Source organism: Taudactylus pleione, unplaced genomic scaffold (assembly GCF_031769625.1).
Source record: "Taudactylus pleione unplaced genomic scaffold, aTauple2 ptg000114l, whole genome shotgun sequence".
Classification (NCBI taxonomy): domain Eukaryota; kingdom Metazoa; phylum Chordata; class Amphibia; order Anura; family Myobatrachidae; genus Taudactylus; species Taudactylus pleione.
Window position 1 is genome coordinate 27295081 of NW_028284516.1, and position 573532 is coordinate 27868612.

At 44.7% G+C, this 573532-nt stretch overlaps 1 protein-coding gene across 2 annotated transcripts; it reads right to left on the reverse strand.

The window, feature by feature from the left end:
* Positions 1-131254: 131254 nt before the first annotated feature.
* Positions 131255-483164, reverse strand: CUNH8orf34 (chromosome unknown C8orf34 homolog). Of its 2 annotated transcripts, none has more exons than XM_088471481.1 (14): positions 482956-483164; positions 403372-403519; positions 397464-397595; positions 362070-362198; positions 360850-360878; positions 349854-350026; positions 328998-329164; positions 293690-293816; positions 276769-276854; positions 257556-257629; positions 207936-208056; positions 184444-184949; positions 161976-162069; positions 131255-135768 (listed from the first exon to the last, which is right to left on the reverse strand). In XM_088471481.1, exons 1-14 carry the CDS (start codon positions 483025-483027, stop codon positions 135761-135763), a joined length of 1866 nt encoding a protein of 621 aa, XP_088327607.1. In that variant the 5' UTR covers positions 483028-483164; the 3' UTR covers positions 131255-135760. The 2 variants fall into 2 exon arrangements, with proteins under 2 accessions (XP_088327607.1, XP_088327606.1); XM_088471480.1 differs by having other exon boundaries at positions 293681-293816.
* Between the last annotated feature and the right edge of the window lie 90368 nt (positions 483165-573532).

The following is a 573532-nucleotide window of genomic DNA, read 5'->3' on the forward strand; positions in this document are numbered from 1 at the left end:
GTGGTTCTACATCTATTGTTTTAGCAAAAACTGTTTGCATGCTCCGTGCCTGCGCCAATCAGCATTAGTGACATCAAACCGATGATGATCAGGAGTGGAATAGAGTGGATTCGATGGGGGAGCAAAGTAGAGGGAGCCAGGACAGCAGAGAACGTCTCTTCCCAGCATTTCTCCATTGTAGGGATGGCCATCGACCATCAATGGTTACCAAATATCGATGGTTAACCACCGATGGTTGATGGTTTTGCCATCGATGGCAGAGATTCAATGATTTTGCACCATCAATGGCTCAGAACCCCACAATGTTTTTTTTTTCATTTCTGTCACTGGGACATGGAGCATAGCTCCACCCCCAGCGTGACCCATGAAGCCCCGTCCCCTAATCTGATTGGCCCATATCCCAGGAATTACTAGAACAGAACTGATCATCAGCGTGTGTAATCATTGATGGTTTCCCTGTCGATGGTTACATACCATCGATATTAACCACCAATGGTACCATGGATAACCCACCGATGGCCATCCCTACTCCATTTCTGCAGGTAAAAAGGCACATAAAACCATCTAGCAATTTTTCTCATCTATATAAATACAGTTGCTGAACAACCCAATGGGGCCTGCAGGATGAATAAGGGGAATAAAAAGGTGGAGAAATCAGTGATTTCTCTGCACTTTTTCCTTTACTAAATTTGTAGAACTGATAGTTTATCCTTTCTCCAGCTAAAATGCTGGAAAAAAGCCTTTTTTTAAGTTAAATAGACCTTTGTAAGTCCCTTAGCTGTCATTTTGCCCAAATGTACAACTATTAACATTGAAACTTAAATGTCATTTAAAATCTGTCATGTTAATCAGGCACATATGCCTTAAGCGGTTTTCAGTAAGGACCCCAGTGTCTGAAACGCTATAACACAGGGGGATTAGGCTGGACAGAGAGAGTCAAAGATGACATTGTATTCTTTCTAGCAAAATCAGTACAGACACCCAGACAGGTATTACTGTACAGATTATTTAATGCTTGAGTAATATGCACAGAAAAGCAGGTTGGTGTGTAAGAGTGGTTAGGATCCTACTTACCCCATCATACTGATTCTCACAAAGCCAAGCTAATTTCTACTTTTAGTACGGTTATATGGTCACCTTCTGAAAAGCTTGTAATTCAGGACCAATTACAAATACAGCGGAAGCTCCTTAATCCAACTACATTCATTTAATTTAGGAACCACACCTGATGAATAAAGCAATATGCATTTGTTCTCTACTAATGCAAGTTAATAGCTCACCAGATCACTTTATAATACACTGTACCTAACTAGAATCTGCCTCAGCAAACTGCAATATATAGAAAGGTGTACAAAAATCTTCACATCAAACTCCAGGCTCCCACCCTTTAGTCTTTCAAGAAAATTGCTGCACTCTGTACACTTGGATGATTCAAAGTAAATGGCAGGTCCGAAGTAGCATTTGCATTGTGGAGTGGGCATTTTGTGTTTTGAAAATTCCATTCTATAAGTGAATTTACACAACTGCAGACTGGCATCAATTTTACTTTACACAAAAGTGCCCATTTGTCCTTTTACTTGTACATGCCCACATTTCACTTTTGGGAACAGCCCCTGATGAAAGCAGGCTAATTTTGCATTAATAGCACCGTATGGTATAAAAAAATGCAGGAAATATGATAATTACCACTTAATAACTATGTATAACTAATATTGTTAATAAACTACTTGTAATGGTAAATTCCAGGTTATAATAAGAAACACAATTTCTTTTCTGCTAGAAATTCACAAGAACAATAATACTCATATTATTAGCCAATACTTATATTAAGAAAGATCACACACAATATGTAGCTTCATATAAGCTATTTTTATCTTATTAATACTAATGTTCAATAGCAATTTTTATATATAAAATAAAACAGTAGCACAAATGGTATGATACATATGGTAACACAATACATTATTTCCTTAGTCTATTTTACATACATTCATAAATACTTTAATACTATGTGTATGGGTGTAACCCAGCATGGGTGTGAGGGAGGAAGGAGTCCTATAAATCAATACATACCATTTTTATTTGTACAAAATTACTGGAAGGGGAATAAGAAAAATGCAATCTCATTAAAATATTAGTATAGGTGGTGGTTCAAAGTCCATCCAATATTATTGATTAAATATTTAAATTTTATTCCTAAAATACCAATTGGTTTAGCCTCATAAATATCTTAAATAAACTATGTCAGTTTGTGGACATTAGGAGTTTTTTTTTAATTAAATGCGTCATTAGAAAGGGCACCTATTACCCGTAGTCCATTCTACAGTGTATTACCTTGTATGGCCTAATTAAAAAGGGAATGTTCCTCCTTCCTCCTTTGGTTTAGTTTCTGTCTTCACCTATGAGTGAAAGGGACTATTATTATTTTAGCAAATAATATTATTAAGTTATAATTTTATTTAAAAATGTTAAAAGTATTTTATAGTGAACATATTTTAAATGTTGACTGTAAAATAAAACAAAATTATAATAGAAAAAAAATCTTCATACAGTACAGTATGTTTAAATACTTATGATTGAATTAATGATGCCAACATATGTATGTTATGCTAACATGCACATACAGAGGGTTTCTCAGTGTGAAAGATCAGGCATGGCACTTAGTCACAAAATCCTGAGGATATTCTTCAATTAATAATTGAAAAATAAAAATATATTCGTGAAGAAACAGGTTCAAACTGTGAAACTGCTTTGTTAATTTGGCAGTTAAAAATGTTCACGCTGCTGTTGCAGTATGTGGTTGATGTTTTTTTACTATGAAATTCATAAATGCTACATTTTAAAACAATTAACTCTTGAACCTCTGTTATTATTTAGAATGAATGTTTTAGTTCAAGAAAATATGAAACAGGATAGGTGTTGCTTTGCAGAGCTGGAGCTTTCACCTCGGTTAACAGCTGACTGACAAGTTGACAGTGAATCACGTATTCTCCATGATTCCCACATTGTAGTGTGGAAAGGGGTCATCAAACTTTTGCATGGCAGCTAAAAACTGGTTAATATCAGTGTGCCACTTCTACATTTATATATACATATATACATAAATAATATATATATTTTTAATTATAGAACATAATGAAAGTGGTAGGATTAAAGAGTTGCTGGTAGCTGGCAAGACCAATAAACCCGACCAAACTTATAAGTAAATCAGTTGGTTAATACTTATGCTGGGCATACACTACCAGATAAAATGTCTGTCAGACCGACAGACATTTTATCTGGCAGCCTGCCAGCCGCAGAAGTCGCCGGCATACACTGTGAGAGAAATCTCACAAGGTAGCCCGACATCTGCGCTCCGCCCCCGGGGGCGGAGACATTTCCCTGTTCCTTCCGTAGGAAGGAACACAGGAAATGTCTGTCTGTCGGTTGCGCTGGGCATACACTGCCCGATGCGGCCGACAGTTTACCCGCTAAATATTGCATCGGACGGGCATGCTGGACAATCCAGCATGCCCGACCGAGCAATATTTAACCCTCGGTCGCCCCCCCACACGCTACAATTATCGCGGCGATCCGCCGATATCGGGCGGATCGTCCCAATAATTGTAACGTGTATGGCCAGCATTATTGGTATTGTTTGTCATCTATAACTGAATAAATAAACAAAAAAACTGTTGTAAATATAAAATATAGAGGATTAAACGTTCTACATGCATGCTGGGAGTTGCTGACCCTTGTTATAAAATAATAGTATACAATTGTTATGTATACACTTCTGAGAATATTGACTGTTTAACTGCACTTTTCAGTATTCACCTAATTGGGCTCTATGTACAAATAATGACCCAGTGTCATTTTGGTGTTCTAAATAACTTTGCACCATTTAAATTACACCAAAGAGTGATATGATTATAGTCGTCATCATCGCACATATATTTTTCTTTTTTATCAATGCTAATGAATAGCCTGAAAAAAGAATGCTGAGTAAATGTAAACAGTAATAAATATAGGTAACATAGTTTAGATAAAAAGAGAATTTATTTTGTATAATGCATTGGTGAATAAATAAAAATGTTCAATTCCATTTAAGAACCCTATTTTCATATGCGGATTAGTAACTATGGAGTCTATTTTTACTAAGCCTCGGATGAAGATACAATGGATGGAGATAAAGTACCAACCAAACAACTCCTAACTGTAATTTTTTAAACACAGCCTGTGAGATGGCAGGTAGGAGCTGATTTGCTGGTGCTGTAGTTTATCTCCGTTCACTTTATCTCCATCCAAGGCTTAGTAAATAGACCCCTATATGTGATAGACATACAGCAACGAAACAGATGGGACAATTAAATAATGGCAACCAAGGAAAAAAGCTAAGAGGCATGAACTATTTCATTTTATGGATGAACTCCAATCATATCACCCTGTACAGGGGCATCTTAAGATAGGAAGAGGCCCGTGTGCATTATCCATGCAGGACCCCCTCCTCTCTCCCCGGCGGCCAGCGGCTGACTGACATGGCTGGCCGGCCACCGCAGAAGCAGTAGACTCTGGGCACTAGAGTGTGCCCAGAGTCTACTGCGCATGCGCAGAACGCCATTAAAAAATGGCAGCGGCAGCCATTTTCCGATGTTCTGTGCAGAGCTGACACCCAACGCGGGACCACGGACAGGTGAGTTTTAAATTATATGGGTGCAGGATGTGTGGTGCGGGGCCCCCCTGGACCCGGGGGCCCGTGTGCACCGCACATCCTGCAGTGCAGGGCCTGCACCCATTATAGATACGCCCTGACCCTGTATTAATATAACAGCTCTACAAGAGATGTGTATAGTGTAATGTGTCAACCATTTGATGCAAGTATATCTAACACCTTTTTTCAGTAACCGTGTTTATTTTGTTATATAAATTATATTTAAAATGTTTTCTACATATTATACTTGTACATATTATATGATTCTCATTCCATTCTTCACATTTCAGAATCTCTCAAGTATGAATTTTCCTTTTTTAGAATAGGAATTTTAATTTGTGTATAAAACATTCATCGTCACAGAACCCACACCGCGAAAGTGTAAAATAGTAGTAAACTACAGAGTAACAAAAGCTAAAAATAAACTTAAATATTCTATTCAGCACCTTGGTCTTTTTCTCCAGTTTAAGCGACTCTCTGATTAATGTCCTCCTGAGAGACAGGGTTAGCTTTTTGGCAGAGGACAACAGGTTTTATCCAGGATTGTCTGCAATGTTCACCAGCCATCCTCCCATCAATCCTGACAAGATTACCAGCTCTTGTCTTTGAAATATATATTATACTATAATACACCTTGAAGCCATCACCACAATACCTCGTAGTGTACCTGGTTTTACATTGCTGGCATGCAGTGTTTGAATTGCACCATATATCATAGTACTTTTTTTTTCAATTCGTGTTTATTCTTCATGGCCTTTCCATAAAAGTTTTTGTAGAATGCCTTGGAGATTGGTGACTAATGTACATTATCTCCCATTACAGATGCTGAGTTCAAATCATTTAGTGTCACAATAGGCCTTGCAGTTATTTCTGTGCTAAACATATAGAAATGGTCTGATTCTGTGACAGGTGTATAGAGGTGGTCTGATTTGGGCAGGGCAACGTTTAATGCTGTTTTATCTTCTATTTGAGTATTTGTGTGCTCAAAAATAAATATTGAACATTATGACAATGTTATTTTAGACGGTATTCTATTGCCCATAAATCCAGTAACAAGTGGGACATGTGCTCAGACACATAAAGACATTTATTAGAATAAAAAGAAATGGCGATGACATCACAATTATATAAAACATACATACAATATAAAGAAAATTAGGGTAAGACCCTTTCTCTGCCTCTCATCCTTGAATTGGGTTGCGGTGGGCTTATGCTGGGTAAGGATAATAGTCCAGGGCTGATAGCTCGGCACCACCGGCAGTGGCTTTTAAAGGTTCTTCCTCAGCATCTAATTCAGGTTCCCCTTAGTGGTTTTCAGCATGGCTTCCATGCAGCACGTTTCGGATAAAGAATATCCTTCAGGTACGGACAATGTGCTGCATACAAGTCAGGGAATTTATACCTCACTAATTATGCCCCAAGTATTTGATTATCCCGCCACTTCTAGGTTTGCTAATACCGGAAGTGACATTTGCGTTCCAAACATACTTTCCGGGAGTGCCCAAAACTCCTTCCTTTCCTTATTGGCCACTTGTCAGGAATGTCCACATGATGCGTGGTCCCCTACCACCTGATTAGAGATACATGCTCAACAGATCATTGCCGGAATTACGTATATCGGAAGTGATGTAAGCACACTCCTCGTGACTTCTGGTTCTGGCTTCGCATAACATCCGGTTCAAGCTTGCTTCAATTCCATTCACTTTACAACAGCAGCCATTTCGGATATGGGCACAACAATAAAAGATTGATAATATATTCCTTCTTAAGGATTATAATTCACTGGTCTTTTGCCTTGATGTAAATCTATGGTATATTTTAGTATTTACCCTCCTTCCATTTAATATTCTAATGCCGTACTTAGTATTCCAGCAATAGTCCAACCCTACCCTAGAAGGAGGGGTTCCCATATTTTATTTCAATCATTCATCCATAGAAACATGTGAAATAATAAAAATAAATAATTAAATAAAATACAATTAAATTCCAAAATGGGTCTAAAAACCACTTCAACTCGAAATCTACATTATTACTACCAGGAACCAGTGTCTCCAAAGTATAGATCCACCTCATCTTATATTTAGACAATTTTGTTTCTAAATTCCTTTCTCTCCAATTGGTTTAATTTGTTGAATACCCTCAAATCTTTTAATTTGATTCTCACACTTGTTATGTTTCACTACAAAGTGTTCAGAGAGTAGATGAGTTTGAATACCCTTTCTAATATTATAGATATGTTCTGCAAGCCTTGTTTTTAGGTTTCTAGATGTTTTACCTATATAAACAAGACTGCATATACATTCTAATAATTAGATGACATTACAAGAATGACAAGTGATGAATTCATTAATTTTATATTTCTTTCTTTTGACTTCAAACTCAATTATTTTTTTATTTACATTTTTTGAAGTAGTGGTTCTGCACATCAAACAAGTTCCACATCGGTGAAAACCTCTTGTTCTTGCTCTAATACCACTCCTATCTGCTGATGCACTCCTTACTAGTTTGTCCTTTAGAAAGGGGCCATACATAAAAATATTTTTTTTATGGCAGGATGCACCCTATAACAGGATCTTCTCTTAAAATCCAACAGTCTTTTGCTAGAATATTTTATATCTTCCTATAATGTGCACTACACTGTGTAATGAAAGCCTATTCATAATTGGTATTGGTTTTCCTCTCTTTGGGTATTTCCTCTAAGAGAACATCCCTACTAATTTCTTACATTTTTTTTAATTGCTTCTTGTAGTAGGTTATCAGAATAGCATTTTGTCTAAAGTTGGTGCACATATTCTTCATCTCCTCCTCTAAAGTGCTAGTGCTCATGCAATTTCATTTCAATCTATTAAATTGTCCTAAACAAGCTGCACTTTAGGGCAGGGAAATGCGTTAGGGCCACCAAGGATCATCACCCCAACTTTTCTATACTACATATTGGAGGAACCTTAAAGGACTATTGCACAATCCTAATAATATGGAGCCTTAAAGGATCAGAACACTGGGAGTAAGCCTGCATAATACAATTTGGGACATTACCACATATGAACACCATATCTTTTGAAGGCCCAGACTATTACCAGATGATCAACATCTAAAAGGGACATCCTGCTATTGGTGATTATTACCATCTATATACAGCGGACTGTCCTATGCTGTTTATTTTGGCATCTTAAGTGTTTTTCCTTCAGTAGCTGTGCATACTCAAGCAAAGTATGGAGTAAAAGTTGTGGGTGAGATCAGTGTGCTTTCTACTGAACAGAAATTAATTTTCTGTATTTTTTATTCTTTGGCACAATCATTTATGTATATGATTAAATATTTTTGATATCCAGATGATTGCTATACCTTGTTTTTAGAATTTTTATGTTCTAACATTTCTAGCGCTACTTTTTGGTTATTGTGTAGAAACATACACAAATCACAATGATTTGTGTATGTTTCTGCCAAACTCGCAGCTCAGGAGATTGAGAGTTTGAAAAGTGAGTTTGGCAGAGAGTTTGCTGTCATCTGAACCAAGCTTGTCATCCCGATTCTTGGTAAATTTGAGAGATGTATCTTTTAAGTGAAAAGTACTTCAGAGTTATCCCTATGGTGAGTTTATTTGAGTTAGCTATCTCACCCGAGGTTTACGAGTGAGAAGAGAGAAATCTCTCTCTAGCTCACCCAACTTTGCCATTAGTAAATCTGCGAGTTGAAAATCATTCCTAACCTCACCAGAGATTGTCATCTCGACCAATCTCAGATCTTAGTAATTTTACCCCTAAGACTTTGGGTGTATTACTTGGTCTATTAACCTTTTTTTTTTGGTTTTAGCTTTTTCCCCCCTCTTGTGCCCCTAATGTCTTTCTTTTTACTTATCCAATGTATATTTAATCCCTTGTTGGTGACCACCTGTCCCACGTTAAAATATAATTCCTATTATTTTCTTCTTTTCTTAGTGGGTCAAATCTATTTCTGAGTGGTAATATGTATTCATTATTCCTTCTAATATTTCTATTTTCTAGGGTCCCATTTTCTTATAATATGTGTAGTAAAAGAGGGTTGGTATCCTCTTCGATCCAATTGGTGAGATGTTTTAATATTCTCTCCACTCCTTTTGTGATTTAAATCCCCTCTATACTCAAAAATCCCTTGGTTTAGGGAAGTTATCTTTGAGTTTAGGTGTTTGTTTTGTCTTAATTGGCTGTCTTTCTGTTTTTACTTGATTGGTAACCCTTTGATATTTCTTTTGTTTATTTATTCTTCATTCTCTAGTGTTTTTATCTAATTTATTTAGGGTGCTTGCCTCCCTGGTTTTTACATCCTCCAGCTCGGCAAATGGTTCTATTAAGATATGTAAATTATCAATCTCTTGATTTATTTCAGCCAAATCTTTCCATCTTTCCTTTAAATTAAGTTCTATTAATGCAAAGGAACAATTCCTCAGAATAAGGTTCCATTAGTTTTTAAAACTTTCCTCTGCCATGTTAAAAGACGGGATCTTGATAATTTGCAGACCTTTTGGGATGAGTTGTTTGGCCTGATATTGTTCTAAGGTTACTACTTCTCACCTCTTTTAACATATTTTTTTTAATTTGTTCAAAATAGTTGACAAATCCTCATCAGGCAAATTTGAATGTATAGTATCATGAGAGGAAAAAACATCCTCTATCGATTCATTTCTAATTTCTCTATACTTGAATATCTTTGCAGCAAAAGCACTAATTTCCCTTAGTGTTTTACAGGCAGAAACAAATTGTAATTGGTGAGGGATAGTTAATTGCTCAAATTAACTGGGTACCAGTGTCTCCAAAGTATAAATCCACCTCATCTCACAGTTAGCCAATTTTGTTTCTAAATTCCTTTCTCTCTAATTGGTTTTAATTTGTTGAATACCCACAAATCTTTCAATTTGATTCTCACACTATTTCACTCTAAAGCATTCAAAGAGTGGATGAGTTTGAAGACCCTTTCTAATATTAAGACTCTGTTCTCCAAGCCTTGTTTTTAGGTTTCTAGATGTTTTACCTATATAAACAAGACTGCATGTACATTCTAATGATGTGATGTCAACACCATTTATTAGTTTTTTGTTTTTATTCTAATAAATATCTTTATATGTCTGATCACATGTCCCACTTGTTACTGGATTTATGGGCTATAGAATCCAATCTGAAATAACATTGGGCCTGATTCAGACCCACTCGCGAGCGGCTGTCCGCTCGCAAGTGGGTCGATGGTCTGCACTGAGCATGCGCACGACGGAGGGAGCTCCGTCGTGCGCATGCGCCAGACACAACGAGCGAAGGACTTTCCTTCGCTCGTTGTGTCCGATCAAAGGGGGCGTGTTGTCAATGTTGATTGACAGCACGCCCCCTTTGGTGGGCGTGCCGGGGGCGTGCCTCCCTGACGGGGGCGTTCCCACGGGAACGCCTCCCGTCAGAAGCCGGCCCACTGACATCACTAGTGATGTCAGTGGGAGTGATTTTGGCTTTGATAGAGCCAAAATCACTCCGGAGCTTGCGGTTGAAAACCTCAACCGCAGGCTCCGGCTTGCAATTTCGATGGTCGCGATGGTCACGACCATCGCGGCCATCAAAATGCACGCTCGTATAGCCTGTGGGTGGTGACCCACAGCTATACGAGCGCCCAGGAGGACGCTCCATGAAAATGGAGCCCGGCCCTCATGCAGAGCGTGCGCTCTGCTCAGAGCGTACGGCTCTGAATGAGGGCCATTGTTAGAATGTTCAGTTAACTATAAGTGGAGGATTGGATATTATTGCCTTAGTAATTTGAACATATTCTGGAGGATATAGCATCAACCTTTTTCCTTAATCTATCAAATAAGTTGTTATTTGGAATTTATGTTTTTTCCATATCTAGAATTTAGGGGCTGCTTAATCCCTGGTTAATTTGTGCAATTAACTATCCCTCACCAATTACAAAAATAAATATTGATATGAGTGGAAATAAATGGGATCTACACCTGTATTCAGAGATGGACGCATGTATGTGGCCACATCTGCCATGTCCACCCCAATGTGAAAGTAGCTATCATCACTATCAGCGTACATTTGCACCAGCCCTGGTGCAATAGTGTGAGGTCAGACAGATCTCTGCATAAGCTTACCTCAGAATAACTTGCACTTCTGTCTACACGCCCACAACACTCCCTCATAGCACTTATCATAAGCACAAACCCAGTTGCCACCAAGTTGCATTCACTTTCCTGCAAGTGGAGATGCGGCTGATATAAATATAACTCATAGTTGCTCAAGGTCTAAATGTATAGTCATAGTCAGAACACACAAATAGTCCCCATTTACTGGTGCAAACGTATCCTCTGCAAATGGTGCCATCGTCTGCCGCAATTCCTTGCAATATGGTGGGATATAGGCTATAGGCATGAATTGCCTTGCACTGCACCACCATGGAGGGTTTTGGAATGTACTTGGCCATCTTTGTGCTTTTTAAATGGTGCCCATTCAGTAATTGGTCACTTAACATGTGGAAGACAAGACAAAGACACAGTGGCCTGCTTATCTATAATGTATCCAAAACAGAATGTGGCTCTTTTGTTCAGCTAAAGGGCCAAGGAACAGGTTCAGCTCTACTGTGACTAAATCAACATGTACAATGAGGGAGATTTATTAAAGCTTTTAGAGCAATAAAGTGGAGAGAGATAAAGTATAAGAGTATTCGGGATGTTGTCAGCATCCCTTCATATGGCATGTCGACAGACTATATCCCGGTGACGGGATCCCAACAGCAGTCGAGATCCTGACTCCAGAATACTGACTGCCGGCATACTGAAGGTAAGTATCGGGGAGTTAGGGGGGATTAGGTTTAGGGGTTAAGGTTATTCACTAGGGGGAGGGTAAGGGTTAGGCACTATCGAGAGTGGGTAGGGAGAGGGTGAGGGTTAGCATACAGATCAACAAGTATCGGTATGTTAACCCTGTCTGGATCCCGGCATCGGGATTCTGACCGCTGGGATCCAGACTGTCAGCATTACATACCCATCTTGAGTATTCTATGCTCTATATAGCAGATAACTGTAGTAAGCTTAGTAAGTCATATTAACTTGTCATGCAATAAAAAATAGTTATAAATAAACAATAGGGTAAACCGTTCCTGGTACTAGTACAGAAAAGAGCTCACCAAGTCTTTTTCACAGAGTCCTATCTTTTTTCAGATTATATATACTGTACTACAGTATATGACATAATGACACAAAAGACAAGAGGGAAGATCAATAATGTTATATTGTTTCAGACAACCAATAATATAAAGATAAAGTAGACCAGATATTGATTCAGAATCCATTACCGTGTGAAGAAGATAAGAATGGTGAAAATCCCAATGTTCCTGCTTACAGGAATTCCTCATGAATGGAGCCCATCAAGGTATTTTTATTGATCATCTCTTATCTTGTTGGTGACTGGATAGGTAATGGGGCACTGTTCTCTCAACTGTTCCAAATATATGAGTAGACCCTCCAAAGAAAATGTGAGTGCTGTATAGTGTAAATTATCCTCTAAAACCATTTTACTTCAGATTTCTGACAAAAGCACTTACAAACATCAAAAGATGAAGTACACATACATATAAATAAAGCCAAGATGGACGCTTACTAATTGGGTGGTAATCAAGTGCTTGTCAATATTCTCTCATGGTGGATATTCCTCCCGGTACGTGATGAATGTCACAACTGGAGATGTTTTAGAATAAAACAATATGTTTGTTTATAATATAATGAGCAACCTCCTTCAAATATTGTCTCTACCTACCATAGGGTGCAGAGTCTAAGCCAGTAAAGGTATTCACCAGAGCCCGCCATGAGGCAGGATGGACTTGGCTGCTTTACTGATCAGGTCGAAGCCCCTATAGTAGGTTATTGGTGAGGATATACAAGATGGCAAAATGAGACAGAGACACACATGTAAACTGTGTACACGCTTCAGTGTTGCACTGACCCAGTGATGAGGCAATGGGATGTTTCAATATATATTTCATCCAGTGATGTGCAGTGAGATCAATGGCTGGGGAGGCACATATGGAGATGGGTATGAGTGCTGTGAGCCTGTCTCATCCCCTACTCACTGTAACTCTCCCCTTACTACACTAAGCTTCATTGTCTATTGATTCTCCTACCTGCATCACTGTGTCTTCTCTTGCTGCTGCTGACTGAGCTTCGATCTCTAAACACTGCAGTGCAATTCCTGGTCACATGACACATCCAAGGTGTCCACCAGTGCTCAAGGAACACCCCCAATACTCGGAGGCATGCCTCTATTAGCTCTCTTTCTGTGCATCTTACTGCCTATGGTGTGGCCCCGCCCCAGCTCTGCAAGTAGTGTCTGACATACAGAAGCGCTGCCTCATCTCTCATTTCCCCGCAGTCCCAGGGAGCTCCACAAAGCTGATGAGTGTTAACTATGAAAATGATTACAATAAACAAAGATTATGTAAATAAGTTATTAATATCTTCTTTGTATTACTCTAATAATTTTTTATTACAAATCTCAAAAGTATGACAGGAGAGGCTCCTGCTCCCCTGCCTACCCTGACTGCACGTCCCTGATCGCATCACCGCATACACTACACGATCCGCTCTGCGATGACGTACTATATTGTTACATGCTTAATGTAATTACACCTCGTCGTCCACCGTATTACCCCATCTGATGTGCAGCACATCAGATGGGAAGATGCGACCACACAATTTATCAAACAATGAATTGGGTGTACACACTATATGCTGGTTATTGCGATTCATTGTGGATCACAAGAAATACCAACATATTGTATAGTGTGTACCCATTTTAACAAACAACCTTATCTAAACTGCCTAACAGAACCTAAACTGTTCTAATAGGTGTCTACCTGAGCTAAACTGCCTAACCAAAGCTAAACTAATCTAAGTAAAAGTCAAAAACCTTAACAAGGTATGAGGTAATGCAGGTGTGAGGCATCTAGAGAGAAGTCACAAATAATAATAATTAGGTATGTGCACAGACCACCGTGTTTTAGTTTTGTACTGTGGGCCTGATTCAGAGCCACTCGTAAGTGGCAGCTCGTTCGCTCCGAGCGATGTTTGCCCAACTGCGCATGCGTACGGATAGTTATACGCATGCGCGAACCAGTCAGTGCGGCCGAAATTCATGTGCTCGCAAAATAGCGAATGCCAGCTAATATGAGTGACAGGATGAGGCATTTGTGGGTGGTAACAGGGGAAGGTGCTTGAAAACGGAGAGTGGCGATCCGATCGCAGGCGTGCTTAAAGGTCAAAACGGGCGTTTTATGGGTGTGCATATTTAAAACAGCAGCGTCACTGACCATGTCACTGGGTTATTTTATAGCCAGAACTGCTCGCAAAATTGTGGTAGCAAAAACCAACCACAAGAATAGCGAGCAGTTCATACGCTGTTCGATGTACTCGATTAATCTAATAAATAGCGGACATGACGTAGGATGCGAGCGGACAGGGGGCATAGTTTCCCAAAAAACGACCGCAAGTTTTGTTTGCTCGTTCAGACCTAGAGGCGTGAACAGACCTCAAACAGCGAACAGTTCATTTGAATAGCCACCCCTATTTTCTGGACGAGCGAGCGCAAATAGCGACCGGCTCTGAATCAGGCCCTGTATCTGTATCTCCTTCGTGATTTGGATCTTGATTGGTTTTGCCAAAAACGCCCTTGCGTGTTTTGGTTTTGGATCTGTATTTTTTCTAAAAAATCATAAAACAAACAGCTAAAATCACATAATTTTGGCTTGTTTTTGTTCCTACAGTATTATTAACCTCACTAACATTTATTTTCAGTCATTTCCAGTCAATTTTCACCACCTCACAGCTTGCAATACTGATTTCATCCAGTTTAGGCCAAAAGGTTGCATCGAGCTAGCTGGCTGACTAAGCTAAGCGACAGCAGTGGGTGGCACTAACATGTGGCAGTTCAACTTTCATCATGGCACATCAGGAAACAAATGTTTTTTATTAAGGCAGTTGGAGTATGTATGTAGTTGAAGGCAGGAAAAGGAAGGGTTGATACGTAGTAAATTTAATTTAAGTTTTGGACTCCAAAGTAAATTTATGAAGGAGGGGAGAGCATGGGTGAACAATATGACCCATGTATTGCCAACAAAATCAGAATATTTTTTAAAATTAAAGGGGCATGCTGTCATAAAAATGTCTGGACATTTCGGCATTCAGCAACTGCATGTCGAAGACTTCAGTGGCTGTGGCAGTTCAATTACCAACATGGCTCATCTAGGAAAGAGAATGGCACTGCAGTGGCAGACAGGATGGCAGTTTAATAAACTACAAAATTAAAAATGTCCAGCAACAATGATCCAAACAGCACATAATACAAATAAAAGAGGTGCAAGATGGAATTGTTCATCGGCCCTCCCAACCAACAGGACATGCACAGTTTAACAAACCAATCACTTCAGCGACAGGGACTGCCAATTGTGGCTGAAGCGATTGGTTTGTTTGGGCCCCTACAAAACAAGCTACCAACAGGCAGCTGACATGCTGGCAATGATCTCTACATACACAAACTGGCTTTACAACATAGGTAAGATCAGATGTCGTAATCATCATCATCATCACCATCAGTGTGTACATACTCTTCTTCACACAATTTTAATTAGTCCCCGCTGGAATTCACCATTACAGGAGCCTCTGTATTTTATGGACTTAATTGCTGGTAAAGGTCTTCCTCGTGGAATTTGTAATTAATTTTGATGAACATCATCTTTTCCACATTTTGGGGAAGTAACCTTCTATGCCGATCACTGACAAGGTTCCCGGCTATGCTGAAAACTCTTTCAGAGTACACACTGGAGGGTGGGCTACTTAAGTAAAGTAAAGCCAGTTTGTGTAAGGGACTCCAAATTTCCTCTTTTTCCTGCCAGTAGTGAAACAGACTGTCTGACATACCTATTTGGATGCTATCCCTAAAATAATGAATTACTATTCTCTGAATGGTGACCGTATCAGATGAAGTCACGGTAGATATATCACTAAATGTAGGCAGTTCTTTCTAGTGATTTGATTTCAAGAGATTGACGACCCTTGGATCCTGTTGAAGCGAATGAAGGGCTTGATCTACAAGTCCGACATACTTAGCAGAATTGCTTCCTTTTAGCTCCTCCTACAGTTTCTCCAGCTGCTTTTGCCAAATTCTGATTAGGGGAATGACCTGACTCAAGCTGGCAGTGCCTGAACTAACTTCACATGTGGCAAGTTCAAAGGGTTTGAGAACCTTGCACCACACGGAAATTATCCTCAACTGCACTTGACTAAGGTGCATTCCCGCTCATTTCCCTATGTCGTTGTGTAGCCTTGGATGGCCTTTTGCTGCTCCTTCATCCGCTGAAGCATATAGAGGGTAGAATTCCACCTAGTTACTACCTCTTGCTTCAGCTAATGGCAGGACAAATTTAACAGTACTTGCTGGTGCTGCAATCTTCGACATGCAGTTGCTGAATGTCGAAAATGTCCTGTAACTTTTTTGGGCCACCATATCCTGCACGCCCCTGTGATTTTTAAAATAATGTTGCACCACCAAATGAATTGTGTGAGCAATACATGGGACGTGTTCAAAATTGTCCAGATGTAATGCTCTCACAATATTGGTGGCATTGTCGGAAATCACAAATACCAAGGAGAGTCCAAGCAGAGTAAGCCATTTTGCAATGATTTCCCTGAGTTTTTCTAAGAGCTTCTCAGCGGTACGCTTCTTAGTGAAACCGGTGATACACAGAGTAGCCTGCCTCTGAATGAGCTGGCATTTGTTAGATGGTGCTGTTGTTGCTGTTTGCACTGTTGGAGGCAATACACATACACAGTGGGCTTTCACACAGTGGCCTAACTAGGGCAGGGCGAGCGGGGTTCGTGCCCTGGGCGCCGTTGGACCGGCGGCGCGGGGGGGGGGCGCCGCCAGCCACGGTACCGGCCCGCCCGCCCTAGATAGCCAGTGTAGCGCTGACCGCAATGAGTGCGGTCAGCGCTACACATTTGCACAGGACCGGCGCTAGGCTTCAAGCGCCGGTCCTGTGCTGCACGCCTCAGCCCGTTCCCTCCCCCTGAGCGCTTGCCCAATAGCACCAGGAGGTGGGCTCAGGCTGTGCATAACACACGCATCGCCGCCAGCGCTGGCGGCGATGCGTGTGTTAAACAGCAGCCAATGAGAGTCAGATAGACTCTCATTGACTGCTGCAGCACCCACTGCAAGAGCCGGACTTCCGTCCGGCTCCTGCAGTGGGTAATGGGACTGACGTCATGACATCATGACGTCAGTCCCATAATGCTGAGCGCGCCAGCCCGGGCAGACTGGAGGGCGGGAGCGGCATCGGCATCGCGGACAGGAGCAGCGTGGAATCAGGTAAGTATATTTTTATATATATTTATTTATTTTTAAACCTATCTGCACAACGGGGGAGGGGTTGGCTACTACTGGGGGGGGCATCTACTGGGGGGGACATCTACTGGGGGTGCCATTGGGAGGACCTCTACTGGGGGAGGGGGGGGCTACTCTACTGGGGACTACTACTTGGGGGGGGACTACCACTGGGGGCATTCTAAAAGGGGCCTAGTATTACTAGAGGCACTGCACTCAGGGGACCACTAATGGGGGCAATAATAGGAAGGGCCACTACAGGGACCACTGGATGGGGGGGTCACTACTGGGAGCCTGCATCAGGGGGACCACTACTGGGGGCACTGCATGGGAGGGGGTGACACTACTGCTGGGGATACTATATAAGGGGCTTACTGCTAGGGGCACTGCGGGGACCACTACAGGGGGCACTAGATAGGGGGGATCACTACAGGGTGCCTGCATAAGGGGACCACTACTGGGAAAACTGCATGGGGGGGACTACAGTTGGGGGCACTATATAAAAGGGCACTTCATAAGGGGATACCGCTACTGGGCGCATTGCATTGTGGGGACTGCTACTGGGGGCACTGCATAAGGGGGAACACTACGTGGGGCACTGCATTTGGGGGGGCCACTACTGGGGGTACTGAGTAAGGGGAACTAATTGGGGGCTATATAAGAGGGACCACTACTGGGGATACTGTATAAGGGGCACTACTATGGGCCTGCATGAGAGGGACCACAACAGCATACTGGGGGTACTACTGGGGTTAAGGTGCATATGGATAGGAATGTTCAGTTTGAAAATAAAGGGGTGTGTCATGTTGACACGCCCCATTTTTAAGTGACCACGCCCACTTTTTGCCGCACGTGCCTTCGGCGCGCGCACATGGGGGGGGCTCCCTTTTCAAATTTGCCCTGGGCTCCAAATACCCTAGTTACGCCACTGCTTTCACAGTCATGTAATCTTTAGTTTGCCCTGTCCCGCTTGTGTGGAAAGTAGGTACAATGGCATTTCGGAAGACACTAATAAGGTTTTTTTAATATCCTTGTACAGACTGGGAATTGATGTTCTAGTGAAGTGGAATCTAGGAGGGACATGGTAGCAGGGACACAGGACCTCAATTAACTGTCTAAAACCAACTGCATTAATGGCGCATACTGGACGCACATAATACCAGCATAGCTGTTATGGCATCAGTAATCCACTGTGCAACTTGGTGACTGCTATCATACTTGTTCCCCCTTGGAAAGGATTGTTTGACAGTCAATAGTTTTGTTAAACTACTAAAAGTTGTCTTCTTCCTGGTCCCCTTCTGAGATGAAGATCCACTCACTGCAGCAGCAACAACAGGCGTAGCACTCAAGGATTCTTCTGAGGAATCACGAATAGGAGAGGGGTCAGTTATTCTTATGAAATTGGATGCAGGACTACTTCCACTCATGATTGAGGATGTTGATGATGATGCAGGTGTTGGTGGTTGAGATTGCAAGCACTTGGATCTAACAGGGAGAAGGGAGCAGCTAGGTGTCGCTGGACTGATTATGACGTTTTGTGCCAAAGTTTACGAATTTGAAAAATACTTTTCAATTTGATGAATGCACTTCAAGTGAAATAACAGGGAGGAGGTTGAGGTCCTTACCTCTACTCACTCTTGCTTTGCAAACATTACAGATGGCTAAACAATTGTCCGGATTTGGGTGAAAATAATTCCACACAAAAGAGGTGGATTTTTTTGTCTTTTGCCCTGGCATGACAATGGGCTTTTTCATACCATGAGCAACAACTGTTGCCTGATTTACACAAACAACATCCTCGGCATCAGCATCCTCATCATCCTTGTTAGCGCCAACTACAGAAATATCCCGATTTCTATGTCAGCATGTTGACTTATGCTGCTCATCCCCACATTTGCAGAGGGCACACAAATGGTGGAAGGAGGATCCTCTTCAAGTACAGTATTGGAAAGGTCGGGCTCACACATGGCAACCGCGGACACACTTGGACTCTCCTCGGGGATCTGTGACATTTCTGAGCACACAGTTGGTTCATGTGCCTTAGCGATTTTCATTATTTTGGCAGTTCTACAGGGAGAAGGGCTTACATCATCATAAGAGGCATAACCACCAGTCATAAATAAAGGCCGAGGCCTTATCCTTTCCTTTCCACTTTGTGTAGTAAATGGCATATTGCCAAATTTTTGTTTCTCTGCAGCTAACTTAGTTTTTTCTTTTTTTTTCTTTAACACTTTAAAACATTGCTTGATTGATTTTAAAAGCCCTGACTTAAGCCCTGGGCATCGGCCTTCGTAGATGACTTTGACGGCCTTGTGTCGTCATCATGACTGCTGACAGCACTAGTATGTGGTTCTTGCTCTCTTCTCATTTGATCATCCTCCATATCAACAAACTTACACTGCGGTCTTCCCGGCAGTGTCACCGAACAATAATAGCGTAGCTAATAAGTAGCATACACACACACAAAAAAAAGATCTTATATTTTTTTATTTTTTGTGGAATGCTAATTAATTTAACTTTTATTTTTTTTCCTCTTGGGAAGAGCACCCCTGGATGAGACAGCAGCCCCTTGATGAACAACACAGCACCCCTTTATGGACAACAAAGCACCCTTGCAGATCAGCAGAGTGCGGACGGACCATCTCCAGAGTGACAAGTACGTGGATGATAAACTGTGGTCTGGCCGGCAGTGTCACCAAACAATAATAGTGTAACTAGTTACTAACTAGTAACTACCTAGCACACACACAAAAAAGCAAAAAAAATAAGATTTTAATTTTAACTTTTATTGTTTTTACACTAGGGAAGAGCACCTCTGGATTGACAGAGCACCCCTGGACGACACAGCACCCCTTTATGAACTGCAGCCCTAGCCCCTTGATGGACAGGACAACACAGCAGCACCCCTTGATTGACAGGACAACAGTGAGTGGCACAGCAGCACCCCCCACTTTATGTTCTGCAGCCCCAGCCTGACAACACTGCACCCTTGAACAAATAGTGACAAGTCACTGACAACAACACACAATACTGACTGCACCCTAGTAGAACAGAGCACGTCTGTTCTGTACACTCTCCACAGTTGGAGTGAAAATGGTGCCAATCACCGAGACCTTTATAGAATCCAGAACCAGTGAGAATCTGACAGCGGGAGGATGACATTTTGCCTCGTTTTCAAATCCGAGTCACGCGGGAAAACTCGAGCTAGACTCGGATCTTGCCTCGGATCACCAAGTTCGTGTGGGTCCGGTTCTCAGAGAACCGGACCCGCTCATCTCTAATAATAATCAGAACAGCAACTTTGACTAACAATTGGTGATAAACTGTTTATTTTTGCTGAAAACCAGACACATCCAAACTTTGGGGACTTGGATCATTTTGGGGTTCTGAGTAGAACAGAGTCGGAACTCGGATCTAAAAAATGGATCTTGCGTGTTCTAGATTGTATTTAAGTCCTTTCCTTGTGATTTCAGTTTCTGTGAGGTGGTCAAAATGGACTGGAAATAAATGTTATTGATGACAGTACTATTACAGGAACAAACACAGGTCCAAGTTACATGATTTTAGTTACTTATAGGTCAGGTGCGCTCTTCTTGTGGGTAGTGGATATGCTGAGGGTTAAGGTGTGATGAAATGGCTGTAGTATTGTGTGAGATGTGGGTGGCGAAGAGTGTGGTGTGTAGTGCCGTAAAGGTTGACAGACAAACAAGAGGTGGGGCCAAATCGTTTATTGAGAGACACAATGCTACTCCGATGTGGTCCTCGGGAGGAGGTTCGGGGGCAGGGGTGCCGCGACCATTTGCCCTACCCAGCACCATGCTGATACTCACCATCAAGGGAGGTTGCCAACCAAGGGACGATCACCTGTCAGGGTTACCGGCAGCACCTTCAGCCATCGGTACAACCACCCTGGGCAGGCATCAGAGCACACCCCAGACAACCACCCTCTACTCTGGTGATTCGACATCCGCTACACGCTACAAAGACAGCACACCCCCCCAGACGAGGGTCGCCCCACACAAACATTTCATGCAATAAAGAGTGCTTAGCACTAGCAGAACGTAGAGTGACACCCAGCCAGCTGGTTGCACACTATTGAATATATACCATTTTTTTTGTCTCCCACTATAATAAATACATTTGTTTTCTAAGTGTAAGCATGCTTGTTGAATTCAACGCCATTGCTTTATTAATTGACTGTTATCTTTCTCTCAAAAATCTCACCCACCCTCAATATAGTAATAAAGATAACATAACATTTATGATAATTTTGGTTGCATAAACTGTATGTTGATGTCCATCCAGTTTAGATTAAATCTATCAACCAGTTGACAGACTTGGAATAAGGATGGGCAACTTAAGGCTCTCTATCCCCAAAACAAGCCTGGACCAATATACTCTGGAGAAAAAGTTTGACTACCGGAGTGAGAAAAATATATTATGTTCAACTATCATTACTACATACAGTACATAAGGAAACAAGGAAAGAACAGTGTATCTCTTCACATGGGCTAAACATAATAATAAATTATAATAAATAATAATAATAATAATAATAAAGAGTCAAAAAATAACAGTTCGATAGATTTACTAAAGCTTATAATAAGGAAAAATTAAGATGTTTGCCATAGCAACCAATCAGATACTTGCTATGATTTTCACTAGATAAAAGATAGTTAGAATCTAATCTGTTGCTTTTTAGGAGTTTTAGTAAATCTTAGTATTTAAAGATAAATTAAATGGATTAATGTTATAACATCACCCTCATTGCCTTCTTAAGGGATTTACAAATACTTTTATGAGTAATAATGCTCAACGTTACAAGGTGGACCCCAATGGCAGAGACACACAAATAACTGGCAACAGTCACTATCACTAAGAAAGCACAGTAAATGATTATATAAAAGTATCTTGCTCACCTATACAGAGGCTGTTGTCATGCAACTTGTGGTCAGACAGTTCATTGTATGGTAAACTGGCATTCAAGATAAGCAGACAAGGCAAAAGGCAAATCCAAATTACTATTCAAAAGGTCTGGTACACCAGAGGTAAAGCGAGATAAATAGATTAGACAATCGGCAAGTCCAGAAATACAAAGCCGGTTCATTATACATAGATACACAATATAGGAGTAAGCAAAATAATAGAGTACATCCCAGAAATTGGTAACAGGTTATCCACAAGTACAGTACAAGATTTGCACTCTCTAAAGCACATTAGACAATCACCTAGCACTGATTGCTAGGTGAATTCTCCATTTATTGCATTAGGAATGGGGGTGCTGAGCTGAGCTGGGCTATTGATTGCTGCACATGTGACATGAAATACTATCCTCTCTACTGTATGCTGCGGGCAAAGGTGCTGACTACCCAGGATCTATATTGCTGGGCCAGCCTCCGGGCAGTGAGTGACCCAGATTTTAAAACATCATTGTGACAGCTCAGAAACTCACTAAAACTAACATGCTGTGCTAAAAATGTCACTATATAAAGAAATTATGTGAATCAGGGCCGTCCCTGCTCCTTTTTGGAGCGGCCTCCTGGCCGCTCGCATAGCTGTGGGTGACCACCCACAGCTATAGCGAGCGGCCAAAATGATGGTCGCGATGGTCAAGACCATCGCGACTATTGTGCTTGCGAATAGACCCTGCGGTAGGGTCTCGCTGCCGCAAGCCCTGGATTGCTTTTGGCTCTATCATGGGAACGCCTCTGTCTGGGCAGCCACGCCCCCGGCACGCCCACCAAAGGGGGCGTGCTGTCAATCACCATCGACAGCACGCCACCTTTGGTGCGAGACCCATAACGACGGCTTGGCCGTCGTTATTCGGGTCTCGTGCATGCGCACGACGGAGCCAGCTCCCTCGTGTGCATGCGCACTTGGGCAACATCGACCCGCTTGCGAGCGCTCAGCGCTCGCGAGCGGGTCTGAATCAGGCCCAATATCTGCACTTAAATACCTGGGACATTATTTGTTTAAATTCTACACAAAGTACACAATACAAAAGGGAATATGCATTAAAACATAATGAAATGACAGCAGAAGGTAACATGCCTAGTTCCAAAAAGGAGGTAATGACGTAAAAATAAATAAATTAAATTCATCCCTGTGTGTCTGCACTGAGGTACAGACAGAATAACTATGGAAGGCAACTGCGAATGTAATAGCGAATAAGCACGCAGTTCAACTGCGATAATATGGTAATCCAGTGATTTGCAACCTTTTCAACTCGAGGCACACTACACAAGATTTTAAAATTGCCAAGGCACACTATTCTGCCATGCAGTGTGCGTGACCAATGACAAAACATACACATTGGCTCCCACATAAAAATATACTGTACACACATATTGGCCTCCATAGGAATAAAACTCACTACAATGGCCTCTATAGGAATAAAACTCACTACAATGGCCTCCTCAGGAATAAAACACACTGTATTGGCTTCCTCAGGAATAAAACACACTACAGTACAAGTGCGCTGAGCTTACCGCCGCGGCACACTTGACAACTGCTCGCGGACCACTAGTGTGCCAGGGCACAGTGTTTGAAAACACTGTGGTAATCTGTTGCGATCACAATGCCGCCACTGCACTACATAAGGATGCCCACTTTACCTTACACACATCCGTAATGTTTAGCAAGACTGCAAAACCATCGGTACTATCGAGTGCCATTGCAACCTCATGCACACTAGGACAAGCCCTGACCTTACTCAGAAATTGTTAATTTCCACACACGCAAACAGGTCTCAGGCTGCGTTGGGCATCGCAGTGGATAATTTATGCATGCCCCTGCGACAGAGGGCCTGATTCAGAGCCGCTCGTAAGTGGCCGCTCGTTCGCTCCGAGCGATATTCGCACAACTGCGCATGCGTATGGGTCGTAATGCACATGCGCCAACCAGTCAGTGCGGTCGGAAATCAAGCGCTCACAAAATAGCGAGTGCCTGCTAATTTGAGTGACAGGATGAGGCATTTGTGGGTGGTAACAGGGGAAGGTGCTTGAAAACGGGGAGTGGTGATCCGAACGCAGGTGTGCCAAATGGTCAAAACGGGCGTTTTAAGGGAGTACATAGTTAACAAAGCAGCGTCATCGGCCACGTCACTTGGTTGTCTCTTAGCCTGAACTGTTCGCATGATTGCGGTAGGAAAATCCTACCACAAGCACTGCGAGCAGTTCAGACGCCTTTCGATGTACTCGCTTAATCTAATAAATAGCGGAGATGACGTAGGATGCGAGCGGCCAGGGGGCGTCTTTACAAAATAGCGAGCGCATGTTTCGTTCGCTCACTCAGACATAGAGGCGTCAACAGACCGCAAAGAGCGAGCGCTCAATTTAAATATCCGGACCCTTTTTCTGAACGAGCGAGCGCAAATAGCGTCCGGCTCTGAATCAGGCCCAGAGTTCAAAAGCACTGGCACAACACCCCCACCCCACTTCCCCCCATTACCACCCAAAAACGTCTCTTCCTGTCAATCATTCTGCGATGGGTATTAGTAGTCACTGCGATCACTGGGGTTCATTCAGTGATTCCCCCACTGCGCATGCGCACGACGGAGGGAGCTCCGTCGTGCACATGCGTGAGACCTGGCGAGCGACGGGCTCTCCATCGCTCCGGGTCTCGCACCAAAGGGGGCGTGCTGTCGATGTTGATTGACAGCACGCCCCCTTTGGTGGGCGTGCCGGGGGCGTGCCTGCCAGACGGAGGCGTTCCCATGGGAACGCCTACCGTCTGAAGCCGGCCCAACTGACATCACTAGTGATGTCAGTGGGAGTGATTTTGGCTCTGATAGAGCCAAAATCACTCCAGGGGTTGCGGCAGCGAGACCCTACCGCAGGGTCTCTGTCGCAAGCCCAATGGTCGCGATGGTCAAGACCATCGCGACCATCATCATGGACGCTCGCATATGATGTGGGTGGTCACCCACAGCTATGCAAGCGGCCAGGAGGCCGCTCCATTTTCATGGAGGAGGGCCCTGATTCAGAGCGAGCGCTCTGGTCAGAGCGTTCGGCTCTGAATCAGGCCCACAGTCCCTATCGCAGTGGCTGGTTTGCGCATCTGCACTGTTTCTGCATACGCATGCGCAGTACGCAACATTTGCATGCATATTAGCAATTGCGTTCCTTGCTGAATCAGGCCCTAAGACTCCTAAACAGATAAACAGAGAAGAAGCAGTAAGGAATCTTTTGACATACAGTAGGGCCTGATTCAGAGATGTACACTAATGCCATCACAGCTGCTGTGCGGAAATAGGCAAATGTCGCAGACGCAGAGGAATGTTACAAGACGCCCACCTGTGCCTGTTCAAATCCGAGCATTTGCTACAAAGAGGCAGCATTGGTCGCAGAACATTTGATTGTTGCAGTTCTGCGTAACCCTATGGCTACAGATATGCCCAGTTACATCCTTGCTGCTCGCGTGGCAAATCGCACCACGCATGTCCACGAACGGTTACACGCACCTGTGACCCCATAGGATTGCATGGTGCGATCGCAGTACTCTCCATAGCAAACCGTAGTGTATGCAGCCGCATGGCACGATGCGCACGCACGTTTGTAGAACGATCAGCAACGATGTAAGCGGACGCCTGTGTACTTAGAAAGGCTGCAGGAACTCAGATGCCAGAGTCACTTTCACTGCGTACAGGATCGCAGGCGCAGGCTGTGACATGACCGCATTCTTTGTCACCACTCCCCGTTACCTCCCGAAAATGATCGACTGTCAATCACACTGTGAGTAAAAAGATGCAGCAAGCGATTAGGGTAATGTACCTTGACGCATGCGCAGTGCGACTTACAGTAGATTACTAATAATCGCTCAACTGCATAAATATCGGCATTGCAAATATCTCTGAATCAGGCCCATAATCCCTAACAAACAATATTTTATTATCTGATCACTGAAGGACAGTAAGGGAGGTATAAAATACACCATTTTATTATTTGACATTTCTTAGTATATTTCAGAAATGCAGAAATTGTGTTCATATTCTATTGCTAAAACATTCTTGTGCATCTGTCCCTATAGGATGCATTGTGCCCATATGACTTGTGCTTATAGAGGTAAAAGGGGCATGAAAGTGAGGCCATAGCACAGTATGAGCGTATTTCCACAAAATACATCATATGCTGACCGCGAGAAAGATGCATGTGCACCTGTTTAGAGGCAGATCATTTGCGGATACATGATCCATAGCCAGAACTATTGCCGTACAGCCCATGCATCATGCCGGGTCCCCTGGAGTTAAACGCCCTACCAGGCTCACTGCCTCTGATTGGATCATCATCACAGACTGACAGCTGTCAGTCTGGACTGTCAGCAATCCAAGACGGGGTGGGCTGCTGTGCATCCTTGGGACTCACGGAGGTGATCTTGCAAATGTCACAGGCTAGAGGAAAAGACCTCTTCGTGCTCTGATTAGTGATCTGCGAGACTGCCTCTCCCCATCATCCTCTAGCCGTTACCCTTCGCCTCTGCCCATCACCCACTGCCTCTGCCAATCACACTCTGCCACTCCCCATCACTCTCTGCCTCCTCCTGTCACCCTCTGCCTCAGCTTGAGGTCTTCCGCCGCAGCCTGTCGCCTTCTAATTGTCACCCTCTAGCTCTCACCATCACCCTCCGCCTCTGCCCACCACCCTCTGCCTCTCCCAATCACCCTCTGTTTCTCCTTGCCACCCTCAGCCTCAGTCTGTCACCTACGCCCTTTCTCCTTCTAGCTCTCCCATCACCCTCTTTCTCTGCCTGTCACCCTCTGCCTCTCCCTCTCACTCTCTGCCTGTCAAACTCTCCCTGTAACCTTCTGCCTCTCCCTGTCACTCTCTTTCTCTCCCTGGTACCCTTTGCCCATCACCCACTGCTTCTCCTTGTCACCATCTGTCCACCACCCTCTGCCAATCACATACCACCTCTCCCCATCTTCCTCTGTCTTTGCCCATCACCATCTGCATATTACCATCTGGCCCTCTGCCCATCACCCTCTTCCTCTCCCCATTAACCTCTGCCCATCACTCTCTGCCTTTGCCACTCACTCGCTTCCCATTACCCTCTGACTCTCTCCATCACCCTCTGCCTCTGCCTGTCACCCTCTGCCTCTGCCTGTCACCCTCTGCCTGTCAAACTCTCCCTGTAACTTTCTGCATCTCCTTGCCGCCACTCTTTGCCTCTCCTCATCACCCTCTGCCCATCACCACCTGCCTCTCCTTGTCACTCTATACCCATCATCTTTTCCCCATCACCCTCTGCCTCTCCCCAACACCATCTACCTCTTCCTGTCACCGTCTGTCTCTCCCCATTACCCTCTGCCTTTGCCCATCATCATCTCCCCATCACCCTCTGTCTCTCCCCATTACCCTCTGTCTCTTCTTGTCACCATCTTCCTCAGTTTGTTACCTTCTCCCAGTCTCCTTCTAGCTCCCCCATGACCATGGGAGTTAAGTGGCACACTATTGTGTGCCATATTGACTCAGGATGTGCTTGAGAAGGAAGAGGGCCCAAAGAATAATTTTGGACCTGGGTCCCCACATATGCTAGTTCCGTCAATGACTCAAACCCTAGTGTAAAATGTCAACGGATGATAATGGTAATCAGCAACTGCTTTTGATTAGCTGTATACATCTGAATTTTTCCTACTTGATTATTATTTTTTACTATTGTAAAAAAGCTGCTGCAATCTATTTGCCTTAATTAATCGATACTGAATATATTTCAATCACACTCTAGCAATAAAGCAGATTCACATTTGGGGGTATATTTATATTTACCAAAGTGCGGGTTTTTAGAAATGGAGATGTTGCAATCAGATTCTACCTATTATCATCTAGAAGGTGCTTGATAAATGTTAATTAGAATCTGATGGTTGCTATGGGCAATATTGGCAATAATAAAAACCAGCACTTTAGTAAATATATCTATTGATCTTTTAAAGGGAAGACAATGGATGTGTGCAGTGGTGGCTCCAGAGGTGGGGCTGCAGCGCAGTCCAAAATACAAATAGGGGAGCCACACCAACTGTCATTTCAAACGCTGCCAAACATAGATGGCTGGGACTCACTGGCAGTTGGTGTGGTTCCCCTATTTGAATTTTGGACTGCGCTGCAGCCCCACCCCTGGAGCCGCCATTAGATGTGTGTAGTGATCTGAACTTCATTAGTACTTTTAATTGCCTTTTACTTTGCCTATTACATAGTCTATGCATCTTTTTAAGTTAGTACTAACAGGCCCGGCAACAGGGGAAGACTAAGGGCACACCAGTACCAGGCTCCAAGGGTCAGGGGGCTCGAAGATTCAGGGGCCCCGCAGGACCTATTAATACCTTTAAAACTGCAGTGCTGCTGTGTAGTGTAGTAGACAGGAATCTTTTTTCCTCTGTCACAGTAGCCGTCCAGCATAAGCCCCGTCCACCAGAACCCTTCCTTCCCCAAGTCAAACACCGCACTCTGACACGCAGGGGCCGGTGCTCCTCCTCCTTGGCCCACATCCCCGCCTAAATCTCCTGTTCCTTCCTCTCCTCTCTCCCATCGGCTAGCTCCCCTAAGTTCAACTGAAAGTCTACCACTTCGCCGGCACCTCCGACCCCACCCTCACCCGTCCCCCGGCAGCACTCCCCTCCCTGCGGCACTCCCGACCCCCCTCGCAACAACACTCAGAGACTTTATCCTTAGGGTCCAGCTAAAAAGTGTAGAGAGGGTCTCTCCCAAGCCAAGCATCAGGAGTGTCCATTCACACAGCCTCAGCATCAAGGTAGGTATTTTATTGTTAATGTCATTTTTTAACATATATGTTTTTATGTCTCTATATACATTTTATATATATCAGTATATATATAATTGCCTATATATATACATTATATACTGTATCTATATGTGCCTATATATACAGTATCTATATATTAGGGGTGTGCACCGGCCACTTTTCGTGTTTTGTGTTTTGGTTTTGGATCTGTATCTTTCTTCGTGTTTTGGATCTGGATTGGTTTAGCCAAAACCACCCTTCTGTGTTTTGGGTTCTTGGTTTTGTATTTTGGATCTGTATTTTTTTGAAAAAAAGCATAAAAACAGCTAAAATCACAGAATTTGTGGGTTTTTCTGCTCCTATGCTATTATTAACCTCAATAACCTTAATTTCCACTCATTTCCAGCCTATTCTGAACAACTCACACCTCACAATAGTGTTTTTATGTCCAAAAGGTTGCACCGAGGTAGCTGGATGACAATGCTAAGCGACACGAGTGGGCAGCACAAACACATTGCCCATCTAGGAGTGACACTGCAGTGGCAGACAGGATGGCAGTTTCAAAAACTAGGCCCCAAACAGTACATAATGCAAAGAAAAAAAAAAGGTGCAAGATGGAATTGTCCTTGGGCCTCCCACCTACTCTTGTGTTGTATAAACAGGACATGCACACTTTAGCAAACCAATCATTTCAGCGCCAGGGTCTGCCACACGACTGTGGCTGAAATGATTGGTTCGTTTGGGCCCCCACTAAACAAGCTGGCAATTAATCTGTCCCTGCACAAACTGGCTCTACGGAGGCAAGATGTCGTCCTCATCCTCCTCATCCACCGATTCCTCACCCTCTTCAGTGTTGTGTACATCCTCATCCACACAGAGTATTAATTCATCCCTGCTGGTATCCACCACCACAGGTCCCTCTGTACGTTCAGGAGGCTGGTCTCCCTGGAAGAGTTGATAATTCATTTTGATGAACATCATCTTCTCCACATTTTGTGGAAGCAAGCTCCTACGCCTTTCGCTGACAAGGTTCCTGGCTGCACTAAACACTCTTTCGGAGTACACACTGGAGGGGGGGCAACTCAGGTAAAATAGAGCCAGTTTGTACAGGAGCCTCCAAATTGCCTCTTTTTCCTGCCAGTACAGGTACGGACTGTCTGACATGCCTACTTGGATGCTGTCACTGATGTAATCCTTTAACAGACAAACGCACGCACGCACAGCCCACACAATTCACAAATTCACATTTCGCATACAAACACAGAAAAAAAGATTATTTTATTTTGGTTGGACCGCACTTTGGGGGGTTACACCACCCTTTAACAGACAGACGCACGCTTGTCGCAAAGTGTGGCTACAGCCCACACAATTCACAAAGAGAAAAAAAAAAGATTTTTTTATTTTTTGTGGAGCGCACTTTGAGGGTTACACCACCCTTTAAATAGACAGACGCACGCTTGTCGCTGCTGCTTTGAGGATGCAGGTGCGGCTACAGCCCACACAATTCACAAAGACAGAAAAAAAAAGAAGAATTTTTTATTTTTTGTGGAGCGCACTTTGAGGGTTACACCAAACTTTAACAGACAGACGCACGCTTGTCGCTGCTGCTTTGAGGATGCAGGTGCGGCTACTGAGCACACATTTCACACACAAACACAGAAAAAAAGACGATTATTTTATTTTGGTCGGAGCGCACTTTGGGGGTTACACCACCCTTTAACAGACAGACGCACGCTTGTCGCTGCTGCTTTGAGGATGCAGGTGCGGCTACAGCCCACACATTTCACAAAGACAGAAAAAAAAGAAGAATTTTTTTATTGTTTGTGGAGCGCACTTTGAGGGTTACAGCACCCTTTAACGGACAAGCCAGCCGGCCCTTTACTTATGACACAGGCGCATGCTTGGCGCTGCTCCTTTGTTGATGCACGTGCAGCCACAGTGCACACAATTCACAAACACAGAAAATAATTCCTCCACCATTCTGTCAGTGGTGACAGTATCATATGCAGTGACAGTAGACATGTCAGAAATTGTTGGCACGTCCTTCAGTCCGAAGCAGATGTCCAAACCGGCCCTTGACTTATGACACAGGCGCATGCTTGGCGCTGCTGCTGTGTTGATGCGCGTGCGGTTATGCGCATACATTTCGCACACAAACAGAAAAAGAGAATTGCTTATTTTTTGTGGAGTGCACTTCGGGGGTTACACCACCCTTTAACAGACTTATGCGACACAGGCTCATGCTTGGCGCTACTTTGTTGATGCACATGCGGCTACTGCACACACAATTCACAAACACAAAAAAATATATATTTTACATTTTTTTTAGAGTGCACTTTGGGGGTTACAGCACCCTTTAACGGACAAGCCAGCCGGTCCTTTACTTATGGGACACAGGCGCACGCTTGGCGCTGCTCCTTTGTTGATGCACGTGCAGCCACAGTGCACACAATTCACCCACAGCTATAGCGAGCGGCCAAAATGATGGTCGCAATGGTCAAGACCATCGCGACCATCGGGCTTGTGACGAGACCCTTGCGGTAGGGTCTCGCTGCCGCGAGCCCTGGAGTGCTTTTGGCTCTATCAGAGCCAAAAGCACTCCCACTGACATCACTAGTGATGTCAGTGGGGCCGGCCCCAGACAGCACACCCCCTTTGGTGCGAGACCCATAACTACGGCTTGGCCGTCGTTATTCGGGTCTTGCGCAAGCGCATGACGGAGCCGCCTCCGTTGTGCGCATGCGCACTTGGGCAACATCGACCCGCTTGCAAGCGCTCAGCGCTCGTGAGCGGGTCTGAATTAGGCCCACAATTCACAAACACAGAAAAAATATAAAAATTTTTTGCACTTGGGGGTAGCACCCCTGATGGACAGAGCACCCCCTGGACAACACTACAGCACCCCTTTAGGACTGGGACACTGCACAGGACTTTGGAGTGGACACAGCCCCTATGGACAACTGACTGCACAACACAGCCCAGCCAGCCCCTATGGACTTTGGAGGAGTGGACACAGCCCCTATGGACAACAGCAGCACAGCACAACACAGCCGGTAGTCAATCTTGAAGCCGACTGCCTAAATACCGGCAGCCGGCTTCCCGACTGTCTTATCCCGGCAAGGGTGAAATGCCGGGCGTCTAGATGTAGATGCCCGCATTTCCCCGACGCCGGGAGACCGGCGCCCAGCATCACGATCGTAGTGATGCTGGGGGCCGCGAGCGGACAGCCGCGGGGGGGGAGGGTTAGGTTTAGGGCTCCCGGCGGTATTTCATACCAATTCCACACAGCCAGCCCCTATGGACTTTGGAGGAGTGGACACAGTCCCTATGGACAACAGCAGCACAGCGCAGCACAGCACAACATTACACTGCTCTAAACTACACTACACAGCCCAGCCAGCCCTAGCTCCCACCCTCCCTCTTCACTGTCCACAGCCAAGTGAGAAAATGGCACCGACGCGGGTACCTTATATAGAATCCAAAACCCGTGAGACCCGGAAGGCGGGATGATGAAGTTTTACCTCGATTTCAGATCCGAGTCAGGCGGGAAAAGTCTAGCCTGACTTGGATCGGCCTCGGATCGGGGGGGCTCGGGGGGGGGTTCGGATTTCAGAAATCCGAACCCGCTCACCCCTAATATACATATATATATATATATAAATATATATATATATATATGTGACTATTTATATATTAATCTACTCTGTTAATATGAAAATGTGTGTGGCTCCTCCCTTGAATATACAGTATATATATATATATATATATGTATATACAGTATATACACATTTCTCTATCTGTATTCATTTGTGTTTGGACCCGACATGTGTGTTTGGACCCGACATGTGTGTTTGGAGGCGTGGTCAAGGAGAGGGAGTTTGGGGGGGTTGGGGGCCCCAGAGATATCAGTGTACCGGGCCCCACGTTTTCTGTTGCCGGCCCTGAGTACTAAGCACTGTCCAGCCATGTACTATGTTGTATATAAATTGTGTATTGCAAATTTAGCATTTACTGTTACCACTGTGGTGTTACATCTGCTGGAGTAAACTAGGCGCATATATTACTGGAGTAAACCAGATGGATAGGGGGGAATCCAATTAGCTGCTGGATAAATAGCCTTTTCTTCTCGCATTAAACCAGAGGCTAATGCATGCCAGCCCACTGATTCTACGTAAAATACAGGATCAGTGGGTAAAACTCACGGGTAATTGGATTTCCTCCATAGGCTTTCCTTGCTGATACGGCCTTCTCTGCAAAGTAAGCAATATGCTCCCTTTTTCAAGGAGCATTTTAAACTTTATATTTAGGTGCAAATTCTCTCCAGCTCAGCATGACTTGTGTGGGTATCCAACCAAGCAATTAGCTTGCCACCTGACTTTCTTAATGCTTTAGTCACTTATACAGCATTGCTTTGAAATCATTCCAAACAAGACTTGTAATAACAGAGACTGTAAGTTTAATGCAGAACATTACAACCTGATTTCTGGCACAGCTCTTTAGATTTCCTCTAGAGTACATCATTGATGCCACAGATTAAATAGTTTTTAGTCATTCATTTTGACAAGTTTATTATTTTTGTAGTGTAGTTCTGCTCATAAATATTCAACATTTTATAGAAAGTCTAATGACAGTTTCTGTCAGAAGGGAGGCAACAATCTGTGACAGCCTTAGAAAACGTTACTTTCTAAATAATTTTTTGCTACTATTTAAATGGTATAGACGATCTTCAAAGACGATGGGCCTGATTTTGAGTCGCAGGCAATCCGCTCCCAATGCCGATGTTCACGTAGTTGAGTAGATTTACAACTGCACATGCGTGAACATTTCTGAGAGCCCCCACGGCGCATCGTTGCACAAAGTGTGAAGGTTCTGTTGTGATCAGGTCAGATGGTATCAGACATGCTGTGGAGAAATGATGGGGATTTCTGGCCAGTGACTGGGAGGTGGCTATTAGTGCACATAAAAAAGGTTCGTTCAGTGGGCGTATTATGTATTATGAGAGTGTCGCAGGAGTGTCAATGAAAGCAGCTGCATTACCAGACGGACAGCCGCAGGCCTAGAAGGTCATGACTAGAATCTACCCCTGCCATAGAGCTGATACAACTTTTGATGGTGCAACTGATGGTGGCGTCAGAGGATGCACCAAACGGTATTGCAGAGTGCACAGATGCTAAAAGTGGGCGTCTCAGTCCTTGCACATTTGGCCGAACGGATGTAAAGTAAGGAAGCAGTTTGTAGCAGCAATTGAATAGGAATCCGCCAATAGATGCTGCTGCTGCGTGCACTATTGTGTGCGACTAAGAATCAGGTCCAATATATTCTGAGTGTCAAGGTATGTAGTATGTGCAGTTCTTGAGCTGTTTTCATTTAAGCTAGTATCTGCTGAGCCTTTGTAGTCTTATCACACAGGGGTGAAGCCAGAGGAGTAGCGTGAAGTCATGGCGCCCGGAGCATGCTATTGCTATGCGCCCCCTCCCTCTACTGAATTTTGCCAAAGTGGCCAAAACAGGAGCTCAAACCTACCTACTGTTCTCTGGCTGTCAGGACATGCCATTGATAAAATAAAGGCAGGGAGGGGATGTATGTTTATGCAGTCCACTGCCAGCAGCAGTTGCAGAGGGCACTTGTCCAAAAGTAATGACTGTCACAGGAGGAGAGGCAGGCAAGGACTGGAGGCAGATGGGGAGGCGGTGAGTAGGTGGGTGAGGACTAGAGGCAAGTGGATAGACAGGACTGGACTTGAGGCAGGTGAGGCGGGTGGGCAGGAAGGCAGGAGAGGACTGGAGTCAGGCAAGAAGCCAGTGAGGAGGTGTGCGGGTAGGCGGGAGAGGACTGGATGGGGACAAGGAGGCGTACTGGTAGGCAGGAGAGGACTTCAGGCAGGCAACTAGGTGGAGAGTTTGTGAATGTAAAGTGAAAAAATAGTAACAGAGTTTCAATAATAATGAATATAATTATAATAAACTATTGTTTTCCTCTGTTCCCCTTTTTTTTCTAATTTTACTTTTTCCCCTTCTACCTCCCTCGAAGCTCACTGCCACTTAATTCTACCAATATATATCTATCTCTCTCCCCCAAATCACGGCCACAATACTCCCCCCCCGCTGGCGGCCACAATAATTCTTTCCCCCCCCGCTCACGGCCACAATAACCCCCCCGCCCATGGCCACAGTAATTCCCCCTGCCCGCAGCCACAGTAATTCCCCCCCGCCCACAGCCGCAGTAATTCCCCCCCCACGGCCACATTAATTCCCCACCCCCCGCCCATGGCCACAGTAATTCCCCCCCACCCAAGGCCACAGTAATTCACCCTGCCCACGGCCACAGTAATTCCCCACCCCCCACCCATGGCCACAGTAATTCCCCACCCCCCGCCCTTGGCCACAGTAATTCCCCACCCCCCGCCCATGGCCACAGTAATTCCCCACCCCCCGCCCATGGCCACAGTAATTCCCCCCCCCCGCCCAAGGCCACAGTAATTCACCCTGCCCACGGCCACAGTAATTCCCCCCCCGCCCGCGCCCACAAGCATCCTTCCCGCTCGCGGCCACAATAATCCCCCCCTCCGCTCGAGGCTACAAGATTCAGCCCTCCTTGCGGCTACAAGCATCCTTCCCGCTCGCAGTCATAGTAATTCACACCCCCCCCCATTGTTGATGCAGCCTCACCAGCCCAGAAACTGAGGACCAGGGTGTCTGCTCAGTCCTCTTTGTCAGGAACCAGTGCAGGCAGGAGCAGAGGAAGAGGCGATCAGGGAGCCCTGGCTGCAGTGCACCTGGAGCCGGCACCCGGGACACTGTCTTCAATTAAACTTCAATTAAGCTCCCAGCACCCTCTGATCTGTCCGGTGCCTGGAGCTCGCGCTCCACTGGAACAACCCTCCCTATGCCCCTGGGTGAAGCTAGGCTTTCTGTCACCCAGGGCAAAGACTCAGGAGTCTATTTATCAAGCAGTGAAAAATGTGGAGAAGTGAACCAGTGGAAAAGTTGCCCATAGCAACCAATCAGCTCCTACCCATTATTTTATAGACTGTACTTGATAAATGCTACTTGAAAGCTGATTGGTTGCTATGGGCAACTTCTCCACTGATTCACTTCTCCCCACTTTTCACTGCTTGACAAATAGACCCCTCAGCTTGGAAACAACCCCCCTCAGTCTCAGGACTCAAAGGTAAGTAACCCTGGTGTACTACACTAACTGACCTACCACACAGCATCCCAGTGCCAGTCATATAATACAGGGAGCATAGCATTGATTGCCATACAATTCACAGTGCATTGCAGTGACTGCCATATAATACAGAGAACATCAATGACTGCCATATAAAACTCAGAGCATCTTAGTTATAGCCATACAATTCACATAGCATTGCAGTGACTGCCATATTATATAGAGAACATCACAACCGCACAGCATGGCCCCTGGAGTCAGGGATGTCTTAAGAGAGGAGGGGGCCCGTGTACACTCACCGTGCAGGGCCCCCTCCTCTCTCCCTGGTGGATGGCAGCCGACTGACATGGCTGGCCAGCCACCGCAGCCTTAGTAGACTCCGGGCACTAGAGTGTTCCCGGAGTCTACTGCGCATGAGCAGAACACCAGAAAATGGGCGTGGCGGCCATTTTCCAGTGTTCTGAGCAGCGCTGAGACCCTACGCGGGACCACGGACAGGTAAGTTTAAAAAAAAAATGGGTGCAGTGTGTGCGGTGCGGGACCCCCTTGACCCTGGGGCCTGTGTGCCCCGCACACATTGCACCCATTATAGATACACCACTGCCTGGAGTGTGATAAATCTGATATCAGTTTTTGCAGCTGACCACCCAAAGCCAGCATTCCTCTGCTCCTCCGTCCTTAAAAGTACAGTAGCTTCAAAGTAAATTTAAGGTTCATTAAATATGGAATGAAGAAGCAGATCCCTGTACACCAAAGCTGTATGGAAGAGGGTCTAGGAAAGAAGGCAGGGGCCATGCAGCCTATCGCTGCAGTGCACAGTCCCTGGGAAAGCATTAGTTTGATATGCAGCTGACCCAAGCTTCCCAGCCTCATTCCCTGGTTACATCACCTAAGAAAAAAACTATTGTGACAATAAAAAAAAAAATCATGAATGAATAAAAATCAAATTTACCTATGGATGCCTGTAGCACCTTTCCAATAGTCTGGCCCTGATTTAGGCATCCATAAGAAATCAAGGAGGACCTGGTTGTTATGGATATATTTTCTATACATATACTAGGCACACATTTTGGAGAAAAGGAAGGGTTTACTATACAGGGATACTGTGTAGCTATTTACATATGAAGCTGGATTACTATGGCGACAACATCTCACCGCAGAACTAACCTGTCTCACACTGGTCTAAACCCAACTCACAATCCTTAGTGTGGAACAATCCAAGATATGCTTCATAATGATAGGAAGAGTCAATATCGAAGGATCAAAAAGCAATGTAAATATGAACAATTGGCCACCAAAAGCCCATTATCCCTCACATCTCCTGCTTAAAATCCCAAAAGTCAGAAGGACCATGAAGACCTGCTTTCATGGTCTGTATTCATACTGCAAATCAAGATCAAGCATCTATTGCCTTTTGATTCACAGGAGGCTTCCGCCCATTCCATGAGTGTGAAATGGATTCAGTCCTCTTTGGTTGGGAACTTATGGACCATCTACAGTGCTTCAGATATTGGACACCTGGGGGTATATTTACTAAAGTGAGAGTTTTTAGAAAGGGAGATGTTGCCCAAAGCAACCAATTAAATTCTACTTAACATTTAACTAGTACCTTCTAGAAGATAATAGTTAGAATCTGATTGGTTGCTATGGGCAACATCTCCATTTCTAAAAACTCTCATGTTAGTAAATTCACCCCCTGGTTGGCTTTCACACAGTCAAAGGCATTATGGGCTATGGAGCAAATTCTATCTTACAAAAGAGAGAACGGGTATGTGGCCAACCCAGCAGAAAGAGCACTGGCATGTAATTCATCTTTCCCAATATCAATCATGAGGCTGGCCTGATGTTACATGTCAGTTTAAAGTAAGGAGAATTGTATCACTTCAGTTTCAAAAATAAGGTGCCTAATTACTCCAACAGTGCTCATTGCTTCTGTATTGGTTCAGCCACAGGAACAGTGTGGGTGTTGATGAACAGTGGACAGTGCTGCCATTAAGAATGTATAAAGATGGAGGTCTAACAGATACAGTAATCATATACAGCCTTTAGGCCTAAGGAGGAATGCAATGGATACAGTAATTTAAAACAAAAGTGTGGAATGGAGAATGATGTGGATATGTTTGGTGTTTTTTCTTGTATAGTGTATATTTTTTATTGTATATTGTTGAAGTTTAGGTTCCAGGACCCCTAAAGTGTGGAAATTTCAGGATCACATGTGTCATGAGCAGGAATTTGGTTTGCGATGCTGCCACTAAGGCAGAACCTGGGAATTGACAGAACATCAGATGGCCAGTTTAATGGGCACTGTATACGTGACCCTTGGAATTTGGTTGGCGTCACATTTTCCCCTTTGAAACTACTGAGTTGCCCAGGCTGGAAATGAAATTAAGGTTTAGGCCTTAATCTGCCCACTGCTTGGTGTTGTGTAATTTCTTTGGGTTTTAGCATTATGAGATTGTTTGGTACAGAGGGGCAGATAGCTTCCTTGGCTAAACAAAGATTTCAGCAGAACTAACATTTCCAGAAAGCCAGAAGCCTGGTTTGGTCTCAACCAAATCCAATGTGATCATTATGTTTTGCTTCACTTTCCCAGGAACATGGGTAATTTTGAGTCATGTCGGATATTTAATACTGGGATTTGTTGGATTAACTTCAATCCAAATCATTTGAATAACCTTTTTTTTTAGAGGATCAGTTTGACATTTATGTTTACATGTCTATTAGGACACAATAGTGTCCTTGTAAACACATACATAAAATAAATGTTCAATGAGACCTCTTTATTTAATCATAGTAGATTGTGTGCGTGACACCATCAAGTTTGAAGTTCTTTTTAGGCCAGCAAAAATAAAAAAAACAACAAAAAGATGGGCACTAAGTGTTGGCACTAGAGCAAGCATTAACTGTATGTACAGTAAGCAGAAGCAATTGTATTGCAACATCTCAGCATACTGTAGGATATTGCCTGGTTATACTTATGAAACGCACCTACAAAAAAAAGGGGAAAGACAGCTGCACCAAACAACTGCATTCACTTTAATGAACTGACCAGATTAGTTGACTGTACATACAATAACGACATTTAATAATCACAAAAAAACAATATACCAGCAATGATGCAAATGAAGTCTAGATATATAAATACACAGATTGCGTAGCATTGATCACCTAGATGAGATAGAAATTATAATTGGTGATAAACTAGATGGATGAATCCTCTGTGCACAGAATTAATATAAATCAGTCACTCATAGACAGTTCCTGAAAGGAAAGAATTGGACAGCACATAGGAGACATCTTGAGATTGTGTCAAAATACCTAATCAAAATGCAGTGGTGATCATTCTAAAAACAAGTAAACCTGCTGATACTGCATGTAAGACAACTTATACCTCTTTTCCACCAAAAACCCAGGTCCGACCCATTTACACTGCACTTTCAATCTGGGTTACTCCCAGGTCAGCCCTGTTCACCATGAACTCAGGTCTGCCCTGCTAAATCTGTGATAAAAAGTGGGAGGTGACTGCTCCACAACCACCAATCAGCTCATTTTAGGCATGACCCAGGTCGGATAACCCGGGTCACCCCTTTTACACTGCACCATTACCCGGGTCCAACCCTGGTAGCTACCTGGGTTGGATTGCTGGGTCACTTGAACTGGGATATTTTTCAGAGACCCTTTTACACTGAGCTGCGACCTGGGTAGACCCAGCAAAAACCCAGGTTTTTGCTCTGGTGTAAAAGGGGTATAAGAATCCTTGAGATGTATACACAGAGAAATTCTCCACAACCACCTAATAGAAATAATCTTAAATGGATGATTAGCAGCCCAAATCCTGACACTGGTACCACAGTTCAAGATGGACACCAGTATTATCCATAGCCTCACGTATACGCAGTAAACTGATATGCTTAAAGTCAAGCAGAAGGATTACAAATCACTAGTGCAAGGATTGGTGAAATTATGGGTACCTAGTAATTACTTGGTGGCCACTGTCATAGATGGCATATAATGCGCACAATTTAGTTCCAAGTTGAAAGGCCACATTGACTGACATTAGATACTCAAATGACAAGACCCAGAAGCTAAATAAATCAGAGACTAATCTCAGGTGAACAACTGACGCGTTTCATCTCATGCTCGGTAAAATGTACTCAAAGTTTAATTGAGCATGTAATTATTGTATGTATAGTTTCGCTGAGCATATGCTATTGTTTGTGCAGCTGACTCATCTGGTCAATCCATTAATGTGAATGCAGTAGTTTAGTGCTGTTCTTTTTCCATTTTCTGGCTAGCAATAAGGTCATGGTAAAGACTTTGAGTTGCTTACAGTATTTTGCAGAATTCAGTCTTTCAATGCACCTGAATTAACATGGTCAGTAAAAATATGTTAATTTATCTTGAAGTTGCACCCTAAAGGAGGCATGGGGTTATTTTATGTTCTGCAGCAAACTTAATGATATATTTGTCTTGTGGTTTTCTTATCAAAAGTTGTGGGAAATCTAAGAATGCAGGAATATTTTCTCACACTAAAATCAACCTTAATTGATATTCAACCAATTTCTAGAACTAGATTTTAAGAATGCAATAGACTATTGGTTTTTTTACATCAAATGTATACATTTGTTGTTATTTAGGTCTGTACTATAACAATAATGATGATCTAAAGACGTCCATAAACACAGGATATTTGTCTAACTGTTACATGCAATCATCCAAAGCCTATGATCACATAATATACTGTAAATATATCACATTCATAATTAAAAATGCCAATACACAACATTTTACAATCAGTGTTGAACTGGGGCATGAAGGGCCCACCAGGAGAATGCAGTGGTAAAGACTAGCCACCACCCACAGAAGCTTGGCCAACCATTGCCTTCAGACAACATAGATACAGTGCATTGGGTCCTTTTATAAATATATATATGTATATACACACACATACTAATAGTTCATGCGGTATTATCTTAACGATGATGCACTGTAGTCAACACATTATAATCCTGGAAATGCAGTACAATGTACCATATGTATAAAAATAAAGTACACAGGTGCAAATTGGGCCACTGGGAACATGGGAGAGTTCCAGCTGAGCTTGTCCATTGCTCCTCTCAGTGGCTTACCATAAGGCCAACTCACGCTGCTGCGGGGTCGGCACAACCAGTGCGATTAAAAAAGTTTTCTTTTGTTTATTGTGGTGTGGCATGCATTACATCATTATGTCATGCCGCACTGCTCCTCTCAGGCTGGGAAGCAGAGAGGAGCTGTGGTGCGAAGAGGAGCAGCCAGAATACACAGAATAAGGTAAGTGGCCAGGAGGGATGCTAGGGGCTGGAGAGACACTGGAGGGCTAGAGAGACAGAAGGGAGCTAGAGAGACACTTGGCAGATGGAGAAACAGAAGGGAACTGTAGAGACACTGGGCAGCTGGAGAGACTGGTGGCTGGGGCTGGTTAGACACTGTAAGGCTGGACAGACAGAATATTATTAGAGAGACAAAAGGGGGCTGGAGAGATAGAAGGGGGGTATAGAGACACTGGAAAGGTGGAGAGACAGAAAGGGTCTGGAGAGACACTGGGAGGCAGGATATACACAAGGAGGCTGAAACTGAAGAGTCACTGTGGGTTCGATGAGATACAAGGAGGCTGAAGCTGGAGAGACATTGGAGGCTGGAGAGACAGAAGGGGCTGGAGGTGGAGAGACACAAGGAGGCTTAAGCTAGGGAGACACTTGGGGAACTGAGGAGACACTGGGGGTCTGGAGAGACACAGGAGGTTGGAGCTATAAAGAAACTGAAAGGCTGGAGAGAAAGACAGAAGGGGACTGGAGCTGGAGAGACACAAGTTTGCTCAAGCTGGGGAGACTTTGAGGGACTGAGGAGACACTGGGGGTTTGAAGAGACACAGGAGGCTGGAGCTGTAAAGACACTGGAAAGCTGGAGACACAGATAGAAGGGATCTGGAGCTGGAGACACACAAGGAGACTGAAGCTGGAAAGAGACCAGGGGTTTGAAGAGAAACAAGGAGGCTGGAGCTGAAGAGGCACTGGGCATAAAGAGATAGATGGAAGCTGGGGAGACACAAGGAGGCTGGAGCTGGAGAGACACTGGAGGGCTGGAGAAACACAAAAAAGCTGGAGAGACAGAAGGGAACTGGAGAGACACTGGGGATCTGGATATACAGAAGGGGAAGGAGCTGGAGAGATGCTGCTGGTCTGGAGAGACACAAAGAGGTTGGAGTTGGAGAGAAACAAGGAGGCTGGATAGACACTGGGGAGCTGGAGAGACACTGGTGGACAAGAAAGACATTGGGGAGCTGGAAAGACACGAGGGGGATGAGGCTGAAGAGGCATAGGGGGAGCGGCTGGAGATTATCCACAAATGGCAAGATTAGAAGGAGAAGGCTTGGGAACAGTAAACTTCATTAAGGCACCATGAAACCATATCACTGATACAAATGGTATCCCAAATAAGCAAATATATGTTTTAAATATATAAACTTGTTTGATCAGGGAAGGTCACATTTTGCCCTGCACTAACATTTCTGTTATTATTTATTAGCTGGTTGAACCTCTGCTTTAATGTGCTGACATAGGTTATATTCCTACGCAAACAGACATCTTCTGGACAATGTGATCTCATGTGTGAATAGTGAATACTGACAGAAGTCACCATCTGCCCAAGGAGAATCAATTTCTTCAGAGATTCCACATTGCAGAGAAACCACCATATAGGTAAGGAAGACTCTTAAGCCAACTAGCCTGTCCTTGGGTTGCCTCCTCATCCCTTTAATAAGGGACACATATGAATAACATGGATTCTGTGGTTGGTCACTTCATGTCTCCATTTAACCTGGTTCTAATCAGGCACAGAACCTGTGTAGTCTATTTGTGTCCCTTATTAAAGGAATGATTTGGAAACCCTACTGGCTGTACCTGCTAAGGTACACAGGGGATGGGAAATGAAATGGCCGAGGGTGATCTGCTGCGTGAGTCATGCATCATGGCTTCAGCAGCAACACAGGAGGTAAGGGGCGGCTGGCACTGTTATTCTGACTGCATCACGCAGTAGTTCCACAGTCAGTAACAAATACATAATCTAGTGTAGATATGTAATATTTAATATATATATTATATATAAAAAAAAGATAATTTGCATTGTTTTTACTAAGGTGCTTGAGATATAACATATGCTGCTTAGTATCTTCACCAGCTAGTATGCTGTCTAATTAAGTTCACCTGTTGACTGAACAAGAAGACACACATATTACTGAGGTCTAATTAAGCACTACAGTGCTGGAAGAGAAAAAAAAACATTTTTTTTCCTCTGTTCTGTTTAAACCCTGCATTGCTGGAGAAGAAAAAAAAGCAGTGTTTTCTTTGTTTATGTTAAAAGTGAATTACAGTTGATTTGCTGAGATATATATTTATTTGTGTAAACTGGCTTCTTATCTAAAAGCACCTACACTTGTACATACACCACCCACTATAAAAATGGAGGAAATTTTTCGCACTATAATAAATTTGCTAGCCTCCTATCAAAAGACAGAGGAGCAAATGTTACAATTAGTGACCTAATTAATGGGCACAGCAAATGCTGCAGGGCATCTGAATAAAATGCCTGCCTCAGATGACCCAGAGGCATATTTGCTGATATTTGAGATGGTCGGTAGGGAAAGAGGGCCTGATTCAGAGGTGCTCACTGTTTGCGAGCACTCGCTCTGAATCAGGGCAGGGAAGTTTTTTTTGCGCCCTCCAGGCCACTCACTAAGCTGTGGGTGACCACCCACAGCTTTTGTGGGTGGCCTGGCGATGGTCGTGATTATCACGACCATCGAGCTTGCGAGCTACTGTGGTAGGGTCTCAGCACTCGCAAGCCCGAGTGGACTTCCTGCTCTAATAGTGCAGGAAGTCCACTACTGACATGACGAGTGATGTCAGTAGGGCCGCCCACAAACGCCAGGTGTTCCTAAGGGAACGCCTGCGTTTGTGCAGCCACCCCCCCTCCCCGCCTACAAAACGGGGTGAGCTGTCAATCAACATCATCAGCTGCCCCGTCTTTACCCATTTGCTCCACGGGAGGTTTCTGTGTTCCCTGAGCTCACCAAATTAATAAGTTTTATGCCAGGTTTGATAGTGTGGATAATACCTGTGCTATCCCGATTAAGAATCCAGGGGGTTCTTGGATCTTGGCAGAGGACGATGTAGGTCTTGCCTGCGGGGGACTAGTTCTAGGAAGGCTGCTGGTCCTGATTGTATTCCTGGCAAGGTTTTACGTGAATGCGCTGATCAATTATCTGGCATTTTCACAATTATTTTTAATTTGTCCCTTACTCAGGGTATTGTCCCGGGTTGTTTTAAGACTACCACAATTATTCCAGTCCCTAAAACCACGTCCATTTCTGGTTTAAATGATTTTCGCCCTATTGCCCTTACTTCATTAATCATGAAGTGATTTGAGCGTTTGATTTTAGTACACCTTAAGGGTGGCATCCCGGATGCTTTTGATAATTATCAATTTGCGTATAGATCTAATAGATCTACTGAAGATGCTGCTCTTATGGTTCTTTACTAGGTATTGTGTCATCTAGAGAATAAAGATTCGTATGTCAGACTGTTGTTCGTAGACTACAGTTCGGCTTTTAATACTGTTGCACCGTCTTTACTTATTGCAAAACTTTTAGCAATCGGTTTTGACGCGTCCATCTGCAATTGGTTGTTGGATTTTCTGTCTGACTGTTCGCCATCAGCTAGGCTGGGAGATCTGTTTTCAACTCCAATTGTTGTAAATACAGGAGTACCTCAAGGTTGTGTTCTCAGTCCCTTCCTTTACTCCTTGTATACTTCAGACTGTGTTTCCAGTTCTGAATCTAATTTCATAGTGAAATTCACTGATGATACCACAATTGTGGGTCTGATTATTAATGAGGATGAGGACAGTTATAGGGCAGAGGTAGATTGACTTATTAGTTGGGGTGAGGATAATAAGTTGCTGTTAAACAGTGGTGGTTGATTTTAGGAGGTCTAGGAAAAGTGCTCCCCGTCCCTTATTTTTGAAAGGTGTTGAAGTAGAGAGGGTGGGTGGTTTTAAGTTTCTTCGTATCAATTTCTCGGAAGACTTGTCTTGGTCGTTGCATGTTTCTTCAGTGGTAGGTAAGGCTCAGCAACGCCTGTACTTTCTTAGAAAATTAAAAGTAAGTGGATTATCAAGGCCGTTGCTGGTAAATTTTTATTGCGGTATAATTGAGAGCCTGTTAACTTATTCGATCACTGTTTGGTACGGGAACTCCACATGTTTGGAGTATAGATCGTTGTCTAGAGTGATTAGGGCAGCTGAAAGAATTATTGGTCAGTCTTTACCTAGGCTAGAAGACATTTATATTAAAAGGTGTGCTTCTAAAGCTAATAAGATGGTTGCCGATCATAACCATCCTTGCCATTCTCTGTTCTCTCTTTTGCCTTCTGGAAAGCGTTTCAGATGTCTCAGGTGTCGTACTAGTAGGATACGGAATAGTTTTTTTCCCTGCTGCTATAGTTAATTTAAACATTTTAAATTGTTTTATGTAATTGTTGATTGTGAGTACCGTGCATTTCATTTTCGCTGACGCATTTTATGTGGATGTGACAAAAAATTGATTTGATTTGATTGTAGTGAGACCTGTTGCGACGGAGCTGCCATCGCAGTACGGGTCTCGCGCATGCGCATGCCGGAGGCGGCGCATGCACAGTCGGGGACCATCGACCCGCTTGTGAGCGCTGTGCACTCACGAGTGGGTCCGAATCAGGCCCAGAATCCACACTAAAGCTAAAAGGCAGTTTGTGATGACCAGCAGGAAAAAGAGCAGATTTATCCCTATATTGCTGGTTTTGAATGAAAGATAATTCACAAATGCCAACTATTGTCAATTTATTACAAACACAGGGCCTGATTCAGAGCCGAACGCTCTGACCAGAGCGCTCGCTCTGAATCAGTGCCCTCCTCCATGAAAATGGAGCGGCCCCCTGGCCGCTAGCATAGCTGTGGGTGACCACCCACAGCATATGCGAGCGTCCATGATGATGGTCGCGATGGTCTTGACCATCGCGACCATCGGGCTTGCGACGGAGACCCTGCGGTAGGGTCTCGCTGCCGCAAGCCCAGGAGTGATGTCAGTGGGGCCGGCTTCAGATGGTAGGCATTCCCATGGGAACGCCTCCGTCTGGCAGGCACACCCCGGCATGCAGGCACACCAAAGAGGGCATGCTGTCAATCAACATCGACAGCACGCCCCCATTGGTGCGAGACCCGGAGTGATGGAGAGTCCGTCGCTTGCCGGGTCTCGCGCATGTGCACGACGGTGCTCCCTCCATCGTGCGCATGCACAGTGGGGGAACATCGACCCACTTGCGAGCGTCCTGCGCTCGCGATCGGGCCTGAATGACCCCCACAATTCAAATGTTACTATTTACTTAGTTGGCAGTGCTTTCCTGAGTCAGAGAAGATAGACTCGTGAAGAGAGGATACAGGTGCAACTCCATTAAAAAACTAGGATATCTGTCACCCAGTGCAAGGCAACAATTTTGCGCCCCCTCCCTTCCCGTACCTGGATTTTATCCTTGCTCCTTCATAAGGCAGTGCACTAGTCAAAAGTCCCTGGTATAGTGACTTACATTATTCCACACATCATAATGCCCATTACACATTATGCCACACACTGTAATGCCAATTACCAAAGTGCCACTTACATATTTGCCTGACACCATTTTATGCCCTACAGAAAGGCTTCTAATTACTTTAAAATTACCTGCTCATTACCAGGGGTTACATGCTCATTGCCAGGGGGTTACATGCTCGTTGCCAGGGGTTTACATGCTCATTGCCAGGGGGTTTCATGCTCATTGCCAGGGGGTTTCACGGGAGAAGATGCAGCTTTCAGCATCTTCTCTCGGCACTTGCACTGGCCTAACAGACACTAGAGGTCCAGTAGGACCTCTAGTGTCTGTCTCCTTCTTGGCAGCGGCCATTTTTGGATGGCCGTTTTCTGAATCTGCAGCTCCCAAGCCACTGTGAGTCAGCCCTTTTTCACCCCCCTGCATTCCGGCACCCGGTGCATGTGCACCTCTAGCCCCCCCCCTAGTTGCGGCCCTGTACAAAGGGACACCCTAATATTCCAAAAGAAAAGTAGAAAGAAAAACAGGCGAAGGAATCCCTTAGATCTGTTAGTAGCTCCTGCCAACAGTGGAAAAGTATACAGACAATTATACAGAAACATTGGCATATACTACACTTAGACGATGATCTATCTAAATGTCTGGACAAACGGGTGTCAATTAGTTGGAGACGAAGTCCAAATCTACGAGACCATCTTACTCACAGCCACTATACAAGAACACCACCAAAACCCTGCCGGATAATGGGATACTTCCCATGTGGATCATGCAAATCATGTCAATATATGACAAATAAAAAAGTAGTGACTGATGAATATGGCAACACGATGCAAATAAGAGATTACATCAACTGCAGAATGAGGGGTGTGGTATATTGTGTTACTTGTGATTGCGGGGTCAGATACGTAGGGATGACCAAGAGATAGCTGAAACAGAGCATCCTAGAACATGCAGCAACAGTAAGAAATGCACCTTTAGACTTGGCCAGAATGAAACAGCATACAGTAGAAGCTAAGCACTTCCATTATCAACATCAAGGCAATCTTCAACTCATGAAAGCTTTCAGTCTGGAAGAAGTGCATCTAGGAATAGGAGGTGGTGACCTGACTAGAGAATTCCTTAAACTGGAAAGCTTCTGGACATTTAGACTGGGAGCCTTAACACCTGGTGGACTTAATGAACATATCACAGTACCTTTATATAACATCAAGGTCCCCACCATTTTCCCAGAAGCCAGCCTCTTCACTTTCAATTTAATAATCATTACTACCACATGGTCTATGAGTCCAGTATCCTCTCTCATTCTCTTATATCCATCTTATAATAACGGTGCTCCCCTCCCATGTTTTCATGTACAATTTTGTTATGTCCATTCAATACCAACTACGTATCTGAGGCAATCATCTTGTTGGACCTCTTTTCTGTGAACATCCAATCCATACCTGGACATCTATATTAATCACAGGTAATATATAGATTATCCTATTCCGAACGTATCATCCCTCTCTTCCTATTTGTGTATAGAATTTGCCATCTCACCTACCTCTGTTTGAAATGTGTCACCCCACTCTTTAGGTCATCTTGAGTTGCACCATTTAGCAATTGCTCTGCAATAATCCACAAAGCCTTTATACCTCTGGTCCCCTTGACAGACATGTATATTCGTAATGTGTATACATATCTTTGTACCCTGTAACACCTATCTATGATTTCTTCTTTTAATTATCAACCAATAAAGATATCCTGTACATTTATGTATATATTAATCATTTTATGCCCTTTTTCTTTCAAGATGCCTACATCGATAAAATATTAACTTGACTTTTTAAATTCAGTGAACTCTAAGCCTCCTGGCACTTAGAGGGCTATAGTAAGCTTCCCAGATAGACTGACGACTCCTAATTAGGAAGCATATGAATTAACTACTATATGATCTATAACCTATAAATACTAAACATTATTTCCAGGGCTTAAAGTGGTCCTGGAGAGGTGGTGGAACTCATCTCTCCTGCCACCTACTCCCCACCCCCGCCACACTAGTCTGACAGGCCAAAACAAGTGTGAAAACTTTTCTTTACACACACGCAAACACACACACACTGTTGTGTATAGGAAATGGTAAAGTGAATGGCTAGGGGCCGCCTAGGCACTATCTCATTAGTGTTATTTTTCTGCCGTGCCTCTGAGTTTTTTTATTGGGTCCCCACGAACTAGTCTGTCACTTGGATGCCCAATGTTTTTATGCAACCCCTATGTATTGCCTTCTCTTGATTCTTTCCTTACCTATATGCTGGTTTCTCTGAAATAAGGGACCTCTGAAGGAATTGAGCCTCCCTAGGCAGACAGTGAGTGGCTCTCTGCCTGTGAGACTTCTGTGCAGGGACTTGGTGGAGGTGGAACTAATTCCACCTACCATTAGAGGTGACAGAACTCAGTTCCACCCCGTTCCTGCCCACTTTAACCCCTGACTATTGCTAACTTGCGTTGCCCACTATGGATGCTTTTTAATTTGGATGTGTTATAGTAAATATCTATGCCCATATATGTTACTAGGTTAATCAGCACCAACCTCACGATATGGTGCTTGGTGCGCTATAAAGGGTATTAACGAGGCAAGCACAACCGCTCACGTATTTTCATTTATTAGCTTTGCTACTCATTATCCCAATGTACTATGATGAATCAGGATTCAACTCATTAATAAATCCACTTCTTAATATCAGGCTTATCGATATTAGATCTACGATGTAGTGTGCGCCTCTCACTTTTATATCAGGTGAGGTATTCTATGGCAATTGATAATTATGGCAAAATACTGACTCTATAAGACCTCTCTAAAGATTAAACCTTTTTTGTTATGAAGACTGCCGCTTAATGAGAACCAGGATTAAACTATTCCTGTAACATTGAATATTAAAACTTTAACTATCATCGGACGCTCTCTGATTCTAAAAAGTATATCTGTCCCAATTCACTTGGACACATAGCATGACACTGTGATTGGCCATTTGTTCTGCCCATCACAATTATCATGATGTCCATCACAATTAACTAGCCTTTTGAAACCAGGCTCTGTCTTTGATATCTCATTGGCCAAGATGTGACCAAGCCAACCAGACAAAACGATCGTCATCAGCCATTATAGTGCTAAAACGAGACACTGCTGCCGCTCCTTGAATCGTCCTATGCAAATGTGGAAACTGCAGAGAGGACGGTGATATCTTTGAATGAAGCATCTGCTATATAGCTTAAGTATTACCCTTACTAGCGCTTATATGTATTGAATATTCATTACACTTACATTATCTTTACCTTTGATTGTCTCTTCAAATGTATGATGAGAGTGATACATGTTTTGACTAGTTTTTGACTTTCTGAACTATTTGGATAGTATCTTAGGATACTGACATAGATATTAAGTTAATGAACAGAGATCAGATCTCTGCTAGATTAGTTACTAATTGAATAAAGAAGGATTATATGTGAGTCAATATAAGTGTGCGGACTCTCAATTTATGTTTCTAGAATGTGTATCACCAATGAAATAATGATTCCAGCCTGCCTTATTCAGATTCAGTTTTGTACTGTGTAAGGGTATATAACATCAAATACTACTATTGATCTTTGTCTAAATTTGCCTTGTCTAATTAGCACTATATCAAGAACAATTATCTCCGCATGCGCATAGCTTCAATCTGGGCTTATAATAGATGCCCAGAGATCTATTGAGATAAATCTATTGAGATGTACATATCTCTAAATATACTTATATTTTTCTGTTATATGTATGTGTGTATAGTACGTCCTCTTTGATATATTTCTTTGATTTTTTTTTTATATTTTTCTCAGCTATCAATTTTAAATTAGACTATTAAAGGTGAAGTTTTATATTGCATATACTACTACAATATACATAAGAGTGTCCCCAAAAAAAGAGTCTTTTGTCTCTTCTCGTAAATATTTGAGAGGGTCGCACAGCACTTAAACTGGCCAGCAGATACTTGGGTTGATAGACTTTCCCCCTATCTCACTGGTGAGGCTCAGAAAGCCTATGCTGATTTGTCCTCTACTGATGCAGAAAAGTATGATCTAGTCAAAAGTGCCATTCTGGCCAGGTCAGGTCTCACTCCTTCTGAGAAGGTGCAGCGCTTCCATGACTGGGCCCTACTACAAGGAGTCCCTATTCGGAAGTAGGTTGCAGAACTCGCCAGACAGGGGCAGAGTTGGCTTAAGGTGGAATATGCAGCGCTGGGTCATACATGCTGATCCTCAGAATTTAGAGGAATTAATTACAGTTATTGGAGCGGTAGGGGACCACACAAAATATGACAAAAATGCCAGAAAAGAAACCAGGGAATGAGCGACCCATTAAGATGGCACCCCATTGGCCTGTGATCCCGATTGTCACCCCTCCTCAATGAAACGCCATTGGAGATGCCAGGGTCATTTGCTATGAGTGCAGAGAGCCAGGTCATATAAGATGGGACTGTCCCAGAAAAACAGAGACTATGGAGTGTGGGGTTGCTAGTATGGGCGCTATGTACCCCGCTTTTCGCGCAATGGTACCCCTGGATTCCAGACCCCCGTTAATCTGGGAAACTGTGTTACTGAATGGCCAAGAACTCCCAGCTATTATAGACTCAGGGAGTGAGCTAACCCTAATCTTAGAGGCTGTCCTGCCCAGGCCAGGGAAAAAGGTGCCAGGGTTAGTTGAAGTACTCTGCGTTCATGGATCCACAGAAAATTTTCACTGGTACGAGTGAGCCTCACCAAAAAGGGGCCCGATTATGAGATGGTTGCCACGGTTGATCCTAAGCTCCGCTATCCTATCATATTGGGAATACTACTGGGGGCAATGCATAGGGGGACTACTACTGGGGTCACTGCGTAGGGGGGACTACTACTGGGGGTCACTGAGTAGGGGGAACCACTTCTGGGGGCACTTCTGGGGACTACTACTGGGGTCACTGCGTAGGGGGGACTACTACTGGGGGTCACTGAGTAGGGGGAACCACTTCTGGGGGCACTGCATAAGGGGACCAGTACTGGGGGCACTGTATAGGGGATCCCAAAGCATATTCTTGCACCTGGGCCCACCACTCTCTAGTTCCGCCACTGACGCCAATGTGAAATCTCCAAGACCCTACCTCCGAAAAGGGAGAAGAGTGAAAAAGCACGGCCAGTCCTCTTTGGAGAAGGAACCTCAGCGCAATTAATGTCTGAGGAAAGAAATTTGCAACACTTTGCCCGGTTACGGCCAGACAAAAATATTGGCAGAGATGTCTTACCCAATACAGATGTTGCCATGGATGTGCTGGAAACTGCCACCCCTCAGGTTCCTGGAGGCAGCTCTAGTTCGCTTTGTGCTACAGAAGTTCTGCTGGCAGACACCTTGTCAGTAAAAAAAAAGGGAAAAGAAGCGGAAGCCTTAGTTCGCAATACTCAGGATGTGTTTTCTTCCCTGCCAGGGCACACTGCTTTAGAAGAGCACAAGATAAATAAGCCTAAAGGAGTGATTGTAAAGCAGTGACCATATTGCATCCCTGAGGTGCGGCAGCAAGCAGTCCAGCAAGAGGTAAAAGAGATGCTCCAACTTGGGGTCATTGAGGAGTCCAGAAGTAACTGGTCAAGTCCTATTGTGTTGGTCCCCAAGCCATGAGGAGCCATAAATTTTTGCAATGACTTTAGGCGGCTGAATCAGGTTACCAGGTTTGACGCATACCCGCTACCACAAGTGGACGAATTAGTAGAAAATTTGGCAAGTAGCCGGTATTTTACGACCCTGGACCTCACAAAGGGATATTTGCAAAGTCCCCTAAGTGAGACCACCAAGGAGAAGACTACCTTCTCGACCCCTGATGGTCTGCTTCAATATAAAATGCTCCCTTTTGGCCTTCACGGGGCACCAGCGACATTTCAGGCAGTTTTACAATTGCGATGCTTGCACTAATGCAAATGCAGCAGCAGGTGTATGACACCCCCTGCTGCATTTGCGATCCCAGCAGTGCGACGGAGGTCGCAAGCTAGGTTCACCACCATGACCATCGGTGGTCATGGTCATGATGGTGGATGGCCAGCCAGCTGAGTAAGCCTCGGCTTACTCAGGCTGGCCGGTTTGTGAGCCCAGCAGACTATGTACATCCACGCAGTCCCTGAGCTGGCCACTCTCAAGAACGGGGCAGAAACGCTGACCCCTTCCCTGGACCTCCCCTTAAATGCCTCTGCCTGTCAATTAGGCAGAGGCATTCAAGGGCTTGCATGAGTCTTAGGAGAACCCATTCTGTACACTCGCACACACGGCCAATTGTGTGCATATTAGCAACTTCGATCCTCACTGAATCAGGCCCTTAGTTTGCAATATGCTATATTGTAGATGTTATTTTCACACAAGAAAATATTTGATCTGTTAACCAAACCAATAAGTTTGGGTCACAAGAGGGTGAATCTTAGTGTAAGTATTTGTAGAAACAAACCACCACCCATGTTCATTCATGTTTCTGCTCCACCAGGTATCTGACCCTCTAATAGAGTGACAATGTATAATTCAGGGTTTCCGACATTTATTTCCCGCCTTCCGGGAGGGAGCTGTCGGGCTTCTACATGGGAGCGTGTCATGGCAATAAGGGGCGTGGCCCAGCAAATGATGCGTCGTTGGGCATGGGGCGTGACCGCGTGAACGCATCATTGCGGCGGGCCACGATAACTCTGCTGCCGGGGTTTATACAGATGGGTTGCTGGGAGGCTGTCCTGCCTTTCCAGGGGGGCCGGGAGCAGCCCACAATTTTTGGGAGGCTCCCGGCCGAATCGGGAGGGTAGGCAAGTGCCTACCCTCTAACATGACCCATTCCATTAGGTACAATACACTGCTCCTGAACTTCCCACCTAATGTATGATTGCAATCACCTGTGTCGAACTAGGTAATTGATTGGACAGGTGTATATGCACAGGTGGCTGCAATCATAAATTAAGAGGGAAGTCCAGGAGCAGAGCATTTTGTACCTAATGGAACGGGTCATGTTGGAGGGTCTGCAAGAATGGCAAAATTCCAGTGCACAATCTTGAACCTGACATAGAGGAGGGAGTGGGGCCCTGAGTAGTGCAGCCAACCAGGGATTTTCCCTGTACCCCTGTCGGCCAGTCGAACCCTGTGTATAATACAACATTAGTTTCTGAATATTTCTCTCCCACAGATTTGTCTTATATTATACAATTGTATAAAGTGGTTTTCTTGGCCTAATTAATTAATAGTGTATAAATGCATGTAAATATGACTTCCTCTGCATATTATAAAAGTCATGATGGACATCTGAGGCTGCCAACTCATACACACTTTCAGACAGAAAATTAACTAACACCTTGTGAATTAGGGAAAAATACACAATAAACTGAGCTGTCCAAAATCATTTGCCAAGCAGTTTCCTCTGCAAAGCTAAACGCCCTGTATGTGAGAGCAAGGGAGACATGTTTCCGAAATGCAGCAACCAGCAGGAGCATATAACAGTAAATCTATGCCAGATATGCAAATTTTCAAGGCCAAAAAATAATTTTCATAAAATTGTTTCCTACCTTAAATATGACCTAAAGTATGTAGCTCTGAACTTCCACTAATCCCTAATAAAGTGGTATTACAGGGAAGGTTTATTGTTCAGGTGCCAGATCACAAGCACAATTAAATCCTATTTCAGAAGTATGCTTTGATTATAATTAATATATCATCACAGGCTGAATGAAAAGTTAAACCACATAGGCATCGGCTTATTATGCTGTAAAATCAGACAGCCTAGCCTCAGAAAGGAAACTCTGTCATTACCTTGCTGTGAGTTTGTATGCATGTGTGGTATATAAGATAAATGAAAGGAGATTGGTTTGTGAATTTCCAGGAACTTATACCATATGCTGGATTGTGCAATTTTCATAATAAAGTAGTTACATACTTGCCAACTCTCCCTCATTGTCAGGGAGACTCCCTGAAATAGTAGCAATCTCCCTGTCTCCTGAAGAGTCTAGCAATCGCCCTGATTGCACCTTACCCCCATTATGAAGCTTTCATATTACAAAAAAAAAAAGAGATATATACATTCAAATGGTATTAGTATAATGTCCTTGCATTGGTTATAATCCCTATGGCTACATACATTTTCTGAAAAGTATCAGTGTGTTTTCATCAACAAATAGATTTTACTAACTTCTTTGGGGCATTTTACATGTAGGTGTAAATCAATTATATGACACGTCTCTCAGATGTAGCAGTACAGTCCACTTTACCGCCGCGCTCATAAGTGTTACTTTCACGATTTCCCTGAAATGCGTTTTCAAAAGTAGGCAAGTATGAAGTAGTATAAGTGAATAATTAGACTTTGCAGGAGTCTGGGTTACTGGGAGCTGTTTATTCACAAATGTCCAAATAAAGCAAGGAACCATGCACAATTATGTAGTCCGAGCTAGCACTGTCACTAGGCAAACCAGCCTAGGGTGCCAATGTTTAGAGGCCACCGGCATGACCTATGACACTGAATGAGTGATGTAATGTTTTATTTTGTCAGTGTTTTCTCCCAGTGGTGGCCCCACACTAAAATCTGTCTGCCACTCCATAGGGGGCGCAGTGCGGCCGCTGCCAGAGTCCAGAACTGATCAAGACTGGTGGCAACTGCATCACCAGCCACCAGCAGTACTACCAGTCCTAACTTTGGGCCCGGACAGCCCTGGGCACTTCCAGGAGGCTTAGTTGCAGCCCGGTCCGTGACCTATGGTGACGCAGTAGCATGACATCATAAGTCACTCAGCCACACGCAATGCCATCTGCACAGTGCTCTGCATGCAGTGACTTAAAAGTCTATTTACCAAGCCTTGGATGGAGATAAAGTGAACAAAGATAAAGTTCCAACCAACCAGCTCATAACTGTCATTTTTCAAACACAGCCTGTGACATGGCAGTTAGGAACTGATTGGCTGGGACTTCCAAGGCTTAGTAAATAGACCCCTTAGACCCTGAGGTGGCACTATGAGTGAGGCACTGGGAGCTCTTCTATTATGCAGTGCTACTGTGGGGGCTTGGGCAACTAATGTGTTTTTTATTTTTGTCCTGTGGAGGTCAATTTGTTTGTTTTTCTTCCTGTTGGGGGTCTTTGTGTTTCATTTTTTTTACTGTGGAGGCCATTGTGTTTGTTTTTACTTTCTGTCGGGACCAACGAGTGTGTTTTTTTCTGTGGGGGCCAATGTGTTTGTTTTTATCCTGTCGGGGACCATTGTGTTTTATTTTTGTTACTGTGGCGGCCAATGTGTTTTATTGTTTGTGTTGGGGACAAAGTGTTTTTTTCTGTCGGTGGCCATTGTGTTTTATTTTTGTTACTGTGAGGGCCAATGTGCTGGGGGGTTTTCCTATCGAGGCCAATGTGCTTTTTTTGTCCTGTGAGAGACATTGTGGGGGTTTTTTTTATGTGGGCCAATGTGTTTTATATTGTTCCTATCAAGGGCCATTGTGTTTAGTTTTCTCCTGTCGGGGGCCATTGTGTTTTATTTTTTTACTGTGAGAGCCAATGTGTTTTATTTTTTCCTAGGAGTCGGACCAATGTGTTTTATTTTCGTGCATATGCAAAATTCACTCAACTAATAATAATAATTTTACACAGAAATTTTACACAGAAATTCCGGGTCTGACCCGGAGTTGGAACAGAGTTCTAACCCGGATCAGACCCGGAATTTCCTCGATGCCGACCCAAGATATACCCAAGTCAGCGCCGTTCACACCGGACCCGGATCTCAATAGACCCAGCTTTGGTCATCATGACCCGGAGCGCGCCATTCACTCTGCAGGGTTTTACGGGTTACTCCCATGTTAAACCTTGCAAGTTACCTGGGTTGGATTGCCGGGTCACTCGACCCGGCGATCCAACCCTCTCCCCTTTTAAACCAAGGAGCTACCCAGGTTAACCCTGCAATAACCCAGCATTTAGCTCTGGAGTAAAAGGGGTATAAGACTGAAATCTGAATCAGGCACTAAGGGGCCTATGTATCAAAGCTTGATGAGAAAGAAAATTGTGAGATATAAATCACCAACCAATCAGCTTATAACTTACATTTGTTTCAAAAAGTAGGAGCTGATTGGTTAATACTTTTTCTCTCACAATTTTATCTCTCATCAAGCTTTGATACCTAGGCCCCTAAGTCATTTATCAATGAGTTTTATCATTCATAATGAGTGATAAAACTGGTTGCAAATGATAAATGGTGCTCCAGCCAATCAGCTCCCATCTGTCATTTTTCAAAACAGATGATAGTTAGGGAGCTGATTGGCTGGAGCACCATCATCATACACAATGAGTTTTGTCACTACTACTAGTTGTGAATGAGAAAACTCATTGATAAATGAGAACCTTAGTCTTAATGTCCCCTATAGGTCACTAGTTTTGAAGTGTTAGGGGATTTAAAGCCTGATTCAGAGATGTACGCAATGCCGATATTTACACAGAATGAGCAATTGTTCGCCATTGCGCATGCATGTCAGTCACACTGCGCAAACACAGGGATTAGTCAGCGAATATGCTCACACAGAGTATCCACGTTCAAAGTGAGTTACAGGTAGACAGAGTTTGGGGAGGTAATGGGGGTTGGTAGGGGGGGTAGAAGAACGCAGATGTGTCTGATCCAGGGCCGGCACCTAGAGGGTGGCACTTATCTCCCCCCCCAAAAAAAATGAAGGATGTATCTGGACATTCTTCTATTAGATGACACTAGGGCCAACTGCGGGTCTCATTAGCCGCTGCTATGCCCACTGTGATGACCACGAGCATCCAAGGGTGGTAAGCTCCTCCCCTTCCCAGTGGCCTCTGCAGTCTGCAAGGACTGCCGATTCAGCACTCCTCCACATGATGTTACAGGCTAAGGCTAGGACTAGGAGGTTGCGGTAAAGAAAAGGTAATGGAACATGTCAGCGGGAGGGAGCCGTCAATGACTGGATGCTCCACCTGGCGCTGCGGAGCCCAACTGTGAGAGGGGGAATGTAGGCTACGTATGTGCCTCCTGCAGGTTTGGATGTATGGGACACTAGTCGTGTGGTGTAGGCAGGAAGGATACAATATGGTGAGCTGCGTGGGCACTCTCTGCAGTAAGTTCCCTGTACAGTCTCACAGACAGGCTGTGCAGTGATCAGTTACTGAGGGTGTGATGGCTGACACTCCCCAGTAATTGGTGATCAATGAGGTGACACTCCACAACAGCCCACCACACCTGATCCCTCAGCCTGCCCACTAACGACCCCAGCCCACTGTAACCCAGTATCCTGCAAACACCCCTTATGGTGACCTTACAGAGCTGAGCAGCCAGGTTACATCTAGCATCACCCATATTGGGGTGGGTGAGCAATCCTGCTTTCTCTAACTCCTAAATATCACTCACCCAGCACCCTCCATGTGCCCAACCCCCATAAGTCATGCCTGTACCCCACACTGACACTGTGGGCTTGGTATAGATGGTAGTGGGGCTTGGATGGGGGTAGTGGGCAGGCTGAGGGATCTGGTGTGGTGGTCTGTAGTGTGTATGTGCATTGCAGATGCTGAAAGTAGGGTGTCAATATAACATGTGCAGTGCTGTGTATAGACAGAAAGGGTATACTATACAGGCTGAATGTGGGGTGTCTGTATAGAAGGTGCAGTGCTGTGTATAGACAGAAAGGGTATACTATACAGGCTGAATGTGGGATGTCTGTATAGAAGGTGCAGTGCTGTGTATAGACAGAAAGGGTATACTATACAGGCTGAATGTGGGATGTCTGTATAGAAGGTGCAGTGCTGTGTATAGACAGAAAGGGTATACTATACAGGCTGAATGTGGGATGTCTGTATAGAAGGTGCAGTGCTGTGTATAGACAGAAAGGGTATAGGATACAGGCTGAATGTGGGATGTCTGTATAGAAGGTGCAGTGCTGTATATAGACAGAAAGGGTATAGGATATAGGCTGAATGTGGGATGTCTGTATAGAAGGTGCAGTGCTGTATATAGACAGAAAGGGTATAGGATATAGGCTGAATGTGGGATGTCTGTATAGAAGGTGCAGTGCTGTATATAGACAGAAAGGGTATAGGATACAGGCTGAATGTGGGATGTCTGTATAGAAGGTGCAGTGCTGTATATAGACAGAAAGGGTATAGGATATAGGCTGAATGTGGGATGTCTGTATAGAAGGTGCAGTGCTGTATATAGACAGAAAGGGTATAGGATACAGGCTGAATGTGGGATGTCTGTATAGAAGGTGCAGTGCTGTATATAGACAGAAAGGGTATAGGATATAGGCTGCATGTGGGATGTCTGTATAGAAGGTGCAGTGCTGTATATAGACAGAAAGGGTATAGGATATAGGCTGAATGTGGGATGTCTGTATAGAAGGTGCAGTGCTGTATATAGACAGAAAGGGTATAGGATACAGGCTGAATGTGGGATGTCTGTATAGAAGGTGCAGTGCTGTATATAGACAGAAAGGGTATAGGATATAGGCTGAATGTGGGATGTCTGTATAGAAGGTGCAGTGCTGTATATAGACAGAAAGGGTATAGGATACAGTCTGAATGTGGGATGTCTGTATAGAAGGTATATGGACTCTGTATAAAGAATGAAAAGTAGTAAATAAGATATTCAAAAATATATGGAAAATTATATCCTGAACTGGTTACAGTTGATTACATTCTTCTGGACCTTCTTTATCTGTAATACATTTTAATACTTCACTTATCAAATCCCAGTTTTGGGGAAATTAACTCATTTTGTGTTTTAAAGAATAGTGGTCCATAGTGCACTATCTAGACAGAACTCCTCTTGTTTCTTTAGTTGGGGCAATAGGATATGGAAGTAAAATGTTTTGGGGGGAAAGATGGTGGGCAGATGGGTATGTGGGCAAATGTTTGTGGGCAGATGTGCATGTGAGGAATGAGTTGCTGGGCAGAGGTATATGTGAGATAGAAGCTGGCAGGCAGCACGGGGCATGTGAGGAAAGTAGTGAAGTGGGTCTTGAGGGGAGGATGGGTGGCAAGCTAAAGCTTTGCCTAGGGCGCCGGCAAACCTTGCACCGGCCCTGGTCTGATCACTTAAATGCCGGTTTCTGGGAATGCAAAAATAATCTACTGCGTCTTTGCTCACAGCAGGAGAGCCCTCTCTGTGTCTGAAGTCCCGCTATGTTTGTGGCATGCTAGACTTACTGAGGCTGATGGCCGACTGATCTGCGATGAAAGTTTCCGGTTTTGTGTGTAAGCGGTGGATGTGAGATGCTTTGAGTGCATATTTACCTACCTTTTGCTTCTCCTCCCCGGGAGAAGCCTGTGGAGAAGAAGCAGAGGGGCTGTGATGGGGGTGGGGCCTGATGGGTCACGCCATTAAGCCCCACTCCCTTTGCTGCAAATTGCCTTTATTGGCTTAAATTTAAATAGGAGGTGGGGCTAAATGACGCAATTCATGGAGAATCACGTCATTAAGCCCGCCCCCTACACGGGGACCCGCGATTGCTGCGGAAATTCCCCCCATTCTGCCCACTTCACTAGGAAGTGGGCAGAATGCCAGGAGAAATGCCTACCCTTCCGGGGGTGTGGGGGGTTACCCAAAAAATCGTGAGCCTCCCGCTAACAACCGGGAGGGTAGGAATGTATGTTTCAGTGGGCATCTCTAAGCAATGGAAGGCAATTGATTCATTAGCTAATTTCGCAGCTGCGTTCTGTGCGAAATCGCAGCTACAATTGCATTAGCGTCCATCTCTGAATCAGGCTCATCATTTGTAACCAAAGTATTGAAATGTTCACATGTGTGTTGCTATGACAACATATTGAATTATTAGTGAGGACCTTTAGAGGCCATTCTATTAACCCTCTGGAGCAGAGTTTCCCAAACTCGGTCCTCAAGGCACCCTAACAGTCCAGGTTTTAAGGATATCCATGCTTGAACACAGGCGACTTAATTAGTACCTCAGTCAATTTGATTTAACCACCTGTGCTCAACCATGGATATCTCTAAAACCTGAGCTGTTGGAGTGCCTTGAGGACCGCGTTTGGGAACCTCTGTTCTGGAGTACATAATAGTTAATTATGCATTGCAATTTCATTTTGACAAAGGGTCTTAGTTAGTGATAAGCAACTTTATACTCTTCAGGGCCTCATTTGGCCGTCCTCTAACTTTGTGAATTTTGATAACTTCACCTGGGAGCTCATTCCAGACATAAGCAGTTTAGCAGAATTCTAGGCCACATGTTTTATTAATAAAATTCTATTAGAATAATGGTTACATTCTCATGGGAAGACTTTCAAATTTAAAGAGCATTAACACCTCTGTTTGCCATCAGCATGTATCTAAGACTATAAACTACTGAGGTATATACAGTGCATGAAATAACTGAAATATTTACACTTAACTAATTATATCCACCGTGATCTTTCAATTATATTACACTTAAGCTGTGTACACACTATAAGATATATCGTACAATATATTGTTCCAACGGGGATCAGAACAATATATATTGTACGGATGGTACAGTGTGTGCACACAATTGCGTATGCACAGCGGTTGTTCATCTGCAGTGCTGCACAGCGGCTGGGAGGATGTAATGAACGACACCATGCTGTAACATGCAGCATAGAACGATATATCGCGCCGCTGTACACCGGATGGTGTAGTGTGTATAATTGAATAAATTGTTTCTACTTTTGATCACACAGTTCCAGGAGTGTGTTATTCATCTCTCCTTCTCCTCTCTCTCTGGAGTCTATGTACCAAGGCTTGGAGAGCGATAAAGTACCAACCAATCAGCTCCTGTCACTTTACAATCTGTGTTTGAAAAATGATAGGAGCTGATTGATTGGTACTCTCTCTCTCTCTCTCTCTCTCTCTCTCTCTCTCTCTCTCTCTCTCACTCTCTCTCTCTCGTAGTTTTCGAAACTACATTATATAAAACTTTAAGGATCTTTGCAGAATGTTTATCCATTGAATGGAGTAGACCCAACAGGAAGCAGGATGAGAAAACACCTGTCAGACCATAAGGCTGCACTTTCCCTGAAGAATATTAAAGGAAGTGAATGTACTGTAATTGAATGTGTATATAAAATTCAATATTTTAAAAGACTGCACCTGGACCACTAATGCCTGTCTGTAGCTCAGCGGGACCTTAGTTGATTTCACTCTGTACACTCATTTCTTATTGAGAAGATTCCTTTTATTTTTATATATATTCAAAGTGTCCAAAACACCTCTACCTGTAATCACCTGGATCGGGGAGCTTTAACTCCTTATTAACCAGAGAAATGTTAACTTTCGGGTGTACAAAACCCCTCATCATATATACTATAGGAATGTTTCTCACATGGTTACTTGGCAGTGAATACTATTAACAGTTTAGAGGTAGGTATTATTATCCAATGGATTGATGGGTTGTCTTAAAACATACTTATAATTACATGTGCCATATCCATAACAACAGTATTGTAATTAAATATAGTTACTTTCCCCTATCGAGCAGTTGTATAGTAAAGGCTGGTGCAAGGTTTCTGGGGGCCCTAGGCAACATTTCACCCACTGATCCCTCTCCCTCCAATTCATATTATGCTACACATTAGTGACCCCATTTTATAATATGCCACACAACAGTGTCCCAAATTCATAATATATTATATAGAAATGCTCCAACTAATATGCTACACATTAGAGCCTCAAAATCATAATGCACCTCATAACATTGCCCCCAATTCATAATATGCCACACATCAGTGCCACAAATTCATTACTTGTCATACAGCTATAATTCCATTTCATATTTATGGTACACATCAATGCCTCCAATATATAAAACATGCCACACTATTGTGCCCCCAATACATATTATGTCACACATTTGTGCCCCCAATACATATGCCACACAGCTGTGGTCCAAAATTATTGTATGCCACATAGCCGTGAATTATGCCACACAATGCCCCCAATACATATGCCATACATGTGCCCCAAATTTGTTGTATACCATACAGTTGTACCCCCAATACATCATGCCACACATCCATACCCCAATACATATTTATGCCACACATCTGTACCCCAATATATATCAGTATCCATTAACCCCCCCCACACACACACTAACCCTTTCAGCACTCATTAACACAAACACATGCTGCCATCACTCATTAACCCCCCCACACACACACTGTCAGTGCTCATTAACTCACACACACACTCACCCTGCCACCTGCCAGCACTCAAAATAAATAAATAAAAATAAAATGTGAAAAATTACCAGGGAAAGCCCTGTGATAATAACGCCATCTGGAGGTGGCATTATCCACGGTCTCCCCCGGTTACCGGACTTCTGCTCCGCTATAATGGGCAGAGCAGAGCCCGGAGCCGGCCCCAGTGATCAGCTGTGTGGTCTAAACAGACCACACGCTGATACACTGTAAAAAAAAGTAAAAAAAAAACCCAAAACTTACCTGAGTCCAGGGACCGGAGTTCGGGGCTCCGGTGATGTCCTCCCTCCAGTCAGCTGGTCTCCCATGGTGCACTGGGGCCCGGTCGTCACCTGACAGGGTCCCAGTGCAGTATGGGATGTCACCTGACCGGAGCGACAGAGGACATCACTGGAGGCCCGATAACTGAAGGTAAGTGTAATTAAGGGAGGGGGGTCACGGGGGGTCCACAATCGTGGGGGCTGAGCTTAGCAATGGGGGTGGGGCTTGGTAACGGGGGTGGTCAGTGCATGCGCGGGGCACTTGTTACAGTATTTTTTGTGAAAATACCGTGATAAGGTTCCGGATGGGATTTGCAAGCTCTGTCCCTGCAAGGGATTTGTAGTAAATCCCTGTGATATTGCCTCAGTCGGTAATATCACACTACAATCTGCATTACAAATGCGTATTGTAGTAAATAGAGCCCTAAGACTGTCTGCACTCATTAACCCCCCCCCACACACACACACACACTCACACACACACACAAACACTTACCCACCCATTAATCCTTTCTCCTCACCAGAAAGTCATAGCATACTTTACCAGGCTCCACTCAGCAGCAGCAGCTCCTCTTGTTGTCTAAGGGGGGCGTAGCTTCTTATGTGAGTGACAGGCTGGCACCTGGACTGGAGGAGAGGAAAGGGGCAGCCACCACTGCTACTGACTCTACTGCACTAACGGGTGAGAGAGCAGTACCAGGGGCTTGGAGGAGCTCCTGTGTCATCCTTGGTCATCAGTAGCCTCAGCAGGGACTGAAAAAGAGATCCTTCTTTATTTTGTGGACTCAGCGGCACCCTTCAGTGGCTAGCGCCCTTAGCCAGCCACCTAAATACCACAGATAAAAGGTTCTTGTATATTCCCCTTTAGCATATCGTAAAAAACCAAGTGAATTATGCAAAACCAGAGAGATCCATGATTATGGTATCCAGTGGATCGAGGTCATAAATAACAAACCATAATGTAGTTAATCAAAGTAGGACATTTGTAATATAAGCATACAGTATGTTGCACCAGGGGTGGGAAAACAAAGTAAGTCAATAAACATATAACCATTGTCTAAAGTCTACTTTAAAATTACAGTTAGAAAAACAAGTGCCAATTTATCTCAGTCAAATACATATACAGTACTGTACTGATGGTTTCCTAAACATAAGATACAATATATCAAGAGTCAAAGTCTTGGGTTGGCTTCTGATTCTAGTTGGGTTGATTTCTCTGAGACATTGGCACAAATTTTATAGCCTGAGGACAGCGGTGAGTTTTGCTGATGTAGCAGCTAGATTTAAAGTGACAATTTGTTTTAAGCAAAACAATTGTGGTTTTGCCTTTAAACAAAGTGCTGCCTTAAATGCAGCTACAGAACATCACCGACATCTCACCGCTACATCTCACTGCTACCTACATCTCGCAGGCTATTACATTTGGGCTCTTCTATTGGAGCAGTACTTCATATCCTTATCCTTTATTTGCATATTCTTTGGTGGATTTGTTTTAGTTCTGCAGCCTCCCCTCTAACATTATCTAGTATGTATTCATGTTCTTTCAACTCTTCCTCATGAGACTTTTATTCTGCAACAAACTCTATGATATTCTTAGCTGCTATAGGACAGTGCCGGATTTATAACAGGGTGTGCAGGGTGGATGCCCAGAGCACCCCACACACAGTGGGGCCACACATATAGCTACATCACCAGCATGTGTACACTGTGGCATAATGTGAACTGGGGGTATCTGTGTGGCATAATGTGAACTGGAGGGCACTACAGTGTGTTTACCACATTTGTGGTGCTGGGAGTATTAGCACACTATACTTTTTAAAGACATCGCCAGTAAATCATATTGATCATTTTATTGGTTGGGGTACCCACAAATTATTTGCCATTGGGCCCCCCACAATCCTTCATCTGGCCCTGTACAGGAGAACAGGGATATAAACCCCATCTGGGGTTAGTTGTGTTCTTTATGTGACTGCCATATTCTGATACATGTGGTAAATGATTTCCACTGTTTCAGTTCCTTATTTGACTTACACTCTGTTTATTCAGCTGAACATGTTTTTCCATATTAATTGCATTTAGACTTTTAATCTATATACAGACTTTTTTTAAATAAGAAGTGTCTGTTTTATGTCACTACAAATCTGTGTTGCTCTTATACCTTTAAGTAGCGCAGAGAACATTTGAACTGGTCATGTTGACATTACAACCTATGGATACATATCTTTACCTGAAACAACATAGGAATAAACTTAGTGCATATGATGTAACAGTTCCCTCCAGAAAACACGCATCCTGTACAATATTAGTGGGTGAGGTATGGTGTCAGGGAGCAGTGATAAGCGAGGGGAATTTCACAGGGTAAGGGTTGATGTCAGGGATTGGCTATGTCTGAGGCTATTTTAGTGGGTGAGGTATGGTGCCAATTATTTGCAGATCCTATGGTGTAGATGGATGTCAGTGGAGTGCAATGGAGGTCAGACCACACGGCACATAAGTTAACATGGCTTGTTGGTTTATTAACAGGCAGAGGTCAGGATGCAGGGTAGCATAGGGTTATTGCAAGTATGATCCAGCCAAAAGCTTTAAGCTTATTGCAGATGGTGTGCCTGGATGAAGTAGCTCACACCTACATATGGTGGCAATGGCCCTTTAGCAGTAATCAATGATACAGTGGGGTTTGTGTTGCTTGCACTGTGTTACATAGTCTCCAGTTAGGGGCATAGGGAGGGTGGTTCCGGTGGATCATGAGCACCAGGCGCCGAAGGTGTCTGGAGGCACCGCGCGCTGTGCCTGCTGTCAAGCCGAAGACTCTAACCGGCAGCTGGCAGCATCGCTGGCTGGGAGTGAGGAGGGATAAATAATTATATAATGGCTGGGGGTGAGGGGGGATAATTAATTATATAATGGCTGGGGGTGAGGGAGCTTATATAATGGATGGGGGTGAGGGAGGATAATTAAATATATAATGGCTGGGAGTTAGGGGGGATTCATTAAATTCATAATGGCTGGGGGTGAGGGGGAAAATTAATTATATAATGGCTGGGGGTGAGGGGGATAATTAATTATATAATGGCTGGGGGTGAGGGAGAATAATTAATGATATAATCGCTGGGGGGTGAGGGGGATCATTAAATATATAATGGCTGGGGTGAGGGAGGATAATTCAATATATAATGGCTGGGGGTGAGGGAGGATTCATAAAATATATAATGGCTGGGGTGAGGGAGGATAATTAAATATATAATGGCTGGGGGGTGAGGGAGGATTCATAAAATATATAATGGCTGGGGGTGAGTGAGGATTATTAAATATATAATGGCTGGGGGTGAGGGAGGATTATTAAATATATAATGGCTGGGGGATGAGGGGGATCATTAATAATATAATAGCTGGGGGGTGAGGGGGATCATTAAATATGTAAGGGCTGGAGGTGAGGGGATGGATAATTTAATATAAGAGATTGCAGTGAGAAGACCATTTAATATATAAGGGGTGAGGATGATCCATAAATATATTATATAGGAGTGGGAGTGATGAGTTATTGGGAAGTGGAAAGAGGATGAAGTTGAGGGGGGACACATTTACTAAATTTTTCCCCTCAGTGTGAAAAAAACAATAAAAAAAACAAACATTTTCTTTCACCAGAAAAAACAGTGTGTAGTGTTTTTACTCACCTTAAAGTAGTGGAACTATAGGACATTCACAATGGCTTTGCAGGTGTCTGGGATGATGCGCCACAAAGCCTGGGCGGAATGAGGGTCCCAAACTTCAGGTCTTCAAAGAACCTTCCGGTAACCAGGTACCTCAGGGTAGCCCTCCTTATGCTGATGTCCTACCTCTTTATATAAGAAATCACCAGACGCAGCAACTCCTGGAAGGTGGCATCATCCATACGCAGGTAATTGCGGTAATTGTCCGGGTTGTTCTCCCTAATCTCCATCAACAGGGGCATACGGGAGCGAGTCTCCCTCCTCATCAGCCGTTCCTTGGCCTAGCAAGACCTCATCCACCTCCTCTCCTCAGCTCCATCACCTTTCAGCTTCAGATAGCCATAGGCTAGCAGAAGCTTATAGCGATAGGAATCCATCACCACAAAATGTATTTAGTATAGAACACACTTTGTTAAAGGCAAGCCCAAAGCAAAGCACAATAGCAATGTACACCGTTCAGCAGGGTATAAAACAAAGCCTCACTTCCCCCGGGAGGGTTAGGGTTAGGCTAGGGGAAGGGGGGTTAGGGTTAGGCACCCCCGGGGGAGGTTAGGGTCAGATACTAGCAGATGCATCGTGAGGCTGTTTGCTGCATACAATATATCTTAAATGATTTGCAATCGTTCTACGACACATCTAATCGTATGCTCGCTTGTACAATCGTACCATTTGTTGGCACAAATCGTAAAGAATTTCAAAGGAAGAATTTTCAATGGAAATCGTATACGAGATTGCATCTTATGCAAATCGTACAGTGTATGGGCACCATATAGCTCAGGCCCAGAATACAGTACATCAATTATCCAAATATTATGTAAAAAAAAAAAAAATGTATCATATAGAAATAATATAATAGCCGGGGTTTGATCTTTGTTATATCTGTGCTGTCAGTATTCACATGATACAACAAATTCTTGCCAATTTCCATGCAGTGTCAAACATTCCATTTAATCATGGTGTTATTCCAGACAGATTAGATAAGATTGGACAAATATCCTATTTTACAGAGCCAGAAACATTTCCTCACACGAAAGGTAGTCACATTTTTTAAGGCTGTGCAATACTTATTTTAATTAATGAGCACAAGGGTAAGTGCTGAATTAATGTTATATACCATACTACATACATATATATTGTATATATATACAGTATATATATATATACACACACACAGTATATATATATATATATATATATATATATACTGTCACCGTCAAAGGGATTTGAGGCTGTGTTCCCTGGCTGGGTCTTGCATCTGTTTTGTTAGACTCGGATGCACTCTGGAGGAGACTTGGTTTGATGAAGTTCCTGCACATGAACGAATATATTGGCAGAAGAGACCTACGAGTGGATATTGAAGGGCGGCCGAATTCTGGTTAGGACCAGGAGGTAACTGGACTCCAGGTGAATGGAGGACAGCTGGTTCTCCGGTTAGGACCGGGAGGTAAGTGGACTCCAGGTGAATGGAGAACGGCTGGTACTCTGGTTAGGACCAGGAGGTAACTGGACTCCAAGTGAATGGAGGATGGCTGGATTAGGGGTCCCTCTCCTGGGGTAGATGGACTCCCTCTTCACACACACAGCAGCCGGAAAATAGTACACCAGTCTGGAGTCTTGTGCTAACTGGTCGGCATCAGTCTTTATTGTGCAACGTAAAAGAAAAACAAAACATAAAAATAGCCCGTCTTGGCGCTAACTAGACAAGACGTTCCCTCTCTACAGAAACAGTGGGGCCTATTGCCTCCACCATCAACACAAGCACATGCACAGAATTTCACAATTAGTTTTCACCAAGTGTCTCTGAGCCAGCCAGCTTGCTTGTTCCCCCAGGTATGAGACCCACAGCTGCAAATGAACAGAGCTTATCACCACCAGTTTCAGGTGGAAGCCCTAATGAGCCTGCTAACAGGCCAAAACCAAAACCTGGAGTGGGTTGTGGATGGAGCCCAGCTGGCTTCCTGGCCTGTGCTCTACCAAAAACTTGAAGGTTTGTAGCGCCAAGAACCATCTTGTTACTCTTGCATTACTGTCCTTGTTTTCGGACATCCATTTCAGAGGGGCATGGTCAGGAATCAATTAGAACTTTCTTCCCACCAAATAGTACCTGAGAGTCTCTAACGCCCATTTTATGGCCAAAGCTTCCTTTTCCACTGTGGCATAGTTTCTCTCATGTATGTTCAATTTCCTGCTCAAGTAAAAGATAGGGTGTTCCTCACTCTCTCTGCTTTGGGACAGGATGGCTCCGATGCCTACACCGGACGCATCGGTTTGTACCACAAATTCTTTATCAAAATCAGGGGTCACCAGAATAGGTTGGGTACATAAAGCTATTTTTAAATTTTGGAAAGCTTTCTCCGCTTCCGGACCCCATTCCACCATGATTTTTTGTTTGCCCTTGGTAAGGTCAGTAAGTGGGACCGCAATGGTGGCAACATTGGGTATGAACCTCCTATAGTATCCCGTGTTCCCTAAGAAGGCTCTCACCTGCTTCTTATTGAGGGGTCGTGGCCAGTTCTGTATTGCCTCAATCTTAGTGAGCTGTGGTTTTATCAAGAACAGAAAAAACAAGTACCCCCACACTGCGCACAGCAAATAATAAAATCAATAATATAATAGTGATCATAAATAGGTAGCTTTTAAAATGGACATATAATATGTAAAAAGTCACTTATTGTCAGATGGTTCCAGACACTGTCATTAGGTGGTATAGGGCTTCTCTTCTATCGAATATATAGTGTCCCAATCTTCAAAAAGGTGCTGTATGCTTCAAAGTTTTTTCCTCAAAAAGAAGGAAGAGAAAAGAGGGGGAACTGATAGTGCAGTATTTCACGGACAAATAAGTCCTATATAGCAATCCTCCACTTCAAATATTCCAAATCAACCACGTACCATACTCACGTTAAAATGGAGTATAAACCACCCAAAAAAGGTATGTTTTATCTTCTATAACAACCCGTAAGCTTTAAATCCTCATGGATATATAGTAGAAACAAAAATGGGCGTACCCAAACTCACAGTAGGATATATTGTTGCAGTCATATAAAGGTTTCTTTATGTCGTCCTGTCACCTTCTCTCCTTCCAAATGTTATCCTCATTAGTATGGAGTATATGAGATATTTGTATTAGGAGCAGGGTAGGTTTCAAAATAGGTTTATTTGTATAAAAAAATCCAGTTAAAATAACAGATACCTTTATGTGGTCTATGTATTAATAACAGCTAAAAACTTGGTCAATTAGTAGCTTAGAGACTCCAGTAGCAAAGGCGCCATATGAACCTCCTATAGTATCCCGTGTTCCCTAAGAAGGCTCTCACCTGCTTCTTATTGAGGGGTCGTAGCCAGTTCTGTATTGCCTCAATCTTAGTGAGCTGTGGTTTTATCAAACCTCTGCCAATAGTGTACCCCAGATACTTCACTTCCTCCATCCCGAGACAACACTTTTTCGGGTTGGCTGTCAGACCTGCCTTAAAGATGGAGTCTAACACTGCTTGTACTCTGGGTAAGTGAGACTGCCAATCAGGACTATGTATGACGACATCATCCAGATAAGCCGCAACATATCGTCTATGGGGTCTTAGAAACCTATCCATCATTCTTTGGAAGGTAGCAGGTGTCCCATGTAGCCCAAAGGGTAACATCTTATAATGAAACAGCCCTTCCGGCGCAGAAAAAGCTGTTTTTCCTTTGGCCTTTTCGGTTAATGGCACTTGCCAATATCCCTTGGTTAGGTCCAGAGTGGTTAAATACCTTGTTGTCCCCAGCCGTTCAATTAGCTCGTCCACCCTCGACATTCGGTAGGCATCAAATTTTGAAATGCTGTTCAGTTTACGGAAGTCATTACAAAAACGCACACTCCCATCGGGCTTTGGAATCAACACAATGGGACTGGACCACTCACTGTGTGATTCTTCAATTACCCCCAATTCTAACATCTTTTTCATTTCCTTTGACACAGGTTCCCTTTGGGCTTCAGGCAACCTATAGGGCTTTAGGTTAACCTTAACCCCCGGGTCAGTGACTATGTCATGTTTGATGACCGTGGTTTTTCCTGGCAGGTCAGAAAACAGTACCCTATTTTGGATAAAAAATTCCTTGACCTCCTGCTGCTGACTGGCTGACAGGGTTTTTGCCATGGTCACTTCTGGTACCAGGGAACCGGGTTTTACTGGAAGGGCTTGGATGGCTGACAGTGCTGCTCTATCCCTCCAGGGTTTTATCAGGTTCACATGATATATTTGTTCGGGTTTTCTTTTCTCCGGCTGGTAAACTTTATAGTTGACCTGGCCTACTTTTTCTAAGATCTTATAGGACCCTTGCCACTTAACCAACAGCTTACTTTCTACCGTGGGAACCAACACCAGGAGCAAAGTTGCTTAACTGTGCGGTTATATACCCTCTGCTGTGCTAGTTGGGCCTGTTCCAAGTGCTCCTTAACTATCGGCACTACAGCCGCAATTCTCTCTTGCATCTGGGAAACCTGTTCAATCACTGTTTTATAAGGACTGGACTGCCCCTCCCACGGCTCCTTGGCAATGTCTAGTAACCCTCTTGGATGTCTCCCATATAACAAGTCGAAAGATGAAAACCCGGTGGAGGATTGGGGAACCTCTCTTATGGCCAACAGCAGATAAGGCAACAATTAATCACAATCTTTGCCATCTTGTCGACTACTTTCCTTAACATTTGTTTTAAGGTCTTGTTAAACCTCTCGACCAGCCCATCGGTTTGGGGGTGATAAACCGAGGTCCTTAACTGGTTAATCTTAAACAGGCAGTACAACTCCTTCATAACTTTTGACATGAACGGGGTACCCTGATCAGTTAGTATCTCTTTAGGTATTCCCAACCTGCTAAAAACATGGACCAGCTCTCTTGCAATAGACTTGTGTAGCGGTATCGCGGTATCTGTAGCGTAGTCCAGAATTACTAGAATACATTGATGTCCCTGGGCAGACTTCAACAAGGGCCCCACCAAGTCCATAGTTATTCTTTCAAATGGTACCTCTATAATTGGTAGTGGGACTAGAGGACTTTTGAAATGTGGTCTGGGAGCATGATACTGACATTCAGGGCAGGATGCGCAAAAGTCAGATACCTCTTTACGGAGCCCGGGCCAGAAAAACCTCTGCATAATTCGCTCCATGGTTTTTTCTACCCCTAGATGGCCTGCTGTTATATGACCATGGGCCAGATCCAACGTGGTTCTTCTGTAAGCTTTGGGCACTATTAGTTGTTCCACAATATCTTCCCCATTTTTAGACACCTGATATAACAAATCCTGACATACTGCCATGTGAGGATAGGACAAAGGACTATCGGGGTCTATGGGTTTACCATTAATCACCTTGACATTCTCCCTGGCACTTACCAGAGTAGGGCCATTTAACTGCTCCACGGCAAAGACCTCCCTTCTGACCTCTAAATCAGGCAGACGATCAACTGGCTCAACAACACTTCCCACCTCAGTGGGAGGCACACCGTCTGGTGAGCCACCATCACTCTCGGGTTCGCCAACCAGGCTAGAGAAAGGGAACGTCACAGATTCAGAAGAAACTTCCCCTTCCACTGCATCAATAACCTTCTCAAACGGGTCGGGGTTGTTCACTTCTGGAACAAACCGGCTTTCCCACAACTTCCAGAAGTGAGCAAAGTCTCTCCCCAATATGACATCATACATTAGACCGCGCACCAAACCCACGGAGACTATCGCAGAACCAAATCCAGTTTTGATGTTCACTTTGGCCGTAACATAATACCAAGTATCCCCATGTATGCAGGTCACTCCAACAGTTTTCCCCTTATGCTTCAAGGGGTACACCAGCTCAGCTTTCATAAGTGTCACCAGGCTACCAGAATCTAACAGTGCCTCAACTCGGTTGCCTTCTACACTGAGTACACACATGTGCTTATCTGTCTCAGCCTGCCGATCAGCAGTACAGGCTAGCTGTGCAAAGAAAGACACAATGCAGTGGACATGAGCAGTATCACATTGCATGGGTTCAGAGGTAAGTGAACAATTAGCGACAATATGGCCGAAGCCACCACATCGGAAACACTGAGTCATATTAATGTCTAGTCGCTTATGGGGTAAGAACCTTCCCGGCTTGGCAGGCCTGTTTCCAGGTTCTACACCCTCAGTCTTGGGTACATTCCACCGCACAGCACACTTCTCCCCTGGAATAATCTTACCAGCGTCCGTGGGAGTTCAGCGATGCGCCATTCTCATCAGCTCCTCAGCCGCCACGTACCTCTCCACCAGCTCGACCAACTGGTCCGTGGACTTAGGGTCTGCATGGCTCACCCACTTGCACAAGGATGCAGGTAAGGATCGCAGATACCGATCCATTACGACTCGTTTGACGATTTGTGGTCCTGTCAGCATCTCGGACTGTAGCCACTTGGTGGATAGATGGATGAGATCGTGCATGGCGGTCTGTCCATTTGGAACTCCCAGTGGTGGACCCGTTGGGCATGAACAAAGGTGGTGACTCCCAAGCGAGTTAGGATCTCCTGTTTTAGTTTTTATAGTCCTTTGCATCAGCCAGGCATAAGTCGTAATAGGCCTTTTGTGGCTCCCCAGACAGAAAAAGTGCCACCAGACTTGCCCACTGCTCCTTGGGCCAACTCTCCCTTTCAGCCGTTCTTTCAAATGCGGTGAGATATGCCACCACATCATCGCCCAAAGTCATCTTTTGGAGGAAGTGACTGGCTTGTATGGAGTGAGTGGTGGTGGGAGGACCAGTATTAGCATCTCCGGGCCGGGCGACCAGGTGCTGTACCACCTCTTTTATGGCCTGGCTGTTTTCTGCTAAGGTCTGGTGGGTTTCCTCGATGGCGACCTGTTATTGCCTCTGGGCGTTCTCCAAGGCCAACAGCTGCACCCTGTTGGATTCCTGCTGAGCCCTGGTAGCTTCTTGCTGAGCTGCCGTAGCCTGAAGCAGGGCTTTTACAACGTCCTCCATTTTACCTCCAGATGCTGGTTGGAAGCTGGACCTTGCCTCTCTGAGCATTGGCTTCAACAATCACGTGTCTGTCCCTTTAAATTTTAAAGGACAAATTTTTCCTTGCTGTACTTTTCAGTGTGTGCTTGCCCGCATTCTCCACCAATTGTAACAGGACTGGATTAGGGGTCCCTCTCCTGGGGTAGAAGGACTCCCTCTTCACACACACAGCAGCCGGAAATTAGTACACCAGACTGGGGTCTCGTGCTAACTGGTCTGCGCCAGTCTTTATTGTGCAACGTAAAAGAAAAACAAAACATAAAAATAAACGTTAGCCCGTCTGGGCGCTAACTAGACAAGAGGTTCCCTCTCTACAGAAACAGTGGGGCCTATTGCCTCCACCATCAACACAAGCGCATGCACAGAATTTCACAGTTAGTTTTCACCAAGTGTCTCTGAGCGAGCCAGTCAGCCTGCTTGCTCCCCCAGGTATGAGACCCACAGCTACAACTGAACAGAGCTTATCACCACCAGTTTCAGGTGGAAGCCCTAATGAGCCTGCTAACAGGCCAAAACCAAAACCTGGAGTGGGTTGTGGATGGAGCCCACCCTCTCCTCACACCCACACCCCCAGGTCTCAAACTGGCTTTTCAAAAAGCCGAAACTCAAGCTTGCTTCACTGCAAAATTTCTCCTGGGGGTTTTAAAACACATAGGTCAGAAACCCAGGGCAAACGTATTTATCACTGACCACTTTACCAGTGATCCTATCACAATATATACAGGTATACAGGTATATATATATATATATATATATATTTATTTATTTTTTTATATATTTTTTTTGACAAAGGATCCTTTATATCCAAAACATTGCTAGTTTTCACAATAAACACACTCGCTTCATTGCAACTTTTTCATTGCATCTTTTGTTGCATATTTAGCATAATCCAATTATTCTTGCACCAGGACTTAATTTATTATAGTTGGTGAGTACCTGTTTTTTGGACTTATTCTAGTATATATATATATTTCTTTTGAGAGGGGTTGTCTCTCACCTGACTTACCCACAGGAAAACAAGACCAGCACATTCTGCAGTTACAATAGAACAGTGATTCCTCGGTCCTCAAGGTACACTAACAGTCCTGGTTTTAGTGATATCTATGCTTAAGCACAGATGGTTAAATCAAAATACTGATGTGCCCAGCTATAATGTGGCTATCTCTCCCGCCACGCATGGCGCGCCACACACCACGCCATGAGTCGCGCCACAAAGAAAGTTTATTAGTGAAAAAAGTCATTACGTGTAATACAATATTTTGCCCACCAGATGTCACTTTTCCTAAACTACATAGCGCATGCGTCTGATTTCATTACGTGTAATACAACATTTTGCCCACCAGGTGTCACTTTTCCTAAACTACATAGCGCATGCGTGTGATTTCATTACGTGTAATACAACATTTTGCCCACCAGGTGTCACTTTCCAATGTACCTTACGGTATGTTCTGTATTACCGGCCGATGATTGTTTGACAGAAGCTTAGACATTAGACTTTACAAACTACAGAACTCTAGTAATGGGTGAAGCGTGTGGCCTAGCGGTCTAATGCCTAGTCTCACTGCTTCTCCCCTCTTCTTGTTCTGTGGCTTCGAGACCTTGAAAATACAGTATGTTTTTTTAATTTATTTTTAAAATCTTCACTTAAAATATTCAGTATTCAATACAGTACATGTGGAGCGCATGTCTGCCCAGTGCTTCGGGAGTCAAACAGCAAAACTAGGATTTTTATTATTGTACATACAGTACTGTACCTTAGAACGCAAACTTGCGTCAATGCCGGCGCTGACATGAACGTGGACATTATAGTGATTTATTATGACCATCAAGTGGCAATGGGCCCTGTTAAAGAGACTGGTTTCTGTATATCAAACTGACTGCGTGATTAAACCGCAAAATTGCGTCAATGTCTGCGCGTGCCCTGTGGTCGGATTTTAATCACAATGGAATGTGTGCCCCATGCCCAGTGGAGCCAAGCCATACATTAAGTAGCGCTATTTTATGGCGCATGCCCAGTTGTCTGTATTGCTAACAGTACTGTTGAATTTTCACACTAGTGCCATTCTGCACTGTCCGAGACTTACAGTACCGCACAGTATACACAATAGTAAATTCATTACTACATAAGGTGCTACAGTAGTGGACTAACAGCAGTTTGTAGGGCAGATGCAGAGCGCAAACTTGCGTCAATGAAAATGCTGTCCTAGACTTGGTAACATTAGTAATTTAATATGTTTAGTAACTGATAGTTGACTGTGTATAAGAGAGGGATCTCTATAGTACAAACTGACTCGGCGTTTAAACCGCAAAATTGCGTCAATGTCAGCACAGTTTGCGTTGTGGTAACTTATAGCCAGTTCTGATGGGTTACGGTACAAATAGGATCTCTGGCGCGTGCCCAGTGGCAGGGTTGCAATGCATTGCCAGTGGTGCTGCGCCATAGCCATACCCTTGTCGCGCTATGGCTATGTACTGTACGCCATGGCGTACAGTATGGAATATCATACTGTACAGTACCGGGTCATGATTCTCACACAGTGAAAGTGTGTTATTATTATTACACTGACTGTGTAATAATAATATTAAAAATAAAAAGTGTAACCTTGACTGTCTAATAATAATGAAAAGCTTCATTATTAAGCTTCCTGGTTTCGAACCCGGGTTGTACAGACGTCTGCAATGTAGAAGTTCGATTTCTTACCTCTACGCTACAGACGCCTGAGTACTGTACTTCATCGTATGGCACTGTAGATGTCACATAAAGTACTGTAGAGGACTAGGAGAGACTTGTGAGCAAGGGCTTAGGTGATCCGTCTTGCTTACACTTCTCTCCTTATGTTCGAGACCTTTATAATTCAATTTATTTTTTTAATGTTCACTATAGTACTGTAGTTCAGTCTTGTTATCCAACCCTTACAAAAATCAATCTATTGTACTGGTAGATGTGCCCAGCTACAGTACTGTAGTTTGTTGCTCCATACGGTACGCCATACAGTATACCGCATTGCTAGTTGCGCGCTACACTGTGGCGTATTGAGTCTCATAGCACTGCGCATGCCCAGTTGTCTGTATTATACGGTACTTACAGTACAACTGTAGTTGTAAGTACAATACGGTAGACATTGTAGTGATTCCCTGACTCTAGGAACTACAGTACAGTAGATGCAGTAGTCTAGGGGGCTAATGCCTAGCCCTACTGCATCTACCATTTTCTTGTCCCGCTGGTTCGAGACCTTTAAAGTACATACTGTATACGGTAATTTTATTTTGTTTTAAATCTTCACTAATATATTATCCAGAAATTCTGGTATTTCTATGCCACAGTACTTTGACCAAAAAGTCTAACCTTGTTAATAAAAAATAAAAAGTGTAACCTTTCAAGCTTCGAACCCGCAAAAGGGTTGTACAGGCAGCGTAATGTATTGGTTTGATTATTTACCATTACACTACAGCCGCCTGCAATACCAAGTTTGCACCTGGCTTGAGTGTTTCCTACAATACTGTACGTCATCGTATCTCAGGCGCATGCCCAGATCTACTGTATACCCATTTAGCGCTTTTTTTTTTTTTTTTACTAAACTCAGTACATTTTATATATTAGGGGGTAAATGTACTAAGATGGTAGTACTATTAAGTGATGTTGCCCATAGCAACCAATCTGATTCCAGGTATTACTGTACAGTATCTTCTAGAAGGTGCTACTGTAGATAAATGCTAAGTACAGTAGAATCTGATTGGATGCTATGGGCAACATACAGTACAGTAACTTCTTAAATGGAACTCCCATCTTAGTAAATTTACCCCTACAAGTTTCACTTTTTCCCCCCAATTTTTTATCTTCCACTCCCAAAATGAAAGTGAATTTTTAGTGTGTTCTGACTTCCCGCAACATTGCACCCCAATTCACCAAATTTTTCCGCCTGCTATTCATACAGTAGGCGAAACTTTTTAACATACTGTCTTACTGTACATTGCATTGACTTCCCGCCTACAGTAGGCAGAAAAGCTTTCAAATTGAATACAGCGATAATTTTACGCCTGGCAAAATGACGTAATCTCCGAAACTTTTTTTAGCCAATCCCGTGTTTTTGCTCCAATGGGTGAAAAAGTGCCAACCAATGTTCTCACAACTGTCATCTCACAGGCTGTGTTTGAAAAATGACAGTTGGGAGCTGATTGACTGACACCTTATCACTTTTTTATCACTTCTCACTGTCTAACACTGCTTAGTACAGTAAATAGACCCCCTTGGAGTTAAAATACCAGATCGGCTAAAAAAAGTAAATAGACCACCCCTAAATTGAAAACGTCCCTCAGACAGGATACTATACTACAGAATATTATACCATTGAGACCACAGATTACATTCAGAAAGAATAGATCACTAAAAACTATCTTAGCACCGAGTCACCTTAAAGCATTAGACTCTAATAATAAATCAAAAATACCGGGGTGGTTGATACAGAGACCTGCTGGTTTCTTCAAATGTGGAAAGTCTAGATGCACAACATGCTCATATATCCCTAGAAGAATTAATGAAGTCTCTATACCTTTTAAGGAAGAAAAATATAAAATTTCTTCTTTCATTAATTGTGACTCTAAGTTCGTCATATATGTACTTATATGTAAATGTAAATTATTCTATGTAGGAAGAACGACCAGACCTTTGCGGGTCAGGTTTATGGAACATCGTAGGAATATTATTAATCAGAATAGAACACATAGTGTTTCGAGACATTTCTCAGATGTACATGAGGGGAATCCTGACTGTTTAACTATTATAGGCCTAGAAACCATACCTCCTATGGAACGGGGTGGGAATAGGTTCAACAGACTTTGTTGTAGGGAAGTCTTTTGGATGTTGAAATTTAATTATTTGCATCCGGATGGCCTCAATGAGGCCATAGAATTAAATTCAGTTCTACAATAGGTGTTATATGAATATTCCTAATTCTGTTTATGTATCTATCTCAATTTAGGGGAGTTTTAGAGGTTACATTTATATATATCCTTTTCCATCATTCTTTTCAGTTCTGATATTGTACTATTGGGTTCATTATGTGTTTGAATTGTCCTAACATAACATCTTGGTTTTTCTGAGATATTATTTAGAGGATTGATAGGAGAGAATTTATTAACTAATGTATTTTCTATATATTAAGAACTTGGAACAATTATTATAATTTATTATATTACTATTTTGTGTCCTCTATAATAGGACAATCATCAGATATTATCTACTAATACTTACCTTAAATCCTTCTTTATGTGCCTTCTGTGAGATCTATTTTGAACCAGAATTTAGCAATGTTTTATATGTTTTTTATTTGTACTTTGTTATATGGACCTTTGGACCAACAGCGCGTTAGAAATGGTCCAACTACTTTATTATTGGATTGTGTTTCCTCCACATATACATATACCCTGAACCCTTCGTTATGGTGTTTTAGGTCGAGGAGGAGTTATGTGGATTTGTTGTTGTTTTTTTGATTTGGTCCCTTGGCAACGGTTGCGGACCAATAAGCAGTCACAGTTCATACATTCCAATGGACACATGATGCAGGGGAGCCCCTGGATGGGATGTTCTGGTCATGTTTTTCATTGGCTCTCACGATATGTGACACAGCTGATAGATGATGCCAATGTCGGGTAAAAAAACTGTGTGGAATTCCGGGTCACGTGATCGGAGAGAATCACGAGGACGGGACAGCTGATTGACAGACAGATCATCTTGAGATGACGATAGATAAATAAGATAAACGAGAGGTATGAATTATTTGTAATAAATCTTGTGGAAGATCCCTTGTTAAAAACCTTGTTTATTGGTCCATAGGAACATGACGCGTAATATGTGAAAGGTCATATGGTAGTTCCGAGTCACGTGATTAGAATTGGTCACGTGAACGGGACTGGTGACAGCTCCTATGTTAATACATTATTGGAGGTTTGTCGTTTTTATAATAGTTTTGATTGATGTTTATTATCCTTATGCGAGATATAATAGGATTGCCCAGAAGTAACTAAAGTTTTTTTTTTACTATAAAGTGGATGTTTTTTTCTTGTTTTTGCATATCTAATGTAATTGTACACAGGTGTTTACAATCTATTAGATTAGACCAGGTATATATACTAGCCACGGAGGCTCATTCAATCATATGCTCCTGAGGAAGCTGGGCGATAATATATCCAGCGAAACGCGTTGAGCACCATCTGTATATGCTGACCAAGCTCTGGAAGTTTGCTGCTATTTACCTTGTGGACATAACAGCCTTTTATTTCCTTGGAATCGGCAGGAATAACGGAGATCCGGACTTTTCACCAAGAACCCATTCATATGCAACTATAACGCTGCTAAGGGATGCATCATCTGTGAGAAGGTGCAGTACACATTAACCCATTCTGTGCAAATTACGCTGCCCAGGGATTGTGTCACATCTATCCTACTTGGATCCGGTAAATCTTTGTTGCCTCAAAGGAACGTTCTAGTCCACTCAATACAGATTTGTTCATATCCAGGACTATAATCCATGAGCTATAGGTCATATTAACCATATATTGCTATATCGTCTATTGTTTCACCTGCGGTGATTTATATATTTTAATTGATAATAAATAATAAATATGTGATTTTTATTTAACCATCCACTTTCATTATTAGTTTTATCTATTTTTTATGTTCACTATATAGCGCTGGTAATTTTGCATTATACAGTACTGTATGTCTACTGTACTGTATTCTACTGTAAGTGCCGGGCAGCTGTGAAATCACTGTGATGGGCAACAGGGATACTGTACAGTATATTACTGTGGGCGTCAAGCCCCATCAGCCGGCGCGCCCCTGGTGAGTGAAATCCTGGCAAATAGGACGATACACCCCTGCATCTGTGTGTTATTGACTTTTTGTACCTTTTTAATGACAGATGCACGTGTTGGGTCTCAGGCGCACTTAAAGACTGAATTACATACAGTACAAACACCAATTGTATAAATTAATGACAATTTTTATTTAACCTACAGTAACATGCTTTACAGGGGGGGGGGAACTTGTTTAGCTTTCCACTCCTGTAGTCCTCTACTGTCACACACTTCTTTCTTCTGCCGCTGGCATTTCCAGGAGTTCCAAGCTGGACACGGACATGACTACTGTACAGTACCTACAGTAGGAGGAAAGAGATGATGTGAGAACAGTCCTTCCTCAATGCCGACCGATACGCCCTACTGGACCGAGGACTACACAAAAAGAGTTGGCTTTTAAGTTAAAATCATCACTGGCACTTTTGGCCTCAGATTCAGAGTTTCACCTATACCAGGTGCAGACTCTACCATGCATCAGAGTGCAAGGTCCACTGTACGCCCTGAAGAAAGGAGGATAGGCAGAGACAAACAGACAGTAAAAGACAGACACACAGGTTCTCACCGGAGATGCTCTTGTTCTTCATCCTGCTTGATCCCACACACCCTGTACTGTAGGAGAGAGAATCCGCTGTGCAGGGCCCTTCCCTGCTCTAACAGTGTCACACTAATCCACTTCTCCACATTAATATATGCCCTAACTAACCAGACTAACAATTTTATTACTAACTACAGTAATTTGTATTATACTGTAATTAAGCCTGGTGGTGAAATACTGTAAGCAGTGCCCCTAGGCCCACAGCCCATAATATAACGATAAAAAAAAAAATACAAGAAACAAGACAGTATTTGGGTGCCCCAGATGGAGGTGAACACCAGCTGTCTGAATACGATAACAGAGCACTAACATTACCAAAAATCTCACCTTATCCTGATGTCGAAGGGACCACCGCTCCAACTATACAGTACATGTACAGTAGAAGCCTGTCTCTCAATTCACAGTGCACCCACTACTGTACAGTATTGTATGTCTGCAACTATGGATGTGGATGTTGAAGCAGCCACTACTACTGTACTGTATATGAACTAAAGGAACCTGAAAACTTGAAACATCTGCATTACAAACGGCAACATCAAGCGCAGTAGCAGAAAGTGGCAGCTGCAGCACAATCTGTGACGATGCCAATGTGTGCCTTGGAACAGGGGTCAATGTACAGTAAAAGTAGGTGTAAGGAAAAGAGGAAAAGTATGAAGTACAGTACATAAGGTACAGTAAGGGAAAGTTATTGGAGACAAAGAGCTTATAAAATAAATTAGGAGAATACTGTATAATGTAGGGACAGAAAGCACAACCACAACACTGTACATACAGTATGGACACAGTGTACAGTACTTAGCAGTCCGGATCACAAACTGAAAAGAGGAAGTTAAACCCCTCCTCCACATTACAAATTATATACAGTACAGTATAAGCTACATAGCAGTTGCTTGACCGTTTCTTTCGATGACAACTGGTAAGACTCTATGGAGATGATCAATATAGTTGTTACACTGGGCACGTGTCAATACTGTTCTCCAAAACTTCATTATCCCATCCAAAAGTTCCTGTTTAGTTGTTGGTTTCACATCAGACCTGATGAACCTCTTCAACTGGGCCCAGACCATTTCAATGGGATTCATGTCCGGTGACCTACAGGTAAGTAAAAAAAAAATATTCAGTCACAGTACTGTACTTTAGTAAAAAGTGTACTAGAATAATTACTGCTTGGTACTGTACATACTTATTGGTACAATAAACAGTTAATACAGTACTATAGGACAATACTCACTCTGGTGGTGTGCGTTCCCAATTTATCCCTCTCTCTTCCATGAATTTTGCTGAAGCCGAATGTTTGGGATCATTATCCTGGAATAATCGATGTCCTGATGGGAAGCATTTTCTCACAAATGGCACCATACAGCAATCTACTATTTTTTCTTGGAAGAAGGTCTTATCCATGATGCCTAAAGAGATGAGAAATTGTCAGTAACAAGCGTACACTGTACAGGACTGTAAATAATTTTTAGAACAAACATTACTGTACTGCACCTTCAAAAATATAGATCGGTCCTGCACCCCAACGAGATATACCTCCCCATACATGGACTTTTAACGGATGCTTCGGACGTGGTTTAAGTGAGAGATGTGCACGGTGTCGGAAGGACAGTCTTGAGAACCTCTCGAGAGAAATCAAAGTTTCATCTGTGAAAATGACGTCATTAAAATTCTCTCCACTATCTATCCAACGTCGTGCTTGTTCAACTCTCTTTACTTTATTAACATCCCTTATCATGGGATTTATCCTGTGGAATAAAAACAAGTTTTAGTTTACTGTCATGTAAAATCAGTGCATTATTAATATACAGTATACAGTATATATATTTTACAGTATGTACAGTACCTTGTAGGGCCAAAAGTCCATCCCAGTTCCTTACGCATCCGTTTGATGCTCGAACAGGAGATGTCCAGGTCACATTCTGCTTTTAGAATACGTTTGATTTATAAAGCTGTATGCTCATCATCCTCACAAGTCAATTTGTGCACAATCTTTTTGACGCTCCTACGGTAGAACACATACAGAGCATATAGCAATTATTGGACAGTTAGTGTTGAAATTGGAACACAATACAGTACCAATCTAGCAACATACAGTATACTGTAATAAAAAAAGGTTGATGTAAAGTACCTACCATGTGCATTTAGAAGGAAATCTATATCTGGTCCGCGTTCTCTCAAATGCATGATAGCGCACAGTCTGTAAACTAACAAGAACACCACACTCTTTCAGCCAGGCATGGATCTGTCATGTTGTTTTGTGTTCTTTTTTCATGCTTGCAATTATCTTGCTGATGGCTTTGCTGATTTTTGCCATGTTTGACGACAAAATCTGTGTAAAGAACAAGAGAAATACATTACAGTACTGTTGCTGAGTATACAGACTGAGTACAGTATACAGTACATAATTTAATGTTCAGTATCTTAAACACAGGGGGTTATTACATTCTTACTGTACATCAGCCGAAACATGTGTACACCGGTATATACTGCACTGTACAGTATAACCAGCTAGTAAATTTCATTTTGCAGGCTGTGTTTAATAAATGATAGTTTTGAGCTAATTAGTGTTATATATTTCCCAATTTAATCTCACATCAAGCTTTTATACAGTATGCCCCTAAATACGCAAATATGCATCTACCGTATGAAGGAGACAAACAGGACAATAAACACAGCAATATTGCGACTGAAACTAAAATGGTCGCCGAGCAAAACAAGATGGCAACAGTCACCGACGGGAGACTATGAGGGGCAGCGGGAGGCTAGGGAACGATCGTTGTGTGTGTGATAGTTACTCCATACACAAATAAGCCTCTACGGGGATGTGTGAAGGACTGGGCATACCGAGGCAGCGGCACGATAAACACAGCAATATTGCCACTGAAACTAAAATGGCCGCTGAGCAAAACAAAACGGTACCGTATATGCATTGAAAACTCGCTGCGCAAATCAGCGTCTAACACAGCAAACTGCAAAATGACCGTGAACCTAGCAAGCTCCCATACTTACAGTACCAGCGGGTTGATACTGTAGGAAACACCTGTAGAAGCTCAGGGTACAGCAATGAGCAGCAACAACAGCGACTTACAGTAGAAGTCAGGCAGCGTTGCAGGTAGTAGTAGTAGTAGTAGTAGTAGTAGTAGCTCAAGGGTTCGTACTGTTGATACGTGCCGATGAGACAATCCGAGCAGCAAGGATGTACAGTTAAGTAGCAGATTCACAGTGTGGATAGCTAGTGCGGTCTGAGATGCTCTTTTATGCTACCAGAGACAAAAGAATTCCTTCCCGCAGAAAATCTGGCCGCTGATTGGTGTATTTGTAAAATGCACTTCCTTGTGGTCCAATGGCATGGCAGAGTTTCGCCGGCAAGGTTTTCTTTGTCTCTGGTAGCATAAAAGAGCATCTCAGACCACACTAGCTATCCACATGATGAATCTGCTACTTAACTGTACGGACTTGCTGCTCGGATTGTCTCATTGGCACGTATCAACAGTACGAACCCTTGAGATACTGTACTTACCTGCAACGCTGCCTGACTTCTAAGTCACTGTTGTTGCTGCTCATTACCGTGATCTACCTCTGCAACTCTGCCTGACTTCCGAGTCACCATTGTTGCTGTACCCTGATCTTCTACAGCTGTTTCCTACAGTATCAACTCGCTGGTACTGTAAGTACGGTAGCTTGCTATGTTTTTGTAGTTTGCTGTGTTAGACGTTGATTTGCGTAGTGAGGTGTTGTGTTTATTGTCCCGCTGCCTCGGTATGCCCCGTCCTTCACCCATCCCCATAGAGGCTTACTTGTGAATCCAGTAACTATCACACACACATACTGATCGTTCCTAGCCTCCCGTTGCCCCTCATAGTTCCCCGTGAGTGACCGCCGCCATCTTGTTTTGCTCGGCGGCCATTTTTGTTTCAGTCGCAATATTGCTGTGTTTATCGTCCCGCTGCCTCGGTATGCCCCGTCCTTTACCCATCCCCGTAGAGGCTTACTTGTGAATCCAGTAACTATCACACACACATACCGATCGTTCCTAGCCTCCCGTTGCCCCTCATAGTTTCCCGTGAGTGACCACCACCATCTTGTTTTGCTCTGTGGCCATTTTAGTTTCAGTCGCAATATTGCTGTGTTTAACGTGTGTTTGCATTATTGCACCAGTTTGCACATTTAACTTTGAGACTAATGGTTTTAATGGTCATGTACACACTAAGTTTTGATTTATGTTATAAAAATAGCAAATTTGGCGCTGTACTTTACAGTACTGTACTGTATATCAGTTGAGATATTCACACATTTTATTACTGTTGAGCTGACACCTACTGTACCTTACCGTACAGTATATAATTAGGGAGTGTTTTTTATACACCTGTATTTATCATATTTATTATCTTGTGCCTCTATACAATCTCACAATAGTGGTTAGTGCTTTAACAGTTTTAGCGCTGTGTAATCTCCTATATTTACCTGTATATACTGTATAACACACGCACAGTCTTAGGAGACAGAAAGAGTACTGTCATTGTTTACAGTGTTGTAATGTGAAACATTTACTGTATACAGTACATGTACAGTATTTCCACTATTTTACTTAACATTGTATTTAGTGTCTTTATACTTGTGTATTTCAGAGTGCACCGAACTGTCAAAATGGTGAAGAGCAAAGGTTTTTACAATGGAAACGAATCTTGCCCACTTCCACTGACCAAAAGGCTGAGTGCACAAGTCCCACAATGGTCTACAAGCAAACCTTCCAAGAAGAAAACAGGTAAGGAAAATTTACAGGTACCTCTTCTAGTCAAGGCAAGGAAGAATGCAAAGGCGAAGAACAACACTTTGCAAGTGGACATCGGAGAAAATGGACCAGGCAACGTGGAGCAACCCATGAACGTCCCGAACCAGGAGGAAACACCAGTCATTTATGGGCCAGAAGAATTGGACACCTTTGAGCCTCTTGTTGAAGATGTACTGTATCCTGCTCACCAACTCGGCGAAAACTGTCATTCCAAGAAGATAACGCATGCACATGTAGCTGTGCCAGGATGGTGAGAGACCTCGTCGGAAAAGTTGGTCAACTGGAAGCGAAAATTGACAACTTGAAAGAAGAGCTGAAGGAAGGGCTGAAGGACACCATTGCAGAAGCAATGAAAGAAGCAATCCAGCAAAGTAAAGAAGAATGGCAAGAGGCCGCTGCCCAGAGTACCAGGAAGAGACATGACCAGGCAATCCAGTATGAAATGGTCACACCGGATGAATTTGAGCCTGAGGAGAACGACGACGATTTCAACTTGGAGACTGACCCATCCTTCCACTTGCTACATATGGACAATACAGTGGCATCAGAGCACTTGGACATGACACCAGTGCCATCATGCAGCCTGCCTCAGTGGGAGAGTACACCAGTGGCATCACATCGCCTGCCTGAACGGTCAGTTGAAGAATCAAGGATCAACAATGCAAGCATGCCTGTACTTTCACCAGGAACTCCTGTCATGTCGAGCACGCCAGCACCACTGACTGTATTTGGAACACCCTTACCGGATATACCACTGGCTGTGATCAACGTTGACAAGGACAATGAAATTTACAGAGCTGTGAATTGTGAGATGTATCGATATGCACAAGCAATATTTCAGGAACATGTGCCCTACGACCTGTATTGCAATTGGACGAAGCGGGTGAACTTTGATGGAAGTCGGAAGAAAGTGCCAATCCCCAACAATTTAAGAGAAGATATCCTCTCAAGATGCCGGACAAGATTCAGGATTGGAAAAGAAGAACTTACCCGGATAAAGGACACGCTGAATGGGGTGCTGCGCATGCCAAGGAAACATGCATGGAGGACAGTCATGCATACAATTACAGATCTGCAATCAACAAACACGACTTGAAGGGACTTGTCAGAAGACAGGAAGACCCGGCGCCGCCGCTGTCCAGGACGTGGCAGCGGCAGAAGAAAGAAGCTGAGGACAGGAGAGGACTAAAGGGGTGGAAAGCAAAAGAAGTAAAGAAGTTCCCCCCCTCAAAGCCTCTTCCACCATAACAGATAGGCCCTATGTGAGGCCAACGGAACATTAAACCAACCTACAGTAGACCAACAGGTCTGAAGAGAGGAAGACCCATGTGAAGAGAAAAGCGGAGGACAGGAGAGGACTACAGGGGTGGAAAGCAAAAGAGCTAAAGCAGTTCCCCCCCTCAAAGCCTCTTCCACCATAACAGGTACCGGTAGGCCCTCTGTGAGGCCAACTGTACTGTACATTTATATTGTAGTTTGTTAGGCTGGTGAGATACAGTAGGGCTGATATTAATGTTACAGTAGATTAGTGTGACACTATTAGAGCAGGAAAAGGCCTTGCATGGCATATTCTCTCTCCTACAGGGACCTCTGTGTGGGATTGAGTGGGACAAAGAACAAGAGTATCTCTGGTGAGTACTGTATGTACTGTACCATACCTGTGTGTCTGTCTTTTACTGTCTCTGCCTATCCTCCTTTCTTCAGGGCGTACAGTGGACCTTGCACTCTGATGCAAGGTAGAGTCTGCACCTGGTATAGGTGAAACTCTGAATCTGAGGCCAAAAGTGCCAGTGATGATTTTAACTTAAAAGCCTACTCTTTTTGTGTATTCCTCAGTCCAGTAGGGCGTATCGGTCGGCATTGAGTAAGGACTGTTCTCACGTCATCTCTTTCCTCCTAGGTACTGTACAGTAGTCATGTCCGTGTCCAGCTTGGAACTCCTGGACATGCCAGCAGCAGAAGAAAGAAGCGGGGTACAGTAGAGGACTACGGGGGTGGAAAGCTAAAGAAGTTCCCCCCCCTCCCCTCTGTAAAGCATGTTACTGTAGGTTAAATAAAAATTGTCATTAATTTATACAATTGGTGTTTGTACTGTATGTAATTCAGTCTTTAAGTGCGCCTGAGACCCAACACGTGCATCTGTCATTAAAAAGGTGCAGGGGTGTATCGTCCTATTGGCCAGGATTTCACTCACTAGGGGCGCGCCGGCCGATGGGGGTTGCCGCCCACAGTCATATACTGTACAGTATCCCTGTTGCCCATCACAGTGATTTCACAGCTGCCCGGCACTTACAGTAGAATACAGTACAGTAGACATACAGTACTGTATACACTGAGGGACATTTTCAATTTAGGGGTGGTCTATTTACTTTTCACTCCAAGGGGTCTATTTACTGTACTAAGCAGTGTTAGGAGACAGAGTGAAAAGTGATAAGGTGTCAGTCAATCAGCTCCCAATTGTCATTTTTCAAACACCGCCTGTGAGATGACAGTTGGGAGCACATTGGTTGGCACTTTTTCACCTATTGGAGCAAAAACACGTGATTGGGTAAAAAAAGTTTACTGTTGTCGTGTATTTATTTAGTTAAGGCTTAGACAGATAAAATTGTAGATAAATAGCACCAACCTATCAGATCCTAACTGTCACTGTACAGGCTGTGTTTGAAAAATGACAGTTACTGTAGTACAGTAGCTAATTGGTTGGTGCTACTGTATTTACAGTTTCTCCAATTTTATCTCTCTCCAAGCTTTATTAAATCACCCCTTAAGAGTGGTGTGCAATTAATAAAAGTACTGAATGGGTGACTTACTGTACTGTATTTTCTTACCTTTTAGTTGTTACAGTATCAATAAATGTAAATACAGTATGCTGTACTTTATCCACAGAACCAAGTAAAGACAGAAAACATTTGACTGAATAAAACAAATTTTAATAAAAATCATAAATAAACAAAAATAAAGTAACCAAAAAATTAAAAAAAAGATCCACTAGGTGGTGGGCCATCTGCCTGTACAGCCCTAAAAAGAATATAATTTGTTCTGTGGAGAGAAAAAAAAGGGTACAGTATTACAACACTAATACACAATATTGTACAATCTTGACACTAACGTAAATACTGTACTCTACCTCGAGTCAGGCATGGTCCCTGCCTCCCTTGGGGTCCCTGCCTCCCTGAGGGTCCATTACTGAAGACTGTATTGGAAAAAAATATATTCACATTAACAGTGCTGTATTTACCTTTATATGGTATGGTGCTACTGTAAATGGTTTGGCTACTGTAGCTCCTAACAAAGTACTGTACAGTACATAAACAAACAGAACAATACAATGGCTACAGTACGGTACAATTCAGGAAAAGTACTATACAGTTTAAACATTGCTACACCAAAGGTGATTATACTGACTGAAGCTGGCAGACAGAGGGATACTTTTGGTGCGGTGTAGATACAGTACAGTAACCTCCCACAATTTAATGACTATTACTGTACAGTATCTGCAAAGCATGTTTGCAAATGATTGATGACCCTGCACTGAACAACTGCTTGTTCAGAGTAGGCTCATCACTTACTGTACTGACAAACAACTGCATGATTACAATGTCGTAATCATGCAGTGGTTGTCATACCGGCACCTTTAGAGTAATGTCCTTTATAAAAAAAAAACCACAAAGTCTGTAAGGAGAAGAGGTTGGAGATGCATCTTTGTAGTAAAGAAGAGAGAGAAAGAGACGCTGTGAAAAAAAAAAAAGGAGAGAGAGACAGTACAGAAGAAGACAATATACTGTACAATTGTGTAGGGTACAGTACTTACACGGCCTGCTTGGCCCAGCTTCTGGCAACTGGCCGGTGGGGGGCTGTGGTCTTCTACGTTCCCGCACTGTGGGAAAAAAAAAATATATTCCTGTTACACAAGTACAGAAACAATTAGTGTGTAAGGAGAAGAGGTTGGAGATGGGTCTTTGGAGTACAGGAGGAAGAGAGAGGCACTGTAAAAAGGAGAGCACAATGTACAGTACAGTAGTGCATGGTACTTACTCAGGGCGGCAAGCCGCGTTCTAAATGCGGAAAATGGTGGTGCCTCCGCTGCCGCCATTGGTGGTGGTGGTGCCTCCGCCTCCGCTGCTGCCGTTGGTGGTGGTGGTGGTGGGGCCTCCGCTGCCGCTGTTGGTGGTGGTAGGACTGTGGAAAAAGAACAGTTTCCATCAAAACCATTTGGAAACAAATAAACTGTGTAATGGTGCGTACACACTACACGATATGCTCCCTGAGACGTCCACTTTATCGCCCAGTGTGTACGCACCATAAATCTTGAACAGAGCCTCCATAACAACAAACACAGACAGAGGGAGAGGGAGGGGGGGAGAGGAAGGGGGGGAGAGGGAGGGGGGGAGAGGGAGAGAGAAAGACAGAGAGAAAAAGAGAGAGAGACTGACAAGGGAAAAAAAGGAGAGCGATACAGTGCTGTAGAAAACAATGTGGTGTACTTTACTTACGCAGCATGGAGACGCCACTGGGTGGAGGTGGTGTTGCTGCTGCTGTTGGTGGTGTTGGTGTTGGTGGTGGTAGGACTGTGGAAAAAGAACAGTTTCCATCAAAACCATTTGAAAACAAATAAACTGTGTAATGGTGCGTACACACTACACGATATGCTCCCTGAGTCGTCCACTTTATCGCCCAGTGTGTACGCACCATAAATCTTGAACAGGGCCTCCATAACAACAAACACAGGCAGAGGGAGAGGGAGGGGAGAGGGAGGGGGGAGAGGGAGGGGGGGGGGAGAGGGAGAGAGAAAGACAGAGAGAAAAAGAGAGAGAGAGACTGACAAGGGAAAAAAAGGAGAGCGATACAGTGCTGTAGGAAACAATGTGGTGTACTTTACTTACGCAGCATGGAGACGCCACTGGGTGGAGGTGGTGTTGCTGCTGCTGTTGGTGGTGTTGGTGTTGGTGGTGGTAGGACTGTGGAAAAAGAACAGTTTCCATCAAAACCATTTGAAAACAAATAAACTGTGTAATGGTGCGTACACACTACACGATATGCTCCCTGAGTCGTCCACTTTATCGCCCAGTGTGTACGCACCATAAATCTTGAACAGAGCCTCCATAACAACAAACACAGACAGAGGGAGAAGGAGGGGAGAGGGAGGGGGGGAGAGAGAGGGGGGGAGAGGGAGAGATAAAGACAGAGAGAAAAAGAGAGAGAGAGAGAGACTGACAAGGGAAAAAAAGGAGAGCGATACAGTGCTGTAGAAAACAATGTGGTGTACTTTACTTACGCAGCATGGAGACGCCACTAGCTGGAGGTGGTGTTGCTGCTGCTGTTGGTGGTGTTGGTGTTGGTGGTGGTAGGACTGTGGAAAAAGAACAGTTTCCATCAAAACCATTTGGAAACAAATAAACTGTGTAATGGTGCGTACACACTACATGATATGCTCCCTGAGTCGTCCACTTTATCGCCCAGTGTGTACGCACCATAAATCTTGAACAGAGCCTCCATAACAACAAACACAGACAGAGGGAGAGGGAGGGGAGAGGGAGGGGGGGAGAGGGAGGGGGGGAGAGGGAGGGGGGGAGAGGGAGAGAGAAAGACAGAGAGAAAAAGAGAGAGAGAGACTGACAAGGGAAAAAAAGGAGAGTGATACAGTGCTGTAGAAAACAATGTGGTGTACTTTACTTACGCAGCATGGAGACGCCACTGGGTGGAGGTGGTGTTGCTGCTGCTGTTGGTGGTGTTGGTGTTGGTTGTTGTAGGACTGTGGAAAAAGAACAGTTTCCATCAAAACCATTTGGAAACAAATAAACTGTGAAATGGTGCGTACACACTACACGATATGCTCCCTGAGTCATCCACTTTATCGCCCAGTGTGTACGCACCATAAATCTTGAACAGAGCCTCCATAACAACAAACACAGACAGAGGGAGAGGGAGGGGAGAGGGAGGGGGGAGAGGGAGGGGGGAGAGGGAGAGTGAAAGACAGAGAGAAAAAGAGAGAGTGAGGGAGACTGACAAGGGAAAAAAAGGAGAGCGATACAGTGCTGTAGAAAACAATGTGGTGTACTTTACTTACGCAGCATGGAGACGCCACTGGGTGGAGGTGGTGTTGCTGCTGCTGTTGGTGGTGTTGGTGTTGGTGGTGGTAGGACTGTGGAAAAAGAACAGTTTCCATCAAAACCATTTGGAAACAAATAAACTGTGTAATGGTGCGTACACACTACATGATATGCTCCCTGAGTCGTCCACTTTATCGCCCAGTGTGTACGCACCATAAATCTTGAACAGAGCCTCCATAACAACAAACACAGACAGAGGGAGAGGGAGGGGAGAGGGAAGGGGGGAGAGGGAGAGGGGGGAGAGGGAGAGAGAAAGATAGAGAGAAAAAGAGAGAGAGAGAGAGACAGACAAGGGAAAAAAAAGGAGAGCGATACAGTGCTGTAGAAAACAATGTGGTGTACTTTACTTACGCAGCATGGAGTCGCCACTGGGTGGAGGTGGTGTTGCTGCTGCTGTTGGTGGTGTTGGTGTTGGTGGTTGTAGGACTGTGGAAAAAGAACAGTTTCCATCAAAACCATTTGGAAACAAATAAACTGTGTAATGGTGCGTACACACTACATGATATGCTCCCTGAGTCCTCCACTTTATCGCCCAGTGTGTACGCACCATAAATCTTGAACAGAGCCTCCATAACAACAAACACAGACAGAGGGAGAGGGAGGGGAGAGGGAGGGGGGGAGAGGGAGGGAGAGAAAGGGAGGGGGGAGAGAGGGAGAGAGAAAGACAGAGAGAAAAAGAAAGAGAGAGAGGAGAGCGATACAGTGCTATAGAAAACAATGTGGTGTACTTTACTTACGCAGCATGGAGACGCCACTGGTTGGTGGTGGTGGTGTTGCTGGTGCTGGTGGTGGTAGGACTGTGGAAAAAGAACAGTTTCCATCAAGGGGGAGAGAGAGAGAGAAAGACAGAGAGAGAAAAAGAGAGAGGGAGGGAGAGAAAGACAGAGAGGGAGAGAGAAAAAGAGAGAGACAGAAAAAGATAAAGTACTCTACTGACACATACAGAGGCCAGGGAGCTGTGGCTCCTGTTGCTCCTGTTTGAATTTTTTGACTGTGTGTTTAAGAAAAAACGATGATACGGTAGAAAAAATAACACCTCCATACTGTACATAACACCAATACAAACACACAAAAAACGAGAGTGATACAGTAGAAGACAATTTATAGTACTGTAGTAGTGTAAGGTACAGTACTTACGCGGGCAAAAAGCCAAATTTGGGTCAGTGGGGGACTGGCGCCGGGGCTTTCCTTGTTGCAGAACTGTGGGGGGAAAAAAACAGAATGTTCCTGTTATACAAGTACAGTAGAGAAGGAATTACAGTAGGGCCTGATTCAGATCCGTGCGCAACTGGGTCAATTGTCCGGCAGTGCGCACGCGAGCCCCGGAGCAAGTGAGATGGGTCTTTGTAGTACGGGAGGGAGAGAGAGACAAAGTGAAAGTAAAACGGTACAGTACTTACACAAAATAGATTGCCTATGTTTCCAATCCTCCATGGGAGGCTGGTGACCATCTGTGCCTTGCACTGTGGGTAAAAAAAAATTTAAAATATTGTTAGCGTTCATCCATATCGTCTAGCGTGTATGCACCTAAAGACAGGTCACCAAAACATACTGTACAGTACTGGAAAATAAGAAAAACACAAGGAGAGAAAGAATTAGCGTGTATTGAGAAGAGGTTGGAGATGCATGGAGAGAGAGAGAGACGGTAAGTATACAGTGGTAGAACAATGTAATGTACAGTACACTACTGTACTTACAGATCGGGGCAGGGCTGCTGCCTGCCTCCACGATAAAGCAGTCATCTGTGTGTCAAAGAAAAACAAATGTTGACAAGTCAAAAAATTAATGAAAACACACGACAGAGAGAAAAAAAAGAGAGAAAGAGACAGAGAAAGAAAAAGAGAGAGAGAGAACAATGTACTGTACTTACACAGACTCTCGCTGGGGCTGGATGGGGGTATGGTCTCTGGAACTGTGGGGAAAAAAAACATGTAACATGAGAAAGGGAAAAACATGAGAGTGAGAGAAAGCGAGAGAGAAAAAGATAGAGAAAAAGAGAGAGAGGGGGGGGAGAGAGGGAGGGAGAGAAAGAAAGAGAGGGAGGGAGAGAAAGAAAGAGAGAGGGAGAAAGAGAGAGAGAAAGAGAGAGAAAGAGGAGGAGAGAGGGATAGAGAAAGAGAGAAAGGGAGAGAGAAAGAGAGAGAGGGAGAGAAAGAGAGGGAGGGAGAGAAAGAGAGAGAGAAAGAGAGAGAAAAAAAGATAGAGAAAAATAGAGAGAGAGGGGGGGAGAGGGAGGGAGGGAGGGAGAGAAAGAAAGAGAGAGAAACAAAGGAGAGGGAGAGAAAGAGAGAAATATAGAGGGGGAGAGAGGGATAGAGAAAGAGAGAAAGAGAAAGAAAGGGAGAGAGAAAAAGAGAGAGAGAGAGAGAAACAAAGAAGAGGGAGAGAGAGAAAGAGAAAGATAGAGGGGGAGAGAGGGATAGAGAAAGAGAGAAAGGGAGAGAGAGAGAAAGAGAGGGAGGGAGAGAAAGAAAGAGAGGGAGGGAGAGAAAGAGAGAGAGAAAGAGAGAGAAAAAAAGATAGAGAAAAAGAGAGAGAGAGAGAGAGAGAGAGAGAGAGAGAGAAAGAGAACAGTGTAGAGTAGTGTGTACTGTACTTACTCCGAAAATTCACCCCACTGGGCCCGGCTGCTGCCGGTGGTGGTGGTGGTGGTGGTGTCGGCGGTGGTGGCGCTGCCGGGGCAGGGGGGGCTTCTCGCCCTGTGGGGAAAAATACATGTCGTCATTAAGGAGAATTTGAAAACAAGAGTTCAGACCTCTATTCCAAATTGGAGAGGGATTATGGTACAGTACTGTAGATGGCCTTAGGGAATTAGCTATTGATTAAAATACAAACCAATACAGTATACTGTAGTACAAAAACTACTGTAGTCTGTGAAGCTGGCATTGGGCCCAACATAAAACAGTATGGTACTTTACTGTACTGTATATAAAAAATATACAGTCCAGTAAAGTACTGTATGACTAAGTGGTGGAACGTCACACATACTGTAGGCTATGTGGGTGGCACTGTCACCACCCCACGAGCTGTACAAGATGGCACATGCGCATGACACTGGAGCCCAAACCCAGCGGAGGACCCCGCTGAGGACTTTGCGAGACCTCGCCGGAGGGGTACGTACGGTATGAATAAATACAGTACCAGTGGAATTTTTGTTTGTATCACAGTGATACCAAATGAAGTTTCCCCCTGGTATTTCCGTTCATTTGTAAATGGGGCACAGAGTGAGAAGTGAAAAGATACCAGCCAATCAGCTCCCATATTTCATTTTTCAAACACAGCCTGTGAGATGACAGTTGGGAGCTGATTGGAGACCCATGAATCTGTCCATGATGTACAGTAATAATGTCAGACTTAAAGGGGGCAGGGACAGCACAGAAAAATAGTGTGTACAGTACTGTAGGTTAACATAGATTTGGTCGACAGAGATTAGAATGGTGGATCAATCAACTTGCCTTTTGTTACTGTAGGTTTATTAATCAAACAAGCCATGTCGACCAATAGTGTGTAATCCTTTAGTCCATGTACAGTACTGTAGATTTAATCAGCCTGTCAATCAAATGTCTGCCAGTCATGTCAGTATGTGGTAACAACTGTCAGTCATCGTCAGATACTGTAGTATTCAACACACTACAGTGCAGTGTACAGTAATGTAGAGTACTGTATGTCAGAGTCGTGCATTGTACTGTATTCATTATTGTACAGTATACTGTAATTCATGTGATTATACAGCAATGCTGTACTTACTTCGAATTATTCGCCTATGTATTCGCTCTAGGCGAGGCCTGTCCCTCCGAAGCAGGTCACTCCACCTGCGCTGCAGTGAGCAAACTCGGCGCCGAACGCCATATAGGCGATAGATTTCCTGGCTCGCACTTCTGTAGGCGAGCTCTTTGTCTTGGTTTGTGGGGAACGCTTGGTCCCGCCACTTAACCAACACAAAGAGCTCGCCGGACGAGTAGCGTCTTGCCCTCATAGAAGCCATTTTGACTAGCCAGTGACGCACGTCATACATCGCACGACGCACGTCGACACTAATTCACTCGTTATGGCAGGCGTCTGTGGTGCACTGTAATGTAGTCATAACCGTAGTGGCAAAGTAGTGTGGGCATCACGGGATTGAAAAGTTTCTAAAGTCATGAAATCACTATCACTACATTGTCACAAGTTTGTGGTGTAATGCTATACACAGCACCGTCAGCCCTGTCTCTCATTCTAGACAGTAGATTCACTAGCAGTTTCTGCAGTTATGAAATCACTATTCTGTGGTGCTAAATTGTACGGCACCGTCACTTTTTAATATTCAGTACAGGCACATTCATAGCGGCATAATAGTTGTCCTAGCAGACGGGGGATGGTGTCCATGGCAATGGTGACAATTCATAGCATTTTTAAGGACACTAGGGCAGAGCTGACTGCTTACAGTAAATGGATTAACAAAGCTTCCTTTATTATGGTAATGTGAGGCTCTTTGCTTGCTTTGGGGGAAGGGACCTGATGCACTGTGTATGACTGTCGGCCCACTGGGCATGCGCCAGAAATCCCATCGCAATCCTCCTACTGGGCATGCGCCCGCCAGAGATGGAAATGCACAGAATACAATACTGTACTGACTGCAGTAATACAGCCAACTGCGCATGCTCAGTGATAGCATAGCGCTACATGGCGTATGGCTTGGCGCCACAGATCCCATTGTACCCCCCTCCATTTCTAATCCATCGCAGATGGCTGACAGCCACCATAGCGCCAACCGTGTAATACAGAGAGCTCTCTCTCATACAGATCCCACTACTACCGTACTTAGTGTGCAAGGTTGGAGCAGCATCACCAATGTCATAAGTTTGCGATGCAACGCTATTTTGCGCTTCAAACGCACAGTCAGCTTTCAACACAGAGCGCTCTCTCACAGACGGAAACCACTCTCAGACACAGTCCAAGGAACGTAGCCATAGTGAACACGGCTGAGACCGCATATGCGTTGTCGCATGTTTGCGTTTTGCTGTTTTGGTCACACAGTTTGTGATGCAGAGCCCTGTCTCACATTCTAGACAGTAGATTCACTAGCAGTTTCTGCAGTTATGAAATCACTATTCTGTGGTGCTAAATTGTACGGCACCGTCAGTTTTGAATATTCAGTACAGGCACATTCATAGCGGCACACTAGTTGTCCTAGCAGACGGGGGATGGTGTCCTTGGCAATGGTGACAATTCGTAGCATTTTTCAGGACACTAGGGCAGAGCTGACTGCTTACAGTAAATGGATTAACAAAGCTTCCTTTATTATGGTAATGTGAGGCTCTTTGCTTGCTTTGGGGGAAGGGACCTGATGCACTGTGTATGATTGTCGGCCCACTGGGCATGCGCCAGAAATCCCATCGCAACACTCCTACTGGGCATGCGCCCGCCAGAGATGGAAATGCAACAGAATACAATACTGTACCGACTGCAGGAATACAGCCAACTGCACATGCTCAGTGATAGCATAGCGCTACATGGCATATGGCTTGGCGCCACAGATCCCATTGTACCCCCCTCCATTTGTAATCCATCGCAGATGGCTGACAGCGACCATAGCGCCAACCGTGTAATACAGAGAGCTCTCTCTCATACAGATCCCACTACTACCGTACTTAGTGTGCAAGGTTGGAGCAGCATCACCAATGTCATAAGTTTGCGATGCAACGCTATTTTGCACTTCAAACGCACAGTCAGCTTTGAACACAGAGCGCTCTCTCACAGACGGAAACCACTCTCAGACACAGTCCAAGGAACGTAGCCATAGTGAACTCGGCTGAGACCGCATATGCGTTGTCGCATGTTTGCATTTTGCGGTTTTGGTCGCACAGTTTGTGATGCAGAGCCCTGTCTCACATTCTAGACAGTAGATTCACTAGCAGTTTCTGCAGTTATGAAATCACTATTCTGTGGTGCTAAATTGTACGGCACCGTCAGTTTTGAATATTCAGTACAGGCACATTCATAGCGGCACACTAGTTGTCCTAGCAGACGGGGGATGGTGTCCTTGGCAATGGTGCCAATTCGTAGCATTTTTCAGGACACTAGGGCAGAGCTGACTGCTTACAGTAAATGGATTAACAAAGCTTCCTTTATTATGGTAATGTGAGGCTCTTTGCTTGCTTTGGGGGAAGGGACCTGATGCACTGTGTATGACTGTCGGCCCACTGGGCATGCGCCAGAAATCCCATCACAACCCTCCTACTGGGCATGCGCCCGCCAGAGATGGAAATGCAACAGCATAGAGTACAATACTGTACCGACTGCAGGAATACAGCCAACTGCGCATGCTCAGTGATAGCATAGCGCTACATGGCATATGGCTTGGCGCCACAGATCCCATTGTACCCCCCTCCATTTGTAATCCATCGCAGATGGCTGACAGCGACCATAGCGCCAACCATGTAATACAGAGAGCTCTCTCTCATACAGATCACACTACTACCGTACTCAGTGTGCAAGGTTGGAGCAGCATCACCAATGTCATAAGTTTGCGATGCAACGCTATTTTGCGCTTCAAACGCACAGTCAGCTTTGAACACAGAGTGCTCTCTCACAGACGGAAACCACTCTCAGACACAGTCCAAGGAACGTAGCCATAGTGAACTCGACTGAGACCGCATATGCGTTGTCGCATGTTTGCATTTTGCTGTTTTGGTCACACAGTTTGTGATGCAGAGCCCTGTCTCACATTCTAGACAGTAGATTCACTAGCAGTTTCTGCAGTTATGTACATACTGTACGCCATATAGTAGTTTCACTATAGTGTCAGTGACAAAAAAAAAATATACGGTACGGGATATTCTTTTCCAGGGATCGAACCCGGGACCATAATTCTACCAAAGTGATCACCTAACCACTAGCCCACACGACAGCTACAGTGAACCACAGAGAGTGGCCTCATCCTTGTGCACTCCTCCCACTGCTGTTTTTTAATAAAAATTTAAAAAAAATTGTCATACTGTAATGCATCCCATATCAGTGAAAGCTGTGCGTGCATCTCATTAATCTACAGTATCGGTTATACCGTGACAACAACTCAGGCAACTTCTCTACTATTCAGTTACTGCACCGTACCGTATGTATAATACAGTATGTGCAGTGATTTGCATCCTGTTATAAGATGTTACGTACGGTACAGTACTACAGTGTATACTGTATATGTATATTATGCGATATTAAAAATACAGTATGGGTTGTGCGTACATGAAAATGCTGTGAATGTGATATCCACCCAATTTACTGTAAGTTTAACATTATGGCATTCTATACAAGGCATTAAGTACAGTGGAGCACTCGCCACCCTGCAGTTAAGCACTATATTACATGCAATTACAAAAGTGGAGCACTCGCCACCCAGCGGTTAAGCACTGTATTACATGCCGTAGCCACGGTATTCCACAAGTCCATGGCGCAACTCAGAGGCCTGAACGCCACGCCACAAGTCCATGGCGCGACTCACGCCACGCCATGAGCAACAAAATAGCTGGGCAGATCTGTACTTAAGGTGCTAATTAAGTCCCCTGTGCTCATCCATGGCTATCCTTAAAACCTGGACTGTTAGTGTGCCTTGGGGACTGTGGTTTGGAACCCCTGCAATAGAAGTTTGGAATTCTGGGTTTTCTGGGATGCACAGATGCACTGAAAGTGGAGATATGGAACTCCTTGTTTTCCAGGTCACCTAGAGCCAGCAGGAAGTCAGCAGCACAGGAAGGGTTTAAAACTCTCACACACCTGTTGCTCATGGCTCCTGATGCTGGATAAGCTAGCCAGGTGATAGGCAGGGGGTGGTGGTTAGCATTATTGTGCCAGGACCTGGAGGGTCCAAGGGCTACGCTGGGAGAGCAGTGCTGACTGATAAGCACAAGGAGTGCTGAGACTTTTATGTTTGTTTGTTTATTTTATGTTATGTGTCTGTATGTGTGCAGGCCTAACCTCACGTATGCTAAGATGCAGTGTCTGCTACCATTAAAAAGACACTGCTTTACCGAGTATCCACCTGTCTGGATTCCTCATTTCAATATCCCATATATATATATATATGTGGATAAAAAGAATTGGAGGCGCACAATGGTGAAGTACATTTAAAACTCAATTCTTTACTAAAAAGCATTAAGAACCACTCACATATAAAATTGTGATATATGGAAATATCACAAACAGTGCATAAAGTAAAAGGACCTCCAGTCATCCCACATAAGCTGGCACCCCTGGCGCCCACTCCAATTCACCAGCGCTTCCTGGACTGATGATGTCACAGCGTCTCTGTCATAAGCCAAGCCCAAACATGTTTCATCCCGAAGGACCTCCTCACGTATGCTAAGGTGCAGTGTCTGCTACCATTAAAAAGACACTGCTTTACCGAGTACCCGCCTGTCTGGATTCCTCATTTCAATGCCCCATGTTACAATAAATATATATATATATATATATATGTATATATATATGTGTGTACATGTATACTTTTACACATATAGGCACCTGAGAACAATAAACACCCACTGCCGGCCCATATTCAATTAGGAGCGACGCTTCTTCTTCTTCGACGCTTTTCTGCCCGAAAAAGTATCGCGCGCATCACCGTGTATGCTGCGAAACTCAAACAGGCGAAAAGTCCTGTCATTTTTGGGAAAATCAGCCTGACACCTCCCAAAAGATGCTCTGACATGGGGGTTCACTCTAGGTACCCCGATTAGCCCTGCTGCAGGTATTTGGGGTCTTTGAATGGTCTCAATAGGTGCTATTTAGCCTCTGTCAGCAAGTGGTGAAGAATAGCATTTAGCAACTTTTTTTTAGGGAAAATAAGTATTACCATCAAATTTGGGGTGCATGAAAATGGGTGCAAGCATATTTAAAGTTGCTAAAGTCGAGCATTAAAAAAACCAAAAACGCACCTTCAGCAATCACCTGTAATCAAAATTACACCTCCCCCATACTTCCAGAACCCCCCAAACGCTATTTCGCTAGTTTTTTCATTTGTACTTCCATTTTGATTTTTTCTCACCCCTTTTTTCAAAGTGCTTTTTTGGGATCTCCTTTGTGGGTTTTTTGCGTTTTTTGACGCAGTTAGCGTCAGGGGGGTCTCCAAAGGGTGCAGGGTGGTTCCCGCAATGTTGCACCCCAAAACCCCAATTCTGCACTTTTTTCCGCCAGGTGTTCATAGGCGAAACTTTTTCGTCTATATTACATTGCATTGCGTTATCGCGCTGGCGAAAAGACGCTAAAATTGAATACGAATGAAATCGACGTCATCGGAGAAAAAGTTTTGCTCCAAATTGAATACGGCCCATAATCTGTTACAAATATGTTTTAGGTTATTATCTATCTCCTATTTTAACTTTACTGACAACTTCTTTTTAATATCAGTGGAATATGGGGCAGACAGATTCAGCAAGCATTCACAGTGGTAAATTCAATTGTTTGCAGGTAGACTCCAGAGGTGCAAGCAGAAATGAGCGATAGCTGCTGCCCTGGAGCTACTTATGAGTCCATCGTGGGTCTGTAATTAAATAGCTCCGAGCGCTTTACCTGCGGAAACAGACCATGCAACTCAACCTGCGACTAACTGAGTGTGCCCCCCAAAACTTTTAAAAGGAAGATACCAGTGGGTTTGTCTGTGATGATTACAAATTTATGCTTTTATTATTATTATTATTATTATTATTATTATTTATTAACAGTTTCTTATACAGTATAGCACAGCATATTCCATTGCGCTTTACAATGAGAAACAACAGTAATAGTGGTAACTGGGTATTAGCAGACAGATGTAAAGGTAAGAGGGCCCTGCTCGCAAGCTTACAATCTTTGAAACCATTATACAGAACGTAATCAGTGACAAATATCTTATCACCAGATAGTGATTTGTGTTGGTTAAATTATGGAGTGTTTGTCATCCATGATACTGTTATTCTTTCATAAGTAAAAATAAATATAACTATCCAGCCATAATGTACCCTAAAGCTACAGAAGGATGTATCTAAGCCAGTGGTTCCCAAACTGTGCGTCGTGGCTCCCTGGGGTGCTGTGCCACTATTACTGGGGTGCCACGGCGGCCAGTGGCCAAAAGAGGCTGGCCAGTGTATTTTTTTTTTTTTGTATGGGTGGGAGAGCAGAGCAGTGGGGAGGAAGGGGAAGTTGCTTTACAGTGATATCTACCTGTTGCTGAATGGGGTTCTACATCAAAGTGACATAAAGTTGGAGAGACATGGAGATGGAAACTGGAGAGACATGGAGATGGCAAAGGGAGCAGTGGGAGAGAGGAGGAAGCAGTGGGAGAAAGGGGGAGGGAGCAATGGGAGAGAGGAGGAGGGACCAATGGGAGAGAGGAGGAGGGAGCAATGGGAGAGAGGAGGAGGGACCAATGGGAGAGAGGAGGAGAGAGCAACAGTAGAGAGACGGAGAGGGCAATGGGTAAGAAGAATAGCGCAGTTTTAATCTTTAATTTTTTTCTCTTTCTTTTTGAAATACTTATTATGTTATTTTATCACAACAACTTAAAGAACAGGACTGCTCTGTTATTATTTTGACTTAGGGGTACCTGGAGACTAGGGAGGCCAATCTCGGGCTGTTTTTTCAATCCTGGGTTTCGGGATTGAAAAAAACTCAATCCTGGGATTCCCAGAATACCCGAGATTGACCTGGTTTTAAAAAGAAATGTCCCCCGCCCAGCCCCCACAGTGACTTACTGGGCAGCAGGCGAGAAAACTACAGCATGCCATGTAGAGGGGTGGGTGGGCCGGCGCAGGGCTGTGCAGAGTGATCTCTATCCTCACGTCACGCTGCACAGTGCGCACAGCTGGGGGAAGGGGGAGTCGGCCAGCGCCTGATCACTCCACTGGTGCTGTTTAGCGCTGCCCGGCATTTAAAAAAAAAACATTTATGGCCAATGCCGGGATCGGGATCGGAGGCTTCCAATACCGGGATTCAATCCCAGACACTTTTAGGCCAAAATCCCAGGATCCCGCCGATCCCGGGATTGGCCTCCCTACTGGAGACCCTAAGGATGCCTCAGACTGAGAAAGTTTGGGAACCATTGATCTAGGGCAATAGTCTTTTCAGTAGCAGTGTCAAATGGATACTGGTTACATTAATTCCAAGAGCAATAGCCCCAACTGTGTTTTTACGGATGCTAGTATAAATAAAGCCTTTCTCTGGCCGTGAAATCCGTCTCTCAGACTCTCAGGAATCTCTGTTTCTCCAGAAGAACATATGGTGACAAATAAATCACTAAATGTATGTATTTGTGCTGATAGAATTTCCTGTAGGTCTCTTTGTCTCACTATTACTGTCTGAGTTTCAGTTTATTTTGCTTTGGTCTAAAAATGATGTTTGTTCCCTATAGTGCAGCAAAAGTTCAGTAACTTTGTCCAAACATTTCTTAGTGACTTCTTCGCACTTGATAGACCTGTAGTTTTACCTACTACAATAACATTGCTGCAGACATTACTAGGAGTGTTCTTACTTCTAAAATATTTCTTGAGAGATTGTAGGTCCTGCGCAAGTGGTGAGACCAGTACCAGTGCCTATTCACAAATAGATCGGCACATTTGCTATTTATATTTTGTCTACATTTGTCTATATTTTGTTTATTTTTGTTTATTTTTGTTTATATTTGTTTACTTTTCCTTCTGACAATTTTGACATATTGCAGCATTGTCCATTGTGTTTATTTGTTTGTTTAATCTGTTGGTGTATAACCAATGGTTTACAGGCACCATATTATATTGCATTACAATTGTAGTGACTATTATTGTGAAACTTTTATCAGTAAGAGCAACATTTGTTTCTTAGTTGGTACCCTCTCATCATTTTGGGTTCTACTACTTTAGAATATATTTAGAATATACAGAGTTCAGGAAATAGGTTGTGCGCAGCATCTGGTCCCCACGTTTCTCTGTACTTCTAAAATATACCTTATTGTATTGCTGGAATGATAGAAGTTCTGTTTGAGAGCCTGGATACACTGCAAGAGGACTCCGTGCACAGTCAACTGGTAACAACACACCATTCTGGGGAAAACCTATATTTGGATAGATAAACCTATATTTGGATAGATACTTTGTTGCTTAATATATATAAAATAATATACATATTTATCTTATCTGAAGTATCTTTGGTGCTTTAAGATACCCCTTAATCAGTTTCAGAATATGTCCCAATTACTTAAGTATAACTTCAGACCTGGAACTAGCGATATATCTGTGAATGACAACGTTCACAGACATATCGTGTCAGCTGTGCTGCACAGCCGATGGACAGATATATCTGCATATATATATGTCCATCGGCAAGTGTGTACAGGCGATCAGCCGAATTCCCCATACACATACAGCGACAGCCACGGGGAGGAGTGCGGACCCGCCACCTGGCCAGCGGGACCCACGGCTGTATATGAAGATGATGGTCATTCAGTGTATATGGAACATGATGGTCATTCAGTACAGTGTATATGTAAGATGATGGTCATTCAGTGTATATGAATGACCATCATCTGGAAATATATCTGCAGATCACTCGATCTGCAGATATATCTGCTAGGTGTGTATTCACCTTACGTTTAAATTTTCACCTTTGAGTTGCTATGATATGGAACAAAGTTTTCCTCTTACAAACTCACTATAAGTGACAAAAGGCATACTGTACGTTAACACCTGAAAACTAGTTGAAAATGTTGGTGTTAGATTGTGACGTGAATTATAGTATCAAATATTGTTGGTTAAATCCTATTTTGTAGCAATAAATAGTTTCTATTGTTTACAAAATTATTGTTGAAATGTACAGTACACTGTTTTTTCACTCCTTTAATTGAATTGATTTTATTACTTCTTTGAAAACATTAGTGTATTAGCTAAACCTCAAATATGGGTAATAATAAGACAGAAAGGGTAAAATAGAAGTTAAAGTAAATAATTGATTTACATTTTTCGGCATATATTTTTTGGTAATGTTCTTTAAATATTGTTCCAGTTTTGGCTGCATATTGCATACTTATTTTTGGCAATATATTTTGCATGGGTTGGGAACGGGATTCCGGTGTTCAGGATCCTGGCGCTGAGAATCCTGATGCCGGCATCCCAACTGGGTTAAACTACTGACACTGGTCGGTAAGTACCCTAACCCTACCCCTGCCCCCGAATCTAACCCTCTCTCCCCGCAGCTTACCTAACCATCCCTTCGGCAACCTAACCCTCCCCCTAACCCCAATATGGGATGTCGACGGTTGGGATGCTGGCGCCAGGATTCTGACTGGTGTCTGGATCCCAGCACCGGCATTCTGAGCTCTGGCATCATGACAACCAGGATGCCAACTACATACCATTTTGCGTAACTATCTATGCTTATCAGATAGTGATTTTAATTGCCTTAAAGTTTTATTTGGGGGTACATTCTATAAAGAATAATAGAGAATTTGCTTAACTTGTCTCTAGACAAGTATTTCTACCCCACACTCTGGGCCTGATTCAAAGGTGAATGCAGTGGCGATGTCAGACCCAAGCGCCAATGTTATATGTCCGAGTCCCACTGCACATGTATTCCGATGGTTAATGCTCTGAGCCTCAGAATGAATCTAGACACAAAGAGAGTGACTTTCAGTGGGAGTTTCTGGATGGTAACGTGGTTGTGGCTTGTCAGATGCGGTCATATTGCGTTCAGCGACTGTGTCTAAAGATGCGGTTGCACTGACACAGGCAGCCATGTTCAGATGAAGTATCTGCACCTCCAAAGGGCTTGTGCAATCGATGGTGTGACTGATGTTGCATCTTAATATGGAAAGCTAAGGATTAGCGCCGGAGTCAGATTCCGTCTCAATAGGAAAACCATTGGCCGCAACATGAAGCATAAAGATGCAGACATAGCTGCAACTATAACCACCTCTGAATCAGGCCCTCTACCGTTGTGTCCTCATGCATCAAGCATCCATACTCCATATAGCGCCATAGGCTTGTCGCGTCTTATAAGCCACGCTGAACGCATAATGTTGCATTATGGTGTATTCTGTCGCAATATAATGGAGAGATCCTGGAGAGTGTAATATTACGTTCTGTCCACTAGATGTCGCTTTTCCTAAATTACACTGCTCATGCGTCATGTATCTTATTTCACTATTTTTAAACCGATTTCATCTCTTCCTATATCAATAAGTAAAAAGTGTTTCTTGGTCTCCTATCTTCACAATAAAATATCACCATTATAGAATATGCATCTTGTAGACTTTTTCGCATGCTTTTAGATTGAATCAGCAGCATGCAACATACATGCCTACCCTCTCGGTTTTCGCGGGAGGCTCCCAATTTTTCGGGTAACCCTCTGCACCCCCAGAAGGGTAAGCACCTCCTGCATTCTGCCCACTTCCTAGTGAAGTGGGCAGAATGGGGAGACTTTCCGTGGCGATTGCATCATTTAGCCCTGCCACCTATGTAAATGTGCGCCAATCGCCGCTATTTAGCGTGAAGGGGCGGGGCTTAATGATGTGAACTGTCACGCCCCACCCTCATCACAACTCACTTGCTTCTCCTCCCCAGACATCTCCTGGGGAGGAGAAATTAAAGGTAGGCACCTATGGTGTGCAATATATTCAAAAAAGTAGTACTAGGGAACAATATAATATTAAAAAAAGAACTAAATAGTAAAATAGAAAAGTTTTTTTTTAAAGTCTAGATAATATATTTGAAGACACTATGGTCTACAGATGTATTACTTTAACATTATAATATAAAACACTATTTTCTTTAAGTATTTCTCGAAATTTAGTATAGTACACATTTTTTTGGGGGGGGGAGTTTGTTCTCTTGTTTTTTTTACATCTTCTACTTCTACTAAAAAAAAAAGACTTGTAAGACTTTCAACTGTATAGTGCATAGTTGCTCCAAATCAATAGGAGAACCCCGATAGGTCAAAAGCATGGGAACAGCCATGTTCTGACCAATGAAAGCGTTCCCATTGATTTCTATCACCGCTTGTAGAATAAGAAAGAAGATGTCATATTTTTCTCGGAAATAACTTTAAATTGGCATCCATCATTGTTTATTCAATATTTAATATAAATCAGACTTTACCTGTGATTTTTTATTCATCAAGATATTTTAAGTAATAAAAGAAATAAAAATTACATAAACAAAAATTGTAAGGGGAGCCCACTCTCTTTGTCTCCCACATTTTTACACTACCAGCCTAGGCTCAAATGCCTTGTGCTGGATATGAATTTGGGGAGGACTCCATGCATATATTTTTGTTCGACTTTGCTTTTTTCTTAAATTTATTTATGTTTTGCAAAATCATCTACCAAAAGCTGCAGAAAACACCTTTCTTTTTTGCGGTGGGTTCGCAACATTTAACGGGGAAAAATCAAGATGGTGATTTTTGTTCTAAAGTGTCATTTCCCGACGTTTAGTAAATTTCCCCGAATTTCTAGTTGGCATCTAACCTTCCCTTGTCTGCAGTGTACATGAAAACATCGTATAGATTTACGTCCAACAAAAAGGTTTACAACTGATGGCACAAAGCTGAGAGTGCTTTGCTCTCCTTAAGATGCTGAGTACAGTAACTGGATAATATGGGTTGGCACGTTTATTTCTCACATCGGCAATATAAAGCATACACCTTTAATTGGCTTGGTGACTGCACTCAGGTTGTAAATCTCTATGTGTGCAGCTGCATAGAGGAAGGTGTGGGAACAAAAAAAAAATCTCTCTCACCTCTCCCTTCCCTGAAAATACAGATAGTCATTAACTGAAATGACTGTACGCAGAGCAGGAATAGGGACGAATTGCCACCAGATACTTAAAACGCTTCAATGTAATGTATCTTATATTTGCTTAAGGCTGTAGAACATTTTTACCCCAATTATAACACTTTTACTTGGCAATATGCTGCATTAAATATAGCATGTGAGGATTAACATTAAGACTTGTTGCTGCTGGCTTGTATTTCCAACACCTCTGTTCAGATATGGGAAAAAGACAAAGTCTATATGTTGGGCTGAACCCTAGGAGTGTTGACCTATATGAAAATATATGACTGTTTTATGACGCAACCTTAGTAAAACTTCAGTCAAGTCTTCATTTCTGTTTAGGGTAGAAATTAGTTTGATCTTCTAATAAAGTTGTTAGAAATCTTCTGTCATATTTCTCAATGCTACACCATGGGCCAAATGTAATGGAGTACGAGTTTGAAGTGAAAAACCAACTCACACCTTCTCGCGTTTTGGTGCCACAGCTTGCAAATTTAATTGGGGCGCAAGTTTTTAGTAAAAATCGTCAGCGCCGTGTGAGTTCACGTGAGAATTTAGACCAGGAAGCATGCGAGGTACTGACCAACTGGAATGCGGGTTGTAAAATGCAAATTGCAGAGTGACACAAAACCATACCCATTGGCACCCAAACGTCCCATCACTATTACATCACACACCCTATATAAACCCCATAGCCACCATTTTGTCTTTGAGAGGTAGTGAGGTGTTTTACAGAGTATAGAGAGAGAGAGTGTCAGAGTGCAGCATGTCAGTCAGGACCTTAGGGCAGCAGAGGAGAAGAAGACATAGGAGGAGGTAGTTGTGGCTGAGGCAGTGAGTGAGGGGGGGTGAGGGAGGGAGTGAGGTGCTGGAGGTTGATGTGGTTTCTGGGGAGGAGGCTAGTAGCCCTACGCCAGGCAAAATGCGCACAGACAGAAATGTGCAATTTACATACAAAGAGAATGTCGCCTTAGTGCACGTTATGGTGTCCGTTTCCATCAACTGTTAGGAGCCTGGGCACACCGCACATCTATGGATAGGAAGAAGGAGATGTTGGGAGGGCATAACCAATGCCGTAAATGCATTGAGTTCATGTCACCGTAATATGGCAAATATTAAGAAGCGGTTTAACGACGTCAAGAGAGTGCTGAAGCAGAAAATGGCTGATGAACAGCAGCTGGCACGCAGGACACCGGGTGGCCACAGGATTCCTGTGCATTACACCTCTTATGAAGAGGAATTGGAGCAAATAATACCACCGAGGTTCGCACTGCTTTTTCTTGCCACCCTTCATAACAACAATTCTAATTCAATAAATTTGTCTGTGACCTCTTTAATCGCAATACAGTTATCCGTGTATTTATTTCTAGTTCATTTGATAAGTTAGAGTAACGGAATAATAAAGTCACTGAGTGACTTATAGCTGCAGAATATATTGTTTACATTTTCTCAAACGTCCTAAAGCAGACAATTTGTTCTACAGGCTGAATGCCTATTAATACCTCATAATACATAATACCCAGCTCCAAAGGTGTTTCTGCACTGCTGTGCAAAATAAAAGAAGGTTAGCAACGCAAAATGGCAATGATCCCCATCTGCTGATGTGTCACATTGTTTGTGTTGGAAATGGCTGTTTATATACTATTTAAATTTAGGAGTGCACAGCATCAATATCTGTGCAGCTCACACCGCTAATACCGAAGGCAGAAAACAATCCCTAATACAGTTTTTTTTTATTATTACGGTCAAATAAAAAAATATTTAAAATATAACCAGGAGATTGGTAAAATAACAAGTGTTTTTGTAAACAAACAAAACTTAGATAACTTACCTATCATTTATTCTTTGTAGGACCATCACGTCCAAAACACCCAGACCACTGGTTGTTCAGGACACTCAAGCAGCCGATGAAGAAGTCATCGACATCATACTAACACCTACAGATCCACTGGTGCCTGCAGGTGAACCCGAAAATATGTGGTACATTATGATGATCATCAACAGCAGCAAATATCCCCACAGCACACAACTACAATACAGCACACTCCATCAGTGGAGGATTTAGCTTCGTCACTGCTACTCCCCCCACCGTAGCCTGTGCACCCGTGGTGGCAAAGTGAAAGGGCAGGGTAGTGGGCATACACACATAGGCCCAAAAAGTGAATGTACCTATTTCCAATTTTTTTTTTTCTTTTCAAAAATTTTTACAATATGTTTCCTCACATTGGGTGAGATAGTTGTGGTTTTAACAATTGAAGTGTATTTGTTTGACATATACCATATGTTTAAAAAAGCTGCCATTGCGCAACACATTTCTATTTCACACTGTGTTCTGTGTGTATTTGTTTGACATATACCAGTGCTTTGCCTTTTCTGTTTTTAAAAAAACTGCCATTTCCAAGTAAAATTCTATGTCACAGAATGTTCTGTGCTGGTTCTTCAAATGCAGGGGACTCCTATGCATTTTTCCCCCTGTATTTTAAGAACCAGGACATGCTCTACATAGCAAAGTGCTGGTTATTCTCCTTGGAGGGTACACATACATTTTTTTTTTTATTAAATTGTTTTGCTCTTTTTAAAAAAATGTGCAAGTATCTCGTGGATATGTGCATGTTTCTGTGTTATTCCGACCTGCTCAGGCTAGACTCACCTATCTGAGCATGGTCTACAGGTATTGTTGAGCTCTATCTTGTAGATCGGAAAACTTCTGGATGTGAGATTGTGTTTTGTGAGTTATATTTAAGCTAGAAATATGCTTATATGGTCGCATTTGCGAGTGTGTAAAAAAAGTGAGTTTAGAGCTAAACTCGCATTTTTTTACAAAATCGCATCCCATTACATCTGGCCCCTAATGTTTTCTTGTGTGAAGATAAATTTAAAATATAGCATATTGCAAACTAAGAATCTAGTTAAAATATTACAAAAAGTTGTAAAACCTTTGGCCTCCACTAACTTTAATACATTCCCATTGAGTTGTAGACCCCTTATGTGCTTTATTATTATACGTTACATTATACTGCATTTCATCAACTTTGGTGTATTCACTACAGTGCATAATCTTGTAGATAATACTGCATGAACTATCAGTATTTATTTTTTGCTAATAATCGGACCCAGACCCAGGCCCACAACCAGGGCCGCCATCAGGGGGGGACTGCCGGTACTCTAGTACCGGGCCCGGAGAGAGAGGGGGCCCGGCTGACAACGGCAAGAAATGCACCGGGTGTCAGGCAGGGAGAAAGGGCATCAGCGGCAGCGCCGCTGTGGCATTTGATCTATGGACTGGAGCCAGCCGCGGCAGCCAATCAAGAGCAGCAACTCCTGATCAGCCAATCGGGAACGGCCGCTCCTGATTGGCTGCCGTTCCGTGAGCCAATCAGGAGCAGCAGCTCCTCATCAGCCAATCAGGAGCGGCGGATGCCGTTCCGTGAACTGTGATTGGCTCGCGGCCGGCTCCATAGATCAAATGCTTCAGCGCCGCTGATACTCGTGGCTGGCTCCACTGGCAGTCCATAGCTGAATGCCACAGCAATTATGCTCTTTTGTTCTCTCTGCCTGCCGCCTGGTGCACTCCTTGCAGCTGCCAGCCGGGCCCTCTCTCTCTCAGCACAAAAGAATGAAAAAAGCAGGTATGCTGACCCCTGCCCTGTGTCCTCCCCTCTCTTGACCAGCTAGTTTTCCCTGCACTGTACCCCCCATACAACCAGTCTTTCTGCAGCCCCCCCAGTACAGCCAGCCTTGCCTGCACCCCCCCCCAGTTCAGCCTGCCTGCTAAGTCCAGTCAGCCTGCCTTCCCTGCTCCTCCCCCAGTCCAGCCAGCCTTCCCTATGCCCCCCAGTCCAGCCAGCCTGCCTTGTCCCTCCCCCCGTCCAGCCAGTCTTCCCTGTGCCCCCCTCCTAGCCTAGCCAGCCTGTGTTACCTGCCCCAGTCCAGCCAGCCTTCCCTGCAATCCCCCCATGTCCAGCCAGCCTTCCTGTCTTCTCTGCCCCTTCCCTACTGTCCTTTGCCCTCCTAGTCCAACCAGCCTTCCCTGCCCTTTGACACCCCAGTCCACCCTTCACAGCCCAGTGCCCCCTTGTCCAGTCTTCCCTGCCCCCTCCACCATGCGTAGCCTTCCCTGGTTTACCCACCATTTGATGCAACACCCCTTGACAAGCTCCACCCACATTATCCACAGCTCTGCTAAACTCTGACCTATGCCCGGGGGGGGGCCTGCCTATTTTGTTAGTACCGGGCCCCAAACTTTCTGATGGCAGCCCTGCCCACAACTGTAGTATCCATGTTGGCTGTAGACCATGTTCTCTCTAATGGTTGGCCAAGCCGCTGTGATGGTTGGCACACACCCTGTGGTGGCTGTCCATATCCCTTAGGCATGGGCCTCTACCACTGTATTCCCGGATGAGTCCTTCATGCCCCAGGCCGCCACATGTCTGTACAAATTACTAGCCTACTAATGGACTTTGCTGTTGGATTTGGAGATTACAGGGCTGATGCAGAGTGAGTACAATGACAGTTTCATTACCAGGGGCGTATCTATAATTTGTGCATGTTGTGCAGTGCACACAGGCCCCTGGGTCCAGGGGGGCCCACACCGCATCCATATTTTCTAACACCTACCTCTCCGAGGTCCTGCCGCGGCCATTTTCCCAGTGTTTTGCTCATGCACAGTGAGGGAATTACCGGGGAAATGGCGGTTGCACCTTTTCCAAAGCGACCTGCACTTAGGTTGAGGGCTCCCCTTGTGCCCACGTCCTAGTAGCACCTTTTATTGCATTCTATATGACCACCTCTGAACCCCAATGAATAAAGACACAACACACCATAGCTGGCGGAAGAAGGTCCAACTGATTCAAAATGGACTGGGTTCTCCAATTCCACTGATTGTTAAGTCAGAACCCAGTCACTCCTTCATCACTAGCGGGGTGACAGTACGAGTTTGGGCCTAATTCCCCCGAGATGGTCAGCTTGGGAGGAGCCTTCACAACCCATTATCTAACAATGGGACCGTGATATGACACTGCTGCCCACACCGGTACAGGTGTCATACACCGATATAGATGTGTTCTGCCTGTCAAGAGGAAATCTATTCCAGTAAGTGTGCTCAATCACTACATGGCCCCAGAGGACATATCATCCTCCCATCATGTTGTTGACAATGAACTTTGATTATGTTAAGTTTGAAATTGGCATTTCTCACCATCTCATCAAGTTATTGACTTTCCTCATTGTTCTGTTCATCACTGCACCCGACGCGCCTCACCAGCCTCTTCTTGGAATTATAACCAATCAAACAAGGTGTAAGTTTGGCCAACGGGTCTTTACTTTTTCTAAATCTGTTTTCATTGTCCTAAACAGATTCCTGAATGTCATTCTACCTAAATCATTACCCCCTAGGTGTACAACTATCCTACTAGGGTCCCCGCACAGCCTACTTGCCCTGATCAGTGCCGACTTTAACTGCTCCTGCTTCATGTCCCTCATTCTTACCCACCATATATTTTGACACTGCTTGTCCCAGGCCCTACCTAAATCATTGTCCCTGACAAAATTCTTGGCCCTGTAGATAAATGAATGGCCCATGATCCACGTGCCTCCAGGCCTGCTCCACGGATCTAAAACAGGAGGAAGATGTCAATAACAGCATTATGACTTGGTAAAGCATAGCATCCCTATCCTCCCTACAACTAAATGCATACTCACTTGATGTTCGCAGCACATAAAGGGGATTGAAAAACCTCATGCCGAAGTAACCAATTGATAGGGGAATAGTAACTTTTGCAACATGAGGAAAACCCTCCACAGAGGTAGATCCCCCACTTATCCAAAATCGTGATGAGTGTGACCCGCATCTGCCTATTTCTCAGGGCTAATGTAACTCTTGTAGCTGTCGATCCTATATTTTCACAATGCCTTTATGGTGCTGATGGTAGCCCCAGTACTAGTAGCATTGGTTGCTGCCCAATTCTGAAGGAATGTGTCATGGGAGAGAAAAAATGGCTGCTAAAAGCCATGTTTTGTTCAGTATGTTTATGAATATGTCAAGCATTAGGTGGTACAAAGGAATGTCAAAACTAGACACATCATATATCTCCATGGCATTGTCTTTTAGTATCTACACAGGCATTAGTTTGTTAAAGCTTTTTTATCAGTATTTAACCAATAGTGTAGTTGGAAACAGATTTATACCCATATTTGTAAGTTATGTCTGGAGGGCACTGGCATGCTGGTATAAGAGTTTAGGACAAAGCAAATTCATTAGCCTTTGCTCGAGACTGACCTGCAAACAGTGCCAACATTTCCAGCTCCACAGATGGTGGAGATGGACTGCTGGCAACGATGAACCATTTATATCCTAAGCAGTTGAGCTAACAAGCAGTTAAGTGACATTTTATAATATACTTTGTTTTTCTTTGTAATAAATATATTTTTAACTGAGATATTTGTTTGTGTGGCTTAATTAATGTCTTTGTATCCAAGTACTTTATCTTGTTCAACCGAGAACATTAGTGGTGTCAGAAGTGGGATACAAAGGGTTAATAGCCATAAATCTGCTTGGGATGTGTTGTTGATGGTTTAGGGTCCTGTGAAGACCATCGTAATTTCCCTTCATGGTTCAGTAGCTATGGATAGTACTGTCCTGAATGCAAAGTTCCTCTGTATTATTCTATATGAGAGAGGTGTGATCTGAACAATCACCATGTATGTTGTTTGTTTTACTGTTTTTGTCTTATTGAACAAACAAGATAAATGCATTTTAAGTTTGTTAAAAAGAATATGCCATTTTGTAATGGATAAATGGGAAACTCAGCTGGCTGATTTTTAGAGAAATGTACGTGGGTATGAAAAAACTCAGCATAATGTGAACAAGCAGTATGTTGGTTGTGAGTTGAGAGAGAATAATGAAATGTTCAAACAGTATTGTAGGTCGAAAAAAGAAATTATTCTAAATCTATAGATGATCAATTTCAGTATTTATCATTGCCTGTTATTGATGAAAGAGGAAGCAGTTAATGTGTGGTTAGGGACTCTGCTATTCCCTTCATAGATGCTGTGAAGGGAGGGGGGATTCCAGACACAGAATCTAGGTGAAGAATGCAGCCGTGACAAGCAAACCTTTCTCGCAGACAGAGATAGGAAACTTACACTGTTTAGTGAATTCAGAAGGGAGGAGCAGTGAGGTGGTTCATTACTTAGCAGTTGTTACTGAGCGAGAAAAGAACACTTCACAAACACAGCTCTAATTGAAAGAATAAGTTTGCAGATAGAAGCATTGAATGAATCGGAAGATTCCACATGTATTGAAATTACAGATATCTCTATAGTCACATATTGTTAGAACAAGAGTATGATTCTGAAATGAATGGTAACAAATATGTGCATGTGGCAGTATGGTCAGATGAATTAGGAAATTAGGTTTCTGACAACATGCCATTGGTTTGTGAGCTGCATGATGGTACATCTGAATTACCAAGCACTGTCCAGTTTGCTATGTGTGGTAAACTGAACAAGAATCAGGAAGTGCCTGAGTGCCTGAGAGGTGGGAGATAGGCAGGATTGCCGTCAAAGTCCATATCCTCTAAGATAGAAGACTGCCCCAATGAGGATATTTCATTTATATAACATGATTTCCAGAGTGGTACTGTTAAGTTTCACAATGAAAAAATTGAACATGTTTGTGATGAAAAAGCATCTATTCCAAATGACATTAATGGTTTATCAGCTATTGATGAGACAGTAGTGGTGGGAAACACACTAATAATGATATCCAATGAGCTATCATATAGGGCAATGCACAACAGTTATGCACCCACAACAGATAAACTGGTTGGGGAACTGTGGTTTGATAACAGAGAAAACAGATAAAACATTGGGCTGTAAACACTGTATTTTGTATTGCAGAAAAGCCAATTGTGAGTAGTAAGAAAGATCAGACCCCAGTGTATACTGACAAAGCCTTATCAGTCAATGGTTTTGAAACAGCTGAAAGTTGCACAGTCACCAACAGCAATTGCCAGAGTTGACATGTCGATTGCTGAAGTAGTCAGAGCAGAAGAATGGATTGTGCATAACAGAGGGATGCAAAATCAGACTTTGATACATGGAAGATGGTACTTATAAGAATAGATACGCATAGAACAACAAGGCCCTTACGTTGCACCCATTATATCACTGCCGCTTGCTGGGCATGTCAAGTTTAAACCATTGTTGCCAAAAAGTACCATGACTGGATTATGGTGCTGCTTGCACCGATACAGAACTTTTATGGACTCTGGGCTGTGCGTTCGCAAGCGGCCTGATGTTCTGCGTACTCGCTTGCGCACGCTTCATTCTGCGCATGCGCGAACTACACACTGTGATTGCAACCCTCTCGCTCACCCAGCAAAGGCAGCCCAGGGTGATGAGTGACAGGAGAGGCCATTTGTGGGTGGTAACAGGGGCAGGACACTAATAACGGGGGGTTGGAGATGCGAATGCAGGAGTGCCTGAGTGTTTCAATGCCATTTTAGAGGCGTACATAGTTAACAGGCAGCGTCATAGTACACGTCACCAGCCACACTGATTTCCTTGCAATGCTTGCGGTAGGGTAAAGCTACTTCAAGCACTGCGTTCGCATCCGATGGTGCTCGATGTACCAATGTTTTAATACACTTCCTGGAGATGACATGTTGCTGGTGGGCGGCTCTGCCTGTGCAATTGGGCATATGCATACACAAAGTGGCCGCTCGCTAAGACATGGTGGGCGTACTTACGCCTTCGCGAGCAATCGCTTCCCGTGGCGTCACTTTGAAAAATTTGCATATGCATCTAGTGAGCGGGTCTGAATCAGGCCCTCTATCTGTAGCAACACAGCCATCTTTTCAGACTGTCAGATCAGACAAAGTGAAGAAAAGGAGCTATCCATACTGCAAATAGATGAGAGACCAGTTCAGGTGGCAGAGTCATATCCCAAATTAAAATAAGAGCAGCTGCAGATGGATCAGCCACATTGAAATCGCAAGGGTGTTGCTGGATAGCAGCAGCATTCCAGCCGGCTACAGAAGGACTGTTGAATGAGAGCAGTGAAGATGGATAAAGCCAATATGCAGAACTGCGAGCTGTGCTGATGGTGCTGAAAGAATCCCAAAACCCTATTGTCCACTACACAGATAGCTGGGCTGTGTTCCAAGGCCTAACCACTTGGATGCCAACATAGAAGCAGAACTGGCAAGACCACTGCAAAGTAATCTGGGATGGCACGACCCTGTGGAACAAAGTTTGGAATCAATGCAATGGTAGCCCTGTGTCGGTGGGCCATGTTAATGCCCACAATGAACTAGAATGCAATGAAGTTGCGAATGCACTGGGCACAGAGAAAAGGACTTCTCATGACACAGTTGAAGGCAAGAGAAATTGTGAAGAAATGTGAAACAGGTCAGCTGTTGAATTACAGGAAAAGGTTAACCAAAGACATGGGCTCTATATACAGGGGAATATTAGCAGGTCAGGTGCGGAAGATAGCTTTCATTGATCCTATGCCCACTTGACATGGGGGAGTCAAATTCTGTTGCACTGCAGTGGACACCTTCTCTTTGGTGCTTGTCACTCGCCCCTTTGTACATTCTGATACACACACCCCTAGCCCGAATGGTGTGCAATTCATCGCAGGCAAAGCACTGATTGTGCAAGGACTTGTGAGCCATGAAGGAGCTGAAGTTCCATTCCAGCAAGCCTTATTCCAAACTGTCAACAGAGACATTGTAGAAAACTGTCACGTTTCCAAACAGCTGACAATGGGCCTACCTGAACTAATGAACTGTGAGATAATAACTGCACAAGAATCAGCTGCCGTAAGCAAACAAATTGTTGGAAAAATTACCTTTGAGGCATCTGAAGCAGATTTGCCCTTTTTACAAATGGGGAAAGGTCTGGTAAATGTTCCTGAACCATATACCAAGCCGGATGAAGAAACTTGTGCTCTTTACAGATGAATCTTTGCACATTAAAAGGCAGAAGCTGGACAGCTATAGCCTATTAGCCCATCACTGAAACTATCTTGCAGGTTGAACAAAGATGAAGATTTTTGAGACTTTTAAGAAACTTTAAGCAAAAACAACATTACACTGGATGGTCATTAGTATTTTCTTACTATCCACAAAACTACCAGTGTCAATTAGTGAATTTTAGGGAATTGAAAAGTTCAATGTTATACATAGATCAGATATTACAGTAGGTTCCATATCTCATTTATTACAGTAGAGTTGCTGATTAAAGCAAATGTTTATGCTGATTTAGTAGGAGTATGTATACAGGATGTGAAATTTCCCATCTGGCAAATACACTGAAAATGTAAGTAGAAAATTATGTCTATAGGACCAATGTATTATGTTGTATTAGATATTGAGACTCATCCTCTTTTCTTCCTTCTTTTAGGATGTCCCTTACGTATATTTCAGGCCTCCGGAGACCAGTTCTTGTCTACGATATCAGAGACTGCATTACCAAGTTGCCCGATGACAACAGGGGGAAGACTGTTAAATTTGTATGGGATCTCCCACAGTGCGGGGAGGGGAGGTATTGACTTTAAATGAGACTTTCCAACAACTGGAATCTGGTGTGATCTCACACAGGACAATTTCCAATACCATCAGGCGAAGATTGGGAATTAAATGTGGCCCTGGAAAAATTTCTAGATTTGGCCTCACATGGGTGGTACCAAATCAGCTGTAGGCGGAACCAATGCCAATGTAGGCAGGATTAATACATCACAACACTGGTTGATGCTAGAACCAAGTGTGCTGAAGGACCGCTGAGGCAACAGTGTCTGCGGCTGTACCTAATCCAGAGGACAATTGCTGGCTCCCCACCGCAGTCTTGGGTCGAGGGCCGGGGGAGTGGCTGCCCAAATGGAGGCGTTCCCATGTGAACGCCTCCGTTTGGGGGAGGCCCCACTGACATCACGAGTGATGTCAGTGGGAGAGATTTCGGCTCTGAGACAAAATCTCTCTGGGGCTTGCGGCAACGAGACCCTACCACAAGGGTCTCGTCACAAACCCGATTGTTGCGAGCGGCCGGGAGGCCGTTCTTAAAATAAAAAAGACCGGCCCTGATTCAGAGAGAGCGCTCAGTCAGAGCAACTGGCTCTGAATCAGGCCCTGCATCCGACCTGCATTTTGGGCCTGATTCAGACCCGCTCACAAGCACTCGCAAGCGGGTCAATGGTGGCCCAGTGTGCATGCGCATGACGGAGCCGGCTAAGTCGTGCGCATGCGCGTGACCCGGATAGCGACGGGCAAACCGTCGCTCCGGGTCTCGTACCAAAGGAGGCGTGCTGTCGATGTTGAGTGACAGCACGCCCCCTTTGGTGGCATGCCGGGGGCGTGGCTGCCCAGACGGAGGCGTTCCCATGGGAACGCCTACCATCTGGGGCCAGCCCCACTGACATCACAAGTGATGTCAGTGGGAGTGCTTTCAGCTCTGTTTGAGCCGAAAGCACTCCAGGGCTTGCGGCAACGAGACCCTACCACAAGGGTCTCGTCGCAAGCCCGATGGTCGCGATGGTCTTGACCATCGCGACCATGTTCCTGGCCGCTCGCTATAGCTGTGGGTGGTCACCCACAGCTATACGAGCGGCCAGGAGGCCGCTCTAAAAATCAAGAAGGACGGCCCTGATTCAGAGTGAGCGCTCTGTCAGAGCGTCCGGCTCTGAATCACGGCCTGTATCCATACATGCCTTTTCTCCCGGGAGTCGCGAGAGGTTCCCAATTTTTCGGGTAACCTCCCCACACCCCCGAAAGACTAGTCACATCTACCGCATTCCCGCATGGGGAGATTTAGGACAGATTTTCCGGTCCGTATGCAGGGGACCGAGCTAAATGATGTGAATTGCGTCATTTACTTCTGCCACCTCCTTGCGGACCCATGAATCGCGGGCTTTCCAGCAAAGGGGCGTGGCCTAAGTACAGCTGTAGCCTGGCCCCACCCCCCAAAGCCGAGATGACTGTGCTTCTCCCGGAAAAGGTTCATTAAAAGTCGGCAAGTATGACTGTATCCAACCCACACTGTATCCCGCACTATATCAGACCCACACTATATCCTGCACTGTATCCAACCCGCACAGTACCCTGCACTTTATCTGATCCACAGGTATGGAATGCTGTTTTTATGGTTGGGGAGATTTTGGGGAACTGCTCAACAAAAAGGCTGAATGAACAGGGCTTTACATGGGCACAGAGTGCCAGTCATCAGTGGCCCTGCACCCCCCAGGAGGGAAATACAGATTGGGCACTGAGAATAGGCTTGTGCTGAGGGCATGTGCACTTGTGTAGGGGGCATTCATGTCTGCTGTTGCTATTTACACATGGTTTAGGGTTTTTTGTTTGTTGCTTGTTAACTATGACTACTTGTTTTGAGCAAGAATATTCCACTTACGATTAGTAGTATATTTCTGTGTTGTATTGTTTTCTATTGAACATACTTGCGAGTTAGTTTGATTGGTTATTGCTAATACATTACTAATATGTAAAACATATGTAAACAGAAATCACTGCCGTGTGTTTGTGCTGCTGCTCTGTTGGTTGCTTAGGTTAGCCAGCTAGCCTTTGGCCAATGTTTCTGAACAATATTGTGAGCTGTGAAGTGGTCAAAATTGATTAGAAAAGACTGGAAATAAATGTTATTGAGGTTAATAATACTGTAGGAATGAAAAAAGGCCCAAGTTATGTGATTTTAGCTGTTTTTATAATTTTTTTTAAGAAAATACTGATCCAATCCAAAACACGAAAGGGTGGTTTTGCAAAACCAAATCCAGAACCAAAACCTTGAAGGAGATACAGAACCAAAACCAAAACACGGGGGTCAGCGCACATCCCTAGACTTTACCCATCTCATCACTGTCAGAGTAGCTCCCAGTCTTTAGCACACTTGTTGCTCCCTGCAACCCCTATGCCCAGTGTTATGCTTTGGGCTGCTATTACAAACCCCAACAAGCTGAGATTTACTTCCCAGTGCCACCCGTTTAATGCTGAGTGCTGCTGCAGCACACTAGACCACAATAAAATTACATCTACAGTAGGGATGAGCGGGTTCGGATTTCTGAAATCTGAAACCCCCCCCGAGCCCCCCCCCCCTGATCTGAGTCGGATCTGAAATCGAGGCAAAACGTCATCATCCCGCCTTCCGGATCTCGCGGGTTTTGGATTCTATAAAAGGTCCCCGCGGACCTTTTATAGAAGAGGGAGGGTGTGAGCTAGGGCTGGCTGGGCTGTGTTGTGCTGCTCTTGTCCATAGGGGCTGACTGGGCTGTGTTGTGCTGCTGTTGCCCATAGGGGCTGGCTGGGCTGTGTTGTGCTGCTGTCATAGTGGCTGGCTGGGCTGTGTTGTGCTGCTGTCACAGGAGCTGGCTGGGCTGTGTTGTGTAGTCAGTTGTCCATAGGGGCTGTGTCCACTCCAAAGTCTATAGGGGCTGGCTGGACTGTGTTGTGCAGTGTCCCATAAAGGCTGTAGTCCTAGAGGGGTGCTGTAGTGTTGTCCAGGGGGTGATCTGTGCATAAGGGGTGCTCCCCAAAGTGCACTCCAAAAAAAATTTTTTTTTTTTTCTGTGTTTGTGAATTGTGTGCGCAGTAGCCACACATGCATCAACAAAGTAGCACCAAGCGTGCGCCTGTGTCATAAATCAATGGCCGGCTGGCTTGTCCATTAAAGGGTGCTGTAACCCTCAAAGTGCACTCCAAAAAAAATAAAAAATTATTTTCTGTGTTTGTGAATTGTGTGCACTGTGGCTGCACGTGCATCAACAAAGGAGCAGCGGCAAGTGTGTGCCTGTGTCCCATAAGTAAAGGGCCAGCTGGCTTCTCCGTTAAAGGGTGCTGTATATTTTTTTGTGTTTGTGAATTGTGGGCCTGATTCAGAGCCGCTCGTAAGTGGCCGCTCGTTCGTTCCGAGCGATGTTTGCACAACTGCGCATGCGTACGGATCGTAATACGCATGTGCGAACCATTCAGTGCGGCCGAAAACAGTTTGTTCGCTAAATAGTGAATGCCTGCTATTTTGAGTGACATGAGGAGGAGTATGTGGGTGGTAACAGGGGAAGGTGCTTGAAAACGGGGAGTGGAGATCCAAACGCAGGCGTGCTTAAAGGTCAAAACGGGCGTTTTATGGGTGTGCATAATTAATACAGCAGCGTCATTGACCACGTCACTGGGTTACTTTATAGTCAGAACTGCTCGCAAGATTGTGGTAGGAAAAACCAACCACAAAAATAGTGAGCAGTTCATACGCTAGTCGATGTACTCGATTAATCTAATAAATAGCGGACATGACGTAGGATGCGAGCGGCCAGGGGGCGTAGTTTTCCAAAAAACGACCGCAAGTTTTGTTCGCTCATTCAGACCTAGAGGCGTGAACAGACTGCAAATATTCGAATGGTTCATTTGAATAGCCACCCCTTTTTTCTGAATGAGCGACCGCAAATAGCGTCTGGCTCTGAATCAGGCCCAGTGTGCACAGTAAGCGCACGTGCATCAACAAAATAGCATCAAGTGTGCGCCTGTGTCCCATAAGTAAAGGGCCGACTGGCTTGTCCATTAAAGGGTGCTGTAACCCCCAAAGTGCACTCCAAAAATATATATATATTTCTTTGTGTTTGTGAATTGTGTGCACAGTAGCTGCACGTGCATCAACAAAGTAGCGCCAAGCGTGCGCCTGTGTCCCATAAGTAAAGGGCAGCTGGCTTGTCCGTTACAGTGTGCTGTAACCCCCAAAGTGCACTCCAAAAAAAATACATTTTTTTATTATTTTGTGTTTGTGAATTGTGTGCGAAGTAGCCGCACGTGCATCAACAAAGTAATGCCAAGCGTGCGCCTGGGTCATAAGTAAAGGGCCAGCTGGCTTGACCGTTAAAGGGTGCTGTAACCCCCAAAGTGCACTCCAAACAAAATACAAAAATATTTTCTGTGTTTGGGAATTGTGTGCACTGTGGCTGCACGTGTATCAACAAAGGAGCAGCGCCAAGCATGCGCCTGTGTCCCAAAAGTAAAGGGCCAGCTGGCTCATCTCTTAAAGTGTGGTGTAACTCCCAAAGTGCACTCCAACAAAAAATAAAAAAAAAAATGTTTTCTGTCTTTGTGAATTGTGTGCACTGTAGATGCACGTGCATCAACAAAGGAGCAGCGCCAAGCATGCGCCTGTGTCCCATAAGTAAAGGGCCAGCTGGCTCATCTCTTAAAGGGTGGTGTAACTCCCAAAGTGCTCTCCACAAAAAATAAAAAATTATTTTTTTTTCTGTCTTTGTGAATTGTGTGCACTGTAGCTGCACGTGCATCAACAAAGGAGCAGCGCCAAGCGTGCGCCTGTGTCCCATAAGTAAAGAGCCGGCTGGCTCATTTCTTAAAGGGTAGTGTAACCCACAAAGTGCACTAGTCTCTAACAAAAATAAAAAATTATTTTCTGTTTTTGTGTGCGCCTTAGCTGCACATATATATCAATATAACATAAATGGAGGACCAAACTATCTCCGATAAAAATAAAATAGGGAAAGATCAAGAACCACTTCCTCCTAGTGCTGAAGCTGCTGCCACTAGTCATGACATAGACGATAACATGCCATCAACGTCATCTGCCAAGGCCGATGCCCAATGTCATAGTAGAGGGCATATACAATCCCAAATGACAAAGTTCAGGAAAATGACCTTAAAAAACATTTAAATCATCTGAGGAGAAAAGTAAACTTGCCAATATGTCATTTACGATGCGGAGTGGCAAGGAACGGCTAAGGTCTTTCCCTATGTTCATGACTAGTGGTTCAGCTTCACATTACGATGGAAGCCCTCATCCCGCTAAAAAAATCAAATGAGTTAAGCTGGCAAAAGCACAGCAAAGAACTGTGCGTTCTAAGAAGATATCACAAATCCCCAAGGAGAGTCCAAGGGCTTCATTCAGAGGCGGCCGTACGGTCTACGAACGCACGGCCGCCTCGATGTTTGCCCAGTGCGCATGCGCACGAGGGAGCCGGCTCCTTCATGAGCATGCGTGAGACCTGCTATGACTGACAGCGCGAGTCGTAGCGGGTCTCTTTTGAAAGGGGGCGAGCTGCCGATGTTGATTGACAGCTCGCCCCATTTGGAAGGCGGGCCGGAGGGGTGGCAGCCCAAATGGAGGTGTTCCCATCGGAATGCCTGCCGTTTGGGGGAGGCCCCACTGACATCACTAGTGATGTCAGTGGAGAGCTTCTGGCTCTGACAGAGCCAGAAGCTCTCCGGGGCTTACGACAAGTGAGACCCTACCCTAGGGTCTCGTCGTAAGCCCCGATGGTCGCGATGGTCCTTGACCATCGTGACCATCACCCTAGCGGTCGTTAGAGCTGTGGGTGTAAACCCACTGCCTAACGACCGAAACAGAGGCGGCCGGTCAGGATGCAAGCGGCCGCCCAGTTTAGAGCGACCGCTTGCATCCTCCGACCGCCTCTGAATGAGGCCCCGAGGGTGGTGGCGGTTGCGAAGCCTGACCTTCCCAGCACTGGACGGGAAGAGGTGGCTCTTTCCACCATTTGCATGCCCTCTGCAAGTGCTGAAATGAGCACCCACAGTCCACTTGCTGATATGCAAATTGAAGATGTCACTGTTGAAGTACAACAGGATGAGGATACTGGTGTAGCTGGCGCTGAGGAGGAAGTTGGCGAGGAGGATTCTGTTGGTGATGTGGTTTGTTTAAATCAGGCTCTGGGGGGGACAGTTGTTGTCCATGGGATGAAAAAGCCCATCACGGTCATGCCTGGGAGAAGACCAAACATTCCACCTCTTTGGTCTGGCAATATTTCTATCCAAATCCATCTTGCCATATGTACCATAAGTAAATGTGAAATAAGTAGGGGTAGGGACATTAACCACCTAGGAACATCCTCCCTTATACGTCACCTGCAGCGCGTTCATAAAAAGTTACTGTCAAGTTCAGAAACTTTGGCTAAGACCGTAAGCAGTCCAGGGACACCTAAATCCCTTTGTCCTGTTGTATCCAAGCGCCTGCAAACCACACCGTCAACTCCCTCGTCGTCAATTTCCTCCTTAGTCAGGATCGGAAGTAGTCCTGCAGGCCATGTCACTGGCATGACTGACTCTCCTATCCGGGATTCCTCCGGAGGATCCTGCGTTGCTACGCCTACTGCTGCCGCTGCTGCTGGGAGTCGTTCATCCCAGAGAGGAAGTAGTAACACCACTACTTTTACTAAACAATTGACCCTCCAACAGTCCTTAGCGAGGAGGATGACGTACGACAGCAGTCATCCTGATGCAAAACGTATAACTGAGGCCTTGACTGCTTTGTTGGTGTTAGACGTGCGTCCGGTATCCGCCATTAGTGCTGTGGGATTTAGACAATTGATGGAGGTAGTGTGTCCCCGGTTCCAAATCCCGTCTAGATTCCACTTCACTAGGCAGGCGATACCGAGACTGTACAGAAACGTCAGAAAGTGTCCTCAGTGTCCTGAAAAATGCGGTTGTACCCAATGTCCACTTAACCACGGACATGTGGACAAGTGGAACAGGGCAGACTAAGGACTATATGACTGTGACAGCCCACTGGGTAGATGTATCACCTTACGCAGCAACAACAGCAGCGTCACCAGTAGCAGCGTCTCAGAAACGCCAGCTCATTCCAAGGCAGGTTACGCTGTGTATCACCAGTTTCAGTAAGAGGCACACAGCCGAAAACCTCTTAGAGAAACTGAGGGAAATCATCGCCCAGTGGCTTACCCCACTTAGACTCTCCTGGTGATTTGTGATATCTGACAACGCCATCAATATTGTGCGGGCATTACATCTGGACAAATTCCAGCACGTCCCATGTTTTGCTCACACAATAAATTTGGTGGTGCAGAGTTTTCTGAAAAGCGACAGGGGCGAGCACGAGACGCTTTGAGTGGCCTGAAAAATTTGTGGCCACTTTCGCCATTCAGTGACTGCGTGCCGAAGACTGGAGCACCAGCAAACACTCTTGAACCTGCCCCGCCATCACGTGAAGCAAGAGGTTGTGACGCGGTGGAACTCAACCCTCTATATGCTTCAGAGGATGGAGGAGCAGCAAAAGGCCATTCAAGCCTATACATCCACCTATGATATAGGCAAAGGAGGGGGTATGCACCTGACTCAAGCACAGTGGAGAATGATTTCCGTGTTGTGCAAGGTTCTCCAGCCCTTCGAACTTGCCACACGTGAAGTCAGTTCAGACATTGCCAGCTTGAGTCAGGTCTTTCCCCTCATCAGGCTTTTGCAGAAGCAGCTGGAGAAAGTGAAGGAGGAGCTAAGACAGAGCGATTCCGCTCGGCATGTGGGAATTGTGGATGAAGCCCTTCATTCGCTTTGCCAGGATTCCAGGGTGGTCAATCTGTTGAAATCAGACCACTACATTTTAGCCACCGTGCTCGATCCTAGGTTTAAAGCCTATGTGGTGTCTCTCTTTCCGGCTGACACAAGCCTGCAGAGGTGCAAAGACCTGCTGGTGAAAACACTGTCAGCTGAAGCGGAATGGGACACGTCAACAGCTCCTTCTTCATTTTCTCCCGCAACTGGGGCTGCCATGAAAAACTTAGGTATCCTAAGCAACCCGCTGGCGGTGATGCAGGGCAGGCAGGACCAAGTTTGGACATGTGGTCCGGACTGAAGGACCTGGCAACAATTTCTGACATGTCTGCTGTCACTGCATATGATCCTGTCACCATTGACAGAATGGTGGAGGATTACATCGGTGACAGCATCCAAGTAGGCATGTCAGACAGTCCGTACCTGTACTGGCAGGAAAAAGAGGCAATCTGGAGACCCTGTACAAACTGGCTCTATTTTACCTGAGTTGCCCCCCCTCCAGTGTGTACTCCGAAAGAGTGTTTAGTGCAGCCGGGAACCTTGTCAGCGAAAGGTGTAGGAGGTTGCTTCCACAAAATGTGGAGATGATGTTCATAAAAATGAATCATCAACTCTTCCAGGGAGACCAGCCTCCAGAACGTACAGAAGGACCTGTGGTGGTGGATTCCAGCAGGTACAAATTAATACTCTGTGGACCACCCTCTCCTGCTGCAAATCCTTCACTCCCTTGGTCTATGTGACACTGCCCTCTCCTGGCTGTCCTCTTACCTCTCTGACTGCTCCTTCTGTTTCCTCTCACAACTCCTCCCCACCACAGCCTCTTACAGTAGGTGTTCCCCAAGGTTCTGTTCTTGGACCTCTCCTATTCTCTCTATACGATCTCTCTAGGTAAACTCACTAATTTCTCTAACTGTCTCTCTGCTATCTTTTCCTGGATGTCCCAGAGATTTCTCAAACTTAATATTTCTAAGACTGAGCTGATCATCTTCCCACCCTCCCACATAACATCATGTCCCACTATTTCTTTATCAATAGATGGCATAACTATCTCATCTAGTCCCAAAGTGCGTTGTCTTGGAGTCATCCTGGACTCTTCCCTCTCCTTCAAACCACATATTCAGAACCTCTCGCAGTCCTGTCATTTCCATCTCAAGAATATTTCCAAGATCAGACCCTTTCTCACCCAGGATGCCACCAAAACCCTCATACATTCACTGGTCATCTCCAGATTGGACTACTGTAATCTCCTCCTATCTGGCCTCCCTAAATCCCATCTCTCGCTCTCCAGTCTGTGCTCAATGCTGCTCCTCGGCTTATCTTCCTCTCCAAATGCTCTACATCTGCCTCCCCTCTCTTACAAGCCCTCCACTGGCTCCCCTGCCCTTTCAGAACCCAATTCAAGATTCTCACACTAACTTACAAAGCCCTCACCCATTCCTCTCCCATTTACATCTCTGATCTCCTCTCCCTTCACTTTTCTGTCCGCCCTCTTCGTTCACTTAATACACGCTGCCTCTCATGCCAATTGATTACTTCCTCCCACTCCTGCCTCCAAGATTTTGCCCATGCTGCTCCCCACCTTTGGAACTCCCTCCCTCTCCCCATCAGACTCTGCACCTCTCTACAATCTTTCAAACGAGCTCTTAAGACCCACTACTTCATTAAAGCCTTCCAGCTCTCATCCTAACTTGCTGCTACATCTTCCTTCCTCCCCGCCTACCCCATCTGTGTCACTCCTGTTTGTCTGCCCCTCCCTTAAAGAATGTAAGCTCTTTCGAGTAGGGCCCTTTATCCTCTTGTGCTTCTCCCTACTGTAATTTAATTTATCTCTTACTCCCCACTAGGGCAACCAACACTTGGCTGCTTATGTGGGCATAAAGGTCGCTAATATAGTAATGTTTGTTATACATGTCTATGTCCTGTTTTGTATTTTATTGTAAGTCACTGGTTACTTATATGTTCATGTACTTTGTAAGGCGCTGCGGAACACTTATGGCGCCATATAAATAAATGATAATAATTGATAAGCAGTGTTATTATTATTATTATCATCAATGGAGAAGCTTTTCTGCGCTTGGCCCCATTGGTGTACTCTATCCTCAGATGGTGTAAATCACTTTATGCTCATGGAGGTATATTTGGAAAAAAGAGCATCTTACAACCCCTTTCTCGCAACTTCCGTCCGGCTCCGCTAACTGTGCACATGCGCAGTGTCAGTTTCTCAGGAGGAGTCTTTCGAAAATGTTAAAGACTCCTCTGATGTGGCCAGGATGTAATCGCAGGGACATTCTCTACCACTGTCCCTGCGGGTTACAGTTAATACATAGGTAGAAAAAAAATATCCGGTGGAGGTAGGAGGCATGTGAGAAAAAAAGGAAATATCTAGAGGAAGAAGTATAAATTATAAAAGGCACACGTCTTGGCACTCACCCACTATGCACTGGATCTGTGTAGTGTCAGTGTAGCCACAGAGTGATCACAAGGCCAGTCAGTGGTGCTATTAAAAAAAAAAGTACCACCAGTCATGGTTTGAGGGTGTGAGGTGTAGTAACAGTCCCTTTATTGCTATATCACTTTAGCTGTTGGGGCCTCTATCTAGGCTTGATCTGCTTGAATTGGTCCTGCCAGGAGAGAGAGCAGGGGAGAAAAGGAGTTTTGAAGACACCACTTCACTAGCAGTGAAGTGTTATCTGGGAAGGGGGGATGTGCAGTCCCAAAGATTATTTAGCATAGCACTTCCAAGACCAGAAGAAGGGGTTCGGCAAAGTCCTTATACTGGCGATCCACCACTCTGATGGTATTTTTATAGAGAAGCAGGTAGAGGTTTCAGTCGGGAAATAAGCTGCAGCAGCACAGTTCTCACAGCTATCTTTTGAGATGATCAGCTTCTGTACCCAGTAATGACTTTTGCAAGGGAATCAGACAAAGATGATGGAGAAGTCGGCTGGACCTGGTAGGGTTAGGTCCTGCACTGTGGTAGAAGTCTCACTCCCATGATAAGGAACAGTCCGGAGAACAGCTGAAAAGCTCAATTGGAAGCTCTAAAGCCAAATGGTAGTATTAATCAGTGACGTTATATCACCAGCAATGTTTTTAGATTACCGTGGTTAGTATACGGAGCACAGCACAAATGCATCCGCCATCATAGGCAGTCAAGTCATACCACCAGTAATGTGTTTTTATACATATTCTTAATTTATATCTCAACTATTTGATATTTCTATATGTGTACGTAAGTCTACTGTATGTAGAGCCTCATGCACATTGACCATATTTTACAGTTTCATTTTAACAGTAATTACTAAATATTGTATATTTGATGGAATTCATGTATTTCTCTGCTCATGACAGAGTAAAATAGATCATTAGTATGTGTTTAATCTGTTAAAGCATTCTCGCCGATTTACAACCTTTAAAATCCATATTATATCATTCAATATCATATTTTGTCCTCTTTTTTAACTGTACAAGATAATTTTTATTCTGTACAGGTTAGTTATAGACTGTACTGTTCAGCTAAGGCCTTCAAACAATCAAGCACATCTTAAAGAACAAATAATAACATACCACATAGCAATACATTTCAATAAATTTATATCTTGTGGATGGTGATGGTCTAGTTAGTAACAAGGCACTTGTAATGTAGTGTTTGATATCATTATTTGGTAAATTATCATAAAACATTGCATTAAAACTTAAAATACAGTACACACAAGTAAGACACACTTTTAATGTTTGGAGTTCTTTTAAAACCAATATGCACCAAAGAGCATGCAAAAAGTATGAAACATTAGGTTAGACTCAAAAAAGTAAATAAACCAGGAAACATGATTGCTAATGTATCTTTTCCTCAACCATCTTGAAATAGCCTACACATCCTGGTTCTATGATTGCAAAAAGCACCGGTGAAGTGACAGTTGTTTCTCTGTAGCTACCCTCCAGACAAAAATAAGGGTCTATTTATAAAGCGGATATTTAGTTTAGCTCCACTTTTCTCAATTTAAGAAGGTGGTAACCCATTTTGCTCCTCTTACAGCAATCCCCATAGACCTCTATAGGGATGATGGCCTCAGTCAATGTAACAAGCCGCTAAAAGTCTAGCTTCTCTCTGCTAGCTAACTCCATCTGAAAATGGTGTTATCCATTTCCTGTAATGGGGTACCAGCAAAGCTGGAGAGGCTTCACTGGATCCTCTCCAAGTCAAATCCCTGTGTGTATACATTAGTCACATGCGCGTATATCACTTTAACACTTTGCCAGCAGGATTAAGCTATCGGTGAGCGTAAAAAAAAAAAGAGAAAATTCATTTTAGGAGATGGGGTATCAACCGGGGCTCCAATTGGCTTCCCAGAATGTTAAATTGGGGTGCAACTACATTCTCAGTATACATAATGATAGTTACTTCAGCCACAGACCCACCCATGATAAATAGACCCCTCGGTTACAGAAAGATTTTGCTGCAAATGTTGATTGATCTCATGGAGACCGATAAAGTGGCATATGGCTGGACAGGGAGAGAGGAATCTTATTGAGCTGTGCATGGAATGTAGATCAACCCCAGTATCTGTAAAATATTTTTATTGTTAGTAATATTAGCCAGAAGTATAGGTTACATTTTTTTTAATGAAGTTTTGCATTTTCCTTACTTCATTGGGCTTTCACATTAATTATAGGACTTGGAATACAGCTTGGTAAGTTGCTGTATTTGCAACAAATAGAGCCACTTCCTCTCCTCCTCCCCCCAATAAAACTATTTATTTTATTGTGATAAAAGTAGCAAGCGCATTAATTTAATAAAATTAATATATGAAAAAGCATTCATCCTCTGAAAAACATGTAGTAAGCAAAAACATGCCTTACAATAGAAGTGCACATAAAAATAATTATTTAAATGTAATACTTGACTAGAAATGCATTAAACAATGATTAAACCGAACTGTTTTAGAGAGAAATATTTCCTATTCTATACAATTTCCATGTCAGCTTTTTTTTTTACAATATGACAAATTTCTTTCTTCATTCAGCATTAAAACTTTTATTGTTTTGCAAACGTTTTCAAAATTTCAGTGTGAACACAGTACAGAGCATTCTTTTGATACATTTTTTTAACTGAACTTTTTAGTTTTATTTTCAGTGGCTGAATTAGATGTTTCTAACATATACATTTTGAGTCAGTGGTACTTTTTCTTAATACCATGCAAAGAATATGAGTAAGCAACAATTTAATTTTTAAAGCTACAAATATATTGTAGTACACTATTTTATAGTATAGAATTTTATAGTATAAATTGTGCTACATTAAACTCCAAAAAGTACAATGCATTTTTCATTTTCACCATAGTACATATTTGAACACAGAAATAATGAATTAAGGCTAAGGACAGAATCATGTGTAGATCACAAAATAAATATCATTATTGTTTTAACTGCACAGTAATACAAGGCAATGAGTGACCTCTTCAATAACCTACTACATCAGGTTTTATGTTCTTGCAATACACCATCCCTTTTCCTAGTGACTTTAGACACTCTGAAAAAAAGGTACCACCCCACCCATACATTAGCATAAACATTGCAATCATAATAATCTTAATAATGTGCATATTTTGTTGTTGCTGATTGGTTAAAAATATTTTTATTAGATTGAAATTGCAGTCACTGAGTACTACTAATTATGTGTCAGTAAATATTTGGAATATATGAGTTTTAGCATATGAAAATTAATTGAAATCTATATTTCAATAAAAAACATCTCTGAACATCATCACTGAATTACATGGAAACTTGGATTACATGTTTTGTGAGGGTTTTCCTTATATACTTCATTGTTAGGATTTTTTTAATTTATTTTAGTAAAATTTACCAAAGATGATATTATTTTAAAATTGTAAAAAGTATATTTAATTTATAAAAAAATTGTGGCCATACATTCAGGTACAATTTTTACAAATTTTATGGTTAATATTTAATTCTATTTATATAGTAAATACAGTTTAAGATATTATATTTTGGTTTGGATTTTTTTATTATTTAATTTAACTGATATTTCCAACCATAACTGAATTTTCATCTTTGATGAAATATTTCAAGAAAACCCTGATCTCCGATTATTTATCTGGGGTCTGTAAGAACTCCACCTCCTCGTGTGGCAAGCTGCTACACTGCTTGCTCCTACATACTCCAGGTGGCAGCATGCAGTCAGGGTACAACACAATGGAATGTCTGCTGCATTCTCCTTTAAAAAGATAAGCAGCGTGTTATCCATGAACAATATACTGCCACTGGGAGAGTGCAGGATGTCAGAGACCTTTTTGGTAAAGAATTATCCTTTAAATGATATTACATTATGTAAGATAAATGAATGTGTGAAATGGAATATGCTCCAAATTGGTACGCTGTCCCAAATCTTTTTGGGAAAATTTGCTCAAATAATTGCAACAAATCTTGCATTACATGTCATGCATTAGTCATGTGAAAAAAAAGTATACTTATTAAGTTGCAAGCATTAAGTTGCAAGCATGCATGGTCTCACATCTCTAGCTCATAACTCATCTGAGTTCCCTTTCTTAAAACAGTAGCCAGTGGTGTAAAAGTAAGAGGGGACTTTTAGCACAGGTTAAAGGAGGAACGCTGTTTTGTTAATTTTAGACACTTGCTACCAGCTAAAATCTCCTTCCTCATTTATACGCAGCAATTTACATGCAACATATCAAAACAATTCAACAAAGCAGGTTTGCATAATCAAGGTGTGATGTTCCTAAATTAATTTATTACAGAGTATCTTCATGTTCACAAATTAAGTTTTAAAAGGTTCACCATTATGACTTATGTGATTTGCATCAGCACTATTGTGGTATGAGTACTAGAGCTGTAACTAGATTTTTTGGTGCCCTGGCCAGAAAGAGCATTGCGCCCCCTCCCCCTTTTTTTTAAATAGGGACATAAGGCGCATGCCCGGAAAAGGGGTGTGGCCTAATGGGGAACATGGCATGACAAATCTGATTTTTCCCGTGCAAACTACCAGAGCCACTGTTATCCAGGTGTCAGTGCCAAATACAGTGTGAATCCAATGGCTGCAATATTATGGGTGATGGGTTTGAGTCCCTGGTATGACAGTATTTCAATATGTGTGCATTAGACAAAGGAAGATGTGACTGGAGGGGAGGAGGCCAGATGGAGGGGGGAGTCAGACAGAGAGGAGATAGGGGCAGCCAGGAGATACCAGGCCTCAAAGATGAGAAAGTGAGAATGATTATAAACGGAAAATTGACAGGCACAGCTGAACAGCGCCTCCTGTTCTGTGGTGCCCTGTGTCACGGCACATGTCGCACCACCCTAGTTACGGTCCTGATGAGTGCATATTCTATTTGTCACTGGGACATGTCACTGTTTCATACAAGTCAATGTTCACCTTTACCACTATTGTTGTTTGCTTAGTTCAAACACAGAAATTAGTAACAGACTGATAGTGCATGCGGAAATCCCATGCTGCACTGACAAGCCCCAATTGTGGAAACAGTCTGTTACGCTCTAGAAAAAACCCAGTGTAAAATGTCCTTGTGACTAGGTGGAGATTTATCAGACCTTCTTAAAAGGACATTTGGATATGTTGCCCATAGCTATTATTTTATAGCATATACTAGACAATTTCTGGTTGGTTGCCATGGGCAACTTCTCCCTTCTTTAGAAGGTCTGATACATCTCCCCGTAGAAGTAGGGATTTGCATTTTGCTCCTCAGGAGAGTAGCATACAATACTTCCATACCATTTTTAATTTTTTTTTTTTTAAGCTTCCTTCCATGCAAAAATACATGCACACATGCTGAATTTAAGGCTTAATATATGCAATACTATTATACAGTGAAGCAGTTAACATGATAATTTTAGGGAAATGTTTCTCAGTAGACTTTAATTATCAATGCCGTTTTACTTCTCTTTTTTATATAATATTTTCTACATTTCTATAATTTTTTTTTACATTTAAAAGTAAGACCTACAGTATTACCAGTAATCTTCTATGATGCTGCTTTAAGCTTTTTAAATGTTTAGTTTCTGGAGTAGACTGAGGTACAAAAGATCAAGTATTTCAAGATTTCATTTTGCATGTTTATCACTTAGCAAATCCCGTCTTGAGTTAATTTGTAAATAAGTGGTAAAAAGCATTATAAACTAAAATGCAATATAATTGTAATAGAAAACCTAAAATCATTAAATTATTTTATTTTTGTTAATCAAATACGATGCTGCATTTCTAGCGCTGAAGTCATCAGGTAACATAAATGTTCTTCAATATATATTTTCTTCGAACAGAAAATACTGACCATGCCATTTTACTTCCATATTAAAACATTGCAAAACATGCTGAGATTAAATTTAATATTAATTACTGATTCTCTGCTCATAAACCATTTAATACTGTGGAATGTGTGGAGCAGTGGGTAAAAACAATGGCATTGATCCTTTTTAAAAAGTAAAAAGTACTGTTTATCACTGTTACCCATGTTGCCAATAGTCCTATACAATGCATGCACAATGGACTGCTAATCACATAATATACGTTAGGGCTAATTTGCAGTATTGACACTGTATTTAGGTGCACTGTTTGCAGTGAAATAAAGCAACCAATCAGCTTTTTCTGTCTAGTGCAAGTAATACAATGAAAGCCAGAGTTTGATTGGTTGATTACTGTCTAGTGGAAATGTGTAAGCAAATAAACCCTATAATTTGCACATTGCTGTTTCTATATCTGCCATAATGCACATAAAACCATAAGATGGGTGACATGGTTATTCCTATAACTACAATCAAGGCATGGTGCAGGTCAACCAAGTGACCACGAGGATGCATAGACCAAATTATAGAAATCAAATACAAAAAGATGATCATTGCATTACATTCTAAAAAGAAGCCCGATTCCACCAAATACAGTACATCTGGAATGGGCAAACAATGGAAGAGAGTATGCAAGGAGTCATGATCTAAGTATCAAATGTGTAGAAAATGTTGTAGAATTTCAGGATTCTTGGGAAAATATTTGACCTGTGTGCCTATGGTTTAGTTACTCTAGAAATATTTATGTTTTATTAATTAGTATAAATTCATTAAGTGCAACATGCAATGAACATTTTCTTTACAAATATATGTTCAAACAATGCCACAAAGCACTCCATGGTCAAAAAGAGTTAATTTCATTAGAATAGGTCTGAAACAGTTCCAGGAATAAAACATTCCAAGAACACACATTTCAGTACAATAAAATATTGGGTTATTAAAGATTTATGTTAACAAATAACCTGGGAAAGTGTCACTTTGGGACTAGTTACAGCATGAAAATTTCTTACCATACTGCAGGTAAGTGAATTAGAAACATTTGATTGAATTGATGATTAATAACATTGATTTAACAATTAAACACGTTATAAAAATAATTGTTCTTCCAATTTATTGCACACCGAGACATTGCAAAATGGTCTCCTGTCCCAGTTCATATTGTTCATTGCTTAGCAGTCTCTAGTAGCATCACAAACCTACAAGAGAAAACAGATTTGGTTATATTATATACAGTAGGGGTCCTGCCAATATAAATTATGGTTTTAGGAACATGAAAATGGGGGTTATGCAGTTCAAATATGAAGTAACTCAAAACAGGCAATAAGCAATTGAGCATTGATTAATCTACTTAGACAATCCAAACAGATATCCGATAGGTCACTATTTGCAGTAAAAAAAGCACATAATTGGGATATAAATCATAAGTGAAAATTAATACGGTGACTAAAATGGATAGGAATGGAAATGTACAATGAGCATGTTCTTATTTGTTATTAGCATTTATTTATATAGCGCCAGTATATACTACTATGCAATTGCATATAAACACAAGGCTGACTTCTCCAGGGGGAAATGTAATAAGTTTTCAGTTTGAGGAACCAGCGTGTTTTTGGCGAGTTCACTACGAAATTTAAAGTGGTAATTGGTTGTAATGAAAAAACAGCCTTATAACTAATTGCCTCATTAAATTGAGCTGCGAACTTGCCAAAAACACAATGGAAACTCGGAATTTATTACATAACTTCCTGAGTACTAACAGACAGATAAAGGGGTAGGAAGGCGTACAAGTTAGAGGATAATAGGGGTTTGATACATGATGTTAAGTGCATATTGGTTCAGCCATATTGCAATAGGGAAAAGCACTTAGGGCCTAATTCATTACCGATCGCAACTGCAATTACGCACGCAATCAGCCGATTGTTGCTTACTGCGCATACATCGTAGTGCGCGTACGCGAACCAGCCACTGGGATCGGGACAGTGATAGCAGTGATCATGCAGACCCATCGCAGAGTGATTGACAGGAAGTGCAGTTTTTGGGTGATGACGGGGGAGTGGTCGGCGAAATGCAGGAGCGCCAGGGCATTTGAAAGGCGTTGCATGGGCGTGCATAAATTATCTACTGCGATGCCGTATGCAGCTTGAGCACTCATAGCATGCGATGAAGTTAGCAATTCCTGAGTAATCAGAGCTTGTGCAAGTGTGCGTGAGGCTGCGATGGTACTCTATTTTACCGATGGTTTCGCAGTCTTGCTAAGGATTACGGATGTGTGTAAAGTAAAGTGGACATCCTTATGTTGTGCTGCAGTGGCATAGCGATCACAATGTCTTCTAATACTATCTCAGTGAGACTGCGTGCGTAAACACTATTGCAATCGCAGTTGCGATCCGTAATGAATCAGACCCTTAGAGTGGCTTTGATCAAGTCACACAATGTTGTCCTGGTGGTCAAAGGGTTTTTGAATGTAAGTGGTATGCAGTAGAAATACCGGCGTGCTGGATGCCAGCGCCCAAAATGCCTAAGTCGGAAACCTAACACCAGTCAGAATCCCGGCGCTGGCATCCCAACCGCCAGTATCCCCATAGTAAGTAGTGGGGTCAGGGGGAGGGTTAGGCACTAGGGAGAGGTTAGGTTTAGAGTGCGGGGAGGGAGGGTTAGGGGTAGCGTTAGGATACTTATCCGACAGGTGTCGGTATACCAAACCATTTGGGATGCCGGCATCGGGATTCCGAGCGCCGGAATCCCGAGCACCGGCATCCCATACCGTCGGCAGTAAGAATTTCGAAAATATTATCTAACCCTAATCCTATCATTAGCTCTAACCCTAACTGCCGCCTAACACTAACCCTAACTGCATCTTAACTCTAACCGCAGCCTAACCGTAACCCTAACTGCAGCCCAAATCTAACCCTAACTGCAGCCTATGTCTAACCCTAACTGCAGCCTAAGTCTAATTCTAACCTAACATAAATCCTAGCTGCAGCAAAATTCTAACCCTAACTGCATCTTAACTCTAACCGCAGCCTAACCATAGCGCTAACGGCAGCCTAAATCTAATCCTAACTGCAGCCTATGTCTAACCCTAACCGAATCCCAACTCTAACCCTAGCCTAATGGTGGGTACACACTACACGATATGCTCCCTGAGCGATATCGTGTAGTGTTGTCCCTGGCAGGCTGTGCTCAATGTCATTTATGACATTGAGCACAGCTGCTGAACGATATCATTAACGATATTGTTCAGCGCCGGGCTCTCTCCCCCATTCCCTGACATGCAGCAACCTGACAAGATCGTCAGGTTGGCCTGCATGTCAGCCCGATGAACGATGATTACGAACGACCCGCGGGAACGCGTGTCGTCGTCATCGTTCATCTTTTTGGGGTTAAAAATGGACGATAAAGTGGACGACTGAACGATAACGATATCGTTATAGTTCAGTCGTCCACTTTATCGCCCAGTGTGTACGCACCTTAACACTAATCCTAACTACAGCCTAACTCTAACCCTAACTGTATCTTAACTCTTACCCTATCTGTAGCCTAACTCTAACTCTAACCGCAGCCTAACCATAACCCTAACTGCAGCCTAAATCTAACCCTAACTGCAGCCCAACTCTAACCCTAGCCTAACACTAATCCTAGCTGCAGCCTAACTCTAACTGCAGCCTAACACTAACCCTAACTGCAGCCTAACTAACCCTAACCGCAGCCTAACCGTAAACCTAACTGCAGCCTAAGTCTAACCCTAACTGCAGCCCAACTCTAACCCTAGCCTAACACTAATCCTAGCTGCAGCCTAACTCTAACTGCAGCCTAACACTAACCCTAACTGCAGCCTAACTAACCCTAACCGCAGCCTAACCGTAAACCTAACTGCAGCCTAACCATAACCCTAACTGCAGCCTAAATCTAACCCTAACTGCAGCCCAACTCTAACCCTAGCCTAACACTAATCCTAGCTGCAGCCTAACCCTAACTGCAGCCTAACACTAACCCTAACTGCAGCCTAACTAACCCTAACCGCAGCCTAACCGTAAACCTAACTGCAGCCTAAGTCTAACCCTAACTGCAGCCCAACTCTAACCCTAGCCTAACGCTTATCCTAGCTACAGTCTAACGCTAATCCTAGCTGCAGCCTAGCGCTAACCCTAACTGCAGCCTAACCCCAACCTTATCTGCAGCCTAACCGTAACCCTAACTGCAGCCTAACTGTAACACTGATATGTACTTAATGCAGACATGCATAGTATCATCATTTTAAACAGGTTGTAAGTTTGGTAATGTCGACAAGCTGGATGTTGACATTATGAACATGTTCAGATTCTGAAAAAACATTCAGAACCATTCAACATTACAGTGTCTACATTCTGAATGTTGACAATATGACTGCATGCCGTTAAAACCAAAACTATTCTATAGATTATCTTATTGTCAGTTGGAAAAAAAATGTAAATTACAAGATTTCAACAAGGCACCCCCCTTGTTTTAGCCATTCTTACAGGCCGAGAAAACTGGGATTCAGATGGGAGGTCCAATCATAAGCCAATTTGTGATTGGTCCATCTGCGCACACCCCCTCCACTCCAGCTTAAAGTAGCAAATTTAATAGATCTGCAAGTTCTGTTTTACAGAACCAGCAGAGCAAAATGGCTGCAGGTACCATTAGGGGGAGGGGAACCCTAGGAAATCTTTTATGTAGGTGGTAGCGTAGCTTTAATAGTAGACACAAACAGAAAAAATGAATAGAGAAGTCAAGTAGTCAGCACTATTCATACATGGCAGAAGGTTCAATTACCATTCTATATACAAATATAATTGGTTATTTCAAAGCATGAAGGGAAAAATAATAGCCACTGTTACAGTAATTTATCATTGCTATCAAATTTAGTAATTATAAAAGTAATGTTTAAGCAATAAACAATTTTGTCGTTCACATCACACTTTAAAAAAAAAAACCTAATTAAATTCATTTAATACTGGTGAGACACGTAATCGGGACTCTGACCCTGATTCAGCACGGATGAAGACACACGCAATCAGTCGATGGTTTTGCACTGTGCATGCATCACAGTGCGCGTACGCGAACCGGCCAATGCGATGGAGTATGCATACGCAGGGAGTCCGCAACGCCAGGGACAAGTGATTGACATGAAGTGCCATTTGTGGGTGGTGATGGGGGAGTGGTTGGGCAAACGCAAGCGTGCCTGTGCATTTGGATGGCGTTTCAGGGGCGTGCATAATTAAGCCTTTGCGGCGGCGGCGGACGCAGCCTCAGGTCTAGCTGCACACGGGAAGTCTCGCTATGTCAGCGGGACGGTCAGGACAACCACTATTGTGCCTATGGTTCCGATGGTTCTCGATGTTACCGCTGTCTTGCCAGGTATAGAGGACGCAAGTAAAGGGAAGTGGGTGGTATTATGTAGTGCTGGGCGTCTGATTATTCTGCTGCGATTGCCGTGCGCATGCATTCATTAGCATATTCTCGCAATGGCCGGGTGCATGCGTCGGCATCCGTGCGTTCCTTGCTGAATCAGGCCCTTTGAGTTTATGTATCAGCGCTGCTTAGGTAAGTGTGTATGGAATTAACCTATGCATCTTATTGTACAAATATCAATTATATACAGTCAGGTGCATAAATATTGGGACATTGACAGAATTTTCATATTTTGGCCTCTATTCACCACCACAATGGCTTTGAAATGAAACAAACAAGATGTGCTTTAACTGCAGACTTTCAGATTTAATATGAGGGTAATTACATCCAAATCAGGTGAACGGTGTAGGAATTACAACGGTTTCTATATGTGCCTCTCACTTTTTAAGGGGCCAAAAGTAATGGGACTATCAACTCAAAAGTTATTTCATGGACAGGTGTGGGCTATTCCCTCGTTATTTCATTATCAATTAAGCAGGTAAAAGGTCTGGAGTTGATTCTAGGTGTGACATTTGCATTTGGAATCAGTTGCTGTCGAGTCTCAATATGAGATCCAAAGAGCTGTCACTATCAGTGAAGCAAGCCATCATTAGGCTGAAAAATCAAAACAAACCCATCAGAGATATAGCAAAAACATTAGGTGTGGCCAAATCAACTGTTTAGAACATTCTTAAAAAGAAAGAACGCACCGGAGAGCTCAGCAACACCAAAAGACCCGGAAGACCATGGAAAACAACTGTGGTGGATGACAGAAGAATTATTTCCCTGGTGAAGAAAAACACTCTCCAGGAGGTAGGTGTATATGTGTCAAAGTCAACAATCAAGAGAAGACTTCACAAGAGGGAATATAGAGGGTTCACCACAAGATGTAAACCATTGGTGAGCCACAAAAACAGGAATCCAAGCTTAAAGTTTGCCAAACAACATCTAGAAAAGCCATTACAGTTCTGGACAGATGAGACAATGGACAGATGAGACAAAGATCAACTTGTACCAGAGTGATGGGAAGAGAAGAGTATGGAGAAGGAAAGGTCATGATCCAAAACATACCACCTCATCAGTGAAGCATGGTGGTGGTAGTGTCATGGCGTGGGCATGTATGGCTGCCAATGGAACTGGTTTCCTTGTATTTATTGATGATGTGACTGCTGACAAAAGCAGCAGAATGAATTCAGAAGTGTTTCGGGCAATATTATATGCTCACATTCAGTCAAATGCTTCAGAATAGGGGTGAGCGGGTTCGGATTTCTGAAATCCGAACCCCCCCGAGCCCCCCCGATCCGAGGCCGATCCGAGTCAGGCTCGACTTTTCCCGCCTGACTCGGATCTGAAATCGAGGCAAAACGTCATCATCCCGCCTTCCGAGTCTCGCGGGTTTTGGATCCTATATAAGGTACCCGCGTCTGCGCCATTTTCTCACTCGGCTGTGGACAGTGAAGAGGGAGGGTGGGAGTTAGGGCTGGCTGGGCTGTGTAGTGTAGTGTAGTGTAGTGTTGTGCTGTGCTGCGCTGTGCTGCTGTTGTCCATAGGGGCTGTGTCCACTACTTCAAAGTCCATAGGGGCTGGCTGGCTGTGTAGTGTAGTGTAGTGTTGTGCTGTGCTGCGCTGTGCAGTCAGTTGTCCATAGGAGCTGTGTCCACTCCAAAGTCCTGTGCAGTGTCCCAGTCCTAAAGGGGTGCTGTAGTGTTGTCCAGGGGGTGCTCTGTCCATCAGGGATGCTCCCCCCAAGTGCAAAAAAAAATAATATTTTTTCTGTGTTTGTGAATTGTGTGCACTGTGGCTGCACGTGCATCAACAAAGGAGCAGCGCCAAGCGTGCGCCTGTGTCCCATAAGTAAAAGGCCGGCTGGCTTGTCCGTTAAAGAGTGCTGTAACCCCCAAAGGGCGCTCCAAACAAAATAAAAAAATATATTTTTTTGTGTTTGTGAATTGTGTGCGCAGTAGCCGCACGTGCATCAACAAAGTAGTGCCAAGCGTGTGCCTGTGTCCCATAAATAAAGGGCCGGCTGGATTGACCGCTAAAGGGTGCTGTAACCCCCAAAGGGCACTCCAAACAAAATAAAAAAATATATTTTTTTGTGTTTGTGAATTGTATGCGCAGTAGCCGCACGTGCATCAACAAAGTAGTGCCAAGCGTGCGCCTGTGTCCCATAAATAAAGGGCCAGCTGGATTGACCGCTAAAGGGTGCTGTAACCCCCAAAGGGCCCTCGAAACAAAATAAAAAAATATATTTTTTTGTGTTTGTGAAATGTGTGCGCAGTAGCCGCACGTGCATCAACAAAGTAGTGCCAAGCGTGCGCCTGTGTCATAAGTAAAGGAACGGCTGGCTTGACCGTTAAAGGGTGCTGTAATCCCCAAAGTACACTCCAAACCAAATAAAAAAATATTTTCTGTGTTTGTGAATTGTGTGCGCAGCAGCCGCACGTGCATCAACAAAGGAGCAGCGCCAAGCGAGCGCCTGTGTCATAAGTAAAGGGCCGGCTGGCTTGACTGTTAAAGGGTGCTGTAACCCCCAAAGTACACTCCAAACAAAATAAAAAAATATTTTCTGTGTTTGTGAACTGTGTGCACTGTGGCTGCACGTGTATCAACAAAGGAGCAGTGCCAAGCGTGCGCCTGTGTCCCATAAGTAAAGAGCCGGCTGGCTCATTTCTTAAAGGGTGGTGTAACCCACAAAGTGCACTAAAAAAATATTTTCTGTGTTTGTGTGCGCCTTAGCCGCACGTATATATCAAATCGAGGACCAAACTTTCTCCGATAAAAATAAAATAGAGAAAGGTCAAGAACCACTTTCTCCATGGGCTGAAGCTGCTGCCACTAGTCATGACATAGACGATAACATGCCATCAACGTCGTCTGCCAAGGCCGATGCCCAATGTCATAGTAGAGGCCACAAACAATCCCAAATGACAAAGTTCTGGAAAATGACCTTAAAAAAACATTTAAATCATCTGAAGAGAAACGTAAACTTGCCAATATGCCATTTATGACACGGAGTGGCAAGGAACGTCTAAGGTCTTTCCCTATGACAAGTGTGTGTCATACTAGTATGACTAGTATGTTCATGACTAGTGGTTCAGCTTCACATGACGCTGGAAGCCCTCCTCCCGCTAAAAAAAATCAAACGAGTTAAGCTGGCAAAAGCACAGCGAAGAACTGTGCGTTCTAAGAAGATATCACAAATCCCCAAGGAGAGTCCAAGTGTGGTGGCGGTTGCGATGCCTGACCTTCCCAGCACTGGATGGGAAGAGGTGGCTCTTTCCACCATTTGCACGCCCCCTGCAAGTGCTGAAAGGAGCACCCACAGTCCACTTGCTGATATGCAAATTGAAGATGTCACTGTTGAAGTACAACAGGATGAGGATACTGGTGTAGCTGGCGCTGAGGAGGAAGTTGGCGAGGAGGATTCTGATGGTGATGTGGTTTGTTTAAATCAGGCTCCGGGGGAGACAGTTGTTGTCCGTGGGATGAAAAAGCCCATCACGGTCATGCCTGGGCAGAAGACCAAACATTCCACCTCTTTGGTCTGGCAATATTTCTATCCAAATCCGGACAACAACTGTCTTGCCATATGTACCATATGTAAAGGTGAAATAAGTAGGGGTAGGGACGTTAACCACCTAGGAACATCCTCCCTTATACGGCACCTGCAGCGCGTTCATAAAAAGTTACTGTCAAGTTCAGAAACTTTGGCTAAGACCGTAAGCAGTCCAGGGACACCAAAATCCCGTTGTCCTGTTGTATCCAAGCACCTGCAAACCACACCATCAACTCCCTCCTCGTCAATTTCCTCCTTAGTCAGGATCGGAAGTAGTCCTGCAGGCCATGTCACTGGCATGACTGACTCTCCTATCCGGGATTCCTCCGGAGGATCCTGCATTGCTACGCCTCCTGCTGCCGCTGCTGCTGTTGCTGCTGCTGGGAGTCATTCATCATCCCAGAGAGGAAGTAGGAACACCACTACTTTTACTAAACAATTGACCCTCCAACAGTCCTTAGCGAGGAGGATGAAGTACGACAGCAGTCATCCTGAAGCAAAACGTATAACTGAGGCCTTGACTGCTATGTTGGTGTTAGACGTGCGTCCGGTATCCGCCATTAGTGCAGTGGGATTTAGACAATTGATGGAGGTAGTGTGTCCCTGGTTCCAAATCCCGTCTAGGTTCCACTTCACTAGGCAGGCGATACCGAGACTGTACAGAAACATCAGAAAAAGTGTCCTCAGTATCCTGAAAAATGCTGTTGTACCCAATGTCCACTTAACCACGGACATGTGGACAAGTGGAACAGGGCAGTCTAAGGACTATATGACTGTGACAGCCCACTGGGTAGATGTATCACCTTACGCAGCAACAGCAGCAGCGTCACCAGTAGCAGCATCTCAGAAACGCCAGCTCGTTCCAAGGCAGGCTATGCTGTGTATCACCGGTTTCAGTAAGAGGCACACCGCCGACAACCTCTTAGAGAAACTGAGGGAAATCATCGCCCAGTGGCTTACCCCACTTAGACTCTCCTGGGGATTTGTGATATCTGACAACGCCACCAATATTGTGCGGGCATTACATCTGTGCAAATTCCAGCACGTCCCATGTTTTGCTCACACAATAAACTTGGTGGTGCAGAATTTTCTGAAAAGTGACAGGGGCGTGCAGGAGACGCTTTGGGTGGCCCGAAAAATTTCTGGCCACTTTCACCATTCAGCGACTGCGTGCCGAAGACTGGAGCGCCAGCAAACACTCTTGAACCTGCCCCGCCATCACCTGAAGCAAGAGGTTGTGACGCGGTGGAACTCAACCCTCTATATGCTTCAGAGGATGGAGGAGCAGCAAAAGGCCATACAAGCCTATACATCCACCTATGACATAGGCAAAGGAGGGGGTATGCACCTGACTCAAGCGCAGTGGAGAATGATTTCCGTGTTGTGCAAGGTTCTCCAGCCCTTCGAACTTGCCACACGTGAAGTCAGTTCAGACACTGCCAGCTTGAGTCAGGTCATTCCCCTCATCAGGCTTTTGCAGAAGCAGCTGGAGAAAGTGAAGGAGGAGCTAAGATGGAGCGATTCCGCTCGGCATGTGGGACTTGTGGATGAAGCCCTTCATTCGCTTTGCCAGGATTCCAGTGTGGTCAATCTGTTGAAATCAGACCACTACATTTTGGCCACCGTGCTCGATCCTAGGTTTGAAGCCTATGTGGTGTCTCTCTTTCCGGCCGACACAAGCCTGCAGAGGTACAAAGACCTGCTGGTGAAAACACTGTCAGCTGAAGCGGAACGTGACACGTCAACAGCTCCTTCTTCATTTTCTCCCGCAACTGGGGCTGCCAGGAAAAAACTTAGGTATCCTAAGCAACCCGCTGGCGGTGATGCAGGGCAGGCAGGACCAAGTTTGGACATCTGGTCCGGACTGAAGGACCTGGCAACAATTTCTGACATGTCTACTGTCACTACATATGATACTGTCACCATTGACAGAATGGTGGAGGATTACATCGGTGACAGCATCCAAGTAGGCATGTCAGACAGTCCATACCTGTACTGCCAGGAAAAAGAGGCAATTTGGAGGCCCCTGTACAAACTGGCTCTATTTTACCCGAGTTGCCCCCCCCCCTCCAGTGTGTACTCCGAAAGAGTGTTTAGTGCAGCCGGGAACCTTGTCAGCGAAAGTCGTAGGAGGTTGCTTCCACAAAATGTGGAGAAGATGATGTTCATAAAAATGAATTATCAACTCTTCCAGGGAGACCAGCCTCCAGAACGTACAGAGGGACCTGTGGTGGTGGATTCCAGTGGGGACGAGTTAATACTCTGTGAGGATGAGGATGTACACAACACTGAAGAGGGTGAGGAATCGGTGGATGAGGAGGATGAGGACGACATCTTGCCTCCATAGAGCCAGTTTGTGCAGGGACAGATTAATTGCCAGCTTGTTTTGTGGGGGCCCAAACGAACCAATCATTTCAGCCACAGTTGTGTGGCAGATCCTGGCGCTGAAATGATTGCTTTGTTAAAGTGTGCATGTCCTGTTTATACAACATAAGGGTGGGTGGGAGGGCACAAGGACAATTCCATCTTGCACCTCTTTTTTTTTTCTTTGCATTATGTACAGTTTGGGGCCTAGTTTTTCAAACTGCCATCCTGTTTCCCACTGCAGTATCACTCCTAGATGGGTCACGTGTTTGTGCCGCCCACTCGTGCCGCTTAGCATAGTCATCCAGCTACCTCGGTGCAACCTTTTAGACATAAAAACACTATTGTGAGGTGTGAGGTGTTCAGAATAGACTGGAAATTAGTGGAAATTAAGGTTATTGAGGTTAATAATAGCATAGGAGCAGAAAAACCAACACATTCTGTGATTTTAGCTGTTTTTATGCTTTTTTTAAAAAAAATACAGATCCAAAACACAAAACCCAGAACCCAAAACACGGAAGGGTGGTTTTGGCAAAACCAATCCAGATCCAAAACATGAAGAAAGATCCAAAACCAAAACACGAAAAGTGGCCGGTGCACACCCCTACTTCAGAACTCATTGGACGGCGCTTCACAGTGCAGATGGACAATGACCCGAAGCATACTGCAAAAGCAACAGAGTTTTTTAAGGCTAAAAAGTGGAATGTTATGCAATGGCCAAGTCAATCCCCTGACCTGAATCCGATTGAGCATGCATTTCACTTGATGAAGACAAAACTGAAGGGAAAATGCCCCAAGAACAAGCAGGAACTGAAGACATTTGCAGTAGAGGCCTGGCAGAGCATCACCAGGGATGAAACCCAGCGTCTAGTGATGTCTATGCTTCCAGACTTCAGGCTGTAATTGCCTGCAAAGGATTTGCAACAAAGTATTAAAAAGTGAAAGTTAGATTTAGGATTGTTTAGTTTGTCCCATTACTTTTGGCCCCTTACAAAAGTGGGAGGCACATACAGAAACCGCTGTAATTCCTACATCGTTCACCTGATTTGGATGTAATTACCCTCAAATTAAATCTGAAAGTCTGCAGTTAAAGCACATCTTGTTTGTTTCATTTCAAAGCCATTGTGGTGGTGAATAGAGGCCAAAATATGCAAATTCTGTCAATGTCCCAATATTTATGCACCTGACTGTATTTTTATTCAGATACTGTTTCATAGTGCAGAGTGCAGAAATACGCGCAGTGTCAGTAAAAGGATTAACATGTGAAAACATACTTTGTACTTCACATTATGAAATGAGATAATATATAGCACGGTAGCTGTAACCACTTCGATGAGAAGAGCGTGTGGGAAAGAAAGTCCTTCAGGATTCCTAACCACAACTGTAAGGGGAGCATTACGTATCTGAAACAAAGGATGTGTTTACATAGCAGGTTTAACTTTCACATAGAGGAGTGCTGGGGAAGCCTAACACAGAGCCAAAATAATAGAAAAAACAAAAAGACTGCGCTATTACGATATTGATATTTAGAAAATAATGATATATCTGTTTCCTGAGAATGAAAATCGGAGGCTTCTATTTAAACTAACATGACAATATTTATTTATAAAACTAGACACATATAAATCCTACACACATCAAATAAGATATACAGTATAAATGCATCTAAAAAGAATAGAAAGATCATCCGTTGAAGGAAATGATCATACAGTACAGTTCATAAAATCCACTTGTATTAAGCTGCATATGGACAGTATTGTAATCAATTACTATATGGTGCCTGGTAGTAGAAGACTTATGGAAGGGGAACACTATTAATATACTGTAGGCAGATTTTTAAATCCCAGCCAACTGTATTGCACATGCACTGTTGTGATCTCTATTACTGTGCATGCCCACTGGGTCGTCTCGGCAGCGGGGGAATAGGGGGCAGGGATAAGTAGGAGGCATTGGGCAGTTAGGACGGAGGTGATCCGGCATATGCATATGCCCTGGGCTCCTCTGATTGGCTGCTGGCACAGCACGCAGTGAAAAAAACTATTTTCATCTAAACCGGGCTTTTCACTGCTACATGAAAAGACCCCTATTTCTGGTACATATAATAATATACACTGAGTGATGAGAGTCTCACAGCTACCCCAATTGTCAGTATGGTCAAAGAGTGATGCAGCAGCAGCCCCCTGCTGCTTTGTGTTCTGAGCAGAGGCACAAATCACCCAAATTACGGCTCTGCACAACTCTACTACTGTATGTATAATGCAAAATTCCCAGAAGAGAGTACAGGAATATAATGATTATATAGAAAAGATCATGCTTATGTGGAGTGAAAAAAAATACTGATAGGAAATGCTTAGCTAGAAATAATGAAGGTGAGATGTTCTTATTATATAATATACAGTCTGCATCAGATTACCTGCCTTATGCACTGCCAACTGCTGATAAAACTCTCAGAAGTATCTACTGCTGGGTACACACTGGCCAATCCTGCCATTCAGTGTGAGTGCCCAGCGACAGGAGCAGTGCTCACATTTGAGTTACAGTAATAAATTATGGGATTAATAGAGCTCATTTTAGAGCCAAACCTATTGTGATAGTATATTATCTGCAGTGTTGCTTACTTTAAAAATTAAATAAGTACAAGATAAAAAAAATGATTTGGTAGTTTAGGTGACTGACTATATTTTGTACATGGTTAATAAGGGATGTCAAAAACAATAATTATGCTAACTATTGGGGGAAAACAAGTAACTGTGGGCCTGATTCAGAGCCGGACGCTCTGACCAGAGCGCTCGCTCTGAATCAGGGCCCTCCTCCATGAAAATGGAGCGGCCTCTTGGACGCTCGCATAGTTGTGGGTGACCACCCACAGCTATAGCGAGTGTCCATGATGATGGTCGCGGTGGTCAAGACCATCGGGCTTGCGACGGAGACCCTGCGGTAGGGTCTCGCTGCCGCAAGCCCTGGAGTGATTTTGGCTCTATCAGAGCCAAAATCACTCCCACTGACATCACTACTGATGTCAGTGGGGCCGGCTTCAGACGGTAGGCGTTCCCATGGGAACGTCTCCGTCTGGCAGCCACGCCCCCGGCACGCCCACCAAAGGGGGCGTGCTGTCAATCAACATCGACAGCACGCCCCCTTTGGTGCGAGACCCGGAGCGACAGCTATCCCGTCGCTAGCCGGGTCTCGCGCATGCGCACGACTGAGCTCCCTCCGTTGTGCGCATGCGCAGTAGGGCACCATCGACCCGCTTGCGAGCGTCCTGCGCTCGCGAGCGGGTCTGAATCAGGCCCTGTATGCCTATTGGATCACTGGACACACCATTGCATAGATTGCAGATCCGCTATTATTAATGACATTCTTGAACAAAGTGACTACCATTCATAATGGCAGTAATATATCATCCTATTTCCAGGGCAAAACACGTATCTAAGACGTCTTCGTGACTGTGCAGTTCCTGTAATGTTATAACAGACCAGATACAATATTGACTTTGATAAACTGTGACATATACTGCAATGTTAAACTTTGTAAAATGGTTCTCGTTAGCTTGATATAAGCAATCACGTCACCACTTATTTAAAATATACACTTTATAAGATGATGACATTTCTGCAGCTGCAGATTTTCATTGCACAGCAAATAATGAAGCCTGTAATATTTCCACAATAAGCAGTGGCACAGTCGGTAAGGCAGAAAACAGGTGCTGCCTAATGTTTATTTTCTTATAATCTGCAACTCGTAAATTCTAAATAGCTGGCTCCCAGCATACGGGATCACAAAAAGAGTGTTGTACGGTAAATTTAAATACAAGAGTACAGAAATACCAGGTGACATATTTATCAGGAAAACATTGCATATGCAAGAAAGAAAAAAAACACGTACAGTACTAAGCAGACATTCACAGAACATTTTTGAACTATTACACTGACCACAATACACACATTGTTATTCCAGGTGGTTGCTATTACCAAATAATTATATGTGATTTGTAGTAATTTGCTGTGTTTACATGCCACCTGCAAACATATTGGATCACTCTTCCATCCCAAACCGCAGTACAAAGGATGATCTATTGCTATTGGGAACACTCACCAAATGACAGTGATCATACAGACTGCTGATAGTGCAAAGCTGAGGTACTGTACAGCTCACCTGTAAGTGGGTGTTACATAAAGGGCCTTAGTCAGAGTTAGCAGTGAGAGAAAAAAAAAAAAAGGAGCAATTTGCACCTGGGTAAAACCATGTTGCACTGCAGGGGAGGCAGATTTTAAATGTGCAGAGAGATTTAAAGTTGAGATGGGCGTGTCCGATCTTCATTCTAAATTTCACTGTAAAAACTGAGCTGCTCAGTATTTGTGCCCCACATGCAATAGACACCAGTGTTTCCACTGCATGCAACAAAGCCACCAGTGTTTCCCCTGCAAGCAACAAAGGGGCCCATACAGTAGCAATTGATTGCTGCGTTCCAGCGATGCTGCAACTAAGCATTTCTGGATCGGTGAAATCCAACATATTTGCCGATTCCGATCAAAATATGATCATGATTTGCATATTGGTGAAATTTAACATGTATAATTTCACCGATCCTCCTACGGAACGCGGAACATCGATGGCCGCCGGTCAGTATTTCGGACCAGTGTTTCTGATCCCATTGCAGGATCCCGCAATGTGTTGGATAGTGTATGGGGGACCATTACTCTTAACTCTACATATGCCTAATTCTCTTGCAGTTTAAACAGAAGTATTAAATCAGCCTGAGAGTGTAGCATGGAAATTATGGGGCACAAAAATCCTATTGCTAAGGAATTATTACACTAACTGGGGAACAATCGTATAGAGGTTCACTGTATAGCACAGCCCTAGGTTTCAATATAATTTAGCCTAACATCTGTTTCATATCAGAGAGGCACCAATGTTGCCTTAACTGCATTTTACCTTACAATATATCTATAAGGTTTGGGGGCCATTGCTGAATTAGTTTTGTGGGTTTTTTTGTTCTAAGCAGGAGAGCGTAAATGTCAACCGGCCATAACACATTTACTGACATTGTTGGTAAAAGTATGTGACACTTTAAGTTCACTAAATGGTGGCATCTCAAGGAGGAAATTAAGCACAGCACAAACTCCGCCCCTTATATGCTATCAGACTCCTCAATGTGCCCGATCAAATGCCGTCAGGCCATTCCAGATACCCCTTATATGCCACCATACCCCTCTAAATGCTCATTATATGTCACCAGGCCCCTCCAGATGCCCATTATACCCCACCAGACCATATGGGATCCCGGCTGTCGGAATACCGACAGTGGCAACCCGATAGTCACAATCCCAACACTAACAGGTAAGTTCCCTAACCGCTAACCCTTAACTCTCCCTAACTGATGCCTGAACCTAACCTCCCCTCCTCTAGTGTCTAAAGCTAATCACCCCCTTCCCGCACTCTAAACCTAACCCTCTCCCCTAAGTACCTAACCTTATCCCTCCCCCTAGTGCCTAATCCCCACCCTCCCCTAACCTCCGATACTTACCTACAGGTTATCGTCAGGCGGGATTCTGATAGATGATTACATTTAAATGTTTAGGATTTTCTTGAAGATCGAGATAAATTGTAATTTTATTGACAAACCCATGGTAACGTAAGGGTAAACCATAACACCATCTATATTAAACCACTTTGTGGTGCCAGGTCAGGCATTGTAAATCAGACATGAGTAATATACATGCTGCACAGGCACAGTTCACAGAATTCTATTCTCCTGACTATTGAGAGATTTTTGTACCTTATTTGCCTTTAGCTACAACTGTTCTGCTGTGTAGGTACAATTGTCTCCAAGGTACATGAAGGTCACCTTTAATTGTACCTGTATGCAGCAAGCATCTGAAAGGGTAATTTCAGTTCTTTACAGATCTTTATTAGTATAAAATGAAAGTTCCTTCATCCCTAACTATACACCCTGGCCACAAAGTGAAATTGCAGGGAAGAGTGCAGGACTTCCATCTTTGAAGCAGCAATATGATAGTTTTGGACCCTCATCGCCAAGTTGCTGCCTAACTCTCTCTGATTTAATGTTACGTGCTATAATCTATAAAGTGAAGTGTTCCTAGGAGTTGTACTGAGCTGCAGTCTAGGGTGAAAGCAGGCTCAGACTGGGCCACCGGGAATTCGGGTATTTCCCCGGTGGACCCCACTGATTTTAGGTCACAACCCTCTCTAAGAGGGGGCAGGGATTAGCCGACCGTGGTCGGGGTGGGGGGAGTGTCGGGCCAGTCGCGGGGGTTGCTTCTCAGCCAGGGGCAGCTGAATGTATCAACTGACAGGCTGTCTCCCTGGTCCCCAGTCGCCGTGTGCATACTACTGATCCCCTGGCCTTGTCTGAGCATGACTTCAGATGCTTGGTGGGACGAGTCACAAGCCAGAGAAGATCGGAGGAATGCAGGTTAGTGCTAGAGATGTCAGGGGGGGGGGGGTTTAGACAGTGCGATCTGTGAGGAGGGGGGGTCTGTGTGGGGGATTTTGTGATCTGTGGAAGTGTGATCTGATGGGGACTGCTATGTGAGGGGTCAGTGTGATCTGTGAGGGGGGCTGCTGTGTGAGTGGCCAGTGTGATCTGTGTGAGGGGCCAGTGTGATCTTTGAGGGGGGGCTGCTGTGTGAGGGGCCATGTGATCTGTGAGGGGAACTGCTGTGAGGGGCCAGTGTGATCTGTGAGGGGGGGATGGTGTGTGAGGGGACAGTGTGATCTGTTTGAGGGGGGGCTGCTGTGTAAGGGGCTAGTGTGATATGTAAGGGCCAGTGTGATCTGTGAGGGGGGATGCTGTGTGAGAGGACGGTGTGATCTGTATGAGGGGATAGTGCAATCTGTGAGGGGGGGCTGCTATATCCTCACATAAGCCCCCCTCATATAAGGGGGGCTGCTATATCCTCATATAATCCCCCCCCCTCACAGAAGTCCTTCCCCAGTGAGACCTCTGGGGAAGGGCTTCTGTGAGGGGGGGTCTGCTGTGTGAGGGGTCAGTGTGATCTGCCAGGGAGGCCCTGCTGTGTGAGGGGTTAGTGTGATCTGTGAATGGGGGGGGGCTGCTGTGTTAGCGGGGACTGTGATGGGGGGCTGTGTGAGAAGACATTGTGTTCAGTGAGGGAGTCTGTGTGAAAGGATAGTGCGATCTGTGAGGGGGGGCTGCTATATGAGGGACCAGTGTGATCTCTGGGGAAGGGCTTCTGTGAGGGGGGGGCTGCTGTGTGAGGGGACAGTGTGATCTGCCAGGAGGGGCCTGCTGTGTGAGGGGTCAGTGTGATATGTGAGGGGGGCTCTGTTGAGTTAGGGGAACTGTGAAGGGGGCTGTGTGAGAAGACATTGTGTTCACTGAGGGAGTCTGTGTGAAAGGATAGTGTGATCTGTGAGGGGGCCTGCTATATGAGGGGTCAGTGTGATCTGTGAGGGGGGGGCTGTGTAAGGGGACAGTGTGATCTGTGAGGGGGCTGTGTGAAAGTACCGATAGATAACAGTGCCGAAAATGAAAGGGGCGCATAGCAACAAACAAAATGTGTTCTGCGGCGGGTTGGAATTTTATCAGCAGGCCCCTAACATTGCAATCCCCTGGCAGGCCCTTCATGTCCCAGTCCGACACTGGGCGCAAGTTACTACTTATTCCATATATAAAGTAAGAGACTGCTGATAAAAATGATGTCATCCCATTGAAATGTAATGACAGTTAGTAAGACTCCTCCCACTAGTGTTAAGCTGGCGATGCGATGTAATGATATATCACACGCGGTGTATACACTGCACGATCCGCTGTACGACGGCGCAATGTTTTGTTACATGCTGCATGTAACAGCACCGCGTTGTTCATTGCATCGTCCCATCTGCTATGGAGCACAGCAGTTGGGAAGATGCGATGAAGGACCGTTGTGCACACGCAATCCGGCATATAGACTGCACGATCCGTGAGATATATTGTTCCGATCTGCATGGGACAATATCAGTGACGGGCTGGGCCGGGGGGCAGGGTGCCATGTGCACCCCAGGCAGCAGCGTCATGCGGGCCGTGGGCAGTCTGTGTCACTGTGACACAGACTGCACCGCGTGTGTAGCGCTGACCGGACGGAGTTCGGTCAGCGCTACACAAGTGACAAACACACAGCCGCCGGCTCCGGCAGCTGTTTGTTTTGATCAGCAGCCAATGAGAGTCTGTCAGACTCTCATTAGCTGCTGCTGCGCCCACTGCAGGAGCCGCTCCATCTTCCGGCTCCCGCAGTGGGCAATAGGAGAGGCGCCATAACGTCATATGATGCAGAGCGGCCCAGCCCGGGAGGACAGACGGAGCAGAAGATGGCGGAGGCGGGAGCGGGGATTCAGGTAAGTGTTCTTTTTTTATTTTGTTTTTTATATTACATGTGTCTACTTGGGGGGGGGTCTGGCACTACAATGAGGAGACCACTACTGGGGGCACTACAAAGGGGGGGACTACTACTACTGGGGACACTACAAGGGGGGTGGGGGACTACTACTACTGGGGGCACTACAATGAGGAGACCACTACTGGGGGCACTACAAAGGGGAGGACTACTACTACTGGGGGCACTACAAGGGGGGTGGGGGACTGCTACTACTGGGGGCACTGCAAGGGGGGTGGGGGACTACTACTACTGGGGACACTACAAGGGGGGGACTTCTACTGGGGGCACTACAAGGGGGGGGACTACTACTGGGGGCACTACAAGGGAGGGGACTACTACTACTGGGGGCACTACAAGGGGGGGGGGACTACTACTACTGGGGGCACTACAAGGGGGGGACTACTACTACTGGGAGCACTCCAAGGGGGGTACTACTACTACTACTGGGGGGCACTACAAGGGGAGGGGACTACTACTAGGGGCACTACATAGGGGGAGGGGACTACGACTGGGGGCACTGCATCGAGGGACCACTGCTGGGGGCTCTATATAAAGGGCAATACTGGGGGTACTGCATAGGGGGGAGACTACAACTGGGGCCACTATTTAAGGGGCATTGCATAAGAGCTACCACTATTGGGGGCACTGCATGGGGGGTGGACTGCTACTGGGGGCACTATATAAGGGGCACTGCATAGGGGTACCACTATTGGGGGCACTATATAAGGGGCTTACTACTGGGGGCACAAGGGGCACTGCACAGGGGGGACCACTACTCTGGGCACTATATAAGGGGCTTACTACTGGGGGCACAAGGGGCACTGCATAGGGGGGATCACTACTGGAGGCCTGCATAAGGGTGTTCTCTCCTGTGGCACTGCATATGGGCACTACGACAGGGGGCTGCCCCTAATCTTTATTTTTACCTTACATTAATCCCCATGGACCCACCTCCTCCCTGGAACACTTGAGGGGGGGGCGACGCCGTAGCACTCACGTTTTTCGGGCACCCTGGCTACACGCTACTCCTCTGCCAGGGCCGCCTGCATGCATTTGCCCCCCAGGCTAAAAGTTGCCAGCCAGCCCCTGGACAATATACTTCTATGCTCTATGCGCTACAAGTTGCATTTCACGTAACGCATGGGCGCCATGTGACTCGGTGGTGCTGAGCGTCTTTACGTGCGACTTTTTCCCTTAAAATTTGCAAAGCGATGTGAGTAGCTTCTGATTAAAATGAAATGCAGCATGAATATATTCTGTGTGAGAATGCGGTTATATCTGCATACGAAATGCTATGTTACAGTGTCAGCAGCTGTGACTCTATAACATAACATTTTGCATGAACATACAGCCGAAGTCGCACAGAATATAGGCGTGTGCCGCATATTTTAATCAGCAGATGCTGCTTGTGCGACCTATTCGCATCACTGTGCGAAAAAGTCGCATGGCATGACACGACTAGAAGGGCTGTTTAACGTGCAAGGAGGCTAGATGTATGTGAACACATCTGTATCGTATAGTGTGTACCCAGCTTGAGAGATGCATAGGAAACAGCAGGGCCGGATTAACGGGGGAGCGACAGGGGTGGTCGTCACGGGGCCCCCACACCCACCAGGGGTTAATGTGGGCCAGAATGGGAGACGGAACCAGTTCTGCCTCCTCCGGTCCACCTAACCGCCGCGTAGCAGGGAGGCTCCATTTGCCGGGCGCCCACTGAGATTTTCTTACCAGCGGGTGCCTTGCTCCCTCCCTGCAGCGCCAGCCAGAGGCTGGAGCTCACACCTGAGCTCCGGCTTCCGGCTCCCACATTGTGCAGTGCATGATGTCTCTCCTGTAGTTCTAAGGAGCGGCCAGCCAGACAGACGCGAATGCGTGAGCGGGGCTTAAGGTGAGTACTACAGGGGGCATTATTACTGGGGGCACTGCTACAGGGTGCATTACTACAGGGGGCATTACTACTGGAGGCACTACTACGGGGGGTTTAATACTGGGGGCACATTACTGCTGGGGCACTACTACAGGGGGCACTACTAGAGGGGCACTACTACAGGGGGCATTACTGCTGGGACACTATTACAGGGGGCATTACTACCGGGGGCATTTTTACAGGGGGCATCAATACTGGGGCATTACTATTGGGGGCACTATCACAGGGGGCATTACTACTGGGGGCACAACTACTGGGGGCACTACTAATTGGGGCATTGCATAGGGGCACCACTCCTGGGGGCACTGCATACAGGGCACCACTACTGTGGGCTCTGCATAAGGGGAACTACCCTCTGGGCACTGCAACTACTAGGGGCACTGCATAAGTGGCACCACTACTGGGGGCACTGCAAAAGATGAACCACTACTGGGGGCACTGCATAAAGGGCACTACCACTACTGAGGGCACTGCATAAGGGGCAGCACTACTGGGGATATTGAATAAGGGGCACTACTGCTGTGGGCATTGTATATGAGGCACTACTACTATGGGCATTGTGTGTATTAGGAGCACTACTACTGTAGGCATTGTAAATAAGGGGCACTACTGTGGGCATTGTGTAAAAGGTGCACTGCTGTGTGTCATAACATGGGACACTACTATGTGGTGTAATGTGAATCATGGGCACTATGTGCAGTGTAATGTGGATAAGATTGCGCAACTGGTGAGTAATATTTCATGTGGGTGCCTATATGTGTGTTTTTTTTCCTGTGGGTGTATATTGTGTGCTTTTTGTCGTGGTGTGCCTGTGTTTATTTTTCATGTGGAGCCCATGGGCCCCATTTCACAATGAGACATAACCCCTTTAGCACTCGTTAAAGGGGTTATGTTCCCCTTTCAGAATTTAACAAACAGCGCTAAGCTTAGCTTATTGCTGTTTGTCAACGTACCACTTATGAGCGATATGGTCCCCATTGCGCATACCCCCATTTCGTCCATATTAAATACGGGCCCCACATGTTTGTTGCCCAGGGGCACCCACAGACCTTAGTCCGGCCCTGGGAAAGAGTGAGGTAGCATGGATCGAGATAGACACTGGGGAAGATAAAAGGAGAGGTGAGGAGAAAGTGTTGGGGTAGAAAAGAGAGAAAAAGGGGGGGGGGTGAGTGAGATGAAAAGAAAATGTCACTGGGAGAAAGGAGGGGGGGTGAGAAGGAGAGAGATGAGAGAAAGAGAGGGGGATGGATAGAGAGAAGTTAAATAAATAAATAAATGCTAGACAAAACTGGACATTACAGCTAGTATTCTATAGAATGCTAAAGCATAGCACAGTACTCTCTCTCTCATTGGGCTCTATTTATTAACATTATTTTTACTAAAGTAAAATGAAAAGGGTGTTTTCACACCCTTATCACATTATTTTAGTATCACCTAAAGTTATTACAGGGCAATTGGAGAAGAAATCGTAAAATTCTACTCCAAACCCTAATTATCACTTATTTTTAGTAAGCAGATCGCATTTCCCATAATTGTAATGGGAAATGTGATACGACCAAAGTTACAAAAAATAAATTGTGAAAAAATACCGGGGAAAGCCCTGTTATAATAACGCCACCTGGAGGTGCCGTTATCCAGGGTCTCCCCCGGTTACCGGACTCCTGCTCCACTACATGCAGAGCAGAGCCCGAAGCCGTCCCCAGTGATCAGCTGTGTGATCTAAACAGAGCGCACGCTGATCACTGTTAAAAAAAAGAAAAAAATAATAGTAAAAAAAATAATTATTTACCTGAGTCCAGGGACCGGAGATCGGGGCTCCCGTGATGTCCTCCCTCCGGTCAGCTGGTCTCCCAGCCTGCACTGGTGCACATTCGTCACGTGACCAAGTCCCATGCAGTATGGGATATAGGATGTCAGCTGACCGGAGCTACGGAGGACATCACCGGAGCACCAATGACTGCAGGTAAGTGTAATTAAGGGAGGGATGGGGGGTAGCGCGGGGTGGGGAGGGTATGCGATTGTGGGGGGCGAGACTTAGGACCAGGGGGCAGGGCTTGGCGACGGTCGGCGCATGCGTTGGCACTTGCCACGGTATTTTTGATAAGTGTGCTGAGGGGATTCGCAGGGACAGAGTTTTATCGCAAGCTCTGTCCCTGCAAGGGATTTGTAATAAATCCCTTTGATATTGCCTGAATTCGCAATGCGAATTCAGTCGGTAATATCACACTACAATCTGCATTACAAATGCGGATTGTAGTAAATAGAGCCCATAGTACTGAGGCAGGGGCAGCTAGGCAGCACTATGAAGTCATGAGCTGTTATAATCACTTCTAGGCAAGCCAGAAGACCTGCACTCTAACCTGCTATATGCTATCAAACATCTATATCTACCTTTTAACCTACAACTTACCATATGTTTTGCATATACTGTATATATACATACATACATAAATTGTGTAGAAGGCTGGGCACTCACCAATCCAGAAACACAGCTTGCCTGGGTGCCAATCGAAAAAATGTGCATATATATGTAGAAAGACATAGGGCGCTCAGCAGGTCTCAGTAAAATATATAAAACATACCAGACGGAGCCGGTGGAGCGTGCCACGCTCCACCGCCTCCGTCTGGTTTGTTTTATATATTTTACTGAGACCTGCTGAGCGCCCTATGGCACTCATTCAGAGCCGTACGCTCTGAGCAGAGCGCACGCTCTGAATGAGGGCCGCCCTCCATAAAAATGGAGCGTCCTCCTGGACGCTCGGATAGCTGTGGGTTACCACCCACAGCCTATACGAGCGTGCATTTTGATGGCCGCGATGGTCATGACCATCGCGACCATCGAAACTGCGAGCCGGAGCCTGCGGTTGAGGTTTTCAACCGCAAGCTCCGGAGTGATTTTGGCTCTATCAGAGCCAAAATCACTCCCACTGACATCACTAGTGATGTCAGTGGGCCGGCTTCTGACGGGAGGCGTTCCCGTGGGAACGCCCCCGTCAGGGAGGCACGCCCACCAAAGGGGGCGTGCTGTCAGTCAACATCGACAGCACGCCCCCTTTGAAGAGACACTACGAGCGAAGGAAAATCCTTCGCTCGTCGCGTCTGGCGCATGCGCACGACGGAGCTCCCTCCGTCGTGCGCATGCTCAGTGCAGAACATCGACCCACTTGCGAGCGGACAGCCGCTCGCGAGTGGGTCTGAATCAGGCCCTATGTCTTTCTACACACATATTATATATATATATACTTTATTTAAAGAATTTGAAAGTATCACAGGCATATCACAAAGTAAGGCCCCCATACATCAGCAATTGATTGCAGCAATCGTGCAATTTGCAATCGATTGTGTATAAAAATCTTTCCCTTTTTCATTCGATTGTGGCAATTCTACAATCGATTGAAAAAGGGAAAGATTTTTATACACAATCGATTGCAGATTGCACGATTGCTGCTATCAATTCCTGATGTATGGGGGCCTGTAGATAACAGTAATGCATGAAAGAGCAATTGTGATGTCAGAAAACAAATGCTACAACTCTTAATACTAGTTTATGAACTAAAAGTAATGAAAAGTAAGAGAAAAGAAAGGAGAGAGAAAGAGAAAAAGGGGGAATATTTAGGACAAAGGTCCGAATTAACCCTGTAAGTCAGGGGTTTTCAGGTTCATTCCTCAATTACTCCCAACAGGTCATGTTTTCAGGATTTCTGTCTGTGGACACAGGTGGGATATTAATGACTCAGCACAATAGATTAACTCAGAGGTTCCCAAAGTCGGCCGTCAAGGTACCCTAACAGTCCGGGTTTTAAGGATATTCAAGCTAGACCACGGGTGACTTAATTAGTACCTTAGTCAATTTGATTTAACCACATGTGCTCAACTATGGATATCTCCAAAACCTGAACTATTAGGGTGCCTTGAGGACCGCTTTTGGAAGCCTTTGGATCAGTGGCGTAACTAGGGCAGGGCGAGCAGGGTGTGTGCCCTGGGCGCCGTGGGACCGGCGGCGTGGGGGGGCGCCGCCGGCCACGGTCCGGCCCGCCCTAGTTAGCCACCAGTGTAGCGCCGACCGCAGTGAGTGCGGTCAGCGCTACACATTTACACAGGACCGGCGCTAGGCTTCCAGCGCCGGTCCTGTGCTGCACACCTGAGCCCGTTCCCTCCCCCTGAGCGCTTGCCCAATAGCGCCAGGAGGCAGGCTCAGGCTGTGCATAACACATACATCGCCGCCAGCGCTGGCGGCGATACGTGTGTTAAACAGCAGCCAATGATAGACTCTCATTGACTGCTGCAGCACCCACTGCAAGAGCCGGACTTCCGTCCAGCTACTGCAGTGGGTAATGGGACAGACGTCATGACATCATGACGTCTCTCCCATTATGCTGAGCGCGCCAGCCCGGGAGGACTGGCGGGCGGCGGCGGGAGAGGTGTCGCGGTCCGGAGCAGCAGCGTGGATTCAGGTAAGTATGTTTTTATATATTTTTTTTAAAAACCTGTCAGCACTACTGGGGGCACAATGGGGGAGGGGGGTGGCTACTACTGGGGGAACCTCTACTGGGGTGGGGGCACAACGGGGGGGTTGCTACTACTGGGGCACCATTATTGGGAGGACCTCTACTGGGGGGGCTATTACAGGGGGCACTTAATCGGGAGGGGGAACCTCAACTGGGGACCACTACTTGGGGGGGGGGAACTACTACTGGGGGCATTATAAAAGGGGCCTACTACTAGGGGCACTGCACTGGGGGGGACCACAACTGGGGGCAATAACAGGAAGGACCACTACAGGGACCACTGGATAGGGGGGGTCACTACTGGGGGCCTGTATCAGGGGGACCACTACTGGGGGCACTGCATGGGAGGGGGGGGGGGGACTACTGCTGGGGGCACTATATAAGGGGCTTACTGCTAGGGGCACTGCGGGGACCACTACAGGGGGCACTAGATAGGGGGGGATCAGTACTGGGTGCCTGCATAAGGGGGACCACTACTGGGAAAACTGCATGGGGGGGACTACTGCTGGGGGCACTATATAAAGGGTACTGCATAGGGGGGGGGACTACTACTGGGGGCACTATATAAAGGGCACTGCATAAGGGGATACCACTACAGGGTGCACTGCATTGTGGGGACTGCTACTGGGGGCACTGCATAAGGGGGAGCACTACATAGGGCACTGCATTTGGGGGGACCACTACTGGGGGCACTCAGTAAGGGGAACTAATTGGGGGCTGTATAAGGGGGACCACTACTGGGGATACTGTATAAGGGGCACTACTATGGGCCTGCATAAGAGGGACCACAACTGCCTACTGTGGGTACTGTATAAGGGGTACTACTGGGGTTAAGGTACATATGGATAGGAATGTTCAGCGTGAAAATAAAGGGGTGTGTCATGTTGACACGCCCCATTTTTAAGTGACCACGCCCAAACCACGCAGACATCGGGATGTTAGGGGGGGGGCTCCCTTTTTCAAATTTGCCCTGGGCTCCAAATACCCTAGTTATGCCACTGCTTTGGATTAACTCAGCAGTGAATGATTAAAGTAATGCAGGGAACATCCCCTGTTGGTGGTACATAAGGTTTGGAGTTGAAAACCCCTGCTGTAGGTAAGAAAAATCCATTTGTGTGTAACCTAAATGTAGACATTGGTGTAGGAAGTCACTAAAGGAATACATAGATCACGTGCGCCAATAACCAGACTAGAAAACATTTCATTTTCTCATTCTGTAGCTAAGACTTACGTTTCTCCTTCTCTGTCTCCACGCCTTCACTGTCTGTGTCACTTGGGAGTATCCAGGGCTGACGAGAACCTTGGAGTTGTTCATAAGATTCCTCCTAACAAAGGATTAAGAACAATATTTATTTATATAAACACCTGTCATTTTTTACATCTGTGTCAAAAAATATTGAAGCAGAAAAAATGAACGTTACTCTGCATGCAAAACATCAAAGATAAAGTAACTATGCAAATAGTACATACCCAAATATGTTTTCACAGCAATTCTACGTGTTGTGAAATAATATATTAAGTGAATAGAATGCAAATTCTGCATGCCACCTCGTGTGCTTGAGAATGGGCACAGACTTATCAAAACACCACCCATTCCCCATTTTAGATTCTATTTTGATTTTAATAATAAAAATAAAGGATCTTTCTGATGCCGGTTTTTCCATAACAGGTTAATCCTAAGCCTACAAAAGGTGTCTGAAGACTGTTGATGTTGGCACAATATATATATATATATATATATATATATATGTGTATATATATATATATATATATATATATATATATGTATTTTTTATTTTTTTCTCGGAGTGCACTTACCCCTTACACATTTGAAAGGATGCTTCAAACATGAGCTTGTGCGCACACTTGTGTGTATGTGGTATAGCAACGTTCGCTGGCTGTACTGTGAGTACATGTGCATGCACCAATTCACTTTTACATAGTGAGACTCCTGTTTCAATTACTAAAAACTTTGGGCTTCATTCAGAGGCGGCCGTACGGTCTACGATCGCACGGCTGCCTCGATGTTTGTCCAGTGTGCATGCGCACGAGGGAGCCGGCTCCTTCGTGCGCATGCGTGAGCACCGCCACGACCGACAGCGCCGGTCGTAGCGGGTCTCTTTCCAAAGGGGGCGAGCTGTCGATGTTGATTGAACGCCTTGGGAATGCCTGGCATTTGGGGGAGGCTCCACTGACATTACTAGTGACAGAGCCAGAAGCTCTCCGGGGCTTACGACAAGTGAGACCCTACCCTAGGGTCTCGTCGTAAGCCCCGATGGTCGCGATGGTCTATGACCATCGCGACCATCACCCTAGCGGTCGTTAGAGCTGTGGGTAAACCCACAGCCTAACGACCGAAACAGAGGCAGGGCGGTCAGGGTGCAAGCGGCCGCCCAGTTTCTGAGCGACCGCTTGCATCCTCCGACCGCCTCTGAATGAGGGCCTTAATGTGTTGGTTTGTATTAAGGACTTGATTCAATACCGTATGCAACTGCGATTACGCACGCAATCAGCCGATTGTTGTGATCGCAATGAGTACGCAGACCGCTCGCTGAATGATTAACAGGAAGTGCCGTTTGTGGTCGGGCGAACACAGGCGTGCGTGGTTGTTAGCAATTTCTTAGTAAGCTTGTGCAAGTAAGCGTGCGGCTGCAAAGGTACTCGATTGTACCGATGGTTATGTAGTCTTTCTAAACATTCCGGATGTTTGGTAAATAAAGTGGGCGTCCTTGTGTAGTGCTGCGAGAGAATAGCAATCGCAATGAATTAGCATACTATTCCAGTTGAACAGCGTACGTAATCGCTATTGCATACACAGTTGCGTACGGTAGTGAATCAGGCCCTAAATACATTCAGGCATATTTTCTGAAAATTAGTGAACAGGATAAAAATGTTCTGTTATCCATACTTATATTATTTATTTTATTCTTTCCTCCACCGAATAAGGAAGAGTAGGGTGTCTGGTACCCTCATTTCTATGTGGAAGGAAGGGATAGAGGTGAGGGCTGATGGCAGAGCTGCCAAAGTCACTATTTACACCCTTGACTTTGCAGCTGTCATCGACCAATTAGAAGTAGGTGGCGCATTTCTCACCTCACAGCACGTTACATGGGGCCTGATTCTGCAAGGATCGTAATTGCAAAGCTGCACACAGGCTATAGATATATGATGTATGCACGCAGGATATAGATATATGATGTATGCACGCAGGATATAGATATATGATGTATGCACGCAGGCATCTTTGTAATTGAGATCCTTGCAGATTTGGTAATGCAGCAGGAGGCATCACTCCTCCTGTGCATTACTTATCCGAGCTGCGTTGTCCAACGCAGCATCGGATAATCTGCGTACCATCGGCCGGCTGCGGTGACCCATGAGGTCCCGCAGCCAGCCGCCGCAGTTTAGAGGAAGAGGCCAGGAAATCTCTGTCAGCCGACGGAAAATCCTGGCTTCTTCCCTCCCACTCAACGGCAGCGACACGCCTCCATTTTGGGAAACTGAGGGCATCACCGCCCCCAAACGGCAGCAGACTGTCAAGCACATGCGTAGAACGGGTCTTGCGCCTGCGCAGATTCCCGAACATTGGGAATCTGCGTTCAGCGGTGCACTAGCATGCACTGTTGAATTAGGCCCATGCAGCGATGAGACCGTACTATCAATGTCAGAAACTGTTGGATGAGTGCGGGCACAAAATAGCTGGTGACTCATTACTAGAGATGTGCGCGGACCCCCATCTTTTGGATCTGCATTCATGCTTGTGTTATGGTTTTGCAAAACCACCCTCAAGTGTTTTGGATAAAAAAATTGATAGATATTGATTAAAAAATTGATTTTAAAAAATCAATAAAAACAGCTAAAATGTCCAATTCCAAAACCAAAGTTCGGTTTTTAAAGCCGAATTCCGAACCGAGTCACAAAAGTGAATCCGAACCTTGATCCAGTTCTATTCAGAAGCCCTAAATTCAGGTGTGTTCGGATTTCAGAAGTCTGGACCTGCATATCTTTACTCATTACTACTGCAGATGCCAATATTACTGCTGCTACATTAATGGGTACCGCTTCTGCCACATTACTGGGCACTATTAATTCTATTGGCAAATACTGGTACACTATTTGGCACTACTATTTAGTGACCCATTATGGGGAATTACTTGTATTGCTGGTTTGTGACTGGGCACTACTACTATGAACATTATTGGGCATTACCAAATTGCTGATAGTAAATTATTTGGTATTATAACTAGTTCTGACACATTACTGGGTGCGTATACTACAGGTCACTTATTAAATGGCATTGTTGTTGGCTTCTTACTTTGATCTATTACTTCTACTGGCATATTTCAGCTGGTTTATTGATAATCACTGTTACGGCTCACATATTATTTGATACTACTGCTGTATACATAATAATGGCACTACTGCTACTGTTGCATATGAATGTTGCATATAAAGCAACAATAAATATTAAAGCTTATACCCCTTTCAGACAGAGAAAAGAACCCGGTAATTTTCCGGCTCTTGCCGGGTCGACCCGGGTTTTTTTTCTGTTTGAAAGGGTCAACACGGGACCTAATTCCCGGTACTTCGACCCAGGTATTTACCAGGGTTTTTCCCGGGTCTTACACGGGTTGGCGGCTGTCTGAAAGGCGCCGACCCGGGTTTTTCAACTCCGGGCATAGTAAACAGCGCTTATTGGCTGAGATGGCGGTGCACAGGCTGATTGGCTGAGCGGCTGGGTCTCCCTGATTGGCTGAGCGGGCGGGGCAGTGGCGCTGGCGTCTGATGTCACAATTGTGCTGCAGAAAAGGAGAGAGAGAGAGAAGCATGGCACACTGGAAGGATGAGGAGATCCGTGAGCTGCTGGCAGTCAGAGCGGAGGAGGAGATCCGCAAACAGATCAGTGGCACAGTGAAGGATGCGATAGTCTACACAAACATAGCTAAGATCCTCACCTCAAGGGCCATTGTGCGGACCCAGCAGCAGGGAGTGAACAAACTGAAAGCTCTACGCAAATACTATAACAAAGTCCACGACCATAACAGGCGGAAAAGTGGTGCTGCCAGAATGCAATGAGTTTACTACGATCAGTGTAATGAAGTCTTTGGCAATTCTGCACTGGTTAATCCCATTGCCATATCATCGTCTAGTTGTGCATCTTCACGAAGTGTTACCCCGGAGAACAGCCAATCCTGCCCAATGACACCACCAATACTCTTTGATGACATCACAGAGATAAGTGACACAGATCCAATGGCTGCCACGGGGGTCCCAGACACCAATACACTTGAGGGTGTGGTTGAGGCGAGTGGAAGCAGTACGAGTGGGACGCCAACTCCTGCACAGACTGAGACTCCGACATTGCACAGGAACAGTAAGTTACTATACACCCACCACTATTTTTGGGATGTTAACATTGTCCTGTATAGACTTGTCATTATAGTATGACTATGCTGATTTTACTATGCTGAAATCTAAACTCAATGTATCTGTTGCAATGTGAAGCTAGTGTGCAGTAGGCCGCAAGCACATATATGTTTACATTACGGCATTGAATTCATTTGTAAATGTGTTTTTCCTTTTCTTCTATTCCTAGTCAGGGAGTGAACAAACTGAAAGCTCTACGCAAATACTATAACAAAGTCCACGACCATAACAGGCTGAAAAGTGGTGCTGCCAGAATGCAATGGGTTTACTACGATCAGTGTAATGAAGTCTTTGGCAATTCTGCACTGGTTAATCCCATTGCCATATCATCGTCTAGTTGTGCATCTTCACGAAGTGTTACCCCGGAGAACAGCCAATCCTGCCCAATGACACCACCAATACTCTTTGATGACATCACAGAGATAAGTGACACAGATCCAATGGCTGCCACGGGGGTCCCAGACACCAATACACTTGAGGGTGTGATTGAGGCGAGTGGAAGCAGTACGAGTGGGACGCCAACTCCTGCACAGACTGAGACTCCGACATTGCACAGGAACAGTAAGTTACTATACACCCACCACTATTTTTGGGATGTTAACATTGTCCTGTATAGACTTGTCATTATAGTATGACTATGCTGATTTTACTATGCTGAAATCTAAACTCAATGTATCTGTTGCAATGTGAAGCTAGTGTGCAGTAGGCCGCAAGCACATATATGTTTACATTACGGCATTGAATTCATTTGTAAATGTGTTTTTCCTTTTCTTCTATTCCTAGTCTTTGAAGTACCAGAGCGGAAGAAAAAAACTTCCAAGATGGAGCTAGCAACGCGCACAATGACCAGAATCCTGGTAAATCGGCGGCGAGATTCTGATGCTGAATTCCGGGCACAGGAGGATGCCCGACTCCAGCGCTTCTTTAACAATGAAAGAGAGTTACAGAATTCATTTGTCAGTCAGCTTGTTGGTCTACACAAACGAATTTCATGTGAAAACAGAGAGACACAGATGTCCTTCCTTAACGGTCTAGTGTCTAGGTTACACACTCCACAACCTTATGTAATGTATCCTCCTCAGTACTCTGAGGGTCCTGTTAGAAATTACCAACAGCATAGCAGAGGGCTACCATTTCTGCAAAGTAACCCCTCCAATCCACCTCATGCTACTCCACATTACACAGTGCATAGTTATCCAGATGGCACAGGGAATAGTAATCCACATGTCACTGTACAGAGCAGTCCACATGCCAATACCAGTCCAGAGGGCACAGTGCCTAGCACTCCACATATCACTGTGCATAATAGTCCTGACGGCACAGGAAATACTAATCAATATGGCACTGTGCATACTTGTGCATATGGCACGGGGATTAATACACAGGATGGCAGAGTGCATAGTTATTCAGATGGCACTCATCATAACACTCCACTTAGCACTATTGTCAGCACTGCCTACAGACAGTTGTAGACTAGTATGATGTTTTACATGTTTTCTGTCTACTTTATATTTCTTTTTTGTTGAAGCTTGTTGTTTTTGACAATATTGTTTATCCTGCCGTTAACAGGCCTGGCAAGAGCTTAGGGCAATGTGTGGGTGCCCTTTAAGTCAGCTACGTGTATATATGGGGGTGTACATAATTTAGAATGTACACACATTGCCTCCATTTCTTTTGTATTTAAAAATTTGTATACTGCACTTAACCAGGGTCGCCTACCCTCCCGATTCGGGCGGGAGCCTCCCGATAAACGGGTGCAGCTCCCGCCCCCCCGGAAAGGCAGGCAAGCCTCCCGCCTGCCGCCGATCCCCCGACCCCCCCTCCGAATTACCTGACGCGATTCGCATCATTTTGGCCCCGCCCCCTGCTTTGCAATGCCTATTTTTCCTGCATTGTGTAGCGGGGGCGGGGCTAAAATGACGCGATCGCGTGGCCCCGCCCCCTGTCACGCCCGCAAACTGACCTCATCTCGTTTGGATCCGCCCCCTTTTGCCGGCCACGCCCCCTGTTCCCTCCCGGAAGGAGCAGCCAGATTGTCGGCAAGTATGCACTTAACAGGCCGCTGTATTACAAAATGTATACTGTATATGTGTTGTTTCTAAGGCTGGCCCTGACACACAGTTCTAATAGTTGGGGTGCCTCCCCTATTATATTTTTCAGTTCCATGACAGCACAACCTATTTTTCTATTGTCTTTATATATATATTTATATATTTAAATTGTTCAATGCATTAAGGCCATGTTGTTAATGGCTAATGCATATTTGTTGAAAAATAAAAGAAGCACTTTAAAAAAATTTAATACAGCAGGTGTTACATGTGACATAACATGTACATAACATGAGGCTTTCAAATAAAAAAATTTGATTGCAAAACAAGACTTGTGTCGTCTATACTATGTCATTGTATGTATGCAGTGAGCAGACACCACCCACTTTTCATGACCTCATCTCTGTGTGCCATAAAAGCAGTCCATTTATTATGACACACTGTATATTGCAGGGATAATCTGGGTTCTGTGTGAAAGGGGTTTACCCGGGAATTTCCCGGGAATTACGTGCTGTGTGAAAGGGGGTTAGGAGCAAATTCCCGGGTCCTTCCCGGGTTGAACGATACGGGAAAAACCCAGGTTTTGGGGATTTTTCTGTCTGAAAGTGGTATAATGGTTTTTTTTAGGTTTTCCGGGCCACACATGAGTCCCTTAAAAATCTAGTAGGTTGTTCACCAATGGCATAATTATTATCTTACAAAAGACCAGGAATGATGATGTTCGTCCATGTAAGATGACGTTTTGCCTCGTTCTGAGTTCCGTTTTTTTGGAGGGAAAAATCCGAACTCCACGTGCAAACTCGAACCTATCCGAGCCTGCACATCCCTAATTTCAACAAGCATTCACAACTTGTTCTGGTGGTGACTGGCTAAAGTGAATGAGGATCACTTCTCCTCTGTCACATTAGACTTTCAAAGATGCTAGCCACTCTCATGGGAATAAGCTCTATAAAGTCAGGTGCTTTTCTAGCTGGTATGGGTTGGGTATGGAATGCTGGCGCTCGGGATACCGGCAGTCAAATTCCTGATGCTGACATCCCAACAGTGTTAGGATAGCGATACCTGTCGGTAGGTATCCTGACCACCCCCTCTCCCTACCCCTAACCCTCCATCTCCGGTGCCTTAACCCAACCTCCCTCCCTAGTGCCTAAACCAAAGCTCCCCCTCCTCGCACCTAAACCTAAGCCTCCCCCCATAGTGCATTGATGCGGCCAGGGAGGGATAAGAAGATCCCTCTCCGCTAATGCTCTCTTTGTAGGGACAGAGAGGCTAATGTCATCTTCAGAAAAGTGAAGCATTGCAGTCCCCATTGATAATTATGGGGGCTGCGGTTTGCAGTGTTAGTTTGACTAACATGGGAGATAATGATGATATCGCCTGGGGGGGGGGGAAATACAGTGATAAATAGGCCCCTTATTTTATCAAACCTAAAATATTTCTTTATGACTTGCACTTAAACGGACCAACCAATAGAAAGTGTTACAAATGTCAAATGTACTACCTGTATCATATGAAACATCCTCCCCTGTAGAGAAATGACCTTTACAGTCAAAGGTCACTGACTCGGATAAATAAAAGGATGGGACTCTGGGTCTGATTCAGAGCCGGATGCTCTGACAGAGCGCTCACTCTGAATCAGGGCCGGCCGTCCGGTTTTTCAGAACGGCCTCCTGGCCGCTTGCATAGCTGTGAGTGACCACCCACAACTATAGCGAGCGGCCATGATGATGGTCGCGATGGTCAAGACCATCGCGACCATCGGGCTTGCGACGAGACCCTTGCGGTAGGGTCTCGTTGCCGCAAGCCCAAGAGTGCTTTCAGCTCAAACAGAGCCGAAAGCACTCCCACTGACATCACTTGTGATATCAGTGGGGCCGGCCCCAGACGGTAGGCATTCCCATGGGAACACCTCCGTCTGGCCAGCCACTCCCCCATCCCACCCTCCAAAGGGGGCGTGCTATCACTCAACATCGACAGCACGCCCCCTTTGGTACGAGACCCGGAGCGACGGTTTGCCCATCGCTATCCGGGTCTCGTGCATGCGCACGACGGAGCCGGCTCCGTCGAGCGCATGTGCACTGGGCCACCATCGACCCGCTTGCAAGCGCATATCGCTCGCGAGCGGGTCTGAATCAGGCCCTCTGGGCATGATTTAGAGATGTATGCTATGCCGATATTTCCGCAATTCAGTGATTATTGGTAAACAGCACATACGTCTGTGATCCCGTACGCAGTGAAAGTGACTCTGACGACTCCGTTTTTCGCGCCCATTCTACGTAAGTAGCCATAGGGTTACTTAGAATTGCAACATTTGCATATTTTCGCACAGCAGTTGCGAATGAGATCATTGCTGCAATGGTGGCATTAGCGCACCTCTCTAAATCATGCACTCAGACAGGTAACATCTTACAGTCCACAAGTTACACAATTGTGTCTCTGTAGTGTTTTACGACATTTGCATGTGTGTGTTCTCCCTAATCTTTCATCCAGATCTTGGCATATTCTTAAAAAAAATAATTACATTCATTTTATCTCAGCTGGAAGGCGCGTGGGAGTTTATCCATGGATTCCAGATTTCCAACCACTAGCTAACATGATATCTGCATTTTTATGCAAATCAAAACATCAAACATCTATTTGTTGCTTCCTGCAATCAACTCCTATGTGTTGTTAGATGGTCACCAAGATACTGTTGACCGTTTTGCTTTTTTACTCCGTTTACTGAATAATTGTTGCAACATGGACAAAATATGTAGGACGCAGAGGTCTGAGTTGCTGCAGTTCGTCAGCAGGTCACTAACTAAGAAAAAAGGGGAGATAATCTATAAGGTAATCTACAGGACAGACAAGTAGGTTTTAGGTTTGTATTCATCAGAGCCAGTAACATGAGTAGGGCGACTAATTTGAATTTCTCTTGAATTATCCAGTTTCTGTAAATACGAAATGCATTTTCAACTGTACACTGTATATAGTATCTGTACCCCGTGTCAGTTTTGTCTGTTGTTTTTTTTATAGCATTATTTGTACTATTACAAAGCATAACTCTTCACACTTCAGACTTCTTTCAGGGCTCATTTACACCAATCCAATGTTAATGCACTTTTCATCTGCTAATAAATACCTGAAAAGCACATAAAAAGGGATTGAATGGTTGTTAATGGGCTGGTTCCCACCATGTTTGCATGCTTTTAGAATGTGGCAGGGCCATACTTCAATGCGTTACTACGCGGTCAATTTATAATATAAACATAGCTAACACGTAAATGAATAGTTAATAGTGCATGTGTAAATATGACACGAGCTTTACACAGAGCTTTAAATGTCAGACAGTGGGTAGGTCACAGGAAACACTTGCTGATGATGAATAATGCCAAGAGAGATGTCAGAAAAGACAGAGTAGGGTCAGTCTTACACTACAGGCAAATCTGTGGTGAAACCACACGCTGCTCCCCGGCAATAATGGCTGGCAGTAGTAATAGGAAAAGTACCACTCGCCAAGCCAGTCCCAGTCCCCAATTCATGATCCCTAGAGGCACCACTTGCTGAAAGCGGGACAGCAGCCCTCACAGAATACTAACCACGGCAGAGGAGGGATCTCACCCCACTGAGGAGGCATCAGCTCTACCACTATGCGTCAGGTGGCAGCCTATGCACAGCTTGTGCAACTGTCACCCCCTCTTTTGTCCTGCACCAATTTTGCCACTGTGACTGATGCGGCCACAACATTGGTCCTACAGCTGCTGCAATCTCCATGGCTTTAATGCATAATGTGTTGCTCATCCTGCTTCTGGATGCTTTTCCAAGACTCGGATAAGGCTTATAACCTAATTATGAAAAAAATAAGATTGGCAGTGGAGGGGAGGCAATAATGTTGTGCGTAGCGGTAGCCTGACACCTGAATCCGCTCCCTATTGGCAAATACCCCAAATGTACATTCTAAGAAGCTCAGAGCTAGAGTATATATAGGTATTAAAAGAGCAAAAACACAAAATAAGAACAGAAACCCTATCACAAAAGAGCATAACTATAACTAGCTGTAATCATCACTGCATAAGAGCATATACCTAGAAAAGCAAGCAAAAACATTTCTTAACATCTCTGATTGCTTCAGGACTATAAACCACACACATAAGGCCAGTTTCACACCTACCGGTTTTGGCCGTCCGGCCAAGAAACAGGCAGAAGCCGGACGGTGTTTTCAGGCACTCAGTGCCTTTCACAAGCTGCGGCTTTGAGCCGCTTTTAATGTTTTTTTTTTTTTACTTATCTACTGGGCATGCGCAGCAGCAGCTGCACAAGCCGGCCGGTGTGTATGTAAGGAAACATTGTTTCCTATAAACCACTGGCATGAAGGGACGGCACAGGCATGGCACGGCAGCAGTCGTTCTCAGTGGCTATATCCGGCTGTTACACGGCAACCGTGCCGTGCCCGGGCTGCCCGGTCAAAACCGGCAAGTGTGAAGCTGGCCTATGAGACATAAACAAACAACAAGAGCAGAAACCTCACGGTAAAAAAAAAACCACAAAAAAGAACTATAATCATGGCATAAGAGCATAAACATAGAAAAGTAACAGAGCCTATGCACAAAAGAGCTAAATATAAACCTATAAAACAGCCCATATTCCCGCCAGCTAGGCTACCTCTTCTCTGCAGATACAGTACTAGAATCAGGTAATTCTACCCACAGGACCCACAACTGACTGAAAGCACGCTGTTAGCTGTTATGGCACGGGAACACCTCTATCTATACAAAAACAGTACCAGAATTCTGTACTCAGGGTGTTATTCTGCAAGGATCACAATTGCAAAGCTGCACGCAAGCTATAGATATATGATGTATGCACGCAGACAGCTTTGCAATTACGTCCTTGCTATTATACAAATGCAGCAGGAGGTGTATAACACCCCCTGCTGCATTTGCGATCCTAGCACTGCGACTGAGGTCCTACCTCCAACCTGATGTTTTACTGCACATGTGACTGCAGCCATCTTTACTGTGTAGAAAGACATGGTGGGAAACAGAAGTCTCCTACTTAAATCCTATGAGAGACCTGGTGTATACCTGTCTATAAAGCGGTTACAGCATCCCTGCACTGCTACCCATTTGCAGCATAAACTAACTGGCTGGTGAGCTGTATAGAACCCCACTCCATTCCATTACCAATGTGCCTAACCCTAAGTCACCCGAGGGGCTGACTTAGGGTTAGGCACTCCCCCACCCCCAGGATGGTTAGGCTAGGGGAAGGGGGGGGTTAGGCACCCCCCCTGGAGACTTAGGTTTAGGCACTTACAGGGGGGGTTAGGGTTAGGCACTTGGGGGAAAGGTTAGGGTTAGGCAACCCTAAGGGAGGGATAGGGTTAGGGGGGGGCAAGGTTAGTCAATACTTACCTGTCGGGATCTTCACTGCCATCTTCCAGGGTCGGTATTTAATACCGATCCCTTTTTTTTTCATACCAAAATGCATTTAAATGTAATGTATTAAAAATACAATTTAAGACAGGTCAAAAACAATAAGTTCTGCTGCACACTACAGTGTGAAGGAGCCACTAAGGCAAATATTTTATAACTGATAAATTCAATAAATAGCAAATGTTACAAAAAAAGTCCCTTATGGTGCATACACACGATCAGATTTTTTCTTCAGATATGGACGATAACGATTTAAAAATCGTTCAGTCGTTCATATCTGAAGGAAAATCGTTCATATCTGACATGCCTGAACGATGGACGATCAACGATGCGCGTTCCCGTTTGTCAGATAACGATATCTGACATCTGATGGGTTTGCAGTCAGACTTGGACGATTCCATTCATTTTAATGCAGTCAAAAATCGTTCAATCGTTCAAATCGTTCAAATCGTTCAAAACTTTGGTCAAATCGTTCAAATCGTTCAGATCGTTTAATCGTTCAATCGTTCATCTGACAAATCTGACAAGTCTGACAAATCTGACCGTGTGTACGCTCCATTAGGCTGGACTTTAAAATACAGTTACATTATTTATTTTATCATTTTAGTTTTGTTTCCATTTTCTTTTTTGCCATGTGGCAACACAAACAGGTATAACTACCAGATATGTCGCATCCAATAAGTTGCCCCCTGCACAAACTGAGTAGATAATTTCACTCCAAGCAGGCTGACCTGGTGGAAATGCTTTCGCGATGTAATCACATGAGGCAAGACAAGTGCTGCTCTCCAGCTGGGCTGTGTGCAGCCATCATGCACTGTGTTCGGGGGAAACCTGCAGCCTGAAGCTGTGTGTGTCAGTGAAGGATATCTGTGCTGACATCCTAGAGCAGCCCAAAGGAGAAAAGGTCTATTCTGCTTTAATCATATATAACATTTCTAAGTTTATTGCATCTGTTTTATGACACAGCAAAGGTTATTTACAGCCCCCATTAGCTCAACTGCCACCTGACTGCATACAAAGCAATTGGAGTGTGCCCACAATAATGGTGACTTCTGCTATCGTGCAAAATAGTGTCACGTATTCTTATAAAGAGCCTGGTGGGATGGGAGTGCTTGTAACTAAATACTAGCTAGTGGCTGGTAGTTTATCACTTTCCAGAGCTTAGTACATCTCTCTGTGGGCTCCATTTATATTACCATTATTTTTAGTAAAATACAGTGAAAAAGGGTATTTTCACACCCTTTTCAAATTATTTTAGTTTCACCTAAAGTTACTAAAGGGCAGTTGGAGTAGAATTCGTAAAGTTCTACTCCAACCCCTAATTATCACTTATTTTTAGTAATCAGATCGCATTTGCCATCATTGTAATGGGAAATGCGATCTGCCTGTTAGTTACTAAAAATAAATTATGAAAAAAATACCGGGGGAAGCCCTGTGATAATAATGCCACCTGGAGGGTCCCCAGTTACCGGACTCCTGCTCCGCTCTAACAGGCAGAGCAGAGCCCGCAGCTGGCCCCAGTGATCAGCTGTGTGGTTTAAACAGACCAGACGCTGATCTCTGCTAAAAAAATAAAATAGAGTCCAGGGACCGGAGATCGGTGCTCCGGTGATGTCCTCCCTCCGGTCAGCTGGTCTCCCTTTCTACACTGGGACCCGGTCATCAGGTCAAACAAACAATACCGTGACAAGTGTGCGGAGGGGATTCGCAGGGACAGAGGCCCTGATTCAGAGCCGGACGCTCTGACAGAGCGCTCGCTCTGAATCAGGGCCGTCCCTCTGTTTTTTTTGAGAGGCCTCCTGGCCGCTCGCATAGCTGTGGGTGACCACACACAGCTATAGCGAGCGGCCAAAAAGATGGTCGCGATGGTCAGGGTAGGGTCTCGTCTGCCGCAAGCCCTGTAGTGCTTTCGGCTCTATCAGAGCCAAAAGCATCCCACTGACATCACTTATGATGTCAGTGGGGCCGGCCCCAGACGGTAGGCGTTCCCATGGGAAAACCTCCGTCTGGCCAGCCACGCCCCTGGCATGCCCACCAAAGGGGGCGTGCTGTCACTCACCATTGACAGCATGCCTCCTTTGTAGCGAGACCTGGAGCGACGGCTTGGCCATCGCTATACGGGTCTCGCACATGCGCATGACGGAGCCGGCTCCCTCGTGCGCATGCGCACTGGGCCAACATCGACCCGCTTGCGAGCGCTCAGCGCTCGAGAGCGGGTCTGAATTAGACCCAAGGCTTTATCGCAAGCTCTGTCACTAAAATGGATTTTTAGTGAATCCCTGTGATATTGGCTGTGGTGTAGATATGTGGTTCAGATGAGAAATGTTTGATTATGGTCATGGAATTATCATCACTAGACTTCATTGTGGTTTGAAGTTTGCAGCTCATAATCGCAGTACGCTGTTCACCAGTGGTGTTTGATATTCCTGTTTCACCACTCAGTGGGGCTGTTTCAGGTTTGAACGGAATTGCAAAGCTGCGCGCTTTGCAATTCCATCATTGTAAATATGCAAATATACCAGGAGGTGTATGACACCCCCTGCTGCATTTGCGTTCCCAGCACTGCAACTGAGGTTGCAGGCTGGGATCACCATCGCGATAATGGGCGATCGATGGTCACGATGGTGGTCAACACCGGGCAGCTGAGTAAGCCTCAGTTTACCCAGCCTGGCCGGCTTGCGAGGCCAGAAAACTGCACCTTGCCACTCCATGAAAATGAACGGTGCCCATCCCCACACCGCCCCTTAAATGCCTCTGCCTGTCAATCAGACAGAGGCACAGTAGGGGCTTCGTGCGATTACGCAGGACTCATTCTGCACACTCGCAGATTCTGTCCTGCGCATGCACAGATTCCGATAATCGTGAATCTGCGTTCAGTGCTGAATCAACCCCAATGTTCACTGTTCACATTAAAGTGAGAATGTTTCCTTTTTTTTAAAAAACTACTGTACAGTATATGAATAAAAATAACATGCAAACACCTAAATCAGCAATTTGTAATCCCAGTATTTATTTGGACAGTAAGTGTGTGTGTGTGTGTGTGTGTGTGTGTGTGTGTGTGTGTGTGTGTGTGTGTGTGTGTGTGTGTGTGTGTAAAAAAGGGTGAAGACAAAATGGTGCCGTTTAAATGAGACCAAAAACTGAGAAAAAAAATTGCGCATACAGATGTGTCCCTACTCGTGTTTGCAGCAGTCGCATCAAGCAGCCCCTCTTGGCCTGATCTCGAGCTAGTGCCAGGAGTTTTTTTTGCCGAATATGCGTCTATGTCACAATGCGCTGCGACTAGGACGCTCCAGGAGATTCTGCTGATTAATTTAACATAACACCCATTCTCTACTCCCTCCACTGGCTGCCTGTAATATGGTGAATCATTTTCACGATTGGCTTACTGCTTTCAAGGCCCTACACATGACCAGGGACCAAGGTACTTACTGTCCCACTCGATTACTGTGATCTGTTGACGAAGGACTATTAACAGCACCTAGAATCTCCTGGAATTCATTTGGGGGTCAAGCTTTCAGATTTGTGGCTCCAACTCTATGGAACTCATTTCCCTGCATGGTTCGAGAAGCCTCCACTCTGACTCAAGTCTTACCTGTTCACCCAAGCATTTCACTAATGTCCCTTGTTAAGCTTGTTTTGTATTTTGTGCTGTAAGGGCAAATATAAAGCACTTTGGGTCCTATTAGGAGAAAAGTGCTATATAAATAGCATTATTATTTTTATTCATTTGATATGTGACACTTGTACATCTGTGTGCGACTTACAGTGGTGCTTTAAAGTTTGTGAACCCTTCAGAATTTTCTATATTTCTGCTGAAATTTGGCCTAAAACAGTGTTGGCTAACCTTGATACTCCAGCTGTTGTGGAACTATATATCCCAGCATGCCCTGCCACAGTTTTAGCATGCCCTAATAGCAAAACTGTAGCAGTGCATGCTGGGTTATGTAGTTCCATAACAGCTGGAGTGTCAAGGTTAGCTAACACTGGCCTAAAACTACCTCAGATTTTCACACAAGTCCTAAAAGTAGATAAAGCGAATAAAATCAAACAAATGAAACAAAAAATTAGACATGCTCATTTTTTTTATTGAGGAAATGATACAATATCACATATCTGTGAGTGTCAAAAGTATGTGAACCTTTGCATTCAGTATCTGGTATGATCCCCTTGTGCAGCAATAACTGCTTCTAAACATTTCTGGTAATTGTTGATTAGTTCTGAACATCGGCTTGGAGGAATTTTACCCCATTCCGCAGTACAAAACAGCTTGAACTCTGTTATTTTGGTTGGGTTTCTTCCCATTAACTGCTCGCTTCAGGTCCCACCAGAACATTTTGATTGTCAGGACTTTGACTTGGTCATTCCAAAACTTTTAATTTATTCTTCTTTAACCATTCTTTGGTTGAATGATTTGTGTGCTTTGGGTCGTTGTCTTGCTGCATGACCCACATTCTCTTAAGATGCAGCTCATGGATAGATGTCCTCACATTTTCCTTTAGAATATTCTGATATAATTCATAATTCATTGTCCTATCAATGATGGCAAGTCGTCTTGGGCCAGATGCAGCAAAACAGGCCTAAACCATGATACAATCACCACCATGTTTTACAGATGGTGTGAAGTTTTTATGCTGGAATGCAGTGTTCTCTATTCTCCAAACATAATGCTTCTCATTTAAACCAAAAAGCTCTATTTTGGACTCATCTGTCCACAAAACATTGTTCCAATAGTCTTCTGGCTTGTCCAGGTGATCTTTAGCAAACTGCAGACGGGCAGCAATGTTCTTTTTCGAGAGCAGCGGATTTCTTCTTACAATCCTGCCATGCACACCATTGCTGTCCAGTGTCATCCTGATGGTAGACTCATGAACAATAGCTAATGTGAGAAAGGCCTTAAGTTGCCTAGAGGTTACCTTGGTTTTCCTTTGTGACCTTGCAAACTATTAGATGCCTTGCTCTTGGGTGTGATCTTTGTTGGTCGACCACTCCTGGGGAGGGTAATAATGGTCTGGAATTTCCTCCATTTGTATACAGTCTGTCTGACTGTTGATTGGTGGAGTCCAAACTCTTTAGAGATGGTTTTGTAACCTTTTCCAGCCTGATGAGCATCATCAACTCTTCTTCTGAGGTCCTCCAGAAATTTCCTGTTTTCATGGCATGATACACTTCCACAAACATGCGTTGTGAACATCAGACTTTGAGCCTGATTCAGCAAGGATCGCAATTGCAAAGCTGCACGCAGGCAGCTTTGCAATTGCGATCCTAGCAATAATGCAAATGCAGCAGGAGGTGTATGACACCCCTTAGATGCCTCTGCCTGTCAATCAGGCAGAGGCATTCAAGGGCTTGCGTGCGTCTTAGCAGGACCCATTCTGCACACTCGCAGAATGGGTCAATTCCCAATAATCGGGAATCTGCATTTAGCAGTACACTTGCGTGCACTGCTGAATCAGGCCCTTTGCTAGATCCCTGTTCTTTTAAAAAGACAGGTTGTCCACTCTCACCTGATTGTCATCCCATCGAATGGATTGAAAATACCTGACTCTAATTTCACCTTCAAATTATCTGCTAAGCCTAAAGGTTCACATACTTTTGCCACTCACAGATATGTGATATTGGATCATTTTCCTTAAAAAAAATAAAATGAGCATGTCTAATATTTCTTCTCATTTGTTTGATTTTTTTTATCTACTTTTAGGACTTGTGTGGAAATCTGAGGTAGTTTTAGGCCAAATTTCAGCAAAAATATAGAAAATTTTGAAGGGTTCACAAACTTTCAAGTACCACTGTAGTCTCTAAATCAGCATGGAAATTACTACGATGCAGCAGCCACAGCTTTTTTTCACGCCAAGTTACGTCTACAGTCTGAGTCGCACACAGATATAGAAGTGTCACATATCAAATTATTCAGCAGAGTTTCTTGGTGCGTCCTAGGTGCATTTTCTGCAAAAGAAGATGCCCAACGCTAGCAGATCTGCACTGCAGCAGACAGCTAACTCACGCCAGGCATATCACGCTGCATGGAGTATCGATAGATGAGCAGGGACACATCTGTGTAAACGTGAAAAAAGGTGAACAAAATAAATACATCAGAACCTCAGTAACCTCATGAGGTATAAACCCATATAAAGAAGTGCACAATGTGCCTTTAAAATGTTTCATGCTTAGCAAAGAACAAATCCAAAAAATGAAGTACTTGTGAAATAATCACAGAGGTGACAAAAGTGTCTGTGTGCTCAAAAAATTCCTGTTTCATTGCTCATCAACAACCATTAGCAGCAACTTCTCATTACTTACGCTTGCGCAGCTGAAAACATGGGGTAAAAAAATATGCCATGTAGTGAAATACGTTTTAACACAATTTTGTTTACAGCAAACAGCAATAATAAATCTGCGTACAGTAACAATAAAATCAAATTGCTTATATGGATTAAGGAATTCATCCAAACGTGACCAGAAAGGAAAAAGAGCCCCAAATGGAATCAGCTCCAACACGTTTCGTCCTTCACATGAAATTCTGTACTTCATCAGGGAGATGGATTAATATTTCTATTTCACCATTCAATGTTCACATTAATATTAGTGTTTTTAATTTTTTTTAAAACACTACTGTATATGAATAAAAATAATATTCAAACACCTAAAAAAGCAAGCTGTAATCCCAGTACTTGACACCAGGCACTCAACGGCAATGTATATTTATATGTATGTGTACATATTTCTGTAACGCAAAAGAAACAAACAATGGGGCACAAATCAATTAGTGAAAAAATGTTTTGAACTCTTAGTTTTACTGAAGGTTTAAAAACACGCGTATCAGTTAATGTCACATAAAACAATGACTTTTGTGAGTGTTTTGCGAATCCGTTAATTAAAATCTCTTGCTGCCTAATGGTGTTTCACCAGGAAAATTCATTCCAAGACATATATAGAAATCCCAACCTGAAAGGTGAAACAGAAATCTCAAACGCCACTAGTGAATGCTGTACGGCCTCCATGAGCTGCAAACTTTAAACCACCATAATGATAATGACAATAATGATAATTTTGTGTATAACATCATATTTTGAATCAGTTCACAATTGTAGAGCATTTCTAATCTGAAGTATATATTTATACCACAGCTCTGGAGTCACAGTTTTAGATCTCATAAGAGATGTATCTGGCCTACTAAAAGCTACTATACTAATACTACTATAACTATATTGCATCTCCACTTGCATGTGCTTGCCAGATACTATTTGAATAATATTTTAATTAATAAAAATACATTGAAAGTATTGAAAGGGGGTCAATCCAATTGCACGCGATGTACTCGTGGGTGAAAGTCATCACGTCATTTGTCGCACCTTATGGCAGCCCGAATTTGCATTAAAGTGCTCGCAGCCACATAGGGCTCCAAGCAAAATTATGTGAATTCAGGCTCGGAGCGGGGGCGGGCCGCGAAGGGTGCAAGGTGCCGGTCCGTTGCCAGTGTTTTAACGCCTTTGCAACGGCAATTCTCACCCTTTGCATGTAATTGGATTGACCCCAAGGTATACTACTTGCAATTGAAAACTGTCAAATACATACATTTTTACTCAAGCGTGTTAAAGACCGTTCACGCATGTGCAACCCAACTAGAGACATGTGCACCAGATTAACTGCTTGCAAAATGGTTCAAACATTGATTAAATTCACTCAAACAGAAAGGTAGCTGAAGGCAGCATATGCCTGATGCTACATAAGACTCTGTATATGGGGGTTAGAGAAGCTCATTGGGTTTTCATGTCAATCTGCCTTATGATTGACAGGCCTAGGCTGGTTAAAACAGCCTATCACAGATTTGGTGGGGAGGGCTTAGCTCACATACTTAAAGAAGGGGAAGCAGTTTCTACTTCCTCTTTGTGACTTGCAAATTCCCACCCGTCCCTACCCAATTGTTGATGCATTGTTTTTGTTATTTATCTTCTTTCAGCTATATTGTGAGGCGGAAAAGCATTGCTTCTCAGTGGCCCAACAGGGCGCAAGTGGTAGTTGCGGGGCGCCTGCCTTTCCCAGGGCAAGTTGTCTCTGCCCTTAAGGGGGGACCTGGGCTTCTTCCTAGAGGTGGGGCTCAGTAGTACTAAGCCAAATGAAAGGGGTGTAGCCTATCGTAGCTCAGGTTGCGTCAGAGGCCTTCAGGTAGCCTCATTCATAGTTTATTCGTGGGCTAGAGCTCGGAAAGCAATGCTTTTCATTCGCCACCAAAGAGATTTGTATTTAATAAATATTTGTTCAATTTTGATTCCACTTCAGTTGTCCGTGTCTTCATTAAGGTCAGTTAAGACAATAACATCTGTGTAAGGATCTAACGCCTCAGGGCATAGAGGGCTTATTGAAACTGAGTTTCTCGAATTTAGATACTATTTTGTAATTAATCCAGAATTTGAAAAATTCTGCCAAAAGTTTCTCTACTGATGATAATAGGCCAAAGTTGATTGATACGGGATGTGGTTAATATCCCGACAAAATTCTGGAATCCCGACATGACTAGGGATACAGACGCCGGAATCCCGACATGACTGGGGATGCCGACGACGGAATCCCGGCAGCCGGCACCCCAATCGTAAGGACACAGAGGCTAGGTAAGTATCAGCCGTGAGGGGGGAGGGTTAGGTTTAGGCTCCCCCAGGCGGACTTAGGGTTAGGTACCCCTCAGGAAGGGTTAAGCTGCAGGGAGGGGGGTGTAGGGACCACCAGGGGGAGGTTAGGCACCCCCAGGGGATGGTTAGATTTAGGGTGCGGTGAGGGGGGGTTAGGGTTAGGCACCACCGGGGGGAGGAGAGGGTTAGGGTTACTACACTTACCTGCCCTTGTTGGGATCTTTCCTCACCGGGCTTCCGGCGTCGGTATTTTACCCGGCGGCTATTCAGCCACCGAGATATCATACCCATCCCGATTGATACAATTAATTTCATTGGCACAAAATAGTTTATTCATAGACCACAAAGGTTTAATATGCAAACAGCCAATAAGAGTACCTTTCTAAAGCTGGGTACACACCATACAATATGTCATACACATCGTGTAGTGTGTGCACCCAATCTATTGTTCCTGGCCGTCGTTGGTGAATCGTTCCATTGCATGTGCTACACGTCCAATGGGACGATTCATTGAACGATGCCGTGTATTTACATGCAGCATGTAATGATACATTGCTCCATTGTATGGTGTATCGTGCACTGTGTATGGTGTGCGCTATGTATCTAGGTGCAAAGCTTCTTATTTAGCTGCCTATGGTAACTTTATGCGACAGCTGTGATATTTGTCATCACTTTAAGGACTAATTATATCATGTCCAAAAAAACTATTAAAACATACAATAAAGCATGTCCAACCCATAACATTTTCATTTCAGAAATTCTCCTCTGTACAGCATGAATATGAAGTCAGTATGTTTAAATGATCTTTTTCAGTATAAATGTACAAACAGTGTATAAACTATGCATGGTTCTCAGCTTTCCTTTTTATCGTGTACCTTAAATGGGCACTGGAGAGAAAATAGAATATATATTTATATATATAGTGGTCTTTAATCAATGTCACAAATTTGAAGTGTTGATTTATCATTTGTTCACGATTTTTGAATTAACAATATTGTGTGTATTCAGGTTCACTGTATTTCTGCATAACGTAAGACCCACCTAATACCGCTACAGCTAAGACCCACCTGATAATAGGCCTGATTCAGAGATGGACACTAATGCGATTTTAACGCAGATTGAGCGATTGTTTGCCATTGCGTATGCATAAAAGCCAAACTGTGCGTGTGCAGCAATTGCACTGCGACTGCAGACGCACAAAGGAATCCATCGCAAAGTGAGTGACAGGCTGTCAGTTGTTTGAGGTGGTAACGGGCAGTAGTCAGAAAAACACAGGCGTGTCAGTCCGTTAAAACGCCGTTACATGGATCGTGCATAAATTAACCGTTGCGTGTGCATACGGAGCATGAGAGCTCCCGGGTCTGCGGTTGGTCAGACCTGCCGCAAAGGCAAGATGGCCACCAATGTACGTTGATGGTACCGATATATTTGCAGATATGTGTCATCGCATGAAGGTAAGAAGGTAGCAGTGGGCGTGTTTATACTCAGGTGATCAAACATTAGCATATATTCGCTGCTGTGTTGCGTACAAAAATGCAGCTATGATCGCATTAACGTCCATCTCTGAATCAGGCCCAGTATCTCTTGCTTTATCAGTGAAATAGCTGAATACGTACTAGGAGCTAAACCAAATGAGCTAATTGGTGATAATGCAGCTATGTATTATATGCAGCACAAGGGCAAACAATAAAAGTAGTTAAGTCACTGAGCTGACAATGGCAGTGCAGCTGTCGTACATTAGGCTTAATATCACAGCTCATCGATTGGATCATTATTTGGCTGCTGGTAAACTGATCTGCAGGATGCATGTTATCAGCCTTTGGAAGAGGGTGTATCAAACCTTCTAAAGAAGACAGGTGGAAAAGTTGTCCCTAGTAATCAATCAGCTTCTAGTTATTATTTCACAGAATGTTAGCTAAAAGCTGATTGGTTGCAATTACCAACTTCTCCGCCTTAGAAGGTTTGCCAGATCTCCCCGCCCAAAGTGTATGGCCATCCCATGAGTCTCACTAATAGAGCTCAATTACACGAGAAGTGATACTGTCTCTCTGCCTCAGTCGATTAACAGCTAGAGTGGTCTACAGTATATTGTGCCTTCCTAATAAAGACCCTTACAACTCTTACCTTAACAATGAACGTAGCTTAAGCAAAATGCCTGTCACCTTCTTCAAAGTTGCTGGACTTACCTCTGTGACACTGTTTCGCTGAGATGGAATTGCCAGGGTGTCCGCAGCAATCTGAGCAGGGACTCCAGACAGCATACTAGTAGTAAATCCAATTTGACTTTTAACAGTTACAGATCTACTCCTTTGTCCAGGTGTGATTCCATCTTTGTTTCCCTGCTGACTTGGGGTGAGGGGTCGGGACGACATGCTGTTTGGAGTTACTGGTCTGCCCAGGGGAGTTACAGGTGTCTGAAGTTTACCTGTCTGCGAGTTAGGAGTCTGTGGCCTACTGTTGGGTGGATTTGAACCATGTGTTCGGCTGTTCGGTTGGGGAGGCGATTTGCTCCCTTTAAGGTGAAGCTGTAAGTTTGCTGCGGTTTGATTTGGCACTTGTGGTTTTGGATTCTGTATATTTGACACATGATAAGTTCCTTGATGATCACTTGTAACTGTTCCAGCTCCCAGTTGGCTTCCTGGACTCCGTGACATACTTGCTTCTGCCATAAGCGCCAAGTCTTTTTCAATATCTGCAACACCAAAATAAAAGATTTTATAGACGCAATGAAAATCCTTTGAAATATATTGTAAGAAGTTTACTATTTACGCATTTTATTCCTTTTGTGTTACATTTTAAATGTTGTATTTCCCGCAGAGCAAGACTTTGTAGTCTGTGCCACAAACCTCTAAAAACAAGTTAAACATGAACATTAGACTTTAAAAAGGCTAAAAGACACACATTCAGTCTATAACAGCAGTCCATATTAATTGATATCATATGACAATAAACAATACAGCACTTGGATAGAATTCTAAAGATATTTTCCAAACAATTGTTGCCAAGCTAATAGACTTTACAATCACACGACCAGGGCAATTAGAAACCTTCTCCATTGCGCAGCATGTTATAATTTTGTACACAGCAATATCTATGACAATTTATCAATAATGTTTATGGAAATGTCATGTATAGTAAAATTATTCCAGCTGTGTTCATTTTCTTTATATAGATTCAAATTAAATGGGGAAACAAAGTTTAGTGATCTTTGGGCCTGATTCAGAGCCGGACGCTATTTGTGCTCGCTCGTTCAGAAAAAGGGTCCGGCTATTTAAATTGAGTGCTCGCTCTTTGCGGTTTGTTGACGCCTCTATGTCTGAGCGAGCAAACGAAACATGCGCTCGCTATTTTGTAAAGACGCCCCCTGGCCGCTCGCATCCTACGTCATCTCCGCTATTTATTTGATTAATCGAGTACATCGAAAGGCATCTGAACTGCTCGCAGTGCTTGTGGTAGGATTTTCCTACCGCAATTATGCGAACAGTTCAGGCTAAGAAACAACCAAGTGACGTGGTCAATGACGCTGCTTTGTTAATTATGCACACCCTTAAAACGCCCGTTTTGACCCTTTGGCACGCCTGCGTTCGGCTCTCCACTCCCCGTTTTCAAGCACCTTCCCCTGTTACCACCCACAAACGCCTCTTCATGTCACTCAAATTAGCAGGCACTCGCTATTTGGCGAGCGCTCGATTTCCGATCGCACTGACTGGTTGGCGCATGCGCATTACGACCCATACGCATGCGCAGTTGTGCGAACATCGCTCGGAGCGAACGAGCGGCTCTGAATCAGGCCCTTAGGCCTTAAAATCAGACGTGCATATACAATGCCCATTTAAAGCTCTACACAGCTGGGACACCCCGAAAATAATGTAAGCATATAGAGGGTTGAGTTCCACCGCGTCACAACCTCTTGCTTCAGGTGATGGCGGGGCAGGTTCAAGAGTGTTTGCTGGCGCTCCAGTCTTCGGCACGCAGTCGCAGAATGGCGAAAGTGGCCTGAAATTTTTCGGGCCACCCAAAGCGTCTCCTGCACGCCCCTGTCGCTTTTCAGAAAATTCTGCACCACCAAGTTTATTGTGTGAGCAAAACATGGGACTGCTGGAATTTGCCCAGATGTAATGCCCGCACAATATTGGTGGCGTTGTCAGATATCACAAATCCCCAGGAGAGTCTAAGTGGGGTAAGCCACTGGGCGATGATTTCCCTCAGTTTCTCTAAGAGGTTGTCGGCGGTGTGCCTCTTACTGAAACCGGTGATACACAGCGTAACCTGCCTTGGAACGAGCTGGCGTTTCTGAGATGCTGCGACTGGTGACGCTGCTGCTGTTGCTGCGTAAGGTGATACATCTGCCCAGTGGGCTGTCACAGTCATATAGTCCTTAGTCTGCCCTGTTCCACTTGTCCACATGTCCGTGGTTAAGTGGACATTGGGTACAACGGCATTTTTCAGGACACTGAGGACACTTTTTCTGACGTTTCTGTACAGTCTCGGTATCGCCTGCCTAGTGAAGTGGAATCTAGACGGGATTTGGAACCGGGGACACACTACCTACAGCAATTGTCTAAATCCCACTGCACTAATGGCGGATACCGGACGCACGTCTAACACCAACATAGCAGTCAAGGCCTCAGTTATACGTTTTGCTTCAGGATGACTGCTGTCGTACTTCATCCTCCTCGCTAAGGACTGTTGGAGGGTCAATTGTTTAGTAAAAGTAGTGGTGTTCCTACTTCCTCTCTGGGATGATGAACAACTCCCAGCAGCAGCAACAGCAGCAGCGGCAGCAGGAGGCGTAGCAATGCAGGATCCTCCGGAGGAATCCGGGATAGGAGAGTCAGTCATGCCAGTGACATGGCCTGCAGGACTACTTCCGATCCTGACTAAGGAGGAAATTGACAAGGAGGGAGTTGACGGTGTGGTTTGCAGGTGCTTGGATACAACAGGACAACGGGATTTAGGTGTCCCTGGACTGCTTACGGTCTTAGCCAAAGTTTCTGAACTTGACAGTAACTTATTATGAACGCGCTGCAGGTGCCGTATAAGGGAGGATGTTCCTAGGTGGTTAACGTCCCTACCCCTACTTATTTCACCTTTACATATGGTACATATGGCAAGACAGTTGTTGTCCGGATTTGGATAGAAATATTGCCAGACCAAAGAGGTGGAATGTTTGGTCTTCTGCCCAGGCATGACCGTGATGGGCTTTTTCATCCCACGGACAACAACTGTCTCCCCCGGAGCCTGATTTAAACAAACCACATCACCATCAGAATCCTCCTCGCCAACTTCCTCCTCAGCGCCAGCTACACCAGTATCCTCATCCTGTTGTACTTCAACAGTGACATCTTCAATTTGCATATCAGCAAGTGGACTGTGGGTGCTCCTTTCAGCACTTGCAGGGGGCGTGCAAATGGTGGAAAGAGCCACCTCTTCCCGTCCAGTGCTGGGAAGGTCAGGCATCGCAACCACCACCACACTTGGACTCTCCTTGGGGATTTGTGATATCTTCTTAGAAAGCACAGTTCTTCGCTGTGCTTTTGCCAGCTTAACTCTTTTGATTTTTTTAGTGGGAGGAGGGCTTCCATCGTCATGTGAAGCTGAACCACTAGTCATGAACATACTAGGGATCGACCTTAGCCGTTCCTTGCCACTCCGTGTCGTAAATGGCATATTGGCAAGTTTACGTTTCTCTTCAGCTGATTTAAATGTTTTTTTCAAGGTCATTTTTCTGAACTTTGTCATTTGGGATTGTATGTGCCCTCTATTATGACATTGGGCATCGGCCTTGGCAGACGACGTTGATGGCATGTTATCGTCTATGTCATGACTAGTGGCAGCAGCTTCAGCACTAGGAGGAAGTGGTTCTTGATCTTTCTCTATTTTATTTTTATCGGAGAAAGTTTGGTCCTCCATTTATGTTATATCGATTTGATATATACGTGCGGCTAAACACAGAAAATATTTCTTTATTTTTGCTGGAGAGTAGTGCACTTTGTGGGTTACACCAGCCTTTAAGAAATGAGCCAGCCGGCTCTTTACTTATGGGACACAGGCGCACGCTTGGCGCTGCTCCTTTGTTGATGCACGTGCGGCTACTGCGCACACAATTCACAAACACAGAAAATATATATTTTTTTGGTTTGGACTGGAGTGTACTTTGGGGGTTACAGCACCCTTTAACGGTCAAGCCAGCCGGCCCTTTACTTATGACACAGGCGCACGCTTGGCACTACTTTGTTGATGCACGTGCGGCTACTGCGCACACAATTCACAAACACAGAAAATATATATTTTTTTGGTTTGGACTGGAGTGTACTTTGGGGGTTACAGCACCCTTTAATGGTCAAGCCAGCCGGCCCTTTACTTATGACACAGGCGCCCGCTTGGCACTACTTTGTTGATGCACGTGCGGCTACTGCGCACACAATTCACAAACACAGAAAATAATTTTTTTTTTGGTTTGGACTGGAGTGTACTTTGGGGGTTACAGCACCCTTTAACGGTCAAGCCAGCCGGCCCTTTACTTATGACACAGGCGCACGCTTGGCACTACTTTGTTGATGCACGTGCGGCTACTGCGCACACAATTCACAAACACAGAAAATTAATTTTTTTTTTGGTTTGGACTGGAGTGTACTTTGGGGGTTACAGCACCCTTTAACGGTCAAGCCAGCCGGCCCTTTACTTATGACACAGGCGCACGCTTGGCACTACTTTGTTGATGCACGTGCGGCTACTGCGCACACAATTCACAAACACAGAAAATATATTATTTTTTTAGCACTTGGGGGGAGCACCCCTGATGGACAGAGCACCCCCTGGACAACACTACAGCACCCCTTTAAGACTGGGACACTGCACAGGGCTTTGGAGTGGACACAGCCCCTATGGAGAACTGACTGCACAACACAGTCCAGCCAGCCCCTATGGACTTTGAAGTAGTGGACACAGCCCCTATTAACAACAGCAGCACAGCACAACACAGCCAGCCCCTATGGACTTTGAAGTAGTGGACAACAGCAGCACTACACTACACTACACTACACAGCCCAGCCAGCCCTAACTCCCACCCTCCCTCTTCACTGTCCACAGCCGAGTGAGAAAATGGCGCCGACGCGGGTACCTTATATAGGATCCAAAACCCGCGAGACTCGGAAGGCGGGATGATGACGTTTTGCCTCGATTTCAGATCCGAGTCAGGCGGGAAAAGTCGAGCCTGACTCGGATCTACCTCGGATGGGGGGGGGCTCGGGGGGGTTCGGATTTCAGAAATCCGAACCCGCTCACCCCTAGTTTAAAATGAAGTGTGTTGTTCTCCAGTAAGGAGTCATGCAGGTTGATAAATAAAAGATAAATGTTGATGTCTGCACAAACAACTATTTTAATAGCAAATCCACCAACCCAAAGTATCAGAATGGATCCTCCTTCTGCAGATGCTTTTCTGAAATTCTATGCTTCAGACTTGTAGGGGTATATTTACTTTCAGTTTTCGGAGTTTGCTGAATATCAGGTGGTCCATTTTGGCAGAGCCATAACTAGACATTTGGTGCCCTGTGCCAGAAATCACATTGGTGCCCCGCCCCCCCATACTTTAATTAGGGTCAGTCCAAAAAAAGGAGTGTGGTCTCATGGGGAAAGGGAGAGCCACACAATAGTACCCCCAATTCGCACATTACAAGATACTGTAGTGCCCCTTATTCACAATACATCACACAGTAGTGTCCCTTTTCATGTTACACCACACATGTAGTACCCATTAAACACCTTACGCCACACACTAGTGCCTCTTATTGACATTACACCACAGTAGTACCCCTTATACATATTACGCCACACAATATTGCCCTTTACACATTATGCCACACAGTAATACCCCTTACACATTATGCCACACAGTTACAGAGGTGTGTGGTTAGAGGTTGCAAGGGTGGAAGTTACAGGGTGCAGTATGTCACTTCTATGGGGAGCAGATGAAGAGGGTGCAGTCACAATGTGTAGTAGGGACAGTTGCACTGTGCAGGGGTGCAAGTTCCAGGGATGGCAGTTACTGGGTCTAGGAGATTTAGATACAGGACGCAGAGGTGGAAGGTGCATATTGAATGGGTGGAAGGAATGGGGGGTGTATCTGTGTTTAACCTCGTAGTCTTATTCCTAGACCTCAGAGAATCCCCACCTCCTAGTCCTGCACCACACCCCTCCCCCACCGTTTGATCTTAATTAATCTGGTGAGAGCTGCAGTTCCATATTATGTGAAATATATTTTTTATTATTATTGTTCTGCAAATCTATGTATATAATTCTTATTGAATACTTTTGTAAATATATTTTACAGAAAGCTAAGAGCATATAAGTATATATTATATACATACATAATGAGAACAACCCAGGCTGGCTGACTGAGCCTATTCCCAGCTGTCACTGTCTTTCACAGACAGTGACTCACTCACTAGGAGTGGCAATAGGCGGGACAGGCTGCTGCCTACTACTCTTGGATTCCTGATACCCCACCACCCGCCTCGGTCTCTAACACACTGGACCTCACCTGGCAGGACAGGTTCTGTCATCCAGTGTCCACACACACACAGCGCCGTGCTGCTCCCTGCCAGCCTGACCACAACCCACCCAACAGCAGCAGGCAGCTCCTGAGTGTGTGACCTCACCAGAGGAACTATGGGAGACTTGGGCGGGGAGACGTAATGACGTCTCTCCCGTAACACAATAGATGCAGGGCTGTAGGCTGCCGGGTCTTAGGAGGCGAAGTCACACTGTATCACAAGTAGGGCAGGGGGAGGCTGCGCCTGCACTGCTGTCCGACTCCGTTCTCTGTAAACAGTGCTGGGCGACCGCACATCACACTTTAAACAGCGGTTGCCCAGTGCCAGCATAGATTAAATGAGGTGGGTGGCCGGCGTTCTGCCCTCAGCAGTGTTGCGCTCTGTGTGGTGGCACCGACCGCACCACCCTAGCTACGGCCCTTCATTTTGGACCCCTGATTATGAATGACCCGGTAACTAAAGTATGCGGAAACTGATTACCTGGCCATTTATCGATGATGAGCAGGCACCTTAGTGAGAGAGCGGGGTAGGGGAGTGTGGATCTCATGCATTGGACAAGGCGGAAAGAGGTTTTCTATTAAAATGTATCTGGAAATCTAGTTTAACAGCACTGTGATTAAAGGTGAGGTGTAGATAATAATCTGGATTAGAGATGTCACAATTCTAAAAATCAAACAGCATAAAGCAAGAAGAAAAGTAAATGCATGAAACAGAACTGAGTTAAACAAAATATATTAGCACAGTTAAATATCAATTGTTTTCCACATTATATTTGTGTACAGCTCTAGGATCCAGGGGCGATCACACACCACAAAGGGCGAGGCCAGGGTTACTCAGCCAAAAGAGACTATCATCACATTGTTACAGTAAGTACAAAATGCAGGCACACAGAACATGAGTAACATTTAGCATAATCATCTTATATTAATGAAATAGTGAGGTGCCAAAAGAGAAAACAATGATGTAATCCTGACCAATACATAACCTTAGAGAAAAACTTTTCATGTGAAAAATCTGCAGTTCTAGCTTCATCTGCATCTTTCTGAAATAATATGATGGGTTCCATTTCCCCCACTCAAAAACAGCAAGAGGTATTTTCATATCTCCCAGCTGTTCTGAATTAGGCAGGGCATTTCTGATTTGAGAGTACTGTCCTGAATATTGGAACTTAGGGGGTCATTCAGACCCGCTCGCGAGCGCAGGACGCTCGCAAGCGGGTTGATGTTGCCCCACTGCGCATGCGCACGACGGAGGGAGCTCCGTCGTGCGCTTGCGCGAGACCCGGATAGCGACGGGCTCTCCGTCGCTCCGGGTCTCGCACCAAAGTGGGCGTGCTGTTGATGTTGATTGACAGCACGCCCCCTTTGGTGGGCGTGCCAGGGGGCGTGGCTGCCAGACGGAGGCGTTCCCATGGGAATGCCTACCGTCTGAAGCCGGCCCCACTGACATCACTAGTGATGTCAGTGGGAGTGATTTTGGCTCTGATAGAGCCAAAATCACTCCAGGGCTTGCGGCAGCGAGACCCTACCGCAGGGTCTCCGTCGCAAGCCCGATGGTCGCGATGGTCTTGACCATCGCGACCATCATCATGGACGCTCACATAAGCTGTGGGTGGTCACCCACAGCTATGCGAGCGTCCAGGAGGACGCTCTATTTTCAGGGAGGAGGGCCCTGATTCAGAGCGAGCGCTCTGGTCAGAGCGTTCAGCTCTGAATCAGGCCCTTAGTCCAGATTCAGGTGCACTTGTGAGGTATTTCACAAAATTGGATGCCCTTTTAAATCCATGCAAGGGATGTTTTTTTGCGGAGGGCAGGGGGGTAAACTAGCACTTTGGTTTTTGGTAACTCATTAGGAGGTGTATATAAGGTATGTTTTATGTATGTTATTTGTATTCTGATGACAGTTGACATAAACTGAAACGTTGACATATTCAGCCTGGACTTGGAACCTTTTTTATGCCTTGAGTGCCGCACCTCCCCCGCTGAATATATATATATATATATATATATATATACACACAATATCAATGATGTGGCACTCACGGCGTATCACAGAAGAATAAACGGCACACACACAGGATGTGTCTTAACCCCTGAAGACTCCAAGGAGACGAAACGCGTAAAAAGGGTAACTGTGTTTTTGATCCTAGTTCGGTGACTACATCACTACGAATACATGCTTTAAACCTAAGGGTGAATCGTCCATGTTCAAATGTGGAACCCTCTAAACCAGTGGTCAGGGAACAGGGTAAATTACCCCACATGGGGAAAAATGAAATTCCTGGGGGTAATGGACGGACAGCCGGGCATGCATATGAATCATTCTATAATATAGAATGATTCATATGCATGCCCGGCTGTGCCGCAGGGAGGCTCTAAGACGGACACCCACTGAGATGTTATTACCAGCGAGTGCCCTGCTCCTTCCCTGCAGCGCCGCGTTAGCCTGAGGCTGGAGTTCTCTTCTGAACTCCAGCTTCCGGCTCTCTCCATGCGCACTATGGGAGAGATGTCATGACGTCTCTCCCATAGTTCCGAGGAGCAGCCGGGCGGACAGGACGGTGGCGGATGCAGGAGCGGGATTAAGGCAAGTGTTTTTTTTTGTACAAGTGGCACTACAGGGGCATTATATGGGGGCACTACTACAGGGGCATTATACGGGGGCACTATATGGGGGCACTGCTACAGAGGCATTATATGGGGGCACTACTACAGGGGCATAACTATTGGGGCACTAGTACAGGGGTATAACTATGGGGGCACTAGTACAGGGGCATAACTATGGGGGCACTAGTACAGGGGCATTATATGGGGGCACTACTACAGGGGCACTACTATATGATTTCCTTCCTTTCAAATCAAGGGGGTAACATATTTTGGGGTAAAAGGTAAAAAAGTTCCCTGACCCCTACTGTAAACCTAATCAGCACCGTTTAAAATTGTATTGGTACTGTACAAAATGTTTTTTATTGTAATAAATTGTATTGTGCTTTTTATAAGGGTGTCAACAACTTTTTGTTCACAAAAACTACTGAGTTTTTATATGTGAATGTTTGATACTTCAATAGTAGTATTTTGAAGTGTTTACCCAGAACAGCCTTTGCTTATTTCTCCAGTAAAAACTGTAAAGTTACTTAAGTACTCTCTCACAGACCTCTCTCTCTCTCTCTCTCTCTCTCTCTCTCTATCTATATATATATCTATATATATATATATATCTATATATATATATATATCTATATATATATCTATATATATATATATATATATATATATATATATGTAATGAATTGGTTTGGACTGGAGCCTTATGTATCGTAAGTCCCCCTATATATTTACGCTTTATTGACCCTCTGGCCTTTTATCTCATCGATCACTCCCTTTTCTTTATCTTACTTGGCTGATAAGTGAGATATCGATCAGGCAGGATATTTCCAGCGTGCTCACGTAGTGCAGGAGAAACTTTTTTTAATTTTCTTTTTATGGGGTGGGGGGGGTGTAGGGGAATTTATCTACAAATACTTGAAATGTATGCTGCTTGCATGTTACATATAACTCAGATGAGGTTTAAGCATATCAGAGAACAGAAGCTAATGATCACATTAGTGGAATCACAATGTAAAGCTAATATTTCATAATACCATTATGTAGTGTCCACATTCTCTTCCGCTGATCCCTCTCTCCCCTCCCTCACCTCGGATTTCATTTTTACTTCAATGTTTTTCTCTCCCCTTCTCTTATATCTTCTTCTCTTCCTCTTATTTTTTATTCTTTTCTTCATTCCACATATATGCAGCTTCTCTTCCTTATCGTGGATGAGACGCTATGACATCATGAACTCTTGTCACGTGCACTACACTGTGACCACTTCAGCCTAATGAGATGAAACTTATTGACATATTGGGTTTGTAACATAACTATTATTGTATAGAGTTCTCATAGCTGATGATTTGCGGGCACTAGTCTAATTCTAAGACTTACAAATTGTGGCAGTCAGCCAGTTCGGAGTGTGCTGCCACAATGACAGCCACTGCAATTACATACAGAGCCTCATGCTGCGGTGACAGGTTCCCCACCAAGGCTGCTCTGAGGAGTAAATGGAGGGTGGTCACTATACTGAATTAACATCAATCATCCCAATCACTGCTGACAAGCTGTCTCACACTGACATCACAGACCACTTTGGCAGTAATATATGTATAGAAAGTGGGTGGGGTAATTTAATTAATAATATTTGGAGCTGCCAACCTGTACTAAGCAAAGTAAAGAGGACTAAGTGTAGAATTACCACCCATAATGAATTCCCAATCACTGCATATATTTAGCATACTGTATAATTGTGAGAATACCCTCAGGACTACAACTTCATTACTGAGCCCTGTTCTTCAGAGTATTACTTAAATAAAATGCAGAAAGGAAAATGTGAGTTAGACAACAATTATCTGACTGGTTGCTATTGGTCACTGATGTACTTTTCTTCCAATGATTATTATTAAAAATGACCTTTGTTTATATACAGCCAATATATTATTACAGAGAATATATTATTTAATGAGTCACCTCAGTATCTGTCACAATGGAATTTATAGTCTAAATTAAGTACCACACAAACCCACGCTCACATAAGATCATAATACAAGACTGTGCAACCCTTACACTCTAAGTTATAAATAGAAATGTAAAATCCATGATACTCTCCTCTGAAATTAGGTGGTTTGCAGCCTTCTTGAAATGTAAAAGGAATCCAGAATCCCTTCAGTAGGGATGGCAGAGACATGCGTATATCATAGGCACAGGTTTACCGGTAGAATTACCAGAAGAGTCTTTCTGGAGTAGACAGTGTTTCATAAAAGCGATTTGCATTTCTGATGATATAAATAAATGACCCTTTAGGATAGGAAACCTCTATGGGGGGGATTCAATTAGCCCCTATAAAGTATCAGAGGTGACAAAGGAAGCTATTCAATTAGGCTCCCTTTTTCACCCCATAGCTGTGTTAACACCCGTTAAATGACAGTTTTAACACTGGTTATTTGGGCATTAACACACAGAATCCATGTAAAGTACATGGATCCGTGCGTTAACTAGCTGTTATCACCCGATAGCTGCAAGGTTATAGCAGATTTATTTTGAGTATCAGGAGACCCGAAAGAAATCCCCGATAAGCAGGGCTAATTGTATAGGGGCCAGCATTCAATTAGCACCCATTAACTTATTGGGGCTAATTGAATTCCCCACTAAATTATGTTTTAGGGGTACAAGTAGATGAGCTGGAATGGTTTTAGCAGAGGTTTGCATACAATTTGTGTATGTGCTGTGTGGTACTGCAAGATCCGTATTCACAGACGGACCTTGTAGCACCACACAGCACTACAACGTAGACTATGTGATATTCTACAAGGACTACTCCAGATCATCTACTTATATTCCAAAAACAAGAAGTTTCCTATATGATGAAGAGAGCTGCGACCCGTGAAATGCAATAATTAGCCGGTACCAGTAATCAGCTGTGTGGTCTAAGCAGATAAGTGTAATGAAGGGAGGGGGGGGGGGGAAGGGGTCCACGGGGGGCGGGGCTTAGCGCCGGGGCTTAGCGTCGTGGGGGGTAGTAGCGGTGGTCGGTCGGCGCATGCGCGGGCTCTTAGTCGCGGTGTTTTTTTCCGAAAATATCGCGACTAGAGTGCGGATGGGATCCGCAGGGACAGAGCTTTATCACAAGCTCTGTCCCTGCAAGGGATTTATAGTAAATCCCTGTGATATTGCCTGAATTCGCAATGCGAATTCACTCGGTAATATCACACTACAATCCGCATTCAATATGTGGATTGTAGTAAATAGAGCCCTTAGGCATGCGCCGACCGACCACCGCTACTACCCCCCCACCGACGCTAAGCCCCGCCCCCCGCGATCGCGGACCCCTTCCCCCCCCCCTCCCTTCATTACACTTACCTGCATCCTCCTGGCCTCCGGTGATCTTCTCCAGGCTTCGCGATCAGGTGATCTCCCATACTGCACTGGGGCCCGATCACCTGATGACCGGGCCCCAGTGTACTATGGAAGACCAGCTGACCGGAGAGGAGCCATCACCGGAGGCCCGATCACTGGTCCCTGGATTCAGTTAAGTAAAAAAAAAAAATTTCTTTTTTTTACAGTAATCAGCTTGCGGTCTGCTTAGACCACACAGCTAATTACTGGTACCGGCTCCCGCCTCTGCTCTCCCCGTTAGAGCAGAGTGGGAGCCCGGTAACCGGGGGAGACCCTGGATAACGCCACCTCCAGGTGGCGTTATTATCACAGGGCTTCCCCCAGTATTTTTTTACAATTTATTTTTAGTAACTGTGGTCGGATCACATTTCCCATTACAGTTATGGGAAATGCGATCTGCTTTACTAAAAATAAGTGATACTGTGGGTTGGAGTAGAATTTTACTAATTCTACTCCAATTGCCCTATAGTAACTACAGGTGATACTAAAATAATGTGAAAAGGGTGTGAAAACACCCTTTTTCACTTTATTTTAGTAAAAATAATGTTAATAAATAGAGCCCTTAGTGTTAAATCAAACAATTATTAATACCTTAAAAAAAATATATATATTAGAAATGGTCTTTAAAGGTGCCCATCCACTACTAGGCATGAAAACGACTGCACGATAACGACATTGTAATTGTGCAGTCGTTTGTCAGTCTGTGATGAGCCTGCAATGAATGAGAAGTTGTTCAGTGCAGGCTCATCAATCATCTGCAAACATGCTGAATCTGATGATATCATCAGATTGTCCAGCATGTTTGCACAATGATAGATGTCTAAACTACCAGCGGGCACGAGCATCGCTGGTCGTTTAAGACATTTTTACAAACGATTTGCAAATGATTTATGAACAATTGAACGATAACTATATCGTTATCGTTTAATCGCTCACATAGTCTAGTTCATGGGCACCTTCAGAAAATGTGCGTTTTAGCCCCAGAAACACAACATTGATTTTCATTGATTTTAAATAAACCAAAATTGATTAAAATTGACCTATAGAAAATATACCACTATCTCTCTAACTTTGTGGTTTCAAAATAACTTTTATAAAATGTATCTTTGCTTCTGCTTCGGATGTTTTACTTGGGGCTCTATTTATTAACATTATTTTTACTAAAATAAAGTGAAAAAGGGTGTTTTCACACCCTTTTCACATTATTTTAGTTTCACCTGTAGTTATTACAGGGCAATTGGAGTAGAATTAGTAAAATTCTACTCCAACCCCTAGTATCACTTATTTTTAGTAAAGCAGATCGCATTTCCCATAATTGTAATGGGAAATGTGATCCGACCAGAGTTACTAAAAATAAATTGTAAAAAAATACCGGGGGAAGCCCTTTGATAATAACGCCACCTGGAGGTGGCGTTATCCAGGGTCTCCCAAGGTTACCGGGCTCCCACTCTGCTCTAACGGGGAGAGCAGAGGCGGGAGCCGGTACCAGTAATCAGCTATGTGGTCTAGACCGCAAGCTGATTCCTGTAAAAAAAAAAAAAAATTGAAACCTTTTTTTTTTACTTACCTGAATCCAGGGACCGGTGATCGGGCCTCCGGTGATGGCTCCTCTCCGGTCAGCTGGTCTCCCATAGTGCACTGCAGCCCATTGAAGGGAGGGGGGGTCGCGGGGGTCCGCAAACGCGGGGGGTGGGGCTTAGCGTCGGGGGGGTAGCAGCGACGGTGGGTCAGTGCATGCGTGGGCTGTTAGTCGAGGTATTTTTTCCGAAAATACCGCGACTAGAGTGCGGATGGGATCCGCAGGGACAGAGCTTTATCACAAGCTCTGTCCCTGCAAGGGATTTATAGTAAATCCCTGTGATATTGCCTGAATTCGCAATGAGAATTCACTCGGTAATATCACACTACAATCCGCATTCAATATGCGGATTGTAGTAAATAGAGCCCTTAGGCATGCGCCGACCGACCACCGCTACTACCCCCCACCGACGCTAAGCCCCGCCCCCCGGCACTAAGCCCCGCCCCCACGATCGCGGACACCCTTTTTCACTTTATTTTAGTGAAAATAATGTTAATAAATAGAGCCCTTAGGGCTCTATTTACTACAATCCGCATATTGAATGCGGATTGTAGTGTGATATTACCGAGTGAATTCGCATTGCGAATTCAGGCAATATCACAGGGATTTACTATAAATCCCTTGCAGGGACAGAGCTTGCGATAAAGCTCTGTCCCTGCGGATCCCATCCGCACTCTAGTCGCGGTATTTTCTGAAAAAATACTGCGACTAAGAGCCCGCGCATGCGCCGACCGACCACCGCTACTAACCCCCCACCGACGCTAACCCCCGCCCCCGGTGCTAAGCCCCGCCCCCGCGATTGCGCCCCCCCCCGTGACCCCCCCCTCACTTCATTACACTTACCTGCATCCTCCAGGCCTCCAGTGATCTTCTCCGGGCTTCCCGATCAGGTGATCTCCCATACTGCACTGGGGCCCGATCACCTGATGACCGGGCCCCAGTGTACTATGGGAGACCAGCTGACCGGAGAGGAGCCATCACCGGAGGCCCGATCACCGGTCCCTGGATTCAGGTAAGTAAAAAAAAAAAGTTTAAATTTTTTTTTCTTTTTTTTACAGCAATCAGCTTGCGGTCTGCTTAGACCACATAGCTGATTACTGGTACCGGCTCCCGCCTCTGCTCTCCCCGTTAGAGCAGAGTGGGAGCCCGGTAACCGGGGGAGACCCTGGATAACGCTACCTCCAGGTGGCGTTATTATCACAGGGCTTCCCCCGGTATTTTTGTACAATTTATTTTTAGTAACTGTGGTCGGATCACATTTCCCATTACAATTATGGGAAATGCGATCTGCTTTACTAAAAATAAGTGATACTGGGGGTTGGAGTAGAATTTTACTAATTCTACTCCAATTGCCCTGTAATAACTACAGGTGAAACTAAAATAATGTGAAAAGGGTGTGAAAACACAGTTTTTCACTTTATTTTAGTAAAAATAATGTTAATAAATAGAGCCCTTAGGCCCTCATTCAGACCCACTCGCAAGCGGGCGCACGTACGTTAGGCGTACGTACAAAAATATTTAAATTCAATGGCTCGCTCGTATTTTCGTTCGCATCTAAAATTCCTCCCTAAACTCTGACGACCCCTCCTCTAACTAACGAGCGTACGAAATAGCGAGCGTACATCCCCGAAATGGCTTGAAAGGAACGCACGCACAAGTATAAACAGGAAGTGGCCTTGTCTGATGTCGATTACCTGCTCCTTTATTCTGCCTACCTCCATCAATCGTATCATGCCAATCAATGTATCAATTAGCTTAATTGTTTGTTTTTTTCAACACAATGCAAGAAACTTTACTCTTGTCCGTGTTTGTGTTTACCCGCAGAATACGTACGGATGAAACATTCGCTTTTATTGTTCAAAAAACATGTGAACCACAATTAAACAATTGTACTATTGCTGTGGATCCCCGCATATTTCCCTGGGTTCATTTCTTTATTTAAATTTGCTTACGCATGTCACTGCATCAAGCCTATCATAACTCTCCAGAGATTTCTGGCCCTGTCGAACACATGACTCATACACTAACCAATAAAATTGCTCCTGTTAATTTCCAAAATACATTAGCCAATCAGAAAATTTTTACACACTTTATCAAAAATGATTTTTAAGAAAAACACCATTGCCATCATGAGAGCCTCCGCATTCACCAGGCGCGAGCTGCTGGTGCTTACGGAGGTCATGGATCGCCGGATCACCAGCCAACCTCAACCCATCACCAACCGGCAGAAGCGCTCCGCGTATGCGGAGGCACGGTCCCGCCTGCGGTCCTTCGGCTCACGCCGCAACATCGGGCAGCTGGAGCGCAGGTGGTCCGACCTGCAACGGCGAACGCCCCGCTTGCTGGCATGCTTTCGCATGCAGATCCTGGAAAGTAAGTGTTATGTATTGTGGTTTTAATGTTTGTGTTTGTGGGGCAAACTGCGTGTGCATGTTTTCCTGTCTGTCCTATTTATTATTTGTACTCATATCTGCGTGTGCATGTTTTCCTGTCTGTCCTATTTATTATTTGTACTCATATCTGCGTGTGCATGTTTTCCTGTCTGTCCTATTTATTATTTGTACTCATATCTGCGTGTGCATGTTTTCCTGTCTGTCCTATTTATTATTTGTACTCATATCTGCGTGTGCATGTTTTCCTGTCTGTCCTATTTATTATTTGTACTCATATCTGCGTGTGCATGTTTTCCTGTCTGTCCTATTTATTATTTGTACTCATATCTGCGTGTGCATGTTTTCCCTCTATTTCTGATTTATTCATTCTACTGCTATTTGGCTTATTTGTTGTTTTTTTTATTGTTTTTAGTTTTGTTGCCCGGATTTGTCCATAAACTAACCGCAATTTCTTTGTCATATTTTAGGGGGACAGCCAAGACTCCGCCGTCACCGTCCGTCCAGACGGCGTTCCCGGCCACTATCCCCAACCCCCAGCCAACACTCCACCCCAAATCTTTCCCCTATTCCCCACTCCTCCCCATCCTTCCCAGACCCTCTCCCGGAAATGTCGGGCCTCCTTCCCCTCCGTCCCACTTCCCCCTCTCCTCCACCCACCCCTCTTCCAATTACCCCCTCCCCGGAGTCCATCATAACTCCTCCCCATTCTTTGGGGAATGACGGATCCTCCGAGGAGGATCATGGAGGTATTTCCGGAGCTCCCGTTTTGGCTCCCGGTATGTTTTTTTTTTTTTTTAAAGCACAAACTGTTTGTATGTAATCATGTGTCGTGCCCTTCTTCGTATTTTTGTGGCTTGACTTTTGGTGATTTTGAAGGTTTGCCTTTACCTCTTCCTGGTGATTTCAACATACACATATCATACCTGTGGGAATTTTTACCTAGGCCTTGTATTTTTGCCAGCCCCCCCTTTTTTTTTTTTTTTTTCGGTTTAGGAGTGATTTGGTTGTGGTTTTTTTTTTTTAATGTGGATTCCCTATTGTTGTATTAACCCACACACTTTTCTCACCCACAGAGGAACAGAGGCGTCGGCAAGAGGTGGCGGATTGTGTGGGGCAGATGCGGCAACATGTAATCGGCATTCTGGTGGCCCTCGACCGGCTGTCTGGCCTCCTTCGGCAGTAGTTTTTTTATTTTTGTTATCTTTTCAAAATAAATTTATTCAGACAAATATACGTTGTGGCTCATTTTTTAAATCCAAAACCAAGATAGTTTAGCATGACATAAGTAGACTGTTCCTGCAAGGATTTCCCTTTTTTAAAAGTTAGATTGTGTTTTGTCTTTGTATGTCAAACAGACACAAGAAACACATAACAGTAACAATGTCATTTCCCTTTTTGGGTGTAGTGTCAATTACATATTTCTACATTTTACAGGTTCCTAGTTGGTGCGCAAGCTGCTTAGGCCAATCTTACAAATCCCAAGGTTGGGCCAGGCTTCCTTTTGGTGTGGGTTGGGAAGCTGAAAACATATTTCAGTTTAGCTCAACTGGCGTCAGTACTGGTTTACCCCTTAGTCAAATGTAACTTGTGTTAACCTGGTTACACTTGCTGTTAACGTCCCAAAAAAGGAAGACCATTTCACTCTCCAAACATTTATTCACAACATAACAGAGAAAACAAAGTGGTCACTCCCAAAAAAAGAACACAGTGATAAATTCAAATACAACACATACCAAGAAATAATTAAATAAAAACAAAAAATCAAGAACTGGTTGACGAAGGACCATGCCAACATGATTCCACAAACATGGCGTTGCGATATGGGTTCCAGAATATATGCCCAAAAGGACCAGATCCAGGTTTGGTAAGGGTAGCAGGAAGTAGTGAGCGTTGGAGTGCCAAAGATTATGTGAACAAACAGAAGATGGTGAGAAAAAAAAAAAAAAATTAGATGTTCGCAAACAAACACAAACACATTAGGTATAAACACTGTAGTTTTGTTCAAACTTACCTAAAAAATCTGGCCACCACATCATCGCGTATGGCCCCCCCACATACTGACCTTCGACCAACCTCGGGGGGGCCATCCTCAGGTAAGGCATCCTCTGGCTGCATTGGGACACCACTCCTTATGGCAATGTTGTGAAATATCCCACACAGGACCACAATTTTAGACACCATATCCGGCACATACATGAGCTCGCCACCAGAGCGGTGGAGGCATCTGAATCGGCCTTTTAAAAGGCCGATACAGCGCTCCACCACTTGCCTGGTGGCTGTAAGTGCGGAATTATACGCACTTTGTGGCCCTGGTGTGGGAGCCAAATAAGGAGTGAGCAGCCAGGACATGCAAGGGTATCCACTGTCTCCTGTGAAAAAAAATAGACCACATCAGGAACACTGTGTATCAAGCTTAACATTGTTATGTACTAAAGGTCTCCACTTACCCAGAAGCCACGCATCACCAGCTTGTAGGTTGGTTAATTTCTGCCATATCCCTGATTGCCGGATGACGAAGGAGTCATGAGCACTTCCTGGTAATTTAGCATTCAGGGACAGGATCTGGAGGGAGGCATCACATACCACCATTACATTCAGGGAGTGATAGTGTTTACGGTTTCTAAATATTGCCTCCAGCCGTGCTGGAGGCTGAAGTGGTATGTGAGTACCATCCACAACCCCTATGATGTGTGGGAAGCCAGCTATTTGGTAAAAATTGGCCTTGGCCACACTAAGGGCACCCATATCCAAAGGCATTTTAATAAAATGATGGAGGTGCTTGAAAAGTGCCTCCATCACTGCCCTCAGGATCCGGGAAAAGGATCATAAAATAGGCGAAACACACATTTGGCCATCGATGAAAACGACATTGCACACCGTACGTCAAATAGGGTTCAAATGGACCCCAAAAATGGAAAAGGGAAAAGCAAAACTGGTTTACATGATGAATAAGCCTCGAAAAATGCGTTAATTAGTTCGCAAATGCAAGTCACTACACCAACAGTCAAAAATGCGTTAATTAGTTCGCAAATGCAAGTCACTACACCAACAGTCAAAAATGCGTTAATTAGTTCGCAAATGCAAGTCACTACACCAACAGTCAAAAATGCGTTAATTAGTTCGCAAATGCAAGTCACTACACCAACAGTCAAAAATGCGTTAATTAGTTCGCAAATGCAAGAAAAAAAATGGACTTACCCAACTCGAATATATAAGATTTCCAACAAAAAGGTCTTTGGGTCCGAAAGCCAAAACAAACTAAAAAAGAAGAAATTAGTGTAAAAAAAAAAAAAGCTAACCAAAAACCAGAAGTAGACACCAATTGGCCACAAATTAGACTGCACAAAACTTACCAAATCAGGAAAGGATGGGGAAAAAAAGCAAAAAAATGCGAACGTAAAACCAAAACAACTGTAGCAAAACCAAAAAAAAACCAACTCTGCCAAATCCTCCAACCGCAAACAACCAAATCCAACCAACTTAACCGCCAACAATCCAACAACCCAACCTCGACTCCACACACACCAAGCCATAAATAGTGTTTATTTTCCCGCACAAATTAAGGATGAATCATAGGGACGCACAATCAATGATGCGGCCGCAAACTAAGGACGCATGTATAAATACGTCACGAAATCACATTGAATTTCTGGTTGATTTCATTCTGGAAGCAGAGACATGGCTTCAGACCAGGGAAACAATGGCCAAAAATCCGGCGGTAAGGCCTTCATGCATTTTGTCTCAATGATTCTTTTTAAACATAATATTGTGCAAGTTGTGAAGTGGCTAAATCTGCATATTTACCCAAATAGGTGAGGAGGATGACATGGAAGAGACTGCTGGCCCCAGTCAACCCGCCAAAGCTGCCAAAAAAAAAAGGCAGCCACATTTCACAAGCAAGGAGATGGAGGTTTTGATCCAGAAGTGCGTTGACATCCTGCCCCAGGCAGCCAGGAATATGAGCCAAAGCCAGAAGTGGAGAATGTGGGAGGAGGTCGCCGTTGCTGTCAATAGGGTGGGTGATTATGTCCGTCTAGCCCGGGATGTCAAACGGCGGTAAGTAAACACTTTCCCATCCTATAAACAAACCCCATTGTAAAAAAAAGGATAATGGTTCCAATTTCATTCCACAGATGGGCAGACTTCAAATATCGTCTCAAGCAAAAACTTGCCGACAGGGCTAGGCATGCAAGGGGGACAGGTGGGGGTCCCACCCCTGTGTCATTGGAGTTGACAGACTTAGAAGAGCTGGCACAGGGGTGTGTGCAGGCTGTGGAGGTGTTTGGCGTGTCCAACATGGATACGGACATGCCAGACTTTGCGGCTCCTCATGTTGGCCAAGGTAAGTCTTGTGATGTCACCAACTCTGAAATGCTATTGTGCCAATATGTAGATTCTAATGTGAGTCTTTTCGCATTTTTCCTAACAGAGACAGAGGCGGATGAGTCTGCTCCAGAGGGGAGCCTTGGCCGCAGAATTTCTGCTGGCTCTGCAGGGGAGGAACCAGTACATCCGGCTGAGGACCCTGCAGAAGCCAGTCCAGGGCGTGCCCCCTCGCAGGCAGTGGGCCTCCTCACAGAACTCAATTTTAAATCGGATTTCCATACGGAGATTCTGCAGAGGATGGACGCCAGTCTGATACGGGTGGCTGAGGCCCTGGAGCAAAATGCTGCGGCCAACGTGATCATTGCTCAGGCCCTGGCGGAAAATACCAGGGCCAACATCCGCATCGCCGATGCCCTGGAGCAGCTCGTTCGCCAGCACATGGTGGAGCCGACCTCCCTTCCTGCCGGAACATCCGGATCCTCCACCTCTGGCACAACATCAGCCAATCCTCCAAATGTGCCTAGCCCTGTGCCTAGTCCAGAGGCCACAACATCTGCCTCTGGACAGGCCAGCCCGATGGCATCCCGGACCCGGTCTGGCGCCCACCCTCACCCAGCCAAACGGGCGAGAAAACGGTGACAGCAATGGCGACTTTTCCCACACTCCTTCTGTGCTTGGCTCATATTCCTTTCTGGTCAAAACTTCCCTCTCCTTTCTTGTGAAATTTTTTTACATTTGGTATTTACGTTTATGTTACCAGTTATGGCTTTTTTTTTTTTTTTTAACAAATATCTTTGCCACAAAAAAAAGGCAACAAAATATTAGGCCAATTTGTTTGTGTTTAAACAATAAATTTAAAACAAAAAACTGACATTGTATTGTGACATTATTGTACAAATGGGTTACATTTAATCCTGGCCCTAAAGGCAAAAACTGACCCTCTTAAAAAAAAAAAAAAGGCCTCTTTAAGGAACGTTTAAAAAATCACATAGCGATGCAAATTCCACAGTAAACCAAAAAAAAGGGGAGCTAATTAAAACATGATGACATTATTGTTACAATAGGCCATAACCAACAAATTGTGGCCAAAATAAAACACCAAAAATGTACGCTAATTGATTGTGTAATCATGACATTAGCAGCTCTGATTTCCACCTGCGTACGCTTTTGTGCTATCCCAATAAACTGCTTTCCAAACACATACCAAGCCGGTTTTCAATCCAACACTAATTACTTTACTGACCAGCCGCAATTAATCGCAGCACCATCCTTGAGTCCAGGGACGGAGGAGAAGGCCATCGCCAATGTGGTCGAGTAATCCTGACCCTAAGCTGTGCGAGCATTTTGAAGGGAAAGCGGATGTTCCAGTGACGTATGAGACGGTCCGAACACATTTGACGTTCGCATCTGCTAATGTATGTACGCCCCAAAAACGCCTCGCCACGCCTGCGTTTTTTCATCTCCACCCCCGTCAACACCCAAAAACGCCCTGTTCTGTCAATCACATTTGACATGTCACTTCCTGTACGCTATTTTAGGAACGAGAGAAAAAAAACTCGCAATCTGCCGTACGCACATGCGCAGTGTAACACCGACGCATGCGCGGTTAGTCAACATCGGAACGCAACGAACGTACTGTTGTTAACGTGCGGCTCTGAATGAGGGCCTTAGTCCTCATTCTGAAAAAAAAACTAACATCATTACATTTTGTATAAACACCAAGAAAGTTACTTTAAAAGATAAATGAACTTCAACTTATAAAGCGTTTTTATAAAACATGCTAATAAACTTGGCCTAATTGAAATTTGGAACATTTCCTACATACAGCCGACTCTTCCAGGTGTCCTGCTTTTCCCAGTTTTTGCTAGTGAAAATCTTTTACTTGAAATGATTTTCCTATAATTCCAACCCTATATTCCCCTGAATAAACAGTATCCATGAGCATCCTCACCTATACATAATTTACTGCCCTTCGCATCTAAACAAACTTCATGTTTAATCAAGTGTGATGTTTTGCAAAAAAATAATATCCAGATATAGGATTCTATTTATCAAATGTAAAAGATCCCCAAATCTGTAGAAAACAGCAGATATTCCCTATATCTCATTCCCCGCAATCTGAGAGGGCCTTCACCATGTGTTGCTGGATGTGGTCAGTGCATGTGCCATGAGCAAAGAATATATCAAAGATACCTGTACCGCGACCATTTGTCCTCCCATGCTATCGCTATCAAAGGATGGCGATAGTAGATATGGCACGAAGTATGCTTATGTCATTTACATTTTTATTATTTACACAGGTACCCTGATTCCGAAATGCACGCTAATGCAATCGCAACTGCGATCTCTCACAGTTCGCAAAAGTGAAGATATTCTATTGCCTTCCTAAGCTCAGCCGAGCATAGGGGCGCCCACTGCTGTCTTCTCATAGCCGCTGGATGACGTGCAATAGCGTAAACATCGGGAGCATTGGAGAAGATCGTGCAACCTCTAAGTGAAGTCTGACCTGTCTCAAACACTGCATTCATACATTCCACAGCTTTAATAATACATCTTCTGTAAGGATTCTTAAAACAAATTCAGATTTTTTTTTTTTAATTAACCAAATTACTTAGATAAAGTCTGAAAAGAGGCATATGGATTTAAAACGGACTCTTCACCATCAGCTGAAAGGTTTTAAAGTGCTGTTGCCCATTCTACTGATAACACAGCTTACATAATGTTACAGAGCAGAAAGAAGCCCCCTTGATAAAATGCAGCTGGATATTTTATTGAGCACACACCCCTTAACCCAAGACTGGTGAACATTCCCATCCACCTAACATCGTTTCCAGCACATACCAGCTAGATGCTTTTCCATGCTCTGCAGTTCCTTTGCGGTTAAAGCTTCCTTCAGGAGTTTTTGGTTGGATGAGCCCCCACTTCTGGCAGACAAGGCATTCCAGTCCCAGACTGGTTGACGCTAAAGAAGTTCAAAAAGTGAGAGAATGTATTTTTATGAACAAATTAAATATGAAAATAGGAAAGCAATAATTTTATGTTCCCTGTACACTTGAGCTTGTTGGCGTTGTTTCCTATTAGAACTGTCTGGAGTTATAACCACTTTCAGGAATACGATGTTAATTCTTTAAAGACATCGGTAAAAAAAAAACAAAAAAACACTGTCTGGCTAGCTTTAGTGTAGAGTCATCACGTTAAATCTAACAACATTATCACTATGTACGAGGATTTCCATCAGATTTTTTCTGTTTTCTGGTCTTCAGAAACCTCTCCACAAAAATCTGTAGACGTGCAATGCCAATTAAACCTGTCATCTGTACAGATGTAGATTTTGGAGTTTGGTTCCCTACGGAACAATGTTAAATTCAAACACAACATACATCACATTTTCTTTTTCTTTTATATTTAATAATCTTAAATTACTCATCTTAGTGGTTCTCTGAATAAATTTAAACACATTTGGGGGTACTGCATGTCAAACGCAGTTGTAAATTCAGTGGCATTTGTACTTTCATTTTTCAAGTAACAGTGGATACCCACCCTCTTTTGGATACACACATTAGTTAACAATATAACCCAACTTAATAGATAATACAGTTTATTTTGGTCTTTAGAAGGATCTGTTCAAAAGGAAACAAAAACATATTTACCCCTTAGGTTTGAGGTTTCCAGACATGTTTCACCCTGTGTTACATAAGCTTAGTTAATTTAAGGCTTTGTGTGAGTGCTTTGGTGGTGGAGCCACTGGGAGTGTGGAGGGACCAGCGTTTTATTTAATGTAATTATAGTTTATGTATTTATCTTGAAGCCTCATAATTGCTCTAGCTCCAGAGTTTGCATATGTAGTTGTGTTTCATTACTGCAAGACAGAATAGCAGCAAACCCGACTGTGAATTTGTTTCATAAGACGCAGTTCCTCTAAACCAGGCATGTCAAACTCAAAATACCAACCGGGTATTAAGAGTGTGTGGGTCACAACAAATATTAAAAGGTTTATTATTAATAAAAACCAATGCATTGCCCCCTGTAGTAGTGCCTCTTATGCAATGCCCCCTGAATTTGTGCCCATTATACAATGCCCCTTATGCACTGCCCTAGTAGTGCCCATTATGCAGTGCCCCAGTACTGCCCCTTATATTGTGTCCTCTGTAATGTCCCTTATGCGGTGCCCCCAGTAATGCCCCTAGTAGTGTCCCTTATGCAGAACCCCCAGTATGCCTGTTATGCAGAGCCCCCAGTAATGTCCCTAGTAGTGCCCCTTATGCAGAGCCCCCAATAATGTCCCTAGTAGTGCCTCCAGTAGTGCCCCTTATGCAGAGACCCCAGTAATGTACTTAGTAGTGCCTCTTATGCAGTGCCCCCAGTAATGCACCTTATTTTGTGCCCCTTATGCAGAGCCCCCAGTAATGCCCCTTATGCAGAGCCCCCAGTAATGTACTTAGTAGTGCCCCTTATGCAGAGACCACAGTAATGCCCCTCATGCAGAGCCTCTTATGTTGTGCCCCCTACCAATATAGAACAGGCCCCACTCACCTGTGCAGTACTTACCTTTCTTCACGATGGCCACTGGGCAACGCTCCAGTCCACATCGTCTTCACTCCCACCGTCCCACGTAGACACTGCCGCTGACTGGATCTAATTAGATCCAGAGCGGCAGGCGCAGGCTCCTCTCATCACGGGAGACGCGGGTGACATCATGACGTCACCCTCACGCTGCATCACTGGGAATGCTGGCCTCTGAAGTGATCAGAGGCTTCTGATCGCTTCAGAGACCAGTGTTGCCAGCTTTAAATAAAGTAAACACTGCCCGATCGGAGCTGAGCACTGATCGTGGCAGGCAAGTGGGCCGCACATTATATATATGTGGGCCCACACTGTCGGGCCTCACAAAATGTTTATTCTGGCCGCATGCGGCCCGCATGTTTGACATGCCTGTTCTAAACCAAAGCTGTCCCTTAGACCAGAGATGGGGAACCTCCTGCCCGGGGGCCGTATAAGGCCTCGGAATCATTTGGCCTGGCCCTTTCAGCTTTTTTCTGGTAACCTCATCTGGCTAGTAGGGTGCCCAGAATGGCACACCGCAGCCAGAATCTCTGCAGCAGTGCCACCTGGAGCATCCTTAAGATGCTTCAGACTGTCACAACGCTGCCCTTACACCTCCCCGGAGCATCCCCAGAATGCTCCGGGCATTGCTGTAATTATTGGAAATTGTAGTCCCGCCCCCATGTGATGCAATGCAGAGGGGGTGTGGACTGCACCAGGCCCCCGAATAACGTTATATATGTCAAAATGGTCCTCGGCAGAAAAAAGGTTCCCCACCCCTGCCTTACGGGAATTCCTATTTGACAATTCATGATTTTCTAAACCCTGCACACTTCATTATAGATTATCATACAATGGATTATAACAGTCTATAGCAGAGATGGGGAACCTCCTGCCCGGGGGCCGTATAAGGTCCTCGGAATAATTTGGTTTGGCCCTTTGGGCTTTTTTTCTGCTAGCCTCATCTGGCTAGTAGGGTGCCTAGAATGGCACAATGCAGCCAGAATCTATGCAGCAGTACCACCTGGAGCATCCCCAGACCGCAAAGGGGACATGACCTGCACCGAGCCCCAGAATAATGTTATACTGGTATATGTTAAAATGGCCCTCGGCAGAAAAAAGTTTCCCCACCCCTGCCTTAGACAGTCACAAACTCACATATTTGAGAGAACAGCTCCACCCCATATAAACAACTCGCTCATTGCCTACCTTATCATTCACCAATGATCATTGAGGCATCATTGTACATGTCACTTGGTTGTATTTCAGCCTGCAGTGATCACAGTGCTTGCAGTGGAGTAGGGTCTACCTCAAGCGCTGCGTGCAGCTCCGATGGTTCTCGATGGTTCTGATTAATCATACACTTCCTGGATATGACGTTTGTTAAGAAAGAAAAGTGGGCGCCTTTATACCGGTGTGCGCTCACTCTGCCGTCGCTCTCTAAGACACAGAGGACGTCCTTACAACAGACAGTGCGATTACGGAATTTGCATACCCGGCCCCTTTTGGATGCGAGCAATCGCAGCTTAGCGTCCGGGTCTGAATCGACCCCTGAGGCTTGCTACAGTGGTGAGGGCCTGGCTGTTGAAGGTGATGGGGCCTGGCTGTTGAAGGTGATGTGGGCTGGGGGCTGGCTGAGGAAGGTGATGGGATTGGTTGAGGAAGGTGATGGGGGCTGGTTGCTGGCTGAGGATAGTGATGGGGGCTGGCTGAGGAAGGTGATGGGATTGGCTGAAGAAGGTGATGGGGGCTGGTTGCTGGCTGAGGATAGTGATGGGGGCTGGCTGAGGAAGGTGATGGGGACTGGCTGAGGAAGGTGATGCAAACAGTGTGTCAGGTGCCTGCCACCACCGCTGCATTAAGGAGGAGCTAGGAGAAGATCCAGGCAGTGGCGGAACTCCCGGAGACAATGGAGTCATTTGCCGCCGGGCTCCAGCCCTTAAGGGGGCACCTGGCTCCATTGTCCCCCAGGCCGTTCCGGGCACTGCTATGGAGATGGAGCACCGCTGATTGGCGCTCCGCCTCCAGCAGCATCAATACGGGGGGTGCGGTCAGACCCCCTATTTGCCGGGGGCCCGCTGAGTGTGTTACCAGTTGGCGCCCGTCTCCCTCTTTGACACCGGCGGTAGCCGGAGGACCGGAGCTCACTCCTGAGCTCCGCTTCCGGGTCCCACGATGCTCTATGGGAGTGACGTCATGACGCCACTCCCATAGTTCCGTGGAGCGGGCGCCGGGGACGGAAGGCAGCAGCACTGGAGCGGTGTTTTCAGGTAAGTATTGTTTTTTTTATGTGTGCGCGCTTGCGGGGGGGGCTCACTACAGGGGGCATTATTGGTGGCTCACTACAGGGGGCATTATTGGGGGCTTACTACAGGGGGCATTACTGGGAGCAATAATTTGGTTTGGCCCTTTGGGCTTTTTTTCTGCTAGCCTCATCTGGCTAGTAGGGTGCCTAGAATGGCACAATGCAGCCAGAATCTATGCAGCAGTACCACCTGGAGCATCCCCAGACCGCAAAGGGGACATGACCTGCACCGAGCCCCAGAATAATGTTATACTGGTATATGTTAAAATGGCCCTCGGCAGAAAAAAGTTTCCCCACCCCTGCCTTAGACAGTCACAAACTCACATATTTGAGAGAACAGCTCCACCCCATATAAACAACTCGCTCATTGCCTACCTTATCATTCACCAATGCAATCAACTTGTGAACAGTAGTAGCTGGAGGAGCCATCCAAGTACAGTACGTGCCAATAAGACCTTTGACAACATAAGTACCCTGGAGACATACAGCAAGGCATTGGCAGACCAGTCCAATGTTTGGGGCTCATTCTGCGTCCTACGCTGCTGCACCTGCTTTAACATCTTTTGTCATATTTGCCACTAGGGGGTCGATTTACTAAGCAGTATTAGGAGACAGAGTGAAAAGTGATAAGGTGCCAGCCAATCAGTTCCCAACTGTCATTTTTCAATCACAGCCTGTGAGATGGCAGTTAGGAGCTGATTGGCTGGCACCTTATCACTTTTCACTCTGTCTCCTAACACTGCTTAGTAAATAGACCCCAATGTGTCTTAATTCTAGTATCAGCCCTTCCTGTGGCGTATAAGCGTGCCTCTGACTATGTGCTAATGCTAGTATCAGTCCTTGTGGTGTACAAGCGTGCCCCTGACTATGGCTCGGATTCAGAGCTGGACGCTCTGACCAGAGCGCTCGCTCTGAATCAGGGCCCACCTCCATTAATATGGAGCGTCCTCCTGGACGCTCGTATAGCTGTGGGTCACCACCCACAGCATATACGAGCGTGCAGAATGATGGTCGCAATGGTCTTGACCATCGCGACCATCGGAACTGCGAGTAAAAGCCTGCGGTTGGGTTTTTCAACCGCAAGGCCAGGAGTGATTTTGGCTCTATCAGAGCCAAAATCACTCCCACTGACATCACTAGTGATGTCAGTGGGGACGGCTTCAGACGGTAGGCGTTCCCTTGGGAACGCCTCCATCTGGCAGGCACGCCCCCGGCACGCCCACCAAAGGGGGCGTGCTGTCAGTCACCATCGACAGCACGCCCCCTTTGATGAGACACTCCGAGCGAAGGAAAGTCCTTCGCTCGTCGGGTCTCACGCATGCGCATGACGGAGCTCCCCCCGTCGTGCGCATGCGCAGTGGGGACCATCGACCCACTTGCGAGCGGACAGCCGCTCGCAAGTGGGTCTGAATGACCCCCTATGTGCTAACGCTAGTATCAGCCCTTCCTGTGGCATATAAGCGTGCCTCTGACTATGTGCTAATGCTAGTATCAGCCCTTGTGGTGTACAAGCGTGCCTCTGACTATGTGCTAACGCTAGTATCAGCCCTTCCTGTTGTGTATAAGCATGCCTCTGACTATATGTTAATGCTAGTATCAGCCCTTGTGGTGTACAAGCGTGCCTCTGACTATATGTTAATGCTAGTATCAGCCCTTCCTGTCATGTATAAGCGTGCCCCTGACTATGTGCTAATGCTGGTATCAGCCCTTCCTGTGACATACAAGCGTGCCTCTGACTATATGTTAATGCTAGTATCAGCCCTTCCTGTGGCATACAAGCGTGCCTATGACCAGTGGCGCAACTTCATCCCAGGTGCCCGGAGGCAAGATAAATGTTGGTGCCCCCCCAAACTAAAATGTACCACCCCCCAGCACCTATGCCAGCCCCAGCTGCCCCCCTTATGCAGTTCCTTTTATATAATGCCCCCAGTAGTGGTCCGCCTATGTAGTGCTCCCCAGTAATGGTCCCCCTATGCAGTACATCCAGTAGTGAGCCCCCGGTAGTTGCCCCCAGTAGTGAGGCCCCTTGTAGTTGCCCCCAGTAGTGAGCCCCCGGAAGTTGCCCCCAGTAGTGAGGCCCCTTGTAGTTGCCCCCAGTAGTGAGCCCCCTGTAGTTGCCCCCAGTAGTGAGGCCCCTGTAATTGCCCCCAGTAGTGAGCACCCTGTAGTTTCCCCCAGTAGTGAGGCCCCTGTAGTTACCCCCAGTAGTGAGGCCCCTGTAGTTACCCCCAGTAGTGAGGCCCCTGTAGTTGCCCCCAGTAGTGAGGCCCTTGTAGTTGCCCCAGTAGTGAGCACCCTGTAGTTGCCCTTGTAGTTGCCCCCAGTAGTGAGTCCCCTGTAGTTACCCCCAGTAGTGAGGCCCCTGTAGTTACCCCCAGTAATGAGCCCCTGTAGTTGCCCCAGTAGCAGGCCCCTGTAGTTGCTCCCAGTAGTGAGCCCCTGTTGTTGCCCCCAGTAGTAGGCCCCTATAGTTGCCCCCAGTAGTAGGCCTCTGTAGTTGCCCCCAGTAGTAGGCCCCTGTAGTTGCCCCCAGTTGTAGGCCCCTGTAGTTGCCCCCAGTAGTAGGCCCCTGTAGTTGCCCCCAGTAGTGAGCCCCTGTAGTTGACCCCAGTAGTGAGCCCCTGTAGTTGCCCCTAGTAGGCCCCTGTAGTGATGGCCCCCACCGCGCGCACACACACACAAAAAAACAAACAAACACTTACCTTATCCTCCAGTGCTGCTGCCATCCATCCCTGGTGTCTGCTCCTCTGCACTATGGGCGTGACGTTATGATGTCACTCCCATAGTACACTGCGGGACCCGGAAGATGGAGGGAGCTCCGTCCTCCGGCTACCGCCAGTAGGATAGGAGCCGGGCGCCCGCTGGTAACACACTCAGCGGGCGCCCGGCAAATGGAGGGTGCAGGGGTGCGACCGCACCCCTTGCACCCTCCGTAGTTACGCCAATGGAGGTGGAGCGCCGATCAGCGGCGCTCCTTCTCCATGCAGCTCCCGGGGACAATGGAGCCAGGTGCCCCCTTCAGGGCTGACGCCCGGCGGCAAATGACTCCATTGTCTCCGGGAGTTCCGCCACTGCCTCTGACTATATGTTAATTCTATTATCAGCCCTTGTGGTGTACAAGTGTGTCTCTGACTATATGTTAATGCTAGTAACAGCCTTTGTGGTGCACAAGCGTGCCTTTGACTATATGTTAATGCAAGCATCAGCCCTTGTGGTGTACAAGCGTGCCTCTGAATATGCAAAGACTACTTTGAGTGACTGTAATGATGCTGTAATAGCACTTGGTGCATCTTTAGACGCCACCATCAGTCGCACCATCAAAACTTGCACCAGCCCCATGGCAGGTACAGATTTCCCATCTGAGTTTGGCCTCCGATTAAGCATTTGTGTATGGAACCACTTTAGCGATACGCCTGCGACACTTCCATAAGAAGGCCCATAACTGTGCGTCCCCTTAGCCACCTCCCTGTCGCCGCCTAGGAATGCCCAGTACATTTTCAAGATAATTTCACAGGAAGGATATCCAGTGCTAGTAATACACTTTGGGCCTCATTCAGACCCACTCGCAAGCGGCGGTCCGCTCGCAAGTGGGTCGATGGTGTGAACTGCGCATGCGCACGACGGAGGGAGCTCCGTCGTACGCATGCGCCAGACACGACGAGCGAAGGACTTTCCTTCGCTCGTTGTGTCTGATCAAAGGGGGCGTGTTGTCGATGTTGATTGACAGCACGCCCCCTTTGGTGGGCGTGCCGGGGGCGTGCCTGCCAGACGGAGGCGTTCCCAAGGGAACGCCTACCATCAGAAGCCGGCCCCACTGACATCACTAGTGATGTCAGTGGGAGTGATTTTGGCTCTGATAGAGCCAAAATCACTCCAGGGCTTGTGGTCGAAAAACCCGACCACAGGCTTCTGGTCGCACTGGCGATGGTCGCGATGGTGAAGACCATCGCGACCATCATCCTGCACGCTCGTATGTGCTGTGGGTGGTGACCCACAGCTATACGAGCGTCCAGGAGGACGCTCCATTTTTATGGAGGACGGCCCTCATTCAGTCCGGCTCTGAATGAGGGCCTTTTAGCCCTCATTCAGAGCCGTACGCTCTGAGCAGAGCGCACGCTCTGAATGAGGGCCGGGCTCCATGAAAATGGAGCGTCCTCCTGGACGCTCGTATAGCTGTGGGTCACCACCCACAGGCTATACGAGCGTGCATTTTGATGGCCATGACCATCGCGACCATCAAAATTGCGAGCCGGAGCCTGCGGTTGAGATTTTCAACCGCAAGCTCCGGAGTGATTTTGGCTCTATCAGAGCCAAAATCACTCCCGCTGACATCACTAGTGATGTCAGTGGGCCGGCTTTTGACGGGAGGCGTTCCCGTGGGAACGCCCCCGTCAGGGAGGCACGCCCCCGGAACGCCTACCAAAGGGGGCGTGCTGTCAATCAACATTGACAGCACGCCCCCTTTGATTGGACACAACGAGCGAAGGACTTTCTTTCGCTCGTCGCGTCTGGCGCATGCGCACGACGGAGCTCCCTCCGTCGTGCGCATGCTCAGTCCATAACATCGACCCACTTGCGAGCGGACAGCCGCTCGCGAGTGGGTCTGAATCAGGCCCTTTGTCAGTTGATTAAAACCAATTCTGCCAAGTAATTACTTTGAATCGTACAACAGTTCAATTTAATTTCTTCCTTTCTTCCTCTCTGTGGAAGAAACACAAGATTACAAAAATCTGACAATCCTTTCCGGAAAATGTATCTGTCTCACAAAATCTCTTGCAAATTAAGCAACCTTTATGAATAAGTAAACCTTACATAAGCAAAAATATCATTTTCATTTAGCTATTTGTATTGTACTATTTATTAGGAAAACATTTTTGGAAATTAAAAAATGATAAAAGCAGGGTCGCAGCTAGGGGGGGGATGGGAGCTAGAGGGGCACATGACCCAGGTGCCGGATTTGAGGGGACGCTGCAAGACCAGCTCCAGTGCAGCCAGACGGGGGTGCCACCCCATTGGGGGCGTAGTGCTACAGTTTGGAGCAGGGCCGGACTGGCCATCGGGCACTTCTGGCATATGCCAGAAGGGCCGATGGCCTAAGGACCGGCTTGAGGAATGACTATAATTTCACGGAGACGGAAGGGGTGGACGCATGGATGGGCCGGCGGCTGCTGTGCTGGGCCGGGGAGAGACGAGGGTATGACTCACGGCACGCCCCCTTGATTAAACCACGACCCCTCTAAACACGCGAATGCAGGGCGGACTGCCAGGGCTGAATTACAGCCCCAGTCCGTCCCTGGTTTGGAGAGAGGAGCACTCCTCCCTTCTCTCCTTGCTCCCTCTGCATGCAATGCATGCACAGTGCACACTGTACTGGGCTCTTGCAGGCTCAGTCGCGGCTCAGGAAATCAGCAATGTGGTGGTGTGACGTCATAGGTCACGTCGCAGCATGTCCCAGCCAGAACCGAGGGCCCGATTCAGACCCAGACGCTAAGCCACGGACACACGCTATGGGCGATTGTCGCCCGTCTGCGCATGCATCGCAGTACGTATGCGCGATCCAGTCACTGCGATCAGGAATCATGCGCTCATAGCACAAAGACTGAGCGCTACTTTGAGTGACAGCGCCATTTGTGGGTTGTAACAAGGGAAGATGCTTGTGAACGGGGTAGTGGTGCTGCGTCTGTTTAGTCTGGGCGTCTAAACAGTGTTTTATGGGTGTGCATAATTCACATGGAGGCATCATTGTACATGTCACTTGGTTGTATTTCAGCCTGCAGTGATCACAGTGCTTGCAGTGGAGTAGGGTCTACCTCAAGCGCTGCGTGCAGCTCCGATGGTTCTCGATGGTTCTGATTAATCATACACTTCCTGGATATGACGTTTGTTAAGAAAGAAAAGTGGGCGCCTTTATACCGGTGTGCGCTCACTCTGCCGTCGCTCTCTAAGACACAGAGGACGTCCTTACAACAGACAGTGCGATTACGGAATTTGCATACCCGGCCCCTTTTGGATGCGAGCAATCGCAGCTTAGCGTCCGGGTCTGAATCGACCCCTGAGGCTTGCTACAGTGGTGAGGGCCTGGCTGTTGAAGGTGATGGGGCCTGGCTGTTGAAGGTGATGTGGGCTGGGGGCTGGCTGAGGAAGGTGATGGGATTGGTTGAGGAAGGTGATGGGGGCTGGTTGCTGGCTGAGGATAGTGATGGGGGCTGGCTGAGGAAGGTGATGGGATTGGCTGAAGAAGGTGATGGGGGCTGGTTGCTGGCTGAGGATAGTGATGGGGGCTGGCTGAGGAAGGTGATGGGGACTGGCTGAGGAAGGTGATGCAAACAGTGTGTCAGGTGCCTGCCACCACCGCTGCATTAAGGAGGAGCTAGGAGAAGATCCAGGCAGTGGCGGAACTCCCGGAGACAATGGAGTCATTTGCCGCCGGGCTCCAGCCCTTAAGGGGGCACCTGGCTCCATTGTCCCCCAGGCCGTTCCGGGCACTGCTATGGAGATGGAGCACCGCTGATTGGCGCTCCGCCTCCAGCAGCATCAATACGGGGGGTGCGGTCAGACCCCCTATTTGCCGGGGGCCCGCTGAGTGTGTTACCAGTTGGCGCCCGTCTCCCTCTTTGACACCGGCGGTAGCCGGAGGACCGGAGCTCACTCCTGAGCTCCGCTTCCGGGTCCCACGATGCTCTATGGGAGTGACGTCATGACGCCACTCCCATAGTTCCGTGGAGCGGGCGCCGGGGACGGAAGGCAGCAGCACTGGAGCGGTGTTTTCAGGTAAGTATTGTTTTTTTTATGTGTGCGCGCTTGCGGGGGGGGCTCACTACAGGGGGCATTATTGGTGGCTCACTACAGGGGGCATTATTGGGGGCTTACTACAGGGGGCATTACTGGGAGCATTACAGGGGCTTACTACAGGGGGCTTACTACAGAGGGCATTACAGGGGGCTTACTACAGGGGACTTACTATAGGGGGCATTACTGGGGCTTTCTACAGGGGGCATTACTACAGGGGGCATTACTGGGGGCTTAATACAGGGGGCATTACGGGGGCTTACTACAGGGGGCATTACTGGGGGCTTTCTACAGGGGGCATTACTGGGGGCACTACAGGGAGTTTACTACTGGGGGCTTACTACTGGGAGCACTATAGGGGGCTTACTACTGGGAGCACTACAGAGGCCCTTACTACTGGGGCACTGCAAAGGGGGACAACTACTGGAGGTACTGCATAGGGGGACCATTACTGGGGGTCACTACATAGGCGGCACTGCACAGGGGGACCACTACTGGGGGAACTGCATAGGGGGGAAGAAGTTGGGGCTGGCATAGGTGCTGGGGGGTGGTACATTTTAATTTTTTTGGGGGGGGGCACCAACATTTATCTTGCCTCCGGGCACCTGGGATGAACTTACGCCACTGGATCCAGGTACGGGAAAGGGGACACAGAATGATGTAGAGACACCAGAGGGGGCGGCGCCAAGTTACTGCCTTTGACCGGGTGACAAACAAAAATCCTAGCTTCTGCCCTGATAGAAGGATACAGTAAAGTGAATAATTTACCTCTGTTAAAACAGCAATACAAGCTATATACAGCACTTTTCATACATAAAGATCATCATCAGTTTTAGGCACAGGTGCAGAAAGTCAGGTGTGGCCAAATTCTAAACACAGCCTGTAAATGGACAGTTAGGAGCTGATTGGTTGGTACTTTATCTCTCTGCAAGGCTTAGTACATCTTCCCCTAAGTATGACACAGTAGGTCTGGAGGAAACTAATTCCACTCCCACTGCTTGCGGCTAAGTCAGAATAAGTTTTACCATAAAACACAGGCCCTTCTCTTTTAAGGGGAGATTTATCAAACCTTTGAGAGAGATAAAGTGGAGAAGTTGTTCATAGCAACTAATTATCTTTTAGCAGCTAGTGGACACTTGGTAGCAAAACGGATGTAAATTTCTATGAAAACGAAGCACATACACTAGTAACATATATATGCGGAGCCGTACACATATCAATATACACACGCCCCTGCATTGGCAACATATGCGCAGAATTTACCAAATGTCATCATCATCATATTTGCACCTACACTGTCCAGAAAATGCTGGTCTTTCTGGAAAGCGACCTCGCTAAACTACCTTCTAAATGCTAGGAAAGGGCAGTTAGGCAAACATTAATAAAGCCTATACTTTATTGTTGTATGTATGAACATAGATACGGTTATGTTGGGCAACCCCCTAAGAGCAACGTGCTCATTGGTCTGTGTAACAATAACCTACCCCCTTCATTCTGTTTCAGTGATATCATAGCAATTGCTGACCATCTGTAGGAAAATGGATCTAGATGGAAAAAAATATATCTTTGCCATGTACTGTTTTCAAAAACTAATAAGTAATAAAGCATGTGCCTACCCTTAGCATGTGTTGCATAGTGTAGATCGTAGCGTACTGTACTGTATATTGTCTTTCAGAGCCGTAACTAGACTTTATGGTGCCCTGTGCCAGAAAGAGAATTGGCGCCCCCCCATTTTTTTAAATAGGGACATACAGTAACACACCCAAAAAAGGGCCCTGGCTTCATGGGGAAGGGCCAGGGAATAGATGAGAAGGCCAGGAGATGCTGGGGATAAAATAAGAGGAAGCTACAAGTTAGAATGATAATAAACAGAAAATTGACAGGCCCGAACGGCGCCCCCTGCCCTGTGGTGCCCTGTGCCATGGCACTGGTCGCACCACCCTAGTTACGGCCCTGTTACCTTTCATAAGCTGAATTATAATAAAGAATATCCAGGACACCCAAGGTGATTTTATGTAATATTTTAGTTATCTCTTGAATTTTATTTTTAACATTTTCAACTGCGTGATTAACTTTTTGAACTCCCACAAGTTGGATCCTCTCCAATCTGGCTTTCAAGCTGCATTCCTGTGTTACTGTAGTTTGTCTGTCAGCAACCTTTTTATATATTGCAAAATGCAAAGGTGATACACCCAGTGGGGGTGATGCAGAGTGATTACTACACCAGCTTGCGTACCGTGATTTTGCTCTGCGCATGGCTCTGCAAAGTGGTCACACGCACTGTATATATGTGTCCATGAAGATTTGTGTCAATCTGCCATTTACAATTGCTTGTGGCTGGAGAGGCAGGTTGGGTATGGTATAAAAGGTCGACAGTGAATAAATAGACAGTCAATAGGTCAATACCAGATGGTCGACATGCAATAGACTGACAGGGTCAATGGTCAACTGCTACATGGTCGACATGAAATAAAGTCAACAGGGTCAAACGGTTTACAGGGTCAAAAGGCAGACACACAAATTGTTGACACAGAAAAGGTTGACACATGTATTTTTTGTTGTTTTAACCCTAATCCTCACCCTAACTCTCCCCCTAGTGCCAGACCCTAATCCACACTGGTGCCTAACCCTAAACGTCCCCTCCCCATGCCTAACCCTAAAGCTGAGTACACACTGACAGATATATTGGCCGATCAATTATTCGGCCAATATATCTGGTGCCCGTCGGCCAGTATGTACCAGCGATATGTCAGTGAACGTCGTCGTTCACAGACATATCGCGTCGGCTGTACTGCACAGCCGATGGACAGATATACCTGCAGACATATCTGTCCATTGGCTAGTGTGTATGGGTGGTCTGCCGACCGTCCACACACATGCAGCGGCAGCCACAGTGAGGGGACCCGTGGCTACCTGGAAGATGATGGTTGTTCAGTGTATATGAACGACCACCATCTACAGATATATCTGCAGATCACTCGATCTGCAGATATATCTGCTAGGTATGTATCCACCATAACCTTCCGGTAAGTGCCTAACCCTTATCCTAACCCTCCCCCTAGTGCCTAAATCTACCTGTCCCCTTCCTCAGCCTAACCCTAAGGTAAGTGCCTAATCCTAATCAAAAATCAAGAACAATCATGTGTCACCCTTTTCTGTGTTGACCATTTGACCATGCAACCATTTCAGCCTGACAACCCAAGTTTGCGTCGATCTTCGACCTTTTAACTGTCGACCATTTGACACAGTCAACCTATTGCCTGTTGACCATTTATCTAGACACTAGATTTCCCATACAGATACCAAACAGGGCGTGGGCCTTCTATCGTAGACAAAGTATAGAAATTACGTATTTGGGCATTTGAAGACGCCTGCAGAGGAAACAGTATTACTCGTATTTGCGAATTGTCAGTGACAGGTGCAGGAAGCAGATGATGAAAACGTTCCTCAGCGCTAGAGAATGGCCTGTGATTGGCTGTTAGAGAAAGCAGAACTCAGGTACAGCAGAGCCATCACAGTCAGTCATGTAAACAGTATGTTATGCTTTTGTGTTTGTGTGTTTAAGCAAACAGTTTGTTTTTCTTCATGGGGAGCTGTACAAGATGGGGAGCTGTGCATGCAGTATGCAAGGTTTTTGGCGGGCTATTAATGCTTAATATTTGGCAATAAAATAAATAGTTAAAACAAGTTGGACATAAAGTAATTTGACGACTGCCTGGAATAAACCAGGTCCATATGCTACTGTTGCTGCTTGGACGCAATTGTGGCTTTTTAATTCAAGCAAACTACCTACGATTTAGAGTGCTGTTTCAGTAACCCTAGTGTTAGAAATTGATGACAGGTTTTACATCTCTTAGAAGAGGCACATAAATCTTGATAATTCTTCATTTGCATGCATTATTTGAGGTACTTTGTGATGTCAGAGGTTCCTAGCAATTTGATAGTTTGACCGTTTGCATTTACTTGCATGTTGGCTCAGCACAGTGTACATTCTGTAAAGTGCCACACATCTAACTTCAAGGGGTCTATTTATTAAAGTATTTTGCAGTGGATTTCCACAACATTAAAGGGGTTATGTATTAAGGGGTACTGCAGCAGATATCAGAGAGCTTAGGGCCTGATTCAGAGCCGCTCGTAAGCGGCCGCTCGTTCGCTCCAAGTGATGTTTGCCCAACTGCGCATGCGTACGGATCGTTATACGCATGCGTGAACCAGTCAGTGAGGTCGAAATTCATGTGCTCGCAAAATAGCGAATGCCTGATAATTTGAGTGACAGAAAGAGGCGTATGTGGGTGGTAACAGGGGAAGGTGCTTGAAAACGGGGAGTGGAGATCCGATCGCAGGCGTGCTTAAAGGTCAAAACGGGCGTTTTATGGGTGTGCATAATTAAAACAGCAGCGTCATTGAGCACGTCACTGGGTTATTTTATAGCCAGAACCGTTCGCAAAATTGTGGTAGCAAAAACCAACCACAAGAATAGCGAGCAGCTCATACCCTGGTCGATGTACTCGATTAATCTAATAAATAGCGGACATGACGTAGGATGCGAGCGGTCAGGGGGCGTAGTTTCCCAAAAAACGACCGCAAGTTTTGTTCGCTCGTTCAGACCTAGAGGCGTGAACAGACCGCAAAGAGCGAACGGTTCATTTGAATAGCCACCCCTTTTTTTTTAACAAACGACTGCAAATAGCGACCGGTTCTGAATCAGGCCCTTAGTCCCAATAGCTAAAGACATACTGTATTTAGATGGCATTAGCCATTAACCTATAGGCAACATTTTTGTCCCAAGAACATTAGACAAGCCGGGTACGAACCCAGCAGTAAAGTAATAATATAAGCTCTCTATTTTTCACTCATCTCCAGGACTGGCAAAAGAATCTTCATAAATTGCCCTAAAAAAAAATAAAAAAAAAATGTTATTGCCGCAATATGCAGCGATAAGAAATTACAGTAATTGGAGAAATTTGCGGAGGACAGTAAATTGGTCCACTTGGACTATATACTAATAGGTTTCAGCCTCTTGAAGGGATTTCTGTTTGTCCTAAGCCATACTTTTTGGTGAGAACTTTATTTCATATAAAATGGATAGTCCTACTTTCCACAGTATAGACCTCATTGAAGGCAACCATAAAGTGATGTGGTTTAACCAACTGTGTGTGGGTAGCTTGCGTGATACACTGACCTGGGGCATGCTTGGAAAGATTAGGGCTAAATTGTTTGGATCATGGTGCAACCCTCGGTAGGGGTTACTAGGATGAGTTAAACTTATGTTATGTATAGGTAAATTGTTAATAAATATATTTAAAGTTATGAGGTAAAATATGATTGCAACTTATATATACATGTATACTAGAGTTTTGAGAAGCTCATGTTAACGGGATATAATTCATTTATATACACTGTGATTATATCTATATATATATATATATATATATATATATATATATATATATAATTATTTTTTTTATTTAGTTATTATGATAAAACTAAACCTTGAAAATACGTTTTTATGCAACGGTTATGTTGGGTTGGTTACGGGATGCCGGCTTTCGGGATCCCAGAGGTCAGAATCCCAACACTGGCATCCCGACAGGGTTAGGATACCGACACCTGTTGGTAGGTATCCTAACCCTCCCCCTCTCTGGTGACTGAACCTAACCTCCCCCCATAGTGCCTAAACCTAACCTGCTCCTCCTCCCCCCTTAGTGCCTAACTCTAATCCTCCCCCTAGTGCCTAACCCTAACCCTCCCCCTAACCCTGCTACTTACCTTTGGGATTCCGGCATGCTGGATGCCGGTGCTGGGATTCTGACAGGTGTCAGGATTCCGGCGCCGGCATTCTGAGCACCGGAATCCACACCGTCGGGATTATGACCGCATCCCGTTATGTTGATGTATTACAGAATTACTGTGTCAGGTGTAGGTAATAGTGCTGCAAGCTGCACATATACATTTCACAGACATTGGTGACAGTTGCAGAAGTGGGCGCAGTGATACAGCTGGGAGTGATTTGGTCCTGTCAGATAAAGATGAGCCGGTTTCAGAATGGTATATAAGAGCTGTCAGCACATCTGACAGCCAGACTGCTCTTCACTCCCAACCAGTGTACACCCCCCTGTGACCGCTGCTGCCGAGCTACAGACAGCGCTCTAAACAGCAGCAGTTAGGCACAGGGAAGAGTGTAGCCCAGTGGTCGCCAACCTTAATTGGAGTGTGAGCTACTCGAGATAAATTAAACCTCCTTAAGAGCTACTAAAATTATAGAAAAAAAAAATCTGGCTAATAACCGAACAATTGAAGGTCATTTAATGAAAATGAAAAAAATGTTTAATAGAAAACAACGATGAATTGAATGAATACAGTGATATCGTTGCAATTTGTAAATAACAGGCACATTCCACTGTTAATTACCGTCTCCAAGCAGGTACGTGCAGTAGAGGAGCAAAAGATGTAGGCAGGGCTGCTGTGTGATTTTCCAGGAGGGCTGGGCAGGAGTCACTCACTGTGTTTGTCACATATTGTGCTGCTCCACCATGGCGTAGACGCCATGGGTGGAACCATGGGGAAGCACGTCAGGTGATCATAGTGGCTATGGCAATCACTTGACTTGCTTCCTTGTGGCTCCATCCATGGCGTCAATGCATCAGAGGTCACTTCCACCTAGTGGGCTCCTAGCTGACTCGGCAGTACTGCAGCTAGGCAATCTACCCTCCTCTTCGACACGGCAGTACTGTAGCTAGGCAAGCTACCCTCCTCATTGACACGGCAGTACTGTAGCTAGGCAATCTACCCTCCTCATCGACACGGCAGTACTGTAGCTAGGCAAGCTACCCTCCTCATTGACACGGCAGTACTGTAGCTAGGCAATCTACCCTCCTCATCGACACGGCAGTACTGTAGCTAGGCAATCTACCCTCCTCATCGACACGGCAGTACTGTAGCTAGGCAATCTACCCTCCTCATCGACACGGCAGTACTGTAGCTAGGCAAGCTACCCTCCTCATCGACATGGCAGAGCTGAAGGGATTCACAGGCAGCCAATCATAGAGAAACTGTACTGGAGGGCAACATAAATATTTACTGCACTGCACATACTACAAGCGGCACTTGAATGACACAGGCTAGTACTGGCTCCATTTACAAATATAGCCGATGTACAAATTAATACCCCTTTCAGCCTCAGCCAAATTCCTGGGTAGCCGCGTCTGTCTGAGAGGTACCTACCCAGGAACACGTTCCGGAGTAGCCGCCCCTGCAATTGACCAGGGTTTTTCCCGGGAAATTATCCTGCTTCTGTCTGAATGGTGCTACCCGGGAATTTACTCCCGGGCTTCACCAAACAGCTCCTGATTGCCCGGACGCAGCTGCCTGTTGATGAGATCATCAGCAACATAAGGGCAGACGCCATATAAACGCAATACATAGCGCTAAGGAGCCAGTGCAGTGCTACAAGGCGGATTTAGGTGCCGCAACAGTTGCAGAGAGGCCCGCAACACTACGAGGTGAACTTGTACCATGTGTTTGGAGAGTGGTGCCAGGTGTGTAAACATATTTAGCATCTAATGTTATTATTTATGTCATAGTGTTATACTATGTAAATTACTGTTTATTATTACCTTATTAAAAGAGCTTGTTTCTTATTATATATGGCATCTATTTTAAAATACTGAAAACATTATTACCTTACAAGAGATTTATTTTTTATTCATTTTCTTATTTATTTTTTATTTTTTAATCTAAATTTTCTGGGTTTTCTTTAGTGCGGTAATCTTTATTTTTCTGTGTACAGGTGGTTGGTGATCATGGCACATTGGAAGGACGAGGAGGTCCATGAGCTCTTACATGTGAGGGGAGAGGAGGAAATAAAAGCTCAAATCACAGGCACTGTTAAAGATGCCATGACCTATTGCAATATTGCCAAAATCCTGGCCACACGGGGTATTGTGAACACACAGCAGCAAGTCCTTAATAAGCTAAAGAGCCTAAAGAAACAATACACAAAGGTCCATGACCACAATCGTAATCGCAGTGGTGTGGGAAGGATGGAGTGGGCCTTATACGATTTATGCACTTCGGCTTTTGGGCATACAGCACTATGTAACCCCATTGCTCTATCTTCTTCAACTGATGCTGGCACACTGTCTGCAACAACAACATGCACGCCTTCAACAACTCCTGAGAGCAGCCAGCGGAGACCGGCATTATCGCAGGTCCTATTTGATGACCCAGATGAGGACTCATCTACTACAATCATCATTGAACCAAGCACTGGCACAGATGTGATCTCTCCAATGCAAAGGCAAGAGTCTGAGGGCCTGATTCAGACCCACTCGCGAGCGCTGAGCGCTCACAATCGGGACAATGTTGGCCTAGTGCACATTCGCACGAGTGAGCCGGCTCTGTCGTGTGCATGCGCGAGACACGGATAGCGACGGCCAAGCCTCGCTACAAAGGGGGCGTGCTGTCGGTGGTGAGTGACAGCACGCCCCCTTTGGTGGGCGTGCCGGGGCGTGGCTGGCCAGATGGAGGCGTTCCCATGGGAACGCCTACCGTCTGGGGCCGGCCCCACTGACATCACAAGTGATGTCAGTGGGAGTGCTTTCGGCTCTGATAGAGCCGAAAGCACTCCAGGGCTTGCGGCAGACGAGACCCTACCACAAGGGTCTCGTCGCAAGCCCGATGGTCGCGATGGTCTCGACCATCATTTTGGCCGCTCGCTATAGCTGTAGGTGGTCACCCACAGCTATGCGAGTGACCAGGAGGCCGCTCAAAAAAAACAGAGTGACGGCCCTGATTCAGAGCGAGCGCTCTGTCAGAGCGTCCGGCTCTGAATCAGGGCCTGAGTCTGAGCCACGGACCCAGGGAGACAAGCCCACCCTATGCAGTAACAGTAAGTTTAAATCAAATAACTTATGTTCTGCTGCATTAATCTATGCAATGTTGTCATTAAATTTCTAGTATATAGTAGAAACCTTATTGTTTCAGCGTTTATCTTGTAGTGGAGGATGGGCAGTGCATGCATAGAGACGTGCTGCTTTTTGAATTTGGACCATTTATTGTTTTGTGTTTCAAATATTTTTTACATCTGTTGCTCAATGTTTTCTCTCTTTTACTTTCAGTTTTCACAGTGCCAACACGAAAAAGAAGAAGAGCAAAATTGATGTTGCTACCAAAGCCATGACAAATATTCTTTGTGAACAACTACGCGACCTAGATTTGGAATGGCAGACACAAGAGGATGCTAGACTGCAGCGGTTCATGGCCAATGAGAGAGAAATGCAGAGTAATTTGCTAAAGGAAATGATGGCTATGCAGGAAAGGCTTAGTTGCGATAACCGCAAATTTTTTACTCAAATCTTGAGCACAATCCACTACAAACCAACACATTTTCCACCACCCACCCATTTTGGGCAACAAGCTAATTATCCAAACTCATATGGGGAACCATCCCAGTATGTGCAGCAACCTCAGTCTCCCACCTCATTTGAGCATACATCACAGTATGACCAGCACGCTAATTTCCCCATAGCATTTGGGCAAACTACATACAAGTATGCTCAACAAGCAAAGCCCCCCCAGCATTTGGCCAAACATCCCAGTATGCTCAACAAGCAAAGCCCCCCCAGCATTTGGCCAAACATCCCAGTATGCGCAACAAGTAAAGTCCCCCCCAGCATTTGGCCAAACTACATCCCATATATCCAAGCATCCGCAAACACCTCAGTCATCCTCAACATTTACAGATAGTACATTAGATAATGTACTCGAAGGTCAATTTAAAGATACTTTGCCAGCTAATACTCTGTCACAGAAACGTACGCCTGACAAAAACCCAGAGTTTACAAAAATATTTAACTGTTGTGATCAAATATATCTAGTGATGTTAACTAGACATATCCCATATGATGATGTTGAAAATGTTATGGTTACTGCTTTTGTCATAGGATATTGAGTTGGTGTAAACAAGGATCTACCAAAAAATTCTGGTCCTATTTGTTTTATTTTAAAGGCTTGTTTAATGCCTCACAGCTATATGTGCACTTAACAATGTTCTGAAGTAAATGTGCACTTTACTTTTATTTTTTTTGATACTATTGTTTGGTTTTGAATTGTTTTGTATTTTGTAAGAAATATGGAAGTAAGGCTTTCAAACTTCGTATGCAAAACAAAGGCCTTTGTTAAAATAAAAGATTTTTTGAACCTTTCAAATATTAAGTCTTTGTATTTATTACAATAACAATAACTCCCAGTCCCCTTATACCACACCCCCACCTTTGTATGACCTCATTAATGTGTGCCAGCATAACGTCCACTTATAATGACAAAACTCTGTTTTTCTGTGTAAAACTCTGAAAAACCCTGCTCTTGTCTGAAAGGGGTCTACACGGGAATTTAGCGGGTATAAGCTGTAGTGTGAAAGGGGGGTCTCGACCAAATACCCGGGATTTTCCACTGGAGAAATTCCCGGGTCTGAGCAGGAAATTTCCCGGGTTGTATGTCTGAAAGGGGTATTGCAGACAGCTATGCTATATTACTTAGACTTCTTCAGGAGTATAATATATATATATATATATATATATATATATTAGGGATGAGCGGGTTCGGTTCCCTGAGAACCGAACCCACCCGAACTTCGGGGATCCGGGGCGATCCGAGCCCAAGCTCGGATCTCCCTGTCTGCCCCGGATCCCTCTCCCGAGGCAAAACCTCGAGATCTGCTGTCGGATCTCGAGGTTTTGCCTCGAGCGGCCATTTTAAAAAAAATGCCTTTGCCTTTAATGGGCAAAGTGCTGATTGGCTGACAGAGCCGTCTGTCACGGCTCTCAGCCAATCAGCATTATGGTGCTCATTTGCATGTAGCACGGACTCGTGAGATCCGTGCTACATGCATCTGTGTGACTGACAGTGACACAGAGCACAGATGGGTCAGTGAGACCCGTCTGTGCTGCTGTGTATTTCAATGACACAGATGCACGCACGGACCAGGAGATCCATGCTACTTGCATCTGTGTCATTGACACAGAGCACTGACGGGTCCGTGAGACCCGTCTGTGCTGCTGTTGCAAAAAAAAATAAAAAATCTGTGTAAAAAAAGAATAAAATGGCGTGCCCCCCCCCCCCAAAAAAGAGCAGCCAGCCCCGGGCATTAGTGACCCAGTGCTGGGTGTGCTTAAATACAGGGGACAAACGACGTAGGGGTCCCCTGTACTTAAGCACAACCAGCACCGGGCTAGTCAGAACCAGCGCTGGTTGCCAAAATACATGGGACAAACGACGTAGGGGTCCCCCGTATTCTGCGCAACCTGCTCTGGGCTCTGATCCGGTCCTGGTTCTGGAAATACAGGGGAAAAAAATTAGTAGGGTTCCCCTGTATGTTCCAGAACCAGCACTGGACTTTTTCTAGCGGGGGGCTGATGCCACAGCCAGGGGAGCCCTTTCACCGGGCCCCCCAGCCGCAGCATCAGCCCTGACCGCTAGTCAGCCCAGGCCGGGGATCCCTGGAGAGCTGGGGACCCCCCCAATAAAGGGGTCACCCTCTCCAGGGCACCCCAGGCCCAGGCTGATAGCCCGGGGCTATCCCCGCCACCCCTGGTGGCGGTGGGTGGCGGGTTGATTGTGTGGTGTGGTGTAAATAAAGAATATCAAACATTGTCTTTACAAGTAGAACTGCAAGTCCCAGCTAGCCTGCCCCGCATGCTGGTACTTGGAGAACCACAAGTACCAGCATGCAGGGCATTAAGGGCCCACTAGTACCTGTAGTTCACCTGTAAAAAAAAATGTTTAAAAAAACACAGGACACACACACCGTGACAGTATAAATTTATTAAACATACATACACACACACACATGTACACATACTCACCTATGTAACATCGTCCACTTGTCCGGTAAAGTATCCATAGGGGACCTGTGAAAAAAAACATACTCACCATCTCCTATGCGAGGTTCTGTCCTCTTCGTTCCAAAGTAGGCATCCCCGGACTTGGCAAAAAAAAAAAAACGAAAACGCGATCCACGAACTTAGTACCGTTCTATAGAACGGTACTTCCCGAATGAGAGCTTAGCGGCGGGGTATCACCATGGAAACCCCGCTGCTAAGCGTTCATTGGCTGAGAGAGGTCATCTCCCGTCTCTCAGCCAATGAACGGCTCCCTCCATTGTAGTCAATGGTGGGAGCCGCAAGGTTATTAAAGTTTACCCTGCGGTTCCAGTGCTGGTTCTGGAACATACAGGGGAACCCTACTAATTTTTTTCCCCTGTATTTCCAGAACCAGGACCGGATCAGAGCCCAGAGCTGGTTGCGCAGAAAACGGGGGACCCCTATGTCGTTTGTCCCCCGTATTTTGGCAACCAGCGCTGGTTCTGACTAGCCCGGTGCTGGTTGTGCTTAAGTACAGGGGACCCCTACGTCGTTTGTCCCCTGTATTTAAGCACACCCAGCACTGGGTTACTAATGCTCGGGGCTGGTTGCTCTTTTTTGGGGGGGTGCACGCCATTTTTTTCTTTTTTTACACAGGTTTTTTTTTTTTTTTTTTACCACAGCAGCACAGATGGGCTCACGGACCTGTCATTGCTCTGTGCCAATTACACAGATGCATGTAGCACGGATCTCCCGGGTTCGTGCTACCTGCAAATGGGCACCATAACGCTGATTGGCTTCCTGTCTGCCACTGCAGTGCCACGTGTTTGTGCCGCCCACTTGTGTCGCTTAGCATAGTCATCCAGCTACCTCGGTGCAACCTTTTGGCCTAAAAACAATATTGTGAGGTTTGAGGTGTTCAGAATAGAGTGGAAATTAGTGGAAATTAATGTTATTGGGGTTATTAATAGCATAGGAACAAAAAAAGGCCCATTTTATGTGATTTTAGCGTTTTTTGTTTTTTTTTAAGAAAAAATCCAGATCCAAAACACAAAACCCAGAACCCAAAACACGGAAGGGTGGTTTTGGCAAAACCAATCCAGATCCAAAACACAAAGAAAGATCCAGATCCAAAACCAAAACACAAAACACGAAAAGTGGCCGGTGCACACCCCTAATATATATATATATATATATATATATATTATATATAAAGATACAAACAGCGGCACTCTTAGGACTTGAAGCAGAATGAAGCACTAGGTCAGCTTATTTACGACTTTTCAGTCTCGGTTATTTGAGATTTTCCCCAGGGACCAACTAGATACAATACACAAATATATATATATATATATATATATATATATATATAAGTGCGCTCCACAAACAATAAAAATATTCTTCTTTTTTTTTCTGTCTTTGTGAATTGTGTGGGCTGTAGCCGCACTTGCATCCTCAAAGCAGCAGCGACAAGCGTGCGTCTGTCTGTTAAAGGGTGGTGTAACCCTCAAAGTGCTCCAAAAAATAAAAAATAAAAATTTTCATGTGTTTGTGACTTGAGTGCGATGTAGTCGCACGTGCAGCAACACAGTAGCAGCGCCAAGCGTGCACCTGTGTCATAAGTCAAGGGCCGGTTTGGACATCTGGTCCGGACTGAAGGACGTGCCAACAATTTCTGACAAGTCTACTGTCACTGCATATGATACTGTCCTCAAAGCAGCAGCGACAAGCGTGCGTCTGTCTGTTAAAGGGTGGTGTAACCCTCAAAGTGCGCTCCACAAACAATTAAAAATTTTTTTTTTTTTTTTCTGTCTTTGTGAAATGTGTGGGCTGTAGCCTTACCTGCATCCTTAAAGCAGCAGCGACAAGCATGCGTCTGTCTGTTAAAGGGTGGTGTAACCCTCAAAGTGCGCTCCACAAACAATAAAAAAATTCTTATTTTTTTTTCTGTCTTTGTGAAATGTGTGGGCTGTAGCCGCACCTGCATCCTTAAAGCAGCAGCGACAAGCGTGCGTCTGTCTGTTAAAGGGTGGTGACACCCTCAAAGTGCGCTCCACAAACAATAAAAATATTCTTCTTTTTTTTTCTGTCTTTGTGAAATGTGTGGGCTGTAGCCGCACCTGCATCCTTAAAGCAGCAGCGACAAGCGTGCGTCTGTCTGTTAAAGGATTACATCGGTGACAGCATCCAAGTAGGCATGTCAGACAGTCCGTACCTGTACTGGCAGGAAAAAGAAGCAATTTGGAGGTCCCTGTACAAACTGGCTCTATTTTACCTGAGTTGCCCCCCCTCCAGTGTGTACTCCGAAAGAGTGTTTAGTGCAGCCGGGAACCTTGTCAGCAAAAGGCGTAGGAGGTTGCTTCCACAAAATGTGGAGAAGATGATGTTCATAAAATTAATTATCAACTCTTCCAGGGAGACCAGCCTCCAGAACGTACAGAGGGACCTGTGGTTGTGGATTCCAACGGGGACGAATTAATACTCTGTGAGGATGAGGATGTACACAACACTGAAGAGGGTGAGGAATCGGAGGATGAGGACGACATCTTGCCTCCGTAGAGCCAGTTTGTGCAGGGACAGATTAATTGCCAGCTTGTTTTGTGGGGGCCCAAACGAACCAATCATTTCAGCCACAGTCGTGTGGCAGACCCTGGCGCTGAAATGTTTGGTTTGTTAAAGTGTGCATGTCTTGTTTATACAACATAAGGGTGGGTGGGAGGACAATTCCATCTTGCACCTCTTTTTTTTCTTTTAATTATGTACTGTTTGGGGCCTAGTTTTTCAAACTGCCATCCTGTCTGCCACTGCAGTGTCACTCCTAGATGGACCACGTGTTTGTGCCGCCCACTCGTATCTCTTAGCATAGTCATCCAGCTACCTCGGTGCAACCTTTTGGATATAAAAACACTATTGTGAGGTGTGAGGTGTTCAGAATAGACTGGAAATGAGTGGAAATTAAGGTTATTGAGGTTAATAATAGCATAGGAGCAGAAAAACACACAAATTCTGTGATTTTAGCTGTTTTTATGCTTTTTTAAAAAAAAATACAGATCCAAAACACAAAACCAAGAACCCAAAACACGGAAGGGTGGTTTTGGCAAAACCAATCCAGATCCAAAACACGAAGAAAGATCCAGATCCAAAACCAAAACACGAAAAGTGGCCAGTGCACACCCCTAATATATATACATATATATGCTTCATTTTGTTTCAAGTCCTACGAGTGCCATCGTCTGTATCTTTGTATTGTCGGAGTGAGCGTCTTACCCGGGGAGGGTACCAAGGCAAGTAAGCCACATTTATTGGCGTATAAGGAGTGCCGGTCGATTTGATATATATATATATATACATACACACATACACTCTATGTAGACAAAAGTGATTAGACACCCCTGCGCAAGCGAAATGCATACCATTGCACACAAGTTCCAAATGGCCACTAACGTGGCGGGTTCGACAAAAGCACTTCGTAGGGAGGCCCATGCACTTGCAGTTCTACGGAAACAACAAATGTTGCCACCTGTCATGTGTCCATACAGAAAAATTTAGTGACCTGGATGTGCTGGCCAGCTCAGAGTCCAGATAGTAACCCATTGAGAACCTCTGGGATGAACTGGAGCGACAGGTGTGTTCAAGGCCGACTCGACCTTCTTCAGTGTCACAGTTGGTCACTTTACTTAAGTCGGAATGGCAAAACATACCCCCTGCTGTTGTCCAGGGACTTGTGGACAGTTTGTCAAGAAGGGTGTCTGCAGTAATCACTGCACATGGTGGGCCTACACAGTACTGACATCAATAATATCTCGTTGATCTCTTTATTGTCAGTGTCCAATCACTTTTGTCTACATAGTGTATATTTTGAAACTACGAGACTTTCGAACTACACCTCTAACCCACCAATACTAACCCATCTATTGAATGCTGCTCCATTTTTAAATTTCAATTAAAAATATATATGCATATATATAATGACTACACCTATAGTATTGATAAGCAATGTTTGTACCAGTAAATACAAAAGAAACAGTTACAGGTATATGCATTTTATTGTAGTGTTAGTGAATGTCTAATTAATTGTATTGCATAGCTTAAATATTAGATATATTCGTATAGGGACATCTCGTATCTCTGATTCTCTAGGTTGATACTAGGGGTTAGGGTAATTACATACAAGAAGTGTTATTTGGCTATGTAATGTGACCGTTTTCTTATGCAATTTGTTTGTGAAATCTGCCTAATGGTAGCGAAGAAATAAAACTTACCATCGGATGAATCGTACTTGGAATATGGTGTAAGTGGTGACTAATATATACACAAGGGCAGGTGTTCTATAGCTGTCAAAGTATAATTACCATCACTCCTACAATGTAAGAGGGTATTCCCATTACCACATACAAATACTTGGGTGGAGGCACTGATATAAAAAGGTATGCCACTTAAAGGGAGGTTAGGGATGGGTACATTCTATACAGCAAGGTAATTGGTAACCTAGAGTCCCTTTAGTGATTAAAGGGAGGTTTACAAGGGCATGGCCTAAGTGCACTACTGTTGCGGACTCTGCACTTGACAATCATCTTGGCTATAAATTCTGTCTTTCACTATTGTCCTCCCACTTATAACTCAGTAAAAATGTACAGTATGTGTATATATACAGTATCATTTATTAACAAACTCACCTAGTAACAGCTGCTCGGCTTTCTTGCTTACCACTGTTGCTAGGTGGCAATATTATTTCCAAGTTTGCAGGTCATAAAGTCCTGCAAAGTAACGTTTCTAATGGACAAACATGAACCGATTTTGGTAGCATATTATTGTTTTACTATATTCTTTGTGTTAAAGAGAAACTACTTTTGCAAACAGAAATGATAATAGTAATGCTTAAGTGATACCTTTAAAAAACAAACTATTTAGGAACTCACTGCAAGCTTTCATCTCTTGAATTAGAGTCCCCATGGACTCCCTTGAGAGCAGGTCACACTCCTGCATCCCGTCCACTTCCTAGTGAGATGGTCAGGATAGGGTATGTGATAACACGATTCTCAACTAATGCACTGCATTGCGGGGGGAGGGACCATGATGAGGCGAGTCACCAACCCCCAGAGTGGCCACCTTAACCTCCCCTCTGTGAACTCTCCATTATGGAAGAAAAAAAAAAAGTGGTGAGTATGCTTTAAAATTCCTTCACAAAACAGGCCCTAGCGTCTAATGTACAGTACAATAATTTCTCCTTCCTGGTGAAAAAATACTCAAGTCCTATGTTAGATCTTGTGAAACTAGGACTATTGGTTATGATGAATCAGGAAGGATCTGCACATGAGCTGAGATTCTGTCAACTTGTGGCCCATCCACAAACAAAGCTGGGCACACACTATAAGATATAAAATTCAATATATTGTTCCGTTGGTGATCGAAATGATATATCGTGCGGATCGTATAGTGTGTACACCCGATTCTGCGTGCACAGCTCCCGATCATCACATTGTCCCATCTACTGTGCTGCACAGCAGATGGGACGGGTTGAGTACGGGATGCCAGTGCTCAGGATCCCAGCAGCCAGAATCCCGACACCGGCATCCTGACAGGGTTAGGAAGGATACCAACACCTGTTTGTAAATATCCAAACCCTAACCCTAACCCTTCCTCCCAGCAGCCTAAACCTAGCACTCCCCCTGCAGCGTATACCTAACCTTCCTCTCCCAGCAGCCTAAACCTAACCCTTCCCCCCCCCGCAGCCTAAACCTAACCTTCCCCTCCCAGCAACCTAAACCTAACACTCCCCCCCGCAGCCTAAACCTAACCTTCCCCTCCCAGCAGCCTAAACCTAACACTCCACCCCACAGCCTAAACATAACCTTCCTCTCCCAGCAGCCTAAACCTAACACTCCCCCCCGCAGCCTAAACCTAACCTTCCTCTCCCCGCAGCCTAAACCTAACCTTCCTCTTCCAGCAGCCTAAACCTAACACTCCCCCCGCAGCCTAAACCTAACCTTCCCCTCCCAGCAGCCTAAACCTAACACTCCACCCCACAGCCTAAACCTAACCTTCCCCTCCCTGTACAATAGACCTAACACTCCACCCCGCAGCCTAAACCTAACCTTCCCCTCCCAGCAGCCTAAACCTAACCTTCCTCTCCCAGCAGCCTAAACCTAACACTCCCCCCGCAGCCTAAACCTAACCTTCCCCTCCCAGCAGCCTAAACCTAACACTCCACCCCACAGCCTAAACCTAACCTTCCCCTCCCTGTACAATAGACCTAACACTCCACCCCACAGCCTAAACATAACCTTCCTCTCCCAGCAGCCTAAACCTAACACTCCCCCCCGCATTCTAAACCTAACCTTCCTCTCCCAGCAGCCTAAACCTAACACTCCCCCCTGCAGCCTAAACCTAACCTTCCCCTCCCTGCACCATAAACCTAATCCTCCACCCCGCAGCCTAACCCTAACCCTCCCCCTAGTGCCTAAACCTAACCCCAATACTTACTGTCGGGATGCCGATGATCGGGATGCTGATACCGGGAATCTGATAGGTGTCAGGATTCCTGTGCCGGCATTCAGAACGCTAGCATCACGACCACCTTGATATAAACTACATCATGATGGGGCAAAGCAACAAACACCATGCTGCTACATGCAGCATGGAACGATATATTGTGCAGTTGAACAACGGATCGTGCAGTGTGTATGGCGTGCACGATATATCGTTAAATCGCGTTGTTCCATTATGCACATCGTATAGTGTGTGCAGAGCTTAAGGGTGTTCAAAGGTGATATTCCTTTTAAATGTGAGTATGCTGTTCAAGCATTTCCTAAACCCACTTACCACAGTATTTTCACCCTCTCATTTTTCATTCTAAATTATTTATTCTATTTTCTGTTCTGCTACAAGAAAAAGTATATTGCAAGCAAAATGCAGCTGCCAAAACAGGCTCTGTACTATAGCTACTATATGATTTCTGAGAGCCAGCCAGTAAAGACGACAAGCAGCTAATAAAAGTAGTACAACCAAAATACTCTGCTAGCTTTAAAACACCAACCAAACGGTCTTAAAATTATGGACAAGACTTTGAACATCATTGGTGGTGTGAAGAAGTGAGAATTTTTAAACAATCTACACATAACATGCATTACTATAATCCTTTCATTGGCACCTACACTTAATGAGCTGCTCGTCTACATTTTCTGGAAATACAAAAATATTTAAATAAAAAATAATAATCAAATTTATTTTTTTTAAAAGGTGCCAGCCAATTGTGGATACTGACAATCGTAAGAGAGAAAGTTCAGGAATTTACAACCCTCTTTGAATCCATATTAGTACAGCTGGTGCGCAGATGATACGCAGTTTTGTCCTAATTCTTTTGAACGCCATTTCAATATGCTTTGTGCTTATTCCAAACCACCAACTTCAAGATACAGTAGATACTGACTTTCTACATCTATTATGTGCAGGCAGTGGAAAGTGAATTTATTTCTGTGCTCCAGAGTTCCCAGAGCTCTGTGTTATGTACCCAGATTAACTGGTTTAATTTTAGAAATCAAAAACAAGAAAATATGTTTTTTAACAAGTAAAAACAACAAAATATCCACCCAGAGAAAATGAAGCTCTATATACTCTCGTGAGAGAAAATGAAGCTCTATATACTCTCGTGAGAAAGCTCAGGGGGAGGAGCATGTGTTTTTTCCCATTTACAAGGTTCAGGGATTAGAGCATAGAAAAAAAATCACTGACGCTAAAAGTTACAAACAACAGAGGTCACATTTATTAACAAAGAGCTAAAAGGCGCCAACTGTATATAGTAACCCATAACATCTAATTAGACATTTGCTTTATGTATTACACACAAAGGGGCTATATAAAAGGGAGGGACAGAATGAGGTGACCTGATTTACTAGTATAGTACTAGTGACACTAATACATTTTTCCAGACCATATATTTTCTTTTATTATAAATAAAAATGGAAAATGTTTGCTTGCATTAGTATTCAACCCCTGTGCTGTGGAAGCTCCAAGTTTACACAGATAAAAGATATTTTCACAATAGGCTTTCAATTAGCCTCTACCTATGAATCATTAAAAAAGATCCGGTGTTATGGATAAAAACCCCTCTGATTCTAATAACATTGGTTATACTGTGAAGTGAATCTGTAGAAAAGCTGTGATAATTAATTTGAAAATGTACTTTATTAGTTCACAAAGGGCCTGATTCAGGTTAGTACATATATACCCAATGGTTTACCTACTAACTCGATGGTGTGTGAACTGCAAAACAGCTGCCAGCTGATTGAAAGGCTGCGGCCGTTTGCGGGCAGGGAGTGGGTAGCGCCAGCCTGCGTTCCCAGTAACAGGGCCATGCCACCCCCATTTTCTGGTAGTGCCGATGCCAGACTGGCCACTGCAATACAGGCAAGATGACCATTCTGAGTAGCCTTTAACTTTCTCAGATAGCCTGAAGCTGCAACCATCGATGGTCATGATGGTGATCTGATGCTGCGTCTTCGGACGCAACACTCAGATCTGCGATTCTGTCAATAGGCAACTATTTCCTTCAGATGCCTCCTTCAGCATTGGAATAATTACACACAGCAGCTACATCCAAAGACTCTGCTGTGTGTTCTGCGGTCACATCTGAATCAGGCCCAATATTAATACTGTCTGGAACAATATGTGCAAGTGGCATTTGTAATACAGATAAATCAGTTGACCTTTTAGGGAGTTAAATACTTTTGCAGGCCACAGTATAGGGGATTTTATTGGTAATCACACAGCTCTCAGTGTTCAATACTGCTGTCTATTGCAGATACTGCATGTCTAAGACCTTGGGAGGAATTTGCAGAGAAAAGGGTCATGGCCAAATCACAGGGCCCAAAAAGGGAGTGTGGCAAAACAGGAAACCTCATCAAAGAGAGAGTTGAACCTTTTTCCTAGAAGGGGACAGATTTTCCCGCTTTTGGGGAGACATCTTAGAGCTGGGAGGGAGCTCCTGCACTGCCTCTGCCGGGGACGTTGTGGAAGCTATGATGTCCATCTAATGCCCAGTGAGAGACCTCTAAAGCCTGTGAGAGACAGAGAGAAAGAGTTGGAAGCCAGCAGTGTGAGCAGCCAAGTGATGTGTCCATCATGCAGAGAGGGTAAGAGCTGCAGAGATATTGCTGGGAGGGGGAAGAGGAGTCTTCAATGATAGAGATTTACTGGGGGCAGAGGAGACCCCTATGCATAAAAGCCTCCTTCAGCATTAGATAGGAGTCACTGTTGGAGCAGTGTGGCTATATGAGCCATCCCTGTAGGAGAGGGGTGGGTTTCAGCAGAGAGTACACTGCAGAAAGTATGATAGCTGCATTGTAAAAGTCTGTATACTGCTGTCCCATGTGAAGGAGGTGTGCAAAGAGAAGGAGGGGTGTGTGTGACCATCTGTATATTACTGGCCCATAAGGAGCTGACAGGCAGACTGGGTGTGAACTGTGAAGCATTCTGTACATTGGGCCTGATTCAGCGTTGTACCCTAATAGAATCACTGCTGAGTCTTTGGATGCAGCAGCAATGCTAAAATATACTAATGTCGCAGGAGGCATCTGAAGAAAAAGAGACGTCTTTTGTCGGCATCGCAGATCCGAGAGCTCCGTCTGAAGGCACAGCATTGCATAACCATCGCACCTATCGGTCACAGCTTTAGGCCATCTAAGAAAGCCAAAGGTCTTGGCACTCACACAATACTGAGGCGACACACCTTTGTTTTGGGAACGGTCCCCGCCACCGCCCATTGTTTATCAAATGAATCAGTACAGTCTCCTGGTGCGTCCTACTCGCATCACGTTGCTACTAAGATGTATTTCCGGGAAAAAGATGCACACACTCTAGCACAGTTGCACGGGATCTGGTGGCTTACTCATGCCAGGCATCACATGCAGTGTGGCGTATAGAGGCCAGATGTGTGAGGACACATCTGTGTGTGTGTGTATATAATATATATATATATATATATATATATATTTGTGTGTGTGGGTGGTATCTTATTCATTCTAATTGGTGTGCTTTATTAGATTTAAGTTAACACTATTTATGAACAGTGTTATATGTAGCTCGACAAGAGTCATAAAATTATAAAACTGACATTGGTCTACGATCAAATATATTGTGTAAATAGTAAATATTGATTTGTGAGTAAGGGGCGTGGCCTCGCAGCACGCCCCCTATTTTATCACTATTGGGGTGGGCGCGGTACTCTCAGAGATGCTGGGCTGCCCCCAGAGACTTTCCCTGCACTGTCGACTCCTCCACGGTGATCGGGCACTGCACAATAATATTACAGTGCAGAGCCTGGCCCCAGGACAATAAGGAGGAGCCCGCATTTTGGTGTAACGCCCTCGGAGGGTGACATCCGGTGCGATCCGCATCCCCCGCACCACCCTAGTGAATCCACTGTATATTACTACATTAAATTCTATTTTATTTTATTTCACATGATTTTTTTTTTTTACTGGTGCTCACATGGTGATAGCTTATCCTTCTAAACCGGCAAGAAGTCTCAGAGAAAAGCAATATGTGTACATAAGTTATTTACTTCATTATCCTTTCCTTTGGGGGCAATTCAATTCAGTGCCGGGATGTTGGTCCTGGAGCTATTCAATTTAAATGTTAAGTCCGACTACACCCACTGAAGGTGGAGAATGGCGGTTACCTTGCCTTAAGCTAGGTGTTTAGTCACGATAACTGTCATTCTCCAACGAAAGTAACGCCCGCGAGGCTGTTAGCTGGATTCTGCCTGCCCCTCAGGAGGGTGTGAGCAGAAATCCTGTAGTCGGACTTAACAGCGCACTGAATTGAATATCCCCGAGAACTCCTTCCCGGGGCTATTCAGCAGCGCGCTGAATTGAATAGCCCCCTTTAAGAATAAGGTATATTTAGTATACAAACACTACTTATTTTATTTTCTCTCACTCTAGAATGTACTAGTTCTCACAAACACAGATGCTCTCAGTTTGTTTATAATAAATAATTGAGCACATATAACACAGAGATGTTCCTTTATGCACCAAAAAATTCATATGCATATTTGCAATGTTTGGGAATGAAGGATAAAAGTGTAAGAATAAAGGCAACATCCGAGTAGTAAATTGTATATCAACTTTGCTTTAGATTACATTATTATACATACAACTTGCTCTTTTTTACTTTAACAATTACAATTTTAATTTCTATCCTTTAAATCTAGAAATGATCCAAACTTCATCCCATCCTGCCTGTTATTTACCTAAAGCAGGAGCTTTAAGAGATACTTTCCTCTCAAGCTTTATTTCAATAAAAAAAATGCATTAAATTCTCCCACGCCAACACAGCCATGGATAGTAAAAAAAATTAAGTTTCTGACACCTATACACTATAAAACCTCAAAATGAAAGCCATCTAAAAGGTAGAAATTCTTTTTTAATCCCAAAAGCGGCAGCCCAGCAAGGGTGAAAATCCTGATCGTCAAAATGTAAGTATAAACTAACTTAATTCTATCCCCTAACCCTAACCCTCCCTTAGGGGTGCCTACCCTAAACCCCCCTAAGTGCCCAAACCTATGCCCCCTTTCCCCGCAGCTTAAACCTAAGTCTCCCGGAGGGATGCCTAACCCTAACCTCCCCCCCCGGGGGTGCCTAAAACTAACCCACCTGGGGGGGTGCCTAACCCTAAGTCCCCCTGGGAGCCCTAAAACCTAACCCTCTCCCCCGCAGCTTACCTTCGTTCGGTATGCCGGGTGTTGTTCTTCCGGCGTATGGATAATGACAGGCGTCGGGATTTCGACGCCTGTCATTAGTACCACGCCGGGATTAGAGAGTCGAGAAGCCGGCGGTCGGCATTTAGATCATCGGCTTCCTGACTACATTCCCATAAAACATACTACTCTAAGATTGCACACCTTAACCTGGCAAGGCATGGTCCACATGTCCATTGAGATCAATCTGTTCCCAAACACTATTAGCAGTAGTACCATGGAGACACAAGCTTTATGTGCTGTAGCACTATTCATACTTATATTCACCTTCACTACAAACATCTGTTACTATAAGAACATATAGCTTTTTACCCTAAAAATAGTTTCAAGGCATAAAACTATTTTTAGAGTAAAAAGCAACACTGATGATCACCATATTAAACTGTTGCTTTTGGACGTCTGTGTGTGGATGGCCGAGAAGCATTTGAACACCAGGAAACAAAAAAAAAAAACAGAAGGAGAAAGATCAGGGGAGGATAGGTATGGTGCCCATACCATACATCAGCAATCAGAAAAAAATCGATTAACAGAGTCTGTGTTTTTTCCCCGATTTAACAATTCTCCAATCCACCCCCATACATTGCCGATATTTTTCAGTGATTTGCGGATCTTCTTCAAAGCAGATCAGATCTGCAAAACATGAAAGTGCCCATTTTACTAGTAAAATAATAGTAACGGTCTGCAAATCAGCTGATTGTTACCATACACTAGCAATCTACAGCCCCGATTGGTCAGTGAAATACAACATGTTGGACAACCTGATTACAGAGAAAAGCAAAAGGCAGAGAACAGAGTTTTGAAGGACACCAACAGATAAAAGAAGGGAAGGGAAGGATGTGTAAGAGACATTGAATGTGTATACAGGAAGGTAGAAGGTGCATGAGGTGAGAATAGAGCTGTGAAAGCTAAAGGAGTGAAGGGTGTCTAGGAGATTCAAAAAAGGCAGAGTGGACAAGGAGGATGAGTAGAGAGTTGTGATGCTTGGCCTTAAGAAGATCAGTCATCGCTTACAGTAAGTTTTGGTGGAATGTAGAAGACAGTAGCCTGATTGCAGAGGGCCAAGAAGTTATGGTTGTAGACCAACCACTCTGAAGGCTGAATAGCTGAGCTAGTTGCTAGCAATCAAAGGTGTGAGATAGAAGTGATAGATAGAGGGGTAAAAGTAATAAAGGAGTGTGAATACTCCCTCATCAGTAACAGGAGAGAAAAAGAGTATGTGGTCAGTAACAGTAAGAGTAGAGGGGAAGCTGGAATCTGTGGGCAGATGAGCGAGTTGACGGAGACAAAGAGGTGAATGGGTTTGGATGCCTGGATGAATACTTGGGATTTAATGCAGGTTTGCTTGCTGAAAGAAGGATGTCAAGGTGAGACTATTTGTGTTCAGTAAGCACTACGAGTTTTTGTCATACTAAACCTATTTTAATGCTGTTTTTATAATGTTAGTTTTATGTAAGCAATTTGTTTTTACAGAAATTTTCATTAATTTGGTTTTGTGATGATTTTAACACTCACATATCACACACCCCAGGGAGATCTTGTGACACTGGGTTTTACTTTTATAAAACTGAATCTTAATTAGAGATGTGTGTGGAAACCTGTGATCTGGTTTTGTCAAAACCACCCTCTAGTGTTTTGGATCAGATTCAGATTACTTTAAAAATTTATAAAAACAGCTAAAATCATGCAACTTGGACCTGTTTTGTCCCTATAGTATTATTAACATCAATAACTTTCATTTCCAGTTAATTTTGACCACCTGAGCACCTGAAATCATGATGGAGGGACTACATGGAATACAAAACACGCGAGATCCGTTTTTTAAATCCAAATTGCGAGAAAACCTGAGTCAGGACTCAGGGCCTGATTCAGAGCCGGACGCTATTTGCGGACGGTCATTTCAAAAAAGGGGCCGGCTGTTTAAATTGAGCGCTCACTCTGCGGTTTGTTGACGCCTCTATGTCTGAGCCGGCGAACGAAAAATGCGCTCGCTATTTTGTAAAGACGCCCCTTTGCTGTTTGCAACACACGTCATCTCTGGTATTTATTAGATTAATCGGGTACATCGAAAGGCATCGGAACTGCTTGCAGTGCTCTGTGCAATCACTGCGAGCAGTTCAGGCTAAAAGACAACCAAGTGACATGGTCGAAGACGCTCCTTTACTAATTATGCACTCCCATTAAACGCCCTTTTCACCGTTTGGCACGCCTGCGTTCGGATCTCCACTCCCCCGTTTTCAAGTACCTTCCCCTGTTACCACCCACAAACGGTACATTCTGTCAATCAAATTAGCAGCCCCTCGCTGTTTTGCGAGTGCACGATTTCCGACCGTAATGACTGGTTTGCGCATGCGCATTACGACCCATACGCATGCACAGTTGTGCGGCTCTGAATCAGGCCCTCAGTTCTACTGGGAACCCCAAAGTGATTCCCATTTGAGATTCGGTTCAACTTGAACCCCTAAGTTCGGATGCTTTCAGCTTTGTCAAAATCCGAACCGCTCATCTCTAATCTTAATTTAGTGAAATTACTGTAGGTAGAGAGAGATTCGGGCTAAACTTACTCAACAGCGGTTTTGTTGGGGGTTGAAACCGCTGCACATCCCTGGCAGTTCTGACCTCCAAACAACTTGATTTATATTCAGCGGTTTAGATAGTCAATCTCAATCCATGGGTACAGTACAGAGAACTGCTGTAAAACCACTTCATCTATATGGCCAATCAGAAGGTGAGAAATCACTATACAATTAAAAAGAGGACAATCGTTATGTATTCAATAATGAGGCAGAGAACATAAATAATTCCCTTATGGGGGACTATATTATTTTAACGGATTGACTTCCTTATACACCCACAATCTCAGAAAATGAGAAACTGATTTTGATGACCAAGCAGCCATTGATATGATATTTAATATGGACAAAAACAGGCACTGCAAGACATACGGAAACACAGATCAAAAAACTATTTTAAAACTGGAAACAATTTTATTATTTACATATCTTTGAAGCAAGAATTGGGACAGCTAAGAGTCTCCGAAATGCCTTGTGGTGCACCACAAACCAGAGGACATGTTAGGCAGACTTGGCAATACACTGAATGGTAACTGAAGCCTATGAACCACCGGATAACAGGCTTCTTAGCAGGGCCACATGGATTGTGAAGGTGGATATAATGTTCAAGGCTCAGCTTAGTTGCTTTTCTGTTTTTAGAGAAGATGAAAAAATGTTGCATTAATATGAATCAATAATACATATAGGGCCTGTTTCAGAGATTTTTTGTAAAGCCGATATTTTCGCAAAACGAGCAATTGTTTGCCATTGAGCATACGCAAAAGCTCAGTATGTAGGCACAGTGTTTTCATTGTGATTACGGATGCAGTGGAATTACTTGCAAAGTGAGTGACAGGTAGTCAGCTTTTTTAGGTGTTAATGGGGGTGGTCAGAAAAATGCAGGCGTGTCTAACCCATTATTGCCTATACTCCCGGAAGTTGCGGGAGGCTCCCGATTTTTCGGTTTAGCCCCCCGCACCTCCGGAAGAGTAGGCAACTCCTGCATCCCTCCCACTTCCTAGTGAAGTGGGCAGAATGGGGAGAAACTTACCTGGAATCTGCGGTCCATCATTAGGGGGCGGGGCTTAATGACGCGATTCTATGATCATCGCATTATTTGGCCCCACCCCTATTAAAGTATGCGCCATTCAAGGGATTTTGTCACGAGGGGCAGGGTCTAATGATGCAGATGATCCGGCCCCACCCCCATCACTGCTGACTCTCCCCAGGCCTCTCCCGTTTAAACGCTGTTACAGGGGTGTGCATAAATTAGCCATTGCGACCTCCATCACAGCTGGAGAGCTCTCTGTGTGTCAGGAGAGCTGCAGTGTATGAAGCAGGACAGATGTGACTTACATGCTGTGTGACTGCCCAATGTGCGTTGATGTTACCGATGTTTACGATGTTGCACATAGTCACATGGATATGAGAAGGCCGCAGTGGGCGTCCCTATGCTCGGCTATGCTTTAGAAGGCATTAGCATATTTTAGCAACTGTGATCAGTGAGAGAATGAAGTTGCGACTGCATTGGCGTAGATCTCTGGATCAGGCCCATAGTGAACACCTTTTATACCGTTAATGGTGTGTAATTCATGACAGGGAATTGTGAGCACTATGGGTCTCATTCAGACATGGTCACAAGCACTGACCGCTCACAACCAGGTCGATGGTTAGGCCCTGCGCACGTGCAGTGGCCGCACTGCGCGTGCGCAAGCCCCGGTGCGAGAGAGAAACTCTCTCGCTCCGGAGCTCACAACAAAAGGGCCGGCTGTCGATGTTGATTGACAGCTCGGCCCGTTTTGTAGGTGTTTCACAAACGGAGGCCTACCGTTTTGTGGGCGGCTGCACTGACATCAGCAGTGTCGTCAGTGGGGAGCTTCCTGCTTGATCAGAGCAGGATGCTCCCTGGGGCATGCGGCTGCCGAGACCCAACCTTGGTCGCGATGGTCTTGACCATCGCGACCATCACCCTGGTCAGTCGCTAAGCTGTGGGTGGTAACCCACAGCTAAGCTAGCGACCAGGAGGCCGCACTTAAAAATAGAAGCAGCTGCCCTCTTTCAGAACGAGCGCTTGCTTCTTGCGACCGCCTCTGAATGAGGGCCTATATCTCTGGTTTTATCATTTATGTTCCTTTATTTTTCTGTTCTGATGAGAATGCAAGAATAAAAAAGTGAAAAAAAAAAAAGACCCTGGCTGACAACGTGCCTTAGAACTATTTATTGGAGAAAAAGCAGACGCCTGAGTTGGGTTAGTTCTCTATGAAGTGTTTTCTGTGTGCAGTCAGCAGCACGCTGCAATCTCGATCTGATGTGTCTCAGAAGGGATTAAACACTTGTTTAGAACTAGTTTTGCTGCATGTGCTATGAAAGGTAAGAAATACAGCAGCCCCAATAGGAACTATTTCTGTGCCAGTGACACTAGATAAAATAAATTGATGGCACATCATCTTTTCATGCTGTGCTTTGGTGCCTACTTTATTTCCTCTAAGAAACAGGATTGTATTAGTTGTCAAAATCTTTGATTAACAAGCACTATTAAGCCCTCTGTGTTCTGCAATGTGTGTGTTGAAATTGGACACTAATCTGCTATTTGAAATAAGGCTTAAAAACAATATCTGCCAGTGTGTATCAGCTTTCATTTACTGACTGGCTGAAGCCACAAGACTTATATTTCTGTTGCCAATGTGCCTTCTAGGATGTACAGTATTCAGTACATCTGTAAATAGGTCAGGTCTGTCTACCTATATCATGAGTAGGTACCCCAACAAATGTAATTATGCCTAGTTTAGTAGAATACATGTTTAGAAAACTGGAATGGGTATGAAGCCGCCTAACCTCTGCCCCTTGTGTCTAACCCTAACCTCCCCGGGGGTGCCTAACCCTAACCCACCGTTAGCACAACCTAAACCTAACCCTCCTGGGGGGGTGCCTAACTCTAACCTCCCCCCCAGGGGTGCCTAACCCTCACCCTCCCCTCTAGGAGTGCCTAACCCTAACCCCGCTACGCTCCCTAAACCTAACCCCCCCACGGCTAACGCTAATGGCGCCCTGGACTTACCTCGTTCGGGCTGGCGTCCTTCGGCATTCAGGTAGACGTCGGTATTTCAACGCCTATCATAAATCCCTTGTCGGGATTCGGATGTCGGGATTGAGACCTATCCCCTACAAATTATGCTTGAGGTGAAAGCCATCGTCCTTCCAAATGGTTGTTTCCAAGTTTTAGAAGAAATATTAAAATAGGAACTGCACCAGTTTTTCCTTAATCTATATCAAAAGTCAAATTACAACCGTTACAGTATTAGCATTTATATCCTACAAATGACACTAATCGTCATCATTTATTTGTAGGACATATATTTGATGAACAAATGTACAAATTGGATGGGTGAGGCTATAGGCAAGAAGTTGAACTACATTTTATTTTAATTGTTTTCATCTTTTTCAGTGCATATAAGTAAAAGTGCATATAAAACACATTACATTTATGACATATCCCTGATTGTCCCTGAAATAGAAACAATCTCCCTGACTCCCTGAAAAGTTTAGCAATCTCCCTGATTGCACCATACCCCCATTATGTAGCTCCACAGATATAAACATTCAATTGAGATCATTAGTATAATTTCCCTGCATTGGTTATAAGCTCTATGAGTGTGCGTTAAAGTGAGCGTGTACTGCTACATATGAGAGGCGTGCCATAAAACTGACTTACATCCAGAAGTAAATGAGCCTAAAAGCAGTCAGTAAGATCTACTTGTTGATGAAAACACACTAATACGTTTCAGAAAATGCATGTAGCTATAGGGATCATTGTGCCTTATAACCAATGCAGGAAAATGATACTAATTATCACATTTAAATGTATATATCTCTATTATATATATATATATATATATATATATATATAACAGCTTCACAATGGGCGTAAGGTGGAATCAGGGAGATTGCTGGACTTTTCAGGGAGATTGCTTCTGTTTCAGGGAGTCTGCCTGACAATGAGGGAGAGATGGCAAGTATGTCTAAAACGCAATCTCTAGTAAACATAATTTTACCATCTAGAGTGACCCTTAATTAAAACAATAATTTTGCGCGCTTGTTTAACCCACAATTTATGCACTAAAATATAATCTGCTCGATACCCTTTTTTTTAGTATCTCTATCGGACCCAAGGAAAGACCCAGCCACTAAATTTACTGTACACCGTGCATGCACAAATCAGTCCATGTCTGGACAGTGTTATTAATAAATAATAAAGTCACATTTATCATGCAAAAGGAAATGTAATGCGGACGCAAATACAAAATGAAAGTAGTGAAGGAGTTCAAAACATATATTCTACATACATACATACACACATACATACATACATACATACATACACACACATACATACATTTGCTGCCTTCCCTTTTTAAAGATCATATAGGAATATATTTTATCACTATGGAATGACTGCAAACATTACTGCAATAAAACAAATAGTTTGAACCAGAAACATTATACTAGTAATAATATCAATGGGAGGAATTCAGACACACTCAGCCAATCAGAAGCGGCCGATGATTGTCATCATCAGTTCACATTTTACACCAATAGTGGAACACCTGCACGTGAGCAGCTTCCTAATAAGCACATATGTGTCTTTTGTGTGGTCAGCATGGGACACATTTTGTGCAAACAAGCCCTTACTGTACGATGCCTGTACTCATGTACCCCCTAAATCCTCCATACCACCTCTCATGGGCACAAAGAGCTGTAAGCGCAAAATGACAGAGGGACAAAGGTATAATAAGTTTTGATGCACAGGTACAATAAATAACAAACAAATAATATGCAACTGCAAATTGCATTTATGTCTAAAGCTGGGTGCACACTATACGATGTATCGTGCAATAGATCATTCCAACGTGGATGGGAACAATATATCTAACACATCGTATAGTGTGTACATCCGATCCGTCATTCACGAGGGTTGTTTACCGCATCGCCCCATCTGCTGTTCTGCAAGACGTGGCGCTGTTACATGCACCATGTAACGACACATCGCGCCGTCGTACACAAGATTGTGGAGTTTGTAACATGCGCCATTTATCATGTGTCATTTTAATCAGTGATGCAGTAATGTGCGCTACTAACAGTAAATAGATTGTTTTAGTAATAGCGCATAACATGAAAAGCTTATGGAAAACATTACATAGACATCATAAAGGGTACATTCATTTTTGTGCATTTATATCCATTTACCTAGAGCATATGTGTGAATGAGCCCACAACACTTAGGGGTCTTATTTACTAAGCTGTGTTAGGAGATAAAGTGAACGGTGATAAGGTACCAGCCAATCAGCTCCTAACTGCCATGTCACAGGCTGTGTTTGAAAAATGGCAGTTAGGAGCTGATTGGCTGGTACCTTATCACTTTTCACTTTATCTCCTAACACAGCTTAGTACCTAGACCCAATATTCATTTATTGTGTGTTTTTCCTTTTTCCTAGAAACGTAAGCATTCATCTACAGTAACACTGAAAAAGAAAATGCTGTTTTCTTAGATTTAAAAGAAATCATTGAATTTTGCCTGTTCCCATGCTTAAGCAGTGGCACTTTAGTGGGCTCGTATGTCACACCTCATACATCTACATTCCTGAGATTAAAATGTCACATTTCATTATGTCAACTCACTGCATTATATCTTAACCTACAGACTGCAAAAACACTGGATGGAATGTCATCCTGTCATCATCGTCAAAGCCAATATTTAAAGCAAAAATCATTATAGTGCTTGAAGACAAGAATTTTCTATCATTATCCTGTATCTGTATTATTACATGGCTAGCGGAATAAAACAATACATTTATATTAATAGAACTCCCCAACTGTAAAATGCTAATCACTTGTGTTGCTATATAGATGTGAAATGAGGGCGTACATTACCTATTATGCAGGAGAAATGACACCCAGCAGTTATTGCATGCAGCGTCGTCAAAGCTTAAACCCCTCCCGTGTGACAGAAGAAGGTTTAAGGAACTGTCTAAAAGTAAAATAAAGCCTACATTATCACAGCTGCCATGTAATAAGAACATAATGCTTAGGAAAGATAATTCTTAACAGTTCATCACATATGCAAGTGTATATACACTACGAGAGAAACAATCTCTATAATCTCTAATATTCACCACAAAAAACAGGTACTAGGTGCATAAACCAAACTGCTTTTTATGAAATGTCAAGCAAAGTTCTTCATAAACAACTTGTTTTTTTATTAAACTACTAATCAAGTAGGCCAAAAGCCTGATTGCTTATTAAAAAAAGAAGTACCGTACATACAACATATCTGTTAAAAATAATGTATGATGCACAAACTAACTATATAACTGCAGTCTGTTGTTACTGCCAAATACTGTATGCCCAACTGCAGAATACAAAATGCAATTTGTAATTGAAGAGATTCAATTAATATAATGGGCAGTGATCACCATACTTTTTATCGGGGACGAAACAAAAAAAAGAGATAGATAGATAGATAGATAGATAGATAGATAGATAGATAGATAGATAGATGTGTGTAGATAGATAGATAGATAGATAGATAGATATATAGATAGAGGTGTGTGTAGATAGATAGATAGATAGATAGATAGATAGATAGAGGTGTGTGTAGATAGATAGATAGATAGATAGATAGATAGATAGATAGATAGAGACAGGTGTGAGCTGATTGGCTGGAGAACCATTTATCATACGCAACGAGTTTTAGCACTTGTTGTGAGTGATAAAACTCGTTGATAAATGAGGCCCAAAATCTGCTCAAGTTTAGAGATGTGCGCCGACCCTCGTGTTTTGGTTTTGGATCTGGATCTCCCCTGGTTTTGGATCTGAATCTGGTTTTGGATTTTTTCCTTGGTGTTTTGTTTTCGTGTTTTGGTTTTGAATCTGGATTTTTTTCTTAAAAAATAAAAAAAACAGGTAAAATCACATAAACTGGGCCTTTTGTTGTTCCTACATTATTAATAACCTCAATAACATTTATTTCCAGTCGTTTCCAGTCAATTTTGGTTACCTCACAGCTCACAATATTGATTTTTTTCATCTAGTTAAAGGGCCAAAAGGTTGCATCCAGCTTGCTGGCTCAAAACTAATTGATATAATTATTAATAGAGTTGAGGACTGTGCAAAGATGATGGTTGGGATACCCTTGAGGATTGAAGGCATGAGCCTTCATAGAGGACAAGGAAGTTGACGGCCTTGCATTATTATGATGACTGCTGGCGGCAGCTACAACATGTGGTTCTTGGCCTTGCTCTCCTGTCATGTGACAGCCCTCCATATTTTCTGCGGTCTTGAAGCAGTGTCACAAGCACCAATAGTATAGCCAAGGTGCAGTTACAAAATTCACACACGTGCAGTCGTGCGCACACAGAAAAAAAATATACAAAAGACACTTTGTTTTTTTTCGGGTCCAGAACTAAGGCCCAGAGCACATATTGGTGACGACTGGAGTCGGGCAGCACTAGGTTGCGTTGCTGTATTTGAATTTGAATTTATTTGTTATCATCAGCAAAACAAGTTTGACAGACGAAATTACGTTACACAAAACACGCTAAAAAACAGTGAAATAGCAACCCATGGTAGAGGTTGTTACAGACAGTTTCACAAAATAATAAAAATTATTTAACTAAAAAGATACATTCATAGCATTCAGCATGCGCACAGCAGATGGAAGAAAACTAACCCTCAAGCGACTCGTACGTGCCCGCAGTACTCTGAACCGCTTTAAAGACGGAAGCTTATCAAAAAATTCATAAAATGGATGGCTTGGATCCAATATGATACTCTTGGTTCTCTTTAGAACCCTAAGCCCATAAACATCATGAATAGTTGGCAACTGCACGCCAATGATTTTGCTAGCGGTCCTAGCAACCCGTTCCAGTGCACTGCTTTCACTTGCTGTGCAGTTGCTATACCAGATAATAATACCAAACGTCAAAATGCTCTCAATTGAGCATCTGTAAAAGTTTAACATGGTTACTTTACCAACTCCTGAAGCCCTCAAACGCCTTAAGAAAAACAAGCGCTGTTATGCCTTTTTAATTAGGGACAGTGGGCCTGATTCAGAGCCGCTCGTAAGCGGCCGCTCGTTCGCTCCGAGCGATGTTCGCACAACTGCACATGCGTATTGGTCGTAATTAGGGATGTGCAGGCTCGGATAGGTTCGAGTTTGCACGTTGAGTTCGGTTTTTCCCTCCAAAAAAACGGAACTCAGAAAGAGGCAAAACGTCATCTTGCATGGACGAACATCATCATTCCTGGACTTTTGTCCAGGAATGCTGATGTTCGTCCATGCAAGATGACGTTTTGCCTCTTTCTGAGTTCCGTTTTTTTGGAGGGAAAAATCAGAACTCAACGTGCAAACTCGAACCTATCCGAGCCTGCACATCCCTAGTCGTAATGCGCATGCGCCAACCAGTCAGTGCGATCGGAAATCGAGCGCTCGCAAAATAGCGAGTGCCTGCTAATTTGAGTGACAAGATGAGGCGTTTGTGGGTGGTAACAGGGGAAGGTGCTTGAAAACGGGGAGTGGAGATCCGAACGCAGGCGTGCCAAAAGGTCAAAACGGGCGTTTTAAGGGTGTGCATAATTAACAAAGTAGCGTCATCGACCACGTCACTTGGTTGTTTCTTAGCCTGAACTGTTCGCATGATTGCGGTAGGATAAACCTACCACAAGCACTGCGAGCAGTTCAGATGCCTTTCGATGTACTCGATTAATCAAATAAATAGCGGAGATGACGTATGATGCGAGCGGCCAGGGGGCGTCTTTACAAAATAGCGAGCGCATGTTTCGTTCGCTCGCTCAGACATAGAGGCGTCAACAGATCGCAAAGAGCGAGTGCTCAATTTAAATAGCCGGCCCCTTTTTCTGACCGAGCGAGCGCAAATAGCGTGCGGCTCTGAATCAGGCCCAGTGTGTTTAAAGACCATGTCAGATTTGATGCAACCTGGATACCCAAAAATGTAAAAGACTCAACTGTCTCAACATCCTGATTGCTGATAGACACTGGCAATTTCTGCTCTAAACATCTCCTACGAAAATCAATTACCAGTTCTTTAGTCTTATCGCCATTTAGGAGCAAGTGGTTATCACTGTATCTTGTGTGGCTAAGCCTAAATAGACAAAATACACTATTTTTTTTGGGGGGGGGGGTTTGGGTCCAGACACTTTGATTGATTTTTTTTTTTGACTATATATATATATTTTTTTTGAGTCCAGAACTTGGGCCCAGATGGATACAGCACCAGCCCAGATGTATCTGGAGTTCTGCACAAGCCCAGATGGACACAGCAGACAGCAAAGCACCAGCCCAGAATGGATCAGCAGCACCAGCCCAGGACACAGCAGACAGCACAGACAGCCCAGATGGATCAGCAACAGCCCAGATGGACACAGCAGACAGCACAGTGATAGCACCAGCCCAGAATGGATCAGCAGTAACCAGCCCAGGGCACAGCAGACAGCACCAGCACCTCTCCCAGCCCTACACTCCCCACCCTCCCTGTTCAGTCTCCACAGCCGGAGTGAAATGGCGTCCATCGCATGGTCCCTTATATACTACATTGATCATAGAGACGAAAGCTTGCGAACCGTTAGATTTCGTCTCGATTTGAGAGATCCGAGTAAGGCGGGAACATCCGAGCCGGCTTGGATCCGACTCGGATCTACTAAATTCGAGTGGGCTGGGATCTCAGAAATCCAAACCCGCTCATCTCTAGTTTAAAGACAAACAGGGAATCTGTGAGAATGCAATTGGTCTGTCTTGAGTGAAAAATAAAAGGGGTCTATTTACTAAGCAGTGTCAGGAGACAGAGTGAAAAGTGATAAGAAAGTGATGAGGTGCCAGCCAATCAGCTCCCAACTGTCATCTCACAGGCTGTGTTTGAAAAATGACAGTTGGGAGCTGACTGGCTGGCACCTTATTTTCACTCTGTCTCCTAACACTGCTTACTAAATAGACCCCAAAAGTAACTGGGCAACTAATAGAGCAATAAGAATTGTAGCTTCCTAAGCCTCAGGGCCAGACTGGCCACCTTGCACTTCTGGCAAATGCCAGAAAGGCTGAAAGCCTAATGGGTCGGTCTGGCCCGAAAGCCTGGCCAAGCAGCTCCGCTTCCAGATCAGCAAGCAGAGAGATGGGGGCATGACATGAGGCCATGCCTCCATGGTCACGCACCTTTTATGAGCTCGAGCCCAAGGCCACCTCTACTAAGCATTATCACTTTGCTAAATGTAGTAGCAATTCAATAAAGCTTTGACATAGACTGGAATGAAGTGGACACACAACATGGATGACCTTGTTGCTCATCATTTTCAATTTCTCTATTTCAGCAGAAAACTTAGTCAACAAATATACTTATTACACCACTGTTATGTACAAAATATCTGTCTGCAGAAAGGCCAGTATTGAAGAAAACTATAGTACTTTACCAGGAAATAAAAAATGTACAAAACCACCAGCAGCACATTGTTGAGCATTTGCTTCCAATTTCTACACAATTCATAGTGAATGTTCCACACTTCTAGTTGGGTAATTACGGAAATAAGCGATCACAATGTTCAACAATAACATCAAGGCAGTGGATGTTCTCCTTGGTTATGTTGGTTCTAGCACAATGTTTAATTGCAGGAGGCACAGCGGAAGGAAAGTGAGTTGTTGAAGGTCACAGAGTGCCATGAGAAAATCCCCAGAGATCTAATCACCGATTCCTGTTCCAGTATTAACCCGCTCACCTCACTGAACTACTCAACTGAACACTTTCTTATAAGTGGTGGTTCCCACAATCAGGGTCTTCTGTACGTAAAGTGCGTGTCCAGCCAAGACAAACACATCCATCCAAAGTAAATGCCAATTACACAGTGCAGGGCACCACATAGGATATCATTAGCACATTATACAAGGTCACTTGTCATGAAATGGTACATAAGCTCAGAATTTCTTTGGCTGACATCAAAAGACATTTAAAGAAGTTTAATACCAATAACTACAGGGTAATAATTGTTTGTCAGGATTCAAGATATCAACCATGAAACCATTCACATATGTAACTTAGAGCAAGGATTCCAAGGTTTTCACACAATGATATAGAAGCTATTGCCTTTATCTATTCATTTTTTTTACTCTAGTAAATGCTGAATGCACCTGCTTACTGTTATTGATTTTGAAGCAGGGACGGGGCAATTATAAAGAAGTCATTTTCAGTAGGGGAATGGTGATGCCACTCTAGCCTCCTGGGTGGGGGCAACTCTTCTGGTGCATGCTCCAACTGTGCATACATCTGCTCAGAAGTATCTGCCACTGTGCTGTTTTCAGAGATTCACAGGTGGCAAAGGTGGGCCCCCCTCACTTTTGAGGCCTGTAGCGGCCGCACCCCCTCACCCCCAATAGTTACTTCACTGTTTTGCAGAAACTACAATTGTGAGGCTGTGCCTCAGTGATGTACTGTATGACCTACTGCAGTGGGAGGCAAGCAATTCATTACATCACCATGCATAAGATGATCCTTAATAACTAGGTATATTTCATCAGCATATTGTTGCAGGACAACTCTAAAAACTTAGGCCCTGATTCATAGCCGGATGATCTGACAGAGCGCTCGCTCTGAATCAGGGCCGTCCTTCTCTTTTTTTAGAGCGGCCTCCTGGTCGCTCGCATAGCTGTGGGTGACCACCCACAGCTATAGCGAGCGGCCAGGAAGATGGTCGTCATGGTCAAGACCATCGCGACCATCGGGCTTGCGATGAGACCCTTGTGGTAGAGTCTTGTTGGCGCAAGCCCTGGAGTGCTTTTGGCTCTATCAGAGCCAAAAGCACTCCCACTGACATCACTTGGCGTATGACGGGTCCAAACATACTAGTTTAAAAGTAACATAGTTAAACAAACTCACCAGACTAGTGCAGGACCATGGCATGAGTATATTTCCGTTACATTGTTAATTGTACAACAAGAAATCTAAACATTATGGGCCTCATTTATCAACGATACATAACCCCTTTAGCACCTGCTAAAGGGATTAAGTCCTCCTTTCAATATTTCACAAACAGCATTGTCACTGTATCTTTTACGCCATCTATAGATGGTGAGAGCATTACGGTCCCTATTGCCCGCAATGGGGACCCAGCACAGCCTTTCCGGTTCCAGCAATGCCGGCTACTCGCCAGGTGAAACGGTCATGCACATGCTCCACAGACTGGCCATCGCCCATGCACATGACATAGAAGGCTGACGCGGACAGTGTTAGGCTGCTAGCAGCTGAGTGCAGAATGCCGCCGATGAGGGGGACGTTGCTGGTCCTAGCCGGCGAGGTAAGTAATGTTGAATACCAGAGGCATATTCATTATCACTGTGATACTAAACGAAATACGCTGGTATTAACATTCTTTGATTAATGGGTCCCTAAGCTTTCTCTCCACCCCCCTAAAAAGAAATCAAAAACAGTTCACCAGCTGCGTCAGAAGTTTATATAAAAGTAATATAATTCCTACCGTTTATCTGTAATAATAGTGTCAACTGCAATATAATGAAGAAAAATCTTCTTTGCCATTTTCTATCCACATTTCCTTTGTCACCCGAATACATTTCTCAAATTGTTATTATTGTCATCTACTTACAGGTCCTGTCACTTGAGATGCACTTTCAAATTCTTCATCATCCTCCATTAATGTTTCTGCTCCAGGCAATGAATCTGTTCCAAAGAAACAAAAAAAAAAAATTGCTTCACGTTCATGTAATTACTTTGGAATAATTAATCTCTTGAAATATGTAAACCTCCATGTTTCTTGCCAAAACTATATAAATAGGTGGTTTAAGAGCAGGTTTTGAATTACACAGGTAATATGTTTTGTATCTTGTCTGCCAATGAACATATCCTGATGACTGATGTCTTAATGGACTGAAGCAGTGTATCTTATTTGATCATGATGAAAACAAAAAGGCTGATATGTAGTGCCAAGAATTACTAGTGGTTAAGCCCAATATTGTAAAATAATTGATGCCTGTAGGATATTTAAGGTAGTAGAAGAGCAGCATTCAGTTTAAATGAGAGTCTGTCATCTGTCTTCTTCCACAGTGGAAGCGTCTCCAGACTTATCAAGTGATATCTGGATAAGTGTTCCATATACAAATAAATATTGTACTATGGGCCTGATTCAGAGTTGGGAGATATCTCTCTCAACTGCGAACCTGAACAAACCATATTGCAGTGCAAGGGGTGTAAATACATAAAAATGTTTGCATGTAGTGTAAATACTAGGGATGTGCGCCGGACCATTTTTGCCGGATTTGGATTTGGTTCTAATTCGTCGTCCGGCTTTGGATTTGGATTTGGATTTGCCAAACTGCGGTGACTGGCTTTGGATTTGGATTTGTATTTGGATTTTTTTACAAAAATTGACAAAAAAAGCTAAAATTACATAAATTGGTCTTTTTTTTCTTCCTAGAGTATTATTAACCTCAATAACATTAATTTCCAGTCAATTTAGACCATATCACAGCTTATAATATTGTTTTCAACATTATTGGCCAAAGGTTGCAGTGAGCTGACTGGTTACTAAGCGACAAAGCAGCGGCACAACGACACAGACACCACAGTATAAAGCACATCTATGACACATTGCCACACAGCAGTGGCAGAAATGAAAAGTAGTGCACCCACCCAGTGGGGTACGGCCAGCAGAGTCACAGTACTTGTTTACAAAGTGGGCTACGGCCCTAGGAGTCACAGTGCACAATCTTATTAGCATTACACCGCACATAGGGCCTGATTCACATTACACCATAAAGTAGTGTCTCTTATTTATGTTACGACACACAGTAGTGCCCCTTTTACACAATGCCCACAGTAGTGACCCTTTTACACAATGCCCACAGTAGCGGTGTCCCTTACACAATGTCCCCCAGCAGTGGTGCCCCCTATGCAGTCCCCTTAGTAGTAGGGTCCACTATGCAGTGCCCCCAGTAGAATGCCCCCCAGTAGTATGCCCCCCATTAGCAGGCCCCCCCAGTAGTATGCCCCCCATTAGCATGCCACCCAGCAGTATGCCCCCCATTAGCAGGCCCCCCCAGTAGTATGCCCCCCATTAGCATGCCACCCAGTAGTATGCCCCCCCAGTAGTATGGCCCCCCCAGTAGTAGGCTGCCCCAGTAGCAGGCCCCCCCAGTAGTAGGCAGCCCCAGTAGTAGGCTGCCCCAGTAGTATGGGCCCCCCCTGTAGTATGGCCCCCCCCGTAGTAGGCTGCCCCAGTAGCAGCCCTCCCCCAGTAGTAGTAAGCCCCCCCAGTAGTATGGCCCCCCCAGTAGCAGACCCCCCCCAGTAGTGCAGACCCCCCCAGTAGTATAGCAGGCCCCTCTGTAGTATGGCCCCCCAGTAGTGCAGATCCCCCCCAGTAGTATGGCCCCCCCAGTAGCAGACCCCCCCCAGTAGTATAGCCCCCCCAGTAGCAAGCCCCTCTGTAGTATGGCCCCCCCAGTAGTATAGCCCCCCCCAGTTGCAGACCCCCCCCAGTAGTGCAGACCCCCCCCAGTAGTATAGCCCCCCCCAGTAGCAGGCCCCTCTGTAGTATGGCCCCCCCAGTATTATAGCCCCCCCCCAGTAGTGCAGACCCCCCCCAGTAGCGCCCCCGGACCTTTGACAAGTAAAAAAATAAAAAAAATAAAACTTACCTGATTCCCCGCTCTCGCGCCGTCCGCTCTGTCACACGCTGAGGAGGGAGCCGGAAGACGGAGCTCATGTGTGAGCTCCAGCCGGTTCCCTCCGTGCAGCAGCCAATGAGAGTCTGTGTGACTCTCATTGGCTGCTGTAACAAACACACAGCTGCCGCTGGCGGCTGTGTGTCTGTGTCTGTGTAGGGCAGAGCGCTATCACTGCGCTCTGCCCTACACGCGAGGAGACCTGATGTCGGATTCTCTAGTGAGAATCCGACATCAGGCGGCCGCCGTTCGGCCCCGAACGGGGATCCGAGTCAGGCGGTGAACACCCGAACAGGGTTTGGGTGGACTCGGATCCCCAATGTTCGGAGCGTTTCGGATTCCACAGAATCCGAACCGCTCATCTCTAGTAAATACTGGCTGCTTTTGCATGTAGCCCACAAATACTGCACAGCTTTATTATTACTCTACAATTTAGATGTCAGTTTGGAAACACTCCTCCCAAATCTAAATCTCTCTGCACATTATAAATCTGCCCACCTGCAGTGCAGCATGGTTTCACCAAGATGATCAGTTGAGAGAGATATCCCTTTTACTTAACATGGCATGTTAAGATCTGTTTATGTAGCGAATATTTAAATTTTACCTTTAACCAATATAATTGACTAATGGCATGGTACTAACGAATGGCTAGGAAGTTATTAAAAGAACATATGGGGCCAAATGTAATAGGGTGAGAGTTTAGAAAATGTGAGAGTTTAGCAGTAAACTCTCACATTGGTTGAGTTTTATCTTCAAAACGGGAAAACATCTGAATGAGATTTTAAATCGTGAGAGTTTTTCAAGTCTAAAAAAACATGCAAGTTCGCTCTGTTACTTTGTTTTTGAACTCTATTACATTGGCAAAGTTTAAAAAGTGTCAGAAACTCTCACTTTTCTAAACTCTCACCCTATTACATTTGGCCCATAGAGTAGTTATGTAGACACATTCATAAAAGGTTACTATATTATAGGGGTGTGCACTGGCCACTTTTCGTGTTTTGGTTTTGGATCTGGATCTTTCTTCGTGTTTTGGATCTGGATTGGTTTTGCCAAAACCACCCTTCCGTGTTTTGGGTTCTGGGTTTTGTGTTTTGGATCTGTATTTTTTTGAAAAAAGCATAAAAACAGCTAAAATCACAGAATTTGTGGGTTTTTCTGCTCCTATGCTATTATTAACCTCAATAACCTTAATTTCCACTCGTTTCCAGTCTATTCTGTACACCTCACAATAGTGTTTTTATGTCCAAAAGGTTGCACCGAGGTAGCTGGATGACTATGCTAAGAGATACGAGTGGGCGGCACAAACACGTGGTCCATCTAGGAGTGGCACTGCAGTGGCAGACAGGATGGCAGTTTGAAAAACTAGGCCCCAAACTATACATAATGCAAAGAAAAAAAAGAGGTGCAAGATGGAATTGTCCTTGGGCCCTCCCACCCACCCTTATGTTGTATAAACAGGACATGCATACTTTAACAAACCAAACATTTCAGCGCCAGGGTCTGCCACACGACTGTGGCTGAAATGATTGGTTCGTTTGGGCCCCCACAAAACAAGCTGGCAATTAATCTGTCCCTACACAAACTGGCTCTACGGAGGCAAGATGTCGTCCTCATCCTCCTCATCCACCGATTCCTCACCCTCTTCAGTGTTGTGTACATCCTCATCCTCACAGAGTATTAATTCGTCCCCGCTGGAATCCACAACCACAGGTCCCTCTGTACTTTCTGGAGGCTGGTCTCCCTGGAAGAGTTGATAATTCATTTTATGAACATCATCTTCTCCACATTTTGTGGAAGCAACCTCCTACGCCTTTCGCTGACAAGGTTCCCGGCTGCACTAAACACTCTTTCGGAGTACACACTGGAGGGGGGGCAACTCAGGTAAAATAGAGCAAGTTTGTACAGGGACCTCCAAATTGCTTCTTTTTCCTGCCAGTACAGGTACGGACTGTCTGACATGCCTACTTGGATGCTGTCACCGATGTAATCCTTTAACAGACAGACGCATGCTTGTCGCTGCTGCTTTGAGGACAGTATCATATGCAGTGACAGTAGACTTGTCAGAAATTGTTGGCACGTCCTTCAGTCCGGACCAGATGTCCAAACCAGCCCTTGACTTATGACACAGGCGCACGCTTGGCGCTGCTACTATGTTGATGCACGTGCGGCTACATCGCACACAAGTCACAAACACATTAAAAAAATAGTTTTTTATTTTTTGGAGCACTTTGAGGGTTACACCACCCTTTAACAGACAGACACACGCTTGTCGCTGCTGCTTTGAGGATGCAAGTGTGGCTACAGCCCACACAATTCACAAAGACAGAAAAAAGAAGAATATTTTTATTGTTTGTGTAGCACACTTTGAGGGTGTCACCACCCTTTAACAGACAGACGCACGCTTGTCGCTGCTGCTTTAAGGATGCAGGTGCAGCTACAGCCCACACATTTCACAAAGACAGAAAAAAAAGAAGAATATTTTTATTGTTTGTGTAGCACACTTTGAGGGTGTCACCACCCTTTAACAGACAGACGCACGCTTGTCGCTGCTGCTTTAAGGATGCAGGTGCGGCTACAGCCCACACATTTCACAAAGACAGAAAAAAAAAGAACAATATTTTTATTGTTTGTGTAGCACACTTTGAGGGTGTCACCACCCTTTAACAGACAGACGCACGCTTGTCGCTGCTGCTTTGAGGATGCAAGTGTGGCTACAGCCCACACAATTCACAAAGACAGAAAAAAGAAGAAGAATATTTTTATTGTTTGTGGAGCGCACTTTGAGGGTTACACCATCCTTTAACAGACAGACGCACGCTTGTCGCTGCTGCTTTGAGGATGCAGGTGGAATCTAGACGGGATTTGGAACCGGGGACACACTACCTCCATCAATTGTCTAAATCCCACTGCACTAATGGCGGATACCGGACGCACGTCTAACACCAACATAGCAGTCAAGGCCTCAGTTATACGTTTTGCTTCAGGATGACTGCTGTCGTACTTCATCCTCATCGCTAGGGACTGTTGGAGGGTCAATTGTTTAGTAAAAGTAGTGATGTTCCTACTTCCTCTCTGGGATGATGAACAACTCCCAGCAGCAGCAACAGCACTAGGAGGAAGTGGTTCTTGATCTTTCCCTATTTTATTTTTATCAGAGAAAGTTTGGTCCTCCATTTATGTTATATTGATATATACGTGCGGCTAAAGCGCACACAAACACAGAAAATATTTTTTATTTTTGCTGGAGAGTAGTGCAGTTTGTGGGTTACACCACCCTTTAAGAAATGAGCCAGCCGGCTCTTTACTTATGGGACACAGGCGCACGCTTGGCGCTGCTCCTTTGTTGATGCACGTGCAGCCACAGCGCACACAATTCACAAACACAGAAAATAATTTTTTTTTTGGTTTGGACTGGAGTGTACTTTGGGGTTTACAGCATCCTTTAATGGTCAAGCCAGCCGGCCCTTTACTTATGACACAGGCGCACGCTTGGCACTACTTTGTTGATGCACGTGCGGCTACTGCGCACACAATTCACAAACACAGAAAATAATTTTTTTTTTGGTTTGGACTGGAGTGTACTTTGGGGGTTACAGCACCCTTTAACGGTCAAGCCAGCCGGCCCTTTACTTATGACACAGGTGCACGCTTGGCACTACTTTGTTGATGCACGTGCGGCTACTGCGCACACAATTCACAAACACAGAAAATATTTTTTTTTTTGGTTTGGACTGGACTGTATACTTTGGGGGTTACAGCACCCTTTAACGGTCAAGCCAGCCGGCCCTTTACCTATGACACAGGCGCACGCTTGGCACTACTTTGTTGATGCACGTGCGGCTACTGCGCACACAATTCACAAACACAGAAAATAATTTTTTTTTTGGTTTGGACTGGAGTGTACTTTGGGGGTTACAGCACCCTTTAACGGTCAAGCCAGCCGGCCCTTTACTTATGACACAGGCGCACGCTTGGCACTACTTTGTTGATGCACGTGCGGCTACTGCGCACACAATTCACAAACACAGAAAATAATTTTTTTTTTGGTTTGGACTGGAGTGTACTTTGGGGGTTACAGCACCCTTTAACGGTCAAGCCAGCCGGCCCTTTACTTATGACACAGGCGCACGCTTGGCACTACTTTGTTGATGCACGTGCGGCTACTGCGCACACAATTCACAAACACAGAAAATAATTATTTTTTTGGTTTGGACTGGAGTGTACTTTGGGGGTTACAGCACCCTTTAACGGTCAAGCCAGCCGACCCTTTACTTATGACACAGGCACACGCTTGGCACTACTTTGTTGATGCACGTGCGGCTACTGCGCACACAATTCACAAACACAGAAAATATATTATTTTTTTAGCACTTGGGGGGAGCACCCCTGATGGACAGATCACCCCCTGGACAACACTACAGCACCCCTTTAGGACTGGGACACTGCACAGGACTTTGGAGTGGACACAGCCCCTATGGAGAACTGACTGCACAACACAGTCCAGCCAGCCCCTATGGACTTTGAAGTAGTGGACACAGCCCCTATTAACAACAGCAGCACAGCACAACACAGCCAGCCCCTATGGACTTTGAAGTAGTGGACAACAGCAGCACTACACTACACTACACTACACAGCCCAGCCAGCCCTAACTCCCACCCTTCCTCTTCACTGTCCACAGCCGAGTGAGAAAATGGCGCCAACGCGGGTACCTTATATAGGTTCCAAAACCCGCGAGACTCGGAAGGCGGGATGATGACGTTTTGCCTCGATTTCAGATCCGAGTCAGGCGGGAAAAGTCGAGCCTGACTCGGATCGGACTCGGATCGGGGGGGCTCGGGGGGGTTCGGATTTCAGAAATCCGAACCCGCTCACCCCTACTATATTACCATTTCTAGCATGGCATAGACCTTGCACTGGTTACTATTTGCAAGAAAGTGTGATTTGTGAGACTTTACATCTTATATATAAAATGCATTCGTCTGTTTGTCTGTCTAGTTATGCATTCAGACACCCTTGCACCATAGGAGTAGGGAGGGCAGTTCCAGTGGAGCGCAGGCTCCAGGCGCCGAAGGTTACCGGAGGTGCCACGCACTGTGTAACCGGCAGCTGTCTAAGCTGACAGCCTGCCAGGTACCAGCATTGAACTGTGAACGCTGGCCTCTGAAGTGATCGGAGGCTAAGGAAGCCAAATATAATTGAAACCCGGGCAGTGTTGGGTACTACAGCTAGTAGTACAATATAAATATAAACTTGCTATAGTATACTAGAATTCATAGAATATGTTTAAACATTGAATATAATAATTTTGGTGACATGTAAAGCTGAAGACACCCTGATTCACTGGCCTGTTTATCAATATTAGCCCCGATAATTACAGATGCGCCCAGGTACATTGTGGCTGATCGCGCCATGCGATTCCTCGCGCCTGTATATGCCATGGTACGCAATGGCATGCACTGTGATCGCACCATGCATTCCTATGGAGGCGCGGTCGTGTATGCAGTGTGTGTCCAGCACTATGCATGGCGCAATTTGCCTCGCCAGCGACAAGGATATAGCTGGGCATATCTGTATCAGTCCATTTTGCACCTAGCAGAAAAAAAGGCTTTCTGCCCTACTTATCAATCTTGCAGAGCCGGGAAAGCACTTCAGAAAACCTGCTGTCAATTTGTGGATCTGATCCTATTCTCACAAGTCTTCCCTATTCCCTCTCTAATTGCGTAGGCGCAGAATCAAACTCAGTAGTGCGCATCTAACTGTAAAAGATTATTAGAGGTAAGAAGCTCTAATACCAGCTACCAGTACTTGTTCCCTGCCTAGCATCAAGTACTGCACAACATTGCACCGAAGCCGTGCAAACAGTATGCACAGTATAACAAGTACTGCAGAACATTGCACTATTACAAACAAAACACATCCTGCAGAACATTGCAACTTGCTGCTGGAAACAAGGTCCCCTTTGCTGTGAGACTACAAGCAGAGGAGGAGGTGCACCAGCCACAACAGGGAGGGATCTGAATTGATCCCTCTGCCCCATTGACTGTCAGATAAAACACAGCTTTTCTCAGCAATCAAACAAGCTAATGCCATCTAGAGAGGGCATTAGGTTAGCTAAAGCTGGCATGCTGATAGTCACATCCTTCTCTTCTTCCTGAATCAATTTTTATATTATCCTTCTCTCTTGATGAACAGGTGTCACAGTACAGCAATAAGGGGGCTGCGTGTGTCCATTCAGGTCAATTGTCTTCATTTGACAAAATAAAAATCTTACACATGTCAGTTATCCACATGTACAGGTTTGGCATAGGCTTAGTTTGGCCACGTGACCTAATCTATAGTATGGAAATGTAGTTTGCTTTCATGTAAAATAAGACATAATGAAAACAACAGAAATAAGCAGTTTTGGGGGTTTTACCGCATTCCCCGAATGTACTAAGCACCTGGAATGCGGTGTATACCGGTGCTTCGTCCCGATGGGTAATGCCACCTTCAGGTGGCGTTACTCAATAGAAGCCTATGGGCTTATCGGGACGCTCCAGCCTGGGAGTGATCTGATCGGATCCCTCCCATGAGCCCCCGTGGCCGGCGGCCTTCTGCACCTGTGCAGCAGGACGCCAGGGGGCCGCCTGGGTGTTAAACCCGGAAGTCCCTCTGCCCGGCAGCATCACGAAGGACAGCTTCTATCGGGAGAGCTGTCCTTTGCGAAATTCTTGGTACATACCGCGGTAATGAACCACGGTATGTACCCGAAGTCAGGTGGGGATGTACCGCATTGCTAATACGATGCTTAGTCACTTCGCCCTAAATCAGACATAATACCATACTTGGCAATTCTCACTGATTGTAAGGGAGACTCCCTGAAACAGTAGCAACCTCCCTGACTCCCTGAAGAGTCCAGTAATCTCCCTGATTGCACCTTACACCTTTTATGAAGCAGATCTTTACATTAGTATAATTTCCCTGCACTGGTTATAAAGCACAATAATCCCTATGGTTACATATATTTTCTGAAAAGTATCAGTGTGTTTTCATCAACAAGTAGATCTTACTAACTGCTTTGGGGCTCATTTACATTATTTTGAATGTAAATCAATTTTATGACACACCTCTCTGATGTAGCAGCACACGTCCACTGTACGCTGCTTTCACAATCTCTCTGAAAAGCTTTTTCAAAAGTAGGTAAGAATGCATAATACATGGGGGTATATTTACTAAAGTGAGTGTTTGTAGAAGTGGAGTTGTTACCCATAGCAACCAATAAGAGTCTAGCTATTATCTTCTAGAAGGTGCTAGATATATAATAAGTAGAATCTGATTGGTTGTTATGGGCAACATCTCCACTACTAAAAACCCGCACTTTAGTAAACATACCCCACGGTCTCTAATAGACAACTAACACTGCATGACGACTCTTGAATGAGATGTTTATTACAAACATGGGCCTCAATGTGTTCAGTCTCACTTGAGCACACAGGGCCTGATTCAGATGTGGACACAATACTGATATTTACGCAGTTGAGCAATTATTGGCCAACTGCGCATGCGTCATGGTTGCACTGCACATGCGCCAAGCTGGTGATGCCACTCACAGTGAGGATTTATTTGCAAAGTGATTGACACTGGATAGTTTTGGGGCGGTTATGGGGAGTGGTGGCAAAAACACAGGCGTATCGTGAACGTTTTCGGGAAGTGTATCTGCCTAAATCTGTGAACCCATACGCAAAAAATATGCCACTAGCGTCTCAGGGGGTCATTCAGAACCGCTCGCGAGCGCAGGACGCTCGCAAGCGGGTCGATGTTCCCCCACTGCGCATGCGCACGACGGAGGGAGCTCCGTCGTGCGCATGCGCGAGACCCGGCGAGCGACAGGCTCTCCATCGCTCCGGGTCTCGCACCAAAGTGGGCGTGCTGTCGATGTTGATTGACAGCACGCCCCCTTTGGTGGGCGTGCCGGGGGCGTGCCTGCCAGACGGAGGCGTTCCCATGGGAACGCCTACCGTCTGAAGCCGGCCCCACTGACATCACTAGTGATGTCAGTGGGAGTGATTTTGGCTCTGATAGAGCCAAAATCACTCCAGGGCTTGCAGCAGCGAGACCCTACCGCAGGGTCTCCGTCGCAAGCCCAATGGTCTTGACCATCACGACCATCATCATGGACGCTCGCTATAGCTGTGGGTGGTAACCCACAGCTATACGAGCGTCCATGAGGCCGCTCCAAAAACAGGTAGGAGGGCCCTGATTCAGAGCGAGCGCTCTGGTCAGAGCGTTCAGCTCTGAATCAGGCCCTCAGTTACCTCGGCCATTCTGCACGACCACAGGGTTACTCAGATGTTGGATATTTAAAGAATCTGCAACCACTGCTGGATATTTGTACGGACTTCCTTCGACTTGCAAAGCTGCCAGTGGGTGTCCTAATACTTTCCAGGCAGTAGCAAAATTTGCATATTTTCGCACAGAAGCTGCGTATGGGATCGCAGCTGCGATTACATTATCGTCCACATGCAGATATATTGTTAGTTTATCAGGGCAGGGTTCTAAGGGCATGGCCGCCAACAGGGGGGTTACAGGAGGTACAGTAGTATAGGGCCCACACTGATATGGGGCCACCAGCACTGTTCCCGATTGATTTGCCTTTGGTTCACAGACAGTTGTAAACCAGAAGCAGTTAATGGACAAGTGGTCATTTGTACTGACAGAGCCAGATTATAAAGAGCAAGGGGAGGCATCTGGGCCATTGCCTCATCATCAATATGCACTACTACCCACCTCCCAGTTCCCGCCCAGGAACACCCATCAAATTTCCCCCACCTTTCTGATACTGCCTGAATCGATCGCAACAGCACTTTGTGTAACGCATGCACTTTGTTTTCTGAAATTTTCACACATGCGCAGTTGCAATAAATCACTCAACTACAGTGTGGATCTGATTTTAGCCCACAGTATCACAATTTGATTGACCACCAGAGTCTAACAATTTCTCATAAGCTGCCTCACAGCACTGAGGTCTTGGGTTCAATTCCCACTAAGGGAAATATGTGTGGAGTTTTTATGTTCTCCCTATGTTTGCATGGGTAGCCAAAGATATAATTAAAACATTCACAGGACTAGACCAACTTGTGGCAAGTCAGAACTCTAGAACATTCACAAGACTACTCCACACTATAGCCAATCAGAATACTACAACATTTGGGATGCAGTTTATAGACCGGCGGACTAAATGCTGCCATTCTATATCCCGACACAAGAAGCCTGAAGGGGAACTTCAAATAGGCATCAAAATACCGCCGCCTATCCTGACGCCAGAACGCCGAAGGACGACAGCCCAAATGAGGGATGTCCGAGGTGCCCTTAGCGTTGAGGGGGAAGGTTAGGTTTAGGGACTGTAGAGGGGTTAGGTTTTTGGTGGGAAGGTTAGGGTTAGGCACCCCTAGGGGGGAGGGTTAGGGTTAGCCAACACCCAGGAGAGTTAGGTTTGGGGTGCAGGAAGGGGAGGGGGTTAGGTTTAGGCATCCCCCGGAGGGACTTAGGGTTAGGCACCACCCCGTGCGTTTTAGGGTTAGGCACCCCTAAGGGAGGATTAGGCACCCCTAAGGGAGGGTTAGGGGGGGTGGGGTAGGGGTGGGTTAGGGTACTTACCAGCCGGAGTCGGGATCTCCTGCTGTCGGGCTTCTCGTGACGAGATTTGAACCGGCGACTATTACATACCGATTCTCAACATGCACTGTTCTAGCCAATCAAAAAACTAGAACATTAATTGAACTAGACCAGCCTGTAGTTAAATTCATAGAAAATTCACAGGGCTAGTCAAATCTCATATAATTTTCAGCATTACATTCACATGACAAGATAATCTTAGCAGCTAGAACATTTATACAGTAACAACAATAAAAAAAAAAAAAATACAATTATAAAAACAAGTTCTGTTTTTATAATAGGTTTTCCATTGATTGTTTAATTTGAGCCATTTGTACAATACGTTGAATTGACTTTTAGAAAACACTGACAAAAAGACTAGCGTTTACTAATTTAATCAGGTTTTTTTTAAGGAATTCGCTTCTCTAATATAGGAAACAACTGAGCTGTTTCACTGAGATTTGTGTCTTGTGTTATACAGTACATGGGAATTACTTAGGTGTGCACGATTGTGGTTGACAGACCGGTGTCCGTCTAGCTTTCATCTTCTGTTACCATGTACTGTAACTCTGCCAACTGAGTGCTTTGACACAGCAGCAATACTAGTCATCTAGATATCAATATGATGGTGTCTGGTGTATAGCAATACAGGATGAGTGTGTTGTACTTGTAGTATAGAAGAAAAAAGCTTATCGCAAATGGCGATGTTCCAAAAAAAAAAAAACAAGACCTGGATGACTGTTGGGGGGTGGTTTTATGTGTAGCGTCTGTATTCTGGGCCTGATTCAGATTTGGGAATAGACTAAGATAAAGAAAGTAACTGTGCACCTTGACAAACCATCTTGCAATACAAGGGGTGCTAAAACATACTTTTTTTTGCTTGTGGGGTAAATAATGGCTGCATTTGCACATAGGGCCTGATTCAGAGCCGCTCGTAAGCGGCCGCTCGTTCGTCAGAGCGATGTTCGCACATCTGCGCATGCGTATGGGTCGTAATGCGCATGCGCCAACCAGTCATTTCGGTCGGAAATCGAGCACTCGCAAAATAGCGAGTGCCTGCTAATTTGAGTGACAGGATGAGGCGTTTGTGGGTGGTAACAGGGGAAGGTGCTTGAAAACGGGGAGTAGTGATCCGAACGCAGGCGTGCCAAAAGGTCAAAACGGGCGTTTTAAGGGTGTGCATAATTAACAAAGCAGCGTCATCGACCACATCACTTGGTTGTTTCTTAGCCTGAACTGTTTGCATGATTGCGGTAGGAAAATCCTACCACAAGCACTGCGAGCAGTTCAGTTTCCTTTCGATGTACTCGATTAATCAAATAAATAGCGGAGATGACGTAGGATGCGAACGGCCAGGGGGCGTCTTTACAAAATAGCGAGCGCATGTTTCGTTCGCTCGCTCAGACATAGAGGCGTCAACAGACCGCAAAGAGCGAGCGCTCAATTTAAATAGCCGGCCCCTTTTTCTGAACGAGCGAGCGCAAATAGCGTCCGGCTCTGAATCAGGCCCATAGCTCACAAATGCTGGACAGCAGGTCCAGACTGGCCATGTTACAGTTCTGGCAGAGGCCAGAAGGGCTGGTGCGGCCAGTGCCAACGAGAGGTGCCCATATGGCAGCAGTGTGCATTTGGTGGACCTGCAGCCGCAGCCCTTGAGAGACAGTGCCACCTTCATTCGAATCTGACGCCAGTCACGAGCCAATCAGAGCTCGCAGACTGGCAGCCAATCAGCAGCGCCTGCCAGTTTGCGAACTCCGATTGGCTCGCGACCGGCACCAGACTCGAATGACTGCAGCTGCATACTGGTGCACTGGTGGCCTGGCATCAAATTCACCTGCTGATCTGGCACACAGGGAGAGGACAGAGGCTGCTGGACGCATAGAGAGATGAGGGCTGCTGGCAGGACACAGGGGGAGGGAGGGGAGTGTCATAATGTGTAAGGGGTGTTACTTTGTGGCAAGATGTTATAAGGGGCATTACTGTGTGTTGAATCATTTTATAAGGGGCATTACTATGTGTGGTATCATGTTATAAGGGACATTACTGTGTGTGGCATAATGTTATGAGCCATTATTGTGTGTGGAATATTATAAGGGGCATTACTGTGTGACATAATGCGTTATAAGAGACATTACTGTGTGGCATAATGTGTTACAAGGGGCATTACTGTGTGTAGCATAATGTGTAAGGGGCAATATTACTGTGTGGCACAACGTGTATAAGGAATACTACTGTGTGGCGTGACGTGAATGGGCTGTGTGTGGCATATCGTGAATGGGCTCCATGTGGAATAACGTGACTGGGCTCTGTGTGGCATAATGTGAATAAGGGGCACTACTCTGTGACGTAACATGAATAAGAGACACTACTGTGTGATGTATGGTGACTAAGGGACACTACTGTGCGGTGTAATGTGATGAAGGGGCACTAGTTTGTGTCATCATTTAAATTGGGGGTACTATTGTGTGGTCACGCCCCATCCCAACGAGACCACACCTGTTCTTTTCGGCATGCGCCACTCTCCCTGCTACACTTTTGGATGGCGGCACCAATGCTTTTTATGTACACAGGGCACTAAAATGTGTAGTTATGGCTCTGCTTTGGAACCAATGCCCTTGCAGAACCAATGCCCTAAAAAATTCCTATACTATCTCATCCTCTACAACTGCTAAGATAGGGCTTAGTCAATTTTGGAAAATGCCTTCCCTTTTCTTTGTGTGTGACCTATACCAATGAAATGCCAGATTTTCCTAACAGAACCAACCAAATACCAGATGTCGGGCGAAGGGAAACATGTTTGAATCCCCTGCATGACAACAGCAAAACAATAACAGTTGGCCTAATTCTGTGAGTATATTCTTACATGGTAGTACTAGACCTGCATGTGAAACGCAACGATTTTTCTCTACTATTGTACCACTTTTTTTTTTTCTTCAAACTCACTATACTGACATTACTATTAACGAAGGGGAAATGTATTTCTAAATCTTTTCCTGTTATGATGGCGAACTCAAATGCTTAAGTGTTATTTATGCATGCCAAAACCTACATACTATACAATGGTGGTGGTAACAAGTGACTCTCGAGGAGTGGAAGGAGTAGAAATAAGATACTCAAAATATCACCGTAAGCCCTGCCTATGAAATGTTCAACTAAACCCAATTATTGAAATGTTCATGTATGAAGCACTGAGGGTAACATGTCCTGTTCAGACCTTTCCTTAGCTTCGCATCCAACAGCTTTCAGGAAATGGCTGCAATGTTGCCAAAAATGGTCAGAAAGCATTGCATGTACATTCAATATATAAAAAGCAAGAGAAACCAAATGAAAAAAATGAGGACACCAAAGTCAGTATACTCTTAGGGGCCTATTCATCATCACTTAATTTTTACAAAAGCAAATGAAAATGCACATTTTCACCTGCAATTGTAAAAATTAAGTATTTGGGCCATTTATCACGAAGGTAAAGCAGGAGATATTACAGATATGTCCTGCTTACCTTCCTATGGCGGAATGGCCCGCTGTCCCCATACACTATTATAGTATGGGGACAGAAGTAATCAAGCTCCCAAAATATTATATTTTGGAGCTTGAGTACGGGAGCATTCGCCATCTTCAGTTCCAAAGGACGCGAAAATGTGTTCCGGCGAAACTCAATCAGGCGAAAAGTGCTGCCAGTTTTGGGTAAATCAGCCTGACACCTCCCCAAAAGAAGCACTAACATTTGGGATCAGTATAGATGTCCCCGATTAGCCTCCCTGGAGCTATTTGGGGTACTTAAGTGCTTTCAATTGCCTCTATATAGTGTTTTTGCACAAGTGGTGAAGAATAGCATTTAGCAGTTTTTTTGGGAGAAAATAACTAGTTCAAGCAAATTAGTAAATTACTACTCCAGTATCAGATTTTAATAACGCTAGATTATAGATGGGGGCGATGCAACTGGCACCCAACACACTGACTGGGCCATTATGGTGCTGTTCACAGACCCGGAACTCAGTGCTCTGGCAAGCCGCACCATATTTACTACAGGCAATCAGTGCAGTGTTTGCATGGGGTCTCAGGTACTGTGCACAAGTGCCGTAGATATCCTGATTAAGCTTACTTTCCAAAATCATTCATATAATGTTTTCATAGGCATTGGAAAAAGAAACATGATGCTGACATATAATATACTAGTAAAAGGGACCTGGCTCAGTCTGCCCGATGCTCAGCTCCACCTGCCTCTCTGTCTGATTCTCCGCCCCATTCCGCCCATGCTCTGTCCCACCCTGCACCTTCTCTGACAGCTGCTCTGTCCCGCTCCGTTCCGCCCATTCTCTCCCATGGCTAAATAGTACTTACCAGTGCCCCAGAGCTAGATTAAGGGCCACATGGGCATGGATATGTAAATCATCTAGGACCTATTACATACTTACTGACTTTTGTATCCTCTAAACCGGGGAAGCCTGGAGGGTGATGCTACCGATGGCCAATGAGGGCGGGGTTGGACTCTTTGTATCATTAGGACTCGCCCTCTTATGGCATAATGCCTTAAATTGTGCAACTATAGAGAGAGAGTGGGCAATGCAATTTTCATAGAATCACATAATGTTGTCCCCGCTCCATCCCCTCTCCATGTACCCGCAAATTCCTGGGGGAGATGTTGGAGGACCACCCATTCTTCCTGGAGACCTAGGGACTCCCTGAGGATCCGAGCTGGGACCAATACTGTGTGGATGTGGCCCCAGTGCCATGTGGATGTGTACACTCAATACACTATCAGCCCCAATGTCTCTTTAAGTACATAAAAAATTTGAATAATTTTGAGTGGAAATTAGAAATACAATTTTAATACTAATGATTTATAGCCGACCATGTGCCCCGCTTGGTTGCTGCTCATCGTCATGCTGTCATGAAGATGGGCCTATTTTTATGTGTAGGCTTGGAGCTGTAGTTCCATCTCCCCCATTGTTAATCTGGCTCTGCCATTCACAGCTGGCCCTAACTCTCCGGCTAGGTTAGGGTCTGTCCCGTCGCTTGCTGCAGAGGGAGCCAATAGAGCCAAGCTGCTCATCGCGGCTCCTGCTGCATATGCATGGGGAAGATGGGACAGACCATAGCTGATTATTATATACATCTAGATTATTATATTATATGTAGATAACATCACTATATAATTTTGTGCATCCACATGTCATTTACTAACTGGCAGCAATGTTGATCAATTGCACATTTTGTTTTGTCCAAATATGATTTGTCCACCTACAACATTCAAGGTACATGCCCAGATTACACTTTTAGGAACATGCGTACATTGACTTGGTTGTTTGCCTATGCGAATTAAAATATATTGAACGGATCAGGCTTTTAGGAAGCACGGAAACAGTACCTTAAGGCCTGGTAGAACAGTACATGTTATGGGCAATATTTAGAAAAGAAGATGTCTGCTGTGGATTGAGTGTTTCAGGAGATATACCAGAAAACAATCCTCTATTGCAGACATCACCTATTCCCACATACAGTACAATGCCATGGAAAAATATTCAAACTCTTGGCAAATTCTGTCATTTTTGTGAATGGTGAATCATTCACCGAAATGTTGTTCTCTTTGAAATTTTTTCTTCAAGGCAAGTGAAACTCAATTTTATATTTTATTTTTTATGTAGCCTACAGTATGTTTAATATTTTGTAGAGCCATATTTGCTGCCATAGCAGCTTTAAGGAGCATATTTATTAAACAATATTTGTGGGATATCCCCTGAAACACACCTGCTTTTAGGGGGTACCCACAAATATTAAGCATCCCCTGGATGTACCATGGAAGGATCCCAGCAGATATCTCCAATAGTGCTTATATGCAGTCAGATTTGCCAAGCTATGCTGATGTTTGTGCTGACATGTGTGGTCAGCAGACTGTTCATGCGCAGTAACGCCATGGGGGTCCTGATAGAGAAGTGAAGTGATCGCTAATGCGATCACTTCACTTCTTATACAAGCAAGGCTGAGCTATATAATTTTTATATCAAATCTCAGGAGTATGACAGGGGAGGCTCTCCTGTCTTCCCTGACTGCACGTCCCTGATATAAGTGTACTGTAAGTAAAAGTTTAATTGAATGAGCAAACCTCATAATTCTGCATTTAAAAACAATCTATTTACACATGATAGCCTTTAGGAGAATGGGCATGCTGTTTTTTTAACTAATAGAGGCACCACTCCTGCAGTCGTGTTTCTCTGTTATCTGAGAGACCTGGCACTGGGGCAGGTGATAGATTGGGATGTGGGTGCACTTGGTCTGTTTTACAAAAATGATTATTAATATTACATTGTTTAAATTTAAGAGTAGGTCTGTAGAATTCATACTGTGGGCTACCCAGAATTCTTCAAAAAAAGTGTGCCGTGGTGCATCAGCTAAGCGCAGCGCACCAACAGAAGTGCCGTAGGTGGGTGATTTGGGCTGGCATCTTTGTAGAATGGGCCAGATGCTAACAGGAGCCTTAGAGAGGTATGCCCATTCACAGACTGTTTAGTGTGTGTCTGTGTGTGTGCCCCCGTCCACTCCGAAACAACTGCTGAGAGACTAAGTATAGTGTGGAACCAGAAAAAGGTTATGAACCACTTAGAAACCATGACAAGACAATATGACAGGTTACATCCATCCTTACCTACCAACCAATTATAATCATAATCCCAAGGAGAAAGTCAATTTACCCAGAAGTATTTATACAGTCATGGGGAACAAGTTTGCTAGGGACAACTACACATTATGAGGATATATAGGACATCAATCCATCGATTCAAAAGCCACAACTCACAAAAATTTGAAGATTGGTGGGAACTTCACTTATAAGCATACTTTCCTACAGTACTTATTATCCCAAGTGGTGGTATGGGTGATTGGCAATGAGATTCACATTACATTGGCTTTGCCTTCCACTACACGGTGCTGTGATCTTGCCCATCGCTCTGCCCTAGGTAAGTGGGCAGAATGCCCTGCTCTTCAAGGAGTCCTGGAGGGAATGTGAGAGTCTTGCGGTATGCCTATAAGGTGTCTCCATTATACTTGTGGTGTTGTTCAGATGAAAGGCATGCAATATTTGTTTCTACTTCTCAAATTAAATGATAATTTAAACAAAGTTTTTAGTATCAGATGCCAATCCATGCCAGGGAGCCCTGAAGTGTGACAGTACACACCCTACTCAGTGGTATTAGGGAGAGAGATAGACAGACAGACGTACAATTCTTTACTTTTTTTATGCTTTATGTCTGGTCTGATTTTTGCTTGTTGCTATACAAGACAAACAAACTAATTGTCGTGCAAGTGGGCGGAGCTTGTTTTTTGAGTAAACACACGGGCACATAAGGGGATGAAACACTATTACTATTACTTAACAAGAGGGATCCCACCAACTTAACTTATAATAGTGCATGAGCCTTTATTGCTTAAATAATACATGTAATTCCTATTTACTAGCTCTTTATTCCTGGAAGGCAATAAAAGAGTGGAATAATATTTGTACTCACTGCCTTTGTCGCCAGCAGCTTTCTCAGTAGAGGAGCATTCCTTTGGCATCTCCTCTACTCCCTGAGCCAGATTATCTCCTTGCAACCTAAAACACAAACGTACTATTACAGAGGAGTCAGGAATCCAGTGTGAAGTAGCACATATAAAATATTCATGCCATAAAACAAGCAGCCAGTCTATACAGTTAGAGCCAATTTGCCCTTTTGGTAATTACGCAATATTAATTCCTAGAATATGGGGTAGATTTAAAGCGGCACTAGTTTAAAAGGCAAAACCACATTGATTTTGCCTTTCAAGCTATTGCCGCTTTAAATCTGGCAGCATGGCCAAACATTCATGACTGCCTGCTCGGAGGTTACTACACTTGCCCCTCTCTCTCTATGCAATGTTAGTGTAGTTGCAGGGTATTACTCACAGTTGTGTTACAAGGGGTTTAAACATCAGATCTGTAATTTCCTTTAAGCAAAATTGGCACATGCATAGAAGAGTATAGTTCACAGAGCAGCAGTGTTAAATGTACAGATGTGTCCTCATACATCTAGCCTGAATGTGCCATGTGTCGCAAGACGTCTGTCGCAAGTGAGCCGCCATGTCCCGGGCGACTCTGTTAGCGCCGATCATCACAACGCAATGCGATTAGGACTTTCCAGGAGACTGAGCTGATTCATTTGATTTGCGACACTTATATATCTGTATATATGACTTGTAAACTGTGCCAAGAGAGACAGTTTGGCGCGACTGCAGCAAAGGTGTATGAGGACACATCTGTATCTGTTTTTACAAATTTTGGCTAATTGTTATAAATCAACCACCTATTTATCCCACTAATATAATGGGGGAGAGGAAGTTGGATAGTAGCATTCCCAACTAGGCTGTTTTAGCGGAGCGCCGCGCCCCATTTTTGCTGGCACCTCGCTAAAACAGCCTGTGGGTGCTGTCCCAACATGCGGGCCGCAATGTGCCACGGGTGGGGAAAACTACGGTGTAGTGATCACCGCCAGTAAATAAATGCCGGACGCATGCGCTGGCATCTATTCACGGAGAAGGGAGAGCTTGGGGACAGTCCGGCATGTCCGTAAGTGCTGGGCATGCCCCGAAGAGTAATGAAAAGTGGGCGCGTCTTGAAGACATGCCCCCTTCTCGTGTGACCACACCCCCTTTTTGGGCGCATGCCATAATGCCCTTTCTCAGTTCATCTAAGGCCGTCATGCACAGTCTCATCGGCATTTTACACACGCACACTATGTTATGTGCGTTCTCAAAGTCTACTAAATGTGTTACAGTCCTTATAATCCAATAAATAATAGAGCAAAATAGACCTGTACACTCATTTTCTGACAAAAGTTACCTGAAATGCTGATGCTCCATAAAACATCATGGGGTGTTGAGTGAGCAATCATTTAAGTACTAAGGTTAATCTATCAAGCAGTGGAGAAGTGGACCAGTGGAGAGGTTACCCCTAGCAACCAATAAGCTTCTACCTATAATTTTATAGAATATACTTGATAAATGCCACCTCAAAGCTGAATGGTTGCTATGGGCAACTTCTTGATTGGGCCACTTTTCACTGCTTAATACGTCTACCGCTTAGTACAGTACGGTGCAAGGACACTGATATGTTAATGAAGGTACTTTCAACACGCTGTCAAGGAGAGGAGAATGCATCAGGTTCTGTCTATGCCTTATTCAGCTTTGTCCTTCTATATGAAGTGCGATACAAATTAGTAACAAAGGATAGTTTACCATGTCCCACTGCCACCAATGATAAATAGACCATTAAGATTGTATTAACAAGTATAGTGAAAACCATTCATCACTGAGCTTATAAGTGTGTATATTTTACCTGTGTCTAATAATAAAGGTGAAGTATTTCTATCAGAATTTTGGTAAATATGTTTAAACCATTTCCAAATAGAATTAAAACAATATAACTTTCAACTCTCTACAGGGGAGATATTATATGCATTGGTCAGAACAGTTGATGAATATTAATGTAGTCTAATATTACTTACTAGATACTAATACATTGGCAGAGCTCCACAGATTTGGCATTTGTGAACACTAGCATAAAATTTAAAAATATAAGCAGCTTTTCTGAGAAATAGTAATGAATACTTTTTAACAAATGAATAAGTGATCCAGTGCAGTTGGCTTCGGTACAGCTAGCTCACAAATAAATGAAAATACAATATTCCTGTAAATATTAAAAGAAAAATATAAATCATACACAATATTACTTCTTAATGTAATAAGCATTTTGTTGCATGACAAGATACTCAATCAATGCATGTACTCCTTCACTGAGAGTTATGCCTGTGATGATACATCAGCAAATTTTCAGGCTGGAGTTATATGACTCAGATGGGCAAAGCCTTATATTGAATATCTCTGAGAGACCGAAAGATTGGGCAAGACCAAATGCGGAAATTACAGTGCAAGCAAATGTGCTAGTAGCCACGGAATTTTATGCCCGGAGCTATTCAATTACAGTATAAGCCCTTTTCCTCGTGTCATAAATTCACGGCTAATGCGTGTTAACCCATAGATTCCGGGATAAATACCTAGAGCTATGGGTTAGCGCGTTCACTGTACCCCCAATAAGGGCACTTACCAAGGATTTCTGTTCGAGCCTCTCTCAGGCTAAAAACAGAAATCCACATAAAGTGCAGACTTGCAGGCTTATCACGGCTGCCGCTGGCTACAAGTGAATAGCCCCGACCACTGCATTAGCCCGTGGTCCGGCCCATAATCGTTCACATTGGAGGCCATACTCTGGTGGGTAGTCTGCACCTAGCATTGGGCTGGTGCAAGGTTTGATGGTTGTGTCTAAAGGTGCACTAAGCGTTATTTGAACATATAAAGTGGATGCCTCAGTCCTCGCACATGCAGAGCACAGCTGCACACCAGGACTAGCTTTGTAGCAGTATTTGCATAAAGTCGCAGAAGGTGTACCGGCAAAAGGCACACACACATGGACGCTACAGTGTCTGACTCAGAATCAGGACCTATGTATCTGAAGGCCTGTGTTCTGTACATAATGTTACCTTACGTGCAACTAGTAATACAGGAATATAAATGTCAGACATAGAAAGTAGCATAGCACGGTTAGTGGAATGCTAACTTGGGTAGGTAATCTTCCTGTATTTCTCTGCCTGCAAATAGGTAGCAGGTACTAGGCTAAACCTGTACCCTAAATCCCTGGTAAGGACAGATGCGGAATGATGGCTAAATAAATGGACTGATTGCTCACTGAGCTTATCAGGGCTCCCCACCTACTCAGCTCTAAAAATCCTCTCTGATTAGCGAAATGTAAATTGAGATGTAAGAATATAGCCATAGGATAAGATTTGGTAAGCACATAATGCTGGTAATCCCACATTAAGGACAAATAAATCAATGCTGCACTTTAGTTTAGCCATACAAAGCTTAAATTGTCATTTCTACTGCAGTGAACTAACCTCATACATAGGGCTACAATGCATCTCACTTTTCCAAAAACATGACCATATCCTTATATTATTTATGGCAGACCTTATGGCCATATCATCTTATGGGATTGCTTTCAAATGTTATATGGTAAGATCACACAAGCAGGGCCATCCACCCTCTTGTTTTCACCCTGCACTATGTCTCCTGGGTGCTGCCCGGATAATTTCCACAGTCCCCATACTATAGTATGACACGGCAGGGCTGCCGGATTGAGCGGCGGTCACAGACTCCCATGGCGGCTGCAGCCCTGTGGTGGAAGGGGGGGGGTCACGACACAGGCAACGGGGTAGGCCGGGGGAAAGAAGTGAAGAGACGAGTGGGTGAGCAGCGAGTTCAATCTTTAATAATCAGAAGGGATGCTTTTATATTAATGAATATACCCCTAAGTGTCATTTAGTGTGTGTATATATGTATATATATATCTACACAGTACCAGTCAAAAGTTTGGACACACCTTCTCATTCAATGGTTTTTGTTTATTTAAATTATTTTCAACATAGTTATTATTATTATTATCCTTTATTTATATGGCGCCACAAGTGTTCCGCAGCGCCTTACATAGTACATAGAACTAATAAGTGAACAAGAAACAAGTAACATACAGTACAGTACAGTACAGGACAAGGACACAACTTATATACATTGCTGAAATAGTGATTAAAGCACTCACAATAAGCTGCCGGGAATTGGCGGTCCCGTGTTAGGTGCCCTAATGGGGAGTAGAGAGTAGAAGAAAATGTAAAGAGAAGCACATGAGGGAAGAGGTCCCTGCTCGTGAGAGCTTACATTCTAAGGGGAGGGGCAGACAGACAGGCGTGACACAGAAGGGGAAGATGGGAAGGAAAGAGCATGAGGTGGGTTAGGATGAGTGCTGGAAGGCCTTGATGAAGTAGTGGGTCTTGAGAGCCCGTTTGAAGATTTGTAGAGAGGTGGAGAGTCTGATGTGGAGAGGGAGAGCATTCCAGAGGTAGGGAGCAGCACGGACAAAATCTCGGATGCGGGAGTGGGAGGAAGTATTCAGTTGGCAAGAGAGGCGGCATGCATTAGTTGAGCGAAGTGGGCGGGCGGGAGTGTGAAGGGAGAGAAGGTCAGAAATGTATGCGGGAGAGGATTTGATGAGGACTTTGTAGGCAAATGTAAGAACCTTGAATTGGCATCTGAAGGGGAAGGGGAAGGGGAGCCAGTGTAGGGCTTGAAGGAGAGGGGAAGCAGATGTAGAACGTCTGGAGAGGAAGATGAGCCGAGCAGCAGCATTAAGAACCGATTGTAGTGGAGAGAGGTGAGAGACTGGGAGGCCAGCTAGGAGAAGGTTACAGTAGTCCAATCTGGATATGACCAGTGAGTGGATGAGGGTTTTAGTGGCATCCTGGGTGAGGAAGGGTCTAATCCTGGAGATATTTTTTAGGTGAAAACGGCAGGACTGCGAGAGGTGCTGAATGTGCGGTTTAAACGAGAGGGAGGAGTCTAGTATAACTCCAAGACAGCGCACTTTGGGGCTAGAGGAGATAGTTGTGCCATCAATAGATAATGAAATTGTGGAAAGTGATGTAGTGGAAGAGGGTGGGAAGATGATCAGCTCAGTCTTAGACATGTTAAGTTTAAGAAAGCGCTGGGACATCCACAAAGAGACAGCAGAGAGACAGTTGGAGATACGGGTAAGGAGCTCAGGGGTGAGCTCAGGGGTGGAAAGGTAAATTTGAGTATCATCTGCATAGAGATGATATTGGAGGTCAAAGGAGTTAATGAGTTCACCCAAAGAGGATGTATATAGGGAGAAAAGGAGAGGTCCAAGAACAGAACCTTGGGGAACTCCTACCTTTAGTGGAAGTGGAGGGGAAGAGGAGTCATGAGAGGACACAGTGAAGGAACGATCAGAGAGGTAGGAGGAAAGCCAGGAGAGGGCAGTGTCACGTAGACCGAGAGAGTAAAGGATGTGCAGGAGGAAAGGGTGGTCTACAGTGTCAAATGCAGCAGAGAGGTCAAGGAGAATGAGCAGAGAGTAGTGGCCCTTGGATTTGGCAGCAAGGAGGTCGATGCTGACTTTCGTGAGGGCAGTTTCAGTCGAGTGGAGAGATCGGAAGCCAGATTGAAATGAGTCAAGGAGGGAGTGGGAAGAAAGAAAGGTGGTAAGGCGGTTGTAGACAATACGCTCAAGGAGTTTGGAAGCAAAAGGGAGAAGAGAGATGGGTCGATAGTTGGAAAGTATGTTAGGATCAAGGGTAGGCTTTTTAAGAATGGGGGAGACAAGAGCATGTTTGAATGCAGAAGGGACAGTGCCAGATGATAGGGAGAGATTAAGGAGGTGAGCCAGATGGGAACAGGCAGAAGGAGACAGGTGGGAGAGGAGACGGGAAGGGATAGGGTCAAGAGGGGAGGTGGAAGGGGGGGAGGACCGGATGAGGGCCATGACTTCCTCTCCAGAAGCAGGGGAGAAGGATGTCAGAGTTGGTGAGACAGAAGGGGAGGGGTGGTAAGGGCAAGGAGGGGGAGGAGTGCTGAGGGTCTGATGGGATATGATGTCCTCACGTATGGAGTCAATTTTAGATGTAAAGTAGGTGGCAAAGTTGAGGGCCGAGAGCGAGGAGGGAAGGCAAGGAGGGGAAGGGCAGAGTAGGGAGTTGAAAGTGGCAAAGAGACGCCGGGGGTAGTTGAAAATAAACCATTCCAGGAGACTACCTCATGAAGCTGATTGAGAGAATGCCAAGAGTGTGCAAAGCTGTCATCCAAGCAAAAGGGGGCTACTTTGAGGAATCTAAAATATAAAACATATTTTGATTTGTCTAACAGTTTTTTGTTTACAACATAATTCCATATGTGTTCCTTCATAGTTTTGATGTCTTCAGTATTAATCTACTATGTTGAAAATAATTGAAATAAACAAAAACCATTCAATGAGAAGGTGTGTCCAAACTTTTGACTGGTACTATATATGTATAATATGAGATATGGTAAGAACTTACCCTTGTTATCTCTATTTCTACGAAGTCCATAGGGTTCCACAGGATACCTTGGGGTATAGGTGTGACGTCAGTCGCTGGGCACCATAGAGTTAAGCTTTTCAGCCTCCCAGGATGCACTAGGGTCCCCCTCCTATACCCCGCCCCCGAGCCAAGGCACCTCAGTTAGTTATCAAGCCATAGGCCGGAGGAGGAGAAGGAAGAGAGAGAAAAAAAGATCTGGACACATACAAGAATCACATTCTCACCAGAGGGAGACGGAAAACCGGTGACCAGAGCAAAGCCCATCTGCAGCACAGGTGCGACAGGGCGGGAGTCCTGTGGAACCCTATGGACTTCGTAGAAATAGAGATAACAAGGGTAAGTTCTTACCATATCTCATATTTTCTACTTCAGGGTCCATAGGGTATCCACAGGATACCTTGGGGATGTCCCAAAGCAGTATCCTTTAAGGGTGGGGACGCTCCTGTGCAGAAAGGAGAATCCGCCGCCCGAAGGAAGCATCCTGAGAGGCGAAGGTGTCAAACCTGTAATACCTCACGAAGGTATGGACAGAGGACCACGTAGCAGCCTTGCAGATCTGAACTGCCGAGGCACCACGTCGAGCTGCCCACGAAGGACCCACAGACCTAGTGGAATGAGCCTTCAGAGAAGGTGGGACCGGTAGGCCTTCATGAAGATAAGCTTCAGAAATAGCCATACGGATCCAGGCTGCCAAAGTTTGCTTTGAAGCAGGCCAACCCTTTTTACGGAAGCCATAGAGGACAAACAAAGCGTCCGACTTCCTAAACGAAGAAGTGCGGTCAACACAAGTCCTTAAGGCCCGCACAACATCCAAAGAGGCCTCACCCACGGAAAGACCCGGTGAGTTAAAGGCCGGAACAACTATTTCCTCGTTAACATGAAACTGGGAAACAACTTTGGGAAGAAACTCGGGCCGAGTGCGGAGCACTGCCCTGTTCCCATGAAAAACCAAGAAAGGGGGTCTACAAGAAAGAGCCCCTAACTCAGAAACACGTCTGGCCGAAGCAATGGCCAGAAGGAAAACAGTCTTAGCTGTTAGCCATTTAAGATCCACTGAGCCCAGTGGTTCAAACGGCGGTCCTTGGAGAGCCCTCAGGACCACAGCCAAATCCCAAGGCGCCACAGGTGGAACAAAGGGCGGCTGAATGCGGAGAACACCCTGCATAAAGGTGCGCACATCCGGGATTGTAGCAATCCTACGGTGAAACCAGACAGATAGGGCCGAAACCTGTACCTTCAAAGAAGCAAGGCGAAGCCCATGATCTAGTCCCGCTTGCAGGAAGGCGAGAATCCGAGACAGACGAAACTCCCGCGGTGCATAACCTCTCGGTCGACACCACTGGAAGAACGTATGCCACACGCGATGGTATATCCTCGCGGAAGACGGTTTCCGAGCTCGTAACATGGTACGCACCACAGAGCTGGAAAACCCCCGGGACCTCAGCATGGCCGTCTCAACAGCCACGCCGTCAAAGACAGCCGAGTCAGGTCCGGGTGAAGGCAAGGACCCTGAGACAGAAGGTCCGGTCGTAGCGGCAACCGCAGAGGACTGTCCACGGACAGACCCTGAAGGTCTGAGAACCAGTGCCGTCTGGGCCACGCGGGAGCTATCAACAGGAGCGACCCTCCTTCCTGTTTGAATTTCCGGATTACCCGTGGAAGAAGGGAGACCGGAGGGAACAGGTATGCGAACCGGAACGTCCACCGGACGGACAGAGCATCCACCAGAGACGCCCCTTCGTCTCTTGTGCGAGACCCGTACACCGGCAACTTGTTGTTGTGCCGGGACGCCATGAGGTCGATTTCTGGAAGACCCCACCTGTCCACCAGTAGTTGAAAAACGTCCGGGTGCAGGGACCATTCCCCCGGATGAACGTCTTGGTGACTTAGAAAGTCCGCCTCCCAATTGAGCACTCCCGGGATGAAGACCGCTGATATGACCGGAAGATTGCGCTCCACCCAAACCAGGATCCGAGAGACCTCTACGAGAGCCGCCCGACTGCGAGTTCCTCCTTGCCTGTTTATGTAGGGTCACAGTGGTAGCGTTGTCCGACTGGACCTGCACCAGGCGACCCTGGAGAAACCGCTGTGCCTGCTGGAGAGCATTGAAGACCGCACGGAGTTCCAAGATATTTATTGGAAGCTCCGCTTCTGTCGGCGTCCACCTGCCCTGGAACAAGTGTGGACCCGAAACTGCTCCCCAGCCCCGAAGACTGGCGTCCGTTGTCAACAGGACCCAATTTGGAACCCAGAACGGACGTCCCTTGTTGAGGTGGATCGTCTGTAACCACCACGCAAGGGACAGGCGAACCTCCGGGGTGAGCACAATCGTCTGGGACTTCAGAGACTGAGGCAGCCCGTTCCACTTGGACAGGATCAGGTGCTGCAAAGGTCTGGAGTGAAACTGGGCGTATTCCACCATGTCGAACACCGACACCATGGAGCCCAGTAACCTCATCGCCGAGTGTAAGGACACCCGGCGGCTGTGCAGGCAACTGCGCACCCTTGACTGTAAAGCAGAGATCTTGTCCTCCGTCACGAAGATCCTTTGCTGTCCCGAGTCCAATAAGGCTCCAAGATGCAGAATCCTCCGAGACGGGATTAGAGTGGACTTCTGCCAGTTGATTAGCCAGCCGTGCCGTTGCAGCAGTGCAATGGTCAGGTCCAAGTGGCGTAACAGGAGCTCTGGAGATCCTGCCACCAATAACAGGTCGTCCAAATACGGCAACATGCGGACTCCCTGCAGCCACAGAGAAGCCGCCATGACCGCCATCACCTTGGTGAAAACACGTGGTGCTGTTGCCAGACCAAAAGGTAACGCCCGAAACTGGAAGTGGTCGCTGCGGATTGCAAACCTGAGGAACTGTTGATGGCGCAAAAGAATAGGGACATGCAGGTAAGCGTCCTGTATGTCCAATGACACCATGTAGTCCCCAGGTTCCAGCGCCAGAATGATGGACCGTAGGGTCTCCATCCGAAACTTCGGGACCCGCAAAGACTTGTTGAGCGCTTTGAGATTGAGAATCGGACGATATGACCCATTGGGTTTCTGTACCAAAAATAGATTTGAATAGAAACCCTGGCCCCTCTGGGAGAATGGAACAGGCACTATAACTCCAGCCTGGAGCATAGTGTGCAATACCTTCCGCAGCTCCGTAGCCTTGTTCAGATCTGATGGTAGACCCGTGGTGAAGAAGCGAGCCGGGGGTCTGTGCCGGAAGGAGAGGGCGTATCCGTGGGAAACCACCTCCAGAACCCAAGTGTCTGTCGTAGTGGTCGACCAACACTGGGCGAACTGTAGCAGGCGGCCTCCCACCCTGGGATCCCCCAAAGGGAGGCCCGGACCGTCAGGCCGCAGGCTTGTCATCTGGCTTGGGGGCCGGACGTCTGGTACTCCATGCCTGCTTCCGGGGCTTGACCGATTTCTTAGGGCCAGCCTGTCGAGGAAACGACTGTGGTTTGGGCCTGCCCTGGGCCCTAGATGACCGAAAGGACGATGGTCCAGAACCAGAAGGAGCAGCGGCCGACGGGAGACAAGCAGATTTGGCTGCCGCCAGCGTGGCCACAATCTTATCCAGATCCGGACCGAAGAGAACTTCTCCGGTAAACGGCAACGCTTCCAGACCTTTCTTGGAATCTGCGTCCGCCTTCCAGGATCGCAGCCACAAGGTGCGACGAGCAGCTACCGCTGCTGAAGAAATTCTAGACACCAGAGTACTAATGTCTAGAGCCGCCTCGTTGATGTAGGTGGCCGAATCACGGAGATTGCCAATCAACTCTGCCTGTTCGGCCGGACAGTCGGATTCAAAAGAAGCCTCTAATGAATCCGCCCAGCGCTCCATCGCTCTGGCAACCCAGCAAATGGCCATAGCCGGCCGTGCTGCCCCCCTGCAAGGGAATAAGCGGACTTCAGGCAGATTTCTACCTTGCTGTCCGTAGCATCCTTAAGGGAGGACATGGATGGCATCGGCAATGTGGCACTACGGACAAGACGGGTCACGTGAGAATCCACCTGTGGAGGGGATTCCCACTTAGCAAAATAATTATCCGCGAACGGATAAGCCACCGCCAGGCGTCTCTGCGGCTGGTATCGCTTGCCAGGCTGTTTCCACGCCTCCTCTAAATGGTCCACCAACTGACCCGAAAGAGGAAAGACTGTGGCATCGCCCTTCACATCTTTGAAAAAGGCATACTTAGATTTAGCCGCTGGGGGAACTTCGTCCTCAATCACCAAGGCTGTGCGGACCGCCCGAATAAGTCCAGGAATATATACTTTGGACTTAGCATCAGCGTCCTTAGTATGGAGAGGTTCCTGATCGTAAGGATCCAGAATCTCCCCATCATCAGATGTCCCTTCGTCATCCTCATAAGGAGCGGACAGAGACGCCACCGGCCTTTTATGAGGCCGCATCACAGACTCCCCTTGCAACACATCCGACAAGTGCTGTACAGAACTCGTCAGGGAGTTAACCCACGCTGGCTCCTGAGAACCCGGGAGCGGGGAAATAGGGAGACTGTGGGGTACCACCAATTGTCGTGGGAACCCCTGCATGGGTGACGACACCACAGACTGCTGGGACAAACCCATCGGAGTAAATGCGGGCTGCGGAGCTAACTGGCCCACTAAAGCTGTTAACGCCTGAGCGAAACAAGCCCAGGGCGGCTCCTGTACCGGTGCTGTAACCGTAATAGGCCGCGCCATGGACAAACACTGCCGGCAAAGGCCCTCCGCGCTACCCTCCCCCTCCGCTAACGGTACTTTGCACGTGGTACACTGTAGCCGGAGGGGAAAATCACTTTCAGACATGATGGCACCATGTATGTGACCTCTCTCACCAATTAAGTATTAAATAGGCGAGAGACCACCCTGCAGCACCGCACCGCAAGGGCTTTAGCAGAAAGAACAGGGACAGTAATAAAGCTGACAGTTTAGAGAAGAAAAGTTACAGGCAGCGCTAGCACAGTCACATACAATGCAGAGAAATAACAATTCCTGCACTAACAGTGCTGATCACTCAACTACACAGACACAGGGCCTGGTAGGACACAGCGCTGCATACACAGACCTGAGCCACAGCGGAGGAGAGGTATGCGGGGGGACCCAGACCACGATGCTTCCGTCCAGCGCTTCCAGCAGCGTTCACCATGCGTTCTGGAGAAGATGGCCGCCGAGGAGCAGAGAGGAGGCTGGCCTGGGGGAGGAGCGCTGCCACAGGACCAGTCGGCAGCATGCAGAGAGGGCTGTGTGCAGCGGGGGAGGCGCCGGCTGTGAGACAGGGAAGGCGCGCTCCCCTGGCATGCATTTAACCCCTGGGACGCTGCAGCGCTACCGCTCTGCTGCGGTCCGCTGTCCCAGGGGGTAGTGGAAAGCGCAGGTTGGTCGCCTGGCTCCACACTGCAGCCAGTCCCCAGGGAGCCCCCTGCCTGGGGACTTAGGACCATGTGACCAGCGGGGACCCACCGCGGGACCCGCTGCTTACCTTTGTCCCCCTTGGATCCGGCCATGGTCCGGAACATCTGGGGTCACCGCTAGCTGTGACCCCAGATGCTCACCAGCATCCCCGGATCAGTACCGGCGTTCTGGTACCGGCGGGGGTGTAGGGAAGACAGCATGGACTGTCCATGCTGTACATCCAGATGTGCAGCCACAGCTGCACTGAAGAAAACTTCAGGGGCTCTTCTAGCCCCCACTCCGACAGGTGCACCCGACGCCGGCCGGGCACCAAACTAAACTGAGGTGCCTTGGCTCGGGGGCGGGGTATAGGAGGGGGACCCTAGTGCATCCTGGGAGGCTGAAAAGCTTAACTCTATGGTGCCCAGCGACTGACGTCACACCTATACCCCAAGGTATCCTGTGGATACCCTATGGACTCTGAAGTAGAAATATATATATATATATATATATATATATACTGTGATAGGATCACAGGTAAAGTGGTCTGTGGCAGGGACATTTATCCCAGATTCCTGTCCTATGTGTTTAAAATCCCCAGGAGAAAGTCTGCAGTGTAGCAGGCTTGAGTTTCGGCTTTTTGAAAAGCCGGTTTGGGACCTGGGGGTTGTGGGTGAGAGGAGAGGGAGGGCTCCACCCACGGCCACTCCAGGTTTTGGTTCTCGCAGCCTGGTAACAGGCTTGATTGGGTTCCCACTTGAGGGTGGCCAATATAAGCCTAGTGTGTTGAGGGCTGATTGTCTCACCTGGGAGAGCAGACAGGGAGTTTGCTCAGAGACACTTGGAAAACCTATCTGTGAGTGTTGTGCTGTGCCTTTGTTGCTGGCGAAGGCATTAGGCCCTGCCAGGTTCTGGTAGTGAGGGAACTACCTGTGAAGTTAGTGCCCCGACAGGGCTAGGATTTATGTTTATGTTTTCTTTATGTTATTTCTGACATTGTACAATAAAGACTGGCGCCGACCAGCTTGTACTTGCATCCAGACTGGTGTGCTGCTTCCCTGCTGCTGTGTGTGTGTAAGGAAGGAGTCCTCTACCCAGGAGAGGGACCCCCTAACCTAACTGTGTCACAATATGGTGGAGAATGCGGGCACCCACACACACTGAAGTTGCAGTGAGAGGAAAACTTTCCATTTAAAAATTAAAGGGACAGACACCCAATTTGTGAGTGTGGAAATAACATTGTGTCCTTTAAGTCCCATAGAGGAGGCGTCAGCCAATGCTCAGAGAGGCAAGGTTCAGCTTCCAACCTACACCCCAGAACAAAATGGAGGAAATTATTAAGGCCTTGCTCCAAGCTACAGGAGCTCAGCAGGAGACGAACAAACTTCAGCAGGAGACGAACCAACTTCAGCAGGAATCTATCAGGGCTCAGCAGGAAGCTACAGCAGCTCAGCAGGAATCTACCAGGGCTCAGCAGGAATCCACCAGGGTGCAACTGTTGGCCTTGGAGACAGCCCAGAGGCAACAACAGGTCGCCATCGAGGAAACCTGCCAGGCCTTAGCGGAAAACAGCCAGGCCATAAGAGAGGTGGTACAGCACCTGGTCGCCCTGCCCAGAGATGTTACTACTGGTCCTCCCACCACCACTCACTCCGTACGAGCCAGTCACTTCCTCCAAAAGATGACTTCGGGCGATGATGTGGAGGCCTGTCTCGCTGCATTTGAAAGAATGGCCGAAAGGGAGAGTTGGCCCAAGGAGCAGTGGGCAAGTCTGGTGGCACCTTTTTTGTCTGGGGAGCCACAAAAAGCATATTTCGACTTATGCCTGGCTGATGCCAAGGACTATAAAAAACTAAAACAGGAGATCCTAACTCGCTTGGGAGTCACCACCTTTGTTCGTGCCCAACGGGTCCACCGCTGGGAGTTCCATATGGACAAGCCTCCACGTTCACAGATGCATGACCTCGTCCATCTGTCCTCAAAATGGCTACAGCCCGAGACGCTGACGGGACCACAGATCCTGGAAAGGGTCGTGATGGACTGGTACCTGCGATCATTACCCGCGACTCTGTGCAAGTGGGTGAGCCATGCAGACCCTAAGACCGCGGACCAGTTGGTCGAGCTAGTGGAGAGGTATGTGGCGGCTCAGGAGCTAAGGAGTATGCCCCACCAAGCCCCGTTGGCACACCGGCGAACTCCCACAGACACTGGTAAGACTGTTCCAGGGGAGAAGGGTGCTGGGCGGTGGGATGTACCTAAGACTGAGGGTGTAGAACCTGGAGACAGGCCTGCCAGGCCAGGGAGGTTCTTGCCCTGTAAACGACTAGACATTAATATGACTCAGTGTTTCCGATGTGGTGACTTCGGCCATATTGCCGCTAATTGTTCACTTACAACTGAACCTATGCAATGTGATACTGCTCATGTCTACCGCAGGGAGTCTTTCTTTGCACAGACAGCCTGTACGGCTGACCGGCAGGCTGAGACTGATAAGCACATGTGTGTACTCACTGTAGATGGGAATCGAGTAGAGGCACTGTTAGACTCTGGTAGCTTGGTGACACTTATAAAAGCTGAGCTGGTGAACCCCTTGAGGCATAAGGGGAAAACTGTTGATGTGACCTGCATACACGGGGATAATCGATATTATGTTACTGCCGAGGTGAACATCGAGACACCATGTGGCTCTGCTATAGTTTCTGTGGGTTTGGTGCCTGGTCTGATGTACGATGCAATATTGGGGAGAGACTTTGCTCACTTATGGAAATTGTGGGAAAGCCGTTTTGTTCCAGAAGTGAACAACCCCGGTCCACTTGAGAAGGTTGTCGATATAGTGGAGGAGGGAGTTTCTTCTGAGTCAGTTATTCCCTTTTCCTACTATGGTTGGCGAACTAGAGAATGCGGAGCGTGATGGTGGCCCGCCAACTGATGTGCCTCCCATTGAGGTGGGAAGTGTTGTTGGGCCAGTGGATCATCTGCCTGATTTAGAGATCAGAAGAGAGGTCTTTGCCGTGGAGCAGTTGAATGACCCTACTTTGGTAAAAGCCAGGGAGAATGTAAAAGTAGTTGATGGTAAACCCATAGACCCTGATAGTCCTTTGTCCTATCCCCACATGGCAATGTGTCAGGATTGGTTATATCAGGTGACTAAGAAGGGGGAAGATGTTGTGGAACAACTAATAGTTCCCAAAGCCTACAGAAGAACAGTGTTGGATCTGGCCCATGGTCGTATAACGGCAGGTCATCTAGGGGTAGAGAAAACCACTGAGCGAATAATGCAGAGGTTTTTCTGGCCCGGGCTTCATAAAGAGGTATCTGACTCTTGCGCATCCTGCCCTGAGTGTCAGTATCATGCTCCCAGACCACGTTTTAAGGGACCACTAGTTCCATTGCCTATTATAGAGGTGCCGATAGTGAGAGAGCACCTGAAACAGGCTCAACAGGCACAGCAGAGGGTATACAACCGCAATGCTCGGTTACGCAGCTTTGCTCCTGGGGACAGAGTGTTAGTGTTGGTTCCCACTGTGGAAAATAAACTTTTGGCTAAATGGCAAGGGCCCTTTGAAATCTTAGAAAGAGTGGGACATTTCAATTACAAAGTTTACCAGCCGGGGAAAAGAAAGCCGGAACAGATATACCATATAAATCTGTTAAAGCCCTGGAAAGATAGAACGGTACTGTCGGCCGTCCGAGCCCCTCCAGTAAGTCCAGGGCCCTTAGTTCCCGAAGTGACAGTGGCAAAAACCCTGTCGGCAATTCAACAACGAGAGGTCAAGGAGTTTCTGGTTAGAAATAGGGTGCTGTTCTCTGACGTACCTGGGAAAACCTCGGTCGTTAAACATGACATCACCACTGACCCAGGGGTTAAAGTTAATCTAAAGCGCTATAGGTTACCAGAAGCACCAAGAGCATCGGTGTCGAAAGAAATTAAAAATATGCTAGAGTTAGGGGTTATTGTAGTATCACATAGTGAATGGTCAAGTCCCATTGTGTTAATTCCAAAGCCCGACGGGAGTGTGCGTTTCTGCAATGACTTCCGAAAGTTGAACAGTGTTTCAAAATTCGATGCCTACCCGGTGCCACAGTGGAGAAGGAGGCGTTGGCCATAAAGTGGGCGTTACAAACTTTTAAATTTTCGGTGGAACACAGGCCAGGGGGCCTGTTGTTTAAAGCAGACGCGTTGTCACGCATTCATTGTTTGGGGGCTTCAGTTGTTCCGCCCCATAGGTCGAGGGGTTGTGGGTGAGAGGAGAGGGAGGGCTCCACCCACGGCCACTCCAGGTTTTGGTTCTCGCAGCCTGGTAACAGGCTTGATTGGGTTCCCACTTGAGGGTGGCCAATATAAGCCTAGTGTGTTGAGGGCTGATTGTCTCACCTGGGAGAGCAGACAGGGAGTTTGCTCAGAGACACTTGGAAAACCTATCTGTGAGTGTTGTGCTGTGCCTTTGTTGCTGGCGAGGGCATTAGGCCCTGCCAGGTTCTGGTAGTGAGGGAACTACCTGTGAAGTTAGTGCCCCGACAGGGCTAGGATTTATGTTTATGTTTTCTTTATGTTATTTCTGACATTGTACAATAAAGACTGGCGCCGACCAGCTTGTACTTGCATCCAGACTGGTGTGCTGCTTCCCTGCTGCTGTGTGTGTGTGTAAGGAAGGAGTCCTCTACCCAGCAGAGGGACCCCCTAACCTAACTGTGTCACTATATATATATATATATATATATATAAAAATATATCTGTTTGATTTTCCCCTAATACGGTCTCTTTAAATGTTTAGATTATTATATTGAATTAAGTACATGTATTTAATATTGTGCTACGAACACTTGGTGAGAGAAAAATAGTCATTGAATAACTTAAATGGATCCTACCTACAAACAATTTGAATATAACATTACAGCTATGAGCAAGTGTGAGATTCATTCTAAATGTAAAAGCAAATGTGAAGGAAAATGACCCTATTTTCCTTAATGTTCTATGCTGAAAATATAGTCCCGATGTCCTCACATTAAAGCAATGCTACGCTGCCACATGCCATCTACAATGTTTACCTTGCACACCTTGAGCAGATGTTTAGTGTGACTTTCGCTTGTGGTTCAGTGGTGTAAGTGCTACGCCCTTGGCTAAATTTACTTCCGGATGGCATGAGGCTGGTAACACCTTCCATTCGGAGGTCGTCAAGGTCTTCTGAAATACAAACAACCAAGAAGGCATATAAAAGATTACAATGACTAATAAAGTGAAAGTGAAATTATTTCTTTTTTTCCTACTATTATATTTGTGAACAAAGTCTGGATACTGAGGATAACAATCTGGATTCCCAATAGCTAAGCACAACAATTATATGCTGGCACTATATAAATAACTGTTACTACGGTACTACTACTAAGAATAATTCACATTGGAATAAATATTATTATTATTATTATTATTATTATTATCCTTTATTTACATGGCGCCACAAGTGTTCCGCAGCGCCTTACATAGTATATAAAATAATAAGTGAACAAGTAACTTACAGTACATTACAGTGCAGGACAAGGATATGGTTTATATACATTGCTGCGATAGCGATTAAAACACTCACAATAAGCAGCCGGGAGTTGGCAGAGACGTGTTAGGTGCCTTTATGGGGAGTAAAGAGTAGAAGAAAATGTAAAGAGAAGTACATGAGGGAAGAGGTCCCTGCTCGTGAGAGCTTACATTCTAAAGGGGGGGGCAGACAGACAGGCGTGACACAGAAGGGGAAGATAGGCAGGAAAGAGCATGAGGTGGGTTAGGATGAGTGCTGGAAGGCCTTGATGAAGTAGTGGGTCTTGAGAGCCTGTTTGAAGATCTGTAGAGAGGTGGAGAGTCTGAAAGGGAGAGGGAGGGAATTTCAAAGGTAGGGAGGCAAAATCTTGGAGGTGGGAGTGGGAGGAGGTAATCAGTTAGCAAGAGAGGCGGTGCGCATTTGTTGAACGAAGTGGATGAGCAGGAGTGTGAAGGGAGTGAAGGTCAGAAATGTATCAATAATGTATCAACAACTAGATAATGAGTCAAGTACAGCAGAGATTTCATTGCTTTCAGTTGGAAGTTTACTTTTACAGACATCACATAAAGAATAATCAGGGAAGACAAAACAAAATTAGGCATTCCTAGCAATAAACAGAACATTTAGATTGTACACCAGGAAGCCCAGCATGGAGCCTCCAGTTCAAATACTCTACTTCATTTGACAGTACTGACGGGAGATCTCTGAAGAGGATGGTGTGACATTCCAGCTGCACTGGAACCATCACCATTCTGTTGTCAATATATTATTGTTCGCCTTCATGTTAAACAGTACATGATTAAGAAATGTCTATTCTTGTTACCAAAATGTTATAATAATATACAAGTATGCTGTGTTACTGAGCAGGAGAAGCTAAGTACATTGCATGTGGTATTGAATAGATAGACCTTCACCGCCTATAACAATACAATACAGGAAATTGGTGAATCTTTTTATAAAAATTTACAAGGAGTATCACTGCATAAACAGGTTAGCTAGTTTGGTCCGGCTCTAATAGGGATAGACAGCTATGACTTAATATGGGCACCAGGTTTTTTGATGCTAACTTACACTGTATAGTGAACTTTCTATTTTTTTTAATAAAAGCTTCACTGAGAAGATCTGATATGAATACATTCAGCAGTAAAACAATGAGGTATTTAATTTGTAACCAATCAGGCCGACTACCCATTTTAGCCATCCTATAACCAGCCAAGCCCGATATCAGCTTTGGCCTACCAGTACCGAGTCAAGCCGCATGCCCGATTAGGGTATCGAGTCATGATCAGCGCCCATTTTAACCATCCAGATAGTTAATTCAAGCCCAATATCTGCTTTCTCCCTTTCTGTAGCCAGTCAAATGAAGTGCCAATCTTAATAAGGCAACAACTGCAGTACTTTCACCCTTTCTGTAACCTATTAGATGCGGCTCTCCCTTCCTGTCAGTAGCCAGTCAGTTATAGAACCCCAGTAAGGTTAAAGTTGGTACTGCACTCAACTGGCCTCAAGAATCATGAAGTCAGTAGAGTGCAGTACCCACTTTAACCTGCTGTAGCCACTAAGGTGTAAAGATATGTTATAGACGTACTTAAATGTTACAATGTTATTAGTTTTACTGCTTATGCTAACTTCAGTATTCTTCACCACACTAACTCTTTTTTACCTAAGTACTTAATTCCTACTTTCCTGTTTTGCCTGACATAAGACATAAGAAGTATAGTTTTAAATCTAGTGTACTGACCAAAAATGTATCTGAACGGAGTCCCCTCTGTAATGTAGTGTAATATAATTTGTATCTGTACACAGAAAGCTGCAACGTCGGCTGAAGTGTCTATCGTTGTGTATAACTTCTTTACAAGCGTTTGAGTGCCATTTGTAGTCTTTTGAAATATTGGTCGCTATGGCAACAGTACTTTTGCTTATAGTTGACAAAACAATTGATTAAGTGAAAACCCTGTTAGGTATTTGCTGCCTCAGCACACATAATGCATCACAATAACAGGATGTAGACAGCTCGTGATGGATTGCTTAATAATTCGCCATTGTTTCACATAACCATACTGCACTTTCGTCAGCACCTATGGCAGGATAGTGTAGGCCTACAAACTCTTGCCTTTATAATGCCTGCTGAGAGAGTGCAAGGGTGAAGACAGGTAGGGCTAATATATAACAAGTGTATCAAAATAGAATAAACGGTGTGTTGTAGCAATATGTTATGTGAAAAGAAAAACAGAAAGTAATTGTGAGTTCCTCTTTTCCTGGACCTGTGCCCTGCGCAGCTATATGAATGTCTTGCAACTGCGTCACCTTGGTAACCTATCGCCATGCATCGTGAGTGCCCTCTTCTCAACACTACTGAACAAGGAATCTTTTGGCAATACCGGTTTCCCATGCTTCTCTATCAATTGAAATGACCTGGCTTTTTGACAGACACTGTTTAATTATGAATGGGCCTGAGACGTCTTTAAGACCTAACAATCCCAGTACCTTCCATTTACACTAAAAAGGGATAAAAAGACATTATTTTTCCTCTTCATTATCAAACGTAGAACTGGTGTTAATTGTTGCAGAGATAAAATGTAAAAGTACAATTTTGTCTTTTTTTTTAATTTTTAGTCACCTTAAAAAACCCACAGATCCCATTCAATCCCTTGATGAGCTGTAGAAGTTGTAGCGCACGTAAATGCAAATTTCAGGGGTGAGACCCTTCTGTATGGTATAGCCACTGACAGCAGGAGAAAAGATAATCCAGGTCTGAGACTGAGAAGCCCTAAAACTACTTGACTGCATCTAGGCAGTTTCTATGGATTTTGCTGTCAAAAATTAACATATTAAGACAATCACTAATGTAGAAAAAAAAAGCTGGAAATACTGTTGACTTTGCAGAAATAGACAATGGAAATATTGTTTGTTGGATGACCATACTAAAGAGGGTACATCAGTGGCTTCTGAAGGAATGAGGGGGCCCATGCACAAATTTATTGCGTGAGACAGCGCATCCTGCAAACAAGGTGGCAGTGGATGCACAGAGCATAGCAAAGACTCTGATATAGTGCCATCTTCTGGGCCCTATTTCTCAGAGAGCACTGAAAATATGGCGCCAGCAGCCATTGGGTCAGAGGCTGCTCTGCATGTGATGTGGGCAGCACTGCTTCCCCTTGACTAAAGATTGCACATCCTGCCACTGTGGTACACTCGCAGTTTTAGAGATATGAAAGCTGTTCTATTAAAGAAACTATGGCCCTCATTTACTAACGAGTTTTATCACCAAAACGAATGATACATTTCACTGTGTATGATAATGGTGCTCCAGCCAATCAGCTCCCAACTGTCATCTGTTAGAAAAATGACAGTTGGGAGCTGATTGGCTGGAGCACCATTTATCATACACAGTGAAATTTATCACTCGTTTTGGTGATAAAACTCGTTAGTAAATGGGGGTCTATGTAAGAGCACAATTCCTGTAATGTAATGTACATTACTGCAGGAAGTCAGTCTCAGACTCCTCCCACATTCAGCAATATACAGTACTTACTGCAAGCAGCATGAGACAGCAAAGCTGGGATCTAGGAAAACAGCGCCATAGATTCAGTGTACTTGGAAGAACTGTTAGAAATGTATTTTATTCATGAATCATGATTCATGTTTGTCTCATCCATGCTCCTACGATCTCATTTTATTTACAGTGCCCTCCCTGAAGGAATATGGACAGGGCTTAGAGCTGGTTATATACAGTATCTACATTATTTCTACAATTTCAGCCTTTTCTGATTGGAAGTTGTTGAATTCTTAAACAGCAGCAACATTTCCAAATAGTAGAACAGAAAATGTTGGTCCAAATGACTTTTATTCACAATACATGTTTTAAAAAGTGAAAATATAATCTATGGGGTATATTTACTAAAGTGTGGGGTTTAGAAGTGTAGTTGTTGCCCATAGCAACCAATCAGATTCTAGCTATTATCTTCTAGAAAGTACTAGACCAGTGGTTCCCAATCTGAGCGTCCGGGAACCCTGTGGTGCCTCAATGCACTTGCTGGGGTGCCTTGGGTCAGTGGTCCAGTACCAAATAAAATGATTTTTAGTCAGTGCAATAGGCAAAGACCAGTTCTAATGGATGCCAATCAAAAAATAAGCGCAGCACTGTCAGCCACCACATAACTGAACCTAAGGGCGACATATAAGTACAATTTACTTCATGTAATTTCTGCTGAATTTCTCAAAAAGAAATTTCTGGCACAGGGGTGCCATGGAAAAAATGCTGATACTCTAGAGCGCCTTGATTCGAAAAAATTTGGATACCACTGTGCTAGATATAGGACAATTAGAATCTGATTGGTTGCCATGGACAACAACTCAACTCCTGAAAACCGGCACTTTAGTAAATATACTCTATGCTTTGAAGAAATCTCACAGCCCACAATTTTTATGTTTTAGAATTTGTATTTTTATTTTTGAGTTACACATTCACCTACACAGTGTTCCTCCAAAAAACACCAAACGTAATAGTAATCCATGAAGTAATAAAATTAAAAATCTGAAATAAAATGTGATATTGATTCATCCCACATAAACAATAATTAGTTAAACCACCACTTTCAGCTATGTAGTCAATAGACTTTTTAGATATGTCTCTATTAACCACCGAAATGGAAGCATATTGCCTATTCCACCTTGCATAATCGCTTTAGCTATATAAAGCTAAGTGGGGAATGGCAGAAAAGAGTAAGTTTGAGGTCTTACTATAGTATTTTAATGGGATTAAGATCAGAACTCTGACTGGGCCACTCAAAGACATCTATGTTCTTCATTGTAAGCCACCCCAGTGTTGCTGTGCATATTGGAGTTTTGTCCATTTGAAAGACAAACTTGTTCCCCAGTTTGAGCTTTTCTTGGCAGACAGTAGCAGGATTGTTTTGTCCAGGATTTGTCTGTAACTTACAAGGTTCCTATGGCCATCAATCCTGACAAGACTGAAACGCATTCCCAATAACATGATGTGACCTGGATGGTGTTACCTGGCTGGTGATGGATCTACAGATACCTCTTAGCATTTAGGTCAAAACTACAGACCACATCTTTGCAGTATCTGTTATGCAGCATTTTGCAAACCATTTGCGGCTAAGAATATGTGTCTTCTTGTTATGAGCCTGTGGTAAAGGTCTTTTTCGTGGAATTCCGTAACTTGGAGACTGCTGACCCATACACCATCTTACATCTCAATCATTGAGTTGTATAGTTAGTTTTGTGTCACAGTTGGCTTCTTAGTAGATACTCTGCCATGTGTCCTTCTTGTCTGGCTACGGAGACGCAAAAACGACGGATGGATCTAGTCAGTGTAATCTCCGATTATTCCACTTCTGTACAACAGACTGCACTGATCTCCAAGAGATGTTTAATCCATTTGCAATAGCCTTGTACCCTTCCGAGATTTCTACCTCTCTATAAACGTCTCTTTCCGCTTTTGAGGCAACATATTTCACCTGTGCTGAGCGGTACGACTAATTTTTAATTGAAACAATTTCTGTTTTAAATAATTTTGAAAAGAATTATTCAGTTATGGATATGATGCTTATATTATGTGGATCAGTGCCAACAAAAACAAATAAAAAAAGATTACTAAAGTCTGTTTCAGAATCCAGGACAAAAAAATGTGATAAAAAACAGAAATTCATTTCTTAATATTTTTTTTCTGTCGGAAAGTCTGTTGAATCTGTCCATCTTCATAAATGTTAGGCAATGTTAAAAGCCAATGACAAAGAAAATAACAGCAAGGTAAAGAGTTTAGTGTACAAATGATTTGCCAGAGACTTATTCAAAATTCCAGGACTAGTTTAGCAGAATTGTATTTATAGATATTTTACTGTAGTATTTATATCTTATACTGTATATATACCTATTCGTTATCTTATTATAGTTTCTGATTTGCTTTTGATTTCAAACCTGAACTGCACTGCACATTTCTGCAATGAGAAGGTTTGGAATTATTGTTCAAATTGTATTTATATTTTCATAAATTTGCTGTAAACTGTGCCTGGGTCTCATTTTTCCTTAATAAATTTGGGTTCTTTTTTTTTCATGGGCCAAATGTAATCGGGTGAGAGTTTAGAAAATGTGTGAGTTTAACGGTAAACTCTCACACTATTACATTGGTCGAGTTGTATCTTCAAAATAGGAAAACATCTGGATGTTCGTGACAGTTTTTTTGAGTCTGAAAAACATGTGAGTTTGCATGTTCTCGGACTCTATTACATTGGCCGAGTTTAAAAAAGTATGAGAAAACAGTCACATTTTCTATTTTTATCTAACAAAAACTTAGAAGCCATAGAAAAATAAATAGATAAATAAATAAATGGTAAATAATCATTACTGTCCAGTGATGTAATTTACACCTCGGGCTAAATGTAATAGGGTCTAATTTTGCAAAAGTACAGATTTTTTTTCAGCCATTTTGCAGCAGGATTCTTTTATACTGTATAAATGCAAAACTAACCTGTAGCAATTTTGCCAATTCAGACCCTATTGCATTTACCCCCATTGTAGGTTATGGTCATATTTCTTGGGCATGGTGCTCTAAATTATGAAATATATATACAGGTTGAGTCTCCCATATCCAAAATGCTTGGGACAAGGGGTATTTTGGATATCGGAATATTCTGTATTTTGGAATATATTAATGCCATGATGAAATATCTTGGGAATGGGACCCAAATCTAAACACAGAATGCATTTATGTTTTATATACACCTTATATACACAGCCTGCAGGTAATTTTAAACAATATTTTCAATAATTTTGTGGCTCAACACAGTTTGTGTACATACATGTACATTTATGTTTCATATACACCTTATACACAAAGCCTGAAGGTAATTTTATACAATAGTTTTTATAATTTGTGCTTTAAATAAAGTTTGTGTACATTGAACCATCAAAAAAACAAAGGTTTTACTATCTCAGTCATGCTAAAAAACATCCGTATTTCGGAATATTCCGTATTTCTGAATATTTGGATATGGGAGACTCAACCTGTATATGCAGAAGCGAATGGATAAAGGTGTTATGTTACTTTTAGAAGAAACTGAGGTAATTAGGGGCACGTTCAATTGGGCGCGCGGTTTAGCGTGATAAAAAACCTTGTGCCCAATTTTGGATTACCACGGGTATGTGCGCTCCCTGCGGCGTGTAAAAAATAATAATTCACACTTACCTGCCCGGGGGTTTCCGTTAGTCTCTGTGGCTCCCGGTGGCCTTCACTCCATCTTTTCATTGGAGAGGGGGCTGCTGGGAGGCTCCGGGGGCAGGTGGGAGGAGCAAAGGCTACTGGTAGATGTACTTCTCCCAGTGCCCATTACAGGTTACAGGGGGCATACTCACACTGGGGGAGCGCACACACACTAGGGGTCACACAAACACACTCACTCATAAACACTTACAAACACTCACACACACACTCTACACTCACCACTGCTGCAGGAGACCGGGTCCCGATGCTGGACGCAGAAGACAGCTCTTTGAAAGGTGAGTAATTAAGGACTAATTAAGCTAATTGGAAACTTCCAATTCCTTAATTAGTCTTCAGGGGAGGTGTCCCCGAGGTCCCAGAGCAAGTCTCGCTGATTGATTTTTCCTAAAATCGTTAATTTTAGGAACAGACTTGCTCTGGAGGTGCTAAAAAAAAAAAAAAAAAACTCCCAGCGCTCAAAATAGAAAAAACCCCTCTCCTACTGAATAGCAAAAATCTCGCACCTGCAGGAAAAACCTCGCAGGTGCAGGATTTTTGCTATTCTCACCCCCCAATTGAATATGCCCCTTAGAGTTAAAGATAAATTATCCACTAAAGAAAGACTAAAGAATTGGACATAGCACTTTTATTTACAAAGTATATAATTAAACAGACTACCAACATTTAAAACAATATTGTTACTGATCACTAGGTCATAACACAGTCAACAATTTTCTGAAAAATTACTTTTTTTAATGGATATGTAACTCTTTCATCCACTTGACTGGAAAGGCCTAAGTCAAGCATTTGAAATAATAGATCTAGAATTGGTAGAGACATTAGCGCTAAAAAGAAATAGGACAATTGATGCTAAGAGGGGAATTATTTTTTTTTAACATGGCTGCAGGCAGCTATTCCCAATTGTTTGTGCCACTGGGGATGATTGACACGGGCGCCCATTATTCGTGCTCGTCCTCCTGAGGTGGCGAGCACAAATCTGCCCATTATCTGTGCTCGTCCTCCTGAGGTGGCGAGCAGAAATCTGCCCATTATCTGTGCTCGTCCTCCTGAGGTGGCGAGCAGAAATCTGCCCAAAGTCGGGCTTTTAGGTGCCCAAACTCATGGCGTCCAGTAGTTTGCATGGGTTTACGATGCTAATCCTGGTGCATTTGGGCGCGACAAGTGCGATAAGTAATGGGCGCCCCTGGTACTTGTGCCCAACAGCAAATCAATTACTTATGTGCACCCGAAAACAATTGAATTCCCCCCTAAATTACATCTAAACAGTTAAATATATTAAGGTAACAAAAGCAATTACTGATTTTATGAGAGTAATAAAGAAAATGAAATGCTAAAATTTTCTGTGGTCAAACCTTTTTGGTCAGTAGTGGGTGGGTAAAACACGGCTAAAACAAGTTTACATTCTCTACACGTCCATGGTGATCAGCCCTAGTTATAAAGAGCCATCCAATATCATTTTACATTGAAATCCAATTAGTGGCGTGTGATAGTGTTGGGTCCCTTTTGTAAGTGAAGCACAATAGAGGTCGATCAATGACATGCACTTTATTTTGTATAGCATAGCTCACAGCAAAATAGGGGAAAACCATTGCAATTCTTCTTCTATTTGCGGTCTATTGAACCACACACATTAAAATGAGAGAAGACACTGTGATACTATTGGATTATTGAACCATTCTAATTTCTTTACATTCCTATGCAGCCCACACACACTTCACCAGCACAATTCTAGAAGAGCTTCACAGTTATATTGTCTTAGGGAATCATATGACGAATATAATCAATCTATTAAAATACTCATCATTTATACTGCTGTAGCTGAGATACTTTATTAAGATCACTCACTTCCTTTGAGTTGAATTTACTCAATTTATCATGCTGCTATTAGAGAACACATTTCACTCAAACAACTTAGTGAAAGGCTGTAGTGCCCTCTGGTGGAAAACCCTAATTCGTAAAGTGAATACAAAATTGGTTAAGGGACTACAAATGATTAAAAATGTAGACATAAAAATACTCTTCAGCAACAAAGACATCAGACGGAAAGATCAATAGAGAAGTAGAGAGTATTGAGAGTATGACTCAGGTACCCACATGGCAGAGGTGCCAGGAGGGGCCCATTGTTACTCTCTAGGCCAGTGATTTTAAACCTTTTTTAACTCACGGCACACTACACAAGATTTTAAAATTGCCAAGGCACACTATCCGGCGATGCGGTGTGCGCGGACTATGAAAAAACACACTACATTAGTTCCCACAGGAACAAAACACACTACATTGGCCCCCACAAGAATAAAAAACACACTACATTCTCCCCCACAAGAATAAAACAATCCCATTGGCTGGCCTAACCAAAAAAACAACACATTGCTCCCCACAAAAAAAACAACCATACCACATTGCGCCCCACAGAATTGCTCCCCACAGAAAAAAGAAACCTATGGCTGGCCCCACAGAAACAAAAAACAAAACACATTGTTCCCCACTAAATAGGCAAATATATGGCTGGATAACATATGGCTGGTTCTTACAAAAAAAAATGACATGACTGGTTCCCACGAAAAAATAAACTATGGCTGGTACCCACGAAGAAGAAAAAAATGTCTGGTCCCCACAAAACCCACATTTCTTCCCCCCTTGTCACTCACACTGCAGCAGGATCGCGTGCGGGCGGGCTTCCAGGCAGGCTGCAGAGCCTGCCTGGACAGAGCGCGGGCTGGCTGATTGGCGCAGGGCGTTGGCTGGCAGAGCGGGCTGGAGGGCAGTGGACAACGCGGCGTACGTGACCTGTGATGTCACGCCGCCGCATCTTTGAAGGTCACTACCCGGTCGCTCCTGAGTCTCCCAGAGGAGCTCAGCGGCCCAGGATGCTGAAGTACAGTAAAATGTGCCCGGTGGCTCTGACAGCCCCGCGGCACACTTCACAACCGGCCACGGCACACTAGTGTGCCGCGGCACACCGGTTGAAAACCGCTGCTCTAGGCACTACTGCAGGCTTAAATGAAGCAAGGGTTTTTATTTTTTTTAATTCATTTATTTTACATTATGGCAGGCAAGATGGCTCAAACAGCAAGCGGTATGAGTTATTTCATATGTTTGAGTCACATATTGCTAGTAAGTGCCAGTTTCCCATGCAGGTTAGCAAACTGTTGCTTACTACACAGGTTCTCAAACTCGGTCCTCAGGACCCCAAACAGAGCATGTTTTCCAGGTCTCCTCACAGAATCACAAATGAAATAATTAGCTCCACCTGTGGATCTTTTAAAATGTGTCAGTGAGTAATGACTACACCTGTGCACCGGCTCGGTGATCTGGAACACGTGACCTGTGTGGGGTCCTGAGGACAGACATACATGGGACGGTATACCATCATATCTACTCTCCCCCTATGCATTCTTCTACAGTAACCCAAATTAATTTTGTTAACACCTTACTCAGAGAAAAGTAGTAGTATGTTATTATTAAGGCACCACATGAAGGGATTGGGATTGTTATGTCCGGCGGTTCAAATCCCGACACAGGAAGACTGGCAGCAGTGAAGATCCCGACAGGTAAGTAAAGTAACTAACCTAACCCTCTTCCCCCCCTAACCCTCCCTTAGGGGTGCCTAACCATAACCTCCCCCCTAGTGCCTAACCCTAACCCCCCCGTAAGTGCCTAAACCTAACCCCCCCGTCTCTGCAGCCTAAACCTAACCCTGCTGGGGGGTGCCTAACCCTAACCTCCCCCCCTTCCCCTAGCCTAACCTTCCCGGGGGGGGGGGGGAACCTAACCTTAAGTCCCCCTGGGAGCCCCTAACCTAACCCCCCCCCCGGAGCTGTCCGCGCCCGCCGCCCGGCTTACCTTCGTTCGGTATGCTGGGTGTCGGGCTCCCGGCGTAGGGATAATGATAGGCGCTGGAATTTCGACGCCTATCATCAGTCCCCTGTCGGGATTGCACAGTCGGCAAGCCGGCGGTCGGCATTTTGACCGTCAGTTTCCTGACTGCATACCAAAGGGAATATACAAAGTAACAATGAAACTTGACATAACAAAAGGTTAAATAACTATAAGTTTAAATATCATTGGAACAATAGAGAGCAAAAAAATGACAAATAGAACTCAGACAAGGGTCATGCATTACGTAACTCCCTGTATCTTGACACTCAAGAGGAGAAAACCCCCCTAACCCCCCCCCCGCAGCTGTCCGCGCCCGCCGCCCGGCTTACCTTCGTTCGGTATGCTGGGTGTCGGGCTCCCGGCGTAGGGATAATGATAGGCGCTGGAATTTCGACGCCTATCATCAGTCCCCTGTCGGGATTGCACAGTCGGCAAGCCGGCGGTCGGCATTTTGACCGTCAGTTTCCTGACTGCATACCAAAGGGAATATACAAAGTAACAATGAAACTTGACATAACAAAAGGTTAAATAACTATAAGTTTAAATATCATTGGAACAATAGAGAGCAAAAAAATGACAAATAGAACTCAGACAAGGGCCATGCATTACGTAACTCCCTGTATCTTGACACTCAAGAGGAGAAAAAGACAGTTCAGCAATAAATAAGCTACCAAGCGAATCGGACCATACAAAGCCACTGAAAAGGACTAGAAGCCTAGGGGGTATATTTACTAAAGTGTGGATTTTTAGAAGTGGAGATGACGCCCATAGCAACCAATCAGATTCTAGCTATTATCTTCTAGAAGGTGCTAAATAAACAAGTAGAATATGATTGGTTGCTATGGGCAACATCTCCACTTTTAAAAATCAGCACTTTAGTAAATTTGGCAAGACTGGCAGAACGTCTGAGGGAGTGATTTTCAGAGAATGCAGCATAGTAGGAAAGATTTTGGAGGCAGGCATGAGAGGACATAGCCAGGGTGCAGTAGAGACATCAGTCAGTGGAAGAGTGGAGTGTGGACGGAAATTAGTTTGTAGCTGAAGGAGGGGGCAGAAATATTACGTAAATTGTGATTGAGGGTTAGGAGTTTTAACTGGATTCTGAAGGGAATGAAGAGCCAATGAAGCAGGATGCAGAGGAGAGAGGAAGAACCAGAGCTACAGTATAACAAAGCAAATGGAGACAGGCTGGGTAAAGCAGAGTTAAGCTGGGTACACACTGACAGATACATTGGCCGATCAATTGATCGGCCAATGTATCTGCTGCCCGTCGGGCAGTGTCTACCCGCGATATGTCGGTGAACGTCGGCGTTCACCAACATATCGCATTGGCTGTGCTGCACAGTCGATGGACAGATATGTCTGCAGACCGCCCGTACACACACAACGGCAGCCGCGAGGAGGGGGACGGGACACGCCCACCGCCCGCCGGGACACACCCCCTGGTCGCCGGGACCTGCAGGCAGGCACAGATGATGGTTGTTGAGTGTGTACGAACAACCATCATCTGCAGATATATTGTACCCACCATAAGGGAAAGCCAGAGAGGAGAGGAGGCTACAGTAGTTGAGGTGATGAGTGTGTAGATAATGGTTGTGGTGGCCTCAGGGGTGAGAAAGGCCATGATCTCTCTGAGGGATTGAACAGAGGCAATAAATACAATTGTCTATTCTGATATTAGTAAAAGCTGTGTTAGAGATTATACCAGACGCCTGATCAGAGCCCATGTCAGTGATTAAGATGCAGTTTTTAATTTCCTCAGCATTAGAATGTACAAAAAAAAAAAAAAAAAAGAGTCATTCGACAGTCACAGGCCTGAACGAAAAACACAAAGGGGCAGATTTACTAAAACTTCTCCAAAGTAAAAATGGAGATATAGCTCATAACAACCAATCAGATTATAGCTATCATTTATAAAATATTCTACAAAATGACAGACAGAAGCTGATTGGTTGCTATTGGCAACATTCCCTCTTCTCCTTTTTAGAAGTTTTAGTAAATCTAACCAAATACTCTTCTCTAATAGAAAACAGAAATATGACAAACAGAACATAACATGGGTATATTTTCAGTTGACTGAAGATTTTATTGAGATAAAACTACTATACACGAGAAAAATAATCTCTTAAATGATGTTACATGCACTGGAGAAAAAAAAATCCACCCCCTCATCAATTAATGTGGATTAATTCTTTCATCCATTTACAGAAGGATTTAGAGTGTCAGCAGAAATAATATTTGTATGAACTATGTTTCCAAAGTGAGGCCCAGTGCCCGGCACTGGATTATTGGAGGTGTTAGCCTCCTCCTAGAACAAATATGTGCTCTGTAAACTGATATAGCAACGGGAAAGCCTTACTAAAAAATTCTGGAGCACATTCATTTGGAAGAATTTGTCTTGGGCTTCTAAACATCTAATCTTATTATTGTCGTTGATCTGTAATGTTCTGCAGTGCTCTGCAAGGCTGGACAGTGGGGAGTACTGGAGCACACATAGAACAAAGACATATAAGGCAGGCACAATAAATGCAGATATCCGCAACAGGTCTTACAATGTAGTGTACGTTCAATAACTAAGTGCTGACTCTCCAGAATTCTCATTACTACACAGCACCTGACTAGGGAATCAGTGTGGTAACACCTCTTTTATTCTTCATTGGAAACAAACAAGATGGATCTCATTAAAGTTTTTATCTAAATATTTAGAAATGAGGTTGGCCTAAAATAGTTTTCCTGCAGGAAGTGAAACTAAGCATTGTATTGTATTTGTGATAACAGGACATAGGTATGAACCTTTTATTCTGAGAGATAAACCCCTAACAGTATGCAACCGTATGCAAAGAGTAACATGACGTTCACTGGTGGTGAACAGAGCCAATCATCTACTTGTAGTACAGAAAAAGTGGTCATGAATACGAAAACGATTGAAGCTCACTGCATAACAACATTAGTGGCATAGGGCCAAATTCAATTCAGTGTGATGTTGAATAGGAGCTCCCGCAGCTATTCAATTCAACGCACTGTTTGCCTGGTCGGGAAGCAGGTAAGTCTGAATGCCGGTTCACGTGACTTAACCTGGGTGTTAAGGCATGGTAACCGGCATTCACCAACTAAAGTGCCGGGCGAGCGGCTGTTACCGCCACGCTAAGCCGGCAAACAGCTGCGCGCTCAATACTTTTATCAGATTCTCCTCGCATCCCCAGGGGGGTGCAAGAAGAAATGCTTTAGCCGCCCAAACAGCGCTGTGTATTGAATAGCTTCGGGAGCTCCCTCCCACGGCTATTCTACATCGCACTGAATTGAATTCGGCCCATAGTGACATACAAGTTTCCCATCTCGATACTTCCAACATCAAAGGGAATGAAAGGAGAAGAACAGTTATCATGTACTTGGAATCCAAAATGGAGAAAGGAGGGGTTAGGAAATTGTTGTAGAAGGGGTTACATACAGTACATGATTTAACAACAAGAGCCAATCAGGTCTACTGGGGCTATTATAGAACAAACTCTGCTGCCAAGTAGAACCAGTAGTTTCCACGAGAGGATGTAAAATTTCAGATTTTCCTATAGGAGTCTGCTCGGAGGAGGGACCTTCTGAAACCACCCTGGAGTCACTTGTGATCTGTGAAGTGGCATCTAGGCCTGGACAAGAACCTCAATCCCCAGCTAGATAAGACCTTCACTCTCCGTTACAGACTAGGCATTGCAGGTCTAATTAAGAGTTGAACGGTCGCCCATTGGCAGAGAGAGTCTTGTGTATTTTCACACTGGAGCTGAACATATACAAGTACAGGTGATGCAGATTTGTACACAATTTGTTCACATCTTCACTTACAACTGAGGAGCTGTAACAAGGCTTCTTACATAGGCAGTTCTCTGTGAGGGCAAGATTGTGCTGTACTCTTCTCTCGGACTTTAGAAACAAAATGATGGAAAAAGATTACATTCATAAAGCCTTTATTATGGATGTTCTGGGGGATCGTAGCTCCTGGGTTAAGCCCAGTCAAGGCTTGTAGCATTTATGTGCCTCTTAGCATTGTCTAGATCTGTAAGTGCTTCCATATGGATATATAGACAGCTGGTCATTGGTCGAGTTCTAGGAGACTAACTTCAGAACATTCTATTACTGTGAGCAACATTTACTCGGAGGGCGCTGACACTTTGTGAAATTCCCTCAGAATTTCCGTAGGCCAGTATGGATGTCATAGGAAGTGATCCAGATCTAAGTTGTCTACCCAGATCATAAGCCCAGTTTCTCAAAACTCTTGAATGGAAGATTCACAATATTACTTGCCGAGTTCTGACCTAGGCACAGGAGCACACCTTCTTTTGCAATTTAATGTAGAAACAATATTTCATTTTGTGGGATGTGATTATTTAAATGAGATAAATGGGTAGATAAGGCACATTTTATTGGGAGCTTCCTGCTAGGCTGAAGGCTGCCTGGCATTGTTTTTCTCACCACCAAAGGACTTGGGACCTCATTCAGAGGTGGTCGTTAGTTGCAAACGGTCGCTCTGAATCAGGGCGGCCGCTTGCATCATGAACGACCGCCTCCTTGTCGATCGTTAAGCTGCGGGTTACGCGCTCCCGCTGGACGATAACGATATCTTCGGATGTCCGTACATGCAGGCCAATTTGGACGATATCATCAAGAATTGCCTGTTTAGAGATGTGTCAGGATGACTTCACTGAAATATATATTTAATGATATCTTTCAGTGTGTACACCCAACATCGTTTGTCCTGCACTACAGAAAGTTCAAGGGAAATCTTTCACCAATATCGTACATACAGCACATCGTCTAGTGTGTATGCACCTTAACACGCCCATGACTATTTGATAACGACCAGGTGCCGTCCAGTTACACCCACTTGGCCGCAAGTGGAGATGCAGCTGAGAAAGGTACGACCGTTGCTAATTGAATATATTTTTACAGAGAAATTAGCAATATCCATCCGCAATAAACTTGTGTGCAACTCTTAATGGGCTCCTAAATCGTCTGTCTGTACTGATAATGACACCCACTTTGCACCTTCTATTTGCATAGGTGCCCTCGGATTCATATAATATAAAATACAAATAAAGAGAGTCCCCAATATTCTCTCACTCTCATAATTAAACCATACAGAAAGCTAAATCTAATAGTCTTTTAGGTGTAAATTGGTCTTAGGACTCGATTCAGAGGCCCACACAATTCACACACAAGGCTGATGTTCACACAGTTGCAACTGCGCATGGGCAAACAAATTGCACTAAGTTCTGATTGGGACAGAGAGTATCAGAAATGGGGCGGCAAAGTGATGGGCGTTCCTGGTTGGTGGCCTGAAGTGAACTAAAAAAAACCTCAATCTTATGGGCGTGTTATGGGAGTGTCACAGATAGATCAGTGAAAGTGGCTGCGTTCCCAAAGTTAGATGGAGAAACTGGACCTGCCCTTGTACCTTCAGACACAGGCTACTGCAGCAGGGTATATTATCGCAGCCGCAACTCCAGGCAACGAATGCAATAGTGAACGCAGCAGCATCAGGCCGTTAATGCGGTAACAGGGTGCAACTTTTTGCTTTCTCTGTCCTGTGCCTTTTCAGGCTTATCAGCAGCTAACCAGAAATGCTTTTACTGTGGGGGAGCTTCCAGAGAGCTGCATCTTAAACAGCCTGAAGAGCAACTAGCTGCTGCTGGCACTTAAAGAATTGTGGGTGCATTTTGTTATTCTTATATTACCTTTATCGCCTGTTGGAGGAACTATAGGGGAGACAGAAGTTAATCCTCTCATGTACAAAATCACTGTACTGTACTTTCATTCTTCCCGTTATGTACATTTCTTGGTAAAATTTCATAAAACACTTCTCACATACAGCATTTTACATACATTTACTGCTCACTTACTGAAAATGAGATGAAATGAGAAGTAAAACACTTCTTTTCCTTTGTTGCATTTGCCAGTGTTTTATACATTAAGAGGCTCTGGCAGTCACACAGAATGACACTAATTTTACTACCAATCTCATAACAGCCACGTAATCCTCTGACACCAAGGGTGGTGCCAGCTAGGGTTTGGCTGAATCATTTCCAGTACTACGGGGCGTTTAAAATGGGCAATTCTACTTTGAAACACAATATAAAATATGATGAGCAATGTAACACGTCCAACACAAACAGAAACTGGGATTTTCTCCCTTTGTATTCATCGCTGTAATGTGTAATAACGATCAGTCGGCGAATGAGCCAATAGCACAAATTATGATGGGATTCAGTTATGGTTTGTAGCATACAGAAAAGGAGTGTTGTCCAAATATTGATTTTTAAATAGAACACTTGCAAAAACATTACAAAGCATATCATGAAAATGTTCCCATGTGTAGTTAATTCTTACAAATAAAATGTATAGAATATAAAAATAGGGGATGGAGGAACAAGGGGGGTTGAGGGTATTTGCCTAAAAAGCACTTCCTGCAAATTCGCTGTTATGCATTTTTGCCCTTTTTGATTTAGTGCTGCAGTAATTCTGGAGAAGAACGGAAATCGGACGTATTGTCGGGGATCCCGCATTGCAAGCACACAAACAACTGTGCATAATCACCTATATGCAGATCTTGTGATGGGTCTGTCCCCTAGCCATACACTCGGGGTCTCACTCAGACCCGCTCGCGAGCGCAGGACGCTCGCAAGTGGGTCGATGGTACCCAAATGCGCATGCGCACGACGGAGGGAGCTCCGTCATGCGCATGCGCGAGACCCGGATAGCGACAGCCAAGCTGTCGCTCCGGGTCTCTCACCAAAGGGGGCGTGCTGTCGATGGTGAGTGACAGCACGCCCCCTTTGGTGGGCGTGCCGGGGGCATGGCTGCCAGACGGAGGCGTTCCCATGGGAACGCCTACCGTCTGGGTTCGGCCCCACTGACATCACAAGTGATGTCAGTGGGAGTGATTTTGGCTCTGATAGAGCCAAAATCACTCCTGGGCGTGCGGCAACGAGACCCTACCGCAGGGTCTCGTCGCAAGCCCAATGGCCGCGATGGGCTTGACCATCGCGACCATCATCATGGACGCTCGCATAAGCTGTGGGTGGTAACCCACAGCTATGCGAGCGTCCAAGAGGCCGCTCCAAGTTTAGGTAGGAGGGCCCTGATTCAGAGCGAGCGCTCTGGTCAGAGCGTCCGGCTATGAATCAGGCCCTTGGTTTGCAACTAAACATCATCATCATTGCTCTTTTGTACCTATGTATATTGGTTGCAAATAACACCTGGAAACAGGACTATCTATGCTTACAGCCACCTCTGCATGGTACAAACTTCTGTTGACACTCCCTTAGTGATCTTAGGCTATGTGACAACACCCCATTACATTCAGGCTTGCCGACGTTCTGGCGGAGGGGGGCAGCCAAGTCGGACAAGCAGGGGGGCGTGGCACGATAGAGGGGGAGTGGCCAGATATACCACATGGCAAAGGGGGCGGAGCAGGGGGCGTGAACACAGAATCACATCATTTTGGCCCCACCCCCGCAACACAATGCCGAGATTTTCGGGATTGTGAAGCAGGGGGCGGGGACATATGACGCGATTGTGCGTGAATCACCCCCCACTGAGGGAGTTTTATGGTAATCGCGGGGAGGGGCTCCCGGCTGAATCGGGAGGGAAGGCAAGTATGCATTGAGCTTCTTCACGTGTACATTGGGCCTCATTCAGAGATGTATGCACATCCGATGGTTTGCATACATCTCTGATAGTGGGAGGACTGTGCATGTGCAGGCCTCCATCTGTGAGCTTGCTAGCAGTGACTCAAAGTGACTCCCGTTTGGGGGGCAAGGATAAGGTGGCTCCGGCCTGCGTTCCCGGAAACGGTGGCGTGTCACCCCCAATTTTTGGGAGTGTTGATGCCAGGATCTGTGTCAGAAGATGCAGATTTCCTGGCCTTGGCTACGCAGGTAAGACGACCATTCTGTGTAGCTTTTCGCTTTCTCAGATGGCGAATGCTGCAACCATTGCGAGCAATGATCGCGATGGTGATCCGATACTTTGTCTTCCGATGCAGCACTTGGAACTGCGATGATCCCGGAGGCTTCTTTTCTCCGCAGACGCCTCTTGATGTATAACTTATAGTAGATGTATTATGCCCCATTTAAAGCCAACTAAAATTATCAATTTTACATCTATTATTGGCAAAACCAAGTTGCACTACAGGGAAGCAATTTTACAATGTGTGGACAGCTATTGAGTTGGGAGCGAGCTCTTCCTAGCCCAATTCTAATCATAGTATTGAAAAAAATCTACCTAGTGCTATCTTACAAAGCTCTCTGCATACAGTCACTATGGCCCCTTATCACGTGGATGGTGAAATGTCATCATGTGATTGCACTGCAGCAAGTCAATTGTAAGGAGGGGCTCGGTTTGTTAGGAACCTCCTGATTGTTAGGAACCTCCAGTTGGTCCCAACAACTGGCATATAAAACATACACGAGTAAGAGGTGATATATTGTTGCTCACCAAATATGTCCTGTCCAATTCATTTGAATGTAATCAGTATGTAAGGGGAATACCTAAGTGCTGGCCTGTCCTAGGGTCATTTGGAACTGGCTCTGTATTATCTTGTGCTGTGGATATGAAAATGGCTCATGTACACTGATCCCATTCTGCAACCACAAGCTTATGGGCTGTACAACGGTCAGCTCTCAGGCTGTGTGCCGGGACGATCCTAGGGTAGTTCAGTGGTCTAGTCTATGTCGCCCACATTCACAACAGTCACTTTTAGACTGCCAGCAGCGGTAACAGTGTAGCAAATAGTTGTGTGTTACTTGCAGATTATATTTTCTTTATTTCAGTATTCAGAGTGCAATCACATTTTAGCATTTGATTCTCCATAAAAATGAGCAATAATCTACTATTTAATACAGGTTAAATAAAGAAAGCCAATGTCTGGTTGGTTGACAATGGTTCATCTAATAATGCCCAGATCTGCAAACCATGGTCATGTCATGTTGTAGTACAGAGACATTGGACCTCATTCAGAGATGCATGTAAGCACATATTACAGCCTTTTTTCCATGGCAATCCGGCTGTAAGTTTACAACTCCAGAAAACTTGGGGACTGGAGCAGTGGTTAGAGAGGGGGTGTATGCATGTCCAAAGTACAGTATGGCCATTTTGAAATGTGCAAAATATTGCCACCTAAAAGATGACAACAGTACCCAGCTGACCCACGATGCAATGAACGATATATCATGCGGTCTGTACACACCGCACAATGTGGTTAATGACCGCACAGTCGTTCACCAGCCGCATCTAGTAGCGCGGGGTCATTCATCAAATTGACTGAGCAGCATATAGCTCAATCTGTCGATGCTATGAACGATCCCACGGGAGCGCACAGGGTCGTCCATAGTGAATACACATTTGCAGATGTGGACGATATGTCATATCGTGTAATATGTACCCACCTTAACCCAAATCTGATTAAGGCCCATTGTTATCCTGCTATTACATGGTAACAGTTTGATTCCATTTGCACAATTGAGTATATCTTAGACCCATCTGGTGAATCAGACGTTGCCAGTGGCCATCTTCAGTTCCCAACTGGCAGAAGCATTTTGCGTACTCTTAACTCATCTCCCTCGAAATAGGCGCATATGGCTGCCAATGGAACTGGTTCCCTTGTATTTATTGATGATGTGACTGCTGACAAAAGCAGCAGAATGAATTCTGAAGTGTTTCGAGGCAATATTATATGCTCATATTCAGTCAAATGCTTCAGAACTCATTGGACGGCGCTTCACAGTGCAGATGGACAATGACCCGAAGCATACTGCAAAAGCAACCAAAGAGTTTTTTAAGGCTAAAAAGTGGAATGTTATGCAATGGCCAAGTCAATCCCCTGACCTGAATCTGATTGAGCATGCATTTCACTTGATGAAGACAAAACTGAAGGGAAAATGTCCCAAGAACAAGCAGGAACTGAAGACATTTGCAGTAGAGGCCTGGCAGAGCATCACCAGGGATGAAACCCAGCGTCTGGTGATGTCTATGCGTTCCAGACTTCAGGCTGTAATTGCCTGCAAAGGATTTGCAACAAAGTATTAAAAGGTGAATGTTAGATTTAGGATTGTTTAGTTTGTCCCATTACTTTTGGCCCCTTAAAAAGTGGGAGGCACATATAGAAACCGTTGTAATTCCTACACCGTTCACCTGATTTGGATGTAATTACCCTCAAATTAAATCTGAAAGTCTGCAGTTAAAGCACATCTTGTTTGTTTCATTTCAAAGCCATTGTGGTGGTGAATAGAGGCCACAATATGAAAATTTTGTCAATGTCCCAATATTTATGGACCTGACTGTAAATTGCAGTGTAAAAATAAAACTTCCCAGCATTTGTGAGCCACATGCAAAAGCAGCCAGTATTTACCCCTGTCAGCGGTGGACACTGCTGTGTCCGCTGTTGTGTCTTTTTGCAGAGTCGCAGCTGCAATAATATGCAAATGCTAGTTTCAGCCTTCCCTTTGTGCACCTCTACATGCACTCCCTGAAACGCCCACTTTCAATGCCCGTGCACGCTGTAACACCGCTGGTGATTGTTGACACGATACCATCGCGTGCACCATTGACACTTGACCAGCCCTGCGGCAGGTGAGTGTCTCAGTCTGTGGAAGCAGCTGTGTGTCTGAGAACGCAGCCGCTATAACGCGACACTCCCATAACACACCTACAGAACGTATTTTATTTTTGCATTCACTTCAGCCCACCTCCAAGTCACACCCATCATTCTGCCGCCCCAATTGTGATGCTATCCCTCCCGTGCAGAATAGAATCGTTGAGCATACACGGAGTATCAAATAAGCGCTGAACTACGTAAACATTGCCATGGTGTGTGCTGTGCGTGCACCTATGAACCAGGCCCACTTTATATAATTACACTACCATTTAAGGTTCTTTCCTAAATGAAAGATTAGAAAAGTAACCAATCTGCTTGAGCGTTAAGTACAAGTTTGTTCATTTGCACCATGAAATATAATAACTTTATAATGCTTTTCAGTTTGCCGAATTGCAATATACTTGTAATGTACTACTTGGCCACAAGAGGGCACTAATGCACCTTTATACCAGTTCCATAACTAAGTAGTTTCAAATGAAAAACATGCATTTCCAATATTACCCATACATTCCTTAATCATGGACTATTATGGACTACAACCAAATGAAAAAGTTCATGTTGTTTGTCCAGCACATAAAAAAAAATGCTAATCACAAAACTACAGAGTATTCTGATCATTAAAGATTTGGGGGTATCCAATTAGCAGCGCTCAAGTAGCGCTGCTAATTGATCGCAGCGGAGCTATCCTATTAGCCCTGAAGTGCCGCTCGACGCCGGGAATCTTATCGTAGATATTTTTCGGGACCTGATGTTTCCGCAAAAATAATCCACAATAAGTGCCGTTTTTTCACCCCAAAAAAGGCGAAAAGACAGGTCTGCGAGCTTATAGCGGACCCTATGTGTTTTCGTGAGATATACTCTATTATTTAGTTTGAAATAATAGTATAGGGTAAAAAAATCGGTGAAAAATGGAGATAATCGGCAAAAAATTTGGATTTCCATCACGGTGTTCCATTAGAGCCCGAACAATGTTTGGGGCTAATTGGATACCGTCCTTAAGGGTCTATTCATCTATTCATCATCACTTAATTTCTACAAAAGTAGGTGAAAATTAACATTTTCACCTACTTTTGTAGAAATTAAATATTGGGGTCATTCATAATAAAGGTATCGCTGGAGCTATCACAGATAACTCAGGCTTACCTTTCATTCCCGATCTGGCCCGGTGTATGGGGGCCTAAATTAAAAAAATACAATATTATCAGAGGCTGACTGCAGGAACATTCGCCATCTCCAGATGGCATCTGCTCCTGCACCACCGTGTTGTAAAGCCCAGTCCAACTCCTTCCGCCGGACGATGGGGCTTTGTGCACCTGCGTGAGCCCTAGCACTGACCAGTCTGACTTCGCAGTGCTAATTTTTCACTGCTTTGAAGTAGCCAACATGACGGAGCAGCAGGGCCGTATCTATAATGGGTGCAGGGTGTGCGGGGAACACGGGCCCCTGGGTCCAGGGGGGCCCCGCACCGCAAACCCTGCACCCATAATATTACTTACTTCTCCGGAGTCCCACGTCGGCGCTGTAAAACATTTGCGCATGCGCAGTACAGGGAAAATGGCCGCCGTGGTCATTTCCGTGACCTGTGCATTCATTATCGACTCTGGGCACACTCCAGTGCCCAGAGTCTATAACTCCGGCACTGGCTGCGCACAGCTCAGTGTGGTGCCGGCCGCCGGGTGGAGAGGAGAGGGCCCGTGTCAGAGACTGCACACGGGCCCCCTCCTCTCTAGAAACGCCCCTGAGGGGCAGGCTTGCTGGGACTTGTAGGCCGCTTGTAAAGACCAATATTATTTCATTATTTATTACCATTAACCCCGCACGCCCACCACCCAGGGATGGTTGTTCCCTGGTAGTTGGAACCCCATTGTATGGGAGGGGTCCCAACGCTGTGTATCACTGTATTTTTTCCAAAAAATACAGTGATAAGGCTGCGGAGGGGATTTGCAGGGACAAAGCTTTATCACAAGCTCTGTCCCTGCAAGGGATTTTTAATAAATCCCTGTGATATTGCCGGTAATAATCACACTACAATCTGCATTTTAATGTGTATTGTAGTACATAGAGCCCTATAAACTAAACTAGTATCATTTAGTAGAGAAATAGAAATGTGATACAATAAGGAAAGATGCAAAAAACTGAGCAATCAAAAATAAAAAAAGGAAAACCTGTTAATAACCCATAGAAACCATCATTTTCTGTCAAATATCGTACACAGCAGGTCCTGATTCAGAGTAGTATGCAAACCCGATGGTTTGTGCACAACTCCAATGGTTGCCTATCGGCGCATGAGCAGGATCTGTATCACACGTGTGCTGATCGGTGTCTGCGTTGACGGTCACAGTGCCCGGTAAGCCGCAGCATGACTGACATGCAGTGGCATAACTAGGGCAGGGCGAGCGGGGTGCGTGCCCTGGGCGCCGTTGGACCGGCGGCGCGGGGGGGGGGCGCCGCCGGCCACGGTACCGGCCCGCCCGCCCTAGTTAGCCAGTGTAGCGCCGACCGCAATGAGTGCGGTCAGCGATACACATTTACACAGGACCGGCGCTAGGCTTCAAGCGCCAGTCCTGTGCTGCACGCCTGAGCCCGTTCCCTTCCCCTGAGCGCTTGCCCAATAGTGCCAGGAGGCGGGCTCAGGCTGTGCATAACACACGCATCGCCGCCAGCGCTGGCGGCGATGCGTGTGTTAAACAGCAGCCAATGAGAGTCAGATAGACTCTCATTGACTGCTGCAGCACCCACTGCAAGAGCCGGACTTCTGTCCGGCTCCTGCAGTGGGTAATGGGACTGACGTCATGACGTCTGTCCCATAATGCTGAGCGTGCCAGCCCGGGCGGGAGCGGTGTCACGAGCAGGACCAGGACCAGAGATTCAGGTAAGTATATTTTTATATATATATATATATATATATATATATATTTTATTTTTTTTCTTAAACCTATCTGCACAACGGGGGAGGGGGGTGGCTACTACTGGGGGGACCTCTACTGGGGGAGGGGTGGCTACTACTGGGGGGGACCTCTACTGGGGGAGGGGTGGCTACTACTGGGGGCGCCATTGGGAGGACCTACTCTACTGGGGACTACTACTTGGGGGGAACTACCACTGGGGGCATTATAAAAGGGGCCTACTACAAGAGGCACTGCACTCGGGGGACCACTACTGGGGGCAATAATAGGAAGGGCCACTACAGGGGGCACTGGATAGGGGGGATCACTACAGGGTGCCTGCATAAGGGGACCACTACTGGGAAAACTGCATGGGGGGGACTACTGCTGGGGGCACTATATAAAGGGCACTGGATAGGGGGGGGGGGGGGACTACTACTGGGGGATACCACTACTGGGCGCACTGCATTGTGGGGACTGCTACTGGGGGTACTGCATAAGGGGGAACACTACATGGGGCACTGCATTTGGGGGGGGGCACTACTGGGTGTACTGAGTAAGGGGAACTAATTGGGGGCTGTATAAGGGGGACCACTACTGGGGATACTGTATAAGGGGCACTACTATGGGCCTGCATAAGAGGGACCACAACTGCATACTGGGGGTACTGTATAAGGGGTACTACTGGGGTTAAGGTGCATATGGATAGGAATGTTCAGCGTGAAAATAAAGGGGTGTGTCATGTTGACACGCCCCATTTTTAAGTGACCACGCCCATTTTTTTTTCATCTCGGGATGTTGGGGGGGGGCTCCCTTTTCAAATTTGCCCTGGGCTCCAAATACCCTAGTTACGCCACTGCTAACATGCAGTGGCTGATTGGGGGTGGGGAAGGGGCAGAAATGGGGAGCGTTTTCAAGGCGTGCGGAGGCCTGTGTCTGCGTCTTCTGATGCAGCTTCACTGGATGTGTAAATGTAACGGCCATCCTGAGGAACCTGAGGGTTAAATAGATGACCAATGTTCACGTAAGCGATCCGATGGCTGCGTCCTTGACTGCAGCAGCAGATCACAGAAGCTGGCAGGAGGTGTCTATTTAGAATATCACTGCACAGCCTCTGCGGACGCATTATATATATATATATATATATATATATATATATATATAGAATATCATTGCACAGCCTCTGCGGACGCATTATATATATATATATATATATATATATATAGAATATCATTGCACAGCCTCTGCGGATGCATTATATAAATATATATATATATATATATATATATATATATATATAGAATATCACTGCACAGCCTCTGCGGACGCATTATATATATATATTATATATATATATATATATATATATATATATAGAATATAGGGGTGAGCGGGTTCGGATTTCTGAAATCCGAACCCCCCCGAGCCCCCCCGATCCGAGTCCGATCCGAGTCAGGCTCGACTTTTCCCGCCTGACTCGGATCTGAAATCGAGGCAAAACGTCATCATCCCGCCTTCCGAGTCTCGCGGGTTTTGGATCCTATATAAGGTACCCGCGTCGGCGCCATTTTCTCACTCGGCTGTGGACAGTGAAGAGGGAGGGTGGGAGTTAGGGCTGTGTAGTGTAGTGTAGTGTAGTGCTGCTGTTGTCCACTACTTCAAAGTCCATAGGGGCTGGCTGGACTGTGTTGTGCAGTCAGTTCTCCATAGGGGCTGTGTCCACTCCAAAGTCCTGTGCAGTGTCCCAGTCCTAAAGGAGTGCTGTAGTGTTGTCCAGGGGGTGCTCTGTCCATCAGGGGTGCTCCCCCCAAGTGCTAAAAAAATAATATATTTTCTGTGTTTGTGAATTGTGTGCGCAGTAGCCGCACGTGCATCAACAAAGTAGTGCCAAGCGTGCGCCTGTGTCATAAGTAAAGGGCCGGCTGGCTTGACCGTTAAAGGGTGCTGTAACCCCCGAAAGTACACTCCAGTCCAAACCAAAAAAAAATTATTTTCTGTGTTTGTGAATTGTGTGCGCAGTAGCCGCACGTGCATCAACAAAGTAGTGCCAAGCGTGCGCCTGTGTCATAAGTAAAGGGCCGGCTGGCTTGACCGTTAAGGGTGCTGTAACCCCCGAAAGTACACTCCAGTCCAAACCAAAAAAAAAATTATTTTCTGTGTTTGTGAATTGTGTGCGCAGTAGCCGCACGTGCATCAACAAAGTAGTGCCAAGCGTGCGCCTGTGTCATAAGTAAAGGGCCGGCTGGCTTGACCGTTAAGGGTGCTGTAACCCCCGAAAGTACACTCCAGTCCAAACCAAAAAAAAAATTATTTTCTGTGTTTGTGAATTGTGTGCGCAGTAGCCGCACGTGCATCAACAAAGTAGTGCCAAGCGTGCACCTGTGTCATAAGTAAAGGGCCGGCTGGCTTGACCGTTAAGGGTGCTGTAACCCCCGAAAGTACACTCCAGTCCAAACCAAAAAAAAAATTATTTTCTGTGTTTGTGAATTGTGTGCGCAGTAGCCGCACGTGCATCAACAAAGTAGTGCCAAGCGTGCACCTGTATCATAAGTAAAGGGCCGGCTGGCTTGACTGTTAAAGGGTGCTGTAACCCCCAAAGTACACTCCAGTCCAAACCAAAAAAAAAATTATTTTCTGTGTTTGTGAATTGTGTGCGCAGTAGCCGCACGTGCATCAACAAAGTAGTGCCAAGCGTGCGCCTGTGTCATAAGTAAAGGGCCGGCTGGCTTGACTGTTAAAGGGTGCTGTAACCCCCAAAGTACATTCCAGTCCAAACCAAAAAAAAAATTATTTTCTGTGTTTGTGAATTGTGTGCGCAGTAGCCGCACGTGCATCAACAAAGTAGTGCCAAGCGTGCGCCTGTGTCATAAGTAAAGGGCCGGCTGGCTTGACCGTTAAAGGGTGCTGTAACCCCCGAAAGTACACTCCAGTCCAAACCAAAAAAAAATTATTTTCTGTGTTTGTGAATTGTGTGCGCAGTAGCCGCACGTGCATCAACAAAGTAGTGCCAAGCGTGCGCCTGTGTCATAAGTAAAGGGCCGGCTGGCTTGACCGTTAAAGGGTGCTGTAACCCCCAAAGTGCACTCCAGTCCAAACCAAAAAAAAAATTATTTTCTGTGTTTGTGAATTGTGTGCGCAGTAGCCGCACGTGCATCAACAAAGTAGTGCCAAGCGTGCGCCTGTGTCATAAGTAAAGGGCCGGATGGCTTGACCGTTAAAGGGTGCTGTAACCCCCGAAAGTACACTCCAGTCCAAACCAAAAAAAAATTATTTTCTGTGTTTGTGAATTGTGTGCGCAGTAGCCGCACGTGCATCAACAAAGTAGTGCCAAGCGTGCGCCTGTGTCATAAGTAAAGGGCCGGCTGGCTTGACCGTTAAAGGGTGCTGTAACCCCCGAAAGTACACTCCAGTCCAAACCAAAAAAAAATTATTTTCTGTGTTTGTGAATTGTGTGCGCAGTAGCCGCACGTGCATCAACAAAGTAGTGCCAAGCGTGCGCCTGTGTCATAAGTAAAGGGCCGGCTGGCTTGACCGTTAAAGGGTGCTGTAACCCCCAAAGTACACTCCAGTCCAAACCAAAAAAAAAATTATTTTCTGTGTTTGTGAATTGTGTGCGCAGTAGCCGCACGTGCATCAACAAAGTAGTGCCAAGAGTGCGCCTGTGTCATAAGTAAAGGGCCGGCTGGCTTGACCGTTAAAGGGTGCTGTAACCCACAAAGTACACTCCAGTCCAAACCAAAAAAAAAATTATTTTCTGTGTTTAGCCGCACGTATATATCAAATCGATATAACATAAATGGAGGACCAAACTTTCTCCGATAAAAATAAAATAGAGAAAGATCAAGAGCCACTTCCTCCTAGTGCTGAAGCTGCTGCCACTAGTCATGACATAGACGATAACATGCCATCAACGTCGTCTGCCAAGGCCGATGCCCAATGTCATAGTAGAGGGCACATACAATCCCAAATGGCAAAGTTCAGGAAAATGACCTTGAAAAAGACATTTAAATCAGCTGAAGAGAAATGTAAACTTGCCAATATGCCATTTACGACACGGAGTGGCAAGGAACGGCTAAGGTCGATCCCTAGTATGTTCATGACTAGTGGTTCAGCTTCACATGACGATGGAAGCCCTCCTCCCACTAAAAAAAATCAAAAGAGTTAAGCTGGCAAAAGCACAGCGAAGAACTGTGCTTTCTAAGAAGATATCACAAATCCCCAAGGAGAGTCCAAGTGTGGTGGTGGTTGCGATGCCTGACCTTCCCAGCACTGGACGGGAAGAGGTGGCTCTTTCCACCATTTGCACGCCCCCTGCAAGTGCTGAAAGGAGCACCCACAGTCCACTTGCTGATATGCAAATTGAAGATGTCACTGTTGAAGTACAACAGGATGAGGATACTGGTGTAGCTGGCGCTGAGGAGGAAGTTGGCGAGGAGGATTCTGATGGTGATGTGGTTTGTTTAAATCAGGCTCCGGGGGAGACAGTTGTTGTCCGTGGGATGAAAAAGCCCATCACGGTCATGCCTGGGCAGAAGACCAAACATTCCACCTCTTTGGTCTGGCAATATTTCTATCCAAATCCGGACAACAACTGTCTTGCCATATGTACCATATGTAAAGGTGAAATAAGTAGGGGTAGGGACGTCAACCACCTAGGAACATCCTCCCTTATACGGCACCTGCAGCGCGTTCATAAAAAGTTACTGTCAAGTTCAGAAACTTTGGCTCAGACCGTAAGCAGTCCAGGGACACCTAAATCCCGTTGTCCTGTTGTATCCAAGCGCCTGCAAACCACACCGTCAACTCCCTCCTCGTCAATTTCCTCCTTAGTCAGGATCGGAAGTAGTCCTGCAGGCCATGTCACTGGCATGACTGACTCTCCTATCCGGGATTCCTCTGGAGGATCCTGCATTGCTACGCCTACTGCTGCCGCTGCTGCTGTTGCTGCTGCTGGGAGTCGTTCATCATCCCAGAGAGGAAGTAGGAACACCACTACTTTTACTAAACAATTGACCCTCCAACAGTCCTTAGCGAGGAGGATGAAGTACGACAGCAGTCATCCTGAAGCAAAACGTATAACTGAGGCCTTGACTGCTATGTTGGTGTTAGACGTGCGTCCGGTATCCGCCATTAGTGCAGTGGGATTTAGACAATTGATGGAGGTAGTGTGTCCCCGGTTCCAAATCCCGTCTAGATTCCACTTCACTAGGCAGGCGATACCGAGACTGTACAGAAACGTCAGAAAAAGTGTCCTCAGTGTCCTGAAAAATGCCGTTGTACACAATGTCCACTTAACCACGGACATGTGGACAAGTGGAACAGGGCAGACTAAGGACTATATGACTGTGACAGCCCACTGGGTAGATGTATCACCTTACGCAGCAACAGCAGCAGCGTCACCAGTAGCAGCATCTCAGAAACGCAAGCTCGTTACAAGGCAGGCTACGCTGTGTATCACCGGTTTCAGTAAGAGGCACACCGCCGACAACCTCTTAGAGAAACTGAGGGAAATCATCGCCCAGTGGCTTACCCCACTTAGACTCTCCTGGGGATTTGTGATATCTGACAACGCCACCAATATTGTGCGGGCATTACATCTGGGCAAATTCCAGCACGTCCCATGTTTTGCTCACACAATAAACTTGGTGGTGCAGAATTTTCTGAAAAGCGACAGGGGCGTGCAGGAGACGCTTTGGGTGGCCCGAAAAATTTCTGGCCACTTTCGCCATTCAGCGACTGCGTGCCGAAGACTGGAGCGCCAGCAAACACTCTTGAACCTGCCCCGCCATCACCTGAAGCAAGAGGTTGTGACGCGGTGGAACTCAACCCTCTATATGCTTCAGAGGATGGAGGAGCAGCAAAAGGCCATACAAGCCTATACATCCACCTATGACATAGGCAAAGGAGGGGGTATGCACCTGACTCAAGCGCAGTGGAGAATGATTTCCGTGTTGTGCAAGGTTCTCCAGCCCTTCGAACTTGCCACACATGAAGTCAGTTCAGACACTGCCAGCTTGAGTCAGGTCATTCCCCTCATCAGGCTTTTGCAGAAGCAGCTGGAGAAAGTGAAGGAGGAGCTAAGACGGAGCGATTCCGCTCGGCATGTGGGACTTGTGGATGAAGCCCTTCATTCGCTTTGCCAGGATTCCAGGGTGGTCAATCTGTTGAAATCAGACCACTACGTTTTGGCCACCGTGCTCGATCCTAGGTTTAAAGCCTATGTGGTGTCTCTCTTTCCGGCCGACACAAGCCTGCAGAGGTGCAAAGACCTGCTGGTGAACACACTGTCAGCTGAAGCGGAACGTGACACGTCAACGGCTCCTTCTTCATTTTCTCCTGCAACTGGGGCTGCCAGGAAAAAACTTAGGTATCCTAAGCAACCCGCTGGCGGTGATGCAGGGCAGGCAGGACCAAGTTTGGACATCTGGTCCGGACTGAAGGACCTGGCAACAATTTCTGACATGTCTACTGTCACTGCATATGATACTGTCACCATTGACAGAATGGTGGAGGATTACATCGGTGACAGCATCCAAGTAGGCATGGCAGACAGTCCATACCTGTACTGGCAGGAAAAAGAGGCAATTTGGAGGCCCCTGTACAAACTGGCTCTATTTTACCTGAGTTGCCCCCCCTCCAGTGTGTACTCCGAAAGAGTGTTTAGTGCAGCCGGGAACCTTGTCAGCGAAAGGCGTAGGAGGTTGCTTCCACAGAATGTGGAGAAGATGATGTTCATCAAAATGAATTATCAGCTCTTCCAGGGAGACCAGCCTCCAGAAGGTACAGAGGGACCTGTGGTGGTGGATTCAAGTGGGGACGAGTTAATACTTTGTGAGGATGAGGATGTACACACTGAAGAGGGTGAGGAATCGGTGGATGAGGAGGATGAGGATGACATCTTGCCTCCATAGAGCCAGTTTGTGCAGGGACACATTAATTGCCAGCTTGTTTTGTGGGGGCCCAAACGAACTAATCATTTCAGCCACAGTTGTGTGGCAGACCCTGGCGCTGAAATGATTGGTTTGTTAAAGTGTGCATGTCCTGTTTATACAACATAAGGGTGGGTGGGAGGGCCCAAGGACAATTCCATCTTGCACCTCTTTTTTTTCTTTGCATTATGTACAGTTTGGGGCCTAGTTTTTCAAACTGCCATCCTGTCTGCCACTGCAGTTTCACGCCTAGATGGGTCACGTGTTTGTGCCGCCCACTCGTGTCGCTTAGCATAGTCATCCAGCTACCTTGGTGTAATCTTTTGGCCATAAAAACAATATTGTGAGGTGTGAGGTGTTCAGAATAGACTGGAAATGATTGGAAATGAAGGTTATTGAGGTTAATAATTGCATAGGAGCAGAAAAACCCACAAATTCTGTGATTTAAGCTGTTTTTATGCTTTTTAAAAAAAATATACAGATCCAAAACACAAAACCCAGAACCCAAAACACCGAAGGGTGGTTTTGGCAAAACCAATCCAGATCCAAAACACGAAGAAAGATCCAGATCCAAAACCAAAACACAAAACACGAAAAGTGGCCGGTGCACACCCCTAATAGAATATCACTGCACAGCCTCTGCGGACACATTGGCTGTGCAATGGCGTACATCACTGAATCAGGCCCACAGTTCCATAAAGCCATATCACTTGTTGTGCATTGCATTCAAGCTCTCTGCGTGTCATAGGCACACACATAAGAATACATGTTACACAGAATTTAGGTCACCACAAGACTCCACAAAAAATACTAGCCCCCAACATTTTTCCCATCACCCACGTCTCAATCATCACTTACTGTGTGCACATGGGGACATCAGCCAATGCAGAGGTGCAAGTTAAAAACAAAATAAAATGTAAATGTCTGAGGTTGCACTCATCCCCATGTAAGAATCTATGGGCAAATCCTGGAAAAGTGCTTTGCTTTCCCATTTGTCACTGTATTATATATATATATATATATATATGTTATATATATAAAAATAGAAAAAAGGGCACTCACCAGGTAGAAAATAAAGATAAAACCGTCTATGCTTTGTGGTGTTGTTCTGTCCACACTGGATTGAGTTGTCCTGATGACGGTCCCTGGGAGCATCGAAACATGGACAGTATGGTGATTATTTTAATGATGTTCCCAATAAAGATGTGATTCTATCTTTATTTTCTACCTGGTGAGTGCCCTTTTTTCTATTTTTGTATTTTGGATTCTGTTGGATCTCTAAGGAGCACCGCCTTCATATGTAACTCACAGTTTAAGCCTTGAGTGCGGACTTACGAAATTATATATATATATATATATATATATATATATATATTAGGGATGTGCAGGCTCGGATAGGTTCGAGTTTGCACGTGGAGTTCGGATTTTTCCCTCCAAAAAAACGGAACTCAGAACGAGGCAAAACGTCATCTTACATGGACGAACATCATCATTCCTGGTCTTTTGTCCAGGAATGATGATGTTTGTCCATGTAAGATGACGTTTTGCCTCGTTCTGAGTTCCGTTTTTTTGGAGGGAAAAATCCGAACTCCACGTGCAAACTCGAACCTATCCGAGCCTGCACATCCCTAATATATATATATATATATATATATATATATATATACATATATATGTATCATTAGGCTACCAAATTAAAGCTCTATTTGTCACAAAAAAACATATGGAATTCTGTGGTTTTGACAGTCAACTGGCCATCTTGAATTCATTCTCAATACATCGCACAATGTCTGGTCTCAGGAAGTCAGCTGATCCTGATTCTTCTCGAAACTAGTTGGACCAGAGGAGGTGCTATCTGGTGGGACTCCATTACATTGTCCTAGAGGTATGACCCATTTTTTCTATTATTGCCTTGTTTTTATCTGCCATTCGGGAACCGGACTCGGTGTTCTTGTTTACATTTTTGGGTCATATACAACTCTAGGTTATAATCAAAAGAAACCAGAACCATTTTTCACTTTTAAGTTAAGTATATATTTTTCCTCCTTTGTTTACATAAACTGGTAACATCATGGTTTATACATCAGCTTATAGGTGACTTTGCTGATAACGTCACCTTCCACACCATACCCCAATATGGTGTACTTTTTGCTGGATCTTTGGGATAGATCCTCAGGTGTTAGTTAGGGGCAGCGATTATATTCAGTGGAGAGCCAAAATCCCCTTATTTATTCTTTTGAGACTGATGTACATCTGATCTGACAGATATAGGGTGGGATACATTATCCTTAAAAAATTTAATCAAACCTCAGAAAATACAGTTTTCGGAGATTTGACGCCTTACCCCATATGCATCAAACTCCGGAGAGCGACACTTTTGTGAGCTTGTTCCCTATTAGGCGTTGCCTAATAAAAGCCTACGGGCATCTTACCGGAGACTTCCCCGAGAGGGATTCAACAGAATTCTCCCCAGGATCCCAATTGGCTCGCGCATGCGCACAAGGACTCCCGTGTCATAAACCAAGAAGTCCTCACGACGCAAAGGACAGTTCTTATCAGAAGAACTACAGTATCTTTTGCCGGTTTAAATAGCAAATATTCATGCATACGGCATTAATAAACCGCGATATGCATGCGATCAGTGGTGCATAATGCATCCCACCCATAATCTGGGAAGAATGGTAAATCTGGTCAATGGCAGCATGTCACCATTTGTGACTTCACAAATACAGCTGTCCTCATCATCAGTGTGCTCTTACACAGCTGTCCTCATCATCAGTGTGCTCTTACACAGCTCTATCCCTTGTGAAAAAGATCCGTCTGAAAACAGGCGTATTTACACTTACGCACATCTTTGCTTAGCCCACACTTTCATCGACATACTGTACCCACACTAACCTCAGCCTACGTGAGAACGCCCCTGTAACACCCAGCTAAGCCCCAAGCAGAGATACAACAGAGTTCTAATAATTTATTGTAAAGAGAATCAAACCTAGGAATATATGTAAAGAAACTAAGTACACATTACACAGACCCCTGAAGCCAATTCACAGCATGAGGTTGCTGGCTGCAGGGAACATTTGCAGCTTGTAGTCCACAATTTACAACAAGATGAAATATATACCTTGAAAAATCAAAGAGAAGGGATCAGACTACATACTGTGACCCTACCTGTACTCTACCTAGTTAACAAGAGAACAAATCTCTTCTCCATCTAAGCACTCTATAAATAAGTGAGTGACTTTATAAATTACCTAGCAGTTCCATTGCATCATCCTCGTTATCTATATCTTCCTCTGTGAGAGACGCCGCGGTGCTGTGGACGGAGTCAAATGAGTCTTGGGAGAGCATGGCCGCCAGTAACTTCTTGTGCTGCTGCTGCTGTTGTTTCAGACCTTTGTTCTTTGGTTCCATCTTCAAACTAGAAAAATAAAGTCATGTCACTTGGAATGTTTCAATCAAACTGAGAGTCATCCCAACCCGGGGAATAGGGGGATGTGCGCTGATAGCAGGAAAATACATGTTAGACGTTTGCACAACTTCTGAATATGTAAAGAAGTTGGAACTAGTGACACCACTAAGGTATAAGACGCTTTGTGCAAGGGGCAAGGCTTACATAAGGATAGGAAATAAAGGAAGATTCCTAGTTCAAACAAACTTGGGAACACAGTAGTGTGTGCTGGGATGGGGACAGAGACTGTTTCTGCGCTCTCCCTGCTGCTATACAGGGTCCAGCGGGAGTGGGCTGGGGAGAACTGTTATTATGGGAAGGGGATGATCGACCTCCGGGATCTGACCCTGGCATATTTGTGTCTGGTTTTCCAATTTGCTTTTGTTCACAATTACGCAAACACACCCTTACTGTAGTCGGCATGTGTTGGAACTAGGGATGTGCGTTTGTTTTTCTTGAAATACGAACACACACAAAATTAGGGTTTCCGAATAGAGTCCTGGCCCGGGTCTTCTCACAATTCAGTACTCTGAGCTAATAACCAGATCGCACTTTGGGGTTCCGAGTGGAACAGAGTCACGGCTCGGGTCTTCTTGGGATATAAAAACCAAATCTCGCATGTTTGAGATTGCATTTAAGTCCTGCCCTCGTGATTTCAAGTGCTGAGAGGTGGTCAAAATTGACTGGAAATTACTGGATATCAACGTTATTTATGTTATTAATAATAATAATAATAATAAAGGAAGAAAAACATGTCCAAATGAAATTATTTTACCTGTTTTTATACATTTTTAAAGAAACCCCAAACCAAAACAGTTTCCGAACCAAAACACTTGAGGGTGGTTTAGCCAAAACATGATGATAAATTAGAACCAAAACATGGGGGTTTGCGCACATCTCTAGTTGTCACGCCCCATACCTCTCTCCTCCTGCACCACCAGGCATACATTTATCTGATGTGTCAGAATCATGTAAATGTGCAATAGCTGTATATGTGTCCTTAATCTGGACATACACAGAATTAAACTCCGGAATTTACACTACACAAACTAGCATGAAGCTCACTCTGTATTAGCCCATGTCTAACTCGCATCAACCACTCAAAATTAGCTAGCCACAGTAAATACTGATTGAGTACATACATATATATATGAATTATTGCCTTGGGATACAGGCTATAAATAAGGCTACAGGAAATAAAGGCACAATGTTATATAAATGATTGCAGAATGGCTAAAGCAGGGGTCTTCAACCTTTAAGACAGTGTGGGCCACATTAAAAAATTCAACGAAGCCCGAGGGCCTCTAAGCTATACTGCTGTATTTAGACCCTGGCCCCTCCTCACACAATTATGTCCCATAACTGTCCCTACCTACAATGTGAATTAGGTCCCAGAACGGCACCCTTCCTCCCATAATAATAATTATGCCCCAAAATGTTCCTCCTACTTAAGGCCGTAACTATGGTGGTGCGACCTGTGCCATGGCCTAGTTCCCCTAGTAGTCCCCCCTATGCAGTGCCCCTTATACAGTGCCCCCAGTAGTGGTCTCCCCATATAGTGCCCCTATGCAGTGCCCCCAGTAGTGGTCCCCCCTATGTAGTGCCCCCAGTAGTAGTCCCCCCATGCAGTGCCCCCAGTAGTAGTCCCCCACATGCAGTTCCCCCAGTAGTGCCCCTTACATTGCATCCCCAGTAGTGCTCCCCCCCTATGCAGTGCCCCCAGTTGTAGTCCCCCCATGCAGTGCCCCCAGTAGTAGTCCCTCCATGCAGTTCCCCCAGTAGTAGTCCCCCATGCAGTTCCCCCAGTAGTGCCCCTTATATTGCATCCCCAGTAGTAGTCCCCACTATGCAGTGCCCCTTACATATATTGGACAAAGACAAAGCATCCTGAGATCATTCATGTGTGGGTTGCTTCTCAGCCAAGGGCTCACTCACAATTTTGTCTAAGAACACAGCCATAAATAAAGAATGGTATCACAACATCCTCCAAGAGCAACTTCTCCCAACCATCCAAGAACAGTTTGGTGACGAACAATGCCTTTTCCTGCATGATGGAGCACCTTGCCATAAGGCAAAAGTGATAACTAAGTGGCTTGGGGAACAAAACATCAAAATTTTGGGTCCATGGCCAGGAAACTCCCCAGACCTTAATCCCATTGAGAACTTGTGGTCAATTCTCAAGAGGTGGTTGGACAAACAAAAACCCACAAATTCTGCCAAACTCCAAGCATTGATTAGGCAAAAATAGGCAGCCATCAGTCAGTATGTGGCCCAGAAGTTGATTGACAGCATGCCAGGGTGAATTGCAGAGGTCTTGAAAATGAAGGGTCAACACTGCAAATATTGACTCTTTTCATAAACTTAATGTAATTGTCAATAAAAGCCTCTGACACTTATAAAATGCTTGTAATTTTACTTCTGTATACCATAGTAACATCTGACAAAAAGGTATAAAAACACTGAAGCAGCAAACTTTGTGAAAACCAATACTTGTGTCATTCTCTAAAAGTTTGGCCATGGCTGTACAGTAATGGTCGATATATATATATATATATGGAAGTTGTGGTTCCGGGATCGCGCACAGTGTGGTTACCCTGAATGTTAATTTCAGTGCAGGTGTCTTTAAAATGGAGTTTATAACCAATCAACGCATGAATCCTTCAAATATGAGGAGGCAGCAGTCCTTTCCGTATAACCGTATGGCAATCGGATGAATGTGATGTGGAAAAAAGGGGTGGAAAGGGCATGCACCAAAATAGTGTGATAAATTATGAATAATTGTGCCCGTGCTCGAAAAACAATAGTGTGCGTACCAAATAAAAAAAAGGCTTCTCTGAAACTCTGTCTGGGAGTTGCAGATGATGAAATGGGCCCGGGATTCCAGTACATGGGAGACCTTAATGAAGAGGGCTCAAACCAGAGCCAGATAGGAGAAAGAAAATATAGTGTAGTATTTCCTTTTTGCAAATAGGCTAATGTATATAGATGTGTTTACCATAAAGACTCTTGTATGATAGCATGTAGATATATGTTCTTTGTCACTCCTCCAGATTCCCTTGTTATCCCAGATGCTTCCACATATGTCAGTGACGGGCATTAAACCAATAAAAGACCCATCATCAATACATCTCAAAACAGGGGGGCTTTATTACAAAGTATGAAGCGAAAGGGGATATAGGAACGTATAAACAAGTTAATATAAATAGTAAAAATAAAGTGCTTATCTGTAAGGTAGTCACAATGTCCTTTTAAGAGAGGCTGGTATTTCCCAACGCGTTTCGTCCTGTCGGACTTCCTCAGGGGTGATGGTATGTATCTGGGGTTACCCCTTTATATACCCTAATAGTGAGGTAATCAATTAACAAGACTAGTGCTAAACGCCATTTTGCGCATGCGCAGTCAGCCGCGGTCATCTTAGTGACGTCGTCCGTGACGTCAGGATAGTCCCAAGGTGCCGCGCAATTCACGTCGCGCATGCGCAATTAGCGGTCAGTGTCTAATAGCCTCTGCCGCTGAGCTCTGTAGCGCTGGCTGCCGCAAATTGATCGTCCGCAGGTTAATTAAAACAGGAACCCAGCGGGTGTTAAAGTCTGCCTGTGGTACAGAATCTGTACTGCTACAGAATAGTAATACATTACTATTATAAAATTGTCTATTACTGCTATAGAATACTAATACAGTACATTACTATTAGAGAATACCATATATCACTATTACTGCTACAGAATACTAATACATTACTATTATAGAATTGTCTAATACTGCTATAGAATACTAATACAGTACATTACTACTAGAGAATACTATATATTGTTATTACTGCTACAGAATAGTAATACATTACTATTATAAAATTGTCTATTACTGCTATAGAATACTAATACAGTACATTACTATTAGAGAATACCATATATCACTATTACTGCTACAGAATACTAATACATTACTATTATAGAATTGTCTATTACTGCTATATAATGCTAATACAGTACATTACTACTAGAGAATACCATATATCACTGTTACTGCTAAAGAATACTAATAAATTACTATTATAGAAATGTCTATTACTGCTATAGAATACTAATACAGTACATTACTATTAGAGAATACCATATATCACTATTATTGCTACAGAAAACGAATACATTACTATTATAGAAATGTCTATTACTGCTATAGAATGCTAATGCACAGGGCTGGCTCTAGCATTAGGCAGAATATAGGGGGCGCCGCTGAGTCTGCCTACCACAAAATTGTACTTAATACAGGTGGCAGCTGTGGAACTTATAAGATACACAGATGGTGTAATGGTTAGCATTACTGCCTCACAGTGCTGAGGTCATGGGTTCAATTCCCACCACGGCCCTACCTGTGTGGAGTTTGTATATTCTCCCTGTACTTGCGTGGGTTTCCCCCGGGAACTGCGGTTTCCTCCCACACTCCAAAAATATACTGGTAGGTTAATCGGCTCCCAACACAAATTAACCCCAGTGTATATGTGTGTGTGTATGTGGTAGGGAATATAGAGTGTAAGCTCCACTGGGGCAGGGACTGATGTGAATAGGCAAATACTCTCTGTAAAGCGCTGTGGAATATGTGTGCGCTATATAAATAACTGATAATAATAATAATGAACTTTCATATGTGAGGCAGGGAAGTGGGTATTAATGGTGGTTTGGGGCAGTAGATTGAAGTTTTGCCTAAGGTACCGAGAAACCTTGCACCGGCCCTGCTAATACAGTACATTACTACCAGAGGAATTTCTATGACTGCAATAGAATACTAATAGACTACTACTATAGTATACTAAAGTTTTACTAGATAGGTTTATTATATAGGTTCCTATCACAGTTATAGAAAGAGCTTCTACATAGGTGATATGAATGTATATTACAGACACATTCTATACAGAAAACATTATGCAAATGTAACATTTATTCTACATGTGAAATGTACCAGAAGCCTCGCAATACATATATACTACTAATGTTTTATCTAAGTCGTTATTTGTGTCAGTGATCTAATGAAAAATGAATACCCCCAATGAGGTTTAGATAACGTGCACTAACTACACAATCACTGAGAAGCCATTTGCATGAGAGGTTTATAGGGTGGAATGTAAATGTAAATCTAGTGCATTCATCCTCTGTCCTTTTAGCTTAAAGGTATTGGTTTTTAATAAAGAAAGCACATGGAAACCAAATAACCTGCTGTATGCGTTGTAAGGCTTAAGAAAGGGACAGGGTATACAGTATGTTAGTACAACATAGAATGCTCTGCCAGATGTGGCTCAAAGCCTGGAAAGACCCAAGCTGACACTAATACTATATAAAATATTATTCCAAGGACACATCTAAGTTCAATTCAAGAGCCAAAATTTTATATGATATAGTTTTAACTAGGGGTGTGCACCGGCCACTTTTCGTGTTTTGTGTTTTGGTTTTGGATCTGGATCTTTCTTCGTGTTTTGGATCTGGATTGGTTTTGCCAAAACCACCCTTCCGTGTTTTGGGTTCTGGGTTTTGTGTTTTGGATCTGTATTTTTTTTTAAAAAAGCATAAAAACAGCTAAAATCACAGAATTTGTAGGTTTTTCTGCTCCTATGCTATTATTAACCTCAATAACCTTAATTTCCACTCATTTCCAGTCTATTCTGAACACCTCACACCTCACAATAGTGTTTTTATGTCCAAAACGTTGCACCGAGGTAGCTGGATGACTATGCTAAGCGACACGAGTGGGCGGCACAAACACGTGACCCATCTAGGAGTGACACTGCAGTGGCAGACAGGATGGCAGTTAGAAAAACTAGGCCCCAAACTGTACATAATGCAAAGAAAAAAAAGAGGTGCAAGATGGAATTGTCCTTGGGCCCTCCCACCCACCCTTATGTTGTATAAACAGGACATGCACACTTTAACAAATCAATCATTTCAGCGCCAGGGTCTGCCACACAACTGTGGCTGAAATGATTGGTTCGTTTGGGCCCCCACAAAACAAGCTGGCAATTAATGTGTCCCTGCACAAACTGGCTCTACGGAGGCAAGATGTCATCCTCATCCTCCTCATCCACCGATTCCTCACCCTCTTCAGTGTGTACATCCTCATCCTCACAAAGTATTAACTCGTCCCCACTTGAATCCACCACCACAGGTCCCTCTGTACCTTCTGGAGGCTGGTCTCCCTGGAAGAGCTGATAATTCATTTTGATGAACATCATCTTCTCCACATTCTGTGGAAGCAACCTCCTACGCCTTTCGCTGACAAGGTTCCCGGCTGCACTAAACACTCTTTCGGAGTACACACTGGAGGGGGGGCAACTCAGGTAAAATAGAGCCAGTTTGTACAGGGGCCTCCAAATTGCCTCTTTTTCCTGCCAGTACAGGTATGGACTGTCTGACATGCCTACTTGGATGCTGTCACCGATGTAATCCTCCACCATTCTGTCAATGGTGACAGTATCATATGCAGTGACAGTAGACATGTCAGAAATTGTTGCCAGGTCCTTCAGTCCGGACCAGATGTCCAAACTTGGTCCTGCCTGCCCTGCATCACCGCCAGCGGGTTGCTTAGGATACCTAAGTTTTTTCCTGGCAGCCCCAGTTGCGGGAGAAAATGAAGAAGGAGCCGTTGACGTGTCACGTTCCGCTTCAGCTGACAGTGTGTTCACCAGCAGGTCTTTGCACCTCTGCAGGCTTGTGTCGGCCGGAAAGAGAGACACCACATAGGCTTTAAACCTAGGATCGAGCACGGTGGCCAAAATGTAGTGGTCTGATTTCAACAGATTGACCACCCTGGAATCCTGGCAAAGCGAATGAAGGGCTTCATCCACAAGTCCCACATGCCGAGCGGAATCGCTCCGTCTTAGCTCCTCCTTCACTTTCTCCAGCTGCTTCTGCAAAAGCCTGATGAGGGGAATGACCTGACTCAAGCTGGCAGTGTCTGAACTGACTTCACGTGTGGCAAGTTCGAAGGGCTGGAGAACCTTGCACAACACGGAAATCATTCTCCACTGCGCTTGAGTCAGGTGCATACCCCCTCCTTTGCCTATGTCAAAGGTGGATGTATAGGCTTGTATGGCCTTTTGCTGCTCCTCCATCCTCTGAAGCATATAGAGGGTTGAGTTCCACCGCGTCACAACCTCTCGCTTCAGGTGATGGCGGGGCAGGTTCAAGAGTGTTTGCTGGCGCTCCAGTCTTCAGCACGCAGTCGCTGAATGGTGAAAGTGGCCAGAAATTTTTCGGGCCACCCAAAGCGTCTCCTGCACGCCCCTGTCGCTTTTCAGAAAATTCTACACCACCAAGTTTATTGTGTGAGCAAAACATGGGACATGCTGGAATTTGCCCAGATGTAATGCCCGCACAATATTGGTGGCGTTGTCCGATATCACAAATCCCCAGGAGAGTCTAAGTGGGGTAAGCCACTGGGCGATGATTTCCCTCAGTTTCTCTAAGAGGTTGTCGGCGGTGTGCCTCTTACTGAAACCGGTGATACACAGCGTAGCCTGCCTTGGAACGAGCTGGCGTTTCTGAGATGCTGCTACTGGTGACGCTGCTGCTGTTGCTGCGTAAGGTGATACATCTACCCAGTGGGCTGTCACAGTCATATAGTCCTTAGTCTGCCCTATTCCACTTGTCCACATGTCCGTGGTTAAGTGGACATTGTGTACAACGGCATTTTTCAGGACACTGAGGACACTTTTTCTGACGTTTCTGTACAGTCTCGGTATCGCCTGCCTAGTGAAGTGGAATCTAGACGGGATTTGGAACCGGGGACACACTACCTCCATCAATTGTCTAAATCCCACTGCACTAATGGCAGATACCGGACGCACGTCTAACACCAACATAGCAGTCAAGGCCTCAGTTATACGTTTTGCTTCAGGATGACTGCTGTCGTACTTCATCCTCCTCGCTAAGGACTGTTGGAGGGTCAATTGTTTAGTAAAAGTAGTGGTGTTCCTACATCCTCTCTGGGATGATGAACGACTCCCAGCAGCAGCAACAGCAGCAACGGCAGCAGTAGGCGTAGCAATGCAGGATCCTCCGGAGGAATCCCGGATAGGAGAGTCAGTCATGCCAGTGACATGGCCTGCAGGACTACTTCCGATCCTGACTAAGGAGGAAATTGACGAGGAGGGAGTTGACGGTGTGGTTTGCAGGCACTTGGATACAACAGGACAACGGGATTTAGGTGTCCCTGGACTGCTTACGGTCTTAGCCAAAGTTTCTGAACTTGACAGTAACTTTTTATGAACGCGCTGCAGGTGCCGTATAAGGGAGGATGTTCCTAGGTGGTTGACGTCCCTACCCCTACTTATTTCACCTTTACATATGGTACATATGGCAAGACAGTTGTTGTCCGGATTTGGATAGAAATATTGCCAGACCAAAGAGGTGGAATGTTTGGTCTTCTGCCCAGGCATGACCGTGATGGGCTTTTTCATCCCACGGACAACAACTGTCTCCCCCGGAGCCTGATTTAAACAAACCACATCACCATCAGAATCCTCCTCGCCAACTTCCTCCTCAGCGCCAGCTACACCAGTATCCTCATCCTGTTGTACTTCAACAGTGACATCTTCAATTTGCATATCAGCAAGTGGACTGTGGGTGCTCCTTTCAGCACTTGCAGGGGGCGTGCAAATGGTGGAAAGAGCCACCTCTTCCCGTCCAGTGCTGGGAAGGTCAGGCATCGCAACCACCACCACACTTGGACTCTCCTTGGGGATTTGTGATATCTTCTTAGAAAGCACAGTTCTTCGCTGTGCTTTTGCCAGCTTAACTCTTTTGATTTTTTTAGTGGGAGGAGGGCTTCCATCGTCATGTGAAGCTGAACCACTAGTCATGAACATACTAGGGATCGACCTTAGCCGTTCCTTGCCACTCCGTGTCGTAAATGGCATATTGGCAAGTTTACGTTTCTCTTCAGCTGATTTAAATGTCTTTTTCAAGGTCATTTTCCTGAACTTTGCCATTTGGGATTGTATGTGCCCTCTACTATGACATTGGGCATCGGCCTTGGCAGACGACGTTGATGGCATGTTATCGTCTATGTCATGACTAGTGGCAGCAGCTTCAGCACTAGGAGGAAGTGGTTCTTGATCTTTCTCTATTTTATTTTTATCGGAGAAAGTTTGGTCCTCCATTTATGTTATATCAATTTGATATATACGTGCGGCTAAACACAGAAAATTATTATTTTTTTGGTTTGGACTGGAGTGTACTTTGGGGGTTACAGCACCCTTTAACGGTCAAGCCAGCCGGCCCTTTACTTATGACACAGGCGCACGCTTGGCACTACTTTGTTGATGCACGTGCGGCTACTGCGCACACAATTCACAAACACAGAAAATAATTTTTTGTTTGGTTTAGACTGGAGTGTACTTTCGGGGGTTACAGCACCCTTAACGGTCAAGCCAGCCGGCCCTTTACTTATGACACAGGCGCACGCTTGGCACTACTTTGTTGATGCACGTGCGGCTACTGCGCACACAATTCACAAACACAGAAAATAATTTTTTTTTTGGTTTGGACTGGAGTGTACTTTCGGGGGTTACAGCACCCTTAACGGTCAAGCCAGCCGGCCCTTGACTTATGACACAGGCGCACGCTTGGCACTACTTTGTTGATGCACGTGCGGCTACTGCGCACACAATTCACAAACACAGAAAATAATTTTTTGGGGGGTTTGGACTGGAGTGTACTTTCGGGGGTTACAGCACCCTTAACGGTCAAGCCAGCCGGCCCTTTACTTATGACACAGGCGCACGCTTGGCACTACTTTGTTGATGCACGGGCGGCTACTGCGCACACAATTCACAAACACAGAAAATAATTTTTTTTTTGGTTTGGACTGGAATGTACTTTCGGGGGTTACAGCACCCTTAACGGTCAAGCCAGCCGGCCCTTTACTTATGACACAGGCACACGCTTGGCACTACTTTGTTGATGCACGTGCGGCTACTGCGCACACAATTCACAAACACAGAGAATAATTTTTTTTTTGGTTTGGACTGGAGTGTACTTTCGGGGTTACAGCACCCTTTAACGGTCAAGCCAGCTGGCCCTTTACTTATGACATAGGCGCACGCTTGGCACTACTTTGTTGATGCACGTGCGGCTAAAGCGCACACAAGTCACAAACACAGAAAATAATTTTTTTTTTGGTTTGGACTGTAGTGTACTTTCAGGGGTTACAGCACCCTTAACGGTCAAGCCAGCCGGCCCTTTACTTATGACACAGGCGCACGCTTGGCACTACTTTGTTGATGCACGTGCGGCTACTGCGCACACAATTCACAAACACAGAAAATAATTTTTTTTTTGGTTTGGACTGGAGTGTACTTTCGGGGGTTACAGCACCCTTAACGGTCAAGCCAGCCGACCCTTTACTTATGACACAGGCGCACGCTTTGCACTACTTTGTTGATGCACGTGCGGCTACTGCGCACACAATTCACAAACACAGAAAATAATTATTTTTTTGGTTTGGACTGGAGTGTACTTTGGGGGTTACAGCACCCTTTAACGGTCAAGCCAGCCGGCCCTTTACTTATGACACAGGCGCACGCTTGGCACTACTTTGTTGATGCACGTGCGGCTACTGCGCACACAATTCACAAACACAGAAAATATATTATTTTTTTAGCACTTGGGGGGAGCACCCCTGATGGACAGAGCACCCCCTGGACAACACTACAGCACCCCTTTAGGACTGGGACACTGCACAGGACTTTGGAGTGGACACAGCCCCTATGGAGAACTGACTGCACAACACAGTCCAGCCAGCCCCTATGGACTTTGAAGTAGTGGACACAGCCCCTATTAACAACAGCAGCACAGCACAACACAGCCAGCCCCTATGGACTTTGAAGTAGTGGACAACAGCAGCACTACACTACACTACACTACACAGCCCTAACTCCCACCCTCCCTCTTCACTGTCCACAGCCGAGTGAGAAAATGGCGCCGACGCGGGTACCTTATATAGGATCCAAAACCCGCGAGACTCGGAAGGTGGGATGATGACGTTTTGCCTCGATTTCAGATCCGAGTCAGGCGGGAAAAGTCGATTGAGGTTGAGAATAAATATGAGCAGTAGAACTTGGTGGATGTAAAACTCTTCTTTACCAAATGGCTATACTGTATGTGATTGAAACTTTTGACACTTTCCTCCATACTGTGGTTCCCAGTTTTCATTAAACACTGATGTGAAACAAGATCCCAAATCACATGAGTGTCTTGTGCAGAATATTTCTCTTCCGTTTTCTTACATAATAGTTGCCTGACATAACAGCGCGCCTTCTTAAAATGACCGGTCATGTCCCAATCCAGTCGGGTTTGGTCAGATAGTTCCAAAAGTTTCCTCAGCAGATAAACATCTGTCATCTGATTGCAAAACTTATAGGGGTACTAGTGACCTACTCATAAATCTGTATATCTGGTTTTCTACATGTGTAGAAAAAAATGTCTATAGATCGATCTGTCTAAAGGCCCACATACATCAGCAATAGATTGTGGCAATTCTGTGTTTTGCAGATGATTGAATAAAATAATCTGCAATGTATGGGCTTCACAGATCACAGATTGCAACCAAAAAGTGATTGGAATTGTTAAATCAGATTGTCCAACATGTTGGATGTCACAGATGGATTGGGGCTGTAGATTGCTAGTGTATGGACATGATCAGCAGATTTGCAGACCGTTACTAGTAAAACGATGGGCCTTTCAAGACTGGCAGATCTGTATTTGCTGAAATCGATCTGAAAAACACTGAAAAAGATCTGTAATGTATGGGTGCAGATTGCTAGATTGGCAAATCCTAACATCGAGCAACAAATCTTCAAATTGTCCAATTGTGGTTTTCTGATTGCTGATGTATGGGGGCCTTTAGACAAGGTTGAACAACAGGTTCCTCATTAGTGTGGTTGGCTTACCTTACAACACGTACAATGTTACAGATATGATACACTGCAGAAAACACACTTGTTTTTCTACATTTGTACAGTAGCATAGTGTGTACCAAGCTTAAGTGTGGAGAAGTGACAGGTACCCCAAACTGTTTTTAAAGTGTTACACACAGGGCTGGCTCCAAGGGTCAGAGCACCCTGTGCCGGGCCCTCTTCACTGCGCCACCGGAAATGGGGGCGTAGCCTACGGTTATTAGTAGACGTGCCCGCCTCCAAATAATGTCAGGCTGGGGGGAGCCTCACTAGCTGGGCTTCCCCCAGCCCCTCTCCCTGAATGGATGCGCGCAGCATCCATTCAGAGTCTCCGGGGTCCGGGACCGCTGCACAGCTGCATCGGTGGGGGTCCCCAACCTCCCGATTTGACCACCCGCTGAAATCGGGATGTTGGGGAGGGGTGCGCCTTTTATGTTCGCACAGGTCGAACACCCCTAGAGCCGGCCCTGGTTACACAGCTCTTCTCACTGTCTGTCAACCAATGAGGAAGAAGGGAATGTGTCACAATGATATGCAGCGGATACTCAGCGCAGAGATAAAAGCTATACCGTATCAGTCAGATTCACAACTGCATGACCATAATGTGGATTAGCACTATGCTTACGCTATGCCACTACTTACGCACACCCCATAAGTGCATAACAGGTTAATATCACGGTAATCAATTTACCTATACTGTAAGATTGCAGAAAACCTACACAATGGTAACAACAACAGGTCTGCTTTGGTTACTATGAGGTCTATGCAGTAAGCCTTGGAGAGAAATAAAGTGGATGGAGATAAAGTGCCAACCAATCAGCTCCTGTCACTTCAAAAATGACAGTTAGGAGCTGATTGGTTGGTACTTTATCTCTGTTCACTTTATCGCTCTTCAAGGCTAAAGCTGGGTACACACTTATACAATCACACATTCGATGCAACGCTTTGATCGACAATGCTCCCGTTCGGAAATGCCGATCACAGTGCCAATACGTGCGTACACACATATACAATCCAATGTGTGACCTTCGATCCCGTGGTGCCGAACTATCACAAGGAAATTATTGTACCAGCGTACACATTTCCCGATTTTAGGCTGCGCTCACAGTGGGTGTATCTCAAATTAACATGATGGGCAGGGAGGGGGTGTGATGTGTGATTATGAGACCAAAACAAGCCTACGTGAACATTTTCAGAGCTATTACGTCCGTTCGTTTCTGAACTAGCTATACTTGTGTCCACTATCAATTGCATTACTACACAGCCCAGCAAGTTGTGGAACTACACTCTCCAGCAAGCCAAGCCTAGCAGTGTAGGTGGTGGGGTAAAGGTAAGAAAATGGCGATTTTGTACATGAAGAGGAGCATGACACATAGAGGGGTCTATTTACTAAGCAGTGTTAGGAGACAGAGTGAAAAGTGATAAGGTGCCAGCCAATCAGCTACTAACTGCCATCTCACAGGCTGTGTTTGAAAAATGACAGGAGCTGATTGGCTGGCACCTTATCACTTTTCCCTCTGTCTCCTACACTGCTTAGTAAATAGAGCCCAGAATGCTTCTTGAACTAAGTTTAAATATGCACGCCCTGGGAGGCGGCCCCAGGTTTGGTGTACAATCGTGTAAGAACAGTCAAAAGAATGGTGGAAGGTGCATACACACAGCACTTTCGGTACGACCAGGCCCTGTGGAATTGGATGAAAATGAAACTGCACAGAAGATGCGATCCACCCATTCGACCAGTTTTCATCCGACAAAACAGGATCGAACGTCCGTACACACTGTTTCCATATCGAACGAACGGGCCGACGATTGTATAGGTGTGTACCCAGATTTAGTACATATACCCTAGGAGTGAAGAAATATAGATCTAACTGTAGAACTGACATTTTAGTCTAGAAATGTCTTCTATGGTAATAGCCTGCTATTTATTACTTACTCAAATGATAAGTTCCCTGAGGCACACAGAGGATTCTGGCAGAGTTAGCTTCAAAATCGAGTGATGTCCACTTCAAAGTATGAATATTTTAATGAAATTGAATCTGCCATCCATGCTGTATCCACACTATTCACTACCGTACATTCTGTTCATTATCCAACGCTGATGAGTTTGTTTTATAGTAAGGACTATGAACACAGCAGCCTGTACAATTTACAATTCTTCACAATTATTTTTAAGAACATTACATTATGAATATTTTATGAAATCCAGTACCTTGTTATTGTTTGCCTTATATTCAGCCAACCATTTGTATTAATAATTGGGTTGTTAGAGTTTGTGTTAACAGGTCTGTCCATTAAAGCCAGATAAATAGGTCGGCTTTGTTTCAGGAGGCTTCATTGTAAGTAGGCATGAGCGGGTTCAGATATTAGAAATCCGAACCCCCCTCCCGATCCGAGCCGGGAACAGAGTCTGGCTCGGGTTTTCCTGCCAGACTTGGTTCCCGGAACGAGGCAAAATGTCATCCTCGCGCTGTCGGATTCTCGCGGGTTTCGGATACTATAAAAGGTCCCTGCGTCAGCACCATTTTTCACTCCGGCTGTGGACAGTGAAGAGGCAGGGTGGGGATTGCTGTGCTGGTGCTGCTGTTGTCTATAGGGGCTGTGTCCAAAGTCCATAGGGGCTGGCATGGCTGTGTTGTGCAGTGCTGGTATCCCATAAAAGTTGTGTTGTCCATAGGAGCTGTGTGCAGACAGAAGAGGGGGGGCTTCAGTGGCTCCTGTGTAACTGTAGTCCTAAAGGGGTGCTGTAGTGTTGTCCAGGGGGTGCTCTGTCCATTACTGGTACTCCCCCCCCAAGTGCAAATTTTTTATTTTTCTTTCTGTGTTTGTGTGCGCGTTAGCCGCATGTGCATCAACAAAGTAGCAGCACCAAGCGTGCGCCTGTGTCATAAGTCAAGGGCCAGCTGGTATGTTGAAGGGCGGTGTAACACCAAGTGCCCAAATAAATCAAGTGTTTTTTTCTGTGTTTGTGTGCGCCTTAGCCGCATATATCAATATCACATAAATGGAGGACAAAAATTCGGAGGATAAAATAGTGAAAGCTCAAGAACCACTTTCTCCTAGTGCTGAAGCTGCTGCCACTAGTCATGACATAGTAGATGAAATGCCATCAACGTCGTCTGCCAAGGCCGATGCCCAATGTCATAGTAGAGGGCATGTAAAATCCAAAAAGCCAAAGTTCAGTAAAATGACCTTCAAAAATAAATTTAAATCGTCTGAGGAGAAACGTAAACTTGCCAATATGCCATTTACGACACGGAGTGGCAAGGAATGGCTAAGGCCCTTCCCACTGTTCATGACTAGCGGTTCAGCTTCACATGACGATGGAAGCCCTCCTCCTCCCAGAAAAATTAAAAGAGTTAAGCTGGCAAAAGCACAGCAAAGAACTGTGCGTTCTTCTAAGAAGATATCACAAATCCCCAAGGAGAGTCCAAGTGTGTCGGCGGTTGCGATGCCTGACCTTCCCAACACTGGACGGGAAGAGGTGGCTCCTTCCACCATTTGCACGCCCTCTGCAAGTGCAGGAAGGAGCACCCACAGTCCAGTTGCTGATATTCAAATTGAAGATGTCACTGTTGAAGTACAACAGGATGAGGGTATTGGTGTAGCTGGCGCTGAGGAGAAAGTTGACGAGGAGGATTCTGATGGTGATGTGGTTTGTTTAAATCAGGCACCGGGGGAGACAGTTGATGTCCGTGGGATGAAAAAGCCCATCACGGTCATGCCTGGGCAAAAGACCAAACATTATACCTCTTTGGTCTGGAAATATTTCAGACCAAATCCAGACAACAACTGTCTTGCCATATGTACCGTATGTAAAGGTGGAATAAGTAGAGGTAGGGACGTTAACCACCTAGGAACACCCTTCCTTATACGTCACCTGCAGCGCATTCATAAACAGTTACTGTCAAGTTCACAAACTGTGGCTAAGACTGTAAGCAGTCCAGGGACACCTAAATCCCTTTATCCGGTTGTATCCAAGCGCCTGCAAACCACACAGTCAACTCCCTCCTCGTCAATTTCCTCCTCAGTCAGGATCGGAAGTAGTCCTTCAGGCCATGTCACTGGCATGACTGACTCCTCTCCTATCTGGGAATCCTCCGGAGGATCCTGCATTGCTACGCCTACTGCTGCTGTTGCTGTTGGGAGTCATTCATCATCCTAGAGAGGAAGTAGGAACACCACTACTTTTACTAAGCAATTGACCCTCCAACAGTCCTTAGCGAAGAGGATGAAGTACGACAGCAGTCATCCTGTTGCAAAGCGGATAACTGAGGCCTTGACAGCTATGTTGGTGTTAGACGTAAATCCGGTATCCGCCATTAGTGCAGTGGGCTTTAGACAATTGATGGAGGTAGAGTGTCCCCGGTACCAAATCCCATCTAGATTCCATTTCACTAGGCAGGCGATACCGAGAATGTACAGAGACGTCAGAAAAAGTGTCCTCAGTGTCCTGAACAATGCGGTTGTACCCAATGTCCACTTAACCACGGACATGTGGACAAGTGGAACAGTGTAGACTAAGGACTATATGACTGACAGCCCACTGGGTAGATGTATCGCCTTACGCAACAACAACAGCAGTGTCCACAGCAGCAGCATCTCAGAAACGCCAGCTCGTTCCAAGGCAGGCTACGCTGTGTATCACCGATTTCAGTAAGAGGCACAATGCCAACAACCTCTTAGAGAAACTGAGGGAAATCATCACCCAATGGCTTACCCCACTTAGACTCTCCAATGCTAGCAATATTGTGCGGGCATTACATCTGGGCAAATTCCAGCACGTCCCATGTTTTGCTCACGCAATAAATTTGGTGGTGCAGACTTTTCTGAAAAACGACAAGGGGGTGCAGGAGACTCTATGGGTGGCCCAAAACATTTCTGGCCACTTTCTCCATTCAGCAACTGCATGCCGAAGACTGGAGCGTCAGCAAACACTCTTGAACCTGCCCTGCTATCACGTGAAGCAAGAGGTTGTGACGCGGTGGAACTCAACCCTCTATATGCTTCACAGGATGGAGGAGCAGCAAAAGGCCATTTAAGCCTATACATCCACCTATGACATAGGCAAAGGAAAAGGTATGCACCTGACTCAAGCGCAGTGGAGAATGATTTCAGTGGTGTGCAAAATTCTCCAGCCCTTCGAACTTGGCACATGTGAAGTCAGTTCAGACACTGTCAGCTTGAGTCAGGTCATTTCCTCATCAGGCTTTTGCAGAAGCAGCTGAAGAAAGTGAAGGAGGAGCTAAGACGAGCGATTCTGCTTGGTATGTGGGACTTGTGGATGAAGTCCTTCATTCGCTTTGCCAGGATTCGAGGGTGGTCAATCTGTTGAAATCAGACCACTACATTTTGGCCACCATGCTCGATCCTAGGTTTAAAGCCTACGTGGTTTCTCTCTTTCCAGCAGACACAAGCCTGCAGAGGCGCAAAGACCTGCCGGTGAAAACACTGTCAGCTGAAGTGGAACATGACACGTCAACAGCTCCTTCTTAATTTTTTCCCGCAACTGGGGCTGCCAGGAAACAACTTGGGTATCCTAAGCAACCCGGTGGGGGTGATGCAGGGCAGACAGGACCAAGTTTGGACTTCTGGTCCGGACTGAAGGACCTGCCAACAATTTCTGACATGTCTTCTGTCGCTGCATATGATACTGTCACCATTGACAGAATGGTGGAGGATTACATCGGTGACAGCATCCAACTAGGCATGTCAGACACTCCGTACCTGTACTGGCAGGAAAAAGAGGCAATTTGGAGGCCCCTGTACAAACTGGCTCTATTTTACCTAAGTTGCCCCCCCTCCAGTGTGTACTCCGAAAGAGTTTTTAGTGCAGCCGGCAACCTTGTCAGTGAAAGGTGTAGGAGGTTGCTTCCTCAAAATGTGGAGAAGATGATGTTCATCAAAATGAATTATCAAGTCTTCCAGGAAGACCAGCCTCCAGAAAGTATAGAGGGACCTGTGGTGGTGGATTCCAGCGGGGACGAATTAATACTCTGTAAGGATGAAAACAACACTGAAGAGGGTGAGGAATCGGTGGATGAGGACATCTTGCCTCTGTAGAGACAGTTTGTGCAGGGACAGATTAATTTCCAGCTTGTTTTGTGGGTGCCTAAATGAACCAATCATTTCAGCCACAGTCGTGTGGCAGACCCTGGCGCTGAAATGATTGGTTTGTTAAAGTGTGCAACATAAGGCTGTCAAACTGTAACGCAAGTTTCCTAAGGCGAGCTCAGGGACGACAGAAACCTCCCATAGAGCAGAAGGGTGGGTAGGAGGGCCCAAGGACAATTCCATCTTACATGTCTTTTTTTTCTTTGCAGTATGTACTCTTTGGGGCCTAGTTTTTCAAACTGCCATCCTGTCTGCTACTGTAGTGTCACTCCTAGATGGGCCACGTGTTTGTGCCGCCCACTTATGTCACATAGCATAGTCATCCAGCTACCTCGGTGCAACCTTTTTGCCTAAAAACAATATTGTGAGGTGTTCAGAATAGACTGGAAATGAGTGGAAATGAATGTTATTGAGGTTAATAATAGCGTGGGAACAAAAAGATTTTAGCTGTTTTTATGCTTTTTCCAAAAAAATACAGATCCAAAACACAAAACCCAGAACCCAAAACACGGAAGGGTGGTTTTGGCAAAACCAATCCAGATCCAAAACATGAAGAAAGATCCAGCTCCAAAACCAAAACACGAAAAATGGCCAGTGCACACCCCTATTTGTAACACTCTCTTGGGTCAGTTGTTAATGTGGATGTGGGTGGTCATGACTTTCACATGAGGCACAGGACAGCATAATATACTGTATATCACATCATACTTAAAAATTAACATTGCTCCCCTACCGAACAAATTCCAAAAATATACCTATATACAATATTCAGGCTTGATGCCTAAGCTATGAATAAGAGGATTTGTTGTCTAATTAATGTATGATGAGGACATGCGTCCCAATTTCAGCCAAACGCAACTAGGGGGGCGATTCTGGGATGGACACACGTGTGATGGCTTTTACGTTCATCCATGGCATTCTACTTACTTTCATATGCAAATGCCAGAATCCAACAAAGTGAGCAGAAACTCTGAGCGTGTGGAAGTGGAAGCCTGCAGACGTACCCATCATCATTACTTTATGGGCTTTTACCAACTACATGCTCAGTGCAAAATATTTGTCATTAGCAGATTTCCTATCTCCGTCTGAACGCTATGATTACGCACGGAAGTTGGATTACTGCCCATGACACTCGCGCAAAATAGCTGTTCCTTAAACTCGCATGATCTTCAGCCAATTAGCATCCAGAAACTTCCTTTTCAGAGTACGTGTGGTCCATCAACAGACAGGTCAATCTGTTTGCAATGGCGATGACTGTCAGTACGAGACATATCCGGCACGCTCTACTATTTCATTCTTTCGCAAATGTGCATTATAATGAAATCCGTCCCCTTTCCCACTTGCATTCAACTGAGAATCACTCCCTAAATGTGGAACCCTGTCAGCATCTCTCCAGGCCAGTTCCATGCCACTTACATTATTAACTGCCTCATTCCAGGTGTGTATATATATATATATATATTATATATACACACACTTGTATATATTGTCATGAGCTTCTGGCTAAATTAGCACTAAGAGGTATATTTACTAAAGTGAGAGTTTTTAGAAATGGAGATGTTGCCTATAGCAACCAGTCAGATTCTAATATGTGTGAATGGGTAGGTGTATGAAATAAAGTTTTACTAGGCACGGTGTGTGTGTTTTGTCTTTATTTAACTATTTATTTTACAGTGGGGGTACGGGTGCCGGCCATCTGCTGGCACTTGTAGCTCCACAAGTGCCAAAGGGCAGGCATGCTGGCACCTGTAGTCCCACTGTAAAATACAATAGTTTCCTTATATTTCTCACGTTATTACTCCCGTACCCAATGCTCTAGGGGTGCGAGAAAGAGCCACAGGCTTCAGACCAAGCCTGGGGTTTCTGGGGGGACCCCTTCTTGGGGGGGGGGTCTCCATCTCTCCTGAGATCTCTGGCTTTTCCCCCTATAATTAAAACCAGGACTGGCCCTGCAGCCAGGTGCTGGTTCCTAAATTACGGTGTAACCCTACTCATTTTGTCCCCCGTTATTTTAGGAACCAGGACTGGCTGGCAAGTTAGGCTTTTGGGGGGGGAACCTACGTCATTTTTTAAAATAAAAAGACACTTTATATTAGGTATTCAGGCAGAAACATATACAAATCACACTGGCCTGTGTATGTTTCTGCCAAACTCGTAGCTCAGGAGGTGGTCTATTTGAAACATCAATTTATCAGTGAGTTTGATACAAACTCACCCCAGATTGTAAACTCGATTCTTTGTAAAATTGCGAGTTGCAACTTTTTCATGTAAAGTACTTCCTAGTTTGGCCGATGGTAAGTTTAGTTGAGTTTGTAAACCCACATGAGTTTTAACAGTGAGAAGAGAAAACTCACTTCCAAACTCACACCTGTTTGGTCTTAGTAAATTTGCGAGTTTGAGGCTAAACTCGCATGAGTTTGCAAACTCGCCCAAACTCGACTCTTAGTAAATTTACCCCTCAGAATGCATAAAACCAATCATAATGCTGAATAACCATGAAACCAGCAGCATTTGAGGCTATGCAAAATACATCTCTTGGGATGTTCTGGGATTGTTCAGTGCAAATAAATGTTAATTTAATACAATTACGTCACTCACCTCCCAGCCGGACTACTGCTGCCTTCATCTCCTTCACGTTGCTCATTTTTATTTCTAGGTACAGGAGGTTGTATCATTTCAGCAGCTAAAGGGTCAATGTCATTATCATCACGTCCAACCCATTCTCCAATCACACAGGGTCTTAGAAGTGAGGAGTTAAATGCCCGTGTGTCCTAATAAAAAAGTACATGGACAAAAGAAGAAGGCACTGTATTAGTTCTAAGCTTAAGAAGTCCCCGTATATTCAATGACTACAAACCTTAAAGAAGCACAATTTTATTTAGAAGAAAGACTTACAAAACCCATATGTTAAAAAGGGGGTTGCAGTTGATATGCCGGTGGACGGGATGCCGGCAGTTGAAATACCGATGCTGTAATCCTGACGCCTGGCATAATGCCGACGCCGATACCCCAAAGGACATCAGGATACTGGAGTCGACATTCTGACTGCCGGAATGCCGAACGTCCAGATGGTGGTACGTATGCGCACATAGCCTGGGATGGGGGGGGTTAGGTTTAGGCACCCCTGGGGAGAAATTAGGGTTAGGCACCGCCCGGGGACGGTTAGGCTACGGGAAGGGGGGTTAGGGTTAGGCATCACTGGGTGGAGGTTAGGGTTAGGCACCCCCCTGGAAGGGTTAGGTTTAGGCACCACCGAGGGTAGGTTAGGGCTAGGCTCCCCCCGGCGAGGTCATGGTTAGGCACCACTAAAGCAGAGTTAGGGGGGGTGAGAGGGGAGGGTTAGGGTCATTAGCTGCGCCTGTAGGGTTTCTGCACCATTCACCCTTCCATTCGCCCTATTCAGCCGCCGTCATCTCATACTGATTCTGTTAAAAGATTTCAGATTTAAACTGCTTAAAATATCTGTAACCACATACTGTGGTGTTTGCAAATTATCAGCACAATACAACTTTCAAAATCAAAATGTTGCAGTAAAGCATAAAAGTTGACGGTAGGTCCATCCAGCCTGTGTTTTTTGTGTGTTTTTATTTTTTTGGTTATTCATTTTTCATAAGTCTTCATGATAGCAATAGATTTGTCCCAAGTATCTTTAAATTATTTTACTGTATGAGTCCCTACAACAGATGTTGAGATTATTACATTGTCCTGTCACTCTTTCAGTCTTCCTCCATCCAATCTCAAAAAGTGTCACCCTTGCTCTTGAAATCTTATTTTCATTAAATACCTTTGATATATTTGAGTGTTTTAATCATATCACCTCTGTCCCTTCTCTCCTTTAAGTTGTTCATATTCAGCACTTGAAGCTTTTACAGATTTCGTTATGCGACCTATACACCATTTTAGAAGCCCTTCTTTAAATGTGTTACAGTTTGCCCATGTTATTTTAGATAAAAAGCCTACAGAACGGCACACATTACCCCAGGTATGATCCTACCAAAGACCTATAGTGTCAGCATTACTTCATTCTTTCTGCTACTATTACCCTTTCCTGTACAACCACTGACCTTCATATCATCTATAAGTACAGATGAAAGTTTTTTCAATTTAGCCCATTTCTCTAAATCATTACAAATATATTTTACTTAATTTAGGGGCAGGAATAGTGCTATACATCTTTGCATAACCTGCAGAAAAAACATATATTTCCCTGCAGGTCAGAAGAAATATCACTTACCAAAACTAAAGGTGCATATCCACTTGCCGATAGAGGAACGACAGGACGATTACAACATTGTAATCGTACAGTCGTTCCTCATCCTGTAAAGTGCCTACAATGAACTAGGGATGTGCAGGCTCGGATAGGTTCGAGTTTGCACGTGGAGTTCGGATTTTTCCCTCCAAAAAAACGGAACTCAGAACGAGGCAAAACGTCATCTTACATGGACGAACATCATCATTCCTGGACAAAAGACCAGGAATGATGATGTTCGTCCATGTAAGATGACGTTTTGCCTCTTTCTGAGTTCCGTTTTTTTGGAGGGAAAAATCCGAACTCCACGTGCAAACTCGAACCTATCCGAGCCTGCACATCCCTACAATGAACGATATGATGTTCAGTGCAGGCACCCTCCCTCATCCCCGAACATGCACAATCTGTCGTTATCGGTAGGTTGACCAGCATGTTCAGGCGATGATTGATGTAGAAAACGACCAGCGGGAGCGCGCATCGCTGGTCGTTTTCAACATTTTAATGCACGATTTGTGAACAACTAATGAGCGATTCAACGATAACGATGACGTTATCGTTCAATCGCCCACTTTAATCGCCTAGTGGATACGCACCTTAAGCCAATGACAGATCACTGAGGTACTTCATTGGTCACCAGGTCTTCATCTAAGCTTACACCATTGCCTACAACACGGTCTCCGGTCCTTTAGCAAAACTGAGTAATGTACAACTGCTGCCCACCCTCCAGGGGCACATTACCTAAGTCGGAACTCTGTGGGGGCCCGGGAGTGCAGGGGTGGCGTAACCACACACCCCCTGTGATGCCACAACCATGTCCCCGATTGTGCGCTATGCCCCCTCATTGCAATATACACACTGAGGGGGAATAGCTGTGCTTCCTCCAACGACCACACCCCTATAGCATCAATGGCTGACCATAGTCTAAGTGGCCCTGTCCGCTCTATTATGTTTGAGCCAAATTCCAGTATTTCCAGTTACTTAACTCAGTGTGAGATACTGCATTTAATATTGATAACATTTACAACCACCCCGAGTTACAACTTGAGTAAAAAATTATAATACAGTAGATTTGTATAACATGATCTTCCCACAGCAAATCCAAGCTGTCTTGGTTCTTGTAATTTGCTTGACTCTAAATAGTCAACAATTCTCGTTTTTTAATGGATTCAAATATTTTCCATACATTAATGTGAGACTTGCATATCTACAGGCTACTAGCAGAGCCATAACTAATTATATTAGCACATGGAACAAGGAAGAAACACAATACCCCCTAGCCCTTACCTACAGATGTGTCCTTACTTATTTTTGCTCTCAGCATAAAACTTATTCACTAGAGTGGCACCAGATCTCGTGCAAAGGTTTCACGAGTGTCCGCACTGTCATTCCTACTTTGCTATACATAACATAGCACTTTCAAGTAGCATATTAGGCAAAAAGTACTGTAGCATAATATTAGGCAAGAAGTACTGTTGCATAATATTAGAAGAAAAGTAGCATAATATTAGGCAAAAAGTACTGTAGCATAATATTAGAAGAAAAGTACTGTAGCATAATATTAGAAGAAAAGTACTGTAGCATAATATTAGGCAAAACGTACTGTAGCATAATATTAGAAGAAAAGTAGCATAAAATTAGGCAAAAAGTGGCATAATATTAGGCAAAAAGTACTGTAGCATAATATTAGAAGAAAAGTAGCATAATATTAGGCAAAAAGTACTGTAGCATAATATTAGGCAAAAAGTAGCATAATATTAGGCAAAAGGTACTGTGGCATAATATTAGAGGAAAAGTAGTACCATATTAGTGAAAAAGTAGCAAAGAGTGTGAAGACTAATCAACATTGTTGCATATACAGAAGATTGACAATGCGGCTAAAAGTGGAAACTCATGTTGTTATACTGTACATTGGACCTGATTCAGAGATGTACGTAATCCTGATGGTTTATGTACATCTCCAATTTTTGTGGGTTTGCAAATGCGCTGGACTCATTTTGCGTATGTGCAGAACGATTCCTGCATGTTACCACGCAGTGTGCCCAAGCTGTACCATCTGGGGGTGGGGAGGGGATGTCGCCAGTTTGCGTTCCTGGAAAAGGGAGCGTGCCACCCATGTTTTCTGGAGTGCTGAAGCCAGGGTCTGCATCAGATGGCAGATGCTACAAATGGTCGCGATGTTGCTCCGATGCTGCATCTTGACACTCACACAGCACTTGGATCTGCTATACCAGCTGGAGGCGTCTTTTACCTTCAGACGCCTCTTGCAGCATTAGCATATTTAAGCACAGTAGCTGGATCTAAAAACGCTGCTACCTCGTCCATCTCTGAATCAGACCCATTGTTGATTGTCATGTATGTCATAGATCACTGTATTATATGTATGACATGATTTTCCCACGTTTAGCTGCATTGCTAGTGCTAAGGATAGACAGCAATCTTGTATGTCTGATAGCTCTTTTCACTAATAGTACCGGTATGCACATTTTTAATTATATGTGAATTTTGCACAATTGAAAGTGCTATTATCTTGCATCTTTCATATAGATGAACAAGCATGTTTGAGAGAACTTGCACATTCCAAACGGCTTATAACATGGCGCAGCATTGTATACAATACAGTGGTGTAAGACTTAGGAGTCATTTGCACGATTTTAGCAAAGCTTAGTAAGGACACATCTGTATAACCAGCCTAAAATGTTCATTATCCTGCTCCCCTTCACCTTTGATCACTGGGTAGTTGCACCTCTTGCACAGCACAAGTTTTGGTAATGCGCTGCCAGCATTACTTTGAGATGATTATATATCATCAGAACTCTCCAACTCATCTACATTTGATTTTCACAGGTAAAGTAGCCCCTCTTCTGTAGTACTATATATTGTTCCTACAGTACAGCAAGGAGCATCCTTCAGATCTAATCTAGGATGATGAACAGTACATATACAGATGGGTCCACATACATCCAGCCTCCTGGCGCATTAAACAGCCCTGCTAGTCGTGCCTGACTCAGTAGCGCCGAGCGTATTTTCATGTGTCTTTTTTACCTTCGAATGCGTCTTATTCACACAACGATGCGAATAGATAGCACAGGCAGCTTCTGCTGATTAAAATGATATGCAGCATGCCTATGTTCTCTGTGCGTCTGCGGGTGTACCTGCAGTGGCGGAACTCCCGGAGACAATGGAGTCATTTGCCGCCACACGTCAGCCCTGAAGGGGGCACCTGGCTCCATTGTCCCCGGGAGCTGCATGGAGAAAGAGCGCCGCTGATCGGCACTCCACCTCCATTGGCATAACTACGGAGGGTGAAAGGGGTGCGGTCGCACCCCCTTCACTCTCCTTTTGCCGGGCGCCCGCTGAGTGTGTTACCAGCGGGCGCCCGGCTCCTACTCAAACCCCTGGCGGCAGCCAGAGGACGGAGCTCTCTCCGTCTTCAGGGTCCTGCAGTGTACTATGGGAGTGACATCATAACGTCACTCCCATAGTGCCGAGGAGCGGACGCCGGGGACGGAGCTCAGGAGTGAGCTCCATCTTCCGGGACCCGCAGTGCACTATGGGAGTGACGTCATGACGTCACTCCCATAGTGCTGAGGTGCGGACGCCAGGGACGGAGCTCAGGAGTGAGCTCCGTCTTCCGGGTCTCGCAGTGCACTATGGGAGTGGCGTCATGACGTCACTCCCATAGTGCCGAGGAGCGGACGCCGGGGATGGACGGCAGCAGCACTGGAGCCGGAATAAAGGTAAGTGTTTGTTTGTTTTTTTTGTGTGCGCACGCGATCACTACTGGGGGCAACTACAGGGGCCTACTACTGGGAGTAACTACAGGGGCCTACTACTGGGGGCAACTACAGGGGCCTCACTACTGGGGGTAACTACAGGGGCCTACTACTGGGGGCAACAACAGGGGCTCACTACTGGGGGCAACTACAGGGGCCTCACTACTGGGGGTAACTACAGGGGCCTCACTACTGGGGGTAACTACAGGGGCCTACTACTGGGGGCAACTAGAGGGGGCTCACTAATAGGGGTAACTACAGGGGCTCACTACTGGGGTAACTTCAGGGGGCTCACTACTGGGGGCAACTACAGGGGGCTCACTACTGGGGGCAACTACAGGGGGCTCACTACTGGGGGCAACTACAGGGTGCTCACTACTGGGGGCAACTACAGGGTGCTCACTACTGGGGCAACTACAGGGGCCTCACTACTGGGGCAACTACAGGGGCCTCACTACTGGGGGCAACTACTGGGGGCAACTACAGAGGTCTCACTACTGGGGGCAACTACAGGGGGCAACTACAGGGGGCTCACTACTGGGGCAACTACAAGGGGCTCACTACTGGGGGCAACTACAGGGGTCTCACTACTGGGGGCAACTACTGGGGGCTCACTACTGGGGGCAACTACAGGGGCTCACTACTGGGGGCAACTACAGGGGCTCACTACTGGGGGCAACTACAGGGGCCTCACTACTGGGGGCAACTACAGGGGCCTCACTACTGGGGGCAACTACAGGGGCCTCACTACTGGGGGTAACTACAGGGGGCAACTTCAGGGGGCTCACTACTGGGGGTAAACTACAGGGGCTCACTACTGGGGGCAACTACAGGGGGCTCACTACTGGGGGCAACTACAGGGTGCTCACTACTGGGGGCAACTACAGGGTGCTCACTACTGGGGGCAACTACAGGGTGCTCACTACTGGGGGCAACTACAGGGTGCTCACTACTGGGGCAACTACAGGGGCCTCACTACTGGGGGCAACTACTGGGGGCAACTACAGGGGTCTCACTACTGGGGGCAACTACAGGGGGCAACTACAGGGGGCTCACTACTGGGGCAACTACAAGGGGCTCACTATTGGGGGCAACTACAGGGGTCTCACTACTGGGGGCAACTACTGGGGGCTCACTACTGGCGGCAACTACAGGGGCTCACTACTGGCGGCAAATACAAGGGCCTCACTACTGGGGGCAACTACAGGGGCCTCACTACTGGGGGCAACTACAGGGGCCTCACTACTGGGGGCAACTACCGGGGGCTCACTACTGGAGGTACTGCATAGGGGGACCATTACTGGGGAGCACTACATAGGCGGGCACTGCATAGGGGGACCACTACTGGGGGCATTATACAAAAGGAACTGCATAAGGGGGGCGGCGGCAGCTGGGGCTGGCATAGGTGCTGGGGGGTGGTACATTTTAGTTTGGGGGGGACACCAACATTTATCTTGCCTCCGGGCACCTGGGATGAAGTTATGCCACTGTGTACCTGCATGCGAAACGCTATGTTACAGTGTTACAGCCGCTGACACTTGGCGCTACCGAGTCACACTGAGCTCCCGCGTTATGTGTGGTGTGACTTGTAGTCACGGAGGACACATGTATGTGGGCACATCTGTAGTTGTAGGAGTCTGAAATGTCTTTGTATCCATCAGTGCATTCACCTTTCATATTCACTTTTCATTTCAGTAATGTATATAAAGAACGTTTTGCCATACGTTTTAGTTTCAGGTGCTAGGAATGCTTGTAAGCAATCTCCTTAATGCATTTGGTGGCTCTGTCAAAAGCTGTTAAGCAGGCAAACAGGCTGAAGAGAGTTACAAGTGTGCTAAAAACTATACAGTGTAGTTGGAAATACAATTAAAAAATGAAAGTACTTCATTGCACTGCTTAAAAATGAAACTACTCTCATAAAAATGTTAATTTTATCAACTTAAAATTCCATTAAAGTCAGTATACATATACACTAACTTAGGTGGAAGTGGAGCAGGGTAGTCGGGCTGAAAGCTAATTTTGAAGCTGAACCTAGTACTAAATAAAATCCATATGGATTAGAATGTTACACCCTCGTGTTGTAGAGAGATACAATAACAAAGCATTTAATTTCCTTGGAAGATGCATTTTATGTTCTGCAACATAATATGAATCCTGTAAGCAATCGCTGTTACACAATTATCGGACACAGGGCCCGATTCTGATTTGGGCCTAAAGTAAGATAGAGCAAGTAACTGTGCATCTTGGTAAAACCATGGCGTACTGCAGCTGGGGCATATTTAAAAAGTGCAAAGTGATTTAGATTTGATAGGGGTGTGTCCTAGCTCAAATCTAAATTGCAGTATAAAAATAAAGCTGCCAGCATTTGTGGGCTACTTGCAGAAGCAGCCAGTATTTACCCTGCATGCAAAAAAATTTATGTATTTGCCCCCCTTGCATTGCAACATGGTTTGTCCAGGTACACAGGGCCTGACTCAGAGATGTACGCTAATGCGATCGCAACTGCGTTTCCATATGCAACGCGGTTGCAAAAATATGCTGATGTTAGCAAAGATCACCCGAGCATAAAGACGCCCACTACTGCCTTCACACTTGCGTACAACTACACATACCTACTTAAACATCGGTAACATCGAAGTTCATCGGCGGCCATTTTACCCCTGATGCAGGCCAGGGGGCTCTTCTGCCACGCAGAGCTGCGTATGCCATTCTAGTGGCTAATTTATGCACGCCCACGTAACGGCGTTCAAATGGCCAGTCACGCCTGCGTTTCGCTAACCACCCCGTCAACACTCCGAAATGGTCACATCTTGTCAATAAATGTGCAATGGGCCTCCGTGGTAAGCGTGAACGCACAGCAAACGCATTGCTGCATTCGCACATGCGCAATGGCAAATAATCGCTTGATCCATGTGCTATTTGAAGTTGCGTTCATCTCTGGATAAGGCCTACAGTTACTTCCTCCATCTTACTCTGTTCCAAACTCTGAGTAAGGCCTACAGTCTAAGAGGGACATTTATCAATTTGTGATTTTGGGTGAGCTACAAACCGCCAGATTTATTTAATTAATTTGAAGCTCTTAATTTGCATGTAGTTTAGGCCAAACCAAATGCGGTTTATACCAAATACTTTGACACTATTCTAGTGATGGCCTGAACATATGTTTGGGCCCTTTCACATAATGATGGCAGGGGTCATCGCTAAATGGCATTGCTTCCAACTTGATAGATTCTCTCAACTACCACAAATTCCTCTCTTTAGAATCAATATGCCGTTGTGAAGTGTTCCTCAAGGGCCTGATTTCTTCTATTTATCAATCTCTACTGGCCCACAACCAACCTCAAAAGGAAGTGCATTAATTGGCCTGGGAGAGGGATGCGGATGAGACGCTGTACCCTGACGGTTGGGATAAAATTAGAGCTAATCTTGCAAAAACTTCTATCATTGTCAGAATTAAAGAGAATTTGCCAGAGCAGTAGGGGTGGTCACTGACCCGCATGGTATACATGCAGTAATTGGCGGGAGGTATCGCATCCAAAATGCAATGCTTCATACATCGCACCCACTGTCACTTAGGAGTAAATTTGTCAACGCCCGTTTTTTGGTCCAGCAGCTTTACTTTTGTCACACACTGCACTCCACACTATTACTATTATCCCAGCTGTTTGGAGAGTTAAAAATTAAATCACTGGCGAAGTACGATGATTTCAAACCTTCGAAATCGCATTCACATGATGTTTATGGAAAATTGCCACCAGTCTAGGGTTGGGTGCCCTATACACAAAGGGGGCACAGATAATATTTGTTACATTTATGGGGACAGACCTTCAATTTATTCAACTACAGGGGCACGTACAATTGCGATTAAAATTGCAACGGACAACTCGGGCTGTCATTTGCGATGAGAGGACTTCCTGGTTTATGAGCCGGGAGTCTGTCTGCACATACATGGTCATCGGCCAGCGCATGAGTGAGCTGCAGGGGACCCTGGGAGGGAACCAATTGGATCCCTCTCAAGCAATGCTCCAAAAAGAAGCCCATAGGCTTCTATTATGCAACTCTATATATAGATGGTGTTGCCTATTGGGTACTAGCCCCGGAAAGTATTGCTTTTTAGTTTTGACCGCATTTTAGCGTTAGTACATATCGTCCAGTGTGAGTTATATCCCAGTAGGATTTTACCTGTTCTGCTATTGCATTAAAAAAGGCATCAGCTTGACCCAACTGTATTTATGACTGTAGCTAGTGTGAGTTTACATTTTATCCTTGTCCTTAGGATCTGAAGATGTCAACAGATGAATCTGATCAAATAATGTAGTAGCCAGGAACTAACCCCTCACTAGGACATTCTGCAGCTCACCCAGGTAAAACCAGACAACGCTCTAGAAAATGACCCTTCCATTGCAGTATATACAGTATGTACTAGTGCAGTGGTTAACAAACTGTGAGCGGTGGCACCCTGGGCTGCCTCGGGACACTTACAGGGGTGCCTCAGGTTAGTAGTCCAGCAACAAATCAAATTATTTATGGTCAGTGTAATGTAAATATGTGGACAAACAGAAGCTCAAACCTGTCCACCACCACATAACTGAACCTAAGGATTACAGGTAAGCATTCACTTTACTACTCTACTAAACATTTTCTGAATTTCTCAATAACAAATGTTTGGCTTAGGGGTGCAGTGAAAACAATGCTGGTACTCTAGGAGGACACCATGATTCAAAACAGTTTGGGAACCTCTGTACTAGTGTATTCTAGTCTGCTTAACTGTCCTGCAGACTCCTGAATCACAGGTGGAGATGGACACACTCTCAGGCCCTGATTCAGAGCTGGATGCTCTGTCAGAGTGCTCGCTCTGAATCAGGGCCGGGCTATTATTTTTTTAGAACGGCCTCCTGGCCGCTCGCATAGCTGTGGGTGACCACCCACAGCTATAGCGAGCGGCCAGGAAGATGGTCGCCATGGTCAAGACCATCGCGACCATCGGGCTTGCGACAAGACCCTTGTGGTAGGGTCTCGTTGCCGCAAGCCCCAGAGAGATTTCGGCTCTAACAGAGCCGAAATCTATCCCGCTGACATCACTCGTGATGTGAGTGGGGCCGGCCCCAAACGGAATGCCTCCATTTGGGCAGCCACTCCCCCAGCCCGCCAACCAAAGGGGGCATGCTGTCACTCAACATCGACAGCACGCCCCCTTTGGTACGAGACCCGGAGCGACGTCGTGTGCATGTGCTCTGGGCCACCATCGATCAGCGCTTGCGACCGGGTCTGAATCAGGCCCTCAGTTCCCAAACATTTTCTCAGTGAAATGGGCAGGGGCTTAATATTGCAAATCGTAGCACCATGGCCCTACAAACCCGGCTTGAATTGTGACACTGCGCAGTGCGAGGTAGAGTCACAATGACACAAATCATGTTCCCACACCCCATGCTCTTGCCTCTAGGGAATTACAGCATTGAGATCCCAAAAGTAGGTAAATATGGTTTAACACTTCTGTGTAGTATTACGTGATTTGTCATGATTTCACTTTTACTGTAAGTAGGATATATCACTGAAAATGTTTTAATATTACCTGTTCCAATTCATCTGAAACAGCAATGCCTATAAAAATAAACATAAGAAAAATAAATGAAACATAGTAAACCTTTTCACATGTCAGGGTACATTGAGCAGCAAGCCCATAAACATTTTTAATAATCCACTGTGGCAGGCTATTAGAAGAATCTTGATATATACCATTTCTCATTGGTCTGTTTACAAGGCTGCTATTAATCTACTGTATATAATAAAATCGACTGCTGATAAAAACTTATCACGTTGTCATGTTATGACAGTTAGTATGAACTCTGACCTATCCCATCACACATGCACAGCGGAGAGTGAAAGACAGTGGTGGGAGCGAGAAGGTAAGATGGGGAAAATGTGTTAGGGTGGGGAAGAGAAAGAAAAGCGGGGTGAAAGGAGAGAGAGAGAGGTGGAGAGAAAGTGTTTAAGGAAGAGAGAGAAAATAAATAAATAAAAGCCAGGTAATGCAGGTTATTACAGCTAGTGATTTATCATTTTACAGATTGTTTTGGACTACCATGGCAACCAAAGTGACACGATACATGTTGTAATGAGCAAAACACCTTCATAACATCTCTCTTGACCTGTATAAAAAAGCAAGATCGCTGGTTCCCTTTCAACAACCTATTTAACTGATCAATAATATGCCGAATTCAAGCCCCTAGGGGACATCAAACTGGTTGGCATTTACAGTTCTGGCGGCCCTTCCACCATCACATATCTGTTTTCCCTTGTAGGTAGTGGAAGTATTCTGCTACTCCTAAATTGAAATGTAAAATATGTGCTTTTAACCACCTCCCCTTTACAGTCAGATTGGTGACTTTAATAGGAAGCCTAGCCATTTGTTCTGGTTCTCTATGAATGACTTGTCAGGCAGTAGTGCCTGTAGCTTATGTAGATCATGTTCACCGAACCATCAAACTAATATAATATGAGAGTCTGCGCCTGATTGGATGGTCACAGCAATGTGTCCTTTCCATACAGCTTTTCTGATCTCTAAAGAAGCCATTTATGAACAGTAGGGCTTCTGATGAAGGGCCCCCTATTAATGCAATGTTTCCTTTTAATAAAGTTGGGTTGTTTTAGTCATATCTTTTTTTAATATTGTGCATGATCTGGGAAATTATTGGATAAGCACAATCAGTTTGTTCCTTTTCAAAAGTATGTGGAAAAACCATATACAATGAAAAAACACAAGTTTCCAATATGTGCCCTGGAAGTACTTACTGCGGGAGAGACTTTCCAGAGCTTTCCCCAATTTTTTGCTTTCTTGAAGGATGTGGTTTAGCTCATCAAAATCTTGACTTTCTGGTTTCGTCCGCCAATCCCATTTAGGGTGTTCAACTGACCTGGGTACTGAGAAACAGGAAAAATAAATAGCATTAACTAAAAGTGCCCTAAAATGAAATTCAACACACATCAGTGAAGATCCTATTACCAGACACATGAGCAGATGTTTTTGGACCCCGTCCTCCCTTTACAAAATGGCGCAGGTACTCTGGGGCTGTGCCATTTCTGAAAGACTTTTGCTATCAACGTTAACAATAATATACTGCAAATCTGTGTGTATCTAGTAAATAAAGAATAGTGTTTTGTTCATATTTTGACCAAAATATTTAAGCTTGCAGTCAAGGGACCCTAATTCTCTGCAAGTCCTACATCAGTATATATGCCCAACATACTACTAAATTGCAGTTAAATGCACTCACCCCTCAGGTGCAGAGGTAACATCTAGACAAGGGCTGGCTTGTGAGCCACACCCTGCTAGGCCTTTTATAGCCTTGATTGGAAGCATACTGTGTGACTGATGTTGACTTGCACTGTTTGCCTAGTATAGATGACTGACAGTGTTGGAGCCATATTTTGTCTGTGTGGAGATTATGGCCCTCATTCAGACCCGGTCGCAAGCGCTGAGCACTCACAACCAGGTCGATGTTAAGGAACTGCGCACGCGCAGCGGCCGCACTGTGCGTGCTCAAGCCCCGGAGCGAGAGAGAAATTCTCTCGCTCCGTAGCTCACTACAAAAGGGGCGGCTGTCGATGTTGATCGACAGCTCGCCCCGTTATGGAGGCGGGGCGGGGGGGTGGCTACACAAACAGAGGCGTTCCGTTTTGTGGGTGGCCGCACTGACATCAGCAGTGATGTCAGTGGGGAGCTTCCTGCTTGACCAGAGCAGGAAGCTCCCTGGGGTTTGCGATTGCCGAGACCCAACCTTAGGGTCTCATTGCAAGCCCCGATGGTCGCGATGGTCTTGACCATCGCGACCATCAACCTGGTTGGTTGCTAAAACTGTAGGTGGTAACCCACAGCTTAGTTAGCGACCAGGAGGTCGCACTTGAAAAGGCAAGCGGCCGCCCTCATTCAGTGTGAGCGGTCGCTTCTTGCGACCGCCTCTGAATGAGGGCCTATATGTTCTCTCCATGCTTGTGTGGTTTTCCTCCTGGTACACTCATCCCAAAAAACCAAAACATTTTTTGTAGACTGTATTGCAGGTCTTATTGATAGAAAATATAGACTGTTAACTCCACAAGGGCAGGAAGACTCTGTAAAGCACTAATGCTGGGCATACAATATACAATTATTTGTCAGATATTATTATTGTTATTTGTCCAATCTGGCTGGTTGAAATGAAAATCTGGTAGTGTATGGGAGCAAATGACAAAACAGAAAAAATGGTCATTCAGACAAGTTGGTTAAAACACTCGAATTTAACGAATGTGAACAATTGTTTTTTTGTCCGTATTCCAGTGTTTTAGACCATATGATCGACTGTTATTTGCTCCCACACATTATTATTATTACATTTTATTTATAGGGCGTCACAAGTGGTCCGTAGCACTGTACATACAGTAAAGGGTACACAGAACATTACATTACAATACAGTAACTAAAATATAAACAGAACACAAGTAACAGTGAGGAGGATGACCCTGCGCCTAGGAGCTTACAATCTAGGGGAGGGGGGAGACAGACAGATGACATGAGGCATGAGTGTGTAGAGGGGAACCTGAGTGCAGGAAGTAAGCAAGGTAGAGATGGCTGCGGCGGGAGGGACAGAGACCTGGTAACATGGGTTTTCAGTGCATGTTTAAAGCTCTGCACGATCGGGGAGAGCCTGATCGAGAGAGGGAGCTCATTCCAGTGTAGGGGGGCTGCACGTGCAAAATCTTAGATACGAGCATGAGATGAAGTAACCAGGGTGGAGGAGAGGTAACAGTCATTGGCAGACAGGAGTGGGAGGGAGTATGTAAGGAGATGAGGTTGGAGATGTAGGGAGCAGTAGAGTTAGAGAGGGCCTTTTATGTAAATGTGAGGAGTTTGAAAAGGATTCTGTAGGGGAATGGGAGCCAGTGCAGGTTTTGGCAGAGGGGAGCAGCAGAAGTGGAACGGCGCAAGAGGAAGATAAGTCAAGCTGCAGCATTAAGAACAGATGGGAGGGGGGCAAGATGGCAATGTGGGAGGCCAGTACGGAGAAGGTTGCAGTAGTCAAGCCGAGAATTGATTAGTGAATGAATAATCACTTTTGTAGAATTCTGGGAGAGGAAAGGCCTAATGCGAGCGATGTTGCGTAGCTGGAACCGACAGGATTGAGCCAGAGATTGAATGCGGGGTGTGAAGGAGAGGGTGGAGTCAAGGGTGACACCCAAACAGCAAAGTTGGGGGACAGGGGAGATTATGGTGTTGTCAACAGTGATAGCGAGATTGGTTGGAGTGGAGACTCTATTAGGGGGAAAAATGATGAGTTCGGTTTTGTCCATGTTGATCTACAAAGAGCGCTCGGACATCCAGGAAGAGATGGCGGAGAGGCAGCTGGATACCTGAGAGAGGACAGAAGGGGAGAGTTCGGGAGAGGACAGGTATAGTTGCGTGTCATCGGCATAGAGATGTTATTGGAGGCCAAAGGAGCTGGAGTTCTCCTAGTGTAGAGGTGTACAGGGAGAAGAGCAGCAGGCCCAGGACAGAACCCTGTGGGACACCAACGGGAAGGGTGGAAGCGGGGGAGATGGAGTCAGAGGCAGACACAGAGAAGGAGCGGTTGGTGAGGTAAGAGGTGAATCAGGCATGGACGGTGTTCAAGATGCCAGAGGTCTGAAAGGTGTGGAGGAGGAGAGTATGATCCACGGTGTCAAAGACTGCAGAGAGGTCCAGGAGGATGAGCAAAGAGAAGTGGCACCTGGATTTGGCTGTAAGCAGGTCATTGGTGACTTTGGCCAGGGCAGTTTCAGTGGAGTGAAGTGGGCGAAAGCCAGATTGAAGGGGATCAAGGATGGAGTTGTCAGAGAGATAGCTGGTGATGCGGCTGTAGACAAGCCATTCAAGTAGTTTGGAGGAAAAAGGGAGAAGAGAAATGGGGTGGTAATTGGCAGGTGAGGATGGGTCAAGGTTGGGTTTTTTAAGAATAGGTGTGACAAGAGCATGTTTGAATGATGAGGGAAAAAAGCCGGTGGAGAGAGATAAGTTGAAAAGGTAAGCAATGTGAGAGCAGGCAGTGGAGAGGGAACGTAGAAGGTGAGAATGGAGGGGGTCAAGGGGGCAGGTGGAGGGGGGAGAGGACAAGATGGGGGAGTGGACCTCATCGCCAGTGGTGGGGCTGAAGGAGCACAAGGTGGGGTGGCCAAGAGGTACGGATGGTGGGGGAGGTGGGGTTGCAGCAAAGAGATTGAAGGAAATACTGTGACGAATTGCCTCAATTTTGGAAGAGAAGCAGGAGGCAAAGTCAAATGCAGTGAGGGAGGATGGGAGGGGTGGACGAAGGAGAGTGTTGAAAGTACCAAATAGGCGGCAGGATTGGAAGACTGAGATGAGATGAGCGACTGGAAGAAGGATTGCTTGGTGAGGGAGAGGGCTGAGCTGTAGGAAGAGAGGACAAACTTTAAGTGAAGGAAGTCCGTCAGAGAGCGAGATTTCCTCCAGAGGTGCTCGGCTGTGTGCGAGCACTTTTGGAGAAACCGGGTCAGTTTGGACTGCCAGGGTTGGGGTTTGGACTGATGGAGGGGGACAGAGGAGGTGGGGGCAACGGAGTCAAGTGCAGAAGTGAGGGCGATGCTGTTGAAGGAGGCCGCCTGGTTAGGGCAGGCCATGGCTGATAGAGTCAAGTGATGAAGACAGAACAGCAGGGTCGAGAGTCTCAAGATTGCACCTGGTGATGGTGGCTTAGGGTGAGGGGAGGAGTGGAGGAGTTAAGAGAGTGAAGGAGAGCAGATGGTGGTCAAAGAGGGGGGAGGGAGAGTTGGAGAAGTCAGAGAGAGCACACAGATGAGTGAAGACAAGGTAAAGGGAGTGGCAGAGACAGTGGGTAGTGGTGAAGGTCCATTGAGAAAGTCCAAAGGAGGAGGAGAGGGCAAGAAAATTGGTGGGTGCAGGATTTGTGATGTCAATAGGGATGTTAAAGTCACCAAGGATCATAGAGGGAAAGTCAGCAGAGAGGAAGTGAGGAAGCCAGGCAGCAAAGTTGTCAAGAAATTGGGTGGGTGAAAGCGAGGCCCCCATAGGAGAGCGCAGCAGGGGAGGCAGTGTCATAGGAGGAGAGCCAGGTTTCGGTGATGGCGAGAAGATTTAGAGAGTGGGAAATAAACATGTCGTGGATAGCAGGCAGTTTATTGCAGACGGATCTGGAGTTCCAGAGAGCACAGGAGAATGGGAGGGAGGGGACAGGGGATATGTGGATGAGATTGTCTGGGTTGTGGATGAGGGCGTGTGGGCTAGATCTAAGGGGAAGGTGTAAGCCGGTGGATATGATTGGTATGGGGCAGGGGCAAGGAGGCATGGTGGCTGACTCAGGGTGGAGGGAGAGCGAAGAATGACAAGAGAGCAAGTAGGAGGTGGGCAGGAAAGCACAGCGGAGGATGCAGATAATTAGAGGGGAGGCCGACAATTAGGAAGTGTGATATAGCTGTGAAGTAGTGGAAGAGAGTAGGTAAATAGTGTTGGAGGAATAAAAGTCAAATGAAGAGTAGTAAATAATACACTGGTAAGAAGTACATTTACAGGGGTATTCAATATGGGAGCGAAAAGTCCGTGCTGGACTTTTTGCTCCACATCGGAGATTTTCCTGGGATAAAGTATAGGACGCGTGCCCGCTTTATCCCTGTATTCAATATAAAACCTACGAAAACGGGAACCTGCGAAGTGGGATCTGCGAAAAAAAACTAATGTATCTGGAATAAATTGTAGGACTCCCCTAAAACTGTAAAAACATGGGGGATCACTATGGGTACCCCCGTTTTAGCCTGCAAATGAAAGTCGGGGATTTGAATAGCCGCAGCAGGTGTTTTTTTCCAGACATTGAAGTGTTGCAGAAGAGCACTTAGGTTATTTTTTTTTTGTTTTTTAAGTGGTCCCATCAAATTTGGGGTACATGAAAATGGGTACTAGACTATTTTTATGTCCCTAAAGTAATTTTTTTAAAATTCTGCAACTATGCACCTACCGCTAATAGCCTATTCTAGAAAACACATGCCGCATATTTGCAGAAGAGCCCTGAACCTATTTCCCTATTGTTAAACACATTTTTCCATTATTTTTTTTTTCACCCCAATTTTTAAATTAATTTTTTGGGGTGTCCCTATTTATTTATTTTTTTTTTTTTGACAGTTATTTTTAAAATGTCACCCTTAAACCCCAATTCTGCAAAAGTTATCCCCGTTTTTTTTCAAAGACTTTTCGAACCTGCGAAAAGTCTTTGAAATTGAATACGGTGTAAAACCAAAACCTGCGAAAATGATGTCATCGGTGCGAAAACATCACAAAAATGAAGTTTTCGCTCCATATTGAATACCCCTATTAGACAGGGTAATCATGTGTATATGAAGCAAATTACATTGTTTGGGATGTGCATTCAGAGGTTTCTCAAAAACTGAAATTTTAATGCAAGAAGCTGCAGCTGAGGAGAAAGGTTTTGCAGTGTCCAAACCAGGGAGATGAGTGTAGAGAGTGCAGGTTACGCAGTGTCCACACCAGGGAGATCAGTGTAGCGTGTGCAGGTAATGCAGACTGCAGGAGTTTGTTTTGATGATTGTGTCGACTCACTGTGTAGCTTGAGTGTAGTCTATCTGTGTTCGTGTTGGCTTGCAGTGTCACTTCACAGCTAACAAGAACTCCGGTCTATAACTCGCAGGGACAGCGGTCACCCTGGTTTTCATTCCAACTAGTCAGATTGGACAGATATCTGACAGATAATTGTATAGTGTATGTCCAGCATAAGTAATATATTGGCTTTATATAAATAAAAAGTTTATATCAAGGACACGTTTTCCTATGTAGATTTTTACAAATTGTCTCTTTTAGGGGCCTATGCATTAATAATTGCGGTACTGACGCAATTATTAACGATCCAACTCGCTGGGAATATTGTCATCTTTAGTGTAAATATCCCGGCTATGTACCGGGAACTCGCAGGGTAACCATTGTTCCCGCGAGTAATATCCCCTGCATTCCCCTGAAGTGAAAGACTTCTCCGGGGGGAAGCTGACACTGTGCATGCGCACAGCGTCAGCTTCCGGGACTGGCCAGGGCTGCAGAGGGAGAGATCTCTCTCCTTCCCCTGGAGCCCCCATAGACAAACAGTAGTTTACACTATCTGAAGATAGTGTAAACTACCAGGGCTAAACTCCAAAAAGCGTCGCTTTTTGGAGTTTAGTACATAGGGGTTAGATCGTAGTCCCCACTGATATTAATGGGGGCTGCAATATGAAGTGCTAACTAGCACTTTGCAGATTTCTGTGAAATTCCCTGCAATGTGCCATTAGTACATAGGATCGATACATAAAATTATGCAGAAACTGCAGTTTTTGCATAATTTTATGTAAAAAATGGCTTAATACATAGGCCCCTTAATCACCATGTAATTGTAGGAAGCAAATAGTATTAAATGTTGTAGATAAAACTGTATAGCTAGCTACTGTATGGATTGTATTGATGTAGATAGCGGAAGGTGAAATGAGCTTAAATCAGAAAACAATGTTTTGCCATAAACTAATTACTAAATGCAGGTTCAGTCCAGCCAGCCTGCAAGAAGCGAGTATACACTTATCAGCGTGTTCCTCGTATTACACAACAAACCGCTCTCGCCTATGCATATATTAATGATCTGCATCACCAGGAACATGATAATCTCAGTGGAAAGCACTTCATTGCACAGCTAATTCAGTTACTGCAAGATACAGGTGCAAATCAGGAATACAGTATCTACAGTACAGCACTGAGTAGCTAAGTGTGGTCACTGGCTGTATAGCTGATGAAATCAAGTACAGTATCCTTTGTAGCATTCCTGGACCTATTACTACAACCTATTTACAAACTTTATTTGCTTTTAGGGAAACATATGGATAAGACGAATGTGCTGCACTAAATAAATGTAAGATTATTATTACATACAATTTTAAAGGGGATGTCCATTTCCTTAAGGTTATTTACAGTACTGATGTTTGCTACAACCATGGGTCATTCACTTCTATAAAGCAGTTACAAAGTGCAATGTCTATCACTGTCCCTAAAGGGACATTATAGTGAATTACTGACTATTCCCAAGACATTATGGCCTAAATGTAATAGCCTGCAAGTTGCAGGCACTGGTGCAATTTTGTTTTTTTTTTAGCTGCTAAATTTAAAGTGAAAAAAAAAATTAAAAAGCAAAACCAACTCACAGGCTATATAGACTTGGGCTTATTTTTGTTGTAAGTTGGTTCTTTTTGCAGACACCAGATAGTACTGTATGCGCCAATGTGACTGTGTCATTGATTTATGGAAAGCAATCTGTCAATGCGTGGCGCTGTTCTGTCTTTGTTTAAAGGGGATCCTTCCTTTGCTTTGGCAAAGCAGAGATACAGTACAATACTGTGGTATATATAAATGAGTCTTTAGGCTGCCCTAAGATTATGGGGCCTATTTAGCAAGCCAAAATTATACAGTAAACAGCTGATCCACATGATTAAAGCTCTTTTTAGAAATCTGGGCTATTTGATCAAGTAATGAACACAGGACATTACTTATGCTGGGCATACACTATACAATTATCTGTAAGATATCTGTCCAATCTGGCTGGTTGGAATGAAAACCTGGTAATGTATGGGAGCAAATGACAATCATCCATTTGCTCACAAACACTGGAAAACAGACAAAAATGGTCATTCAGACAAATTGGTTAAAACAAACAAATTTAACCAATTTGAACAATTGTTTTTTTTGTCCATTTTCCAGTGTTTAAGACCATATGATCGACTGTCATTTGTTCCCATACATTACCAGGCTTTCATTCCATCCAGCCAGATTGGACAGATAATTGTATAGTGTATGCCCAGCATAAGGCTACAAAGTTCTGCAGCACCATACAGAGCAGTGATACAAACAGGGCTGTCACAGTAACAAAATTACAGAGTAACCAGCATACCGATACATAATGTACAGTATATATGTAATGGCATAATTACATCTATAAGAAATACTAACTTACTCTCCGAAAAGGTCCGGGAGACTCACAATCTTTTGGGTAGTCCCAGAGTGGTAGGATCTCCCGCATCCTCCTCACTTTATACTAAAGTGTGCAGGATGGGGAGATAATGCTGTGAATCGCGGGACCGTAAAGAGGGGATGTGCCTATATGACGTGATTTGCTACCTTTTAATCCTACCCCCTCCTAGCAGACCCCCTATTTGCATAATTTTGCTGTCATGAGGACGGGGCCAAATGAAGTGAAGAGCTTGTACCCGCCCCAGTGTCTTCATCTGCATCTCCTCTCCAGGCTTCTCCCAGAGAGGAGATATGACAAGTCGGCAATTATGGCTATAGGACAGGAATGGGGAACCTCAGGCCCAGGGGCCGTATAAGGCCCTCGGAATCATTTCATCTGGCCCTCTGAGCTTTTATCTGCTAGCCCCATCTGGCTAGCAGGGTGCCTAGAATGGCACCCTGCAGCCAGAATCTATGCAGCAGTGCCGCCTGGTGCGTCCTTAGGATTCTTCATACGGTCACACCGCTGCCCTTTCAGCTCCCCGGTCATTGCTGTAACCACCGGCAATTGTGGCCCCGCCCGTGTGACATCACACAAAGGGGGTGTGGCCTGCACCGGGCTCATGAATAATGTTATATATATTAAAATGGCCCTCGGCAGAAAAAAGGTTCCCCACCCCTGCTATAGGGGATGGATGAGACAAGAGAGGGGGGAGAGTTCTGCTGATGACAGCTTACATTCTAAAGTAGAAGTGATGGTACTAGAGAGTCACAAAGCAGGCAAGTCAGCAGGGAGATAGGAATTACATATTCACTCAAGTCTACAAGATCAGTAAGGGATATTTGTTAGAGCATTTGAAGCATTTGAGGTCGGAGAAACTCTGTTAGGGACAGGGAGAGCTTTCCATAGTTTGAGGGCCAAACAGGAGAAGTCTTAGAGATAGGAATGATAGGTTATAATCAGTGGAGAGGAGAGGCAGCAGTTACTGGCTGACCAGAGTGGATGGGAAGAAGCATGGAGGGAGATAAGATTGGAGATGCAGCTGGGAGAAGTTAGGTAAGAGCTTTGTAGGTGAGGTTGAGGAGTTTAAATTGTGTTCTGAAGGAGGATATGAAGCTAGAGGAGGGGTTGGCAGAGTGGGGAGGCAGTGGCAGCATGTCATGAAAAAAAATCAGCCTGGAAGCAGCATTAGGAGAGATTGAAGAGGAGATATTTATTTTAGGGAATGTGGTCTGCACCTACAGTAAAGTATTCACAGCTCTTCACTTTTTCCACATATTGTTATGTTACAGCCTTATTCAAAAATGGAATAAATTAATTTTAGTCTTCAAAATTCTACACACAATACCCCATAATGACAACGTGTAAAAAGTTTTTTTGAGATTTTTGCAAATTTAATTTAAAAAAAACAAAAACTAAGAAATCACATGTACATAAGTATTTACAGCCTTTGCTCAATATGTTGATGCGCCTTTGGCAGCATTTACAGCCTTAAGTGTTTTTGAATATGATGCCACAAGCTTGGCACACCTATCTTTGGGCAGTTTCACCCATTTCTCTTTGCAGCACCTCTCAAGCTCCATCAGGTTGGATGGGAAGTGTCAGTGCACAGCCATTTTCATATCTCTCCAGATATGTTCAATCGGATTGAAGTCTGGGCTCTGGCTGGGCCACTCAAGGACATTCACAGAGTTGTCCTGAAGCCAGTCCTTTGATATCTTGGCTGTGTGCTTAGGGTCGTTGTCCTGCTGAAAGATGAACCGTCACCCCAGTCTGAGGTCAAGAGCGCTCTGGAGCAGGTTTTCAGGATGTCTCTGTACATTGCTGCATTCATCATTCCCTCTATCCTGACTAGTCTCCCAGTTCCTTCCACTGACAAACACCCCCATAGCATGATACTGCCACCACCATGCTTCACTGTAGGGATGGTATTGGCCTGGTGATGAGCGGTGCCTGGTTTCCACCAAACATAACGCCTGGCATTCACACCAAAGAGTTCAATCTTTTGTTTCTCTTGGTCTGAGATTCCTTCAGGTGCATTTTGGCAAACTCCAGGCGGGCTGCCATGTGCTTTTTACTAAGGAGTGGCTTCCATCTGGCCACTCTACCATACAGGCCTGATTGGTGGATTGCTGCAGAGATGGTTGTCCTTCTGGAAGGTTCTCCTCTCTACACAGAGGAATGCTGTAGCTCTGACAGAGTGACCATTGGGTTCTTGGTCATCTCCCTGACTAGGGCCCTTCTCCCGCGATCACTCAGTTTAGACGGTCGGCCAACTCTAGGAAGAGTCCTAGTGGTTCCGAACTTCTTTCATTTACAGATGATGGAGGCCACTGTGCTCATTGGGACCTTCAAAGCAGCAGATATTTTTCTGCACCCTTCCCCAGATTTGTGCCTCGAGACAATCCTGTCTCGGAGATCTACAGACAATTCCTTGGACTTCATGCTTGGTTTGTGCTCTGACATGCACTGTCAAGTGTGGGACCTTATATAGACAGGTATATGCCTTTCAAAATTATGTCCAAACAACTGAATTTACCACATGTAGACTCCAATGGTGATGATGATCAGTGGAAACTGGATGCACCTGAGCTCAATTTTGAGCTTCATGGCAAAGGCTGTGAATACTTATGTACATGTGATTTCTTAGGTTTTTTTTTATTATTATTAAATTTGCAAAAATCTCAAAAAAACTTTTTACACGTCATTATGGGGTATTGTGTGTAGAATTTTAAGGACAAAAATGAATTTATTCTATTTTTGGAATAAGGCTGTAACATAACAAAATGTGAAAAAAGTGAAGCGCTGTGAATACTTTCCAGATGCACTGTATTTACCCCCAGATGTGTTAGCTTCTGGTGCTTGTAGGCTACAGTATCGGTGAAGAGGGATCTTTGGCTCCCTCCCTAGCAGCCTGAACTGTGAGCATGCAACCACATAGGATCAGTACATACACCTCCTTTGCTGCAATAAGCAAGCAGCGAAGAACCTGTCAATGGGACAAAGTCATCACCAGGGCAGCCTCCTAACAAATGCATTGTACTTGCATAAAGATAACAAATGTCTTAACTGGATGGTTTATCAATGCTTTTAAGCTGGGTATACACACTAGGTCGATGGGTGTCCGTTCGACCGACCCGCTGACTATCTGACAATTGGTAACAATTGTCTGCCCGATTTGCCAGGCTTCACAGCTCAAATGGGTAGGCATTTAAAATCGCCCGCCCAGTTGAGCTTTCAATCACCGCCAGGTCCCAGCAGCACTGAGTAAGGGTGATCGGCTGGTCATCCGTATACACCAGTAGATGACCGATATATCTTTCAGATTTATCGTCCATCGTCCTTGATGCACAACAAATCGGATATGTCTCTGAACGACGTAGTTCATAGACATACCAGCTGTACACACCCGGCGATGCACTATAGATATAACGCCCGTTCAATGGAATGGGCGAGATATCTATTAGTGTGTACCCAGCTTTGTCAAAAACATGCTAACCAAAATGTGCCGATGGTAAATAGGCAAATCTGTTTGTTGGTTACACACTTTATCATTTATGGCCTGACACATTGACAATCATTTGTTGACAAGTGTCTTATCCTTCTTCAACTTTTTAATGGACTTTACCATATTGTTTATTTGCCAAAGGTCCACCTGTATATCATTTGTGAGTTTTAGTCTTTCAAGGATTTAGCATTATATGACAATTAACTATATAAACTACTCAGGGTAAAATAAAAGTCTATTTTTTAACCATATTTTCGCTATATATCAATTGTCAACTAAGCCTATTAGTATATTTTTGTTTACAATGCTTTATATATAATATGTATCAGGAAAAATGTGTAACAATTTATATTTTTCAATAACAAGAATGGCACAATAATAATGCAGGACACATTTCACAGATTTTTCCCCTAAGCAATCACAATCAGATAACTTTAGCTCATGAAATTGACAGTTTCCTGTAAAGCTTTGTCAGACCGAGGATTGTATGCAGTCAAAAGAAACAGCAGTCTCACAACATACAGGAGATTAGAACCGTCAAGTTCCATCACACTCTGAAAATACATAATGCACAGCTGTCATTATATATCATAATAGGAATATGATATAAACTATCATTGCCAGAGCATTATATATCATAATAGGAATATGATATAAACTATCATTGCCAGATTACTTCAAGGGCTACAATATGTTGGGTAATCAGTGCGTAAGGTAAAGCAAAGATTCATAGTCTTCTCTCACTACTGTACATGTACAGTAACAATGTTTTCTTAGTGCACAAATAATTCTTACAGGTTAGGTTTATATGGTATTATTATTACATAAATATATTATAAGCCTTACAAGATTTCTATATATAGAAAGTAGGCACGTGTTGGGGGACATTACTCCCTCCACCTCCCTCTTTTGTGCGATCACTGAAATTCTTATTGCTGCAGTTATGTCATTAGTTCTTAGTGACTTCACAGACTGCATCCTTGGGAATATTTATTCAGCCAACAGAATATAATTTAAAGGAGAACACAATTTAAAATATCTGTTTAATTGGGGAAAGAGGTTTGGGGTTGCCCATAATTAGGTGTCACTTGCACTAGAATGCTATTTTCTCTTTGGGCCTGATTCATTACGAATCACAGCTACGATTGCGGCTGAGATTACGCATGCAGTCTCACTGCGAAGGTATGCTAATCCACTGCGATCGCTATGCCATTGCAGCACTACACAGGGACGCCCACCTTGCCTTACACACATTTGTAATGTTTAGTGAGACTGTGTAAACCATTGGTTACAATGAGTACAGTCGCAACCTCACACACACTTACACAAGCATGACCTTACTCAGAAACTGTTAACTTCATTGCACGCTATGAGTACTCAAGCTGTGTATGGCATCGCAGTGGATAATTTATGCACGCCCCAGCACTGGCACGCCTGCGTTTCGCCGAACCCCCCCCCCCCCCGTTACAACCCACAAACGGCACTTCCTGTCAATCACTCTGCGATGGGTCTGCGTAGTGTGAGGGTCTATAATAATTTGTAGAGTGTTTATTAAAGCATAAGATTCATCAGCACTTAGGAGAAAAGGCTATTTACCTTTACACAAAAATCATGAGATTGAACCAGCAGCTGATATAGAGGAACAGCTGACATCTCCCGAAATAGGACTCTAAGGGCCTGATTCAGACCTGGTCGCTAAGCTGCGGACGCTTGCTATGGGCGATTATCGCAAATCTGCGCATTTGCGAACCATTCACTGTGGCCAGGACTCGTGTGCTCGTAGTACACAGACTGGACGCTACTTTGAGTGACAGATTGCGCCGTTTGTGGGTGGTGACAGGGGAAGGTGCTTGTGAACGGAGGAGTGGATGTGCGAATGCAGGCATGTCTGAACGTCAAAATGGAGTTTAATGGGTGTGCATAATTAGCAAAGTAGCGTCATTGAACACGTCACTTGGTTATATTTTAGCCAGAACTGATCGCAGTGCTTGCAGTGGGGTAGGGGTTTCCTCAAGTGCTACGAGCAGCTCCGATGGGTCTCGATGTTGCCAATTAATCACACACTTCCTGGAGATGACGTGTGCGTATGCTCACTGTCCTTAAGCCAGACACTGCGATCCTGGGATTTGCATATCTGGCCCCTTTTTGGAGCGAACGAGCGCAGCTTAGCAACCGGGTCTGAATCAGGCCCTAAGTTTGGACTCCGTGAAGACAAGACAGAGTGAAGACCCTCTGACACATCTTATGTACTTGTTAACCAATTATATGTATAGTTTGCTGTTAACCATTTTTGGCAAATGCTTGTAACACAGTAGTTTTCCTGTACTTATAAAAGGCAGCTCAAAGAGGATGTAGCTCAGAGCTGAGTTGAATTTGTCACAGTGTGTGCTGAGTTTTTCTTATCTCCCCAGCCGGCTGGATAATACAAGAGCAGAGTTTCTCATACCTTGTTACCCTCATTACCCCAACAGTAGTCACTGCGATTGCAGTTCCGATCACAGTGGCTAGTTCACACACACGCATTGCGATGCATACAAGCAGATCTCGTCGAGGTTGCTGCTATCAATGAGGAGGTGATGGGGCCATGCAGAGACAGATAGGGGAGACAGGGGCCTGTGCAGCCTATTACTCTCAAGAGGGGCATAGGGAGAGCGGCTCCTGTGGAGTGCAAGCTCCAGGTGCCGAAAACGTTAGAGAGCGCACTGCAACCCGATTCTGGAACCTACCGCCTCTCGTCCGCAGCTCGCAGCTGTCTAACTAGTGACAGCCTGTGCCATGTAAGCTTCCTCTCTCCGCGCCCCTGACCCAAGTCATGCGCGTGATGATGGGTGGAGACTGCACAGAAGACTGGAGAGAGTTGCCGCCCGTGGCGCACCGACCCAGAAAAACAAAGAAAAGTGCATTCTGACTGAACTGTGGTACACTTTGTATATGTCGGTGTATATCAGTCAATGTCCTGTTGATTATATATCAGTGGGCCACTGATATATAATTAACAGGTCACTGACTCATGGGTTTAATAATAAATATAAGGGGTGGGGACCTGCTACAATCAGTGAGGGGGCGGGCACTGCCACTATCAGTCATAAAAAAATCATTCAGTGCACAGTGAAGTGCTATGCTACGCTTATGACTCCCTAGTAAATTGATCTATAGAGAGAAAAATAATATTTATAGAAAATTAATTTCTAAATAAATACATTTATATTAAATATATCAAACATCCCTCCATACACTTTTATAAATGAAGACAGGCTCTATATACAGTATATTATATAATATACAAGTTGTGTAATCTATATGCATTGTGAATTATATACGTTGTGAACTATAGTGAAAACCGCCTCTTCCTATGTGTATCCGTGTGTGTGATTTTCAAATGTAACATGCCCCCACATGTTGGCCATGCCCCCAATTCAGTACAGGGGAGGAGGCCCCTGGGAGGGGAGATCTATAGGCTGACCACCCTCTCCCTGACCACCCACAGCCAAGGAGGAGGTCGCCAAATCACTGCCTTGCCCCGGGTGACAAAAATCCTAGTTTAACTTGAAATAGATTTGATGGATGTTTTTTTCTTTTATATGTATTGATTGATTACATGTTTATAATTTTTAATCAACAAGTGGGTACTTAAGAAGGTCTGTGGACACTTATGCCTTAACTCCTGAGGAAGCTGGGGGATCATACCATAGCGAAACACGTTGAGAGGGTCGTTTTTATACCCCAAAAACTCACTGGATGCACTTTGGACCTATTTGCCAACTCCTACGGACAGGATTTCGAACTTGCAGCATTAAAGACCTCACGTGGATCACATCTCTTAAACATCATTACGGCACAGTGGATGCTGATAGGAAACTTTGAGAACTTACGACCACAGACTGGTAAACCTTTTTGCTGCTAAATATTATCCTTTGGACACATAGGAGGGGTTCCTAATTTCCAGCTGAAGTGATCTGGGAGTTTTATTGCATACCATTTTGAATTTTGATTTTATTTATATACAGTCAGGTCCATAAATATTGGGACATTGACAGAATATTCAGATTTTGACCTCTATTTACCACCACAATGGCTTTGAAATGAAACAAACAAGATGTGATTTAACATATTGAAACTGTTGTAATTCCTACACCGTTCACCTGATTTGGATGTAATTACCCTCAAATTAAATCTGAAAGTCTGCAGTTAAAGCACATCTTGTTTGTTTCATTTCAAAACCATTGTGGTGGTGAATAGAGGCCAAAATCTGAAAATTCTGTCAATGTCCCAATATTTATGGACCTGACTGTATATGTATCTATACATGCATGCTTAAAATTTCTTATCTGTATACTAAATGTTTCTTTTATGTGCACTAATTAATATTTGAATAAATTTGCATATATTTTTATAAAAAAACAAAACGTCCATCATACCTTTATGTAGATAGCGCTGTTTTCTATATTATCTAACTTGTGACCATTACCAGGGACTGACTATCCCTTTTCCAGCTGCTGGATTAACAGCTCGTCAGTATTATTTTATTATTGTTATTCCTAATTAAATCTGTTAGGCTCCATCTCCTAAATCCCAGTATAGTGACATTGTGGCGTTTTCCAGTTTGATTCATGCGCAGAGTTGTGAGATAATTATATTGTGCTTTAGCCAATTATTTTGTTTTTATCTGATACTATCATTAATAAATGTATAAGATAATATTTTTATGTGAATGTAAATGTATTAAATTACATCAGTCATACAGAAGACCAACCTCAGACCAGAAATAACCAGTCTTGGCCAGTCTGGTGAGGTGAGTGAGGCTGTACTGTGATGTCATAATGGTAACTGCCTGTATCAGAGCTTTGCTGTTGCTGCCTCTCTCATACACATCCAGGACACTGACAATGCACAGCTCACTGTCACAGATACTGGTATAAGGTTAGTAACTCCACAAAGACAGGGGGCATATTTATTAAGCACATTTTGCGGTAAATCCTACGAAAATAGACGATTTTTGGGGGGGTTGTCCGCAAAATGTAAGCATCCTCAGAGTGTGTGATGGGGGTTCTGTAGCAGATATCAGAGATATCTGTGATGGTTCCTCCATTTCCGATCACAATAGCAGCCCCTATAGGGTTCTGTGGGGGCTGATGTATTGTGAAATTTACCAAACTCCAGAATAGCTTGGTCAGGGTAGCTAACACTATATTTAGCCTATAGGCTACATATCCCACAATTTACTGGGAGAGGGGTCTGTATGATCCCACCCTGGTAATGGCTGCTCGCACATGCTCAGTCTGATGACCGCACATGAGCAGCAGCGCGCAAGAGGGGTCCCGTGCCAGAAACTAAAGTGATTGCACCAGTAATCACTTTAATTTACACATTGCAGATACGGGCTCCTATCAGAGCCCCTGTCCCTGGATGTGCTTCTTAATACATCCGGACGGAATAAAATTTCTTACTGATGCGTATAGCGACAATAAGAAATTATAATTATCTAAAACCCAATAATAAATATGCCCCAAGGGCAGCTCAGTGTGACAAAACTGCAGGCTTGGTGCATGACTTGTATAATATATGACATTATGACCTTGAGGACAGGACAGTATCAGATAAATACAAGATCTCACACCTACTGGGACAGAGCCGCTACTGGGCACTGGGTACTCTGACTGGGGAACTTTGGGGAGTGCTGGGACTCTGTGTTCCTAATTATATTCATTAGGCTCCATCTCCTAAATCCCAGTATACTGATATTGTGGAATTTTCCAGTTTGATTCATGTGCAGAGTTGTGAGATAATTATATTGTGCTTTAGACAATTATTTTGTTTTTATCTGATACTATCATTAATACATGTATAAGATAATATTTTGATGTGAATGTTATAGTTTTAAATAGAGAGTGAAATTCCTTCACATTTCCCTTATGTCAGTCATACAGAAGACCAACCTCAGACCAGAAATAACCAGTCTTGGCCAGTCTGGTGAGGTGAGTGAGGCTGTACTGTGATGTCATAATGGTAACTGACTGTATCAGATCTTTGCTGTTGCTGCCTCTATCATACACATGCAGGACACTGACAATGCACAGCTCAATGTCACAGATACTGGTATAAGGTTAGTAACTCCACAAAGACAGGGGGCATATTTATTAAGCACATTTTGCGGGAAATCCGATGAAAATAGACGTTTTTGAGGGGTTACTCGCACAATGTAAGCATCCTCAGAGTGTGTGATGGAGATTCTGTAGCAGATATCAGAGATATCTGTGATGGTTCCTCCATTTCCGATCACAATAGCAGCTCCCATAGGGTTATATGGGAGCTGATGTGATATTTACCAAACTCCAGAATAGCTTGGTCACGTTAGCTAACTCTATATTTAACTTATAGGCTACATATCCCACAATTTACTGGGAGAGGGAACTGTATGATCCGTCCCTGGTAATGGCTGCTCGCACATGCTCAGTCTGATGGCCGCGCAGGAGCAGCAGCGCGCAAGAGGGGTCCCGTACCAGAAACTAAAGTGATCGCACCAGCAATCCCTTTAATTTAGACATTGAGGATACGGGCTCCTATCAGAGCCGCTGTCCCTAGATGTGCTTCTTAATACATCCAGGCAGGAAAAAAATCTTTTATTGATGCGTATAGCAACAATAAGAAATTATAATTATCTAAAACCTGGTAATAAATATGCCCCAAGGGCAGCTCAGTTTGACGCGTCTACAGGCTTGGAGCATGACTTGTATAATATATGACATTATGACCTTGAGGACAGGACACTATCGGACAGATACTATACAAAATCTCACGTCTGCTGCTGGGACACTACCAATACTGGGAACTGGTCACTGTAGAGAACTTTGGTGAGTGGTGTTTGGACGGGACTCTGGTCCTGGTTATGATGTGGACGGTGCAGGGAAGCGGCTGTGCAATACCTTGACACTAAAATGAAAATGCGGCAAGAGGCGTCTGTAGGAAATAGACTCCTCCTGCATGCATCTGTGGTCCGAGTACTGCGTCCAAAGATGCAGCATTGGTACACCATCACGACCGGATGCAGTCCACCGGCAATCTGCGTAAGGTGAAGCTTACTCAGACTGCCCGTCGCAACTAGTCAGCCGGGTCCAGGAAGACTGTGTCCAACAACACGCCCCTGTTTTGTAGAACAGTCCTGGTCCCCACCCACCAAACGCTGCAACATGTCAATCATCCCATGGCTAAGGGGGGACTGCGTGTGATCACGCAGGACCCGTTGTGCACATGCGCATATCGAGTTCTGCTCATGCGGATATCCCAAAACATTGAATTTGTATGTAAACTATCGGGTTTGCATACAAATCCGAATCAGGCCCTCTGTGATTAGGGGCCTAATTCAGAGATGTACACAAACCTGATGGTTTATGTACATCTATGATGGTGTAAGATCTATATATGCGCATATCCAGATCTTGTTCTGCAAGTTCGCTCGCAGTGCCCTAGACACCGCAGCCTGATTGAGGCCATTTGGGTGCGGAGCGGCAGCAACCGATCAGAAAAGCCGGCAGCAGGTGTCTATTTACACAAGACGCCTCTGCAATTGCATATTATCACTCAGCAGCTGCACACAATGACACAGCGGCTGTGTGATATGAGTCCATCTCTGCATTAGGCTCTATATCTGTTAATCTTCTCATATGCACCCGCAGAGATGGGTATATGACCTGAGACAGCTCAGTGTGATGCTTCTGCAGACTTAGAACATGACCACCACTATATAGAACCTTATGACTTTCAGGACAGTATCAAATAAATACAAAATGTCACACCTACTGGGACAGTGCCAGTACTGGCCTCTCTGACTGGAGAACTTTGGCGAGTGCTGTTTGGATGGGACTCTGTGTTCCTAATTTAGGGCCTGATGCAGACCCAGATACAATAGCTGCATTCGTCGGTATTGACTGATGTTTAGTGCATGTTCCGCGATGCTGCAGCTCCTGTCATAGTGTGTGGGAAGCCGGAGCCTGATGGGGGCGATGACCGGCAGAAGGAGCTAAAACGCAGGCATGTCACTGGCGTTTTAGGGGTGAGCCAAAACCAGCGATTGCGTCTTCCGATGCAGAATTACTGGCTTTGGTACCTTACTTGCCGTGGACATTCTACGTAACCCTAGGATGCAGCCATTGATCTTCTGTGAGACCATCAGCAATCTGAGTAACACTGAGGCTACTCAGATCGTCCCTCGCAGCTACGTAGCTACAGCCAGGAAGTCTGCGTCAGAAGACTCAGACCCTGCCTCGGCTTTCCTAGAAAATGGAGCCCACTTCCCACTCCCAAACAGCCGCAGCCTGTCAATAGGCTGCAGCTAAGGGAACCGTGAGCGATCTCGCAGAGGAAGACCTACGCATGTGCAGGTTTCTCACTATCAGTTTAGTACGCCAATCATCAGGTTTGTCTACAACACTGAATCAGGCCCAAACATGCAGAGGCAGGGACATATGCATCCACCTCTATTACATACGACCCGGGAATTTCCCTGCTCAGACTTGGGTTTTTGTGCAAGAGCCCCTTTCACACTACATCTGAGGCCCGGGAAATTCCCTGGTCAACCCCATTCAGACATAAGACTGTCTGCCCTGGCATTCTAACAGCCAGGGATGCCAGGCTGCTCACACACGCATATATGTCATATACACACAAACACACACGTCACACTCATACAAACTCACGCAATTACACACCCCTTCTCCAGATACCAGATATCACAACAAAGGGCAGCGTCTCTGTAGCTAGTGTGTGCCGGCTGCTTCTACACACGGCAGCACAACCCGGACACCTCTTTCCAATCCATCGGGTACTTAGTCTTCACCACTTCTTATAAGGGCTGTGAAACCACTTTTTCTCTACCCAGATCCAGCCCTGACAGATTTTTTCCTATTGTATGAGGACGCCCTGCTCCCTGCAGGCAGCCCTGTCTCTTTCAGACAGTTCTGCCCCCTCCAGGCAGCCCAAAATGACCAATCAGAGGCCTCTAGGTGTGATAGGGAGTAAAATCCCGGGTCGCACCATTCAGACTTAACCCGGGTTGTCTACCTGGGGACTTAAGTCCTGGGAAAAATCCTGGTCAACAGCAGGGGCGCCGATCCCGGAACAAGCGGAGGACAAGCCCCACCCCTGCTAGATTCGGTGGTGCTGGCGACATGTACATGCACATCGGGAGCACAATTAACATAACTAAATGAAAATGGTGGGGGGAGGCACTTTAAGTGCCTCTATCTCCCACACCATTTAATGTAGACAGATGGGGGTACCCTTGTTTGGAAAAAGGGTGTCTACTCTTTAGACAGTGTGCACACATAAAAACTGATGGCTGGTGATCACACTTATCACCAGACATTAACATTCTGTATTAAAGAAATATAATATAGTCCAGGCATGGGAAAATCTCTCCCCCAACCTGGCTACATATAATTAAGGGGTACCAATTTTAGAAAATGGGGTGTGCCGTCTTTCAAATATAGTGGCCTCTTATAACATATAGTCTGGCGATCACTTGTGATAACCAGACAATGTTACCCCCTGATATGGAAAACCATCATTTTCTGTTTTCTTGGAGAAGGGCACTGCATGGGTGGCCTGGGCAATCTCTGCATAGCCTCTTAATGCCCAGAGGGACGGGCAGTCCTTCAGCCATGGGTCCCCAGAGGTTTCCTCCACAGGGGGTTTTTTCTCTCCTGAGTGCTGAAGGATGACTCTTTGTAAGTCATGAGGCTTCCACCATCTTGTTTCTCTTATAGGACAAGTTTGTTAAGTCGGGTATCCACTACCCGACAGTGAAAAGACTGAACGATATCGTTCTCGTTCAGTCGTTCACTACACTACAGGGTGCCCACACTGAACGATATGTCGTTCAGTGCAGGCACAATCAATCATCTGCAAACATGCTGAACCTGACAATATCGTCAGGTTCACCAGCATGTTTGAACGAAGATAGATGTCTAAAAGATGTCTAAAAGACCAAATTTTCAAACAATTTTCAAACGATGATCAAAAGATGTTCAAACGATTATCGAACGATTTTATCGTTATCGTTCAATCGTTAAACTTTATCGTCTAGTGGATACCCCCCTTAAGAATTCTAGGCCAATCTTGGACCAGAATTCTGTTTTTTTTTTATAATGCAGAGCAAAAATGTTATATTATACTTGTGATAAAAACTCTAAATAAATTTATTTTTTAAATATATTTTGTTTGTCGGTGTCTGCTTTTTAACTTAAGTCCATTCTGAACATGTCAACATTTAAACCATGTCAATCTAAATACATGTCTATTTCTTGACTGTCAACCGAATAACCATGTCGACCTTCTGAATGTCGACACGGGACCATGAGGAGGGTTTATGGAGAAATTATGAGAATGGATGGATGCCTCTAAGGATGTGATCAAGAATTGGTAGGGAAACATTATATTGGTACTTAAGTAAGAGATAATTGCAAGTCAATAATAACATCATATTCAGGTGAAAAACTTCTGATAAGTAGATCTGATGCTTACAGAATCAGGTATATGGTCTTACTCTGTAATTGCTTTTATCCACTTTTCTCCTTCACAACAAATTTAAAGTAAGTTGAGGGAGAAATATTAAAATATCAAAAAAGGATCCAATTCACATTTTGCAATTATTTAAATAAAAAAAAAACCCAGAAAAATAAGAATACATTTTAAAAAATTATATTAATTCTGTGACTCAGAGAAGATGTTAAGCTCATATACTGAATTGCATATTAAAATTTTTGTATGACGTGGGCATGGATTACTGACATCTCAGGGACGATGGGATACTTTGGGCTGTGGTAAGGGTTCCAGTTTTGTAACTAGGGTCAATATTCCAAAGGGAGTTCAACAATGTATATTTCCCTTTGTAGTGGTCGAATATACATATTAAGGGGATGAATGTATTCTAAGAGTCTTGATACAGGACTTTATGGAGCTACTAAGGCTGCTTGCCGAGTTCACCAATTACAACACTTCTATTGTTCTTCTTTCTCTCCCCCAGAATCTGTAACGCCTCCCAGAACTCTCCGGTCGGTATAACTGAGTACTGATAATCTCACTATACAGAAGTCTATGGGTGAGGGCTAATGGCAATGTGTGGGATATAACGGTAGGAATGAGGTCACTGAGGGGTGTGGCCAGGCCCAGAAAAGACAGAAAGCATATGACAGGGCAGGTAAAGGACTAGCAGTCACAATACCTTACGTTTTCTTAAAGCCTGCGTCAGGGCCGAAGCTCTGCAAAATTTTGTCTTGCACTAACCCCGCAGCCCAAACTTGTGCTGACCGCTGGTACCAGAAAGTGTTCTACGGACATTCCAGGTGACTCTGTGGTGGTGCCCAGAGCATCCTGGCCAGCTTATAGAGATAATATAAAACTTTATCCACCCGATATATTCTCCTGTGCTGGACAAAATTAAGCGAGGAAATTTGGGAAGGTCACAGTCACTTTGACTGGTAATAAATAAATAATAATAAATAAATGGAAAATATTTAGTTTGTTTTTTAAGGTTTTTGTTAAAGAGAAAGGATATCACATCCACATTGTAATATTTAATACCACCATCCGGATAGCTGGGCAGCAGTGGGGTGTACCCACAGAAGCGTGAGACATATGAGTGGATTACATATCACATATCTGGCCCATATCCACTCACAAGACGCCTCCTTACTCTGCCAAGCCTCACAGACGATTGCTTGATGCAAGGATCCTACTATGAAGAACATTTATTCCACCTGTAGAAAAAGAATTCCTGTCTGTGCTGGTGCATACCCACCAATGTGACCATTCCCTGTATATTAAGTCTGAGCTTAGTGGGATTAATAAACTGATAACACCAAAACACGGGCTTATTAACCAGCTATAGAAAAGTAATCACTATACTAAAAAATATGTAAAAATATCATAATAATTTAATAATATAGTTTTAAATTATGATAAACAATTAAGCAATAAATATACAATGCACAGTGTTATACAATTAATTTGTTAGGAGAAACTCTGTACCCTGGGTTTAAAAACAATATCGCTCCATAAATAGAATCATCTAAAATAGGATATTAATATATGTGAAACAAGCCCATTAATGCAGTGAGAATTGCACTTTAGAATTATCCTGGACTGCTACAATAATATTAATTCAAAGACTTGGGAATTTACGGGCACCTTTAGGACGCTAATCTGGAATCCTAATGATTAACAATCCCTCCAATCATAGCAGTTCCAGTCTTGTGAGATATTACGTGTTCGGTCTATTAGCCAAGAGAGCAAGAAAAATTATTATTTTAGGAATCCAAATGAAAGAGTGCAATATTCAGCCACTGCTGTATGCGCTGCAAATAATGTGTGCGGTAAATCCGCCATCTAAAGAGTTTCTGCGCTGCCAGCGCCTTTCTCCAAGGTAAACAGAGGTATATTTACACCAAACAGGTCTGATCCTAAGATCTGATAATGGCAGAGAATATGAGAACAAAGGCCATGGGGCATATTCATCATTATTAGAAATTCTCTGAAGATAATTAGGTTTAGAACTCGCAAGGAGTTCTACCTAATTATAGGAAGAATTCATCATTCCTCTGCTCCATAACTATCTATTCCAAAAAGCTGTCATTTTTCCGATGACAGCTTTTTGGGAAATAGATAATTTCCCTGCCTGCCTGCACATTTCACTGCCGTCCTCCGTGTCTCCCCGCTCCTTTCCTCTGTCCGCCGGCGTGTACGGCTCCAACCCCTACTGACCGATCCATGCACTTTCCTATTTGTCCCCCTCCCCCCTCTTTCGCCGGTTCTGCCCGGCTGTTCGGATCTCAAGGACTGTCACTTGAGAGCGGCTTTGAAGGTTCGTGGCCCGCAGGGAGATGTTAGCTGGGCAGAGGGGGCTGCAATACTTACCTCTGTTCTCCCCACTGCCGGAAGCGTCTCCCCTCTGATCCCCGGTGACTCTTGTAAGTTCTTCTTCAATTAACTGTTTATAGTAAATAACCAGTTAATAGAAGAAGCACTTAGGAGGAGGGGAGACGCTCCGGCTGCAGCAGCAGGCAGAGGGGTGAACATACAGCCAGAGCCGGAGGAGGGAGCGACGGAGGGAGCCTGAGGAAGAGATGCAGGTAAGTATATACGGTACCGCTGCTACACAAGCTGCCCTGTAAAAGGCAGCTTGTGTATCCTTACAGGGGCTGTACGCCATCTAAATTTGGCGTACAGTAACACCATCAAATTCCGAAAATACATAATTTTCGTAATTTCATGAATAGCCTAATTTCTACATCCCCATACTAAAGTATGGGGAGTGAGGAAATGAACACAGACAGACTTAGGGGCCTATTCATTAAACCTAAAAATTCTCTGGAGATAATTAGCTTTAGAACTCTCATGGAGTTCTAGCTAATTATAGGTGGAATTCATCATTCCACCTCTCCATAAGTATCTATTCCGAAAAGCTGTCATTTTTGCGATGACAGCTTTTCGGGAAATAGATACTTTTCCCTGCCTACACTACCTTATCGCATCTGGAAACAGTGCTGCGCATGCGCTGTTACATCTGTAAAACCAGCGCATGCGCAGCACTGCCTACAGATGCGTTAAGTTTGTATTATTTGTGGAACATCAGTGACAAAAAGCTTATACTATCAAGGGACGCTGTGTTTCATGAGACTAGTTCAGCTAAAGATAGCCAGAGTATTGAACAGCCACAGAGACTTGTGTTGCTGGACATGCCTGCAGCTGAATGCGTGTCAGCGATTGAGACAGTAAGGTACAGATAACCAATTGAGGAACAGGAGTTACACGAGGAGCAACAAGGAAACCTCAAAGAAAGTATAGCGAGGAGTTTGCCTGACTTGTTCGCTGTGTACCTCAGAGACTTCATGATCCAAAACCTATAAGCCTTAAAGACAGCAATAAGTGTCCAAGCAACATGAAAGCATTAAAAGTTGTGTGTCCAACTTCAATTAGAGAAGCAGAAGAATAAAACTTGCAGTTACCTTACCTACTGCTGGGACCAAGAGTGACTTAGGCATTTCTAGTTTTGAGAAAACCATTAATATTACTATCAAACATTACTTTATCAGGGAGATGGTAAAGAATGCTTCCATTGATGTGTTGCACATGTCCAGTGAAAACATTGTTGCCGCCATATTGATGAAAAGTTTGAAGCAGCAGGATGCCTGACCTCCGACATGTGCTTCTGCGAATGGCCGTCCTGTCCAGTGTCTTTCCTCCCTATCGTTCCATATTAATGGATGTGCCCTCTGGGTCTCCAGCATTCAGCTAGCCATACAGTGCCCTAGAGGCACCACAAGTATCCTGTACCACCACTGCTTATGTATGGGGTTATAGCGTCGCTAACCACCAGGACATACACCATCCTGATGCCCGGCACACTACAACGCCTAGCATTACCCTTATGCTCCAGGCTGCATCCAATAGCTTGTTACACTTGTTCATCCCAATGTCTCTATGCCATTTGTTATTCTACATAGTTAATAAACCTGAATCCTCGTTAGGGTGTACCACGTGTGGACTAACACCACAACTTCTGCTGCACAACTCACTTAACATCCTGTATACCCAGGGCCCAGTGTACTGTCTGTGGTTAAATACATATAGTTACATCATACCATCTATCGAGTTAGGGACCACAGTTTCCTTTCTTAATCACTCAGCTAATAGGTCACATGCCCAGACGCACTCTGCTATTCTCTGCTAATGCTTCCTCTGTATCTGGCGGTTTGTCACAATCCTGGCTAGTTTTTACCTTTTGTGACTTACCTCTGCCAGCTGCTCCATGGATCTGTGTTTGTAATTCTCCTGGGACATCTGCTCTGGCTGAATCATGCTGGCTGTAACATCTCTGTGTGTGCAGACTGCTCTCCCCCCACACTGATTAAACACCTGGACCCTGCTCTGTCTGTGAGCATTGCTAGTCTTAATTGGAATCACAGGTGTGGTCCTGTTTCTCAAGGGCTGCAGAGATGAATACTCCCTCTGCATGCTGTGCCTTGCTCCACTCTGAATGCCACTGCCAGACCACCTGTCTGTATCCACCAATCGCTGCCAGACTCTAGGTATATAGATCCTCCTCTAATAGCACTCAGTGCTTGAACATCGTGTTACGTTCTGTGGTGTACTGCTTGTGCTATAGCTGTTCCTATGTGTGCCGGTATGTCCCAGGCTCCTGCTGGTTCCTAGACCAGTGCTATCTGTAAGCCTGCTGCGTTCAGCTATCCACCCTACCAGACTCTCACCTACGGCTCCCAGGCCGCTCCACGTAGCTTCCACGCTACCAGCTTCTCCACACGGCTCCTAGGCCACACCAAGTAGCTTCCACGCTACCATCTCTCACCCACGGTTCCCAGGCCGCACCAAGTAGCTTTCACGCTACCATCTCTTACCCACGGCTCCCAGGCCGCCCCAAGTAGCTTCCACGCTACCAGCGTCTACCCACGGCTATCCAGCCGCTCCCCAAAGCCATCCAGCTACCAACGTCTACCCACGGCTATCCAGCCGCTCCACATAGCCACTCAGCTACCAGCGTCTGCCCACGGCTATCCAGCCGCTCCACGTAGCCACTCAGCTACCAGCGTCTGCCCACGGCTATCCAGCCGCTCCACGTAGCCACTCAGCTACCAGCGTCTACCCACGGCTATCCAGCCGCTCCACGTAGCCACCCAGCTACCAGCGTCTACCCACGGCTATCCAGCCGCTCCATGTAGCCACTCAGCTACCAGCGTCTGCCCACGGCTATCCAGCCGCTCCACGTAGCCACCCAGCTACCAGCGTCTACCCACGGCTATCCAGCCACTCCACGTAGCCACCCAGCTACCAGCGTCTACCCACGGCTATCCAGCCGCTCCACATAGCCACCCAGCTACCAGCGTCTGCCCACGGCTATCCAGCCACTCCACGTAGCCACCCAGCTACCAGCGTCTACCCACGGCTATCCAGCGGCTCCACGTAGCCATCCAGATACCAGTCTTCCTGCCGGTCCCTGTCCGGTTCCTCCAAGTCCACTCACCTCACGGCTCATTAGCTGCACCAAGTAGCTTCCGTGCTACCATCCATCTGCAGGCTCATTTACTGGTACCCCGACCAGCTCAGTCAGCCTACCTGCCGGTCCCTGTCCGGTCCCTCCAAGTTCCTTCTGGTCTCATTCCAACGTCTCCAGTTTCCAGTTCCAGTCACTCATCACCAAAGGCAGTTCTCACTGCTACCCACTTCTTATAATAAAGAGCTATTCATGTTAACCATGGTTCCAGTCCAGCCAGCCTCCAGTGATTCCAGCTCATCACCTGATACAGGTAACTCGCTAGCACCAACTGTGACAGTATGTTCAAGCCTAACGATGGTAGCGGATCAAGCACTTAATCCTGGATCAAGTGCTTTCCGTAACCTAATCACTCGTTTGGATTCACAGGAGGCGGTACAGCATCAAGTACTACAGCTTCTGCAAATTCTGACTAACCGGCTAGATGATACCCAAATCTTACCTGAACCCCTAACTACTTTCCATCAACTACTGGAACAGCTACAGGCTCTACTCAACAAAATCTTTCAGATCATTCCTGAATTTCTTAGAGCTACCTCTGTCTCAACTAAAAACTCTGTCTTGGAATCTCTAAGAACCAAAGATTCTTCCATGCCAAGTAAAGTGAGACATCGAAGTTACCCGCGCTCCAAGCTCTCTGTGGCTGAACGCCAGCGGCGTAAAGATTTACATCTCTGTCGCTATTGTGGAGCTTCTGACCACTTTCTCAAAGGCTGTCCCCTTTGCAATTCCAGCAGTATAACTATGTGTCAACGTCTCAATGCCTGTTCCGGTCCCGTCCCGGATTCTGCCTGTTCCGGTCCCGTCCCGGATTCTGCCTGTTCCGGTCCCGTCCCGGATTCTGCCTGTTCCGGTCCCGTCCCGGATTCTGCCTGTTCCGGTCCCGTCCCGGATTCTGCCTGTTCCGGTCCCATCCCGGATTCTGCCTGTTCCGGTCCCGTCCCGGATTCTGCCTGTTCCGGTCCCGTCTCGGATTCTGCCTGTTCCGGTCCCGTCCCGGATTCTGCCTGTTCCGGTCCCAGCCCGGATTTTGCCTGTTCCGGTCCCGTCTCGGATTCTGCCTTTTCCGGTCCCGTCCCGGATTCTGCCTTTTCCGGTCCCGTCCCGGATTCTGCCTGTTCCGGTCCCGTCTCGGATTCTGCCTGTTCCGGTCCCGTCCCGGATTCTGCCTGTTCCGGTCCCAGCCCGGATTTTGCCTGTTCCGGTCCCGTCTCGGATTCTGCCTTTTCCGGTCCCGTCCCGGATTCTGCCTGTTCCGGTCCCAGCCCGGATTTTGCCTGTTCCGGTCCAAGCCCCGATTTTGCCTGTTCCGGACCCAACCCGGATTCTGCCTGCTCTGGTAGGGGACTTCAGTTGGCTACCCCAGGATGGTCCTCAAGTTTCGTAACCCAAGAAGGGGTTTTGAGTCACTCACCCCAGGAGGAAGTCTCTGTCCTCGCATCCCAAAAGGGGGGTTCATGTTCCATACCCCAAAAGGAAAAGTCGAGTCAACTTCCCCAGAAGGGGATTTTGGGTCCCATACTCCAACAGGGAGTGTCAAGTTCTGTACTCCAGGAGGGGACCTTAAGTCTCTCACCCCAGGAGAGGGTTACAAGTCTCACACCCCAAGAGGGGGTCCCAAGTTTCGCACACCAAGAGGGGGTCCCAAGTTTCGCACCCCAAGAGGCGGTCCCAAGTCTCTCACCCCAAGAGGCGGTCCCAAGTCTCTCACCCCAAGAGGCGGTCCCAAGTCTCTCACCCCAAGAGGGGGTCCCAAGTCTCTCACCCCAAGAGGGGGTCCCAAGTCTCTCACCCCAAGAGGGGGTCCCAAGTCTCTCACCCCAAGAGGCGGTCCCAAGTCTCTCACCCCAAGAGGGGGCCCCAAGTCTCGCACCCCAAGAGGGGGCCCCAAGTCTCGCACCCCAGGAGAGGGTCTCAAGTCTCACACCCCAGGAAGGGGTCTCAAGTCTCGCACCCCAGGAGGGGGTCTCAGGTCTTGCACCCCAGGAGGGGGTTTCAAGTCTCGCACCCCAGCAAGGGGCCTCAAGTATCGCATCCCAGGAGGTGGTCTCAAGTCTCATGCCCCAGGAGTGGGGTCCAGGTTCCAGTTCCCAGGGAGAAGTGTCATGTACTACTAATCCTGATCATGGCTCCTGTTCAGCATCTCCTGGAAATATCATTCCAGAGGATGACAGTTTCTGTAGCCTGTTCTCAGCCTCGAATGTTGAAGCTGCTGTCTCTGGCTCTTCAGGACTCCTTCCAGTTCCTTTAGTTGGTCCAAGTACCGAACAGCTGTCAACTTCAGTTGTTTTGATTCCTCAACAATCAGAGCATCCTCAAGTCTCTTCCAGCCCTGCACCTGAATGTGCTCCACAATCCTCGAACACACAAACTTCATTGGATACTCCAGGATACATATATTTTGATGGGGACTTATCGCAATACTTTGCATTACTGACGCAATATGCTGCAATCATGGAAGCAGATCCAGCTTGTGGTATCACTCCTACCAACCTTACTAAGTACCTTCTCTCTTCCTTTAGAGGTAAGGCATTGGACTGGGCCAATCCTCTCATCGAGTCTAAAGATCCTGTGTTATTAAAAACAAAGACTTTCAGTGAAGCTGTTATTAAAGAATTTGGTCTTAAACCTGTCAAACGAAATTCTAGTTCTGAAAATCGGTCCAAGCAGTCTGTTGGTCCTACTAAAGAATCATCCTCTGCTGAGTCCTCCACTTCCCTGAACATGAGATGTGCGGCCACCTCCTTGTCCTCTTCATACTGCGGTAACTCCCAAAACACCATCAAAATTGGTTATATTTCACTTAGTTCCTCCCAGGAGTCCTATCAATGTTCAAGTCCTACTAAACCTTCGATTTTACCTTTAGATACTGACTCGGAGTCTGAACTTGATCCTGCATATGATAATTCTCCATTCCCTGAAAACCATCTGCCATTTGACCCTGTCCTTTCCAGTCATGTGTTTCCACAGGACTTACCAGAGATCCCATGTCCATTGGTTGGCACAAAACGTTCTCGCAGCAGAAAGAAGAATCGACGAAGGTCTTGAATCATCCCCTTTGAAGAATTTCCACTTCTGGTATCCCAATAATGCAGAATTAAGAAGATGTCTAAAGAGATGCTTCTAGAGTGATGGTGTTCCTATGTTTGAAGCTCCTGTAATGTCATGTTTGGAAGAAAGTTTTTCAGTTTCCTGGGCGTCTCATTTTTTCATGTTCTCCTATGTATTTATTTGGGTGTTCGGAGTCCACCCTTGAAGAGGGGGGTACTGTCACAATCCTGGCTAGTTTTTACCTTTTGTGACTTACCTCTGCCAGCTGCTCCATGGATCTGTGTTTGTAATTCTCCTGGGACATCTGCTCTGGCTGAATCATGCTGGCTGTAACATCTCTGTGTGTGCAGACTGCTCTCCCCCCACACTGATTAAACACCTGGACCCTGCTCTGTCTGTGAGCATTGCTAGTCTTAATTGGAATCACAGGTGTGGTCCTGTTTCTCAAGGGCTGCAGAGATGAATACTCCCTCTGCATGCTGTGCCTTGCTCCACTCTGAATGCCACTGCCAGACCACCTGTCTGTATCCACCAATCGCTGCCAGACTCTAGGTATATAGATCCTCCTCTAATAGCACTCAGTGCTTGAACATCGTGTTACGTTCTGTGGTGTACTGCTTGTGCTATAGCTGTTCCTATGTGTGCCAGTATGTCCCAGGCTCCTGCTGGTTCCTAGACCAGTGCTATCTGTAAGCCTGCTGCGTTCAGCTATCCACGCTACCAGACTCTCACCTACGGCTCCCAGGCCGCTCCACGTAGCTTCTACGCTACCAGCTTCTCCACACGGCTCCTAGGCCGCACCAAGTAGCTTCCACGCTACCATCACTCACCCACGGTTCCCAGGCCGCACCAAGTAGCTTTCACGCTACCATCTCTTACCCACGGCTCCCAGGCCGCCCCAAGTAGCTTTCACGCTACCAGCGTCTACCCACGGCTATCCAGCCGCTCTCCAAAGCCATCCAGCTACCAACGTCTACCCACGGCTATCCAGCCGCTCCACATAGCCACTCAGCTACCAGCGTCTGCCCACGGCTATCCAGCCGCTCCACATAGCCAGTCAGCTACCAGCGTCTGCCCACGGCTATCCAGCCGCTCCACGTAGCCACTCAGCTACCAGCGTCTACCCACGGCTATCCAGCCGCTCCACGTAGCCACCCAGCTACCAACGTCTACCCACGGCTATCCAGCCGCTCCACGTAGCCACCCTGCTACCAGCGTCTGCCCACGGCTATCCAGCCGCTCCACGTAGCCACTCAGCTACCAGCGTCTACCCATGGCTATCCAGCCGCTCCACGTAGCCACTCAGCTACCAGCGTCTACCCACGGCTATCCAGCCACTCCACGTAGCCACGCAGCTACCAGCGTCTGCCCACGGCTATCCAGCCGCTCCACGTAGCCACTCAGCTACCAGCATCTGCCCACGGCTATCCAGCCGCTCCACGTAGCCACTCAGCTACCAGCGTCTACCCACGGCTATCCAGCCACTCCACGTAGCCACCCAGCTACCAGCGTCTACCCACGGCTATCCAGCCACTCCACGTAGCCACCCAGCTACCAGCGTCTACCCACGGCTATCCAGCCGCTCCACGTAGCCACCCAGCTACCAGCGTCTGCCCACGGCTATCCAGCCGCTCCACGTAGCCACCCAGCTACCAGCGTCTACCCACGGCTATCCAGCGGCTCCACGTAGCCATCCAGATACCAGTCTTCCTGCCGGTCCCAGTCCGGTTCCTCCAAGTCCACTCACCTCACGGCTCATTAGCTGCACCAAGTAGCTTCCGTGCTACCATCCATCTGCAGGCTCATTTACTGGTACCCCGACCAGCTCAGTCAGCCTACCTGCCTGTCCCTGTCCGGTCCCTCCAAGTTCCTTCTGGTCTCATTCCAACGTCTCCAGTTTCCAGTTCCAGTCACTCATCACCAAAGGCAGTTCTCACTGCTACCCACTTCTTATAATAAAGAGCTATTCATGTTAACCATGGTTCCAGTCCAGCCAGCCTCCAGTGATTCCAGCTCATCACCTGATACAGGTAACTCGCTAGCACCAACTGTGACACGGTTTCTGCTATTTATTTACATTTCACTTTCCACAATTCATTAATCCAGTTGTTATTTGGTGGGTCCTCGGAGGCCACGGCATAGGTACACTCCAAGATCCTACTCGTTTTCACATCATGGGTGGGATGTATTAACGGGAAAGATGCTGTAAAGCTCCTGAAAATGCAGCTTTTGGGGGTTTTATCGCATTCCCCATATGTACAAAGCACCGGAATGCAATGCTTCTTATCGAACGCGCCGCGCATGCACAGAAGGATGCCAGAGGGACTTCTGGGTGTTAAACCTGGAAGTCCCTCTGTCCGGAGCCATCGCAAAGAACTTCTCTTATCGGGAGAACTGTCCTTTGCGATATTCTAGGTACATACCACGGTAATGAACCGCGGTATTTACCCGAAGACAGGCGGGATGTACCGCATTGCGGATGTGATGCTTAGTACATCCCACTGTCCATTATGTATACGCAGACTCTCTAATTTCACAATTTCCCACAATATAATATGCTGAGCTAAATAACAATGAAAAATTGATTTTGTACCTTTTGACTCATTGTTCAAATTCCTATCCAAGGGAGTCTTGGATCTCATTAAGGGAAAGGAGTCGGGCTCTCTATAAGTTACAGAGCTGTGTTAATAACTTCTCAGAATTATTTTATTTTTAGAGCACCAGGCTTAGGGGGTCATTCAGACCCGCTCGCGAGCGGCAGGACGCTCGCAAGCAGGTCGATGTTCCCCACTGCGCATGCTCCCTCCGTCGTGCGTATGCGCGGGACCCGGCGAGCGACGGGCTCACCATCGCTCCGGGTCTCACACCAAAGGGGGCGTGCTGTCGATGTTGATTGACAGCACGCCCCCTTTGGTGGGCGTGCCGGGGGCGTGCCTGCCAGACGGAGGCGTTCCTATGGGAACACCTACCGTCTCAAGCCGGCCCCACTGACATCACTAGTGATGTCAGTGGGAGTGATTTTGGCTCTGATAGAGCCAAAATCACTCCAGGGCTTGCGGCAGCGAGACCCTACCGCAGGGTCTCCCTTGCAAGCCCGATGGTCGCGATGGTCAAGACCATCGCAACCGTCATCATGGACGCTCGCTATAGCTGTGGGTGGTAACGCTCCAAAAAAAGGTAGGAGGGCCCTGATTCAGAGCGAGCGCTCTGGTCAGAGCGTTCAGCTCTGAATCAGGCCCTTTTATTCCATTTTTTTTTACAGTAAACAAATTTCAAGCTTAATGGGAACATCACCTAGCACTCTAGGTTATTCTTTCCTATTCCCAATTTGTTTCCCGGCATAGGCTCCTAGAGGTAAATTTACTAAAGGTCAATTTCAATCAATTTTCATCAATTTAGATCTATTTAAAATCGATTTAAATCGATGTTGTATTTCTGGGGCTAAATCACACTTTTACTAACAGACAATTTCTGATTTGCTTTTTTAGGTGTTAGTAAATGTGTGATTTATCCCCAGAAAGACAACATCAATTCAGATTGATTTTATATTGATTAAAATCGATTGAAATCGACCTTTAGTAAATTCACCCCGTACTGTTATATATCCAGTACACATTGGGCCTGATTCAGAGCCGCTCGTAAGCGGCCGCTCGTTCATTCCGAGCGATGTTTGCACAACTGCGCATGCGTACGGATCGTAATACGCATGCGCGAACCAGTCATTGCGGCTGAAAATCGTTTGTTCGCTAAATAGCAAATGCCTGCTATTTTGAGTGACAGGAGGAGGCGTATGTGGGTGGTAACAGGGGAAGGTGCTTGAAAACGGGGAGTGGAGATCAGAACGCAGGCGTGCTTAAAGGTAAAAACGGGCGTTTTAAGGGTGTGCATAATTAATACAGCAGCGTCATTGACCACGTCACTGGGTTATTTTATAGTCAGAACTGCTCGCAAGATTGCAGTAGGAAAAACCAACCACAATAATAGCGAGCAGTTCATATGCTGGTCGATGTACTCGATTAATCTAATAAATAGCGGACATGACGTAGGATGCGAGCGGCCAGGGGGCATAGTTTTCCAAAAAACAACCGCATGTTTTGTTCGCTCGTTCAGACCTAGAGGCGTGAACAGACCGCAAAGAGCGAACGGTTCATTTGAATAGCCACCCCTTTTTTCTGAACGAGCGACCGCAAATAGCGTCCGGCTCTGAATGAGGTCCATTGTCTTTGTGCTTATTATCATCAAAACATATAACAGGTAAAAAAAGTTAATAACATAAAAGAGTAAGCAATGCAGGGTAATTGGCTGAAGGCAAGATAATGTAGCGTATACTCTGTGTTTAATGTACTAATTAATTACCATGTAAATTCATGGTTACATGTCCCCTTTATAATAAGTGTGCTATTTCAATTGCTTATCAATACACTGCAGCAACAGTATTATATTACAAAAATAGTAAATTGATGCAACACCTGCATGTGACAGTAGCGCTAAACAGCATTAGTATAGGTAGAAGAAAGGAGAACACTCATTTATAATCTCACTACACTTACAAGACTTGGATTCTGGGGATGGTGGTGAAATATTGCAAACTGCCAGGTCGCTCTTTGACTTTTTAGGCTTCTTTGCATTCACCTGCCAGGGTTTGTCATAGCTTCGAAAATCCCGTCTGGTTCCTTTGTTTTCTGTGGAAAATAAAACCATAATGAGTGACCCATGTCATGTACAACATTGTTATTTGACATGTCAGAAAAGAAGGAACGTCTAGGCAACCTCTCACAGCAAGTCACTCCGCCTGCTGTCAATCTACAAATTCTAGCATGCTTCACTAGCTATAAGCACAGCATGGCATAGACCTAGACCAAATGGAGATCAGTTTGCTGCTGATGTCTGACCCCAGGTGTCAAGTAACGCTACAATTGTCATTTAACACTCAAGGAGAATAAATATGGCTTTAAAAAAAGTACATTACATTATTTAACTTACCTACAAAGGGTAAAATAAGTATTGAACACATCAGCATTTTTCTCAGTAAATATATTTGTAATGGGGCTATTTTGCCAAATGTCAGCAACAACCCATGCAATCCACACATGCAAAGAAATCAAACCATAGATGTCCATAAGTTAAGTTATGTGTAATAATGTGAAATGACACAGGGAAAAAGTATTGAACACATGAAGAAAATGAGCTGCAAAAAGGCATGGAAAGCCAAGACACCAGCTGAAATCTATCAGTAATTAGAAAGCAATCCTGCCCCTTGTCAGTGCAAATTAATATAGGCTGGTTCAGTCCCAACTGATGGCCTATAAAAAGATGTCTCATTACCAAGGTGTCACACAAGAAACATCTCTTGATGGGTAAAAGCAAAGAGCTCTCTCAGGACCTTTGCAACCTTATTGTTGCAAAACATACTGATGGCATTGGTTACAGAAGGGTTTCTAAACTTCTGAATGTTCCATTGAGCACGGTTGTGGCCATAATCCGGAAGTGGAAAGAACATAATTTCACCATAAATCAACCACAACCAGGTGCTCCTCGCAAGCTTCAGAAAGACCTGGAATTAGCAGGTACAATTGTTTCAAAGAAAACAACAAGTAATGTACTCAACCGCCATGGCCTGTATGCACGCTCACCACGCAAGAGTCCATTGCTGAAGAAAAAGCATGTTGAAGCTCGTTTAAAGTTTGCTGCACAACATTTGGACAAGCCTGTGAAATACTGGGAGAATATAGTCTGGTCAGATGACACCAAAATTTAACTCTTTGGATGCTAAAATACACACCATGTTTGGAGGAGAAATGGCATTTCACATCACCCCAAAAACACCATACATTATGGTGTGGGGTTGTTTTTCAGAATACGGTACTGGCATACTTAATTTGATTGAAGGAAGGATGAATGGAAAAATGTACAGAGATTTTCTTGATAAAAATTTGCTGCCATCTACCAGGATGCTGAAGATGAAACGGGGGTGGATATTTCAGCAAGACAATGATCCCAAACACACAGCCAAGGACACTCTCAATTGGTTTCCGAGAAAGAAAATAAAGCTGCTAGAATGGCCCAGACAATCACCTGACTTGAATCCAATTGAAAATCTATGGAAAGAACTAAAGATTAGAGTTCATAGAAGAGGCCCACTGAGAGGTGAGAGGTGATGGATTTGAGTCTAAGGTATGACAGTATTTTGAAATGTGTGTGTAAATAAAAGAGGATGTGATTGAAGATGCTTGGAGAGGTGGCCAGATGGAGTTGGAGTCAGCCAGGGAGGAGATAGAGGAGGCCAGGAGATGTCGGGGATAAAAGAAGAGGAAGCTACAAGTGCGAATGATTATAAATAGAAAATTGATAGGCCCATACAGCGCCCCCTGTCCTGTGCCATGGCATCTGTCTCACCACCCTAGTTACGGCCCTTGATTTTACTAACAGTGTCTTGCTAAAAAAGGTAGTATCCTTTTAAAAAATACGATCAGTAGCGCCGTGTTGCTATGTAGATAAACCCCAATGTGTGTAGAAATTGCAAGTATAAAGCCTGCAGGGCATTGTGTTGCACAAGGGTACACAATCTATAAACAAAAATGCAATGTTTACACATTACAATGCAGCAGGTGTTCAATTTATCTTATTGGTTTATTAATGATGCTGTGATAAGCCCTAGCTCTTGTGTTTTCCTTGGAGAAAGAGTCAATTTCAGCTTCTCATTAGTTACCAAGTGGTAAGCTGCTTAGAAATCACAGATTTTGCCTCCAATACCTCTTTATCCGTCGTTTACCACGGTCTCCATAGACCTCTATGACATTTAACAAGTGACAAAAAGCTGAGCGTTCCAGTGCTAGCTAATGCCACCATGAGATGCGTTAACCCTACTTAGCAATGGAGACTAGCGAAGTTAAAGAAGTATGCGCACGTGCTGATGTCAGCCAAGTATGCACAATTCACATTAACCTTTCGCTGGCAGAGTAGCGGAGAAGCAGGATTTTTGCTAGGGCTCCAAAAGGAACTCTGGGGTGGAAAACTGCAGCTTCTACAAGATGATGTATTGTTGCAATATGAAGTGATACATGAGCATAGTAACCGCTCTGTCTTGTTAAACAGTCCCCTTAATGTATAAAGCAGAGGGTCCCAAACGCGGTCTTCAAGGCTCCCCAACAGTTCAGGTTTTAGAGATACCCATGGTTGAGAGCAGGTGGTTATATCAAATTGACTGAGGTACTAATTAAGGAACTGATTAACTACCGTAGGCTACTGCGATTACGCACGCAATCGGACGATTGTTGCGTTCTGTGCATGCGTATGCATCGCAGTGCGCGAACTGGCCACTGCGATCAGGATTGTGATCACAATGAAGACGCAGACTCATCACAGAGTGATTGACAGGAAGTGACATTTGTGGGTGGTGACGGGGGGGTGGTCAGGCAAATGCAGGCGTGCCAGTGTGTTTCAATGCCATTATAAATTAGTCACTGCAATGGCCTATGCAGCCTGAGGCCTCATAGCGTGCGTGGTTGTTAGCAATTTCTGAGTAAGGTCAGGGCTTGTGCAAGTGCGCGTGAGGCTGCGATGGTACTCGATTGTACCGATGTTTTCACAGTCTTGCTAAACATTACAGATGTGTGGTAAGTAAAATGGGCGTCCTTATGTAGTGCTGCAAGGGCATTGTGATCGCAATGGATTAGCATACTATTGCAGTTGAACTGCAAGCGTAATCGCTATTGCATACACAGTTGCGTACGGTAGTGAATCAGGCCCTAAGTCACCTGTGGTCAACCATGGATATCTCTAAAACCTGAACTGTTGGGGAGTCTTGAGGAACGAGTTTGGAAACCTCTGGTATAAAGCGTCCTGCAATCATCACCACACAGTACAGAGAAATACCAAACATAATTGACGGAATACATCATTCACCAATGAGTAACATGCTAAGCTGGTAGCATAAATAAATTAGAGAAGTATATATTATACTAAATTACAGTTTGTCGACATTGGTGGAATTGCTACATTTCCCCAGCTGAAAATCGTTGCACCCTGCAGAGAAACCTTAACAATTAAGAACAGAATTTGTCATCCTGATTTTCCCCAATTAAAAATATATAAACCCCATAGATTAACCCACTGACAATGAAACCCCAATAAATGATGTGGCTCTCAGAGGTACTTTGGGTAAAGTGTTTCATGTAACAATAGGCAAATAGAAGAAAAATAATGGTGTGGGAGGTCCCCCAAACATTGATAACCACCAGCCATAGGCTTTTAAGCCTAGGCTTGGCTGGCAGTGGAAAAATCAGCAGGACAAAGAGTGTGAGAGCTCCCTGAATTTTTACTAACCTCCACTAAGCCTCACCAGTCTTGGCGGTGGCACTATATAGCAGGGGAGACAATCGGCATAGTATCCCCGCCATACAGTAGTTACACACCACTCTCGGCCAGTCAGCACAGTGAGGCTTGCAGAAAACATGCCACCCCCTCCCCTGTGCTGATAGCACTAGGACTATTCCCCACAACCCATGAACAGTGATTGTGGGGTTAATTAATTGATAAAAATAGAATATTATTTTTTTAACTGTGGGACTATAGGTCTTAGCAGCCCTAAACATTGGGCATGGCAGGGCTAGCGAAGACATGCTGGCACTTGGAGAAAGTTATAAATATTTCTAATTAGTATTTTTCTCTATATGAGGGTAATCAGCTGGGACAAGCAATGTATGTCTATCCTATGAAATGGCCTGATGCGTTAAAAGTTACAAACATTAAATTATTTATTTATTCCTATATCCAGTCTGGCAGAATACTTGTTTGATCATTTCCAGTAAGTCGAAGCTACCCTGTAATCAAAGGCTCATCCCTGCATTAATATACATGAAAATGGATCATTTATAGATTCACATTAACCTGGACGCTACATTTCTTTGAAACATGATTTTCTCATGTAAGAAAATTTAGATTATGTAATTGCTTAAGCCAAAGAATTAAGCGGCTGTGTAAGCACATTTATTTTATTTAATTTACATAATTCAATTTGCATAGTGAATGCCAGCAATGCAGTATGAATAGAGGCACATTTACCGTGACCGTGTGCCTTTGGTGCTATTTCATCTATTTAATTGATTGCTAAACTAACCGTTTAAAGTGCACCTGTGGCCTGGGCCTATTAGATCTAGCCACTTTGTGGGCTGAAACAATATGTATGGTAATACAATAGGCTATGAAGTCATTTGGAACCCGTGCGATCACTAAGGTGTGCGGCATTTCCTGCTGCAGTGTTGTCTGAGGTCCCCGGTGAGACTGCATTCTCATGACTATTGGTTTTTCCCACAATTTGGTTGCTCTACTGGTCATATTTGACACATTTAAATTAGAAACAATTTTTGCACAGAACCTAGTAAAAAGTACAACATATAGGGCTCTATTTATTGAGAGGTGAAGAGCAGTATTGCCTTGGTAAATGCTCTATCACAGCTGGTCCGTATTGTGAGCAGTTTGCCGCCATCCCCATTAATTCTATTGGGACGGGGGCTAATTCCCAGCAAACAAACAAACAAACCCTGATCCCCCCTCACATTACACAAAAAGTCAAATTGTCTTAACTCAAGCTGGGTGCACACTTTAAGATATATTGGGGCAGATGTATGAAGCTGTGGAAAGTGATAAAGTGGAGAGTGATAAACGACCAACCAATCCGCTCCCACCTGTCATTTTTCAAACACAGCCTGTAACATGACAGTTGTGAGCTGATTGGTTGGTCGTTTATCACTCTGCACTTTATCACTTTCCAGAGCTTCATACATCTGCCCCATTGTACGATATATCACACGGATCGTATAGTGTGTATTCGCGATTGCGCGTGCATGTCGGCCGTTCATCGAATTGTCCCATTTGCTGTGTTGCACACCAGACGGGACAATGTAATTAACAATGACATGCTGCTACATTCAGTATGGAACAATACACTGTGTGGTGGTACACCGGATCATGCAATGTGTATGCCCGGCGCGTTTTATCGTCACTGGGTACACACATCGTATAGTGTGCAGCCAGCTTTATACCCCGTGTTAGTAAGTACCGTTGCATCATTGTAGCATTGTAACGACAGCAATTCTCTTAATGCCATCTCTAGGTGTCAACAAAAGATTTAAAACATGCTGTATAGTTAGAATAGAGCAATTTTAATATTAACATTTGAAAGTTGTTGTTTTTTTTAAAGTCAGATACATCTATTATAAATAAAGCTTAAAGCTGGCTCTCACACATGACCAACTGCAGTAAAGAACTTGTGAGCCAGTTATAGCATGCGCTATGGTCCCATAACTTTGCCATCCCCTTTACCACATGTAGGAAAAAATGGGTTGCTGCCATAACTAAGCTCCAGGCTCCGCCACATCCTCATGGCTTTGGGCTACTGGAACACAAGTCAGGAATTCATATTTATGTGAATGAGGAGAACCACACATAGTAACTTACCTGATGATTCACTTTCTGCCCACAGAGCAGCTGACCCAGACAATGTCCTGTGCAGCTGGCCAACATTCCCCAGTTTTGATTGGAGATGGTTAATTAAAAATGGGATTGGCTGGTCTGGCGTCTCTGTGATCAACTTGGTCATTAATTCCTAAGGACAGGAAAAACGTATTTACAAAAAAAACCACAGTATTTGTTTGAGGTGAACAAAGTAAATACAATTCATATTAGCCAACTTTCCTAGGATTTAAAGATTTGAACCCTGGAAATGTTTGTCCTTGTGAAAGTCCTTCATTTTTTATATTTACCACATGCCCAGTACTATTTACCAAGATGGCTGCTGTGGTTGAAGGCAGTATTCTATGTATGCATAGAGTATAATAAAATAGTTTTAAAATCAAGTCATGTAACCAGGTATAGAGTCATAGGGGTACATTTACCAAAGTGCAGGTTTTTAGAAGTTAAGTTGTTGCCCATAGCAACCAGATTCTAGCTATTATCTTGTAGAATGTGCTAAAAAAAATCTGGTTGGTTTGCTATGGGCAGCAATTCCTCTTCTAAAAATATACCCCATGGACTCGCATAGGTCACTGTATCAATGACCAACATTACTAAACAGCACACTATTCTTCTCTTTGAAGTTGAATTAGGATCACTGGCTAATAAAAATATGCACACATACTTGTTGACTTGAAAAAGAAAACACCACTGAAATTAATTCCAGAGACTACGGTAGGAATTCTATTAGGTGCAGGATTCAATTAGCTGCAAGAACTCCACGCATTAAGCGCCAGAGGGTGGATTTTTCCTTGCAGCGTCAGGAGCTGCAAGGATAAAACTGCGTTAACGCACTGGGAACTCGCAGGTTCCAGCACTTTACTCAGAATCATGGGTTAGTGCGCATTAACCCGGGGTTTAATGTACAAGGAAAATGTAGAAGGTTTGAATAGCTCCAAAGGTGAAACGTAGAGCTTTTCCCCATGCGGCAAATCCCGCGCTTAATTGAATTCCAGTTTACTAATTCTAATTTGTCACACAACATGTAAATTGACCTACTGTAGATAATGAAATGAAAATATTTCCTGTAATTAAAGTGTTAATGTGTCTAAGACAGAGGTTCCCAAAGTCCGCCATTACAGTCCACATTTTAGGGATATCCAAGCTTGAGTCCAGATGGTTAAATCAAATGGACTGAGGTACTAATTAAGTCACCTGTGCTCAAGCATGCATATCCCTAAAACGTGGACTTTGGGAACCTCTGGTCTAAGATTTAGTATGGCACTGCTGTAGTTGCCTGAGGAAGCGGAACTACTATGAAACGCGTAGCAGATTATTAAAGTGAGAGCTTTCTGAACATATTTTTGTTTTATGCTCTATTTCTATACTATTGCTGTGTGAGATATGTTTCACTGTCTGTATTTTTTTCTGTCATTGCCAGTGGATCTATTTTTTCCTAAAACCATGAAGCTAATTTCTTTTGTTACAAACTTGAAATTCATGTAACAACATATTCTGATACAATTACATCTGGTATTGCCTGTTAACAGGAGATTTAACTCCAGGGCAATCTTTTGTGCAACCTTTTGCTTTTTATTAATAAAAGGAACTTGTTATTTGAAATTCAAATTTATCTATATGGACTATTCTTGTATTATGTGCACAGCCCACTTGCAATGAATACACAATATCAGCCTTATGTCAAGAGAAATTGGAACCTTTAGCAGCTGTTATCTATTTTACTACTGATAATTATATTGGAAGGATCCCAAACTTTAAGGTCAAAGTCATCTTTGCTTACAAGCTCTTCGTATTTCTAGTTGTCGTTGTAAAATGTCATTATCACAGGCAGCTGGACGCCACGTACATGCTATTTGCAACATCAGGCTCTGAAAATGACAGTATGATCATTGATGAAGACCGTGATTGGCCGAAACGCGTTGGTATGTGATCTGACATGTGACACGCGCGGACGGTGATGGAAGGACCAGCAAGTACGGCTCATTCTTTTACACCACCACCAGGTCTGTCAGCCAGCCATGGGCAGAACTATGGGAGACAATGGAGGCGTCTGCCGCTGGGCTTCAGCTCTGAAGGGGCACCTCCTCCATTGTCCACAACATAGTTACAGCCCTAAGCGGGGTGACCATGACGGTACCCGAAATGTACCGTCATGGCCGCTCAATACATGGCACCCCTTCCCAGCACCTGAGAAGCCACCATACACTAGTAGAGAGCTCCATGTCAGACCGTCAGCTGCTGCCTTCAACTATCTATAGCCTGTCTGCATGCAAATTGTTACATTACAGTGTCAGCGACTGTGACGGGGGGGGGCACCAAATTATAACTTGTGTCCGGGCGTCTGGGATGAACTTACACCACTGCAGCCAGTTACAACTCATGGGACTCTAAAGACTCCAGTGATCCGGACGATATTACCAGCACCCGGGCACCGTCTCCTCCACCAGTGCTCAACAACACAGGAGAATCAGCTGTGTCTAGGAGCGGGCTTCATCTCTGTCAACAAGAACTCGGGGTAAGTCGCAGCACGGGATGCCGTGTCTATAGACACCTCTTTGACTTTGTTGAAATCACACCCTGTACCAGTATACACCTATACAGGGTTAAAGTATGTCAACTCGGCATAGGGAAAGGGACTGGATACCCAGATTCCTTTACCATCCCAGGGCATCCAAAATAGAAGGGTGGTCGGTAAGTAATACCATTAGGTTATGTAGGTACAAAGTACCATACATCGAGACCTAAAGGTACCCCTCTGACACACCTGGACTAACTTATCATCCCAGGGGTCTAGATTTCTCTCAATCTGTATATTGTGGCGCAGGAATACGTAGGAAAGCTATGGATAGAGGCTCCCTAAAAGAGCGGACTAACCTCCTGGGCCACACACCGGTCACAGGACCTCATTCAGACCTGCTCGCTAGATGCGTAAGCTCACTCCCAGCATATGCAAATTCGGCTAAGTGACTGTATTGCAGGCGATCGCACGGCAAGGCATAAGCACGCCCACTATGTCTTGGTGTGCGATCGCTTTGTGTATATAGACGCCCACCAGCCTGTCTTTAGATGCCCACTAGCGCAAGTCATCTCTTGGAAGTGTATGGAAGCATCAGTACATCGGATACCATAGGCAGCGAGCGCAGCGCTTAAGGTAGCCTATACCCTGCCACAAGCACTGCGATCACTTCAGAGTGAAATGCCACCAAGTGATGTGTACTATGACGCTGTCTTTTAATTATACATTCCTCTGAAACAGTGTTGGGACACACAGGCACGCCTGCGTTCGCATCTCCACTCCCTCGTTATTAATGGCCTGCCCCTGGCACCACCCACAAATGGCCTCTCCTGTCACTCAGTCTACTGGGCAGTCTATGCGCAGCAAGCAAACACATCCCGATCTCTCGCATTGGTTCGCGCGTGCACATTGCGATGCATATGCATGCGCAGATAGCGACTATCGGCCAGCTACGAGCGTTCGCATCATAGCAAATGGGTCTGAATCAGACCCACAGTCCCATGTGGTATTCCATCCACCATTCTATCCATTGGAGCATTGTGTCTCCTATTTTTCCAATAAATACATTTGATTTTATATTATATATTTGTGAGGTACTCCATATTCATTTCAGAGTTATACATGTGCATTACTACAGTGGTATTGAATAGTTTCATTTATTACACGCAGATGAGCGCTCTTTGTAAACTGGCTTTTCTACTACCCTGCTGTGTGATCACGCAAATTACATCCACACACAATGGAGATAGTTCCTGATGACACAAATTGCGTTCTCAATGGCCAGTAAACTTGACCACAAAGAAGCAGGATCCAGGAGGGTGGAAATAACTTATCATTATGCTTTAAACCAATACTTTTAATATTCTACTATGCACATTTAGAAATATCTAATTATTCAGTGCATTAATTACCTTTGATGCCTATATTGGGGAATTACAGCAGGCTAATTCTGCTCGCAACTTCATTGGCTGCGAGAAGAAATAAATATATGACACATATCCTGGGAAGCCAGCAGAATGGCTACCACTGCAGTGGCAAACGCAGGATTTCTAGAGGGGAGTTTCCAAATGCGTGATTTAGAGTGAGTGTGGCCAGTCCATGGAGAGGGCATAATTATCACTTATCCAGCTTTAATATGCGTCATACAAAGTGTATTGTGTGTCATAATTCCAGCATATACAAGACCAGAGATCACAGTAAGCCATTAAAATGCGGCAGAAGGGCCATCCTGCTTGAGCTGAATGTTTTTATTTTAGAGGTGAGCACCATTCCAGGGCATGGGAGCAAGTCCGGGAGTCTGGTGGAGCAGCAGAAGAACCTAGCACTGCCCTGGACATACAGTATATGTAAATATTGGGCTCTATAGCAGCGCATCCCTAACATTGCATGTTTTCCAAATCCCCTAATTGGTGCACAGGTGTATTTATTACTGGCTGATACATGTTAAAAGATCCACAGGTGGTGCTATTTATTTCATTTATGATACTGAGAAGAACATGCAGCACTAGTAAAATTCCATTATATTACTATTTCTATTGTGGTCATGGTGTGGACTGGGGAGGGGGGTTTCCAGGCAGATGGAAACCCCCCCTGCGTTTGCCTATGCACTGGTGCTCGCGTGTAATTGAATTTCCTCCATAGAGGAGTACAGAAATGGTTACATTTGCTCCAATGTCTCTATTGCAGAGACTGACATATTTAGTCTATTACTACTCTATTTCTGTTCAAACCTCAGAATGAATTGTAGTCTATTTATTAAGGCTTTTTACCTTGAAAATAAAAAGACTTCTCCACATGATGTGAGGGTGCAATTTAAAAAAAAAAAACACAATCCCCATTATTCTCAATGGTGACTGCGATCTGGCTCAGTTTACCAATCTCCGAAAAGCTTAGCTTTTCAGCGTTTGGTTCCAAAACCATCTTCAGATGGATTGGGTACAGGAAGCTGGCGCACAGGATCCAGACGGTCAGAATCCCGACACTGGTTTCCCGACAGGGTTAGAATACTGACACCTATCGGTAACTATCCATAATCTACCCATACACCTACATCCCTGCAGTCTAAACCTAACCCTCCCCCCTGCAGCCTAAACCTAACCCTCCCCCCCACAGCCTAAACCTAACCTTCTCCCCACAGCCTAACCCTAAACCTCCCCTAGTGCCTAACCCTCTCCTTAACCCCAATACTTTTCATCTGGATGCCGGTGGTCGGGATGCTGGTGCCGTGTTTCCGACCGGTGTCGAGATTCCGGCACTAGCATCCTGACAGCCGGGATATAAACTACATCCCCTTCAGATGGTGTAAGCCACTTCCAGGCTTGAAGCTCCTACAGTCTGGGCTGCACATGTGCAGTCTTACAGTGGATCACTTGCAGTGTGAGAATCCTCTGTAAAGAGACAATGATCACTATTATTATTGTTTTTATTATTAACATTTATTTATATAGCACAAGCTAATTCCATTGCACTTCACTGCAAACTTCTACGTGGGACAATACCTACTGGAGTCACTGTTCCAGCAAGGATTTTTTGTTAAATATCCCCCAAAAAATAATTTCTTCTCACTATGATATGCGATGATAAAATAATTATTCTTTCCACAGTCCCAGTACTACCAATAATAAATATAGCATTAGTTTTCCATGAGAAAGACCGAGAACAGCTTGGTGCACAGGTTATTTATTACTGGCTGATACATGTTAAAAGATCCACAGGTGATGCTATTTATTTCATATATGATACTGAGAAGAACATGAAGTGCTAGTAAAATTCCATGATATTACTATTTCTATTGTGGTCATGGTGTGGGCTGGGGAGGGGGGTTTCCAGGCAGACGGAAACACCCCCTGCGTTTGCCTACGGTTTAACGTTAAGTCCAAGAAGCACTGTGCCATTGGCGTAACTGCAAGGTGTGCAGCTGCTATAAACATTTTCCACCAATGGGTTGAACATAGAGGCCCTTACAAACTTTTTCTACGAGGCCTTCAAATACCCAGTTACACCCCTGCGCTGTACAGTTGTGAGTGGCTAATCTAATTGCAAATGTGTGTACCTAAAGGTGCCCATCCACTAGACGATTAAATTGAGCGATCGAACGATAACGATATCGTTATCATTTAATCGTTCATAAATCGTTTGCAAATCGATAAGAAAAATGTCTAAAACGACCAGCGTTGCAATGTCGTAATCGTGCAGTTGTTTTCATGTCTTTAAGTGGATAGGCACCTTAAGACTAATGCATTGTATGTACAATGAGTGTGCTGAGGGGGAGATTCCTGCGTGGAAAGCTTTTTAAGAGGGATCTTGGCTGTACATGCACTGCCACAATCCTCCTATCGCTACCTCCATCTCTGGAGGACAATATCTGGGCATATTCATAAAAAAATGCTTTGTTTAAGTAATATTATTTTTGAAATATTTAATTAAAGTTTTCTTTTCTTTTGAAAATTGAAGCCCAAGTCAGCAAGCCGGGTCCAGCATGTGCAGGTGGATTTAGGATTGGTGGACAAGTGATAAGTGCAGTCTTATTTTAGCACTGCCCAATGATAAATAAACCTGTCTACCTATACATGTCTAGGTTTAGTTTTGTGGCTTTTGTAATATATGATTTATTTGTTTTTAGAACTTTAAGTAGCTTTTTGTTTGCCCGGTATTCAATCTGCTCTATTGTGCTTTGTAAAGTTTATCTGGCTATGAAAAATGTGTGATCATTTGGGAATTCTGAAATCCTTCTTTAAATAGATTAGTGTGAATCTCTAGCAGTGGAGAATAATGCTAATTCAAATTCAATTTCCTCCTGACAAAAGCTATATTGTTTAACATTATTTTACCAGCACAATGTCCAGCTTTTTCATGCACATTTCTTTCTTATATTACATATAGTACATTGCCTTCAACAGGGAGCGTACAATTGCACAGCAGTTTGCCTGTTAATGGCATTAAGGCTGCCTTACAATGAGGTAACCAGAGAGGCAGAGATTTTGGGGGGAATTTGCAGAGATATTTGACAGGAGGGTGCGAGCAGAAATGTGAGAGAAACCCCCTGGTTAGGGCATGCTAACCACAGTTAGCGCGCCCTAACCAGAACTTTACATGGGTTTAGCCAAAGACGGTGATAATTAATGAGCGCCCAGAACAATTGAATTGCAACACTGGGTGCTCATTAATTATCACGCCTTAAAAATAATTTAATCGCCCCCATTGTGTCCATATAAAATTTTTACAGTGATAGAGCCCTTCGAGCCCTAACCCTACTCTAACCATCCTTGCCTACCCTACCAGAATGGCCGGGAGGATCTCAAAAACAGGTGGTGCTCTCCGCTGCCCAGAAAGGGTGGGCAAGTCTCCCGCAGGCTGGAGCCACATGCCGCAGCCACCTTCTTCCCCAGTGAAGTGAGCGGTACAGGCACCCGATGATGCAATTCGCATTGAATCAAGCCACTATAGTCCATCCCTGCTTCTCAATGCTGGTAATCACGATCGCGTCGTTTTTTTAATTCACTTATTTCTTTACGAAATTACACTCTAAATTTAAAAAAAATATATATATATATATATATATATATATATATATAATATATATATATATAGTTTTAACTACCAAGTGATGGGGTATTTATTTTAATAAGAAACTGAATAAATGCTACATTTTAATGTGAACAGACTCCACTGAAATAAAATAAAGTGCCTTACATAGAAGAAATAATATTACTGTATGTTTAATAATAATAAGGGCACGTGCACGGAGTAAGGAATCTTCTCTTCTCCTCTTTGTATTTTTCAGGATTGTACTTGAGGATCATCAGTAGCACTCCTATCTATTTTGATAAGATTCAAATAGGACCAGAATATAACCAAAACAGGTATACAAATAAAAATGTAATTCCCTTATCACCACTAAAGGACAAATAAGTGGTTGATTTTTGTGCGGGAAATTAATTTCTTCCTATGACTACTCTCTGGGAGACTCCAAGGGGAGTATTAACCCTGCGTCGGGTGCACCTCTGGGACTCCCAGGTTCGGGCGAAGTACGCCTGACAGGCGCCTATTATAAAATAGTCATTAGCACCTAATTAACTCAATTCTAACGCTCTTAAAGTGACCTTTATTAGGATGTACAAAGAGAGAATATATGGAAAACTGATTCACAAAACCACATTTATTAACCTTAAAGCAAGTAAAACAAAAAATACTAAATTTTAAGAGGTGCAGTGTGCCTAAGAAGCCACCCTAGGCAAACCTACATATTTCCGCAAAATACCTACAGCCTTTGTAATTTTCATTCATAAAATGAGCAAAATAAGAAGAAATACGTACCTTCAAAAGTCAGACGAATTCGGGCGCAATGAGCCTGAGAGGCCAGGAAGGTCACTACTGCACTCCACAAAGGCGGCGGGAAAACTGACTAGGGGGGTTTCAAACAGCACCTAGAGATAGGAAGGTACTAGGAGGGGCAGGCCCCTTCGTCCCCTTGCGGCGGAGAGGTGAGCGAGAACAGCTTTGTGGCGCATGTCAGGCCAGCTGCGCCTGACGCAGGGTTAAGTGAGAAGGGAGCCCGTGTGCCAGAGTTTACTGTGCATGCACAAATCTTCACGTAATGGCCGACGCACCATTTTTCGGGTGGCTTGTACAGCGTCACTGTTACAGATGTGGGACTCCAGAGAGGTGAGTATTACACATGGATGCAGCACTCATGGATCCTAACCACCTATTCCAGGGTCTTTATGGGGCATTTTATAGCGAAGTGTGAAATCATGGCCCTGTCCCCACTGTGCAATGCCGCAAATTGCATTATAGAGACACCACAACCCCTTTATCTCCCACTTTACGGCAAATATGTTTTCTCACCTGGACAATGCATTTCATGGCAAATGAAGCAGAAGAATCCTCCTGTAGAGCTGACATATAAGAATCTGTAAACCTTTTCAGGTTGCTATGCTTTATCAGAGGCTACATGTAACTGAAACCAGAGATATGAGCTATTGTTATCATTTATTTATAAAGCACCTGCATTTTCACACTTTGGGGGTGATTCAGCTTAGGACGGAATTGCAAAGCTGTAAGCAAGCTATAGATATATGACGTATGCACGCAAGCAGCTTTGCAATTCTGTTCTTGCTAAAATGTAAATGCAGCAGGAGGTGTATGACACCCACAACTGCATTTGCGATCCCAGCTCTGCGACCGAATTCGCAAGCTGGGATAACTATCGCAACCATCGGCTTACTCAGGCTGGCCGCCTTGCGAGGCCAGCAAACTGCATCCGTGGACGCAGCCCCTGGCCTTGCCACTCCCAGAAAATGGGGCGAACACGCCCCCGTTTCCGGGAACGCCGACTATTCCCGCACCGCACCTTAAATGCCTCTGCCTGACAATCGGGGAGAAGCATAGAAGGGGCTGCGTGTGATCACTCAGGAACCCGTTCTGCACATACGCAGAACGGGTCCTGGGCACGCGCAGATTCTCGGTAATCGTGTAATGCTGAATCAGCCCCTTTATTCCTATTTATTTATTTGACTTATTAACAGTTATTTATATAGCGCACATATATTCCGTATCGCTTTACAGAGGCTATTTAGCACTAGTCATATCGCCTAAATTATTAGTAAACACTAACATTTGCCAATCATTTTTTTGTATTTATCATACTATAGAAGTATATCTTACATTACCCAAAATTAAGACAATATGGGACATATTTAGCACAGGGCTGTTATCCCTATGACCTTTAATAATAGGTAGACCCCAGCAGCGATAAGTTTCACCAGGTTTCGTTAATCGGAGCGTCCCAATCTAGCAAGCTCCCCCAATACTTGCTCTGTTATGGCCATCCCAGGGTTAGCAAAGCGATAAAATAAACCTTAGTGCTTTAGGCCACAATCGCAGAGACAGCAAAGTACCGCTCACCTGCCACAGTGAGAGTTAGAGCTTATTGCAGTGATAACGTGCTTTTTATTGTAGCAAACAGCAGTGATAAAAAAATATTTTTATTGCTGCTTGTTTTTTTGTAGGGCCCTCCCTATGTGTTTAAAAATATGTTCAATAAAGTTTTAAATATTCACTGAACCGTAATCTAAAAATAACACATGCAATGGCTGATTTCTAACCAAATTCATAAAATAGTCAAATATTTTAAATAGAGTTGAATTTTCTTGCATTTTCAAGGAATAAAGAGAACTTATTTATTCGGTATGATCCATTAGCCACAGAGAAATATCTCACATGGCCGTCACATGTCAGTATGTACAAGCGTAGTGACAGATAACATTCAAGAGGTGTGAAGGTTAAAAAAGCGCATCTTTTTCTTACAGAAACAAAATAAAGGATCACTGCAGCACAGATTGCGTACCACGGTGCCACGCTGATTCCAAATGGGCTTCAATCACATTCGTCTCTTTTCAAAGCCTTCACTAGAGTTATAAATTGTCTGATGAAAGCTGACACACACACACACCGCACACCGCACAAGCAAATTGTGATCATGCAGAATACAACTGCCCAGATGTAGGGTTTTTCTGCATTACTAATAAAACACAAATTGATTTAAGCAAATTTGATTTTCTTTGTTGTATTTAAACTGTAGAATGAAACGAGAACATTGTATTGACTTAATTTAAGTTAACTAGTAAATATTTAAATATATGAGGTTAATGATGTCGATGGTCACACAATTAAAGCCATATTTACATATTCAGCCTAAGGGGTCTATTTATTAAGCAGTGTTAGGAGACAGAGTGAAAAGTGATAAGGTGCCAGCCAATCAGCTCCCAACTGTCATTTTTCAAACACAGCCTGTGAGATGGCAGTTAGGAGCTGATTGGCTAACACCTCATCACTTTTCACTCTGTCTCCTGACACTGCTTAGTAAATAGACCCTTTAGACTTGAATTCCTCCCAAACTCCCAAAAGAGAAGAGCACCCTCCCGCAACCCGCTAACTTCCAGAGTATATGGTAGGGACAGGGGGTGTGATGATGCAATTCAAGGTTTCACAAATTGTAAAGCGCAACTGTATATGTTGGTGCTATATAAGTAACTGACAATAAATAAGGTAAATTGAATAATCGTTGACCCACCCCCCACCCATTTCACGAGTCACATCATTTTGCACCAGGGCAGAGCCACGATGACATGAATTAATTCACCACTCATGAATTTATAAAGAGCCAATTATCATTAAGTACTTAAAAACCACAGGAAGCACACGGGTAAGATGTTATCAATATCAGAGTAAATTTGGCATTGCAATACAGTTATTGATATATCCAGTATCTCCCTAATTGGGGGCACCGCAGTGGTGGCAATCATTTGTCCTGGTCTCAAACCAAATTATTTGGGCTGGCAAGTTTATAGGCTGTGCTATGGAATGTCTGCATCCACAGCAGTGTGCGGCCATTTAGACTTGGCAGACTGCACTTGTTGTTCGCCTCGGTCTCTGCCCCATACTTCCCCCTTTTCATGGTTTCTTTTCTATCACATTAGGGTTGTCCATCGAGACACGCCATCAATAGCTGATGGTTTAAAAGCCATTGTTAGGAAACCACAGATGGTTGAGCCATCAATGGTTTGGGTGATGGGCATGCACAGAGAGCGCAGACTTCCAAAATTTGACCTCCGCCACCAATGTGCAGCACTGGATCCCCCAGATCAATGACAAAAACACTTACCATTAGTCAAAGACCATAAATGGTCTCCCATTGTGCCCTCATCCCATCTGTTACCCTCCTTTTTCTCACATCTGCTCACACAGCCCACCGCCTAATTCCCTAATACCTTCTCCCTCCTTGTCTTCTACTTTTTCCCTTTTTATGCATCGCCTTCTCTTCTGCTCAATGTGTAAGGCAGAAGCTGGGTTATTGGGTGCCGATAAGAAGTGACATGGGAAAACTGGAACTCGACCTTGTCTAGGTAAGTCAATAACATACTTTTGAGCTGGAAATTGATTTGAGCGCGAGATGCAACTGCACATATAGGAGGTCATTACGGTAGAAAACCCTTGTTTGTCTTTGCACACATCTCTATGGAGTGCAAGCAAAAACGAGTGAGGTTTTCCTGCTAGATAACCTATGTTTAAAGAGGCGCCGCAAAAAAATATCCTGAGACACTAGGTGGTAAATTTACTAAAGGGAGAGATTTTAGAAGTGGAGATGTTGCCCAGAGCAACCAATCAGATTCTAGCCATTATCTTCTAGAAGGTGCTAGTTAAATGTTAAGTAGAATCTGATTGTTTGCTATGGGCAACATCTCCACTTCTAAAAACTCTCACCTAAGGGTGCCGTGACCTGAGAAAGTTTGGGAAACAGGACCTCATTCAGAGCCGCTCGCAAAAAGCGAGCGCTCGCTCTGAATGAGGACGGACGCTTTTTTTTTAAAAAGCCGGCCTCCTGGCTACTCGCAAAGCTTTTGCGAGCGGCCAGGTGATGGTCGCGATGGTCGATGGTCGACCATCGGGCTTGCGACGAGACCCTTGTGGTAGGGTCTCGCCTGCCGCAAGCCCCAGTGAGCAGTAGGGCCGCTCACAAACGGCAGGCGCAACCATCGACCCGCTTGCGAGCACATAGCGCTTGCGAGCGGGTCTGAATCAGGCCCACAGTGTCATATAGCAATTTCTCTACAATGAATTAAAGCTGCTTCAAATATATTGCTAAACAATTCAATCAGCCCTATATAGGGTTAGTAGTTTGTTCTTTGTTTTTTAAACTCAAATAGTTTTTATTATAGAAAGATAATTTTTACATTACAGATCATACACAATAATAAACAAAGATATATAACAATATGGTCTCACAATCTGTAATAAATGATATAGCACAAAACAAATAGTTTTTTTTTATATATTCAAAGACTAATTCATACTGTTGTAAGACCAAAATTGCCTATGCAGATAACTCGCACTGGATAATTGAGGATCCTATAATGTTACCTCGGATTGGCACTAGCTGGGACACTGGTTCTTTACCAGGTACCCCCTTTAGAGAATATCGGCTTCAATACAAGTGACAGAAAATTGTGCCCCCTTATCTAGATGCTGGCTTGACAGGCTAATAATATGGAAGGGAAAAGAAAGGGTTAGTAAATCTAGTTATTCATCAGCAATCACAAAAAAAAAAAATTCACAGATTCTGTGCTTCTTTCTCCAATTTAACAATTTTCCAATCCACCAATTTGTACCCATACATAGATGATATTTTTCAGTGATTTGCAGATCTTTTTCATTCAAATGTCAGCTCTGTGATTCCTGAAAGTGCCCATTTTACTAGTAAAATACTAGTAACGGTCTACAAATTGGTTGATTGTTACCATACACTAGCAATCTGGTCAGTGAAATCCAACATTTTGGACAACCAGATTCACTAATTCCAATCACTTTTTGGTTGGAATCAGCAATCGGTGAACTCCAAACATTGATGATTTTTTTACAATCATCTGCAAAATACAGAATTGCCCCAATTGATTGCTGATGTATGGGCCCCATAAGGAAAATAAGGGTACAGAAGGCCTTATTCAGATGTGGACGATCATGCATTAGCAGCTGTGATTTTGTACGCAGCTGCCGTGCGAATACATGCTAATGCTACATCCGCCTGAAAATGTATTGAGACGCCCACCGGCGGCCTCGCAGATCCAAGCAACTGCATACAAATACGCAACAATGGTCGCAGTTCCTTCGATAATCGACCAACTGAAAAACCCTATGGTCGTGCAGAATGGCCAAGGGAACTGAGACACTGGTGCCATATTTTCTCCATACGGTATCACAGATGTAGGCAGATACATGAACTTCGAAATAATGTCTACATCTGAATCAGGCCAAGAATCAACAGGTTGGGATCACAATCAAAGGAATGAGAAACAACTTAAAGGTCAGGTACACAGTAAATACTAAGCGGTAATGAAGCATTGTAACTCTGCAGAAAAGTAGACCTTATACACTGGCAGCATACGAAGCACTGAGTGGGTTTAAATAGGGTAGGTCATTTTAATCTAGCAGGTAACAAGGCATCATCAGTCACATGACCACAGTTTCCAAATGGCTGCATTACCACTTTCCACCACTAGAGAGAGCAAATCAAGATTTATTTATTTATTTATTTATTTATTACCAGTTATTTAAGAGCAAGGAGGGACCAAATTTAATAAACTACCAGGGTTGTCCATCGAAGAGGTCACCATCAATGATATCCATCGATGACGCCATCATAAGTTGTCATCGATGCAGTAGACCATTGATAATTTGAACCAGGATGAGGGGGCTGCACCTGCTTAAGTAGATGCGAAGACACTGAAGTCCAGGCCGGCTAGGTCCTGGGGCCTGCGCAGTGTAACGGACAGGCACCAGGACCAGCTGCGGCACCGCGCATGCGCATAACACCGGCTTCTAGAGACTGCATCGGCTGCAACTCCTGGAAGCCTACTGGAAGCACTCTCTCTGTTAATCACGGCCCCGACTGCCTGTCTTGTGTGATACTGACAGGATTCATGTTATATATAGGAGTGATGTCGGAGAAGTGTGAGGGCTGCCAGTTCCAAGGTTGATGCTGCTGTTGGGGTTATATCCAGGGATATATAACATGAGGCATCAGTCAGGGTTCACAGCTCTGACACTTCGGGAGCCCTCCTGTATTCTACTATACAGTAGTGTTCCCGCTAGCTTGTTTTAGCGGGGTGGTGTGCCCTGCCCGATTTTAAAAGGGCAAAATGCACCATGCCCTTTTAGCGGTGTCCTGCTAAAACCGCATGCCCTGAGCCTTTCCCACCCGCGGGTTGCAGTGATCGATCACCGCCGGGTGAATAGACGCTGTACGCATACGCACGGCATCTATCCAACGTGAGGGGAGAGCTTGGGGGAAGCCTAACAGCTCCGTAAGTGCTGGGTACTTCCCCAAGTGTGACAAATTAGAATCGTGTCCCAAGGACACACTCCCTCTGCGGCCAACCACAAACCCTTTTCGGGAGCGCGCATAGATTCCCTACCGGCCCCCTCAGCGCCTTGCCTTTCCCACAGCCTAGCGGGAACACTACTACAGTGTATACAGCATAAACCGGTAGATCTTATATAATCTTCCTTGTTGAAGTTACGAGTGTTATATACAATTTTCATCATTGGGTGGTACATAGATGCCCTTACAAATTTTTGGTATGGGGCCTTCAAATACCTAGTTACGTAGATGTACTGTAGTATACAGGGGGGCAACCAATTCTCCCTGTTAACAGTTCACCTTAATAAATTGCTGCAGCCCTCAGCAATAGGTGCACTTTCTTCTCTTACCTGCAGTGCTGTCGGTGCGTGGTGACTCCTCCGTCCTTCTCTACACTCATCAGCGTCAGTGCAGAGAACCAGAGAGGAACCTCCTGTCTTCCTGTTCCTTCAGCAGCGCTCTGGGATGGGGGAGGGTTTTGACGGGCCACACCCGGTACAAGTCCGTGCAACAGTACTGTACTGGTTAAAATGGGTCCCTAGACTCATGGGGCCCTAGGCAGCTACCCAGTGTGCCCATACATTAAGATGGCCCTGATATCAGAGAACCCTCAGACACCCACCCTCCATGGTTTATGGATAACATTCACCATTTATTAATCATTAATGCTCTGATGTCTAATGTGTAATATCAAGTTTGTCTGTATCCTAAGTACTATCCTATAAGCATCTGCAGAAACCTCCTCTCATATGACAAGATAACAAGGTTGATGAAGCAATGAAATCACAGCAGGAAAAGCAAAGGTTTGGTTCATCATACATGTTACCGCAAACCCTGGTATGATCAGTCAGATCTCAATTTTCATCAATTCAGTCAATCAAATCTAATATTCTGTGAATTTCCACTTAGAGCAGTTGGGACTGAGGAAATACTAGACAAGGCTTTTCACAAGTCCCTGTGTCCGTGATTCTAGTGACCTGTCTGCTCTGATAAGATTGCTGAAGAGACCGAGCATTTAAATAGTTTAACATCTCTGAATACAAGATCCTGTTGGAAGGTGACAGCACCTGCTCAGGGGTATCCCCCCTCCTACCCCTGTTAGTATAGATACAGAAGCATGTGTTCTGTAACAGAGCATCTCAGTACTGCCAACATGGGTGTGGTCAGTCAGTGTGCAAGGACCAAGGAGCATGTCTAGCGGTTTAAAAGTGCCTGGGCTTTCCCTTAGCCATATGCCTCTCCAAAGAGAGGAGAAGAAATTAGTCTGTTCAGAAATCATTCTAATTCCCCCCCTCCAAAACACATACAATCCCTCATAATCATATAGAGACGCCCACTACCGCTTTCTCACATCCGTAAGACCTCGCAATCCTGCTTATACATCTGTAACATTGAGTAACATCGGACCCTCATGCAGAATTACAGCAGGTCTGACCTGCTCAGAAAATACAACTCTATTCGCACGCAGTGAGTACTCAAGCTGCAAATGCCTAGGAAATGGCGTTCAGACGGACAGGCACGCCTGCGTTTCTCCAACCACTCCTTCGTCACCACCTCCAAACACGTCCGTCGCTCACTCTGTGATGGCTTTCTTTTGTACTTGATTGCACGCGCACCATCGACCGATCTGCGTACGCGGTTGTAATTGCAATCCTTAATGAATCAGGCTCTAAATCTATTAACAGTCGAGTATTTGATCCTTTTATTCTCAAAAAACTATATATTACATGTATTGGTTCAGATTTGTGGTAAGCTGTGGCAGTGCCGTAACTAGTGTTTTTGGTGCCCTGGGCTAGAAAGAGCATTGGCGCCTGCCCCCCATCTGTGAATACCATCTAAATCAGGGGCCAGGGAACTTTTTTACCTTTTACCCCAAAATATATTTAGATACGCCGACGTTACCCCCTTGATTTGAAAGAAAGGAAATCCTATAGCAGTGCCCCCATAGTTATGCCCCTGTAGCAGTGCCCCCATAGTTATGCCCCTGTAGCAGTGCCCCCATATAATGCCCCTGTAGCAGTGCCCCCATAGTTATGCCCCTGTAGCAGTGCCACCAGGTATGCCCCTGTAGCAGTGCCCCCATAGTTATGCCCCTGTAGCAGTGCCCCCTTAGTTATGCCTCTGTAGCAGTGTCCCCATAGTTATGCCCCTGTAGCAGTGCCCCATAGTTATGCCCCTGTGTACAAAAAAAAAAATAACTTACCTTAATCCCCGCTTCGGCATCTGCCGCCGTCCTGGCCACCCGGAAGCTCCTCGGAACTATGGGAGAGACGTCATGACATCTCTCCCATAGTTAACATGGAGAGAGCCGGAAGCTGGAGTTCCGAAGAGAACTCCAGCCTCCGGCTTACGCGGCGCTGCAGGGAACGAGCCGGGCGCCCGCTGGTAATAACATCTCAGCGGGCGTCCGGCTTAGAGCCTCCCTGCGGCGCCGGGCTGGAGGCCACTGACGCCAGGTGCAGCGGGTGCGCCGCTGCACCCGGCGCCAGTGACCTCCATTCCTGCCGGGCATGCAATGACTCATATGCATGCCCGGCTGTCCATCCATTACCCCCAGGAATTTCAGTTTTACTCCAAATGGGGTAATTTACCCCTGTTCCCCAACCACTGATCTAAGTGAAAATTGATCATACTGTATAATAATATGTACGATGTAAGCTGCATAGATATGAATCCCTAAATATATATCCCTGCCTTTATCTGCACTGAACCTCAACTACTGTGATTGCGAGTGATCATCGTCTCTTTGTAGGTCCTTTGTAAGCTTAGTGGCTCTACTCCTGACACGAGATGAAAACCTTGGGTTAGCAGAAAAGAGACTTTCTCCTTGTTCCCTGGCACCCAAAAATGTGTCTTCCCCCCTCCACCAGTACACGAGACTCCTGCACAGCTTGCTGCAATCACTGTAATGTGTGGACTGGGGGGCTCAAATCTTGGCAATGTGCTGCCATTATTTTCCCGGAGAATTATTGTAGCCCAGCATTCATATGTGCCTCTATAAGATGGTCAGGATGCTGGTGGCTGTGAGGGGCCAGCAACAAGAATTTCCCCCAAAGAGTGAAAAGATTAGGGACAGGAGACGAAGAGTAAGCTCTCTCCTGCCTCTACTCCTCTCACAGGTTCAGTCACTGCACTTGTTCTTGCAGTTGGTGACCTGAGAAATTAACAAATTAAACAGTGCAAGACCTTGGGAAATATGACTTTAGTCAGGTTGGAGAATGAACCATTGAGAACTACTCTCTTGTCATTCTTATATGCAATATTTTCTACATCAATAATCTTTAACTTATACATTAGTCAACATTGCACTGTCTCAAAATCCAAATATACAATATTCACTGCCACGCCATTCACTTCCTCATAGACTGCAAGTAGATTGGTATTTCATAAAAAACACATTGCCCATTGCTGATAATGTTATTTAAAAAAAACACCATTATTAAATGCTCATAGTTGTACAGTATGCAGTAGCTGCTGAGACTGCGAATTTATGCTAATGCCACAGGAGGCACCTTGTGTAAACAGACACCTCCTGCCGGTTTCTGTGATCCGGTGCTGTGTGTGAGGACGCAGCCATGGGATCACTTGCGTGAACATCGACCATCTGAATAACCTACTAGGTTACTAAGGATGACCAGGAAATTCACGCTTCTGGGGCCAGTGAAGCTGTGTTGGAAGACACAGACACTGGCCTCGCCATGCCTTGAAAACGGCTGCGGCTCCCCATCCCCAAACAGCCACAGCATGTCAATCATACTGCAGCTTAGAGGTCACTGTGACTGTCATCGCAGACACAGGGTCTGATTCAGAGCCGGACGCTATTTGCGCTCGCTCGTCCAGAAAAAGGGGCTGGCTATTTAAATGAACCGTTCGCTCTTTGTGGTCTGTTCACGCCTCTATGTCTGAACGAGCGAACGAAACATGCGAACGTAATTTGAAAAAAAACGCCCCCTGGCCGCTCGCATCATACGTCATGTCCGCTATTTATTAGATTAATCGAGTACATTGGACGGCGTATGAACTGCTCGCTATTCTTGTGGTTGGTTTTTCCTACCACAATCATGCGAGCAGTTCTAACTATAAAACAACCAAGTGACGTGGGCAATGACGCTGCTTTGTTAATTTTGCACACCCTTAAAACGCCCGTTTTGACCGTTTGGCATGCCTGCGTTCGGATCTCCACTCCCCGTTTTCAAGCACCTTCCCCTGTTACCACCCACAAACGCCTCATTCTGTCACTCAAAATAGCAGGCATTCGCTATTTAGATGCCCAATGTCGGCTTCTCTGATCCGCTGCATCGGTTCAGCTGCTTGAACATCGGATATCTGAGTAACTCACCGGTTACTTAGTAAGCCTGGCAAAACCATGCTGCCACTGGATTCAGCGTGGCCAGAAATCGGGGCTGATATAGCCTGTTTTCTGTAACCCTTCCTGACGCCGCCCCCAAATGCCAGCAGCATGTTAGTCATGCTGCAGTTTCGGGGCACTGAGGCCGACATTGCATAAACAGATCTGCACATGTGCAGATCTGCAAACATCAGAGATTTCCGTATATAACTCTAATGGCTAGGTCTCAGGGAAGGGGACAAGGACAGCTATAGTTTAGTACTATCATTTTATAATATATCTAGGTGCAAGGGGTGCAGCAGCTATGGGGCTCAGAGCTGAGAGGGGCGCATCTTCCTTGTCAAAGGGCCATTCCATGTGACGGAATGGGACATCTGAATACATTTAAAATTAAGTTCTTTCGAGCAGGGCCCTCTACCCTCTTGTGCTTCTCCCTACTGTAATTTAATTTATCTCTTACTAGCCACTAGGGCAGCTAACACTTGGCTGCTTATGCGGGCATTAATGTCACTAATATAGCAATGTTTATCCATGTCCTGCATTGTATTGTATTGTATTGTAAGTCAATGGTTGTAAGGCGCTGCGGAACACTTGTGGCGCCATATAAATAAATGATAATAATAATGATAATAATAATAATAATAATTCCATGAAAAAGGTTGAATAATGAATCTAGAACTTTCTTTTATAATAAATTAGTTAAAGCTTAAAGTTGATTCCAGTAAAATAAAAGTAAAAAAAAAGTTAGTAATTGTTGCAACAACAAAAAATTACAATGTACTTGTGACGGTACAAAATACAAAATCCTTCCGAGGTAACATAACATTAAACTTCTCTAATTAGACCAGACTGGGTTTCGATTTTTCCTGTGCAGGGTCAGCAGACCCAATGGTTTAATAATATATTAATCTAAATATTTTTGCATTTGTTCTTTGTACAAAAAAACACAATTGTTTTGGTGACAGAGTGGAACATCCAGTGTGACGGAAAGGGACATGTGCAGTTTCATTGTCTAATGTAGCATGAACGCAAGTCACACAGTTAATTATATTATATATATTAGTAGTAAATGTACTAAAGTATGTGTACAAAAATATATATTATCACTGAGTCATAACATACCTATTAAACTTTCTCTTGAAATACCGCTAGTCATATGCATTTGCTTCCAAGGGAACAGCTAAGGGCGCCCCGGACTTACCTCATTCGGGCTGGTGTCCTTCTGGATTCCAGTGTTGGGATTTAGACCAGTGGCATCATGGACGCCGGTCTCATAACTACATCCCGTTTCCAATATTAGCTAGCTTCGGGATTAGCATTTACAGAAATACTAGTGTTGCCACATGCAGTATCTCTTCACCAGTATAAGGAACACTGATGTTTTTTAGACCAAAATTACCTTAAATTTTTTTTTGCCAAATTACTGTTTTTTCGTTGGTTTGTTTTCACTTTCTTTGGAATGACCCCAAAGTTACATGTGTCATATACGTTTTTCTCCATTGGGTGGTACATAGGGGCCCTCACAGACTTGCAATGGGGCTTTCACATATCTACTTACGCCCCTGACAGGAAGTACACAACTTTTTAAATAAATAATTACTTATGATTAGGGAATACCTTAACCCATGGCCATTTCCTTCTTCCAACAGAAATATCTAACAATTCTTATTCTGTGTACAGTATTTACTGTATTATCTAATAGAAACATGCATTGAATATGATCATCCTTGTCTGCTGGATTATTAGCATAACAAAACACGAGCCCTTCTCCTCCTTTACAATAAATAAATAATTTCCCTGAAGTCTTAATTACAGCAGATTATGAATTACAAATGTAATTACTTTAAATAGAAACTGAAGAATACTGATGGAGAGAAAATTTGAGCACCAAAATACTATTAACAATTAAAAAAATAACCTAGGTGACAAAAAAGTCACACCTTACTATCAGCAATTATCAATAAACGTAATTGTGTAGAACAAGGAGGTAGGTAACTGTCTGTTATTACTGGAGGCCCTGATTTCTTCACAGATCATTACTCATTACAAGGCTGTCATCGTACAGCGCAGACACATACCTATTTTATTACAATTCTGCTGCTGGAAAATTGAATTAAGAAATGGACAATACTGATGAGCCAGTGCAAAGCATTCATGTATTTTCAAAGGTATAGTGAATGCCATAAATGAATAAAAACTAAAAATAAATAATTTGCTGCCGAGGCTAACACACTGATAAATCTATCTTTTGATGTAAAATAACAAAAATAAAAATTTTCCAAGTCTGATTTTATAATATAGTAGAATAAAAAGATTTGAAAGGGATTGTATCCCCACATAAACCTTACATACTTGTTATTAAATCAAATACAAACTGAGAGACCTCATTTAGTAACATAATATAAATGAAAGCTGTTCACACAAAGTGTATGTACATGAACATTTATCGGTCAACACTGAATACGGTAGAAAAACAGTCGGATCAATTGATTTGGTTGTCAAACATGTTAGATCTGCCTGACCACTGTGCTGTAAGGAGTGCACTCTTGTGCTGCCTCCTATCCAATACCCTGCAAGGTAAGCTGACTCGGCGGTCACTAGGACCTGCCGGAGCTCAGCCAGACAGGCCCGACCTCTGACAGCTACTACTGCAAATTTGAGGCATCTACGCACCTTTCCTCCCTGGCGTTCCATTATAATGGACGAACCTAGGAGATTCACCAGCCACAGAGAATTACAGAGCCCATATTGGGCACTGCAAGTATACTGTATCACCACCACTATACAGGGGCGTATCTATAATGGGTGCAGGGTGTGCAGGGAACACGGGCCCCTGGGTCCAGGGGGGCCCCACACCGCACACCCTGCACCCATAATATTACTTACCTCTCTGGAGTCCCACGTCAGCACGGGGGTCCGGCGCTGTAAAACGACTGGATAATGGCCGCGGCGGCCATTTTCCCATCGTTTGCGCATGCGCAGTACAGGGAAAATGGCCACGGCGGCCATTTTCCCGGTGACCTGTGCATACACTATAGGCTCTGAGCACACTCTAGTGCCCAGAGTCTATAACTCCGGCGCTGGCCGCACACAGCTCAGTGCGCTGCCGGGCATCGGGCAGAGAGGAGGGGGCCCTTGTCGGAGACTGCACACTGGCCCCCTCCTCTCTAAAAACGCCCCTGCCGCTATAGTTGGGGACAATAGTGCTACCATCCACCAGTGTATTTAGTGCTATCACGCCTGCGAACTGCAATACCCAGCAACACCCTAAGCTCCAGGCTACTCATTGTATATATCTGCATATCGCTATTACACCTGTTACATCCCTGTATCTTTTGCTACTTGTTGCTTTACCCGATTCAATAAATCTAAGAACTGGGTAAGCTGTACCATGTGGGGACTAACCAACACCAACAACTGCGTTACATATTCAATACCACATGCACCTTGGCAAGTATATTGTATTCTGGTATAGCAATCTGTCTGGAGGACTACTGTACTCAGCAGGACGTGCGGTGAGGTAAATGGCTGGGGAGGCACTGGCTAGTATCAGAGCCAGATTTACAGATACATATATGAACCTGAGGGTACATGTGGGTATTATACAGAGGTGCAGCAGTATACAGTGCTGGAAATTTGGTGTGTTTTCATCAGGAATGTGCAGAAAAGGTAGACAGGGGAATGACAGGAAAGGCTCTGCCTCACCTGACCGCACATCACTGGCACTCAGCACACCTGCTCCCACTTCATACTCTGCTGACAGGTCATAGACTCAGGGGTAAATTTACTAAGAATCGAGATAGGTCGAGATGACCATCTCGGGTGATTTATTGATTTTTTTTCCTGCTTGCAAATTTACTAAAGGTAAAGTCGGGTGAGTTAGAGGGAGATTTCTCTCATCTCACTCGTAAAACTCGGGTGAGATAGCAATCTCGAATCTTATCACCATCGGGCCAAATCGGAAGTACTTTTCACCTAAAACATACATCTCTCAAATTTACCAAAACTCGGGATGACAAGCTCAGGTGAGATAGGAGCAAACTCTCTGTCAAAATCACTTTTCAAACTCTCAACCCCCTGAGCTGCGAGATGGTCAGAAACATACAGAAATCATTGTGATTAGTGTACGTTTCTTTCTGTAAATGGTTAAAATAGGGTTAATTTGGAAAAAAAATTACATGAGGTCCCCCCCCAAAAGACTAACCAGCCTCGGGCTTGCCAGCCTGTCCTGGTTCTTAACTTACAGGGAAACAAATGTGTAGGGTTCCACTGTAAATTATGAACCAGCAACAGACAGCAGGTGCAGAGCTGGTTTTAAATATACGGAGGAAAAATTTACGTGAGGTTCCTCCGTATATTTAAAACCAGCCCTGGTCCCTTTCTAACGGGGGACTGATGCCACAGCCAGGGGTGCCCTTTCACCGGGCCCCCCAGCCGCAGCATCAGCATAGGCCAGGGATCCCTGGGGAGGTGGGGACCCCCCCCAATAAAGGGGTCACCCTCTCCAGGGCACCCCTGGCCTAGGCTGATAGCCCGGGGCTATCCCCACCACCCCTGGGCGGTGGGTGGTGGGTTGATAGTGTTAGGTGTAGTGTAAAAATTAGAATTTTCATCATTGTCTTTACAGTGGAACTACAGGTCCCAGCAAGTCTCCCCCGCATGCTGGTACTTGGAGAACCACAAGTACCAGCATGTGGGGCATTAAGGGCCCACTGGTACCTGTAGTTCACCTGTAAAGAAATGGTTAATACAACACACATGCATACAACTCAGAGTAAGACTGTATAGTCACACTAGCCTTCCATTAGCAGCACCAATACGGAACTGCATTCACCTTACTTGCAGCCATTTCCAAAAACTGGGACTGTCCATGAAAAATGGGACACAAATGAATTATGGCATGTGGCTGAATTACCGAAATAATGACAGAATACTTCATCACATAGTTTTACAAGTCATATATTTTGAATAAAGCATCTGACATACTCTGAAACAGCCATAAACATCAAATAAGACAAGCTCTGAAATAATTTTTTTATTTTATTATTCTTAAGCATAGTTTCAGTATAAGGTCACCTAAAGGCAACAAATATCTTTCAGTTTTCCTTATGGTAACTGCATCTGCACTGAACATGTTGTCTTCCTCCATCATGACAGCTCCCGCTGCCCAGCGCACCTCCCAGCAGCAAGCCAGTAACATTATACAGAGATAGGCACACGCTATCTGCACTGCAAGAATTTATTGTGTAGGGGTGTAGATATTTTTTTAATTGTTCTTTGCATATAATGAAAGAGGGATTATGGTTCAGAACAGTTCTAAAAGAATGAGTCTACTACTAGGGCAAATATGCTAATGACCATTTAATAACTATTTATAATTTATATAATTAATGGTGAATTGCCTTGTGAATGCCTCATTACAAATCCAATTATGCCCCTTCAGCCAGAGATGGGACTGAATTGAACAGGAGTCTGCATCCCCTCTCGATGAATATTATGGTGTTTGCATATAGCGTTATGGTAGAAGTGTTAATGTGGGATTGCTGTAAGTAATAATGGAGGAGATTTCAACTGGCAGCAGTAATATTGAATTCAGCAACATATATAAGAGCTTTTATACAGTACAGATGTGTCCACATACATCTAGCTTCCTTGCACGTTAAACAGCCCTTCCAGTCACTCATAAGCAGCTTCTGCTGATTAAAATAATATACAGCATGCCTATGTTCTGTGTGCGACTGCGGGTGTATCTGCATGCAAAACGCTACGTTACACTGTCACAGCCGCTGACACTGTAACGTAGCATTTTGTATGCAGATAAAGCCGCAGTCGCACACAGAACATAGGCATGCTGTATATTATTTTAATCAGCAGAAGCTGCTTGTGCATTCTATTCGCACCTCTGTGCGAATAAGATGCATTTGAAGGCAAAAAGTTGCCCGAAAAAATGCTCAGCACTACCAAGTCACACGGCACTCATGCGTTATGTGAAACGCGACTTGTAGCACACAGAGGATAGATGTATGTGGACACATCTGTATATATCAGGACTAGTAACAAATTCAATGAGTATTGAAAGAAGCTCTATGTACTAGGATATTGCAGCATTTTATAGGACTGCTGACCTAAATTGCTAATATGTGATTTGTAATGAAATCTTAGATACAGATGTGCCCACATACATTTATCCTCCGTGAGCTACAAGTCGCGCCACTCATAACACGGGAGCTCAGTGTGGCTCAGTAGCGCCGAGCATCTTTTCGTGCGTCTTTTTATCTTCAAATGTCTCTTATTCGCACAACGATATGAATAGATAGCACAAGCTTCTGCTGATTAAAATGAATTGCACCATGCCTGTGTTCTCTGGGCCTGATTCTGACCCGCTCGCAAGCGGGTCGATGGTGCCCAAGTGCGCATGACGGAGGTGGCTCCGTCGTGCGCATGCGTGAGACCCGAATAACGACGGCCAAGCCGTCGTTATGGGTCTCGCACCAAAGGGGGCGTGCTGTCGATGGTGATTGACAGCACGCCCCCTTTGGTGGGTGTGCCGGGGGTGTGGCTGCCCAGACGGAGGCGTTCCCATGGGAACGCCTACCGTCTGGGTCCAGCCCCACTGACATCACTAGTGATGTCAGTGGGAGTGCTTTTGGCTCTGATAGAGCCAAAAGCACTCCAGGACTTGCAGCAGCGAGACCCTACCGCAGGGTCTCGTCGCAAGCCCGTCGCGATGGTCTTAATCTTTTTGGCCGCTCGCATAAGCTGTGGGTAGTTACCCACAGCTATGCGAGCGGCCAGGAGGCTGCTCCAATAATAGGTAGGACGGCCCTGATTCAGAGAGAGCGCTCTTGTCAGAACATCCAGCTCTGAATCAGGCCCTCTGTGCGTCTGCGGGTGTATCTGCATGTGAAATGCTACTTTACAGTTTCAGTGTCTGTAACACTAACGTAGTGTTTAGCATGCATCCGCAGTTGCACAGAGAACATACGCATGCTGCATATCAGAGAGGAAAAAAGAAACAGATGGAGGGCGCCAAAAAAATGTGGGTATTGAGATATTAAGTAAATAAATAATGATAAATATTAATAAGTAAAAGTCCCGCAGGACTGCTGCTTCTATAGAGGTGCTGAACCTTACAGAATAACTCTAATAGAGGAAGGAGAAAAGAAAGAAGCGCAGTGCAACTAACAGGATGTGTATAAAAACAATCTTTTTTTATACACATCCTGTCAGTTGCACTGCACTTCTTTCTTTTTTCCTTCCTCTATTAGGGTTATGCTGCATATCATTTTAATCAGCAGAAGCTGCTTGTGCTATCTATTTGCATCATTGTGCAAATTAGACGCATTTAAGAAAACACAAAAAGACGCTCGGCGCTACTGAGTCATGCCACAGCATGGCAGCTATTAGAACTGCTGATTAACACGTCAGGAGGCTAGATGTATGTGGATCCATCTGTACATACACACAGAAAGTTACAAATACACATAAAGCAGGCATAGAATATGTTTTGGACCATCTACAATAACAGAGTCAAGGAAACCTGATAATGTATTTTTACCATCTATGCTATGTTTTACCTGCTAAAAATCCCCAGCACAGAACAAGCTAGATGCTGGAACTCTGCAAGGACAACAAATATATTCATTCTAATTACAACAATAGGACAGGCAGAAAAAAATAGGCCTAACCTGAAGAAGCAGGCAGCAGTCCCATGAAACGCGTAACAAAGTTTATGCAGTTTATCACCTGCTGAACCAGACGATCAAGACATGTTTGTATTAAAGCCATACTACAAATCTTCAATAAACTATTTGGAAGAAGTGTTACTGACTACACCAGAAAGAACAATGTTTGTATAAGATAACACTTTTATGTTAATAAGTATATATTATCTTAAATAATGCTAATCACAATATAGATTATCTTAACTGAATTTGGTCTGATTTAAGAGTCAATGCTTACGTCATACTGCAGGAAATGTATAGCAAAATCTGTTAACTGGAAAGAAATTACTATGTACAGTGTATATGATTGATTGTATGACCCACATCTAAGATGCCTGCTATAGTATTCATGTGAATAGTTAGTGCATAGTGATGCCTTTCAGTGTAGAAAAGGAATATAATTTCTATTCTAGTTATTAAATGGTCATTAACTTATTGCAATACAGAATTTGTTAATATTTTTGTACAGACATAAAAAATAAGACGCAATATATAATAAACAAACTTAAGGATGACACTAAATAAAAAAAAAATACACACTCCTTAAAGGATGGATCGAAATCAATGGCACTACTAGGCAGCATCAGGGAGTACATCACATGTTTGGATGCCAGCTAATCACAGGTCAGATGGATCCACTCATGTGACCAGCTGAAAATGGGAGGGTGTAATTACTCACCCCGGTCACCCGGTCCCCCTGGCCGGGTCCCGGCGCCTGTGCAATCGATCTGTCAGGCGCCGGGATTGTCGCATGCGCACTAGCGGCAGGGAGCCATGCATGCGCATGCCACTGGCATCCAAAGGGCTGCATCGTCTGCAGCCCCTAGGAGCCGGTTAGGGGTGGCGTAAAGGCAGAGTAGCGGCTTCCTCCTGGAAGCTACTCCCTGCTAATAGCAGCCCGGCCTGGCAGTCCCAGGGGGAGGAGACACCTCCACCTGGGGCTGCCTTTTGTATATGTGACTGGCAATTGGCACTTCCAATAGGAAGCCACTGCCAGTCACAGTGTAGCCAGTGCAGTCACGAACTGCACCGAGTACACTGAGGTAGAGCCTTTTGCAATTTGGCTGGGAAGGAGCAAGCGCAAGATTTTTATAAGGGGGGTTTCCAAATGTTAGATTTTAGATAAAGTGTGGCCAGCCCATGAAGAGGGCATAATCAGCACTTAACAAGCTTTAAAGTCTGAATACAAAGTGCAGTGTATGTAATATTTCATACATAATATAACCAGTAGGAGACAGAACTGAGTTTTCACACTTTGTCCCACCTCAAGGTACAGTAAGACACTTGTCTCGTCTTGCTGGCAGCTGCTCTCTGGTCCGGTGCGTTGACTGAGCACTCAGATTCACACACATACACACACACAAATCAGACTTGGTAGGAAAAGCTGCTGTCACTGGGCATGCCCATTCCTTCCTCTATACCAGTTGTATGTGGCCACAGTTATATTAAAATAGCATTGTAAACAACTGTTATTGTGGTCATGATCCGAGCCCCTGAGCAGATCGGAGAACGTGGTTTTCATGGTGGTGGGGGTTCTGGCAGGGGTGTAGCGAGGGTGGTTCCAGTGGAGCATGAGCTCCGGGCGCCAAAATGGACAGAGGGCACCATCCAGAGTTCCGGAATTCATGGGGCGCTGCACAGTATAACGGCCGCCTGTACATTTTTATCTCGGTTTGTTTGCTCCATATCCTAATTGAGTTACGGATCTGAAATCCATTTCTACATTTCATGCTCCCTCAAGCTGCCCAGATTGTCTCCCCTCCGGCCCTCCCCCCTCTGTGATCATCTTGTCACCTCCCCTTTCCCATCAGATTGATTACATTCACTTCTCACCTCTTTATTTCCCTCCCCTCTCTACCCTGTGATCGTCTCTTTACCCCTGTCCACTCCTTTTCTTATTGGCTTATGTCACCACCTCTCTCTGATCTACTCTGTCCCTCACCTCTCCATTCTTATTGGCTTCTGTCACCCCCCTCTACTCTCCTTATTGGCTTCTGTCACCCCACTCTACTCTCCTTTTTTTATTGTCTTCTGTGACCACCCCTCTCCTCTGCTTTTCTTATTGGCTTCTGTGACCACCCCTCTCCTCTGCTTTTCTTATTGGCTTCTGTGACCACCCCTCTCCTCTGCTTTTCTTATTGGCTTCTGTGATCACGCCTCTCCTCTACTTTTCTTATTGGCTTCTTTCATCACCCCTCTCCTCTCCTTTTCTTATTGGCTTCTGTCACTGGTCCTCTTTGATTGTCTTTGCTCCTACCCTCCCCTTTTTTTATTGGCTTCTGTCACTGGCTCTCTGATTGGCTTTGCCCTTCCCCTCTCCTTTGGTGTTGGCCTCTGACACCTCCCCTCTCATTAGCACTTTCCTCTCCTATTTGATCCCCTCCCCCCTTCTCTCCTCATTCATTCATTCATTGTGCTTCAATGGACTTAATAGTTACACATCTGAGGTAAAATCCTAAACTTTAATTATAAGGTGTGAGTTTAAAAAGAGTCACTGTTTTCCTATTAAAAGTAATGAGATATTCCCAGGCATGACCATGCAGTGTTATTTGAAAGGGCTTTTAAAAAATATTAGGAGACTTGAAATAATAATAATGGTGGTAGACAGAACATGATTAGTAGTACTCACATTAATATAGGTGCAATGTAAATTTGCAAAAGTGGGAGCATAGCTAAGAAGGGAGCTTCCTATAGGTGTTCCCACATCAGCGATAACTGCTTGGAGCCGTAATGCTGTGCACCCTGTGAAATCTCACTCTTGCACATGTATTCTGTCAGTATAAGTAAAATGATCAGAAAATATAATATAATCTCCTCTATTGACTAATAACAATGATTCAAAGGAAATAAAAGTCAGATCCTAGGTGCTATACATAAATAAAGCAGTGCCAAAGGAGCTACTCTTTAATGTCAGATCACCGAAGCATTCTATTTCCCCAATGGGGCCTCCATACCCCAGCGTGATACTGTCACAGTTTGCTGCTTTTCTTCTCACTTCAGTATTCCCCTAGAGGCTGGCTATAGCCCACTGGCACAGTTCAGTACAGGGGGGGGGGGGGGGGGTGCTATGACATGCACTTTCACCAGGGGCCATGGTTCCACGCTACTCCTCTGGGTTCTGGCAACTAAGCCTCCCCACCCTGCATTTGCCTATGCTGGGGGTATCCGCCTACTTTAAGACAAGTTAAGTTATCACATGTTAACTGGATAAATTCCTTCAAGGTCTTGTCACTATCAGAAATGACCAAAGCCTGAGGAATGTGGTTTGAACAAATTTTTATTTATAGATGTATCCACATACATCTATCTTCTGTGCGCTACAAGTCGTGTTATACATACCGCTTGAGCACCGTGGGACTCGGTAGTGCTGAGCATCTTGTCTTATTCGCACAGAGATGCTGATTGAAATTATATACAGCATGCGGGTGCATCTGCATAAGAAATGCTACGTTACAGTGTCAGCGGCTGTGACGCTAATGCAGCGTTTCGCATGCAGATGCATTTAAAGGGAAAAAGTTGCACGAAAAGATGCTAGGCGCTACCGAGTCATGCTATGGCTTTGTGCGACTAGAAGGGCTGTTTAACACACAATGAGGCTAGATGTAATCTATATGGACAAAATCTTGCACTTCACATAGGGCCTGACTCAGCTTTGGGAATAGAGTGAGAAACAGCACGTAACTGATCATCTTGGTGAAACCAGGCTGCACTGCAGGTGGGGCAGATGTAAAACGTGCAGAGAGATCTAGATTTTGGAGGGACGTGTCCAAACTGACATCTACAGTAAATTGCAGTGTAAAAATAAAGCTGTACAGTATTTGTGGGCTACATGCAAAAGCAGCTAGTATTTACCCTACATGCAAAATAAAATGTATGTATTTGGACCCCCCTTCATTGCAACATGGTTTGTCCTGGCTCACATTTACGTGCTCTTTCTTACTCTATTCCCAAAGCTGAATCAGGCCCATAGAACACTACTAGACTCAGAATAATTCTGCTTTACAAACTCAGCTGAGTAAGTTTTCTTATGTTAATCAATTATGAAAAGAATGAATAGCCATTAATTACCATAACACCGTACAGGTACATTTACACACAGCTAATTAAAGCTTCCTTGTAATTGGACTCGTGATTAATGGCCTATGACTAAGTTCCACATTTTATTAAATGCATGGATGGCCAAAGGATGACTCTATAAAGCAATATATTTAATGGACTGGATCTGTAAGAAAAGGGGAATACATTTCCTTGTGCTGAGATATTATTAAAGAATAACCCTGCAGAAAACGCCTAGTAATCGTCAGAACATCTGGAACATAATTTGCTCCAACTGCACATGAAAATGTAAACCCAGCATTAAAGTGCCACCAAGTAAAAGAATAATTATTATTTATTATCTCTGAAATCTAAGGAACCAACTACATACAATGACAGGGACTCCGACACTTTGGAAGATATTTACCCTTCTAGGGCCACAACTCCTAAGGGAATTAGTGACTGCGTATCTCATTCACCCTTGACCCTCTATTTTGTGGAGCTGGCTCTAGTATACTGTACAGGAAAAGATTACATTTAAAAAACTCATAATCAAGAATCTGCAGAAATTATTCCAAACCATAATGAACACGAGGATAAAAGAACCCACAGATAATATTCTTATTTGACCCAATGAACATGAATTAAACCATTTTGGGGCATACTCAGAGTAGGATGCAGACGTGTCCGCAGCTGTGTCCTTTGCCGCAGTTGCGGTTGCGCCTTTATGCTAATGCCACTACAAAGCTCTCCCCTTATGTACATCTGTGAATCAGAATCTGCAAGGACCGAGACACCCACTGCTAGAGTCCGTAGATGCCTGGTTTTTGAAATATTATTTTATGTTCATAGCGCTCCTCATTTAAAAAAAAAACATAATTTCAATTGGCTATTCTATATGTAGCACACATGCGTGCATAGAGAAATGATCAAGCTTGGGGTGAGGCTTTTAGTCCTAAGTTGGCGGGTGCTCTTTCCCAGAGCTCTGACCGTGCTTAAAGCCTAAAATCTTCCTCCGGCTGCCAGACTTGCTCCTCCACTCCACCATCCGCCGGATCAGCCTGCCGGTTAGTTAGAGCATCCGTTGAGCCCCATTTGGCAGCTCCCGTCTGTCGCTACCTCAGGGCACCAAGCTCCTCTATGCCACTCTTGCATGCTGGTGCCATCTTGAAAACCTGTGCCTCTGCCTCTTTAGCCGCTTATGCCTGGCCGGCCATCTATCCCAAAGGTGGTAAGCTCACCGGAATAATACACACCACCAGAATAATACAGCACCAGCTGCTTTTGTGGAACCACATCATTGAGAAGTCTAACTGGCTCCCTTACCCTTTTACTTCATAGACCTCGGAGGTGCCTGTGAGGAGTAACAGTAATAAGGGTTTCAGAGATTCCTCATCCCTTCCACAATAAGCCCTCTCGGACCCCACAGCACTATTAGCATCAGACATTCTACATTTCTCCAGCCGGGTGAGCTTTATTATCAGAGACTCATACTATAGTGCTATTACAGTGGACAATGTAGCTTCATTTGGTGACCATTGCGACACCGGCCAGTGAGACAGTGTTAAGGCGGGTATCCACTTATAGATTTACAAACGAGGGCACGATTACGACACTGCAATCGTGCTCTCGTTTGTATATCTAGTGATGTGCCTAGACTGAACGAAAGTATTTGTAATCCAAATGGTTACTGCGAGGCTACAGACAGGATATCAGGTTACAAATTGATACTGGTGTGATGAAATCAAGAGAGGTTATGGAGTAGTTGAATAACTGATGAGTAGCACTGAGATGGCTTAGTGTAGAAACAGGATAGCTGCAGAGAGCTAGGTAAATAGAGGCAGTGTAGGGACAGGGTTAACTGCACACTCAGGTCTTTAGGCAGGGAGAGGGTTAATGGAAGGTGCAGGGTGGTTCCAGCAGGAGACTGGCAGAGCAATGCAGGCTTGGAAGCTGGGATCCAGCAAGAGCACAGGTGAGCACGGAACAGACAGGTCTCAGGAGCACAGGAACTCTCTCACAGCATACGCTGTGAAACACGTTGCACTGGCAACTATGGGGCGCTCTGAACTCCTTTAAGTACTCAGTGCAGGATCGTCAATGGTCGGAGAGAGCATGTGACACGCGAGGATTGGAGCAACTAAGTCACATGACCAGAAGCAAGATGGCGGCGCCCATACCAGAATGGAATGGAAACACCACCAGGCTTACCGCAGCCAGAATGACACAGTGCCTGCGGAACACCTCGACAGCCAAAGCCTGCCACCAGCTCCTTAGTTGGAAGGATCACGCCACAGCACCTCACATGTAATACCCGTCGTCCCCTATGCCGGGAAACCCTGGTCGTGACAGACAGCTTCCCTTCTCCTGCCAATACAGTCACCATGCAAAATAATCTTTTGTAAACAAATCTACATTGACGGTTACTTTACTCATTTCCTGGGCATATACTTAGTGGTTGCAATCGACTATGGCTTCCAAGAAGCATTTCAAATTAACTTCACTTGCCACAGCTATTTTGCTTTCAACCACGAGGATGCAGGCAAGTCCCCTTCCACTGCTTCTGCCCGCAAGCAAGAGGTCTCTCCGCCACATCTCCGACTAGGCCAGCCTCTTCCTCACCACTGGATGGTTCCATGGGCATCGATACCCCCATTCTGCTCGGATGATGCAACATATGCTTCAATCTATTAGAGCGGAACTTATAGTTGATATGCCTTCAGCACTTCAAAAATTAAACGGGATCTTAATGAATTGGGTGACCTTACTTGACCACCTTGAGACCAAAATGCAGGAACTAGTAGCCTCCCATAATAACCTTATCACAGCCCATGAGTCTACTTTGACGGAGGTCTCTACTCTTAAAGATAAATTGGCTGACCTTGCGAGCCAATGATATCCCTTATCACTGAGGGATTCCCTGTTAAGATCCAAAAACGAAAAGCTGTCTCCACCTATATGGTATCTTCACTTGAAGCAGGCTCTAAACTTCTTAAAGACTGTAACAGTCCGGAGACTCAGAGTATCCCTAAGCCTCGGTCTCTAATGACCTCTGAGTGCTCGTAAGAACATGATAACAGTACTGTTTCTAGATACCCAACTTATAGGTTTGTCGCTATTCAGCTTTGATTTTTTTCAGTGGGCCATTTTTGACTTTTTCAAACTTGGGACTTTTGGGACATTTAGATAAATATAGTGTACCCTGACCAATTTTAAAATGGCAAAATGCCCTGGCCTTTTAACCGCACCCAGTTAAAACACCTTGCCCTTTGCCATACCCACCCTTAGGGCGTAGTGTCCCACGGGTGGGAAAAGTGGCGGTGATCAGTATCCGCTGGGTGAAAAGAATCCATGTGCATTCGCAAGGCCTCTATTCACCATGAGGGGAGAAGCTTGGGGGAAGCTGGGACTCCCTGCCAGCACCCTGCCCTGCCCGACGTCTAGTGGGAACATTATAATTATACAATGTTATCAAGTATGTTCATATATAATAAATGTATGTGTGTGTGTTTTGATATTGTGTTTCTCATACATGCAATACTGTGGTATACCTTTTCAGACCCATAAAGCCAGTTCTGTTATTTATGTATGGAATATCTCTTTATTAGCTTTGATAGGTTTACGAATGGTTTTCTTGTTTACAGTTATATGGTAAAATTTTTGTTGCATGAGTAGGGGATGGTTCTAGCCCGTCCCACATGTTACCTATTTAGCTACATTCTTTTCCCTGTGGCAAATACTTCTGCCCGATATACCGGACCGGCTTTGTTTTTTCTACCCTACCCTATCTTTTCTTTATTGTTCTTTTTGTTTTTTCCACTGTACCCTTTCAGTGGAAATGGTGAATGGTGAATGGTGCTTTTTGATCAATATATACTGCATGGTCGAATTATTTTCTCTTAATCTTAAATGGCTAAACTCCCTAACAGAAGGTGGTTAGCTTTAAGAAGCTTTCATGCCCATACGGCAGATGTGGTGTAACTGCAGGCCTTGAGAAAACTAAAACTAGTGAAATGTATGTTGGCAGCAGTCAGCCTGCTCCTCTGTTAATATGCTATAAACAAATTGAATATAACAAGATGATGTACAGTACAAAACTATAATGTAATAATGAATAGGGGATGCCTGTGAGTCATGTTAGAGTGTGCAGAAAAATTGCTGAAACTAATACTAACATCACTAATGCCGCGTATCCACTAGGCGACATTCCTGAGCGATTGCACGATTACGACATCGTAATCGTGCAATCGCTCAGTAATCGCGCACAAATCGTGCACATTAAACACGCTGGTCGTTTCAGACATCAATCATCGTCCCAAACATGCTGGTCAATCTGCCGATAACGATAGATTGCCCACGTTCGGGGATGATTGATGTTCCTACACTGGACGACTGAACGTTCAGTGTAGGCACAGCACAGACTGTGAAACGACTGCACGATTACAATGTCTTAATCGTGCAGTCGTCTCACAGTATGCTAGTGGATACACACCTTTAGGCTCTGACAACTAGGAAATATGCAGCCAGAATCTACTTGTTAAAATTTGGTGGAATAATTGTTAGCCTACAGCTTATTAAATAATATACACACAAACTGATTTTCTAGCTAAGCTATATGAAAGTGCATATTCCTAGTGAATACACCCTGCAGCAATTTTCATGTACATCCACATTATACTGATTGTGTGGGTGAGAATCAGCTAAAATTGCACAATCCACTTTCCTGAAAACATGGCATGTAGTATGCTTTTACCTAACAAACTACATGCTATTTGTAGTTTGGATAATTTGTGAATTCAAGCTTTCAAGCTAATTCACTACAAACATACATTGTGTCTCATTGACAATTGATGCATTTTAAAAGTACTAATAGCTGCAGGGATATTTATAGGTCTTAAATTAACTTAGTACATCAAGCACAATTGTTTTTACTATAATTAATTGTAAATATAAAATATATTTACATCTACCCAATGCAGGGCAGCTTCTAGGGTCTGATGCTCTTAGTGCGAGCAGTCCAAATGCACCCCCCCCCACCTAAGAAGCAGTAATATTGCGGAGTAGGCGTGGCCTCATAGTGAGGGGGTGTGGTATAACAGCAAGGGAGCATGGTCAGAATGTCAGCCACTGTGACTACTGAGCCCAGGAGTGGCTAACCTGTCAGAGGCAAAGCTCTGAAAAATATATGTAGTCAAATTAAAGACTGACAGTATGCTCAAACAATGGGGTGTGGCCTAGCTGTCACAAGCCCACGCTGCATTTGTGTGTGCATGCCTTTGGTGAGACATTTGCAGGAATATGACCTTGTATCACCGCCGTTTTTAGTCACGTTGGGGGCGAGCCCAGCACATTGAAAATACAAGCCAATCCACATAAAATACACTGAAATAAGCCACTTCAGGATTACACTGCAACAAATCACTTCAACATAAAATATATTGGAAAAGCCAGAGCCACATAAACAACGTTTTAAAAGCCACATCCACCTCAAATATATTATTAAATCCAGAACCACATAAAATACACTTGAAATCCAGGACCACATAAAACACATTGGAAAAACAACATTCACATAATACACACTTCATTCCAGCCTCCTCCCTTGCCAATCCAGCCCGACAGGTCTTAGGCTCCCCCCCCCTACTGGCTCTCAGGCAAAAGTGCACATTATGCTGTCTTCCCTGTATTTATGCCCCATATGCAGTGCCCACAGAGGTAGTGCAACTTATGCAGAGCCCACAGTAGTGGTGCCCTTTATGCAGTGCACCTAGTAGTAGTGCCCACAGGAGTGATGCCCCCTATGTCATGCCCCCTGTAGTAGTGCCCCTGTAGTAATGCCCCCAATAGTGATGGCCCTGTAGTAGTGCCCCAGTAGTAGTGTTCCCAATAGTAATGCCCCCTGCATAAATTCCCCAGTATTACTGCCCCCAATAGTAATGCTCCCTCTGTAGTAGTGCCCCAAGTAGTAAAGCCGCAAGTAGTAGTGTACCAAGAGTAATGCCCCTAGGTCCCCAGCAGTGGTGTCTCCTAAGCAATACCCCCAGTAGTAGTGCCCGGGTGCCCCCAGTAGTAGTGCCTCCCCCAGTAGAAGTGCCCCCCTTGTAATGTCAGTAGTAGTAGTGCCCGGGTACCCCCAGTAGTGGTGTCTCCCCCAGTAGAAGTGCCCCCCTTGTAATGTCCCTAGTAGTAGTGCCCGGGTACCCCCAGTAGTGGTGTCTCCCCCAGTAGAAGTGCCCCCCTTGTAATGTCCCTAGTAGTAGTGCCCGGGTACCCCCAGTAGTAGTGTCTCCCCCCAAGAGTAATGTCCCCAGTGGTAGTGCCTCCCCCAGTAGACGTGCCCCCCACAAGTATTGTCCCTAGTAACAGCCGCCTGCACAGAAAACAAAATACACTAATACTTACCTTAAGCCCCGCTCAGGCGTCCGCTGCCATCCGCTCCGCTCGGCTGCTCCTCTGCACTATGGGAAAGACGTCATGACGTCTCTCCCATAGTGCACACTGCGGGAGCCAGAAGCATGAGCTCCAGCCTCTGTCCGGCTGCTCTGCGGGGAGGGGGCCGGGCGCCCACTGGTAACTGAATCTCAGCAGGCGCTCAGCACTTCACAGGCTGTTTCTACAGCAGGGGACGGAGGCGGCGCGCCCCGTGCGATTGCACAGGTCACCCGCCCCTAGAAAAGGCCCTGACCCAATACCACATATGAAAAATATTTGAGTACTGAGTGGACATGTGCATTTATTGCCTGTTCAACATACCTGTACTAATTATAACTCCCAGCTCATTTATTATAGGATAGTGCAGATTTTATGAAAATTTTCCTCAGACTTTTGAGGCTATTGGAAAACACAGTGGTACTAAGCGGACATAAGTACGTCTCTGCACAACAGTGTTATTCTGTGTACACACGGGACGATCTGTTCTGCGATCGATATTGCTGAACGATCTCCCTTGAAATTCCCAGTGTGTTGGTTGAATGATATCATTCATCCACACACCAACAATATCACCCACGACCAATGACCATTCCCTCCTGCAGGCACTGATAGATATCGTCCAGGTTGGCCTGCATTCATAGACGATTAACAATATTGTTATCGTCCATGCGGGAATTATTTAACGATGAACGATATCCTTTATTTAAATCGTACCGTGTGTACGCAGCATAAGGCAGTTAATACTGCTAATAAATAGGTGATTGGAATCCTAATATCTAAAAGAAGAATAAGGTTGCATTATAAACCAGAATAATTTAAAAGATATAAATGAGTGCCAATTGCCTTGTTCAATAATATACAAGGTCAGTTACTTTATTCTCAATATCATATTCATATGTTGGGTTCCCTGATAATTTGCTCAGTATACTGCCAATAATATATATAGTTACTGAATTTAGATACAATTGTGGTAACAATTAATTGATACATCCCCCCTTTAATTGTGTGCAAGTGCATTCATCAATAAGAGGGAACACCCTCATACTACAATATAAGGCAATATTTACTTACAATATTATAGCATATAAAACTGAGAGCAAAATGACAACAGAAATTTAAATCGGTTGACGTCACAACTTTGTAAATTGTATTACTTAATGTTATCTTTAATATGAATTATTGCTTTTACTATATCACTTGTACGGTACACAAGTTTAATTAATGAAATAAAGGTTATATTTTACAGTGCATCCGGAAAGTATTCACAGCACATCACTTTTTCCACAGCCTTACTTCGAAATGGAATAAATTCATTTTTGTCCTCAAAATTCTACACACAATACCCCATAGTAACAACACATGTACATAAGTATTCACGGCCTTTGTCATGAAGCTCAAAATAGAGCTCATGTGCATCCAGTTTCCACTGATCATCCTTGAGATGTTCCTACAGCTTAATTGGAGTCCACCTGTGGTAAATTCAGTTGATTGGACATGATTTTGAAAGGCATACACCTGTCTATATAAGGTCCCACACTTGACAGTGCATGTGTGAGCACAAACCAAGCATGAAGTCCAAGGAATTGTCTGTAGACCTCCGAGACAGGATTGTCTCGAGGCACAAATCTGGTGAAGGGTACAGAAAAATATCTGCTGCTTAGAAGGTCCTAATGAGCACAGTCGCCTCCATCATCCGTAAATGGAAGAAGTTTGTAACCACCAGGACTCTTCCTAGAGTTGGCCGTCCGTCTAAACTGAGCGATCGGGGGAGAAGGGCTCTAGTCAGGGAGGTGACCAAGAACCCGATGGTCATTATGTCAAAGCCACAGCATTCCTCTGTGGAGAGAGGAGAACCTTCCAGAAGGACAACCATCTCTGCAGCAATCCACCAATCAGGCCTGTATGGTAGAGTGGCCAGATGGAAGCCACTCCTTAGTAAAAAGCACATGGCAGCCCGCCTGGAATTTGCCAAAATGCACCTGAAGGACTCTCAGACCATGAGAGACAAAGATTTAACTCTTTTTTGTGAATGCCAGGTGTTCTATTTGGAGGAAACCAGGCACCGCTCATCACCAGGCCAATACCATCCCTACAGTGAAGCATGGTGGTGGCAGCATCATGCTGTGGGGATGTTTTTCAGTGGCAGGAACTGGGAGACTAGTCAGGATAGAGGGAAAGATGAATGCAGCAATGTACAGAGACATCCTGGATGAAAACCTGCTCCAGAGCACTCTTGACCTCAGACTGGGGCGACGGTTAATCTTTTAGCAGGACAACGACCCTAAGCACACGGCCAAGATATCAAAGGAGTGGCTTCAGGACAACTCTGTGAATGTCCTTGAGTGGTCCAGCCAGAGCCCAGACTTGAATCTGATTGAACATCTCTGGAGAGATCTGAAAATGGCTGTGCACCGACGCTTCCCATCCAACCTGATGGAGCTTGAGAGGTGCTGCAAAGAGGAATGGGCGAAAGTGCCCAAAGATAGGTGTGCCAAGCTTGTGGCATCATATTCAAAAAGACTTGAGGCTGTAATTGCTGCCAAAAGTGCATCAACAAAGTATTGAGCAAAGGCTGTGAATACTTATGTACATGTGATTTTTTAGGTTTTTTTTTTTTTTTATTAAATTTTAACAAATCTCAAAAAAAACTTTTTACACGTTGTCATTATGGGGTATTTGGTGTAGAATTTTGAGGAGAAAAATTTATTTTTTCCATTTTGGAATAAGGCTGTAACATAACAAAATGTGGAAAAAGTGACGTGCTATGAATACTTTCCGGATGCACTGTATATTTCAACTTCTACAGTATTGTGCGCCTAACAAAGAGACAATCCTTTTCCTTTATTGTTCTCTGTGTAACTGCAGGAAACCCATTTTTCAGCTGCTGGTCCTCCTCTCTTTAAAGATCACAGATACCCGGTTTGCTATGCAGCCAATATCTCTTTTAATACAAAGGAAATTGCCACTTTATTACATGCTTTCTCCCCTTTTAAATGGTCTCCAGGTGATTATAGATTCTGTTTATGCCCCTAAAGCTGGGTGCACGTTAACCGATGTGTACCATTGCATTCGACGGGGATGACACATGGGTGGGGGGGGGGCATGTCATGCTGCATGACACCGTTAGCGATATTCCCCTTCGACCCTGCAGTAGGGATGACGGGCGATGTCGCAAATGACTCGAGGGAGCGCACATATCATGGGTTAGAAGATGTAACCAATATGTCACTCCGATCAGACTACATATAGTCTATTGTGTACCATCTTAATTCCCATCAGGTGCCTTTCATGAGGGAGGTTTGTTAAGAAACTAAAAAGAAGGGTTACCATATGTTTGTGGTGGCTTCAATATAGCTCCTGATCCTCATCTAGACAGGTGGGGAGTTTCTGGGTCAAGTCTCTCCTATCGGGATCTGGATTCCGCAACTGCTTTTAGAAAATTGCTTTCTGAACCTGACTTATGCGATGTATGGCGTGCCGCGTTATCGGAGGTGAGAGACTATGCCTTTTTTTTCTAATGATCACAATACCTACTCCTGTATAGATCTTATATTGCCTGACAAATGAACTTTCCAACTTATGCTGGGCCTGATTCAGTGGTGGATTCAGTGCCAATGTTTGCGCAGTTGAGAATATTTTTGCTGCTGAGCATTTGCGAAGGTCTGAGAAACCCCTACGGTGCATGCAAACCACTGAGTATACACAGAGAACGCTGTTGTGAATGTAATCACTTGTAATAGAGCTGGTAATGGACAGCCATGGGCTTGCCAGGGATGTGTCTGGGAGGTGCCCCGAAGGCCATCTCATGGGCATGTTATGGGAGTGTTACAGGCTGACATTAAAGGTGGCTGCATTCTCAAACGCAGCGCCGCAGCTACAGAGGCCATGATTAGAGATAGTTCAGAAGAAGACACTGCGCCAGACATAGGACATCAGGAGTGTCGATGGTCATCGCCATAGTGCGCGGATGGTGAAGTGTTTGAGTTCAGCAGCAGATTTCCACTGTCCATGGACATTGAAAGTTGGCGTTTCATGGCTTGCAATCTCCAGCGCTCGCAATTACAGAAAGGGAAGGCTTAGACTAGCATTCGCATATTATAGCAACAGCAATTCCAAAAGAAATTGCAGTCAAGACGGCATTAGCCTACACCACTGAATCAGGCCCATAACTTGGTCAGACCACACCCCTTTACTCTGGGTTTGGAACCTTTCACTGTTTTGGACCCCCAGTGCATCCTTGGAACTTCTCTGAGAACCTCCTTCGGTCACCTGAGTCAGTGCAAGTCTCAATGTACTACCATCAATTCCCCCGATGATACCTCCATTTCCACCTATTGGTGTGCTTTAAAGGCTGCTCTGCATGGGACAGCTATTAATGAAACAATGGGGCCAATGTATCATTTCCTCATTAAATTTCCTAAAAAATGTGCCTATTATTGCGGCTCATTGCACTGCATAACAAAAATGTTTTCACGGCAGAATGTATCAAAATTATACTGAGTAGAATTGCAGTACGAAAAACACTGTGTCATGCAAAACACCCCATTCTCGTGACCGCACACCCTTTTTGGCTGCAAGCGTGCCCCTTTCTAGGCCTGGCGCCCTGCCCGGCGCCGGACCTAGTGTGAACGCTAGATGTGTATGTGAACGACATTGTTCAGACATAATGGGGGTACACACCCGTCGATGCGCTAACGATATATTGATTGAACGGCCGATATATCGCCCAGTGTGTACCCAGCATAGGAATGAAACAATTCAAAAAGGTGAATTTGTAGTATAAAAAGATAACAGTTCATTCTACAGAAAATGTTCTCCAAAACTTCTTTGAGAATATTTTTTAAAGGCATTTTTGTAATTTTAAAAAAAAGCCATCTCTGCATCACCCCATCGACTGTTACTCTTACAATTAATTACTTATGCACGTGTGGCGCACAGTGCTTGGTTCTTTATTGATGTGTAAAAAAAAAAAACACATTAAAAAGGTTACAGAACAGTCTACTACTGCAGATTATACATGTAATGAGCTAATGTGGCTAAGATGGATTGAATCTATGAACTGCTGACTGCGATAAAATCTAGAATAAGACTTTTAAATAAAAATTATATGAATTTCAATAAAACAAAAAAAAAGTTTGTGTTAGTAACTTCGAGCTGACAAATGAAGAATTAAATCATCTTGGTTATAAAAAAAATAAAACATGCTCATCTTATCATCCTCCCATCTGCAATTTTCCCCAAGGTGCAGAATTTAAATTCATATTACATGGAGCATAAAAAAGCACTTGAGAACGATGAAATATTTATGTTTCCAGTAGGGCAGTAATCTCCCATTTGTGAAAATTGATATAGTAGGCTGAAAAGAGTATGTCAATACTGTGTATTTTGAGATAAATTATATGTTTTCATTATTGAATGTCCACTTTACTAGGCTCTGCCACACTAAACACATATTTATCCCGTATCTTGGAATGACAGTTTAAAGTACCAGTTTATCGATCCCCAGGAATTCATTACCTACACTGTTCTTATAACACCCACTATTACTCAATGACTATATTAATTAACAAGATGACTACTACTCAGCCGCGTTCTGGAAAAGGCATCAGTAACTTTTATAGCTAGGCGTGAAATGTCTATAAAACTATTATATCTATCAAATGAAGAATTGTGTGTGTACAATTCGATATATCCTTGACCTTAGGGCAACATTTTCAAAACATCTATATAATAAAATCGACTGCTGATAAAAATGCCATCATGTTGGAATGCAGTGACAGTTGGTGTGTCCTCTAACTCCTCCCTATTGTGCCAGAGGTGCACAGAAGAGAGTTAGAGGGTGGTGATAGAGAGAAACAGTGGGTTCAGAAAGAGAGGAGAAAAAGGGGATAGGCAGAGAAGAGAGAGAGAGGGGGGGGGCGGAGAGTGCTATTGGGCGGTGGAGAGACAGGGAGTATTTAATAAATATGACTGTCCCTTTATTGAAGTAACTGAGATTAAAACAAAAAACAAATAAAAATAAAACCCAATACTGGAGAAAGACTAGTATTACAGTTTTTGTTGGCAGGCTTTGCACACAGCGAATCCCCCACAGCAATTTATAAAACATCTGAAGTCGAAAGTTATCAAAGTAAAGCAGCTTTGCACTAAAATGATTTCAACAAAACATCCTATTTTGATGGATTTGCATTCAATGCTTTAGAGGAAATTTGCATAATAATTAAATTAAGAATTGTACATGTCACAATCTACATAGAACAAAGAACAAAAAAACGAAACACCACAATAAACCTGCAGTAGATTATATTTTGTAGGCAAATTGTTTCACTGTAAATAACAAGTATGTGTGAGATTCAAAACGTGTCATAAACATAGTGTAAGATGTTATCTAATAACAAAATGTACACAATTTTTTGCTAGAAATAACTGGAATATTCCATGAATGAAGCAGACTTTGGCCCTCATTCAGAGCCACTCGCTAGCGGCAGTACGCTCGTTCCGAGCGATGTTCGCACATCTGCGCATGCGTACGGATCGTTATACGCATGCGCGAACCAGTCAGTGCGGCCGAAATTCATGTGCTCGCAAAATAGCGAATGCCTGATAATTTGAGTGACAGGATGAGGCGTATGTGGGTGGTAACAGGGGAAGGTGCTTGAAAACGGGGAGTAGAAATCAGAACGCAGGCGTGCTTAAAGGTCAAAACGGGCGTTTTATGGGTGTGCATATTTAAAACAGCAGCGTCATTGACCACGTCACTGGGTTTTTTTTAAGCCAGAACTGTTCGCAAAATTGTGGTAGCAAAAACCAACCACAAGAATAGTGAGCAGTTCATACGCTGGTCGATGTACTCGATTAATCTAATAAATAGCGGACATGACGTCTGGTGCGAGCGGCCAGGGGGCGTTTTTAACAAATAAACGAGCGTATGTTTTGCACGCTCGTTCAGACTTAGAGGCGTGAACAGACTGCAATTTGCGAACGGATCATTTGAATAGCCACCCCTTGTTTTTGAACGAACGACCGCAAATAGCGAACGGCTCTGAATCAGGCCCTTTGACATTAACAATACACAATACCTAAACGATATGGTCAACGAAAAAAAACACATCATAAAAACAGGAAATTTCTGACCTTAAAAAATCTCCAACAGCCCAGGACAATATTTCTAGTTTATTGCACTACAGCAGCAGCGCACCATGCCAGGCGTAACTTCAGGGTGATTGGATGAAGCCGTGGACCGGTTAGCGGCCCACGCAACTGGTAATTAATATTAGTGGCCATTAATGCGGCGAGTTACATTGACTCAGATGCAGCACCTGTGAGTGTGCACCAGCCATATTGTGACTCCAATCACGTGCAGGAGGGAGAATGAGCATGACATAGACTCGCTCCACACTTACCTCATGTGAGAGGAATTTGTGGTGAATGCAGAGTCGGATGCACTGCCAATGTCGGACGCAATTTTTTTGTTCTGCTCATGTGTCAGTCGCACTGCGCATGTGTCCAAAGTCTGTGCACACAGAGTCGCAGTTGCAATTGAGACGTATGGCATCGAAAAAGGCTTGAAAATGAATAGCATGTTCCTAGGTAAAGACAAGGGGGTGGCTAAGTGGACACACGGCGAGGATCCTTCTTATGGGCGTGTTATTGTAGTGGTTGCAAAATCAGATGCACAATAGTTTCGTTTGGAGGCCTTAATCTGATGGACAGTCTGCACCTAGCATGGAGCTGGTGCAAGTTTTGATGGCGCGACCAATATTGGCTTCTAAAGACGCAACAAGCAGTATTTGAGCGTCTAAACATGCTGAAAGTGGGCTCTTCAGACCTTGCACATTCAGAGGCATGGCTGTACACTAGGGAAGAGCTTGTAGCTGTATTTACATAAAGTTATAGACATGCAAATGGCAAAAGACACAGACACTGCTGCGTCCACTTCGGTCATTGAGTCAATACATTTTAAAAAGCATCTGCAAAGATCACATTCCAGGAGCCTCCCCACCGGCAGCAGGCAGTTTTTGTTGTCTCTGTCTTAGGCTAAATTGATCTGTATCCATATGAAACTCTCAATTATGATGAAATCTATTAAACATTGGCGCTCAGTTTTGTAGTAAATATAATACAGTGTAATATAAAAGAAAATTGAAGTGACCAGACTGTTATTTAGTGAGATAGTTTTGTCGCCTTATCCAGATAAAAGATTGTTGTGGAACAAATCAGCAGAAAATAAGAAAATATGAATTTAAATTCACTAGCTGCAAAAATAAGATAGAAAAGGTTCTATAAACAATCACAAGCCAGGAAACAACATTGCAATAGCAATGAGCTACTTCACAATAACCACGTTCCCGAACTTCAGCAGCAGAACCTACTTCCATATACATCCAGGTACAAACATCCAAACACTTAAAGTGATGCAGGAGAACCACTAAACGAAAGACAGGATAGGATATTTACTGAAAGTATTCATAAAAGTGACCCAACTAATAAAACTAACGCCCTCAATTCTTTTGATGAAATACCAACGCCAGAAGATCGAAGGCTCTACATCCCGACTGGGGCTGGTAAGTACCCTAGACCTCCCCTGCCCCCCCCCAACCCTCCTTTAGTGGTGCCTATCCCTAACCTCCTCCCGGGGAGCCTAACCCTAACCGCCCCTTCCCGCTCCCTGAACCGAACCCTCCCGGGGGGGGGTACCTAACTCTAACCTCCCCCCAGTGGTGTCTAACCCTAACCCTCTTCGGGGGATGCCTAACCCTAATCCCTAGCCTAACCCTAACCCTCTTCGGGGGATGCCTAACCCTAATCTCCCCTGGGGGTCCCTAAATCTAACCTTCCCCTCCCCCCCTGCCCTGCGGAAAATGCTAACCTGTCCCCGCCTAACTTTGTTGGGAATGCCGGCTGTCAGGATCTTGATGTTGGGATAAAGATAGGCATCAGTATTTTGACGCCTATCTCTAAATTGGGCTTCCACTGTCAGGATTCTGGCGGCCGGCATTCTGGACGCCGGTAACATAACTACATCCTGTTAGAGATGTGCGGATTCGGATTTACTCGGTTCTTATCGCCATTTTACCGCAAGTTCAGATTAGTTCGGATTTATTTTATTGGCTATCCAAAACACGTGATAGCTGACAGCCAATAAAATGCCATTTTGAGTAAAACCGAGTAAAACCGTGTAAATCCGAACCCGCTCATCTATACATCCTGTATGACCTGTGTTGTGGGGTACGGTCATAGGGCAAATCCCACCCATAAAGTAGCTTACAGTATGTCAGCCGAGTTTTCGCTTATGAGTTTGTTCCTGTTCCATACCTGCTATGACTCGCTCAAGCCCTGGGTTGGAATCTTGCAGTATTCAAGGAAACTTGTAACTCTAAGAAGTTATGAAGTGAAGGGAAGTTTTGCACAAGAGAAACTCATAGAAGTAAGTTCATAATCCAATGAAACAAGTCAGGAAGGATTGCTTTATCTGTGGGGACTATCCTGTTTATCTACCCTACAGTCTCGTGCCACTGCCCACTGAATTACTCAATCCCAGAAACTGATTATTAGTGCCAAGATCTGGGTTGAAGATGTAAGGTCTGCTGGGGACAAAAATGTTATAGTTAATAAGGCATATCTCAGGATTGACCATATACAGATTCAATAATACAAGATACAACTTATATATTAGGCTTGTTTAGTCATATATTGGTGTAATCTGCTGGCATTGAAAGCACATACAAGTTATTTATACAGTGCACACATATTCCACAGCGCTTTACAGAGAATATTTAGTAATTTACATCACTGCCCCAGTGTAGTTTATAACCTATATTCTCTACCACATGTACATACACATATATATATATTTTTATTACAGGATGGAACCATAGCACCTCGAGGAAGTTGCAAACCCGGGGAGAACATAAGGTCTTGGTGGGAGTCAAACCCAGGACTTCAATGCTGTGAGACAGCGTTATTTATTGCGCCACCAATAAAAAGTGAAAGACAAAGCATTTTTAAGAAATTAGATTTAGTAGAATTTGGGATATTACGATAACTTTGGGAACACAGTTTATGTACATCCCAGATGGTATGAGATCCGTGCATATGCCAATCTCATTCTGGTAGCTGGCAGTGCCCTAGACGCCGCAGCCAGATTGACAGGCTGCCGCCGTTTGGGGGCGGAGCCGGGACGTCGACAGGCAGCGTTGCAGGAAATGGGGCCATGTCGCTAAAGCTTAGTCAGACTGGCCGGTACTGATGGTCGCGATTGTGATCCGATGCAAAGTCTGCGGGCGCTGCACTCAGATCGAAGTTACTGTCAGGAGGCGTCTGCTCCCTATAGTAACCTCCTGCAGCATTTCAATGGTTTCTGGACAGTATTGAAAGGTGCTTCCTTGTGGCCGTTCAATATCGTCCACATCTGAATTAGGCCCTATGTCTGTTAGCATTTCAAAAAATCTGGGGGAGTTAAAAAACCAAACATCTGATCTTTCACCTTATTTTAGATAAGGAGGGTTATTATATTTTGTATGGTAGACATGCTATTTTCAAACTCATTGGCCACAATATTGGGTCATTTAACACCATTCTACAAGCTTGTACAATATGGAAATTCTCTATTGCCGTCTCTTGCTAGAATGATTATTGCTAGTTTGATATTACCCCATTCATTTTAGTTCCCATCAACCACAAGGAAAGTCCTCTCAAACTGTGCTAACTCCGCTGTCTCCTGGAAACGAGTACTACAAGTACTACAAGATGACTTTGTGTTTGCCTTAGCTTTTATTGATGAGGGAAATGTTGAAAACTGGTTCGTAAAATATTCACCCTCTTTCACCTTTGTATTAAACGTTTACCCCCAAGTCCCAAGACTGAATTTCCAAGGGGTTCGAGAAGTCTGTAAGATTCTGCCAGCCTTCCACATTGGGAAACATACAGAACAAGCACCTCATGTCTGCCATAACAGAAGAAAATGCCAAATACAAATAAAAATAACATGGTAAGTGTTCCCGGGGGTCTCATACTAATGAACACTTTTAATGAAACTGCAGAAAAAAAACTGCTCCTAAAAATCATTTAATTGCAGAATTAAATGGTTTAAAAAAATATCTTCCAAATATAAAACCATTTGATGTACACAATGCAACGTCTGCTACTTTTTGAGTCTTGGCGAGTGAACGTATATAATTTCAAGTCAGTCCCAGTGAGAATGAATTTGACATTTCTGCATGCGAGAAGAAAAGTTTAATTAACTGCCAGTGCCAAATACAGTAATAAACATGGTAATGGAGGCTGGAGGCTGAGCCACATGAGAAAACGTTATGGAATATCCCTTGCAGAGCAGCAGTATAATTACGTGCATGCACACAGGAACAGTGAGAGCAGATTTCAGCACACAAATTCATATGAACTGTGCCATGCTCATCATTTATTAATGGAATATCAGGCACTGCTTCAGGCATAGAGAGTCTATAATCAAATGCTAATAACATGACTTACCAACATGACAATGCTACTACCTTTTCCTGGTAACATAAAGCTTTTGTGTCACTGTAAGTTCTGCACATTTAGGTCTTGTATTCAGTTTATTACCTTAATTTACCTTCCAACAGCATATACTATCTGATCGTTGGTACAGCAGCATGAACCCAAGGTAGCCTGGTAATGACTGGATGCATTTTGTATCTTAGTAACCAGAATCATGTGTTTGAGATGCGTCGCACTGACCCTGGCAAATTTTATATTCACCTTTATCATTCAGACTGTAATATACAGTGGGGGAAGGGGGGGGGGTCAAAGGTAAAACCAGGAGAAAAACAAAACCCAAAACACTTTTTCAAGATTCTGCTGAAGGTTACGTTCACATCAACCCCGTTAATTCATCAGTATACTCCAAATATCAGTTAACTAGTATTTCTAAGCAGATACATCAAAATAAAAAAGTAGCATCACAGAGAAAGAGAGAAAGAGAATAGATTTTACTTTACTTGCATCAATATAAACAGGATCTAATAGATACCAGGCAAGCCAAGCATTAGATCTGGTTTGCTATGCTATTATTTTTATAGTAAATTGCGTTGATAAATTATATTATCGAAAAGCGATAATATTGTTATTGGAACATAATGATACATAGGGAAACTGGCAAATGCCAAGCAGGAAAGTGGTTGGTTACTTTATGATTTGCAAGGACTAACTAATGGATATCTAACAATCATTCGTTATTATTCATGATGCCTTGTATCCACTTGCCCCTAATCTATAAACACAGACCCAGGTTTTATAGCTGTACTACCACACGGTAAAATGATTTTACTAAGATGTCACTCTTCCCTAGCTATGAGCTCTTCCCTAGCTATGAGCCCTATGCAGAGCCGTAACTAGACTTTTTGGTGCCCTGTGCCAGAAAGAGCATTGGTGCCCCCCTCATTTTTCAAAGGGACATAAAGCACCCAAAAAAGGGCCATGGCTTCATGGGGAAGGGCCAGGGAAGAGATAGGGGAGGCCAGGAGATGCTGGGGATGAAATAAGAGGAAGCTACAAGCAAGAATGATAAAAAACAGAAATTTGACAGGCCAAAACAGCACCCCCTGACCTGTGGTGCCCTGTGCGATGGCACCGGTCGCAGTACCCTAGTTACGGCCCTGGCCCTATGTACAAATAAGGCCCAGCATGATCTTGAATGGCAGTGCAATGTAATTTGTAATTGATAATGCCCATTAATATACCCATCAGCAGAAGTTACTCAGCGGAAGATGCCCAATAGGGATAATTATAATGGGTGCATGGTGTGCGGCCCCGCACCACACACCCAAATAATTCTTATCTTCAGAGCCGTAACTAGACTTTTTGGTGCCCTGTGCCAGAAAGAGCATTGGCTCCCCCCTCATTTTTCAAAGGGACATAATGCACCCAAAAAAGGGCCATGGCTTCATGAGGAAGGGCCAGGGAAGAGATAGGGGAGGCCAGGAGATGCTGGGGATGAAATAAGAGGAAGCTATAAGTGAGAATGATAATAAACAGAAATTTGACAACCTCAAACAGCGCCCCCTGACCTGTGGTGCCCTGTGCGATGGCACCGGCTGCACTACCCTAGCTACGGCCCTGTTTACCTTGCTCAGGTAAGGAGGTCTGTAATCCTCTGTGGCACCCTCGGGAAGATGGTGCTGCGCAGTGAAAGTAAAGACTCCCTGCCAGAGCCATTTGGAGCAGTTTGTGTTTAATAGCATCTTCTTGGAAATAACTGTAAACTAATTGCCCCATATTACTAAAATGCTGCCCATAATTCAAAGTAAAACCTTATAATATGCCATCAGCAAACATATTGCCTAGTTGGAGCCCCATTAGTTGTAGCAACGGCAAAAAAATACGATGCCTGTCCTCCAGTGTCTCATGAGTGGCTGGTTAGCCTATGTAGCTGCCTATGTAGATGTTGATCGACAGCTCGCTCCGTTTTATAGGCGGGTAGGGGGGGTGGCTGAACAAACAGAGGCGTTCCCGAAGGAACGCCTGCCGTTTGTGGGCGGCCCTACTGACATCACTCGTGATGTCAGTAGTGGATTTTCGGCTTTATTAGAGCTGGAAGTCCACTTGGCATTGCGAGTGCTGAGACCCTACCACAAGGGTCTCCTCACAATGCCGATGGTCGCGATAATCGCGACCATCGCCAGGCCGCACGCACAAGCTGTGGGTGGTCACCCACAGCTGTGCAAGCAGCCTGGAATTTAAAAAAATAGGGATGCCTCTGAATCAGGCCCTATGTCCCCGACACCCTTTTTTTCCTGGTACACTGGGCCAAATTCAGAGCAGCTCGATTGCGCTGTGCGTTCGCAAGCGGGCCGATGTTCTGTGTACGCACATGTGCACGCTTCATTCTGCGCGTGCGCGAATTACACTCTGCGATCGTATCCCTCTCGCTCGCCCAGCAAAGGCAGCCCAGGGTAATGAGTGACAGGAGAGGCCGTTTGTGGGTGGTAACAGGGGCAGGACACTAATAACGGGGGGTTGTAGATGTGAACGCAGGCGTGCCTGAGTGTTTCAACGCCGTTTAAGAGGCGTGCATAATTAACAGGCAGCATCATAGTACACGTCACTTGCCTTTTTTTTTCACTGATTTCCTCGCAATGCTTGCGGTAGGGTAAAGCTACCTCAAGCACTGCGTTCACATCCGATGGAGCTCGATGTACCAATGTTTTAATATACTTCCTGGAGATGACGTTTTGCTGGTGGGCGGCTCTGCCTCTGCGATTGGGCATACGCATACACAAAGTGGCCGCTCGCTAAGACACGGTGGGCGTGCTTATGCCTTGGCAAGCGATTGCTTCCCGTGGCGTCACTTTGACAAATTTGCATACGCATCCAGCGAGCGTACGCAGATAGCGAACGGGTCTGAATCAGGCCCACTGTGCCCTGACACCTTACCTTCTCATGCTGAAAATGAAAACAAAATACACACTAAATTATATGGAGTTGGGGTTTTTTTTTAAGGTAAATTTCATTGTTAACACTGTTAAAATAGTCAGTTTGCATATTAACAAAACACAAATACTAAACATGGAATACCTAAACAAAACAAACACTGAGTGAAAAGTGATAAGGTACCAGCCAATCAGCTCCCAACTGTCATCTCACAGGCTGTGTTTGAAAAATGACAGTTGGGAGCTGATTGGCTGGCACCTTATCACTTTTCACTCTGTCTCCTAACACTGCTTAGTAAATAGACCCCTGAATACCGGACACCATACACCAGTGTTGGCTAACCTTGACACTCCAGCTGTTGTGGAACTATATATCCCAGCATGCCCTGCCACAGTTTTAGCATGCCCTAATAGCAAAACTGTAGCAGTGCATGCTGGGTTATGTAGTTCCATAACAGCTGGAGTGTCAAGGTTAGCCAACACTGCCCTACACTGTAATCACAGCACTGAAGAGGAAGATATGATCTGGCTATAGAAGTAGGTGCGATTACTGTGCTTTATTTAATTACCATTTTGGGAACAGGGATGGCTTTGGCATCTTGCCAAGATTTATGTACATGGCTAAATGACAAACAGGAGTTAATTAGAGTGGCCTTACAGAAGGATTGGAGGATTTATTGTAGTGCACTGGTCAGAAACTCAATCTGTGTAAGTGTTTTAATTTCAGAAACCACTAAGTCAACTACAGGACCATACATAAATTGTTCTAATCTGTAGCCAATGTCCATGGGCTTCATGGACATTGGATACAGCAGATGCTCAGCAGCGATGAGTCTAATCTAAGACATGGAGCTGATTATTATTATTATGCTCCCGAGCCAGGATGTAGTTAATAGACTGGCGGATTAAATGCCGTCGGTCTCTATCTCGACTACTAAAGCCCGACGGGAGACTTAAAATAGGCGTTGAAATATGGACGCCTATCTTAATCTCGATGCTGAAAGACAGACAGATGCCGAACCAAATGAGGCAAGTCCGGGCGTCTTAGCACTTAGCCGCAGGGGGGGGGGTTTAGGGACTCCTGGGGTGACTTAGGGTTAGGCACCCCCCCGGGGAGTTAGGCTAGGGGAAGGGGGGGTTAGGGATAGGCGCCATTGGTTGAGAGATTAGGGTTAGGTACGCCCCAGTGGCGGAACCAGAGAGTGGTGGGCCCGGGTGCAAGGATATGCTTTGGGCACCCCTATGCAGTGCCCCCAGTAGTAGTCCCCCCCTATGCATTGCTCCCAGTAGTAGTCCCCCCTATGCAGTGCCCCCAGTAGTAGTCCCCCCTATGCAGTGATGCTTATATAATGCCCACAGTAGTGGTCCCCCCTATACATTGCCCTCAGTAGTAGTCCCCCTTTGCATAGCCCCCAGTAGTAGTCCCCCCCATACAGTGCCCCAAGTAGTAGTCCTCCCCTATGCAGTGACCCTTATATAGTACCCCCAGTAGTTCTCCCCCTATGCATTGCCCTTAGTAGTAGTCCCCCCCAATGCATTTCCTCCACTAGTAGTCCCCTTCCTATTAAGTGCCCCCAGTAGTAGTCCCCCCCATACTGTGCCCCCAGTAGTAGGCCTCCATATGCAGGGTCCTTTATATAGTGCCCCCAGTAGTGTATTCTCCCAAAACCATTTCCCCCAGTAGTAGTCCCCCCCTATACAGTGCCCCCAGTAGTAGTCCCCTCCTATGCATTGCCCCTAGTAGCACCCCCCCCCCTATACAGTAACCCCTGTACCGGCCCCCCCTATACAGTGACGCCAGTAGCGCTCCCCACTATGCAGTGACAGTGCCCCTTATCACACACACGCAAAAAAAACACAACTTACCTGAATCCCCCCTCCTGACGCAACCGCTGCTGTCCGCTCCTAGTCCCGGCCATTCTCCTGCAGTACAGTATGGGAGAGATGTCATGTCTCTCCCATCACACGCTGCAGGGGAGCCGGAAGGCCGAGGTCATGAGTGAGCTTCAGCCGGCTCCCTCAGTTGACGCAGCAGCCAATGAGAATCTGGCGGCTGTGTGTATGTGTGTATGTCACTGTGTAGTGTGGCCGCGCTCCCTGTGGTCTGCACTACACTAGTGGCAGGTGCAGACAGCGGCCGCTAGTGGGGGCCCCTCCGTTTGTGGGGGCCCAGAGACGACCGCCCCTGTCGCCCCCTCCCTCCTTAATCCAGCCCTGCTCCATCTCCAATGACAAAAGCAGCTCCCATAGGCTCCTATGTGGGCTGCTTTATTGCGGTATTTACCAAGCACATTCTGGAGCATGGCTCTGCTAGCGGTAGCTTAAGCAAATCGTTCACTTTCTGAGTCAAACGATGAACGATTATTGTTCATGCGCGTTCACATTTGTAGTTTGTAGTTCAGTCAGACTTGTCAACTCAACGATTTTCATTAAGTTAATATGCAAAAATCGTTTGTAGTTCAGAAAAATCGTTCATTACATTTAAATGAACATAGTAAATGAACAACTTTAGTAAACGATTTTAGTTCATTTTTTTCAAGGTAGAAAATTGTTTACTAAAATCGTTCATTAACTCAATCGTTGTGTGTGTATGCAACTTTACTCCCCACTAAGGTACCTAACACTTGGTTGCTTATGCTCTGTTGCTATTTGGGTGTTGTAGTCACTAATGTAGCAATGTATATTATCCATGTCCTTGTCCTCATGTTGTATTGTATTGTACTGTAAGTCACTGGTCACTTATTTATTTATCTACATTGTAAGGCGCTGCAGAACACTTGTGACGCTACAAAAATAATAATAATAATTAGGGCGATTCTCTGTGTGTCGCCCGGGATATTTACATATGTTCAAGTACTTGAACTGTCTCTCTACCAAAAAATTTTTTTTCTGGTGTCCAAGTCTTAAATACTTTATTGGGAGAAAAAAAACACCAGAAAAAATTTCAATTCGGTAAACCGTTCCTTCTGGACTTTTTAAAAGCTCTGAGCGATGCACAGGACACTCTGAGAAGGCCGGAGAGAAGATACAGATGACCACTCTGGAGGAAGAGGCAGGCTTTTCACCTCATTCATTTTTACCCAGTCCTCGCTTCATATGGACCCGCAATTCTCAATATTATCTCCCCATACTGCCCACTTCACTAGGAAGCGGGTGGGATACGGGAGATCTGCCTACTCTTCCGGGGGTCCGAAAACTTGAGAGCCTCTCGCATCTTCCGGGAGAGTAGGTATGGCTTACATTACAACACAGAACACATAAAAGGAGGAATATAATGCAAACAGAGTATGAAAAACTAAGGAACAATGCAACAATCCAGAGACTACAAAACTGATGGTGAGATGTTCAACACTGAATGGTCATTGCAAAATACAAGAACAAAACAAGTTTTGCACACTAGTGGTAATAAAGAGAAGGCTATGGCAATGTCCTGTGTAGTACAAGTGCCATTAAAACAATTTTGTTAAAGGGGAAGGAGAGAGGGGAAATACTAGAAGTGAATGATCTTTATCTTATAGCTTCTCTTATATTTTAGCAGTAATTATTACAGAGAGAAGTGGAGTGGAAGGAGATTTTCCAGAACTGAGCAATTGCCATTCTGGTAGCTATATGGATGGGACCAATAATTATTATTTATCAACATTTCAGAATGATTTATACTATGTCATTTTAAAAAAACTTCAAAGTCCAATATAACCGTGATCAGGATTTTTTTTATTTCTATGGTTACAACCTGAGAGTTGAACATTAATAGATTGAAGGGAAAGTTTTAAGGAAGGTACAGAAAGTGCTAGATTAACAATGTGCCAGATAGGACTATAGCTCCAGGCCTCCGCATAAAAATAGGCCCCTCATAATGACAGCATGATAGTGACCAGCCATCAATGGGGCCACACAGTTGCCCGTAAATCAAATTAAAGTAATATTTCTGCTTTCCTCATAAAATGGTGCAATTTTTCTACTTTTACATATTTAGGTAGGCAGTGGAGAAGATAGTACAGGGGGTGTACACGTCTACATGGCACATGCCACACCCACACAGCACTGGCCACACCTCCTCTGCTTCTCAGAATAGGTTTAGAAAACATGCAAAGTGATACAATTGGGCAGTCCATCTGATGTAGTGGTCAGCATTACTGCCTCACAGCACTGAGGTCATGGGTTCCTCTGTTGCTCTAAGTAATTTCCTTCCACACTACTTACTACTAAAGGTGCATACACACACAACGATTTTTTGAACGATTATCTTTAAACAATATCGTTTAACGATAATCGTTTGAAAAAATCGTTCACTTTCTGAGTCAAACGATGAACGATTATCGTTCATGCGCGTTCACGTTTGTAGTTTGTAATTTGTAGTTCAGTCAGACTTGTCAACTGAATGATTTTCAGTAAGTTAATATGCAAAAATTGTTTGTAGTTCTAAAAAATCGTTCATTACATTTAAATGAACATAGTAAATGAACAACTTTAGTAAACGATTTTAGTTAATTTTTTCAAGGTAGAAAATCGTTTACTAAAATCGTTCACTAACTCAATCGTTGTGTGTGTATGTAGCTTTACCGATAGGTTAGTTGTCTCACAAAAAATTAATCCTAGTATTTATGTGTGTACAGGTGGTAGGGAATATAGATTTTAAACTAGACTGTGGTAGGCACTGATGTGAATGACTGAAATATTCTCTGAAAAGCTCTGCGTAATATGTGTGAGCTATATAAAATTGTTAATAAAATAAAAAAAAATTTGGGTGCAGCTAAGCCTTCATTCAGTTTAGACTGAAACAATTTTTCCTTGACATGTCTGGGATATTTACCTTACCAAACAAAGGTAAGAGCTTTGGCATAAAATTTTATAAGAATTGATAAGGTGATGAGACACATCGAAATAAAAAATCAGCTAAAAGTTTAATTTTAACAGCCGCAATCTGACCCAGCCATGAGACCTCATAATTAAAGAAATTTTAAGGCAAGGATGTACATTTCTGTAAAAGCATAGAGTAATTACAGGCAATTGTGTCTGCGGGATGTAAAGGAATTTGAATACCAAGATAATTAGAAGAAGAAGATTGCCAAGTATATTTTGATTGTTCTTCAAGCTTAGAAAGCAGGACTTGGGGAATACTGATGGCCAGAACTTCGAAAGTTAGAGGCATTCAGTTTGCACAAAGAAGCTGCAGATGAATCATGCTAAATTTGGTATAGGGCCCAAAGGGTGGTGTCAGCGCTCTTCAGAAACAATCGTTTATGATGGATACGGCCAATCACTGATCCTGTAATCAAATCAGATGTAGTAATCTTCTCTGCAGGCGGCACTACAGCCAGAGCAAAACAATGGGCTGACTGTGGTGATAGACAGCCATTGCTAAACATGAAACTAGCGGATTGGTTCTCATAGAAACGAAGAATGGCCTTGAGGAAAACACCTGAAGAACCATGCTTATTAGATAACACAGAGGACATGTAATCCCAACATAGCCTGTCTATCACCTTCTCTAGTTCCAGAGAAAGTAATAACAGGGTGACATCTGTTAGTGTAAACTGCTGCAATATCAAGCGCTCTTTGTCCCAAATGTAATAGTCCGTAATTTGCAGGCACCAGCATTGTTGCTTAAATCATACATGCCTACACTCCCGGAATTCGCGGGAGCCTCACTATTTTTTGGATAACCCCCCCCCCCCCCACACACCCTCGGAAGGGTAGGAACTTCTCTTGCATTCTGCCCACTTCCTAGTGAAGTGGGCAGAATGGGGAGAATTTCCGCGGCGATCTCAGGTCCCCGTGCAGGGGGTGGGGCTTAATGACGCAATGCTTCCGCCTCTGTTTAAATATGAGCCAATCGCTGCACTTTCCGCAAGGGGATAGGGCTTAATGACACCAATCATCGGGCCCCGTCCCCTGTCACCACCCTCCTGCTGGTCTTACTTGGGCATCTCCCGGGAATAGAAATATAAAGGTGGGCAAGTATGCTTTAAATCTAGCGGCTATATCACAAAATTGCAATTGGTGCCTGCAAAACACAGACAATTGCATTTGGGCCCTTGGGTTCTATCTGGTGTGTTAAACCCAGAATGAAGCCCACCTGATCTTGATAAATCAGTTGTAGAAGTATGGAGTCCAATCTATTGGCGATCAGCTTAGATTTTTTGTTCGTGGAAGTAGACTGGCTGAGCATATGAATGCACATATAAAGACAGGAAGCACCAACAATGAGCCACATTTTCAAATATAAAGAATACAATAGGAAGCAAAACATGTAAATAGAACAAAAAGAAAAATAATGTGTAGGTGGGGGGTATAGGGGGGAATACAGGAGTACGTGAAAAGATAGAGCATCTTGGGGAATATCATATGATGCTCAGAAAGCATCACAAAAAAAAAAGTACCTATCCAAGGTAATATAGCAAGAAAGGAGGAAGCGAGTAGGGTGGCCCTCCCCATCGCGCAAGGGTCCAGTGGAAAAGGAAAGTATAAGTGTCATAGATGAGAGGGGCCCTCGTGAGAGAGCCACAGGGCCCACACCGGGGTGTGTACATATTTTAATGTACTAATGACCACAGTTCTTTGGGAAAGAAGGTTAATAGTGTGTATTAAATCTAGATGAACACTTTCTCAAAACGTTTTGTTACATATTTTATATTTGCATTGATAAGTGTCATTTCTGTGATCTAAGCAAATGAATCTTTCAGAAAATAACCTGAACACTTTGCCCATTAACACTAATTTTCTTCAATTAAAGACTAGCAGCTATCCCTACTTTATATTCTAAAGACAAATGCATCTCAATGAAATACTTAATGGAGTTTGATTGAGGTAAGCCCCAGCCAAAATACTAGTGATTTAAATTTGCAGTCAAATGAATACTAAACTCTGTAATTATCTTTCTATAGCCAAGAATGAGAGGAGATCGAAGTCTGCTTCTGAAATAATCATTAGATGAAGAAAACAATTTCTGTAGGCTATATATATTATATATTTTAGGGATGACAGCATTATATGGATCCAATAAACTGGTTACTATTTTGTCAGAATGTTCTTTAGAAAGTGCATTTATATTATAGTACACACACTAATTTTGATTGAAAATCACATACAGTGCCTTGCAAAATATTCACCTCCCCTTGGCTTTTTACCTTTTTTGTTACATTACACCCTGTATTTATTTTTTTTATCTGAATTTTTTGTGATGGATCTGCACAAAATAGTCTAAATTGGTGAAGTGAAATGAGAAAAATATATATAAAAATTAATCTTTATAAATAAGATTCTGAAAATTGTCATGTGCATATGTAATCACCCCCTTTGCTATGAAGCCCCTCAAACGTTCTGGTGCAACCAATTACCTTCAGAAGTCACATAATTAGTGAAATGAAGTCCACCTGTGTGAAATCTAAGTGTCACATGATCTGTCAGTATAAGCACACCTTTTCTGAAAGGCCCCAGAGGCTGCAACACCACTAAGCAAGAGACATCACACCATGAAGACCAAGGTGCTCTCCAAACAAGTCAGGGACAAAGTTGTTGAGAAGTACAATTTCTGGGTTGGTTAATAAGGCAAATATCCAAATCTTTGATGATCCCCTGGAGCACCATCAAATCCATCATCATCAAATGGAAAGAACATGGTACCACAACAAACCTGCCAAGAGAGGGGCGCCCACCAAAAATCACAGACGGAGCAAGGAGGGCATTAATTAGAGAGGCAGCACAGAGACCAAAGGTAACTCTGAAGGAGCTGCAGAGTTCCACAGCAGAGACTGGTGTATCTGTGCATGTGACCACAATAAGCCGTACACTCCATAAAGCTGGGCTTTATGGAAGAGTGGCCAGAACAAAGCCATTACTTAGTGATAAAAAATAAGAAGACCCGATTTGAGTTTGCCAAAAGGCATGTGGGCGACTCCCCAAATGTATGAAGGAAGGTGCTCTAGTCAGATGAGACTAAAATTGAACTTTTCGGCCACCAAGGAAAACGCTATGTCTGGCGCAAACCCAACACATTACCCAAAGTACACCATCCCCACAGTGAAACATGGTGGTGGCAGCATCATGCTGTGGGGATGTTTTTCAACAGCAGGGACTGGAAAACTGATTTGAGTCGAGGGAAAGATGGATGGTGCTAAATACAGGGATATTCTTGAGCACAACCTGTTTCAGTCTGCCTGTGATTTGAGACTGGGACGGAGGTTCACCTTCCAGCAGAACAATGCAGCTTATTCAGACCCGATCGTTAGCTCTACGAGCTCGCAACCGGGGCGATGTTGCTCCAGTGCGCATGCACATGACGGAGCCGGCTCCGTCGTGCGCATGCGCAAGACCGGGCTAACAACGGGTGATCCGTTGTTAGGGGTCTCGTAGCAGACGGGGCGAGCTATCAATATAGAATGTGACAGCTCGCTCCGTTTGCTGGGCGGGCCGGGGGCGTGCCCGGCCAAACGGAGGTGTTCCTGTCGGAACGCTTGCAGTTTGGGGGCGGCCCCACTGACATCATCAGTGATGTCAGTGGGGAGCTTCCTGCTCAAACAGAGCAGGAAGCTCCCTGGGGCTTAAGGTTGACGAGACCCTACCTTAGGGTCTCGTCGTAAGCCCTGATGGTCGCGATGGTCTTGACCATCGCGACCATCATCCTTAACGGTCGTTAGAGCTGTGGGTGGAAACCCACAGCCTAATGACCGACATGGAGGCGACCGTTCAGGATGAAAGCGGCCGCCCTGTTTCAGAACGGCCGCTTGCATCCTACGACCGTCTCTGAGTGAGGCCCAATGACCCGAATCATACTGCTAAAGCAAGAATCGAGTGGTTTAAGGGGAAACATTTAAATGTGTTGGAATGGCCTAGTCAAAGCCCAGATCTCAATCCAATTGAGAATCTGTGGTCAGACTTGCAGATTGCTCTTCACAAGCGGAAACCTTCCAACATGAAGGAGCTGGAGCAGTTTTGCCTTGAGGAATGGGCAAAAATCCCAGGGGCAAGGTGTGGCAAACTCATAGAGACTTATCCAAAGCGACTTGCAGCTGTAATTGCCACAAAAGGTGGCTCAGCAAAGTACTGACTTTAGGGGGGTGAATAGTTATTCACGCTGAAGTTTTCTGTTATGTTGTCCTAAATGTTGTTTGATTCACAATATAAAAAAAACACAACTTCACAGTTGTAGGCATGTTCTGTGAATGAAATGAAGCACACCTTCAAACAATCCATTTTCACTCCAGGTTGTGAGGCAACAAAACATGAAAAATGCAAAGGGGGTGAATACTTTTGCAAGGCACTGTATCTGATATTTCTTTCCAATATAAAAAACTCTGAAATAAAATATCTACTATGTCACTAGTGTTGAAGCTGAATAATTTGCTAAGACAAGTTCAGGTTAAAATTTAATCGCGGCGACGCCATCTTGCGACTGGCCGCAAGACGCCATCTTGAAAATGAGATTGCAAGACGCCATTTTAGGAATGGCCGCCTAAGCGCCATTTTAGATAAACTCACATTTTAGTACATGTGGTGATAATACTAATAGCACCATGCGTTTGCATCTTTCACCATTTCTCATACACACATTAATACACACAATTGCGCTGTTAACTAGTCGCATATTAGGGAATGCATAGGACTTTATATGAAACCACTGGTTTATTAGCTTTATGCGCACGCATCTGCCCCAAGTTAACTAGCATCCTTATTTCAAACCCTGAATACCCACACATTACATATTCACACATAAGGTTCAATAAGCTCTAAAGTATATGATTTAAGTTGGTTCAGTTAGTTTAAATGCTGAGAAATAAAGATATTTGATAACTAAGGTATTATACATGCTAAACAAGTCATGTTTGGAGTTGTACTGATGCGCATCCTTTTTACAGTATTCCAGTGTTATCGGTGGGGAGATCGCATCATGTATTCCCGAGTTATGGATCGCAGAGCCTACAAGCAACAAAATGTATATTTTAGAAACAACTGTTAGGATGCTACGAGAGGCGTGAAGAGGAAGACCCCCAGCTGTTAGAGGCAGGGAGAGTCTGTTTGAACCAGCCTGTTAAATGTGCTGTAACAGATGCTTCACCCCTGAGAACCAATGATATCAGCAACAGACTTCCCTATTGTCCTGTATATTCTGGGGGGTATAAATATGACTGCACGAACGCTGGTTCTCAGTCTTCGTGCTGAATGACGAGGGGTCTCTTGCTGATGCCTATCTCTGAGTCCGGAAGCGCCTGCATATGTATACTGTACTTGCGGTCTGTATAATTTCCTATTGCGCCTAAATTGTGTCTTGACCAATTGCGTGTAACTGTCTGAACTTTTACCTGAATATCACTTGTGCTTTGGAACCACAGATTCCACGTCTAAGTCTTTATTTATGGTATGACTGCATACGCAAACTAGCGTCATCCTTAGAAGGTATAGGCAGGACATTAGAAGGTATAGGAAGGTGTGTATAGAGGTTCTGAAACAGTATCGTTAGTTGGGGGCTCGTAGTGAAGTCACTTACCTGCTCACACGGTACATATGGTCATTGATATTTCAGAAAAGGGTGGAGTGGCCACATGCAGGGTTTGCCTGCAACTGCTTTGTGCTGAAAAATCGCTATCCGTCTCCGTGTGAATCAAGGGAGCTGACTAGAATCCAGGGACAAGAGAGGAAAAAGTTTGTTTTCCTCTGTTGATAGAACCTTACATTTAAAGGGGTGTCGCAGTACTGAGTACGCGGCTAAGTCGCAGGTTTGCGCATAGCAAAGACGCACTTTTGCGTACGCAGTTAAAAAGCCATTTTTACGGTTGTGTGGTAGTCGCATTATTGTGTATGCGACTGGTCGCACAATAGCATATATGTACTTCCGGTTGTGCTGCCACGTGTTTGAACAAAGCCATTGAGGTTTTCATTTTTTTTCTATTACCAATATCTGGGTTAACGTGTATTTTTCTGCGCAGGAAAAAAGTGTGTAACAGTGAATACTTGTTGAACAAAGTTAAGGGTATCGTATGATCCTTAAGGGCTAGGTGCAAGGGTTAGCCTAGCCGCTCGGTAAGCAGCTTTACCGTTCTATACACAGTAGCAGGTGTACATGTTGTCTTTGTTGTAGAGAGGTGCGTGAGAGTAGCCGACATATAAACTCTCATAGGTGTGGAAGTTGCCTTACTAAATCTTATCCGGGTGTGGAAGTTGCCTTTTTCAAATCTTATCCAGGTGTGGAAGTTGCCTTACTAAATCTTATCCAGGTGTGTGGGCACCGCCGACTTAAATCATCCACAGGTAAGTGAAAGTGTCTTGATTGTCTTTCACCGGCTTAAATCTTTATTGAAAAGCGTAGGAGTTGTCTCAGAATGGGAGCCACGCAAACAGTAGATGTTAGGCAATGATGTGCTGCTAATGGAGGCGCCGATCGAATCGGCCCGTCGTATCATGCAAACCAAGTACGGTACTTGTGCAATAAGGTATTGTGATTTATGGTTTAATATGATGAGGAAGAGTGTTAGACCGTTTCCCAGAATTGGTAGTTTTGATAAAAATGTGTTAGACAATGTCCGGGATCACATCAGTTTGATGCGCTCCTGAGAGAAAAAGGTTAAATATTTTGAATGTTTAAAACTGTGGCAGCATAAAGGGGATGCGTGGCTTAACAATGTGCAAACGACGCAAACTAGCGTCGCGAGCACATTGTCAGGAAATACATCCGCGACGCTAAATTGCAATACGGGCGAGCTGCAAAATGGCGCGCACGTGCGACAAGGTAGCATCGTGGAGAGTATTGCCAGCAGTTTACGCTCACCTCCCCAACCTTATATGGATGGAGGTGCAAGTACAGTTACCAAAAATACCCATAAAAATGTAACAAGCAACTTGTACCCTCTCTTAAGCAATTATAAAGAAAATGTTCATGATGCGGATGATGAGCCTATTGTAATGTCTGCCATTTCCCATGCTGTGCAGATGATAGATGCTGCATCACCACAATCATGAGTGGTGCCATCTCCATCGGTAACAGCAAGGGAAGTGTTAATGCCCTCTGCACCAATAGAGGAAGTTGTTCATATCATACGTAGCAGCAGCAGACTAAACCCCCAGCCAGGTAATCAGGTCAAAGGTAGCAGTGCTACCGGTCTGCATCCCATTCGGACAATAACTGTTCCAAATGGAAATGCAGACGCGAACGGTATAGTGTCCACGAGGGAAGTAGTAATGCATTGTCCTTGGACAAGCAGAACTAAATTCCATCATAAATGATTTCCCCGATCCCAAAAAGGAATTAGCTAAATGTCAAAGATTTTTGAGGAATTTGGGTAGTTCACATGAGCCCACTAATAAAGATTGGCGTGTGGTGTTAAGGGCCTGTCTGCCACGCAATACCGACGTGACAAAATGTATCACGGATTGTGTATTGGATGGTGACGTTCACCAGTACAATGGGATAGAAGATATTAAAGGTAGAACTCACCACAGGGGAATGATAGTCACGGTACTTGTGGACGGTCTGAAAGAGAGTTTATGGACTCGGGTTCAGACCTCACAGCCTCGCTGGCGGGGACTTACAATAGATTCCCTCATAGAAACCACTATTGAACATGATAAAAACATCTCCAAAAAGAGAGAAGCCCAGAGCGAAAAAGTAATGGCGGTCAGTATACAAGCTCTGGAGGGAATCACAGTAACACCACAGCCAACAGACACACTTGCACTTGCACACACACTGACTTCTGAACAAGTATGTCCTCTCACTAACCCCACTCAACAACAAACACAACTCTATCCCACTAGCCCGATGCAACCACAGGTCCCAGGCTATCCACCAACCTCTTATCCCCCACAATATCCTTACCCATATCCACCACCTTTACCCTCTGCGCAAACCTCACAACACCACATGTCTTCACCCGAAACACGAACATGTTTTAACTGTAAATAAACAGGACACTTAAGTAGAAACTGTACAATAAAAGGAGTAGGGATCCCACATCAGGGAAGACCTAGATATCCCCATAAGGGATATGCACAGAGGCCAGCAAATGTTCAGCAGGGACCAGCTCCAATTGTAGCCGTAAATGCTTTATTGGAGAATGGTAGCCGACGCTAGGGGTCAGGTCATACCTGTAGTCTACAGATGGTCAGGTTAACGGGAAGTACTAGGGAAGAACCGGTCATGATGGTTGATGTAGCTGGTACGGAATATCCTTTTCTTGTAGACACAGGGGCAACCAGGTCGGTGATAAAATCTCCCTTTAATTTGCAGGTGACCAACGACACAGTACCAACAATGGGTGGAACAGGTAAAGTGGAACATTATCCTTTAACAAAGTCCACAGAGGTTACTATTGGGCCGTTGCATACCAGGCATTCTTTTCTCCTGGCTACTGCGGCTCCTACTAACCTGCATTATATATTGCACCCCTGATGGTGTATTTTTAGACATCCCAGAGAGAATGGCATACAAGGTGCAGGATATGCTAGAAACTCCACAAAGGATAATGTATCACTCTACCATTTAAATGAAACTCCATCACAGGTAGATGAAATGTCGTCCCTAATTCCAGATTCCCTTTGGACTAAAGATGGACAGGACACTGGATTAATGGCAAACGGAAGCCCTGTAATGGTAAATTTAAAAACCGGAAGGCAAGCTCCAAAAATTCCCCAGTACCCACTAAAACAGGAGGTAGAATTAGGGGTTTTTCCAATAATTGAGCGATTATTGCAACAGGGAATTTTAGTTCATACAGCTAGTGTAGCCAACAGTCCCATCTTTCCAGTGAAGAAGAGTGGTGGGAGGGGTTATAGGCTGGTACAAGACCTTAGAGGTGTCAATAAGGTAGTAGAGAGCCAATTCCCCGTAGTGCCGAATCCAGCTGTCATTTTGATGCAAATCCCACCAAATGCAACCCATTTCACTGTCATTGACCTCTGTTCAGCTTTCTTCTCTGTGCCTCTCCATCCTGACTTTCAGTATCTATTCGCATTTACATACAGAGGTTTACAATACACATGGACACGATTACCCCAAGGTTTCATAGACAGCCCCAGTATCTTCTCCCAGGCATTGCATGACTGTTTACAATCTTTTCAACCTGCCAATGGATTTGTTCTAATTCAATATGTGGACGATTTATTGCTATGTTCTGACTCGTTTATGTCATGTTTGAATGATACTAAACTTTTGTTACTTCATCTCTCACAAACAGGACACAAGGTGGCTAAGGACAAACTACAGCCGTGCCAATCCAGAGTAAAATATTTGGGACACTGCCTAACCCAGGGGTTACGACACCTGACAACAGATAGAATCCAGGCCATACAAAACATGACACTGCCGCAGAATCAACAGCAAATTCGTACCTTCTTGGGAATGTGTGGATACTGTAGAATGTGGATACCAGGTTTTTCTATTTTGGCCTTACCTTTACAGGAATTAGTCTCTTCCTCAAAACCCGATCGTGTCATACACACAGAGGAATCAGAACAGGCTTTCCTTAATCTTAAGGATAGTCTGACAAGAGCTCCTGCATTGGGAATACCTGATTATGAAAAACCTTTTGATTTGTATTGTACGGAAGCCGATGGTTGTGCTGCAGGTGTCCTTACACAAAAACATGGTGATGCCAGTAGTCCCGTAGCCTACTACAGTGCCCAATTGGACACGGTAGCAAGATCACTCCCCACCTGTTTGAGAAGTGTAGCAGCTACCGCTTTATTGGTGAGTAAAAGTGAGGACGTAGTATTGGGCCATGATATGATTGTCTACACTCCCCATGCTGTATCTGCTCTGTTGAACTCAGCTCAAACCAGACACGTCTCCTCGGCTAGGTTCACCAAATGGGAACTAGCTCTAATCGCTCCTGCAAATATTACTGTTAAACGTTGCAGTACGCTGAATCCAGCAACATACCTACCATATGTACAACATGATGTACAAAGGGTGGAAGGAGAGGAGTTGCTGGCGGGAGGTGAGTTCGGCAGACATAATGATACGCACGATTGTATGACATATCTGAATCAGACCTTTACTGCTAGACCTGACATACATGACACACCTTTAAAGAATGTGGATGTAACTTTTTTTACGGATGGGAGTTGTCATAGACAAATAGACACAGGTGAATTATGTACAGGTTATGCTGTTGTAAATGACACAGACACCATAGAAGCTAAACCTCTTGGTCCTCCTCACTCAGCCCAGGTGGCAGAGTTAGTAGCACTGACTAGAGCATGTGAACTGGCAGCAGGCAAATCTGCTAACATTTACACTGACTCGAGGTACGCGTTCGGGGTGGTGCACGATTTTGGGGCTCTATGGCATCTGAGAAATTTTATGACAGCAGCAGGCACACCAGTTGCACATTCCCGACACATATAACATCTTCTAGAAGCAATCCAACTGCCCAAAGCAGTGGAAGTAATTAAATACAAAGCCCACACATGTGAGGATGACCCGGTGTCACTGGGCAACAACAGAGCTGATGAAGCTGCAAAATGGGCAGCAGAGTTAAAAATGCTTCCCCCAACTGAAACAATTATGTCATTTCAAACTATTGATATGCTAAAATTAATTGAGATGCAAAATTTGTGTTCAATTCAGGAAAAATCCATTTGGAAGTCCAAGGGGTGTGGGCAAGAGTCCTCTGGGCTCTGGAGGGATGGACATGGTAAGCCAGTAGCCCCCAAGGCATATTACCCCAGCCTGGCTGAGGCAGCACACGGTCTGACTCACCTGGGTAAACAGGGTATGTGCAAGTTGGTGAGGGCATACTGGTGCGCACCAGGTTTTTCTTCACAAGCAGAGAAGATAGCAATGTGCTGTCTGACCTGCTTGAGAAAGAACATAGGGAAAGCGATCCCTACCGAACCGTCCCACATTCCACCGACTGATGGACCTTTACAGGTGATACAAATTGATTTCATCCAATTACCACCCTGCAGGAACCTTAAGTATGTATTAGTGTGCACAGACGTATTTTCTAACTGGGTTGAGTCTTACCCAGCGGCCACTAATACTGCTGCGTTTACTGCTAAGAAAATAGTTCAGGAATTTGTATGCAGGTACGGTATCCCTAAAATCATCGAGAGTGACAGGGGAACCCATTTCACAGGTGATGTTTTTCAAAATATGTGTAAGCTGATGGGTATTAATAGCCGACTTCACACCCCCTACAGACCGCAAGCCAGTGCCAAGGTAGAGAGGATGAACAGGACTATTAAAAATAAGCTAAGTAAAATCATGGCAGAGACTGGACTAGGATGGCCAGAAGCTTTACCTTTGGTCCTACATAGCATAAGGACCACTCCTAGACCTTCTCTGAATCTGTCCCCATTTGAAATATTGTTTGGTAGACAACCTCATTTGATTATAAGTCCACAGGAAGATCTAAAGGGTAACAATGAGGTAAGTGTGAAGTATCTTATATCAATGAGTAAGCAGTTAAAGCAACAGCAGCAGAAACTGAAATTGTTGTCTAATGATATGCCTGAAACGAACTGTCGTGATGTTGAACCAGGAGAATATGTAATGATCAGAAATTTCTTGCGTTCAGGTTGTTTGACTGATCGGTGGGAAGGTCCGTACCAGGTGCTGCTGACGAGTACTACATCTTTGAAGGTGGCGGAGAGAGATACCTGGGTCCATTCCACTCACTGCAAAAAGGTCAATCAACCGGTGGAGAAACAAGTCGGAGACAGAGCTGATAGCGTGGATCTGTCGCTCGCGAGCTTGTTCCGGGAGGATTGAAAAGGTCATAGTAAGATACCTGAACTGAGAGAAATTTGAAGGTCTTGTTGTGACAATGGATGGGGCTGCTGTGTTCATTTTCATATTCTCTTTTAGAGTGTTCACCATCCTGGTCAGTCCAGGGATATCCAGTGTCTGTGATGGGGGACCGATTGAGGAAATGGGAGCTGATGGCAGTGCTGATGGAGTGGAATCAGGAGGAGTGCAATGCCAATCAGGGGAGTGTCTTTCCAATCTTAGTACTGTTATTGTTAAAAGAGCTGTCATTCCGGATACTCGGGGAAGGTGTGGAGGGTTATCGTCTGAAGATTCCTGTATTTGTGAGCTTTGTGGGTCCCTAGTTGATGAGAACTGTATCCAACGGTGCCAACCTAAAAATAATCCGTACTGGGGTGGGTATCCTCTAGAGGATTATCATAGCATGGTAGGCAAAGTGTTAAATCAAACTGATTGCTGGGTGTGTTCACATGTGCCCCAGGGACAGCAAAACGTAGGGTTGGTGCCATTTCCGCTGAATATCATGGAAATTTTAGAATTACAAAAAGGGAAAACATTGGATGGAAAATTCCTCTCATCCAAACCACCTCATTTCAAACTCTATCAATTCCAAGTAGATAGATCACTTTTGTGTTTAAACATAACTAACCCCAATAAACCCGGGAGTTGGGAAGTGACGGGGAATAATCAGACGATGACCTTCTCACAAAGAGCTGATAATGAGTCCATAAACCATGATCTATTGAGCTCCATTAAGTCTGGTGGGAAACATTTTAGGTATCGGTATACATTGAGTTCCACCAAAGAAATTATTGGTAAGGTGCCAAATGGTTATTGTGCTAAAATAATACAGCCAGAAACTTGCATGTACCAGATGGAAGAACCAGAAATAGGATTGTTTGCAAGGGAAATGTGCTTAATGATAATGATGCATACCATTCCTTATGTTCTCCCTGATAATGTATATTTCATCTGTGGAAGAACTCTCCCCGAGTTCCGAAGGTTTGTGTTACCTGGGCTGGGAAGAGTAGTCCCAGAAGTTATGATCCTCACACATGTTGAAATGCTGGGTATACATAAAAACACACCGTCACTATATCTTCACACACAATATGAACACAGAGGCAAAAGAAATATGGTACCTGGTGATATACATAAAGCCACTTAGTTAATCAGTGAGACAACTGGCTTTCAAGTTCTGGTCGCATTGGACCCCACCAGGATTGCTCGGGGTACATTAAATTTTAGATATATCCAGGAACTTGATAAATTAATAGATAATATCACCGAGATGTACGATGACACATTTAGGTATACAGGGAAAGAATTGCAAGCGTACAAGAAAGAACTGGTGCAACACAGGCTAGTGTTGAATTATTTAACTGCTGTTACTGGAGGGTATTGCGTAACATTGGCCACCCAATTTGGAGTAAAATATTGCACCTATGTCACCAATGATACCAGCGACCCTAAAGAGGTGATAGACCGGAAGATGGATGAAATTCTGCAGCTAAAGTGGGAATTTCGCAAGAACCATAACGCTTCAGTGGCTGAAGTAGGGGAAAAGATAGAAGGATGGGTGGCATGGCTGAACCCGGTAAAATGGTTCTCAGGTCTAGGGGAATGGGTCCAGGAAGTGATCGCCAGCATAGGCAAATTCTTAATCCTTATACTGATTGTCATCATAATAATTGGTATATGTGTCCTGTGTGTTCCTATTGTGTTGAAGTGTGGAAAATGTAGAAACAGAGTGAAACAAAAGAATGAAACTATGATGGTGGTCAGTAATGACAATATGTATACTGAGGTAAATATAGAACTGCATTACAACCCTGAGCTAGGAAATACAATCATTTGATGTATTATATTTAAACATGCATAGAATGTATTATTGAAATGTTATTCATAGAACACCTCAGATGATGTAAAGTCTCAAATTCCCCTTCAAGACTGCTATTATAAGCCTGGTGCATTCCCACACCTTTCACATGATCTCCCAAGATCCGCGGTGTGCGTATAATAGTAGTTTTATGTCCCCACCCAGAGACACATTATTGATGGATAAAGAACCACCTTGTGCCATCCCATAATAATACCAAATAATATGTAAATGTATGCCTAAATTAAATCCTAATAACAGATTGTGATAGCATGTTGTTTGCTATCAAAGGGTGGACTGTCGAAGCTGAATAATTGGCTAACACAAGTTCAGGTTAAAATTTAATCACGGTGATGCCATCTTGCGACTGGCCGCAAGACGCCATCTTGAAAATGAGATCGCAAGACGCCATTTTGCAAATGGCCGCCTAAGCGCCATTTTAGACAAACTCACATTTTAGTACATGTGGCGATAATACTAATAGCACCATGCGTTTGCATCTTCACCACTTCTCATACACACATTAATACACACAATTGCGCTGTTAACTAGTCGCATATTAGGGAATGCATAGGACTTTATATGAAACCACTGGTTTATTAGCTTTATGCGCACGCATCTGCCCCAAGTTAACTAGCATCCTTATTTCAAACCCTGAATACCCACACATTACATATTCACACATAAGGTTCAATAAGCTCTAAAGTATATGATTTAAGTTGGTTCAGTTAGTTTAAATGCTGAGAAGTAAAGATATTTGATAACTAAGGTATTATACATGCTAAACAAGTCATGTTAGGAGTTGTACTGATGCGTATCCTTTTTACAGTATTCCGATGTTATCGGTGGGGAGATCGCATCATGTATTCCCGAGTTATGGATCGCAGAGCCTACAAGCAACAAAATGTATATTTTAGAAACAACTGTTAGGATGCTACGAGAGGCGTGAAGAGGAAGACCCCCAGCTGTTAGAGGCAGGGAGAGTCTGTTTGAACCAGCCTGTTAAATGTGCTGTAACAGATGCTTCACCCCTGAGAACCAATGTATATTCTGGGGGGGGTATAAATATGAGTGCACGAACGCTGGTTCTGAGTCTTCATGCTGAATGCTGAATGACGAGGGGTCTCTTGCTGATGCCTATCTTTGGGTCCGGAAGCGCCTGCGTATGTATACTGTACTTGCGGTCTGTATAATTTCCTTTTGCGCCTAAATTGTGTCTTGATCAATTGCGTGTAACTGTCTGCACTTTTACCTGAATATCACTTGTGCTTTGGAACCACAGATTCCACATCTAAGTCTTTATTTATGGTATGACTGCGTACGCAAACTAGCGTCACCCTTAGAAGGTATAGGCAGGACATTAGAAGGTATAGGCAGGACATTAGAAGGTATAGGCAGGACATTAGAAGGTATAGGAAGGTGTGTATAGAGGTTCTGATCCAGTATCGTTACTAGCTGCTGCATAAAACAAATGCAGGGTTGATTTTAGGGCCAGGGAAAAAGGTATTTGCCATGGAACTCGGGGGCTAAAAGGGGTAACCCTGCTCTATCAGGGGCAGAACTATGGGAGACAATGGAGGCGCCTGCCGCCGGGCTCCAGCTTTGAAAGGGGCACCTCCTCCATTGTCCACAACATATTCACCCCACTTAGGGCTATAACTATGTACCCAGAGTGTACCGTCATGGCCGCCCAATACATGGAACCCCTTCCCGGCACATGGGAAGCTACCATACACTAATGGAGAGCTCCATGTCAGATCATCAGCTGCTGCATTCATCTATCTATAGCCTGTCTGCATGCGAATTCTTCATTACAGTGTCAGCGGCTATGACGGGGGGGGGCACCAAATTATAACTTGCCTCCGGGCGTCTGGAATGAACTTACGCCACTGTGCTCTATGATATTCTTTTGTTTAAAAATAAAAATATATTTCTAATAGTTGTAATTGTATTTGATGTATGTAATTAATGCAATAAAATCATTTTAATTGGCAACTGAAACTAAACTTTGGGTGCCAGATCTTGTTTTATACCATGCCTCAATCAGGGTTGGGTACGGGATGCCGGTGGTCAGAATCCCGGCGGGCATACTAACACTTGTTGGTCAGTATACTAATCCTCCCTCTCTCCCTATCCTAACCCTCCCTCCCTGGTGCGTGACCCTAACCTCCCCCTAGTGCTTAATCCTAACCTCCCCTTCCCCACACCCTAACTCTCCCCCCCAGTGCCTGACCCTAACCCTCCCTCCCTAGTGCCTAAACCTAACCCTCCCCCGAGTGCCCAACTCTAACCCTCCCCCTAACTTACCTACGGTATCCGGCGGGATGCCAGCGCCGAGATTCTCACCAGCGACGGGATTCCAGCAACAGCAATGTAAGCGTCGGCATCCTGACCGCCGGGATGCTGAGCGTATACCCCTCAATCCTCCTAGATCGTTATTGTAGTCCCACTTTCCCATTAGTCCCTACTTTACAGTGGTTTGTTTTCCCAAAGCAAGATATAAACCTGTGCAGCTCCAGTGTAGAAACAAAACACTTTTCACTTAGCATTTCCATAATTGTGTAAATAAGAAACCTGTATATTTCTTCCTTTAAAGGGCAAGTCTACACATTCACAGATTTTGTTTCCCCAATAGTGATATATATCCAAAAAGGGAAACTGTATTTTGTAAGCATATCACCTTAAATACACTCTGATAATGAGGGTCTAACCATTATATATTAAGGTATACTTACAGTTCTCTGCATATGCCCAGAGACAACACCTGCATCATATGCCAGACTTCAGCGTGTTTGAAATCACTAGCAGTAATAGCCTAGTGACCTCAACTAGTTAAGGGTGTGTATCTGGCTTTTTATTGTAATGTTTATTACTAATGTACTGTAGGTCAAGAGCGAAGTGAATGCAGGTCGTGACAAACTGGTGGTAGCGGTAGGATATTTGTTAGTTAGATTTACCCCAAAAGAATGACAGTAAGGGGTATCCACCACACGATTAAGTGGAACGATTGAGCGATCATGATCGTTTGATCGTTCAATCGTTTGCAAAAGTGTCTTAAACGACCAGCGATGCTCGTGCCCGCTGGTCTTTTAGACATCTATGATCTCTCCAACATGCTGGTCAACCTGACGATGTCGTCAGGTTCAGCATGTTTCCAGATGATTGATGACCCTGCACTGAACGTCTGCTCGTTCAGTGCAGGCTCATCACACAACTGACAAACGACTGTACGATTACACTGTCGTAATCGTGCAGTCGTTTTCAGATCTGGTAGTGGATACCCCTTAGAATAGTTTTAAAAAGTTGGGTGCATACTGGAGTGATGTCGGCCCAGTGTATAAGGACAATATGCGTTCTCCCGTGGTCATTAGCGATATAGTTTGATCGGCCAAGCTGCACAGCCAACCAGGATCTTTCCGTCTTACATTACATTGTTCTGAAGAGGTTATTCCTATGCTAACAGTAGGTACATCACATTATTTTTTCCCTTGAATTAATATCCTAAGGGCCCCATTTACTACAATCCGCATTTGAAATGCAGTTGTAGTGTGATATTTTCACCTAAATTCACATTGCGAATTTAGGAAATATCACAGGAATTTATCAGGGCTTGTGATAAAGCTCTGGCCCTGCGAATGAGGTGTCCGCGCATGCACTGCCGACTCACCATCCGTCAGAGCAGATCAGGAGTCGGGGGACTGGGGGGAAAGCTCTGGTTATCTTTACAGGGCTTTCCCACTTATTTTATTACAATTTATTTTTAGTAAATCTCAGGCAGATCACATTTCCCATTACAAGTATGAGAAATGCAATCTGCATAATAAAAATATGCAAATTAAAGGGCATAGAGTAGTTTTTCATGAAAACTAATCTGACTGCCCTTTAATAAATTTATGTGATACTAAATAATGTGAAAATTGTGTGAAAACCCCCTTTTTTCAAATTTTTTTGTAAAAATAATATTGATAAATAGGCCCCTTAGAGTTTTCACAAAGTCCTCTGAGTGCCTCCTAGCCATTTCTCCTTTACGTTTAAGTATGGGTACACACTTTAACGCCTGATCGGACAGCAGACTCACCCCCCATCAGAGCTTTATACACACTTACCAATCGGCACACTCGATGCGTCTGGCCTGACATCACAACTGGGCGGGAATTTGAATTTGCCCTCCCAGTTAAGATGTCATTGTCAGCGTTCCCTGAAGCAAGTGAACATGCGGTCGGCGGGTTGCCTGTAGATACTGCCAGGGTTAGGGCGACATCGTTCCTAGAGATATGTCTGTGAATGATGACGCCTTACATTGAAACAAAGGAATAAGTACCTGCTAGTGTACTGGGGTTATTTTTTTTATCAGAGTGTCGACCTTATATATGTGTTATCTATACATTAACATAACATTGTTAAATGTGGTAATCAAAAATATATGGAAAATTATATAATGAACAGGTTACAGTTGATATAGAATTTTTTTATTTACTTATTATGCTCTTCTGGATCTTCTTTGTCTATAATAATTTTTAATACTGTACTTGGCAGGATTTCAGTTTAGTGAAAATTAATTATGTGTTTTAAAGAAAATCAATAAAGTATGAAGATTTTAATTAATATTAGTGGACCTTAGTGCACTATCTAGATAGTACTCCTCTTGTTTCTTTGGTTGGGGCAATAAAAAGCTGGGGGGGGGGAGAAGAAAATGGACAGATGTGCATGCAAGGGTAAAGTTGGCTGACAGATGTGCATGTGAGGGACGAGCTGCTGGGCAGAGGGATATGTCCGAAAAAAGCTGGCAGGCTGCATGGGGCATGTAAGGAAAGTAATAAGATGGTCTTGGGAGAAAGCTGGATGGTAAGCTTAAACCTAGGGCTCAGAGAAAACTTGCACCAGCCCTGCCCTGTGCCTGGCAGTCACATGGAAATAGGACTATCCTTTAGTACAGTTATAGGCAATAAAATACATTATAGGGAACGCATTAGGCGGAGCTTCAAAAGTAATAATATAAGTACATCAATAACTTAAATCAATGCATTAAGCCAATGAATGAGACACCTATCTTTAATAAAAACAAAGCAGGGAGGAGCTGAGGGAATTGGTATGAAATACCGTCAGCCGCATGGCCGGCGGTTCGATTCCCTTCAGCGGCAGCCCGACAGAAGCAGAGTGCGACGCAGCGGAAGCCCGACAGCGCTGGAAATCCCGATCATGGATAGGTAAGTATCCACTAACCTAACCTCCCTAACCCTAACCCTCCTTAGGGGTGCCTAACCCTAACTTCCCCCCCAAGTGCCTAACCCTAATCCCCCCTCTAAGTGCCTAACCCTAACCACCCCCTTCCCCGCTGCCTAAACCTAAGTCCCCCGGGGGGGTGCCTAACCCTAAGTTCCCCCCGGGGGTGCCTAACCCTAACCCTCCCTCCCCCTAGCCTAACCCTAACCCTCCTGGGGGGGTGCCTAACCCTAAGTCCCCCCCGGGAGCCCTAAACCTAACCCTCCCCCCCCCCGCGGCTGTCCGCTCGCGGCGCCCGGCATCAGTACGATCGTGATGCCGGGCGCCGGTCTCCCAGCGTCGGGGAAATGCGGGCGTCTATATCTAGACGCCCGGCATTTCACCCATGCCGGGATAAGACAGTCGGGAAGCCGGCTGCCGGTATTTAGGCAGTCGGCTTCCCGATTGTCTCCCGGGCTGAGGGCCCAAGCAAAGTCTCCCATATCCAAAATGCTTAGGACCAGGGGTATTTTGGATATCGTAATATTCCGTATTTTGGAATAATTGCATACCATATTGAAATGTCTTAGGTATAGGGCCCAAATCTAACATAGAATGCATTTATGATTTATATACACCTTATACACACAGCCTGCAGGCAAGTTTATACAATATTTTCAATAATTTTGTGCCTCAAACAAAGTTTGTGAACATACATGAAATTCATTTATGTGTCATATACACCTTATACACACAGCCTAGAGGTCATTTTATACTTTAGTTTTAATAATTTTGTGCCTTAAACAAAGTTTGTGTGCATTGAACCATTGAAAATCAAATTTTTCACTATCTCAGTCATGCTAAAAATATTCTGTATTTCGGAATATCTGGATATGACTCAACCTGTAGAAGAATGAAATTCTGCAACTACAGCATTTAAGAAAAGATACATTTTAGGGAAATCTCATGATGCATTTTAAAAGTTTGATTGCAACTGATTATTTGATTATTTTAGTTTTGTTTTTTTTAAAACAAATTCGCAAAATATTGCCCTCAGATACAAAATCTAATCAATTTTCTTCAGTGAAATGATTAATATTTTGTACCTATAGACTAGCTGCCTTTCTGAAAATTGAATTTACCTAACAGCGTTGGGTAATGACAAAATAAATAATATAATGTTATCAGCTGAATATTGTAACACCATCAATGTCCTATTAACATTACCGAACACTATTTAAAGAATTGGCCAATACCACATAAAATGTTTTACCCTCAGGGCTTCTGAGATTCTGATGATAGAGGTCGTTTTAGAGAAAACTCACATACTGTCAAACAAAGTTGCTAATAATCACAGCCTGCAGCATGAGAATAATTGTCCTCCCTACTTCCTAAAATGAACCTTCATATTTATACAGAAGATAGTTACGTGTACCTGCAGTTATGTCTATTGTAGCGTAATGTGCAGAAATACATGCATTAAAACTTAACAATTGGATGTCAGTGATAAGAATTATTATTACACGATAAATTATGTTTCCATTGCAAGTCCAGGGCTCGTTAACAAGTTTCAGCTTTTCACAAATTAATAAATGGATGGCAAATGCAATACAAATAGAACAAATATACAAGTCAATGGTGCGTTTCCACCATTGCTTGTAAAAACATCAGACGTACACCACAATAATACACTGCACTGGCAGACGCTTCATGCATGAAAAACACGTTAAAAATGCAACACTAAAGCAGGTGCTATTTTTAACTATCCCTTTTTCCAGCACATGTGACTGATCTCAAAAGCACCTGAATACTGCTTATTAGGCATATCGTCTGGAGTACAGCCGGCTTAACAGTTATTGAAAAAATTATTGACAGGCAATTTTACAAAAACGTACTGACTGCTATAATTCTTTTTGCCACATTAATATGTTAGATCAAGATCTGTCCACATATTAAGGTATGAGCTGCAACAACAAACCATACTCAGGGTAGTCTTAAGAGGAGGATGCAAATTGCAATGCAAAAGGTGCAAATACTTTTATTTATTTTGCTTGCTTGTGCTTGTAGCCCACCAATACCAGATATATTTATACACTGCAATTCAGTTTTCAGCTAGGACATGCCGCTCACACTGCTGACGGGTCGTTTCAAGAGAGGAGGGGGTCCCCGTGTGCAGTCTCTGTCCGGGCCTCCTCCTCTCTCTCCAGCGGCCGGCTGAGCACTGAGCGCAGCGCTGCAATGGTAGACTCTGGGCGCTAGAGTGTGCCCAGAGTCGACAGCGCATGCGCAGGTCACCAGGAAATGGTGCCACAGAAATTTTCCCTGTGTTTTTCCTACTGTGCATGTGCAAAACGCCAGGAAAATGGCCACGGTGGCCATTTTCCAGGCGATTTTGAAAGCTCTGGAACCGGCGTCGACGTGGGACTCTGGCGGCGGAGTGGTAAGTATTAAAATTATGGGTGCAGGGTGTGGGCACCCGCACACACTGCACCCATTATAGAAACGCCCATGGGTTGTTTCAATTATATTCGCCGTGGGAGCAGGTAATGGCTATATGCTGCACTTACAGTAGCTCTGAACTTGCTGCTTTTTGTTTACAGCCTTAAAAGGGCTTTGTACAAAAATTGCAAGTCTGGGATGAGACCGAGCGCGAAGGGGGGTAAGATGAGGCTCCATTGCTGGAGTTTCCACACCATTGCAACTACAACTCCTCCCCATCGCGGCTAATTGAATTGACCCCGAAATCTGTTTGCACATTTTAAATCTGTCTCAACTGCAGTGCAACATGGTTATGCCAAGTAGCAAATTTGCTCCTTTTTTTTTTTTATTGCTTTTCTCTCATCTCAGCTCTCAGAGAATCACATATTACAGTTTGTATAACAGTAATTAGTGGGGGGATTATTACTCACCTCTATTTTTTCATGTAATGAAGAAAAACATTTTTTTTCTATTATTTTAATTTATGGATGGGTAGCAACATCCCTGATAGACATACTACTATAAGCCAAGTAATGTAGGGTGTGCACAACATAATGACATAACATCTTAACAAAAGAACATCTAGTTTCATACGTACATTTATCATGCTCAGAAATGCTCACTGAAACAGAGTGTACAATGCAGAGTTGCCAAATCTTAAAGCTTTAACTCTGAGTGGCATATAGTAATGGAACTGCTAATAAATGACAAGTTGTACAGTGGAAGCCAAGTGTCAAACTCACAGTATGTGAACAATCCAGTGAATAACAGCACATGGCCGCTAGGGGCGCTGGCGTAGCTTCACAAGCCAGCACACCTGGGCGCTGCTCCCTTCGCTATGGCAACAGGCAGGACGCTTTGGAGTCAGCATTTCCATACACACACAATAGCTCTTCATGACATTAAACCGAAATCTGCTCCCTCCCGCAACTTACAGTTAATGGCAGCAAATCAGAAGGCATAGAAACTCTCTTGTATTGCAGATGGTCCTTAAGTCCGCTCAACGTTTCATGATTCCCAATTAAAAATACATACATCTTACATGGTTATCACCTTCTAATCAGCATGAAAGGTGCAGCTTGATATATTGGGGTCTATTGTTCTTTCGTCACGCGCTAATATAAAAAAAAACAATGTACAGTAACATCCTTTTATTGCAAACTGTTTAACAGATGCAATGGATACACTGACGTCTGTACTAGTAAATCAATGTAATCATTAATGCAATACTGTAGTACAGCCGCTACCAGCCCAGACCCACTGTACGGGAGATGTGCCATGTGATGGGCATTCTGCATGTACGGCACATCCTCAACACATGGGCAATGTGGCCACAGAGCGGGTGCACGTTCCCCTTAATCACATTAACCCCTTGGCAGCCGAGGGAGCTGCGATCGCATTGCACTGCATTAGAACTGCACTCACCTCAAACAGAGGACCAATCCTGTTGGTCTCCAGGTAGACCTGAATCCGGGTTTGCTGTCGAGACGCCGCCATCAGGACCACCAACCAATATATCCCGATGTATTCCTAGAGGGTCACCAGTGCACCACCTTTCTCCCCACACCACCTCTGCAGGGAACTGTCCAAACTTCCCCAAGGCAAGCAGCAGCAGACCAGGCGCCAATGCAATCATCAATCAGATGAATGGAGGAGGTCTAGGTGCATGGCTCTGTGTGGGGAGAAGAAGAGTTGTAAGAAGGATGCAGGGAAAGTGCATGGTGTCAGCCTCCTCTCCCCGCCTCCTCCCAGGCTCTTACTGTGGCTGCTTGGTTACAGGAACAACAGCTCCAGCCCCCTCCCAGGCTGAGACAGGCAGAGCACTAGCGATCATTCCTTGCAGGACAACTTCATCGTATGGCAGGCAGCAGCCCTGGTGAGTGAGGCAGTAATGCAATAATCCCTGATTGGGTGCTGCTTGCAGACAGCTCAGCATTGTCTATGTGACTGTGAGCACCTCTTTCTGATTGGTTTGTGCTTCGTCTTTCTGTCTAGCAATTTGTTTTATATGTGTATGCGTGGGTAAAGTAATGCACAGGTTAGCTGAGGATCACTATGAATAGATAAGTGTGTGTGTGGTGTCACGTGTGTATATATATATATAGTATATACACACATACATACACAGGGCCGGCGCTAGGCTGTGCTGCGCCCAGCGTCGTATGGAGTTGCCGCCCCTTCCCTCCTCCGCTCCCTCCCCCTGAGCTTAAATATTTCCTCTACCTCCAGGAGGGTGGTGGGCGTTTCCTGCGCCCTCCGGATACAGTGGCGCTCCGGACGACGGAAAGGCTTGCCCGTGACTGGAGCCGCTACTGTACATACACACACAGTGGCAGAACTATGGGAGACAATGGAGGCGCCTGCCACCGGGCTACATTGTCCACAACATATTCACCCCACTTAGGGCTGTAACTATGTACCTGGAGTGTACCGTCACGGCAGCCCAATGCGTGGCACCCCTTCCCAGCACCTGATACGTGTGTATATATATATATATATATATATATATATATAAACTCCCAACTGTCCCGTATTCAGCCTTTCAAAACAAAACTTATCTTATGGAAAATACATTTTGGCCCAGGACATTATGTCATAGATTGAGAGTTTCAAGAACTCAGTTCCTGCTTGTTCCTGCTGGAAAATAGAACTGTATAGATAGATAGATAGATAGATAGATAGATAGATAGATAGATAGAAAACATCATCCGTTTCTTGAAACTCAAGTTTAGGAATGTAACCAGCACATCACAAGAAACAAGAAATGTTTAATATTAAAGTCCAGAACATAGGATCAAAAAGGCCATCTCATAACACACTGGTCAGAACAGTAATCAATACTTTACATAATCTAATATGATTTCAGGGTGAGCCATGCTCTAAACCCAGTATGTTGTCCCCATGACAGTTAAACATTTCTTGGCAATTTAAATTGTGCGCTGGTTACATTCCTAAATTGAGTTTCAAGAAACGGATGGTGTTTTATTGCTGTTTACAGATCTGGTACCCGCAACGCTCTTCAAAGTGATGTGTGCAATCTGTGGACATATGTTTTTTTTATTTATTTATATATATGTATATATATATATATATATATATTTATATAAATAACCCAAAATAACCCCTTCCATTAGGTACAAAATGCTCTGCTGCTGGACTTCCCACCTAATGTATGATTGCAGTCACCTGTGTTGAACTAGGTAATTGATGAGACAGGTGTTTCACCACAGGTGTCTGTCTAATCATACATTAAGAAGGAAATCCAGGAGCTGAGCATTTTGTACCTAATGGAATGGGTCATGTTGGAGGGTCTGTATACATACATATATATATATATATATATATATATATATATATATATATTGTGACAGGGACAGCATGCTTTCACATGACGTTAATGTGGAGCAGCAGGTTTGTGCAGAGATGGAGCAATAAACAGCATGGTAATGAGATACGGTCCAGATTTTCCTGGGACCAGTTGTAAGCCACAAGCAAGGCTAATTAGCAGCACCTGTTATCTGTCTTTTAAGTTGTGTCAGTGCAAATCCACAATGATCCTGACTGTAAATTAGACAGGTTATAGGCCTGGGATGACTAGTGTTAGAGATCCTGGACCAGAGGGTCCACTAAAAGAACTGTGTTGCTGTATGGAACATTCTGTGTACCTGCTGCAACATCTTGCCTATGAACACTGCACTGACCTGTATTCCTGCCAGTGGTGAGAAAATAAACTTCTGTTGGATTTTAATTCGGTCTATGTGATTCTTATCACATTCTATCTGTCTACAAAAATGGAATGGGCACTCATCAATCAGTTGTAGAAAATTGATTTAATCACTCACATAATGTATAATGGTAAGCTGGCCACACACTAGACCAACTTACATCCAACCATCCAACTAGTTGATTGGTTGGAATGAAAATCTGGTAAGGGATGAAAGCAAATGACAATCAGCAATTTGCTCCCAAACGCCGAAAAATGGACAAAAACTGTTGTTTGAACAAATTGTTTAGATCAAACATTTAACAAATTTGTCTGAACGACCATTTTCATCTGTTTTCTAACATTTAAGAGCAAATTGCATGATCATCATTTACTCCCATACCTTACCAGATTTTCATTCTAACCAATCAACTAGTTGGATGGTTGGATGAAAGTTGGTCTAGTGTGTGGCCAGCTGTAGTCGACGTTTCGGTCCGAACAGACAGAAAATCACCATCATATATCCACCATAGAGACCCTGAGGGTCAATTTACTACAACTGCTTGGTGAGTGCCCATTCCGTTTTTGGACTCTATAAGTTTGATGTCTTTAGTGGAGCAGAGCACCGCCACACACTGAGGCTAATGTACATTGAGTGCAGCTTCATGGACTAATTATATATATATATATATATATATATATATATATATATATACATATATACATATACATACATACATACATACAGTGTATTCGTGGTGTGGTACTCCAAGCTTTGGAAAGAAAGTCACTCAAGTAGCGGTGGTGATAGTCAACGTTTCAATGCCTTTTAATAACACAGCATTTTCATCAGTCCTGATGAAAATGCCGTGGAGGGGAGGTTAGGGTTAGGCACCACTAAGGGAGGGTTAGGGTAGGGAGAGGGGAGGGTTAGTGTGCTTACCAGCCCCAGTCGGGATTTGGCCCCTTCTGTCTCTTGGTGTCGGTATATGATCAGCTAGTAATTCAGCCGCCGGCATTACATGCCAATTCCGGCTGCAATACCTCCACTACACTACAATTATACTACCACCATTCTCACTCTGCAGCAACACCTCCACCTCACCCCCACCTCACACACTACAGAAATAGCCACTCACACATTACAATATAACAAAGACTAGAAAGAGGGTAAAGGAAAGTACAGGGAACCAAAGAGAGGAAACACAGGTGTACATACACAAATATGGGTGGCTATATGCTCTGTTCCTGGATTTCCCTCTTAATTTATGATTGTCGTCACCTGTGTTGAAGTAGTTAATTGATAAGAAAGATGTTTCACCACAGGGAATGACAATTATAATCAAGAGGGAGTCCAGGAACACTTTGTCCCTCCTGAAATACTATATTTATATAGTGCTGGTTATTCACAGAAAAACTTTGTATTGGGCTGTCGTCCGGGAAATAATTAGACAAGTGTGGGCCCAATACCAACATTTTGTAAAGGCTACATTTACTTATAGAGCTTTGACAGGGAAGGCTGGACTCCTCCAACTACAGGCCTCGCCGGAGTTGCATCCCTGCAGCTATAGTAGTTTTGGTTTTGGAGCTGCTCCCCTGCTGCTATGGTAGTTTTGTTTTTTTTCTCTGATGTTAAAATCCATAGTACCAGAAGCTGAGGTTTTATGGCCATCTTTGGAACTAGTTTTTCATTCTAACGGGACCATACATGCCTATTCTCCCTGAATGCCCTGTAGACTAAAAAATTTCAGGGAGGCCTCCCACTCTCCCAGGAGATTAGATCTGCCTCCCAGATCTTAAGAAATCGGGCAAACAAGAAACTTGATGACTCTATTCATGGTGAGACACATTCATGGCGAGTCCCGGGAGGGGGGACGGGACATTGTCAATGTGGTCAGTACAGTAGGATGTATGTATGTGACATAGATGTGGAGTATTTTTTCTTTGGAAATAAAATCTTATCCCTATTTTCCTCTGTATTTGTTTAACATAAATATTAATCGTATATGTATATATGTATATATATATATATTAGGGGTGTGCACCGGCCACTTTTCGTGTTTTGTGTTTTGGTTTTGGATCTGGATCTTTCTTCGTGTTTTGGATCTGGATTGGTTTTGCCAAAACCACCCTTCCGTGTTTTGGGTTCTGGGTTTTGTGTTTTGGATCTGTATTTTTTTGAAAAAAAGCATAAAAACAGCTAAAATCACAGAATTTGTAGGTTTTTCTGCTCCTATGCTATTATTAACCTCAATAACCTTAATTTCCACTCATTTCCAGTCTATTCTGAACACCTCACACCTCACAATAGTGTTTTTATGTCCAAAAGGTTGCACCGAGGTAGCTGGATGACTATGCTAAGCGACACGAGTGGGCGGCACAAACACGTGACCCATCTAGGAGTGACACTGCAGTGGCAGACAGGATGGCAGTTAGAAAAACTAGGCCCCAAACTGTACATAATGCAAAGAAAAAAAGAGGTGCAAGATGGAATTGTCCTTGGGCCCTCCCACCCACCCTTATGTTGTATAAACAGGACATGCACACTTTAACAAATCAATCATTTCAGCGCCAGGGTCTGCCACACAACTGTGGCTGAAATGATTGGTTCGTTTGGGCCCCCACAAAACAAGCTGGCAATTAATGTGTCCCTGCACAAACTGGCTCTACGGAGGCAAGATGTCATCCTCATCCTCCTCATCCACCGATTCCTCACCCTCTTCAGTGTGTACATCCTCATCCTCACAAAGTATTAACTCGTCCCCACTTGAATCCACCACCACAGGTCCCTCTGTACGTTCTGGAGGCTGGTCTCCCTGGAAGAGCTGATAATTCATTTTGATGAACATCATCTTCTCCACATTCTGTGGAAGCAACCTCCTACGCCTTTCGCTGACAAGGTTCCCGGCTGCACTAAACACTCTTTCGGAGTACACACTGGAGGGGGGGCAACTCAGGTAAAATAGAGCCAGTTTGTACAGGGGCCTCCAAATTGCCTCTTTTTCCTGCCAGTACAGGTATGGACTGTCTGACATGCCTACTTGGATGCTGTCACCGATGTAATCCTCCACCATTCTGTCAATGGTGACAGTATCATATGCAGTGACAGTAGACATGTCAGAAATTGTTGCCAGGTCCTTCAGTCCGGACCAGATGTCCAAACTTGGTCCTGCCTGCCCTGCATCACCGCCAGCGGGTTGCTTAGGATACCTAAGTTTTTTCCTGGCAGCCCCAGTTGCGGGAGAAAATGAAGAAGGAGCCGTTGACGTGTCACGTTCCGCTTCAGCTGACAGTGTGTTCACCAGCAGGTCTTTGCACCTCTGCAGGCTTGTGTCGGCCGGAAAGAGAGACACCACATAGGCTTTAAACCTAGGATCGAGCACGGTGGCCAAAATGTAGTGGTCTGATTTCAACAGATTGACCACCCTGGAATCCTGGCAAAGCGAATGAAGGGCTTCATCCACAAGTCCCACATGCCGAGCGGAATCGCTCCGTCTTAGCTCCTCCTTCACTTTCTCCAGCTGCTTCTGCAAAAGCCTGATGAGGGGAATGACCTGACTCAAGCTGGCAGTGTCTGAACTGACTTCACGTGTGGCAAGTTCGAAGGGCTGAAGAACCTTGCACAACACGGAAATCATTCTCCACTGCGCTTGAGTCAGGTGCATACCCCCTCCTTTGCCTATGTCATAGGTGGATGTATAGGCTTGTATGGCCTTTTGCTGCTCCTCCATCCTCTGAAGCATATAGAGGGTTGAGTTCCACCGCGTCACAACCTCTTGCTTCAGGTGATGGCGGGGCAGGTTCAAGAGTGTTTGCTGGCGCTCCAGTCTTCGGCACGCAGTCGCTGAATGGCGAAAGTGGCCAGAAATTTTTCGGGCCACCCAAAGCGTCTCCTGCACGCCCCTGTCGCTTTTCAGAAAATTCTGCACCACCAAGTTTATTGTGTGAGCAAAACATGGGACGTGCTGGAATTTGCCCAGATGTAATGCCCGCACAATATTGGTGGCGTTGTCAGATATCACAAATCCCCAGGAGAGTCTAAGTGGGGTAAGCCACTGGGCGATGATTTCCCTCAGTTTCTCTAAGAGGTTGTCGGCGGTGTGCCTCTTACTGAAACCGGTGATACACAGCGTAGCCTGCCTTGTAACGAGCTGGCGTTTCTGAGATGCTGCTACTGGTGACGCTGCTGCTGTTGCTGCGTAAGGTGATACATCTACCCAGTGGGCTGTCACAGTCATATAGTCCTTAGTCTGCCCTGTTCCACTTGTCCACATGTCCGTGGTTAAGTGGACATTGTGTACAACGGCATTTTTCAGGACACTGAGGACACTTTTTCTGACGTTTCTGTACAGTCTCGGTATCGCCTGCCTAGTGAAGTGGAATCTAGACGGGATTTGGAACCGGGGACACACTACCTCCATCAATTGTCTAAATCCCACTGCACTAATGGCGGATACCGGACGCACGTCTAACACCAACATAGCAGTCAAGGCCTCAGTTATACGTTTTGCTTCAGGATGACTGCTGTCGTACTTCATCCTCCTCGCTAAGGACTGTTGGAGGGTCAATTGTTTAGTAAAAGTAGTGGTGTTCCTACTTCCTCTCTGGGATGATGAACGACTCCCAGCAGCAGCAGCAACAGCAGCAGCGGCAGCAGTAGGCGTAGCAATGCAGGATCCTCCGGAGGAATCCCGGATAGGAGAGTCAGTCATGCCAGTGATATGGCCTGCAGGACTACTTCCGATCCTGACTAAGGAGGAAATTGACGAGGAGGGAGTTGACGGTGTGGTTTGCAGGCGCTTGGATACAACAGGACAACGGGATTTAGGTGTCCCTGGACTGCTTACGGTCTGAGCCAAAGTTTCTGAACTTGACAGTAACTTTTTATGAACGCGCTGCAGGTGCCGTATAAGGGAGGATGTTCCTAGGTGGTTGACGTCCCTACCCCTACTTATTTCACCTTTACATATGGTACATATGGCAAGACAGTTGTTGTCCGGATTTGGATAGAAATATTGCCAGACCAAAGAGGTGGAATGTTTGGTCTTCTGCCCAGGCATGACCGTGATGGGCTTTTTCATCCCACGGACAACAACTGTCTCCCCCGGAGCCTGATTTAAACAAACCACATCACCATCAGAATCCTCCTCGCCAACTTCCTCCTCAGCGCCAGCTACACCAGTATCCTCATCCTGTTGTACTTCAACAGTGACATCTTCAATTTGCATATCAGCAAGTGGACTGTGGGTGCTCCTTTCAGCACTTGCAGGGGGCGTGCAAATGGTGGAAAGAGCCACCTCTTCCCGTCCAGTGCTGGGAAGGTCAGGCATCGCAACCACCACCACACTTGGACTCTCCTTGGGGATTTGTGATATCTTCTTAGAAAGCACAGTTCTTCGCTGTGCTTTTGCCAGCTTAACTCTTTTGATTTTTTTAGTGGGAGGAGTGCTTCCATCGTCATGTGAAGCTGAACCACTAGTCATGAACATACTAGGGATCGACCTTAGCCGTTCCTTGCCACTCCGTGTCGTAAATGGCATATTGGCAAGTTTACGTTTCTCTTCAGCTGATTTAAATGTCTTTTTCAAGGTCATTTTCCTGAACTTTGCCATTTGGGATTGTATGTGCCCTCTACTATGACATTGGGCATCGGCCTTGGCAGACGACGTTGATGGCATGTTATCGTCTATGTCATGACTAGTGGCAGCAGCTTCAGCACTAGGAGGAAGTGGTTCTTGATCTTTCTCTATTTTATTTTTATCGGAGAAAGTTTGGTCCTCCATTTATGTTATATCGATTTGATATATACGTGCGGCTAAACACAGAAAATAATTTTTTTTTTGGTTTGGACTGGAGTGTACTTTGTGGGTTACAGCACCCTTTAACGGTCAAGCCAGCCGGCCCTTTACTTATGACACAGGCGCACTCTTGGCACTACTTTGTTGATGCACGTGCGGCTACTGCGCACACAATTCACAAACACAGAAAATAATTTTTTTTTGGTTTGGACTGGAGTGTACTTTGGGGGTTACAGCACCCTTTAACGGTCAAGCCAGCCGGCCCTTTACTTATGACACAGGCGCACGCTTGGCACTACTTTGTTGATGCACGTGCGGCTACTGCGCACACAATTCACAAACACAGAAAATAATTTTTTTTTGGTTTGGACTGGAGTGTACTTTCGGGGGTTACAGCACCCTTAACGGTCAAGCCAGCCGGCCCTTTACTTATGACACAGGCGCACGCTTGGCACTACTTTGTTGATGCACGTGCGGCTACTGCGCACACAATTCACAAACACAGAAAATAATTTTTTTTTTGGTTTGGACTGGAGTGTACTTTCGGGGGTTACAGCACCCTTAACGGTCAAGCCAGCCGGCCCTTTACTTATGACACAGGCGCACTCTTGGCACTACTTTGTTGATGCACGTGCGGCTACTGCGCACACAATTCACAAACACAGAAAATAATTTTTTTTTGGTTAGGACTGGAGTGTACTTTCGGGGGTTACAGCACCCTTTAACGGTCAAGCCAGCCGGCCCTTTACTTATGACACAGGCGCACGCTTGGCACTACTTTGTTGATGCACGTGCGGCTACTGCGCACACAATTCACAAACACAGAAAATAATTTTTTTTTTGGTTTGGACTGGAGTGTACTTTCGGGGGTTACAGCACCCTTAACGGTCAAGCCAGCCGGCCCTTTACTTATGACACAGGCGCACGCTTGGCACTACTTTGTTGATGCACGTGCGGCTACTGCGCACACAATTCACAAACACAGAAAATAATTTTTTTTTTGGTTTGGACTGGAGTGTACTTGGGGGTTACAGCACCCTTTAACGGTCAAGCCAGCCGGCCCTTTACTTATGACACAGGCGCACGCTTGGCACTACTTTGTTGATGCACGTGCGACTACTGCGCACACAATTCACAAACACAGAAAATAATATTTTTTTTGGTTTGGACTGGAGTGTACTTTCGGGGGTTACAGCACCCTTAACGGTCAAGCCAGCCGGCCCTTTACTTATGACACAGGCGCACGCTTGGCACTACTTTGTTGATGCACGTGCGGCTACTGCGCACACAATTCACAAACACAGAAAATAATTTTTTTTTTGGTTTGGACTGGAGTGTACTTTCGGGGGTTACAGCACCCTTAACGGTCAAGCCAGCCGGCCCTTTACTTATGACACAGGCGCACGCTTGGCACTACTTTGTTGATGCACGTGCGACTACTGCGCACACAATTCACAAACACAGAAAATAATATTTTTTTTGGTTTGGACTGGAGTGTACTTTCGGGGGTTACAGCACCCTTAACGGTCAAGCCAGCCGGCCCTTTACTTATGACACAGGCGCACGCTTGGCACTACTTTGTTGATGCACGTGCGGCTACTGCGCACACAATTCACAAACACAGAAAATAATTTTTTTTTTGGTTTGGACTGGAGTGTACTTTCGGGGGTTACAGCACCCTTAACGGTCAAGCCAGCCGGCCCTTTACTTATGACACAGGCGCACGCTTGGCACTACTTTGTTGATGCACGTGCGGCTACTGCGCACACAATTCACAAACACAGAAAATAATTTTTTTTTGGTTAGGACTGGAGTGTACTTTCGGGGGTTACAGCACCCTTTAACGGTCAAGCCAGCCGGCCCTTTACTTATGACACAGGCGCACGCTTGGCACTACTTTGTTGATGCACGTGCGGCTACTGCGCACACAATTCACAAACACAGAAAATAATTTTTTTTTTGGTTTGGACTGGAGTGTACTTTCGGGGGTTACAGCACCCTTAACGGTCAAGCCAGCCGGCCCTTTACTTATGACACAGGCGCACGCTTGGCACTACTTTGTTGATGCACGTGCGGCTACTGCGCACACAATTCACAAACACAGAAAATAATTTTTTTTTTGGTTTGGACTGGAGTGTACTTGGGGGTTACAGCACCCTTTAACGGTCAAGCCAGCCGGCCCTTTACTTATGACACAGGCGCACGCTTGGCACTACTTTGTTGATGCACGTGCGACTACTGCGCACACAATTCACAAACACAGAAAATAATATTTTTTTTGGTTTGGACTGGAGTGTACTTTCGGGGGTTACAGCACCCTTAACGGTCAAGCCAGCCGGCCCTTTACTTATGACACAGGCGCACGCTTGGCACTACTTTGTTGATGCACGTGCGGCTACTGCGCACACAATTCACAAACACAGAAAATAATTTTTTTTTTGGTTTGGACTGGAGTGTACTTTCGGGGGTTACAGCACCCTTAACGGTCAAGCCAGCCGGCCCTTTACTTATGACACAGGCGCACGCTTGGCACTACTTTGTTGATGCACGTGCGACTACTGCGCACACAATTCACAAACACAGAAAATAATATTTTTTTTGGTTTGGACTGGAGTGTACTTTCGGGGGTTACAGCACCCTTAACGGTCAAGCCAGCCGGCCCTTTACTTATGACACAGGCGCACGCTTGGCACTACTTTGTTGATGCACGTGCGGCTACTGCGCACACAATTCACAAACACAGAAAATAATTTTTTTTTTGGTTTGGACTGGAGTGTACTTTCGGGGGTTACAGCACCCTTAACGGTCAAGCCAGCCGGCCCTTTACTTATGACACAGGCGCACGCTTGGCACTACTTTGTTGATGCACGTGCGGCTACTGCGCACACAATTCACAAACACAGAAAATAATTTTTTTTTTGGTTTGGACTGGAGTGTACTTTCGGGGGTTACAGCACCCTTAACGGTCAAGCCAGCCGGCCCTTTACTTATGACACAGGCGCACGCTTGGCACTACTTTGTTGATGCACGTGCGGCTACTGCGCACACAATTCACAAACACAGAAAATATATTATTTTTTTAGCACTTGGGGGGAGCACCCCTGATGGACAGAGCACCCCCTGGACAACACTACAGCACTCCTTTAGGACTGGGACACTGCACAGGACTTTGGAGTGGACACAGCCCCTATGGAGAACTGACTGCACAACACAGTCCAGCCAGCCCCTATGGACTTTGAAGTAGTGGACACAGCCCCTATTAACAACAGCAGCACAGCACAACACAGCCAGCCCCTATGGACTTTGAAGTAGTGGACAACAGCAGCACTACACTACACTACACTACACAGCCCTAACTCCCACCCTCCCTCTTCACTGTCCACAGCCGAGTGAGAAAATGGCGCCGACGTGTGTACCTTATATAGGATCCAAAACCCGCGAGACTCGGAAGGCGGGAAGATGACGTTTTGCCTCGATTTCAGATCCGAGTCAGGCGGGAAAAGTCGAGCCTGACTCGGATCGGACTCGGATCGGGGGGGCTCGGGGGGGTTCGGATTTCAGAAATCCGAACCCGCTCACCCCTAATATATATATATATATATATATATATACAAAAATGACAGGGGCAGTACCGAAGCATCTTCTCGCACAGGGCGCCAAAATGTCTAGTTACAACACTGTCCCTTACTGACATAAAACGGGCAATGCAGATAGGAGATAAGAAGCTCCTTACAATTTATTTGCAGGTACAAGGACAAAAATATCTGCGGCCTGGAGTGTTACTTCATTATATAATACTTTTAAGATCAAGTACTTTTCTGACCCTAAATTGCTTCAATTGCTCCGTGTTTAAAAGCAATGTTATTAATGCCTATCTAAGTAGCAGCTTTATGTGTATTGTGATTTACACCAGTGGAGCTGTATACAGAATTTAATAAAGTTCTAAAATAAATTTTACAAATATAGAACACGGAGGACATTTAATATGTCAGTAGTGACATAAACCTTCAATCTGTCACCTCACATACTCCAGAGCATTAGGGATTAAGAGTTGAGGGGAGGGCTCTTTGCTTGGGGGTAAGTGTCCAATAGGGTGTTAGCAGGTTTCTTGTGGGAGTTGCTTTTGGGGTTTTATGGGTAGTTTGGAATAAAGAAGCCCTCTTTCTTTTCCGGAGTTTGTCCACCCGCCCCCCCTGGGGTTTTTGGAGATTGGTGTCAACTTTGTTGAGGGGTGCCCTGGTTACGAACGATCTTATTTTTATGAGGATGGTTTCAGCAATTTTTAGGGCCTGGGGAGTTACCCATGTGGCTGGGGAGATGTGAGGGTGAGTTTGGGAGACTTGGGACGCCACTGGTCCAGGTGGATTCCGTCCTTCTCGGCTGCATGGGGTGGCTTCCCAAGTTGTAGTCCCCGCAGGGTCAGGTAGTAGGCCTATGACCATGTGAGTTGTAATGGGAGGGGGCAGTTGGTCCCGAGAAACTTATTTTTTCTGTTTAGGCCCAAGTTTTTTATTTTCTATACATGTTTATATTTACGTTTGCTTGTGCCATGCCGTTCGAATCCCCGCCACCATTTAGTATTAGTAATAATCTGAGAGTTACGATTAGTCTAATAAATAGTTCAGTCAAAAAGATTAATGTTTATAATAAAAAGTTCACCCGTACCCGGCACATTTTGGTGTCAGTTTGTTTATTTTAGTATAAGATGGAGTGTGTGTGTGAATGAGTGTGTGGGGTGTTCTGATGATAGAGAGTTTAATCACTTTAAATGTTTTACAACTGAAAATTGATTAACAAAAGATGTAAAATACTGATGTAAGTAACATTATGGACAATTCAATATTTAACTGTTAAATAGACTTTCTTATTGCATGTTTGCTAGTATCAAAAAATAATTTGCTGCCTGTAGGTTAGTCTAAGCACTAATGGTGTACCTTAGATTGGCATCACACTGTCAAATGTTTTTTCGTCTAGTAGTTGCACTGCTGCAGGAGACTACAGCCCCCACCTACCTCTGGGGTGCAAAACAACTGACAGTTGTAGTGAAGACAGAAGAGTGTCAGTAACTGTCAGCGGCCTGAGGCGACAGTTGCCTGAAATGCTAATTAAAACCAGACAAGCCTAAAACTGGGTACACACTTTTCCAATCCTCGGGAGATCCGAGCCCCGACCGACCGGTTTGTCTATCATTGGAAAAGTGTGTACCTTCCGCCAAATGACCTGTTTCCCCGATCCTGGTCGCCTGTCTGGTCTGCTGGTTTTTAAACATGCTTAAAAACCAGGGGACCCAACCACCGACCAATGTTGCAGTGTGTAGGCAGCCGAGACCGAAACTGGCCACCGATCTCTGGTCCCGGTAGCTCTGCACACTGTCAGTGTGAACGCAGTGTAGAATCCGGAGGGATCCCGGCACCGCCCGCTGATGCTGCGGGATCAGACATGAAGTGTGCTATGTCGGCACTTCCAGTATTAAAAATGCACTGCAGTGCTATTTTTTTTAATTCAAGATGGCTGCACGAGCCAATCACAGCTTGTTGCATCATTGACCCGCCCCCTTGTGCCGGCTAATATTAGCCAGTGCGAGGCAGCTGGTGTCAGATAGGAGGAGCAAGACGATGAAAGTCCAGGGGAGTCAGCAGCCATGCAAAAGAGCTTAAAGGCCACCACCCCCAGGTAAAGATGAAAGAAGAAGATTCCGCAAGTCCAGGGGAGGCGGTAGCCGTGCAAAAGAGCTAAAAGGCCACTGCCCCAGGTGATCACAGATAAAGGTTCCAAAAGCCCTGGTGGAGGCGGCGGCCATGCAAAAGTGCTTATAGGCTGCCGCCCGAAGGTGCTGCCTAATAAATGATTTTAACATTAGGCGTTGTGTCTTTATTTTAATATTTTCTTTACAGGTGGGCTACAGAGGACAGCAGGCCCTTGATGTCCGGGCATGCTGGCAATTATGGTTCTCCAAGTGCCGGCATGCCGGGGCTGCCTTGCTGGGACCTGTAGGCCACTTGTAAAGAAAAATATTAACTCACCATGAACCCCGCACCCACCGCCACAAGGGGTGGGGTGTGAGGCATAGCCTAGGGCTGCTTGTTGCTCCTGAGGGAGGACTCCATTTTATTTTGGGTCCCCACTTTCTGAGGAATTTTAGCCCTGGTCTGACCAGTTTGGGGCTGATAAATGTGATAGCTTAGAGGTCTATGGCTGGTTACTGATTTTGGGGGAACCCGATGCATTTTTTTCTTTAAAATGAACCTTTTCTGTATCTTGCACAGTTCATTCTGTGCAATGTAGCTCTGCCTCTTATTATGTACATTTATGTGTGAGTGACAGCCGCTTCCAGCAGATGCAGATTGGAGGTCTTCTTAAAAATTGGATGTAGAATCTGTGAGCAGATCTGCAGATGGATTGTATAAAGAGTCTGATCTGCAGAGGATTGGACAAGTGTGTTCCCAGCATTACGTCTGGATTTACCAAGCACCGGAATGGGCACAATAGGTAACACCATATCCAGATGGCATTATCCTAGCCTATGGGCTACTATTTTGCAATTTTTTACTGAGAGGGATCATCTGGACCCCTCTCTGTCGGCCCACAGTGAACCATGCGCAGGCCGTACGTCTCGCATGTGCAGTGTTCACAAAGGGCCTGAACCAGGAAGCATTGTGATAGCTTTACACTCTCACACTGCTTCCAGCTCTTCTCCGAGATGGGCTTCAATAAGATTTTGCCAATTTTGGCAAGAGCAGTATAGTCAGTTCACGAGAAAATATTAATTTTCATGGAGCGAGTTTATGCAGAAAATATTTATCCCATCCGCATTAAAACTGTGGATAGTGATAAATATGCCCCTATGTGAAATATTAACGCTAATCTCTGTGACTGCAGCCATGCCATGAGAACCCTATACCAAAGGGCAGTTAACATTGAATCTGCCTTCCAAGTTTATTACAACCAGTGCTGCAAATGTTCTTGTCAGTATGTAGGACTTTAAGCATTATTCTTTAAGCCAATGTTTACTATGCACCAACTGCCCACAATGAGTACTCTAATGCTTTATACTAGTGAGACTATTTCTTGCATAATTGTTAAATTCCCTTTCTTGGTTTAGAATTTCATTGTCATTTAATTGATACTGTACAGTGTAGGATATAATTTGATTACTTATATTGTGAGTTAATTAGGCCTTATACCATATTGCAGAGTACACTGTGTTACTCTTTTGCATAATATCTGTGTCCCTATCTAGATTGACTTGGGGGGAGACCTTGCCTCTCTGCTGGGGTGGGGTACAGCAGGAAAATATTTATAGAAGAGGACCATCAGGATACCGCCCCTCTGTACTCATTGCACCTATTCCAACCCACAAGCAACCAAGGTATCGCCGCAGCTCTTAACCCGGCTGTTCACAAATTTAGTAGTTGCTAAGATGCACTTTTATACCTGTTTACATTTTTATTTTACTTTTGTCTTATTAAACGGTTTGCCCATTTTTAGACGTTTTGACCATACTCTGTGGTCTATACATGCTGTGTATTGGGGCTGAATCCATCTAATCCACTTCAATTAAGCAATTCAACTCCTCTAAAACACTCTTCAAAAATTCCATGTCTTTCCAAGTCATACTGATGTCATACCACAGACTGACCATCTTAAATGTAGCAATAGAGATGATAGGAACATGCAAAGGCAGCCACCAGGTGCAAAATGGGACCAGAAACCATAGAGTGGCCTATTCATCAACACTAAAATAACGTTTTTAAGGATATTTTCCTTAATTACTGTTATTTTAATATTCATGAAGACACTTAACACAGGAGATATCACTGATATCTCCTGGTTAAGTCTCCCTGCATTAATTTCCACACTCCCCATACATTAGTATGGGGATATGGAAATTATGGTATTCATCAAATTCTGAAAATTATGTCTTTTCGGAATTTGATGGAGTTACTATCCGCCACTGTGAGGTGGCGAATAGCAGGTGACACCTGTGTCAGCGTGTGCAGGTCCCCCGGCGTTTCCCTCCGGCACTCTGGTCCGTCCTCTGGCTCCGGTGTCTGCTCTGACACGTGTTCTCCCAGCAGAACACAATAAAGTTTAGAGAATTTTTTTTTTTTTTTCTCTAAACTGTACTGTGGTCTGCTGGAGAACACGTGTCAAAGCAGACACCGGAGGCGCTGCAATGGCCAGGTAAGTGTGGGACAGGGGGGAGGTACGCGGAGAGGGGTGGCGAGGAGTTGGGGGGGACACACAAAATTACCGCAGCTGTAGGCAGTACTGCGCATGCGCTGGTTTAACAAATGTAACAGCGCATGCGCAGCACAGATTCCAGCTGCGGTAAGTTAGTGTAGACAGGGAAAACTATCTATTTCCCGAAAAGCTGTCATCGCAAAAATGACAGTTTTTATAAATAGATAGTTATGGAAAGGAGGAATGATGAATTCCTTCGGTAATTAGATAGAACTCCATGTGAGTTCTAAACCTAATTACCTCAATCGATTTTTTTAGGTATGATGAATAGGCCCCATAGTGTTTTCCCTGCTCTACAATTTTTAAAATCTGATTTATGCAATGTGATAGCATCAGGGTGGTTACAAATTGCATCAGTAAATCCCAGTGACCTCACCATGCGTGACCATTTGGGCATTAATTTAATAGAAAACTAAATAAAAAATCACGTGATAAGGAAATGCGCTTTTCAAAACCAAATCACCACATCTGATATGGCAGATCATATCAGGACATGCTATATAAAAATAAAAATATGTATTTAATAATGTAGAATGAAAGTCAGTATACAGATAATAACCACACTAATGAAATGCACATGGGCATCATACAAATTAATTTAAAGTTCAGGAATATAATATAACTACTGTATATAAAGCATCCTTGCTGCAGACAAAGGGCTGAATTCAATTTAATGCGAAGATGAATAGCTGCGGGAGGGCGCTCCCGCAGCTATTCATTACAACGCGCTGTGTGCCTTGTCGGGAATTGCTTAAGTCAGAGAATGCCGGTTCTCGAGACTCAACCTGGGTGTTTAGTCAGAGAATGCCGGTTCTCGCGCCTAAAGTGCCGGGAGTGCGGCTGTTACCACCGCACTAAGCCGGCAAATATCTGCACGCCCAGCACTTTTGTTGGATTTCTCTTCGCATCACCAGGGGGGGGTGCGAGAAGAAATCCTTTAGCCGCCCAAGCAGTGCAGTATATTGAATAGCTGCGGGAGCTCCCTCACGTGGCTATTCAGCTTCACATTGAATTGAATTCGGCCCAAAAAGGGATGTTAGGATTATAGTTGCAACTGTAATAGAATTCAGTTAAAATGTAACCAAAAGGTATGGCTTCACAAAACAAATATATAATAAAGTTATTTTGTATGAGATACCCCTCACAGTAACTAAGAGGAACTAATCAACCCCAATAATAACTGCAGTCAGTATACATGCCCAGCATTCCCCCTGCACCTGGTTTATCAAAATGGACAAATACCAAAATAACATACATATATGCAAAATATTTTGCTGCTTATTCATTATTATTTTAAATTATCTAATTTGATAAAAGTTGATTTAAAAAAAATTATAATGATAAAGTCTCCCTAATCCTAATGTGTATGATATAATGTGGCCATTATACAAAACTGCTCTTAATGTTTAACTGGTGCCATTCCTGCATCTTTGGACATACCTTATCCCTGTATCAGTGAGATGAGTTGGAGCTGCCAGAGCCTGCCCCAACTCCTACCCCACTTTGTTTAGTGGGTTGTAAAATGTTTTTGCTATGGTGCCCCTAAAATGTCTTGCTATGCCATACTTGCCTACTTTTGAAAAAGCATTTCAGGGAGAGTGTGAAAGCAGCACCTAAGAGCGCGGCAGTAAAGTGGGCGTGTACTGCACATCTGAGGGGCGTGTTCTAAACCTGACTTACATCCAAATGTACATGAGCCCCAAAGCAGTCAGTAAGATCTACTTGTTGATGAAAACACACTGATACATCTCAGAAAATACATGTAACCATAGGGATCACTGTGCCTTATAACCAATGCAGGGAAATTATACTAATGATTCCATTTGAATGTATATATCTCTGTTTTTTCTTTTATATAACAGTGTCATAATGGGGGTAAGGTGAAATGAGGGAGATTGCTAGACTCTTCAGGGAGATTGCTGTTATTTCAGGGAGTCTCCCTGACAATGAGGGAGAGTTGGCAAGTATGTGCTATGCCACTGATTAGAATATATTGTACACTACTAATCAATATTACTTTTGCTCTCAGATGAATTGACCAGCACCAATGTAAATATTTATATCTGCCTTTTTTTATTATTATTATAGTTTTGGCTTAACGGTGTAATTTTCCAGCAATTGGTTATATGTAGAAGGCTTTCTGCTGCTTACACATTCATTTTTCAGTAGCAGTTCATCAGAGTATGAAACATTATTCATTCAAGGAAATATGTTGGATTACAGGTGAGCCAGAAAAAAAATCTCAGCCACACAATGGGAGGTTGCAAAATAATGAGACAGTGGATGTCTATAATTAATCAGGCCTGTCACAACTGTTTTATGAACCAACCTAACAGGACAGTCAAATATATTTATTTATTTATGTTTTTAATGAACCTTTTCTTATAGCTCAGTTTTATATCTGGAAACCATCAACGTTTCTGGGCATTGTAGGTAAATAAGCATACCATCCTGCTCTTAGAAGTGACTGGGGCTTCTTTCCCATTTTCCGCTGAGATCTGCCTCAGAGCAGACGTACAGGGCCCGTTTATCACAAGATTTATCATACGCAATGCGTTTTAAAACTCGCTGTGTATGATAAATGGTGCTCCAGCCAATCAGCTCCCAACTGTTATTTTTCAAACAGCTAACAGTTAGGAGCTGATTGGCTGGAGCACTATCATCATACGCAACGAGTTTTAAAACTCATTGTGTATGATAAAACTTGTTGATAAATGAGCCCCTAAGGGTCTGATTCAGATATGCAGGGAAGTGGCTGTGCAATAACATACAACTGGAAGACGCAGCATCGGATCAACATCGCAACATCAACTGGCCATCATTATCCATATTTTAGCACATATTCCCCTACTGTTTGTATAATGTAATTCTCTAGGTATGCTAGTTCATGTTTTTAGTCTCCAGTTCTTGATCCAAGGTCCTCCGGACATTCACTGAATCCAGGAGTATATATAAAGGAACCAACGAATTCCTGACATTTGATCTAGCTCCTTTGATATTTAGTATGAGTTTCCATTATGGAACCCACACCCAACATATTCAGTGCTATGAGCAATAACTGCCATTCATTTAGTATAATTATTTTACTGTTTGAATTTCCCTTCTGTACTGTCTGTTTGAACCTTTTTTATATTGTAGTGTCTGTTTACACCATTAAAATTGTCCCTGTTCTGCGCTATGGACACTTAGTGGCACCAACGATAATAAAAATAAAATATTAATTAGCCCTTTATTTTAATTACAGTTCACTTATTTCTTTTATACACCTTGGGCTTGATTCAGTGTTGTCTTCAAACCTGATGGTTTGCTTACAACACAGATTGTGAGAGACTTGTGCAGGATCTGTGCTGTGCATGTGCAGGTCTCTCTCTGAGAGATTGCTTGCAGTTCCTGTTCCGTTTGGGGGTGGGGAGCGGGCGGGGCCATCCTACATTTCAGAAAAGCGAGGCGTCAACCTTTTTCTGGGACTGCTGAGACCAGTGTCTGAGTCTTCCGATGCAGACTTCCTGGCCTCAGCTACGGAGTAGCCTCAGGGTCACTCAGATTGCGTATGGTCTCGCAGAAGATCCACAGCGGGATACACTGACCTCAGAAATGCGGTCAAACACCTGAAAATGCAGTTTTTGGGGGTCTGAAAGCATTTCTCATATGCATCAACCCCCGCGGCATGCGTGTCTGTCTGCACATGTGCAGAAAGATGCCAGAGGCACTTCTGGGTCATAGGACAGCTCTTACCTAGAGAGTTGTCCTTTGTGTTTTTCTTCATGCATACCGGCGCAATTAATGCCGGCATGCATGCGAAGGGTGGCGGAATGCATCGCATCCCAAATGCGATGCGCCATGAATCCTGCCCCCAATGCTGCATCTTAGGACAAAGCACTCGGCTCTGCGATGTGGTCAGGCGTGTATTTACACCAGACGCATCCTGCTGCATTAGCATATTAGTTGTACGGTATTGCACATCCACTTCCCTATGTCTGTGCATACCATATAACTCTGACTTGGGACCATTGATCATACTAGATGTATTTTTATGGCAGTTTGCAAATAAAGAAGTATCAAAGGTTGGACCGCGCTAATGGTGTATATATGTATCTCTAATCTACTGGTATCGCTTGACTGAGATTGAAATATTGACCAAGGCTTCTCTAAAAAACACATAAATGACTTCACAAACATGAATGTATTACAATAAAAATTCAAATAGCAAATGTAGCTTATTACTGCTGCTTTTGATCTTATAATTCCTTAGATAATTGTGTCCAAAGTAGCCTTTATATAATAGTAAAAGAAGGCAATACTCTTAAAAGTTCAGGAGATACGGGGGCCTATTCATCAACATTAAAATAAAGGGCCTGATTCAGACCCACTCGCGAGCGGCTGTCCGCTCGCAAGTGGGTCGATGTTATGGACTGAGCATGCGCACGACGGAGGGAGCTCCGTCGTGCGCATGCGCCAGACGCGACGAGCGAAGGAAAGTCCTTCGCTCGTTGTGTCCGATCAAAGGGGGCGTGCTGTCAATGTTGATTGACAGCACGCCCCCTTTGGTGGGCGTGCCGGGGGCGTGCCTCCCTGACGGGGGCGTTCCTAAGGGAACGCCTCCCGTCAGAAGCCGGCCCACTGACATCACTAGTGATGTCAGTGGGAGTGATTTTGGATCTGATAGAGCCAAAATCACTCCGGAGCTTGCGGTTGAAAACCTCAACCGCAGGCTCCGGCTCGCAAATTCGATGGTCGCGATGGTCGCGACCATCGCGACCATCACAATGCACGCTCGTATAGCCTGTGGGTGGTGACCCACAGCTATACGAGCGTCCAGGAGGACGCTCCATGAAAATGGAGCCCGGCCCTCATTCAGAGCGTGCGCTCTGCTCAGAGCGTACGGCTCTGAATGAGGGCCAAAGTTTTTAAGGACATTTTCCTTAATTAACGTTGTTTTAGTATTCATGAAGACACTTAGCACAGGAGATATCACTGCACTGTATCTCCTTGCTAAGTCCCCCTGCGTTAATTTCCACACTTCCCATGGAGATTTGGAAATTAAGTTATTCATCAAATTCCGAAAATTATGTATTTTCGGAATTTGATGGAGTTACTGTCCGCCACTGTGAGGTGGCGAATTGCTGGTGACATTTACCTGTGTCAGCGTGTGCAGGTCCTCCGGCGTCTCCCTCCGGCACTCTGGTCCGTCCTCTGGCCCTGGCGGCTGCTCTGACACGTGTTCTCCAAGCAGAACACAATAAAGTTTAGAATTTTTTTATTTATTTTTTCTAAATTGTACTGTGGTCTGCTGGGAGAACACATGTCAGAGCAGACACCGGAGGCGCTGCAGCGGCCAGGTAAGTGCGGGACAGGGGGGAGGTATGCGGAGGGGGTAGCGGGGAGTTGGGGGGTGGCGAATAGCAGGTGACACTTACCTGCTTCCAGCTGGGGAGGTCCCCCGGCGTCTTCCTCCGGCACTCTGGTCCGTCCTCTGGCTCCTGGGGCTGTGCAGACATGTGTTCTCCCAGCAGAACACAATAAAGTTTTTTTTCTAAACTGTACTGTGGGCTGCTGGGAGAATACATGACAGCACAGCCACCGGAGCCGGAGGCGCTACATGGGCAGGTAAGTGCGGGGACGGGGGGAGGGGGTTGGGTGAGAAAACAAACTTACCGCCGCTGTAAGCAGTGCTGCGCATGCACTGGCTTTATGAATGTAATAGCGCATGCGCAGAACGGATTCCAGCTGCGGTAAGTTAGTGTAGATAGAGATAACTATCTATTTCCCGAAAAGCTGTCATCGCAAAATGACAACTTTTCGGGATAGATAGTTGTGGAGAGGAGTAATGATGAATACCTCCGGTAATTAGGTAGAACTCCATGCGAGTTCTAAACCTAATTACCTCCAGAGAGTTTTAAGGTATGATGAATAGGCCCCACAATCTCTATTCTGCTCGTTAGCACAGTAAATAGTAGATGTTTAGGTGCTCTTACCCATCTGTAAATTATACGTATCCGAAGGTACAATCCTTATTGCGGTAAATGAAATGGCTATGTTTAGCCTATGGTTTCTTTACCACATCTGAGTCTCAGACCATCTGGTAAGACAGTGCATTGCTGTTTTGCTGTAATAGCTCCAGCAAGCCCGGGAGACCACGGCGTGGATGTCTGAAGCGGAAGCTCCTCCACTGGGTGTTTACCTCCGTGCTTGCTTGTCTCTTGCCCGGATGGCAATATCCTAGGCAGCCAGTTTTAAGTAGTGACAAGCGATTTAACCCTTTCGCCAACGCGCTACGCTCTGTACTAGATTTTTAAAGACAAGGGTATGGTGTTCAGAGATCTCCTTATGAATGGAGTTTTAGTTGCTTAATTGTCCTCACCAAAGTTAATTTGTTATTCTGGTGATTATTCACAGTTCTGTGTTCTTTTCACTTGCAATTTCTTATTACTTAGGCCCTGATTCAGAGCCGGACGCTCTGACCAGAGTGCTCGCTCTGAATCAGGGCCCACCTCCATAAATATGGAGCGTCCTCCTGGACGCTCGTATAGCTGTGGGTCACCACCCGCAGCCTATACGAGCGTGCAGGATGATGGTCGCGATGGTCTTGACCATCGCGACCATCGCCAGTGCGAGCAGAAGCCTGCGGTTGAGTTTCTCAACCGCAATGCCAGGAGTGATTTTGGCTCTATCAGAGCCAAAATCACTCCCACTGACATCACTAGTGATGTCAGTGGGGCCGGCTTCTGACGGTAGGCGTTCCCTTGGGAACGCCTCCGTCTGGCAGGCACGCCCCCGGCACGCCCACCAAAGGGGGCGTGCTGTCTATCAACATCGACAGCACGCCCCCTTTGATCAGACACTACGAGTGAAGGAAAGTCCTTCACTCGTCGCGTCTCGCGCATGCGCACGACGGAGCTCCCTCCGTCGTGCGCATGCGCAGTGCAGACCATCGACCCACTTGCGAGCGGACAGCCGCTCGCGAGTGGGTCTGAATCAGGCCCTTAGTATCTACATAAACTTACATAGAGAAGCCTTACATATCTTAGTTATATTATATCTTTAGTAACTATAATATATTTAATAATTTTGTGTATATATATATATATAGAGAGAGAGAGAGAGAGAGAGAGAGAGAGATAAAATCGCACACATAAATAACAATACCTATATTGATAATAACTATATATGTATATATACTGTGTAGAGTCAGGTGCATAAATATTGGGACATTGACAGAATTTTCAGATTTTGGCCACCACAATGGCTTTGGAATGAAACAAACAAGATGTGCTTTAACTGCAGACTTTCAGATTTAATTTGAGGGTAATTACATCCAAATCAGGTGAACGTTGTAGGAATTACAACGGTTTCTATATGTGCCTCCCACTTTTTAAGGGGCCAAAAGTAATGGGACAAACTAAACAATCCTAAATCTAACTTTCACTTTTAATACTTTGTTGCAAATCCTTTGCAGGCAATTACAGCCTAAGGTCTGGAACGCATAGACATCACCAGACCCAGGGTCTCATCCCCGGTGATGCTCTGCCAGGCCTCTACTGCAAATGTCTTCAGTTCCTGCTTGTTCTTGGGGCATTTTCCCTTCAGTTTTGTCTTCATCAAGTGAAATGCATGCTCAATCGGATTCAGGTCAGGGGATTGACTTGGCCATTCCACTTTCTAGCCTTAAAAAAGTCCTTGGTTGCTTATGCAGTATGCTCCGGGTCATTGTCCATCTGCACTGTGAAGCGCCGTCCAATGAGTTCTGAAGCATTTGACTGAATATGACCATATAATATTGCCCGAAACACTTCAGAATTCATTCTGCTGCTTTTGTCAGCAGTCACATCATCAATAAATACAAGGGAACCAGTTCCATTGGCAGCCATACATGCCCACGCCATGACACTACCACCACCATGCTTCACTGATGAGGTGGTATGTTTTGGATCATGCGCAGTTCCTTCCTTCTCCATACTCTTCTCTTCCCATCACTCTGGTACAAGTTGATCTTTGTCTCATCTGTCCATAGGATGTTGTTCCAGAACTGTAATGGCTTTTTTAGATGCTGTTTGGCAAACTCTAATCTGGTCTTCCTGTTTTTATGGCTCACCAATGGTTTACATCTTGTGGTGAACCCTCCATATCCACTCTTGTGAGTCTTCTCTTGATTGTTGGCTTTGACACATATACACCTACCTCCTGGAGAGTGTTCTTGATTTGGCCACCTGTTGTGAAGGGGTTTTTCTTCACCAGGGAAATAATTCTTCTGTCATCCACCACAGTTGTTTTACGTGGTCTTCCGGGTCTTTTGGTGTTGCTGAGCTCTCCGGTGCGTTCTTTCTTTCTGAGAATGTTCCAAACAGTTGATTGGGCCACACTTAATGTTTTTGCTATGTCTCTGATGGGTTTGTTTTGATTTTACAGCCTAATGATGGCTTGCTTCACTGATGGTGACAGCTCTTTGGATCTCATATTGAGTGTCGACAGCAACTGATTCCAAATGCAAATGTCACACCTAGAATCAACTCCAGACCTTTTACCTGCTTAATTGATAGTGAAATAATGAGGAAATAGCCCACACCTGTCCACGAAATACCTTTTGAGTTGATAGTCCCATTACTTTTGGCCCTTTAAAAAGTGGGAGGCACATATAGAAACCGTTGTAATTCCTGAACCGTTCACCTGATTTGGATGTAATTACCCTCAAATTAAATCTGAAAGTCTGCAGTTAAAGCACATCTTGTTTGTTTCATTTCAAAGCCATTGTGGTGGTGAATAGAGGCCACAATATGAAAATTCTGTCAATGTCCCAATATTTATGCACCTGACTGTGTATATATAGGTGTATTTAAACAAAAAACTGTTCTCAATAATATCCCTATCAGAATATCTATACATGTATTATTGAATTCATTCAGTGAAATATTTATTGAAATGGATAGTTGTATTTATATACACCCATTTGATATCTCTAAAAAATGGAAGATATCTATATTAAGAAAAGATATAACATAGCCTAATGGTGCATACACACGGTCAGATTTTTCCTTCAGATATGAACGATAACGATTTAAAAATCGTTCAGTCGTTCATATCTGAAGGAAAATCGTTCATATCTGACATGCCTGAACGATGGACGATCAACGATGCGCGTTCCGGATGGTCAGATAACGATTTCTGACATCTGATGTGTTTGCAGTCAGACTTGGACGATTCCATTCATTTTAATGCAGTCAAAAATCGTTCAATCGTTCAAAACTTTGGTAAAATCGTTCAAATCGTTCAAATCGTTTAATCGTTCAGTCGTTCATCTGACAAATCTGACAAGTCTGACAAATCTGACCGTGTGTACGCTCCATAACTTATTTTATATCTCTATATAGAGATGATTCCAATTCTTTAATACATATTATTTATAAAAAAAACGTTTGCAAGGCAAGCCTTATTGGTCTGAAATTGAATTAATATATATTAGATTACATCATATTTTTGCATATATAAAAATCAAATAATACAAGATCCCCTTTTTGGCATTTCCCATCACTATTTGGTTTTCCCATCCCTAAATTATGCTGGGTACACAAAGGCAGATATTTGGGCGATCAATTGATCGGCCAGTATATCGGGTGCCCGTCGGCCAGTGTGTACCAGCAATATGTCTGTGAACAACGTCACTCGCAGCACTACCCGGCATGCTGCATGAAGATAAAGAAGGCATACTGTAAGTAGAAAACCAGTCATGCACAGCTCAATCCTGGAATTGGAACTTCCAATCCCGGGATTTAAATCCCGGCAATTTTGGGCCCAAATCCTGGAATCCCGATGATCCCGTGATTGGCCACCCTAGAGCTAATAGATATTTCTTATATAATAAAGATAAAGGGGCCTATTCATTATCGAAGGCCGTATGGCTTCCGATGATGAAGTATAGAACTTGCTGCGAGGGACACTTTAGTATCCAACTCGCAGCGGGGGAAGCGTGACACCGGAGCAATTCATCATTGCTCCGGTGAGGGGACAACTGCTTCGAAAAGCAGTTGTCCCCGTGGAAAGTATCGCAGCTACAGAAGTAGCTGCGTTACTTACCTGCTCCCTGTCGTCCCGGCAACGCATGCGAGATCTCAGGTCACGCAAGCGCACAGCTGCCGGGGAGCTGGTGAGGAGGCGGTGGAGGGATCCGCTCGGATCCCTCTTCGCATCCCCGGAACTTCTTCCCATAGGAAGGAGCGGGGATCTGAGAACAAGCGCCGTCTGAAGATGGCGCTTGTTCTCGGCAGCAAACTCCAAAAACGTTCAATTTCCTGAGTTTGCTGAATACCGGGGGGGTCCGATAGGACCCCTAATGGTGAATGGCCCGGTAACTTAAAAATGCGGAAACTAGCGTTTCTGCATGGTTACCAGGCCATTTATCGTTTGATGAATAGGCCCCAAAAACATACAGCTTAAATGGTCTATTCATGTAGCAGTGAAAAGCCTTTTATCAATGATAACAGGACGTTTCACTGCATTGCAGGATTGAAACTAGGGTGGTGTGACGTGCCCTGGCACAGGGCACCGCAGTGCAGTGGATGCTGCTCTAACCATTCAATTTTCTGTTTATAATCATTCTCACTTGTAGCTTCCTTTTCTTTACCGAAATTCCGGGTCTGACCTGGAGGTTGGAACAGGGTTCCAATCCGGATCAGACCCAGAGTTTCCCCAGCGCCGACCCAGGATATTCCAGAGTCGGCGCTGTTCACACTGGAGCCGGGTCTGCAGAGAACCGGCCTTTCCGGCGTTAAAGTGGACGCTTGGAGATTACGTCATACCCAAGTGCCACTGAAGCCGGCCAACCGGCAGGCAAGCGGCACGATCCAAGTCACCCTGACCCGGATTGCGCCGATTACACTGCAGGGTTTCATGGGTTATTCCAGTGTTTAAACCCTGCAAGTTAACTGGGTTGGATTGCCAGGTCACTCAACTCGGCAATCCAACCATTTCCCCTTTTACACCAAGGAGCTACCCTGGTTAACCCTGCAATAACCTGGGTTTTAGCTCTGGTGTAAAAGGAGTATTACACATTTCAAAACACTGTTATACCCAGGACTCAAACCTCTCACCTCTCACATGGCACTTAACGATACTGGATCAGAACCTCTATACACACCTTCCTATACCTTCTAATGTCCTGCCTATACCTTCTAAGGATGATGCTAATTTGTGTACGCAGTCACACCATAAATAAAGACTTAGATGTGGAATCTGTGGTTCCAAAGCACAAGTGATATTCAGGTAAAAGTTCAGATAGTTACACGCAATTGATCAAGACACAATTTAGGCGCAAAAGGAAATTATACAGACCCAAGTACAGTATACATACGCAGGCGCTTCCGGACCCAGAGATAGGCATCAGCAAGAGACCCCTCATCATTCAGCACGAAGACTGAGAACCAGCGTTCGTGCACTCATATTTATACCCCCCAGAATAAACAGGACAAAAGGGAAGCTTGTTGCTGGTGTCATTGGTTCTCAGGGGTGAAGCATCTGTTACAGCACATTTAACAGGCTGGTTCAAACAGACTCTCCCTGTCTCTAACAGCTGGGGGTCTTCCTCTTCACGCCTCCGGCAGCATCCTAACAGTTGTTTCTAAAATATACATTTTGTTGCTTGTAGGCTCTGCGATCCATAACTCGTGAATGCATGATGCGATCTCCCCACCGATAACACCGGAATACTATGAAAAGAGTACGCATCAGTACAACTCCAAACACGACTGGTTTAGCATGTATAATACCTTAGTTATCAAATATCTTTATTTCTCAGCATTTAAACTAACTGAACCTACTTAAATCATACACTTTAAAGCTTATTGAACCTTATGTGTGAATATGTAATGTGTGGGTATTCAGGGTTTGAAATAAGGACGCTAGTTAACTTGGGGCAGATGCGTGCGCATAAAGCTAATAAAACAGCGGTTTCATACAAAGTCCTATGCATTCGCTAATATGCGACTAGTTAACAGCGCTATTGTATGTATTAATGTGTGTATGGGAAATGATGAAAAATGCAATCCAATGGTGCTATTAGTATTATCGCCACATGTACTAAAATGTGAGTTTATCTAAAATGGCACTTAGGCGGCCATTCGCAAAATGGCGTCTTGCGATCTCATTTTCAAGATGGAGTCTTGTGGCCATTCGCAAGATGGCGTCGCTGCGATTAAATTTTAAACTGAACTTATCTTAGCCAATTATTCAGCTTCGACACACTACTCAAAAAATATTTTAAGCAAAATAAAAAACAAAAAATAAATTCCTTTTTGGGGAGCACTCTTGTAAGAAAAATATATAGAATGACAAAATTTTGAAAATATGATGTATATTACAACGTACCTTTTATTACTGTTTCCACTAATATATATGGCGTATGGGCTCTTAAAGATAGTGAGTCCACCCAATCAAATCAATAGATTCTTAATCACTTGAAAAACATATTTTTAACAATAATTCCAACAGATTTATTCAGTTATCTCTAATTCACATGAGTGAAGTATAGTTCAACATTATTTATACGCATAGTATTCATTAACACTTGGTAGCATTGGAGAGAAATTCTTTCAAATAAACTCATATAACTTAAAGTCAAAAGATATAACAGGTACTTAATTATTTCATTTGATTAGAGTGAACAAATTCCTAAGAAAGCTTTGTGATACTGCTGCACATTAATAAGATAATTAACCTCAATCACATCAATATCTCAGTTTCTCATTACAATCTAGCTCAATTCAGACCTATATCACATAGCATATAGCTCCTTAAGCAGAGACTTTTAGTCACAAATTGCAAATACAATAACTCTGGACCATATCACTTAAACACATAGAGAAAACATGTCATTTAAACAGATAAAGGCAGTACATTTTATAACCAGTTGATTTAATAATACCCCTTTTACACCAGAGCAAAAACCTGGGTTTTTGCTGGGTCTACCCGGGTCACAGCTCAGTGTAACAGGGTCAACTGAAAAAAACCTGGGTCAAGTGACCTAGCAAGGATGGGCCTGGGTAATGGTGCAGGGTAAATGGCGTAACCCAGGTTATCTGACCTGGGTCATGCCTAAAATAAGTTGATTGGTGGTTGTGGATCAGTCACCTCACACTTTTTATGACCTCACATGTTTAGCAGGGCAGACCCAGGTTTAGTGTGAACGGGGCTGACCAGAAAATGACCCAGCTTGATGATGCTGTGTAAACGGTGTATGACCTGGGTTGGACCCATGTCTGAAAACACAGGTCAGACCCGGGTTTTTGGTGGAAAAGAGGTATAAATGAGTAAGTAAATTGACCTTAATCATAACTCCTTGCTGCATTTTATCACAATTTCCAAATGCAATAAATATATACCATCTCACTTATACAAAAGACAATATGTCGTAAGTATAGGTAAAGGCAGTGATCTTCATGAGCACTTGAGCATGACAATGAATTAGAGCATAGATAGTGATTAGTAAAGCACACAGATATCCTGACACCTTCTGCTTTCCAGCCTCTTCCAGGAGAGGATGCTGGATGAGAGAGGGGCCAGTAGCTGTGCTGATAGAAACAACAGTAAAGTGTAGGTAATCACTCTCATGCTAGGTGTTAAATGGCCTCTGATATCACTATGGGACATTGCAGAAGCCAAATTCACCATGTGAGGACTGCCTGCACAGAAAGGAAATACCTGAGAGTCAGTGTCACATAGATTCTCCTAATGCTCCAAGACAGCGTTATCCCCGCATGGAAGGCATAGAGAGCGGGGAGAGAAGCTGGACTTGCGTTTCGCCGGGTAAGCTTGTTCACCTGTGATCCTGAACCTCTCACATGGCAGTCAGACACCTTACACATGAAGCTATCTGCCCCACAATTTCTGATGGCAGTCCTAAACAGAGCCACCCATTCCTGAACCACCTCAAGAACCTTTGCCCGTGAGTGTACCATACACGTATCTCCCCGCCACTGATATTTGCTGCATATACACTACAAGTAGCACTCTTTCTATACTTTCAGTTGGTGATCAACACTGCTGGCTTCAGGCTTGTGCATGGCTGTTCTGATGGACAAATCCTGTGGCAGGTGCAGCTTCACCAGTGTTCTCCTACATCTAGAGCTAGTGAGTTATACTGTTAATTATTGTGCATCATCACTGCAGCCACTGGCAGCCACTGGATTCACACTGTTTTTGGCAGTGACATCTGGATAGCAGTGGTACAAAGGGATTGGTACCCCTTCATTATCGTACATGACAGATCAGATTTATGCCCCTTCCCCATAAGGCCACACCCATTTTTCAGGCGTGTGTTTTATGTTATGTGCAGAGGCATATAAAGAGAGGAGGGGGCCCGTGTGCACTCCCCATCTGGGGCCCCTTCCTCTCTCCCCAGCATCCGGCTGCACACTGACCGCAGCAGTAAACTCTGGGCACTAGTCTGTGCCCAGAGTATACTGCACATGCGCAGGTCACCGGGAAAATGGCACGGCCGTAATTTTCCTGGCAATTTCCCTACTGCACATGCGCAAAATGCCAGGAAAATGGCAGCGGTGGGCATTTTCCAGGTGTTTTGTGCAGCACTACAGTCGACGCGGGACTTCGGAGGGGTTTTAAAAAATATGGGTGCAGGGTGTGCGATATGGGCCCCCCTGCACCCATTATAAATACGCCCCTGGTTATGTGTGTGTGTGTGGGGAAGGGGGGGGGGGCGACTGGTGCTGCCGCACACATCACAAAGTCTCTGTGGGTGGCATGGTTGCTCCTGGGTAGCAGGGTGCCTGGAACGGCACCCTGCAGCCAGTATTGCCGATGCAGCACCCGTGGAGCATCCTACTCAGGAACACTGCAGGAGAAATCTGAGATTTCTTCACAGTAACCCCTCCTCTGAAAATGACAAAGCAGCAGAGCCCTAACTAGACTTTTTGGTGCCCTGGGCCAGAAAGAGCACCAAAAAGTCTAGTAAAGGCCCTGCTGATAGGCAATGCAAGCAGCAACCTCTGCCGAGCGGAGGTACCGGGCCAACCTACCCGTGGCCAGGATCAGTTGGCAGCAGCTCCCGTGCAGTCACACACAGCCAGGTACAGGAAAGGACTGGAGCGAACACTGAAGCACAAGCACTGCCGGTGGACATAGCAGACTCAAGATATGTCTGTAGTCACACTGCTTCCCAGGATCGCAGAGGGGCTGTTTACCAGAATACATTGTTGGACAAGTAAGTTCTTCTGTGGCTACAAAGCATTACTATACATTGCATCGATGTGATGCAATATATAGTGATATTTTTTGCTAGCTGGTTCATGTTTTACATGAATAGAGCCCTAAATCTCTTTGTTTAAGATTTTACGTGTGCATGTCTGGCCATAACATCATGTGGGATCGGTGATGAAGCCCTGAGTCAGGCACCCAGACAAATAGGCAAGGCTGGGGAAATTTGCAATAATTTCCCCAGCATCAGGCAGCCACAAGCCCCCAGTAGTTAAAATTTGTGAGAGGCTAATCTGGGGGCGCCGCCTCCTCAAGCGGCACCACTAGCTAGTGCCACCCTTGCCAAACAGTAGTTACGGCCCTAAGTAGAATCCCAGTGCTTAGCTTTTAGAGCAGAGCAGCGCCATGTATAATATTTAGTTATTACATATAACACAGCTTTGCTGAAAAGGGCATCAGAGCTGACCTCCGCCATCTCAGAGGTAATGGCAGATTTTGGCACATAGAAGAGGACGCCACCTTGTCAACCCTGGCGAGGGACCCTCCGGGTGCACCACCTGGCGGAGACCCATCCAAGAACCAGCAGTAATGCATCGCTCTTTCCTTTGTATTTCCTTTAGCTGCACAGGTGATCAAAAACTAAACAAAATTGCCAATAAAACAGAATAAATCTCTATGTAGAAATGTTACTGGTAATATCAATGCAAACACATTTAAGAATGACATTTAAATGTCAGATGCTTTGCTTTTTCATAGTAATTGGCTTCCTAAAATTGATTTTCACCTAGATAATGAAATCCCACACATCCATTTATACCTGTTACCTTTCAATAATTTATGCAGTAAATATCACAAAAATAGGGAAACATTAAAAATACCTTGTAACCTTCAATAAAAAAGTCCATTAATGGTGCTGTCACCTGACTGCATTTTTTTAGATTCATTATTTTTAATAAAAAATACTCCGAAGCATACGTGATTTTATCAACATTCCTTCCCCCGCTGTAAATTTGCACTGTAAAACCAGCTTTTGGTCTAAATACTATAGGTGCTTATTAAACCTCTGTTGCATGTTATTTTCTCTTATCCAAAATTCTCTTGTTTTATAAAGCCATAGAACAGTGGTATTGGGTGTTTTGAGATGCCACTTTAAAAGCTCATAACACTTTCCAAAAAGTTGTATTAAAAATGTATTTATCTCCCTTATCTAAATGGAGTGGGTCCTACATAAGGTTACTTTCCTCTATACTGAGCAAGCTGTTGCTGAAATCAAGGGCTCCCTGAAGGAGGACATGACTTGCAGAGCATACTGCGAGAAGCATAATACTGAGTCGGCCTCCTGATGCTTCTCTCAGCCTCTTCAGCCTGTCAATATAATTACATTTATGTCTCCTCACCAATAGTTACCCTGTAATGATTTTGAAATGCAATTACGTCACCATGCCGAAATTAACCTCTGCTATGGCCTATTTGATAGGCATTGTGCAAATAAAAGCTTTAAATTGTGCTTGATTTCATTGGTATGGGAGACTTTTTTATTGAAGATTTTCCAGAACAGATCCAGGTAATTCTAATATTTCTCAGAGTCCTCCTGCTTCACAAACAAGTCTGATCACTTGTCACCTCCAGTGCAGGTTTCCTCAACATACCAGTACAGTCTGAACAAACTCTATAAACAAACATGCATCAATCCATTGAGAACAGTTCACACTTATTGATGTGAAGTTGTGAACCCATCTGGAATTTAAGCAAACCTAACTCTTTGGGGACTATTTATTAATTATTATATGTGGGATAAACCCCCAAAACACCTGCAAATAATAAGTATCCCACAAATGTATATACACTGAACTGCAGTAGATATTGGAGATAAATGTTGCAGTCTCCTGTTTTTGCTCTCAAAAGCCCCCCATAGGTTTCAATAGGGGCTGCTTTTTTGGCGAATTCATCAAGCTCCAGAATGAATCGCCCGGTAGCTAACGCCATCTTGAGATGACGTTAGCCATTGTACCCTATAGGCTACCGATCACAATAAGTACTAGGAGAGGGATCTGCAGGAAAGCAGTGCACTCTTGCACTGCATCCAACCAGATCTACTACTGCACATGTGTCTGCAGCCGTCTTTACCATGTAGAGCAGGGATGGGGAACCTCAGGCCCGGGGGCCATATAAGGCCCCCATAATCATTTGGTCTGGCCCTCTGAGCTTTTTTCTGCTAGCCTCATCTGGCTAGTAGGGTGCCTAGAATGGCACACTGCAGCCAGAATCTATGCAGCAGTGCCGTCTAGAGCGTCCTTAGGACGCATCAGACTGTGACATCACTGCCCTTACAGCTACCCTGAGCATCCTCAGGATGCTCCGGGCATTGCTGTAATCACCAGCAATTGTGGCCTCACCCCCATGTGACATCACATGGAGGGGCGTGGCCTGCACCGGGCCCACAAATAATATATATATCAAAATGGCCCTCGGCAGAAAAAAGGTTCCCCACCCTTGGTGTAGAGTGACAGGGTGGGAGACAGAAGTTTCCTACTTAGCTCCTATGAGAGACCTGGTTATTTTATTTTTTTAAGGTTATTACCTAATATAAAGCTGCTCCAACATTCTGTACCACTACCCATTTGAAGCATACACCCACCAGCTGGCGAGCTGTATAGAACCCTGCTCCGCTCCCATTACAAGTGTGCATGTAACCGTGAGTACGGCTGTACCTATTATACTTCAATACACCAACACCACTGGTTAAGTAACTGGGCTGTTCATAATTTGAGTCATTCGCTGGTGTGTGCCTCCATAACTCTGCAATAACAACACCTGTACACACATCATTTCCAACAGGATCCATATATTTAGTTAAATACTGTATCGATCTAACCAATTTGCACTTTGATAAGTTGGAAAAACTGAAGGAATATAAAAAGATACCATTGAGATGCCTACAGAAATTTTAATTAATGAAAGAGCTAATTTAGAGTTATTTGTAAAAATTAAATATCCCAGAGCAGTTCACTAACATTTGTGTCTTTTTTCTTTCCTTGAGATATCAAAATTCCACTTCAGCTGGTGTAAAATATAAAACAGGACCAGTTGCAAGTGATTTCTTTCCAGGGGAGATACAAATGGCTTACCGACAATCAAAATATCAACAAGCATTATGGGGACCCCGCCAGGCAGGCGCCACAGTGTCGACAAGTGTAAAATGCTACTTTAAGCATTTTATGTGCACCAGCAGTATAACTGTAAGCATGATGGTAATTCATTATGTTTACAGTTATACTGCCGGGTTGGGTATGAAATACCGATGGCTTAAAAGCCGTTTCAAATCCCGACCCTGGAAGCCCGACACATCATAATCCCGATGCCGGCTGGTAAGTATATTTATCCCTCCCCTCTCCCCCCCTAACCCTAACCCTCCCTTGGGGGTGCCTAACCCTAAGACTTGGGCGGTGGTGCCTAACTCTAAGTCAACCCGTGGTGCCTAACCCTAACCCCCTTTCCCAGCACCCTAACCCTCCCTTAGGGGTGCCTAACCCTAAGACTCGGGAGGTGGTGCCTAACCCTAAGTCCCCCCATGCTGCCTAACCCTCTCTCCCTGCACCCTAAACTTAACCCTCCCGGGGGGGTGCCTAACCCTAACTTCCCCCTAACCCCCCCTTCCCCTAGCCTAACCCTAACCCTCCCAGGGGGGGTGCCTAACCCTAAGTCCCCCTGGGGTGCCTAAACCTAACCCCCCCATCCTATTTCTCTAAAACCTGAACTGTTGGGGAGCCTTGAGGACCGCGTTTGGAAACCTCTGACTTACACCTTATAAGTAATATATTCCAGAATTAATTAATTTGTTATATTTTACAAATTGGGTATCAGTATCAAAGAGAAATACAAGTGATGGACACAATTATATTTTACATTTTTATATATGTGCTTTGGACTTACAGTTGCTTCAGAAGTTTATTAGCCGGAGTCTATGACCCAAAGGCCTCAAATTTGCTCTCCTGGTAGGAATTGTGACTGGAATAATTATATATAATGCACTGTATTAGAAGGATTGGTGATATTTCATATTTGTTTTGAGCTGCAACAACTAAGGTAGCAGGTCTTGGATATTTTAACTTTTTGACCCTTGATATTGTCATATTGGCTATTACGGGTATGTTATAGTTTTTTCGACATTCACAATGTCGATATGAGAATGTTGACATGGTCATAATGTTGACTCTCGTCATGTTGGTACTGATGAAATGTCTACATAATTAGAATGTTGACAAAATGTTCCTGACGGTCTAGTGGTGACTTACCTGGTATGGCCAAGGGTGCCAAGAGGGGGGTGGAGAGGGTAATGATTGCCTGTGCCCAGGCTCGTCTGGAGGGCGCTCAGACATGGAGGAGGTGAAATGCACCCTTTCTAGATGCATGCACCCATGAAACATAGTATTTTAAGTCAAAGTTTTAATGAGTGGGTGTGGCCACACCTGTGTTTGGCCACGCTTCCTCTAGCACCCAGGCCCACCGTTTGTCTTGGCGGCTCTGGGTACTGCTAGTCCGGCAGATCCAGCAATGTCTTCCAAGTCTGGTGGCCATCTGATGATGACTTCCATCATTGAGTATTCCTAACCCCTAACCTTCCCCCTAGTGCCTAATTCTAACTTCCCCTCCCATAGCCTAACCCTATCTTTCTCTCCCACAGCTTAACTATAAACGTCTCTCTCGCAGCTTAAACTTAACCTCCCCTCCTGCAGCCTAACCCTAACCTCCCCTCCCACAGCCTAACCCTAACCTCTCCTCCCACAGCCTAACCCTAACCTCTCCTCCCGCAGCCTAACCCTTACCTTCCCTCCCACAGCCTAACCTTAACCTCTCCTCCCGCAGCCTAACCCTTACCTCCCCTCCTACAGCCTAACCCTAACCTCTCCTCCCGCAGCCTAACCCTTACCTCCCCTCCCACAGCCTAACCCTAACCTCTCCTCCCACAGCCTAACCCTTTCCTCCCCTCCCACAGCCTAACCCTTACTTCTCCTCCCACAGCCTAACCCTAACCTCTCCTCCCACAGCCTAACCCTTACCTCCCCTCCCACAGCCTAACCTTAACCTCCCCTCTCCTAGCCTAACCCCTAACCTCAAAAAATATATAAAGAAATTAATCGGACGCTAGAGTGTATAAGTGTCCAACCTTAAAGAGATAAAATATACCTTTTAATCTGCTGCTCACCTCAAGAAAAACATGGGAATGCTGTACCCCATATAGCAATACACAAAAGGAAAATTTAGAGAGAGATGGACAATGGTATATAGTTTAATAAACAACCATAAAATACACAATCACAATATGTGAGAATAGTACACAAATGGATAATAATTCATTAAGTAAAAGCCAATATGAATAAATGATAAAAGTCCAGGAGTAACTCAGACAGCAGTGTTATAAACCAGTGTTGAAGATAGTTTGAAAGCACCTCATTCACTTCAAACATCCAATAGCCAGCCCTATTAGTATGCAGTAGTGCAACAGTTAATATGCCAGGGCATGGGGATTGTTAGTAGATGCAGTCGGGGGGGGAGAGAGAGAGCAAAAAAATTTAGTATTGTAGTGTGTGTATGCAAGTCCACAGCAGCACCAGCTGATAATATGGAAGCTGACTGTGCTCAATTACCGTAAGCAGGCACCCCCGCACATGGGCCGCATGTCAGCTGTTGTTGTTAAATGCCTCCTGGCATCCCAGTAGGGGTGGTGATCACGTGGCTGCCCTGCTCCCTGTAGCTCTTAGCAATGCAGCGGCTCAATGTCCATCAATGTCCTCAACCTCCCCTCTCACAGCCTAACCTTAACCTCCACTCTCGTAGCCTAACCTTAACCTCCCCTCTCACAGCCTAACCTTAACCTCCACTCTCGTAGCCTAACTCTAACCTTCCCTCTCACAGCCTAACCCTAACCTCCCCTCCCACAGCCTAACTCTAACCTTCCCTCTCATAGCCTAACCCTAATCTCCCCTCTCGTAGCCTAACTCTAACCTTCCCTCTTGTAGCCTAACCCTAACCTCCCCTCCCACAGCCTAACTCTAACCTTCCCTCTCGTAGCCTAACCCTAATCTCCCGTCCCACAGCCTAACTGTAACCTTCCCTCTCGTAGCCTAACCCTAACCTCCCCTCCCACAGACTAACCCTAACCTCCCCTCTCGTAGCCTAACTCTAACCTCCCCTCCTACAGCCTAAACCTAATCTCACCTCCAGCAGCCTAACCCTCCCCTCCCACAGCCTTACTGTAACCTTCCCTCTCGTAGCCTAATCTTACCTCCCACAGCCTAACCCTAACCTCCCCTCTCGCAGCCTAACTCTAACCTTCCCTCTCGTAGCCTAACCCTAACCTCCCCTCCCACAGCCTAACTCTAACCTTCCTTCTCGTAGCCTAACCTCACCTCCCACAGTCTAACCCTAACCTCCCCTCCCACAGCCTAACCTGTCCTCCCACAGCCTTAACCTAATCTTCCCTCCCACAGCCTTTACCTAATCTCCCCTCTCATAGACTAACCCTAACCTCCCCTCTCATAGCCTAACCCTAACCATCCATCCCACAGCCTAACCCTAATCTCCCCTCCCTTAGCCTAACCCTAAACTCTCCTCCCACAGCCTAACCCCAATCTCCCCTCTCGCAGCCTAACCCTAATCTCCCCTCTCACAGCCTAACCCTAACCCTACACTGCCGAACTGTGCAGAATGTCGGTGTTTCACACGTCGACAATATGAACATGTGGACATTATGCACATGCCTAATTGTACAACGTCAACATTTTAACAATGTCGACATCATAACTGTCGACATTGTGATGTCAACATTATGAAAGTCGACATTGTAAATGTCTACAGTTTGACTTGATTCCTCTTTTATATTGTGTTGTGTGAACTGGGGCCTGGGGAAAGTTTCACATTTTTCTTTTTAATATACATATTTTATTGTAAATTGTATAGAACTGATTAAATCACTTCCCCACATGCGCTAAGCCCAAGCCATCAGATGATGCACCACTATCTTCTAACTGGCTCTGCCAATGAACCAATCAGAATAATATTATTGTATTGTGTCTTGTTACACTAAATGCTGCTGGGAATGTATTGCAATTAGGAAACAGGAATGACAGAAGACAAAGTGGCTATTAGTAAAAGGTTTGTGTACAGTATGTGGGCACTAGTAATGGGTATATTAATTAATGTAATATTATATATTACGTAATTGATTTAGGTGTTGCTGGGCATTATTAATATGTCACCATATACAGCAGAAGATTTGAATGTGGCTATATTGAATTTTGGTCATGTTGAATTTTAAAGCTAAATAATGTATAACCTACTGTGTTGCTGCATAAAATCGGGCACTGTTGTGGCTATACTGTATAATATAAGTCTTGTTGTTGATTTATAATATGCAGTGTATGTAAGTATTACATATACAGCAATATACACTATAATATAAAAAACTTGTATTCAGCAGTGTTTCAGAACTGATATTTATGTACAACATATACCAAAACTAATAGGCATACTTTCATCTTCAATGCATCCAATGAATAATGCAAAATAATAAACTTTCCCAGAACTAGCTAAATTGAACTTTAATACACAAATTGTACTCTTCTTGTTTTTATCTCCACAAGCAAAACTGTTGTATCTGCATTTTAGCACAGCAGGACACCTAATAAAATGGGGTCAGTGTGTGGAATCTGCATGGGTCCTGCCAGAATGATCTAGCATCTTATTTCAATCTTATGTTCTCTTTATCAATTGCTTTCAGAACAAATGAAGATTAAGACCCCCATATATCAGCAATTGATTGCAGCAATTCTGCAATTTGCAATCGATTGTGTATAAAATTCTTTCCCTTTTTCAATCGATTGCAGATTGCAGAATTGCTGCAATCAATTGCTGATGTATGGGGGCCTTTAAACATCAAAATCCAAGTTTTTTAAATACTTTAAAGCAGTCTTTCTCAAACTCGGGGCCTAATTCAGACCCACTCGCGAGCGCAGGACGCTCGCAAGTGGGTCGATGGTGCCCTAATGCGCATGCGCACGACGGAGGGAGCTCCGTCGTGCGCATGCGCGAGACCCGCATACCGACAGTCAAGCTGTTGCTCGGGGTCTCGCACCAAAGGAGGCGTGCTGTCGATGGTGACTGACAGCACGCCCCCTTTGGTGGGCGTGCCGGGGGCGTGGCTGCCCAGACGGAGGCGTTCCCATGGGAACGCCTTCCTTCTGGAGCCGGTCCCACTGACATCACTAGTGATGTCAGTGGGAGTGATTTTGGCTCTGATAGAGCCAAAATCACTCCAGGGCTTGCGGCCATGAGACCCTACCGCAGGGTCTCGTCGCAAGCCCGATGGTCGCGATGGTCTTGACCATCGCGACCATCATCATGGACGCTCGCATATGCTGTGGGTGGTAACCCACAGCTATGCGAGCGTCCAAGAGGCCGCTCCATTTTTAGGTAGGAGGGCCCTGATTCAGAGCGAGCGCTCTGGTCAGAGCGTCCGGCTCTGAATCAGGCCCTCAGTTTTTAGGACCCCACACAGTTCACATTTTCCAGGTCACCCAGCAGGTGCACAGGTATATTCATTACTCACTGACACATATTAAAATATACACAGGTGGAGCTAATTATTTCACCTGTGATTCTGCAAGGAGACCTGAAAAACATGCACTGTTTGGGGTCCTGAGGACCGAGTTTGAGAACCTTTGCTTTAAAGCATACATACCTACCCTTCCGAAAGTCGCAGGAGGCTCCCGATTTTTCGGGTAACCTGCCCGCGCCCACGGAAGAGTAGGCACTTCTCACGCATTCTGCCCACTTCCTAGTGACGTGGGCAGAATAAGAAGAATTTTCTTGCGGGTAGGAGCGTGACCTAATGACGCGGTTCTATGATAATTGCGTAATTTTGGTCACACCCCTTATTTAAATATGCATAATTTGCATTAAATTGCAGCAAGGGGACGGGGCTTAATGACGCGATCCATCCGCCCCCACCTTCAACACCTCCCACCTGCTTCTCGGGGAGGACAACTCCAATGTCGGCAAGTATGCTGTAAAGTAGATATGTGCGCAGACCCCCATGTTTGGGTTTTGATTTTAAATCATCGTCATGTTGTGATTTTGGTTTTGGCAAAACCACCTCCAAGTGTTTTGGTTCAGTTATGATTTTGGATTTCTTTACAAATTGATAAAAACAGATAAAATGATGTAACTTGGACCTGTTTTTGTTCCTATAGTATTTTTTTCATCAATAACATTCATTTACAGTCAATTTAGATCACCTCACAGCACCTAAAATCACGAGCAAGAGACTTAAATGCAATCCAAAATATGCAAGATGCCGACCGAACTTGGCGAGAAGACCCCATTAGGGACTCAGGAGCTGATTCAGACCCGCTCACTAGGATGTGATCGCTCGTAGCTGGACGATATTTGCAATCTGTGCATGCATGTATCGTAATGCGCGTGCGTGAACCACTGCGAAAGATCGGGAAGCGCTTGCTCGCCCAGCATAGACGGCCCAGCTGAATGAGTGACAGAAGAGGCCGGTAGTGGGTGGTAACAGGGGCAGGCCACTAGAAACGGGGTAGTGGAGGTACGAACGCAGGCGTGCCTGAGTGTTTCAACGCCGTTTCAGAGGCGTGCATAATTAACAGGCAGCGTCATAGCACTGGTTGTATTTCACACTGAAGTGATCGCAGTGCTTGCGGAAAGGTATTATCAACCTCAAGCACTGCGAGCACATCCGATGGTGCTCGATGTACCAATGTTTTCATGCACTTCCAGGAGATGACGTGCGCAAGTGGGCGTTTTATGAATGGCTGGTGGGTGCATACACAAAGTGATCACACGCCAAAGTGTTCGCTCGCTGGTGGGCATCTGCATACACAAAGTGATCGCATGGGCGTGCTAATGCCTTGCCGTATGATCGCCTGCCTTGCTGGACGTGCGTTAGATTTGCATACGCTGGGAGTGAGCAAAAGCATCTAGCGAGCGGGTCTGAATAAGCTCCTCAGTTCTTCTCGGAACCCCAAAATTTATGTGTGTTTGGTTTTCAGCAAAAGTGCATTTATGTGGACATTGCGCCTGATTCAGATTTATGCAATGCCAATATTTACGCAGATCAAGCGATTGTTTGCCGTTGCGCATGTGTGTAAGCTGCACTGCGCATGCACAGTTATTGTTTTGCACAGAGGATTCAATTGCATATTGAGTGACAGGAAGTCAGCATTCGGGGGAGGTGATAGGGGTGGCTAAGCAAACACAGGCGTGTCTGATCTTTTAAACGCTGTTTCATGAGCGTGCATAAATTAGCCATTGTGATCTCCTTTGCAGCATGAGAGCTCTCTGTGTGTCAGGACAGCAGCAGTGATTGAGGCTGGTCAAATTGACTTACAAACTGTGTCGCTGGACGATCTGCGTCATTGTTACCGATGTTTATGATGTTGCGCGTCATCGGATGGCTATGAGAAGGCAGCAGTGGGCGTCCCTGTCCTCTAATAAGTTTGGTATCATTAGCATATTTTCGCAGTTGCTGCAGGTCATTAACAGAGGCAACTAGGAGCGCACCTAAACCTGATGCTGCTCGCAGTTATCAGCTTATTACACATGCGCCACAAGAAGTACTTGCATACAGCGAATGGCCTGCACCATGCATATGAATCTGCACGGCGTATACGAGAGAGGATGGTTCGCTCAGTGAATGGCCGGATTGCTTTGTTTGTGTAATCAGTTGGGTGTTTCTGGGCATCATCTGGGCAGTTACTATAATGCATGTAACAAATGCATCTTCAGGGAATGTTATGGAAAAGTCGTGGGCATGTAGTTGTGGCATGTGGGTGGAAATGGGGCACCTGTCTCAGATGGCTCTTTTGAATCCAGCATGGGGTGGATGCAAGTGCTGATACTAATGATAATGGCTGCTGGTCTGGATGGAATAATGCAGGGCAGAGTGAAGCAGACACCAGATACTCGCATAGACGTACGGGTACTTGCATTAGCAATGCATGAGGTAGTAATTCTGGCAACCGCAGATGTCCACATATACTGGCACAAGGCATCCAACATTAAGAAGAGTAGTGTTGAAACTACTATGGGTAACAGGGTGTGGTACTACAGTGCCCATGTGGTGAGGAGGGCACAAGGCCCCTGCACACATTACACAGTGGCCCTCCAAAGCACTCCCCAAGGCTCCCTGCTGTGCTTTGAGAAATGCAGAGAGGATTGCTCTTGTGAGTGGCACATGGGCAATGGGTGCACATGCTGGATGGCACATGCACAGCAGAGGCCCCTTATCTGCTTTTCAGAGCAGAGTTTGTGACTATTGTGTCACCATTGGGCCCATGTTTTTCTATGGGGCGCAGCCAGAGACGTAACAAGGTATTTGAAGGCAACCCAGCAAAAGTTTGTAAAGGCCCTTATGTACCATCCAATGGTGAAAAATATATATCACATGTAACTTTGACAAGGAAGATGGGCCTCCCTCAGCTGTAGCCCCCATAGCAGCTGCTCCCCTTGCATCTATTGTAGTTATGCCCATGGGCACAGCTCTGCGGTAGGTCCTTCAACAGAGACAGCCATGGTCGGCACTCCTGGAAAAGTGTACACTCCCACCATATCGAAGCCGTGATGATGATCCCCACAAAGAGAACCGCCAGCAGCATCTCCGGTAGAGAAGTAATTCCGCCAAACCTCTGCACCAGACGGCATCAGCACACCAGAGCAGTGACACTGCCGCCCACCACCGCATGTTTGGCAGCACCACAGGACCAGGTGGAACACACAGACACAGCAGATAAGTGGGATGCCGCTTACTGCACATCAATAAGGTACTGTTACTTGACCAACTAGACACTACCCTGTAGGGAGAGAATACTATTACCCACCTGGAGACTGTATCCACCATGCCACATATTCAGATGTGGTTAGGCACAGTGAAGATGGCTCTGTGAAGATTTAATGACTTTGTCTACAACAGGAACTGTTCAAACCTCACACCAAAGGTCTCCTTTGTTTAGTTCTATATCCAACAATGGAAACTTTGTACCCTTACTGCTCCCCTGCACCTACCTTGTTACAATGTTGCGACTATGCTTTCTAAACAATGTATAACACTGATTGCAGTGAATATATATATATATGTGTCTTTTATCACTCAATAAAGATATTACCAAGAATTACTAGTTCTTATCAGATCCACACATGCCATACATAGGGGCTGAGGGCCCGATTCAGACCCGCTCGCTAGGCTGCGTTCGCTCATTGCAGTGCGCGAACTAGTCCATGCGATCGGGAAGCGTTCGCTCGCTGCACATAGCCAGCCCAGCAGAATGAGTGACAGGGCAATCTGTTTGTGGGTGGTGACAGGTTGGTCGATGAAAACGGGGGAGTGATGGTGCAAACGCAGGCATGTCTGAGCGTCAGTGGGTATGCAGTCTGGAAGCCGACGGTTGAAATGCCGACTGCCGGCTTCCTGACTGTGCAATCCCGACAGGGGACTAATGATAGGCATCGAAATCCCGATGCCTATCATTAGCCCAACGCCCGGCATACCGAACGAAAGTAAGCCGGGCGGGGGGGGGGGGTAGGCTAGGGGAAGGGGGGGTTAGGGTTAGGCACCCCCGGGGGGAGAATTGGGTTAGGAATCCCTCGACGGGAGGGTTAGGTTTAGGCTGCGGGAGTCGGGAGGTTAGGTTTAGGCACTTGGTTAGACACTAGGGGGAGAGGTTAGGGTTAGGCACCCCTAAGGGAGGGTTAGGGAGGGGGAGAGTGTTAGGTTTAGTTAGTTAACTTAGCTGTCGGGATCTTCAATGCTGCCAGTCTTCCGGCGTCAGGAGTTGAACCATACCGTCTGGAGTTGAATTCATACCGATCCCGTTTCAGAGGCGTGCATAATTAATAGGGGTGTATCTAGTGATCCAAGCGCCCCTGGCAATGTAATGGACTGGCGCCCCCCACATCCCCCTATGCAGTGCCCCCAATAGTAATCCCCTAGTAGTAATCCCCCCTATGCTGCATTGTCCCCAGTAGTAGTCCCCCCTATACAGTGCCCCCAGTAGTAGCCCCCCCTATACAGTGTCCCCAGTAGTAGCCCCCCTATACAGTGTCCCCAGTAGTAGTCCACCCATACAGTGCCCCCCAGTAGTAGACCCCCCTATACAGTGCCCCCAGTAGTAGTCCCCACTATATAGTGCCCCCAGTAGTGGCCACCCCCCTAAATTGCCCCCGGTATTGGCCACCCCTATACAGTGCCCCCAGTAGTGGCCACCCACCCCCTAAATTGCCCCCAGTAGTGGCCACCCCTATACAGTGCTCCCAGTAGTGGCCACCCCCATAAATTGCCCCCAGTATTGGCCACTCGTATACAGTGCCCCCCAGTAACAGGCACGCCCCCATAAAGTGCCCTCAGTAGCTGCCACCCCCTATTTTAGTGCCCTCCTGTAGTGCCAGGCTTACACACACAAACACACACACAGAGAACAAAAAAAATTCAACTTACCTGATCCCTGCTCCTGACGCGACCGCCGCTGTCTGCTCTGAGTCCCTGACGCTCTTCTCCTGCATGGGAGAGACGTCATAACGTATGACGTCTCTCCCATCACATGCTGCGGGGGGAGCCAGCATACGGAGCTCATTAGTGAGCTCCAGCCGGCTCCCTCCGCAGACGACGCAGCAGCAAATGAGAGTCTGTCTGACTCTCATTAGCTGCCTGCTATTACAAACACACAGCCACCACTGGCGGCTGTGTGTTTGTAAATGGTGTAGGGCAGACCGCTATCACTACGGTCTGCCCTACACTTGTGGGGCCGGGGGACTTGTCCACCCCTTGGCTACTGGTGGCACTGCCGGACGGCGCCCCCCCTTTGGTCGGCGCCCCTGGCGAGTGCCATCCTGGCCAATGGGTAGATACGCCCCTGATAATTAAGATGGAGCATCATAGTACACGTCACATGGCTGAATTTCACACTGAAGCACTCGCAGTGCTTGCGGTAGGGTGTAGTCTACCTCAAGCGCTGCGTTCGCTTCTGATGGTACACGATGTTACCGATGGTTGCATACACTTCCTGGAGATGACGTGCATATGTGGGCGTCTTAAGACAGGATAGTGGGCATCTAAATACACACCGCGATCGCACGCCCAGGGCCGGATTAAGGGGGGGGCATTGGGGGCATGTACCCTCGGGCCCCCCTCTCGGAGAGGGCCCCTTGCCACCAGGCCCGGCGATGGGGGGACTAGGGGCACACCTGTGCCGGGCCCCGAAGTTCAGAGGGGCCCCGAGTGCTCAGGGCACCAAGCACCTTTCTGCCGCGGTTCCGCGGATTGTGTAAACACCCCCCAGGCCAGGCTCCAAGTGGAGGCTCTGCATCGCCTCCACCGCCGGCCCTGGCCCCCGTCTTTCTTACTTGAACGGGTTGTCGGCACCGCCGCCGGAGGTCAGATGCTTGCACTGCGCATACGTTATGCGCGGCGCCGCGTCAGCGTCATGAACTCATTCCCATCTCATGATGCTGCGCGACTGCCTGCGCCGGTCCTCCACCCTGGCCTCCTTTCTTATTCACCACTGAGGAGCGGGCGCTGGGCTCAACAACAACAGCAGGGAGCCAATTAGTCACCGACGACACCCGCCACCGCCGCCTACCCACCACCCGGCAACCTCCACCTGTTGGTCTGGGCTGCACCATCCTGGTCTGTGCACTGTCTGTCCCAGTGTTAGGGTAAGTCAGTGACAGACCTTATTCGTTTAGGCAGCTCAATTTTTCTTATATATATATATAAATATATATATATATAAATCTATATATCTATATATATATATCTATGTATACATATCTATGTGTGTATATATATATATATATATATATATATATAAAAGGAGAGGAGAGCGCTCCATGGTGCAGATAAAATTGGTAATTTTAATAGACAATCAATAGGTGCATTACAATGTCGGCGCTCAGTGGAGCCGCCCGTACCTGAAAACAAACTGTGTGGGCTGGTTACCACGTGATGTGTAAATACAATACTCCACCAGAAGTCATCGGCGCTGACCCAGAAGACCGCCGGGCTCACACACCCTGCTGCTGGATACCACAGAAATAAACACAGCCGGTCGGACCACGTACAGCTGGGGGAGCGCCGACATTGTAATGCACCTATTGATTGTCTATTAAAATTACCAATTTTATCTGCACCATGGAGCGCTCTCCTCTCCTTTTATATTAACAGAACCTTTGGACCTGGCATCCGGTCTTTTTATTGTGGAGAGCTGCGGTCCGTTATTATAGGGACCTGGTGTTACAGAAAAGAACAAGTACTTTTGTACCCAATATTGGTGTTTCTATTGCTGGACTCATGAGAGATTTTATATGACTTATGAACAGTGTCTTTCTATGAACATGCGCAATCACTGACTTCTATATATATATATATATATATATATATATATATATGTATAGATCTATATTTATAGATCTATGTATAGAGAGAGAGATCTATATATAGATTTATATGTATATGATATATATATATATATATATATATATCTATATCATATACATATAAATCTATATATAGATCTCTCTCTCCATATATATATATATATATATATATATATATACATACATATAGATCTATAGATCTATATATAGATATATATCTATATATTATACATATATATCTATATATAGATCTTTAGAGAAAGATAGATAGATGTGTGTGTATATATATATATATAACTATATATATATATAGACATATATATATATATACAACTATATATAAATATAGACCGATATATATATATTATATATACAGTCAGGTCCATAAATATTGGGACATTGACAGAATTTTCAGATTTTGGCCTCTATTCACCACCACAATGGTTTTGAAATGAAACAAACAAGATGTGCTTTAACTGCAGACTTTCACATTTAATTTGAGGGTAATTACATCCAAATCGGGTGAACGGTGTAGGAATTACAACAGTTTCAATATGTGCCTCCCACTTTTTAAGGGGCCAAAAGTAATGGGACTATCAACTCAAAAGCTATTTCATGGACAGGTGTGGCTATTCCATCATTATTTCATTATCAATTAAGCAGGTGAAAGGTCTGGAGTTGATTCTAGGTGTGACATTTGCATTTGGAATCAGTTGCTGTTGACTCTCAATATGAGATCCAAAGAGCTGTCACTATCAGTGAAGCAAGCCATCATTAGGCTGAAAAATCAAAACAAACCCATCAGAGAGATAGCAAAAACATTAGGTGTGGCCAAATCAACTGTTTGGAACATTCTTAAAAAGAAAGAACGCATCGGAGAGCTCAGTAACACCAAAAGACCCAGAAGAGCATGGAAAACAACTGTGGTGGATGACAAAATAATTATTTCTATGGTGAAGAAAAACCCCTTCACGACAGTTGGCCAAATCAAGAACACTCTCCAGGAGGTAAATGTATATGTGTCAAAGTCAACAATGAAGAGAAGAGTTCACAAGAGTGAATATAGAGGGTTCACCACAAGATGCAAACCATTGGTAAGCCACAAAAACAGGAAGACCAGATTAGAGTTTGCCAAACAACATCTAAAAATGCCATTACAGTTCTGGAACAACATCCTATGGACAGATGAGACAAAGATCAACTTGTACCAGAGTGATGGGAAGAGAAGAGAAGGAAAGGAACTGCTCATGATCCAAAACATACCACCTCATCAGTGAAGCATGGTGGTGGTAGTGTCATGGCGTGGGCATGTATGGCTGCCAATGGAACTGGTTCCCTAGTATTTATTGATGATGTGACTGCTGACAAAAGCAGCAGAATGAATTCTGAAGTGTTTTGGGCAATATTATATGCTCATATTCATTCAAATGCTTCAGAACTCATTGGACGGCGCTTAACAGTGCAGATGGACAATGACCCGAAGCATACTGCAAAAGCAACCAAAGAGTTTTTTAAGGCTAAAAAGTGGAATGTTATGCAATGGCCAAGTCAATCCCCTGACCTGATTCCGATTGAGCATGCATTTCACTTGATGAAGTCAAAACTGAAGGGAAAATGCCCCAAGAACAAGCAGGAACTGAAGACATTTGCAGTAGAGGCCTGGCAGAGCATTACCAGGGATGAAACCCAGCATCTGGTGATGTCTATGTGTTCCAGACTTTAGGCTGTAATTGCCTGCAAAGGATTTGCAACAAAGTATTACAAAGTGAATGTTAGATTTAGGATTGTTTAGTTTGTCCCATTACTTTTGACCCCTTAAAAAGTGGGAGGCACATATAGAAACCGTTGTAATTCCTACACAGTTCACCTGATTTGGATGTAATTACCCTCAAATTAAATGTGAAAGTCTGCAGTTAAATCACATCTTGTTTGTTTCATTTCAAAGCCATTGTGGTGGTGAATAGAGTCCAAAATCTGAAAATTCTGTCAATGTCCCAATATTTATGGACCTGACTGTATATATATATATATATATATATATATGTGTATGTGTGTATATATATATATATATATATATATATAAATATATATATATTTTGTGTATATATATGTGTGTGTGTGTGTATATATATATATATATATATATATATACATACAGTATATGTACGTGTGTGTGTGTGTATATATATAAAATATATATATATACACAGTATATGTACATGTGTGTGTGTATGTATAATATATATATAATGTATCTGGTATAGCTAGAAGTGATATGCTTGTACTTTAACACAATAATTGGAGATGGGGTTGTGTGTCCCTATATTATTTTACCCCCTTGACAAGATAGTCTGCCTGGATTATACAGGTTTTTTTTGAGTGCTTATCCCTGCTTCTTTATACCGAGATTGTGTATTTATCATGTTGCATAGCAACTCTCTTTTGAAGCGCCCATTGGTTAACACATACTGGTCACGTGCGCAGGGGTTTGCGTGCCGCGGGTGGAAAGCATCGCTGTTCAGCACGCAGCAACCACGCTGTGTTATACAATGCCTATGATGCCACAAAAGTGACAAAGGCTTCAGTTGGCTAAATTAGTTGGAGATGTAGGTTACCGGTAAGTCACTTTTTTTTAAATGTGAAGTTTGGCACTCTGGAAAAGAAACAGTATGACGGAGTGCACTCCTACTTTAGTAGACGCAAATAGGTACAGTATCCTGTAGAAAGAAAGAAGCATCACTCCACATACTTTTAAATTCGTGTAAATATGTACCCTGAGGAATAGATTCATAGAGGTCTTGAAATATCGGTAACTATTTAAACAAATTTGAACTATTTTAAAAGTCTGTGGAGTGCAGCTTTTTCCTTTCTACAGGATACCTATATGCTATATATAATATTAATATTTACCACCGAATTGTACCGTAATTCTCTCTCTAGTGATTGATGATGAATGATTTTAATTTTAGACTTTAGGGCCCCCCTGTCTTAAGTGCCCCGGGCCCCCCAAAGCCTTAATCCAGCTCTGCGCACGCCAAGACATAGTGGGCATGCTAATGCCTTGCTGTGCGATCGCCTGCCTTGCTGTGAGTTAGCCGGATTTCCATACGTTGGCTGCGTGTGATGCATCTAGCAAGCGGGTCTGAATCGAGCCCTGAGCGCAGTAGACTTGTTAATCCAGCGCCTTACAGATCCATTGCACATGCACCGCGATACTGACAGTTCTGAACACTGACTGTCCAGACTACAGGACAGGCTGCCCCGCTTGCCCAAGATGTTAGAAGCCACCAGCTTTTAGTAAGATGAACTGATAGGAAAATGTTAACTACCCTTGTTTCTGGCCTTGCATCTAAGCAAAATCCCCAATTTGATCAGGAATATAAATCGACAGAAGGTGAAGAGGTTTATAATGTAAGTTTTGTTCCACTATAAAGATTCCTAATGATGAATCAAATCAAGACTTGTGCTTGTCATAGAGAGCGCTGTATCCTGCTACCGCGGTGTCTTTGGGCTGCAGCTACAGTAACACAGACAGATGACTCATTTAGGGCAGCTGCTGCTCAAGCAGAGATGTTGGCTATATGTGTTGCACATTTCTTCTATTTGATATCACCATGTGCAGACTAAAAATAAATTGCTTAGGAAACCTTTTATATATTTATACCTGGGTCCATGGGGCCCCCACACAGCACATCCTTCACGCAGGGCCGGACTGGGACTAAAAATAGGCCCTGGCATTTAAAGAACACACAGGCCCACCTTGGCGTCAGCATCAGGCTCCTGGCATAGACTCCTCTAATTACTATTCCTGACTCCTCCCACTTCTTAGTCCATGCTCTTACAAATATAATTAATATTAGAACAACATACAAGTACACATCATTCTCTGTATTAAAGTACAGACAACAGAACTCATCCTGCCAATGGCGTCCCTCCCTGCAGTATCACCCAGTGACGGGAGGGATGTTAGTGTGCGTGGCTGAGCCGCGTGCCGCCAAAAAGGGGTAAGCCCATGCATGAAAGAGGTGTGGCCATGCGGCCAGAACCCCCTGTGCTTATTATTTGGAGGGGATAAAAGGGGGACTGCCCTGTGTGTGCAGTGCTGGCCAGCTGGCTCCCTCACAGTGTCAGGAGCAGAGTGCTGCACTTAATGCTACAGTGCAGCACCCGGCTTCTGTCACTCAGGGGGAATCTGCACCATGGTGTCACCCCTCGGCGAGTGACACCCCGGTGCGGCCCGCACCCACCTTGTGACGCCACTGCATCCAGGGGATTCAAACATGTGCCATAGTCAGATATTTGAATTTTTGGTTGGTTCTGTTAGGTAAAGCTGGCACTTCATTGGTGTAGGTCACACTTAAAGACTAGGGAAGGCATTTTCCCAATTGACCAAGCCCTAGCTTAGCAGTTGTAGAAGATTAGATAACGTTCGCTGTAGTAATTTTTAGGGCAGAGGAGGACACATCTGTACATACCAAAGCAGAGCCGTAACTACACACTTTGGTGCTCTGTGTACATAAAGAGCATTGGTGCTCCCCTCCACACCTTAAGAAGGGGAAGAGCGTGCCATAGGCGTGCTTATAAAAAAAACCAGGTTGTAGTTTCCCTGGGAAAGGGCGTGACCACACAATAGTACCCACAATTCAAATTATGCCACAGAATAATGACCCTTAGTCACATTACACGCACAGTAGTGTCCCTTACACATTATGCCACACATCTTAATGGCCCTTACACACATAGGTGAAACTAGACATTTGGTAATGAGTGTTCTCAGCAGGGCTGCCAAGACACTGAGCAGGCCCAAGTATAGTGAGAGTGCCTGACTACATGGGCGGGCATGGCAACTCCCACTAATTTACAGCATGGTTATAGTGTTAGCTGCTGTGAAGCAGGGGTGTGAGTTGACTTGTGTGTGGTTGCTGTATATTGGAGATATTGGTTACACCTCTCCTGTACTACCGTGCCCCTAAAGAGAGGTAAGTACTTTGTGCCCATCATTCTGGGTCCCAGTTCCAACCCATCACCAGAACTTTTGTTACCTTGACAGTTTGCCACCCTGTCTCATGACCATTGCATAGATAAAGTTTTCTAGCTTCAACTCTAGTCCCTGCGATGTGTTATGCTAGGCATACACTATACAATTATCGGGATGATCCGACCGATAGCAGATCGCCCTGATAATTGCACTGTATGTGCGGGCGACCGAGGGTAAAATATCGATTGGTCGGGCATGGTGGATCGTCCAGCATGGCCATCCTATGCAATATTCTGTAAGTTAAATGGCGGCCAAATTGGGCAGTGTATGCGGACTACTGACAGACATTTCCTTTTCCCTTCACCGGGAAGGAACGGGGAAATGTCTCCTGCCCAGGGGAAGAGCGCAGATTTCTCAGTTACTGTGGAGATGTACTAAGCTCTGGAAAGCGATAAACCATGATAAACAGCCAAGCACTCCTAACTGTCACGAAACAAAGTGTGTTTGAAAAATGACACTTAGGAGCTGATTGGTTGGTGGTTTATCACGCTCCACTTTATACCTTTCCAGAGCTTAGTACATCTGCCCCACAGTGTATGCCCGCAATATCTGTTGGTTGTCAGGCTGCCAGATAAAATGTCTGTCGGTCTTACAGGCATTTTATCTGGCAGTGTATGCCCAGCATTAGGAATGAAGTGACTGCATCAGCGATATCTTCACTCCTCTTTTGAGACTCCTGCGCACTCCTGGTCTGCTGACTACTCATGTGCAGCGGCCATTGCTGGGGAGGATTCCGGGCTAACACCATCTTCAGATGGTGTAAGCTGCAGGAGCCAAACCCTGGAATGCTTCATATTGCGGAGCTTGGTAAATCTAATAACTTTGCAGCCCCCATAGAAACCTATGGGGCTTTTGGCTGTGATCAGAAATGTAGCTATATCTGCTGCGGTCCCTCCATGGTACATTCGGGGATACTTAATATTTGCGGGTTTCCCCTGAAAACATGTTTTCAGGAAAAAACCTGCAAATATTATTTGATACATACAGGGAGATCCAACCTAGTGTGTGTTATACAGAAATCTACAATAGTGGACAATATAAATACACTGCAAATATGCACGGAACTCACTGTCCCCCAGGTATTTTTTTCGCATTTTTATTTTTAGTAACTTTTTGGCCAGAACACATTTCCCATTACAATTATGGGAAATGTGATCTGCTTACTAAATATATGTGATAATTAGGGGTTGGAGTTTTAGTACAATTGCCCTTTAGTACATTCATGTAATATTTCAATAATTTGAAAAGGGTGTGAAAACACCCCTTTTCACTTTATTTTAGTATAAATTATTTCCACGTATGCACATATTGAGCCAGAGACTGGACCTATATGTAAAATGAGGCAAAGGGACACTCACTCTCATGTCAATAACCAATATCAATCTTAAAATAAAGTAAGAAATACCCTGTGATGGATGTAACACTTATCCCCACAAATAGCCTCTGGGACAGCGGAGGTGCAGCGTTGCAGGCACATCACAACTTGAACTAGTGTGCCCTCTGCGTGTGTGCCCAGCGGTGGCCAGTTTGATTTCCTCCCTCACTGCTGCTCCTCGGTGGATGGGCAGCGACAGTCCAGGGAGAGGGAAGGAGCTGCGCAGCCATGCTGCGTCATGCAGAGTGACGTTATTACGTCACGATGTGATATACGCCAGCACCACACCGCAGTGCACTCTGTTTGGACCCGGTGATGATGCCACCGGCTTTCATAGAATACGCGCAGCCGCAGGGAGGGGGTGGGGGGCAGTCAATTTATTGTTAGCTACTAGCCGTGGATCCACGGCAGATGGCGTTTGTGCCCCTGAGCCCTCTTTACTACGGGGCCCCTCAGGACCTTGGGGCCCGGCACGGGTGTACCCCACGTACCTCCCTGTCGCCGGGCATAATTGGAGGTATTTATTTTATTGTACACATGATAAATATATTGCCATATGAACATTAAAAACCAAAGCATTTAAATATTATAATACCATCAAAATGTCTATATTAAATAGTATAGTGCCATCTTTGGCTCCGGCCTCTAGCTGAATAGAGGCCGGAGCCGCTCTAACACAGACGTGCCTGGGACAGGAGCCGCTGGAAGACTTATTGCCCAGCAAGCCCTACCCGTCACACACACATAGCGGGATCTGCCGATCAGCTGGTTCCACAGCATTTGCCTTGCTTGCAATTCATTCAGCGGCCGGAGCCGCTACACTACAGACGTGTTTGGGCCAGGAGTCACTGGAGAGCTTATCGCCCAGCAAGCCCTCCACGTCATACACACAGCGGTACTTGCCATTTTATTTTTGTCCGCAGCATTTGCTGGAGGAATAGGAGAGCGTCTCATTCAGTGCTCCCGGTTTGCACAACCAGCAGCCACCATCGCATCCCGTGAGATCCACGTTATACCCATTTGGATATCACTTGCTGTGACTTTGAACATCTCCATGGGACCGTATGTATATCAATAGCATGGCCACGCTTAGAGTATTCATTATTGGTTACTTAGAGACAGAGCTATTTCTTATATTTTATACATCGGAGCTGGGACGCCAGCACCCTTTTACCATTATCTTTTTATTACATATTTGTTTACCAATTGTGATTCCTATCTAGATGACACTTATTTCCATCAGATTTGCCACTCAAACAGTTACTGGCATATCAATATATATTGTTATCTAGAGAAACAGTTACTTATATTGGATTGTGATCAGTTTTGATAATATATGTGTATTTATTGGATATTAAATAGAGATTCTTATTTACCCAGTCTCCTATTCATTTCAATAGAAAATACGATCTTTTTATTTGTATAGATATTTAGTATCACTCTCCACCTTGCGCAGTAGCTACATGGTTTGTTGCTATGTTATTCTTAACTCATATATTTATTTTATTTTATTGTATTTATTACATTTCTATTTCTGAATATTTTCATGGTTTATTTGGTATTAATATGTGTACATGTCAAAATATAAATAATTAGCATTTTTATACAATGAGCCTGATCTAGAGTTGAACGTGCGCCCGTTTGCCAAGTGTTGCTTGTGCCGATTCGCATTACACATACTCCAAAAAATGGCTGCATGCAAGGAGGGGCTATGCAGAGTCCTAGGTGTTCCTATGGCATCTACGACTGTAGAGGCGGAACTGAGTGTGATGGTGCGTTTTGCTGTAGGCAAGGTTCAGTGAAGGCGTGTTGAGGCAAATGTGTCCGATTCAGATCTGGATGCAAAAACAAACGCTTCTTTATTGGAGTTGTATCTTTTATACCAGTTGTAGGGCAGCTGCGAGTCCACACTGATGATGATCATTCCTTGTAGAAAACCAGGTGCATAGGCTAAAGACACAGGTGTGGGCAAATGTTAAAATGCATAGGCCTAAAGCTCTGCCGATGTGCCAATATTTGCATTTCTTCCGTGCATGCCTCTTTGAGCAATGTGCTCCCAATTTACTTCCAACTCTGCATTATGTACTTTATAAGTGATAATGGGCCTTATGCAAAGTTGGACGTGAACGCATTTTAAATTTTTTTTGGTCCTGTGCATGTGGAGTGAAAAGCAGTAAGACTCCACCTGCATTCAGACCAGGAGCATTGTGATCATGATTGAGACTCCCAATAGGGTCAAAACGTTGGTCTATCCTTTAACATTTATTAAGGAGTAAAGATGTTGCTACTATGATAAAAAGAATGGTAAGTGCCTCTCTGTGAATGAATCTATTTTACCTGCATAGATGGTGAAGCCTGCATGCAAGTTGGCAAGAGCACCCCTGCAGATGCCTTTGGTACTGTGAGTCCAGGACTGGTATAAGTATCCACAGCTAGTTTTATTTGTGAAGCAAAATAAAAAAAATCCCCAAAGTTTATATTAGCCTGTCCGGCTCTAACTAAAGAGAAGTCTTCCTCTCTAAGGGTGGGAGGACCTAATGTCCAACTCACAAAACCAGCATTTAAATACATAAAGCCATAGTACAGGTTGAGTCTCCCATATCCAAATATTCTGAAATACGGAATATTCCGACATACAGAATTTTTTTGACATGACTGATATAGTGAAATCCTTGATTTTTGATGGTTCAATGTACACAAACTTTGTCTAAGGCACAAATTATTACAAATAATATATAAAATGACCTACAGGCTGTGTGTATAAGGTGTATATGAAACATAAATGAATTTCATGTATGTACACAAACTGTTTGAGCCACAAAATTATTGAAAATATTGTATAAAATTACCTGCAGGCTGTGTGTATAAGGTGTATATAAAACATAAATGCATTATGTGTTTATATTTGGGTCCTCTTCCCAAGATATTTAATTATGGTATGCAAATATTCCAAAATACGGAATATTCCGTTATCCAAAATACCCCTGGTCCCAAGCATTTTGGATATGGGAGATTCAACCTGTAGGGTCTTTCAACAGGTCTGTTAACCTGCTCCCCAGGCAGTGAAAGCCTGCCCAGAGAAATGGACACACCTTTTATCAGCCTCTCACAGCTGCAGGGCCGTGGCTAGGGTAGTGCAGCCGGTGCCATCGCACAGGGCACCAAAAGTCAGGGGGCGCTGTTTGGGCCTGTCAAATTTCTGTTTATTATCATTCTTGCTTGTAGCTTCCTCTTATTTCATCCCCAGCATCTCCTGACCTCCCCTATCTCTTCCCTGGCCCTTCCCCCTGAAGCCATGGCCCTTTTTTGGGTGCATTATGTTCTTTCTGGCACAGGGCACCAAAAAGTCTAGATACGGCTCTGCACAGGTGGTCTGGGAATCAAGGCTGTCATTACCTCGATAATTGCAGAAGCTAGTGAATGAAAGTTTTATGTTATGTTTACGTTTAGAAGAAACTGAGATTTTCCAGTTATATTTTAAGAACTTAAAAATTGGACATGGCACTTTTATGCACAAAATATATCAGTAAATAGATTATCAACATTTAAAACAACATTGTTATTATGATTCCTAGGTTATAACACCTTAATCCTTTAAAAAATAGTAATTTTTCAGAAAATTGTTGCAAAATTGTGCAGAAGCACCTCTGTATGCTCCGCTGACTGTAGACACCCACCCTGTCCCTAAGGAAGCCGCAGCAGTAATTTCAATTAACAAGCCGAACTGGAATATATTACTAATTTAATTTCCATTGTAATGAAATCCATATATCTATCAACATCTTTTGTGGGTTGAAGTCCAGAACAAGGGGTACATTCTCAGTATTACAGTGACTTATTTGTTGTTACATGTATTAGCACATGCAAGGGTGTAATCTGTGGTTGAGGGAGTCAAATATGGTGGGGTAGAGGATGGTGGTGTGGGGGGGGGTTTCGGTGGGTCGAGGGAGGCTCCCAGAGACATTGGTCTACCAGGTCCCAAGATGTCTGTTGCCGGCCTTGCTCACAGGTAATATGGCAATCAAGGTTGGTAATTAGCCAGGAAGGTAGGAGCCTGGGGCATATATATCTCCCCTTGACAACTTTTCCCAGTGTTTTTCTCACTATATATATATACATATATATAATGGGTCCCATTCCCAAGATATTTCATTACGGTATGCAAATATTCCAAAATACGGAATTTTCCGATATCCAAAATGCCCCTGTCCCAAGCATTTTGGATATGGGAGACTCAACCTGTAATACACTATATTGAAGTGAAAAGCAGCTCATGAACTGATCTTATCACATCATTCTGGTCACCGATGTTTATATCTTCTACAATCAATAATATGACAACACTTGTAAAATTTACAGTGAGGTCAAGGTTTAATCAATTGTCTGTACTGTGACACTGATGGCTGATCCATAATACAAAACTTAATTAGACGTTACCTACTCTAATTAATTGTCATTTGGGAAAAAATACTGACAAGTCATTGCATTCCTTTATGAAAATATTGACACCTGAGACAGATGCCAGGGACTTTATTACATTTGCATTCTCTTATTTAATGGAAGAATATCTGTCAAAGAAAGATTTGACTTTTGTGAGAAATGAAATGATCAGGTTGAATAGTTGCTGTAGTGAATGAGGGTATTCAGCAAAGTCATGAGCTCCAATCTTACCAATGGATGTGATTCATAAATCTACGCTGGACGCAGCTACTATGCTAATATATGGTAATGCTAGAGCCTGCAGGAGGCCACTTCTGTAAATAGACGCCTTCTGCCGGCTTCTCTGATCCACAGCCAGATCCAAAGACGCAGCATCGGATCACTCTGTGCAAACATCGCTCATCTGAGTAACCTTCAGGTTACTCAGGGTGGTTGGTGTTTTCACACAGATGATGGCAGTGAGGCTGCGAACAAGGACAGAGCCAATGGCTTCCGTGCGCCCTGAAAACAAGGCCGGCATGCCCCTGATTTCTAGGACATGTCTTCCACCGCCACCAAGCAGTCGAAGTCTGTCAACTAGACTGTGGTGTCTGGGCACTGCTAACAAGCTCACAGAAAGAGATGTGCACATACACAGTACAGATCTGCACATACACACATCTTCACACATCAGAGTTACAGTCAGGTCCATAAATATTGGGACATTGACAGAATTTTCAGATTTTGGCCTCTATTCACCACCACAATGGTTTTGAAATGAAACAAACAAGATGTGCTTTAACTGCAGACTTTCAGATTTAATTTGAGGGTAATTACATCCAAATCGGGTGAACGGTGTAGGAATTACAACAGTTTCAATATGTGCCTCCCACTTTTTAAGGGACCAAAAGTAATGGGACTATCAACTCAAAAGCTATTTCATTGACAGGTGTGGGCTATTCCCTCGTTATTTCATTATCAATTAAGCAGGTAAAAGGTCTGGAGTTGATTCTAGGTGTGACATGTGCATTTGGAATCAGTTGCTATCAACTCTCAATATGAGATCCAAAGAGCTGTCACTATCAGTGAAGCAAGCCATCATTAGGCTGAAAAATCAAAACAAACCCATCAGAGAGATAGCAAAAACATTAGGTGTGGCCAAATCAACTGTTTGGAACATTCTTAAAAAGAAAGAACGCATCGGAGAGCTCAGCAACACCAAAAGTCCCGGAAGACCACGGAAAACAACTGTGGTGGATGACAAAATAATTATTTCCCTGGTGAAAAAAAACCCCTTCACAACAGTTGGCCAAGTCAAGAACACTCTCCAGGAGGTAGATGTATATGTGTCAAAGTCAACAATCAAGAGAAGACTTCACAAGAGTGAATATAAAGGGTTCACCACAAGATGCAAACCATTGGTGAGCCACAAAAACAGGAAGACCAGATTAGAGTTTGCCAAACAACATCTAAAAAAGCCATTACAGTTCTGGAACAACATCCTATGGACAGATGAGACAAAGATCAACTTGTACCAGAGTGATGGGAAGAGAAGAGAAGTAAAGGAACTGCTCATGAACCAAAACATACCACCTCATCAGTGAAGCATGGTGGTGGTAGTGTCATGGCATGGGCATGTATGGCTGCCAATGGAACTGGTTCCCTTGTATTTATTGATGATGTGACTGCTGACAAAAGCAGCAGAATGAATTCTGAAGTGTTTCGGGCAATATTATATGCTAATATTCAGTCAAATACTTCAGAACTCATTGGACGGCGCTTCACAGTGCAGATGGACAATGACACGAAGCATACTGCAAAAGCAGAGTTTTTTAAGGCTAAAAAGTGGAATGTTATGCAATGGCCAAGTCAATCACCTGACCTGAATCCGATTGAGCATGCATTTCACTTGATGAAGACAAAACTGAAGGGAAAATGCCTCAAGAACAAGCAGGAACTGAAGACTTTTGCAGTAGAGCCCTGGCAGAGCATCACCAGGGATGAAACCCAGCGTCTGGTGATGTCTATGCGTTCCAGACTTCAGGCTGTAATTGCCTGCAAAGGATTTGCAACAAAGTATTAAAAAGTGAAAGTTAGATTTAGGATTGTTTCGTTTGTCCCATTACTTTTGGCCCTTTAAAAAGTGGGAGGCACATATAGAAACCGTTGTAATTTCTACACAGTTCACCTGATTTGGATGTAATTACCCTCAAATTAAATCTGAAAGTCTGCAGTTAAATCACATCTTGTTTGTTTCATTTCAAAGCCATTGTGGTGGTGAATAGAGGCCAAAATATAAAAATTCTGTCAATGTCCCAATATTTATGGACCTGACTGTATATGCAAACCGTCCAGTTCTCGTAATACTCTGAATCAAGCCCAGTGTACTGTAACTGATATCAAAATGAAGTTAGTCTTTTTGTATGGAGTAGACCCGGACCTCGAAAGCTACTAGCAGTTCACGTTTCCAGACTACCTAGCTGGTGCACAGGTGTATTCATTACACAGGTGTAGTTATTACTAATACCCCTTTCACACTTACCCGGGTTACTGTGCAGTGTGAAAGGGGCCAGGTTGAAATAAGCAGGGTCGAGTGACTCGGCATTTCAAACCTGGTCATGAGAAGGGTTGAACACGTATTCAAACTGGCTTGCAGGGCAGTGTAAACGAGTATGCCGGGTCGATGCATAGGAAGAGCCGGCGTTTGGAGATAAGACCAAGCGCCGGCTTTCCACGTGATGGCGATGACGACCCTAGTCTGAAAGAGGTCGCACCCTGAATGGAACCGTGGACAAAATCTCAGGTGCAACTCGGTATTTATATGTGAGAGGGGTATAACTGTCACATTTTCAAACCTGGTGCATTCATTCCTTACCGACACATTCTGCAGATCCACAAGTGGCCTGGAAAACATGAACTGTTGGTAGCTGTTGAGGACCAGGGTAGGCTACCCCTGGGGTAGAGAGTACTCGGGTTTGCAATAGACACCAACATCTGACACTAGATTTCGGTTAGACTGAAAAAGAGCAATTAACCAAATCCACGAGTGTACAAACAAGCAGCCTGGGGCAAATTACCCTGGATCACCAAAGAGAATATGTAAAAATTGGTAATGAGCCCTGGGCACATGGGGTGATGGGAAGTAGAATACTGCGGCAGATGTACTAGGAACAATATAATAAGAAAAATAACTATAAGAATAATTTTATTTATATAGCGCTTTTCTCCAGCAGGACTCAAAGTCGCTTTACAAGCAACAAAAGCACAGCACAGATTTTAGTATTACAGCAAGAAGAAAAAAAACAAAAAACAATGGACAGAGGGCCTGATTCAGAGAATGGATGGAATTGCAGAGCTGCACACAAGTGGCTGTACAATTCAGTCCATCTCAAATGCAAATGCAACAGAAGGTGTCTGTAGGTTACAGACACCTCCTTGCTGCATCTGCGATCCCAGCGCTGCGACCTAGGTAACAGCCTGGCATAACCATAGCAACCGATGGTCACAATAGTTGCTTCTTTGGCCAGGCTGCAGTAGCTGAAGTTTGCCGCAGCCTGGCCGGTTCCTGGCAGCTGTGAGGCCAGGAAATCTGCATCCACTGATGCAGACCCTGGCCTCATCTCTCCCAGAAAACAGGGGCGACGCATGCCCGTTTCTGGGAACGGTGGTCAGCCACAGGCCTGCTCCTCCTCCCCAGCGCAGCAGCAGGCTAGCGTACATCTCTAAATCAGGCCCTTAGTGAATATAACGGGGACAATGAACTTAGGGTCTGGTTCAGAGATTTACGCTAAAGCAATCTCAACTGCAATCTTTAATGGATTATGGGCTCTATTTACTAAGCCTTGGATGGAGATGAAGTGAACGGTGATAAGGTACCAGCCAATCAGCTCCTAACTGCCATGTCACAGGCTGTGTTTGAAAAATTACAGGAGCTGATTGGCTAGTACCTTATCTCCGCTCATTTTATCTCCATTGAAGGCTTAGTAAATAGACCCCTATACTTGTTAAAATATGCTAATACCTTCTAATGCATAGCTGAGCAAAGGGACGCCCACTGCTGCCTTCTCATATACATCCAATGATGTGCAACAGCGTATACATCGGTAACATTACGGAAGAACTGGCAGCCACGCAGCATGTAAGTCAAGTCTGACCATCCGCAAACACTACAGCTCTCCTGACACGCAGAGATCTCTCATGCGGTTATGGAGATCGCAAAGGTTAAGAACCCTCACATAACCATCAGTTACAAGTATTTTTCATCAAACCTACAGGCATACCAGTCACTGCAGTCATCTTGGGCGCACTACTAAGATTACAATGTGTGAGATAAGCCATACAAGAAACTAAGACATATATGGGTGGCTGAAACATGTTTAATACGATGTGCACTGAAGGAATAGATCCACATGTTGTTCATTATGCCCAAGAAAGAACCAACTGAGGCAACCATCCGGGGGGGGGGGGGGGCACTGCGTAGGTTACATCTGGCACAGCCGAACAGCTCCCTAACAAGTGCCCCCCCTTCCCTCCCACGCTGCTTGCATGCAGGGGCAGTGCCAAAATGGTTAGCTCCACCCCTTTCCTGGGTTCCCATGAATCACGGGTTCATTACCACCCACTCGTCAGCAACTACATTGTGGTATGTATGTGTGTGTATATATATATATATATATATATATATATATATATATATATATATATTAGGGGTGAGCGGGTTCGGATTTCTGAAATCCGACCCCCCCTTAGCCCCCCGATCCGAGGCCGATCCGAGTCAGGCTCGACTTTTCCCGCCTGACTCGGATCTGAATTCGAGGCAAAACGTCATCATCCCGCCTTCCGGGTCTCGCGGGTTTTGGATCCTATATAAGGTACCCGCGTCGGCGCCATTTTCTCGGCTGTGGACAGTGAAGAGGGAGGGTGGGAGTTAGGGCTGGCTGGGCTGTGTAGTGTTGTCCATAGGAGCTGTGTCCACTCCTCCAAAGTCCATAGGGGCTGGCTGGACTGTGTTGTGCAGTCAGTTGTCCATAGGGGCTGTGTCCACTCCAAAGTCCTGTGCAGAGTCCCATTCCTAAAGGGGTGCTGTAGTCTTGTCCAGGGGGTGCTCTGTCCATCAGGGGTGCTCCCCCTAAGTGCAAAAAAAAATAAAATATTTTCAGTGTTTGTGAATTGTGTGCGCAGTAGCCGCACGTGCATCAACAAAGTAGTGCCAAGCGTGCGCCTGTGTCATAAGTAAAGGGCCGGCTGGCTTGACCGTTAAAGGGTGCTGTAACCCCCAAAGTACACTACAAACAAAATAAAAAAATATTTTCTGTGTTTGTGAATTGTGTGCGCAGTACCCGCACGTGCATCAACAAAGTAGTGCCAAGCGTGCGCCTGTGTCCCATAAATAAAGGGCCAGCTGGATTGACCGCTAAAGGGTGCTGTAACCCCCAAAGGGCACTCCAAACAAAATAAAAAAATATATTTTTTTGTGTTTGTGAATTGTGTGCGCAGTAGCCGCACGTGCATCAACAAAGTAGTACCAAGCGTGCGCCTGTGTCCCATAAATAAAGGGCCGGCTGGATTGACCGCTAAAGGGTGCTGTAACCCCCAAAGGGCACTCCAAACAAAATAAAAAAATATATATTTTTTTGTGTTTGTGAATTGTGTGCGCAGTAGCCGCACGTGCATCAACAAAGTAGTGCCAAGCATGCGCCTGTGTCCCATAAATAAAGGGCCGGCTGGATTGACCGCTAAAGGGTGCTGTAACCCCCAAAGGGCACTCCAAACAAAATAAAAAAATATATATTTTTTTGTGTTTGTGAATTGTGTGCGCAGTAGCCGCACGTGCATCAACAAAGTAGTGCCAAGCGTGCGCCTGTGTCCCATAAATAAAGGGCCAGCTGGATTGACCGCTAAAGGGTGCTGTAACCCCCAAAGGGCACTCCAAACAAAATAAAAAAATATATTTTTTTGTGTTTGTGAATTGTGTGCGCAGTAGCCGCACGTGCATCAACAAAGTAGTGCCAAGCGTGCGCCTGTGTCCCATAAATAAAGGGCCGGCTGGATTGACCGCCAAAGGGTGCTGTAACCCCCAAAGGGCACTCCAAACAAAATAAAAAAATATATTTTTTTGTGTTTGTGAATTGTGTGCGCAGTAGCCGCACGTGCATCAACAAAGTAGTGCCAAGTGTGCGCCTGTGTCCCATAAATAAAGGGCCAGCTGGATTGACCGCTAAAGGGTGCTGTAACCCCCAAAGGGCACTCCAAACAAAATAAAAAAATATATTTTTTTGTGTTTGTGAATTGTGTGCGCAGTAGCCGCACGTGCATCAACAAAGTAGTGCCAAGCGTGCGCCTGTGTCCCATAAATAAAGGGCCGGCTGGATTGACCGCCAAAGGGTGCTGTAACCCCCAAAGGGCACTCCAAACAAAATAAAAAAATATATTTTTTTGTGTTTGTGAATTGTGTGCGCAGTAGCCGCACGTGCATCAACAAAGTAGTGCCAAGCGTGCGCCTGTGTCCCATAAATAAAGGGCCAACTGGATTGACCGCTAAAGGGTGCTGTAACCCCCAAAGGGCACTCCAAACAAAATAAAAATATATATTTTTTTGTGTTTGTGAATTGTGTGCGCAGTAGCCGCACGTGCATCAACAAAGTGGTGCCAAGCGTGCGCCTGTGTCCCATAAATAAAGGGCCAGCTGGATTGACCGCTAAAGGGTGCTGTAACCCCCAAAGGGCACTCCAAACAAAATAAAAAAATATATATTTTTTTGTTTGTGAATTGTGTGCGCAGTAGCCGCACGTGCATCAACAAAGTAGTGCCAAGCGTGCGCCTGTGTCCCATAAATAAAGGGCCGGCTGGATTGACCGCTAAAGGGTGCTGTAACCCCAAAGGGCACTCCAAACAAAATTAAAAAATATTTTCTGCATTTGTGAATTGTGTGGGCTGTAGCTGCACGTGCATCAACAAAGGAGCAGCGCCAAGCGTGCGCCTGTGTCCCATAAGTAAAGGGCTGGCTGGCTCATTTCTTAAAGGATGGTGTAACCCACAATGTGCACTACTCTCCAGCAAAAGACTCTGCATTATATAGCGGCACTGTGACACTGTGCATTATATGGGGAGTCACTGCGACACTCATTACATGGAAGGCACTCAGAGGCATCACTAGGGTTGGTGTCACCCGGTGCTGTAATGCATGGTGACACCCCCCTCCACCAAAATAAAAAAAAGAGGTGGTTAAGGCCATGCAGCAGTTGGAGTTGCGCTGGTGGCTAAGAAAGCTGGGGCAGGGAGGGGCTAGATGGGGGTAAGGGCGTGGCAGTTGGGGTAGGAAAGGGGAATAAGGGTAGATAGCAGTTGAGGGAGTACTGGAGGCAAGAATGGGGTTAGGATATATAGCAGCTGGGGCAGAGAGAGGGAGGGGGTTAGGGTTATGATGTGGACAACAACACTGCTGCTGCAGCCGGGAGACTCACAGGGAGAGCGATGGGGAAGGTGTGCAGAAACCAAGGAGGAGGATACAGAGGCGCTGCTGGAGAGTTGTATTCAAATAGTAGAGTGGCGCGCATGGCAGGCAGGGAGGGCGACACTGTAGGCACGCCTGTGGCAAAAGGTACAGCTGCAATAGCATCTGCATCTAACTCAGGATCAGGCCCATACTAGGTAACCAATTTTGGTACTCGCAAATATATGTGCATATATATATATATATATATATATATCACTCAATCTTTGTCCGGCACTCCTTATGGCTAATGCTTGATGAAATGCTGCGGTGCTCTCTTTAGGATGACAGCCCATCCACATATACGACAGCAAATAAAGTGGCACTCTGCAGACTGTTCAAATAAAATCATCAACTTTTAAGTGCATTTGAACAGTCTGCAGAGTGCCACTTTATTTGCTGTCGTATATATATATATATAGCTGTTGTGTGTGTGTATATATATATATATATATATATATATTTATTGTACCAATGAATAGCGGCACTCCGGAGTCTTTGCTCAGTTTAGTGAAACAACATTGTGTTTATTAGCATCATCATTTCAGGGTGCGCAACCCCTTCCTCAGGATACACAATCAAAATGCTGAGGAAGGTGTTGCCGCACCCCGAAACGTTGATGCTAATAAACACAATGTTGTTTCACTAAACTGAGCAAAGACTCCGGAGTGCCGCTATTCATTGTTACCTATACATTGGGGTCGCATACTCCCGGATGAGGGCACCCGGAGCAAGGTAAAGCTCCCTAGGGAACAGCAGAGTGCCAGACTTTTTTGTGTGGATATATATATATATATAATATGCATGGAAGCTGGCACTCCATATCACGTTAAATAGCAGCCGTGGTGCCAGTCTCATGGAAGCAGTGTATATAGAAAGTAGCGGCACTCAATACGGACTTCTTAAAAAAAATACTGAGGCACTGCCTCAGTATTTTTTTCAAGGAGTCCATATCATCAAGTGCCGCTGATTATATATATATATATATATATATATATATAAATATATATATATAATGTACCTTTGAAGCAAACAAATAAGTTCACTGAAACTTGCAGCAAATGAATATAAGTTCCCTCCATGTATACTTCATTGCCCTCTACTACAGCTGCAAAAGCTTACCTTATAACCTTAAGCAGTGCTTAAAGCTGACTGATCCCTTCAGCTCTCCTCTTCATCAGCTGTAGGCAGCTGTCAGCCTGTGTCACAGCTGATCTTTCAGTGTCCGTCACAGAGGCATCCTCCTGATAGTGAGTGGCGCTCCCCCTCGGTGCTCTGTATCAGTACTCGGAGTCCAGCTCTTCACTACAGTCGCACAAAGAGCGCGCGTGCCGTGACATCATCACGTCACGATGCGCAAGTGACCAGTCACCAGCCGAATGCCCGGCTAACCCGGACCAATCCCTCTAATTTCACCCGGCGCCGGCAGGGACTCTGATCGCAACCCCCCTCCCCCTCCACCTGCGGCGGGGGTGATAGCAGCCAGGGAGCGGGCTAACAGGTGCAGGCAGTGGCGGCAGCACATGCGTGGGGTGCGGGCAGGAATGTGGCGACGTGGCGGGGGGGTGCGGGGCGGGCATGACTGTGCAGATTTTGGTGTCACCCCCTTGGAGGGTGACACCCGGTGCGGCCCGCACCCACTTCTCCCCCCTTGTGACGCCACTGAAGGCACTGCAACACTCTGCATTATATGGCAGGCACTGCAACAAGCTGCATTATATGGGGGTCACTGCGACACTGTGCATTATATGGGGTCTCTGCGACACTCCCTGCATTAGAATCTGCATTATATAGCGGCACTGTGACACTGTGCATTATATGGGGGGTCACTGCGACACTCCCTGCATTACATGGAAGGCACTGCAACACTCTGCATTATATGGCAGGCACTGCAACAAGCTGCATTATATGGCAGGCACTGTGACACTCTGCATTATATGGCAGGCACTGCAACAAGCTGCATTATATGGCAGGCACTGTGACACTCTGCATTATATGGCAGGCACTGCAACAAGCTGCATTATATGGCAGGCACTGTGACACTCTGCATTATATGGCAGGCACTGTGACATTCGTCATTTTATGGCATGACACTATACTGATGGCCGGATTCACTACCGATCACAACTGCGATTGCAATAGCGATTACGCACGCAGTCTCACTGTGATAGTATGCTAATCCTCTGTGATCACTATGCCGCCGCAGCACAAGTTAAGGATGCCCACCTTACCTTACACACATCCGTAATGTTTAGCAAGACTACAAAACCTCTGGTACAATCGAGTACTTTTGCAGTTTCACCCACACTTGCACAAGCTATGACCTTACTGAGAAATTGCTAACTTCATTGCACGCTATGAGTCCTAAGGCTGCGTACGGCATGGCAGTGGCTCATTTATGCACACCTCTGCAACAGCGTTCAAACGCACTGGCACGCCTGCGTTTTGCCAACGAACCCTGAGCCACTTAGTTATTACTTTTGCCTTATGGCAAGGTACTCCATCATGCTGGAAAAGGCATTGTTCATCACCAAACTGTTCTTGGATGGTTGGGAGAAGTTGCTCTTGGAGGATGTTTTGGCATCTTTATTCATGGCTCTGTTCTTAGTCAAAATTGTGAGTGAGCCCACTCCCTTGGCTGAGAAGCACCCCCACACATGAATGGTCTCAGGATCAGAGATGTACGCATCTGTCATATTGCTTGGCACTGGGCACTGTCTCCCTTCATTACATACCGGGCACTACCAGAGTCACATTACTGCCGCTACATCTGATCCAAATCCCCAGTGCACTACTTTCCATGCAATGCGTCTCCGCATGTCTTCTCTGCCTAGCCTCCATAGGAAGAGGACATGCCCCTGAGCTTCTTTTTACACAGGAGACTGTGCTACACAGTGGAGGCACTGCAAACCCCACTGTGTCACCAAAGATTACTGTTAAAGGGCCAATACTGTATTTATATACAGGTGTGTGCTATGCCATCTATGCTGGGTCTATCTCTTACTCCTCTATGTGCATGCTTGCATTAACCCTGTGTTACCCTGCATCCTGTTATATGCCAGTTAATAAACCGATATTCCTGGTTTTATTATCTGCCATGTGGACAGACCTCCAATGCACACTGCTGACACCTGTTAAAAACATAGGTTCTGCTAATAAAGTTAGCTGAAATGGAACCCTATACGCTGATATCACACAGGTCACTCCGTGATACACATTATACTATAGTGTGTTTATAGTACTATAAACAGGTCACACATGGATCACACACACGGATCACTATAGATTAGTCAAATTATATCACAGATTAATTTAAAGTCATCAATACATACTGTACAGCCATTTGTGTTCTATATTTTTTGTAGATTTAAAACAACACTATCATCTGATTCAGCTTTCCCAATTATGCATACAGCACACTGAAGGACAGCTGTAGCACAAAAGACCATCACAACTTAGGGGAGAATTAAAGTAGCTGCAAAAAGCCAAGGTCAGCAAAAAGCGCGATGATTTCGTCTCATTCGTCTGTTTGGATGCAATGTTTTCGCCATGCTCGTCCCCACTTATCTCCGTATTCAATTCCAAAACAGGCGAAGACGCGGATAGGCGAATGTATTTAATAACGAAACTAGTGAAAAATACAGCATATTTGGGGAAATGAGTCTGTACCACAAAAAAAAGCCTCACTGACCCTGGAAATCAATATAGAAGAGTATTAATAGCCCTAATAATAGTATTTAGTGATCTTAAAATTAGTCAAATGCCTGTTATATGCATGTATAAATTAGGCTTACGTGCAGGAAGTGGCTTCCGAGAGTTGATTGACATGAAAGGCCGTTTGTGGGTGTCGACGGGGGTGGTGGTCTGAAAACGCAGGCGTGCCTCAGCTATTTGAGGACGTTTTAGGGGCGTACATAAATTACCTGCTACGACCGACATAGAAGGCCGGAAGTAGTAAAACGTCACTCTGCGAGCAAGTTAGAGGGCTTAAGGTAGGGTAGGAGCACCCGCAAGCCACACAATCGATAGTATCAAATGTAACTGATGTTAGGATTGATGTTTCTATTTTGAGCCACACAATGCAAGCAGCTAATAATCGATTGTTGTTGCTAATAACACTGCTAATTGGCTTGTAATTAATTCAGCTGCATTTGCATTAGCAAATAATAAGAATAAATACATTTCATGGGGAAGGCTTTTTCTATGCGTTTTTTTTTTTGGGCGCATCAACACAACACAAGCGGCCGCAACCATTAGAAGAAAATTAACATACAGCGACTGACAACGACTGACAACGATTGACTCGATCACTAGCTGCTATCACTCGTTAGCTAGAGGAGGTGCATTGTTCACGTATGGGCGTCACTTTGGTTGCGACCGACTGGCCGTGCGATTGCTTCCTTTTTCAGTTTCTCGGTCATTAGGCGCAGGGACGTAGAGAGCCATGCGGGGCCCCAGTAAAGAGGGGGCATGGCCTAATTGCAGGAGGCGTGGCCACGCCCCCTTGAAAAAAAAGTTGTGTTTTGCCGCGCCGCCGCCTCAGCCCGGCGCAAAGCCAGTGGGGGGCGCGATCAGTGTGATCGCTCCCCCCTTCAGGCATAGGAGATTGCTGTGGTTGCTGCTTAGCTGCCGCAAGCAATCTCCCACTGCAGCTGTGCTGGGCTGCTGCAGAGGGAGGGAGGAAGTGAGGGGGGGGGCGGCGCCAGACCCGGGCCCCTCTGGAAGCCCGGGCCCGGGTAAACTGTACCCGCTCCCCCCCCCTCTCGGCGCCCCTGATTAGGCGTACGACCGAGCGACCGCTTACAACCGACTCTGAATGAGGTCCTATGTGCCTACGTCTCCCTATTATCACCTATGTGACAACCCATGGCTGTGATAGTACTAGCAATAAAATAGGCGTGTCTCACTGTGGAGTCTGTCCCATGCAGGATAGTGTACGGTGTGGGTATACCCTCAATTAGGGCTTACCTGCCGTATGAGAGTATTGTACGTTCCCTCACTGCAAGATGGTAATGGTTAAAGGTAATGGTAAAGGGTGATGTGCAAGCTGGTAATGTAAGACAGGGGTGGCGACCTGCACTCCTGTCCTTACCGTGGGCAGAGTAATGTCCTGCTCGTGCAGCGTATTCAATCGACTCCCGCCTCCACAAGCAGCCTCCGGTCACCACTCCTCCGCAGTGCCTGTCTGCCGGGATGGATGTCAGCATGCACAGTGTGTAAGTGCGCCGGCGGTCTGTTGCTGCTGCCCGGATGCTTGCTGGTGTGCTGAGTTGCTGTGTGGTGCACGTGTCAAACAACAACGCGTTTCAGCCTGTCGGCCTTTTTCAAGTTGACATATGCTGTCCTCAATGCGGTATATGTGCATTGGTCCTCCAATCAACTAGTCTGTGGGCGTGTCTATCTGCCCCTCCTCCTTGAAAGTGTCCTGGTGAACGTACCTGTTATCTTCCACATCCAATAATACTGGTATTTTATCATTTGCCAAAGGTCCATAAAAACAGCATTAGCCCACCAGGACATCCGATAGTCTCAGGGATCAAATCACTCACAGCAAACCTTTCACAATATGCAGACACATACTTACAGGATCTAGTCAAATCACTTCCTTCATACATCAGAGACACAACAGATATTCTCACCACCCTCCAAAAAATAGAATGGCAATCAGATTATTGGTTGGTCACACGTGTTGTCACATCTCTGTACAGCATCATAGACCACACACAGGTATTAGAAGGCACTAAATACTACCTACAAACCAAGACAGACATGGACCCTCTACAAATCAATTTCATTCTGGACATCATTCAGTTTATACTATACCACAACTATGTATGGTTCAATAATACTTTTTATATGCAGACAACCGGAACCGCCATGGGATCGAGGGTTGTGACAAGCTATGCCATCCTCTTTATGGGGAAATGGGAGGAGGAGCACATATGGAGTTGGCATGGCTTTGGTGTGAACCTCATCCTATGGCAGAGATATATTGATGATATCATTTTCATTTGGAAAGGTACACATTCATCACTACAAGAATTCATAACACACATGGAGAATAATAACCAGAACCTCAAATTCACTACAAATAGGAGTCAAAATAAAGTAGAGTTTCTAGATTTAGAAATTTTCATAAGCGACAATAAGATACACACCAAGACCTATAGAAAGAGCGTCAACGTAAATAGTTACATACTATCATCCAGTGGGCATCATAAAACATGGCTCAATAATATCCCAAAGGGCTAATTCAGACAAATTAGAAGGAACTGCTCCAAACTAGGGGACTAAGGCCCTGATTCAGAGCCGGACGCTCTGACAGAGCGATCGCTCTGAATCAGGGCCGAGCTATTTTTTTTTAGAATGGCCTCCTGGCCGCTCTCATAGCTGTGGGTGACCACCCACAGCTATAGCGAGTGGCCAGGAAGATGGTCATGATGGTCAAGACCATCGCAACCATTGGGCTGGCGACGAGACCCTTGTGGTAGGGTCTTGTTGCCGCAAGCCCTAGAGAGATTTTGTCTCTAACAGAGCCGGTGGGGCCGCCCCCAAACGGAGGCATTCACATGGGAACGCCTCCGTTTGGGCAGCCACTCCCCTGCCGCCCACCAAAGGGGGCATGCTGTCACTCAACATCGACAGCACGCCCCCTTTGGTACGAGACCCGGAGTGACGGATTGCCCGTCGCTATCCGGGTCTCGCGCATGCGCACGACGGAGCCGGCTCCGTCGTGTGCATGCGCTCTGGGCCACCATCAACCCAGTTGCGAGCACTCAGCGCTTGTGACCGGGTCTGAATCAGGCCCTATATTACACAAGGAGAAGAATTTAGCAGACAATTTATAGAAAAGGACTATGATCCCGTACTTGTGAAACAGGCATTTACAGAGACCGCTGCATTAAATAGACAAACACTTCTAGAGAAGGTCAACAATGACAAAGGGGACATAGAACAAATATTTTTCATTACACCATACAACAGATCAGCAAAGAGAATTAAACGGATATTACAAAGACACTGGGACATTCTCTTACAGGATAATGACCTCAACAAAATCCTGAACACAACACCAGACATTGTTTTTAGGAAAGCTCCAGACATAAATAAAAAACTAGTGAGAAACCGCATTAAACCCACCTGTCTCAAACAGACCACTTTACCATTCACGGTACACTCTAGCGGATTCCATTAATGTAACAAATGTGCAGGATGCAAAAATATACGGAATATTAGCACAAAGAAACAAATAGAGTTCCACTCTAACACGGTGAATAAGACATTTAAAATTAAACAGCATATGACATATGAGACAAAAGGTGTAGTCTATCTATATGCTCAGGTGCGGATGCAGACTTGAGTACATAGGCAGGACCATGAGACCTCTCAAAACTAGACTGTACGAGCACATACGCAATATAAAAATTGGATATGACAATCACAGTGTCTCTAGACACTTCAAAGGGGTACACAATTCTAATCCAGCAAATCTTTACTTCTAAGCAATAGAACAACCAAGTAGAAACTGGAGAGGTGGAAACCACATGGATCACTTAGACAAACAAGAGATGAAGTGGATATTCAATTTGAAGACCATGACACCAGCAGGTCTAAATGTAGACTTCAACAACAGTATATTAATAAGAACATAGAGATTATTATCACACTTGAATCTTCAAATCAATGGGCCATATGCTTACAATTAGAAGAAAATAGAGATCACACTAAGGAGATATATATGCATATGTGTGTGTGTGTATATATGTATATGTATTTGTATGTGTGTATATATATATATATATATATATATATACATACATACATACATACATACATACATATACACATACATATACACATATGTAGTGGATCCATTACACAGAAGAACCCACAATCGAGTCTTGGCGGTCAATGCCGGCTATAGACACATGAAAACATCAATACATAAATAATAATTAACAATTAAAAGAAATAAATTATAACTCCAACCATTTTGTGAACACACACTACCATATTGACTAAAGAATCTATCACACAAAATTGAGATGACTCAACAATGATAATACACAATTTTTCTGATACAAGCACCACTGAAACAATATATAATCTGTCCGATACGGTCACCACTGCTACCATGATATAAGGCCAATGATCAGCTCATATAGGACGCATCCCCTCTAGTTACTCTACTCTTTTTACCTTTTCTTTCTATTACAATCCTACTTGCGCCCACTTTCCTTCCTCCCTTTTCCCTATTTTGTTCCATCCCTGCATATATCCCCTGCTTTTCCACACACCCATTATATACTCATATTAAAATATCTATTCCATATGTATATAGATTGTGGCATACAACATTCGTTTTATTCATCTGTACATATAACACATGTATACCTTTGATACTATAAGCTAATATCCAGTACTTCTATTATACAATTGTAGCTATACATAGAACCTCATCCATGTAATATGTGCACTTCCACATGGAAGATAACAGGTACGTTCACCAGGACACTTTCAAGGAGGAGGGGCAGATAGACACGCCCACAGACTAGTTGATTGGAGGACCAATGCACATATACCGCATTGAGGACAGCATATGTCAACTTGAAAAAGGCCGACAGGCTGAAATGCGTTGTTGTTTGACACGTGCACTGCACAGCAAGTCAGCACACCAGCAAGCATCCGGGCAGCAGCAACAGACTTGGATACACTTCTCCATGTTTATGTGTTTTTATTTGTTAATAAATATATGATTTTTATAAACACTGTGAGATTTTTGCTTTTTCTATATGCCCATGCATTTGGGAGGAGAAGTAACAGATTGGAAAGAGATACCTTTACATATCTTCTGAATGTCTTACTGATGTAAGCATCTCTGTATATGTCTCTCTGGATGCACGTGTGGGTATATGGAATTGTCCCGGTTTTCCTGAGGTGCACACTGGTGATTTTGGAAGTTCCATTTCTCCAGGAAACTGCATGAGGACCTTTCTGCTTTAACTTTCATAGCCTGATAGTCACGAGGTTGAATTCTGACCCATCCATTGATTACCTTTATTCGTTTTTATTTCCTATGAATATGAACATCTGGAGGAAAATTTGAGAGACATAGGATGCCCTGCTGAAGAAAATGAATATCTCTATGTGAAACAAATTTGTCTTTCTCTTGTTTGTTCTAAACCTACTGATAAACTGGTGTTTAATTCTGTTTGCCAAGTGCTGCTCTGAAGTGTAGCGCCAAATTTAATGTACTTTTTGTTTTGTACCCTCTTCCCTTTGTGACCTGCCGTTATGAGCTCTGACTTTTACATCAAACTAAGGGCTCAGTCCAAATAAAAGTGATGCACTCGTGGGTGCGAGATATCACGGCAACAGGTGCACTTGTCTGCAGCCCGAATTTGCATAAAAGTGCTCGCAGCCCTGAACGGCTCCGAGCAAAATTGTGCGAATTGGGGCTCGGAATGGGCCTCGAGGGGTGCGAGATACCGTGCCATTGCCAGTGTTTTAACGCCATGCCATGGCAACTTGCACCCTTGTCAATCAACAGGATTGACCCCTAATTATATATACAATCAATAAGTCTGAGCCACCTCTATTCATTTCTTGTGTGAATAACTGAATATGCATAAATTTTAGTACCTTTCAATACATGTTTCTATGGATATTCGTATTGCTACTTTGTTATTTTGAAAATAAGTAGTGATATAGTAATATTTGTGCTATTCTTCTTGTTTTATTTATAATTGGAGATCTTTTACTATTTATCTATTTAACGCCACAGGTGTGTGTTCTTCTACTCCTGGTAAATTAGCTCTATATTTAAAAACATAAATATATGACTCAGTAATAGGATTCTCATTGTTTAGAGTTAGGACCACTCTTTGCAAATGTTTATAACTAAGACATCTGCATATTACTCACATATAGAATGACAGCTTTCCTACTGGTTACAGCAGTCTGCTGTGTGTTTTCTAGATAACTCCTCTTCTAGGACTTATAAATTAATTTCAGCAGCCTCCATTTTGGGAGTCGTATTCTGTATTAGGATCACTGTCCTCTATCCATCTCTTCCATTCGCTTCACCGGTCTTCTGGAGCAAACTTCTGCTCCTAAACAAATGTATCATCTTGTAATCCTATGCGGGTTGTTGGGAATCTAGATGCACTTGAGTAAAGTGAGACTAATGGACCATACAGAGCAGCTTTCCCACTGCAGAGCGCACATTTTAAAAAATGTAAATGATCTCCCCTGTCTGTAGATAGAAATCCACCTCAGCAATAGCCAATGTCACGCTCTGAAAAGAGGCTGCCATGGAAATTTCCCAGAAGTCTGTTCTCCTGAGCAGCAGTGGTTCATTTAGAAACATAACTAATTTATCTGTATACAGGAAATACCTATCGTCCTTTTCAGACAGAGGTTTATTAATGCCACTAAACACAGACTTAATATACAGGGAATGGTCTCAATGGTGGGTATGCACCAGCACAGACAGAAATTATTTTTCTACAGGTAGTATAAATGTTCTTCATAGCAGGATCGTAGCATCAAGCAAGTGCTTGGAAGGTTTGGCAGACTAAGGAGGCGTCTTGTGAGTGGCTAAGGGCCAGTTATGCAATATGTAATCCACTCATGTGTCTCATTCCTCTGTGGGTACACCCCACTGCTGCCCAGCTTTCTGGATGATGGCAGGAAATAAAGCAATGTGGATGTGATATCCTTTTCTTTTAAAGAAAACCTTAAAAGTCAGCCTAAATTTTTCCATTTAAAGGGAAAAGCAATTTTCTTTGCGTAATTTTGTCCAGCACAGGAGAATATGGGCCTGATTCAGAGGTGGGAGCAGTTGCAGCCGTGTCTTGCGTCTTTTGCTGCAGTGACTGCATATATTTATGCTAATGCTGAAGCCGAATGTCTTCCTACTGAGATGCCTACCAGCTGCGGCGCTAATCCATTGCTGTGCATATTAAGATGCAGTAACGGTCGTACCATCAAGATTGCACCAGCCCTATAAAGGCGCAAATTCCCCATCTGAACACAGCCACCTGTGTCAGTGCAACTGCGTCTTTAGACGCAGTCATTGGGCCCAATTTTGATCTGCGTCTTGGGGCATATTTAATTGCACGCAACGTTTTCCTTGCAAACAGACCCGTGGCATCCGTTTGAAAAAAAATAGTTACAGGGGTTTTTTGGGACAAAACCCTTGGGAATTTTTTTTAAAAATGGGGAACTATGCATGCATCCTAAAATGTATATCTATATATATATATATATTTATTTTTATATAGGGAAACAGTAATAATGGTTATCACTGTCCCAAAGAAGAAAAAATATATATTTTATTTTTAATGCATTGTATTGCTGTTGTGTGCATTTTGGTAAAAAAGTACAACAAATATAAAAAAATAAACTTTCATTTTATTACAAACAGATAAAATTAAAAATGCAAAACAAAAGTAGAGAGCACGGTGATTTGGGGTAATTGTTGGCAAATTTAATAAAATAAAATAAATCAATTATTTTGCATTTAAATAAATGTTTTAATAAAATTTGGGGTGCAAAAAATAACAAACAATATTAATTAGGGGTAATTTGAGGCCATTATTGGTTTTAACAAATATTAATTACATGTAATTATTGGACAAATTAGGCTAATTGAAAACTTCCAATTGCCTAATTAGCCTTTAGAGGGGGGTTCAGTAATTAGTGTTCAAGGGGTTCAGAAGGGGTCACCAACATTTTAAAATAGGAAATTTTAAGTTTTTCATACACACAGACACATTTGGGTAATAGAGAGAGATTGACCGCCTCTGCATCAGGCCCATAATGTTCCCCTATCAATTCTTGATAACAAATTGCTTAGAGGCATTCATCCATTCTCATAATTTCACCTTTTGAGTAAATTATTTGAAAATAAAAACAAGGACAAACAAAATATATTTAAAAAAATACATTTATTTATAGTTTTTATCACAAGTAAAATGTAAGTTTTTATTCTGCATTATAAAATAGAGAATTCTGGACTAAGATTGGTCCAGAATTTATATAAACTTGTCCTATAAGAGAAACAAGATAGTGGAAGCTTCATTACTCACAAAGAGTCATCCTTCAGCACTCAGGAGAGGAAAAACCCCCTGTGGAGGAAACCTCTGGGGACCCATGGCTGAAGGACTGCCCGTCCCTCTGGGCATTAAGAAGCTATGGAAAGCCCCCACCATTTTCATTATTTTTTTCCCAACTAGTGCTGCCAACGCACATGCATGTGCCACCGGCACTTCTGGATCTAGCAGCGGCAGGGGATGTTATACCTGCTGCTGAGTAGAAGTGGGGCTCGTCCTCTGCGCTGTGGCTGTATATGACAAGACCCGATAATTATTCCTTATTCTGGTATTCATGCCAATAACAAATTATTAATAGTATAATTATAAATATAATAGTATTAAGAAACACATCAACGTGTAGGTTTACACCAAGAAATGTGCACTTGAAATGATTATGTATTTTTATTTATTTTTTTGCTAATTTTTCCCATGTCAATTTTATCTCTTACTATGTGTAGGAATAAAATGGTAGCCAAACTAAACTTTCCAATTTTGAAAATAATAAATCTACTGCATTAAATGAGGGTACACTTTTTATTTGACACAGGATATCCCCCATGTCTGTGGAAAATGTTATTTGTATTTCTGCACTTTTTCAGTTATTGTCTAGTAATCACCAGACAATAACATCTAAGAGGGCTCACAGTAGGGTACCGCCATGTTTGTGTGGGCCAATATGAGGGAGATAGAGGAAGAGAACACTGTGCTCTATCTATGGAAAACTTATTTTTTCTCTCATAGCACTATGCTAGAGTGTCTGGTGATGATCACAGGTGATCACCAGACAAAAAGTAAGAAGTGGTCCCAATAAATAATGGACCCCCACTTTTTCTATAATGGGTGCCCCTTTATTCGTAGCCAGATTGGGTGAGATCCACCAATCCTGGACTTCATTATTTTGCTGTAGTACATGGGGGTTAATGTATGATGATCAGTGTGAGCACCAGAGATAGCTTTTATGCAGAAGCTTCACAAGGGGTGGTGTGGGGGACCCCCTGGAGTGATTACAGGGGAGCCCATGGAGTGATTACAACAGGGGTTCAGTTCACGAGGCCACGCCCCCTACCCACAAGGCCATGCCCCTACATGTAAGGCCACGCCACATTTTTTCCGCCAGCCCTCCCCGCACCGGGTGTCACCGTGGGGAGGGATGCCACTGACCATCAGCCTTCTGAGTAAGCCTAAGCTGTCGTAGACATAGCGGATCTCCAGGCTACTAGTGGGCCATGTAACTTGAAAGGACTCCCCACTTTCCAAAATGGGTGCCCACGCAGTGGCAGCTGTTATTTTGGAGGTGATAGGGCTTGTAGTACCCTTCACCCATATACAGAAAATGTTTCTTTTCCATATCATGGGGGAACATTGTCTGGTGATTACAAGTGATCACTTGACAATAAGTAATAAGATACTCCAATATTTGAAAGCGGAGACCCCAACTTTCTAAAATGGGTGCCCCTTAATTATTTATAGCCAGGTTGGGTGAGATATCTACCCATGCCTGGACTACATTAATTTTCTGTAGTGCAGGGGATTAATGTATGATGATCAGTGTGATCACCAGAGATTAGCTTTTATAAGGGACACCCCTCTTTCAAATGAGGGTCCCCTCTTCTGTCTATGTTATATGGTCTGGGAGATAGAGGAACTTAAACTCCCTTCCCCAACTCTTTCATTCATTTATTTTTCAATAGTGCTGGTGATGCGCATGATTGTGCCACCGGCACTTCCAGATCTAGCAGCAGCAGCAGCAGCAGGGGGTATTATATCCACAGCTGCAGTTGAGTGGGGCTCACTGTGGGTGCATATGACATTACAAGAACTTGTCCTCGGCAGGAAAGGGTTAAAAAGACCCCTAAGTATAACATATAGTTGATAAATGTATTAATGATAATATCAGAAAAAAGCAAAAGAAATGGCTAAAGCACAATATAATTATCTCACAACTCTGCTCATGAATCAAAATGGAAAACTTCATAATATCACTATACTGGGATTTAGGAGACGGAGCCTAACAGATATAATTAGGAACACAGAGTCCCAGCACTCCACAAAGTTCTCCAGTCAGAGTACCCAGTACCCAGTAGCAGCTCTGTCCCAGTAGGTGTGAGATCTTATATTTATCTGATAGTGTCCTGTGCTCTAGGTCATAATGTCATATATTATACAAGTCATGCTCCAAGCCTGCAGTTTTGTCACACTGAGCTGCCCTTGGGGCATATTTATTATTGGGTTTTAGATAATTATGATTTTTTATTGCTGTTATTTGCATCAATAAGAAATTATGTTCCGTCCTGATGTATTAAGAAGTACAACCACGGACAGGGGCTCTGATACAGGCCCGTATCTGCAATGTGTAAAGTAAAGTGATTGCTGGTGCGATTCTCTTTACTTTCTGTTACGAGACCCCTCTTGCACACTGTGGCTCATGTGCGGTCATTGGACTGAGCATGTGCGAGCAGCCATTACGAGGGAGGGAACATATATATCCTTCTCCCAGTAGATTGTGGGATATGTAGCCTATAGATTAAAGACAGTGTTAGCTACCCTGACCAAGCTATTCTGGAGATTGGTAAATTTCACAATACATCAGCCACCATAGAACCCTATAGGGGCTGCTATTGTAATCAGAAATGGAGGAACCACCACAGATATCTGTGATATCTTCTACAGAAACCCCATCGCACACTCTGAGGATGCTTACATTTTGTGGGTATCCCTCAAAATATGTTTTTGTAGGATTTCCCACAAAATGTGTTTAATAAATATGCCCCCTTTGCAGTGGTGTCATGGGGGGGGGGCACCTGGGCTGCTCTCGGAATTATGTTATCAGGATCCCTGTTGGGCCACTCCCCTTTATTTAGGCCACTCCCCATTTTCAGTCGGGCTCACCTCCGACACGCACACGCGCGTGGGGGGTATCCAGAGTGCGCACCGAGTGTCAACAGATCCAGTGACGCCTCTGCCCCCTGTCTTTGTGGAGTTACTAACCTTATGCCAGTATCTGTGACAGTGAGCTGTGCATTGTCAGTGTCCTGTATGTATATGAGAGAGGCAGCACCAGCAAAGCTCTGATACAGGCAGTTACCATTATGACATCACAGTACGGCCTCACTCACCTCACCAGACTGGCCAAGACTGGTTATTTCTAGAGATGAGTTCCATGATGAGAACTGAGTCCGGCTTGGGTTTTCCAGCCTGACTCGGATCTCAAAGCGAGGCAAAATGTCATCATCCCGCTGTCGAATTCTTGTGGGTTTTGGATTGTATAATAGTCCCTCCCCACAGTTATCAGCGCCATTTGCTTGCTGAGTCCCGGGCTGTCAGGGCTGTGTTTCATCCAAGAGGGGCTGCTGTGTCCATCCAGGGGTTGCTGTGTCCATCAAGGGCAGGGGCTTCTGTGTCCATCCAGGGTTTGCTGTATCCATCCAGGGGCAGTGGCTGCTGTGTCCATCCAGGGACTGCTGTGTCCATCCAAAGGTTGTTGTGTCCATCTAGGGCAGGGGTTGTTGTGTCCATCCAGGGACTGCTGTGTCCATCCAGGGGTTGTTGTGTCCATCCAGGGACTGCTGTGTCCATCCAGGGGTTGTTGTGTCCATCTAGGGCAGGGGCTGTTGTGTCCTTCCAAGGGCTGCTGTGTCCATCCAGGGGTTGTTGTGTCCATCTAGGGCAGGGGCTGCTGTGTTCATCCAGGGGCTGCTGTGTCCATCCAGGGGCTGCTCTGTCCATCCAGGGGTTGTTGTGTCCATCTAGGGCAGGGGCTGCTATGTCCATCCAGGGGTTCCTGTGTCCATCCAGGGGTTCCTGTGTCCATCCAGGGGCAGGGGCTGCTGTGTCCAACCAGGGGGGGGCTCTGTCCATCCAAGGCTGCCCAGTGTATAAAAAAATAAAAGCTAATAATAGTAATATAATTAATAAAAAAATAATATATATATTTTTTATACCCCAGTGTACTATATTATTATACACTGTTAGTGGAAACGCAGTGTATTCATAAAAAATATTGAGACACTTAGTGGAAAACGCAGTGTGTTCGTAAAAAATATTGTGACACTGTTAGTGGAAAATGCAGTGTATTCGTAAAAAATATTGACACTGTTAGTGGAAATGCAGTGTATTCTTAACAAATATTGTGACACTGTTAGTGGAAAATGCAGTGTATACGTAAAAAATATTGTGACACTGTTAGTGGAAAACACAGTGTATTCATGAAAAATAGTGACACTTTTAGTGGAAATGCAGTGTATTCGTTAAAAAATATTGTGACACTGTAAGTGGTAGCGCAATGTGTTATTCTTTTCTTATTCATAAAAAAATCTTGTGACACTGTAAGTGTAAACTTCCCAATTTTACAATTTAATAACACAAAGTTAGCAATAAAAAATGCAACATTTCACTTCTTTCCTCAGTCATGAATAAATGATTAGTCTACACGCCGACTACAAGACCACAACAAAGTGCTAAATAACGTGCATAATATATTAAACATACTGACATCACAAACGCCTCAGCTGAGATTCACATAAACATATTTTCAAATGGTGAAAATAGAGGATATGGTTTAAAAAATGGAATAAAGCAGCTAAAACTGTGTTCTCTGATTATCGTGTCCCTACTCCTTACCCATGGCCCCTCTACCTGAATTTAAGAGAGTCAGAGGGGCAACTCCATGCAACCGTATTCCAGAGTGCAGCTGCTCCTCCTGTAGCCCAGGTCAGAAGACATGTAGGGGGTGTGGTGATGATATGGACTAAAATGGAGCTCCTATCCACTAAAGTGGACAATGAATCCCCAATCTAAAAGGGAGCACAGCTGTAATTTATACACAACACAGGATGGGATGAAGATATAGGCTTGGGTGCTTGTATAATCTGGGGTGATGTTATAGTCTGGGGTAACGATATTAACTGGTTATAGGCTGGGGGTTATAACGGGTTATAGGCTGGGGTGATGCCTGGGCATAAGACCAGAAAAGCCATATCTTGTTACCTCCACCCTGTTACGTCATCTGCAGTGCATCCATCAAAAACATTTTTGCAAAATTAAGGAACTGTGGCTAAAAAGTAACAACAAGCACTCCAGCATCAGCTAACAAGCTAGCTCCATTCTCTCTGCTAGATCCAAGCACCTACCATCTTCACCACCAACACCTTCATCAACAACATGCTCAATTATGAAGCGATTGGTTTGTTTGGGCCCCCACAAAATAAGCTATCAATGGGCAGCTGACATTGCTGGCAATGATCTCTACACTCAAAAACTGGCTTTACGAGGCAAGATGTTGCCATCATCATCATCATCCGTTTCCTCACCCTCATTAGTGTATACATAATCTTCACACAATATTAATTTGTCCCTGCTGGAATCCACCATTACAGGTGCCTCTGTCATTTTTGCACGTAATTGACGGTAAAGGTCTTTCTGGTAGAATTTGTAGTTCATTTTGATGGACATCATCTAAAGCAAAGCCAGTTTGTGCAAGGGCCTCCAAATTACCTTTTTTCCTGCCAGTAGTCAAATGGACTGTCTGACATGCCTATTTGGATGCTATCATTACATTTTTCTTAAATAGTCCTCAACCATTCTTTGAATGGTGACTGTATTAGATGGAGTGATGGTAGAGGTGTCATTAATTGTAGGCAATTCTGACCTGACCTGATATCAAAAGTTAAAACTTGGATGTGTTGACTTATCTGCATCACCAGTGGGTGTTTCGAAAGTTTACTTTTTCTCAGCAGATGCACTTGCTGGAGAAACTGAAGGAGAAGCCATCGCTGCATCGCATGCTACTTGAGCTGACAATTTGCTTACCAACAGCTCTTTACATCTCTTCAGATCTGTGTCCATTGGGAAGAAAGAAACCATGTCTTCATCCCTTCTGGGATGAAAATCCACTCCCAGCAGCAGCAGGTATTGCGCTCAAGAATTCTCAAGAAAGACACAACGTAAGACTTAAACATAAATCTTAAATCTTGCATTTGCTCTGTTCCGCTTGTCCACATATCTGTGCTGGTTAAGATGACAGTGGGTACAACGGCAGTTTGGAGGCTACTAACTATGTGTTTTTTAATGTCCCTGTACAGGTTGGGAAATGCTTTTCAAGTGAAATCTTTGCAAAGGATTATTTAACAGCAGAGCCATAACTAGACTTTTTGGTGCCTACCCCATTTTTCAAATAGGGACAGTAAATCATGGGGATAAAAGAAGAAGAAGCTACAAGTGAGAATGATAATAAACAGAAAATTGACAGGCCCAAACAGCGCTCCCTGCCCTACGGTGCCCTGTGCCATGGCACTGGTCACACTACCCTAGTTACGGCCCTGATTAACAGTCAATTGTTTTGAAAAGCACTACTAGTAGTCTTCCTGGTCCCCTTCTGGGATGAAAATCCACTCCCAGCAGCAGAAGCAGGCATGGCGCTCAAGGATTCTCAAGAAAGACACAGCATAAGACTTAAACCTTAAATCTTGCATTTGCTCTTTTCCACTTGTCCACATATCTGTGCTGGTTAAGTGGACAGTAGGTACAACGGCAGTTTGGAGACCACTAACTAACTATGTTTCTTTTAATGTCCCTGTAAAGGTTGGGAAATGCTTTTCAAGTGGAATCTTTGCAAATGATCCCTCTTTTGGGATGAAAATCCACTCCCAGCAGCAGAAGGCATGGCGCTCAAGGATTCTTCTGGGGCAAGAACTGATGTGAATGCATAAAATACTTTTTTTAAATGCCTCCGCTCCTCCTCTCCCCTTCTCCCTCATAAATTTACTTTGGAATCAAAAAATGAAATTAAACCTACTACCAATCAACCCTTACTGTCCCTGCCTTCAACTACATACATACTACAACTCCCTCAGGCCCCTTGAATAATAAAAACATTTGTTTCCTGTAGTGCCATGTTGGAAGTTGGACTGCCATGTGTTTGTGCCGCCCACTGCTGCCACTTAGCTTAGGCCCTGATTCAGAGCCGGACGCTCTGACCAGAGCGCTCGCTCTGAATCAGGGCCCACCTCCATAAATATTGAGCGCCCTCCTGGACGCTCGTATAGCTGTGGGTCACCACCCACAGCATATACGAGCGTGCAGGATGATGGTCGCGATGGTCTTGACCATCGCGACCATCGCCAGTGCGAGCAGAAGCCTGCGGTTGAGTTTCTCAACCGCAAGGCCAGTAGTGATTTTGGCTCTATCAGAGCCAAAATCACTCCCACTGACATCACTAGTGATGTCAGTGGCGCCGGCTTCTGACGGTAGGCGTTCCCTTGGGAACGCCTCCGTCTGGCAGGCACGCCCCCGGCACGCCCACCAAAGGGGGCGTGCTGTCCATCAACATCGACAGCACGCCCCCTTTGATCAGACACTACGAGCGAAGGAAAGTCTTTCGCTCGTCGCGTCTCGCGCATGCGCACGATGGAGCTCCCTCCGTCGTGCGCATGCACAGTGCAGACCATCGACCCATTTGCGAGCGGACAGCCGCTCGCGAGTGGGTCTGAATCAGGGCCTTAGTCAGCCAGCTAGCTTGGTGCAAATTTTGGTCCTAAACTGGATGAAAACAATATAGTGAGCTGTGAGGTGGTCAAAATTTACTGGAAATGAGTGGAAATTAATATTATTGAGGTTAATAATACTGTAGCAACAAACAAAAGCCCCAATTATGTGATTTTAGCTGTTTTTATAATTTTTGAATACAAAATACAGATCCAAAACCAAACACAAAACATACAAGGGGCGGTTTTGGCAAAATCAATCCAGATCCAAAACACAAGGAGATACAGATCAAAAAATAAAACCAAAACCAAAAGGGGTCAGCACACATCTCTCGTTTTGATAAGGATCTCCAATGATGTATATAAAACCAAAGGTACAGTACCTTAATCATTATACTTCTATTTTCTAATCTGGTAAAGTTATAACTTATTTCAGTTTTGCCCCAATACATAGTATGCCACAACACTGTGGCCATAGTCAAGTGTTTAGCCAAGGGCTTGACACCTTTTTCGAAAATGTAGGAGCCAACTGAAATGTTTATGAGCCAAACTGTTGTCTGCAACCAAAATATACAAACATTTCTATAGAACATCACTCATGCCCCTTCAATGCCCCACAAGCTTCACACATGCTATCAGACCCAGATATATGCCCCTGTTCAGTGCCCAATTTAAAAAATGTACCCAATTCATAGTATGCCACACCACAGTGCCGCCATTCTTAGTATGTACACCCAATACATAGTTTGTTACACTATAGTGCCCCAATACATAGTATGCAACAACTATGTTCCCCCATTACATAGTATGTCACAACATAGTGCCCCAATGCATTGTATGCAATAACACTGTGCCCCACATACATAGTATGACACACCACAGTGCCCCAATTCTTAATGTAACACTGTAGTGCCCCTAATACATAGTATGTCACACCGTAGCACCAAAATACATAATATGCCACAACATTGTGCCCCCAATACATGGTGTCACGCCGTAGCACCCCAATACATAATATGCCATAACACTATTCCTCAAATACATAGTATGTCACATTGTAGTGCCTCCAATACAGAGTATGCCATGCCACACTGTCCCCAATAATTAGTACAGTAAACCACATTGCATCCAAAATGTGTCAATGTGAATAATTTAGTGAATGTGTACAGGGAGGCAAGACTGCTTGGCCTGCATCTCCTGCATGGGCTGGGATCTGAGCCACCAGCAGCATGACCTAGTAATGGTTGGGCTGGCACTGTTTGAGTTAAAAGTATTTCCCTCTGCATTCGTTAGTGTCTTCCACATAAAAGAGACTGGATTGTCTTCCAACTTTAGCTTTGTTTTTTCCTCAGAATTCTTGAGGAACTTGCATAATATATAATGTCTGATGTCAGAGGAATAACCTCTATTTTGTTCCACTTTGCCTGATGTACTATGGGCCGGCAAGAAACACATGTATTCCAATGTGTTTCAATAAGTTTGAGAAAAATTCTTACCTGGGGCTGGGATGCAACAATGCTAGAAATATGATCAAACCCCCAAAAATGCTGTTTTCGGGGGTTTGACCACATTTCTTGTATGCACCAAGCCCCGGGATGCGATATATTCTGGACTTGGATGCGGTGGACAACTTCATCTTTAGATGGCATTGCCCAATAGAAGCCTATGGGCTTCTATTTGCGGCTCCCCCTGAGAGGGATCCAATCAGATCCCTCCCAGAACTCCCTACAAAAAGACGCCAGTGGGACATCTGGATCACTCGCAAAGGATAGCTCTTACCGAGAGAGCTGTCCTTTACGGTTTTCTTCATGTATACCATATGAATGCTGGGTATTATAATTTTAAACATATTTACAAATGTACACATAAGGGGATCATTTCAAATATTCAGTCATATTTTATCGTGAAACATTTCATAGACAATTTCTTTAGCTACTGTATCAGCTTGCACTGAGGGACACTTTCCGGATGCTATCTGTACTCTTTTACTCTTCTTTGAGCCTGATAAACATCATATATCTTTGTTTTTACACAGAATTACTTCTAGCCATATTGGTATGTATATAACATTAGTTATAGAGGGCCATCTTCTTGCATCCTAGTTCATCATCTTCCTTTGTAAGCACTTCTGTATTATGGTGATAGTTACCTTTCTTGCAGAGTTTTTCTAGCTAAACAGACCTGTGTTTTCTAAACCTAAAAGCCTTGTATACTTCAATATTATTGGCACGTCTCTGTGTACAGCATGTGTAGAGATATCTAACGGTTTGTTTTCTGTCAAGAAACACAGTACAGTCTTTTATTTTCCTTCAGTGATCTTGCTAGTTTTTTATGATTACTATTTTGGAACTTGAAGGTACATTGGTCTCAAATGGCAGCTAAATTAATATATGCCATGCATATGTAGAGCCATGGTTTGTTTTTTAAAGTGTGCCAGGCATATGTAATGATGCTGCAAAGCTTTTTTTTGTTTTTTGAAGGAGAATGCAGTTATCTGGATGAATTCCAGGGGACTAGATCAAATCTGTTCACACACTTTTACACAGCCAAGTGGACAGGACTGGCAAGAGAAATCATGGGACCCTGTACATCCATTTTTTTAGGGCTCCCCCATCCTCGGGTCCCAGACAGATACAGGTCCCCAAACCTCATCATCCTTGTCTCTCCAGTCCCCCTGTGTCTCTCCAGCCCTAGACCCCATTCTTTCTCTCCATCCTGAGACCCCTTCTGTCCCTCCAGCCCCCACATTTACTTACCTTATTCCCTGAGCAAGTTTGGTTCAAACGAAACGCGTTGGAGGGTTCCTGCTCATGGTTTTCCAAAGCTTGCACCCATTGAAGAAATACCATGGCTATCTGGAGTTCCCAGAATTTGGTACCATTTTGGTTGGACTACCCAGATCCCGGGTTGGGTGATTCATATTTTTTTACATACATTGTGTCAAGTGGTTTTCATGTACGTGTTTTTAATCCTTACTTTTTTGATAGTCGATACATACTACCCTATGAGTTTTTTCTGATCTTGTTTTAGGTGCTGGGCTGTATTTTGAATTTGGAGGCTTTAAAGAAGTATTGGGTCTTGATTCATCATACCATCGATCAAAATGGAATTGAGATAAGCTTAAAAATTCTTATTTAATGAACGCACAATACTTACCATAATAATCAAACAGGTTTTGAAAATACTACACTATCAGCGCCTTCTTGTCTTGTTGTTTGTTACTTTATTCTATGTCTTCTGGTTGCCTGCCGCTGTTCCTCTGCTTGGTCTTTCAGTGTCATGATGTCACGTGTGCTGCACCGCAACAAACTAAAAAAAACTTTATTGCACTGCCCACTGCCTGAGCTGGGTGCAATACAGTGGCTCCCCGGCAGACGGACCTTGGACCTCTGCCTGCGTTGTTGCTGCAGTGATCAGCAGGGGCCCTGTACATGCCTGCACCCTGCTTATCACTGCAGCAGCAGCACAGGCATCGGTTACCGTTTCATACTGTTAAAAGTAAAAACTTGTGAGAGATGGGTTAATGGACCTCACTAGCTAAAAGTTAGGACTTTAAAAGTCAACATAAGTATAGTATTTTCTCATACTTCCCAAATGTCATGATCCTATGAGAATTAATGGATTCAGTGCAATCAGCCAATGTTTGCACTACCAGTGTCAAGGGTCTGGAGTATAACGCAGCAGTGATTTTTGCCAGGAACCACCGCAAGTACAGTACACAGGTCGCAGTCCCCTGTACTGGTTACTAGCATGATAAATAGGTGGTAGCAACAGTAGTGTAACCAGGGGGGTCGGCCGGGGCTCGTGCGCTGGGCGCCGCCGGCCACGGTTTAGGGCCATTTCAGTCAATGTAGTGTAGGTCACACACCGGCGGCAGTATGTGTTTCTTTTAGCAGCCAATGAGAGTCAGACAAACTCTCATTGGCTCTTGCACCCACGTCCGTAGTCGGGCTTGAGCTCACTCATGAGCTCCGCCTTCCGGCTCCCATAGTGGGTGATGGGAGAGATGTCATGATGAGGAGCAGACAGCGTGGGCATGGCAGGAGCGGGGATTCAGGTAAGTGTTTTGTGTGTGCATGTCTGTGTGTTGTATATGTGAGGGGGCACTCCTGGCTGGGGGCACTGTATCACTATTGGGGGCACTGCATGGGGGGACCACTACTGGGGCACTGTATAAGGGGCACTACTGGGGGCACTGCATAGGGGGGACCACTACTGGGGCACTGTATAAGGGGCACTACTGGGGACCTGCATAAGAGGGACCACTACTGGGGGCACTGCATAGGGGGGACCACTACTGGGGGCAATGTATAAGAGTAACTACTGGGGGTACTGTATAAGGGGAACCACTACTGGGGCGCTGCATATGGGGGACCACTACTGCGGGTACTGTATAAGGAGGACTGAATTGGGGGCACTGCATAGGGTGGCCACTACTGGGGTAACTGCATAGGGGGGCACTACTGGGGGCACTACTACATGGGGCACTGTTACTGGGGACATTGCATAAGGAGCACTTTTCGGTGCACGCACACATAGGGGAGGGGGCTCCATTTTTCATCTTGCTCTGGGCTCCAAATACCATATTTACGCCACTGGGTAGCAATTGCTAAGAGATGTCAGCAAGACAGGGTCTGGAACACTTAAGGGGGCAGATGTATGAAACTCTGGAAAAGTGATAAGGTGGAGAGTGATAAACGACCAGCCACTCAGCTCCTAAGTGTCATGTTACAGACTGTGTTTGATAAATGACAGTTAGGAGCTGATTGGTTGGTACTTTATCTCTCTCCACTTTATCACTCTCTAAGGCTTAGTACATCTCCATCAATGTCTGGATACCAAGAGATCATGATTTGGTCACAGGAGTAATGCAGAGTGAAGTCACTAACAAGCCGGATCATATGTGTCTCAGTATGCACAAACTAGGTAGTGAGCCCAATACCCTAGTAATCATCTGTAGACAGGGCACCTTTTACACAGGATGTCAGGTATAAACACTTGGGACCTCATTCAGACCCGCTCGCAAGCGGGTCGATGGTGGGGCACTGCGCGCGTGTGCAAGCCCCGTAGCGAGTAGAAATTCACTCGCTCTGGGGCTCACTACAAATGGGGTGGCTGTCAATGTTGATCAACAGCTTGCCCCGTTTTGTATGCGGGGAGGGGGGTTGGCTGGTCAAACGGAGGCGTTCCTGAAGGAACTCCTGCCATTCGTGATGTCAGTAGTGAGCTTCCTGCTCTATATGAGCAGGAAGCTCACTGGGGCTTGCGGAAGACGAGACCATACCCACAAGGGTCTCGTCGCAAGCCCGATGGTCGCTATAATCGCGACCATCACCTGCCCACTCACAAAAGCTGTGGGTGGTCACCCACAGCTTAGCGAGCAGCCAAGAGGCCAGGTTACTAAAAAAAAGCAAGCCCCGATTCAGAGCGAGCACTCGCTTTTTGCAAGCGACTCTGAATGAGATCCTTGATCCACAGGGAGCATATTTACATATGTGGTAGACAAGAAATGTTAAACACTGCACTGTAAGTGCATAAAAAAGTTTGGTGTGTAAAAGCTATGGAAACCTCTAACTGTCCTTCCATATATTCTAAGTACACTTTCTGCCCTCATTTGTGTAAGAGCATACAGTATGTACTTAGTTATTAAATTATTATTGCTTATTCTTTCTTGTTGCTTGTGTGTAATAAATAGTCAATGCTTTA

Excerpts from the sequence above, each read along its gene's own strand:
- CUNH8orf34 (XM_088471480.1), bottom strand. The coding sequence starts at position 483,027 with ATGGCGGCGTCTCGACAGCAAACCCGGATTCAGGTCTACCTGGAGACC. Across the intron at positions 257,630-276,768 it reads AGCTGCTGGCGACAAAGGCA|ATTCATTGCCTGGAGCAGAA; the intron begins GTGAGTACAAAT and ends TCTTTGGAACAG. Across the intron at positions 208,057-257,555 it reads CATCTCAAGTGACAGGACCT|CGTCAACCAGTCTGGGACTG; the intron begins GTAAGTAGATGA and ends GAACTTCTTTAG.